Source organism: Trachypithecus francoisi, unplaced genomic scaffold (assembly GCF_009764315.1).
Source record: "Trachypithecus francoisi isolate TF-2019V2 unplaced genomic scaffold, Tfra_2.0 Lachesis_group19, whole genome shotgun sequence".
In the NCBI taxonomy this organism is placed as follows: domain Eukaryota; kingdom Metazoa; phylum Chordata; class Mammalia; order Primates; family Cercopithecidae; genus Trachypithecus; species Trachypithecus francoisi.
The window spans coordinates 31524096-31972823 of NW_022681464.1; the positions used below are offsets into that span (position 1 = coordinate 31524096).

The 448728-nt window shown below is 41.8% G+C and overlaps 3 protein-coding genes and 2 non-coding genes across 18 annotated transcripts; 2 read left to right on the top strand and 3 right to left on the bottom strand.

Annotated features, from left to right (window-relative positions):
* Positions 1–13387: 13387 nt before the first annotated feature.
* On the top strand, positions 13388–245943 carry OSBPL1A (oxysterol binding protein like 1A). 6 transcript variants are annotated; one of them, XM_033178095.1, is made up of 28 exons: positions 13388–13602; positions 34174–34296; positions 42432–42517; positions 43884–43958; positions 68642–68753; positions 76955–77040; positions 78191–78335; positions 90712–90770; positions 90872–90916; positions 92114–92187; positions 92302–92365; positions 95080–95178; positions 98307–98429; positions 106338–106419; positions 125492–125598; positions 167778–167940; positions 181953–182109; positions 211646–211721; positions 226757–226891; positions 227872–227969; positions 229622–229804; positions 235401–235508; positions 236389–236478; positions 237479–237605; positions 240602–240718; positions 241338–241461; positions 242889–242979; positions 244746–245943. In XM_033178095.1, the coding sequence occupies exons 2-28, from the start codon at positions 34176–34178 to the stop codon at positions 244846–244848; spliced, it is 2850 nt and encodes a 949-aa protein (XP_033033986.1). In that variant the 5' UTR covers positions 13388–13602; positions 34174–34175; the 3' UTR covers positions 244849–245943. The 6 variants fall into 6 exon arrangements, with proteins under 6 accessions (XP_033033986.1, XP_033033987.1, XP_033033988.1 ...); XM_033178096.1 differs by having other exon boundaries at positions 13554–13684; XM_033178097.1 differs by having other exon boundaries at positions 13572–13706.
* On the bottom strand, positions 188769–188873 carry LOC117064327. The gene has a single exon (XR_004429388.1). It is a non-coding gene; the product is annotated as a U6 spliceosomal RNA (small nuclear RNA).
* Positions 245944–246402: 459 nt separating the features above from the next.
* CABYR (calcium binding tyrosine phosphorylation regulated) lies at positions 246403–267437 on the bottom strand. 7 transcript variants are annotated; one of them, XR_004429234.1, is made up of 6 exons: positions 266823–267407; positions 262714–262882; positions 262560–262613; positions 250567–251844; positions 247893–248016; positions 246403–246487 (listed from the first exon to the last, which is right to left on the bottom strand). XR_004429234.1 is itself a non-coding variant. In XM_033178106.1 (6 exons), coding segments are annotated over exons 2-6 (663 nt in total). In that variant the 5' UTR covers positions 262859–262882; positions 266823–266977; the 3' UTR covers positions 246403–246486. The 7 variants fall into 7 exon arrangements, 6 of the variants coding, with proteins under 6 accessions (XP_033033997.1, XP_033033995.1, XP_033033996.1 ...); XM_033178106.1 differs by having other exon boundaries at positions 251506–251844; positions 266823–266977; XM_033178104.1 differs by having other exon boundaries at positions 247893–248490; positions 251506–251844; positions 266823–266977.
* A 2879-nt stretch (positions 267438–270316) lies between these two features.
* TTC39C (tetratricopeptide repeat domain 39C) lies at positions 270317–390719 on the bottom strand. Of its 3 annotated transcripts, XM_033178107.1 has the most exons (14): positions 389925–390708; positions 343185–343233; positions 341217–341345; positions 338101–338215; positions 326247–326601; positions 324290–324458; positions 291967–292060; positions 288461–288568; positions 282791–282900; positions 281206–281329; positions 277258–277355; positions 275834–275938; positions 274346–274384; positions 273375–273781 (listed from the first exon to the last, which is right to left on the bottom strand). In XM_033178107.1, exons 1-14 carry the CDS (start codon positions 390089–390091, stop codon positions 273692–273694), a joined length of 1752 nt encoding a protein of 583 aa, XP_033033998.1. In that variant the 5' UTR covers positions 390092–390708; the 3' UTR covers positions 273375–273691. The 3 variants fall into 3 exon arrangements, with proteins under 3 accessions (XP_033034000.1, XP_033033998.1, XP_033033999.1); XM_033178109.1 differs by lacking the exons at positions 324290–324458; positions 326247–326601; positions 338101–338215; ... (1 more) ...; positions 343185–343233; positions 389925–390708 and adding an exon at positions 292850–292926 and having other exon boundaries at positions 270317–273781; positions 291967–292061; XM_033178108.1 differs by lacking the exons at positions 273375–273781; positions 274346–274384; positions 275834–275938; ... (8 more) ...; positions 341217–341345; positions 343185–343233 and adding an exon at positions 384341–384776 and having other exon boundaries at positions 389925–390719.
* Positions 282465–282579, top strand: LOC117064306. Its single transcript, XR_004429369.1, has one exon. It is a non-coding gene; the product is annotated as a U5 spliceosomal RNA (small nuclear RNA).
* Positions 390720–448728: the final 58009 nt, after the last annotated feature.

Sequence of the window (448728 nt, forward strand, 5' to 3'; positions counted from 1 at the left end):
TTTTTTAATTTATTCATATACCTGCTGATTTACAAGTCTTATTTCATCTCATCTGTGTTACTAGATTAAGTCCTTGAAGAGAAGAACTGTTACTGGATTTATCTTTTATCTCTCACCAAGCCTAAAACAGTGTCTGGCATATATATCCACTCACAAAATCATCTCATTTACTAAGTTACTATGTATATATTTACTGACTTATGAATAAATGAACTAATCAATGATGAATAACAAATTATCTGTTCTGGTAAGTCTTTTTTTTTTTTTTTAAGATGAGGGCTCACTCTGCCTCTCAGGCTGGAGTGCAGTGGCGCAATCACAGCTCACTACAACCTTGTTTTCCTCAGGCTCAGGTGATCCTCCCACTTAGATGGGGTTTCTCCATGGTGCCCAGGCTGTCTGTTAAGTCTTTACATGTCATTATCCCAATCTTCTTTCCAATGGTAATGCTATACAACATCATGGATATTTGTGGATGATTCAAAAATCTGTTTCTAAAACAGCCCTGAGCTCTTGCTCAAAGTATATTCTCATATTTTGTTTCTTGCTGCATCTCTCAAATGTACTGTGTTAAGGGTACTCGTTTCCCATTTCCTGGTGTTTCCTATACAAAGCTGAGGCTAAGTGTAAATACCACAACTTCTTTTTTTTTTCTTTTTTTGTACTTTAAGTTCTAGGGTACATGTGCACAACATGCAGGTTTGTTACATATGTATACATGTGACATGTTTGTGTGCTGCACCCATTAACTCGTCATTTACATTAGGTATATCTCCTAATGCTATCCTCCCCCCACCCCCTCCCCACAATAGGACCCAGTGTGTGATGTTCCCCTTCCTGTGTCCAAGTGATCTCATTGTTCAATTCCCACCTATGAGTGAGAACATGTGCTATTTGGTTTTCTGTTCTTGCGATAGTTTGCTGAGAATGATGGTTTCCAGCTGCATCCATGTCCCTACAAAGAACATGAACTCATCCTTTTTTATGGCTGCATAGTATTCCATGGTGTATATGTGCCACATTTTCTTAATCCAGTCTGTCACAGATGGACATTTGGGTTGATTCCAAGTCTTTGCTATTGTGAATAGTGCCACAATAAACATATGTGTGCATGTGTCTTTATAACAGCATGACTTATAATCCTTTGGGTATATCCCCAGTAATGGGATGGCTGGGTCAAATGGTATTTCTAGTTCTAGATCCTTGAGGAATCGCCACACTGTTTTCCACAGTGGTTGAACTAGTTTACAGTCCCACCAACTGTGTAAAAGTGTTCCTATTTCTCCACATCCTCTCCAGCACCTGTTGTTTCCTGATTTTATTTTATTTATTTATTTATTTTTGAGGCGGAGTCTCGCTCTGTCGCCCAGACTGGAGTGCAGTGGCGCAATCTCGGCTCACTGCAAGCTCCACCTCCCGGGTTCACGCCATTCTCCTGCCTCAGCCTCCCGAGTAGCTGGGACTACAGGTGCCCGCCACCTCGCCCGGCTAGTTTTTTGTATTTTTAGTAGAGACGGGGTTTCACCGTGTTAGCCAGGATGGTCTCGATCTCCTGACCTTGTGATCCGCCCGTCTCAGCCTCCCAAAGTGCTGGGATTACAGGCTTGAGCCACCGCGCCCGGCCTGTTTCCTGATTTTTTAATGATTGCCATTCTAACTGGTGTGAGATGGTATCTCCTTGTGATTTTGATTTGCATTTCTCTGATGGCGAGTGATGATGAGCATTTTTTCATGTGTCTGTTGGCTGTATGCATGTCTTCTTTTGAGAAGTGTCTGTTCATATCCTTTGCCCACTTTTTAGTGGGGTTGTTGGTTTTTTTCTTGTAAATTTGATTGAGTTCTTTGTAGGTTCTGGATATTAGCCCTTTGTCAGATGAGTAGATTGCAAAAATTTTCTCCCATTCTATAGGTTGCCTGTTCACTCTGATGGTAGTTTCTTTTGCTGTGCAGAAGCTCTTTAGTTTATTTAGATCCCATTTGTCAATTTTGGCTTTTGTTGCCATTGCTTTTGGTGTTTTAGACGTGAAGTCCTTGCCCATGCCTATGTCCTGAATGGTATTACCTAGGTTTTCTTCTAGGGTTTTTATGGTACTAGGTCTAACATTTAAGTCTCTAATCCATCTTGAATTAATTTTCGTATAAGGAGTAAGGAAAGGATCCAGTTTCAGCTTTCTACTTATGGCTAGCCAATTTTCCCAGCACCGTTTATTAAATAGGTAATCCTTTCCCCATTTCTTGTTTTTGTCCAGTTTGTCAAAGATCAAATGGCTGTAGATGTGTGGTATTATTTCTGAGGGCTCTGTTCTGTTCCATTGATTTATATCTCTGTTTTGGTACCAGTACCGTGCTGTTTTGGTTACTGTAGCCTTGTAGTATAGTTTGAAGTCAGGTAGCGTGATGCCTCCAGCTTTATTCTTTTGACTTAGGATTGTCTTGGCCATGCGGGGTCTTTTTTGGTTCCATATGAACTTTAAAGCAGTTTTTTCCAATTCTGTGAAGAAAGTCATTGGTAGCTTAATGGGGATGGGATTGAATCTATAAATTATCTTGGGCAGTATGGCCATTTTCACAATATTGATTCTTCCTATCCATGAGCATGGTATGTTCTTCCATTTGTTTGTGTCCTGTTTTATTTCACTGAGCAGTGGTTTGTAGTTCTCCTTGAAGAGATCCTTTACATCCCTTGTAAGTTGGATTCCTAGGTATTTTATTCTCTTTGAAGCTATTGTGAATGGGAGTTCATTCATGATTTGGCTCTCTGTTTGTCTGTTACTGGTGTATAAGAATGCTTGTGATTTTTGCACATTGATTTTGTATCCTGAGACTTTGCTGAAATTTCTTATCAGCTTAAGGAGATTTTGGGCTGAAATGATGGGGTTTTCTAAATATACAATCATGTCATCTGCAAATAGGGACAATTTGACTTCTTCTTTTCCTAACTGAATACCCTTTATTTCTTTCTCTAGCCTGATTGCCCTAGCTAGAACTTCCAACACTATGTTGAATAGGAATGGTGAGAGAAGGCATCCTTGTCCTATGCCAGTTTTCAAAGGGAATGCTTCCAGTTTTTGCCCATTCAGTATGATATTGGCTGTGGGTTTGTCATAAATAGCTCTTATTATTTTGAGATACGTTCCATCAATACCGAATTTATTGAGAGTTTTTAGCATGAAGGGCTGTTGAATTTTGTCGAAGGCCTTTTCTGCATCTATTGAGATAATCATGTGGGTTTTGTCTTTGTTTCTGTTTATATGCTGGGTTACGTTTATTGATTTACGTGTGTTGAACCAACCTTGCATCCCAGGCATGAAGCCCACTTGATCATGGTGGAAAAGCTTTTTGATGTGGTGCTGGATTCAGTTTGCTAGTATTTTATTGAGGATTTTTGCATCGATGTTCATCAGGGATATTGGTCTAAAATTCTCTTTTTTTGTTGTATCTCTGTCAGGCTTTGGTATCAGGATGATGTTGGCCTCATAAAAAGAGTTAGGGAGGATTCCCTCTTTTTCTATTGATTGGAATAGTTTCAGAAGGAATGGTACCAGCTCCTCTTTGTACTTCTGGTAGAATTCGGCTGTGAATCTGTCTGGTCCTGGACTTTTTTTGGTTGGTAGGCTATTTATTATAGCCTCAATTTCAGAGCCTGCTATTGGTCTATTCAGGGATTCAACTTCTTCCTGGTTTAGTCTTGGGAGAATGTAAGTGTCCAGGAAATTTTCCATTTCTTCTAGGTTTTCTAGTTTATTTGCGTGGAGGTGTTTATAGTATTCTCTGATGGTAGTTTGTATTTCTGTGGGGTCGGTGGTGACATCCCCTTTATCATTTTTTATTGTGTCTATTTGATTCTTCTCTCTTTTCTTCTTTATTAGTCTTGCTAGTGGTCTATCAATTTTGTTCATCTTTTCAAAAAACCAGCTCCTGGATTCATTGATTTTTTGGAGGGTTTTTTGTGTCTCTGTCTCCTTCAGTGCTTCTCTGATCTTAGTTATTTCTTGCCTTCTGCTAGCTTTTAAATGTGTTTGCTCTTGCTTCTCTAGTTCTTTTAATTGTGATGTTAGAGTGTCAATTTTAGATCTTTCCTGCTTTCTCTTGTGGGCATTTAGTGCTATAAATTTCCCTCTACACACTGCTTTAAATGTGTCCCAGAGATTCTAGTATGTTGTATCTTTGTTCTCATTGGTTTCAAAGAACATCTTTATTTCTGCCTTCATTTCGCTATGTACCCAGTAGTCATTCAGGAGCAGATTGTTCAGTTTCCATGTAGTTGAGCAGTTTTGATTGAGTTTCTTAGTCCTGAGTTCTAGTTTGGTTACACTGTGGTCTGAGAGACAGTTTGTTATAATTTCTGCTCTTTTACATTTGCTGAGGAGTGCTTTACTTCGAACTATGTTGTCAATTTTGGAATAAGTGCAATGTGGTGCTCAGAAGAATGTATATTCTGTTGCTTTGGGGTGGAGAGTTCTGTAGATGTCTATTAGGTCTGCTTGGTGCAGAGTTCAATTCCCGGATATCCTTGTTAACTTTCTGTCTCGTTGATCTGTCTAATGTTGACAGTGGGGTGTTAAAGCCTCCCATTATTATTGTATGGGAGTCTAAGTTTGTAAGTCTCTAAGGACATGCTTTATGAATCTGGGTGCTCCTGTATTGGGTGCATATATATTTAGGATAGTTAGCTCTTCCTGATGAATTGATCCCTTAACTATTATGCAATGGCCTTCTTTGTCTCTTTTGATCTTTGATGGTTTAAAGTTTGTTTTATCAGATACTAGGACTGCAACCCCTGCTTTTTTTTTTTTTTCCATTTGCTTGGTAGATCTTCCTCCATCCCTTTATTTTGAGCCTATGTGTGTGTGTCTCTGCATGTGAGATGGGTCTCCTAAATATAGCAAACTGATGGGTCTTGACTCTTTATTCAATTTGCCAGTCTGCGTCTTAATTGGACCATTTAGTCCATTTACATTTAAGGTTAATATTGTTATGTGTGAATTTGATCCTGTCATTATGATATTAGCTGGTTATTTTGCTCATTAGTTGATACAGTTTCTTCCTAGCATCGATGAACTTTACATTTTGGCATGTTTTTGCAGTGACTGGTACCTGTTGTTCCTTTCCATGTTTAGGGCTTCCTTCAGGATCTCTTGTAGGGCAGGCCTGGTGGTGACAAAATCTCTCAGCATTTGCTTGTCTGTAAAGGATTTTATTTCTCCTTCACTTATGAAACTTAGTTTGGCTGGGTATGAAATTCTGGGTTTAAAATTCTTTTCTTTAAGAATGTTGAATATTGGCCCCCACTCTCTTCTGGCTTGTAGAGTTTCTGCTGAGTGAACTGCTGTTAGTCTGATGGGCTTCCCTTTGTGGGTAACCCAACCTTTCTCTCTGGCTGCCCTTAACATTTTTTCCTTCATTTCAACTTTGGTGAATCTGACAATTATGTGTCTTGGAGTTGCTCTTCTCGAGGAGTATCTTTGTGGTGTTCTCTGTATTTCCTGAATTTGAATGTTGGCCTGCCTTACTAGGTTGCAGAAGTTCTCCTGGATGATATTCTGAAGAGTGTTTTCCAACTTGGTTCCATTCTCCCCGTCACTTTCAGGCACCCCAATCAGACGTAGATTTGGTCTTTTCACATAATCCCATATTTCTTGGAGGCTTTGTTCATTTTTTTTTACTCTTTTTTCTCTACACTTCTCTTCTCGCTTCATTTCATTCATTGATCTTCAGTTGCTGATACTCTTTCTTTCAGTTGATGGAGTCGGTTACTGAAGCTTGTGCATTCGTCACGTAGTTCTCTTGTCATGGTTTTCATCTCTATCAGTTCTTTTAAGGACTTCTCTATATTGGTTATTCTAGTTAGCCATTTGTTAAATCTTTTTTCAAGGTTTTTAGTTTCTTTGCGTAACTTTGGTTACATAGTTCCTCCTTTAGAGCTGAGAAGTTTGATCGACTGAAGCCTTCTTCTCTCAACTCGTCAAAGTCAATCTCCGTCCAGCTTTGTTCCATTACTGACTATGAGCTGCGTTCCTTTGGAGGGGGAGATGCACTCTGATTTTTTGAATTTCCAGCTTTTCTGCACTGCTTTTTCCCCATCTTTGTGGTTTTATCTGCCTTTGGTCTTTGACAATAGTGACGTACTAATGGGGTTTTGGTGTGGGTGCCCTTTGTTAGTTTTCCTTCTAACAGTCAGGACCCTCAGCTGCAGGTCTGTTGGAGTTTGCTTGAGGTCCACTCCAGACCCTGTTTGCCTGGGTATCAGCAGCAGAGGCTGCAGAAGATAGAATATTGCTGAACAGTGATTGTTGCTGTCTGATTCTCACTCTGGAAGCTTCATCTCATGGGTATAACCAACTGTGTGAGGTGTGAGGTGTCGGTCTGCACCTAGTGGAGGATGTCTCCCAGTTAGGCTACTCAGGGGTCAGGGACCCACTTGAGCAGGCAGTCTGTCCGTTCTCAGATCTCAACCTCCTTGCTGGGAGGTCCACTGCTCTCTTCAAAGCTGTCAGACAGGAACATTTACCTCTGCTGAGGTTTCTGCTGCTTTTTGTTTAGCTATGCCCTGTCCCCAGAGGTGGAGTCTACAGAGGCAGACAGGCCTCCTTGAGCTGTGGTGGGCTCCACCCAATTCGAGCTTCCCAGTGGCTTTGTTTACCTACTGAAGCCTCAGCAATAGCGGGCGCCCCTCCCCCAGCCTCGCTGCTGCCTTGCAGTTAGATCACAGACTGCTGTGCTAGCAATGAGGGAGGCTCCATGGGCGTGGGACCCTCCGGGCCAGGTGTGGGATATAATCTCCTGGTGTGCTGTTTGCTAAGACCCTTGGTAAAGCGCAGTATTAGGGTGGGAGTTACCTGATTTTCCAGGTGTTATGTGTCTCAATGTCCTTTGGCTAGGAAAAGGAATTCCCTTCCCCCTTGCGCTTCCCAAGTGAGGCGATGCCTCCCCCTGCTTCACCTCTCACTGGTCAGGCTACACCCACGGACCAGCACCAACTGTCTGACATGCCCCAGTGAGATGAACTCCGGTACCTCAGTTGAAAATGCAGAAATCACCTGTCTTCTATGTCGCTCTTGCTGGGAGCTGGAGGCTGGAGCTGTTCCTGTTCAGCCATCTTGGGTGCGTCCCCCCAATACCACAACTTCTAAGTGTCTTCTGTATTCTAGTCCTCCTAAATCCTTTAGAATTTATTTTATTTACCATTTTTGGCTGTTATGGCTTATTTTTTTTTATGAGTTTTAATTGTATACTTTGTCTGCCAAATTAGATTATAAACTTCATGAGGCCAGGAATTTGTATATAAATGTATAACTTCTTTGCTGCACTCCCTGCTTTCTTTCTCCAATCTAACTCCACCACCTCCTTCCCCCAGGTCTCTGTTAAGTGAGAAAAAGTAGCTACTACCAGAGAGCAGTGGAGAGGTCAGAGACGATATGTATGGGAAAAAGGCCATAGGTTTAGAAAAGTTGATATTATCATAGGACTTACTAAGAGAAAACTTCCCTACCCTCTTGGACTTCATAGAAACAGTTGTGATATGTTTACTTCTATGTTAGTCTAACTGTGTTAGACTACCATGACCAGTTGGAGCATGAAGATGGGTTGAAACATGGGGGAATGTAAGCCTGGAAAAGAAATATTAAGGCAGCTCATGACCATTGTCTTCAAACCTTTTTGTTTTGTTGAGACAGCCTCTAACTCTGTTGCTGGAGTGCAGTGGCACGATCATGGCTCACTGCAGCCTCGACCTTCTGGGCTCCAGCGATCCTCCAGTCTCAGCCTCATGAGTTGTTCAGACTGCATTTGTGTGTCACCACACTCAGATTTTTTTTTAATTTTCCTGGTATTTTTTGTAGAGACAAGGTTTTGTCATGTTGCCCAGGCTTGTCTTGAACTCCTGGGCTCAATCTGCCCGCCTGAACCCCACAAAGTGCTGGAATTATAGGCATGAGCCACCGTGCCTGGCCCCACATTCTTAATGTTGGAAAAAAAGTGGTTGGGCTGCAGTGTGAAGTAGTGACCTGCCAGTCTGGAAAGTTCCCAGCCACAGATGGGTGGGATGGGGGGCGGGCAACCTCTTCCTAATGTGGTTGAGGACAGTCTGGCTTTAGGCTTCAGATTAAACTAGATGATTTCTGACGACTCTAACAAATCTAACACCCAGGAGTCAGTGATTTGGTTCATACTTCCAATTTAGGCCCAGAGACTGCTGGCCTATGAGGTTCCCACCCTTAATCTTTGTAACTTCAGTGAATGAAGTAAAATCACCTTCTACTGTAACTCATTGAGAACGGGGCCTTTGACCTGTAGTAGGTGCTGACAGGTGACTGAGATATAGATAACGGTGGTTAGTAGGGATCTGGAAAAGAGATGCATTTTAGAAGAGTCAGAAGAGCGAAGAACAGCATGAGACCCTGAAGAGATGGCTATTGAAAAGAAAGGAGGTATCCACAAGGTTATTGGTTACAGATTAAAATGGGAGAGATGAGAACAGGAAAGGGGGTTGTAATGGTGTATTAGGCTCTTTCTGGGCTCAAGGAATAGAAAAACACTCAGGTTACATCAGATAAAGAGTAAGAATTTATTGCAACGATACAGAGACATAAAAGCAGAGACCTCACACTGCTGCAGAAGATTATTGAAGATGTAACTGCAGCCAGCCATTCTGGACCTCTCAGCAGGGGGCGCCATCCTTTGCTCCCTACCCTAGTGTTTCCACACTCTGGGGTCTCAATCATTCTCTCTCTGCTGTTGCTTATGCGGCTCCTGGTCATCTTTTCTCTATTCTCCTTCAGGCTGTCCCATGGCTTCTGCTTTCTCTCTGCTGTCACTTCCCTCTGTGAGCCTTTCTGCATCTACCTTGACTAAGGACTGTCCCTTGCATGCGTCACGGTTAAACCCCCCAAAAGAGAAATCTAGATGGTTCACTGCTACTCAGTATAGAGATTTCCTATTGGGCAGAGCACATGTACCAGGCCCTTGGTAAGCCTAATAGAAAGGTGCCATTTAGGAGGCCCTGCTCTTGCTCCCTCAGCTGCGCCAAGAATTGTAGGCTACATAATGAAGTCCTCAAAAAGGGGCAATAGGCAGGGCAGACTTTCCAAGACTTCCTAGAAGGGGTCATATGACTGTCAGGCACACTGCTTGAGCAGCCAATTATGGATAGAAAAGCGGGGTATATTCGGATTTTTTATTTTTTATTTTTATGTTTTGAGGCAGGGTCTCTCTCTGTCTCCCAGGCTGGAGTGCAGTGATGTGATCTCAGTTCACTGCAGCCTCCACCTACCAGGTTCAAGTGATCCTCCCACCTCAGCCTCCTGAGTAGCTGGGACTACAGGCCATGACACCATGCCTGGCTAATTTTTGTTTTATAGAGATGGGGTTTCTCCATGTTGACCAGGCTAAGCAGGGTATATTCATGATGAATAAAGAAAGATAGGCCAGGTGAGGTAGTTCATGCCTGCAATCCCAGCACTTTGGGAGGCCCAGGTGGGCAGATTGCTCAAACCAGAGTTTGAGACCACCCTGGGCCACACAGTGTTACTCTGTCTCTATAAACAATAAACAAAACTTAGCTGGGCATGGTAGCTTGCACCAGTAGTCCCAACTAATCGGGAGGCTGAGGTGGAAGAATAGCTTGAGCCTGGGAGGTTGAGGCTGCAGTGAGCCATGATCATGCCACTGTACTCCAGCCTGGGTGACAGAGCAAGACCCCTGTCTCAAACGAAAAAACAAAGAGAAAACGCAAGCTAAGGGCTAAAGGTTGAGTTGAAAGTGTTGCCCAAGGAGCACATACCTTATGCGAAAAGCTATGAAAGACTATCTCTCAACTTTGCTTCTTCTGAAGAAAGACAAAAGGAGAGGAAAAAGAAAATAATTGGAACATATTCTTTCCCAGTGTTGGCACCGAGGAAAAGCTATAGACTAGTTCCTACTACCCACATCCCCGGGAGCGCCCTAATCCGGCCTTTGCCAAGCCAGATTTCCAGCTGTCTCTTTGATGTCTGTGTGATATATTCTTTATTTGCTTAAGTTAGCCAGCATGAGTGCTCGCTGCTTACAACCAAGAAACTCTACAGAAGACATAAGGGTCTCTTCCAAACTTTTTGTGTGGGGAACCAGCAAAATCAATCACTGTTAGAAGGCAGTTGCTTAGACATCTGTGTGTCATATCTGCAGGAAAAGAGAGATGGGTACAAAATTAAGTCTAAATAAAAAGAATTTAATATCTGAATATATACCAATTCATTTTTGTTATTAAATAAACTGAGTGTAATGGCACGAATGACAAATAACAAATTTAGACCACTTTTAAGAGAGAAAAACTCCCAATGACCTCATAGCTTTGATGGTCTGGAGTTAATAGTAACTACAATGTCTTTCATTTGTAGGTATAAGGGAATGATTCATTTCCCTCAACTCAACAGTTTATCTGCATTTGCCTGATGACATATGACCTACTTTTCAGTATTCCAGGCGGTAATTACCCAAAGTCCTCCCCAAAGTCTCAGTCCATAAAATCCTCCTTTTAATGAGACTTAAGCCTTTAGCGTGTTCCTGCAGCACTTCAAAGTCACATTGGCACCAGGGGAGTGTTTTTAAAACATCCAATGCACTAAGTGCATTCTGGGATGTCTCAGGCTGAAGACAAAACTGCAAGGACACAGACATGAGGTACTACAATCTAAAGAGGATCCCATTCTGAAGGAGGTCATTGAAATGTGGGGAGGGGAATGACGGTAGAAAGATTTGGGCTTCTAAGTTTCCTGAAACGAAAGGGTCCAAGGTGCAGCCAGTCTGAACCAGGCAATGAGCAATTCTGATGAAGCCCGTCCTGGTCTCCAGTTACCCTGTTCACTTTCAGTGTGGGTCAGGCAGGCCCGGGAATGGCAGGGCCAAGGGTTTGCTACTCCCAAATCCATTTCGCAACCAGTCAGAGTTTCCATTGCAATTCCTACTTATATATGTAAGGATCATATTAATAGTAACTTGAATATGCCGCATCTGCAAAGTTAAAATATCTATCCACCTAAAGCTCAGAAAGGAATACGAAGGAAAATATTTATTAACTAGTTCCAGAGGTTCTATTTCTGCCAAATGTTTCTCAAAATAGAGTATGACATGATGGGGACAATCTAGTGATAGTTTTGTTATTCTAGAACTGCACTGCCCAATATGGTAACTGCTATCCACATGTGGCTATTTAAATACAACTTGAAACCTTCAGTCACACTGGCCACATTTCAAGTGCTCAACAGCCACATGTGGCTAGTGGCTACTGTACTGGACAAGGTAGAATTATAGGACATTCCTATCATCGCAGAAAGTTCCATTAGACACAGTGTTCTAGAATAATGAATTCTGTTATGACATCATGGTGATTTTACCTGTACTAGCAGTCAGTAATATAAATGCCAATGAGATATCTTTTCTGCATATTTTATGGAAATACCAAATAAAGTCCTTTAAAAATACAGTACAAATAGTAATGCTATCAAGATTGGAACTTCTCTTATTGATAACTGTAGTGATTAATACTTCATCCTCCTATTGACTGCAATCTGTTTTCCATTTGCAAACTGTAGAAGGAGTTGCAAAGTGCAAGTTGTGAATTTAGGTAATTAAATCATCACAGAGAGAATGAAGATTTTCATGGAATCACTGAAAATTATTTCAGTAGCCAATTATTATTGTCATTATTTTGGTAGCTTTATTTTTGCTATGAAGATGGTTCAAGGTCGGGTGTGGTGGCTCACACCTGTAATCCCAGCACCTTGGGAGGCTGAAGCAGGTGGATCACCTGAGATCAGGAGTTTGAGACCAGACTGACAAACATAGTGAAACCTTATCTCTACTAAAAATACAAAAGTTAGCTGGGCATGGTGGCATGCGCCTGTAGTCCCAGCTACTTAGGAGGCTGAGGCAGGAGAATCCCTTGAACCTGGGAGGCAGAGATTGCAGTGAGCCAAGATTGCACCACTGCACAAAAGCAAAACTCTGTCAAAAAAAAAAAAGATGGCTCAATATCCTTAGATAATAAACCCTGAGGTTTCTTCTTTTCCAGACAAATACGACTGCTTTAGTTACCACACATTTTGCAGTTGAAGTATTGTGCCAGTAAAGTGCCTGCTTTGTTAATAAAAGATGATGCCAGTCTGAGATACACCAGCAGGATTGCTTGTGGTATCCAAAAACATTATTTCAAAAGATCTGCCATATGCTGTTTCACAGGTATCACAATGACCAAGCGGGCCTATGACAGGTTCTCAATACATGATTCTAGACTTGCTGGAAAAACTGCAGTCCTTTAAAAAATGATACCTATTTGTTACTTTTTCATTGCAAAAGAACATGTTCATTTGGAAAATTCAGGAAAGCAGAAATCAGTTTTCGGATGCTCGTAATTTCCTGTCTTTTTATGCAGAAATGTTTTTAAAAGGCAAAGCTGTGGCCTGCAGGGGTGGCTCACGCCTGTAATCCCAACACTTTGTAAGGTCGAGGCAAGGAGGACCGCCTGAGCCCATGAGTTGGAGACCAGCCTGGGCAACACAAGGATAGCCTGTCTCTACTAAAAATACAAAAATTGTCTAGGCGCGACAGGGCGCGCCTGTAGTCCCAGTGCCTGGATTACCAGCCTGTAGTCCAGTTTAGGCCGGAGGATCGCTTGAACCCAGAAGACGATGCTGCAGTGAGCCGAGATCGCGCCACTACACTCCAGCTTGGGAGACAGAGTGAGACCCTGCCTCAAAAAAAGGAAAAACAAAAACGGTGGAATTATGCTAGAGTTTGAACCTTCACGTTATAGACTATTTGCTAACTCCTCTAGCTAGACGCCTTGTGCATGGAATCTGGAGGGGAGCAGGTGAGAAAATTTTGTAAATCCTTGTCTCGTGCATATCTATTCTATAATGGTTACACCTGTATGGCATTTTAAGGGCTTCCTTTCACATGTGAAAGTAAAAGGAGGTGTTTTTTGTAAATTGTCTAATTTACATTGCCAATTAAGTTCCCACGTGTCGAGTTGCAGCCAAAGCAAAAAAGAAAAAAATCTGCGCAGCTGGGTGATGTATTGCTTAATGACAAACTTCCAGAGTATTAACCCAGGACTTATATTTTGCTTGGGGACAGGGGTCTTCCACTGACTCACACGGGCGGTCCCCTGTAGTCTCCGGGTAGGGCCTGCCCCTTCTTCCCTCGGGGTGTGGTGGGAGGAGCGCGAAGGCCGTGCGCCTCGCTAGTAGTTGGCAAAACCTGGAACCAGCGCCGGTGGCCCAGGCCGGACAGGAGCAGGCCGGGGGCGTGGGCAGGCCAGGCAGGGGCGGGGAGTGGGCGGGAAATGGGCGTGTCCCCGCTGCGGTCACAGGTCGGGCGGGATGCCAGCTCGCCAGGAGGGTGCGCGTTCCAGGGGCGGGTTGCAGGGAGGGGCGGTGCCACCTCGCGCTCCGCCCTGGTCCCGGCCCCGGGCTCTGGAGACAGACGTTACGCGGGCTCGAGCGTCCTCGGGGAGTGCCAGCCAGAGTCGGTGACGACCACTTCCTCGACGTGGGGCGGGCAGACGGGAAGCCTGCGGTCGTGGCCCCCGCCTCGGTTGCTCTGGGAGCCCGGGTGACCGCGTAGGTCAGTTTCTCGCGGCTGTCCCCGCCTGGAGTTCGAGGCCGGTTCCCGCGCTGATGGGTTCCCGCCGGGCTGCGCTCGGGAGGTCTGTCCGTGCCTGACTAGGGGTGGGTGCTCCCGTCCCGGGCGTCTCAGAGGATGGTCGGGTCGTGGCGCGGCGACGCAGGGCTGCAGCCGAGCGCGTCTTCCCGGCGGCCGCTGGCTGCTCCAGCGCTGCAGGAAGTTAGGCGTTAAAAGTAACAAGATGTTGGCATTTGTTGCACTTCCACTCGGGTGCCACGACCATGCTGGTGCCGCATGCATCCCCCACCAGATCTGCAGCTGCGTGCCTTCTCGGTACTTTCGTGTGTCCATCGTGACTTTTTAATTTCCTCCTAACAAGAGGAGGATTGATGCACAATGGAAGTCACGCATTGTTCATGTGACTGTTTCCCAATGTACCGCGTGGTCGGTTCTACAAGCATGAACCAATATCCAAGGGAGATTCCGAAACTGAATGAGAGCGCAGCTGCACAATAGACTTGAACAATTCACTTATCCCGCTGCCCTAATGATTAGCAGGAGGCACTGAAAAGGGTTATCCTGATTTAGTATTAGTTTTCAGTTCAAGTTGTCGTTTTTAGGCAGACGGTATTGTGAAATGGAACTGTGGGCAGTGTGATATTGTTAGCTTAAATAAGGTTGCTTGAATGTTGCAAATGTGGCTATTAGGTGTCTGAATAGTTAATAATATAATTAAATCAGCTTTAAAATCGGTGGTGTGTTTTCCCTGAAAACTTCAGTCTTTGCCCTGTAGTAGGTGCATTCTGGATTTGGAGTTTGGAAACTCCTCACCTCTTTACTCAGCATTTGGGAAATAATTTGCAGATTCGTTTTGAGGGTAGCAGTATTTGCAGTCTAACCCTGATACAATGAATTTTTTGCAGCAATGTGATAGGTGTAAATTCTGAACCACCCGCCTACCCCCCTCAAGCTGGAATTGTGAAGATTCTTAATTACAGCATAGTAACAAAATCTACTTTTTAATTCCCTAATTCAAAACCACTAGGTGGGCTTTGTCTACAGTTTATAGGGGGAAAAGAGGAGAAAACTGTCAGTAACAATCCTTTCTTAAAATTTAACTATTGTCTTTTTCATTTCTCCCAGGAAGTGTAACTCTTCTCTAGCGTTGAGCAACAGATAGTCAAAATAGGAGTTAACTGCCAAAGATTGAGTAGATTAATCTGAAACATTTGTTATCTCAGTGTAGTATTTTGTGAAGGTTGTTTATCAAAATGACATTTGCTAAATATCTCATTGTCAATCAGAAATTTATGGTGCGTGGCTAATTCTTCTCTCTGGAGGTTGCTCATTTTTGCATGTATTATTCTAGCCGACTTGTGATTCAGAGCAGTCAGGTATGATTTCTGTTTTTTTTTTTTTTTTTTTTTTATTGTTGTTAAATTGAGACGGAGTCTCGCTCTGTATTGCCCAGGCTGGAGTGCAGTGGCACGATCTCGGCTCACTGCAACCTCTGCCTCCTGGGTTGAAGCGATTCTCCTGCTTTAGCCGCCCAAGTAGCTGGGATTACAGGCACATGCCACCACGCCCTGCTAATTTTTTATATTTTTAGTAGAGATGAGGGTTCACCATGTTGGTCAGGCTGGTCCCGAACTCCTGACCTTATGATCCGCCCGCCTCAGCCTCCCAAAGTGCTGGGATTACAGGTGTGAACCACAGGTATTATTTCTATAAAAGTATTCCTGGCCAGGCGCGGTGGCTCATGCCTGTAATCCCAGCACTTTGGGAGGCCGAGGTGGGCAGATCACCTGAGGTCAGGAGTTCGAGAGCAGCCTAGCCAAAATGGTGTAACCCTGTCTCTACTAAAAATACAAAAATTAGCCGGGCATGGTGGTGGGCGCCTGTAATCCCAGCCACTCGGGAGGCTGAGGCTGGAGAATAGCTTGGACTCAGGAGGCAGAGGTTGCAGTGAGTGGAGATTGCACCGTTGCACTCTAGCCTGGGTAACAAGAGCGAAACTCCTTCTCAAAAAAAAAAAAAAGAAAAAGAAAAATTATCCCCATCATTTCCTCAAAACAAGGGGAAATAATACTGTTTTAGAACCAACAATTAGGTTGAAGAATACAGCCAGTCTTTTTTGAGTAATAACATGGCACAATGCCTGTTAAATATTAATACATTACAAATTTTCTCCTTGTGGCTTTATTTTACTTAGAGATACATCTGTATATCTGATCATAATATTTTTAAGTTGGAACTGTGTCAGTTTCTTACCTCTTGACGTTACTGGAAGCTGAGCTTTTATACATTATATGTATTCATTGAGAAAAGTAGTAGGCACAAAGTAGAAATCAGCCAAACGAATAACTTAGTGGAGAAGAGAGAATATGATATCAAGTGCATGTGAGAAATTTGATATCCTTCAGAAGCTTGTCAGTTCGTCCAAGTTGAGTCTGAACTTTGGCAATCAGAACTTTTTTGAAGACCTAGCAAGTTCTCTGAATTTCATAGAAAGAGGACAGGTGTTAGCACTGCCGTCACCAGCTTATACTAACAATTCATGAAGTTTAAGAAAAGACACTGTTATGTACTCTGTATAGTATATATATATATTTATGATTGTGGTGTCATATAAGTATCTTACGTGATGTTCTTGGTCACTGGAAATGTTTTTCCTCACGTGGCCTCTGCCACTAATGCTGTGTCGGTACTATGAATATTAAGGGGGCTGTTTGAGGTGGGCTAGTATAAGAAATAGTTTTAATGCTATTACTAGGAAGATAAACTAGATCACTCACTTTACTTTTATTTATCAGCCTGCAAGTAGGAAATTACTGTATAGTGAAAGCAGTCGTTAACTGTACATTTTCCTATCATGTGACACTGGAAAGTAACCACATGTTTTTACTTTGTGTTTAAAGTTTTTCTTTAAAGAGGTATTTCTATGAAGCATAGATTGTCAGTATTATCATACATGAGTTTAATTGAGTTTGAAAGTTAATTTTCAAATGTGAAATAATTGAAATGGGAAAATTTTAATGCATTTTTCTAAAATTTAGGGAATTTTATCATTAAAAGGTAACAATCAGTCTCCTTGCTAGGATTTTTATTACTAAACTTGATTTGTCAAATTTGTAGGCTTCTCTGCTCTTCGTACCTGCCCTGTTTTGAAACAGTAGTTAATAGTTTTCAAAATCTGTCAAGTTGAAATTGAAATCAGGGGTGCATCTAGGGGTTCATGCTTAATTGTTAAAGCAGCTAAAATTAGAGCACCTAAAGTTATTTTAAACAACTTCATTAAGCAAAGCTATGAAGCTTATTTCATTTTTACTAATTTTAACTTAAAATTTCCAACCGAATATGGATAAAATACATAGCCAGTGATAGGGTTGGTTTTTTATTATGTCTGTATGGCATCCAAGTCGGTGTGGGTATGGAATGGATATGAATAAGAGAAGGTAATGTAAATTTATCAAATATAAAGTAAATAATAATTTGGTATAAACATTTTATGATTTCAGTGCTTTACAAACCATAAGATGACTCATTACAATTCTGGCCAATTCTCCATCATTTCTTCTCCGGAAGATGAATGCTTTTTATTAGGGCACAAAAACTTATTGAGGAAGTTAGAGAAAAAGTTTCACTGAATTAAAAATTAAGTGATTAAAATTTTGTCTTCTAACCTGAAACAATACAGGTTAGTGCTTCCCAAAATAGGCTTTATAATTTGCTCCTGTTTTCCTTAAATTGCCATGTTTTAGGTATTCTTCTTAGTTAATAACTAAAGCTTTTTAAAATGAGGCACTCAAGCCATAATTCAGATTCACCTTCCACGGTGCTTACACAGGAGCACTAATGAGATCAATTTAAGTTTTGCAGCTGAATTGAATTTTATAAAATACATAGCATTCACCCCTTCTGCATTCTGGCTGTGACTGATTCTACCGTTAACACTTGGCAAGTAACTTCACCTTGGGGCTTTTCAGTTGCTTCAGCTCTAGGATCAGAGTGTTAGATTAAATATGAATTTGTCTACCAATGTTCAGTTTCTTTTTTTTTTTTTTTTTTTTTTTGAGATGGAGTCTCGCTCTGTCGCCCAGGCTGGAGTGCAGTGGCCGGATCTCAGCTCACTGCAAGCCCCGCCTCCTGGGTTTACGCCATTCTCCTGCCTCAGCCTCCCGAGTAGCTGGGACTACAGGCGCCCGCCACGTTGCCCGGCTAGTTTTTTGTATTTTTTAGTAGAGACGGGGTTTCACCGTGTTAGCCAGAATGGTCTCGATCTCCTGACCTTGTGATTCGCCCGTCTCGGCCTCCCAAAGTGCTGGGATTACAGGCTTGAGCCACCGACAATGTTCAGTTTCTAAAACAAGCAAAAAGTACATTTATGTTATCACAAATGTCAGAGTTTTCTGTATGCATAATATGTGTAGCTGCATATGTGTGCATAATGTGTACACATGTACATACATGTAGGCATATGAGTGCATCAGAGAAATTACTGATTACTAGCAACTAATCATAGTTAGAGCAAATACGTATTTTTTTTTTTTTTTTTGCCATTGCTGTGTTTTCATGTATTACTTTCATCTTTAATACCTTGCTGGTATTAAAAGAATATAATGTCAGCAGAAAATATACCATTAAGCAGCTAACTACAGGCTGGGCGAGGTGGCTTATGCCTGTAATTCCAGCACATTGGAAGGCAAGGTAGGATAATTCCTTGAGGCCAGGAGTGCAAGACCAGTCTGGGCAACATTGCCAGACCTCATCTCTATAAAAGATACAAAAATTAGCCGGGTATGGTGACATGCACCTGTGGTCCCAGCTACTCAGGAGGCCAGGGTGGGAGGATTGCTTGAGTCCAGGAGTTTGAGGCTGCAGTGAACCATGATCGTGCCACTGCAGTCCATCCTGGGTAACTGACTGAGACCCTATTTCAAAAAAAGGCAGCTGACTACTTTGGAGTGCAGGGCTAAGCACAGTACTGGTTTTTATGTTTTTAAGATTTAGTTTACAGGATGTTTTTGTTCATAGACATTTAATTTTTCTCATTCAAATTTCTAGCACACAATGTATTTTAAAAATTAATGTAACAGCAATCATAAAATCAGTATCTGAGAATTTAAAAACTAATCACAACATATATTTTTAATAATTTTTGAATAGTCTCCCTTTGTCTTTATTAAGATTATAGGGCTGGGTGCGGTGGTTCATACAGTAATCTCAGCACTGTGGGAGGCCGAGGTGGGCGGATCACCTGAAGTCAGGAGTTTGAGACCAGCCTGACCAACATGGAGAAACTCCATCTCTACTAAAAATATGAAACAGCTAGGCGTGGTGGCACATGTCTGTAATCCCAGCTACTCAGGAGGCTGAGGCAGGAGAAACACTTGAACCCGGGAGGCGGAGGTTGTGGTGAACCGAGATGGTGCCATTGCACTCCAGTCTGGAGAACAAGAGCAAAACTCCATCTCAAAAAATGAAAAGAGTACAAATACTGGCTGGATGCAGTGGCTAACACCTGTAATCCCAGCGCTTTGGGAGGCTGAGGTGGAGAGATCGCTTGAACCCAGAAGTTTGAGACCAGCCTCAGCAACACGACAAAACCCTGACTCTACAAAAAATATGAAAATTAGCTGGGCATGGTGGCGTGTGCCTGTAGTCCCAGTTACTTGGGAGGCTGAGGTGGGAGGATCACTTGAGCCCAGGAGGTTGCAGTGAGCTGAGATTGTGCCACTGTACTACTCCAGCCTTGGTGACAAACACTGTCTCAAAAAAAAAAAGTACAAATGCCATTTGGCAATTGTGCAAGTCATATTTTAGATGCTTCCTGATTTTTTTTGTGTGTGATAAAATGTACGTAACATCAAATTTGCCCTTTTAGGTTTTTTTTTGTTGTTGTTGTTGTTGTTTGTTTTAAAAAGAGTTTCATTCTGCTGCCCAGAGCTGGAGTGCAGTGGCATGGTCATAGCTCACTGCAGCCTTGAACTCCTGGGCTCAAGTAGTCCTCCTGCTTCAGCCTCCCAAGTAGCTGGATCTATAGGTGTGCATCATGACACTTGGTAATTAATTTTTTTTTTTTTTTGTAGAGACTGGGGTCTTGCTGTGTTGCCCAGACTAGTCTTAAACTCCTGGCCTCAGGCTATCCTCCTGCCTCAGCCTCCCAAAGTGGGATTACAGGCATGAGCCATCACAACTGGCCTGTTTTACCCATTGTTAAGTGTATTATTCAGTGGCATTGCGTACATTCACATTGTAGTACAGCTATCCATCTGTCCATCCCCAGAACCTTTTCCTCCATCCCAAACTGAAACTCTGTTCCCGTTAAACAATACCCCTATTTCTTCCTCCCTTCTCCAGCCACTGGCAACCACCATTCTATGTTTTGTCTGTATGACTTTGACTGCAGTCATACATTTTAGTTGTCTCATCTAAGTGGAATCATACAATATTTGTCCTTTTGTGAGGGATTTATTTCACTTAGCATGATGTATTTCAGGTTCGTCCATGTTCTAGCGTGTGTCAGAATTTCCTTCCATTGATTGACTGATTGAAACAGAGTGTTGCTTTGTCTCCCAGGCTGGAGTGCAGTGGCACGTTCTTGGCTCACTGCAACCCCTGCCTCCCGGGCTCAAGCCATTCTTGGTCTTTAGCCTCCCCAGTGGCTGGGACTACAGGCACACACTGCCACACCAGGCTAATTTTTGTGTTTTTAGTAGAGACAGGGTTTCACCATGTTGACCAGGCTGGTCTCAAACTCCTGACCTTAGGTGATCCGCCCGCCTCAACTTCCCAAAGTGCTGGGCTTACAGCGGTGAGCCACTGCACCTGGCCAAAAAGTTACCTGGATCTGCTGAAATTTGGAGAGCAAGAGCATGGGAAATGAGAAACACAATATTGAGGATTTGAATTTTTTTTTTTATTTAATGGCTTTTTTGTTTTGAGACAGAGTTGCACTCTGTTGCCCAGGCTTAAATACAGTAGCGCGATCTTGGCTCACTGCAACCTCTGTCTCCCAGGTTGAAGTGATTGTCCTGCTTCAGCCTCCCCAGTAGCTGGGATTACAGGCGTGTGCCACCGTGCCCAGCTAATTTTTGTATTTTTAGTAGAGATGGGGTTTCCCTGGTCTGTTGGCCAGGCTGGTCTCGAACTCCTGATCTCAAGTGATCACCTGCCTCAGCCTCCCAAAGTCTTAGGATTACAGGCATGAGCCACCACGCCCATCCTTCCTTTTAGAGGCTAAATTATATTACCTTGTATATGTCACATTTTGTTTTTCCATTTATCTGTCAGTGGACATTTAGGTTACTTCTGCTGTGAACATGGGAATACAAATATCTGTTTGATTCCTTGCTTTTAGTTCTTTTGGGTATATACCCAGAAGTAGCATTGCTGGATCGTAGGTAATTCTGTGTTTAATTTTTTGAGGAATCCCCATACTTCTCCGATGTTTTAAGATTTACAATTGCATGTTTTTATATGTATGACTAGGTGAATTGAGCCTGGATGTCTGGGGTTTTAACTTTTCTAATACCTTTAAGAGCTCTATTCCTGAAAAAGGGCACATTATTAAATATTTTCAGTTTCTCGCACCCAGGTGAATTAGCTCTTATTGTTGAATCTTATTCTCTTTGATTTCTCCAGGAATTTTCTATCTTGGTTCTATAGCTGTTGTTGTTGTCTGAGACACAGTCTCACTCTGTCACCCAGGCTGGACTGCAGTAGTGTGACCTTGGGTCACTGCATCCTCTGCCTCCTGGGTTCACGTGATTCTTATACCTCAGCCTCCCCAGTAGCTGGGATTACAGGCGTGCGCCACCACACCCAGCCAAGTTTTGTATTTTTTAGTAAAGATGGGGTTTCACCATGTTGGCCAGGGTGGTCTCGAACTCCTGGCCTCAAGTGATCTGCTCTCCCTGGCCTCCCAGAATGTTGGGACTATAGGTGTGAGCCACTGCATCTGGCTGATTCTGTAGATATTAAGCTGGAATTGTAAAGAAAAGTAGCAAGCTGTTCAAATGATAAAATAATAGACTCCAACCAAATTTAACAAGTCATCGCCCTTTGAGCTGTAAGTTTTAAAATCTTTGTCAATATCTCAGAACTGTTGGGGCCACGGAATTTATCTACTATATTAAGTGGGGATTTAGTGGCATAGACTATCAAGTATGGTCACCAGTTTAAGTAATTTTATGATATTTATAAAGCAAGAAAATATAAATTTACTTTCCTCAAAAGGATTTAAAAATTAGAAGTCTAGCTTTCCCTAGTGGACCTTGGAGGAGAGAAAACGTAAGGCAAAAATGGTCTCTTATCTCTTGGTTTTTGAAGCTCAAAATGTTTTCCATCTAATTATTTCCTGGAAAACATTCTTACGGCCATGAAAATCTCATTAATCTAAAAACAGAGCTGGGAATTGCGTGAATGTGAGAAGAGGAGCTAAAAAGTGGTCTTGAAAAATACCATGTTCACTGATAGAAATGGCTGCAATCCATTGTGACCAGCTGCATTTGGGAATGCTTCTGGTTTAAACATCAGAGGCAAAGTGCTTTTCTGGAATAAGCTGTCATGATTTGGAAGAATGTTTTTAAAAAATCTGTTCAACATATGAATTTGGATTTCTTTAAAAAATCAATTTTGAATTTTCTTTTAAAGGTAACTTTTAGTCAGAAACTAATGGAAATAGTTTACAAATTAAAAATGCATAAAATTAAGAAAGTAGTTATCAACCTAAATACTTGGGTGGGGGGGTGTGTTTTAAACAATTTCTCCCTTTTTTGGTATAATTTTTTTTTTTTGGAAACGGATTCTCACTCTTGTCACCCAGACTGGAATGCAGTGGCGCGATCTTGGCTCACTGCAACCTCCACCTCCTGGGTTCAAGTGATTCTCCTGCCTCAGCCTCCTAAGTAGCTGGGATTACAGGTGCCTGTCACCACGCCTGGCTAATTTTTGTACTTTTAGTAGAGACGGGGTTTCGCCATGTTGTCCAAGCTGGTCTCGAACTCCTGACCTCAGGTGATCTGCCCGCCTCAGCCTCCCAAAGTGCTGGGATTACAGACAGGCGTGAGCCACTGCGCCTGGCAGTGTACATTTTAAAAAAATGTATTTCCCGTGGCTTATTAGAAAAAAAAACTGTTAATTTTATGTCACCAGATATACCTTTTGTAAGGCATTGCCTGTAGACCTTCCTATAGGGAGACCTGATTGCTTTGTTTTCAAAGGACTAAGTCCTCATCCATCCACCCATCCATCCATCTGGTTAATTAATATTTGGTTGCCAGTTGTGTTTTAGGCACCTTGCTAGGGATATAATAGGGGAACAGAATAGACATGAGGCACTTGTTCTAATTGAGTTTTCAGTCTAGGGACAGCCAAAGAAATGACCACACTGATACCCACAGACTCACATATGGTGGCAGGTTGCCATGAGGGCTTATCAAGGGGCTCTAGGTGATATTGGAGATGGAGAGAGCAAGTCAGACCTCTCTCCAGAAATATGGATAGTAATTTATTTGTACACTTCTTTACAACATCTAAAAGTTCCCCTAGTGTAAGGCCTGGTTTTATTCATTAGTGTCATCAGAGTTTAGAACAATGCCTAGAATGTGGTAAGCCTTCAAGTCATTGGGTATTGATTCATTCCCTTGTGTGGTATTAGAATTAGGGAAGGCGGTGCAGGCCTGGTGGCGATAGGGAAACTGCAGCTTCCGGTGGCTGTCACGTTGGACACCTGATGGTGGGATAACTACCTGAATGTTCACCTAAGGGTTAAGGTTTCAGATACTCATGGACATTCTAGATATTCAAGTCTACATAGACAGCAGTGGACTTTCAGTCCACATTGAGTGGATGGTTCTTGGATGAGAAAAGAAATTGTGGGCTGGGTGCAGTGGCGCATGCCTGTAATCCCAGTGCTTTGGGAGGCCAAGATGGAGAATCACTTAAGGCCAGGAGTTTGAGATCAGCCAGGGCAACATAGCAAGTCCCCATCTCTTTAAAAAAAATTGTGATGAATGGCTTTATTCCTTGGTTTGAAACATTTTATTAGTAGTTTCTTTCTTTGTAGTGTAGCTGAAAGGAATATAAAGATCATTTTATTGTAATGATCTAATTAGTATGCTATCATTTTTAGGAGGTTTTCTCAGTTTTTAAATTCAGATATTTTTGGAGTTGTGCGATTTTGCCTCGCTGTTAGAGCCACCAGGAAAGTATTTTGCTGTAAAAAAAAATTTGGGGGCTGGGCATGGTGACTCACGCCTGTAATCCTAGCACTTTGGGAGACTGAGGCAGGCGGATTGCTTGAGCCCAGGATTGAAGACCAGCTTGGGTAACATGGCGAAACCCTGTCTCTAGAAAGGAATACAAAAATTAGCTGGGCATGGTGGTGTGTGCACCTGTAGTCCCAGCTACTTGGGAGACTGAGTTGAGAGGCTCACCTGAGCCTGGGAGGTGTGCCACTGCACTCCAGAAGTGCAGGAAATATCTATATATATTTCAAATATATATGGATATTTCAGAAATAAGTATATATATTTGAAATACATATAAATATATATTTATAAAATATATAATTTTATAGATATATAAATATTTCAAATATATGAATGTGTGTAATTTATTTCAAATATATATTTGAAATAAATATATATTTTAAATGAATATATTTATTTCAAATATACATATTTGAAATATATATAGAAACATATTTCAAAATATTTTGAAATATACGTATATTTCATATATATATATATTTTTGAAATAGGGTCTCACTCTGTCACCTAGGCTGGAGTACAGTGGTGCAATCATGGCTCACTGTAGCTTTGCCCTCCCTGGCTCAAGCAATCCTTCCACCTCAGCTTCCCGAGTAGCTGACTACAGGCAGGTGCCACCGCGCCTGGCTAGTTTTTGTATTTTTTGTGAAGATGGGGTCTTCATAGGTTGCCCAGGCTGGTCTCGGACTCCTGGGCTCATGTGATTCACCTGCCTTGGCCTCCCAAAGTGCTGGCATCATAGACGTGAGCCACTGTGCCCGGCCGATACTTCATTTTTATTAACTCATTTCCAAGAGGTGGTAAGAGAAGGTGCCAGCCTCCTCCCCACCCCTGCCATTCCTTTCTAAAATTATAAAAGATTATAAGGGGAAAGCAGTGAACATGCCTGTTAGCATTTTGGAATTTATCCTCTAAGTATTGCTTATTTGGTTAAGTCTGAAGTTTCATAGTCAGAAAATCTTTAGAGTGTGGTTGGGCTGCACAGCTAGACTAGTTTTGATGCACATAATGTCAATTGCTTTGAACATGTAGTGTCAAATTGCTTTGAATATGTAGTATCAATTGCTTTGGACGTGAGAGAATGTCCAAATTGCTTTAAGAATATGTTTTAGTCAAATGCCTGTCTTAAAACTGATACCTGTGAGCTTTAGGCACAAGGCAACATGAGTTGTTGATTTTTCCTTTTCTTGGTGAAATTTAACTGGCTCTGTTCCTTTCTCTTTCTTAAAAATAATAAAACAATCTGTATGACTGTATTGGCCCCATGACCCATTTTTTTCTCTCCTACCATCCTGTCTTATAGGAAGAGTCCTCTCTTCTCCTCAGGTACCTACAAATCTGTCCCTTTTCTTATTCTGGAAATTGGCAGTCATCAGAGAGAAGCCCTCCTCCCGCTCCCTGCCCCTGAACCATCCTCACCCGATCCTTGCCATGTTTCCTGCCCGCCAGCCCTGATGCAGTGCCTTCCTGGTCTTCAGGGCCATCCTTCCCTTGGGCTTCTCTTCTTCCTACTCAGGCTCCTCTAGGATCTCACTCCATCCCTCATTTCTCCTTTCTCCCGTATGCCAAAGTTTGCCTCTCTCCTGGCTCTTGCCCTACAATCTTTAAACATGCCCAGGTGTCTAATATCCTAAAAGTGAAGCTGTTACCTTCTCTTCAGAAGGAAGTTGCTTTAAAGGAGTCTGGTGCAGTCTCCTTTTTATCCCCCATTCACTCCTCTGTTTAGCAAAGCCTATGTTTTTGCCTGTCTCATTTCCACTGGAGATAACTCTTGGAGCTTGTCAGTGGCCTTCTTCTATTTGCCAAAGCAGTTGGTGTTTTCAGACCTTGTCTTTCTTGCCCTTTCTTTTGTACCCATCCCATTCCCTGAAACACATTCCTCCCTTGGTTTCAGTTGCTGCCACCCTTTTCTGTGCCCCCTCTCCACCCTTGGTCGTTTTTTGCCAGTTCCTCTTCCCTGGCCTCCTTCGCCTTCAATAAATGTTGTTTTTCTCCCAGTGAGGGTTCTCCTTTATTACTTTGATTGTAATGACCACTTATATGATGATAACTCCCACTATTTAAATTATTTTATTTATTTATTTTTAGAGACAGAATCTGCTTCTGTTACCCAGGTCGGAATAGAGTGGTGTAATTATATCTTACAGCAGCCTCCAACTCCTGGGCTCAGGCAGTCTTCCTGCGTCAGCCCCCTGAGTAGCTGGTACTACAGGTGCTATTTAAATTCTAACCTACAGGCCAGGTGCGTTTGGCTCACACCTGTAATCCCAGCACTTTGGGAGGCTGAGGCGGGCGGATCATGAGGTCAGGAGATAGAGACCGTTCTGGCTAACACAGTGAAACCCCATCTTTACTAAAAATACAAAAAAATTAGCGGGGCATGGTGGCGGGTACCTGTAGTCCCAGCTACTCGGGAGGCTGAGGCAGGAGAATGGCATGAACCCGGGAGGAGGAGCTTGCAGTGAGCTGAGATTGCACCACTGCACTCCAGCCTGGGCGACAGAGCGAGACTCCATCTCAAAAAAAAAAAAAAAAAAAATTCTAACCTACAACTGCTTTCTTGTACTTAAACTGTTATTAATTAGCTACCTTCTCTCTCTTTCCTTCTTTCCTTCTTTCTTTCCTTCTTTTCTTTCTCTCTCTCTCTCTCTTTCTTTCTTTCTTTCGACAGTTTCACTCTTGTCGCGTAGGCTGGGGTGCAATGGTGAAATGGCCTGTTCTTGGCTCGCTGCAAGCTCCGCCTCCCGGGTTCTGGCCATTCTCCGGCCTCAGCCTCCGGAGTAGCTGGGACTACAGGCGCCCGCCACCACGCCCAGCTAATTTTTTGTATTTTTAGTGGAGACGGATTTCATCGTGTTGGCCAGGCTGGTCTTGAACAACTGACCTCAGGTGATCCGCCCATCTCGGCCTCCCAAAGTGCTGGGATTACAGGCATGAGCCACCGCGCCCGGCCCTTTTGTTTGTTTGTTTATTGGTTTGTTTTTTTCTGAGACAGGATCTCACTCTGCCACCCAGGCTGGAGTGCAGTGGCACAATCTCAGCTCACTGCAACCTCCACCTCCCGGGTTCAGATGATTCTTGTGCCTCAGCCTCCCAAGTAGCTAGGACTACAGGCATGTGCCACCACCCCTGGCTAATTTTTGTATTTTTAGTAGAGAGGGGGTTTCACCGTGTTGACCAGGTTGGCCTCCAACTCCTGACCTCAACTGCTCTGCCCACCTTGGCCTCCCAAAGTGCTGGGATTACAGACGTGAGATACTGTGCCCAGCCTGCTAGTTTCTTATTGAACATCTTCATCTCTGTTTCCCACAGGAATCTCAAACTCACCACAACCAGATAGAGTCACATCTTCACTCACGTTGTTTATTTTCTATCCCATATCTTAATCTCCCTGTTATGTATCTAGTGTCCAAGGAACTTTGTTCACCCCTGTCATCTTGGTGAACTTATTCAAGTACCAGTTTACATTTTACTTTCTCTGTATCTAATCACTAATGTTGGCAGATAGCTAACCACTCCCCTTCTCCTCTGTGCAGCCACTGTTCCGTGTACATTGCTGTACTTGACACATGTTGTGATTGTTGTTTGCATGTTTGCCCTGTTCTGGAGGGCAGAGACCATATTATCCATCATGGTACCCCAGTGCCTATAACAGCCCCTATCATCAGTAGATACTCAAGAAACATTTGTTGAATCAATTTTAGTTTCAATCCCAGCATTTGTGAGTAACTACAGTGGTTTATATATGATAATGGACTGTTTAAGTAGATAATAGATTTATTTATTTATTCATTTTTTGAGACAGAATCTTGCTCTGTCACCAGGCTGGAGTGCAGAGGTGTGATCTCGGCTCACTGCAACCTCCTCCTCCAGGGTTCAAACAATTCTCTTGCCTCAGCCTCCCGAGTAGCTGGGACTACAGGCGGGGGTCACCATGCCCAGCTAAGTTTTGTATTTTGAGTAGAGACGGAGTTTCACCATGTTGGGCAGGATCGTCTTGATCTCTTGACCTTGTGATCCGCCTGCGTCAGCCTCCCAAAGCGCTGGGATTACAGGCATGAGCCAAGGCACCTGGTCCAATAGATTTATTTTTCTCCTTTTCATTTTTATTGTACAGAACTTTGAGAATTTTTAAATCTTTTTTTTCCTGTAAGCCCACTATAGTAAGAACCCAAGGAAAATGTTACAAAACACTTCTTGTATGTTTGGAAGATACTTCAAACATTTTTTGATTCATACTTTAAAGGCATGAAAAGAATATTAAACCTTTTGGTGTAATATGCCAGCAAGTCTAGACCATCACTCCTTGTTTAATGTACATGATTGAAAATATATTAAAACATCCTCTGTGATAAATGCCTTATTAATTAGACATGAAGCTTTTTTGGTTTTTATCTTTAATAACTTACATTTTCCGGTTATAAAATGGCTTTATATTGTAGGAAATTTGGAAAATACAACTAACCAAAGAAGATATTTAAAACCATTCATAATTTCACCACAAGGAGTAACCACCGTTGACGTCCTGATATCTTTTCCCTCTGTTTCTCTGCCAATATATAGCAAATATATAGAGAGCCTAATCTATATGGGTACCATCTGTCCTAACAATATATTGCAACTTCATGGTTTTATAAATTATTTAAACTTTTTTTCTTTTTCTTTTATTTACTTTTTTTTTTTTTTAAAACAGGGTCTCACTCTCACCCAGGCTAAAGTGCAGTGGCGTGATCTCAGCTCACTGCAGCCTTAACTTCGTGAGCTCAGGTGATCCTCCCACCTCAGCCTCTCAGGTTGTGGAAACTACAGGCGCACACCACCATGCCTGGCTTAATTTTTGTATTTTTGTAGAGATGGGGTTTTACCATGTTGCCCAGGCTGGTCTTGATCTCCTGGACTCCAGATCCGCCCACCATGGCCTCCCAAAGTGCTGAGCCATTGCCCCCAGCTTCTTCTATAATATATTTTTATCAAAAAATTTTTTTTTCTGAGACAGGATCTCTGTTACACAGCCTGGAGTGCAGTGGCACGATCTTGGCTCACTGCAGCCTCGACCTCTTGGGCTTAAGTGATCCTCCTACCTCAGCTTCCCCAGTGGCAGGGACTACAGGCTCACACCACCATGCCCAGCTAATTTTTTTTTTTTTTTTTGAGACGGAGTCTAGCTCTGTTGCCCAGGCTAGAGAGCAGTGGCACGATCTCAGCTCACTGCAAGCTCTGCCTCCTGGGTTCACGCCATTCTCCTGCCTCAGCCTCCTGAGTAGCTGGGACTACAGGCGCCCACCACCACGCCTGGCTAATTTTTTTTTTTTTTTCCAGTGGAGACGGGGTTTCACCATGTTAGCCAAGATGGTCTTGAACTCCTGACCTCATGATCTACCTGCCTGGGCCTCCCAAAGTGCCGGGATTACAGGCATGAGCCACCGCACCCGGTCTCATGCCTAGCTGATTTTTTGTATTTTTATAGACATAGGATCTCACCATGTTGCCAGGCTGGGTCTTCTGTAATATTTTTAATGGTTTCATAGTATTAGGTGAATGAACCTTTATTGATCTTTAATTTTTTGTTCTTTATTTCTTTCTTTTTTTGAGATGGAGTCTCCCTCTGTTGCCTAGTCTGGAGTGCAGTGGTGTGATCTCTGCTCACTGCAACCTCTGCCTCCCGGGTTCAAGCGATTTTCCTGCCTCAGCCTCATGAGTGGATGGTTTTACAGGCGCCCACCACCACGCCTGCCTAAGTTTTGTATTTTTAGTAGAGATGGAGTTTTTTTGCCACATTGGCCAGGCTGGTCTCGAACTTCTGACTTCAAGTGATCTGCCCTCCTCAGCCTCCCAAAGTGCTGGGATTACAAGAGTGAGCAACTGTGCCCGGTCCTGATTTTTTTTCTTTATAAATAATGCTACGGTGAATATAAGTGTTGCTAACATTTTAAAAATATTAGTTATTTTAACAGGTGAATGAATGCAGAGGGGATTAACATAAAAGCTGATTAGCAAACTGAAGAAAGGGCATTACAATCACTGTTAGATGAAGTCCCCCCAGAAATTTACTCTGAAAATAAGATTCTGAGTCATGACAGAGATTCTTTACTTGGCCGAACTTTAATCAGACTTCTGAACCTTCTGCTGGGTCCATCTGTGCACTTCCTTGTAAAATCCGGTTTTAGCAAGAACCCTCCACCCTTGATATCTGATCAGATTCCTCATCCTCCACCATCCCCCAGGCGGTGTCTGACCACCCTGGCTTGTCTTCAGCGACAACCCTGTTAGTTTGGTTTAGCCAGAATCCCCTCTGCCCCTGATGTTTCCTCTGAGTACTTTTCCACCCACTGACCCTGACCCTGCTCCTTGGCTATAATCCCACTTGTCCTTGCTGTATTCAGAGTTGAGCTTCAGCTGTCTTCCCCATGGCAAGACCGTCTTGTGGTGGTCCTTGTACCTACCATGGAGGTGCTGAATAAAGTCTTCCTTGTCATGCTTTAACGAGTAGCACTGAATAATTTTTTCTTTAAACAGCCTGAGCCTGGGTTTGGCTTCCTGCAGAGTTTATAAGAGCTTTTTCTTTTTGTTCTTTTTTCTTTTTCTTTTTTTTTGAGATGGAATTTTGCTCTTTTTGCCCAGGTTGGAATGAAGTGGCACAATCTCAGCTCACTGCAACCTCCGCCTCCTGGGTTCAAGTGATTCTCCTGCCTCAGCCGCCCAAGTAGTTGGGATTACAGGAATGTGCCACCACACCCGGCTAATTTTTTTGCATTTAGTAGAGACGGGGTTTCACCATGTTGGTCAGGCTGGTCTCAAACTCCTGACCTCAGGTGATTGACCCTTCGGCCTCCCAAAGTGTTAGGATTACAGGTGTGAGCCACCGCACCCGGCCTATAAGAACTCTTTCAAAGGGAAGCCACTGAGCGAGGCCTTGTGCGAGCCCTGGAAATAGGCCTTAGCCAGGCTGGTGGCTTAGTAGGGCTATAGTAGGGACCAGATGTGGGCTCCTGGATGGCAGGAATTCGTTGGGGATTAGGCTTTTCACTTTCTGCCTCTGAGCCCACAGGTATTTCTCAGGTGTGGGTGGAAGGAGAACACTCCTGAGGGAGTGGAATTAGGACCCTCAGCTGAACAGGCAGCAGAACATCCTTAGCGTAGGGGCCAGATAAACCAAGTACGGAGAAGAGCTAGGCCAGGCCCACAGCTAGATATCTGGGGTTTCCCCTCACCCTGGGGATTCCTTTGCTAATTTTCTGTTTCTAATGTCTTTGCTAATGTCTTCCTCTTCCTTGGTTTTTTAATTTTGGTGGCTACACCCCTGGTGGCTTCCTGAGTAGTGGTGCGTGGGAAATAAATTTACATACTGGTATATTTAAAAATGTCCTTATTGTACTCCTACTTTTGATTGGCTGGTTATAGAATTGGGGGTTGGAAATAATTTTCCTCCAGAACTTTTGGGCATTGCTCTGTTGTCTTTTGGATGCTTATGTTGTGATAGAGAAGTCAAAATCATTCTGATTCCTGCTCTTTTGTTTATTACCTGATATCTTTTGTTACCAAAGTTCTAAAATTTCATGATGATGTGCTTTCATAGGTTCTCTTTTGTCTGCGGATCAGAAATTTTCCAGAATTGTCGGGCTCTCATTAGGCCTTTCAGTGCTGTAAGACTTCCTTAAATTCTTTTTTTTTTTTTTTTTTTGAGATGGAGTCTTGCTCTGTTGCCCAGGCTGGAGTGCGATGGCATGATCTCAGCTCACTGCAACCTCTGCCTCCTGGGTTGAAGCGATCCTCCTGCCTCAGCCTCCTGATGTAGCTGGGACTACAGGCCTCCCCTACCACACCTGGCTAAATTTTTTTTTCTATTTTTAGTAGAGATGAGGTTTCACCATATTAGGCTGGTCTTAAACTCCTGGCCTCAAGTGATCCTACTGCCTTGGTCTGCCAAAGAAATTCTTTATTTTCTCTCTCTGTTTTCTTTTTTTAGAACTTCTGTTTCAGTGTTTGACCTCCCGGACCAATTCTCTTAACAGTCTTTTTTTTTTTTTTTGAGACCAAGTCTCACTCTGTCACCCAGGCTGGAGTGCAGTGGCATGATCTCAGCTTACTGCAACGTCCACCTCCCAGGTTCAAGTGATTCTCCAGCCTCAGCCTCCCGAGTAGCTGGGGTTACAGATGTGCACCACCAGACTCAGTTAATTTTTGTGTTTTTAGTAGAGTTGGAGTTTCACCATGTTGTCCAGGCTGGTTTTGAACCCCTGGGCTCAAATGGTCTGCCTGCCTCGGCCTCCCAAAGTGCTGGAATTACAGGCATGAGCCACTGTGCCTGGCCAACATTCATCTTTTATCTCCTATTTTCTTAACAGTTTTATTTTCTAGGAGATAGTCTTAACTTATTTTCTAACTCTTTTATTGAAGCTTAAATTTTTGCTGTTTTTATTTCAAAGTTCTTTTTCTCGAGCTTTTTTTTTTTGGATAGCATCTTGTTTTTGTTATAGAAGAGAATATCATTTATTATCTAAGGATATTAGTTATTATTTTTTAACCCTTTCTTTGCTACCTTGTTTTCTCTAGGTTGCTTTTCTTCTCTGTTTGGTTTTGGTCTTTGTCTTTCATGTTTAAGAGTGGGGAGCTAGAAAGTTGATTGAAAACTGAGATAGTGGGTGGGGCCTGTTGACTGCTGACTTCACTGTGAGGTTTTCTTGACTTGGCCACTTCCTGGGAGCTCCTGGTGTCTCTCTTGTACTTTAGGAAATATAACTAGCTAAGTCTCATAGAGGGTAAAGCCTGACTTGCCAGCATAAGAAATGCTGATTAGGGATTGAGGGCTGGGGTCCACCTGTTTACTCTGCTCTGTTTTGAAACCATGCCTTCAAAATCCATCCAGTCACCAGCCTATACAGCCCATCTCTTTTAACCTCACTGGAAGGTGTGTTTAACCAGTCCCCTGTTGATGACAAGGAGTGGTTTCTAACTTTTCCACTATTACAAAAACTATAATCTTTATGAACATGCTTTCAAATAAATCTTGTGTAAAATGACAGCAAACATGAGGGGAAAAATAAACATTTAAATAAAAAAATCTTGTGTAAATGTTTCTGCAGGATAGATTCCTAGAAATAGAGTTGCCCAAAGTAAATGGTATGTATGAATTTTGAAGTTTATTTGATATTGCCAAATTGCTGATCTCCGCCTGTAATGTATGAAAGGTTGTATGCATTTATATTCATTTTAGCACTCTCCAGGAGTGCTATTTCCTGCCCATGCCAGCATTGTTTCTTGTCTTTTTTTATTTTTGCTAATGCGATGGGCAAGAAAACTGTCACTTGTGTTTGAATGATTTCTATTTGCTTGATTATTAGTAAGAATGACATACTTCTGGGAATTGCTGTTTGTAACATTTTCTCATTTTGACATAAATGCTTGAAATTTGCTTGTAATTTTCTGTATTTGGTTTGGGGCTTGATAAGAAAATATGACAGAAAAAATAAATTTATTTTTATTTTTATTGAGATGGAGTCTCGCTCTGTCGCCCAGGCTGGAGTGCAGTGGCCGGATCTCAGCTCACTGCAAGCTCCGCCTCCCGGGTTCACGCCATTGTCCTGCCTCAGCCTCCCGGGTAGCTGGGACTACAGGCACCCGCCAGCTCACCGGCTAGTTTTTTGTATTATTTAGTAGAGACCGGGTTTCACCGTGTTAGCCAGGATGGTCTCAATCTCCTGACCTCGTGATCCGCTTGTCTCAGCCTCCCAAAGTGCTGGGATTACAGACTTGAGCCCCTGCGCCGGCCAATTTATTTGTTTACGTATAGCCACTTCAGGATGTTTATCTGTAAAGAGTTTCTATTCAGAATGATTTTTTGCACAGTTTTGAATGTGTTAGTTTACATGTTAGTCTTACACTATTCCTATATGAATGGTCATATTTTGACTTTATCTCTAATTTTGTTTTTTCCTTTTATGTTTAATTTTTAATGTAATAACCATTTGCATAATACTATGTATTTGACAGAATGCTTTCACATACATAATCTTATAACGAACAGTTTATGAGGCTGGTTGTATTTTGCAGATGAGGAAACTAAGGCCTTAAGAAGTTAAGAGACTTGCCAAAGTTTCTAGTATACTGCTTCAATAATAATAGGAAGGGCAAGGGGTCTCAGGCTCGAGTTCTCACCCTGCAATGGATTTATTCAGTTCTTGTGTCTGTCTTATCAGCTGCAAAATGATGATTATTTCCCCTTTCTATATTAGCAGGTAATATCTAAAAGCTAATTATGTTCTTAGATAATAGCAATGTTATTATTTTCTTAATCTAGAAATGAGCACAGAAGCGGAGCAACAGCTTCTCCATCACGCCAGAAATGGCAATGCTAAAGAAGTACGACAACTATTAGAGACCATGGTGAGGAATGAAGTGATTGCTGACATTAATTGCAAAGGTAAACTTTGAATGGATTTTGTAGCTTTCTCGTATGAGTCTGCACTACTCTTAGCATGTATTTAATGCTAACCTTTCTGATCTATCATGTAATTAATCTCTCTCATGCTAGGAAGAACCCCACAGATTGGAGGAAATGTCTCTCCTAGTCCCTTCTAAGTCAGAGAAAGTGAGGTCCATTCTTAAAATTGTTATGGATCCCAAATATTACAAGCCACAAGGGTGACCCTAGCCCACAGGATATATCCTATGATAATTTTTTTTCTTCTTGAAGACATTGCAGTTGACCCAGCAGGTTTGAGTGTTTACTGTGTGCCCTGGAGATAATGATGAAGAGGCAGACGGGATCCCTGCCCTCGTTGAGCTTAGTCTAGTAGATTAATAGATCAGACTAGTCTGCATTACAAAATATGCACTGGGATGTGGAAGTGCAGGTGTCATGGGAGAGGTGTGGAACTGGAACTGGAAGGATTAGCTTCCTGGAGGAAACCATTCTAAGGTGTAATGTGAAAGAGTAGGAGTTAACCAGGTGACAATAGAGAAGAAAAAATGGTTCAAGGAAGAAGAAACAACAGAGCAGCCAAGTCATAATGTGCCTTGGGTAGCAAAGGGGCCAGTACATCACAATCTTGCATCAAATGTGCAGAGAAATAAAACATGTTCTCTAAAATGGCTCTGGTATTGTAATAAACCCCTTCACGTTTTCGGAGGTGTAGGGAGAGTAAATGCTAGTCTTTGAGTACTTCTGTCTTTTTTGTTTGTCTGTTTGAGACAGGGTTTTGTTCTGTTGCCCAGGCTGGAGTGCAGCGGCTTGCTCACAGCTCATGGCAGCCTCAGACCTCTGGGCTCAAGCTTTTGTCCCACCTCAGCCTCCAGAGTAGTTGGGACTACAAGCACACGCCACCACGCCTGGCTAAGTTTTGTATTTTTTGTAGAGAGGGAATCTTGCTATGTTCTCCAGGCTGGTCTTGAACTCCTGGTCTCAAGCGATCCTCCCATCTCAGCCTCTCAAATTGTTGGGATTACAGGTGTGACCCACTGCATCTAGCCATACTTTTTTTAGTAGTCCTTTTGATAAAGTCTTGATCTCCCTTCCCCTGTATTTCCTCTAGCTTGGTGTTCGAGTGTAGAGGCGAGCCTTGCTGTGTGTTTGTGCGGTAGAGAGGGCGGGGTTTCCTCAAATCTATGACTCGGCTTTGGTGCCTGAGCCACCCTTGTCTTCCTGGTGCTCCTTAAGCATTGGAAGCTGACGTGAAACTCAGGTAAAAAGTCAAAGAATCAGGCCTCTCAGTGTGTCGTGTGGTATGGTAAGACTCCTTGGCTGTATCAGGAGACTCTCATGTGGCTCGTGTTACCCTCTGTCACATCTTCATCTGGCACCTGGCCTAGGCTTGCTGGTTCAATGCAGACACACTCCTGTTCCCCTCTTGGGAGAGTGGCATGTGGGAGCCAAGGCCATGGCAGAAACTAGAATAGCTCTGGTTACCCAAAATGTAGCCTTCCCTCAGGACACCTTACTGAGTCTACTTGGATGCAGCACCTGGCAGGGGAGTGCTAAGGTGGGCAACCTAGAGGGGGTCTCTTCTTGCATCCCGGAAGCAGCTTGCCTGTTCTCCATGTCTCCTCAGTGTATCCCACTTTCTGAGTGTAAGATCCAGAGCCACGTGTCTCAACTTTTGTCTTTTCTCCTTCCACAGTTCCTCAGTCCCAGAAAAGGCTGGCTTCAGATGGATATTTTATTCTTTTTGCTACTTCCTCCTCTTGTACCAGGGCAGCAAACCTCATGACCTCACCCTCAGTGGGGAAGAAATAGCATCTTTGCAATAGGGAAGAAACTGTGATCTGAGAATCTGGGTTGTCTAGAGACTGAGTTGGAAACAGGAATTTTAAAATGTCTTTGTTATGGAGAATGATCTGAGGAAAAAAAAATTAAAAAAATAAAAAATGTATAAAATTTCCCCCTATTCTTCAGCAAAGACTGGCTCTTTATCTTTACCTCAGGATTCTATTTTGAGTGCCAAAACATTTGATCATCCTCAGTGACCCTTTTCTATCTCCCCTTCCCACCTCCACCCGTGGTTGCCTCAGGCCAATTAGGAGAAAGTCGTCTACTTGGAAATGTAAAGCTGAGAAATATGTTAATTTTTTTTTCAATTTTCACCTCATTATACCTGTCAGTCAGACTTTATCTTAAGGGTAGTTTGAAGGGTTGATGCAGAAGGTGACATAGTCAGTTGATGTGCAGTTCTCAAAGGAGTGGGGAGGGGTGGGCAAGACCAGGCATGAATAGTGTTTCCATGTGGGGGGTTCCTTCCTGGCATTTCTTGGTTTTCTTTCCTTTCTTTCTTGTTTTTCCAAATCATGACAAATTGGGAAAATAGTATAAATTACTGTAATTCTCCTGCAAGAATTAAAGGTTAACAGTCAACACTGAGATGTTACTGTTCGGAAGGAATCCACTGATGTCAAGTTGAAAGTGAGGGAAAGAAGGGCTGATGTGAGTGGAAAGTGAAAGTTAGCTTTTTTAGGGTCTGGGAGAGGAGGATAAAATTAGTTTTGTTTGTAGCTGATGTTGTGTTACAAGTATGTGTTCCTGGTCCTGTCTGTGGCTAGTGTGAGTCATTCTTGCAAATAAAATAAATATTAATATGTATATGTGTCCGGGCACGGTGGCTCATGCCTGTAATCCCAGCACTTTGGGAGGCTGAGGTGGGCGGATCATGAGGTTAGGAGATCGAGACCATCCTGGCCAACATGATGAAACCCCGTCTCTAATAAAAATACAAAAATTAGCTGGGCATGGTGGCGGGCGCCTGTAGTCCGAGCTACTCGGGAGGCTGAGACAGGAGAATAGCTTGAACCCGGAAGACGGAGCTTACAGTGGGCCAAGATCGTGCCACTGCACTCTAGCCTGGCAACAGAGCAAGACTCTGTCTCAAAAAATTAAATTAAATTAAATTACTATGTATATACATAATATACTTTTTGTAAATTCTATGAGTGATGTTCCAAGAAATAATAAATTTTGGAAGCAAACTAAGTACTTATATTGGCAGTCTCAACACACAGTTCTGTGTAGTGCTGTCACTTTACTAGCTGGTCCTTTACTAGGTGGTGCAAATGTGAAGTTTTTTGAATATTCCCCAGTAATACCTGCTGGTGTTTTAGTGTTTTAATATTCTATATAGTGTACTGTTCTTTGTAAAATACTCCAAAGCTTAACATTTCTTATTCATTGAACACATCCTTTTAAATATCGATAAGTTGTGAAAGAGTATAAAACCTGTTTGAAGTATTTTAAAAGGAAATGCAGGATCTTGGAAATTTTTTCTTTTTTTGAGACATAGTCTTGCTCTGTTGCCCAGGTTGGAGTACAGTGGTGCAATCTTGGCTCACTACAACCTCCACCTGTTGGGTTCAAGCGATTCTTGTGCCTCAGCCTCTCAAGTAGCTGGGATTACAGGTGCCCACAACCACACCAGGCTAATTTTTGTATTTTTAGTAGAGACGGAGTTTCACCATGTTGGCCAGGCTGGTCTCCAACTCCTGACCTTAAGTGATCTGCCCGCTTTGGCCTCCCAAGGTGCTGGGATTACAGGTGTGAGCTGCTGCGCCTGGCTGGATCTTGGAAATTTTGATTTCTTGATCCACAGTCCTATTTGGAAATACTAGATGTGAAGTCACCAGGTCAGCAGCTGTCATAGGAAGTGAGAGGAGACAGTGTGGTTTGGATGGGGGCAGAAGCAGTGGTAATGGAGAAAACTAGATGTAATGAATATTTAGGAGTTGGAGTCAGTCAAGTTAATTGACTGTGGGGTGAAAAGGAGAAAGCAGGAAGGTGCTGCTGCTGTTGAGTGAGAAGTGAGGGGAATGAGGGGCCATCCATTGTGAACACACATGTTGGAGGGGCCTGGTGATTCCTATGAGTATGTGTATGGAGGACAACAGGTGAGTTCAACTTTGTGCTTTCTGGGCCTGAGGAACCCTTGCCCAGCCCTTGCCAATGGAGATGTCTAGTGGACACTTTGGAGATGGAAATAGGGATTTTGAAGTCAACAGCACAGAAACAATGGAAGCAGTGGGAGAGGGCCATGAAATACCTTTTTTTCTTTTTATCTTTCTTTCTCTCTCTCTTTCTCTCTTTCTTTCTTTCTTTTTTGCGACAGAGTCTTGCTCTGTCTCCCCTGCTGGAACGCAGTGGTGTAATCACGGTTTACTACAGCCTTGAACTCCCAGGCTCAAGTGATCTTCCCACCTCAGCCTCTGGAGTAGCTGGGATTACAGTGTGCACCACCACGCCTGGCTGATTTTTGTATTTTTTGTAGAATAGGGTGTCACTACATTGCCCAGGCTCGTCTTGAACTCCTGACTTCAAGCAATCTATCCGACTTGGCCTCCCAAAATGCTGGGATTCCAGGTGTGAGCCACCATGCCCAGCTGAAGTACCACTTCTGAAGTGACCAGTAATGGACTAGTCGGGGAAAATAAATTGTCCAAAGGATATGGAAAAGTAGTGCCAGAGAAATGAGAGGACCCACAGGGTACAGGGCTGTGGCAGCCAGGGAAGAATGTGGCCGTGCTGTCCAGTGATGCAGTGATGGCGGAAACCTGCCCCCGGGACCCATTTCTTGATAAAAACTGAGGACGGTGTTCATGACCTGGTGGGAGATGAGCTTCATCTGCAGTGGGTGGGGGTTGACAGGAAGGAATGTTGGGTAGAAAGAGCCAGTGAAGAGTAGAATGGGGAGAGTGCGGGACGCAGTCGCTGCCTGGGAGCATGGAGTAGGGAGGGTTTCATTTGTGTTTCCTCGTTAAATGGGAGAAATCAGAGCATTTACTCCTTCCCATGGCACCTAAAGGGGGAGAGGTTGAAGACAGGTGAAAAAGGAGGGCCTGAGAAACAGGAAGGGATGGGCTCCAGGATCCAGGAAGAACGGTTAGTCTTAGACCTCAGGAGGAAAGTTTAGCAGAGTGCCTGTAGATCCAGGGGGGATGGTTGATTTGGTGCTGGAAGCGCAGGGAATTCTATGAAAGCTTCTGTTTTCTCTGTGAAGCTGAAATACGTCATTTTCTAAGGTAGAGTTGTCTGGGTAAAAGGCTTGAGGAGAATAGTGAAGGACTGAATTACTTTTTGTTAGAACATATGAGAGATGCTTGGACAGGGCCTTACAGAAGGGCCTTCAGCTAGTGTGAGGTCCTGAGTTTATGGTGTGTAAATCCACAGGGCTCTGTTGTTTTTCTTCACTGTTGGTTAGCCACCTGGGTGTGATTATGGAGAAACTGGGCTCGTGTACTTAGCAGGCTTTGGAGGTTTTTTAGGCTGCTGTGACAGATATTATAGTGAAGCCAGGATTTTCAGAATATGATAAAGAAATGTTGAAGTGAGGGATTAACAGACACTGAATGTATTGAAGGAAGTGAAGATGGAGGGTATTTACATATACATGAATGTGATTAGGCCTGGCACAGTGGCTCACCCCTGTAATCCCAGCACTGTGGGAGGCTGAGGTTAGAGGATCACTTGAGCTCAGGAGTTTGAGACCAGCCTGGGCAACACAGCAAAACTCCATCCCTACAAAAGAATCCAAATATTAGCCAGGTGTGGTGGTGCATGCCTGTGGTGCCAGCTACTCGGGAGGCTGAGGTGGGAGAGTTGCTCGAGCCCAGGAGGTAAAGGCTTCAGTGAGTTGTGATTGTGCCACTGCACTATAGCCTGGGTGACAGAGGGACACCCTCTTTTGAAAAAAGAAAGTGATTAGAGCTGGGGGCTGGGTAAATTTAAAAGAAAGTGCGGGGGATAGCTGTGTGGACAGGCTGGGAAGTCGGGAGTGCTTGGGAAAGTGGCTTTCTGTGTTCTGAGTCCAGGGGTGTTGGTGGCACCCAGGCTGTGGCTCTGGCAGTGGGTCCCTGACCTTAAGCAGAGGCATGGTTTGTGAGAAATGAGGGAAGCTAAGAAACTGACAGACCAAGGTGCTGAGTAGGCAGTTGGCCCCCTGAGGATGGTGGCAGGATTTGGAGCAGACTGAAAGTCTATATTGCCCGAAGTTACTTGGTGAGGGTAGGGCCACTGGGAGGCTGGCAGATGGCAGCAGAGAAGGCCAAGAGCTTTGGCTTAATGACAGAAGCCTCCAAGGAGGAGCTGTGATGTGAATGGAGAAGTCATCAACCAAAAGCAGTAGTGGGTTTTTTGTTGTTTGAGACAGTGTCTCGCTTTGTTGTCCAGGCTGGAGTGCAGTGGCACAATCATGGATCATTGCAGCCTTGACCTCTCGGGCTCTGGTGATCCTCTACCTTAGCCTCTGGAGTAGCTGAGACTGCAGGTGTGCACCACCATGCCTGGCCAATTTTTTTATTCTCTGTAGAGATGGGGTTTCTCTATGTTACCCAGTCTGGTCTTGAACTCCTGGGTTCAAGCAGTCTGCCTTCCTTGGCCTCCTAAAATGCTGGCATTATAGGCATGAGCCACCATGCTCAGCCAGTAGTGGGAGTTTTGATGTGGAGGTTCACACAACTTCTGTTCAGTGAGGTACAGTGGGGACAGGAGACCCCACCTGAGGAATAAGTGGGGGTTCCTTATCAGGATGAGCTAGGTTTCACTAAACAGAAAGCAAAAGATAGGTTCACTCTTTCAGTGAAAGTGACTGAGGCTCTGGGATTTATTGACTGTATAATTAGGGGTTCCACAGAGCACACACTTGAGAGGAAACAGATGTAGGAGTTTGGGTAAATGGCAAACAATCCCAGGGACACTGTTGACAGCTGCAGTCCCTTGGAGGGTTGTTAGAGGCCTGTTGTGGGTGTGCAGAGGTTGGTGGCTGAGGTTTCTGTGGGTTCAGATCCTGGAATCCAGGAGCTGAGGGTAGTGTGTCATGTAAGTGAGGTACTGCAACCCACAGTAGCTGTGAAACCATCGCTCCTTCCCTGCGGTGGCCCCTGGAATAACATGTTCTTGGGCTGTAACAGCCCCAACACGGCAGGTGATTTTCGGATTTGATAGGGCTGTATTCACTACAGTCTGATTGGGAATTTGGGGAAGCTTTTGGGCTATCTCAGCTCTAAATAGTGCTCTGTATATGTTTTTTTGCTAAATTGAATTAGTTTTAGTTTTTGCAACATTCAGTTGTTTATGCCTTTCCTCAGCTCTACTGCTAGGATCTGACACTTAATTGCCTTTAACTTTGATCCTCTCTTTCACCTTGGCAACCCAATATCCTCAATAACTGAGACTTTATCTGCAGTCAGAGAATCCACTTTCTAGCACTATCTGTAGATTTCATAGCTTTCTGGATTGTATTAGTCCACTTTCACACTATTATAAAGAACTACCTGAGACCAGGTAATTTATGAAGAAGAGAGACTTAATTGACTCATAGTTACTCAGGCTTACCAGGAAGCTTGACTGAGAGGGCTCAGGAAGCTTACAGTCATAGTGGAAAGTGAAGGGGAAGCAGGTACAGCTTACCATGGCACAGCAGGAGAGAGAGAGTGAAGGAGGACGTACCACACACTTTCAAACCCTCAGATCTCATGAGAACTCACTGTCACCAGAATAGCAAGGGGGAGATCTGCCCCCATAATCCAGTCACCTTCCACTAGGCCCCTGCTCCAATTCAACATGAGATTTGGGTGGGGACAAATCGAAACCATATCCCAGGTGCTGCAGGAAATATTCTTTACTGACTCCTGTTGTGGTACAGGTGTACAGAGAGTTGCTGTGCGCTGCCTTCATCTCCTCCATCCACCCTCCTGATACAGGTTTTCAAAGAGAGTTGCTTGTTGTGAACAGTGTCAAGAAAACCCCTCTTGACCTGATGATGGCAAGATGATTAAAGACTCGGAGCCCTAGAGTCAAGAAGCTGCTAGAGATCATCTAGCTCGAATGTAACCCCCGTCCAGTCTCCCTCTACCCCTTTAGAGGTGAGGACATTGAGTCAGAAGGTGGCACCAGATCTGCACCTAGTGAGTTCTTGTCCTTTACACCCATTACACTTCTTACAAGGTCACGTACCTTGCCTCTCACTCATCAGCAGTGCTTTGCAAAGGAAAGTATTGAGGTCATTTGTTATGGAGAAGTTAATTTTGTTGTAAAATTACCTAAATATAATCTAAAAATACCTTATATTTTTCCATTTTTAGGAAGAAGTAAGTCTAACTTGGGCTGGACACCTCTACATCTGGCATGCTATTTTGGACACAGACAAGTGGTCCAGGATCTGTTGAAGGTCTATTTATGACTAATTTTTAATGACTACAATAAATATTATTGTTATGTAAATTTTTAGATGAAAGTCTTAGAAAAGCCACCTGAGCCACAGTGACTTATTTAAAGCAATAGTTTATCATTCAAGACACTTAAGTGTTCTTTATTGAATACATGAATTAGGTTAGCCTGGTTAATTAAAATTGTATGTTTAATCATTAGATTTTTATATTACTAGCCTTTAAAAATTATAAAAGTGAGCATATTAATGAAGATTTTATTTTCAGTTTTATGAGTGTGACAGTTGAAAAAATAACCAAAGCACACCCTAAATAATTAAAAAATAATGTCAATACACAAATAAAAATTAAAAAAAAACAGAAAAAAAAGTCACGATCTCTTAGCACTGCATTTAACGAGAATTGAGAGTTCATATTTCTTAATTCTATGATGAATAACTTCTCACATTCTGATATTTCTGAAATTTGGTTACATCTTACAATTCATCTGCACGTTTAAATAATGGCATCTTTTTTCCTGAAAACTTATTAAATTGATAATGGAGGAAATGTGATATTTCATTCAGAGATCATTCTCCTTTTATCAGTATGACTGCTTCTAAAGTAGAGTGAAGGTGTATGGATTTTTCTTTTTTAACCGAGACAAGGTCTCACTTTTTCACCCAGGCTGGAGTGCAGTGAGCCAAGATTACGCTGAGTGCAGTGGTGTAATCTCGGCTCACTGCAGCCTTGACCACCCGGGTTCAAGTGATCCTCCTGCCTCAGTCCCTCAGGTACTGGAGCTGTAGGCACGTACCTCCATGCCTGGCTAATGTTTTTTTATTTTTTGTAGAGATGGACTTTTACCATGTTGCCCAGGCTGGTCTCAGACTCCTGAGCACAAGCAATCTGCCTGCCTCAGCCTCCAGGTGCTAGGATTACAGGTGTTAGCCACTGCACCTGGCCAAGGTGTATAGATTTTTAATGAAAAGCACCTTTTTATTTTTTATTCCTCTACCTATCAGGTAGATGTTTACCTTTGAGGAAACCTACTACACACACACACACACACACACACACACACATACACACATATATATATACACACACACATACACACACACATGAGATAGAGTCTCGCTATATTGCCAGACTTGCCTTGAACTCCTGGGTTCAGGTGATTCTCCTGCCTCAGCCTCCCAAGTAGCTGGGACTATAGGCTCATACCACCATGTTGGCTTTTTATTTTTACTATAAATTTAATTTATTGTTAGTAGTGACCCCTGAACAGTATTAACAATTTTAATTTTTTAAGGCTTTAATGTATTTTGAAGGAATGATTTTCACCATTGTATATTTCTTGATATTTAAAGTGGTCATGTTTACTAGGCTGGTGCAGAAGTGAATGTGTTGAATGACATGGGAGACACGCCGCTTCATCGAGCTGCCTTTACAGGACGAAAGGTGAAAATCTTTCTATGTTCAATGTTTGTAAGTGAGGTGTTTGGAAGAGTAGTTACCATTGTTTTCTCTATTATAACCATCTGACCAGCAACTGGAGAAAGCCACACAATAAAATGTATACACCAGAACTTTGGGTCAAAAGGCCACAAGATCTTTGAGTCGGACAGTGAGGTCAAGTACTAAGGTCATGGAGACCCCCACTCTGTAGCATCCCTGTGAGGAGACCATTCTGTTTCTGCTTGTGTACTCCAGCCATGGGGAACTCCTGATTATTCTTTTTTTAAAAAACAACTTTATTGAGGTATAACTTACATTGCATAAAGTTCACCTGTGATATTGTGAAATATATATTTGGTCTTTGACCTTGTACACTAAAGATGTACAAAAAGATGACTGGCAACCCCTAGGTGGCTTCAGGATAGTGGCTGGTCACCAGAAAGACCAAGGCAGGACTAGGGGATTGGGACTTTCTACCCAACTTTGCAACCTCCAGGGAGGGTAGAGGGGCTGAAGGGGAAATTGGTCGCTACTGGCCAGTGGTTTAATCAATCATACTTATTTAATGGAGCCTCCATAAAAACCTGAAAGGACAGGGTTCTGGGAGCTCCTGGGTAGCTGAACATGTGGAGGTTCTTGAACGATCGCGCCCCAGCGAGGGCATGGGTGCTCCGTGCCCTTCCCCCACGCCTTGCCCTATGCAAGATGAAGGATCTTCATCTGTATCCTTTGTAATGTACTTTATAATAAACCGGTAAACGTGTTTTCCTGGGTTCTGTGGGCTGCTCTAGCAAATTAATGGAACTCCAACAGGGAGTTGTGGGGACCCTAACTTAAAGCCCATCAGTCAGAAGTTCTGGAGGTCTGGACCTGCAGCTGTGTCTGAGGGGTGGGGAGAAGGAGAAGTCCTGGGACTGAGCCCTCACCTGTGGGCTTGATACTATCTCTGGGTAGATAGTGTTGGAATTGAATTAAAGGACATACAGTTGGTGTTTGCTGCAGAACTGATTGCTTGCTTGGTGGTGGGGAGAACTGCCCCCATCCACATTGGACCACAGGTCTTCAGTGTTGCTTGCTGTGGTAGGAGAGCAGAGGAAAAGCATGATTTGATCACATATTGTAAGTGTGCATTTTAGTGATTTTTATACATTTACACAGTTGTGCGATATCATAAAAATCCAGTTTTAGAACATTTGTTACCCCAGAAGTTTCCTCATGCCTGTTTAGATTCATCCCCTGTCCCTTTCCCATGCTCCAGGGTACCACTGATTTGTTTTCTGTCTCTAGATATTAGATATTTGCCTTTCCTAAACATTCTTTTTTTTTGAGACTGAGTCTCGCTCTGTCACCCAGGTTGGAGTGCAATGGCGCGATCTTGGTTCACCTCCGCCTCCTGGGTTCAAGCGATTCTCCTGCCTCAGCCTCCTAAGTAGCTGGGATTACAGGCATCTGCCGCCATGCCCAGCTAATTTTGCATTTTTAGTAGAGATGGGGTTTCACCATGTTGGCCAGGCTGTTCTCAAGCTCCTGACCTCAGATGATTTCCACCCACCTCAGCCTCCCAAAATGCTAGGATTATAAGTACGAACCACCGCACTCAGCCTAAACATTTCTTGTAAATAGTACCATACAAACTTTTGTGTCTGGCTTCTTTAATTTAGCATAATGTTGTTGCGGTTCATCCATGCTGTAGCATGTATCAGTAGTTTGGTCTTTTTTATGGCTGAATATTCCAGTGTATGGATACGCCACCTTTTACTATCTGTTCAAGTTTTATTGAAACGACTATCTTTTTGCATTGTATTGCCTTGATACCTTTGTTGGAAATCAACTGACCATAATTTAAATGTTTCTGTTTTATTTTTTTCTTTTTTCTTTTTTTTTTTTTTGAGACAGGGTCTCGCTCTGTCACCCAGGCTGCAGGGCAGTGGCACAGTCTCGGCTCACTGCAGCCTCTGCCTCCCAGGCTCAGGTGCTCTTCCCATCTCAGCCTCCTGAGAAGCTGGGACTACAGGTGTGTGCCACCATGCCTGGCTAATTTGTTGTATTTTTAGTAGAGACGGGGTTTCTCCATGTTGCCCAGGCTGGTCTCAAACTCCTGGGCTCAAGTGATCTGCCCACCTCAGCCTCCCAAAGTGCTGAGATTACAGGTGTGAATAACTAAGTTTTGATATTAAACAGTGTAAGTTCTCTAAATATCTTCTTTTAAAAAGTTACTTTGGGTATTCTCAGTCCTTTGCATTTCATATAAGTTTTGGGATCATCTTGTCAGCTTCTATAAAAACATATATTGGAATTTGTATGGAGATTGTATTGTCTTGAATCTATAGGTTAATTGGTAGAGACTTGCCATCTTAATATGGATTCTTCTAATCCATGAGTATGAAACCTCTTCATTTATTTAGATCTTCTTTAATTTATCTCAGCAATGTTTTGAAGCTTTTTTTTCTTTTTTCTTCTTTTTTGAGACAGGATCTCACTCTGTCACCCAGGCTAGAGTGCAGTGATGCAATCGCAGCTCTCTGCAGCCTCGAGGCTCCAGTCGTCCTCCTACATCAGCCTCCTGAGTAGCTGGGACTGCAGGTGCACACCGCAATGCCTGGCTGATTTTTGTATTTTTTGTAGAGATGGAGTTTTGCCATGTTGTCCAGGCTGGTCTCGAACTCCTGGGCCACCCACCTCAGCCTCTGAGTGTTGGGATTACAGGCATGAGCCACCACGCCTGGCCTGAAGTTTTCAACGTAGAGATCTTGCAGTCCTTTTGTTAAATGTATTAACCAGCCTGGCTTTCATCTGTGGAATCTGGAGTGAGTCTGGCCAGCTAATATCTCTGCTGAGTTAAAAAAAAATTTTTTTTCAATTGTTTGTTTTAGAGACAAGTCTCACTATATTGCCTAGGCTGGACTTGAACTCCTGAACTCTAGTGATCTTCCTACCTCAGCCTCTCGAGTAGCTGGGACTGTAGGCATGCACAACTGCGCCTGGCTTTCAGCATAGTATTTTAGGATTCATGCCTGCATCTGTGTAGCCTAGTGGTGAGCCCGTGTTTGGGCAGCAGCAGGCTCCATTACTCAATCCCCTTAGGCTTCTGCGCTCTGCCCTGGATCTGTGTGTAGGCTGGAGAGTGCTTTCAGAGTCCGGGCATTTCTCACTTCTTCCTCTGCTCTGACTTTTGCAAGGCCCCCTCTCCTTTCTCCTGCAGATGTGTGGAGTTTCCCAGCAGCCTGGGGTACCTGGGAAGCTTACCTACTCCTACTCCAGTTCTTTCGTTTTCAGGGTAGTCTTGTTAAGTTTTAGGCTGTTTTGCCATTTGCTTGTGTGGTAGGCAGAATCATGGCCCTCCAAAGACATCCACGTCCTAATCCCCAAAACTTGTAAGTATGTTAGGTTACACAGCAAGGGGAAGTTAAAGTTGCAGATGGAGTTGAGATGGCTGATCAGCTAACCTTAAAATAGGAAAATTATTTTGGATTATCTCGGTGGGCCCAATGTAATCACAGGTGTCCTTGGAAGTGTAAGAGAGGCTGGATATAGTGGCTCAGGCCTGTAACCTCAGCAGTTTGGGAGGCCAAGGTAGAAGGATCACTTGAGCACAGGAGTTTGAGACCAGCCTGGGCAACATAGGGAGAGCCCCATTTCTGAAAAAACGGAAAAAAAAAAAAAAAAAAAAAAAAAAGCCTGGTGTGGTGGTGTGCATCTGTAGTCCCAACTGCTCAGGAGGCTGAGGTTGGAGAATCACTTGAGACTGGAAGGTTGAGGCTGAAGTGAGCCATGATTTCACCACTTCACTCTAGCCTGGGTGACAGAGGGAGACCCTGTAAGAAAGAAAGAAAGAGAGAAAGGAAGGAAGGAAGGAAGGGAAAAGAAAAGAAATAGCTGGGTGTGGTGGCGTACTCCTGTAATCTCAGCTACTTGGGAGGCTGAGGCAGGAGAATCACTTGAACCCAGGAGGCAGAGGTTGCAGTGAGCCAAGATTGTGTCATTGCATTCCAGCCTGGGCAACAGAGCAAGATTCAAAAAAAAAAAAGAAAGAAAGAAAAGAAAAAGAAAAAGAAGTGTAATAAGAGGGAAATGTGCCTATGAGAGAATCATCAGAGAGATACAGTGTTTCTGCCTTAGAAACTGGAGGAAAGGGGGCTGTGAGCCAAGGAATGTGGACAGTCTCTAGCAACTGGAAAAGCAAGGAAATGAATTCTCCCTCAGAGCCCTTGCAACACCTTGATTTTTCCCAACGAGACCCATTCTGGACTTCTCAAATACGGAACTATGAGGTAACACGTTTCTTTCTGTTGTTTTAAGCCACCGAGTTTGTGGTCATTTGTTATAGCAGTGGTGGAAAGCTAATACACTCTAATAGAAACAGCAGCCTCACGCTAGCAAGCATGTAGGTGTTCTCATTTGTTTTCTGCTGTATTTGCTACTTTTACTGGGTTTTTGCCTTTTGTTTTAAATCAAGTCATTTCCCTCTGGCAGCAAAACTGCTGGGTTTCACTGCCAGGCCTGCCCGGGTCAGACTTGTTTGGGGAAGTGGGAAGGAGTAATAGCCTGTGACTAGAAAGCTAAAGACTCCAGTGTTCTTCCTCCAAGTTCCTGCCATTCCTCTGGAGTAACTGCCTCTCAGTTTGTTTGTTTAATGGATATCCAGCACCACGAAATGGTTCGTTTTGACAATTTTGTCCAGCTTTATGCTCATCTTTTCAGCATAACAGTTCTGTTATCCTTTCATAGCTAAAAGTTTCTTTACCCCATATTAATGTTTTTTTGACTATTTAAATGATATGCAAAATTAACCATGACATAGAGTGTATTTCTTGTATATTCTAGTTGTTGACCGTAGTCCAACATGATACCTAAAGGTTGTTTCATAATCACGATTGGAAGCTTTATGTGAATTTATCACGAGTTAAAGAACAAGTTTATTATTATATTGTTTCACACTTCATTATTCTAATGACTAAATTTAACTATGTTTAATACATTACCATGAGTCGATTCTGTATGCTAAGCATGTTTGAATTAGTGCATTTTATACCACTCTAGTCTATTTGTTCATAAATTGATACTTGTGAACCAGATATGGAGTCTTAAGCTGAGAACCTGTTATAATAAACAAAGGTTGTGGTTAATTTCTATGCTTGACTTTGTGGGGTTTCAAATATGAGCTGCAGATGGCTCGATGTGCCTGACTACGTGAACTACTTGTTGTCTCCCTCTGTAGTCTTGTATTGCTCATTCTTTTCTATATACTTAAGAAAATTCTATTGTCATCTATTTCTGCATAGCCCAGATCTACCCATTCAAAGTGCCGCTCAAATGTAATATCCATAAATTCTTTCCTAACATCTTGCAGCTGGAAGGAAACTCTACTCTTCCAGGTTTCCTGGGCACAGTATAGCACTTTTATTCATCTTCTACCTTGTGTTAGTGTTATTTTTGTCTGTGTCTTTTTTTTTTTTTTTTTTTTTTTTGAGATGGAGTCTCCCACTGTCACCCAGGCTGGAGTGCAGTGGCACGATCTCGGTTCACTGCAATCTCCACCTCTCAGATTCAAGTGATTCTCCTGCTTCAGCCTCCTGAGTAGCTGGAATTACAGGCGTATGCCACCATAGTTTGTATTTTTAGTAGAGACAGTGTTTCACCGTGTTGGCCAGGTTGGTCTCGAACTCCTGTCCTCAAGTGCTGTCAATCCCAAAGTGCTGGGATAACAGGAGGGAGCCACTGCACCAGCCTGTTGTCTGTGTCTTAACTCTGCTACTAAGTCGCATTAATCTCGCTAGCAAGGAATTATCATGTTTTGCTTTTTGTGTCCTCCATGAACACAAGATAAGTTTTACCTCTCAGCTCTGTAATTACCTAGATTGAATAAGTTCATTTATCTGTGTTCAGCTCTTTACATATTTGGCCATTTCTGCTATTTTCTTGAACTTTGAACATGAGACCATGTTAAACTGGGCCTTAGTTTGACATGAACATCAGCATATATACAGTAAGTCCTCACTTAATGTCAATGATAGATTTTTGGAAACTAACTCTTGGATAAATGATGTATAAGGAAACCAACTTTACCATAGGCCAATGCATATAAACAAGAGTTAAGTTCCTACAGCATAGTTCTAGTCGCAAAAAAAAAAAAAATCACGGGCCGGCGCGGTGGCTCAAGCCTGTAATCCCAGCACTTGGGAGGCCGAGACGGGCGGATCACGAGGTCAGGAGATCGAGACCATCCTGGCGAACACAGTGAAACCCCGTCTCTACTAAAAATACAAAAAAAACTAGCCGGGCGAGGTGGCGGGCGCCTGTAGTCCCAGCTTCTCGGGAGGCTGAGGCAGGAGAATGGCGTAAACCCTGGAGGCGGAGCTTGCAGTGAGCTGAGATCCGCCACTGCACTCCAGCCTGGGCGACAGAGCGAGACTCCGTCTCAACAAAAAAAAAAAAAAAAAAAAAAAAAAAAAATCACTGCCAGGCATGGTGGCACATGCCCATAATCCCAGCACTTTGGAGTGCCGAGGCAGGTGGACTGCTTGAGCCCAGGAGTTCAAGACCAGCCTGGGCAACATAGGGAGACCTCACTTCTACAAAAACAAAAATTAGCCAGATGTGGTGACATGCACCTATAGTCCCAGCTACTTGGGAGGTTCAGATGGGAGGATCACTTGAGCCCAGGAAGTTGAGGCTGCAGTGAGCCAAGATCATGCCACCACACTCCAGCCTGGGCAGCTAAGTGAGACTCTGCGTCAAAAAAGAAAAGAAAAGAAAATTACCACACTTCTAAATGAAGAGCAAACACTTCTAATATTAAACATTGAAATAAATGTGAGCTATTCATACATTTAGAAAGATTAGTAAAAACAAGCAAGATAATTATTTACCCATTGATCCCAGTTCAGGTACGAGGGTGGCTGGAACCTATCCCGGCAGCTCAGGGAGCACAGGGAGATCCAGGCCTGGACAGGATGCATCTTGTCACAGGGCCACTCACATACGCACCCACATTCACACTGGGACAGTTCAGACACACTCATTCACCTGATATGCACACTTCAGGATGTGGGAGGAAAATAGTACCTGAGATACCTGCACACAGACACGAGGAGAACACGTGAACTCGACACAGACAGTGGCCCTCTCCAAGAATCGATTTTTTTTCTTGTGAACATAGCAATGAAACGATGTTGAATGAAATGGTGTTGTTTGAAGATCTGTTGTATTTTCTTAACTGTTATCTTAGAAAATAACACTTAGCTGAAGTTACATGATTGTGTTACGTAGGAAACATTAAAAAATGTATGTGCTCATTATCTAAGCATGATTGAATTATGCAAAGAGTTTAATTTCTAATCGTTCTCATGATAAGAATCAATTTATCTAATTTCTATGTGATCATTTACCATGAAGATAATTTTAAAATATCTTATGATCCTGTGATTCAGTAAGGAGAATGTTCAGTTGAAAAGGGATTTGGTTTTTTATAAGGCAGTTTAAACTCTTATCCTGTGGAATATTTTAAAAATGCAGCTCCCCAGCCTGGCACGGTGGCTCATGCCTGTAATCCCAGCACTATGGGAGGCCGAGGCGGGTGGATCACCTGAGGTCAGGACTTCAAGACCAGCTTGGCCAACATGGTGAAACCCTGTCTCTACTAAAAATACAAAAAAATTAGCTGAGCCTGGTGGCGGGCACCTGTAATCACAGCTACTTCAGGAGGCTGAATCAAGAGAATCACTTGAACCTGAGAGGCAGAGGTTGAAGTGAGCCGAGATTGCACCATTGCACTCCAGCCTGGGTGACAAGAGCGAAACTCTGTCTCAGAAAACCAGACCAAACCAAAACAAAACAAAATGCAGTTCCCCAAATTTTGAGGGACCTTTGGGCTTTTCTTGGTACATTAGTGCCCCCTAGTGTTCTTTGGTAACAATCAGAATACTATAATTTTAAAATACATTGTTTAGTATTTGTTCCTTAGGTAAAAGTACTTTACCTTTCAGATGCAGTTAGAATTCTAAAGTTTTTATGCCTTTTAGAATCAAATTAAAATAGGAATATGGTATGGATAATGAATATTTGGATTGTTGCACTGACCTTTTAGCAGAATTGAGAGTACTTTTTTTCAAATTTTTGTTTATTTATTTAGATACAGGATCTCACTCTTTCACTCATGCTGGAGTGCAGTGGGGCCCACATAGCTCACTGCAGCCTTAAATACCTGGGTCCAAGAGATCCTTCCACCTGGAACTACAGGCGTGCACCACTGTACCTGGCTAATTTTTACAAATTTTTTGTAGATACAGGGTTTCACTCTGTTGCCCAGGCTGGTCTCGAACCTTAAGCGATCTTCCTACCCCAGCCTCCCAGAGTTCTGGGATCACAGGATCACAGGCATGAGCCATCATGCCCAGCTGAGAATGCTTGTAAAACACATGCATGCTTCCAGAGCCAGGTGTAGTAGCTCACACCTACAATCCCAGCTACTCAGGAGGCAAAGGCAGGAGGATCACTTGCAGTCAGGAATTAGAGGCCAACCTGGGCAACATAACAAGACCCACCCCCCCACACACACCATATCTCTCTCTTTCTCTCTCTGTCTCTGTCTCTTTCTCTGTAGACACGGGCTCGCTCTGTCGCCCAGGCTGGAGTACAGTGGTGCAATCTCAGCTCACCGCAACCTCTACCTCCAGAGCTCAAGCGATCCTCCTGCCTTAGCCTCCCCAGGAATTAGGACTACAGGCGTGTGCCACTGTACCCAGCTAATTTTCTGTATTTTTTATAGGGACAGGGTTTTGCCATGTTGCCCAGGCTGGTCTGAAACTCCTGGGCTCAAGTGATCCACCTGCCTCAGCCTCCCAAAGTGCTGGGGTTATAGGCGTGAGCCACTGTGCCCAGCCAAGACCCATCTCTAAAAAACTCAAAGCTGTTACATGGCATGTGCTTGTAGTCCCAGCTACTCTGGTGGCAGAGGCAAGAGGATTGCTTGAGCCCCAGGAGTTTGAGGTTGCAGTGAGTGAGCTATGATGGCACCACCGCACTCCAGCTTGGATGACAGAGCAAGACCTTGTCTCTAAAATAGTAAATAAACAAATACAATAAATGCTTCCTACGTTCTGTGTCTCAGAAATTCTCTATCTCTCACCTAACATACAGAATATATGTATAATCCTGGGCTTTAGGATTTCCTGGGAGACTATTTCTTATGTTTATGTATTGAAGGCCTACTGTGTGTCAGGCGATGCCCAGACAACTTGACACGTATTGTTTCATTTGATGGAAAATGACTATCTCGAAATATCTATGTCATTTGTTCTAGATTGGTTCTCAGGGAAGCCGAGATGGAGATGAGTGGACAGCAGGTTTATGGAATGCTTGTGGCATCACAGCTGTGGAAGGGGGTGGGGAAGAAGTGGACAGGAGTGGACAAGTAGTGCTGCAGACTCAAGCGATGCCTCAGCCTTCCTGCTGTGTGCGAGGCTTTGTAGAAGAGATGATGCTTCAAAGTTGTCCCTGTTGGGGATGACAGGCCAGGTCTTGATGCCCTAGAACAGTAAGTTGTGGATACAGGCTGCTCTGGAAACCCTTGTCCCTGGAGGTCTGAGCCCCTGGATACCACGCCCTTCTTAGAGTTGCTGCCCTTGTCCATTTACTTTAAAAATTGGACAAGAGAATACCAGGAGACACCTAAGTTTCTCATCTGTATGCTAAACCTGTTCTTCCACGTGCATCTCCATTGCATACAGCCCTACTTTTTTCTGCTGATCAGGTTCAATTACTTCTGCTAAGATGGTGACTATTCTTGCCTGCTGGTCCTTGGACGCAAGGACCCCAATGTTCAGGCAGCCTTTGGTGCCTCTTAGCATATGAATCAGAGCATTATCTTTAGGTATGGAATAAGCTGCCCCAAAACCTGTTGAAGCCAACCAGCACTGTGCTCCCTTCTTTTATGGGAAGTGCAAGATGCAGTAATTTATTCTTTCCTTCTGAGGAAGTGTCTTGTCATTGCCCAGACCAGTGAACTTATAAAAATGTACTGACATGGAAAAGCCCCTGAATTCTTCCTAAGTTTTACCTCCCACCCTCTGGATCAGATATGTCTTACCAAGGCCTTGAACATTCTAGCCTCGCAGAAACCTCTTCTCCGGGTTCTGTTAGCATGATGTTATGAAAGGAAATTAAATTTTGGGACCCCAAACTCATTTAGCCAAAGGGAAAATCAAGCTGGGAACTGGGTCATGCAAACTTGCCTCCCCCTTTTGATTCCTAAATTAGATGGCTACAAGATGAAAAGCTACACACCTCCCCCATATTTTGCTCACAAGGAAATGCCTAGTGAGCAGTGCAAATTGATAGCTTATCTTTACAGGTGCAGTCACCCCGGCCCACCACACACACATGCATATCTGACTATTCCCCACCCCATTTTGTCTGTGTTACGTAGAATGCAGATTCCCTACATTTTTCTTCTGCCCCATTTGTTTATGTCATCTTATGTAAAAAAAAATGCAGATTCACGGAGCCAGACAAAGGCATGAGTATTTTTTCCTACCCACCCCTTACCTGAAAATTGTGTACTTCTCAATATCCTGCCCTTTCCCCTTTACATTTGGAGCCCTCAAAAATCATCTTCAGAGAAAGTTGCCTGTCTCCTGGGCGTGTGTCCTTAACTTTGGCAAATAAATCTAAAATGTTTGAGACTTGTGTCTCATCATTTTTCTTGCTTGACAATGTTATTGGTAAGTGGACCAGTGTGATTTGCTGCCGGATTCCCAGAAGGCATGAGGCAAGCTGTACATGTATACTCTTGTCCATGTGAATCTAAACTGTCTTTGATGTTTTTTCCTAATAGGCATAGAAAAGGTACATTTGCCCTATCAGTTGCTACATACCATGTACCTGAGGTGGCAGAGTGGCTATAATTGGGGCACTATTTGGTTGAGTTTGTGGAAGTTCACTGCCATCCTCCACATTCCATCTGGGTTTTATACTGACAGATGAGTGAATTAAATGGAAGTATGATGGGGCCATGGCCCCTGCATTCTCTTAGGTTTTTAAGGGTGGCACTGATTTCTGCCATCCTTCCCATATGGGCTATTGGTTTTGATATGTCTTGGCCATGGCTGGGGGTGGGTAGCCACTTGCATTTGGCTCCTATACAACAGAGCAAGGAGGCAATGTGAGGGTTGCGCCAACAACTAAGTGTGTCTATTCCAATTTCATATTCAGGGACTGGGAGAATGTCCACTAGGTGTATTTCTGGACCCAACCAGCGCATGCATCGCGAGCCAGAGCTCAGCCAGGGGAAAATCTCACTCCCACGCACGCCCCCTTTCTAACACAGGGGGCTCTGACCCTTTGGATCGCTTGGTGTCAGTGCCAGCTCGGACCTTAGATCTAACAGCTTGTGAAATGTCTTGGTGTGCCCCTTTCCCCATTGCCCAGTTTCTTGAGTAAATGATCATTGGTCTCTTTGGGAATGGTCTGGAGAACTCATGACAGTGCATGTCTGCTTTGGTGTTGCAGTCTTTCCCTGGAGGATCTGGCCTCTCCTTCAGTAAATAGCTCTGTGTCCAAAGTTGACTCAAGTCCAGAAACTGGACAAGGCATCATAACCTTTTTTTTTTTCCTTCATCTTTTGAGAGGGAGTCTTGCCCTGTTGCCCAGGCTGGAGGGCAGTGGTGCTGTCTCACTGCAACCTCTGCCTCCCAGCTTCAAGCAATTCTCCTGGCTCAGCCTCCCAAGTAACTGGGATTACAGGTGTGTGCCACCACGCCTGGCTAATATTTCTTTTTCTTTTCTTTTCTTTTTTTTTTTTTTTTTTTGAGACAGAGTCTAGCTCTGTCGCTCAGGCTGGAATGCAGTGGCGTGATCTCAGCTCACTGCAACCTCTGTGTCCCGGGTTCAAGCAATTCTTCTGCCTCAGTCCCTGAGTAGCTGGGATTATAGGCTCACACCACCACACCTGGCTAATATTTGTATTTGTAGTAGAGACAGGGTTTCACCATGTTGGCCAGGCTGGTCTCAAACTCCTGATCTCAGGTGATCTGCCTGCCTCGGCCTTCCAAAGTGCTGGGATTACAAGCGTGTGCCACCGCGCCCAGCTGGTATGACTTTTAATGGGGAGACTCTCTTCTGCTTCTGACCTTTCACCATTGATATCTTTTGGTGGTACAGATTGAGTTGTACTGGGATGGGTCCTAGCATCAGGGAAAAAGAAATCGTCCCCAGTAAGAGATGTCAAGAGGCCAGAAGTGCCATGGAAGACAGGTTTTTGTTGTTGTTGTTTTTTGTTTGGAGATGGAGTCTCGCCCTGTTGCCCACGCTGGCTGGAGTGCAATGGTGCAATGTCAGCTCACTGCAACCTCTGCCTCCTGGATTCAAATGATCTCCTGCCTCACCCTCCCGAGTAGCTGGGATTACAGGTGGCTGCCACCATGCCCAGCTATTATTTGTATTTTTAGTAGACATGGGGTTTCACCATGTTGGCCAGACTGGTCTCAAATTCCTGACCTTGTGATCCTCCTGCCTCGGCCTCCCGAAGTGCTGGGGTTACAGGCATGAGCCAGTGCACCCAGCCTGGAAGGCAGGTTTTTAATAAGTGGGCATGCTAGATTGGATATAGTATGAAGTCCAGAAAACATTCTGGGTAATTAAATTCCATGGAAGGGCCTAGAGGACACATCATTTACCAAAGCAGAAGAAATTGCTGGTGAGAAAGGCACCAGCCTCACTGAGCAGCTCCCTGGCAATTCCCCTCCATGGTCTAGGGCTGCTGTGAGAATGCCACCGTGAACCTGAGTTCACTGACAGCAAGGGGTGGTGTGGGGAAAGTGATTAGACCCCAAGGCAGTAAAAGCCAGGAGAGGCAGCACTTAACCATCAGGAGCCGGGGGGCACAGTTATGGTAATGAGTGGCAGGTTCCGAGGGGGAACAGCGGGAGGGCTGACCTGTGGATTAAGGAAACAGTTAATAGAGCCCAGCATTCCGAAGGGCGAAGTTAGATGGACAAATGGGAGCAGATACTACTTTCATCATCTTTTTCTTTTTTTTTTTTTTGGTAGATTGAGAAACTGCTGCCTCGTACTACACTGATGTCATTATACAGCTAATGGATGCTCAATTCTGTTTCTTCTTTTTTCTCTCCTTTTTCTCTTAGAGTTTGGCTGATTTCTGCTGACTTGTCTTCAATTTGACTGAACGTTCCTCAGTGGTGCTCTGATGTCTACTGATGAGCCCATTGAAGGCATCCTTTATCTCTGTTGCTATGATTAGTTGTTGCTATGGCTACTTCCAGTGCACCTCAGGCTTCACCTTCCTTCCATTTCCAAATTTGGTATTGCCTCTGCAGAGGGCACAAGCTGATTCGCTGGGAGATGGTTCCCCTGTGTTTCTGCTTCACCCTCAGCCTTAGGCCTGCGTTGTGTGCCTCAGTGGTTCTCTCAACACTTTGGCTTCTGCCCACTATGAGACCGCTGTTGCCTATTCTCAGTACTTGCTAGTCTTGGGGTAGAAGTAGAGGATGTGGGCTGGGGGTTCTCTGTTGTCTGGGTCCAGCCTCCATCCTAGACCTGTGTCCTTGCTTAAGGGGCAGGAGTCCTTGAGATGGTTCTTTACCACTTCCAGAGGCACCTACTTTTAATAGTATTAGCTCTTACTTGAGTTTTTTTTTTTTTTAACCTCCTGTTTATAGGTAACATATTGATGCCACTAATTGTTGTTTTGTTTTTCTGTTGGCTTATCTCTGGAAGATAAGCATTTTGTTCTGCTCTTTGTCTCTCCCATTCTTTTTGTTTGTTTGTTTGTGAGACACGGTCTCACTCTGTCACCCAGGCTGGAGTGCAGTGGCACAATCACGGCTCCCTGCAGCCTCGACCTCCTGGGCTCAAGCAGTCCTCTGACCTTAGCCTCATAGCTAGGACTACAGGCTCATGCCACCATGCCCGCCTAATTTGTATACTTTTTGTAGAGACGAGGTTTCGCCATGTTGCCCAGGCTGGTCTTGAACTGCTGGGCACAAGCGATCCCTGCCTGAGCCTCCCAAAGTGCTGGGATTACAGGCGTGAGCCACCGTGTCCGGCCTGTTTCTCCCATTCTTAATTCTTGCCAAAGCCACTTCACCTTTTTCATTGTCTTAGCCTATTACTAGATTTTGGTTAAATAATTGAGTTTATATTATTCTGACTGTGCTAGCTTGAGCCACTTAGGATCCTATGTTTGTTTGTTTGTTTTGTTATAACTCCTTAATTTTTCTGGAGTTAACAATTGCAGGCTGGGCACGGTGACTCGTCCTATAATCCCAGCACTTTGGGAGGCTGAGATGGGCCGATCACCTGGGGTCAGGAGTTCCAGACTAGCCTGGCCAACATGGTGAAACCCCATCTCTACTAAAAATGCAAAAATTAGCTGGGCGTGGTGGCATGCTCCTGTGATCCCAGCTACTCAGGGGGCTGGGGCAGGAGAATTGCTTGAGTCCAGGCAGCGGAGGTTGCAGTGAGCTGAGATCGCGCCATTGCACTCCAGCCTAGGCGACAAGAGCACAACTCTATCTCAAAAACAAAAACAGAAACAGACAAACAACAACAACAACAAAAAAATTGCATGGGGTTTCTTAGTTTAGTTCTTTTTCTCGTCACATAATTTTGAAGTCTTTGTAAGAGCTCCAAAGATCTTTTTATTGTCTTTTACTATGATCATGTATGTCATGTAATTACCACTTCTGGGAGCAGCTCTCCTGATTTTTTATGTCTTTTTTTTTTTCTTTTTCTTGAGACGGAGTCTTCTCTCTGGCCCAGGCTGGAGTGCGGTGGCGTGATCTTAGCTCACTGCAACCTCCGCCTCCCAGGTTCGAAGGATTCTCCTACTTCAGCCTCCTGAGTAGCTGGGATTATAGGTGTGTGTCACTACACTCAGCTCATTTTTCCATTTTTCAGTAGAGACGGGGTTTCGCCATGTTGGCCAGTCTGGTCTCCACCTCCTGATCTTAAGTGATCTGCCCACCTTGGCCTCCCAAAGTGCTGGGATTATAAGTGTGAGCCACCGTGCCCAGCCTCATTTTTTATGCCTTCTTGCTCTACCTGGACTAGTTGGCCTCCAGAGCTGTACACATGGTGGTCATTCTGGAGCTTATGTCTCAGTCATTGTGGGAATTCTCTTCACCACTTTCTGATGTTGGATTTCCTGTTTTCTGGGTCCCGTGTCTTCCTCCATCTTGATTTGTCTGTCATTTAGTGGAACACAGCCTTCAGGAACTGCTTGAGAAAGGTTGCATGGGAAATAAGTTTTTTGAGAATTCGTATGTCTGGAAATACCTTTGTATTTGAGTGATAGTTTGGCTATGTGTAGATTTCTAGGCTGGAAATCACTTTTCTCTCAGAATTTTGGAGGTATTGTGTCACCATCTTTTAGCTTTTAGTGTTGTTGTTGAGAAATCTAGAGCTATTCTGATTCCTGGTCCTGTGTGTGACCTGATTATTATTTAATCACTGGAAGTATATAAATTAAAATTAGAATGACAGGCTGGGCTCAGTGGCTCATGCCTGTAATAGCAGTGCTTTGGGAGGCTGAGGAGGGAGGATCACTTTAGGCCAGGAGTTTGAGGCCAGCCTGGGCAACATAGTAAGACTCCCTCTCTATCCACCCCCGCCCCCCCAAAAAGAATGACAGATAACCTAATACAACAGTGACTTACAAAAAAGTTCGTTTATTTCTCTGTAACCTAAAAGTCTAGATAAGTGGTCTTACGCAGGTGGCAAATACTCAAATACTCAGATTTCTTCTGTCTTAATGTGCTACGATGTGTGACTTTGACCATATCATCCCAATTGGGAGCATCCCAATCCCAGGAAGCAGGGTAGGGGGAGCAAAAAAGGGATAAAGAATATATACAAACTGCCCCTTCTAGAAGATTCCCAGAGGCTGTTATATGAGACTTCTGCTTAATCCCATTGACTGAAATATTCATGGCCACACTAGCTAAAGGGTAGCAAGGAAATGTAGGCTTTATTCTTGGTGGCTATCTGCCAAGCTAAAAAATGTCATTAGGGGTCAGATGGGATCTTCCCTTTACCCCTGGTGTCCTAGAATTTTACTGTGTTTACCTTTAGACTTTTAAACCTGTGAATTAGGTTTCCATTGCTGCATAACAAATTGCCATAAACTTAGAGGCTTAAATCAACACCCATTTATTATTTCACGATTCTGAAGGTCAGAATTCCAAGCACACAGCCTAACTGGATTCTCTGCTCAGGGACCGAGAAGACTGAAATTAAGGTGTCAGCTAAACTCTGTTCTCATCTGTGGTTGGGGGCTTTTTGCAAATACACGCAGGTTGTTGGCAGAGTTCACTGTTTTTTTTTGTTTTTTTTGTTTTGTTTTTTTTTTTTTTTCAAGGGATCACTCTCAGCTCTTACAGGCCACCCTCAAATCATGGCCACACAGCCGTGTCTGGACTCAGTCATGCTTCTCATCTCTTTGCCGGGAAGAGGCTAGCCCCTTTTGAGGGCTCACTTCAATAGGTCGTGTCTACCTAGGATAATATTTGTTTCTTAAGGTTGACTGTGCTATATAACAAAATCTAACCAGGGAGATGTCTTCAAGTCTATCTTCTAGTCTTTCTATTGCGTATTTTATTTCTGCTGCTATTTTTCCTGGTTAAGAATATTAACTTTTTGACTGGATGTTCTTTTTTTAATAGCATCTAATCTTGGTTAATGAAGAAATACCTCATTTCTCTGAGGATATTATAGTTCTTTTAAAGGTTTTCTTCCAGATTTTCATGTCTTTCAAACTTTTTTTTTCTTGTCTGTCTGGATCTTTCTCCTTTGTGCTGGTCATATGTCAGATCTCAGGTTGTAATTGGCTACTGATTCATATTTAATACTGACACTTTTCAAAGCCTATAGAAGTTATGACAGCATGAGTAAGACTTTTTTTTTCTTTGAGACAGCGTCTTACTCTGTCTCTCAGGCTGGATGGCAGTAGTGTGATTACAGCTAACTGCAGCCTTGACCTCCTGGGCTCAAGTGAACCTCCCACCTCAGCCTCCCAAATAGCCAGGACTGCAAGTGTGCACCACCATACCTGGCTGATTTTTAAATTTGTTGTAGAGAAAGGGTTTTGCCATGTTGCCTAGGTTGGTCTCGAACTCCTTGGCTCACACAATCCCAGACCTCAATCTCCCCAAGTGCTGGGATTATAGGTGTGAGCCACCGCACCTGACGGTGAGTGAAACTTACTGACTGTTGGGCTTCATCGTGTGGTGAACTTTGTGCAATATATATAGTAGACTGTGGTGTTTCTTTTACCTTTCTGAAGGCTTTTTAATTTCTTTCTTTTTTGAGACAGAGTGTCAGTCTGTCACCCAGGCTGGAGTGCTGTGGTGCGATCTTGGCTCACTGCAACCTCCGCCTCCCAGGTTGAAATGATTCTTCTGCCTCAGTCTCCCCAGTAGCTGGGATTACAGGTGCGCGTCACCATGCCCAGCTAACTTTTTATATTTTTAGTAGAGATGGAGTTTCACCGTGTTGGCCAGGCAGATCTCGAACTCCTGACCTCAAGTGATCCACCTACCTCAGCCTCCCAAAGTGCTGGGATTACAGGCGTGAGCCAGCATACCTGGCCTGAAGGTGTTTTTATGTATTGTATAAAGCATATTAACCTCTGTGCCTCAGGTTCCATATCTTTAAAAAGAGGTGTAATAATAATACCTACCTTGTATGATTTTTGTGAAGATTAAAATGAGTTTAATAAAAGTGAAACTTTAGAACAGTGTCTGATACAAGTAAATGTTAATTAAATATTGGGTATTATTATATTTACTTAGAAATAATTATTTAAGTCTTTAATCTGGCCTTAAACTTGATTATATCTTTGATTTTTCTCAGGAAAGAACTAATATATTATCTTTTAAGTGGATATATATTTATTGTCGATGATTTTCAACAGAAATTTGGGTTTTAGGGGATACCTTCTTTATTTGCCAAAGTCTAGGGAGTTGTATTTCCACACATATGGGCACTGGATTAAAACTTACCCTTTCAGGTAACCATCTTTTGGTAGCTGAGTTTTTAAATGTTTTAACACATTATCCTGCCCTCTCTATAACAGTATATCAACATGATGAAACCTCAGAAAGGTGTTCTGATATGTCTTTGGTGTTGTATTAATATGATTTGTATGACTCATTATTTAAATAGTTTTTTTGAACCTCTCTTTATAGCTTTATAGTCTCTAGGAGTTCAGTAAGCATAATTCTTTTTTTTTTTTAGATGGAGTGTCGCTCTGTTGGCTGGGATGGAGTGCAGTGGCATGATCTCAGCTCACTGCAACCTCCACCTCCTGGGTTCAAGTGATTCTCCTGCCTCACCTTCCCGAGTAGCTGGGATTACAGACACGCACTACCATGCCCAGCTAATTTTTGTATTTTTAGTAGAGACGGGGTTTCGCTATATTGGCCAGACTGGTCTTGAACTTCTGACCTCATGATCTGCCTGCCTCAGCCTCCCGAAGTGCTGGGATTACAGGCGAAAGCCACTGCACCTGGCCCAATAAGCATGATTTTTAGAAATTATTTCTCCTTTCTAATCTTGAAACCTGAAGCCTGCATTAAGAAATTGCTTTACGGCCAGGCGCTGTGGCTTATGCCTGTAATTCCAGCACTTTGAGAGGCCAAGACGGGTGGCTCACCTGAGGTCAGGAGTTCAAGACCAGCCTGGCTAACATGGTGAAACCCCATCCCTACTAAAAACACAAAAATTAGCTGGGTGTGGTGGCGGGCGCCTGTAATCCCAGCTACTTGGAAGGTAGAAGGCTGAGGTAGGAGAATTGCTTGAACCTGGGAGGCAGAGGTTGCAGTGAGCCAAGATCTCGCCACAGCACTCCAGCCTGGGTGACAGAGCGAGACTCCGTCTCAAAAAAAAAAAAAAAGAAAAAGAAAAGAAATTGCTTTACAAGAGGTAAAACTTTTCATGTGGTATTTCTGTTGAAGGTAGATAATTTTACAGAGACATTATCTTTCAAAATCAGTACGGGAGTGTTCATAGCAGTATAATTCCTAACAGTTAAAAAGGAGAGGCTGAGTTTGGTGGTTCATGTCTGTAATCTCGACACTTTGGGAGGCCAAGGCGGGAAGATTGCTTGAAGCCAGGAGTCCAAGATCAGCCTGGGAAACAAGCAAGACCCTGTCTCTACAAAACATGAAAAAAAAAAAAAAAATAGCTGGGCACAGTGGCATGGGCCTGTCGTAGTCCCAGCACTTTGGGAGGCTGAGCTTGGAAGATCTGTTGAGCCAGGAGTTTGAGGGTGCAGTGACTATGATTATGCCACTGCACTCCAGCCTGGGCAACAGCGTGAAACCCTGTCTCTACCGAAAATAAATAAAAATAAATAAAAAGTAGAAATTACTCAAATACTCATTAGTTAATTAATAAACATGTGGTATATTCATGCAATGGAGTATTATTCAGAAATCAAGAGAATGAAGTACTGATACACGCCAAAACATAAAAGAACCTTGAGAACTTGCTGACTGAAAGAAGCCAGACACAAAAAGCCACGTATTGTTTGATTTATTTATAGAAATGTCCAGAGTAGGCAAATCCATAGAGACTGAAAGTAGATTAGTGGTTACTAGGGGATTATGAGGAGAGGAAATAGGCAGTGATTATTAACAGATATGGGGTTTCTTTTTGGAGTGATGAAACGTTCTGAAATTAGATAGTGATGATGTACAACTCTATGAATATATTCAAAGCCACAGAATTGTGCACTTTTAGCAGGGTGAAGTTTATGGTATGTGAATTACATCTCATTAAAGCTGTTATTTTTTTAACGAATAATCTGGGCATGAGGATTTTTCTCTAACTATTTCATCTGAGATGACTTGTGTGATGGTGACAGCAATATAATGGCACAATAAGGAAACTACCAACTGCTGAGCGGAAAGTGGAGCTGGGGTGATTTGGGAGCGTGATTCATGGCTGTGTTCACATTGTTCTTTGCTCTCACCCTTGTGGCGCTGCTGGTCCAAACATACTCTGTGCCGCCATTAAAAAATAAAAGTATCATGCTTAAAGTGAATACTTTACTCCTCTGACTTTTTAGTAGTTAGTTGTCAAATTGGTCGAAGTGCTGTCTTAGCCAGGAATATTTTCAGTAAAACATCTTTATTCAGGAAAAAAGTATTGAAAAACAAATAGCATTGCTCTAGGTGTAGGGAGTGTAGCAGTAAACAAGAGACCAAATCCCTTTTTTCATCAAAGAGGAGCAAACAATACAGGCATTTAGAAGTGCTATGAAAATTAGTAAGGTAAGGGGATGAGAGATTGGGAGTGAATAATGCTACTTTAGACAGTGAGTGAGGAAGCCTTCTCTGAGGAGGATGCTTGCATTAAAAAATATATGTATCCATGGTGAAACCCCGTCTCTACTAAAAATACAAAAAAACTAGCCGGGCGAGGTGGCGGGCGCCTGTAGTCCCAGCTACTCGGGAGGCTGAGGCAGGAGAATGGCGTGAACCCGGGAGGCGGAGCTTGCAGTGAGCCGAGATTGCGCCACTGCACTCCAGTCTGGGCGACAGAGCGAGACTCCGCCTCAAAAAAAAAAAAAAAAAAAAATATACATATATATGTATCTACATCTCCTTTATCAATTTCCTTTTTTTTTTTTGAGATGGAGTCTCGCTTTGTTGCCCAGGCTGGAGTGCAATGGGACAATCTCAGCTCATTGCAACCTCCGCCTCCTGGGCTCAAGCAATTCTTCTACCTCAGCATCCCAAATAGTTGGCACTGTAGGTTCATGCCACTACGCCCGGCTGATTTTTGTATTTTTAATAGAGATGGGGTTTCGCCATGTTGGCTAGACTGGTCTTGAACTCCTGATATCAAGTGATTCGCCCACCTTGGCCTCTTAAAGTGCTGGGATTACAGGCGTGAGTCACTGTGCCTGGTCTTTCAAATTCCTTAACACCTGATTAATCTGACCCTTTCTAGTCTGAGTCTTGGCTCTCCCAATTAACTGAATTTTTTCCCAAAGGTCAGCAGTGGTTTACATACTTTAAGAGTTTCTGTTTTCTTACTTTTCCATAGCTACACTTTAACGAGGCTGACTACTTCTCTGGGAGGAGGCATGCTACAGTTTATTTCTCTGGCTGCCTTTATGATTCCTGCCTTTTTTTTTTTTTTGTCCTTTCATTATAGATTTTTTTTGATTTTTTTTTTTTTTTTTTTTTTAAACATTCTTCTCAGCTAGGTGCAGTGGCTCACGCCTGTAGTCCCAGCACTTCGGGAGGCCGAGGTGGGCAGATCACTTGAGCTCAGGGGTTCGAGACCAGCCTGGGCAACATGGCAAAACCCTGTCTCTACAAAAAAAATGCAAAACTTAACCAGGCATGGTGGCACATGCCTGTAGTCCCAGCTACTCGGGAGGCTGAGGTGGGAGGATCACTTGAGCCCAGGAGGTCAAGGCTGCCGTAAGCCGAGGTCGTGCCACTGTATTCTAGCCTGGGTGACAAAGTTAGACCCTGTCTCCCCTCAAGAAAACAAAAACAAAAAGACAAAAAATCCCCCACATTCTCTCTTCTCTTGAAACTTTCCCCCTCAACAAACCAATCTACTCTGTGGCTTTATTTTCTCCTCCTGGGGTTCACTGGACATCGGCACTTTGACCTCATGCTCTGCTCTAGGCATCCAGGTCCTCTGCTCTGCTGCATGCTGGGCGTCCCTCGCTGCCCCTTGGGCATCTGAAACTTCATGCACCTAAAATGGGCCTCATCTTCCTCCAACACCTGCTCCCTACACAATATTTGAGTTGGTCTTTGAACAGTTTTCACTGAAAATCCTCCTTTCTGCTATCTCCACTGGAGAACATACCCATTGTGTTTAACCTAGACTGCTTATTTTATTTTATCTTTTTTTGAGACAGAATCTTGCTCTGTCGCCCAGGCTGGAGTGCAGTGGCACAATCTCCGCTCACTGCATCCTCTGCCTCCCGGGTTCAAGGGATTCTTGTGCCTCAGTCTCCTGAGTAGCTGCTGGGACTACCAGCATATGCCACCATGCCCGGCTAATTTCTGTATTTTTGGTAGAGACCACGTTTCACCATGTTGGCCAGGCTGGTCTCGAACTCCTGGCCTCAAGTGATCCGTCTGCCTTGGCCTCCCAAAGTGCTGGGATTACCTTTGTGGACTTATTGACCATGTGTACATCTTCTTTGGAGAAATGTCTCTTCAAGTCCTTTGCCCATTTTTTAATCTGGTTATTCTGTTTTTGAGTTTTAGACATTCTCTACATATTCTGTATATAAATCCCTTGTCAGATACATGATTTGCAAGTATTTTTTCCTGTTCTCTGGGTTTCCTTTTTCTCTCTTGATACGGCCCTTTGATATACAAAGTTTCAAAGTTTGATGAGGTTTTTCATTTTTCGCCTGTGCTTTTGGTGTCGTATGCAAGAAATCATTGCTAAATCAGGTCTTATGAAGCTTTCTTGGTATTTTTTCTTCTGAAAATTTTAATAGTTTTAGTTTTGACATATTTGACCTATATCGAGTTAGTTTTTGTATATGGTATAAGGTATGTGTTTAACTTCATTCTCCTGCATGTGGATATTCAGTTTTCCCAGTACCATGTTTTGAAAAGACTGTCTTTTCTGCATTGAACTGTCTTGGCACTTAGGTCAAAAATCATTTGACCATATATCTGAGAGTTTATTTCTGGGCTCCCTATTCTGTTCTGTTGGTCTGTGTGTCTGTCTTTATGCCAGTACCACGTTGTTTGGATTATGGTAGCTCTGTAGTTAGTTTTGAAGTCAAGATGTATCTCTAACTTTGTTCTTCTTTTAAATATTATTATGGCTTTTTGGGGTCCTTTGAAATTCCACATGAATTTTAGGATGGGATTTTCTGTCTCTGTAAAAATGTCGTTAGTATTTGATAGGGTTTGCATTGAATCTGTAGACAGCTTTGGGTAGTATTCTCCTCTTAACAATATTAAGTCTTTCCATCCATAATCACAGGATGTTTTCCCATTTATTTATGTCATTTTAAATTTCTTTCAGCAGTGTTTTGTGCTGAGTCTTTTGTGTATAAGCCTTTTGTCTTCATGGTTAAGTTTATTCCTAAGCATTTTATTCTTTTTGATGCTACTATAAATAGAATTGTTTTTCTTAGTTTCCCTTTTTGGATTGTTCATTGTTGTCTTTGCCCATTTGTAATTGGGTTGTCTTTTTATTGTTGAGGTGTAAGTGTTCTTTATATATTCTGGATACAAGTCAAGAGACTTGTATTTATAAATTTTTTTCTCATTCTGTGGGTTGCTCTACTTTCTTTAATTAATATGGACTATTTAGGTAAAGCATGAAAATGTGAATCCCAAAATGTTACCTTTAAGATGATAGAAAATGTTAAGATATTTTATAAGAATTCACTTTATTAAGATATTAGGAGATTTGAAAAAACAATTTTCCTATTTTTAAAATGTGTTAGTACATTTTATAGAATAATACTCAAATATGAAAAATGTGTTTGTAAACACTATGTACTGTACTGGGAAATGTAGGTATAAAACAATTGTGGCATATAAGTAAAATTATGTTACAAAACATCAAATTTTGCACAGGGAAATTAAGAAATACACCAAAATGTTTATAGTGGTCATAAAATGATAAGAATAATAAGTATATGTATTTTTTGCCTGTTTATGTTTTTTAGATTTTATTTAAGCATTTTTTGCTATGAAAACTTTCTAAAAGAATGTAGGAAATGTATGTTATGGCCCAAAGGAAAGATGAAATTCCTAGGACAACATGTAGCGATACGGGATATCACTTCATATTTTACAGGCACTGTCAGTCTAGAAGTTAGAATAGCACTGTTTTTCAGCCTCCCTTGGTGCAAGACTGAAGAGCAAGCATTGCCATCATCCCCTCCCTAGGTGCTGTGTGTCTTAAGATAATCAAACATCAAATCTCTAATACTGTCCACAATATCAGAAATTCTGTTCCTCAATTTCTGCTGTCTTGTTAAGTGGTGTAACTGACCCAGTGATACTGTATGTATGTACATTATTAGTTTGAAATTTCTATAAGACCGGCTATCCACTTAGAGTAAATAAAAATATGTAGTGTATTATCTGTTGTTGAATATTGACTCCAGGAGATCGTCATGCTTATCTATTTTTTTCTTTCTTTTTCTTTTTTGTCATGCTCATCTAATGCTTAATTATAATGCTTCATTGTAAACCATTCCTCCAATAATGGTGTATCCTATCAGTTAATAATGGTGTATCACTTTAGAAAATAATGCTTTATTTTGTTTAAATATCAAGATTAATTTTAAAAAATCTTGGTCTGTTGGGCAGAAATAAATGATGTTCAGTGAATGTACTTCCTTCTCTAATTTAAATAGTGGCTGTGTTTACGAACACATTTAATTTGACCACATGAATCATTTTGTCAGAACAGCCAGATAGTTTACGTAAAAAATCAATTCTAGAAGTTGGCTATGTATCAGTTGTGTATTGGCAACTGTGCAGGCAATTGTCAAGTATTATCACAATTGAATCACTTATTATAGACATAATGTGATGTATTCTCACATGGTACTTTTTTCTATTGTGGAGACTCTGTAGTAGTTAGAAATTTGGAATTGGGTGGTAATGCAATAAAATCTTAGCTTAATAGTTAAAAATCAATTCTCTGATTTTTAGGAGTTGGTAATGCTTCTCTTAGAATATAATGCTGATACTACTGTTGTTAATGGGAGTGGACAGACAGCAAAAGAAGTTACTCATGCTGAAGAGATCAGAAGCATGCTTGAAGGTAAATATCATGGATGTGAACATAAACAGCATTTACTTTCATTATAACCAAGGTTCAGATTATGACTAAAAATGGCTTCTGAGAAAGAGGACAAAACAGGATAACCAGCTGATGGCTCTAATGATAATGTCATCTTGGAGTCATTGATTAAACACACAATTACCTATATGATAGTTTCTTCACTTAAAGCTTTTAAACTCTTAATTTGTACAAAATTATGGCAAGTTTTAAAAATCTGTTTTTCAGGCTGGGTGTGGTGGCTCACGCCTGTAACCCTAGCACTTTAGGAGGCTGAGGCAAGAGGATCACTTGAGGTTAGGAGTTTGAGACTAGTTTGGGCAACATAGTGAAACCCCTGTCTCTACAAAAAATAATAATAAAAAAATTAAAAATTAGGTGGATACGGTGGTGTGCACCTGTAATCTCAGCTACTTGGGAGGCTGAGGCAGGAGGATCATTTGAGCCTAGGACCTTGAGGCTGCAATGAACCCTGATTGTGCTACCGTACTTTGGTCCAGGCAACAGAGTGAGACCCCCCCCAAAAAATTTGTATTTTGGGTCTCAAAAAAAAAATGTTTTTCAAATACTCAAGAAAATTAAAAGTAGAAAATTGAAGACATGAGGGAATGTGCCTAATAGGCTGATGAAGTATGATAATGAAGGGATACAGAAGTGCAGGACAGTAAGAGGTGGCAGTGCAAACTGTAAGAGGTGTTGCTTTTGGGAGTCACTTGATGTTGGGAAGATAGCTCTGGCTGCCTCAGTTTTCTTTTCACCCAGGCTGGAGTGCAGTGGCGTGATCTTGGCTCACTGCAACCTCCACCTCTTGAGTTCAAGCGATTCTCCTGCCTTAGCCTCCCGAGTAACTGGGATTACAGGCACGTACCACCACGCCCGGCTAATTCTTTGTATTTTTAGTAGAGACGAGGTTTCACCGTGTTGGTCAGGCTGGTCTTGAACTCCTGACCTCAGGTGATCCACCCGCCTTGACCTTCCAAAGTGCTGGGATTACAGGCCTGAGTCACCACACCTGGCTCGCTATTAATTTATTTATTGAAATGAAGTCTCACTATGTTGCCCAGGCTGGTCTTGAACTCCTGGTCCCAAGCAATCCTCCCATCTCAGCCTCCCAAAGTACTAGGATTACAGGTGTGAGCCACTGTGCCTGGCCTTCTCAGTTTTCTTGAGGACTTCATTGCAGTATAGCAGGCAGCAGTAATTTCTTGATGGTTGAGCTTTGTTGTTATGAATGTCAAAGACTAATTTGCTTTTAAGAAAACATGAGTCTGCAATAACTCAGGACTTTCTCTAAAGCGGCTTAAAACAAAAACATTTCCATGCTTATATTTGGAAACCCTCATACAATAGAACCCTTCTTTGAATGGCCAGGGCTTTCCTATAATTATTTTTTAGTAGCATTTCTAATATTGAGAAGAGAAGATCTTTAATTTTCTACTTACTAAGTAAAGATACTGAATTAGAGTTGCAATTTCACACATACCCTTTCTTTCTTTTGGAATTCGGAGAAAGGCAATATAATTTTGTGCTTAAAGGATGTTGATTTCTTAATTTAAATTTTCATTATTTTTATTTATGTAAAAACCAAGATGCTGTTGTTTATTACCCCAAAGCTAAAATCTTCTCACTTGTTCTATAGTTTAAAAAACAACACAAAGTCTATTTGTCAGACTTCTTAAGGTCAGTGTCTTGTTTCTGCACTCAAAATGAATCCTCTCCTTATCAATGAACAAGCAAATTAGCACATAACATATTCGATCAGACACTGTGTTATATGAATTTAATAACATGTAGAACATATTAGCTGTGGTTCCTGCCCTTTAATAATTTGTGACCAAATAGGGAGGATGAGGTACTGTCCTTAATTATGTCCTGTTATTTTAATTATAACTAAAAGAGAACCCAGAACTGAGGTTTTCCTGACAGACTGGAATGTTAGGTTAGTCTGACAAGTTGACATTTAGTAAGAGCAATTGTAAAGACATGCTTTAAGACATTTCAAAACCAAACTGCACAAGGAAAAGGGCTTAGCTGACTTTACAGGTAATATGATTTGTCAGCTGATGTGGTCTTAGCCTGGGAAATAGAAGTAGAGACTGAGTTGAGTGATTCTGCTCTAATGAGGGCACCTCACCCACATATAATATCATTTGGGGATAGAGTGTTAAAAGAATCATTGGCAGACTACTGGAAGTACCTTGAGGAGCCCACCATAAGTAGACCATAAGACCATAAATAGATCAGAAGGCATTTCACAGGGGCCGGGCGCCATGGCTCAGGCCTATAATCCCAGCACTTTGGGAGGCCAAGGTTGGCAGATCACTTGAGGTCAGAAGTTCGAGACCAGCCTGCCCAACATGGTGAAGCCCCATCTCTAATAAAAATACAAAAATTAGCTGGGCATGGTGGTGGACACCTGTAATCCCAGCGGCTTGGAAGGCTGAGGCAGAAGAATCACTTGAACCTGGGAGGCAGAAGTTGCAGTGAGCTGATCACACCACTGCACTCCAACCTGGGAAGGCCAGGCGCAGTGGCTCATGCCTGTAATCCCAGCACTTTGGGAGGCTGAGGCGGGTGGATCATGAGGTCACGAGTTCAAGACCACCCTGGCCAAGATGGTGAAACCCTGTCTCTACTAAAAATACAAAAATTAGCTGGGTGCAGTGGCAGGCACCTGTAGTCCCAGCTACTCAGGAGGGTGAGGCAGGAGAATTGCTTGACCCCAGGAGGCGGAGGTTGCGGTGAGCTGAGATTGTGCCATTGTGGTCCAGCCTGGGTGACAGAGTGAGACTCCGTCTCAAAAAAAACAAGCAAAAAAGAAACCATGTCATAGGATAATGCATGGAGAGACAGGAAATGTTTTACCCTAGAAAGAAAGACATAGGCAGGCACAATGAAATTATACTCAAGTACCTGAGAGCTGTTACTTGGGAGAAGGGATTGTCTTATTTGTGGCCAAACCAGGGCTGGTTGATTGCCCAGTTGATAGAGTAGCAGGGAGTTTATGTTTGGGTCCAACATATGGGAATAATGGCTTGGATTGTCTTGAAAGATACATGATTGGAGGTATTCAGCAAAGGAGAGACTTGTTAGGCACTGTTACTAATGCCGCCTTCTTCTCTATCTTGTCTTTTTATTTTGAAAAATTTTGACCAGGCGTGGTGGCTCATGCCTGTAATCCCAGCACTTTGGGAGGCTGAGGCGGGGAGATCACAAGGTCAGGAGATTGAGTCCATCCTGGCTAACATGGTGAAACCCCATCTCTACTAAAAATACATACACACACACACACACACACACACACACACACACACAAAATTAGCCAGGCATGGTGGCACGTGCCTGTAGTCCCAGCTACTCAGGAGGCTGAGGCAGGAGAATCACTCGAACCCGAGAGGCAGAGGTTGCAGTGAGCGAAGATCACACCACTGTGGTCCAGTCTGGCCAACAGTGAGACTGTCTCAAAAAACAAAAAAAAAGAAAAAAGAAAAATGTCTAACCTGTGGGAAAGTTTCAAGAATACTACAGTAAACATTTGTATGTCCTTCACTCAAATTCACCAGTTATTAACATTTTGCCACATCTGGTTTAGACTGTTAAATATTTTGTTATTTATTTACTTTTAATTTTTTTGTTGAACTATTTGAGAGTAATTTGCAAACATAGTGATACTTCACCCCTAAATACTTCAGTATCTCTCTTTTTTTTTTTTTTTGAGACAGCGTCTCACTCTTTTGCCCAGGCTGGAGTGCAATGGTGCAATCTCGGCTTACTGCAAGCTCCGCCTCCTGGGTTCACACAATTGTCCTGCCTCAGTCTCCTAAATAGCTGGGACTACAGGCAACCACCACCAGGCCCAGCTAATTTTTTTTTGTATTTTTTTTTTAGTAGAGATGGGGTTTCACCATGTTAGCCAGGATGGTCTCGATCTCCTGACCTCGTGATCCTCCCACCTCGGCTTCCCAAAGTGCTGGGATTACAGGCATGAGCCACTGCACCCGGCCTTTGGTATCTCTTAAGAACAAGGATTATTTTCTTACATAATCACAATATAGTGCTCAATTTCAGGAAAATTAACATAATATTGTCTAATATATATTTTTATATTCAGATTTAGCCTGTTGTCCAAATAATGTCCTTTGTAGCATTTTCCTCTCCAATCTAGGATCTAATCCAGAACCCCACATTGCATTTAATTGTGACATCATCTCTTTCATCTCCTTTTATCTGAAACAACTCCTCAGCCCTTATCTTGATACTGACTTTTTTTTTTTTTTTTTTTTTTGAGACAGCGTTTCACTCTGTCACCCAGGCTGGAGTGCAGTGGTGTGATCATAGCTCACTGAAGCCGTGAATTCATGGGCTCAAGTGATCCTCCTGCCTCAGCCTCCCAATTAGTTAGGACTATAGGCATGCACCACCATGCCTGGCTTATGTTATTACTTTATTTTATTTTATTTTATTTATTTTTTTTATTTAATTTTAATTTTATTTTGTTTTGTTTTTATAGAAACAAGGCCTCAATATATTGCCCAGGCTGGTCTGGAGCTCCTGACCTCAAGTAATTCTCTTAATTTGGCCTCCTAGAGTATTGGAGTTAACAGGTGTGAGCCTTGCCACCTGGCCGATATTGACCTTTTTGAAGAGGAAAGCGGTTGTGGAATTATTTGTAGAATGGCCCTTGATTTTGTTTTTTCTCTTGTGATTAGATTCAGGATATGTATTTCTGTCAGAAACATTATGTAGGTGAGTTTATGTCCCATGCCAGTGCATCCTGTTAGGAGGCACATAGTGTCACTTTGTTTCATTATCAGTGATGTTAACTCTGATCACTTTGTGGTCCACTGTAAAGGCATCTTTTCCCTTTGTAATTAATAAATGACCTACAGGGAGAAAAATTGAGACAATGGAAATACCCTATTTACCAATAAACTTCTACTCAGTGGTTTTAGCATTCATTGATAATATTTGCCCTAATCATTGATTAGTGGTTGCAAAGTAATGATTTGCTATCATGAATGAAAGATATTTTCCAGGTGCTCTCCTGCATTTCAAGTGTACTACTATTCAGCCTATTCTCTGCATGTATGTAAGCATCAGTCAGGACAGTGATAGACTTTGTGACTTATAAGATCCTTATTTACTTGATTCTGATGGAAAAGAAAGACAGTGATACTAAATTTAAATCTTATAGGACAAATATTTTTTGGATCTGTAGCATTTGCTTTAAGAATATTGAGATATAAAGTATATGCAGAAAAGTTCACATCATGAATGTATAGCTCCTTTAGAACTGTTTCTGTGGAGTACATCTCTGTAAACAGCATCCACATCTACAAGTAAAACATTGTAAGCATTCTAGAAGCCTGACCACTTAGACTAGAATATTTGCTTTTCATTGATGTAATCAGCAGTTTTGTTTCAGTGTCCTGAAAGAATACAGGACAGGAACATAATCTAAGAACATACATAGTATTTTCGACTCCAAATTCCTGCCATTTTCCTTCACTTATGAGCCTAGACAACCTAGAAAGAAACAATAGGGTATCTTTTCTTTTCCTTCCCTAAAACCTGGGACAAATATTAAGCATTATTTGAATATTCAACGCATATTTATTGACCAACTATGCATTGTGCCAGATTCTGTCATAAATGCTTTGGTTACACAGATAAGAACAAGTACCTGGCCGGGCGCGGTGGCTCACGCCTGTAATCCTAGCACTTTGGGAGGCTGAGGTAGGTGGATCACGAGGTCAGGAGATCGAGACCATCCTGGCTAACATGGTGAAAGCCCCTCTCTACTAAAAATACAAAAAAAAAAAAAATTAGCCAGGCGTGGTGGCAGGTGCCTGTAGTCCCAGCTACTCTGGAGGCTGAGGCAGGAGAATGACGTGAACCCGGGAGGCGGAGCTTGCAGTGAACCGAGATCGCACCACTGCACTCCAGCCTGTGCGACAGAGTGAGACTCCGTCTCAAACAAAAACAAAAACAAAACAAAACCATACAAGAAAAGACCAAGTACCTGGCTTCAAGATTACAGAGGGATAAATTACAGGTCAGGTTGATACATGCAGTGGTGGAGGGATGTACGAGAGGTATAAGAGATGTCACTGTTCTCAAAGAGTTCCTAGTTCAGCAGCTGTAGAACCAGTGGGAGGAAAGATCGAAGATAGTGCATCCCAGCCGCGGAAGCCATGCACAGTGTACAGAGAGGCTTGGCTCAGCAATAGCCATGGACAGTCTATGGAGAGTCTTGGCTCAGCAGAAGCCATGGACAGTCTACTGAGAGGCTTGGCTCAGCAGAAGCCATGCACAGCCTACAGAGAGGCTTGGCTCAGCAGAAGCTATGGACAGTCTACAGAGAGGCTTGGCTCAGCAGAAGCTATGGACAGTCTACAGAGAGGCTTGGCTCAGCAGAAGCCATGGACAGTCTACGGAGAGGCTTGGCTCAGCAGAAGCCATGGACAGTCTACGGAGAGGCTTGGCTCAGCAGAAGCCATGGACAGTCTACGGAGAGGCTTGGCTCAGCAGAAGCCATGGACAGTCTACAGAGAGACTTGGCTGTCTTCTGAGGTAGAGTCTGGGTGTGCAAATAAAAATGTGGGAAAAGAAGATGATGGTATATAGCAATGTTAGTCATTTCTTAAGACAAAGGTAAACTAGTTTCAGCAATTCCTGGATTCAATATATGTGTTCCCTGTAGTTTAAATGCAATGGTACGTGTAGACTCTTAAACAGCATTTAGCACATAGTGATTACTGTTAATGAATGTTCATCTATTTCCCCAGTCACCTGGCTCCCCCACCTGCTTCTCTATCCATGACTTGACTTTAGCCAGGATGACCTGAAAAACCTTTTATAGTTCCTCCTTTGCAGCCTCTGCACAGGACATTGTAGACGTATATTTAGTGGGATCACCAAGCCTTTCTCTGAAAGCACTTCCTTTCTATAAACCAAAATAGAATTCAGATCTAGCAGAAATTAGATCTTACTTACATATTCCAGACTCTTACACAAGTCAGATTACCAGTTGCTCTTTTGCTGTAAGTATGACTTCAGAGAAAGCGTAGTGATAAGAGCACGGACTCTGGAACTAGCCTGCTTGAGTTCAAATCCCAGCTCCTCCACTTCTGGTTGTACAACCTTGGTTAAATTCCATAACTTCTTGGTGCCTCAGTTCCTTTGTCTGTAAAAATCAATATAATAATAACACCTACCTGAGAGAGTTAATGAGGATTTTATGAATTAGTGTTTTTAAGGAGCTTTGAATAGCACTTGGCATGTAGTAAGTGCTAAAGTATTTGTTAAAGATATAAAAATAGGCAAGGCAGCTCATGCCTATACTCTCAGTGCTTTGAAAAGTCGATGCAGGAAAATTGCTTGAGGCCAGGAGTTTGAGACCAGTCTGGGCAACAAGTAAGAACCCCGTCTCTACAAAAAATAAAAATATTCACCAGGTGTGGTGGTGCACACCTGTGGTCCCAGCTACTTGGGAGGCTGAGGCAGGAGAATCATGTGAGCCCAGGAGTTTGAAGCTGCAATGAGCTATGATTGTGCCACTGCACTCCAGCCTGGGTGACAGGGTGACAGGCTTGGTGATCCCACTAAATATACATCTACAGTGTCCTGTGCAGAGGCTGCAAAGGAGGAACTATAAAAGGTTTTTCAGGTCATCCTGGCTAAAGTAAGTTATGGACAGATGACTTTCTCAACATACATACATACATACATACATACATAAATTTTATATTTTTATGTGGCAATTTATAAATAAATTGATATGTCTGCATATATTTATATGATGTGTACGTCTATCAGTGCTATTTCTTGTTATTTTTCACATTCTAAGGTTCTGGAAGCTATGAACCCCACTTATCTACCTTTCCAAGGTACATATTTAATAGTATTTCAGTACATAAAAGTAATCCATAATTAGTTTTGATGGTGATTGTTAGTGAGTAAAATACTTAAAGACTTCTGAATTAAAAACCCAAATTCATCCAAACCTGAAATAAATAGAACTCTGTAATCTGACTTGTAAGGTAATAACAATACATTTTAACTGCATTTGAATTACAATCCAAAACATTTTGGTTTTTCTCATCATGATCACTTTATTCTTTATAATGAATTTGTAATTTGATCCTGACTAGCAGTGGATAATAAGTACTTTTCTTTTGCAGCTGTAGAAAGGACTCAACAAAGAAAGCTTGAAGAATTACTTTTAGCAGCAGCAAGAGAAGGCAAAACAACAGAACTCACAGCTCTGGTAAAACAAAAAAACCCCAAAAGACAAAAAGCAGTCTTTCTTTATACTTCAGGAAAATTTTTACTTAATGTTAAGTACATAATTTAGTTGAATTGTAGAACCAAGAACTCCAGAGATCATAAAAATAGAACCAAAGTTCTTAAATATCTAGAAACACTCAGCATGGTGATAGTTGAAGCAGGACACATTTTAAATGGTGATATTTTTCTGGATTTCTGATTTATACCCATCCCAATCCCCCTGAAAACCTGATGGATAAGAATCTGATTTTTCATGGTAAATAGTTAATGTAAGGACAACTTATTATATATATATATTATATACATTTTGTGATTAAGCCAATTGAAACATGATAAATAGGACCCTGTAAAGGAATAAGTCTTTCTAGTTTTGATCAGCAGTAGTTTCTGGGAGGAATGCTATACTTCTGGAAGGTACTATGCAAAGAAGGGACAATATTTTGGAATACTTATACCACATTAGACTGAAACGTTTGCCTGTTCCCCGCCCCCCCTCAGAAGACCTACTTTTGAGTTTCCATTCCTTCACAGTCTCATTAAACATGAAACTCTAAATTTGTTCTGAATTCATGACTGAAGCACTGCCATTTGCTTTAAAGTTATTTCAGCTCATTTGAAAAGGCCTCTTTGGTTTCTAAGTATAGTGCCTAAAGCAGTTTTTAAATTTTGTGAAATGGAAGCTATATAAAGAAGCTTCTAAAGCAATAAGTTGGGAACAACAAATTCAGTAGAACCTTGACATTTACACATTTAACATTTATGGTTTTAACTCTGAAAGACTGGCAGACTGATTCTGCTGTCACAAGTGTGAATTACAAGGCTGGTAGGGGCAAGTAAATCATTGTGAAATCTTAGTGTCCAAGGTGTGCGAGATGGCGCTGGCACAGTGCAGAGTGTCTGTTGTCAGGGGGATGTGAGAGCTGGACACAGACCTGAGAGCTATCTCAGGGCATCTCAGAATAAGCATAGGAGTGGCAGGGTTGGCTGGTTTAGTGAGCAAGAAACCACTAACAGCCTAGATGCCAGGGAGCTTGGCTATTCTTCAGGCTCTGCTGATACACCTTCCTGTGAATTATGAGAGAAAGTCTGTCTTTGATATATAATTCTGCATTGCATTTTTTTATTGTTAGCTCAACAGGCCCAATCCTCCTGATGTTAACTGTTCGGATCAGTTAGGAAATACACCCTTGCATTGTGCAGCTTACCGGGCCCATAAACAATGTGCCTTAAAGCTTCTAAGAAGTGGAGCAGACCCTAATCTGAAGAACAAAAATGGTAAGCATGTTGGTGAAAACCACTGTTGGCCATTTTGAAACTATAAAATGAAGTCAATGCTATATAAAATTGTTTTGTTTCAGTATCCAGCCTTTGTTAAACTGTATGGTTTGTTATTTGCAGTATCAGTATTCTATAGAGTTGCCACCAGCACTGAATTAGGGAACGCTGAACTATTGTTTCTAGAGGAAAATACAGGATCAGGTTCCTGCAAGCCTCAGGTCTCAACATTTTCATGAATTTATCATTATGAAACCTTATGGTTTTTTGTGGATTTTTTGCTGTTTCTATTTAATACATGTTGTTGACTCATTCACATTGAACTCATAGCCAACAGCATCATAGCTCACACTTGAGTAAAGTTTTCTTCATAAGGCACCTCACAGCCTTTTCCACTGAGGTACATTAGATTGCACTTCAGCACAATGCTTGGGACCATTTTGTTGTTGTTGTTGTTGAGACAGAGTCTCTCTCTGTTGCCCAGGCTAGAGTGCAGTGGCACCATCTCAGCTCACTGTAACCTCCTCCTCCTGCGTTCAAGTGATTCTCCTGCCTCAGCCTCCCGAGTAGCTGGGACTGCAGGCATGTACCTGTAGTACACCATGCCCGGCTGATTTTTTTGTATTTTTAGTAGAGATGGGGTTTCACCATGTTGGCCAGGCTGGTCTCCAACTCCTGACCTCAAATGATCTGCCCGCCTCAGCTTCCCAAAGTGCTGGGATTACAGGTGTAAGCTACTGTGCCTGGCCACTTGGCACTGTGCCTGGCCATTTTAAACAGCAAAGTCACCAACAAAAGCACAAAGGGTGGAAAGTGTGACCCTAAATAGACCATGACGAGGACATTTGTTTATAGTAGGAGACCTTCTAGAATGAAACAAGAAGGCCAGGCATCACCTTCTTCTACCTTAGCTGGGAAAAAGAGCGCTGGGCAAGCCACATTTTCACCACTCTGGGCATGTTTGTGAGTGACTGAGAAACTGCAGTGAATATTGACCTTGGGGTTACAAGTGAATTTTAGCAGTAGGCAAATATGCAAACATGGAATACATAAATAATGAGGATTGACCATACGTGTGTGACAATTTGAAAGACAGAATCAGAAGCCAGAAAAGAAGCTGTGAAAGGTGTCTTGGATATTTAAAAGAGGAACATGCCATCAGGGCCTTTTCACATCACTTTTTAGGATGCATCCTGCTGCCTGCTACCAGCCTGGGTTAGGCCTTGTCAGGGGTCCCACAGGACCCTGTGTTCACCTCCATCAGAGCCTAAATCACACTCCATGGTATTTGTTGGCTTATGTTGCTGTCTCCCGTGACACTGAACTCCTAAGGGCAGGCCTCATACTTCATTGTCTGGTTCACCCAGCACCTGGAGTAATGCATAGCACGTAACACCTGGGAAGGGCTGCATGTTTGTTGAAGGTTTGGAGTCATTAGAAATAGTTTAACAGGCCGTATGCGGTGGCTCAAGCCTATAATCCCAGCACTTTGGGAGGCCGAAGCTGGTGGATCTCGAGGTCAAGAGACCAAGACTATCCTGGTCAACATGGTGAAACCCCGTCTCTACTAAAAATACAAAAATTAGCCAGGCGTGGTGGCACGTGCCTGTAGTCCCAGCTACTGGGGAGGCTGAGGCAGGAGAATTGCTTGAACCCAGGAGGCGGAGGTTACAGTGAGGCGAGATCGCACCATTGCACTCCAGCCTGGCAACAGAGCGAGACTCTGTCTCAAAAAAAAAAAAAAAAAAGAAATAGTTTCATAAAGGAATAGGTACTTGATACAGATCCTGAAGTCCTAGTAGGTTTTAAAAAATGTTTTCATTTCTAGGAGCTGGGTGCCGTGGGTCACGCCTGTAATCCCAGCACTTTGGGAGGCCCAGGTGGGTGGATCACCTGAGGTCAGGAGTTCAAGTGGTGACACGTGGTGGCGTGTGCCTGTTGTCCCAGCTACTCAGGAGGCTGAGGCAGGAGAATTGCTTGAACCTGGGAGGCAGATGTTGCAGTGAGCTGAGATCGTGCCATTGCACTCCAGCCTGGGCAACAAGAGCGAAACTCTGTCTCAAAAAAAAAAAAAAAGTGTTTATCTTTAAATACTTTACTTTTTACCTTCATTACCGTTACTGTCTTTTTATCTTGAGCCTTTTTGTCTTGATAATAATGGTAGTTAATAACAATACCATTATAATCTAGTAAGATTTTGATAAGCAGGAGTTTGGGAAAGGGTGTTCTGAGCTGAGGGAAGATTATCAGAAAAGGTTAAGGTGAAAAATGCAAGTCAGGTATAGGCGAAATCCCCAGTTTGCTGCATCCAGGGGAGCAGTCAGAGTTCATCCCAAAATGCAGGTTACACTTGTACAGTAGGACCATTGAAATGGTCTTGGGTGAGAGTTGATTAGGACCTGAACTTTTTTTTTCAAGGAGTAAGACACATTTATTTCTTAATAATAAAACAAAATTCTTGAAGCAGGTGTCATGGTCAGTACCAAAAAGCCTCAGGATAAAAAGGTGTCTTAAACTTGGCATAGCCAGGTTACATTTAAGTATTGTCATAGACCCGCATAACCAATCAGCTTTCAGGAAAATAGTTTTGCCATCACAACAGTTTAAGATAAACACATTCAACTTAAAATTTATAATGTTATTATAGGAGCTGTCAAGTCGAGTGCCTTATGTAGAATAACAGTCTAAAAAATGAGCTTACCACAGTAAGATTTAGAAGATGCTATCCTTGGTGAATTTGAGTTTTGAAGTTTAGAGACTTTTTTTATACAATGATATTTGTGGAAGCAAAGGTGAATATGAACTATATGCTATAGTCATAAATCATTAGCCTTCATCGCAAGGCAGGCCGGTGTACCTATGTTTAATTTTATATATTCAGTTAATATATATTTTATATGTAATTAAAATTATCTGGTATGTTATATCCATGGACAACTCAGTGTCTTGATTTGTATTACATAAGGCTAGCAGGGCATACTGTTCTTTTTTTTTGGACAGAGTTTCACTCTGTCACCCAGGTTGGAGTGCAGTGATGCGATCTCGACTCACTGCAACCTCCGCCTCCTGGGTTCAAGTGATTCTCCTGCCTCAGCCTCCTGAGAATCTGGGATTACAGGCATGCACCACCACACCTGGCTAATTTTTTATTTTTAGTAGAGATGAGGTTTTGCCATGTTGGCCAGGCTCTCGAATTCCTGACCTCAGGTGACCCGCCCGCCTCAGCTTCCCAAAGTGCTAGGATTTTGGGTGGGAGCCACTGCGCCCAATCTCTTTTAAAAATTTTCTCCTTAGAGATGGGATCTCACCCTTTTGCTCAGGCTGGAGTGCAGTGGTGCGATCTTCGCTCACTGCAGCCTCAAACTCTGAGCTCAAGTGACCCTTTTGCCTCAGCCTCCTAAGTAGCTGGGACCACAGATGCATGCCACTGTCTAGCTAGGACCTGAGCTTTACTGACATCAGTAGAAGTGGAAAGGAGAAAGAAAATTGGTTAGAGATCCCCTGCTTGATTGGCTGTTATGCTCGAGACTCTCACTGTCTAATAGAAATATGACAGGAGTCACATGTAATTTTAGGTTTCTAGCAGCCATGTTAAAAGTGAAAAAAGGTGAAATTAATTGTAATTATGTGTTTTATTTAAAGTAACATATCCACAATGCCATTTCAACATATAATCGGTAAACAATAATTATCAGTAAGATCTTACATTCTTTTTTTGATACTAAGTCTTTGAAATCTGGTGTGTATTTCTGCGCTTACAGCACATCTCAGTGTGGACTAGCCACATTTCAGGCACTGCGTAGCCGCGTGTGATTACTGTCCACCATATTGGACAGTGTAGCTCTACACATAGCAAGCTGTCCCAGAGGATCTCTGGTTCTCTGCGTTGTCCTCACCTTGCACATACTATTCTCTGCCAGAAGTGCGCTTGTCTTTCTTGTCCATCTGGTAAACCCTAGTCTTGCTTTAAGAGCTAGCTCAAACCCTGCTTCCCCAGAGAACCTTTGTCTGTATCCCTAAGACCGGTACAGGTTTGTGGAGCTGGAGAGAATTCAGAAATCAACCCATGTAAGTACGGTGATTTAATTTTCGGCAGAGGTGTGAAGGCAGTCAATGGAAAAGGATAAACTAGGAGTTACAAAAGCAAAAATTGACGTCAAAGTGAGATTTTGGCCAGGTGCAGCGGCTCACACCTGTAATCCCAGAACTTTGGGAGACCGAGGTGGGCGGATCATGAGGTCAGGAGATCGAGACCATCCTGGCTAACACGGTGAAACCCTGTTTCTGCTAAAAAAAAAAAATACAAAAGATTAGCTGGGCGTGGTGGCACATGCCTGGTAGTCCCAGCTACTCGGGAGGCTGAGGCAGAAGAATTGCTTAAACCCGGGAGGTGAAGGTCGCAGTGAGGTGTCACTGCACTCCAGCCTGGGCGACAGAGTGAGACTCCATCTCAACAACAACAACGACAAAAAAAAGTGTGATTTCTAGTGTCTTTACCAGTTTGCCAAAGACTTGAGCAGTTTTTCTGTGTGGCATTTTATAATGATTTTTCCTTCAAAAATGTAGATTCAGAAGAGTCCAAATGAAATAAGAATTAATATAGTTCCATACAAATACCAGTCTAAATGGGAAAAAAATTCCCTTGTAAATATTGAAAAGTTACTATTGGTATTCAAAAGTATATTTACTCTATAGTTTATATTAGTAACCAAAGTTGAACATTCCTGTTAAAGCTGTTAAATTTTTTTTGACAGAAGTCAGAATGGCATCTTCTGGAAGAGAATAATTTTAAAAAATCAGGCCAGGCACAGTAGCTGAAGCCTGTAATCCCAGTACTTTGGGAGACTGAGGTGGGCGGATCATTTGAGGTCAGGAGTTCGAGACCAGCCTGACCAATATGATGAAACCCTGTTTCTACTAAAATATAAAAATTAGCCGGGTGTGGTGGCAGGTGCCTTTACTTCCAGCTACTTGGGAGGCTGAGGCAGAAGAATCACTTGAACCCAGGAGACGGAGGTTGCAGTAAGCCGAGATCATGCCACTGCACTCCAGTCTGAGTGACAGAGTGAGACTCCCTCTTAAAAAAAATTTAAAAATCAATCAATCAAAACCTGGGTGCAGTGGTTCACCCCTGTAATCCCAGCATTTTGGCAGGCCATGGTGGTGGGGGGTAGATCACTTGAGATCAGGAGTTCGAGGCCAACATGGTAAAACCTTGTCTTTACTAAAAATACAAAATTAGCCAGGCATGGTGGAGCATGCATGTAATCCCAGTTACTTAGGAGTCTGTGGCAGGAGAATTGCTTGAACCTGGGAGGTGGAGGTTGAAGTGAGCCAAGATTGTGCCACTGCACTCTAGCGTGGGTGACAGAGCAAGACTCTGTTTCCAAAAAAAAAGAAAACACCATAAGAGCAACATTTGCATTATAGAAATCTTCAAAAATAGAAAAAAGAAAAAACCAGAAATTACCAAAGCATAGTCACAGTTACTTTGGCATCCTTCTAATCTGTTTTCAGGTCTATTTTAGAACATTTTTTAAAAATTGTAGAACTAATGCTTGTTATAGTTGCAATGAGGAAAACAAAAACAGTAGAAAAGTATATAATCACTTCTAATCCAAACATCCAAAGATTTAATTTTTAGTTGTTCCTGTTTTAGTTTTAGTTGTTAATGTTCCATAGTAACATATTTCTCTTAAAGTTTTAAATAATAGATACTACCTTAAGAATATAAGCAAAATAAAAGTTATATATTACTCATAGACGAATACACAGGCATTTCATGATATTCCAAAGCGGGAAATGGCATTAGGCATCAGATGGGATGGAACTGGGAACCAGAAAACTGTTAGGAACCAAGATGGCTGCCTTGTGTGTGTCTGTCTCTCACTGCGTGGTCTGACCATGTCTTCTAGCAGACCAGCTGTTTTATTTTCCAGTATACATAATGGAAGATGGCTGCCCTGTGACTCCACTTAGGAGATCACAATCTCTCAACCTCAGTGTTACATTTCAGTGGGAGATAATGTGTTAGTACCTGCTTGTGTCAGACGTCTGTGCCTAGTGTGGCCACTTGGGACTTTAGGGGCAGGACATGTGGTACAGAGATGGCTGCTAGGGCCTCCTCCTGGGAATGTGGATAGGGACAGAGAGGGGTGAATGGATGAGGACTGGTAGACACCTCAGAAAGTGTCTCTTCATTTTAGTTGACAGGTTGTAAATAGAGTTGGCCTATTAAAATTCCGCTTTTATGAAGCATCAGCAGCTTTTCCACATTGTCCCCAGTACTTCATGAGGATATAACATAATTTTTTCACTCAAAAGTCTAGTGATAAGAATAATTCTGTATTTTTTTTTTTTTTTTTACAGTGAAAATGTCCTAGTCTTTTTTTTTCTTTTCTTTTTTAAAAAACAAGGGGCTGGCTATGGTGGCTCATGCCTGTAATCCCAGCACTTTGGGGAGGCCAAGGCAGGAAGATTGCTTGAGCCCAGGAGTTTGTGGGCTGGGCAGCACAGAGAGACCCATCTCTGAAAAAAAAAAATAAAATTAAAAAATAAAAGCAAGAATATTTAAAATTTTTAATCAAATTGGTTAATGCATCTCTTTGATTTCTTCTAAGACTTCTGAGCTTAGGTAGAGATTTGGTAAATGTTTAATTCTTTTTCCTCCCAGTTTAATCACATTCATTCATTCAGCAATGCTGCGCCTCCACTGTGTGCCAAGAACTGTCCTAGGTGCTGGAGGCCCAACAGTGAACAGAGCCCAACAGTCTCCATGCTCTTGAGCTCATATTCTGGTGGGAGGAGATAGACAACAAATAAATGCATATGTGCTGTCAGGCTGTGAGATGCAGGAAAATAAAATAGGTTGAAGGGGCTAGAGAGTGATGGTAGGGTGGGGGGTATCTTAGAAGGGATATAAAGGAAGCGTTCTCTAAGCAACTTTGAGCAAACAGCTGAGTTGAGTGCAGGAGTGAGCCCTGAGGATTTCTGGCAGAAGAGCATTCAAGGAAAACAGAAAGCCAGTGTAAAAGCTCTGGAGTAGAAGAACACGTGGCACACTGAGGAAAAGGAAAGCTGCCAGTGTGCCCAGAGCAGGGTGAGCTGGAGAAGAGTGGATAGCATCAGAGCTGCGAGAGGCCCAGGCCTGCAGGGCCTGGTTGGCTGTGAGAGGAGCTTGGTGGTGTGTGAGTGTGGTTAGAGGGCTTTGAGCAGGAAAGTGAATGTGAGTGTATGTTAGGATGTGGGAGTCTCAACTTGTCAATCCCTTACCTTTATACCCTTTATCAAGTAATCTTTCCTTTTCCATTATTTTGTCATGCCTTTCTCATACATTCTAAGAATTCCTTTTCTTTCTTTTCTTTTTTTTTTTTTTTTTGAGACAGAGTCTTGCTCTGTTGCCCAGGTTGGAGTGCAGTGGTATGATCTTGGCTCACTGCAGCGTCCACCTCCTGGCTTCAAGCAATTCTCCTGCCTCAGCCTCCCGAATGGCTGGGATTACAGGTGTGCACCACCATGCCCAGCTAATTTTCATATTTTTAGTAGAGATGGGGTTTCACCATGTTGGCCAGGATGGTGTCTCGATCTCTTGACCTCATGATCCGCCTGCCTCGGCCTCCCAAAGTGCTAGGATTACAGGCATGAGCTACTGCGCGTGGCCTCTTTTTTTTTTTGAAATAGATAGTCTCGCTCTGTCGCCCAGGATCGAGTGCAGTGGTGTGATCTTGGCTCACTGCAACCTCTGCCTCCAAGGTTCAAGCAATGCTCGCACCTCAGCCTCTTGAGTAGCTGGGACTACAGGCATGCGCCACCGCACCTGGCTAATTTTTGTAATTTTAGTAGAAATGGGGTTTCGTCATGTTTGCTGGGCGGGTCTCGAACTCCTGGTATCAAGCAATCCACCTACCTCAGCCTCCCAAAGTCCTGGGATTACAGGCATGAGCCACGGTGCCTGGCCTCTTTGTGTATTTTTTATTGTTTTTCATTCACTCATCTGTCTCTTCTTTTGACAGTAGTGCATTTAAAAAAAAAAAAAGTTTTTTAGATAGTATTGCACTTTTGATGATTATAATGTTTTAATGTGTGAGATTTCCCCTTACCATTTTTAAGGATTTTCTTTGACATCCTTATCTGTTTATTCTTCCAGATGGCATTTAAAATAATTTTCTTAGGCTCTTCATTGGGATTTAATTGAAATTACATCCTATGTAAATTAATTTAAGGAGAATTGGCATCTTTATTGAGTTTTCTCATTAAGGGACAAATCTTTGTTATGCAAACTTTTAAATATTACATTATTCCTGTTTTTCACTGTATTTTGTTGTGGTTGGTAAGAGAGGTAGTGTATTTTTTAACTGGTAATGGAACCCATCTAGATTCCATCTAGGAGGCTATTTCATTTAGTTCAAAAGCATTTTATTGAATTCTTACTGTGTGCCAGGCATTTTAGGCATCGAATCCAGAAATGAGGTCTCTGGCCTGGAATTTCATCTAGTTGGCAGGAGCTCAGAATTTATTTTTGGTATCAGGGCAGAATTCTATGAAAGAAATCATAGTGTTGTCTATCTCTCTGCCTAAAGAAATAATTTCTCCAAAGTGCCCTGTAGGTATAATGAAAATAACACAGAATTGGCAGTTCTCTGTAAGACATTTTCCTATGTGCTAGGCAGTAAAACTAAACTGAGTATTCATTTTTTGGTTAATGTTTTAAAAAGATTTTTTCCCCACTGAAGAAGTAATGTATCACCAGCCCTGGGTTCCCCATCAGCAGCTCTATAAATCTTCCTCCAAAATAAACCTTAAAGCCACATACAAGGCCGGGCGTGGTGGCTCACGCCTGTAATCCCAGCACTTTGGGAGGCTGAGGCGGGTGAATCACATGGTCAGGAGATGGAGACCATCCTGGCTAACACAGTGAAACCCTGTCTCTACTAAAAAAAAAAAAAAAAAAAAAAGCCGGGTGTAGTGGTGGGCGCCTGTAGTCCCAGCTACTCAGGAGGTTGAGGCAGGAGAATGGCGTGAACCCGGGAGGCGCAGCTTGCAGTGAGCCGAGATGGCGCCACTGCACTCCAGCTTGGGCAATAGAGCAAGACTCCGTCTCAAAAAAAAAAAAAAGGAAAAGCCACATACTTCTCTCTATATTAAAATGATCTCCATTTTACTACTGACCTTCTACTCCAAACCACCAGTATCCTTTACCTGCACTATTGCCATCTCTTTGTAATTAGCCTCTCTACATTTCTTTTGCCCATGTTTATAAGCCATATTGCACACAGCAGCCAGAGTGACCTTTTTTAAAAAAAACATGGAAATTGTCAAAGCTTAAGAAATCAAATAGCGTAATTAATTGATGAACCCATCACCCTCCTCCAGAACTTAGCAATAATGGCCACTCTATATCTCTTCCCACTCCCTGAATTATTGTGAAGCAATTCTAGACATCATGCCATCTCTTTCTTTTTGTTTTTTAAAATTTATTTGTTTTTCTTTTTTATACCCTGTCAACCCAGCTTTTCCCAATTCTGGGAAGAACTGGAAAGAGAAGGCCTGCCATGCCATTTTATTTGTACATACCCAGTGCTCCTCAACTAACTGTGGGGCCACGTCCCCATAGACCCATTGTAAGTTGAAAATACACTTAAGGCCAGGTGCAGTAACTCCCACCTGTAATCCCAGCACTCTGGGAGGCTGAGGCTGGTGGATCGCTTGAGCCTAGGAATTCGAGACCAACCTGGTGAAACCCCATTCCTACAAAAAAAAAAAAAAACCACAAAAATTGGGTGTGATGACACATGCCTGTAGTTCCAGCTACTAGGGAGGCTGAGGTGAGAGGATCACTTGAGCCCAAGAGGTCAAGGCTGTGGTGAGCTGTGATAGTTGAAAAACCATTAAGTCAAACTGTTGTAAGTTGGGGAACATCTGTAGTTCAGTATATTAGTAAAAAATAAGGGCACCCTTTAAGAAAAACCATAAGCATGTGATAGTTGCAAAACTGTACACCTATAAAAACCATTGAATTTGTGCAGTTTAAGGGAATAAATTGTATGGTATGTTAATTTCTATCTCAATAGGGATATTAAACAGCACAATAGCATCATCCTATTAATAATCTAGTAATTTATCAAAATCATGAAACAGCCAAAGTTCATATTTTCCCAGTTATTTTTATTATTATTATTATTTTTGAGACAAAGTCTCACTCTTGTCCCCCAGGCTGGAGTGCAATGGCACGATCTCAGCTCACTGCAACTCCGCCTCTCAGGTTCAAGTGATTCTCCTGCCTCAGTCTCCAGAGTAGCTGGGATTACAGGTGCCTGCCACCACGCCCTGCTAATTTTTGTATTTTTAGTAGAGATGGGGTTTCATCATGTTGGCCAGGCTGGTCTCGAACTCCTGACCTAAGGTGATCCGCCCACCTTGGCCTCCCAAGGTGCTAGGATTATAGGCATAAGCCACTGCACCCAGCCAATATTATAATTTTTTAACACTTTAATAGAGTTTTAAACATGAGTCAGATCATGTTACTCTTACTTAAAACCCTTCAGTGGCTTTTTTTCCTATTTAGAATAAAACTCAAACTCCTTATGCTGGCTTACGAAAGTGTGGCCTACAAACCCCTTGTGTGATGTGGCTTCTGTGTGCCTCTCTGACTTTCTCTCGCCTGCTGAATTGTTCCTACCTCAGAGCCTTTGCATCAGCTGTTCCCTCTGGTAGAATGTCCTTCCCTGTATTTTCACAAGGCTGGATCCTTCTTTTCAACGTAGACATCCCTTCCTCAAAGAGGCCTTCCCTGATCAACCCCTCATTTTCCAATCTAAAGTGGTATCCCAGTCACTCTGTCAAATCATTTATTTAAACAAGTCTGGGCTTACCGTGGTTCATTGTCTGCTATGTCTTTTAAAATTAATTTATCATCTGTCTTTCCCAGCCTTTTATGCTTTCCCATCCCCCCAGTATTTTTTCTGTGATGTTCACTGCTGAATCCTCAGTGCCTAAAATAGTAATCGGTACATAACAGACCCTCATTAGGAGATATTCATATAAAAAAAAAATTGCCAACACATACCAGGTGTTTGGTATTTATAAAAATAGTAGTATTTTAAACCAACCCCACACCCCTTTTTGTTTTTAGAGACAGAGTCTCACTCTGTCACCCAGTCTGGAGTGCAGTGGTAGCTGGGACTGTAGGCACATGCCACCGTGCCTGGCTAATTAAATTTTTTTTTGGTAGAGATAAGGTCTCACTATGTTACCCAGGCTGGTCTTAAGCTTCTGGCCTCAAGCCATACTTCCACCTTAGCCTCTCAGAGTGCTGGGATTACAGGTGTGAGCCACTGCGCCTGGCCTAAAAAGTTACCTGATAGAATATATCACCTTACTGCATAAACAGTTCCAGAGTTCTCACTGATATGTTATTTTGAAAGGACTGTTCTAATTTTCATAGGTAGCTTTCGTTTCTCTAATAATAAGCTATTTGAGGCTAGGAGATGGTTTGATTTATTTGTGGGTTTTTTTCTTTTTTTTCTTTTTTTACCTTTTATCCTACATTTAATGTCCTGCTCACTTCAGTACTCAATGAATAACCTTGATAAGACAAATTCCGTTTTTGTTGTTGTTTGGCAAAACGTGGAATGTGCATGTATAAGGTTGGAAAAATTAATATTGATAGCTTGCTGGCTTTATTCTCCATTGTCACCGTTTTCTTTTGTCCTAAATTGTGGACCATCACACCCTCAGCTTGTGAGCCATCTCTGCTACCTGTGATGCAGCATGGCGGCTGAAGTGTAGCTGGGGTCGGCTAGAGTAGACCCCAAATTTGTGATTAGTTATGTATCTTGAGATGAGGGAAAATCCTGAATTATCCAGGTAGACCTATGTAATTACAAGGCTCCTGATAGGAGGGAGGCCTATAGAGAGAGAGAGAACAGAATGCTGGCAGCAGAGGTTGGAATAATGTGCTTTGGAGATGGAAGAGACCCCATGTAAAGTCATGTCGTTGGCTGATAGAAGTGGAAAAGGCAGGAAAATGTTTCCCTTAGAGCCTCCAGAAGGAATGCAGCTCTGTCCACATGTTGATTTCTGCCCAGTGAAATGGATTTCAGACTTCTGATCTCTGAAACTGTAAGATAATAAATTTGTATTGTTTAAGCCACAAATTTGTGAGTTCATGATAATTTGTTGCGAAGTTAATCTGATTTCCTGGCTTAATAGCGACCAAAAGGGAGGTCAGCAACCTCTGTCTGGTAGGTAATTTTTGGGGAAAAGAAAAAGATATAGGCAATAGAAAAATGAAGGAATACTAGATGCTGCAGTTACAGCATTGATGGTTATAGTACATTTAAGGTGTTGATGGCTTTTTTCTTTGTATTTTACACAGATCAGAAACCTCTTGACCTTGCCCAGGGTGCTGAAATGAAACACATTCTTGTTAATAAGGTGCAGAGTAATGAATTAAATTTATCTAAAAATTTTTAGAAAAAAGTTTTGAATGTGTGAAATATGTAGATGCATTTTTCATGAAGACATGTTTTTGACAGGTCATCTACAAAGCATTGAAACGATATGAAGGTCCTCTCTGGAAGGTAGGTTGGGGTGGTTTTTCAATTATATAACCGTAAAGAATAATTCTCAGGTGCTCTATTTCTGTTTGAAACTTTTAAAAAATCATTTATGAAGTATATGTGATTTAATCGCTCTTGGATCTTATAATGTAAACCACTTATTTTTTTAGTTTTAGTTTTTGAGACAGAGTCTTGCTGTGTCGCCCAGCCTAGAGTGCAGTGGTGTACTCACTGCAACCTCCGCTCCCTGGATTCAAGTGGTTCTCCTGCCTCAGCCTCCCAAGTAGCTGGGATTATAAACGCCCACCACCACGCCCGGCTAATTTTTGTATTTTTAGTTGAGACAAGTGTTCACCATCTTGGCCAGGCTGGTCTTGAACTCCTGACCTCGTGATCCACCCGCCTCGGCCTCCCAAAGTACTGGGATTACAGGTGTGAGCCACCGCACCTGGCAAACCACTTTTATACTATTGGATTTCAAGAGGCTTCCACTGGTTGTAGCAGTTACTTTTCTGTGTGTTGATGGTCACCTTTAGGTGTTTTTTTGGTTTTGATGAGTCACTTTTAGGTGACTAAGTTCTTATGAAAAGGAATGGGGGGAAAATACATTTTTTTTCTTGCTAGATCAAAGAATTACAGTCTTATTTTTGTTATGAACATCAAACCATGGAAGACTTAGAAGAAAATTGATATTTGAATTATCACATGGTACATATATAACATTCTTCTGGTCCTAATACTTGCTACATTTTAGAGAATCCTGTTTTCTAGAATTAACCATGGAAGAGCACATAATTCTTTTGCATTTGCACGCAATCCCTTTATCTATTTATGTATTTGTATGCTTATATTGTATAAGATAAATTTAGGATAATTTTCTGTTTTAGACATTCATTCATGACTTTGAGGAAATTGTCTTTGAAGCCCACAACTGGTATATTTTCTGTACATAATCCCTGAACAGTTTTGTTAGAACCATAAACTGTTATCATCATTGGTCTTATCAGTGTGGCGTTTCTGCTGTTCCTGTCACCCTGTAGTGGTATGTCTTCATTACCGCACTTAGTACCTAAGTTCACGTTTGATCATTTTTTTTTAATGTTCAGTACTACTGTCTAAAGACTCCAATATGACTGTCATCACTTAATTACTTTTTATCAGTCAACTATTGGAATCTAGATGTGTCAGCTTGGGAAATCTTTGTTATTTTTCCCTTAGAGTTCAAGATTTTTTGGCTGGAGATTATTCTGGGTAGTGTTAGAGCATGGAGTCCTTTCGTGGTATAGGAAACAGTAAGTATTATGATCTTTACACTTAACACATGTCACTGTATAAATTTTGAAATATTAATATTTTTCACTTATCTCTTTTCTTTTTGTCTTAATAATTTCATCTTTATTTTGAAGGCCCGATGCCGTTCATAATATTTATCGCCAGGGATGCAAACACCTGACTCAAGCAGTATGCACGGTAGGATGAAACATGGATCATTTGCTCCTCTGTGAAATCAGTTCTTCAAGTGACTGACCCAAATCATTTATACAGCCTTGTAAAATCTTGGGGTTCCGTGGAATGCTGTAGAAAGCACTTGTATATATTTTTATTTGAGAACAAGTAACATCGTGGCATCTCCATTTTGAACAAAATTTTAAAATATAGTCAACTTTTATTTATCTCCATGTATTATGGAATGAGAGATGGATTGTCCAAAAATATTTGTCAGATTTACTCAGGCTTATTTGATTATGAAATATCCTAGGACATGCACTTGAAAAGAATGTGTATTTTTCTATTATTGTTGGTTGTAGGGTCCTATCAATATTCAGTCATGGTGGTTGATAGCGTTCAGATCTTTTGTGTCTTGATTTTGACTAGTGGTTGTATCAATTGCTGAAAGAGGGATGTGAAAGTGTCCAACTATGCTTGTGGAATGTTGCATTTCCTTCTCTCTTATTGATAACATACTTATGATTGTTGTCTTCTCGATTAATTGATCTTTTTATTGTTTTGTGGCCCTCTTTATCTCTTGTAATACATTTTGTTTTAAAATTTATTTTGTCCGATATGAACGTAACTACTTTGGCCTTCTTATGTTTACTGTTCACATGGTGTCTTTTTCCTATCAATTTACTTTCAGCCTATCTGTATCTTTATATTTATTTTCTGTCTCTTGGAGATAGCATATGTTTTAGTTCCTATTACCCATTCTGGCAATTTTTGCCTTTTTTTTTTTTTTTTTTTGAGGCAGAGTCTCACTCTGTAGCCCGGACTGGAGTGCAGTGGCCGGATCTCAGCTCACTGCAAGCTCCGCCTCCCAGGTTTATGCCATTCTCCTGCCTCAGCCTCCCGAGTAGCTGGGACTACAGGCGCCCGCCACCTCGCCCAGCTAGTTTTTTTGTATTTTTAGTAGAGACGGGGTTTCACCGTTTAGCCAGGATGGTCTCGATCTCCTGACCTCGTGATCCGCCCGTCTCAGCCTCCCAAAGTGCTGGGATTACAGGCTTGAGCCACCACGCCCGGCCTAATTTTTGCCTTTTAATTGGATTTTTCTTTTGTGAATGTCTTCTACTTTCATGCTTCTTCACATGTAAGGTAATTCTGGGTTTTGTTTTGTTTTGTTCTTGTTTTTGTTTTTTTGAGATGGAGTCTCAGTCTCTCACCCAGGCTGGAGGGCAGTGGCACAATCTCAGCTCACTGCAACCTCCACCTCCCAGGTTCAAGCGATTCTCTGCCTCAGTCTTCTGAGTAACTGGGATTGCAGGTGAACGCTACTATACCTGGCTAATTTTTGTATTTTTTGGTAGAGATGGGGTTTTGCCATGTTGGCTAGGCTGGTCTCAAACTCCTGACCTCAAGCAATCCTCCTCCGTCGGCCTCCCAAATTGCTGGGATTACAGGCATGAGACACCACACCCAGCCTGAATGTCAGGTAATTTTGGATGGTACTCTTAATATTATGAATGTTGAGTTCTGGAGATTTTGGATCCTGTTGTTTCTCTCTGTTAAGTGTTGTCCGTTGCAGCAAGTCCTTTCCTTGGCTTGGTTTGGATCATGAACTGTGTGTCTTGGGCAGTGGCTCCGGACTCAGTTCAGATAGGTTGTGTTTATATGAGCTGCTTCCATGTGTGTGTGGCTCATGAGTCAGAGATGTGAGTAGTAGACAGAATCTGGGGACCCCCTCTCTGTCTCTTTCCCTTGGGGGATTCCCCTGTTCTCTTTAGTGCTTATGGATTCCTAGGTTTGCTTTACTAATGTCCAAAGACAGGGGTTTCCACTTGTGCCCTTGCCGCTGTCCTGTCACCATGTGGACTGTGCTTAGTCCCAGGTGCAAAACCTGAGGCGTGGGAACTTACTTCCACAGCTCCTTGGCCCCTTTCCTCCAGAGAGCATGACTCCCTGTCGGAGTCTGTCAGCTTTTGTTCAGGTCCAGGTTCCTCCATGTGGTTGCCTTTTCTTCTGTATCTAGGTTTTAGAGTTGTTTTCCGCACTATAAAGGTGTTGTTGCTACACCTTTACACCAACTACAGAGGTGGGGGGGCCTCTGATAGGGTCTTGAAGAAATCTACCTTTTTCCATTCTTAACCCATTTATGCCTGGTGTTCCATTATTGGCTAAGCTTGTGGGAGTTATTTATATCCTACTGCTCAAGGTCATCACCAAGGTCTGATTTTTCACAAAACATTTTGCAACCTCTGGCATAAATGACTTAAAATCCTTTTCATGCCAAATTTTTGTTTTAAAACCCATAATTATTTCTGATTCTTCTTACTCTCTCCCTTTTCTTGTTCTTTATCAACCTTATCTACTGCTGATTATTTTATACTCAGCTCAAACAAAAAGGTAATAAAAAATGGGAACTGTGGTAGCTAAACGATTTTATAACCCAAGTGCATATTAAGTTATACTTAAGAAAGGATAAAAGTAAAACGACATACCTGATGAACCAGAGTATTTATGTTGAGTTACTAAGAAGTTGAAAGCCAGACCCGATATAGGTAAACTACAATGCACTTGATACTCCCACTGTAATCTATTTTTTTTTTTCTGATTTTTATCTATCAATATTTAAGTGTTCAACTGGGTATCCTTAAGTCATGTGAGTACTTTAAATTTTATGTATAGATAATTTTAGGATCCTCTTTTATGTGAATGAATGTTGTCTTACTGACTTTTTTATATCCAAGGTAAAATCCACCGATAGCTGCCTCTTCTTTATTAAATGCTTTGATGACACCATTCATGGCTTCCGGGTTCCTAAGAATAGCCTTCAGCAGTCAAGAGAGGTAATCTTATGGATTCATGTATCTTTCCTAAAACGTACAGAACATTTAAAGACACGGAGAATATAACATAGGTTCAATGGTAACATCCAAAATCTTGTCGATTGTACTTTTTATTTTTTTTTTATTTTTATTTATTTGTTTTTTTTGAGACAGAGTCTCACTCTGTCGCCCAGGCTGGAGTGCAGTGGTGCGATCTCAGCTCACTGCAACCCCTGCCTCCCAGGCTCAAGCGATTCTCATGCCTCAGCCTCCCGAGTAGCTGGGACTACAGGCGCGTGCCAACACGCCTGGCTAATTTTTTTTTGTATTTTAGCAGAGATGGGATTTTACCACATTGCCCAGGGTAGTCTCAAACTCCTGAGCTCAGGCGATCCGCCCACCTTAGCCTCCCAAAGTGCTGGGATTACAGGCGTGAGCCACTGTGCCCGGCCTGATTGTACTTTTTAAATGAAGCTTTTAAAATTTAGTATGTGAATTAGTTATTTATCAAAATGTACCTGCAGGTATTTTCTGTTTGTAATTTGTTTTTCAATTTTAATTCTCTGAATGTAAGGGGCATCCTTTTAATGTAAATGACAGGTCTATACCTTAACTTATAGGTGAGGAAACTAAGGATTGTAAGATTGAGGCGATTTACCAAGGCCAGGCAGCTTGTGAGTGACAGAACCTGGACTGTAAGACACTCGTTACAGTGCAGACTCAGCCTTCCTATGTGATAAATTAAACAATAGCAGCAAGCTAGAAAATTGGGATTTACTTGACCAATACTTATGGTGCAGTCACTTAATGGAGTATCCCTATTCTTTTCTTGTCTTTTTTCTTTCTTTCTTTTTTTTTTTTTTTTGAGACAGAGTTGCTCTGTCGCCCAGGCCGGAGTGCAGTGGTGGGATCTTGGCTCACAGCAACCTCTGCCTCCCCAGTTCAAGTGATTCTCCCACCTCAGCCTCCTGAGTAGCTGGGATTACAGGTGCACGCCACCACACCCTGCTAATTTTTGTGTTTTTAGTAGAGACAGGGATTCACTACATTCGTCAGGCTTGTCTTATCCTCCTCACCTTGTGATCTGCCCACTTCAGCCTCCCAAAGCGTTGGGATTACAGGCATGAGCCATCACACCCGGCCCTTTTCTTTTTCGTTTGTTTATTTATTTATTTTTATTTATTTATTTATTTATTTATTTATTTATTTTGAGATAGAGCCTCCCTTGCTCTGTCACCCAAGCTGGAGTGCACTGGTTTGATCTTGGCTCACTGCAACCCCTGCCTTTCTGGTTCAAGCAATTCTCCTGCCTCAGCCTCCTGAGTAGCTGAGATTACAGGTGTGGACCATCATGCCTGGCTAATTTTTGTATTTTTAGTAGAGATGGGGTTTCACCACGTTGGCCAGGCTGGTCTCAAATGTTATCTGCCCACCTTGCCCTCCCAAAGTGCTGGGATTACAGGTGTGATCCACTGCGGCAGGCCTATTCTTATTCTTTTAAATCAAAGCAGTGTTCTGTAAACTTGTTCAACCATTGTGGAAAACAGTGTGGTGATTCCTCAAGGATATAGAACTAGAAATACCACTTGACCCAGCCATCCCATTACTGGGTATATACCCAAAGGATTATAAATCATGCTGCTATAAAGACACATTCACACATATGTTTATTGCAGCACTATTCACAATAGCAAAGACTTGGAATCAACCCAAATGTCCATTTGTGACAGGCTGGATTAAGAAAACGTGGCACATATACACTATGGAATACTACGCAGCCACAAAAAAGGATGAGTTCGTGTCGTTTGTAGGGACATGGACGCAGCTGGAAACCATCATTCTCAGCAAACTATCACAAGAACAGAAAACCAAACATCGCATGTTCTCACTCATAGGTGGGAATTGAACAATGAGATCACTTGGACACAGGAAGGGGAACATCATACCCCGGGTCCTATTGTGGGGAGGCGGGAGCGGGGAGGGATAGCATTAGGAGATATACCTAATGTAAATGACGAGTTAATGGGTGCAGCACACCAGCATGGCACATGTATACATATGTAACTTAAAGTATAATAATAAAAGTAAATAAATAAATAAATAAATAATAAAAATAAATCAAAGCAGTGTTCATAAACATATCTTGATTTTTTGGTAAACTAAGAGGTTAAATTTATTTTCCAAAGTGGTAAACTTTGGCCCTGCAAAGAACCCTAAACAGTCTAACTCATGACTCTCCCAATATTTCATAAAATGGTAAGATTTGACCCTGAGTATAGTGTAAGAAAACGAGGAAAAAGTAAGATAGGGTACTTTTAGGCCAAACATTCTTTTTTGTGAAATCACTGTTATTTTAAAAATAGAGTAAAAGTTAAAGCATCGGGGCAAGTATTGGCTGTTTTAACATGACCTTAGTTTCTTGTGCTTCTAATTTGATTGTAAGTTAGTAAAACTGTGTATCTGGATCCATTACGATATAGTAACTTATTCTGTTAAGTTATAAAATGACAGGTTCTTAATATTGAAAAAGAGAACCTATAATTTTTTTTTTTTTTTTGAGACAGAGTCTCACTCTGTCGCCCAGGCTGGAGTGCAGTGGCGTGATCTCGGCTCACTGCAAGCTCTGCCTCCCGGGTTCATGCCATTCTCCTGCCTTAGCTTCCCGAGTCGCTGGGACTACTGGCACCCGCCACCACGCCTGGCACATTTTTTGTATTTTTAGTAGAGACGGGATTTCACCATGTTAGCCAGGATAGTCTTGGTCTCCTGACCTCATGATCCGTCCGCCTCGGCCTGCCAAAGTGCTGGGATTACAGGCGTGAGCCACCGCGCCCAGTCACGAGAACCTATAATTTTAAGTGACGAAGTTTTCTCCGTTATTTAATTTCTGTAATGTGTTTGAATATTAACATTCATGAATATGTAAACTTATAGATGATTTTTTTAAAGTACTAGGAAAAGCTTTTATCCAGACATATCACGAACAAGAGACCCACATTACTGTTTCATTATTGGTTACTTTGCTTTCCTTTTTGAGGCCATAATATTTATTTCACTAGGTAAATTTTATGCTTATCATATCATTGTAATATTATCTCTTTGGAATAAAAATGCTTTTCACTCTCGTTTAAATCCTTGCATGATTTCAGGACTGGCTGGAAGCAATAGAAGACCATTCTGCTTACAGCACTCACTACTGTTCCCAGGACCAGCTGACTGATGAGGAGGAGGAAGATACGGTTTCTACCGTAGACTTGAAGAAATCCTTAGAGGTAAATAGGAAAATGTAACCTGACTTTTATAGCTATCTATGTCATACAAGTTTTATTAAGAGCTTTTTTTTTTAAGATGTAAGGTTTTGAAATTGTGATTTCTAACAATAGAAATAGTATTGTTATTTGCCGACTTACTTTGTGTTGGTAGTTTATGTCTGTCATGGTAATACTGTCAAATGCCTTTGTAGATATGCTCTGATGAGATGGACATGTGCCTTAAAGGCACGGTCCTTTTTTAGGTGAAACTTTTTACATTGCTGTTAACAGACTGTCATTCTGTTTGAAAATTGCTGCCAGGACGGGGAGCATGCATAGCTTGACTTGCTGCCCTTTATTACTTCACTGCAGATTTCAGAGTTTAAATAATGCAACCATAGTGATACCTTTCCTGGTCGGTAGGTTTCCTTTAAAACCACTTGTAATCTGTAGCTTGGTTGCTAAGAGATAAGGTTAAGGCATCAATAATGAATGGAGAAGTCATCTGGAGTGACACCAGTGCCTTATCCCTAGAGGATTATCAGCATAGGTAATGGCAATGTTTTTCGCATAGGTGTTTTGAGGGGTCGTCAGTCTTCTGGCTGTACCTTTTATTTACATCTTGTATCTAAAAGAATGGGAATTGAGTTTGGAAGAATTAGAACTATGGAATGATGATGAGTTTCAGTCTGAATAATTATGTCAGGATATATGCATTTGCCTACTACATTTAATTTTTTTGTCTTTATAAATTAAATGAGTTGGTGGCAAGATTTGAATGTTTCTAGTTCAACAATTTTAATGAAGTCAAATTCCCTAATACCTAAGGAGTTTTATCAACTTAGGGACCTATACATTTAAATATAAAAGGTATTTTGACTCTTTCAATCCCTAATCTTAATTTATGATGGAACATTAAAGAATTTGAACCCTCTCATGTTTGTCAAAGACATTCCCCGGAATTGCTGACAACTCCTTTACCATACTACCTCTGGTTTAAAGCCTAGTGTGTATGTGAGAACCAGAAACAAAATTTTCAGATCAGTGGACTTTGCAAAAGTAACATCTACTACAGCATTTAAATAACATTAAAACTGAGAAAATATGGAAGATTTAATATATATGGCCAAAATTTCATTAAAGAAGTAAAAAAAAAAAAGATGCTAAATATTTTAACTTTCAGTTGGTATTCCCTAATTGAAAAGAAATCCTTCCCTATTTACCCATCCTCAATAAGAGGTAAATGATAAAACCTGGAAGGATTTACAAAGCATACTAATAGCTTTCCTAGGATTATGATAATTTTAAAAGTTTTTAAATGGAAGTTACAGGTAAAATAAAGGCATGCTAACTTACATACCATTAAAAAGATTTATTCTTTAGCATAATTTTCAAATTTTCAGGTCATCAACCTCGACTATATCTGTCAGTTTATTCCTTATTTTAATGTTTCGTTCACATGTTAACTTTAAAACCATGAAGGTGTTGCCTTTTAGATTTTTATTGCACCTAAAGCCAATGAGAGTTTGAGCACTATAGTATTAAGCACGTTTAGCTTTTACATGCTCCTCTCCAACAGAGTTTGAATGCTAATTCTGTAAATCTTTTTTTCTTGTCTTTTTTTTTTTTTTTTTTTGAGACAGTCTTGCTCTGTTGCACAGGCTGAAGTGCAGTGGTGTGATCATGGCTCACTGCAACTTCCACCTCGCGGGTTCAAGTGATCCTCTCGCCTCAGCCTCCCAAGTATCTGGGATTACAGGCCCACAACACCACGCCCGGCTAATTTTTGTAATTTTAGTAGAGACGGGGTTTCACCATGTAGGCCAGGCTGGTCTCAAGCTCCTGACCTCAAGTGATCCTCCCACTTCGGCCTCCCAAAGTGCTCGGATTACAGGCATGAGCCACCACGCCTGGCCAATTCTGTGAATCTTGATTCTGTCTTAACATCTGGAGACTGGTTCAAAATAGGTAAAATCTGAAATGAGCTTTGAAGTGTGTTGAATTATAGCTTGTTAGTAGACTGGCTCCAGGATGCCCTTGAGTTCTTAAGTTCTAGTGAAATTCAGGGGCCAATTTATGGAAAGGTCTATTCTTGGTACCTATGGCCATGCTAAGGGGAATTAGGAATTCTAGGACTGATATACTCTAAAATCATCTGAATTAACAACAAAACTGATTTTATTTCCTTAACATGCTTTTGGATTAGTACGCAGACCTGTAAGAAATTAGGGAAAGGCTGAGGTGGGAGGATCACTTGTGCCCAAGGCTTTGAGTTCAGCCTGGGCAATATAGTGAGTCCTTGTCTCTTAGAAAGAAAGAAAAAGAGTGAATCAGTTTTTCAGTACAAACATTTTTCAGTAAACATTGTCTTATACAATATGATTGTATAAGACAAATCCTAGAATTATTGACCTCATGGTTGTTGCTGTAATAGCAACTTGAAAATATTTCAGAAATAAAAATTGGAAATTAGTCAAGCACAGTATTGGTATAGAACTGCACTGTCCAATATGATAGCTATTAACTATCCTGTGGCTATTTACACAGGTGGCTATTTACATTTAAATTAATTAAAATTTAAAAATTCAGTTATTCAGCTGGGCACAGAGGCTCATGCCTGTAAACCCAGCACTTTGGGAGGCTGAGGTGGGTGGATCACTTGAGGTCAGGAGTTTGAGACCAGCCTGGTCAACATGGTGAAACTTCCTCTCTACTAAAAATACACAAATTAGTCAGGCATGGTGGCAGGCACCTGTATTCACAGCTACTCAGGAGGCTGAGGCAACAAAATCGCTTGCACCCGATGGGGCGGGGCGCACAGGTTGCAGTGAGCTTGAGATTGTGCTGCTGCACTCCAGTCTGGGCGAAAGAGGGAGACAACTAAAAAAAAATTCACTTATTCATTTTAACTATATTTAACTACATATCAGCCACATTTCAAGTGCTCAGTAGCCACATGTGGCTACCACAGTGGACAGCTAAGATATAAAATATTTCCAGCATCATAGAAAGTTCTATTGGACAGCGCTGGGATAGGCTCTTAGATGCTCTGGGTGGTACTAGCAAAGTGGGGGTTTTATTTGTTGAAGATGTCTTGATTCTGTAGGATCTGAACTGCTTCTGTGTTACAAGAAGTGATGAGCAGGCCAGGCATGGTGTCTCACGTCTGTAATCCCAGTACTTTGGGAGGCTGAGGTGGGTGGATTGCTTGAGCCCAGGAGTTCGAGACTATCCTGGGCAACATGGTGAATCCTCATCTTAAAAACAAATTTTTTTTTTTTTTAATTTTGAGGCTGAGGCTGCAGCAAATTGTGGTCACATCACTGCACTCCAGTCTGGCAACATGGCAAAACCCTGTCTCTACTAAAAATACAAAAATTAGCTGGACGTGGTGGCCCATGCCTGTAGTCCCAGCTACTTGGGAGGCTGAGGTGGGAGGATCACCTGAGCCCACGAGGTGGAGGTTGCAGTGAGCCAAGATCACACCACTGCACTCCAGCCTGGGTGACAGAGTGAGACCCTGTCTCAAAAAAAAAAAAAAAGCAGATGGTGCTCAAGTTTAATCGCATGAGAAAATAATATAAGGCTTTTCTGATTTAAGAATAAATGATTCCCAAGGCGGGCAGATCACATGAGGCCAGGAGTTCAAGACAAGCCTGGCCAACATGGCGAAACCCTGCATCTAAAAATACAAAAATTAGCCAGGCATGGTGGTGTACGTCTGTAATCCCAACTACTCGGGGCTGAGGCACGAGAATCGCTTGAACCTGCAAGGTGGAGGTTGCGGTGAGCTGAGATCGCACCACTGCACTCCAGCCTGGGCAATAGGACCATAGAGCCAGACACTCTCAAAAACAACAACAAAAAAGAATAACTGATTCCCAACTAAAATAAATGTGCAGAAAGTTGCATGTACATCAATGTGGAGCCAATAAAGATTGGTACATCCATGTAAGAATGAGGCAGATGTATATATACTGATATATTTAAAATATACAGTTAAGTGAAAAGGACAAGGCATAAAATGATGTATCAAATATGATACTACTTGGGAGAAAAAACAGGGATGTACACATATATATTTGTGTAGACTTAGATCATTCAGGAAAGATGAGAAATTAGCACTTGTTGCTCTGCAGCTGAGAAAGGTGCAAAATAAGGTTGTCCGGTGTGTGAAGGGGAATTACTTTTCTCTATATATCCTTTCTTTTTGTGTGTTTTATTTTTACTTTACGTAAATACATATTGCAAAGTGAAACACTAAGAAAGTTAGACAGCAGGGGCATAATAATCACCAGATGTCAGAAAGAATAAATGTGCTTTTGGGTTGACTTAGGAAAGATGGAGTATGGGGTTTTTTTTTTTTTCTTTTTGAGACAGGGTCTCACTTTGTCATCCAGTCTGGAGTGCAGTAGTGTGATCACAGCTCACTGCAGCATTGACCACCTGGGCTCAAGTGATCCTCCTGCCTCAGCGTCTTAAATAGCTGGGACTATAGGCATGTGTCACCAAGTCTGGGTAATTTTTTTCGTTGTTGTTTCTTTGTAGAGATTAGGTCTCGTTATGTTGCAAGGGAGGTCTTGAAATGCTGGGCTCAACTGATTCTTTCGCCTCAGCGTCCCAAAGTGCTGGGATTACATGAGTGAGCCACCACACCTGGCCAGAGTATGGGGCTATCTTTGAAGTGGATTTGGTTGGAGTTAGCAAGACTGAAAGATAAGTGCTAGGACACCACTACTTGTAATAGTGGCCATTTTCTGCAAAGAAGAAAGTGATTAGAGTTCTACAGTCTATTATTTTTAAAGTTTGAATTATTATTGAAATATAATATTTGCAGAAAAAAGGAATTCACTTTATGTCTTCAATTTGATGTATTCTGACAAATGTATGTTGTCTGTGTAATCACCACTCCTATCAAGATAGAGAACATTTTTATTATGTCAAAATGTTGTTCCCTTGCTGCTCTTCCCAGATAATACCCTCCACTTCCATCTCTGGCAACCACTGACCTAATGACACTGATATAGTGGCAATGTCATTATAAGCATAGTCAGTTTTCCTGTTCTAGAATTTCGTGTAAATGGAATCATACAGTATGTGCTCTTAGGTGTCTTTTTGCACCATAATGTTGTGTGTATTAGTAGTTTATTCATTTTTATTGCGGAGTAGGTGGCAATCTGCTTCTGTGCTTAATTAACCAAATGTGGATTTTCTGCAGCAAATAACCTGGAATTAATTACTTCTCTCCTAGCCTATGCATTCCTCTCTAGCTATTCACCCCCTTGATACGCATTTTTCAGCTGCCCTGTAGGTTAGGGATCATAAGGTAATTTAACATCAGCTTAACTCACAAAACCAACAGCTAACATGTTGGTTTCTAAGCAGGAGACCTGGGTTGTAAATGTGGCACAGGTGCTCACCTGGGGTAACTTCTGATCCCCTAGGTCCCTGTACCAATGGGTTTAATCCTTGCTCTTGTGTGCTTTCTCCAGATAACTTGGGCAAAGTTAAAATACTGTTAAACTTTATTATAACATTGCTCATAGTGAGATTCCATTTATGTAGAATAAATAAATAGAAATTAAAACTTAGAAAGAGTCCCTGTATTAGTTCGTTCTCATGCTACTAATAAAGACATACCCGAGACTGGGTAATTTATAAAGGAAAGAGGTTTAATTGATTCACAGTTCCACATGACTGGAGAGACCTCACAATCTTGGTGGAAGGCGAAGGGGGAGCAAAAGGCATGTCTTACATGGCAGCAGGCAAGAGAGCTTTTACAGGGGAACTCCCCTTTATAAAACCATCAGATCCTATGAGACTTGTTCACTATCATGAGAGCAGCACAGGAAAAGCCCACCCCTATGATTCAATTACCTCTCACTGGGTTCCTCCCACAAAACGTGGGGATTTTTGGAGCTACAATTCAAGGTGAGATTTGGGTGCAAACACAGCTAAATCATATCAGTTCCTGACATAATGTCAATGGCATAGAAGTCAAGAATGAGAAACCATGTTGGACTCTGCAAAATATTAATAAAATTAACTTTCATTAATTGATTTTTAGTTTTTCAAAATATAACTAGTAGCAACTAAGCAAATGGGAGACCATATTATGTTTTATTATATTAATAACCTCTATTCTTTTTAGTATCAGTTAAAAAGCACTAAGTTGTTTAGAACAGAAGACATTACTTTGTACCCAACTTAAAACAGTATGTGTAGATTGAATCTTCTCCAGCTGACCTGTTATGTACCCTTTAAAATAAGTAAATCATCGATCAAGGAAACTTTTTAGTAACTGTTAGATGAAAATATGATTCAAGGGAAGATAAATGTGATTCATGTATTTGAAGATGATGCTACAGAAGGTGTTTCCTGCCTTTAATTATAACTTCAGGACAGATTCATAGTCTGCAATTGAAGCCATTGCTTACTTTTATGCCTCTAGCTTACTTTCATCATAGAAAGGGAAAGGATAAAACAGTATCATTGACTTGCACATAAGCATATTATTAAATATGTATAGAGCAAGAATGATGATTTTCTATTAATAAATCATGAGTGATGCATTTGGTTGCAGTGCATGTTTCGGTGCCTCTAGATAAACTTTTTCCCTGCCCCCAACCTATAATCTCAGGCTGTGTCTGGAAAAATTATCAGGCATATATGGTGTTTTAAATTGCATGGTGTAGGTATTCTCCCCGCTCTCCCCACCAAGTGAATTATACATAGGTGTTGTTAGAGCCCTCAGAACAAAGGAGAGTAATACAAATTTTGAAGAGAACATTGCCTGTCACTAATGTGATAACATGAATAATTCTACTGTGGTTGCGTTGAGCTTTGTAAGCACTAAAAAATTTATAAGGTGAAATAGGAGAAAAGAGTATTTACTATTTACCTATGCCACCCTGACATACTGATCTATAGTAAGTTTGATTTTGGGGGTGCAAAATGTTTTCTGATGGGTTAGCTGAGATTAGGAGTGTAAAGTAGGGAAGTTTCGTAAGGCTAAAGATACTACTCTACCTAAAAGAATGTGATTTTACTGTTTATAAGGTCAAGATTCTCAGAATAAATATTTTCTATTTTGATAACCAAGCAAATTTACAATGATAATTTTCTTGCTTATTCTTCCCACCTCTTTAAAGGGAAATGGTATATAAAACTACCTTCAAAATGACATTTTTAATATAATCCATGGATTTGACTCATCTTTCATTTTGGATTTCTAAATCTGCACTAAGATGGGATGCAACTTGCATCATGAAATTCTATATTTATGTTTTTTTGTTTTTTTTTTTTTTGCCTTTAGGGATCTAAAAATGTAGACCTTTCAAATTACAAGGAAGAATGCTTTCTATAACTGAATTTACCTTATTTTCAGAAGCTTTGACACACTAAGAAAATGTCCTTTTTGGTCTGATGATGTGGGGGCTGTATGCACTTACATTGCTGAATGAGAATCAGTTTGTGGTTTCCAAATGTTAGGACCATCTGGAATTTTTTGTTTTTTTTGAACAAAACAGTTTTTAAAATACATTTTTAAGAAATGCATTTTATAATTTCTTGATGAATTTCATCAGGCCTACTAAAAGTGTTAATAAATCAGAGAATTTTAATTCCTCAGATATACATGGCGTAATGAGATAGTAATAGTAACTGATGCAATTGTATGGTATCTGCACAACAGATGTTGAATGTATTTAAAACTTAAAAATATTTATTTTTACTTTATACTTGATTAACTAAATGTTATATTCAGTTTACAAGGAAATTTTCTCTCACCTTTTTTTTCTCTGTAAGACATATGTCTCTATTATGGTGTATCAATCTATGTACTGAAAGTTTTGGTAGAAACATTAAAGCATAAGTAATGTAAAAATCTTTTATTAGTTTGTTTTAATTTTGTCTTTTCTTTTTTTGCAGAAAGCACAGTCATGCCAACAGCGACTAGATAGGGAAATTTCCAACTTTCTCAAAATGATTAAGGAGTATGACATGGCTAAAGGTAAATAGACAAACACTATCTCTAAAATCACTCTTTAACACATAGGTATTGACCCGTTGTAGTTTTGTTTGACTTCATTGTTAAATAGTTTTTGGTTTTGAATTCAGAGTTATATTTGATTAAACTATTTTGAAATTCTAAAAGGGCATTTTAAAGTTGCTACTCACAGAGGATGCTTGCTTTAGAGATTAATGATGTTTTTATTCTTTTTAAAAAAAATAAATTTAAAGTTAATGTTTTTGGCCTGTAAATTAATTTTGGCTACAGAATGAGAATTCAGCTTATGAATCCCAGAAGACTTGGGTTTTGGAGTCAGGATGTCTAAAGCTTGAGGCTGGGCACGGTGGCATGTGGATCACGTGAGGTCAGGAGTTCGAGACCAGCCTGGCCAACATTGTGAAACCCTGTCTCTACTAAAAATATAAAAATTAGCCACATGTGGTGGCATGTGCTTGTAACCCCACCTACTCGGGGGGCTGAGGAGAATCGCTTGAACCCAGGAGACGGAGGTTGCAGTGAGCCGAGATTGTGCCGGCGCACCCTAGCCTGGGTGACAGAGCAAGACTCTGTCTCTCTCTCTCTCTCTCTCTCTCTCTCTCTCTCACACACACACACACACACACACACACACACACACATATACACACACAAAGAATGTCTTAGGCTTGAATCCTTACTCTTCCACTTACTGACTGTTACTTTGAACAATACTTTTAACTCTTGCGAGTTTCACTGCCCTCATCCCTAAAATAAATAAGTTGGTTGTTTTCAGGCCTTGGCCTTTTATGATTCTACAAACATATATATGATCTTGTCTAGCTAATTATTAATCTTCCTTTCAGTAATAACTTCTTATGTCTTCATTCTCTATTATGAGTTATCAGGAGTTGACTATAAATAGCCTACAAGGCCAGGCACAGTGGCTCACACCTGTAATCCTAGCACTTTGGGAGGCCAAGGTGGGTGGATCAACTGAGGTCAGGAGTTCAAGACAAGCATGGCCAACATGGTGAAACTCTGTTTCTACTAAAGATACAAAAATTAGCTGGGTGTGGTGGCACATGCCTATAACCACTACTCGAGAGGCTGAGGCAGGAGAATTGCTTGAACCCGGAAGGCTGATATGGCAGTGACCTGAGATCGTCCCAGTGCACTCCAGCCTGGGTGACAGAGGGAGACTGTGTCTCAAAAAAAAAGAAAAAAAAAAAGTCTACAAATCAAACATAAGCTTTGAGAAAAAGGTACCTATTCCTGTGTAAATTTAAAAATTATGTTTCTTAAACTCTTAACGGATGCTTAGACTTTAGCCACGATGCATATATAAATGACTTCACTAAAGTATAAATGATGTAGTTATTTGTGAGTCTATGAGTAACTTTTTTTTTTTTTTTTTTGAGACGGAGTCTTGCTCTGCCTCCCAGGCTGGAGTACAGTGGCATGATCTTGGCTCACTGCAAGCCCCGCCTCCTGGGTTCACGCCATTCTCATGCCTTGGCCTCCCGAGTAGCTGGGACTACAGGCGCCTGCTGCCACACCCGGCTAATTTTTTTTTTGTATTTTTAGTAGAGACGGGGTTTCACTGTGTTAGCCAGGGTGATCTCGATCTCCTGACCTCGTGATCCGCCCGCCTCGGCCTCCCAAAGAGCTGGGATTACAGGCATGAGCCACCGTACCCGGCCATGATTAACTATTTTAATCACTTGTTAGTTTCCTTTAGTTGATTCCAAGATTCAGTTTCTATATTTCCAGGGAGTGTGAGGAAATGTTAATATTACAGTAAATGGACCATAAGTATTCTGTATCTGTCCAAGTGTACCTATGGCATCTCTTTACTTCAGTTGAACAAACATATATTTTTATCAGCAGTGATAGCTTTGGGAAGGACGGTGGTTAGGTTATTTTGATTATTAGTTGCAGGCTGGAATATTATATTACTTAGCACTGTTCATTTTCAATGGACTTTAAGATAATAACAGCATCATTAGGTATAATTCACATAACAGAATTCACACATGTAAAGTGTACAATTCAGTGGTTTTACTCTATTCATAGAGCTATGCAACTATGACTGTCAGTGAGCTTTTAAAACACATCAAGAACTACCAAAAAGTAGGAAGATTTAAAAGATGTAGAAACATTTTAAAGATGTAGAAAAAGACAACTTTTAAAAGATGTAGAAAAAGTCCAGTGATATGGAATATGAAGATTAATTCATTTAACCTGGACTAAATCAATAAATTATATTAGAATTACAACCAAATTAAGTTTTAAAAAGAATCTTGAGTCAAATATCTTGTTTCAGGTTACTTGTATGACATGTCATTCGTAATGATGGTATGCATATCTGTATTAGCAATGATTGAGCAGATAATTAATCCAACTTGGAGAAACTGAGAAATCAACATTGTTTAGAGATATGCATAATATTGATACCACAAAAGAGATGATTATGAACATTTTCTGAAAAATCGGTACAGATAAACTGCATTTCATATAAATAATAAGTAAATAGGGTTAATACCAAAACCAGAAAAGGACACAACAAACAAGGAAAACTACAGACCAATATCCCTGACGAACATAGGTGTAAAAATCCTCAACAAAATATTAGCTAATTGAATCCAACAGCATATCAGAAAGATAATACACCATTATCAGGTGGGTTTTGTACCAGAGGTGCAGGGATGGTTTAATATGTGCAAGTTAATAAATATGATATATCACAAACAATTAAAAGTAAAAACCATGTGATCACCTCAGTAGATGCAGAAAAAGCATTTGATAAAATCCAGCATCCCTTTATGTTAAAAGCTCTTAATAAACTAGGCATAGAAGGAACTTACCTCAAAATAATAAAAGCCACAAATGACAAACCCATAGCCAACATCATACTGAATAGGGAAAAATTGAAAGCATTCCCTCTAAGAACTGAAATAAGAAAAGGATGCTCGCTTTTACCACTTCCTATTCAATGTAGTACTGGAAGTCCTAGCCAGAGCAGTCAGTTAAAAGAAAGAAATAGGCCAGGCGTGGTGGCTCACGCCTATAATCCCAGCACTTTGGGAGGCCGAGGCGGGCAGATCACGAGGTCAGGAGATCGAGGCCATCCTGGCTAACATGGTGAAACCCCGTCTCTACTAAAAATACAAAAAATTAACCCAGTATGGTGGTGTGCACCTGTAGTCCCAGCTACTCAGAAGGCTAAGGCAGGAGAATGGCGTGAACCCGGGAGGTGGAGCTTGCAGTGAGCCGAGATCGCACCACTGCACTCCAGCCTTGGGGACAGAGAAAGACTCCGTCTCAAAAAAAAAAAAAAAAAGAAAGGCATCTAAGTGGAAAAGAGGAAGTCAAACTAGTGTTGTTTGCTGATGATATGATCACGCACCTAGAAAACCCTAAAGACTCATCCAAAAGACTCCTAGATCTCATAAACAAATTCAGTAAAGTCTCAGGTTACGAAATCAATGTGTACAAATCAGTAGCACAGCTGTACAGCAACAGCGACCAAGCTGAGAATCAAATCAAGAAGTCAATCCCTTTTACAACTGCTGCAAAAAAATAAAATACCTAGGAATGTGCTTAGCCAAGGAGGTGAAAACTCTCTACAAGGAAAACTACAAAACACTGCTGAAAGAAATCATAGATGACACAAACAAATGGAAACATATCTTATGGTCATGGATGGGAAGAATCACTATTGTGAAAATGACCATACTGCCCAAAGCAATTTACAGATGAAATGCAATTCCCATCAAAATACCATCACAACTTTTCACAGAACTAGAAAAAAAAAATCTTAAAATTTGTATGGAACCCCAAAAGAACCTGAAGAGCCAAAGTAATACTAAGAAGAACAAGTCTGGAAGTATCACATTATTGGACTTTAAATTATACTAGAGGGCTCTAGTTACCAAAAACAGCATGGTTATGTTATAAATAAATAAATAAGGCTCTTAGACTAGTGAAACAGCATAAAACCAAATATTATAAATATATATAATAAAACCAAATATTATACAGCCAACTGATCTTTGACAAAGCATACAAAAACATAAATTGGGGAAAGGACAGCCTATTTAATTTATATAGCCTTTCCCCAAAATAGGCTGTCCTTTCACCAGTTTATATGCTGGGATAATTGGCAAGCCACATGTAGAAGAATGAAAGTGGATCCCATCTCTATCTTACATAAAAATCAACTCAAGATGGATCAAAGACTTAATTCTAAGACCTGAAAGCATAACTATTCTAGAAGATAACATTTGGAAACCTCCTTGCTGTCCTCAGATTTCACCCTTCCCCCTACAGCTTCTGCCCCAAATCCTCCCAAAGTGTCAGTGGATTGATGTCCTTTGCTGGAAACATCCAGTGGCTTCCAGATCCTCTCACTTGGATTGAGAGACAGAGTCCTTCTAATGACCTGCAGAGCCTTCCAGCCCCTTCCACCTCTCAGCCCCCCACCTCCCAGTTCCCTTTCTGACTCCTCTCCAGCCTCATTGGCCTTGCTGTGCTTCAGACAGGCCCGGCTTATGCCTGCCTGGGGCTTTTCATGAGCCACTCCCTCTTCTGGAAGGCTTTTCCCCTGAGTGGCGTAGTCACTCTCTTCCTTCCTTCCCTAGGCCTTTCTTCAAAAGCTGCCTGCACACGGAGACTTTTCCTGGCCTCCTGCGCTGGTTTGCTCCTCCTGGTCCGCTCTGTCCTGCTTTGTGTATTGCAGCCTCAGCCCTGGGGCTTCTTGGCCCTTGGACTTGTGATTGGATTGAGCAAATGGGAGGCTTTGTCCGGAGACCCGCGGAGGGACGCGAGGGAAAATCCTTTCAGGGCTTTATCTTCATTCCCTCCAGCCGGACTGTGGTTCCGCAGTGCTGCTGGGTCCCTCTAACCTGGCCACTGTCGTCTTCTAGACTTCAGCTCTTGCTGGGCTTAGCAATACTGTCCTCTTCCCTTTCCCGCTCTGTGCCAGGGTGGTAACTGTGTCCTGCACGCCAGTCTCTGTTACTTCAACCCTCCTCACCTTTGTGAGCAAATTCCTCTTCAAATTCTTCTCAGTTAACGTTTTTCTTTTTCCTTTTATTTTTATTTATTTATTTTTTTTTGAGACGGAGTCTCGCTCTGTCTCCCGGGCTGGAGTGCAGTGGCCAGATCTCAGCTCACTGCAAGCTCCGCCTCCCGGGTTCACGCCATTCTCCTGTCTCAGCCTCCTGAGTAGCTGGGACTACAGGCGCCCGCCACCTCGCCCGGCTAGTTTTTTGTATTTTTTTTAGTAGAGACGGGGTTTTACCGTGTTAGCCAGGATGGTCTCAATCTCCTGACCTCGTGATCCACCCATCTCGGCCTCCCAAAGTGCTGGGATTACAGGCTTGAGCCACCGCGCCCGGCCTCCTTTTGTTTTTTTTGAAATGGGTGTCTGTCTCTGTTGCCCAGGCTGGAGGCAGTGGTGAATCTTGGCCCACCGCAACCTCCGCCCCCCAGGTTCAAGCGATTCTCCTGCCTCAGCTTCCTGAGTAGTTGGGACCACAGGCGTGAGCCACCAGGCCTGGCTAACTTATATATTTTTAGTAGAGAGGGAGTTTCACCATGTTGGGGAGGCTGGCCTCGAACTCCTGAACTCAAGTGATCCACCCTCTTCAGCCTTCCAAAGTACTGGGATTACAAGCGTGAGCCACTGTTCCTGGACCTCAGTTACCTTTGAGCAGGCCAGCTTTTCCCAGCTGAGACTCTTAACTGATACCTCATCCTCTGAAGTTCACTTCCCTTCAGCACTTGTTACCCATCTACCTTGCCATAGTTTCTTTTTGTTACTTCTCAGACTTCCTGTGAGCCTGTGTAGTTGATTGCCTGCCTTTCCCACCAGGGTATAAACTTTAGGGCAGGGATTTTTACCTGTTTGCTGATTATCTGTGGTACCTCAACAAAACTTGGCATGTGATGGGGGTCTCTCTCTCCTCTCTCTCTCTGGCCGTCTCTCTTTCTCTCTCTCTTCTGTGTGATGAATGAGTGAATGAAATGAATGACCTACTTATCTAGCTTAAATTTATACCTTAGATCTCTCAAACTCAGGGAGGAACAAATAATAAATTTCTGTCAAGTTAGTAAATTTAAAGATTGTACAAGTCAAAGAGACCTTTTAGAGACATGAAATAGGGAAGAAACCATCAGAACTGTGGCATATTTTACATTCTTTTGCCAAGAGGGGTTCCACAGTTAATGCCACTGATTTTTATATTTTGCGCCTCTCCCCTGAATTCTGTTTTTTTTTTTTTTTTTCTGAGGCAAATCTTTGAGTAATTCTTTCATTGGGGGTCTGTGAGTAGAAGAATTTCTACCTTATCTGAGTCTTTATTTCACCCTTATTGGGTTGTAGTTATCTTCCACTAGCATTTTGAAGATGTGATTGCAACTTCTTCTGACTTCTGATATTTTCTTTTTTCTTTTCGAGACAGAGTTTCGCTGTTGCCCAGGCTGGAGTGCAGTGGCGCAGTCTTGGCTCACTGCAGCCTCTGTCTCCTGGGTTCAAGCAATTCTCCTGCCTCAGCCTACTGAGTAGCAGGGATTACAGGTGCGCCCACCACCACGCCCGGCTAATTTATTTCATTTTATTTTTTCATAGAGACGGGGTTTCACCATGTTGGCCAGACTGGTCTCGAACTCCTGACCTCAGGTGATCCACCCACCTCAGCCTCCCACAGTGCTGGGATTACAAGCAGTCTCTCTGTTTTGTTTTTTTTTTTTTTTTTTTCTCTCCCCTCTTGTTACTACAAAGATTTTCACTTTGTTTTTGGTATTCTGCAGTTTTATTCTGTCTCTGGGTTTGGATTTTGTTGTTCTGTAGGTTGCTTGAAACTCTGTTGTTAAATTCAAGGACTCATTTATTATCTTTCTTTAAGTTAGAAAAGTTCTTAGCTATTATCTCTTCCAATTTTACTTTATCATTCTTTATATTCTCTCCTGCCAGAACTCTTAATAGACATATGTTGAGCCTTCTCGTTCTGTCCTCCTACCTCATTTCTCATTCCATTTCTTTCTGTTGCATTCTGAGTACTTTTCTCAGATCTATTTTCTAGCTTTAGTGTTTCTCAATTTAGTCCGTTTTTCTGCTTAATCTTTTGACTTTCTACTTTCTAATCTTAGTGACTGTATTTTATAATTCTAGAAATTTTAGGTGGTGGTTTTAAAAATGTGTTATTTTTCCCCATAGTGACATGTTTTTTTATATTACATGCATTCCTAATTTTATCTCTAACAACTTCAGACATATTAATTTAAAGCCTTTTTTCAGAATGTTTTTATACCTCAAGTTGTTGCACAGCTGAGTCTTTCGTTTCTTCTGCTGCATGTCCATCACAATGGGTTGTAACTTTATGGAGAGCTCATCTTCAGTGGAGCTTGTGGTTTTTGTTTGTTTGTTTGTTTGTTTTTGTTTTGTTTTTGTTTTTCCTGCTTCTTTGGTTTGGAGGTCTCCATAGAGTAGTTTTGTGTGTGTTGCTGTTGAGGCTGTAAAGGTTTCTCTGCTTCTGGGCTACTAGTTTTCAATTTGGATTTCATATCTAGGCATGCTACAAGCTAAGGGCTTCAGTTTCTCAGGTTTCCCACCCAGAGCTTAGGCAAGAAAGTGTCCTTCTTCCCTGAATCCCTGAGCACAAGGGCAGTTTTCTACTCCCACTGTCACTAGGGGTCTGCCCCCTTAGCAGGCCTTACCCACTTGATTTGGAAGGCCAAAGCCACATACCTTCCATTCATGTAGCTGTAAAATCTCATCTATTTTTGTTGTTGTTGTTGTGTTTTCTTGTTTGTTTGTTTTTTGGAGACAGAGTCTCGCTGTGTCGCCCAGGCTGGAGCGCAGTGGCATGATCTCGGCTCACTGCAACCTCTGCCTCCCGGGTTCAAGCGATACTAGCACACACCGCCACACCTACTAAAAAAAAAAAACTTTTGTATTTTTAGTAGAGACGGGGTTTTACCATGTCACCCAGGCTGGTTTTGAACTCCTGAGCTCAGGCAATCCACCTGCCTCGGCCTCCCAAAGTGCTGGAATTAACAGGAGTGAGCCACTGTGTCCGGCCGGGCTCATCTGTTAATCTTCTGGGTGTATGTTCTGTCTGACACCCACCTCTATGCTTGGCCTTACTAGCAGGCATCGCTGGTTAGGCCTCTTGCATCAGCCTTGCCTTGTGTTTGTTTCTTTCTTTCTAGCATATCTGGGGATTTTATTCTTTCAAACTCTGCACTATGTTATTTTACTGATTTATTCGGTGTCTTTATGGATTGTGATTGGAGAGATGGTCCCATCAGCCTAGTCTGCCAGGTACCACCAGTGTCCCATGCTCTTTCTAATATAAAACATGTCAGTACTCTACAATTTATATTATCTAGTATAAAGCAAACACATATATCCTTTTTTTGTACATTGTCCTGTGTAGTTGATGTATAGACAGTCCCTAACTTACAATAGTTCAACTTACAATTTTTCAACTTTACAATAGCATGAAAGTGACATTTTCAGTTCATGGTGGGTTTATTGGGATACAACAATATTGTAAGTTGGGGAGCATCTGTATTAACTTATTTGTGCCTAATAACAGCCCTATGCAGTATATACAACTATTCTTTCCATTTAACAGATAAGTTAACTGAGGCACAGGGAGCTTATATAACTTACTTAAGGTCACAGAGCTTATAAAAATCAGAGTTAGCATTTGGCCCTGTGCACCCTGGCTCCAGAGTGTGTTCTTAACCAATAAACAGGTTGGCATGGTGGCTCATGCCTGTAATCCCAGCACTTTGGGAAGCTGAGGTGGCGGATCACCTGCGGTCAGGAGTTTGAGACCAGCCTGCCCAACATGGCGAAACCCCATCTCTACTAAAAAATACAAAACTTGGCCGAATGTTGTGGCGTGTGCCTGTAATTTCAGCCATTTGATCCTGAGGCAGGAGAATCGCTTAAACCCAGGAGGCGGGGGGGTTACAGTGAGCCAAGATCATGCCATTGCATTGCAGCCTGGGTGACAGAGCCAAACTCCATCTCAAAAAAAAAAAAAAAAAAACAGGAAAAAACAAAAACAGTCTGGAATGAATATCAAGAATTCAGTGTTGACCCCTGAACATTTGATCTAGGAACAAGAGAAGATTTGCAGATTTATAACTAGATCTACAATGTAAGGTAGAATTTATTGAGGACAATTACATTAGCTTGGCTGTTGTAGTTCAGGCGGTGTTTAAATCTTCATTGTCTTCTATTCAGAAGTTCAAGGGTAGAGTGGGATTGATGTAGAGCAGGAGTTTCCATTGCACAACAAAAAAATCTCCCTTTTTTGCTGTTCTTTTTTTTTTCTTCTTCTTCTTCTCTTTTCTTTTCTTTTCTTTTTTTTTTTTTTAAGATGGAGTCTCACTCTGTCGCCGGGGCTGGAGTGCAGTGGCCGGATCTCAGCTCACTGCAAGCTCCGCCTCCCGGGTTCACGCCATTCTCCTGCCTCAGCCTCCCGAGTAGCTGGAACTACAGGCGCCCGCCACCTCACCCGGCTAGTTTTTTGTATTTTTTAGTAGAGACGGGGTTTCACCGTGTTAGCCAGGATGGTCTCGATCTCCTGACCTCGTGATCCGCCCGTCTCGGCCTCCCAAAGTGCTGGGATTACAGGCTTGAGCCACCGCGCCCGGCCTCTTCTTCTCTTTTCTTGTCCTCATTCTTTCAGTTCTTCATCACCAAAAATACATCATCAATTCACTCAATTTCCCAAGACCAAACTTTGGAGTCATTGTACTTCTCTTTCTCCAAATATATTTTGTTGATCAGTTCTCCCATTCAAGTACTAACCAGGCTTGACCCTGCTTAGCTTCCAAGATTAGCTGAGATTGGGTGTGTTCAGGCTATAGATAGTCCTGTCTCTTAATATCGCTCTACTTTGTTTCTCTTCCTATGTCCCCCTACCATTATGCTAAAATAGGCCATAGCCATCTTTCCCATTGATTACCACAGCTTCTTGGCTGACCACACTGCCTCCACTCTTTTTTTTTTTTTTTTTTTTTTTTAAGGCAGAGTCTTGCTCCGTCACCCAGGCTAGAGTACAACGGCCAATCTTGGCTCACTGCAACCTCTGCGCCCAGGGTTCAAGTGATTCTCCTGCCCCAACCTCCCAAGAAGCTGGGATTACAGGTGCATGCCACCATGCCCAGCTAATTTTTGTATTTTTAGTAGAGACAGTGTTTCACCATGTTGACCAGGCTGGTCTCGAACTTCTGACCTCAGGTGATCCACCTGCCTTGGCCTCCCAAAGTGCTGGGATTACAGGTATTAGCCACCGCACCCAGTCCTGCCTCCACTCTTATATTCCTTCATTTACCTCCATGGAATATTCCACAGAGTAGTTAGATGCTTCTGAAACACAAATTGGAATTGTCACATCCTTAACAGAAGCATTCAGTGCCTTAGGGTATAATCTAAACTCTAAGTTGACTGACTTTATGACCTGTATGTCTACTCACTTCAGCTGCTTCCTCTGTTAGCTATTCCTTCCTTCCTTCCTTCTACACTCTGTGCAGCAACAGTGACCTTTTCTCATGCTTTTGGGTCTTAGCATATGTTGTTTCCAAGGTAGGAAATCACTTTTTCTAGTCTTTTACATGTAGTTTTCAGAAACTTCTCCTTAACTTCTCTAAGAGTAGGCTAAATGTTCTTACGTGTTTTCGGATCACCCTGCACTTTCTCTACCATAGCACTAGCCACTCTTTAATGTAATGCTTCCTGTTTCCATTTCTCTCTCTGGGCAGGCCCAGCCTCCTCAGGTGTTAGAAGGGACAGGAAGAGCAAGCAAAGGTACAGGCAACAACAGTTGCCCCTATTCAGGTGTGTTTTACGGGGTACTGGAGAGCGAGCTTCTGTCTTTGGTCCAAGCTTTCTTTCAGGCAGCAAGATTGAAGAGTCCAATAGGTGAGGCAGTGTGGCTATGAGACTAAGTGATTTATTGCTCACTTTCACTTCTGCCAAAGTCTATTTTATTTTATTTTAATTTTTGAGACAGAATCTCTCTGCTTTGCCCAGGCTGGAGTGCAGTGGCATGATCTCGGCTCATTGCAACCTCTGCCTCCCAGTTCAAGCAATTCTCCTGCCTCAGCCTCCCGACTAGCTGGGATTACAGGCAAGTACCACCTCACCGAGCTAATTTTTGTGTTTTTAGTAGAGACAGGGTTTCGCCATGTTGGCCAGGTTGGTCTGGAACTCCTGACCTCAGGTGATCTGCCTGCCTTGGCCTCCCAAAGTGCTGGGATGACAGGCATGAGCCACCATGCCCAGCCCACTTCTGCCCAAGTCTAGAAGACAGGCAAGTCATACCCTGAAGCTCTCTCAAGCACTCAGAGTGGATTAACTCTAATGTGTCATCCAGTTCTGCACCTTTTTCTTTGTGGCAGAGACCTTCCCAAGACTCCTGCCTTGACCTTGGCCACAGGTGGCTCTTCCTAGATCATATGTGGCTCAACCCTAGTTACCATTTACTTCATTGACTCTGTTTTTCTCATAAGGCCATTACTGTAAGGTGAGGAACCCATTGGACAATTCAATCAGAAGTGATACAAATCCAATTATATCCTCTGATGAAGATTTTACTCGGTTTGATTAAAATTAATCTTCCTTATTGCCTCACTTCATTCTCATTTGCAAGAGAGTGCAAAACACATTCTGTAGTTCTGCTGGCTTCTTTCCTGTTTTGTTTGACTCCAGGTCTTTGTGACTTGTACTCTTTTCTAAATTTTTAAATGTAATTATTTTTTCCAAATAAATATCCCTCTCCTCTTACTCTTCTAAAGTCTCCCTTTGATCAGTATTATTCTTTCAATAGGAATTGTTTTATTTGCCATTTTCCTTGCTAGACAGCAAGCTCTGTAAAAACAAAGACTGACTGTCCTACTTACCCCTTTTTCTCCAGCACCTAGCTGGTGCCTGCCACACAATTGCCACTCCATAACTGGCAGATGAAAACTTCTCACCTTGCTAGAGTTCTCATTGATCATAATTCTGAAACTATCTTCCCTCAGGACTAGTATTTTTGGCACTCTATTTTAGAAGTGTTTGTTTTATTGGGTTTATATTTAGCAATAAAAAAAAGTTCCTTGTTCTTTAAGATCCAACTTAAGTGCAGCATCTTTTCATCAAACTATAGATTACTCTAGTCCATAATAACAATGCTCTTCTCTGAAATTTTAATATATATATATATATTTTTTGAGACGGAGTCTTGCTCTGTATCCCAGGCCGGAGTGCAGTGGCGTGATCTCTGCTCACTGCAACCTCTGCCTCGCGGGTCCCGGTTCAAGCAATTCTCCTGCCTCAGTCTCCTGAGTAGCTGGGATTACAGGCATGCACCACCATGCCCAGCTATTCTTTTTTTTTTTTTTTTGTATTTTTAGTAGAAACAGGGTTTCACCATGTTGGCCAGGCTGGTCTTGAACTCCTGACCTCGTGATCCTCCCGCCTCGGCCTCCCAAAGTGCTGGGATTACAGACATGAGCCACTGTGCCTGGCCTCTGAAATTTTAATGTTTTTTAGAAGCATGCGCAACTTGCTAGTTATGTCTCACAACATCCCTGATATATCTTTTTATTAGTCATTTAATACATGGCACTTTGAGCTATATATTTTATATCCTCCAGTGTAATGAATGTAAATTATATAGATGTGGATATATAGATAAAATGGTCAGAGGTACTTCTTCAGTGGATGATTGTATTCAAGGTAGTCATTTTAATTTCAACAAAAAATAGATTTATATTTTTATGTCTTTCAGCATGACCTCTTTTGATATTTTTCAAGTTATAGTTTTATGGAGTAGAAGTTTTTAGAAGGTTAGTTGATTTTTATGTGCAAACATTGTTTCCCTGTTTTGAAAAGAGTACTAATTTTCATTGAAGCATTTATATAATTCCAATCTGATATGAAAGTCCCTTTTATTTATTTTTTGAGACGGAGTCTTGCTCTGTCACCCAGGCTGGAGTGCAGTGGCGCGATCTTGGCTCACTGCAGCCTCTGCCTCCTGGGTTCAAGTGATTCTCCTGCCTCAGCCTCCTAGGTAGCTGGGAGTACAGGCGCACACCATGACGCCCGGCTAATTTTTGTTTTTAGTGGACACGAGGTTTCACTATGTTAGCCAGGCTGGTCTCGAATTCCTGACCTCAGGTGATCCGCACACCTCGGCCTCCCAAAGTGCTGGGATTACAAGTGTGAACCACCATGCCCGGCCTTGAAAGTCCATTTTAAAATGGACTTTGCTCATTCAGGTGAGATCAGGTCTTTCATGTATAAAGTCATTATGTATTGCATTTTTTTACACCACAGAAGAGAAATCATCCCATTTTGTCGTTATTTTCTGTATTTTCTCTGATGTTTAGCTTTGTCACTAGATTTTGTAGCTTTTGGACTATTTAGTCTCTCTCCTGTTTGTGTTTAATTATTTTAAAAAGCCACATACATATTCAAGGCAGCACCATTACCAGAAGGGCAAGGATGGGGAAATAAAATGCCTTCATCCAGTTTTTTTCTTGTAAATACTTGTCCGAAATGATGGAAATATTTTAGTTAAATGTTCAAAAACAGGCATATATATATATATATGTTTTTTTTTTTTCTTTTCTTTTTGAGACGGAGTCTCACTCTGTTACCCAGGCTAGAGTGCACTGGCGCGATCTCGGCTCACTGCAAGCTCCGCCTCCTGAGTTCACGCCATTCTCCTGCCTCAGCCTCCCCAGTAGCTGGGACTACAGGCGCCCGCCACCACGACCGGCTAATTTTTTTGTATTTTTAGCAGAGACGGGGTTTCACCGTGTTAGCCAGGATGGTCTCTATCTCCTGACCTGCCTGCCTCGGCCTCCCAAAGTGCTGGGATTACAAGTGTGAACCACCATGCCCGGCCTTGAAAGTCCATTTTAAAATGGACTTTGCTCATTCAGGTGAGATCAGGTCTTTCATGTATAAAGTCATTATGTATTGCATTTTTTTACACCACAGAAGAGAAATCATCCCATTTTGTCGTTATTTTCTGTATTTTCTCTGATGTTTAGCTTTGTCACTAGATTTTGTAGCTTTTGGACTATTTAGTCTCTCTCCTGTTTGTGTTTAATTATTTTAAAAAGCCACATACATATTCAAGGCAGCACCATTACCAGAAGGGCAAGGATGGGGAAATAAAATGCCTTCATCCAGTTTTTTTCTTGTAAATACTTGTCCGAAATGATGGAAATATTTTAGTTAAATGTTCAAAAACAGGCATATATATATATATATGTTTTTTTTTTTTTCTTTTCTTTTTGAGACGGAGTCTCACTCTGTTACCCAGGCTAGAGTGCACTGGCGCGATCTCGGCTCACTGCAAGCTCCGCCTCCTGAGTTCACGCCATTCTCCTGCCTCAGCCTCCCCAGTAGCTGGGACTACAGGCGCCCGCCACCACGACCGGCTAATTTTTTTGTATTTTTAGCAGAGACGGGGTTTCACCGTGTTAGCCAGGATGGTCTCTATCTCCTGACCTGCCTGCCTCGGCCTCCCAAAGTGCTGGGATTACAGGCGTGAGCCACTGCGCCTGGCCGCAAAATATATTTTCTTGTGCCACAAGTAAAAAACAAAATGTAGTTAAAAATTACTTATTTCTCAATCTACCCTAATCAACCAACCCATAGTAATATAAATGAAAAAGTTTTCATTTCACATTTTTAAACTAAAGAACCATAATAATTTTAAGGTAAAATATAATACTTGAAGCTATTTGGATTCAGATTATATTTTACATTAAAAGAATTATGGTAGCAAAGGGTGGAATGAGATATTTTATTAGTTTTCTTATTCATTTAATATATTTGAGAGGTTTTATTTTGGCAAAGCTTGGTGTTTGGATGGAGATAAGGAGGTTGAGAGTTTACAGAGGGTGGCAGAGAGACAACATATGTACAATGCCTCACGCACCTATAACAAGTGGGTGTGGCCACTGTTGGAGTCTAGGAGCAGCTATTGTCATGTCCCATGGTGATATTTTGTTGTTGTATTTAGAGACAGGGTCTTGCTCTTTCGCACAGGCTGAAGTGCAGTGGTGTGGTCATAGCTCATTGCAACCTTGAACTCCTGGGCTCAAGTGATCCTCCTGCCTTGACTTCCCAAAGTATTGACATTACAGGCATGAGCCACGGCACCCAGTCTCTACAGTGATATTTAAGGAAGGCTTCCTGGGGGAGAATGGCATTTGAACTAGGCCTTGAAAGAAAATTTTTTTTTTTTTTTTTGTCAAGTAAGATAATTATTTCCAATGTTCAAGTAAGATTTCAGTATTCAGCATTCAACATCCAGTATTCAACAATATTTTGAAAACTGTTTTTAGGTAAACAAACATTTCCAGGAGAACAATCTGGCTGAAACAAATTTAGTTTATTGAGCATCTTAAATGTTAGGCTAAGGAAATGTGGACTTTTTTTTTACACTAGGATAACAGTGGAGGTTATCTGTACAAGGGGTTAATCTGTTCACATAAAGAAACAAGTGTCTTCCCAGTGTTTTAAAAACGTACCCAATTAAAAATTGTTCAGTGTAATCATGAAAAACGACAGATTGTGAGCTTTTTATGTCTCTAAAGTTAAGCTTTTCCAATACGATCTTCTCACAGTTTTCATGACTTTGAAAACATTTTTAGTACAAAAAATAACGTTTTTCCTGAAAATCAACAGCATCAAATTCTTATAGCAGGCCAAATAAGGCAACATACTGGCTTTTTTGCATTTATTCATGACAGTTTAATCTCTAAATATTAACCAGCTAAAACATATTTGCAGTGATTCCCAGTTGGTCACTTTTCTAGAAGCTTAGCAATTTTAATTTTTTTAAATTAACATTATGTAAACATCATTCTATAAGAAACGTGCCAGTGTGAGTTGAATGGACCCTGATGTGCTACACTGCAGTGTGGCATACGGCAAGGTTCAGCAATTCTTACATTGTTCCACTGTGGAAGTTCACTTCAAAAATCTTGTTTTAACACTAGATTGTCAGAGAAATGAGGTAACATTTAACTCTTTTGGACAAAAGAATTCGACACTCTCTTAATGGATTCTTATGAAAAACTCTTTATATATATATATGTACACATACATATATTTGGAATATTTTTTGAAACCTTGCAGAACCAGTATTTTCAAACATTTGTAAGTATTCCTAAGCATGTATTTGAACAATTAATGTTTCTTCATGTTAACAAGTATCTGAAGTTTATGAACTATCTAAAACAAAAACAGGATGATTAAGCTTATGATGGTGTTTAATAAAAGAACATATGAATGGTTATGCTTCTATCTTCCTGTCATTTATGCCCTGAAAGTGGAAAATTACTAGATTACCCAGAAAATTTACGGAAGGCATAGGCTGTGTCTGTTTCTTCTGGTACATCTCCTCAGTACTTGGTCCACAGTTCATGTTGTGACATCTGTTCAGGCACTATTTAAGTCATATGGCACCTAGCATATGGTACTCTCTTTTGCTATTTAGCAACTAAGTAGAGAATAAATCTTCACAATGTGTATCAGAGGTTCAAAATGGAAAATAAAGTCTGTAAAGTCAAATTTGTTTTAGAATATGGTAGTTTTCAATTAGTTGGACTTTATTAAAGAAGCTAACAAGAGAAAACTATTCTGTAAGATGTATTTTGTATGATGTAAACTGTGGTAAAATATCATTTGGCCTTCATATCCGTGTGTGTGTGTGTGTGTGTGTGTGTGTGTGTATGTGTGTATGTATATTTTTTTTTTTTGAGATGGAGTCTCACTCTGTCTCCCAGGCTGGAGTGCAGTGGCACCATCTCCGCTTACTGCAACCTCCACCTCCCGGGTTGAAGCGATTCTCCTGCCTCAGTCTCCCGAGTGGCTGGGATTACAGGCGCCCACCACCATGCCCAGCTAATTTTTGTATTTTTAGTAGAGATGGGGTTTCACCATGTTGGCCATACTGGTCTTGAACAGTAGTATAGAAAACTTGAACTCCTGGGCTCAAGCGATCCTCCTGCCTCAGCCTCTCAAGTAGCTTAGACTACAGGTGCCATGCCCAGCTAATTTTTAAAATTTTATAGAGATGAAGCCTTACTTTTTTGCTCAGGCTAGTCTTGAAATCCTGGCCTCGAGTGATCCTTTTACCTTGGCCTCTCAAAGTGCTGGAGTTACACACATAAGCCACCCTGCCTCGCCCTAGCTATAATCTTGTGTCTTTTAACAAATGTTGTTCTGTCCCCACCTTTTAGTTATTTTTTGATGAAAAGACTTCTTAAATGTTAAGATTTTTATTTGATGGAAGGGACAGATTTAAAGTGTCTTAATGTATAATTAACAAAATATCAGAAACCGTTTCTACTAAGTACATTTCTTTTGCATTAATCTGGACATAATACTTGTTTTTAAGTGATATATATACACTTTGCACCTTCCTCCTCTCAATATTTTGTTTTTGTTTTTTATTTTTAATGAGCAAATGTGTTAAGGTTTTCTTTAGAGGACCAGGGCATATACTGATACTACCATTTCTTTACTCCCAACTTAAACATATACTCAATGGTACTGGACCTTCATAGGAACATATTTTTGAGAGTGAAAAGAACTACTTATGCCAAACAGTGGTTCAAATAGGAAGTAGAGTTAATGCTGTTTTCAGATATGTTAACCACCATGATAACTACAGAATTATTTTTGTTTCTTTTTAGTAGTTGCTTTTGAAGAAAATTACTTATCTACAAAGGAAATGTTAATGTTTTATAAGAAGTGCTGTCAGTCCTTCTTGTCCGTTGTTTTTCTTAAACATTACATTGTTATTTAATTCCGATAAACTTTTTGTTTTGTCTTGGTGCTTCTTGTAGGGCAGTGCTCCCCAACTTTTTTGGCACCAGGGACTGGTTTTGTGGAATACAGTTTTTCCATGGACTCGGGGGTAAGGGTGGGAGTGGGGCTGGGGAGATGGTTTTGGGCTCAAACTGTTCTACCTCAGATCATCAGGCATTAGATTCTCATAAGGAGCCCACGACCTAAATCCCTCATATACACAGTTCGCAATAGGGTTCATGCTCTCGTGAGAATCTAATGCCGCCACTGATGTGACACGAGGCAGAGCTCAGGTGGTGATGCTCACTCACCCTCCGCTCACCTCTTGCTGTGTGGCCGGGTTCCTAGCAGGACCACAGACCAGTACTGATCTGCAGCCCGGGTTTGGGGACTTCTGTTGTAGGGTATAGACCTTTCTAGGATAAGGCTTCATTCTTTCTTTTTCTGTACCAATTTATGTGCCCTAAATAAAGTGTGTGCTTAATAATGATGCCCAAGAAATATATGAGACCGGGCTCAGTGGCTCATGCCTGTAATCCCAGCACTTTGGGAGGCCGAGGTGGGAGGATCATCTGAGGTCAGGAGTTCGAGACCAGCCTGGCCAACATTGTGAAACCCCGTGTCTACTGAAAATACAAACAAAAATTAACCAGGCATGATAGCGTGCGCCTGTAGTCCCATCTACTCTGAAGGCTGAGGCAAGAAAATCTGTTGAACCCAGGAGGTGGAGTTACAATAAGCCGAGATTACTCCACTGTACTCCAGCCTGGGCCACAGAGTGAGACTCTGTCTCAAAAAAAAAAAAAAAAAAAAAAAGTCGGGCGCAATGGCTCACACTTGTAATCCCAGCACTTTGGGAGACTGAGGTGGGCAGATCATGAGGTTAGGAGTTCGAGGCCAGCCTGGCCAATATGGTGAAACCCTGTCTCTACCAAAAATACAAAAATTAGCTGGGTGTGGTGATACGCGCCTGTAGTCCCAGCTACTTGGGAGGCTGAGGCAGAAGAATTGCTTGAAGGCAGGAGGCAGAGGTTGTAGTGAGCCAAGATTGCACCACTGTACTCCAGCCTGGGCAACACAGCGGACTCTGTCTCAAGGAAAAAAAAAAAAAGAAAGAAAAGAAACATATGTTTTGCTTAAGATGGCTAGATGGAAAGATGAGGTTAAGAGATATAAGAGTATTTTTGTGGTCTTAGTTAACCTCAATCCTTAAAATCCCACTCACTGTATTTATTTTTTTATTTATAGAAATGCTTCCATCATTTCTTCAGAAAGTTGAAGTTGTCTCAGAAGCTTCTAGAGAAACTTGTGTAGCTTTGAGTGATTGCCTTAATCTCTTCACTAAACAAGAAAGGGTAGGTAGTTCAGAATTGAATTTGTAAAATGATTGTTTGGATGTTGCATGCGTGGTTGTCCATGAAGTCATTGCTTTCAAATTGTTCAAAGGTAGGAAAATATTAGTATTGACAAAGAAAAGCTTCATTTGTCACCAAAATTTAGAACTTATTTATTATTGATTAAGCAGGATGATATAACTTGTGTTCATATCTTTTGAATTTGTTGATGTAGCCATATTTAATAAGTATACTTAAAATTGATCAACTCAGGATTGTTGTGACACTTCAATAACAGAGATGTGAAAATATTCTAGAAACGGAAGGTCTTTACATTAAAAAATACTTTTATTTAGGAAATAGAGTACTATCATATTTATCTATGTAAACTAAGCTCAATGGATTAAATATTTTTTGTGTTCTTTCCCCTCATTCTCTTACCCTTCAACAGTTTGCCATTTGCTTTTCTAAATATGAGTAAGGGCTGAGCATGGTGGATCATGCCTGTAATTCCAGCATTTTGGGAGGCTGAGGCGGGCAGATCACCTGAAGTCAGGAGTTCGAGACCAGCCTGTCCAACATGATGAAACCCCATCTCTACCAAAAAATACAAAAATTAGGCCAGGCGCAGTGGCTCACGCCTGTAATCCCAGCACTTTGAAGGCTGAGGCAAGCAATCACTTGAGGTCAGGAGTTCGAGACCAGTCTGGCCAACATGATGAAACCCCATCTCTACTAAAAATATAAAAATTTGCCAGGCGTGGTGGCGCACACCTGTAATCCAGCTACTTGGGAGGCTGAGGCACGAGAATCAGTTGAGCCTGGGAGGTGGAGGTTGCAGTAAGCTGAGATTGCACCACTGCACTCCAGCCTGGGTGATGGAGTAGACTCTGTCTCAAAAAAAAATTAGCCAGAGAATCTTTTGAACCCGGGAGGTGGAGGCTGCAGTGAGCCGAGATCGTGCTACTGTAATCCAGCCTGGGTGACAGAGTGAGACCCTATTTCAAAAAAAAAAGAAAAGAAAACCAAATATGAGTAAGAGTGGTATGTTGGATGCTGAGCTATTAGTGATTCTTTTTCAAAGGATTGAAAAGTTACAAAGATGTGTTTTAGTTGCCAGAATTAGGATTTTTCTTGTTTTGCTGTTTTTCCCCTCACTTTTATGATTTCAATGTAAGTCAAGTGTCAATAGGCTTTCTTTTCCATTTTGTTAATTTTTATATATATGTCTAATCTTCAGTATTTTAGATTACGATACCAAATTTCTTATTGTTTTAGTTTACTTGTACCTTTTGGTTAGAGATTAGGTTTCAGGAAAAAGAGAGATGAAATTGCTTTTATATATTTTCCTCTAATACGTAAAGATCTAAAATTTTATTTCCTCATGATTAGAAAGGGATCCTTATGAATTCATATACAATTTCACAGGATCTCACTGTGTCGCCCAGGCTGGAGTGCAGTGGCACAGTCATGGCTCACTGCAGCCTCTGCCCCCTGAGCTCAAGTGATCCTCCTACCTCAGCCTCACAAGTAGCTGGGACTACTGGCCTGCACCATGACGCCCAGCTAATTTTTGCTTTTTTTTTTTTTTTTTTGACATGGGCCTTTCTATGTTGCCCAGGTTGGTCTTGAACTCCTGGATGCAAGCCATCTGCCCGACTCGGCCTCTCAAAGTGCTAGGATTACAGGCATGAGCCACCATGGCGAGCATATACGAATTTTTAAATGCTGTGTTTGCTATATGTAGTACCAATTCCACATATTAATTTATTTGGAAAATAAGACAAATATGGAAATAATAATCATTTAAAACAAACTTACCAGAAGTCTGTTAATAGAATTATATTAACTATCACAGGAAAACATAATTGTTCATTAAACATTTCAAATTGTTGATTTTTTAATACTGTTTGAAAATATCCCTCCTCAGCACTTCTATTTTTGGTGGTTTGCAAATTTCATGTGCAAGTTTATTTAAATAACACATGATTTAGTGTTCTAAATAAATCTGACCAGGATGGTTGCATTCAGAATATCTTTGAAATTAATAAAATATGATATCATAGGATTCATGACATATTTAGTACATTGTAAAACCACATTTCACTCACGTCTCTTATGTGGTACCTAACGGATGTATCGATAGCTTTTTTGTTCTAGAGATGTATGGTTTTAAGGCTGAACATTAGACTGGAAGTAACATGTTATGTTGGTGCATGTTTAATTTCTGAAGCAATCAACCTATTCTATTTTTTAAACTATCTGCTTAAAAAATAGCCTAATTCTCTTTGTGAAAATCTAGATGTGCAAGAGTGTTAGCCTAAAGTTTAGGCTAATTGACGTCTTTTAGCCTCTTAAATTTATCATGAGGATTAAATAAGATAATGTAAGCAAAATACTTAGCATAGTACCAGACACAAAGTAAGCCCTGAATAAAAGTTAACAGTTATTGCAAGGTCATAATTAATTAACATTTGTAGCCTCTCTTTTTTGATAGTATCTTAGAGCTTTTATGTGTGTAACATTGGATTTACCTTGTTTTGGGAGGAAGTAGCATTGTCTAAAGAACTTTTATTTGACCACTATCATTGGAATGATCATGTTGTGTTTCCATCCTTGTTATTTAAATGACACGGCTACTTCACTTCCCTGAACCTTGTGTTCATCTTTAAAATGAGGGAAACCATGTAGCAAGCTTTTAGAAGCACTGGTCTGAAAGTCTGATGGACCCGTTTTAAATCTCAGTCTTTCTCTAACTTTTCTCCAGCTGTGGGACAAGTTTCTGTAAAATGAAAATAAACACCTCAGAGTTGGGTGTAGGCATGAACTCTATGTAGATGAATGATACATATATAGAGTATGTTAGCATAGTACGTGGAACACAGTATTCTGTTTAGTAACTAGCATTTAATGTTTCAAACTTTTGGAATATATTTAAGATATCTTCTGAGTAATTATATGAAATGTCAACTCCATGAAACACTTAGAATCCGTGGGTTTCCTTCTCAACAATAGGATAAACAGTGAGAAGGCACTGCAAAATATTTGAAAGGTAAGTGGCATTTCTAAAGTTAGTCTTTCAAATGCATAAGGATTACAACATAGGAATTTAACAGCGTAATCGAGGTCAGAGTGGTGTAATTATGTGCTGTAATACCTTATTTATCTGGCATTATAAATGACATTTCTCTTATCTGGAAATTTTATTAAAAGAGCAGACATAAGCTTTGAAGACCTACAGACCTGGCTGTAATTCCTGGCTCTGCTATTTACTCTCTTTGACTCAGTTTTAACATACAATCTCCTATTTAAGATGGTGACCAACCCAAGGGATTGTTTTGAAGAGTAAATGCAATCATATTGGTAAAACACCTCTGTAGGGACTGGCACAAAACAGGGATCCGGTAGGTGTAAGTGACCCCAGCCTCCACAGCAGCAACGCTGTTTTTATTCTAGTCTTTTTTGATGGCTGTTATTCTAAATGTTCCACATTTACTTCTTAATCTAAAATTTTACAACTTAATTTTATGTTTCTTTCATTTTTTTTTTTTTTTTACAAGCCCTTGTCAGGCCATAATTTTACGTTTTCTAGGTGTCTCGAGATTGGCCTTTTGTGTGTCCATAATTACTCTGTGCCTTAATACAGAGATGTCCTCAGGGGATAATGTTTCTACGAGTCTGTGTTTTTCTACTAAATGGCCCGGTCCTGCCAATGCTTTTTGAGCTCTTGTTTGCTCTTTATAGGTTTTTTAAAATTACCTCTCTTGATTTTTCAAATTAACTGTGTACCTGCCTCTAGCAGTGGAATGCTGATGCCTTCTGATGTACTCTTTCTAATCTCCCATTTATTAAAAAGAAAACCAGATAACCAAACTCCATAAAATTATGTCCAGTCAGAGTAAACTGGCTCTCTGTGAGAATCTTGGGGGGTTACAGTGTGTGCAGGCCTTCGTGCCTTCTATTTCTGTGGTACGTGGGGTTTTTTTTTTGCTTATTTGAGGATGTACTGATATGACCTACATAATCGAGGTGTTCATAGGAGCTGTAAATAAATGAGGCATTATTGTAGGAAGATTTTATTTGTAAGTAAAACTGCTATGGCCTAGTGGCTCATGCCTGTAATCCCAGCACTTTGGGAGGCTGAAGGGGGTGGATCACCTGAGGTCAGGAGTTCGAGACCAGCCTGGCTAACATGGTGAAACCCCGTTTCTACTAAAAATACAAAAAATGAGCCGGGTGTGGTGGTATGCACCTGTAATCCCAGCTACTCGGGAGGCTGAGGCAGGATGATCTGTTGAACCCGGGAGGCGGAGGTTGCAGTGAGCCAAGATTGGGCCATTGCACTCCAGCTTGGGCAACAAGAGCGAAACTCTGTCTCAACAAAACAAAAAACAAACAAAAAAACTCCTTATGCTGCTGAGAAAATGGCAGTATATAAAATACTTTGTAAAGTTTGTGGTTGATCTACTGAAGAAAAACCTAGATACTGTTTTTAGGGTGGTTTTCTTGGAAACGGTATAACAGAATGTGAGTGCTGGGTCTTTCTTAGCCTGGTCTGAGAGTTCCATTCAAAATGCCAGAAACTGGTTTCTGAAATTATATTTGTTTCTGTAGTTTTCCTTGCCAGAGGATGCCCTCCTCATTTTGTGTACTATCGAGCTTCCTTGATGTTAGTCATACCAATTTTTCCAAGGTAAGAACTGCCCATTTAAAGTTAGTATAAGCTCACTTATCAAGTGTTTTATACATATTTCATGTTAAATCTCCTGACTGTTGAAGAGCTGTGACCCAACTGTATGCCTGGAATGAGAGTGGTGCCGGCCAGGCACGGTGGCTCATGCCTGCAATCCCAGCACTTTGGGAGGCTGAGGCAGGTGGATCGCCCGAGGTTAGGAGTTCGAGACCAATCTGACCAACATGGTGAAACCTTGTCTCTACTGAAAATGCAAAAAATTAGCCAGGCGTGGTGGCAGGCACCTGTAATCCCAGCTACTTGGGAGGCTGATTGAGGAGAATCACTTGAACCCAGGAGGCAGAGATTGCAGTGAGCCGAGATTGCACCGTTGCCCTCCAGCCTGGGCAACAGAGCGAGACTCCATCTCAAGAGAAAAAAAAAAGAGTGGGATTAATTTTGTGGTATAATGGAAAGATTCAGACCCTACATTGGAACTGTCTGAAGGGTTGGAATTCTGTTCTACTTCTTTGGACCGGACACTGCTATCTTTGAAGAGAAATCATGTGTTCATATGGACTTACAGCTCTACAAAGTCACGATCTCTTCCATTCATTTCATTTCCTGTGCTGTCGGGCAGTCCTGTAGTCATTTTGTGACCCTGATATCTTTTGTTTCCTAATGTTCTTAACAGCTCTTTTGGGCCTGCACCCCTCTCTGGCCCTCTGTCTCTGTAGTCCTCTCAGATCTCTTTCCACTCTGAGCAGAATTCCTTTGTTAAACATGAGGAAGTCACTGTAGATGGCTCCACTCCCTAGCACTCTTCACTCCAGTTTTTATCTGCATCTGCTCTTACCCTTCCTTCTTGCCTTTTGCTGGAGGCATCTGTCTCCTTACATTCTGCTTCTCTGGGGACCTTGCTTCAAAAAATAGCTCCTCTCTTTGGAATTCTCAACCCCCTTATTTATAGCTTTTGTCTATCTCCCTGCATCCTTTTCCAATTCCAATTTTGAAAATGTGATACTTTCTGTTTCTACTTCTTAATTTTCAGCAAGTCCACCGAAACTGTTCTTGCCAGTATTTCCTTACTGTTAAACCAGAGGACATTTAAAAGTTGTCTTGCTTGTCCTCTGAAGGGCCTGGCATGTGACTACCTCCTGTTTTTTGGAATTCCGCTGTGGCTTCCACAGTGCCACCTCTTTTGGCTTCTCCTTCCTCAGTAGCAGCTCCCTCTCAGTCACCTTTTTTTTTTCTTTTGAGATGGAGTCTTACTCTATTGCCCAGGCTGGAGTGCAGTGGCGCCATCTTGGCTCACTACAACTTCAGCCTCCCGGGTTCAAGCGATTCTCCTGCCTCAGCCTCCTGAGTAGCTGGGATTATAGGTGCAGGCCACCACGCCCAGCTAATTTTTTGTATTTTAGTAGAGATGAGGTTTCACCATGTTAACCACGCCGGTCTCAAACTCCTGACCCGAAGTGATACACCCGCCTCGGCCTCCCAAAGTGCTATGATTACGGGCATGAGCCACCACGCCTGGCCTCAGTCACCTTCCAAAGCATTTTTCATCTGCCTGTGTATTAAATGTTAGTTAGGTTTCTGTGAGTGACCTTCTTACTCTTCACATTCTCCCTGGATGATCTCACCTACTCCTTTAACTAGAATTTCCTGAGGACTCAGATGTCTCCACTTCAGACTTCTCCTGAGTTGTGATCTAGTATATCCAGCTGCCTTTTGAACATTTACATATGCTTACATCAGAAGCATTTCAAAACCAATGTGTCTTAAACTGAGTTATGCATTCAACTCATAGACTTGCGCCACCCATTCAGTAATTCAGGCCAGGATCATGGGAACTGGCTTCGGTTCATCCTTCTCCTTCCTCCCTATCTTCATTCAAGTCCTGTCAATTTTTTTTTTTTAAAAAAGGAGTCTTGCTCTATTGCCCAGGCTAGAGTGCAGTGGCACAATCTTGGCTCACTGCAACCCCTGCCTTCTGGGTTTCAGCAATTCTCCTGCCTCAGCCCCTCGAGTAGCTGGGATTACAGGCACACACCACCACACCCAGCTAATTTTTGTATTTTAGTAGAGACAGGGTTTCACCATGTTGGCCAGGCTGGTCTAGAACTCCGGACCTCAAGCGATCTGCCTGTCTCAGCCTCTCAATGTGCTGGGATTATAGGTGTGAGCCACCGCACCCGGCCCAATGTGATCTTTCTGTGTCTTGGTTGCCTATCTCCCTTTGCTCTGTCTTCCCCGACTCCAGCATACTGTTCCCCATTGCTGTTCTGTGAGATAAATTCTCAAGGCTGCTGTGTTGCATGACTGTAACCATTTCCTCATCCAGGCTCCACCCTTCAAAGCTAGGTGAGGTGTCCCTGCTGCTCCATGAGTTTCTGGCTGTCATAGCATTTATCACATTGTATCATTATATATTCACAAACTGGAGCTCCCTAAGGAAGCAACTGTATCTTAGTTATTTTTGTAGCGTGGTACTTGGCATGTGGTAGATGGTGAATAAATATTCGAATGAATGAATAATGAATGTACAAAGGAAAAGATTCAGGCTTTGGGATCGGACCAATCTGGATCTAAACTCTGTTACCTCAACCTTGAACAAATGAATATATGTTTAGGAATTCTGTTTCCACATCTGAAATTGAGCACATATATGTGTTATTTTATGTGAGGTGCTTCAGTACAGCACCCGGCACATTTAGGGCCCATGTAGATTGCCTTTTAAAACAAGAAGGTAATTAGTCGTTCATTGTTTTGGTACCTAGCACTACTTTTATAAACTGAGTTTATTCTCTAATTTTCAGGGCCTAGGGAGAGATTCTGTAGCAGGAACTCCTCTTTCCATATGTGATTTTTCCAAATACAGTAACTTCTTATTTCGAGTGAGAAAAGAAAAAGAAACTGTCTTTTTAAAGATGCCATCAGGCTAGGCGTGGTGGCTCACGCCTGTTATCCCAGCACTTTGGGAGGCCGGGGCAGGTGGATCACTTGATGCCAGGAGTTGGAGACCAGCATGACCAGCATAGCAAACCCCCGTCTCTACTAAAAATACAAAAAAATTAGCTGGGCGTGGTGGCACAGGCCTGTAATCCCAGCTACTCAGGAAGCTGAGGCATGAGAATCACTTGAACCCAGGAGGTGGAGGTTGCAGTGAGCTGAGATTGTGCCACTGCACTCCAGCCTGGGCGACAGAGCAAGACTCTGTCGCCAAAATAAATAAATAAATAACAAATGAAAACACAGATGCCATAAAACCTCACTGACAGCTGACATTCATTCCCAATTTTCCCAGCATGGCCTGGAATGGTCTTTAACACATTCTAGGTCTGTAGTGCAATTACAGCTACCACCGATTACAATGGGACTTAAGGTATCTAGGATCTTGTGCAAGAAATATTTAATTTTGTTCATTTTTACTCTGAACTCACTAAAGTATGAGGACAGATTTATATACTTTAGTAAGGTGAAAGGTTTGAAACATGTTGAAACAAAAAGATTTTTTTTTCCCTCCATCAGAGTGTTACAGTTAACCATAAATTTCATTAACCCGAACATCCCACTTAAGTGTGGTATTTGGGTGGTGGCGTTTCCTGTCCTCTGAACCTTTGCCCTTCAAGCCTGGCTGGAATAATTTTACCTAAGTAGATTTCACGGTAGTAGGATTAATACCGTTGTTTTCCTTGTTGCTCAGTGTCCCAACTAGGGTATAAACAATAAATATGTGAAGACGGCCTTTCAGTCTTGGTTTTGGAACCGTAAACGCGAACGCATCAGCATAAGCCTGAGTAAGTGACAGGCAGGACTGGAGAGAAGATTCCTTTGCTTTCCAGTTTCCCGAGGGGCGGGCTGGCAAAAAAAAAAAAAAAAAAAGAAAAAAAAAAGTTGCCAGGGCCGGTGTCTCCAGGAGAGGGCCGAGCGCACAGCCGCTCTAGGACCTCGCAGGCGCCTCGGCGCGGCGCTCACGCAGAGCCCAAGGAGCAGTCCCCGACCTCTCCTCGGAGGGCCGTGCAGGCTTCCACGGCGGTCCCTACCTGCGCCTCCGCCCGCCAGCGGCACTGGGGAAGGGGAGGAGCGGCCTGGACGCGGCCGCAGCGCGCAAAGAGCCGCCCGCCGCAGGCCTTGCCGCCGCCCGCCCGCGCACTCCCTGCGAGCCCCGGAGGGCGGGTCTGCGGCCGAGCCAGCGGCGGCCGAGGGGTGCCTCGGACCTCCGCAGCCCGGGCGGACGCGGCGCGGGAGTCCTGGGCCGCTGGCGGGCAACGCCTCTGCGCGACTTCGCTGGAGAAGGCGGGCGCTGCTGCCCGGCCGGAGCCAGGGGCGGGCTGCGAGAAGGTGACTTAGGGAGACCTTGCGGGCCGCCCTGGGTCGCGCCTCCCGGATCGGCTCGGCTCGGCTCGACTGGAGGGGAGGAGGAGGAGCAGGTCGGGCGCATTCGTGCTGGAGCTTGCGAGGAGCGCAGGGTGGAGCGCGCCAGCCGGGGTCCTCGGATCTGGCCCAGGTAGGTGGGTGTATTTGCAGCTCGGTGGCTTTGCGGGGCAGCCTGGGGCCACGGAGGACGCCGGGGGAGGGAGCGGGGAGGGCGGCCAGACTTGATCCAGGGATGTGAGTAGATCCAAGAATAGTTGGACGTGTGTGTGCAGAGTGGGGTGCAGCCGCGGGCACGTGGGGAGGGGTGCACCAGCCGGGAGACCCTGTTCTTCCCAGTGCGGGTCTCCCTGCCGTGGGGACCCTGCAGAAAGAGCCCCTGGGGAAAAAGCCCGTGGACTGATGTGTTTTTCAGCTGAATATTGGTATTAGGTCAAGAAGGGCTGGAGTGGGAGGAGTAAGATAGTGAAAGACATTATTGTCCTAAATAACCTTCCAAGTTAGTGATTTTTTGCATGGCTCTGCTCGGGCTGACATTGAGATGAACTTACCATCCGCTGCTCAGAGGCCGCTGAAATTCCAAGAATACGAGAAGTGCATGAGCGGATTAAGGAGAGAAAGGGAAATTCTATTTGTGTTAGGGAATGGGGAGGTGGCTTTTAACTTTAATGTTTTGATTAAGGATTTTTGATTACTCATAGGCTTTCTTTGTAGCCTAAACCAGTGGGGAATCACGTTGCCTAGCGTTCAGAGCATGTGGCTAGTTGTTTTGTGCTTTCTGTTGTGCTGGATTTTTCTGGGTTTGGAGAGAGGGTAAGGAGAGGAAGATGCCAGGGAAGAGCTTAGTACAGCTTTTCTGAGTTATTAAGGCTATTAAAAGTTTCTTAATTTTAATTAGGTTCAAAGACGGAATTAAGGCATTGCTTAGCAGGAATCTTTTTTGAGGGAGAAAAATGCTTGAAATGTGTGTTGGTGGAATAATGTGTAGGCTGGAATACGGGGCGAGGTGGGGGGTGTCTAAATGTAAACTTTCTTTCCATTTTGAGGACACACCGAAGTTAATCTCCCCTCCAAGTCAAATTTGATTTTTAGCCCCTAAGCTGATGTCTTTGGCAAGGTAACTCAATTTCTGTTTAGTGGATATTGAATCTGAGCGTAAGACCAGGGAGCTATTTCAGCCTCTGTCCCAGTGCTACTTTTGCCAGACTGGAGTTTTAAAGGAACTTAGATCAGCCTGAATATAGTTTCTGGACTCTAGTCTCCCCTCTTTAGAAACCCTTTAAAGGTTAAATTTAGGAGATTGTATTGACAGTGAAAGTGACTCATATAATTTCTTTGCCCCCAGTTGTGAGCCCTGCATAATGCGGGGGAAGTAAAAAAGCCTGTTAGATGTTCCATATTAAAGCAAAGGTCTTACTAATATTCAAGGTAGTTTATAAATAGTATGAGCATGTTTAAATATTGTGCATAACTGAGAAAATATTTATGCAACATCATAATCTAAGCTCCATGTACAGTTTTTGACATTTATCATTTACATTCTTTATAAAAAGGTTAGCTAAACTTACTACTTCTGGCACTCAAATATATGACTGTTTATTAGCTTTCTGAGGATTATAATAAATATTTTAATTCCTCTAAAAAATAGAAATTTAGAATTGTTATTCAGTCCACATTATTCAACATATATTCCTAAAATTTTCAGTTTATTTTATATATAGTCCAGAGATAACAGCTGTAAATTAATTTTGGAAGCAGCTAGGACATAAGTTATAAATAAAATGAAGTTTATGTAAACTGAAGCTGGATTTCATTGTGATAACTTTTGGGGAATTTCTGAACAAAATGCATAAGAGTGTGTGTGTGTGTGTGTGTGTGTGTGTGTGTGTGTGTGTTAGGCTTGTTATGCTTGATGTGACTCAGGATCTATCCTGATAAGTTTTTGTATCTCACAATGGTACCAAGACTGTAATCTGCATGTGACTGTATTTGTCTTATTCCGTACCATATTCCTAATATAGAATGCAGTGCCTGGCTTGTATGCTGATGAATTTTGCATAAGTTATATAGGCAGTCATAATTTTCCTTTCATTTTAACTTCAGAGTCTTAAGGGTGTAACCCCTATACGTTTTTATAATGGTCCATTGAAAATTTGATGTCTGTTACTTTCTGTGACATTTTTTTGAGTCATTTGATAAATATTTATAGATTGTTTACCTTATAAGAGACTGCTAGACCAGTCTGTCTTCGAAAAACTAGGTGACTAAAATCTGTTTAGTCACCTGACTTATACGGGCATCAGGTGATGAAATAAATTCTTACAGAAGGTGCAACATACCCAGAAACAATAGAAGAGGGTAAATTTTAGCAAATCATTCATTAAGACTGGAACGAGGGGAAAGAATAAAGTCCAGTCTAAAAGGTAGAAGCAGGGTCCTTTTGAAGGACTTTGTAAGGTGCTTACAGAGTTCGAAACTTACCTTGGGCAGTTAGTCACTGAAAGATTTTAATCAGATTTAATGAGATTTGCTCCTTATGAGAAGGATTAGAGAGGAACACAGGCCTACAAACAGGACCAGGTGTAGGAACTCAGGAGAGATAATCAGGGACTGAACCAAGTTAGTGACTGTGGAGAAGGAAAGGGGGATGCAGAGCAGGAATGCTTCAGAAACAAACAACATGAATAGGAGCTGGTACTGCAGGGAATGTGGGGAATGAAGGTGGAACCGTAGGTGACACCCAGGTTTATGGCACAAGTCACACTGTATAGAAGGTGATTAAGGTAGGGAATTGAGGGAATGTGGAAAGATGAGTTGCCTTTTGGACATGCTAATATTCAAGTAAGGTTGTCCTTAGGTGTCTGATAAAAATTTGGGAATCATTAACATTGAGAGTCACCTAAGTAAACATGGTCATTGAGGTCAAAGGAATGAATAATATCACCTAGGAGAAGGCACTTGAACAAGTTTGAAATCAAAAGATTGCATACTGATACTTAAAACACAAGTAAAAGAAAGAGAGCCAGTGGAGATGACTGAGAAAAGGTGGCCAGAGAGGCAGGAGGAACTCTAGAACAGGGGAGATCAAGGGAGACGAGCCACCCAGAGAACAGGTAAGAGCTGAAGCATGTCCGTTGTATTTGGTAGCCAGGTGGTCGTTGGAATCTTTTTTTTTTTATTATTCTAAAAAAACCAAGACCAAAAAAAAAAAGGAGTACATGTGCAGAACGTGTGGATTTGTTATATAGGTGTATGTGTGACTTGGTGGCTGGTCATTGAAATCTTTGATGACAGAAGTTTTAGAAGCTTCATATAGGGCCAGGTGCGGTGGCTCACACGTGTAATTCCAGCACTTTGGGCGGCTGAAGCAGGTGGATCCCCTGAGCAGAGGAATTTGAGACCAGCCTCGGCAGCATAGCGAAACCCCGTCTCTCCCAAAAAAATATAAAAAATTAGCTGGGTATGGTGGTATGCACCTGTGGTCCCGGCTACTTGGGAGGCTGAGGTAGGAGGATGACTTGGACCTGGGAAGGGGAGGTTGCAGTGAGCTGAGATTGCATCACTGCATTCCAACCTGGGTGACGGAGTGAGACCCTGTCTCAAAAATAAAAAATAAACAAAAAAAACAAAGTAAGCTTGACATAAGGAGCCAGATTGCAGCGTGTAAAGGAGTAAATGTGAGGGCGGCAAGGAAACAAATAATGAAGATAGACTTTGTAGACATTCATAATCTGTGGATGATTGTAATTTTATTCCTTTTTTTCAGTTCTTATACCTTTCTTTTCTTTTTGTAATTCTTAATTTATTGGCTAGGGCCTTTAGGGCAATGTTGCATAGAAGCTGAGATGGTAGGAATTCATATTCATCCTTGATTAAAAAAAAAACCAAAAAGGCATACCTCTAACTTCTAATGATTCACTGTTAAGAATGGTATTTAACAAATACCATTTACCAGATTTAAAGAGTTTCCTTTCATATATTGTTGAAAATTTTTTTTTATCATTAAAGGACGTTGAGTTTTATCAGATGTTCTTTGGTGTCTATTAAAAGGGTGGTATGGTTTTTTAAATTTGCTAAGCTGGTAAATGATATATTTGGACTTTTTCCAGTGCCAAGCCAGCCATCCTTGTATACTTGGAATAAACCTAATTTGGTTATGATGTATTATCTTTAACATTCTTCTCAATTTGGTTTCCTCTGGATTTTAATAGCTATTTTAGTATGTATGTTTATAAGTAAGATTTACCTGTAATTTTCTTTTTTTTCTCTTCTCATCAGGGTTTAATATATACTGACATCATAAAGTGAATTTAGGAGTATTCCCTCTTTTGCTGTTTTGTATAAAATTGAAATGATCTGTTCCTTGAAGATTTAGAAATTTCTTATAAAACCACCTTATCTTTGTAAAGTTTTTTTTTTTAAACTACTAACTACATATATTTAATGTTTCTAGGATTATTTTAGTTTTCGGTTTCTTTTTGGGTCAGTTTTGACAAGCTGTGTATTTTTAGGAATTCTTTACTTTTAAGTTTTGAAATGTATTATAAAGGTATTCATAGTTTTCTTTCTTTTTTTTAACTTAGGTTGGGTCTGTAATATATATCTTTCTTAAACTTTTTCCATTTTCTTTTTTCTAATACTGACTTGGATGTCACCAAAGAAATTTCTTTTCAAATGAATCTCAGCCCCTCCCTATAAGTCTCATTAAAGCTTTTTTTGATTACTTTTCAATGAATGGTCTTCAGTTTCTTATCTATTGCATCTTTTTTGTAATTAAATTTTACAATTATCTATGTCAGTGTAAGTTTTATTTTTTTCTTTAGAACGATTTATTATCCTCTGTCTTTTGAATGTGGATAATTCAAAATTTTTCCTTTCTGGATTTCTAGTTGTATATTTTGTAGTTCTAGTATTTTGTAATTTCGTGAATGTATCACTGTTAGCTTTAGCCATTGGTTTATTTTTTAGACTCTAATAATGCATTTTTGTAGCCTCCATCTTTACCGCCTGAAGAGCGCTTATGAATGGAGTCTAGGTAGTATACCCCTAACATTTAAAACACCTAAAATGTACAGAAGGTTTGGACGGCTTCCAAGTTTTTTCTGTGAACCACCTCGTCCTGTTTCCACTGCTTGGCATTTCTGTTTCTTTTGCTCACCTGCTGCTCACCTTCTTCCTCTTTTTCCCTCATACTTTCTTTTCTATTCTTGAGTGGTAGAAGAATGACCCTCCTTCCTTTGTTTCCTTTTCCACGTTTTTCCTTTCTCCCTTGTTTTCTCTCTCCTACACTTTGAGGATTTTTCCGCCGTCCGCTCAACATATTCATTTCCCCCTTTCCTTCTTCTCAGAACCTTGACCCCAACACCAAAGAGGAATAAGCCAGGATAACCTGTGTCTGGTTTTCTTTAGATGCTCAAAGGTTCACCGTTGTTTACCTCATGATCTATGTTCTTCTTTAGGCAGACCAGCTGAAGACAGAGCCAGGGAGAGTGTGGGGAAAGCCAGGGAAGAAGGCATAAAGGATAGACCTCAAACCTGCTATTATATAGGGTCCCCAGGCTCAGGTTTCACTAACAGGGACCCTTTTCTTGCTCTTTGACTCTGGGCAACTTACTCCAAGGCTCACGTTCTTTTGTGTAACACGGAGTCGTTAACACAGACCCTTTCTTTCTACATCACAGGTTGCTGTGACATTCAGATGCAATAAGGGGAAACCCGTCAGTTTCCATGTTTTATTCTGACGAAAATATCTTAAAAGGAACTTGTGCACAAGTTAGGGAGAGAAAGGGAGCAAAACTGGTTTGTGGTATGGTGTGCCGGATGAGAGAAACCCCGATGGGAAGCAGTCGGTGGTGATGGGAATAACAAGAAGCTCAGTGGTTGCGCTCAGTGGTGGAGAGAGATGCAGGGGAGTGATTGCGCTCAGTGGTGGAGAGAGATGCAGGGGCGTGGTTGCGCTCAGTGGTGGAGAGAGATGCAGGGGAGTGGTTGCGCTCAGTGGTCGAGAGAGATGCAGGGGAGATGTCTTTTCCCTGGGAGAGGGGAGCTCATAACCGTCCAGGCTGCAGACACGGACACACTGTTACACACAGTGGCAGGGGAGATGCTATGCTCCGGTGACAACATGCTACATGCTATGCTGTGGTGACATCGCCTGTTCTTTTGCTTACTTATTTGCTACATTCAGGACACTGGACTTTTTTGAGTTTACTTGAGAAATCAGCCCTCAGTTACAATAATGTTTTCTGTGAGGGATTTTTTGTTGTTGTTGTTTTTCTGGGTTCTGAACAGCTGGATTAGAAATGATTTGTGAGTATAATTGTTAGAAAATTTCTTTTTCGTTTTTTTTTTCTTTCTTTCTTTCTTTCTTTTTTTTTTTTAAGCTGGAGTATCACTCTGTCACCCAGGCTGGAGTGCACTGACATGATCTCGGCTCACATAGACCTCCGCCTCCTGGGTTCAAGCGATTCCCCTGCCTCAGCCTCCCAAGTAGCTGAGACTACTGACATGCACCACCATGTCCAGCTAATTTTTGTATTTTTAGTAGAGATGGGGTTTCGCCATGTTGGCCAGGCTGGTGATGAACTCTGGACCACAGGTGATCCATCCACCTCAGCCTCCCAAAGTGCTGGGATTACAGGTGTGAACCACCGTGCCCAGCCAAAATTTCTTACTTGTGTTAGAAATTATTTAATTTTGAATATTTTATTTATTTTTATTAGTAATGTTAAGGATTAGTTGTTTAAAATCCGAAAGTCACAGAATCAGTCTTGGATTGTAGAACATCTGGTCTGGTGGTCTTCAGTGGTTTTATTGGCACTGGAGGCAGATGTGGGTGCCAGTATAGAAGACCAATGAAAGTAAAAGCACCTGTTCATCCACTGCAGCACCTCCATAGAACAGTTTGAAAGGGATCTGCTCTTTATTTTACAGCAGAGGCTAGGGCCAGGAGGGGAGAGTGTCATTTACTTGCCGAAGCTTATGTAGCTAGGAGCGGACAAGACTTAGAGCTCAATATAGGATTCTGCCTCCAAATTTAATGCCGAAGAACAGCCCAACTCTATCATACACGTCTAGAACTGGGGAAATTCTTCAGACAGCCCAAGCGATGTGGCCGTCTATATAAGCTGCTTTCTCAGTTTGACCAAAGGGTGCACATTTAGAAATAAGATAAGCAGATGGCCAAGAGTATTGAAATGTCTTCCGATTTTGTACAGAATACCTGTGTTCCAGGTTCTCAACAGGAAATTGCTGTCCATCTTTTTGTGAAGATTTTGCTTGGTAGAAGTCGCATTTTGGGAAACTATAGAAGTAGTCTATTTCTTAAGATTCCTTATCTTAATGTTAAACTGGACTGTCAGAATGCTATAGCCTGGACTATGTTTTCTTGATTTTTCAGAAAAATGGCCCTCACTGAATTGTAAATTGGAGTTTCACCCTCAATTTTTGTTGAAGGGCATTTCAAAAAATATTAGCCTTAATGACATGATTATTTTGCCCTCTAATACTCTTATTCCCCTTTATATAATCCTGGATGAGAAATAGAGCTAAGGGCAAAGAGGGAGTTTGTTTTCTCCAAGGAACAGTTGGTGGTTTTCTTTTCCTGGTGGACAATTAAAAGGGCATAATTGATTGTATTTCTCTTTCTGTTTTGGCCTTAAGAGAATTCAAAGCCTGATTTGTGGTTCATCCACAGTTTCTGTGTAGCCTTCATCACTGGTAGGCCCTGCGTCAGTCCCTATTGGGAACTGTATTATATTTTCATAGTCTCACAGTTTGGCAATCACTAGATGACAACATTCTCTTATGAATTAATTGAATATGGTTGTGTCCCAGGGTGCATTCACATATGCTGATTACATTTTGGGATTTTTTTTCTACAAGTAGTATTAAGTAAATAGTTGTTAAAATGTTAGGAATAGGCCGGACGTGGTGGCTCACGCCTGTAATCCCAGCACTTTGGGAGGCAGAGGTGGGTGGATAGCTTGAGGTCAGGAGTTCGAGACCAGCCTGGCCAACATGGTGAAATTTTTTGCTACTAAAAATACAAAAAAATTAGCCGGGTGCAGTGACGTGCGCCTGTAATCTCAGCTATTTGGGAGGCTGAGGCAGGAGAATTGCTTGAACCCGGGAGGTGGAGGTTGCAGTGAGCCGAGGTCGCGCCACTGCACTCCAGCCTCAGCGACAGAATGTGACTCCGTTTCAAAAAAAATGTTGGGAATATATTTTTACCTTATGCTATGGTTTTATTTTATGTCAAGAATATATACATTTTGATAGGGACTTTGTTATAGATAATGTCAAGGACCCAAGTAAAAATACATGGCAAATATTGCAATGGGAGTGTTTTGGGGTTTTCCTGGTGCGTTAATGTGAGTCATCCTAACTATATATTTTAGTCCAATATTTGGAGGAAAAAGTTTTAATTTTTTCTGTTTTTGGTAAAGTATACATATGGTTTACCATCGTAACCGTTTTTAAGTGTGTTGTTCAGTGGCAAACCACACAAGATTGTGGGTGGGGAGGATCATATGAACTAGTACAGCACATAGTTAGCACAGCACCTGGTGTAAAGTAAACATACATACTGACAAACCTTGGGAAGCACTGCTTTCACATATTTGCAGTGTTTTCTTCAGATAGACATATAACCTCCTAAGTTGTGATTCCAGCACATTTAAATTTTTTACCTCAGTTTGAGAGCCGTGAAAACTCTTGTCAAAACAGAATAAAATATCAAAATTCTAAAAAAGCAAAGTGATTGTCTTTCTGGGCTTAACAATGTTTACCATAGACAGGAAGCTATTTTCAGAGACAGAGCTGAAGGCATGTAAAAAGCGGAGCTGGAAATCATGAAATAAATGTGCAGTGGAATAGTCCTTCATAAAAAGGAAAGAACTGCTTATAGTTGCAACAACATGGATGAACCTGAAGAACATTATAGTAGTAAAAAAAAGCCAGATACAAAAGAGTACACATCCTGCATAATTCCATTTATCTGAAGTTCAAAAACAGGCAAACCTAAACCATGGTTATTGAAGTCAGAGCAGTGGTTGCCTGGGCAGGGGGTGGAGAGAAGGGGGAGAGTGACCATGAAAGGGGCACATGAGAACTTGGAGGAGAAAGGTAATGGAAATGTCCTGTATCTTGATGTGGTGCTAGTTACATGGCATATATATTTGTAAAAGCTTACTGAATCATACACTTAAAGGTATTGTATATAATTCAAATAAAGTTTATTTAAACAATTAGTTGCTCTGGTGTTACTTCTGTTACATATAACTGTTTCTGGTTCTTTTCATCAGCAAAACTATCAATTGCAGAGCTCCTGAATAACTTCTGAAAACAAGATTTGTTTAGATTATGATTAAACTTCCCTGCTTTCAAACATGATTATTTACCTCTGGTGGCATATCTTAAAAAACAACAACAACAACAACAACAACAGCTCTTTATTTTGAGGATATGTAAAATATACAAATCTGTGGCGAGTGATTATGTAAGAGTAAGCTATTTTTAGATTGAAGCTTTGCAACCATAATGAGACAGGAGTGTGCTTAAATTCTCAGACTGGGCTCCCATACCAGACGTCTGAGAAAGTCATATGTTCTGCAGTGTTTAAGAGGACCTTGCAAACATCGTTTTACATCTGATGCATTGCCAATCTGATGCAAAATTTGGTGATGCAACTATCAGTTCCTAAGTAGGCATATTTTAAAATATTTTGCTAATTATAGAATTATGAGATATATATGGAAGATATACAGGAGTATACAGAAAGCTATTTTAGAGCTTATTGAGAAGAATATGAAAACCAGGTCCCAGGAACCACCAGCAGGATTTTGGTGTGTCTTAGCTTATTCATATGAGTGTGCAAACACAAATACAATGCACATTGCTGTTTAATATCTTACATCATTTTCAGTAATATCAGAGTGAGTATTTTGTTTTGGAAAACACCTATTCTTTGAATTTTTTTTTTTTTTTTTTTTTTTTTTTTTTTTACATTTTTTGAGACAAGGTCTTGCTCTATCTCTCAGGCTGGAGTGCAGTGGCATGATCTCGGCTCACTGCAGAGATCTCAGCTCACTGCAGCCTCAACTTCCCTGGGTCAAGTGTTTGTCCCAACTCAGCCTTCCTCATAGCTGACCACAGGCATGCGCCACCATACCCAGCTCATTTTTGTATTTTTTGTAGAGACAGGGTTTTGCCCTGTTGCCCAGGCTGGTCTCAAACTCCTGGGCTCCAGTAATCTGCCTGTCCCAGTCTCCCAGAGTGCTGGGATCACAGGTGTGAACCATCGTGTCCAGCCCAAAAATGTTTTTAAGGCTGCATATGAAATGTAGTATTGTTTTAACTTCTATTGTCAATATATGATTGGTCTTTTTACTATGCCCTTCCTATTGCTAAATGCTATCTTTTTTATAGCTTTATTGAGGTATAATTGATGTACAATAAACTGCATGTATTTAAACTGTTACTGAATGAGTTTTGACATGTGCTTGCCCTAAAGAAACTGTCACCACAATCAAGATAAGGAATACTTCTATTCCTTCCAAAAGTTCCTGCTGCCTCTTTGTAATACCCTTTATTCTTTCTTCCACCCCGTCCACAAGCAAGTATTGATCAGCTTTTTATCACTAGACATTGGCAGGAATTTTCTAAAATTTTATAGTAATGGAATCATATTGTATGTAGTTTCGGGGGTGGGCTCTGGCTTAACTCAGCATAGTTATTTTTAGGTTCATCCATGTTGTTGAATATATCAATAGTTAACTCCTTTTTATTGCTAAATAATATTCCATTTTTTGGCTGTACCACGGTTTATCTATTCATGTGTTGATGGATATTTAGGTTGTTTCCAGTTTGGGGGTATTACAAATAAAGCTATGAATATTTGTATATACAAGTATTTGTGTGGACATAAGCTTTTATTTTTCTTATGTAAATACCTAGTAGATTGGCCAGGTCATATAATAAATGCATATTTGTCTTTTTTTTTCTAGTTCTTTTAAACTTTGGGAAAAAATGAGATAGAATTCACATAACATAAAATTTGCTCTTTTGAGCATACAATTCAGTGAATGGCATTAGTACATTCACAGTGCGCATTTGTCACCTCTGTCTCCCTCCAAAACATTTTCATCATTCCAAAAGGAACCCTGTACCCATTAAACACTCCCTGTCCATCTGGTACCCCATCCCCAGTCCCTGAAAACCACGAATCTGCTTCTTCTCTATGGATTTGCCCATTTTGAACTTTTCATGTAAATGGAATTATACAGTACGTGAGCTTCTGTGTCTGGCTTTCTCCCTTAGCCTGATGTTTTCGAGGGTCATGCGCATTGTAGCATGTGTAAGCACTTTACCTTTGATAGCTAAGAAGTATGGTATGTATATATCACGTTGTATCTGTACATCCATTTATGGGCATTTGGGCTGCTTCTACCTTTTGACTGTTGCAAATAGTATTGCTGTGAATGTTTTTGCAAGTATTTGAGCATTTGTATTCAATTCTTTTGGGTATATACCTAAGAGTAGGATTCCTGGGTTATATGGTGGTTCTATGTTTAACATTTTAAAGAGCCACCATACTATTTTCCACAGTGGCTGACATTTTACATTCCATCAGCAATATGCAAAGTCCTACTTTCCCCACATTCTTGTGAACACTTATTTTCTTTTTTAAAAATTGTAGCCATTTTAGTTGATGTGAAGTGGTATCTCATTGTAATTATGATTTGCATTCACCTGTTGAACTCATCTTTTCACGTGCTTACTGGCTGTGTTTTTTGGAGAAATGTCTGAGTCCTTTGCCCATTTTTAATTGGATTGTTTGTCATCTTATCGCCAAGCGTAGAGTTCTTTACGTAATTGTGTATATATTCTAGATACTAGACCCTTGTTAGATATATGATTTGCAAATACTTCCTTCCATTTCTTAGGTTGTCTTTTTACTTTGTTGATAGTGTTCCTTTATGCATCCAAGTTTTAAATTTTGTTGTTTGTGCTTTTGGTGGTTTTTTTTTTTTTTTAAACCTGAAATTTCTCTAAATTACTTTTTATCCAAAAGTCATATCAGAATAGTCTGTGGTGCTTTATAAAAACATTACATGTATCGGTGTATTACCATCTAACAAGCAAAAAACCCCAAACCCCATAACATGATTCTAAATTAGAGATTTATATTTCTTTCACTGTGAAGAAAATGAGAGGCAGGCAGTCTGGGCCTGTATGGCAGTTTCAGGTGTTAGGGGCTGTTCCTACTGTCAAATTTGAGACAGCAGGAAAGAGGAAGGGGCAGAAAAAGGGGTATACTCTTCCCTTTGATTAGATCTACTATCCTGTGCACAATATTTCCATTCTTCTTGGCCAGAAAGTAGTCATATGTCTATAGCTGACAGAGAGATGGAGAAATATGGTCTTTTAGCTGGAGGGCAAAAGGTAAAACTTGGGGCTCTTAACTAACGATGAAGGGGAGAAATAGCTATTGGGAGAAATTAGCAGTCTCTGTCACAAGGCACAGGCCTTGTTCATTCTCGGAAATCCTGATGAAGTAGAGCATGTTCCAGGGACTATTCAGGCACTAGGATGCAGTTGTGCACAAATATTTAATACAGAGTTAAAAAGATGTAATTTTAAAAATAGGCTTTAAAAAATTACAGAATTTTAGCAAGTAGGTGGATTTAGAATTTTACTATTTTTATATAGCTTACACCGATTTATTACATTAAAATATATTGGAAATATATTTAATACCTACCACTATGAGGCAATTTAGCATTCTGTTCTTTTTTAATTTTTAATTTTTGTGAGGACATAGCAGGTGTATACAAGGGATACATGAGGTATTTTGATGTAGGCATACAATGTGTAATAATCACATGGAAAATGGGATAGCCATTCCCTCAAGCTTTTATCCTTTGTGTTACAAACAATCCAATTGTAAAGTGTTCAATTAAATTATTTTGACTATAGTCACCCTGTTGTGCTATCAACTACCAGGTATTATTCATTCTTTCTATTTTTTTTCTTTTGTATCCATTCACCATCTCCACATTCCCCCCACCCTGCCCCACCACCCTTCTCAACCTCTGGTAACCAGCCTTCTCCTCTCTGTCTCCATGTATTCAATTGTTTTGATTTGTAATTCCCACAAATAAGTGAGAACATGCAATGTTTGTCTTTCTGTGCCTGGCGTATTTCACTTAACATAATGACAGCGTCCAGTTCCAGCTATGTTGTTGCAAATGATGGGATCGTGTTCCTTTTTTATGACTGAATAGTCCTCCATTGCGTGTAGGTACCACCTTTTGTTTATCCATCTGTCGATGGGCACATAGGTTGCTTTCAAATCTTGGCTACTGTGAGCAGTGCCACAGCAAACGTGGGAGTGCAGATATCTCTTCTGTATACTGCTTTTCCTTTTTGGGGGAATATATCTAGCAGTGGGACTGCTGGGTCGTATGGGGTAGCTTTATGTTTGGTTTTTTGAGAAACCTCCAAACTGTTCTTCATAGTGGTTGTACTAATTTATATTCTCACCAACAGTGTTCCCCTTTCTCCACGTCCTCGCTAGCATTTGTAATGGCCTGTCTTTTAGAGATAAGCCATTTTAACTGGGATGAGATGATACCTCATCGTAGTTTGATTTGCATTTCTCTAATCGGTGACGTTGAGCGCCTTTTCATATGCCTGTTTTCCATTTGTATGTCTTCTTTTGAGAAATATCTATTCAAATCTTTGGCTCATGTTTTAGTAGCATTATTAGATTTTTTTTCCTGTAGAGTTGTTTGAGCTCCTTACATATTCTGGGTGTTCATCCCTTGTCAGATGGGTAGTTTGCAAAATTTTTTTATAGTTTTGTGGGTTGTCTCTTCACTTTGTGGATTGTATCTTTTGCTGCGCAGAAGCTTTTTAACTTGATGTATTTCCATTTGTCCATTTTTTCTTTGGTTGTCTGTGCTTATGGGGTATTACTAAGAAATCTTTGCCCAGACCAATGTCCTGGAGAGTTTCTCCAGTGTTTCCTTGTAGTAGTTTCATAGTCTGAGGTCTTAGATTTAAGTCCTTAATCCATCTTGATTTGATTTTTGTATATGGGAAGAGATAGGGGTCTATTTTCTTTCTTTTGCAGATGAATATCCAGTTTTTCCAGTACCACTTATTGAAGAGACTGTCTTTTCTCCAATGTATGTTCTTGGTACCTTTGCTGAAAATTAGTTCACTGTGAGTGTGAGAATGTGTTCCTGGGTTCTGTATTCTGTTCCATTTGTCTGTGTGTCTGTTTTTATGCCAGTACCATGCTGTTTTGGTTACTGTAGCTCTGTACTATAATTTGAAGTCAGGTAATATGATTCCTCCAGTTCTTTTTGCTCGGGATACTTTTGGCTGTTTTGGGTCTTTTGTGGTTCCACGTACATTCTAGAATTGTTTTTTTTCTATTTCTGTGAAGAATGTCATTGGCATTTTGGTAGGGATAGCATTGAATCTGTAGATTGCTTTGAATAGTATGGACATTTTAACAGTGTTCATTTTCCCAGTCCATGAACATGGAATATCTTTCTTTTTGTTTTTTTTTTTTGCATCCTCTTCAGTTTCTTTCATCTGCGTTTTATAGTTTTCACCGTAGAGATCCTTCACTTCTTTGGTTAACTTAATTCCTAGGTATTTAATTTTATGTGTGGCTATTATAAATGAGATTGCTTTTTAAGTTTCTTTTTCAGATATTCACTTTTGGCATGTAGAAATGCTACTGATTTTTGTATGTTGATCTTGTATCCTGCAACTTTACTGAATTTATCAGCTGTAATAGTTTTTTAGTGTAGTCTCTAGGTTTTTCTAAATAAAGGCTCATATCATCTGCAAACGAGGATAATTTGACTTCTTCCTTTCCAATTTGGATACGCTTTATTTCTTTCTATTGTCTGTTTGCTGTAACTAGTACTAACAGTACTATGTTGTATAATAGTGGTGAAAGTGAACATTTGTTGTGTTCCATATCTTAAAGGAAAGTCTTTCAGTTTTTCCTCATTTAGTATGATACTAGCTGTGGGTCTGTCATGGCTTTTATTATGTTGAAGTATGTTCCTTCTATACCCAGTTCTTTGAGGGTCTTTGTCATAAACGGATGTTGAATTTTATCAAATACATTTTCAGCATCAGTTAAAATAGTCATTTTTTTCATCAGTTCTGTTGATATGATGTATCACATTGATTGATTTGCATATGTTGCACCATCCTTGCATCCCTGGGATAAATCCCACTTGTTTATGACGAATGATCTTTTTAACATATTGTTGAATTCAATTTGCTAGCATTTTGTCAAGGATTTAGGCATCAACATTCATCAGAGAATGCATATTGGCCTGTAGTTTTCTTCTTGTGATGTGTCTTTGGTTTTGGTATCAACATGTGGATTCAAAAATCTGTGACAGGTCTCAATTAATTTAGAAAGTTTTAGCAGGCATGATAGCTCACGCTTGTAATCTCAGCACTTTGAGAGGCTGAGGCGGATGGATCACTTGAGGCCAGGAGTTCGAGACTATCCTGGTCAACATGGCAAAACCCCGTCTCTACTAAAAGTACAAAAATCAGCCAGTGTGGTGGTTCACGCCTATAATCCTAACTACTTGGGAGGCTGAGGCAGGAGAATCACTTGAACCCAACTGCTTGGGGAGTTGGGGAATCACTCCCAACTACTTGGGAGGCAGAGGTTGCAGTGAGCAGCGAGCGTACCACTGCACTGCAGCCTGGGTGACAGAGTGAGACTCCATCTCCAAAAAAAAAAAAAAAATTTTAGAAAGTTTATTTTGCCAAGGTTGAGGATGCGCACCCATGACACAGCCTTAGGAAGTTCTGACAACATGTCGCTGAAGGTGGTCAGAGCACAGTTTGGTTTTATAGATTTTAGGGAGACGTGAGACATCATATGTAAGATGTAAGATGAACATTGGTTCGGTCTGGAAAGGTGGGAAGACTGGAAGGAGGCAAGAGGCTTCCAGGTCATAAGTAGATAAGAGACAAATGGTTTCATTCTTTTGAGTTTCTGATTAGCCTCTCCAAAGGAGACAATCAATTATGAATTTATCTTAGTGAGGAGAGGGGACACTTTGAATAGAGTGGGAGGCAGGCTGGCCCTAAGCAGTTCCCAGCTTGACTTTTCCCCTTAGCTTAGTAATTTGGGGGCCCCAAGGTTTGTTTTCCTTTCACGGCTGTAATGCAATGAGTTTGGAAGTATTCCCTTCTCTATTTGTGGAATAGTTTCAGTACGATTGATATTAGTTCTCCTTTAAATGTTTGGTAGAATTCAGCAGTGAAGCCTTCAGGTCCCAGGCTTTTTCTTTACTGGGAGACTTTTTGTTATGGCTTCTGTCTCAATACTTGTTATTGATCTATTCAGGTTTTCAATTTCTTCATGGTTCAATCTTGGTATAGGTTGTATGTGTCTAAGAATTTATCTGTTTCCTCTAGATTTTCCAATTTATTGGCCTATGGTTGCTCATAGTAGCCACTAATGATCCTTTGGATTTCTGTGATATCCATTGTAATGTTTCCTTTTTCATCCCTGATTTTATTTATTTAGGTTTTCTCCCTTTTTTTCTTTGTTAGTCTGGCTAAAGGTTTGTCAGTTTTGTTTTATCTTTTCAAAAACCATCTTTTTGTTTCATTGATCTTTTGTATTTTCCTCACTTCAGTTTCATTTATTTCTGCTCTGATCTTTATTATTTCTTCTGTTGATTTATTCTACTGATTTATTATTTCTTCAGCTGATTTGTTTTGCTCTTGCTTTTCTAGTTCTTTAAGATGAATTGTTAGGTTATTTGTTGGAAGTTTTCCTTTTTTTTTTTTTTTTGATGTAGGCATTTAGAGCTGTAAATTTCTCTCTTAGTACTGCTTTTGCGATATCTTACAGGTTTTGGTGTGTTGTGTTTCTCTTATCATTTGTTTCAAGAAATTTTTCAATTTCCTTCTTAATTTCCTCATCGACCCACTGGTCATTCAGGAGCATATTGTTTAATTTCCATTTCTTTGTATAGTTTCCAAAATTCCTTGTGTCATTGATTTCTAGTTTTATTCCGTTGTGAACAGAAGATGCTTGATGTTATTCTCCTTTTTTGAATGCTCTAAGACTTGTTTTGTGGCCTAACATATGGTCTATCTTTGAGAATGATACATGTACTGAGGAAAAGAATGTATATTCTGTAGCCATTGGATGAAATGTTCGGTAAATATTAGGTCTGTTTGTTCTATAGTGCAGATGAAGTCTGATGTTTCTTTGTTGATTTTCTGTCTGGGGGATCTGTCCAATGCTGAAAATGGAGTGTTGAGGCCTCCAGCAATTATTGTATTGAGGTCTATCTCTATCTTTAGTTCTAATAATATTTGCTTTATATATCTGGTGCTCCAGCATTGGGTGCATATATATTTACAATAGAAACTGCCTTTGCAGAATTATAACCGAGGAAATTATGACAGTGAAATCAGACCTAACCAACTCCATCTTGCTTCTAACATTTAAGCTGTGCTTGTTCATTCCTGGGCATAGGTCAGACTTACTTTGGGAAGGAATTCAGCTCATGGCTTGATTCTGAAACAAAATTGATAACAGCCCTTTCCTGAAAAGACCCCCTTCCTGCCTGGGGACCAGTCTGCCCTCGAGAGACTAACAAACTAGCTACAAGATTAGAAATTACAGTTGAGAGGTCATGCAGCCTCTGGCTCCAAGAGTCTGAACCTCCCCAGTTGCTCCTGGGGATAACATCAGCATTGTAAATCCTAAGATCAGTGCTTGAGATATTTTGTAGACCCTACATTGGATGGATCAGTTGACACCAAGGAGACCAGTCTTCTGGCTCAAACAGTTCTGCCATCCCACCCAGGAAAAGACAGCAAGAAAACCTCACTTGGACCCACTATGATTCCATCTTCAACCTGACCAATCAGCACTCCCCACTTCCCAACCCCATACCAGCCAGATTATCCTTAAAATCTCTGATCCCCAAATCCTAGAGAGACTGATTTGAGTAATAATAAAACTCTGGTCTCCCACACAGACACAGCATGAATTACTCTTTCTCCATTGCAGTTCCCCTGTTTTGATCATCGGTTCTGTCTAGGCAGCAGGCAAGGTGAACCCACTGGGCAGTTACATAGTTATTATATCCTGCTGCTGGATTTACCTCTTTATCATTATAAAATGACCTTCTTTGTCTCTTACAGTTTTTGTCTTGAAATCTGTTTTGTCTGATGTAGCTACTTCTGCTCTTTTTTGGTTTTCAGTGACATGGAAATAACTTTTTCTATTCCTTTGTTTTCAGTCTATGTGTATCTTTATAGGTGAAATGCATTTCCTGTAGGCAATAGATTATGGGGTCTTGTTTTTTCATCCATTCAGCCCCTCATGTCTTTTCATTGGAGAGTTTAGTCCATTTACATTCAATGTTATTATTGATAAGCAGGAACTTACCTCGTTTTGTTATTTGTTTTCTAATTGTTTTGCAGCCTTCTCTTCTTTCTTTCCTTCCTGTCTTCCTTTTAGTGAAGGTGCTTTTCTCTGGTGGTATGATTTAATTTCTTGCTTTTTATTTTTTGTGTATTGTATGTTTTTCAATTTGAGGCTACTGTGAGGCTTGCAAATACTGTCTTATAACCCATTGTTTTAAACTGATAACAACTTAACACTAATTGCATAAACACGCAAAAAGAAAGCTAATAAAAACTCTACACTTTAACTTTATTCTCCTGGCTTTTTACCTTTTTTTGTTCCTTTTTATGTCTTATACTGTCTGTCTTGAAAAGTTGTTGTTACTGTGTTTGATTGATTCATCATTTAGCCTTTCTAGCTAGGTGTAGTTTACACACTACAATTATAATGTTATAATGTTCCATGTTTTTCTGTGTGCTTACTGTTACCAGCAAGTTTTATACCTTTAGATGACTTTTTATTGCTTGTTAATGTCCTTTTTCAGATTAAAGACCTCCTCTCAGCATTTCTTGTAGGAAAGTTCTGGTGTTTGATGAAATCCCTCAGTGTTTTTTTTTTTCTGGGAAGGCCTTTATTTCTCCTTCATGTTTGAAGGATATTTTTTGCAAGATAGGGTAGGAGTTTTTTCCTTCAGCACTTTAAATATATCATACCACTCTCTCCTGGCCTGTAAGATTTCCACTGAAAAGCCTGCTGCCAGATGTAGTGGAGCTCCACGGAATGTTTCTTTTCTCTTGCTGCTTTTGGGATTCTTTCTTTATCCTTGACCTTTGGGAGTTTGATTCTTAGATGCCATGAGGTTGTTTCTTTGGGTTAAATCTGCTTGGTGTCCTACAAACTTCTTGTACTTGAATGTTGATCTCTTTCGTAAGGTTTGGGAAGTTCTCTGATGCATTTTTCAGTATGTGAGTTGCATTTTTCAGCTCTAGAATTTCTGCTTGATTCCTTTTAATTATTTCAATCTCTTGGTTAAATTTATCTGATAGACTTCTGAATTCCTTCTCTGTGTTGTTTTGAATTTTTTGAGTGTCCTCAAAACGACAATTTTGAATTCACTCTCTGAAATGTCACATGTCTCTCTTTCTCCAGGGTGGGTCTCTGCTGCCGTATTTAGTTCATTTGGTGAAGTCATGTTTTCCTGGATGACCTTGATGCCTGCTGATGTTCTTTAGTGTCTGGGCATTGAAGAGTTAGGTATTTATTGTAGTTTTCACAGTCTGGGCAGGTTTGTGCCTGTCCTTCTTGAGAAGGCTTTCCAGGTATTCAAAGGGACTTGGGCCGCAAGCCCAGTAATGATGTGGTTTCTCCATACTTGTAGAGGTACTGCCTTGGTGGTCTTGGATAAGATCTGGAAGAATTCTCTGGGTTACCAGGCAGAGACTCTTATTCTTTTTCCTTATTTTCTCCCAAACAGAGTCTTGTAGGGTCCAGCCCTACGTGGCTTAACGGGTGTTCTCCCGCTGTGTGGAGACGAGAGCTTGTAATAAATAAAGACACAAGACAAAGAGATAAAGAGAAAACAGCTGGGCCCGGGGGACCACTACTGTCAAGACAGAGACTGGTAGTGGCCCCGAATGGCTGGGCTCGCTGATATTTATTGCATACAAGACAAAGGGGCAGGGTAAGGAGGGTGAATCTTCTAAGTGATTGACAAGGTGAAGTAAGTCACGTGATTACAGGATAGTGGGCCCTTCCCTTTTAGGTAGCCAAAGCAGAGAGAGAAGGCAGCATACGTCAGCGTTTTCTTCTCTGCACTTATAAGAAAGATCGAAGACTTTAAGACTTTCACTATTTCTTCTACCGCTATCTACTATGAACTTGAAAGAGGAGCCAGGAGTACGGGAGGAGCATCAAAGTGGACAAGGAGCGTGACCACTGAAGCACAGTACCACAGGGAGGGGTTTAGGCCTCCGGATGACTGCGGGCAGGCCTGGATGATATCCAGCCTTCCACAAGAAGCTGGTGGAGCAGACTGTTCCCTGACTCCTCCAAGGAAAGGAGACTCCCTTTTGCGGTCTGCTAAGTAACAGGTGCCTTCCCAGACACTGGTGTTACCACTTGACCAAGGAGCCCTCAAGCGGCCCTTATGTGGGCGTGACAGATGGCTCACCTCTTGCCTTCTAGGTCACTTCTCACAATGTCCCTTCAGCACCTGACCCTATACCCACCGGTTATTCCTAGGTTGTATTAGTATTGCAACAAAGAGTAATATTAAAAGCTAATGATTAATAATGTTTATAATAATGATTGATAATTGTCCATGATCATCTCTGTATCTAATTTGTATTATGACTATTTTTATTTTAACTGTTTTCTTTATTATACTGAAACAGTTTGTTTGTTCGGTCTCTTGCCTCGGCACCTGGGTAATCCTCCACCGGCAGAGTCTCTCTGTCTCTCTTTGCTGAGCCGCCTGGAACTGGGGGTATGGTGATGCGAACACCCCTGTGGCCACCACCACTAGGACTGTGTTAGGTTAGACCTGAAGCCAGCACCACAGTGGGTCTTAAGGCCCACTGTAAACACTACGTGTCTACCACCTATGGTCACTGAAGACCTCAGGGATCTACGTAGTCACCAGGTGGCAAAGGCAGCTTTTTGTTCTTCCTTTCAGGGTGACAAGTTTCCCCAGGCCCCAAGTAGGTCAGAGATGTTTTCTGGGAGCCAGGGATTGGAATCAAAAACCTTAGAAATTTGTCTGATGTCCTATTCTACCGTGGCTAAGCTGACGCTCAAACCCCATTATGAAGTCCTTCCCGCTCTTCCCTCCCCTTTCCACAGGCAGAGGAGCCTCTGCCCGTGAGCACCACTGCCACTGGCCATGGGGGAGTTCTGCCAGGCCACTCGTGGTGTTCATTTAAAGCCCAAGGGCTCTTTCGTCAGCTTGCGGTGAATGCTACTAGGCCTGGGACTCACCCTTCAGGGCATTGGGCTCCTCTCTGGCCCAGGGCAGGTCCAGAAATGTTGTCCATGAACCTAGGCCTGGACTCTGTGACACCAAGAACCTGCTTGTTGCTCTGTCCCACTGTGGCCAAGCTGGTACCTAAGGTGCAAGACAAAGTCCCTTTACTTTTCCCTCTGCTTTTTCCAAAGAGAAGGAGTCTTTGGCCATAGCCACCACAGCTGGTAATGTGTTGGGTATCACCTGAAGCCAGCAAGTCTCCAAGGCTCACCCAAGGCCCTCAGTGTAGTACCTGGTATCACTGCTGGTTATTCAGGGTCCAAAGGCTTTTCATTTAGCAGGTGATGAATGCTGCCAGGACTGGGCCCTTTCCTTCTAGTCAGTGGGTTCCCTTCTGGCCCAGGATGTGTCTAGAAATGTCATCTGGAGGCTGGACGCAGTGGCTCACGCCTGTAATCCCAGGACTTTGGGAGGCTGAGGCGGGTGGATCACCTGAGATCAGGAGTTCAAGACCAGCCTGGCCAACATGGTGAAACCCTGTCTCTACTAAAATTATAAAACTAGCTGGGCATGGTAGCGTGCACCTGTAATTCCAGCTACTTGGGAGGCTAAGGCACGAGAATTGCTTGAACCTGGGAAGCAGAGGTTGCAGCGAGCCGAGATCATACCAGTGCACTCCAGCCTGGGTGACGGAGTGAGACTCCATCTCAAAAAAAAAAAAAGAAAAAAGAGAAACGTCTGGGAGCTAAGGCCTGGAATGGGGGCCGCATGATTCTGCCCAGTGGCATGTCTTGCTATGGCTGGCTGAACTGGCATCCTAGATGCATGACAAAGTCCTCTCTACTCTTCGCCCTCCTCTCCTTAAGCAGAAGCAAAGAGACACTTTCATTGCTGCCTGCTCTGCTGCCTGGGGTTCAGGGAAGGACGGTGCAATCACTCCTTCAGCCACCTCGGCTGGTGACTTCCTAGGTCAGGTGCCACCTAGTCCTCTGGCTGTCAGCCCAGCCCAGCATTAGAAGTTGCCTAGGGATTGCAGTCCACGTGTCCTAGGCCACCTTTCAAGTTTACCTAGGACCCCAGAGCACTTTGGCCGCGGCTGGTGAAGCTTGCCAACAAACTCAAGTTCTGACCACTAAGATGGGTGATTCTCTGGCTGGGGCTGGTCCAAATGCTCCTGTGTGTGTGGGTGCTGGCTGAGCCCAGCCTGGCTTTGCTCTCCACTATGACAGGGGAGCAATGAGTTCAATGTAATGTCCCCCAGTTGGTGTACTCTGCAAGGGCAGAAACTCTCCATGCTGTACAGCTGTTGTCAGGGGATAGGGGAGGGTTGATGTTGGTGATTCAGTACTGTCTGTTGAGCCTTCCTCAATACCTTCTTCAGATATATGAAACCAGGTCCTGTGATTGCTCACCTGATTTTTGGTCATTGTGATGGTGCTTTTCTGTGTGCAGATACTTGTTAAAATTTGGTGTTCCTATGAGGGGTACAAAGGGTGTAATCTTCTGTTCTGCCATCTTGCTCTGCCCACATTGTTCTTTAATTTACATGATGATACATAAAACCTTTTCGAATTTTTAAATACATTATACCATAATCTGAAATAATTTGGAAGTTACACTTATACACTATGGACATGCATAGTACTTTTAGGAGTATAATCCTGTAAGTGCTACTTCTGGATTGTAAACTGTACATGGTAATGGAAGTTCTCAATTTTTGTGGAAGTTCCTTATGTGAGAGTTATAACCAGCATGAAGTGGTTCAGCTTTGCAGTTGAAGAGCAAACTGTTGTGAGACTTGCATCAAATTATTTTAAATGCCAGAGCCATTAACAAAGCATTGGAGTAAATGTGTATTGAATCCACTATTGGTACACACTGTGGGAGTGAACACTATTTTTGTTTCAGAAGATGCGTTCATCTTATCTGCTTTATAAAAGACACGTAAAAACTAAAACTTATTTGTTAAATTGTCATTTGTGTATAGTACTACTCTTCCATTGATTTTATGAGAAGTTATTTTTAAATCATTCTGGAAAAATAAGTGTCAAATATTCTGGGCTTATATTGATTCTTCCAAGTATATTATCACCTTGCTTATAAAATGCCCCATTTATTTACCAAATCTTTCTTCTGTTCCCCCAAGTATTTAGGGGCTCTGTCCTTGATTTGGGGTTATCTCCAAATTCTACCCTGATTTAAATGTCTGAAGATATAGTTTGGAAGTAATTGACCTAACAGATTGTTAGCAGAAGGTGATGCTGAACAAACTTCATTGAGGCCATTTTATTTTTAGCATGGTCAGTACGTCAAAAACCAGGTAAGTTCTTATCTTCTTTCCCATGGAGGAGCTTGAGTGTAGAGATATGCAGAGGTCATTCTGAGTGGGATTTCCTTTTCTTTGCTTGAACCAGATTGAAGAAGATGGCAATGCCTGTAAGAAAGGGGCATTTTTAGTGGTGCCACAGGCCAGTCACAGTCGACTATAACCAATGGGAGAATGGGTTGATCAAGTTAGTATTCATGAGGCTTTGTAGGGCTTTGAGACTCATTTCATTTCTAATCTCAGGATGAACTTTTGTATAAAGTCAAGAGACTAGAGGCTTCTTACTTTATCATCTGTTGGAATCAGTAAGGTTGAAGACATCTTCATCTGTTTCTTATTCTCTGTATTCCTTATATGCTCTGGGATAGCAGAACCAATTAGAAGAAAACTTGGTTACACGTATCCACCTGTCTGAATCTGTGCACATACTCGCTGCATTTTTCCTGCAAAGAGATGGATGGACTGTCTGAGCCTTTAGCAAAGACCAACTGTATACTGGTGGATTAGATCTTCTCCCTTTTTGATAAAGTCAAGAACATTATTCCAGCAATTCTCCCCTCTCACTTCTGCAAGTATAATCCCATTTCAGTTGAACCTTTCCTATCCATGTAAAAGCAATCTGGGTTGTCTTCCATAATGAAAACTTCATTGACCCCACAACCCTTTTCAGCAACTGCTCTACCTTTCTCCTTTTTTGAGCAAAAATTATTTTTGTTAAATAATTTTATTCTTTTTTTAGTTTTTAACCTCTGTAACCAGCATCCTCGTGTAGGCTGGGCGTGGTGTGGCTCATGCCTGTAATCCCAGCACTTTGGGAGGGCAAGGTAGGTGGATTGTTTGAGTCTGGGAGTTCAAGACCAACCTGGGTAACATGACAAAACTGTCTCTATTTAAAAACAAATACAAAAAAAAATTAGCCAGTCATGGTGATGTGCTCCTGTAGTCCCAGCTCCTCAGGAGTCTGAGGTGGGAGGATCACTTGAGACCGGGAGGCAGAGGTTGCAGTGAGCTGAGATCACACTACTGCATTCCAGCCTGGGTGACAGAATAAGATCCTGTCTCAAACAAACAAACAAACAAACACCTCTTGTCTAAGAAAAACCTTCTTAAGAACAGGCTGTACTTTCTCTATCTTGTCTCTCTTGACCCATAGGACATCGCCTCCACCATCCTTGCAACCCTTCACTGAAACTGCCCTTGTCAAGTTCACTGTTGACCTTCTCATCGCCAGTACAGTGGTCTCGTCTTAGTTCTTGAAGCAGTTGATCTCTCATCAGTGTTTGACAGTTAATCACTTTTTCCTCCTTGAAATACCCCTTTGAGGCTTCCAGGACACCACACACAACTGGTATCTCTCTCTCTGTCTTTCTCTCTCTCTCTCTCTCTCTCTTTTGTTTCCTTTGCTGACTCTTTCTCAGCATTTCTACTAGGATTCAGTCCATGGCTTTCTTCACATTTCTGTCTCATTTTCTCCCTTAATGATGCTATCTAGTCTTTTAATTTTATTTATATTTTTAAAATCTAATTTTAAAAACTTTATTTTTTTTTGAGACACAGTCCTTGTAGTTGCCCAAGCCAAAACATGAAGTCATCCTTGGTTTCCCTTTTTTCTTATATCACATAGTCAGTCAGCAAATCATTTGAGCCTTCAAAATATATCCAGAATCTGACCACTTCTCATCACTCCTCTTGCTATCTCTTACCCATCTCTTATTCTAGTTATTGAAGTAACCTCTTAAGGGATCTTCTTTTTCAGAGTCTCACTCTGTTGCCCAGGAGTGTGGTGGTGCGATCTTGGCTCACTGCAACCTCCGCCTCCCGGGTTCAAGTGATTCTCCTGCCTCAGCCTCCCAACTAGCTGGGATTACAGGTATGTACCACCACGCTTGGCTAATTTTTGTATTTTTAGTAGAGATGGGGTTTCACCATGGTGGTCAGGCTGGTCTCGAACTCCTGGCCTCCAGTGATCCACCCACCTCTGCCTCCTACAGTGTTGGGATTACAGGTATGAGGCACTGCGCCCAGCTGGGATCTTCTTTTACTCTACTCTTGTCTCCTCCATCCCCTTTTCAGCATTATAACCACAGGGATCATATTAAAAAGTAAATCAAATAATGTTACTTCTGCCCTTTCTCCACTGGCTTCCCTTTTCACTCAGAGTCAAAGCCAGAGTTTCAGCTGTGGTTTGCAGCCCTGTGCACATCCCTTACTCACCTCAGTTTCCTCCCACCATGTCAAGCTGCCTTGGTCCCTTAGGTGGCTTTATTCTTAGTTCTGAATTTAGTCTTTATTCTTAAATATTTATTCTTTTTTTTTTTTTTTTTTCAAGACAGAGTTTTGCTCTTGTCGCCTGGGCTGGAGTGAAGTGGCATGATCTTGGCTCACCACAACCTCCGCCTCCCAGGTTCAAGCAATTCTCCTGCCCCAGCCTTCCAAGTAGCTGGGGTTACAGGCGCCTGCCACTACGCCTGGATAATTTTTATATATTTTTAGTAGAGACGGGGTTTTGCCATGTTGGTCAGGCTTGAACTCCTGACCTCGGTTGATTCACCTGCCTCAGCCTCCCAAAGTGCTGAGATTACAGGCATGAGCCACTGTGCCCGGACCCTGAATTTTTATTCTTAAGTGAGTGTCATTGTTTAGTGCTAGGAAGGACTGAAAAAGGTTTCAGGAGCATAGGGAAATCAATTGCATTTGAAGAGGCAGTGATGAGATGGGATGGAAGGGGACGTTAGGGAGTCCATGAAAACCCTGAAATTTAATATGAGCAAAGATAGACAGTTTTGTAGATCTGTGAAACAAAGCAAGAGTATACTATAGCATCATGAAGATACATGTGCATGCTTGATCCTGCCTGAGACAGGAGGTCAGAGCTTCACTTCCCTGGATCCTGGAGGTGAGAGTGACTCAGCCTGGCCATGGTTTCAGAAGTAATTATTGACCATTTGCATCCACCTGGGAGCTCCATCCCCCTCCACCTAAACAATGTAATAGTCAGACTTGTGTGCCGAAGAGCTCTTACTAGCTGTGAATCATCAGACCCGTACTTTTTATCAGCTGTGTGTCAATAGCAGGGGGTCACCTAAAAGCACATACCTTGAAAAAAGTTTTGAAGTGAGAACATGGTTGATCCTCTAGCTACAGAAAGAGACATCAGCCAGGTGCAGTGGCCCACACCTATAGTCTCAGCACTTTGGGAGGCAGAGGCAGGAGGATCACTTGAGGCTAGGAGTTTGAGTCTAGCCTGTGCAACACAAGGAGACCCATCTCTACCGAAAAAAAAATTAGCTAGGCATGGTGGTGCATGCCTTTAGTTCTAGCTACTCGGGAGGCCAAGGCAGGGAGGATCACTTGAGCCAAGAGGATTGCTTGAGGCTGCAGTGAGCCATGATGGCATGCCTGCACTCCAGCGTGGTTGACAGAGCAAGACCCTGTCTCAGAAAGAAAAAAAAAAAAAATCTAATATTTCAGTGTCAAACTAACACATTTTGTTAATTGTAGCCATCCATGCAGTAGCAAAGAGGAAAGAGTAAGGCTCATCCTGTTGAACTGACCAGAGTGTGGCCGATTGAAAGACTGGCTGTCAAGGCCATAATTGTACCCATCTTATAACTGGCTGATTACGTGCAGTGTTCTGTGAATACTAATCACGTATTCCCCACTTAGTGCTGCGTCTTTGCCAGATTGAATTACTGTGCCTTAGGTAACTCCTGTGAAACACAGGTGAGTATCGGGGCACTTTCTAGAAGGAGAGTGTAGATGAATGTGTCATAGCTGGCTAGCACAAGACTGTTTTCAAAACTCTGCGTTCTCTTGCTGGCGCCCATTCACTTTGGAAGTAGTCACTATGGATTTTGCCTTCCGGCCTGAAAGGGGGTGAAATGAGAGACTGTCATATTGAAGTGGTTTGAGGAGACAGATTACTGGAAAGGCTTACATTTGTACTTTAAGGGGCTACAGACACAGATCAATGCGTATGTTTACTGTTAAGCATATGGTGGTTCAGTCCTTAGGCTTTCTTAATAAAAAGTGCAACATTTTTGTTCACTTGAATGTATGTTGATTTTTGTCATAGGGAAGTCATTGGACTGAGGGTGTATATGCCATATGCGAATTTGAAAGGTAAAATGTCAGCCTTATTCTAGAAAAGTTCTAATGTATAAACACATATACAATTATAATCTAATAATTATAAACACATCTGTTGGGACCCACTAGTTCTGTGAAGGAAGTTTTTTATTTTAGTAATAACTAGGATGATTATTATAGTTTGAGAATTTTAAAAATCTAGTAATCAATATTCACATATTGATACATAATATAAGTGAAGCATCGTGCCTGGAATTACAAAGACATTAAGAGATTGCGCAAAAGGCACTATTTCTGTTACAACATAAGTTTCTAAGCTTGCAACTAAGAATTTGGAAACAGTTCAAAAGTAAGGTGAATATTTTATGAAGTTGCACTTTGCATATCTTTCTTAGCAGTTCTACACCAATTTTTTTATTGCAGGATTTCCCCTAGGTGTTCTGAAATGTTGAGATTGTAGAGGATCTGGAATTACATTGTTTCAGTGATCCTTCTGACCAAAAAGTACTAATGGCACTTAAGCATGCTTTCAGATGTTTCTCTAAAGTAACAAGAAAGCTCATTACCAGTGCATTTTCTGTGATATTAGTTACTCGCTCATATATATCACTTACGTGATGGGAGAAATTGCCATTTTGTGGCTATTTTATAATAAGGTATCTTCAGTGCAGAAAATCCTGTTAGGCTTGAAACTAATAAAAGTACACTCAGATCAATGAAAGATGAAAACAAAGTAAGAAATAGAATGTGGTTAGAGCCTCAGTCTCTTCCTCTCCTGTTTGCAACCCCTTTTACTGTCTCTTAAGAACAAGTGAGAACAGATGTGAATGTGGCAGCAGCAAAGTGATGATTATTTTAGATGGGTAAAGGATAGATTGTATTTTGAATAAGATTTTTTTGAGGGGACTGGATATATATGGGCCTCTGTCATTTATCTTGCTACCTTTCTGAAATCTGGGTGAATTTAGATATTAAAATGTATGTACTCGTTAAATAGGATACTTTAGTTAATTCTTATATTTAAAGATATGGTGTCAACAACACATTTACATTTTGATATTGGAAAAGCTAAAAAGGTGAAAGATGGGGTAGGCGGGGTGAAGAATTTGGGTTTTCTTGCAGTGTTGATTTTAGAATCTACAAATATAACAGTGATGAGAGATCTTTTCAAAGAAAGGATCATTTTGGACATTGCTCGGTTTTGTAGTCCTTATTTTTTATTTTTTATGTTTTTGAGATGGAATCTTGCTCTGTTGCTCAGGCTGGAGTACAATGGCGTGATCTCAGCTCACTACAACCTCCACCTCCGGGTTCAAGCGATTCTTCTGCCTCAGCCTTCTGTAGTTGAGATTACAGTCTCCTGCCACTGCGCCTGGCTAATTTTGTATTTTCAGTAGAGACAGGGTTTCACTGTGTTGGCCAGACTAGTCTCGAACTCCTGACTTCAAGTGATCTGCCTGCCTCGTGTAGTCCTTGTTTATGGAATAGAGAAATGAGTTGTTTAACCCATCTGATGGAGGTAGAACAGCTTTTTTATTTTTATTTTTATTTTTGAGTTGACTGTAGCCTTAGTATGCTTATTTCCTCTTCTGGAGATACAATTTAGATTATAGGAATATTTGCAAGTATTTTTCAGATTTTCTAAAATTTGTAATTACATAAGTAATTTGTTTTTCAGTTTTTCATGTCTCTTCTGATCTTGATTGCTTACCATTTATTGCGATTTTTATGTCATTATCACAGCTGTAATAATAATACTCTGCCTGCTGTATTGATAAACAGTTAAGTGCCTGAGGTCTGGATCTTCAGTTTAACCCTGTTTCCACCGTGAACTTAACATTTCAGTAAAACTGTATTTTAGGACCTTAGAGTGTTGTACCTGATGTGCAACTGGTGAGAACTCAGGGCCCCAGAACAGAAGAGCCTTCATCCTTGGGAGCCATGGGGAGGAGCATGGGAGAGGGAGTGTCAAGAGGCAAAAGGGTTAGATTTCGCAGTGAGTAATGCAGGATTTGTGAGAGGGGCCACAGTTCCCAAAACCTCGAGATGGAAAGTTTGACCTAGGGGAAGTTTTGGATGTCCCTCCATCCAGTGCTTTTCTTTTCTTTTCTTTTTTTCCTAACTGAATCTTTTTTTTTTTTTTAACTATACTTGAAGTTCTGAGATATATGTGCAGAACATGCAGGTTTGTTACATAGGTATACATGTGCCATGGTGGTTTCCTGCACCTGTCAGCCCGTCATCTGCATTAGGTATTTCTTCTAATGCTCTCCCTCCCCTAGCCCCCCACCCCTCAACAGGCCCCAGTGTGTGATGTTCCCCTCTCTGTGCCCGTATGTTCTCATTGTTCAACTCCCACTTATGAGTGAGAACATGCGGTGTTTGGTTTTCTGTTCCTGTGTTAATTTACTGAGAATGATAATTTCCAGCTTCATCCATGTCCCTGCAAAGGATATGAACTCAATCTTTTTTGTGGCTGCATAGTATTCCATGATGTATATGTGCCACATTTTCTTAATCCAGTCTATCATTGGTGGGCATTTGGGTTGGTTCCAAGTCTTCACAATTGTGAATATTGCTGCAGTAAACATATATGTGCATGTGTCTTTATAGGAGAATGATTTATACTCCTTTGGGTATATAGTCAGTATGAGATTGCTGGGTCAAATGGTATTTCTGGTTCTAGATCTTTGAGGAATCACCACACTGTCTTCCACAATGGTTGAACTAATTTACACTCCCACCAACAGAGAAAAGCATTCTTTTTTTTTTTTTTTTTTTTTTTTTTTGAGACGGAGTCTGGCTCTGTCGCCCAGGCTGGAGTGCGGTGGCCGAATCTCAGCTCACTGCAAGCTCCGCCTCCCAGGTTTACGCCATTCTCCTGCCTCCGCCTCCCAAGTAGCTGGGACTACAGGCGCCCGCCTCGTCGCCCGGCTAGTTTTTTGTATTCTTTAGTAGAGACGGGGTTTCACCGTATTAGCCAGGATGGTCTCGATCTCCTGACCTTGTGATCCGCCCGTCTCGGCCTCCCAAAGTGCTGGGATTACAGGCTTGAGCCACCGCGCCCGGCCGAGAAAAGCATTCTTATTTCTCCACGTCCTCTTCAGCATCTGTTGTTTTCTGACTCTTTAATTATTGCCATTCTAACTGGAGTAAGATGGTAACTCATTGTGGTTTTGATTTGCATTTCTCTAATGACCAGTGATAATGAGCTTTTTTTCATGTTTTTGGCCGCATAGGTGTCTTCTTTTGAGAAGTGTCTCTTCATATCCGTTGCCCACTTTTTGATGGAGTTGTTTTATTCTTGTAAATTTGTTTAAGTTCCTTGTAGATTCTGGATATTAGCCCTTTGTCAGATGGATAGATTGCAAAAATTTTCTCCTGTTCTGTAGGTTGCCTGTTCACTCTGATGATAGTTTCTTCTGCTGTGCCGAAGCTCTTTAGTTTAATTAGATCCCATTTGTCAATTTTGACTTTTGTTGCCATTGCTTTTGGTGTTTTAATCATGAAGTCTTTGCCCATGCCTGTGTCCTGAATGGTATTGCCCAGGTTTTCTTCTAGAGTTTTATGGTTTTAGGTCTTACGTTTAAGTCTTTAATCCATCTTGAGTTAATGTTTGTATAAGATGTAAGGAAGGGGTCCAGTTTCTGTTTTCTGCATATGGCTAACCAGTTGTCCCAACACCATTTATTAAATAGGGAATTCTTTCCCCATTGCTTGTTTTTGTCAGGTTTGTCAAATATCAGACGGTGGTAGATGTGTGGTGTTACTTCTGAGGCCTCTGTTGTGTTCCATTGGTCTGTGTATCTTTTGGTACCAGTACCATGTGTTTTTCAAACTGTTGGGATACCACCTGGGTTTGGGCCCTAGAGAGGACCGCTGGGAGGGGAGGGGAAAGTCAAAGGAGTGGGGCTTCTGCTCCGTTCGATGTCACCCAGTGCACAACTGCTTTCGAAAACATCTATTTTATATGCTGGGATTACAGTTGAGAAATAGGTTCTGCTGTTAAGTAGAAAAACAAGTAGTTTGAAGACCACTGAGTTGAAGACTTCTAATTAGATTAATAGGTGATAGCAGAAACCTCTTATTTTATAGGACAGGAAACTAAGGAACAAAAGACTTCTGAGAAGATGCTGCTGCTACCTGCCAGTGGATCCCTGCTTTTCTGCCTCCTGTTTGTCTGTAGTGCACATTGGCTCTGGAAATCCAGCAAGATTAAGGAATAGTAGTGATTTCCAGACTACTGATAAGAAAATAGGCAAAACTGTCCCTATCAAATCCAGTACATACTATATTTTAAGGATTAGGTGACTTGAATTCTAGAGGGTTTTGGTCAACCACAAAGGTTCAGATGCTCTTGCATTAGATAGGAGGAATAGATTGTAACTTCAAACAGTAAAAAATCAAACCAGGCTTTGCCTTTTTGATCATCTTTTGATTTTTTTAGTATACTAAGTTAAAGGTAAAATGTGGAGTTGAAAACAAAATATAGAATTGGAAAATGAAAAATAGGCCAGCCATGGTGGCTCACGCCTGTAATCCCAGCACTTTGGGAGGCTGAGGCGGGCAGATCACTTGAGGTCATGAGTTCAAGACTGGCCTAGTCAACATGGTGAAACCTTGTCTCTACTAAAAATACAAAAATTAGCCAGGTGTGGTGGTGCACACCTGTAATCACAGCTACTCAGGAGGCAGAGGCAGGAGAATAGCTTGAACCCAAGAGGCAGAGGTTGCAGAGTTGAGATCGTACCACTGCACTCCAGCTTAGGTGACAAAATGTGGCTCCGTCTCAAAAAGAAAAAGAAAAAGAGAAAAATGAAAAATAGAATGTTTATAGTCATTACCACGCAACCTGTTTTCCTTCATTTGATATACCAACTATTACCAACTATTTTGGGAGTAAACTGAGGGATTATATTTTATACTTTGATGTAGTTTGCTTTTTAATATTTAGAATTTTTTTATTTTTGTTCAAAGACTTGCTGAAACTGTTTTTATTAACTGTGTACTTAATGTTGAGAGAAAGATTCTTTATGTTTAAAAAAAATTTATATGATTTCTGAATTGACTGATGGTCTTATACCAGGATCCTGATCATTTGAGCTGAATTTGTTTGCTAGTTCTTAATCTATTTTCATTAGCTAAGCTGTTGTGAGAAAAGGCCCCATGGGAAGAACAAAATTAGTTTAATAATTTTGCTCGTTCATCCATGTGCATGCGACGTGACTGTTTTCGTTTCTGATGTTGCAATTGAACTGGATCAAAAGCAATTAATTTTCACATCCTCTGAGTAAGTCTGTTTCTCCTGTCACTCTGAAGTCTTTTTTATATATCTGTTTTCTCCTAGGTGAAGAATTTTAAATTGGAACAAGAGCAAGAAAAAAACAAAATCTTGTCAGAAGCACTGGAGACGCTGGCCACTGAACATCATGAATTAGAGCAGTCCCTGGTGAAAGGCTCTCCACCTGCCAGCATCCTTAGCGAGGACGAGTTCTATGATGCACTGTCAGGTAACTCTGGGATCCTTCCCTCTTCATTGTTGGTGATTTAAGAGTCCACCACCTAAATGAGCAGTGTCCCCTTGAGTCCACCACCTTAGAGCAGATGTCACCTTGAGTTTCCTGGAGTAAACAGATAGCTATGTATCAGTATAGTTCCCCAGATTTTGTGTGTGTCATGTTATTAAGGCTGGAGTCTGAAAGTTTGGAATGAAATTCATCACAGTCTGCCTATACTGAAGATATATTCTAGGCTAGGGTTAGAATGCTGTTAAAACTCTCCACATTTGATTTGTCGTTTACTGGGTGACCATTTCCTAGTACCAGGCATTAGCACATATTGTAAGGAGAGACAGACAGACAGTTTCTGTCTTCAAAGAGGTCTTTATATAAAGCATACAGGTAACCAAGCACAAGTGCTTGGTGATAGCACAGTATGCTAAGTGCCACAGTAGAGGTGAGACCACCATGTGTCTGGAGCAGAGAAGAGGAGGTGTTTAACTTTGTCCCAGAAACACACGCTAAAGCGCGACATAGCATTTCTGCAAGGAGCATGGACTCCAGAGCTTCTGTCAGTAGCCAGCTGTGTGACCTGGGGTATGTTCCATGACCCCTCTGTTCATAGTTTCCGCATATTTAAAATGGGATAATTATCGTGTCCATTTCAGCAGGTCGTGTGATGACTAAATGAGTTTCTCTGTTTAGATAGTGGTTAGAACAGTGCCTGGTGGTACTCAATGCTAAAAAGTGGGGAATGCACGTGGAGATTTGAGGATGAGAGGAGGTACTGCTAAGTAGTTTTGACCTTTTTGGAATTTACTTTCAAATTTTTTGAGGCAGGTATGGGTGGGAGAAGGGAAAGGAACATGGAAAGGGTGGTTGGAGATCAGTGGGGACTGAGAAAAATTAATTGTTGTATGGGAGAAAATGAAATGCATATATAATAGGTGAGCATTTACGGTTACTGAGTTTCACAACACTTGATCACAGGCACAAGAAATCTTGGTGTATTGGAAGTGAAGGATCAAATTCATAATAGGAAATGAAAGAGAGGAAGCATGGTGAGAGGTAGAGATGAGGACTGAAGATTAGGTTAAGGAAGTTAAAGAAAATGGTATAATACAGGACATGGAAAATGATGTTGGTAGAATGTAGATTGACGGGGAAGTGATTAATTGATTAAGACAAATAGGAACATTAATAGAGGTTTGCTAGAAGTAAAGGGAAGAAGTAATTTTCATAGCTAGATTTAGGAACAATTGGACAAATAAGATTATAATGATGATGGGCTGTCAATTAGATACAATTAAATACGGGATTTGTGAACAGAGTGATTCGTGTTGGGAAGAGAAGGTAGGATGTGAGATCGATGGAATGAGCGACAAGGCAAGGGAGGTATTTTTAGCCTGTCTGAGGGAGGTCGGAGGGAGAATGAGTGATACTTGAGACTGCTGACATTTATTACACGTCTACCCTGAGGCCAGTCCAGCAGTGCTTCCTCTATGGGGAGCATCCAAAAAGGAAAATTGCAAGAGGGATTCTAGGTTTAAATGCATACAGCTTGGAATATAAAAAAGCCCAGATACTTCAGTTGCTCATCTAATATATTCTTTTTTAAAAGTAAAACTTTATGGCCAGGGGTAGTGGCTGAGCACCTGTAATCCTAGCACTTCGGGAGGCCGAGGTGGGAGGATCTCTTGAGCCCAGAAGTTCGAGACCAGCCTGGGCAACATGGTGAAACCCTGTCTCTACTAAAAATACAAAAATTAGCCGTGTGTGGTGGTGCATGTGTGTAATCCCAGCTACTCAGTAGGCTGAGGTGAGAGGATCCCTTAAGCCGAGGAAGTAGAGGTTGCAGCGAGATGTAATCGTGCCGTTGCACTCCAGCCTGGGGGCCACAGAATGAGACCCTGTCTCAAACAAACAAAAAAACCTTAAAAAAATTTTTTTAAGAACCCCATGTTTGTTCTAAATAATTCAATATAGAAGTATGTGAGAACCCAGTGAAATTCTCTTCATCCCTTATCCCAATTAATCATGCACTCCTCTTCCTCAGAGGTTCTGATTAACAGCCGGATATACTCTCCTACAGACCTTTTTTGAGCATCACATATATATGTGTTTGTGTGTATATAGATTTTTTTTTTTTAAGTCATGAATGGAAGGAGCAGTGTCATTGCCCTGGACTTGTTTTTCCCTGACAGCTTGTCTTAGAAATCTTGCCTGTCAGTGTTACAAGCTCTAGCTCATTCTTTTTCAAGGTTGCATAAAAGTCCATGATATAATTATGCCACAGTTTCCTCAATCCTTGTCTTCTTGATAGACGTCTGGCAGCCACTATCTTTCTGTTTCTCAGTAATATTTTAATAGTCATTTCCTCTGGGAGGAAGAGAGAAAAAGAACCATCGTCCCTAGATCAGAATTGGCAAATACATTTCATCTCAAGTGCCAGTTCAGATTGTTTTGCAGTATCTGCTGCTTTGTGGATTGCTGTGTTGAGAAGGATCCTGAGGCTCAGTCCGAATGCCTGGGCCCAGCCGCACATCCTGCCATGGCCATAGGAAATGGAGCGAGGGTCAGGTGCCAAGCATTTTCTCCTCCTTGCCTTCAATAGCACACCTGAGTTTTGTTACATTTGTATGAACATAGTAGCCCTTCTGTGGCTACTCCTACTATTTCCTACTAAAAATCTTGCAATAATTTGGTACAGTGTAGAAACTGCATTAAAATGAACCGAGTCAGATGCCCTGTCAAGTGCTGACCTGCTGCTGACCTAGCCACCCAATTCATTGAAATCATCAAAGCCACCATGTGGGAATGACTTCATCTTCCCGCTCTAGTCTCTACACACCAGCCTCCATCCCCATTTCTTCCTTCACTCTATTACAAGAGAACAAATGGTTTCCTCTTATTAAGGCCATCTGTTCCTCATTTGTTCTCATACCTGTCTCCTTGTGACTTCTCAAGGAGACTTTTGTTTAGTTATTGCTTCCTTCACCTACACTTTCAATATTGTATAACTTTAAATACTAACTTAAAATTCCTGTATTAGTCTGCTATTGCTACTGCAATAGATCACCACAAATGTAGTGGCTTAGTAGATGATGCAAATATATTCTGTTACAGTTTGGAGGTCAGAAGTTCCAACATGAAGGTGTCCGCAGGGCTGTGTTTCTTCTAAAGGCTCTAGGAGAGACTGTTTCCTTGCCTTTTCTGGCTTCTAGGGAGCTGCCTGCATTCCTTGGGTCAAGGCCCCATCCTCCATCTGGAAAGCTGGCAGTGGGATATCTTCCAGTCTCTCTCTGACTGCCTGTGACTCTGGCCCTGCTCCTTCCCTTTTATAAAGACCCGTGGCATTACATTGGACCTACTCAGATGATCCAGTATAATCTCCCCATGTCAATATACATAACTTAATCATATCTGCAGAGTCCCTTTTATTATGAAAGGTAACATAGTCACAGGTTCCAGAGATGAGAACATGGACGTCTTGGGGAAGCCCTTGTCCTGACTGCCACAGTCCCCAAATTTATATCTCCAACCTTGATCTCTTGCTAGAGACGTTTTCAGCTGTCAGCTTTATGTACAAAGAAACAAATGCTTGCTCTTCCTCCCAGATCCTATTTCTCCTTGAGTTGGCCTCATTTTCGTAAGTGGCACTTCTTTCATCTCCTAAAGCCAGAAACTAGGAGTGATTCGTGACATTCCTGTGAGACATAGAATCAAGGCCTGGCCATTCTGCCTTCAGATCATACCTTGAATTCATGTATGTTTCACTAATGGAGGGTAGCGGTTAAAAGTATAGGTACTCAAGCTGAAGGCTCTTGCTAAGTCGAAGCTCTACCAATTCCCCTACCCTTGGGAAAGTTACTTCACTTTCCTATGCCTCATTTCTTCATCTGCAAATGGGTCATAGGATCATTGCAAAGAGTTAACTAATACATATCTGTAGTGTACTTAAAACAGTGCCAGACACCCTAAGGGGCTGGCAGATGTTAGCTCTCGTTATCGTCACCCGCATTGCACCTCCTTTTGTCTAGCCTCTTAACTCATCTTAGTGCTCCCAGCCTTGGCCTGCTGAAGTCCATCCTGTACACACCATCCATAGCGATCCTTTGTTGCCAATCATATCATCACATTCCTTCACCTAGAATTCTTCAGCGGTTTCTCATTGCACTGAAAATGAAACTCAGATGCCTTCACGGACCTCTAAGGCTCTCGACATGGTCCAGACCCTACTGCCTCTTCACGCTCATCTTGTCCCCTTGTTCCCTCCACTTACTGCACCGGTGCCTCCTCCAGGCCTCAGATGCAGTAGTGATGCCAGGCAGTTGAATGCACAGTTAGATAACAGCAAGGAAAAGTATACAAACCTCCACTTCATTTGAAGCTTAATTTTAACCCCTAAATCATGACAATAGATTAAATCAAGCCTATCCTGATATTGAGAAGGTATGAAAAAAAAAAGATTTTTCAAGTTACTTTTCTTAAAAGATTTAAAAAATATTTTCACTAAATGTTTAATCTTTTAAAAAGTTGTTAACTCGTGTTACTTTAAAATAAAGGGATAACTTCATTAGATCGAAAGTCCATGTGGTTTCCTGTTTCCCTTTCTCATATCCCTTTAAGCTTTTTCGGATAAGCAAGATCAATGGAAATCTACTCATACAGTGGGTGAAGCAAGCCTTGATGCAGAGCCAGCAGTGTAGGAGAAGAATTTTTCCAGCCCCCTGGGATCCCCCCTGGGATCGCTTGAGAAAATTATTTTTCCAGTATGCTCAGTGATGAAACATTTCATAAAGCTCCCTAAAGCACACAGATTTTTTTTCCCACAATGTGATTAAATTCTGTTGTGTAAACTTATTTAAAAGGAGATAAATTTGATGAAGCACCACATTTTGTCCTCATTGTGTGTGGGTGTGGGAGTGGGTGTGTTGAAGGAATGAAGTGGTTATGTCAAGAGAAATTTCGGATATAGCTGTAAGGGAGCACTTCCTGGGAAAAGGGCTAGACATTCATGCACATTCAAACAAAAAGATTTCATGAGAAACCACTGTGGATAAACCATTCTGCAAATAAGGTTATAGAAATACTTTATAGAAGAAGAAAGTGGTTCTTATGTATATATTTCTATCTTATCAGTGTTGCTTTTTCTTTATGCTACTTTGTCTACCAAGGCTCTCAAATGTCTCTTCTCCTGGTGGCCTTTCCTGACTCCTCCAGGCAGAATTACTTTCTTCTTTTGTGTTTCCTTCAGTTTATGCGTCTTTTATAGCCTCCTTGTGTTTTGTCTCTAAGATAATAGGACCCCGCAGAGGCTCACACCTGTAATTCCAGCACTTTGGGAGGCCAAGGCGGGTGGATCACTTGAGGTCAGGAGCTCGAGACCAGCCTGGCCAACATTGTGAAACCCTGTTTCTACTAAAAATACAAAAGACTTGATCCAGGCATGGTGGCACATGCCTGTAATCCCAGCTACCTGGGAGGCTGAGGCAGGAGAATAGCTTGAACCTGGGAGGCAGAGGTTGCAGTGAGCCAAGATCATGCCATTGGACTCCATCCTGAGCAACAGAGAGAGACTCTATCTCAGAAAGAGAGAGAGAGAGAGAGATAATAGGGACCATATCTGTTTACATCCCTGAAGTACGTAGCACAGAATCAGTTCTCTGAATGCTTGTGGAATGCAGGTTGTTGAAGAAATGTCATTGATATTTCTGTCCTCCCTAAAAATATATTGGTATTCAATAATGAGCCTAAGATAATCAGGAACGCATAGTCATTTTATGCATCTATATTCACCACTTTGGATTCTGTAGGGGAGAGTAGGGATGGGCAGCAAAGGAGGAAGGAGGGATGAGATAGTATTAATATTAGAAAAGGACGTTTGTTCCCAAGGGGCTTACAGTCAAGTTGGAGATAGGATACTTGCTACCAGTGAGGGGGCAGATGAAAAGTAGTTAAAGGAGAGAAAACTAAAGGTACACGATTTCAGGAATCTCTAATGATCTTCTAAGGAGTTGTTTTTTAAACACTTATTACTGGTTAAATAACTAATTTCATGGTGGTTGTTCTTTAATACTAGTCTGAGAGCAGTTTCACGGAAAATTCTGGCTCTTTGAATACTATAAGTTCAGAACGCATTATTTTTCTTAGTGTGTGTTCATTTTCCTTTTTAGAAACATGTTGAGAGCAGTTGCTCCAGAAAGGCTTTCTTGCTAAGCTTTCCCCTTAATGCTATTTTGGTTGAAATGTGCATGAATAATGCATAAAATCCAATAGTGTAGATGGGCAAAACCAATAGATAGTTATATCATGAAATTGAAACCAGTTTTAGCATTTCTCAGCAGTCGTAAGAGTACATCTTTTAAATCTTGAACACTTGGAGGGCACCAGCCATATCTCATTCGTCTTTCCAAACTGCTTCCGCAACTTGCACTTTACCTGATGTGTGGTAGGTACTTAGTAAATGTTGACTTACTACATCGAAGTCACATGCAAATATTTTGTTTTCTAACTATGGATTGTTCTGCAACTGGCCTTTAGTTCTAGAATTGTTTTCTTTGTAGAGTTCATGCATAATGTGACCTTCCTAAAAATAGTGTTGAGAAACAAGACAAATTGGGAAGCTCTGGATTTGGTAGCCTAAAATAGATCCACGTAAGATTTCCGGTAGCCCACACACTATGGTTTGTGTAACTCCTCATCTTCAAGTACATGTGCAGATTTTGCAAGTTGTAGAAAACAGTAGTAGATTTAGTTGCTTGGGGACAAGCCGGTACTTTTAAGAAGCTCTGTCACGAGCAGTACCCTACCATTTGGCTAATTTTGACCTTGGACATCATTCAGAGAGGATCTGTCTAGAACGTCTCCGACTCTTGTTGCTCACTGCCAAGAATCTGTTTCAAGCTTTTGTCACTTCCTTAGTAAATTATTGTAGCAGTCTCTTGGCAGCCCCCTCTGGACTCATCCTGATTTTCGGTTTATGATTCACCTTAAATGTGTTAGGTTGTGTTTACTTTCTTTCTGTTCTTCATATTTACTGTGCTATTTCTAAGCTTATGCAGTTGTACCTCAAGGCTAAATACAAATTTGGCACTGATATTTTCAGCTGTACCTTGGGTTGCTTTGGCCATTTTCAGAACATGCCTGGTACGTGGGAAACTAAACAATAAAGGTATTAAATTAAGCATGTGTGTGTTTCCTGGCTGTTTTCTGTTACCTTCAGTAACAGGAGGAAGGGTGACTTGGACGTTATCCACCGTTCTTCCCATCTTGCTGCTTTGTGTACTATTTGTTCTCAGGCTGGTTTCCAAAGGTCAGGATAAGAAAGTGCTTATCAGGATAACTTACAAGAATTGTGAACTTTATGGCCTCTTCTTTAAGCCTTTTAATAGTAGGAAAAATTAACAAATCAAGTCTTGGAAAGTTCTCTCACTCACTTAAAAAAAAAGACCATAGCGGTCAGGATCTTCATAATTCTAGAGTAAAGTTGAAGTCACCATAACCCAGTGATAGCCGTTCATTGGCTTCCATTCTATTTTGATGAGAAAGGAGACTGTGTTCATTCTGAATGTGTTTAAAATAATTCTGAGTTCTAACATGGACAGAACTTTAAAGATCTGAGAGCAGGTGCAGTGGCTCACACCTGTAATCCCAGCACTTTTGAGAGGCCAAAGTGGGTAGATCACTTGAGATCCGTAGTTCAAGACCAGCCTGGCCAACGTGGGGAAACCTCGTCTCTACTAAAATACAAAAATGCCGGGCGTGGTGGTGGGCGCCTGTAATCCCAGCTACTAGTGAGGCTGAGGCAGGAGAATTGCTTGAATCCAGGAGGCGGAGGTTGCAGTGAACTGAGATCACGCCACTGCACTCCAGACTGGGCGACAGAGCAAGACTCTGTTTCAAAACAAACGAACAGAAAGAACTTTAAAGATCTGGGCCATTGTAGATCTATCACATTAAAGCAAGCTTTGTGGGATTTTAAATTTTAATTCTATTAATACTGCTGTTTTAATTGAGGAACTAATCAGGTAAATATTCTGTCCACCTTCAATGCTTCTGTAAACTAGAACATTTATCTTATAAAATATATGTTTTTCAAAGTGTTATTCTGACACTTCTTAATGTTTTTAAGAGACAGGGTCTCGCTCTCTTGCCCAGTCTCAAACTTCTGGGCTCAAATGATCCTCCACCTCAGCCTGCTGAACAGCTGTGACTACAGGTGCACACCACTGCACGTGGCTTGATGGCTTCCCTATAAAATATAATCATCAACTGAGTCACCTGAACCCTTTTGAAACTAGATGAGAATAAACACACCCACAAATAAGTGCTTATCAAGTATTCCATTTCCCGTCATTACTCAGGGCTGCACAGATTTCCTAAGTGCTCATCAAAAGTTCAGTAAATAATGTAGGGCTGTTTCATAAATCTTTTATGCTGTTTTTCAGGGGTCAGAAGTATCCTAAAATTTTTGAGTGGCTTTGCCTGTTATAGAAATGTATATGTTTGTTAAGGGGAAAATCAAAAGAATAAGACAGGCTGCCATTGTCTGAAATCTAGCTATGTATATTATAAAAATACCTTCCTTCTGCTACATTAAAAAATACGGCTCTAGAAAAATTGACCAGTTTTCCTGGAAGTGAGGTAAGAGTTAACCAGACCAGAATATAGTTCATGGATCCAACGTGACAGCTAGCTCATTGACTTTTAGTGACAGGTTTTTGTATGTTTGCCTGGTTTTTGTTTGTTTGTTTGTTGTTTTTATTGTGGTAAGATATACATAACATAAACTTCCCAGCGTGACCGTTTTTGAGTGTACAATGCAGTGAGATTAAGTACCTTTACTTTCCTGTGCAACCATCACCACCATCTCTCTCCAGAACTTTTTTGTCATCCCAAACTGAAACTCCATCCCCATTAATTACCAACTCCCTATTCCTCCCTTCTCCCTCCGCTTTTTATCCTAAAAGCCCTAGTGTTGTGGCCTCACCCTCCTGCAAGAAAGCACTGCAACTAGCACATGGAAGGCAGGATGCACCTCTTCCCATTACTTCATGCTTTCTACTAAGGCATTAATATATTGCCCACCAACATTTTGATATTTATATGTGGGGGGAACATTGAAGAACCCAGAATTTTAAGATTGAATTATCGGTGGGGCATGGTGGTCCATGCCTGTAATCCCAGCACTTTGGGAGGCCGAGGTGGGCGGATCACCTGAGGTCAGGAGTTCAAGACCAGCCTGGGCAACATGGTGAAACCAGTCACTACTAAAAGTTCAAAAATTAGCTGGGCATGGTGGTACGTGCTTGTAGTCCTAGGTACGTGGGAGGCTGAGGCATGAGAATCGCTTGTGTGGGGGAGGCAGAGGTTGCAGTGAGCCGAGATTGTGCCACTGCACTCCAGCCTGGGCGACAGAGCGAGGCTTTGTCTCAAAAAAAAAAAAAAGCAAAAAAAAAAAAAAGATTGAATTATCACTTCAGAGATACTGAGATGTAGCGCTGATTTGTTTTATAAGGAGACTTGAAAATAACTTCTGTGGATAGGCTTTGACTTTCATCAGCAACCTCCACAGCGGCTATGCCCTCTTTAGTATTGAACTAAACATGTTTAAACTTCAGTATCTGTAGATCTGCGAGTCTCCACATGAAACGATGCCATACTAGCGATAGATTGGTGTGACCAAGGCTTTAAAGGTATGATCTCTCAAGAATGGTTCTCCGTTACTGACAGAGTAAGCCCAAACTATTTCACACTATTTACATTCCACATTTCTGTATTCATTGCACTAGAAATCACTGAGCTTTGGCTTTTAAGCAACTAGTTAGTTTTTATTTCACAGGCACTGTAAATCATGTAATTGTTGTTTACTTCTTTGCCTTTGAAACAAGAAAGCTCAGAGTTTATGATTTCTCTCTAGTGAGTATACAGAACCTCATGACATGTTTTGGGAGACTACCTCAGCCCTAGCTTCATTTTATATTTCTTCCCACTACTTGCTTTTTTTTTTTTTTTTTTTTTTGGAGACAGATTCTCACTGTCTCACCCAGGTTGGAGTACGGAGGTTCAATCTCAGCTCATTGCAACCTCCACCTCCTGGGTTGAAGCAGTTCTTCCTGCCTCAGCCTCCCAAGTAACTGGGATTGCAGGTGAGTGCCGCCATACCCAGCTAGTTTTTGTATTTTTGGTAGAGATGGGGTTTCATCATGTTGGCCTGTCTGGTCTCGAACTCCTGACCTCAAGTGATCCAACCTCCTCAGCCTCCCCAAGTGCTGGGATTACAGGTGTGAGCTACCACGTCTGGCCTGCGTTGGATTTTTATCCTATATAGTCAGCTTTAAGACGGACTCACAGTCTCATGTCCGCCCATTCTGTGCCTTCCACTGCCATCTCACTGCACACTGCATTCCTCGCTGTGTTGGCCATGGTGTTCTTATTGCTTGGGACGGCTCCTGTATTGTAACTGTGCTCATCCCCACTCTTACTCCTTGTCAGCGAACTCAGCACAATCATCAGCCACAGTTCTTTCCTGATACAACATTCTCCACTCTTTAAGTTGACTGATGCCTCCTTGGTGGCCCACGGCCCCCATTCAGACTCCTAGAGAAATCTACTGAACTCGTTTGTTCACGAAACAGTTCCCCGCTGCTGGGCCATGCACAGGGACCAGATCTTATGCTTCCTTCACTTCACAGGCCTTGCATGATACAAGGAAGGGAGGAATGAGTTCAGCAGCATCAGATGTGGTGGATGAGTCACAATAAGAGTTGAAAAATGACCATTGGACTTTGCAATGTGGAAGTAATGGGTGACCTTTCTCAGAACCCTTCAGGGGAAGGATGGGGATAGCCTGACTATATTATAGCAAGAGGTTTGAGGGCAAGGTATAGAGGAGTAAGGAGGGGGATCGGGGGAGGGGGAAGAAAGAGATGGAGGCACAGGGAGACAGGGAGAAGAGTGAGGACAAAGAGGGGGTGCGGAACGGGTGAGTGAGGGGCTGCTAATCACAGGACAGGGGTCTGCACCGTCATCTGTTGGAGCATCCCTAGGGGTCAGGGCAGTGGTCCCACGCAGAGGTTCTCAGTGTGACTGATGAGTTTGTGGGTCGTAGATTTTAAGCCTGTGTAGTCACTGAGTTGAAATCTTGTTCTGTGAAGTCCGTCTTTGCTTCATAGAAGCTCTTACTGTTTCTTGTGTAATGTTTATGTCTGCTTTTGCTAAAAGAATTATTTTTAGGTGGGCACATCCCTGCCTTATGATTGATGTCTCTTAAATTGCAAACACACTATCCTGTGCATAAATGCTTTTGAGGTATTTTGCTTCGTTGCTTTATGATTGTCATGACTTCTAAATCATAAACTAATAGTGCATCTTAATACCAGTACAGACGAAATTATTTTGACTTTTTACATTTTTTATTTTTCTCAAGCGAAACAAACTTCAAAATGTTGGAGTGGAGCCACACTCACCCCTCACCCCACCACCCCAAGACAGCTGTTACCATCCCTGATGTAGGTCTTGTTCCTGCTGCCTCCTGGAGCTCCTCTCTCACCTCTGCCCGAGCACCAATTCCACTGTTTCAAAATTTGCCGTTGTGCCATCTCTCCTTTGCAGCCTTTCCTGACAGCCCTGTGCCTACTCCAGAAAGCTGACTGATCTCTTTCCACACGTGCCCTCAACAAACTTCTGTCACTGTATTGTTCCCATTTTTTCAGACATCTGCTTACCTGAACCAGACTGGCCTTTCTTCAATGCAGAGAAATTATTTCTTTGCTTGTATTTTAGAGTTGCAAAGCATTATCCTGGGTTTTTTTGTCTTAGCATTATGTATGTTAAAAACAATCTTCTGTTTCATTAAGTTGTTCTTGTAAACATAATGTTAACAACTTATTTCATCTGACAGACACCTGTCCCCCTCTTATCAGCTGCTTAGGTTGTCTTTAAGTTTTTTCCATTGGTAGTTTGTTTCCTTCTGCCAGAATTGACAATGAAAAATAAATGTCTCTTTAAATGTATTATTAAAATATTCCATTTCTGGCCAGGTGCAGTGGCTCATGCCTGTAATCCCAGCATTTTGGGAGGCTGAGGTGGGCAGATCACCTGAGGTTAGGAGTTTGAGACCAGCCTGGCCAACATGGTGAAACCCCGTCTTTCCTAAAAATACAAAAAATTAGCTGAGCATGGTGGCACACGCCTATAGTCCCAAGCTACTCGGGAGGTTGCGGCAGGAGAATTGCTTGAACTTGGGAGGCAGAGGTTGCAGTGAGCCGAGATTGCACCACTGCACTCCAGCGTGGGCGACACAGTGAGACTCCATCTCAAAGAAAAAAATCTGTTTCTTTGTTATGAGGCATAGGACAGAACAAAACTATATTTTCAGAAATTTTACTAAAGTTATATTTATAGAAAACAAAACTTTCCCAACATTAAAAGCCTTTCTGCAGGTAACTTGGATCATTCATAGGGTCCAGCGTTGAGAGCTCAAGGTGCACGATCTAACCTGCACCTGGGCTGGTCCAACTGTCGTTCTCCGGAGTCAGCCTGATGTGGTAACAGTAAGGTTCTGTGATTTTTGCTGAATTATGTCATGCAGTAGTGGGGAAAGAAAGCACTAAACGTTTTTATTTCCTGACCAGTTTAGCTGTAATACAGATTTAGCAGATTGTTGATAAATTTGTTGGAATAGGAAGTTTGCTGGACTGTGTATCAGAGCCTTTCCTAGAACTGAGGATGAGGGAATGGCTTGTCCTCTGCTTAAGATGGGAAGTTGGAGGTCATCGTGAATTTCCATTTTAATAAACAACTCAGGCACCATTTAAAGTTTAACGGAGACAGAGTGACTGCTGTTTTGAGCCAAAATACATAAAACATTAAAGAAGGAGTCAGAAAACCTGGGTTCAAATCCTGCCTTGCCCACTCACAAGCCATGACAGACCGTTAGTACACTTGTTAATAATCCCATTGTCCCACCTCACCTCCACTAAAGCATCCTTGTGATGCTCAAAAGAGATGAAGAATGTGAAGGTGCCTGGAAACTCTACTGTCATGTACAAAAATGCATTGTCTTCTTCCCAAACTGGCAGAAGGCACCACTCTGAATATATAGCCAACTGGAAATGTGACTTTTCCATCCTAAGAATGCCTGCCTGACAATTAATATAGGGATGCTTCAGGCTTTGTCCTTGAGAATTTAAATATTATCATCTGGGAAAAAGTATTTTTAAAAGTATTTTATTTATTTTTGTATAGAGACAGGGTCTCACTCTGCACAGGCTGGAGTGCAGTGGTGGGATCATAGGTTACTGCAGTCTCAACTCCTGTCCTCAAACGATCTTCCTGCCTCAGCCTCCCCAGTAGCTGGGACTACAGGTGCACACCACCATACCTGGCTGTTATTTTTTGTTTGTTTGTTTTTACACTTTTTGTAGAGATGAGGTCTTGCTATCTTGCCCAGGCTGGTCTTGAACTCCTGTCCTCAATCAGTCCTCCCACCCCAGCCTCCCATAGTGCTGGCATTACAGGTGTGAGCCACTGACCCGACCTTTTTAAAGTATTTTAAAATTACTTTGCTTGTATGTCTACAGTATTGGATGTAATTTATACTTCTCATAAGGACACTAGCTACTACAGTTTTTACATTATACATGAGTTTTAAAAATTAAAATTTTTTTGGAAGTTATACTTAAGATGCTTTGTGAGGGAAGAAAGAGGTGGAAATTTTGGGGGCAACCACTGAATATGTTTTCATAAAGAACTGGATAATCTTTGGAGATGTTTTTACTATGTAAGGTGTGTTTACTTGTAAGCTTATGTAAGTGTGCATCTGTTTGATAAATCCACTTCAGCCTTATATTGGGTGGAGGTTCTGTGAAATCCCTGAGGAGGCAGTTAACGGCTGGATTGTTGAGGGACAAAGTAGGCTGCTTAGGTTTCAAAGCCTGAGGCATGAAGGGAGGGATCCATTGTTACCGAAGCCTCACACCCAAGTTCAATTCATTAACTATGAACCTGCTCTGCCACAGATTCCGAGTCCGAACGGTCCCTGAGTAGACTGGAAGCGGTGACAGCACACTCCTTTGAAGAGGAAGGAGAGCATTTGGGCAGCAGAAGACACAGAATGTCCGAAGAAAAAGACTGTGGTGGCGGAGATGCTCTCTCCAATGGCATCAAGAAACATAGGTAGGATTGCCTCTGACAGTTGTCACTGCCGCCTTTTTACGATAAAGTACATTTGGATTCATAAAGAAATGTATGCCCTGTCTTCATTTATCCCCATGTAGGGGATTTGTATTGCTAGATCACCTCAAAGAAAGCATTTAACTTGCATACTTTTTCCTCTGTCCATTTAAGAGAATCATCTATTATGGTAGGAACAGAGCACAAAACTTGGGTTTAGCGACCATGTTCTTAGAGGGGCATACAAATCCTTTAGTTGGTGATTTAGAAAGGTTATTCAGAACTACCTGTTGAAACTGATCCTATGCGCCCTTTCTCATCATACATCTTTTATGACTCTGCCTTCCATTGCTATTTTAGTTTCTGGTCATTTGATCTTCTAGTTGGTTTTATTAAGAATGAGTGGCGATGTTGCCAGCCTATTGATGCAGTTTAGTTAAATTTAAACAAAGACATTTATTAAGACCCAGGACTTGCTGAACATACCTGTTTTATACTGTCTAACAACATTAGTATGTTTTTATCCCCTTGATAGCTTAGTCCTAGAGATTGTCCCAAATTAATGAGACGTAATAGATACCCACAGTTCTCTGATTTCAGTCGAAGTTTACAGAGACAGTGGTGTATATGTGTGCTAGTGTTCATATAGTAAAATATTTTATAAAATGATCAGTGAAGGGTATAGCCTATTGTCATTGTAAAAATTATTTTTTGGGTAAAGAGTTATTAATGGTAATTTCTGGAAAATCGTTTTTTGCTTAATATTTGTAGGTTGTGTAACTCTGATTCCAATTCTATACCATGATTCTGGCCACAACTGATTTTGACTATTGTTCTAAGAGAAAAACTCATGCGTCACTTCACTGGCCTGTGTATGTGTTCGCTTTGTTAACCGAATGTCTCAGTTTGTATTCATTTTTAAAAGATCAGTGAGTTTTAGGTAACCAACTAGATCAAAACACAGTTTTCTTTCGTTGGGTTAGAGGTTGTCCTCTAAACATGCTTATCATCGCAAATTCTGTGTCCAGCAATGAGTGTCTTTCTTGATTCCCTCTATAGTTACTATCAGTTTCTTTGGAGTTCACAATTCTATTTAAGACATGAGATACTTACCAGTAAACGTGGCAGACCTACCAATCTCTAAAGAGAAGACAGTCTTTAACTATTTAACACATACACCATGCCAGTCTGGTGAGAACACAGGTGAAATCTTTGGAAAGTTCAAAGAAGCATGCAGATAGTCAGTATTATTAATATCAGAAAAAGCATTGTGCTTAGATGCTGTCCTCTGCTGTAGCTACAGGGAGTTTCTTTATTGCTTGTCAGGGCCCAGTAGGTCTTTTGTATGTGTGCTATAATCATGACAGTAGTTATTTTGCATTTGACAGAATTATATTATACCATATTCATATATTCCGTGTTCTAAAGTCAAACTCAGAATGGTGCAAATGTGAAAGTTAAGATGAGATTAAACTTTCAAAAACAAATGCAATCAGGACAGGTCACTAAGGAAGAAGACAAAGAAATGCAAGTAGGTGACCTAACCAGAAAAGTGTAACTGATAACTGAGATGCAACTTATTAAACCTATAAACGTAATATGACGTTCTTCAGTTATTCAAAGTGAAAGAGGAAAACTTAGGAAATTGTCAGCAGTGTAATATGTGGGAAAACATAATTTCCTGTTTTTAAAAAGTAGCTTCCATAGGAGATTTTTAAAACCTTTTTTCTTAAAGTTCTTCCCTAATCAAATAAATAGAGCCTATGCTACAGATAATTTAAAAGTTTAATTTTAGAATAGGAAGCAAGAATAGTCAGTGCTATCAAATCCCTCTTGCCTGCACCCTACATTGCATAATAAATAATCTGTGATTATAATAGACAGTTTTTATATTGATAGCAAGAATAATTTGTATTCATAGTAGTTTGGGTTATGTTTTAGACAAACAGGCATATGTTGCTACATGACCTGGGGGATCAGCCCAAAGTGACCAAAAAATGTATTTGAAGTCTTGTGTTTTATCTTTAAAATTCGTATGAAAATTGTATTTGACCTTGTCTTAGATTTCTATTTTCCTTACTGTTAAAAAAAAATTTTCTTACTATTTATGTAACTTTTCTATAGAAACGTTGCATCTCTCCCTCACCCCGTACCACCAGCAGTACCCTCTGGGAGATACATACATTTAGGGAGACATGGGATACATACGGATTGTAAACTATTTTTTAAAGAGAGACAATGTGTGTTTTTTTAAATGAGAAAAGAGAATATTATAAATTGTAGTTCACATAGAAAGTATTAAATCCCAGCTTGACTTTTGCTTATAAAATAGAACAAGCATTTTCAACCATTATTTTCTTTTTTAGCCGTAGAACCATTTGTGCAACAGAAGTTTAATGTGGAAGCTGTTAAAATCTCACCACCTTCATTTCTGTGGTACTTTTTTCCAGAAAATATCTAGTTGCTTTGTGGAAAATTAGCTGACACCGTACTGAAGTCAGATTTATATTTACAGAGTTCGTTGCCATCTTGGCCACATTCCATGGAGCAATTCTCAGTGATTGGGCCTAATTTATTATGTTTATTTTGAACTCTAAGCTTCTCACTTGTTAGCAGTAATACCCAACTTATTATATTTGGTAAAGATACTGATATTTACTTCAACCTTGCTGCCAGATACAGTGTAAATGATAATAACAAAAAGCAAATTCGTCAGAATCTGAAAATGTTGGATCCATGTTGTGATTCTGTAAACGTTATTCATTATATTAACATGAATAGATTAAAGGAGTAAACCATATGGTCAACCTAATAGATTTTAAACATTTCAACAAAATTAAACAGTTATTCAAAATGATCAATACATACATTAGCAAATGACAAATACAAGAAAACTTAATCTGGTTAAAACTTAAACTACTTGATAATAGCATATTAAAACAGTTCTTATCAGGAATAAGATGCCTGCTCTCATCTTTTTTATTCAGTATTATTTGGAGACCACACCCAGACACATACACATAAAACTTAGAAATAAAAAATAGGATGACATCGTCTCCATAGAAAACTTGTAGAAGTTATTAGAGTAAGAAAGTTTGGCTAGGCTGCTGTATATAAATCAGCCAATTACATTTCCATGGACCATCAACAGACAGAAACTACACTTAAAAGAGGGAGAATATATTTACAGTAGCTTTAAAAAAGTCACATACCTAGGAATAAGTCTTGGGAAAAAAAAGAATGTAATAATAAAACTTTCTGAAAGAGATAAAACTTATTGAAAAGGAAAATTCATTGTCCTGGTATATGTAATACAGCTACAGCATAGCAGATCAGCGATGGAAAGAATAGATGGTTAGGTAAATTGTGCTTGGATAATCATTTAATATGGAAGAAAAAAATGGACCTCTATTTCATAAACGTAAATACAGATTCTAGATGAATCAAATACTTAAATGTGGAAGTCCAAAACTTAAATATTTTAGAAGAAAATGTAAAATACCTTTACAAGTTTGAGATGGGGAAGGATTTTTTATAACAGAAATATGATAGGGACTTTTTTTCATCTGATTCTAATTACTTGCACTTGATTAGCTTGAAGAAAGCCTTCTGTGGTAAATGTGGCTAAGAACCTGAGAGGTTTATTTTGTAGAGATGGTAGATTAGGACCTTAGGTGATTGCTTAGTTGATTCACCCTTCTGATTGCTTTAGATTCTAGTTCCTAGCCACAGGGAAGGGAAGTGTAATAGAACAGTTGTCACTGCACACAAATCATTTACACAAGGAATTCAAAGATGAATTGAAGGTAAACAAAGAGGCTGAAAAACGTAAGCTAAGAAAATACCTTCCAGGAAGTAAGATTATGTTGAGAAAATATTGTTAGTGGTAAATAAAAATTATTTAACATGAAAACATTTAATCACTAGAATAAAACCACCTTGGTTTTAAAAAACTCATTCCCTAGGACAGACACGGTGGCTCATGCCTGTAATCCCAGTACTTTGAGAGGCTGAGGCAGGTGGATCACTTGAGGCCAAGAGTTTGAGACCAGCCTGGCCAATGTGGTGAAACCCCATTTCTACTACAAATACAAAAATTAGCTGAGTGTGGTGGCACACGCCTGTAGTCCCAGCTTCTCAGGAGGCTGAGGTTGCAGTGAGCCAAGATCATGCCATTGTACACCAGCCTGGGTGACAAAGCGAGACTCTGTCTGAAAAAAAACCAAACCCAAACAAAGTCTCACTTCTTAAAGATATGGGATAGATGATCTGGGCTCAGACTTCATTAGATCAGAGAATAGAATTAGTAGCAAGTCACCCCACCCAGAGATCCTCTGGTGCCCTGGGTAGAAAAACATCCTTGTCTATCAGGAAATATTTGGGGTAATTCCTCATCATGTAGTGACCAGGAGCACTTAAGCTACACTTTTGATTTTCAGAGAACCCAGGAACAGTAAGAGAAAGAGCAAGAGCCCTGCTCAGAATGAGCCAGATTTGTGGTGAGGGCTGGGGACTGGAGGGAACAGTAGTTCTCAGAACAATGGGAGCCTGTGCTTTCCTTTTATCTCCCGACTCCCTGCCTAGAGTACTTGTCCTGGAAAGTAGAGGGGTTGCAAGAAAAAGAATGAGTAGCATCACTAGAAGCACAAGCAGCTCTGCTATGGGGCCCACCTCTTTCACAAGCTGGACACAAGCCTATCTCAGCTCTCCCAAGAGAGAAAAGAGAACTAGGGACCAAGGAGCAGGCAATGAGAAGCTTGCAGAGGAATAGTAAAGGAAGAGGATGCTTGGTACTCTAAAAGGCATGGAGGTCAGACGAGGGCACCACTGTGCCGTGGTGTAGGCGGACTGTTGGCAGTCCTGCCTTGGCAGGTGTCTGTCATCAGAGGCTAGTGGAGATTGGACAGCTGGAACAGATTGGCAAGTTGAATGGCAGCAGCTGAAGCAGAGGACTAAAAACCAGCAGACCACTCTCATTACATGTGACATCCATCTCTCCCACAAAAGTGCTTTTGGAGACGTAACAAATGAGAGGGAGTGCCAGCCTGGCAGGAGGAGACTAGAGTGGTTATCCAGCAAACAGGGCTCCAATTTGAAAACCTCATCCAGGACTAACAAGCTGCTAGGCCATGGGGTCACTTCAAGTATGTTAGGAAGAAGAAACAAGGCAGCGTGAGTCTAGATTCATGAGAATTACCTTCACAAACCCAGCTTGAGTTGCCCAGCTTATTGCCAGGAATTACTCTGGGAAAACTGTGAGGCATCTTTCCTCAGAACGTTCACCTCATCCTGCCCTAGTGTAAAGAGCAGATACGAGTTGCTCTTTCGGAGACGGGCTGAGACTCTTTAAAACACAGTTGGAAAACCCCAAAGTTGCTTCCACTTCTAGCATTTTCTAAGCAAATGGTGGTGAGACATATTTTCAGCAGACTCCAAGCGCTTGTTCTCATCTACTCTTGATGAGTGACTATTGTGGGTGAATGAGAGCAGTTCTCTAGGGCAGCCATAATCTGTAAGGCTATGCTTAAATCAACCAACGAGCAAAGAGCTAAGAAACTTATGTATGAAGATAAATAAAAAATATTTTCAGGTGAAAAATCCCATTTCTAAAACTTTTTATTATGGAAATTTTCAAACATGCCTACAAGTAGAATAATATAATGAACCCTTGATTCCCATCATTCAGCCTCAACATTTACCATCTGCCCAACTTGGTTTCATCTATAAACCACCACATCAATGTTTCGGTTTATTTTTGCTTGTTGTGAGACAGGGTCTCACCCCATTGCCCAGGCTGGAGTGCAATGGTGTGATTATAGCTTACTGCAGCCTCAGCCTCCTTGGGTCTCAGGTGATCCTCCCACCTCAGCCTCTTGAGTAGCTGTGACTTCAGGCATCACTAGCATGCCTGGCTAATTAAATTTTTTTTTTCAGAGATGGGGTCTTGCTATGTTACCCAGGCTGGTCTTGAACCCCCAGCTTCAAGAGATTCTCCCACCTTGACTTCCCAAAGTGCTGGGATTACAGGCATGAGCCACTGTTCTCAGCCTCCTGTAATTTTAAAGCAAATCCAAGCTATACCATTTTATCTTTTTTTTTTAAGAACATAGCTTTTTAACTAACAAAAATTGCGCATTTGTAGTGTACGACATGGTGTTTTGAAATATGTATACTGCACATTTTGTAATGGATGAATTGAGCTAATATATGCATACCTCACATGCTTATTTTTTGTGGTGAGAACACTTTAATCTCTACTCCCTTTAGTGATTTTCAAGTATATAATACATTGTTAGTAACTATAGTCACCATGTTGGGCCAGACACGGTGGTGTGGCTCACGCCTGTAATCCCAGCACTTTGGGAGACCAAGGTGGGTGGATCACCTGAGGTCAGGAGTTCGATACCAGCCTGGCCAACATAGTGAAACCCCCATCTCTACCAAAAAATACAAAAATTAGCCAGGCGTGGTAGCGCATGCCTGTAATCCCAGCTACTTAGGAGGCTGAGGCAAGAGAATCTCTTGAACCCGGGAGGCAGAGGTTGCAGTGAGCCAAAAGCACCCCACTGCACTCTAGCCTGGGTGACAGAGCAAGACTCCGTCTCAAAAAAAACAAAACAAAAACCATGTTGTACAGTAGATTACTTGAACTGATTTCTACAAAAAATATGGAGCACTTCATGAATTTGCATGTCGTCCTTGTTCAGGGGCCATGCTAATCTTCGTATCATTCCAGTGTTTAGTATATGTGTTGCCAAAGCAAGCACTCATTTCATCTTTTAAATAACGCAGTATGTGTCTCTAAAACAGTGGGAGTCTTTTTTGCCTCTAAACCACAGTACTGTTATGCATAAATAATAATTTTTTAATTATCAAGTGTTTAGTTCGTATTCACATTTTCTCAATTGTCTTGTAAATGTCATTTAGTAATTGGATCCAGAACGGTATTTAGTAATTGGATCCCACAGTTCTACATACTGCCTTTGTTTTATATGTCTCTTAAGTCATTTTACTCTGGGTTTCCTCTTCCCTCCCTCATTTTTTCTTGCCATTTATTTTTCAAGAAACCTGGTCATTTGTTCTGTAGAGTATTCTACCATCTGGATATTTCCGGTTGTATTCCTGGCGTATCATTCCACATGTTCTTTTACTCCTGAATTTCCTGTGGACTGATGGTTATTTACAGAAGTGTGGCCAGATTTATGTTTCAGGTTTTTAGCACAAAATTCATAGGCACACAAACCACAGGTACTTCCTATGACATCAGTCAGAGAGCATCTGCTCTCTGATTCTCTTCTTTCTGTGATGTTGAGGTTGATTCTTGGGTTTTGTCGTTGACAATCTAACACATCCATGATAAAGTTGCCTGACCATCTTTCACCTAATGATTTAGTTGTTGATCATTGTCTTCATCCTTATTTCTTTAGGTGCTACAAAACAGTAGTCTTTCAATTCTGTCATTCCTTCTACATTTATTAGCTGAAAATCTATAAAGAAGAGCTTCCGACCGGGTACAGTGGCTCACACCTGTAATCCCAGCACTTTGGGAGGCAGAGGCAAGTCTATCACTTGAGGCCAGGAGTTTGAGACCAGTTGGCCAACATGGTGAAACTCCGTCTCTACTACAAATGCAAAAATTAGCTGGGCGTGGTGGTGGGTGCCTGTAATCTCAACTATGCTCAACGAGGCTGAGGCAGGAGAATTGCTTGAACTCAGGAAGTGGAGGTTGCTGTGAGCTGAGATCACACCACTGCACTCCAGCCTGAGTGACAGAGCAAGACTCTGTCTCAAAAAAAAAAAAAAAAAAAGAGCAAAACTCGTCTCAAGAAATGAAGAAGAACTTCCTAGTACCTCCTTACAAAATGATCTGTATGTTGGTTCCCTAGCATCCTACAAAGGTGATATATGAGCCCATGGATTGGATTCGTTTAAATCGATTACAGAATCTTTCCCCCTCTTTGGTCAGAGTAAGCCCCTCTGGGTTGGCTTCTGTGTCCATCTGACAGGACCTTTGTTGGTTTCTTTGGTAATTTTTTTTTTTTTTTTTTAGTTGTAATTTTTGTAGGCAGTAACTTCACTGTCTTTGATAGCTGCCTTGCTTTCTGTTAAGAAAAAAATGTTTCAGGCTTACATCGTTTGTTTCCTGCCCCAGACATAGAGTCAGCTGTTTCTCTAAGGAGCCATATTTCATTTTAGTGGGAAGTAATATTTAGAAATAACAATCTGAGTGGTAAGGATGTTCATTGCTACTGTACTGACCGTTGTTTGTAGTCTTATTCCTCGAAGAGAGCTGAAACCTTTCCTCCCCTTTTTAAAAAACAAAATAGCCGATGAACCCTAAGCAAAAATGGGTAAATAAAATGGTTTTTGTCCTTCTTTTAAATTTATATGAAAAGACCTTTGAGTTTTGGAAGTTTATATTGTCCCTTGAAACTGGAATTTAAGAAAGAGGTAGCTGAAATGAAAGTACTGATCTTAGAATAACATTGTTTTCTATTGGTAAAGGTGAAATAAGAAAAATTGCCCATATATTTAAAATCCACGAACATGGTTTTTCTTTCTTTTTTTTTTTTGGAGACACAGTCTAGCTCTGTCGCCAGGGCTGGAGTGCAGTGGTGCAATCTCAGCTCTGCCTCCTGGGTTCAAGCAATTCTCCTGCCTCAGCCTCCCAAGTAGCTGGGACTACAGGCACACACCACCACGCCCGGCTAATTTTTTTGTATTTTAGTAGAGACGGGGTTTCACTGTGTTGCTCAGGCTGGTCTTGAACTCCTGAGCTCAGGCAATCCGCTCGCCTTGGCCTCCCAAAGTGCTGGGATTACAGGTGTGAGCCACCTCGCTCGGCAGGTTTTTCATTTTATTGAGAATACACAGGTGTGTCTGTTCTCCACAAAGCTGATTGTAAAGTTACATTGTCAAATGTAAACAAGAGGTGAAGAGAGGCTGTAAGCTCTGTTATTTATTCCCGGGCCCCTTGATACTGCTTTCCCCATTCAGAAGTCTCATTATTTTCTCCTTTTGATCCCTAGACTTTTTCAATATCTTAGGTAAATATCCAATTTCTATTTCAAGTTTACTTTATAAACACAATCCTCAGAATGTCAACAGAAAGAGGCAGTTAAATATTTATTAACATGTATATTCTTGCTTGACATCTCGATCTATTTATCCCAAGATGTACCCTCTTCCTCCAACCCTGCCACTCCCAACACACATGAACACAAGATTTTGAGTGCCTAGGAAATACCTTTCACAGTAACATAGCCTTTTAATGGTCTGCCCTACCCTGTTTATTCTGCCCACATCTTCTAATAAATCATAGATTGGGTGTCTTGACTTCTGGTGACTTAAGGGATTTGGTCTCTGCAAGTACACTGAAGTATCTGTTTTCCTTTGGAGCTGTGCCAATCTAAATTTTGCCTAAAGGAGAAAATCGCCTCAGGGGACGCAGAGTTCTTTGGTATTATTTGCTTTGCTTGGTAGCTTAGGAGGAATTTTCCTCTTTCAGAAAACACCATATATAATAATAAAAAAATTGCAAGGTAAATAAATTAAGGAAGTGATTGTTTTAAAAACCACATAGATCCTTTAAAGGTTGGTTGGTTTGCTTTGTGCTTTAGAATCTTCAGAAAAATTTAGTTTATACACAACTCTTCAAAACACATTGATTGCATAAAATGTGGTATGTTCTCATTGTCTGGGCTATAATCTGCTGTTGTATCATGTTGATACCGCACAGTGTTCAGCCAGAATTTGAAATTTAGCATAAATTGTCCATTTTACCATAGTAAATTTCAGATCTGATTGTATGTTTTAGTACAAAGTGTAATCTTTCTCAGCAGAAAAAAAAACCTGCTTTAGGAAAGGGGAAGAATGCAATCCTATGCAGTACAGGTAGTTTACTATGCTTAGAGCAATCCAAAAGGAAACAGATGGGAAAATAACACACATGTCAGAGAACCCTGGAGATATTATGTGTTATTATCACAGAGCAGGAAGGAACCAGAAACTCAACTCCCTTCCTAGAAATGCTATCCCTCTGATGGTAAGCAATCAAAAGCATCTCAGATCATTTACAAACGAAGTTAAATCAGGCTGTGGAAATGGCTAAAGCAAAGCACAAACAAATTGTTATATTTATTCTGAAAAAGTAGGTGTGGTCTGAAAGGAAGTTAGTCTGGAAAGTTCAGAGCCATGAAAAGCAACGCAGTCGTATTTGCAGAAGGACACTTCTGTTATTCAGTCCACCTCTGCTTCCTTTTTTGTCTTCTCTTGTTGTGAAGTATTTTTTGCACAGTTTTCCCGAAACCCTTGTTTTGGTGATCAGAAATCCTTGTCTGCAGTGTTCCAGATAACACACAGCCCATTAAAAACAGCCTTGCTCCAGACTTAACATTCAAAGATCAACAATTTTTATCAAAAGTTCAAACCTACATTCTAGTGGAGAACTCTAGGTCTCACCAAACCGCCTACTGCTACCACCAGCCGCCTAATCCAGACAGAACCTTTCTCAATAGAGAGCCCAAGAGGTTTCTATTACAGTCAGGATGGGCTTCTTTCCCCTCCCCAAACAACAAAATTACCAGTAATGAGACAGCTTTGGATCCTTTTTGGAATGTGGAGAGATGTTAGTAGAAGATGTGTGCTCACCACCTTGAAGCCTCTCTGCTCCTTAGACAGCTCCACACTGCAGGAGACCTAGTTAATCCTTCAGGAATGACAGTAGTTAGCTCTGATCTGTGCAGTAGCCACCATGTATTGCATTAATCTCTCTGTTGTTCAGACCATTTCCTTTAGGTCCTAATGACCATGACCTACTCTCACTTTTCACTTAGTTTCAATGACTTCGCATCCATCTGTTCCAGCACCCGTTGCATGAAATCTAAATTGTTCTTAGAGACAAAGGTGAGCGAAGAATAGTGACTTTGTCCCTAGGTTAAGGTCTGCCTTTCTGTTTCATCTTTCCTTCCTCAGGGCTGTGCTGAACACTGTGAAGCAGGCCTATAGTAAGGCAATCCAGCTGCCTAAAATGACATCATCTTAGTAAACTAAAAGCCTAGTTCAGAGATAATTTTTCGTTAGTTCCTTTTTGCTTTCAAATGTGAAGATTCGCTAAGCATTCCTGTTAATCCAGTTATGGTAATAAACTGAGAAACAGAAAATGTACTGCATTCTTGAAGCTTGACAACGAATTCTAAATTTTAGAAATCCATTGCGAAAATCACTTTAAAATTGTGTACATACGATTTTAACTTATTAAAGTCAAAACAAGTAAAACCTCTTGTAAAATAAGGCCACCCTAACCTTTTTATTGTGTAGAGCCAGATTTGTTAAGTGATAATCATAGACTATAGATAAGTAATTTAAAAGATCAACAATGAAAAATAATCTTAAGTTATGGAAATATTAACAAAATTAAATAATATCAGATAATTACATCAGATTTTATTATTATTATCATTTTGAGACAGTCCCACTCTGTCATCCAGCCTGGAGTGCAGTGGTGTAATCTTGGCTCACTGCAACCTCTGCCTCCTGAGTTCAAGCCATTGAACTTCTGAGTAGCTGGAATTTCTGGGATTACAGGCGCCTGCTACCACGCCCGGCTAATTTTTTTGTATTTTTAGTAGAGACAGGATTTCACTATGTTGCCCAGGCTGGTCTCGAACTCCTGAGCTCAGGTGATCCGTCTGCCTCAGCCTCCCAAAGTGCTCGGATTACAGGCGTGAGCCACTGTGCCCAGCCACATCAAATTATTAAACTTAAAATAGGAAACCAAGTCATTGGATTTTTTTAAAGATTTGTAACTAAAAATGGTGTATGACTAGTCTTAGAGCTCTTGTCTTAGACTTGTACTGACCTGCTTCTAAGACGCTAGGCTAATTTTAGTTGGAGAGGTTTAACAGCAGGTTAAATACCCAGCTGTTGAGTTACCCTCATCTCTGACTAAGCTGTAAGATATGGTGCTCCTTTATACTAGGCTTCAGAATGGCATTCTAGAAACGCAGAGAGAACTTTGTGATGACTGTATTTGTCTGAATTCAAACGTGAAACTAGGTACGGGGTGCATTATAATAACAGTCGTGCAGGAAGAGTTTTAAGTGATTGGCCTCTTTAAGACCAGCCTCAATTCTGCTTCTGTTGAAATGGGGATAGGCAAATTTCAGGAATTTAATTGTATAGGTATATTTTAGACACTTTCTGTTGATTTATGTATATTAAACATATCAAGTATTTCATATATAACTTTGAAGATCTTGAATCTTCACATACAATACAACTAAAGTTTTTTTTTTTTTTTTTTTTTTGAGACAGAGTCTCGCTCTGTCGCCCAGGCTGGAGTGCAGTGGCGCCATCTCGGCTCACTGCAAGCTCCGCCTCCCGGGTTCACGCCATTCTCCTGCCTCAGCCTCTCGAGTAGCTGGGACTGCAGGCGCCCTCTACCACGCCCGGCTAATTTTTTGTGTTTTTAGTAGAGACGAGGTTTCACCGTGTTAGGCAGGATGGTCTCAATCTCCTGACCTCGTGATCCGCCCGCCTTGGCCTCCCAAAGTGCTAGGATTACAGGCATGAGCCACCGTGCCCGGCCTACAACTAAAGTTTTAATTAATAGTACACAACTGAGAAATAGTAGTATTTTTAAGACTGTGGAATAAGTCTTATCACCTCTGGAGGGCAAACATTTTCTCCCTTGTTTGCGGGCATCATTTCATTGTGATAAAATGCTCGCAGATTTAAATGTTAAGAGAATATGAAAAATCATATCGAACTTTTAGGCAGTCAAGTGAACTACTAAAGATGAATGTGTTGGTTGAAATTTTTGAATTCTATCTTATTAAAATAAGGTCATATTTGTTTCAAACTATCTTATTTATTTCAAATATTTTTAAGCCCACTTAGCAGAAGTGCCAGAGTTTTAAAGTTTTTGAATGCCGGTCACGGTGGCTCACGCCTGTAATCCCAGCTCCTTGGGAGGCTGAGGTGGGTGGATCACGAGGTCAGGAGATCGAGACCATCCTGGCCAACATGGTGAAACCCCATCTCTGCTATAAAAAAAAAAAAAAAAAAAAAAGCCAGGTGTGGTGGTGCGTGCCTTTAGTCCCAGCTACTCAGGAGGCTGAGGCAGGAGAATCACTTGAACCCAGGAGGTGGAGGTTGCAGTGAGCCGAGATCACGACACTACACTCCAGCCTGGTGACAGAGCGAGACTCCGTCTAAAAAAAAAAAAAAAGTTTCTGAGGCAGATTCCAGAAATGAAATAACATTGTGAAACAGAAGTATCTCAACTGTAAACGTTCCTTGATATTTTATTTATCCAGCTTCCTAATATCCTTAAAACCTTATAGTAGTTGAAATGTAGTCAATATTTGTTGAATGAATTGGTTTTTTTTCTTTTTTCTGAGATGGAGTTTCGCTCTGTTGCCCAGGCTAAAGTGCAGTGGTGCGATCTCCCGAGTAGCTGGGATTATAAGCATACGCCACCACACCCAGCCAATTTTTGTATTTTAGTAGAGACAAGGTTTCACCATGTTGGCCAGGCTGGTATCGAACTCCTAACCTCAAGTGATCTACCTACCTCAACCTCTCGAAGTGCTAGGATTACAGGCATGAGACACTGCACCCGGCCGGAATTTTTTTTTTTTAAATTGCCTTGTTCCAAAGTTTCTTCAATCTATACTGGGAAAAGGGAAAGCTCTTTTGCTGACTGTCTTTGCCAGTGGTTCTAGAAAGTGAAGATTTTGGACCCTTGTGGTGGGGAAGGGGGGTCCCCAAGGCTCTTTCAGGAGACAACAAAGTTACAGCAGTTTTCATTATATTAATAAAAATGTGCCTTTTTCCTATCATTCACTTAAATGTTTATAATGAAGTTTCTAGACTACTTGATACAAGAAATCGCAGACTGAATGCAGAAACAGTTATGAGAATCCAGTTATCCTTTCTTAATCCAGACATTTAAAAGATTGCAATAATGTAAAACAGTGCTACTCTTCTAAGTTATTTTTATTTTGGAAAATACAGTCTTTTTCTATAAAAATGTTATTTAGGGCTGAGTGCGGTGGCTCACGCCTGTAATCCCAGCACTTTGGGAGGCCGAGGCAGACGGATTGTCTGAAGTCAGGAGTTTGAGACCAGCATGGCCAACCTGGTGAAACCCTGTCCCTACTAAAAATACAAAAAATTAGCTGGATATGGTGGCGAGTGCCTGTAATCCCAACTATTTAGGAGGCTGAGGCAGGAGAATCACTTGAACCTGGGAGACGGAGGTTGCAGGGAGCCAAGATCACGCCATTGCACTCCAGCCTGGGAGACAGAGCAAGACTCCATCTCAGAAAAAAAAAAAACAGTTATTTAGGTTAACATAACACTTTTACTTTTATTAAATAAATTAATAAGAGATTATTTTCAGCTTTTAAAAAATTTGGTAAATAGCAATACATAAAATCCACATTAAAAGAAAACTATACCAGATACGGTGGCTCATGCCTGTAATCCCAGCACTTTGAAAGGGCAAGGTGGGAGGATCACTTGAGTCCAGGAGTTTGAGACCCTCCAGGGTAACATAAGGAGACCCCATTGCTACCAAAAAAGAAAGAAAACATAGCTGAGTATGGTAGCACTTGCCCATGGTCCCAGCTACTCGGGAGGCTGAAGCAGGAGGATTGCTTGAGCCTGGGAGGCTAAGGCTGCAAGTGAGTCGTGATCATACCACTGTATTCCAGCCTGGGTGACAAAGTAAGACGCTGTCTCAAGAAAAAAAAAAGAAAAAAGAAAAAGAAAAGGAGAGAGAAATGAAAGTGAAAGAAAAACTAACTCTTTTGGGGTCTTCAATAAGGGTTTTTTTGTTTTTTGTTTTGTTTTGTTTTTGAGATGGAGTCTCACTCCATCACCCAGGCTGGAGTGCAGTGGCACGATTTTGGCTCACTGCTCACGATTTTGGCAACCTCCGCCTCCCAGATTCAAGTGATTCTCCTGCCTCAACCTCCCAAGTAGTTGGGATTGCAGGCGCACACCACCACACCCGACTGATTTTTGTATTTTTAGTAGAGATGGGGTTTCACCATCTCCAGTTGTTGGCCAGGCTGGTCTCGAACTCCTGACCTCATGATCCACCCACCTCAGCCTCCCAAAGTGCTGGCATTACAGGCGTGAGCCACCGCACCTGGCCCCAGGGTCTTCAATAATTTTTAAGAGTTTGATTGATCTTAAGACCAAAAGTTTGAGAAATGCTAATCTAAACCAACAGGTTATATTACATTATAGTTTCTTTTTGTTTTTGGTGAGTTTTGTCAGGTGCACAGACCCATGTAACTAACATCCCAGTCAAGATGGAACATTTCCATCACTCCAGGAAGTTCCCTCTGCCTCCCTTTCAGTTGATCCCCCACTCTCCATAGACAGCCACTGCTCTGATTTCTGCCACTATGGATTAGTCTTATCTTGAACTGCATTATAAAGGAATCACAGAGCGCATACTCCTTGAGTGTGTCTTTAGTCACTCAACACCGTGTCTTGACTTTCATTCCTATTGTATATATCATTGCCTGTTTCTTTTTATTGGTGAATGCTATGTTAGTTTGAATGTCCCACAATTCGGCTTATCTGTACTCCTGTTGATGGAATTTGGGTTTTTTGCAGTTTGGAGTTATGAACAAAAAAGCTTTTATAAATGTTCTTCTAGATACCTTTCTGCGGACATGTTTTCATTCTCTTCACTATGTAGGAGTAGAATTTTTGGATCATAGGGGAGATGTGTGTTTAGCTTTGTAACTGTACTGTTTCCTAAATGTGTACCAGTTTGCACTGCAGTCAGAAATACGTGAGAATTTTAGTCGCTCCACATCCTCAGCAACATTTGGTGTTTTGTAGGTATGACGTGATGTCTCATTGTGTGGTTTTAATTTATATTTTCTTACTGATTTTGAGTGCTTGTCCATGTTTTTCTTAGCCATTGTTTTTGTGATGTGTCTGGGAGTTTTGTCCATTTTAAATTTGTTTGTATGTCTTTGTATTATTGATTTGTAGTAATTCTTTATATATTCTGGATACTAATCCTATATCAAATACACATATTATGAGTATTTTCTCTTAGTTGGTTGCTTGCCCTTTCATTTCTTTAATCATAAACAGAAGTCTTTAATTTCTTCTTTGTTTGAACAGTCTTTAATTTTAATGAAGTCCGCTTTGTAATTTTTCTATTATGTTAGTGCTGTCTTGGGGGTTCTCTCTCAGTAATCGTTGCCTACCCCAAACTTTTAGCCACTGCCCTGGTGCTCTTTGGTATCACCAATGGTGTGTTCTTGAAGTCAACTTTGTCAGTGTCTTTCGAAGAGAATGACAGAAGAATGAAAGGTATTTAGAGCACATCAGAAATTTTGTGATGCAACATTTTAATTCCTCAGAGTAAACAATAGCCTTTTTTGTTGTTGATACTATGGGATCATTGTTTCTCTTTTAAATGTGCATGGGACAGTTTACTTATTCTAGATCCCTAATTAAAGAAAATCATCTGGCATAAAGTTGATCTCAGCAGTGTGTTCTAAGTACCTATATTACAGGTTCTATACCATTCACTGCAGGTTCAACAGGGCTTGGAATCTAATGGTAGTAAGAGTTTAAGTAAGTACATTTGCTGCAGCGACTATACATGTTCTCAAGAAATTGGTGTAGGTGAATAACAGTGTGTGTGGAAACTCTTAGCCTTTCAAATGAAGAGAATGTGTTGCATTCTGTATGGTTCCTTATGTCCCAACCAGGACAAAGAAGGGGTGGAGAGATGAGTGTTACATTTCTAACAATGGAATTTAGTACTTTTCAAATGACTTGTAAGTCAGAATATATTTATCCAGTGGTAAGATTGGTAGGCTTGGCCGGGCGCGGTGGCTCAAGCCTGTAATCCCAGCACTTTGGGAGGCCGAGACGGGTGGATCACGAGGTCAGGAGATCGAGACCATCCTGGTCTACACGGTGAAACCCCGTCTCTACTAAAAAATACAAAAAACTAGCCGGGCGAGGTGGCTGGTGCCTGTAGTCCCAGCTACTCGGGAGGCTGAGGCAGGAGAATGGCGTAAACCCGGGAGGCGGAGCTTGCAGTGAGCGGAGATCGCGCCACTGCACTCCAGCCTGGGCGACAGAGCTAGACTCCGTCTCAAAAAAAAAAAAAAAAAAGATTGGTAGGCTTTTCTGCTCATCATTTGTTTTTCAACCATTGTTTAAAGAATAGACTTGTGAGTTCTATCCCAGATGAACTATATGAAGATTTTTTTCAAGTAAGCTTGTGCATCATTTGTGAAAATGAAGTAAGGCTTTTTATTACTACAGTAATTTACTCTCGAACATAATTTTAAAATCTAATTACTTTTGTGAATTCACATTGATTTTATAGTTTAGCTCTAGTGACTTCCTAGTTTGGAAGACTATTTTGCGTTGAGTGTTCAGTAAACTTCAGCAGGGCAATAGAAATTAAAGATACAAGCCGTGTCATTAAATTATATTTAAATTGGAACTTGTAGGCAGGGCGCAGTGGTTCATGCCTGTAATCTCAGCACTTTGGGAGGCTGAGGCGAGTGGATTTCTTGAGGCCAGGAGTTTGAGACCAGCCTGGGTAACATGGCAAAACCTTGTCTCTACTAAAAATACAAAATGTAGCCAGTGTTGTGACACACGGTTGTAGTGCCAGCTACTCCGGAGGCTGAGGCACGAGAATCGCTTGAACCCAGGAGGCAGAGGTTACAGTGAGCCAAAGTCGTGCCACTGCATTCCAGCCTGGGTGACAGAAGGAAGGATTTGGAGGAAAGGATAAGAAGTCTGGTAGTTGAGAAGAGAGGTGATAAGTATCTAATAACTGCAAATAGTTATACACACACAAGTGCACAACACACATACAACAATATACATGTATACATACAGACTGTCAATGTTGTAGTTACAGATGTGTTGAAATCTGTTTCTCTGTGGAGTAGTTTTCTTTGATTTCTAGCTCATTCTTTAACTTTGAATCAGAGGTAAGAATTAAGTTGTTTTTCACTTTTCTAAATACCCAGATCAATATTCTGCTACCTAAAATTGTGATTCCTACGTAATAGTTAATAACAAATACTTATTTGTTAAGCACAAGTGAAAATGTTTGTTAAAGAAGTTGGTTTTGAAAATAGTCTCTTAAGTGACATAAGAGGCTGGGCACAGTGGCTCACGCCTGTAATCCCAGCACTTTGGGAGGCCAAGGCGGGCGGATCACCTGAGGTCAGGAGTTCGAGACCAGCCTGGCCAACATGACGAAACCTCATCTCTACTAAAAATACAAAAATTAGCCAGGCATGATAGTGGGCACCTGTAATCCCAGCTACTCAGGAGGCTGAGGCAGGAGAATCGCTTGAACCTGAAGAGTGGAGGTTGCAGTGAGCCGAGATTGCACCGCTACCTCCAGCCTGGGCAACAGAGCAAGACAGAAAATGATTGTTATGTTCTTCATACCTCATTGCTTGCTTATCCGTATCGTTTTTTCACTGTTTTTCTTTCTTCAGCTCCATCGTAACTTGAGACATTAGGTAAAATCATTTATTTTGAAACTTTGAGCACCTGTCATATGCAAAATATTATGTTCCCTGAAGGACACAGAGGAGAATAAGACATAGTCTCTAATCTCAGAGTCTTGGAGGGGAGGAGGATTACACTCTGAGTGGCAGATATGTAAAAAACAGCAGAGGGAATGAATGAAGGTAGGGAAAATAAAGAATTGTGAAATTTAAGCTGAGCATGGAACTAGCCAATTTCATTGTTCTAAATTAGAACCTTGGAGTTGCTTTTAAAATCCCATTGCTGACATCATGGGTAAGTTTGAGATCATTCTCCAAGGCTGGGTGCGGAAGAGAAGCGTGAATGGAGGAGCATGCTTGAAGTCTTCTCCCAAAGATGGTTTGGGAGAGGACGTACCCTCGGATCTGGATGGGAATGAGTTTTAATACCATCTAATCATGTCAATGGAATGTTTAAGGTGCAGTAAAATTAAGTTTGGGATTTATTAGTATGTTCTTTCATCATTTCAATTAAATGAAAAATGTGAATTGGACAGAGTTGTCCCAGCACTTTCACTCTGGTCATATGACATTAAAACAAAGAATATCAATGAATTATTAAATGGCAGAAAAGAAAGGGACATTTCCAAGTCAGAGTCCCTCCTGAGTTGCTTCATTATGTCTTAACCACATAACCGCTTAAAGATTCTTTGTTTAGTATTCTGCAGCCTCCTAACCAGAAGCTCTTGGAAGGGATAGTTCATTAATTTGAAAAATCTCTTTCATTTATACCTGTATCTGGTCCCAGCTGAGAGCCACTGGCTGGCATTCACCATCCAGGTATAAAGCCTTCCATCCGAGTGCGGTGGCTCACACCTGTAATCCCAGCACTTTGGGAGGCCGAGGCACGAGTACCATCTGAGGTCAGGAGTTCAAGACCAACCTGGCCAACATGGTAAAACCCCATTTCTACTAAAAGTACAAAAATTAGCCGGGTGCAGTGGCGCATGCCTGTAGTCCCAGCTACGTGGGAGGCTGAGGCTGGAGAATCACTTGAACCCTGGAGATGGAGGTTGCAGTGAGCCGAGATCACGCCACTACACTCCAGCCTGGGTGACAGATCGAGACTCTGTCTCAAAACAACAACAACAAAAAAGGCTTCCTAGGGGAAGGAAGCACAAGTGGTGAAAACCATTTCATTTTCTGCTTTTCTCCAGGGCAATAGAAACAATGGACCTGTTTCTCTGTGAAAACCTTAATATAGTTATGAAAATTGTTTAATAACCATTTTTAGATCATCTTTTGAAACTGTAATTAGTAAATTTTTCATCCAAAAAGTCATAGTGGTTTTAAATCTTTAACAGCTCAGACAGGAAGATGAAACAGTTTTCCCTGAAATTAATAATAATAATAATAATAATATCAATCTCTACTTCATGTTGAAAGTTTTCTACCTACCAGGCACTGGGCTGAATGTTTTCTATCACTGACCAGTTTCCATATTTAAAATAAAATTATATTTGACCACATAATGCACACTGGGGTGTATGTGTATTGCTGGGACAGAATTTTCCTTAACAATACCTACCCTTGCCAGATGTATTTGATTTCATTTTTTGAAATGCTGGTTATATTACCGTTAAATTGAGTCTATAGACCAGAATGAATGGGACCTAAAGTTTTAAAAACACTCTCTGTATGCATCGTTTCATGGGAACTCCACCATGGCCATATGAAACACTAGTATTGTCATTTTCTAAGAAAAACCAAGGTTTGGAATAGGTTAGTTACATGTTCAAGTTCACGCAGTCAGAGTTCTGAAAGCCAGGAGCGACGGCTGTGGAGTTAAAGAATCCAGTTCTACTAATTCAATGTATGACCATGGACAGGTTATTTAATAAGAGTGCTTAATAAGATTACTTTGAGGATTAAATGGGGTGATGCACATTAAGTGATTAACACAGTCTAAACTGGAGCAAACTCTCACTAAATGCTAGCCATTAGTATTCATCCACTTCATCTTAGTAGAACTCTTTAAAGCTAGCCTGGGGATATTTTGATGTCACAGCATTTGTGAAAGTGTTGCTTTTAAAAAAACGCCTGAACTTTTTCTCTCTTCCCTGAAACATACAAATCAATGATCAAGGGTCTTTTGAACGGAGATAGAAGCTGGAATGAAGCTAAATAAAAATATAAACTATTAAGATTCCTGGAATTGCGAGTAAGCGAAGTGTTGGAGAGAGAGCTCCTCTGTCTTCGGAGAAAGGGAGTAGGGCCACTTCACAGGCCCTGTTTGTGAAAGGCGTAGAGGGCATGAGAATCTTAGTCACAAATGGCCCAAAGTGAGCAAACAAGGACCCACCCCTTAAAGAGACCTAACTATCTTTATGTAGAGATATGGACTTGAGAGAGAGAAATATATATCATTTAGAGAATGGGAACATCATGTTTAAAAAAAAAAAAAGAAACAGCTTTAGGGTGGGAGAAGCCTTCACCAAGATAGAAAACACAGAATCTATGTTTTAAAAAAGAGACATACTTGTTTGTAAAAGTTTTTTGTTAACCTGCAGATGGTACTGTGTGCAATCTAGGTGACAAAAGATTAATAGCTATCACATACAAAAAAAAAAATTCTTACTAAATAACAACAACAAAAAAATCCAGCAGTATAGATGATATAAATAGGCAGTTGACCATCTTTTAATTCAGATGGTCATTAAGCATATGAGAAATGTTCTAACCCACCAATAGTCGAGAAAAAGCAAAGTAAAATAACAAGGTAGCATCACTACTGCAGTCAGACCCAACACCTAAAAGGACAAGAACACCTAACACCAAATCTTGCTGGTGGGAAGAAGAGAGTGCTCATAGACTGCTGGTGAGATACGAAATTGTTAAAAGCTTCTCCGAAAGCAGTCTGGCCGCATCTATGGATGTGTGAAATAGAGAGACTCCTTGGCCCAGCAATTTTAACCCCAGTGCTCTGCCCCATTAAAATGAAGGCATCAGATTTAAATAAGAATACATCATATATTGAAATATTTTTGTTGCATTATTGTAGCAAAAGAATGAAATGGTAAATGCCTTTCATGGAGAATGACAAAATGTATTTTGAGATATAGTATTCTTATGCCATATTATACATTCCTTAAAATAACTAGTATACCATTTGACATCAACAAATTTGCACATAGTATTGGAAAGCAGACCATAGAGAAGTGTGTACAATTAGTACCCTAATTTGGAATATTAAGGGCAGCACACCCCTTTGTGTGTGCACACATGCATGCTCTACATGTGGCCCTTTGGGAACTTGTGGAAAAGCACAGAAAAAGATATGCCAGCTTCTTTTTTTTTTTTTTTTTTTTTTTTGAGACAGAGTCTTGCTCTTTCACCCAGGCTGGAGTGCAGTGGCCGGATCTCAGCTCACTGCAAGCTCCGCCTCCCGGGTTCACGCCATTCTCCTGCCTCAGCCTCCTGAGTAGCTGGGACTACAGGCGCCCGCCACCTCACCTGGCTAGTTTTTTTGTATTTTTTAGTAGAGACGGAGTTTCACCGTGTTAGCCAGGATGGTCTCGATCTCCTGATCTCGTGATCTGCCCGTCTCGGCCTCCCAAAGTGCTGGGATTACAGGCCTGAACCACCGCGCCCGGCCGAGATGCCAGCTTCTTAACGTGGATTATAGGGTGGTAGAGTGGTGGTGGAGATGGAGGAGTTGGGGGGCAAGCAAAAAGAACAAACGGGGAAAGACGACGTTAAAAATCCGCATGTGTGATATGCTACCACGTACGTGTACATGTGCCTGACGATATTAGAAAGATATACCTGTGTCGATTTGAAGGGGAGTGTCCCTGATATTTCATGAAAAAGCAATGTGACCTATGGGGTAATATTTCAATTAAAAAAATGCACATACCTGTATACCCTTGTTTGTATGAAGAGAGGGTGTGGAAAGGAGCACTCGTGCTGTTACTGTTGGTGTTGGAGGGTGCAGGAGAAGAGGTCTAGCTTGTCCTTTGTCTGTAGATCATTTTCTTTGTTATATAATAATATATTTTGGCCAAGCACGGTGGCTCACGCCTGTAATCCCAGCACTTTAGGAGGCCATGGAGGGTAGATCACCTGCGGTCAGGAATTCAAGACCAGCCTGGCTAACATGGGGAAACCCCATCTCTACTAAAAATACAAAATTAGCCAGACATGGTGGTGCGTGCCTGTAATTCCAGTTACTCGGATGACTGAAGCAGGAGAATCCCTTGAACCTGGGAAGTGGAGGTTGCAGTGAGCCGAGGTCGCACCATTACACACCAGCCTGGGCAAAAAGAGCGAAACTCTGTCTCCAAAAAAAGTACTTATTTTTCAATTTGAAAAATAACCATATACTGCATCCCTCTCTAATTTACTTGTATTTACTACCATTTGGGATATGCCTGAGAAGATTGTTTTAATTGTATGTGTTGTTTTGGTTTTGACATAGAACTTGAATTCCTAAAAATTTAAGGTCAAGATTACCAAATGTTGTGAATTAAGAAATTTACCTTTTTTTCTGGAATACTTGTTAATAATGAATTTTTATTTTGTTCTTTGGGAAAATACTGAATGATAGCTGTTCGTTTATGTTTCACATGTAGATTATGATAATAACATATATAGCCTTCCCTAGTAGGTGGATTTGGTTTAGCAAATCATACTGTAAACAGAATCACACGGCCAATGTTAGACTTGGGATAAGTTATCTGTAATGCAGGTGCTGAATGAAATATCTATAATATACAAAGAGCGCCTACGTGTGAGAAGATAATTTAGTGGACAGATGATGTCACCAATGACAATAAGTGTTTTTATCTTAGTATGTTTGTGCTTTATAAAAATAATAAATAATTTTAAAAATTATTTAAAACTGGTGTGTAGGTAAGAAGTTGAACCTTCATTTCCAAGAAGCTTTAATTGTCCTAGGCATTTTTCTTAGTGCAGATCTAGCTGCCAGAAGAAGGCGAATTGTACAGCTGTGTAGCTTCAACTTGCAAGATTTGCCCCAGGTTACACAGCTGGGTGGTAGCAAGAGTGTGTGCTGTAACTCTGGTTTCCATTCCATGGTTCTTTTATATCCTCCATGAAAGGGATGACATCTCCCCCACCTCCTGCCAAGTATAAGGATATCTCAGTAAAAATATACATGCACATACCCAAGACCCAGAAGAGCTCATGTGTGTCTCATGAAATAACAGGAGGCAAACCTGGAGAGCATGAAACACCTGGCAGCCAATTCCAGGTGAAGCTTAATTTTGCCTACCTTTGTGTTGTCATCTTTTTCTTCTTTTCAGAGGGCCTCTGTGAGCAAACAGTGTTGAGTGTTTAACCTAGCAATCCACAGAGCAGATGCAGGAGGTGGGCGCGGTGTCCAGTGGGTAGATAAGGGAGATCTGTGCAGTTAGGTAAATTTGCGAGGCTCAGCTTCCAAATAACATATAATTTCTTTTTTCTTCTTCTTTTTTTTTTAAATGGAGTCTTGCTCTGTTGCCCAGGTTGGAGTGCCATAGCATAGCCTCAGCTCACTGCAACCTCTGCCTCCTGGGTTCAAGTGATTCTCCTGCCTCAGCGTCCCAAGTAGCTGGGATTACAGGCATGTGCCACCATGCCTGGCTAATTTTTGTATTTTTAGTAGAGACGGGGTTTCACCATGTTGGCCAGGATGGTCTCGAACTCCTGACCTCAAGTGATCCATCTACCTCAGCCTCCCAAAGTGCTGGGATGACAGGCATGAGCGACCATACCTGGCCCAAATAACATGTCATTTCTGCCATCCAAATAACGTTTAAAGATTTTGGAGATTGTTATCTCCTGACCTTGCACAACTTTCCAGGACAAGGGGATTCAAGCATAGCATTTTTCAGTGAACACTTCTTAAATGAATTTGGTTCTTTGGGGTCTGTCTACAATGCTGTGTGGCAGGGAAATAATGATGTGCTAGCAAGCGGAGCTGCTTGCATCACATAGATGAAACCACTGTGAGACTCTTCCTTGAAAAACCAGTTATTGTGCTGTTGTCTAGATAGTCGTAATGTCATCTGTATGGTTGAAGATAGAACCAGGACATATCAGTGCCAGTCCCTGGTACAGGGTGTGTTTTCTCTGTGTGAAGAGAAAAAGGAAGCATAGAATGCTGGATAATGACCCTCAGATAAACTCCACGGAGAGAGAATCACTGAACTGTGCTTTCAGCCTGAAAATTCTGATCGCTGCTCGCATCTGTTCTTATTTCTGCCTGGAGTAACACTGCCATCCAACATCATTTGGGAATTCTCTCTTCTTTTTTTCCTGGCAGAGGGAGTGAAATTTTTAAATATGGAAACATATCCTTTTCAACACAATTTTTTTTTTTTAACTGAAGCTCCTACCTCATTTTTTTTTTTTAACTTCTCTACTCCCTCTGCTTCTTCAAATAACACTGCAGAAGATTTAGCATTTTCTTGTTGATTAGACTGTGGACTGTTTTTTGTCTGTTCTTGACTTTAGACTTGTAAAATTGGGCAGATTTTTGTTCCCCACCCTATTCTTGAAACAATACAACCATTTTGTTTTCAGAAGTAATCACAGAGATCCATTCTGTTCAGTACAGTTGCCACTAGCCACATGTGGCTTTTGGGCCCTTGAAATCTAGTTATGACTGAGAAACTGATTTTTTTACTTTTTTTTTTGAGACAGAGTCTTGCCCTGTTGCCCAGGCTGGAGTGTAGTGGGGTAATCTCAGCTCACTGCAACCTCCGCTTCCCAGGTTCAAGTGATTCTCCTGCCTCAGCCTCCCGAGTAGCTGGGATTACAGGCACCTGCCACTGCACCTGGCTAATTTTTGTATTTTTTAGTAGAGACAGGGTTTCCCCATCTTGGCCAGGCTGGTCTCAAACTCCAGACCTTGTGATCCACCTGCCTCAACTTCCCAAAGTGCTGGGATTACAGGCATGAGCCATGGCACCCTACCTGATTTTTTACTTAATTTTAATTAACATAAGTTAAATTGTAAAATGAAGCAGAAACTGTTCTTCCATTAAAAACAACTTTGTTAAGACGAGATTTCATGTTAACTGTTTGGTGGCTTAATTGAGATATGCTCTAGAAGTGTAGAATACACACTGGATTTCAAAGACAGTATGGAAAAAAGTATAAAATACCATTTTTGGTATGTATTATATGTTGAAATGCTAGTATTTTGGGTATACTGGGTTAAATAAAATAAATTACTAAAATTAGCTTTGACTTTTTAAAATATAGCTACTACAGAATTTGAGATTATACGTGAAGCTCTCATTGCATTTCTCTGGCTGGATATCTTGGCCCTGGCACTGCTGACATTGTGGGTGGGTCATTCTTTGTTGTGGAGCCTGTCTTGTTCCCGGCATGATGTTTAGCAGCACCCTTGGTCGAGCTGGGGTGCCTTTCTGTGCCCTGACTGGTGGAATCCTCCAGCCTCTGTCTGAAACCCTTCCTTAAGAGGCCTCTCTCATCTCCTATTTTTAGAGTTAATTGTGAGACAGGTCTTTATATTAGCCACCCTAATATAAGCATTCACCTGCAGTGGTTAATAGTCCTTCTCTCTTAAGTGGCACAGAATAAACCAAATTCTTTACAAAAGAGATAATGTCTAATAGGTCGTATACATTCCAAAGCTTCTTCCACAAATACTTAAACTCCCGCTTAGTGCTAGCCATTGTCCTAGGCAGCAGGGCTACAGCAGTAGACAGAACATGAGTTCTCATGGAGTTTACATACTCTCTGGGGGTAGGAGGTCATCAACAGATCAGCAAGAGAGTGCACCTTATGTCACGTCAATCAGTGCTGTGGAGGAGGAAGATGAAGCAGGCTAAAGTACATAGCAGCTGGGGGAGCTGCTGGCATGGATGTCGTTACTCCTGCCATCCCAGGCCCTCTCTCCGGTACTCCAAGACCCGCCTCGTGCCCACTGTTCACCACACCCCCAGCTTTTGTTTCTCTAGCTTCGCACGTCCCTCAGCACTGCTTATAAGAGATGTTTTCCAGACACCTTTGCCTCGCCTCAGATCAGTCCTCCCACGTGAAAGTGTTCCAGTTTCTTTTAAAAGTGGCACCTGGGCTGGGTGCGGTGGCTCACACCTGTAATACCAGCACTGTGGGAGGCTGAGGTGGGTGGATCACCAGATGTAAGGAGTTCAAGACCAGCCTGGCCAACGTGTTGAAACCCCATCTCTACTAAAGATACAAAAATTAGCCAGGCGTGGTGGCGGGTACCTGTAGTCCCAGCTACTTGGGAGGCTGAGGCAGAAGAATTGCTTGAACCCAGGAGGTGGAGGTTGCAGTGAGCCAAAATCACACCACTGCACTCCAGCCTGGGCAACAGAGCATGACTCTATCTCAAAACAAAAACAAAAACAAAACAGAAACAACAGTGACACCTGAGCCTGAATCCCAGCTCAAATTGCCTTCGGGGATGCTCTGGCTGCGGCCCCATTGTGGCAGTCTGAGATTGCACCTGTCTTCCTGGCAGCCCAGTCATGCTGTGGACTTAGCCTGTGGTCAACAACTGAGAGGTCATTTACTAAGCCATGGCTTGTGTGCTGCGTAGGTGTCTCGTGGGCGGGTGTTTCTCTTGCTGCTTCCTATCAGTTTATTGCAAAAGTGTGGTCTCAGTGAGGCAAGGCGCTTGGCTCTGCGTGTCCTACAGAAGAAAATAACATGGGCTGTGACGGCTGTTTACTTTTCAAAACCCCTTCCCCTCTGCTTTCTGGTTATGTTCAGAATAGGTAATGAATGTTGCACATAATCTGACCTCCTTATAAATGAGTAAGGATTACATTCTCATAAAATCACAAAGTTTTGTGCATAAAAATGAGTATAGGATATTCCCAGGTGGAACTCTTGGCTGGCAGTCCTCTGACAATTTCTAAACCAAGAATAATTACAAAGCTTGACTGTCTCTCATCTTCTGCCTCCAAGATATTTGTTGTTCTTGCCTTTCTGCTCTTCTTGCCTTTAGTTAGAATGGTAGCACACATCTGTACATTTAATGTCAGCGTTTGTCGGGGGTGAATAACAGCCCTCATTCCCTCTTCACAAGCTGCTTTCAAGCTTATCACTCTCTAGGTGTGCTACACTTTGGGTTGATTTTTCCAAGACACTAGAAGGAAAATGTGGCTGGGCGCGGTAGCTCGTGCCTATAATCCCAGCACTTTGGATGGCCGAAGCGGGTGGATCACCTGAGGTCAGGAGTTCAAGACCAACCTGGCCAACATGGTTGGGGTGTTGGTGAAACCCCATCTCTACTAAAAATACAAAAAAATAGCCGGGTGTGGTGGCACACGCCTGCAGTCCCAGCTACTCAGGAGGCTGAGGCAGGAGAATCATTTGAACCTGGGAGGCAGAGGTTGCAGTGAGCTGAGATCACATCACTGCACTTCAGCCTGAGCAACAAGAGAGAAACTCCATCTCAAAAAAAAGAAAAAGAGAAAACTAGATGGAAAATATAGTTTATATACATCTCTAAAACTATATTATACATGCAAAGGATAGATAATGGCAGGGATTCTTCTTCCTGGTATCCATTGTTCATGTCACAGAGATTAATGGTCTTGGATAGTGGGGAGTGTGATTTCAATACCATCTGTGGCCACTTATCCAGCAGATTGGATAGATGGCAGATCTGCCAAATGAGCAGTGCGTGTTCCTAAAAAAGAGAAAGAAACTAGAAGAATTCCACCATGGATTATTGACTTAAAAATGTAAATTGTATTAACTTCTATAATCTGAAATAGTTTAATTTAGAGGTTCTTTAGAAGATAATTTTTTAAATATTTAATATTTTAGCTATATGGATGTATTTCAGAAGGCAACTGGAAAACTTTTTATTATTTTATTATTTTTTATTTTTTGAGGCAGAATCTCGCTCTGTCGCCCAGGTTGGAATGCAGTGGCGCGATCTCACCGCAACCTCCGCCTCCCAGGTTCAAGCGATTCTCCTGCCTCGGCCTCCCGAGTAGCTGGGATTACAGGCGCCACCACCATGCGTGGCTGATTTTTGTATTTTTGGTGGAGATGGGTTTCACCATGTTGCCCAGACTGGTCTTAGCTCCTGAACTCAAGTGATCTGCCCACCTTGGCCTCCCAAAGTGCTAGGATTACAGGTGTGAACCACCATGCCTGGCCGGCAACTGGAAAACTTTCGTAACAGTGTTATGGAAAGTTGGCCTGGGCACCTCTTGCACACCCCTCATTCCTGATGGTGCTGCCATTCTGATCTGTGGAAATGGAGAGACTCCCTGCCCACCAGGCGTGGCTCTGATGTGCTGCTTATCCAAGCTACAGACCTTCAGCCCCAGGCAGCCGTCATCCCTTGGCTACTTTCAAACACCTACAGAGGCTTTGAAGATGCTCTTTCCGTAGAGGTTGTTTTCCAGTATACCCAGAATTGCTGCATTTTGTTCAGTGTTAGTTCTCCTTGGGGAAATACCGATGTATGTTACAGGGCCTAAATACTTTGTACTTTTTAAAAAATACTTTGGCTTTTACTTTTAAAAATATTTGGCTTTTATAAAAGTTTTCTATTTTCCATTTCATTTCTTAAAACCCTGTGTCTCAGCTTTGTGATAGCATTTTGTTTACATCATTTAGCAGCTAGAGAATGGTGATGTAGTAAGTATCAGAACATGGTAGGTGCGCCATGAATCCAGCAACAGGGCCAGATGTGCCATAGCGTGAAAGGAGAGTGGATCTGAGATGGTCCAAACAGCTGGGCCCCAAGGACTGGGAGGACTGAGTTCAGATCAGAGCAATGCTGAAGACAGGGGCCAGTTGATTTGCTACAGAATCTTTCAGAGGCCAAAGTAGGTAGCGGTGAACAGGTGCAACCCTAGGTGAGCCCTGCTTAGCCCTGTCTGTGATGACACACATTTTTAAAGTGTCTCTCTGTGTCTGCAGCTCTCATGTGAATGACAGTAGTTTTTCCCTCCTAAGGACAATGGCATTAGAATGAACTTGATGTTTTTCTTTTCTTTTTTCAGAACAAGTTTGCCTTCTCCTATGTTTTCCAGAAATGACTTCAGTATCTGGAGCATCCTCAGAAAATGTATTGGAATGGTAAATTAACGGTTTTGTCATATGATATTAAGCAGATGTGTTTAATTGTATATTCTTTAGAAAGGAATCTAAAAGTTTGCATTAAAGTGGTGCATGACAATGTTTATGGAAACATACGAGAATCATAAATTGTGAAAAGTCATAGGTGAATTTTTTCTGACAAGAATTTGAGCTGCTCTAATGGCTTTAATGTGCGTTTTTGATGTAAAAAAAAAAAATGCCATGTTTCTGTCGTCACAGCACATTTATATTGCCCCATAGACTTACCTAGAAACTCTCAGAAAGAACAGACAACTCCGCAGTGGAGAACAGAATTTCTCTTACACTTCTGTGCACACAGCAAGTTTTCGTATTTGGAATTCGTGAGTGTTGTATATTAAGTATTTGGAATACGTCTCTGCTTAGTTATCTGCGCAGGTGGATGTGACCTGGGGGGAGATAGGGAGATGGCAGCGTTTCCTTTTATAGAAATCCTTGGATTCCCTGGAAGTTAGTAGTCAACACGCCGCCCTGATGTCAGCCAGCCTAGGATTCTGGGTAAAGTTCTCTTAACTCTTCCTAGTGTGATGTTGGACCTCCGAACATGTAAGTCGTGTGGCACAAAAGAATCTGCCTGGACATGACCTTTTAACATTTTGCAATTGAATGTGTATCCTGGGAGCGCTCCAGAACTTTCCCTGTGCCGGGAAGTACAGTCACCTCGTGCACACTTCATTCTGCGGCTTGAAATCTTGTCCACTGCAGAGGTGCTCACTTTGGCATTTTTCTTTTCGTTTTCTTTCTTTTCTCTTTTCATTTCATTTCCTTTTTTTTTTTTTTCTTTTTTTGAGACAGGGACTTCTTATATTATCCAGACTGGAGTGAAGTAACGCCGTCATGGCTCACAGCAGCCTCAACCTCCCCAGCTCAACTGATCCTCCCACCTCAGCCTCCTGAGTAGCTGGGACCGCAGGTGTATACTGCCACATCCAGCTAATTTTTTGTATTTTTAGTACAGAAGGAGTTTTGCTATGTTTCCCAGGGTGGTCTGGAACTCCTGGGCTCAGGCAGTCCTCCCACCTCAGCCTCCCAAAGTGTTGGTATTACAGGCCTGAACCACCATGCCTGGTCTCTGGCATTTTTCCAGTGTCTCTCTTCTCTAAGTGGATAATGAAATCTGAAACTTCCTAAATGTAATTTCCAAGGGACAAATTTCATAAACATTAATTTTAAACAAATATTTTTTGACTCCTGCATGGAGAGTAATTCATCTAAATTTCGGAGCTTGATAATGTAGGATCTAATCCCCGCTCTGTCATGTTGGATTGCACCTGTCATGTTGGATTGCACCTGCTATGCTCTGACAGATACTCTGCTGTTTCTCTAGAATGTGGTTTTACTTTTTTTTTTTTTTTTTTTGAGACGGAGTCTCGCTCTGTCGCCCAGCCTGGAGTGCAGTGGCCAGATCTCAGCTCACTGCAAGCTCCACCTCCCGGGTTTACACCATTCTCCTGCCTCAGCCTCCAGAGTAGCTGGGACTACAGGCGCCCACCAACTCGCCTGGCTAGTTTTTTGTATTTTTTAGTAGAGACGGGGTTTCGCCGTGTTAGCCAGGGTGGTCTCGATCTCCTGACCTCGTGATCCACCTGTCTCGGCCTCCCAAAGTGCTGGGATTACAGGCTTGAGCCACCGCGCCCGGCCGGTTTTACTTTTATGTTTAGGCACAGAACTTCTTGTACAAGTAAATGCTTATGCTGAATCATAAATAAAATACAACAAATAAACATAGAGCTGTTTGGGTTGAAAGGTTCCATCAAATGTTCTGAATCATATCTCTAGAATTTATTGATTCGAGGCATAGAGAGAGAGCTTCAGGGGAAGTCGTGTTTTTGGAAACTTCTTTCTGCTGAGGTTCATAGGAGACGAATGTTCTGGAAGAACATTTTTATTAATGTGGATGGAAAGGAAATCACCCAGCTTTTGGAAATACTGTTTTTTGAGCACTGTCTGCTATAGGACCTTCTCTCTCAGGCAGCAGACACAATCAAGGTATAAGCGCTAAGCGACAGTAAAGATGAAAAATGAAGAGTCTTGAGAGAGAAATACAAATATTACAACCATTTTTTTTTTTGAGTCGGAGTCTCACTTTATCACGCAGGCTGGAGTGCAGTGGTGCAATCTCGGCTCACTGCAGCCTCCACCTCCCAAGTTCAAGTGATTCTCCTGCCTCAGCCTCCCAAGCAGCTGGAATTATAGGTATCCACCACCACAAGCAGCTACTTTTTGTAATTTTAATAGAGACAGGACGGGGTTTTACCATGTTGGCCAGGCTGGTCTTGAACTCCTGACGTCAGGTGATCCACCCACCTCAGCCTCCCAAAGTGCTGGGATTATGGGCGTGAGCTACCGCGCCTGGCCTGGAATATATTTTTAAAGTAAATTTTGGTATCAACAGTCTCCAATATCTGCCTGTTTCCATCTCCCAAAAGAAAAATAGGTCCAAACTTAGAGAATAGTAGTATCCGTAGGTCTTAATACACTTAACTTAAAGTGAAGACATTTTAAAAAATCCCCTATTGTATATTTCTGATTCTTTTTATTTTTGGAGACAGAGTCTCGCTCTCTGGTGCAGGGTAGGGTGCAGTGGTGTGATCTCAGCTTACTGCAACCTCTGCCTCCTGGGTTCAAGTGATTCTCCTGCCTCAGCCTCCCGAGTAGCTGGGACTACAGGTACGCGCCACCATGCCCGGCTAATGTTTTGTACTTTTAGTAGAGACGGGGTTTCACCACGTTGGCCAGACTGGTCTTGAACTCATGACCTCAGTTGATGCACCCACCCTGGCTTCCAAAAGTGCTGGGATTACAGGTGTGAGCCACCGTGCCCGGCCTGCATGTTTCTGATTCTGTCACATTAATTCAAATACTTCACTTCGTGTTCTTTTTGTGAGGGTGAAACTGAGTTCTAGAAGCCATGTGCATACCTTCAGCTATCATCTCTCTTCCCTTACCTCCATTTAGCCAGCTTCTTAATTTGTTAATAAGTCTTAAGAGTGGAAGAGGAAATTTGATACTGAGCCGTAGCTCTTCCTGCTGTCTGTTGTCGTGAGGAGCGTGCCAGGACAGAGTGCAGGGTGTGAGCATCCTGCGGGTGAAAGTCCCACAGTTCCACACTCAACTAGGGTCCCCATCTCATCTTTTTCCACAACAATTAATGCCCCGGATCTGTATGCTGTGATGATATCATTTTATGATGTAATGCTATTATTCAAAATATGTGGCTTTTCTAAATTCACAGTACATATGCTTATCTGCCAGATGTGGTCTAAGTCTCACTTTGTCTTAGGAAGGAAAGGAAGAGTTTCTTCTCCAGGCATTTGTCATCTTGGCCCCCAGTGTCTGCAGCCCCATCCCCAGCCAGGCTCACTCTGCCCCATCTCCTCCACTCCCACACACCTGCATGTTGTACTTTACCTTTTTCCAAATAGCATGTAGCCACTTTGATTTCCAGTACTGATGACATCCTTCTTTTCTTCTCCTACTCTGTTTTGGGCAGGATTATGTTATCAAAATGTTGGATTATACAATGTGAAATGAATACTTTACATAACTGGAATTCAACCCTAAATCTCTTTGTGGTTGAAGCTTTTACTAAACAAACAAATCTCTGGCTCCTGAGAACTAATCCTGACACTGCTTAGTCATTTGAAGCCTTTGCTTATTTCTTTCTGCTTGTGGCCTCTTTGTCACAGGACTCTTTAATCCCAAAGCCTCGTGTCCTGTGTGTACCCTGCTTCCGTCCTCCTCTTCCCCTTCACGCCTTTGCTCCAGCGGCTTTCTCAGCAGGGCTCAGCCAGAGATTGGGTCGTGGTGTTCATGCTTAGTGACTTAGGCAGCCAGCCCCAGGACCTCAGCACAAAATTTGAGGAGGTACTCGAGCTCAAGGCCGTGCACGCGCTGACCTTGTGTGTGTTCAAATGTCTTGGAGTAATAGAATAGTCCTGGATTATTGCAAAAGGTGACAAAGGTCTGGTATATCATGAATACCGACTATTGAAAGTGAAAGTAAAGTGTTGTATCATTATTTTAAAGGTAGCTAGTGGAATCCACATACCATCAAGTTTTGATTGCCACTGTCATTCTGTTAAATAAATACATGAGCAAGCTGTTCTTTAGTCATTGAAAAGTTTATACTTCCATGTCTCCTTGAACTTGTATTTCCATTTTATCCTTCCTATAGGATAACTCAATTAATTTCGTGTCCTTTTTGTGAGGGTGAAACTGAGTTCCAGAAGCCATGTGCATACCTTCAGCTGTCATCTCTCTTCCAGTACCTCCATTTACCCAGTTGACTCAATATTTTTTAATCTGTGAGGGTCTTTTATCGATTACTTTATCATACTTCATTATTACAGAAATATGTGTAAAAATTAAAATTTAAAAAGCTGTGTATTCTATAAGGCTTTAGTACTAAAGGTTTCTTTGCATTGTTATTATAAATGTTAGTATTTGAATGATTACAATTGTAAACATTATAAAATATATGAAAATATTAGCAAAAGGTAAAATGTTATGAGTGAAAAGAATTTTTTTCAATTGGGTTTAGATATCTGAGATGAATATCACTTGCTGCTAGAATGAGACAAGATTTTCAGTAACAATTATGTCCTTGTTTTTGAATACATGCAAGGACTGAGTGAGAGCTTTGCTCATATTAACAGACAGATGGGAGCAGGAGTTTTTTTGGGTTTTTAAAAAAATATCCAGTAATGTCATTCAGTTCTTTGACCCCCTTTTCAACTATATGCCAAAAGTCAGATTATATTACAAAATTTTTTGTGTGTGATTTATAAGCTAACAACTCAATTAGGACTCCCTTCAGTGTTACTAAAAACACAACTTTGAAAAACTCTAACTTGCACAAGGTTTTGTTACCTTTCATTAGTCATTGGCTTCTTGGCCTCTGGAAAATACACCAGAGAAGCTTTTCCCAAGCTCTCCGATCTCAATTCATTGAACTGTTTTTATCAGTCAGTTATGCCTTGCAATACTGAGAAAGGGTTGAGAAAATTGGAATATTTTTCACTGAAGTAAACCTTTGCCAATATGTTTTTGATAAAATGCTTTTATCTCACCATGAATCTTAAGATGTTTCCCACAGACTGAAGATTTCGCTCATTCATTCCGGTACAGAATGTCTACCACATAGCCATGGGGCCAGACCTCATGCCCAGACATATCACCAGGTCAGAGTAACTGTCAGAAGGGATGTGATGTCATTTCTGGATTCAGATAAACATGTGATACCATATATGCCACCATGACAACAGTGTTATTCTTGCGTTCCAACTCTCAGATAGATGCAGAGCTAGATAAGATTTGGAGCTTTGCCAAATCTGGCGTGTTATAAATACCAGCTAGAGAGATGGGAGATAGAAGCAGCAAGATAGTTAAACAAAATTTGGTATCTCTACCCCCACACTCTACAGTGGTCTAAAATCAGAATGTTTCAACCTGGGGAGAAGTGGCTTGAAGACCCTATTTCTAGTGTCATGTCTTTCCCTTAACTGAAACAGGCAGTTAAGGAGCCCTAATGTAAGTTAATGGTTCTTGAGTAAAAGAGGCTTTGCTGATAACAGTACTGTTTCTAACCTTCTCTGTCTGGTGCCCTGGAGCCTTTCTCATTTCCAGGTATAAATACTATGCTGTGATTCAGATTAAGTAGGAGATTAAGTCCTTTTTTTTTTTTTAAAGTAGCAGAGGGCGACTGTGAATGGGGAGATGAGCAAAGAGGAGCAGCACAATCCCTCCAGTGCAGGTGCCCTCTGAGACTTGCCAGTTTCTAGGAGAAAATGCATGTGGAAGTAGATTCCCTTAAAGCCACGAATGCCGAGTGATCCGGTGCAAGCTTGCGGCCCGTGCTTCCATTGTCTCTCCACACGCCTGTCTAGGTGTTGTCCAGCCTTTAGTGAAGTCGCCTAGCAGGAGGGCTCATGCCACCTCCCAACTCTGAAGCTGTTCAGCTGCTAAGCAGGAAGAATAGGAAAGGAATATCATTATGCTCATTAGTATTTTCCTTAGAGCTTTTCTTATCTTCTCCTCCCTGTTTTCCCGCTGGTTGCACCGAGGTGCCCACACTGTGGTTCAGTTCACCCATGATGAGCACACCCCTTTTCCCGCTCCGTGGCGCCTTCCTTTCTGCCTGTGTGTCTTTCACTCTGGCCCCTGTTGTACCCTCCGACTGGCCTGTGAGGACTGAGGACAGAAGGCCTGAGGGCGGCAGGCTTTTTTTCAAACTGCGCATTCAGAGTGGCCATAGGCAGCTATCCCGGGACGCCTTAGAGTAACTCCTCTGCGTGTCATCAGTGGTATTCAGATGGCAAGAACGTCATGCAGTGAGAAACTGATAGATGAGATGTTAGGCATCGTGTGGAGGGGAGGGAACTGGGCAGCATGAGATGGGGAAAGAAAGACATTTGGCCCTCCAAGGCTCTCCACTGTAAGCACGATGAATTTTTTCGTCCTCAGTAGCTGTGGGAGGTAGGGGTGTCATAGAGGAAACATCCAGTGCCATCTCCATCTTGCAGGAGGCACGGCTTTATCCAGGGGACAGCCGACTGCCGCCAGCCCCCGGCTGTCAGTGGAGAGAGCTCTGGGGACCCACCAGGGTTTGGGTCACACATGCAGGGGAGCACCCTGCCCAGAAGCTGCTGTCTGGGCAACAGAGCAGACACACCTAGCCTAGTACCTGAGGGGAATTTTCTCTCTATAACCCAGGTCTTAAGTAGTTACACTTCTGTCCTGTGACAGTGGTAGACTTTACATTTATATAGTATTTTCAGTTTCAGTTGATCTCAAACTTGGCCTTGCTCTCAAGTTTCTCTAGTGCTCAAGTGAAAACGCAACCTTCTCTCCTTCTTCTCAGTTTGTCAGCCAGTGAGCAATTGCAATTAGGAGTTTCTGCAGTTTCATCATTGGTTGTTCTTAATTTGCATGGTGATATTTAAACTTTGCTTTTAGCTGGAATTGCTTGGCATAAATGTTTAACTTTTCCAGCTGCCTGAAGCTCTCAATGATAGAAGTTTCTAGGCAGTGTTTCTTCCTGAAGCTTGATCTTCATAATGTGAATTGTTGCTTTTCTTATTATTGGAATATATAGACATATTAGTTGTATACAGTATCTAGAGAATGCAACACCACACTTCATTGGATTGGAAGTGAAAATGATGTATCAGTGAATTTTCAAGAGGTCTAAGAGGGAAGGAAATAAAATATACTTGGTGTCAGTGAGCTTTTCACTACCTCTCTAGGGAACTGTAGGTTTTAGCAATTGAAATAATTGTAAGATTATTTAAAAATAATTACAGATGATGGAGGCAATACAATTGCAAGTAAGTTGCTATATTTTAAAATAGCATGTTACACTCTTTCAAGGTCCAGATTGTTTTTATGGCAGTCCAGGTTCTGCCTCTTATTCTGTCTCTGTTATTTGACCCAGCCATGTGCCTTTCCATTTTTTTGAATGCATTCATTCTGAGTTACTAAAAGAAATGGAAACCTGTTTAAATTATTATAGATTACAACATTTTATTAAAAGAGACTTTTAGAATTTTAGCAGCTTTTCAAATGATTAAAAAATGAATCTACTTATTGAATTGATGATAAACCCACATCCTTTGTGCCTTGGTCTCCAGAGTTCACGCCACCCCCTTTGTCATTGGCTTCCAACCCCTGGAAAGCCCGGGTGACTGGTGTTGAACAGCCAGCGGCTGTGGACACCTGCCTGCCCCATCCTGCTGTGCTGTGTTTTCCCATGGAGCTGGATGTGGAGAAATGGCAGTGCACACAGCATTGCTTTAGAGTTGAAAGATTACATCCCTAGGCCAGTATTCCTGAGAAAACAAAGCAAAATCCCTTTGAGGGAAGCACTCCTGTCTTATAAATACTAAAATGTCATCCGCAGTCCATCTGTTCCTTCCTCAGTGAGTATATGATAGTCCTTAGAGTGTTTTTCAGGAAAAACAAATTCAAAATCAGACTTACAGGTAAAGCTCTTCCTTTCTTTTAATGAATAAACTTTTAAAATTTCTTTATGATCAATCCCACCCTGCTGTTGTGTACAATAAAGGGAAATGGAGAAAACAGGAAGAGAGCTGAGCCAGAAATGGCATAGTCTGTGTCACCTACTGGCTGTCACCGGTTGCCACTGCAGTGAACCCCTGCCATCCTGGTGTTTGGATCCCTCCTGGCCCAGGCTTCAGAAAGGGCAGCACCCTGTCCCTCACTCCCTCACCTTTTAAGCTCAGGTCCCTATGCCGTGCTGCTGTCTGTGCAGCTTCTCTGCAGCTCAGCTGCCCCTGGGTTAGGGCAGAGTATCCCAGCCATTGAGGCATACTTGCTTTCCTGCAACCTTGGAGGTTGGAGATCTTGTCTGCATTATTAATAACAGTGATAATAGCTAGCATTTATTGCTCACTTAACAGATGCCTGGCACTATTCTAAGTGCTTTATATTAATGAATACATCTCATCTTTACAAGCCTGGTGAGGTATGTAATGAAATTGTCCCCACTATAGGGAGATTAGGGACTTGCAGGCTGCCAGGCAAGCAGTAGGTAGTACAACTAGGATTTGAATGTAGAAGTTTGATCTCAGAGCTCATTTGTTTCCCCTTGGTTTTACAATTATGGCAAAACATACATAACATAAAAGGCACCACCTTCACCATTTTTAAGTATAGTTCAGTGGCATCAGTACACTCGCATTGCTGTGCTACCATCGCCACCGTCCATCCACAGAACTCTCTTCAGCTTGCAAAACTGAAACTGTCCCCCGAAACACCAACTTCCCCACTCCGCCTCCCCCGCCCAGTAGCCACCATTCCACTGTCTGTTCAGAGCCCTTTCTTATTTATTTATCTTTAGCAGCAGCCTTACCCAAGAAGTAGGAACCTGTTCTTTCAGTTTCCTGTCTCTGGAACTTAGGAGTGGACTAATCTGAAGTTTCCATTGTATGACTTCTACACCAGTTTTTCCTTGTCCATTTCATGACTAGCATCAATGCAAGTGTGTGTATTATAAGATGGACCAGCTGCTGCGGTGTGAGGCTGTTAGCTTCCCTGGCTTTTCCTTTTGCCTGTCTGAAATTGGTTTTTGTGGGTTTTGTTTGTTTGTTTGTTTGTTTGTTTTTTGAGTTGGAGTCTTGTTCTGTTGCCCAGGCTGGAATACAGTGGCATCATTTTGGCTCATTGCGACCTCTGCCTCCTGGGTTCAAGCAATCCTCCTGCCTCAGCCTCCCTCATAGCTGGGATTACAGGCACACACCACCATGCCCAGTTAAATTTTGTATTTTTGGTAGAGATGGGGTTTCACCATGTTGGCCAGGCTGCCTCGAACTCCTGACCTCATGATCCACCCACCTCGTCTTCCCAAAGTGCTGGGATTACAGGCCTGAGCCACCGCGCCTGGCCTATTGTTAGGTTTTTTTTTTTTTTTTTTTTTGAGGCGGAGTCTCGCTCTGTCGCCCAGACTGGAGTGCAGTGGCCAGATCTCAGCTCACTGCAAGCTCCGCCTCCCGGGTTTCCGCCATTCTCCTGCCTCAGCCTCCCGAGTAGCTGGGACTACAGGCGCCCGCCACCTCGCCCGGCTAGTTTTTGTATTTTTAGTAGAGACGGGGTTTCACCGTATTAGCCAGGATGGTCTCGATCTCCTGACCTCGTGATCCGCCCGTCTCGGCCTCCCAAAGTGCTGGGATTACAGGCTTGAGCCACCGCGCCCGGCCTATTGTTAGGTTTTAAAGTAACACCTCGTTTTACCCTTGATTAGAAGAGCAATGCATGTTCCTTTTAGGAAACCTGGAAACTACAGAAAAGCATAAGGAGGTTTATGAGGATTCCCTATGCCGCCAACCCCTAGCGAGACCCACTGCTAACTTGTTGATGTTACTATCTTCCAGCATTTGTTTCTATGTCTATAAAAACATATTTAACAAGATTAGAATATTTTTGAACATGTTGCTTTATAACCTGTTTTTTTCTCTCAGATTTTAATGTGAATATTTATTTAGAATGAGGAAAAATCATCACAAGTTTTGAAGTGTAAATATCACTATTACCACAGTAACGTTGTTTGTGTCTAGTACCACAAACAATATAAATCCAAAATCATTATAGACTTCTTTAATTGCCTTAACCTTCTTCTGTACTTTTTTTGTTGCTCTTTTTTGGCTTTACATTCTCTTTTATCACATGCGACTGCAACTATGATATTTTCTGTAGCAGGACTAGAAAGATAATTTGATCTTTCCTAAAGTATGATTCATCAAAATTCGTTTTCTTAACATTTCATTTTATTTTTTAAGACAGGGTCTTGCTCCGTCACCCAGCTTGGAATGCAGCGGCATGAACATGATTCACTGTAGCCTTGATTTCCTGAGCTCAGGCAAGCCTTCTGCCTCGGCCTCCTGAGTAGCTGGGACTACAGATGCACACCCCCATGCTTGGCTAGTTTTCTGATTTTTTTGTAGGGATGGGATCTCACTTTGCTGCCCAGGCTGGTCTTGAATTCCTGGGCTCGTGATCCCTGTGCCTTGGTCCCCAAACTGGTGAGACTGCATGTGTGAGCCACCATGCTTGGCCTCATTTTATTTTTTAAAATACTTTTATTTTATAAAGTAGTTTTCAGTTTACAGCAAAATTGAGAGGAAGATGCGGAGAGTTCCCACACACTCCCTGGCCCCACACGTGCATAGCCTTCCCGTAGTCAGCATCCCTCACCAGGGTGGCCCATTTGTTAGAACTGGTGAACCTGGCCAGGCGCGGTGGCTCATGCCTGTAATCCCAGCACTTTGGGAGGCTGAGGTGGGCGGATCACAAGGTCAGGAGTTCGAGACCAGCCTGGCCAACATGGTGAAACCCCGTCTCTACTAAAGATACAAAAAATTAGCTGGGCGTGGTGGTGCGTGCCTGTAGTCCCAGCTCTTTGGGAGGCTGAGGCAGGAGAATTGCTTGAACCCAGGAGGTGGAGGTTGCAGTGAGCCGACAATGCACCATTACACTCCAGCCTGGGCGACAGGGCGAGACTCCATCTCAACAACAACAACAAAAAGAATCAGTGAACCTGCGATACTTCATCACCCCAGGTTCATAGTTTATACTGGGGCTCACTCTTGGTGTTCTGTGCTCGTGTAATGACGTGTATCCAGCATTGTAGTACCATACAGAATGTTTTCACTGCCTTCAAAATCCCCTTTGCTCTGCCTGTTCATCCCTCCCCCTTACTCTGGGCAACCACTGACCCTTTTACTGTCTCTATCGTTTTGTCTTAACCAGAATGTCATACAATTGGAATCATACTGGCTTTTTTTCCCTTAGTAATAGGCATCTATGTTTGCTCCATGTCTTTCCATGACTTGATAGCTCATTTCTTTTAAGCGCTGAATAATATTTCAAACGTTACCAATTTTTTACTCAGCATTTAGCTGTGTTAACCACATGCATTATTAAGCAAGACCTTTGTCTTCAAAGAGCTCTCCTTTGAAGGAGGCGGGAAGTTGTGTGTGTGACAAATGCCTGAAAAGGGAAAGCTCACGGGGCAGTGAGAATGCAGGGTGCATCTGGGGCAGGGCATACCTGCAGTGTTCCCCTCTCTCTGTGAGGTGATGGGGGCGCATAGATGGGGTATAAGATAGTGTCCCTTTCCCAAGGAATTGTATTACTATACACGTAGCAAGATAAGCTGGTTACCACCCATACCATAACAGTAGGTAATAGAATCTAATCTCTGATCAAATGCTCAGTTGTGAGCAATACATTTTGGTCCTCTAGCAATTGGAAGGAGGAGGAAATCAGTGAGTGCTACAGTACTTGAGGAGGAAAGACTTGAACTGGGCCTTGAAATCTGGGTAGGACACAGAGGAATAAAGGGAAGAGAGAGCAGGGCATTCCAGGTTAAGTGGTGGTTGTAATGAGGCTTTTGCTGCAGTACCTGGCACATAGTAGGTGCTCACTTAAATATGTGTTTAATGAAAGCATAAACATGCCAGAAGGAACAAAGTGGGAGTAATACACCTCTTTTAGCATCAGAGATGTTGACTGTCATGCACCATTGGTGGGAGTATAAATTGGTTCAGCTATTTTGGAAAGCATTCAGCATTCAGTGTCTGTAAATAAATAAATAAATACAATAAATTAAAATGAGCATACTTTTGACCCAGAAAATCCACTTTAGAGAAATCTACTTAAAATCCCTATTTGCCTATATTCTTAAAGATATATGATTAAATAGTTCACAGTGCGTCCATATATGGGCGTTGTTTTAAATTTAACAAACACATCTAGCATTATTAATGTGCCCAGAACTATGCTTTATGATAGATACTATTATATTAGCGCTTAGTACTTATTGATGAGGAAACTGGCACAGGGTTTAACTTGGTCAAAGCTACATAGCTAGTAAATGGTGAACCCAGCAGTGGAACTCAATCTGGTTCAGTGGTCTTAGCATTACACTATCCTGTGATTAGAAAGAACTTAAAAGACTCGATGTATGTACCTTACATGTGTATCACACCCCGCTAAAAGATGCGCAAAACACAGTGAAAGTGTAATGAGTCAATACATAGAGCTGACATCAAGCATTAAAACAAACAAATTTTGGCTGGGCACAGTGGCTCACGCCTGTAATCCCAGCACTTTGGGAGGCTGAGGTGGGTGATCACCTGAAGTCAGGAGTTCGAGACCAGCCTGGCCAACATGGTGAAACCCCGTCTTTACTAAAAATACAAAAAAATTAGCCAGGCATGGTGCTGCACGCCTGTAGTTCCAGCTGCTCGGGAGGCTGAGGCATGACAGTCGTTTGAACCTGGGAAGTGGAGGTTGCAGTGAGCCGAGATCGCGCCTTTGCACTCCAGCCTGGGCGACAAGAGCAAAACTCTGCCTCAAAAAAAAAAAAAAAAAAAAACTCTGTGTGTGAATGTAAATCAGGAGTATGTATGCTTATGTGTGTGAATACATAGGTCTGTATCCCAAAGTGTTGCTGCTGTTTTGTGTCTGGGGAGAGGAGTGAGAAAGGGAAGTAAAGAGACATTTTCATGTTTTTATTTCAATATTATATTTTATACTAAGATAGATATGTATTTCCCAATTAGTTTTTTTAATAGAAAAAAAAATAACGATAGTTTTTATTGAAAAATAGAAGGCCAGATGCTATGGCTCACACCTGTAACTGCAGCCGTTTGGGAGGCTGTAGTGGGAGGATTGGATCCCTTGAGGTCAGGAGTTCGAGACCAGCCTGACCAACATGGTGAAACCCTGTCTCTACTAAAAAAATACAAAAATTATCTGCATCTGGTGGTGCACATCTGTAATCCCAGCTACTCCAGAGGCTGAGGCAGGAGAATTGTGTGAACCTGGGAGGCAGAGGTTACGGTGAGCCAAGATTGTGCCACTGCACTCCAGCCTGGGTGACGGAGTAAGACTCCATCTCAAAAAAAAAAAAAAAAGAAAAAGAAAAGTAGAAAAAAGAGAGCCTGGGGCATTTCAATTAAGACAAGCCTTGGCAGTCCCAGTTTTTTTTTGACTTGTTCCCAGTAGTGAATCTCTGGGTTTAGTGAGCTCTTAGAGTGTATGTAGTTGAGCCTTCCTTTATTTCTCTATACACATTCCTGTTTTCACTCATCTCCCCAATGATGCAGCAATAAATTTACCATTTCTTTTAATTAGGCTGAGCTGTTGCATGTCTGTGTGTTTTCTGCAGTATTTTATGGTAATGAATGAGCTTATTTTCTTTGAATGCGCTCCAGTTTCAGTTCTGTGAAGGTTGCATTTTTAATTGAAAATCTCAGTGGGAACATGGATATTTAGGGGGAAAAGTCAGAGGTAAATCAGGTGGCATTCAGCCTGATTGCACCTCAGCACTGTTCACCCGCCCACACGACCAGCCAGCAGCCCTCATGAAAGACCTGATTACCAAGGGAATGGTTGATAGCAGTTTGGGAAGATCGTCAGAATATTCCAGTAAATACCAAGATAGGTGTGTTACTTAATGAATTTTGTAAAGGCCTCACCAGAATATTGCTTGCTGGTGGCACATGGTAAACAGAATTGAACAGTTGCAGTTGAGGTCGGAAACTTCCTAATTGTTAAATGATTTTTGAGAGTTGGTTGTGATGGCAGCATTCTGGCAGACAGAATTTAAAATCTATTCTGTAAAATATGCCGTAGCCTGCTAGTACCCTAGACCATAATTTATACTAGATTGGTGTGCTCAGATAAGCTCGGTGTTGTCACATCATTTCATTTCATTGTCATTTCAAAAGCTGTGAAATTTGTTCTGGAAAATTACTCACAAAAATGGTATGAGTGGTTAATCCTTAGCCCATTGTTACAACATAAATGTAGACATACTGAAATTGAACACATATATTTGAACAGTGATTCATGACTTGAACAGCCCCAGACCTGAAGCTGTTCCACTGGACTCCACTGAGAAGGCAGGAAGGGGAGCTTTTAGAAGGTGTTCTTTGAAGGAGCCAGAAAGTATATTCATATTGGTGAAAGTGTAACGTCCCTAGATAGAGGTTAGTTTGGCGGTTCTGATTGATGAGGCTTAAGTCGACAGGGGAAGGGGTTTCAACAGTTTGCTTATGAAGGAACTCAAGGCATTGGAGCCATCTCCAGGAATTAGTGGCCCTGCAGTTAATTATTTTACCACCACTATGAAGAGTTTTGTTTGTCTCCATTGCCTTTGTCTCCCAGTTCCTAATTCTGATGCAAGGCAGACTAAGAGTCATTGCTCATGCTCACCAGCAGAGAGTGAGCTCCCTGGAGCCACGGAGAATGTTTGGGCAGTCTTTGTATTTCCTCCTTCAAGACCTAGAAGGATATACTCCACGGTATTAGGTGCTCTGGGAAGATTTTGTGAAATTGAACCAATATTGAAGAAATTTCATGGGTCACTAGTTTCTGTTCTGTCCTTTCCAGGAGGATGTTATGTAAAGATAACAGTAGTTTTGTTTGTTATGTATATGGGACGTAACACTTTCCATTTTCTGGTTCAATAGGAACTATCCAAGATCACGATGCCAGTTATATTTAATGAGCCTCTGAGCTTCCTACAGCGCCTAACTGAATACATGGAGCATACTTACCTCATCCATAAGGCCAGTTCACTCTCTGATCCTGTGGAAAGGATGCAGGTAGGAGCCAAGGGAGGAAAAGGTCTAACTCTGAGAGACCTCGTTACCAACCCAGCCCCGAACACACACACACATTCACACAATTAGTGTTAAATTCCATGTGAGCAATTTTATCAAAGCTCAGTCCGCACGTCTGGAGTGTCCTCTGGTCAGGGCGACACCATCGTGCAAAGACCGATGAGTATTGCAGGAGAAGTGGGAGGTGGCCCGTAAGCAAACCTGGATATTAGGGGGCTTTTGCTAAATATTTAGTTGAGAAAGTAGCATTGTGTTAGGGGAAGAATTCAACCTTTCTTCTTTCAGACTTTCTCAGGGTATTTCCAAGAAGAAGTTAACACACACACATATAAAGTAGAAAAATATGTTTGTGCTTACTTGGGTATATAAATATATATACATTGCTATATGTTAAAAGACAGCAAGGAATTGCACTGTTTAATTTTTTAGATGGAAGATTTTAGATGTCGTACATGGATGGACTAGTTAGAGGCAGAGTATAGTGGACACATTGTTCTCCTTCAGCAAAACAATAGCATTCTAAACTGAGTCTTTCTGTCCTTGCGTTTATATAAATCAGCATTTTCCAACCTCAGTGGACTTAACACCAATTAAGTTGTGGAGTTTTATATCTCTATCCCCAATCCTGGAGTGTGATACTTTTAAAAAATTTTAAATGAATTAAAAGTAACTTTGGACTTGAGGGTTTTTTGAAAGTCCTTAAGAGAATCTGTAGCACTGTTAGAGTGTGATGAAAACCATGGTTGGGAATAACCAGTCACTATAGGAAGTGACTGAAAGTAATTTTCATTCTGAATATCCAGGTTTCCATGTCCCACTGCTAGAGCCATATTAAAACTCCAAAGTAATTAAACTCCTCAAAATAATTCTGTAAATTACTGTCTTCAGCAAAATTTCAGTTCCTAAAAGAATGCGGTGCGAGCTCGACTGTTTCTGACTTGTCCTCATGCTCTGTCCCACAGTGTGTAGCTGCGTTTGCTGTATCTGCCGTTGCTTCTCAGTGGGAGCGGACTGGAAAGCCTTTCAACCCACTGTTGGGAGAGACTTACGAATTAGTGCGGTGAGGCTTTCCACTTGCATGCTTTATATAGCCTTGCAGATGAAGAGGAGAAATACATACGTATTGGTCATCACCAATAACAATTACATAGGACTAGAGCAAGTTAACAATGTTGATGTTTGTTTCTAGGATAGCTATTATTTTAGAGACTGTCAAAAATATTGAAACATACGTAAAAGCTACCATTAAAAAAATAACTGCAAGGATTTTTGTATTCCTGATCACATGGGATTAATCACCCGCCTTTTCTCCTTATGTAGATCATAAGACATGATCGAGTTTTTAAAAATAATCATTTAAAATATATTAGCTGGGTATGGTGGCGCAGGCCTATAGTCCCAGCTACTTGAGAGGCTGAGGCAGCAGGATCTCTTGAGCCCAGGATCTCTGGGCTGTAGTGCTCTATGCTGGTCAGGTGTCCGCACTAAGTTTGGCATGAATATGGTGACCTCCCAGGAGAGGGAGGTCAGAAATGGAGCAGGTCAAAACCCCCGTGCTGGTCAGTGGTGGGGCTGCACCTGTTATTAGCCACCGCACTCCAGCCTGGGCAACAGTGAGGCCCTCTTTTTTTTTTTTTTTTTTTTTTTTTGAGATGGAGTCTCGCTCTGTCGCCCAGGCTGGAGTGCAGTGGCCGGATCTCAGCTCACTGCAAGCTCCGCCTCCCGGGTTTACTCCATTCTCCTGCCTCAGCCTCCCAAGTAACTGGGACTACAGGCGCCCGCCACCTTGCCCGGCTAGTTTTTTGTATTTTTTTAGTAGAGACGGGGTTTCACCGTGTTAGCCAGGATGGTCTCGATCTCCTGACATCGCGATCCACCTGTCTCGGCCTCCCAAAGTGCTGGGATTACAGGCTTGAGCCACCGTGCCCGGCCGAGGCCCTCTTATAAAAATATCTCTTTATTAAAAAATATAAATAAAAGATATTAGCATAAGTATATATTGTTTGCATAAAGCCAATGACTACATCTGTAAGTGCAGTTCTGTTTGCTTGAGCCAGCCTGTGTCTTGTTTATACATGATTAAGGGACTTTATTTGGCTTTAGTTTTTCTATGTGTTCCTCTTCTTCTCTGCACAAGTTTTGATCTCATTTATTCCCTAGATGTTTGAAAGTGGACACAGAGTCATTCAAATTCATCTGGGTGTTCTTTATTTTAATTTGTTCAAGTAGCTAGCATTACAACATTGGATTTGGTGGTTTGGGTTGTATTTGTATAATTTCTCATAGATTAAGTTGTTTCATTGCAAGGAGAATAAAGAATTGTTGGTTGGGCATGGTGGCTCATGCCTGTAATCCCAGCACTTTGGGAGGCCGAGGCGGGCGGATCACGAGGTTAGGAGTTCGAGACCAGCCTGACCAACATGGTGAAACCCCATCTCTACTAAAAATACAAAAATTAGCCAGGTGTGGTGGTGCCTGTATTCCCAGTTACTCAGGAGGCTGAGGCAGGAGAATTGCTTGAACCTGGAAGGCAGGGGTTGTAGTGAGCTGAGATCATGCCACTGCACTCCAGCCTGAGCGACAGAGCGAGATTCTGTCTCAACAGCAACAAAAAAAGAATTGTTTACTTTGAAAGGGCAATTATGTACATGTTTAATGATAGAGTTAATTATAATGTTGCTTTTTTTTTTTTTTTTTTTTTTAAATCTTAAGAGATGACCTTGGATTTAGACTCATCTCCGAACAGGTCAGCCATCACCCACCAATCAGTGCATTTCATGCTGAAGGATTAAACAATGACTTCATCTTTCATGGCTCAATCTATCCCAAACTGAAATTCTGGGGGAAGAGTGTAGAAGCAGAACCCAAAGGAACCATCACCTTGGAGCTCCTTGAGTGAGTTCTAATCAAGCCATTAAACTGTTTTCATGTATATCTACCTGTAAGTGTAGACATGCACACTCAGCTGACCTTATTGTTCAAAAACTGGAGAAAAAGAAACAGGTTTCATATAATGCAAACTGTCTACCTCTGTGTAAACGAATTTGAGAAACATGGCAGTAGCCATTGCTAATTAATCTGGGTATGTGTAAATAGTTTAACTTGATGTTTGACTCTGGTGTTTGGATCTATTTTAAGATCGATGGAGTTAATTGCTTCATGACATTTCTTATGAAACATGCTTTTTTATATCCTTGTGCCAATGTTTTGTTTACAGATCTTTCAAAATGAATTCACTTTGAGAAATAATGAAATGACAGTTGTGTGGCACATGTTAGGCGTTAGATGAATTGGGAGTTCTTTTGCAAGATTAGCTTTAAATCCACAATTAATTCCAGTTAGGATAGAATAAGCATACGATCCCCTGTCTCTTTAACACTGATTACAACTAGAAACCCCAGACAGAAGACAAAGCAACAACCTGAGGACTCTGAAAAGTAGATAGTAGCAGGCAGACCGGGGAGAGAAATCAAAACCTGAAGACCAGTATGGCAGTGAGTTTACTGGTTTTATATATTTCTCCCAAATCTGGCTTAGAATCAGGGCAGCAAATTGCAGAACTGGGCATTGGAGGCAGACCAAAAAAGGTCTAAGAGTAACTCTCTCTTTCTAATTAAAGGACATAGAAAGATACCCTTGCAGGAAGTAGAGAATAGGGGAAATCCTGTTTCAATTTTGTCTCACAGCCTTGCCCCAAAGCAAGCCTTAGGGTCTGTAGCTACACTCCTGCTGCGGTGGTGGCTGTGGCAATCACACACGTACCTCAAACTCAGAGTCCTTCTCTTTGGCCAGAGGAACTGAGTAAAGGAACCCCTGGGGTCCAAAGAGCGTGAGAGAATCCCTGTTGCTTGTTTTTCTTTCTTTTCTTTTACTCCTCTACCCCAGAGGAAGACCTAGTTGTGGGAGATACAAGACAGAGCAGAGAGGCTCAAACCCCAGCTTGCCAGCCGGAGGGGAGAGAAAGCGCCCCCTGGTGTCTAAGAGTGTTAGGGAAACCACAAAGAGGAGGGAGCTTAAGAAAGGGGTCCCCTAAAGCTGTGTTATGAGTTCCTCACCTCATCCATACACGCATGCACTGAAATGACCCAGAAGGGTCCACAAGGGCCTCAGGATCTGAAATACTGTGTGGCCTGAGATTCAGGTCCCTGGATGGCTATTGAGGGGTAGATCTGAGCAGCACTACAGAGGCTTTGAAAATTAAACTGACACTGGAATCAAAGCCCACAGGAGGAGAGTCAGGACTTCTGGCCTGAAACACTGTTAATTGCCTACTAAAACAAAATTTTTATCAGTATTCTCCAGAAGAGGTTAAGAGGACAGAGTCTTATAATATTTAGGTGTCCAGAATACAATCCAGAATCATTCAGCATAGCAAGAAACAGGAAAATCTCAACAAACTAAAATAGAAAAGGCAGTCAACAGACTCCAGTCCACAGCTGACCCAGATACTGTCACTTGTATCCGAGATGTAAAGTAGCTCCACCAGAGAAAGGTGGACGCTCTCAAATGAGTAGAAAGACATTTTAGCAAAAAAAAAAAAAAGCCAGAAATATTTTTGGAAATTTTAGTACTAAAACTATAGTGATAGAATAGTAATAATAACTGGGATAGGCTCAATGGCAGAATGCAAATGTCAAAATATGTACAGGATGTGTATGTTGAAAACTACAAGATGCTGTTGAAAGTGATCAAGGATTATCTGAGTAGTGCAGAGACACACTGTCTGGATATGTTTGGAAGCCTCAATTATAGTTAAGATGTCAGGTCACCCCTCACTGAACACAGTCCGAATCAAAATCCCAAGATGATTTTTAACAGATACAGAGAAGTTGATTCTAACTTTGTATGGAAAGGCAAATGACAGAGAACAGCCAAAATAATTTTGAAAAGGAAGAGCAGAATTGATGGACTCCCACTACCCAATTTTAAGACTTAACTCTAAAGCTGTTGTAATCAAGACAGTGTGGTGGTGGCCAAAGTAGAGACTGCATAGATGAATGCGACAGGGAAGAGAATCCAGAAATTGACCCGCAGAAATGTGGTCAATTGATTTTTGACAAAGGCGCAAAGGCAGTACAGCTAAGAAGAATAGTCCTTTCCACAGACAACCGTCTGTGCTATGGAGGCAGTTGGACATCTATATGTTGAAAAATGAACCTCAAACTAGACCTCACACCTTTTACAAAAATCAGCTCAAAATAGATCATAGGCTAAAATAAAATGCAAAACTAAGGGTTTTGGAAGAAAACATAGGAGAAAATCTTACAACTTTGGATTATGCAAAGAACTCTTACGGATATGATACCAAAATTGCAACCCATAAAAGATAAAAAAGTGATAAATTAGATTTTATTAAATTAAAAACCTTATATTGAAAGATACTGTTCAGAGAATGAAAAGATAAGCTATAGAATAGTAAAAATTATTTGCAAATCATATAGCCAACAAAGGACTTGTAGCCGCAATATATAAAGAATTCTTAAAACTCAACAATAAGAAATGATAAGGTCAGGCGCTGTGACTCATGCCTGTAATCCCAGCACTTTGGGAGGCTGAAGTGGGAGGATCACTTGAGCCCAGGAGTTTGAGACCAACCTGGGCAACATAGCGAGTCCTTGTCTTTACTAAAACATTTTAAAAATAGCCAGGTTTGGTGACATGAGCCTATTGTCCCAGTTACTTGAGAGGCTCAGGTGGGAGGATCTTTCAAGCCCAGGAGTTCGAGGCTGCAGTGAGCCATGATTGCGCCACTGTACTCCAGCCTGGGCAACAGAGTGAGACCCTGTCTCTGGAACAATAACAAAAAAAAGAACAATAAAAAATTATTTTGCCCAATGGGGCGAAAAATGTGAATAGATACTTCACCAATATTTATATGTATCAAATAAGTGCATGAAAAGATGCTGTCAGCTGATTGCAGTGGCTCATACCTATAATTCCAGTTACTTAGGAGGCTGAGGCAGGAGGATTGCTTGAGGCCAGGAGTTCAAGACCAGCCTAGGCAACATAGTGAAACTCTATCTCTAAAAAAATAAAATAAAATAAATTTAGCCAGGCATGGGGACACAGGCCTGTAGTCATAGCTAAGCTAAGGCAGGAGGGTCGCTTGAGCCAAGGAGTTTGAGGCTGCAGTGAGCTATGATCCACTACTGCACTCCACCCTAGATGGTAGAATAAGACCTCATCTCTAAAAAATAAATAAATATAAATGTAAAAACATGTTCAACAGCATCAGTTATTAGAGAATTACAAAGTTGAAACCACAGTGAGATAGGCGTAACCTATTACAGTGTCTAAAATCAAAATAATTGTAAACATTGACAATCCCAAGTGCTGACAAGGATGTGGAAGAGCTAGAAATCTCATACAGGTTGAGTATCCCTTTATAAAAATATACTGGAAGTGTTTTGGATTTTGAATATTTTCAGATTTTGGAATATTTGCAGTATACCTACCAGTTTAGCATCTCAAATCCAAAATTCCAAAATCTGAAATGCTCCAGTGAGCATTTCCTTTGAGTGTCATGTCAATGCTCAAAACGTTTCCGATTTTGGAGCGTTTCAGATTTCCAAGTTTCAAATTTGGAATGTTCATCCTGTGTATTGTTGGTGTTGGAATGTAAAATGGTAGAGCCACTCTGGAGAACGGTTTGGCAGTTTCTTATATAGTTAACCTTATGTTTATCACATGACTCAGCAATACTACTCCTAGGTATTTACCTTAGAGAAATGGAAACTCACTTTCATCCCAAACGCTGTATACAAATATTCATAGTAGCATTATTCATCACCACCAAAAACTGGAAACAGCCCACCTGCCCTCCAGTGGGTGAATGGTCACAGAAACGGTGGCACATCCATACAGCGGAATCCTACTCAGCACAAAGACTGATACGTAGAACAACACAGATGAATTTCAGGTGCATTATACAAATTGAAGATGCTAATCTCAAAAGGTAATCGACATTTATATGATGTCTGGAAAGGGAAAAACTATTGCAATGGAGAACAGATCAGTTGTTGGGGATAAGGAATGAGTTGGAGATCCAGGGATTGGGAGTGGAGAAAGGTTTGACTACCAGGAGAAGCATGAGCGAAGTGTTTGTGGGTGGAGGAGTTGTTTACGATTCTGATTGTGTTGGTGGTGGTTACACAGATCTGTACAAGCATCGACCTGAGTACCAACAAAAATGAGCTTTACCTTATGTAAATTAAAAAAACACATATCTAAGGACGAATATATGAAGGTGCAGCGGTGGCTCATGCCTGTAATCCCAGCACTTTGGGAGGCCGAGGCAGGTGGATCACCTGAGGTCAGGAGTTCAAGACCAGCCTGGCCAACATGGCGAAACCCCGTCTCTACTAAAAATACAAAAATTAGCCAGCCATGGTGGCAGGCGCCTGTAGTCCCAGCTGCTTAGGAGGCTGAGGCAGGAGAATCACTTGAACCCAGGAGGTGAAGGTTGCAATGAGCCGAGATTACACCACTGCACTCCCGTCTGGGTGACAGAGCGATACTCTGTCTCAAAAAATACAAAAAATAATAATAATAAAACTTTTTTTTTTTTAACTTTTATCTTAGGTTTAGGGATACATGTGTGGGTTTGTTCTGTTGGTAAACTATTGTCACGGGAGTTTGTTGTACAGATTATTTCGTCACCCAGGTACTAAGCCTAGTACCCAATAGTTATTTTTTCTAATCCTCTCCCTCCTCCCAACCTCCACCCTGAGGTAGGCTCCTGTGTCTGCTCATCCCTTCCTTGTGTCCTTGAGTTTGCATCATTTAACTCCCACTTATAAATGAGAACATGTGGTATTTGGTTTTCTGTTCCTGTGTTAGTTTGCTAAGGATAATGGCCTCCAGCTCCTCCATATTCCCGGAAAAGACATGAACCTGTTATTTTTTATGGCTGCATAGTATTCCATGGTGTATGCGTGCCACATTTTCTTTATCCAGTCTATCACTGGTTGGCATTTAGGTTGATTCCATGTCTGTGCTATTGTGAACAGTGCTGCAGTGAACGTTCACGTGCGTGTATCTTTATAGTAGAATGATTTCTATTCCTCGGGGTATATAGGATTATAAAATATCGGGAGTGTATTCACATAGATGAGTTTTTTCCTTTGGTGAGCTGGAGGGTACTTTCTCTAGAAAGCACTAAATAGACTTTTTATATTCTGTTTCTACTCCAGCTTTTTTTAATGTTTCATGACACTTGAATGCTTGAAATGATTATGTATATAGTTTATTTGGAGTTTGGTGGAAGTATAGAATTTTTTCTTAAGTTGTTACTTCCTTTCAAGAAACAAGAATGGGCAAATGATCCCAATTTTATGGTGAGTTAACATCAATAGAATTTTTAAAGTCTTAGAACTTAGTTACCTCAAGCAGCCTGGTTTGTTATTCTGAGTAACGGCATTTGGAGCAAGTGCACTTTTTAAACAAAGTGATACCTCTCACTTATTTTTCTGGGTTTGGTTTTGCTTTTCAGACACAATGAGGCATATACCTGGACAAATCCCACCTGCTGTGTGCATAATATCATTGTGGGTAAACTGTGGATCGAACAGTACGGCAATGTGGAAATCATAAACCATAAGTAAGGCACCTTGGGGTACTTCATCCATTCCTTCAGTTTTCATCAAGCAGTTTTAGTGCACTTCAGTTTTGTTTGTCTTTAAAGAAAAGCTCTAGAACAGGCTGATGAAAATTTAAGAATCAGGCAACATAGGTTGGGCGTGGTGGCTCACGCCTGTAATCCTAGCACTTTGGGAGACTGAGGCAGGTGGATCATGAGGTCAGGAGTTCGAGACCAGCCTGGCCAAGATGGCGAAACCCTGTCTCTACTAAAAATATAAAAATTAGCTGGCTGTAGTCGCGGGCACCTGTAATCCCAGCTACTTGGGAGGCTGAGGGAGGAGAATTGCTTGAACCCAGGAGGTGGAGGTTGCAGTGAGACAAGATCATGCCACTGCATTCTAGCCTGGGCGGCAGAGCAAGACTCCATCTCAAAAAAGAAAAAAAGAAAAAGAAAAGAAATCAGGCAATATAACTCTTGAATGACTGGAAGCCCATTTATTTAATAAAGAGGGTTCATTAAAGTCTCTGATGAAGGAAGACTGGGTGAACTCAGCCTCCCCAGCTTCTGTGAACCTTAATTCCAATCTCAGCTCATTTTGCTTCCTTTGTCTAGTCGGGGCCAGAGAGACGGGGGGCTTAGGAGTTACTAGAAAGAGCTGGGCTCCCATTCTACTTTGTGACCTTAGGCAAGTCACGTATTCTTTCTGCACCTCACATACCTTTTCTTTACGGTGGGAAGATTACCAATGGAGGATTAATCATTATCACTTTAGTGTGGAGCCTGGCACACAGAGAAAATCCGTAAACAGTAGCTGCTGCTAGAAAAGTTATCACAGTTATTTTTCTCTACTGCTGCTTTGGTAATAAATGATAATCTGAACTTAATATTTTCTTTATAGGACTGGGGACAAATGTGTGTTGAATTTTAAGCCATGTGGCCTTTTTGGTAAGGAATTACACAAAGTTGAAGGCTACATTCAAGATAAAAGGTAAAATTTCCATTTTAAATGTTGAATAGTATAGATTTTGTTCACTAGATAAAATGTTGGTATTAAAATATTGTTGGCTGGGCGTGGTGGCTCACGCCTGTAATCCCAGCACTTTGGGAGGCTGAGGTGGGCAGATCACGAGGTTAGGTTCAAGACCAGCCTGGCCAACATAGTGAAACCCCATCTCTACTAAAAATACAAAAAAATTAGCCGAGCGTGGTGGTGGGCACCTGTAATCCCAGCTACTTGGGAGGCTGAGGCAGGAGAATTGCTTGAACCTGGGAGGTGGAGGTTGCAGTGAGCTGAGATCGTGCCACCACACTCCAGCCCAGGTGACAGCGAGACTCCATCTAAAAAACAAAAACAAAAAACATTGCCATAACCTAGGAAACAAGCATTCTAATAAGTTGAAAAATCTTTCTTCTACAAGGAAGTTTGTTTCATTAAAGAACCTGATTTGGCTGCTCACAGTGGCTCATGCCTGTATTCCCAGCACTTTGGGAGGCTGAGTGGGGAGGACTGCTTCAGCCAGTTCGAGACCAGCCTGGATAACACAGTGAGACCCTGTCTCTACAAAAAACATTTTTTTAATTAGGCAGGTGTGGTGGCGCATGCCTGTGGACCCAGTTACTCTGGAGGCTGAGGTGGGAGGAACCCTTGAGCCCAGGAGGTTGAGGCTACAGTGAGCCATGATTATACCACTGTACTCCAGCCTGAGTGACAGAGTGAGACCCTGTCTCTGTCTCTCTCTCACACACACATGCACACACAAAATAGAAAATCTGATTCGTACACACCTTTATAGTAATATTCAATTGCAGCAAAACAGTCTATGGCCATGCCACCCTGAACACGCCTGGTCTCATCTGCTCTTGGAAGCTAAGCAGGGTCAGGCTGGTTTAGGACTTGGATGGGAGACCATCTGGAAATACCAGGTGCTGTCAGCTTTAAAAAAAAACAAACACTGGTTTGTTAACTAAACATCAGTTTTTCTTGCCAGCAAAAAGAAGCTCTGTGCCCTCTATGGGAAGTGGACGGAATGTTTATACAGTGTTGACCCTGCCACGTTTGATGCTTACAAAAAAAATGATAAGAAAAATACAGAAGAGAAGAAGAACAGCAAACAGGTGAACATCCTGTCAGGTGGTATCAAAGGAATCACTGGATTCTTCAATGTGTACTAATCCTTTTGGAGTTGGCCTGCTCTAGGGTCACAATTTGACTTTCTTCTTCCTTGTTGCTCATGCATGTCACTTTCCTCTTTTTAATGATCAGACATTTGCTTTAACAAGTACTTGGCATAGGCTTGTATAGGATATGGACACGTATCAGTTTTTTAACTGTGGAGCAGTTATATGTGGAACTTTGCTTTAATTCACATAGCTTTGGAATGTTGGAGTTCATCTTAATGAAAGAAATTTTCTTTTCCTCCTGTTTATGTGCATAGAAAGTTGAAATTGTTGAAGATTTAAAATTTCCTCCAAAATTCTCTCTGACATTTTCATGCTTATCAGTTTTGTTGCCTTGTTCCTTATCGTGAAATTACTGAAGTTAGGACTGTCGTAGTGAAAGGAGTTATCCCTGGGCTGTTGTCCTCTTCTTACTAAACTTTCTTTGTGGGACAGTAAAATCCCAGTAGGGGAGGCACATGGCTTCTTGTCGCGTGGTCCCAAGCAGGCTCCAGTGGTTGGCAAACTCCTGCCCCTTCCCTCCAGGCATAACTGCTCTAGGACTGTACCTCTTTGGACAGGAAATATTTGTTTGAGGATGGATTCCTTTCCAGTAACCAAGATAATGGTTCCAAGCGCAAACTCTGGGTTAGAATCTTAGCCCCACCGCTGATGAGCAGTACAAGCCCAGATTTCTCATCTCTCTGCCTCAGTGCCTTCATTTGTAACACAGGCACCATAATAGCACCTACCTGTTAAATGAGTTAACAAACATAATGGGCTCAGAATAGTATCTGCTCATAGTAAAGACTGATAAAGTCATTTCTGCCAGAAGTACTTCTTCAGACTGGCATCTTGAGTGTCATCTGTGAGCTCATTAGAAATGCAGGCGGCCCAGCTGCACCTCAGGCCTACTGAAGACCAGTCTCTGGGGCTGTTTAACGTTTCTTATGCATGTGAAAGTTCAGGAAACCCTAAGATTCCTCAAAAGCAGAAGGTGTATTTATGAGTGACTTTCTTTTGAGACAGAGTTAGCTTTGCTCCCAAAATGAAAAGAGATTTATTAAATGGCGGGAGCATTCAGCTTTCCTGTGTCTGGGGCTGTTTCTTTCTTTCTTTGTTTCCCATCAGCTGTGTGTGCACAGTTCTGCTTCCCTCTTTGCATCCCGTGTTCCTGCCCACGGGAACTGTGCGCCGACTGTGCTCCACAGCCAGCAGGAAACTGACAGGGCTGAGAAGGGCATGTCTGGGGTTCTGGGACCCCTGACACAAACTCCTCAGCTGCAGCTCCTTGACAAAGACGATTTCCACAACACGCTTGCCTTCCGACTCTCTTCACAGAGTGGGGATGGCCAAGAATGTCGGTGAAATTCCAGAGAACATTCCTGATACTCCCTAAATTCCCGGTCAGTCTGGGAGAAAGTGGTTTTTTTTTCCTCTTGGAGAGAGCAGGTATTCTCACATATCCACTGCTTTTCTGGTCTCTCTCGTTCCTGTGTTCCTGTCATCTGCCTACCACGGATTTCGGACGTTCCTGAACACAGACACTGCGGGAAGTTTGTGTCATTAGCGTTGTCACCTCTGTGCTGTTTTGTAAACTGTATATTCACTGAATGTGTCTCTAGCCAGTAGTTCTAGATTTGTTCACTGTGTGATGCTGGGACTATGACTTACCCTTCCAAAGCCTTCATTCCATGTCTAAAAAGCGGTCGTGACCTCTCCTCGAGGCGTTGTTGCATAAAGACCACATACATAGAACAGTAGCATAGCTGGGGCCGCGGGGAGGGGAGCCCGAGGAAACGCTGGCTCCCTGTGTTTCATCTAATGAAAAATTCTTTCATCAGATGCATTCGGGATCCCTCCTGGTTTGGTGCCATTGATAAATTTAGTTGACTTCCCCAAGGGTGTAACCTTTTGTTGTTCTCAGATTGTTCCTCTCTAGTGTGTGGGCTCCACAAAAGTCAGGTAGTGACGGTGCTTCTCTAACACCCCAGTGGCTGGGCCTCCAGAAGTTCCTTAGTAGATACTCAAATGATGCTTTGGGAGGCTGAGGCAGGAGGATTGCTTGAAGGCAGGAGTTCAAGACCAGCCTGGGCAGCACGATGAGACCTCCTCATCTCTAGAAAAACATTTTTAAAAAATTTGCTGGGTGTGGTGGCACATACCTGTAGTCCCAGCTACTTGGGAGACTGAGGCAGGAAACTCACTTGAACCCAGGAGTTTTAGGTTACAGTGAGCTGTGATTGCACCACTGTACTTCAGCCTGGGCAACACAGCAAGACCCTATCTCCAAAATATTAAAAATAAATACTCAAATGAATTATTTTGTCTTTAAAAAGGAAACAGCCTTAAAAACATAAAACCCTATAGGAAAGAGTGATGATGATAATGACTTAAATGCGGGTAACACTAAGTGGCACAACACACAAAGCTTGTGAGACTCTCAGCACCCACTCGGGCATTCAGCAGGTATCCATTGACTTCCCACACTGTTCAAAGTAAGGATATAAGAATTAGAAAGTCACAGTGTCCCTGCCCTCATGTAGTTTACATTCTAGTGGTGTGCAATACATGATGGTTTACAATTTGCAAGTGTGTATATATTTTCCTAAGGACAGGGATATGTTCTAAGAAATCATTAGGTGATTTCATCATTGTGCGAACCTCACACAGTGTACTTACACAAACTTAGATCGTGTATGTATTTTTATCTCTTTTTTCATGTGGAAAGCCAAAAGTCCCAACACTGTTACTGAGTATCAGTCATTTCCCTTACTTGATCTGCAATGCCAAAATCAAATGCCATATAGCAGATTTCTGTACATGCTCCACTATAACCTCAGGGGACTGCCATCATATTTACAGTCCGTTGTTGACTGAAATATCATTATGTGGTGCTTGACTATATCTTAAAACTTTTTACTGAAATTTTGTTCATTGGTTGGTTTTTCTAGATGAGCACCTCTGAGGAGTCGGATGAAATGCCAATGCCGGATTCTGAAAGTGTATTCATTATCCCTGGGAGCGTTCTTCTATGGCGAATAGCCCCACGGCCTCCAAATTCTGCCCAGGTGAGACTGGGCTTGCTGGCTGTGGCCTCACTGTGTTCAGCATCGTGGCGCTCTGTCCTGGCACGTGCAGGCTCAGCCCAGGCAGCATGGAGACAGGCAGGTTGGCATCCTGAGCCCCCACTGACTCCCGGGTGCTCCCTTCTTGCCTGAGCTCCGTGCATCGTAAGTGCATCATGCTGTCCATCCCTCTGGCATCCGGCTGGGAAGATGTGTTGGGTTAGGGCTTCACTGGGGCTTAATAGCTACTTAGCGGTAAAACTTGTCCTGATTAAATATAAGCTGGTGCAGCCTAGTCAGTACCAGCCCTCCAGACCCAGCAAGGAATGATTTTAATGAAGATAAAAGAATGTTGGCGTTTGCTTAGAGTTCTATTTAAAGTTGATCATGATAGAGGATATTTATTCTGCAAAGCCTGCTTTGAGATTTTTTTGAGACAGATACCCACAGATGGTGCAGATTTGGGTGAAAACATTTAGATACGTGTGATCTGAGAAAGACTGACCATTGTTACCACGAAAGGGAAGGGGTCATTGTCAAGTCAACCCTCTTCTACTTTCAGGACGTTTCATTTTGCGTTACGCCTTGGCGATGTTAATTTCACCCTTTTGCTTCTTTTCAGATGTATAATTTTACTAGTTTTGCAATGGTTCTGAATGAAGTAGACAAAGACATGGGGAGTGTGATTCCCAAGACGGACTGCAGGTTACGGCCTGACATTAGAGCCATGGAAAATGGAGAGATAGGTAACTAGCCAGTGAAGACTCGTTTCTCGGGGGATGCTGCTTTGTTTTATTCCTGGTGATTGTTAGCATCATTGGGGTACGAGCACTTTTAGTCTCTCTTAGAGATCAAGTTTGAGTTAACATTCAGTTTAAATTCAGTAACTTTTATTTTACATTTGGAAATCTGGGCAGACCTTATTAGCTCATATTATTGTGGTAATACTCCCCTGAGAATTTAATATACTGGAGTTGGCCAGAGGCATTTTCTGACTAATTAAGTCACTGTCTGCTTCAGAATTTACATAGCACCTTGTCAGCCTCAGAGGAGAGTGCGGCCTCCCCTTGGTTAATTATAACTTAAATGTTTTTGTGTGTTGGTATAAGTAGGTGTATATACTTACGTAGTATGTGGGATATTTTGATAGAGGCATACAATATGTAATAATCACATCAGGGTAAATGGGGTATCAATTACAACATTTTTTTTTTCTTTTTTTATACAGAGTCTCGCTCTGTCTCCCAGGCTGGAGTGCAGTGGCACAATCTCAGCTCACTGCAGCCTCCACCTCCTGGGTTCAATCCATTCTTGTGCCTCAGCCTCCTGAGTAACTGGGATTACAGGCACGCGCCACCACACATGGCTGATTTTTGTATTTTTAGTAGATATGGGGTTTCACCATGTTAGCCACGCTGGTCTCCTGACCTCAGGTGATCCACCCGCCTCAGACTCCCAAAGTGCTGGGATTACCGGTGTGAGCCACTGCATCCAGCCCATTTTTATCTTATAAATTTCTTCCAATCCAGTGATTCTCAAAAGGGGGGCATTTTCTCCCCCAAGAAGACATGTAGCAAAGTCTGAAGACTTTGGTTGTTACTTCTTAGGAGGTACTACTGGCATCTGCAGGCCAGGGATGCTGCTAAACATCCTCTCCCACACCAGGTAGCCTCTTATGATAGAATCACCACATGGCCTTTTATGATGCAGCCATCACATCGAACATGTCATAGTGCCACAGTGGAGAAAAAGTGAGACACTGCAACAGTATTTTGGAAGACTGTTTAAATTTCTTAAGAATGGCATCTGAAGGAGCTCTGTGAGGTCTCACTAAGAATTTAGAATAATTTCACGTTTATTTAGTTTTTACACCCAAATTTTCATTGAAGAATTTAACACAGTTGTTTTGGCCTTAAGAATAAGCAGGTTGTTCTTGGCAAGGTTGTTAAGAGCATAGGCTGTCAAAGAGATGCTGCGTCTGTGATACCAGCTCTGCCTCTTACTAGTCCAGGTATCTGTTACAATTTTTGCTTGATATTTGACTCTGGTATTTGTGTTCTAATAAAAGGGGAGAACGTGTAGATGGTTCTTTTGTGAAGTTCTTGTGCTTAATACTGTGCCTGGCATCCTCTATGTAGAGTGTTAATGGTTTGTATTGATGTTCTTATTTTAGATCAAGCTAGTGAAGAAAAAAAACGACTTGAGGAAAAACAAAGAGCAGCCCGCAAAAACAGGTCCAAGTCAGAAGAGGACTGGAAGACGAGGTGCGTGCCTGAGTCAGGGGATGTGGCTGAGCCCTCAGGCAGGCTGCTGTGTGGGATGAGGCAGGGATGCCAGACACTGACCCCAGAGCAAGGGCCTATCTAACACAAACCCTGCCGAGTTGTCCCAGGCCTGAAAAAAAGTTATTTCCACTGACTTTTATCCATTCATCCATTAATGGACACAGGTTAATTCCATATCTTTGTTATTGTGAATCGTGCTGTCATAAACATAGGGATGCAGGTATCCCTTCGATACATTGACTTCCTTTCCTTTGGATACCCAGTAGTGGGAGTGCCGGATCCTATGGTAGTTAAGTTTTTTTAAGAAATCTCTGACCGGGCACAGTGGCCCACGCCTGTAATCCCAGCACTTTGGGAGGCCGAGGCGGGCAGATCACAAGGTCAGGAGATCGAGACCATCCTGGCTAACATGGTGAAACCCCGTCTCTATTAAAAAAATACAAAAAGTAGCTGGGCGTGTGGCGGGTGTCTGTAGTCCCAGCTACTCAGGAGGCTGAGGCAGGAGAATGGCGTGAACCCGGGAGGTGGAGTTTGCAGTGAGCCGAGAACGTGCCACTGTATTCCAGCCTGGGCAACAGAGCAAGACTCTGTCTCAAAAAAACAACAAAAAAACCACAAAAATCTCCATACTGTTTTCCATAGTGGTTCTACCAATTTATATTCTCACTACCAGTGTATGAGCTCGCTTTTTTTTGCATCCTTGCCAGCATGTTTTTTCTTTTTAATAATTGCCATCCTAACTGGTGTAAGATAATAATCTTGTGGGTCTTATTCACGTTTCCCTCCTAATTAGTGATGTGGAACATTTTCTCATATCCTGTTGGCTATTTGTATGTCTTCAGAAATGTCTCTTCATGTCTTTTGGGTTATGTGTAGCATGGTATATTAGAAAAATCATGGTCTTTAACATTAAACCTAAATTTGCCATCAGTTACGAGGTTGGGCAAGTTATTTAACTGCTTAGACATTCAGCTTCTCATCTGTAAAACGGAGCTTTAAGAGTTTGAGGCCAGGCGCAGTGGCTCACACCTGTAATCCTAGCACTTCGGGAGGCCAAGGTGGGCGGATCTCAAGGTCAGGAGTTTGAGACCAGTCTGACCAACGTGGAGAAACCCTGTCTCTACTAAAAATACAAAATTAGCTGGGTGTGGTGGTGCATGCCTGTAATCCCAGCTACTTGGGAGGCTGAGGCAGGAGAATCGCTTTCACCTGGGAGGCAGAGGTTGTGGTGAGCTGAGATCGCACCATTGCACTCCAGCCTGGGTAACGAGCAAAACTCCGTCTCAAAAAAAAAAAAAAAAAAGTGTGAAGGGCATTTACACTGACCCAGGTGCCTTACATACTGCTGTGTGTGTGCTGTCAATGTTAATGTCCTTATTCTAATTTGTTCCCAACTGCTTAAAAGAATGCCTTGCTGTGGAAAATAAGCCCCGGGCTAGAGGGTGAACCTGTTAGACAAATACATTGTTTCGAACCAACCTATTAGAAGACCCTGCTTGGGTCAAGTAGCTTGCTAGATCCTGGTGGGAAATCCATATTCCTTTTGCATGGCATCATTACCCCTTTTGGAGTATTATTCCACAGACCTGTTCCCTACCTAAGCAGAAAAACAGCATCACTTCGGCATCTCTTTAGAAATCCCTCCCAGAATGAGTTGCTGCAATAGAAAAATACCGCAAGCTAGTGAAGCAACAGCCTGTGACTTTCCAGTTTCCCTGTAAATCTTGTCCTTTTTCTTTTAACAGGTGGTTCCATCAAGGTCCTAATCCCTACAATGGAGCACAGGACTGGATTTACTCTGGCAGCTACTGGGACAGAAATTACTTCAATTTGCCTGACATTTATTAAAATGCACACAAGTCAGGGTGTTTGGCTAATCTACAAATAAGTCTTAAACCTATGTTTTTAAATTTTTTTCCCTTGGTTTCTACTTATCTTTAAAAAACAAAAGAAAAAACATTCATAATTGCATTTCACCCCCAACAAAAGCAGGGTATAAGGTGATACTGGTGATGAAAGTCTTAGGCATAATTTTACTATAAAACGTACTTATTTGGAATACTATTTTATATAGAGGTATGTTGGGGAATATGCTTTTTATGGTTGCTGTTGCCATATTTACTGAAGGTTTATACCTAAATGTAACTTTAGCTTTATGGAACTATATAGTAATCCCAAATCAAGTTATTTTGAATATTTTTATGCTGTCATGCTTGAATGTTTTAGATGTAACCTTTGACATATTTAGAACTCTCGTCCTATACAATGTTTATTGCTCAAATGTAGAGGTTATGTCATTTTATAAAGACTCCATTGATAAGATGGCTTTTATTCATACTAATCCTCCCAATTTTACCCCTTCCATCTTCCAAGAAGAAAAAAATGCCTGAATATTCAGAATAGATATTTCTGATTTGAAAATTCTAAAGAATTAAACTGGAAAAGTATTTAATTTACTTAGTGCTCTGAATTTACTTTTACAGTTTTCTGCAGTATCATTAAAATGTTTAAGTTTACATTTGAATTGAAAATATGTATAAAATCAGCAATTCACAAAAATGCCCTAGAAATACAGATTTTAATCACCATTACATAATGACAAACCTTGTTAAATGCTTCCACTTCCAGTGGCAAATGCCGCTAGAGAAATTAAGTTGCACTCATGTAATTATCAAACTATATAAAAGGAGGTCTTGTGCATTTCAAGTTTGCAAGGTACTTGTGTACTTAAAATATGTGTGGAGACCTACTGTACAGTAGTTTTGCCCCTTTAATTGGGGCACATTAATCTTTTAGTATTTATCCACCCAAACCCCAGACTGAGATATTGCTCCCAGGGGCCTTAGGTAGCTGCCAGTACATGATTTTAATTGCTGTCTTGAAGTTAACAAGTGTTATAATGAATTAATCTACCTGATGCTAAATAAAGGCTTTAGAATGTTCCCCAAAAGTGTGGTTTCTTTTAAAATTTCAAGTATACTAATGTTGTCACTTAATATATATACTAATGTTGTCACTTAATACTATCCTAAATTATTAGAAGTGTCCTATCAAAGAAGTCCTTGTGGTACCATGGCTCCCAGGGCGAAGGAGATGATAACCAGTTACCTGGCATGCATAGTGGTAAGTAGGCATTTAGCATTCAGTTAATCTCTGGATACAGTATAGAGAGGTGCTACCGTATTCATTTGGTGTGAATCTCAAATGCACAATCAAGTGGAACTACCTGGTTAGAAAATTCGTTACTAGATCTGTTTGTTTGTTAGAGTGGGAATGGTTTAAAAGCATATACATAGGAGTTGGAAAATGCTATTGCTTTATAAGTCTGAAAAGATAGGCCTTTTGTGTTTGGTTGGTTGGTTGTAGTCCTCCTAAATTACAAAAATAAGCAATACAAAATTGTATGCTTGCATGAAGTTTATTGATACATTACACTGGTGGCAGACTCCTCCCTGAAATGTTGACCCAAACAGCGTCATTTCTGGATCTGTTAGGAATAAGGCAAACATTGAATTGTTTAAAGTTACACATGAAACTGAACATGTGAAATTGCAAGGTCTACCCTCCTGCTCTGTTACTAAGCTTAACTAGTTACCTATGGGCTTTTGCACTGAAATAGCCCAGCAATTTCATGCTGTAAACAGCCATTTTGGCAGTTCCACTAGACGTCCATGAAGAGTTTGAAGAAGTGCACCTAGCCCTAAGATAATTTTGTCTTTCCTTATAGTAACTGGTCCTTGAGCCTGCTTATGAATGAAATCTAGCTTTTGTCCATCTCTCAGATGTTCAACTTAAAATTCCTACTAATTATTTTAAGTAACTAATTGGTGCATAACGCTTCTGTGCTTTCAACTCATCTCCCCACTTCCTCTGTTGACCTCCCCCTTGCTAATCTGTTTTCCACATAGCAGCCCGAAGGATCTAATAAAAACAGGAATCTGATTCTATCATTCTTCTGTTTAACACACTTGTGCTGGCTTCCCATTGAACTTTCAATCAAAATCTTTCATTTTATACAATCTCCCCATTGCGTCCCAGCCAGTTTCACAGTGGCCTACTTTGCTGTCTCTGGAACCCCCGTGTTCTTTTCTGCCCTAGGACACAGCCTGGGCGCACCCTGCAAAGCTGGCTCCTTCTCATGCTCGGGTGTCAGTTTACATCTGAGCCTGAACACCCTATCTATCTAATAGTGAAAATTAAAGGCAGGCCTGTGTCAGTACCTTTTCTCCATAATACTTCACATGTTGTAATACACTTTTTTGTCTGTCTCCTCCTATAAGATGTCCCATGTTTTGCTCACTCCACTGTCCACACATAGGGGAGAAGGGCTAGCATAAGGCTTGGCATTAAATGAAAAATTTAAAATGATTTGTGAGTGATCAAACCATCTCATCCACAGTTAATCTCAGCTGTTGTTTGTTTAGCTCTTTACGCTGCCTCTCTCCTGTCCGTCTACTGCCTCTTACCACATGGATTAAGTGCTCCATTACATAATCAAGACTTTTCTCTCTTACCTTGCTCTTCAGTTGTTCCCAGCTCCTCCCTACTCCCTGAACATGCCAACTAAACTGTCCTGTTTTAAAAATCCATCCCCTTTTCGCAGCTACCACTGTGTTAGACAACGGACTAGGTATTTCAAAGACGACTGAGTTCATTAGTTTCATGTATCGGGCATCAAATCCTTGGCATGAGTCATTGTGGTACAGTGTACCTGCTGTGCATTTATTAGTAACTGGTGGTTAGGAAGTTGGAGACAATAACCCAAGGAAATTAGAGTATACCCCAACTTATTATCTTATTTTTAAATATCTAAATCTCCAGCTCAGCAAATCAAAATGCTTAAAACGCACATGTGTTAAGGTCTAAATATGATGGTAGGAAAGTATACCTACCAGTTTTCAGTTTCTGCTTTGCGAACTTTGTGAGCAGTAGTCACGGTTACCTCCCCAGCAATACCGTAACTTCCAAAGGGAGCACATTTGTCACCAGATCCTGAACTTTTTTTAGCTACATCTTCTACTGGGAAAGCAACAGAAAGGAAAACAGGGCTTTTTGGCCTGGGGACATCTTGTCCACTTGGAGGATTAGCATTCTGGGGATTTAGGGTCTGTTTCTGGAATTTCTCATCTGCAGGAACAGCAATGGGCACTTGCATTGCAACATATCTCAAGACATCTGACTGTGAAACAACAGCATGTCCAGGAAGAGGTTTCCATCCCTGTGCTTCCTGAACATTTGAGCCTACTAAGATAAAAGGTGGGGCACTGGTCTTCATGGTGTCACCCATCACATAAGTTGGAAAAGTGACTTTTGGTGGATGCTGCAGAAACTGTGGATCCTGAGGATTAGATAAATAGAGGGTTGCTTGGGGGAAAGGCCCAGGTGCAGGTGGCGGTGATGGGTGACCTTGTTGATTCTTATCGGTTAGACAATAAAGGGTCCACATGTTAGAATATGGTGGTGGCTGTCCTCGTTCACTTGCTGCCATTGCTATAAAAAAAAATTTTGCAGGAATTAAAGTTTTGGTCTCTGTATCAGGCATTATGCATAGTAATGTCTTTGTAAGTCTCTTTTACATATAACACAGCTGTAGTGATATGTACCATATGTACCATTGTGTTGGACAGTGTGAAAGAGATTCTCTACAGTTGAAAAACGAGAACAGTGTTGTGATGGCAAGTGGCAGGGACACTACAGTTGTGGCTGAAGAAGAATCTTACTCTAAGTTGCTATTTCCAGCTACTTCAACTTGAGATGTGGCTTCTGTAGGATCCTTGCAGAGGAAACTGGACAGTCAGCGCAACCTTTTGCTTTACCCAAAAGTCAACTGAAGAGTGTGTTAAGCCATTAAAGGAAGCGTTAATGCATCTGCATAGTGTTTTATTTCCTAAAGAAGTTAGCACTAGGTGTCATCTTCACCACATAATCAAATCTCTCTGGCCCTTCACAGGCACCATTATCTCCCATTCATTTGTTACCACACATAAAACGTCACATAATCTAGGATTCAGAACCTCAGAGAGCACCCCTTTTAGGCAAGACTTGAAATCATGGGTCCTAGGTGGCAGTAAAAGGCTGGTTGGTCCCACAGGGATTCTTTGGGTTGAGAAAAAGAGGTTTAGGAATGCCACCTATAATGCAAGTGTGACCTGCCTCTTGAAGACAGTACTGTAGACGAGTTTCACTTGGCCCAAATGTGCCACGAGTTCACCTTTTGAACACTGGGCCATCTATCCCCAGTGAAGCCCTTTTCCTTCCCCTGAAAAGAACACTACGCACATGATTAAGTGGCCATTTTTCCAACAGCTTCAGATACTTTCAAGTGATCTTTTTTTTTAAGCTTGTTGAAAAATATGTCCAAGCCAGGTCTTCACTGTCTCACAGGAAGAGAGGGTTTGATAGTCTGCATTTTTTTGTTAATATCCTCTTAGTGTTGTGGACAACTACGTTTTCCTTTAGAAATAGTTAAGCATTTGAAAACAGTGACTTGGTCTGGACATGCTGCTTAAGCCACAAATATAGCGCCAGTCCCATACGCTGCATTCCCAGCGCTGCCCTCTGCCTTTGCAGCTGTGCAGAATCCCTGTCACGCTGCCAGACAAAATGTGATCTCTTCTAAACACCTGCTTTGCTAACACTTTTTGAATCACTCTGGCTCGGTTAAGAGTCAGGGTTGAGAGATTTTGCAAAAGGAATGGGGGGTTGGCTCATACATGTCCCTTCTGTCCCTAAAAAGGGCCCCTGCAATTATCCACGAGGCAGGAGGGTGAGCAGACCAAATGCCATAATTAGATGGAGATGAAGGCCACATCTTGGCTGTTGAACTATCACCATGTTTTCTTGTGACACAGACATGAAAGCAGCTTGATTTTGGCACTTGCCAGGGAGAGGGAACTGATCAAAGGAAGCCAATTACGTGAACTGCATCTATTGCTGTTCAAGTGCCGGGCTGTCCTTTCCGCCGCTGATACCTCCCGGCTCCCCTGACCTCTCCCCTCTCCATCTAGCTATGAAGCTGCTCTTCAGCTGCAGGAAGCTCCCAGGCAGAAAACAAAACGCATGGCACGGCACCCCAAACCTGGTTACAGAGCTCTCCTGACTCAGTGTGAAAGCAGTCAAACACGCCACCATTTTTTCACTTTTTAAAATGCCATAGCCTATGTAAATGCATTGCTGTAGTTTAATTTTAGATTCACAAGAGGAAAATTTCAAACCAACACCCTCTAATTACAGTTTTGCAATCAACCTATTCAGATCACATGAATATATTTTGTACCTGACAACAGGCTATATTGTTGTTGACTACATAATATGTCCGAACGAATAACACAAAAGTGCTGGATGACCAAACTTTGAGGCCAGGCTCTGGGGACGTCACTTTAAAATCACTCCTGTCATAGTAGTAGAATCTCAAATACAACAAAGCCTTTAAATACCTTTGGCATTTTAAAACAATCTATTGAAAATAAAGACTGACCAATCTGCAGGGAGCCTACGTAGATGGCAACCTGAAATACAGATGTCGCCTGAAATGCAATTTGTAATGGAAATACCTGATTTTCTTACCTGGCTTCATCAAACCTTATTCAGCTGCTGCTTCCCCTTCTGGTTCAATTTCTGGTGCAGTAAGGCCTTCTGGAGCAGGAGGGAAGGGGCCACTAGATGACTTTACAGATGTACCTGAGTGCACTGCTTCTGCAGCTTCCCCAGAGAGCACAGGTTTGCCTTCCATCTCCTGGGGTACAGAGTTTTCCCCAGACTCCTCCTGCCCAGTATTGTCAGAGACTATTGAAGTGATCCCCACTTCAAGATGCAGAGATTTTTCAGAGCCTATTTTGATAGCGCCCTCTGCATCCAGGAGTTGTGCAGATACCTCAGGCTGACCTTTCAAAGATGTGTCAGAGAGCAGAGCTGCTGCTTCTGCCTCCATATATACTGAGGAATATTTTGCATTCTCCTCCAACTGTGCAAGTTCTACAGACTCTACAGATTTTTTAGATATGCCAGAGGTGGTCTTTTCTACTACAGATTTAGGACTAACTGGTGGTGACTGCTCATTTTCTTTAAGACAAGCAACTTGATCAGTAAAAGGGGTAACTATTTGTTCTGGCAGTTGCTCGATACAAACAACTCCTTCAATCACAGGCACATCGTTATAGACAGATGATATATGAACAGTTGACATAACCTCAATATCAGCCTGCAAAGTGACCTCAGGAGCTTGATCATAAGCAGGAGGTTCTTGTTCATCCTGCAAGGGGACTGAGGAAGCCGTTGATTGTTCAGCCTCATTTTCTTTAGGTTGAGAACCCAAATCTACATGGACAGATGTTTGGCTCACAACCTGCACTTCTAGCACCTTTCCAGAACACACAAGAGGAGCAGCCACCATGACATCTTCAGCAACCTCTGAGCTTGGCACCTCCTTGATAACAACAGGCATACTGGTTGCCACATCCACCATTAAAACATCAGATTGATCAGAATGAATAGATGAAACTTTACCTAACATCTGAGCAGCAAGCTGAGCTGGGTCAGCTGGGACGTAGGCAAACTCTGGTGAGACAGCTGTTGGAGGTGGTGATGAGGGTGGGGTAGTAGCCTTAGGGGTGGCTGGTTTGCAAGAAGAATCAACTGCTTCAGTTTGCTCAGCACCTGGCTCAGCATAAACTGATGGAAACTGGGTGGTTTTGTCACTGTATTCTGTTCTGGTTACATTGTCCTCGTCTGTGTCTGTGGATTTTTCCATCTGAGTAGGTACTTTAGATTCTACAGATGTTTTTTCTGGTTCTTTTACACATTCTAATTTCTTCTGTGGTGTCGTTCCTTCTGACCATTTCTCTACTAAAACACAACAACCAGATGGGTTAATTAGCATCTATGCCCCAAAAAAATATTTTTAAAGAAGGCAATAATAGGGATGTGGTGGCTCATGCCTGTTATCCCAGCACTTTGGAAGGCTGAGGCGGGAGGATCGCTTGAGCCCAGGAGTTCAAGATCAGCCTGGACAACAGTGAGACCCCATCTTTACCTCTCCCCCCGACCAAAAAAAAGCAATAATGGGTTGAGCATTCAGACGTCAGTAGAGACACAAATATAAAAGAGTTTTCAGCTTTGTTTTCCTACATCTGTAGTGCAGGTAATAAAACATTCCTGTCCTTGTCTACTCCAAGACCCTCAATTCATTTCCTTAGAAATAAGTGACTCTCAATAGCGCAGTGGCAAGACTAATAATCAGATATCATCCTAAGGTGGTCAGCATCAAGGGAAAGATGCTAAGATCATAACTTTGTGCCTAGAAATAAGGAAGCTGAAAACCTCCATGGAAAAAGCTCCTGATCAAACTTCCACACAAAACTGGGGGAAAAGGTTGGGTCGAAGGGAGACCAACTTGGGCAATAAATTATTTCATCTTTGTTGGTGTAGTAACTTAGTAATGACATAGATGCTGCATATTAATAAAGGCATTCCTCCATTTAAGAAAGTTGGTATATAATGAACTGATAAGCTAGAGGACTATAGGATTTTTTTTTTTTTACATTAGGAAAGTCACATATTCTAACCTAAAAATGCTAGCAGCTGCTAGTGATGTGTGATCGTGCAGCCAAAGTCAGACTGACCCAGCCAAGAGGAAAAGAAAGATATCTCTGGATTTCAAAGTGTAGACTTAAGTGAATCCTCAGGCATGAGGAAAATTCTCATGGGTTGGAAGGTCACAGCAGCTGATGACATATACAAAATCCTACAGCTGGAAAACTGCTGTAATATTTTATGTGCATCACCCACACACCTAACTACCTTAGTCGTTAACTCATCAAAAGTTTTCACATCTGTTTGCTGAGAATTTTCCTTTGGGAAGCATTTCTCTAATGAAATTTACAAGAAAAGCAGAATTTGCTTCATAAGAATATATTTGGCTCAAGTCAGAACTTTGGAGACATGTTTTCAATAGGTTCAGCTGCATTCTGAAAAGCAGTGTCCTGCAGTGAATCCTTTGACACTGGCTGCTGCTGTTTTATAAATTAAGATTTCTAATACTGGACATGGACATTATACCAAATGCTCACATGCAGAGAAAGATTCAAAAAGAGAGAAAGCCACATCTATCGTTACCTCCCTCTGCTTAGAACAATAACCTCATTTTCCTAACCATTCACCTCCTTCAGGACTTTCCCATCCACTTTTTAGGAAAGCCCTTTTACCCACCAACACATTTGATTGAGTGATTGTGCTACATGCTACATGTACGAGTGGTCTAGGCACTACTGAAGAAAGATAGACTGTTAAGACGAGACCTCATATAGCTTACATTTAATAGGGGAAATAAGATAGACAAATACAGGTTAAAAAGTTCAAGTACCTAACTGGTACTAATAAAGATCTTGGAGTTCAGAGGAGGGGGAAAATCGTTTTGTTTTGTTTTTTTTTAAATGGAGTCTTGCTCTGTTGCCCAGGCTAGCATGATGTGGCGCCATCTCGGCTCACTGCAACCTCTGCCTCCCAGGTTCAAACGATCCTCCTGCCTCAGCCTCCTGACTAGCTGGGACTACAGGCGCCTGCCACCATGCCCAGCTAATTTTTGTATCTTTAGTAGAGGCAGGGTTTCACCATGTTGGCCAAGCTAGTCTCGAACTCCTGACCTTGTGATCCACCTACCTCGGCCTCCCAAAGTGCTGGGATTAAAGGCGTGAGCCACCACGCCCAGCCGAAAAATCTTATTTAAGGCTGACCTTGGGAGAATTACTCTTATGTTTGGGATATAGAAAGCTACAAAATACATTGTTTCCATCCATAACAACAAGAAAAAGCCAGAGAGATAAGCCACAAAATCATAACTTTTCTTGAGACCAGCAGAGCTGAAGTCAAAAGGTAATCAAGTAATCTGATTTCAAAAGATGAACCAGCCCCTCCAAGGAGAAAAGGGACACAAGAAACAGTCTCAGCTATAGCAGGATCCAGAAAGAACAGGCTGCCATCACACCAGCTGGTAAGAATGTACCAGCTATAATCTGAATGTACTGGTAAAGGCCAAAGGTGCACTACATATCAGTCTGGAATCACCTGGGACCCCAGACCCAAGGAGAATTCACACTCATTAGCAAACACTTTTCCACGGGCCTCACATGAAAGATGGAGGCATGGTTGAAGGCCAGACAGAGCTCTCCTATTATCAGAGCAGAGACAGGAGACACTGGCCCAAGACTGACCACAGATGGAAGGCAGAGTTTGGCTACCATGTGACAGAGGGCGGAACACTGAGAAAGCCCAGGTGCACAGGTCCAGCCTAGGTCTAAGGCAGGCCCAGAACAACAGGGAACCTTCTGCACTGCTAACCAGCCCAAGGCTGAGCAACAAGAGACAGCAGGGGCCGGGCGCGGTGGCTCAAGCCTGTAATCCCAGCACTTTGGGAGGCCGAGACGGGCGGATCACGAGGTCAGGAGATCGAGACCATCCTGGCTAACATGGTGAAACCCCGTCTCTACTAAAAAATACAAAAAAAACTAGCCGGGCGACGTGGCGGGCGCTGTAGTCCCAGCTGCTTGGGAGGCTGAGGCAGGGAATGGCGTAAACCCAGGAGGCGGAGCTTGCAGTGAGCTGAGACCCGGCCACTGCACTCAGCCTGGCGGCAGAGCAAGACTCCGTCTCAAAAAAAAAAAAAAAAAAAAAAAAAAAAAAAAAAAAAAAGAGACAGCAGGCTGCCACCAGGAGAGGGAGCAAGAGTTTGGAGAGAGATGCCCTTTGTGGGGCATGCTGGCAGAGAAGGCTGAAAGCTGAGGGGGAAGCACAGATGCTGAGAAATACCCTCTGGCACCCCAGCCCCACCCTCAGCAAAAGGTCTTGGTAGCCCTCTCCTAGAAGGATTTGAGGTCTGTAGTACAGCGAAGGTAATGAAAGCAACAACAAAACCCAAGTCCAACTCCTAACCAGATTGACCTCCCCAGACCCACACCAATTCAAGGCCTCCCTAACTATTTTCCCCCATAAGGTCTTAAATTCTCCAACCACCGATTTACTTACCATGAGCGTTTTCAAGAACGCAGCCAATCTAGGGACTGGATTACTACAATCCCTAGACTGCCTGCACGGGACCTGACAGGTTGCTTGTGGTATAATTTAGGCAACTGACCATTTGCTCTTTTAATTAAAAGTGTCTCCCTCACAGGTTCATGGTACCTGAAATTATGTCTAAGAGATTAAAATTATGTAATGTTTTAAATGTTAAGAAAGTTCAATATTTTTGTCTCTAGAAGTCCCCTGTTAAACACAAACATCCCTTATAACCACCATTCTGGAAAGGTGAAGCATTATATAATTATGAATCCTTAACAATTTACCAGGGAATGTAGGATATTGTTTTCTTCCCTGCAACTTTCTCATAGTAAAAAAGTTAATGAGAAAACCTAGGTTCCAGTCCTGGCTCTAAGATTTAATAGCTGCATGACCAAGTCAACTGTTGCGAGCTTCAGGCCTCCTCACTTGCAAAATGGGGATTATAACTGACTTCATGGAGTTTCGGTGGACATTAAGTGAAATAATGCATCTGAAAGCACCGAATAAACTCTAAATCACATATAAATGGGGAAGGAATGAATCAATACCCATTTAAAAAGAGATACAGAAAAGTTTTGAATATGTGATACCAAATTAAACATTATATAAATCTCCAATATCTAATTCGAGATTTGATTCAGCTTTGATTAAAATTAAATTGGCTATTTCCTAAACTGGGTGGTAAAATGCAGGATGTGTTTTCTTTATATGTGTGTGTTATATACTTACGGATTTTTTCATAATTAAAAAAATTGAGACCAGATGCCTTAAACTTTTATAGTGTTTTTGAAAATGCAAACACTAGGTTAGGCGCAGTGGCTCACGCCTGTAATTCCAGCACTTTGGGAGGCTGAGGCAGGTAGATCACTTGAGGCCAGGAGTTCAAGACCAGCCCAGTCAACATAATGAAACTCTGTCTCTACTAAAAATACAAAACTGAACCAGACACAGTGGCACGTGCCTGTAATCCCAGGTACTCAGGAAGCTGAGGCAGGAGAATAGCTTGAGCCCGGGAGGCAGAGGTTGCAGTGAGCTGAGATTATGCCACCGTACTCCAGCTTGGGCAACAAAGCTAGACTCTGTCTAAAAAAAAAAAAAAAATTTGGCTTTGTCTGGAATAGATGAAAGAATGTTGGCAAATATATACATACTAGTTACTATACACATATAATATAAATCTATATTGAGTTCATGTCATTATCTGCTTATTAAGAAGGGTAAAGAGCTTTTCTCTAATGTGTTAAGGTCAGCTTTAAATACATACAACAATTGCTGACTTGTAACCTTGAGATTATGTTGGTTGTAGAAGACAGAATTTCTTCAAGTTGTAAACTAGGTTTGCTAAAGGTTGATCTTACCAACCTTATGAAGATTAACCCACTATGACTTCGGTGATCTGGTTCTACTTAAGCTGACAAAACTATACATACACACTAAGAATTAGGAACTAAGAAGAATTAGGAACAAAAAGACATTCCTTCTTGTAAAAAAGTTCCTTTTTAAGTATAATAAAATGACTCAAATTGGCTAACTTTTAAAATTCATTGCAGAATCCTGATTTTCCATGAAACCAGTAAGATAAAGAGATAAATTCCAAGCATATGGTATTTTTTTAAATAGGCACAACTCATATGGAGATTCAGGGTACTGGGGTACAGAACTGCCCAAGAAGCATAAGGAAAAGGCCATATTCTGGCATGGAATGGGAAATCTGAAAGGCATCGAAGACCAGAAGTGTATAAGCAGCAGGGCCTAACAAGAGATATGACAGGATGTATAAGAATTGGAGGTGGGACGCTCAAAGAGAGTGCTTCAAGTCAGGAATATGTATGGTACATAGTCTTTTAAGAATTTAAAACAGAAGATTCCAACTAGTTTGTATTGAACTGATTGGAATGAGAATACCAGAGACTATAACGTAGGTGGTTTGTTTCTTTTCTCCCCTCTTCCTCCTTGCCCTTCCTTCCATTCTTTCTTCATTCAACAATCATTAGTTGCACCAGTATGTGTTAGACACTGAGGAATCAAAGAGGAATAAGACTTCCTAAAGATCTCACTCTGATTAAGGATATAGGCAGATGATTGATTATATGACAATGTGGTCAGTACAGTGACTGAAATATGTATGGGGTCCAGTGGCTTTTAGGTAATTTGGGTTAACCTTTAGAAATAAGGAACAGGTGTGAAAGTGGCTAGTAATTTGGACTGTAGGAGGTGGAAAGCAAAAGATGGCATGGCCAGTTTGAGGGAGAAGAGCCTATCCTAGGTAATCTCTCCCATGCCATGCCCCTTTGCCTTCACTTTCCTCTTGGTTCACTTTTCCTCTTGGTTGCTCACAGGGAGCAACACCAAATGCAGTTTGGCATCTCTTTGGCTTCATCCTTCCCTCTTCTCCTCTGGGTCTATTTCTGTATCCCTCACCCCATCACTCCCAACACATCCCCCCTCCCCATATTTTTACCAAACCTCATCTCTCCCAACTTCACTTAAGGGCAAAGAATTAAAGCAGGGTGGGTGGAATAGCAGACATTCCCTCCCTTATTCTTTGCTAAGGAATCTTAGCTAGATTAGTGGCAGCAAGGTACCCAGCCCCAGGTGATAAGCCACTAACGGCACACTGGTTCTCAAGGGGTAGTAGTATCCCCCTTCCACGGAGAGTATTTATAGATGTAGAGGGGACGTGTATTTATTTCAATGTCTGGGAGGCATTCGTATTTTAGGAGTCAAGATCAGGGATGCTAGATGTCCTGCAATGCATGGGACAATTCTGATCTCTCTTACCATAAATTTTATCAGCCTCCTTTGGCCTGTGGGACAGAAGTAGAAATCTGCTGTAAAACTTGCGAAAATGTTCCTTTGATTAAGAAAAAATATCACTAGTGCCACCATTTTCTCCTCCTTCCTGATGTAAACACAGGCATAACACCTGGAGCAGTAGCATGCGGGGACATGTAAAACATTCTAAGAATGACACAGCAGAGTGCCTAGATATGTGATGCTTATTATTAAATTATATTAGGAGCAGAATGAACACCTTTTCAGATCTGTTGTTTTCTTAAAGTCACTCTTAATTGGTTTGCTGTTACTTGCAACCGAAAGCTTTCCTAACTGATATGAGGCATAAATTAGAAGTCGTAAAGAAACATGACAGAGAGGGATTGTATTAAATGCTGCTCTTTAGATACCCTGTCTGTTTTTTATTCTATGACTTCCATAATACCCATTTTCTCTCTGGGTACTTGTTGAATTCATTATCTTAAGATTTACACTACTAGATAATGTATCTGTGCTTTTTTAAACCTTCTGCCCATAAACATCTGGGCTGTGTCCCATATACCCTCTCCTCTGTAGAATACAGCTGATTAAAAAGAAGAGTATTATTTTTGGTTTCCTACATCATAGTCATGTCACATGTTTTATTGAATAGTTTTATTTCTTCATATGCCTTTCCTTTTTTTAAAAAATGTGTTTGCCTTATGGCACTGATTAGAACCTGCAGTACAAAGCTAAATAGAAATGGTAATATTGGAGAGCTTTGTCCTGGTCCCAATCTTGAGGGGAAGACATTCAATATTCCCCATTGGGTATAATGGGTCAACTGGGTTATCTGTAAGTTTTTGTGTGTGTACTCATTCCTAGATTTTTTTTTTTTTTGAGACCTAGTTTTGCACTGCCACCTAGGCTGAAGTACAATGGTGTGATCACAGCTTCAGCCTCCTGAATATCCAGGACTACAGGTGTGTGCCACCATGCCCAGCTAATTTTTAAAAAATTTTCTGCAGAGACAAGGCCTCACTATGTAGCTGAGGCTGGTCCCAAACTCCTGGCCTCAAGTGATCCTCCTACCTCAGCCTCCCAAAGTGCTTGGATTGCAGGCATGAACCACCAAGCCCTGCTTATAAACTTCTTTAAAAGCATTTCTTGTAGAGCAGGCAATGCATTCTTCTCAGTCTTTGCTGCCTGAAAATGTCTTTATTTTGCATTCATTTTTTAAAGGATATATTCACTGGGTATATATCAATTCTAGGCTGGCATTCTAGGTCACTTTATGTCATTCCATTGTCTTTTGGCTTCTATGGTTTCTATTAAGAAATCACCTATTTGTCTTATTATTGTTCCCCTGAAAAGTAATATACCCTTTTACCCCTCCGGCTGCTCTTCAGATTTTGTCTTTTTCAGCAGTTTAGCTGTAATATACCTGTGTGTCATTTTCTTTGTATTTATCCTGCCGTGGGTTCATTAGACTTCTTGAATCTGTGAAGTATTGTCTTTCAGAGTGGGAAAATTCTCAGCCATTACGCTTTCAAATACTACTACTTTTCCATTTACTGCAATGACATAGACTTTTTTTTTTTTTTTTTTTTTTAAGACAGAGTCTTGCTCTGTCGCCTAGGCTTTAGTGCAGTGGTGCAATCTTGGGTCACTGGGTCACTGAAACCTCTGCCTCCCAGGTTCAAGCGATTCTCGTGCCTCAGCCTCCTGAGTAGCTGAGACTATAGGTGGACACAGACCTTTTGACAATGTTCCATATACATTTCTTACATTCTTTTCTATTTTTCTCTTTGTCATAATTTGGTTGTTATCTGCCTTGATTTGGTTGTTGTCTGTTGGCTCATTTTTTAGTTTCCTAATTCTGTCTTCTAATAAAGCTATATAATTTTATAGTTTGCAGTTATGGAATAAATGTTTCTTATTTTGTAGTTTCTAACTCTGTTGAAGTTCTGCATCTTTTCATCTATTTTCCATCTTTTCAAAATATCAATCATGGTTATTTTCTATCCACCTCATGTAGTAATTCCAGTATCTGGATATTCTTTGGGTCTGCTTCTAGTGAGTGTGTTATGTTTTAGCCCTTATCAGTCACTTCTTCCTGCTGCTTTGAATGTCTAGTGGTTTTTAACTGTATGCTGGAAACTATAAATGACACATTGTAGAGGCTCTGATTGTTATTTTCTTCTAAATGCTACTGATTCTGTTCTAATGGCAGATCAATCTGATCCTCTTGAGATTTGATTATAAATTCTGTTAAAGTGGGCATACTTCAGCTTTGCTATTACTCCTAGCGCATTCATAATGTATGACCTTTATTCCTAGTGTATGATAGTGCACTACGTATACTTTAAAGTACGCTTTATTCATAGAGTATGACCTTTCTGAGGTCTCAACTAAATTGCCAGGGTTTCGCAAAAATCTCTTATTTTTGGCTGGGCCCAACCTGCAAAGCCTCTCGCAACACTAAACGGTTCTGATCTCTCGACTTAGCTTTCAGTCTCCCAATAGCTCTTTTCTGCTAAACCTCCTCAAACCTTACTCCACACATGAGGAGCTTAGGAGCTGGACAAAAGCCCAAGGGAAATTTTTTTTGCAAACTTGTGGAGGTCCTTCTCTGAAAATGCCTCCTTTCTGGTACTGTCACTCACAGCCCAGCCACACTGAAAGACTGAAATTCTCTGTCACCCCCCCTAGATTTCACTCACTGCTTGGGCTGTATTTCCCTGCACAAGACTTTGAAAGTGTCCTCAGGAAGAAAGCCTCTGTGAATATGGGCTGAATTTCTAGGAATCCCTTCTCCCAAGAATCTAGGTACTGGACTTCATTTTATATAATTTATACAGCTTTTATGTCTGTTTATGATAGGAGGACAAGTCCAATACTGGCTTCTCCATCATAGCTGAAATGAAAATCTCTCCCTCTTTGCTGAATTTCACCTAGCACAGCATCTGGAAATTGTCAGGAAATTAAATATTTGTTAAATGAAATTACGGATTGAACTTCAAGGATATGTAGGATTTGAAAGGTAGAAAAAGGAGTGAAAGGAACTCCTGGAGGGAGAAGGAACATAAGCCCAAATCAAGTGATTTGAAATTTCACATTTCAGGACATGACAGATTGTCTTAAATATACGGCACATGAGGTCTATGAAATGAGATGATTGCAAAGGTAGGACAGACTGAAATAATAGAGAGCTTTGGATGTCATGCTGTTGTAAAGGGCTCAAACTTTACACACTGTGACTTAGATATGCCAGAACAGTATTACTTTCTCTAACTGATCTCATCTTGCATTAAAATGCTCATTTCCCAATAGCAGAATTTCATCTTAATTTTAAAATCTGTCCCTTCAAAAAGTCTTTTGGTTAATTAGTGAGCCTTTTGGGCTACTGCTCCTTTATTAAAGGTTCTCCCCTTCTAAAAAGGGGTAAGCTGAGTCTGGGGTAAGCCCTGTCTCTGATCCACATGTCCTTTTATGCTGGCTCTCCATTACCCCAGTAGAGGCAAAACTGGTCTCTGGGTGTTTTTGTTTTCTTTTGTTTGTTTGCTTAGAGATGGGGGTCTCACTATTTTGCCTAGGCTGGTCTTGGACTCCTGGGCTCAAGTGATCCCCCTCCCGCCTCGGCCTCCAAAAGGCTGGAATTACAGGCATGAGCCATCACGCCCTGCCCTCTGGGTGCTGGTCTCTGACATCACTGCATTCATTGCTTAAAATGTTTCCATTTTGTGGAAAGTGTAACCTGTTTATCTCACTCAAGGACTGGCAGATCTCCTTCCTTTTAATCCTGTGTAGCATCCAAGGCTTAGCTGCCAATTTTTATTTTATTCTGTTTGGATGTTATATGCTATAGCTCTCTGCTCATGTCACCTTTTCCCATCCTGATTCCTTGCTCATCATCACTTTCACTGGAATAATCCAAAAATACCAAGACTCACTAAAAACCATACACAGCAGCTAAGCACGGTGGCTCATACCTATAATCCCAGCACTTTGGGAGGCCGAGGCAGGCAGATCACCTGAGGTCAGGAGTTCGAGACCAGCCTGGCCAAGATGGCGAAACCCCATCTCTACTAAACATACAAAAATTAGCCGGGCATGGTGGTGGGTGCCTGGAGTCCCAACTACTTGGGAGGCTGAGGCAGGAGAATCACTTGAACCTGGAAGGCAGAGGTTGCAGTGAGCCAAGATCACGCCACTGCACTCCAGCCTGGGCAACAGAGTGAGACTCCATTGCAAAGGGGAAAAAAAAAAAACCCTTCCAACAAAGTATTTAATCTCATAATTTGAGTCTTTATTACTATGAAATCCGATTCTCCTCATGCCTGTAATCCCAGAACTTTGGAAGGTTGTAGCAGGAGGATCACTTGCATCCAGGAGTTCAAGTCCAGCCTGGGCAACACGGCAAGACCCCATCACTATCAAAAATTTATAAAAAATTAGTTGGACATGGTGACTCACAACTGCAGCCCAAGCTACTTGGGAGGCTAAGACAGGAGGATCCCTTGAGCCCAGGCTGCAGTGAGCTATGATGGCGCCACTGCACTCCAGCCTGGGTGACAGAGCATGTCTCTGAAAAAAAAAAAATATATATATATATATATATATTTTAAAAAGGACCAATGTGATTAAACATCAAATGATTTGTGGACACCATTCTTAAGTTTGAATATATGCTAGTAATGATGCAATAATTAATAAACATCATTATTAAAACTATTACTACTTGTGGTACTTACCTTTAATCTGATGAAATTGTTTAACCAGATCTTTTATATCCACAGTAGTATTCCCTGAAGGAATCAATAAAAGAAATCAAATACAGATACATAAAATTCCCAACTTAAAATGTTTTCTTTTTCAAAGCAGCAAATATATAAAGGAACAACAAACCTCTGTACATAGTAAGTTCTTGAAAATAAGCTGCTGCAAACTGCTTGATGTCTGATGGGTTGGTTTTGAGAACAGCTCTACTAATTCCCTCGAGCAGAGTCTTGAGGCCATAGGGTACGACAAGTCTGGGCTTTGAAGAAATCATTTTGGCAGGATGTCTGTAACTCAACTAGAATGAAGAAAAACAAAGTCTTATAAATAATGTTTTACTAACTTTTTTTTTTTTTTTTTTTTTGGAGACTCTGTCACCCAGGCTGGGGTGCAGTGGCATGATCACAGCTCACTGCAACCTCCGCCTCCCGGGTTCAAGTGATTCTCCAGCCTCACCCTCTTGAGTAGCTGGGACTACAGGAGCATGCCACCACACCCGGCTAATTTTTTGTATTTTTTAGTAGAGACGGGGTTTCACCGTGTTAGCCAGGATGGTCTCCATCTCCTGACCTCATGATCCGCCCGCCTCGGCCTCCCAAAGTGACTAAAATAGTCCTTATGAGTTAACTAGTTTCCAATAATAAACTATCTCCTATTAAAATTATCAGCTTTAGTTCTAATATGTAGGTATTCATTTTAGTAAAATGGGCTAATTCTTGACGGTAGTTTAAAAAATAACACAACCCTACTAACAATAGCCTACTATGTGTAGATGAGCAATCTAGTACCATTATAGAAATCCATAGGAAAAGCCCTGCCAAGACCCTGAGGATATTAAAAACAAAAAACAAAACCGGCCTCTGTAAAATTCAGTGAGTATTTTGTGCAGTTAACATTTCATGTATCCGTTTCTAAACAAGTCCTTCCAAACCACACAGGCACTGGCCTTTCTGTACACATATGCATCAAACAGTTACAAGATAGTTTTTTTTCTGTAAGAATATGTTTTTCCTTATTTTTCTAAATATATTCTCACATGTTGCTTTTTTGAGACGGAGTCTCACTGTCACCCAGGCTGGAGTGCAGTGGTGTGATCTCAGCTCACTGCAACCTCCGTCTCTTGGGTTCAAGCAATTCTCTGCCTCAGCCTCCGGAGTAGCTGGGATTACAGGTACCTGCCACCACACCCGGCTAATTTTTGTCTTTTTAGTAGAGACGGGGTTTCACCATCTTGGCCAGGCTGGTCTTGAACTCCTGACCTTGTGATCTACCCGCAGCCTCCCAAAGTGTTGGGATTACAGGCATGAGCCACCACGCCCGACCACTGCTCATGTTTAAGTGTGCATTTTTTAGCTTTAAATTTTTGGGTTTTTTTCAGCCTGCTTCATACCTGTAGAAATAACTTTGTTTTTAACATTAATCAGAGTGGGTATAATTTGTGCTATTGTTATACCACCGTCATTTGTACCTGTCTTTTCTCATATCTCCTTTACCCTCTTCCCAAATTTTCCCTTATGTTTCCCCTTCTGCCTTTCTGGCTTTTAAGTGGTATCAGAGATATTGCACAGACCAACCTGTAATTCTCAGAGTTGCAGAGGCTGCCACCTAAAACTATGTCAGGGTGTACGTGTTCTGACTCCTCCTAAAAAATTATCTAAGGCTTCTAAAGAACAAAATTAAATATTTAAGAAAATCCCTAAAGTGGTGAGGGGAAAACTAAGATAGGAAAAACAGGGTGAAGCTACAGGTAAAGTTAGCACTCCAATGCATGCCATAGCTCCTTCACTTTGATAAAGATGGGCATCAAATCGATCCCTGAGCTACCAAGCAGCCATCACAAAATAGGAAATAGGTGGTTAAATGATTCAGGTTTCCTGAGGTGAAAAAGAAATCAGTTGTTTGGGGGAACCACAGCTATTCCGGATACTGAAACCCAGGAGAAATTTCTCCCCCTTGCTTTATAAGGATAAAGCAAATAGTGTGATATAATGAGCCATGTCCTCAACAACATCCCTACAGTAAATAATGAGTTTCATGGGGTTAGGTGGCATAGTTTAATTATAGAAGGGCACAGCTTCTATTATAAAGTAACTAATATCTCATAGCAAAATGTTCAATACTTAAAAGCACATCTCATCTTCCCAAAGGTCAGGACAAAATGAATCTGTACTGGCCAAAGCAAATCCTTTCAGAATATAATGAAGTATAATTGAATCCCTTAATGAAAACTTCCTTTTACAGTATCATTCAACAGATTTACTGAATTAAACAAACCATCTTTAAAAAACCAGAAGTGATCCAGTAATCCCACTGCTAGGTGTATACCCAAATGGAAATCAGTATACAGAAGAGATATCTGCACTCCCATGTTTGTTGCAGCACTGTTGACAATAGGTAAGATTTGGAAGCAACCTAAGTGTCTATCAACAGATGAATAAAGACAATGCGGTACACAGATACAATGGAGTACTATTCAGCCATTAAAAAAGAATGAGATCCTGTCATTTGCAACAAAGTGGATGGAACTGGAGATTATTATGTTAAATGAAATAAGTGAGGCACAGAAAGGAAAACATTGCATGGCCTCTCATTTGTGGGAGCTAAAAATTGAAACAATTGAATCCATGGACATAAAGAAGGATGGTTACCAGAAGCTGGGAAGGGTAATGGGGGCCTGGGTGGAAAATGGGGGGGAAGTGGGGCTGGTTAATGGGTATAAAAAATGAATAAAACCTACTACTTGAAAGTACAACAGGGTGACTATAGTCAATAAGTTAATTGTACATTTTAAAATAACAAAAAGAGTGTAACTGGATTGCAACACAAAGGATAAATGTTTGAGGGGATAGATGCCCCATTCCCCGTAATGTGATTAACATTGTATGAATCAAAACATCTCATGTACCCCATAAATATATACACCTACTATGTACTCACAGAAAAAGAATTTTTTTAAAAAAATAAAAAGTGGGGATTCGGCAGTCTCATATGCTAAATGCTAAGGAGCACAGGCAGCAATGACATGTTTGATACATATATATATATATTTGATACATACTCATATATATCGTATGTCTAATTTTCTTTAAGTACCCAAGGTGAGTAGATAGACCGTTTTGAAAGTGGCTCCCAGAGGCTGGGCGCGGTGGCTCACGCCTGTAATGCCAGCACTTTGGGAGGCCGAGGCGGGCGGATCACGAGGTCAGGAGATCAGACCATCCTGGCTAACATGGTGAAACCCCGTCTCTACTAAAAATACAAAAACTAGCCGGGCGAGGTGGCGGGCGCCTGTAGTCCCAGCTACTCGGGAAGCTGAGGCAGGAGAATGGCGTGAACCCGGAAGGCGGAGCTGACAGTGAGCTGAGATGGCGCCACTGCACTCCAGCCTGGGTGACAGAGCGAGACTCCGTCTCAAAAAAAAAAAAAAGGGGGGGGGCTCCCAGAAACCATGATGGCGCCAACAACCTTTCAAGAGGCAGTTAGCAGTTGCTGCTACCAAAGGTGGGGACAGTGGCCATGCACTCCATGATCCCCCGTCCCACTAGTTCTCACCCCGACTTTGGGAACGTATGCGGCCAGGGACGCTAAACGTCCTACAGTTCAGTTCCCCACAAAGAACTGTCCTGAGCAAGCTGATGAAAGTCAACGGGTAAAATAGTCACAAACATTAGGGTTATTTAAAAGCGACAGCTTAATAATTCTCCCCAGATCTCTCCTATCACCAATACTGGTCCAACACTGGCAGAATTTAAACCCTGCCCCGCCCAACTGTAAACGTCCATGCTCCCACTACCACAAGGGTAACGCTTTAATCAAGAAACACGACGCCTTTCAGGCTGCCAGCAGGGACTTGGGAGCCATAGGTAACCGCACTCCCCCCTCTCTCCCTGAAGAACCTCCGGTGTGTGGGCTCCCGCTGTGTCAGTGCTCGTTTTGCGCTAGGTCTGTTTGGGAGAGGAGAGTGAAATGTAGGAGGCTGGGCGTGCTCACTTCGCCTGGACTTGTTCAGGAGAGGCGGGCGACGGACCCACCGAGGCCCCAGATTCGGCAGCTGGCCGTTTAGTCGCCGCACTCCCCGGTGTGGGCCGGGGCCGCCCCACAGGTCCCCCCCAACTCTGAGGACCCTCCGCCTTCCCCGACACCTGAGGCTCCGACGACCTCTCCCATTTCGAGAGACTCCCTTAGGCATAACCGTCTCCGAGGCCGCAGGGTGCGCCTTTTCTCCAGACTCTCCCCACCTGCTTTCCGGCTGCGCTCTTAAGAGCTTCCTCGTTGCCCCCTTGCCGGCGGCTCCTGAGGGTTGACGCTTGCGAGCGTTTTTATAGCCCCGGAGGCATCAGGGCGTGCGTCACGAAGTCCCGCATCACAAAGCTCCGCACGCACGCAAGGAGGCGGGGTCACAGCGACTGCAGCCAATGGGGAGCCGAAAGCGACAAAGGCCGTAATTTGGCCGGCGAGAGAGGCTTATTTCCCCTCTTCTGGCTAAACCTGAACGGATTTAGGTGATTTCCCAACAAATGGCCAGGAGTAGCTCAAAGCGACTGCCTCTCCGTCTTTGGTCGTTGGGCCTAAAATTAGAGCTCATTTGGAAAGAAAGAAAGAGATTTATGGCAGTGCTGTTATGTCTCTACCTTGCGATTCCACACACTGCTCCTGGCCCCATAAACTACAGCTCTCTTCGGTCACCTTTAGGAATAATTTCTGCCACGTTGTAGACTCAAGAGTGAATAATTGTATGCAACAGAGCACTTTTGCTTTTGTGAAACTCGCCTGTGGAATGGGAGTTTAGCATGAATCCCGAAACTTCCTGTTTCTCCAGTTAAGATCAGACACCAACTATCCCTACAAAGCCCACCGTCAAAAACAAGTCAAGGAGTTACTGTGTAACTTCAGCTCAATTTTACCAAACTAAAGGAATACTGCTTCATTTAAAAACGCCCACTCTGCCAGGTGCGGTGGCTCACACCTGTAATCCCAGCACTTTGGGAGGCCGAGGCGGGTGGATCACGAGGTTAGGAGTTCAAGACCAGCCTGGCCAAGATGGTGAAACGCTGTCTCTACTAAAAATACAAAAAATTAGCCGGGCGTGGTGGCGGGCGCCTGTAATCCCAGCTACTCTGGAGGCTGAGACAGGGAATTGCTTGAACCTGGGAGGCGCAGGTTGCAGTGAGCCCAGATTGCGCCACTGCACTCCAGCCTGGGCTACCGAGCGAGACTCCGTCTCAAAAAAACAAACAAACAAAACAAAAAAACGCCCACTGTCTGCTCTTTCACTCATTTAGGCTCAGGTATTTGGGCTGGGCTCCAAATAACACCATAATCATGATTATCAGAGTACAAGCAGCCTTAATTTTGATCCGTCTTCAAAAGTTTAAAAAGCAACTACTTTAAACCAAAGAGCATCGCCAGGATAGATATCTGACCAAAAGCAAAACAAACAAAACAAAAAACAACCAACCCCCTTCCCCAACCCTGCCACAAAAAAAAAAAAAAAAAAAAAAAACACACACACACCAAAAACAAAAAACCTATTTTTTAATTCAGAAAAAAATAGTGCTTCCAGAGCACTTTGCAATAAAATGCAGTGTTAAGGCCTCAGTCAGCATTATCTGGTGCCATTCATTAATCCACTTAATAATTATTACTGAGTGCTAGGCAAGCTCCCTCTTCTCGGGAAGATTACATACTTTAAAAGGGAGAAATAGCAAGACTCCGTCTCACAAAAAAAAAGAAAAAAAAAAGGGGAGAAATGCTTTTAGACTGAGTGTGTTGGTGGCTCTGCAGATATTTTTCATCCTTCGTCACTGGCCTCCAGCACCACTTTGGTAATGTAAATAAAAGTAAGATGAGGCTGTCATGATTTCTGATAGCTCGGTTTATAACACATGTAGCTGTCAGAGACAATGAACTGAGCTACTGAAAATCCTAAGTACAAACACTGAGACCTCATCTGTGGTGTCTTTTGGAATTGCAGACATTTATGGTTTTTAAACCTAACCTCGGTGGGTCATCTCAAACATCTATTAGGTGTAAGGTATTATGTGGAAATATCTGTAACTCAAAAAACAAGATTTTACTCTCTTCATTTCTTCAACGACTGTTTGGCGGAGTCATTCTAAAATGCAAATTGTTACAATGAAAACATCTAACCAAGAATTTTCAAACCACTGCCCATCGGCTCCTTTGATTTCTTAACTCTTAATGATTTCATGTGGTTTCACAGTCTTGGCCTTCTGTTCATCTCCCTTTCAGTCACCAGTATGTTATTTTTTGGTCAACAGTGATTGAAAACGCAAATCTACCTTCTTTTCTACTGCCCCTCTCCCGCACCCGAAATCCTTCCATGGTTGTGGGTGTGGTCTCTACATACCTCTCGTATTTCATAGCTCACCATGTGATTCCCACTTGACCCTCCAGAGTCTTGAACACATATGAGGTTTGTCACCTCTGTGCTTTTGCTCATTAGGTCCAAGGCCTTGGATGCTGCTCCAGCAAGTGTTTTCACCTGACTGCATCCTGCTTGTCCTTTATAACCCATCTCAGAAATCTACTTTAGGAAGCCAGTGAGTTAGAAGCATTTTCTCAGTGGTCCCATGATGTATGCTTTATGACTTATCCTTGCTATATAATTCTGCTTGTGTTTAACTCTTCTCCCAGATTTACTAAATCCTTAACAAAAGCTGAATAGGGCAATGTTTCTCTAATCCACATCACCTGCGTAAGAAATCGTCCCAGGAGCTTGTTAAAAATGCCTTCCCAAGCCCTACCTAGAACCTATCAAATCAGAATCTCTTCGTAAAACACAAAATTGAAATTGACAACCACTGGCCTCTAGGAGGAGGAATTAAGCATTACATAGAGGTCACCTGGGTTTCTTTTTTTTTTTTTTTTGAGATGGAGTCTCGGTCTGTCCCCCAGGTTGGAGTGCAGTGGCGCAATCTAGGCTCACTGCAAGCTCCGCCTCCCAGATTCACGCCATTCTCCTGCCTCAGCCTCCCAAGTAGCTGGGACTACAGGCGGCCGCCACCATGCCCAGCTAATTTTTTTGTATTTTTAATAGAGACGGGGTTTCACTGTGTTAGCCAGGACGGTCTTGATCTCCTGACCTCGTGATCTGCCTGCCTCAGCCTCCCAAAGTGTTGGGATGACAGGCGTGAGCCACCGCACCCAGCTGAGGTCACCTGAGTTTCAAGTGTGTTGCTTCTATTTCATACCCAAGTCAACTAGGTGACAGAGCTCAGCCCCCTTGCTAGCTTTCACAAGAAAGCCAGTTAAATTGTGCTCTTGGTGATCTCTGCATACTTTACTGAAAAAGGAGCTTCTCTGTTATGGACCAACTTTCTCTTGCTCCCCTTATCCTTTTCTTTCTGCATTTCCTCTTCTAGCTTCTAAAGTATCTGCCTCAACTATATATCTTCTTGGATGATCTTGATTTAACAATTTTCTTTCTACAAAATATACCATCCACAGAAACTAAAACAGTACATGATGATTTTGTGAATGTGTATCTTCATAGTGTAAAACCGTATTTGAATACTTGCCAGCATGATTTGCTTAAGGAAGAAATCCACTGGAAAAGTTTATACAGCAAAAGTGTGTGTGTGTGTGTGTGCGCGCATGTTTGCGTGCATGCATATGTGCTCATTTTAAAAATCAGACATGACTTGTCCTTTAACTTTAGTTGGCAGAGACAGAAAAGTGCGAATTCGGTAAATAACTGACTTACACAATATGTGACAATAAATACTCTAATTTTCTGTGACATCTAAAAGTTATAATTCTTTACTCAGTAGAAGACAGTTGTCAGGTGCTAAAATAAAAAAAGATACCTAACCCAGTAAAGGTAAAATCTTAGTTATATTAACCAGCAAGGTACATATTACATTATTATTACTAGACCATGCCTCCAAGTGTGTCAAATTATAAAAATGTGTTCAGCATACATAAAATATACATTAGAGATTTCTCTCATCATAGGCACAATCTAATACAAAAATATATTTGACATTTATAAGTTAGAAGATCCATTGAGAGCCTCCAAAATAGGACAGGGGAAGGAGTGACTGATGACAACATAAAAAAAGAAGCACACATAGATGCAAATAGTTCCACTTATGTGATTATTTTCTTCATCAGCAAAGGGTTAAGAGCAGGTTACACCAAACCAAGTTACCAAGCAGATCACAATCAGTTCACAGGTTGGATGAGTCATAGCACACAGGCCAGAAAATGTACTCAGACTTCAGTCAACCTAATGGGACAGTGTACTCACACTGTGGTTTTGTTGTTTTGGAGTCTAGAAGCTTCATCTACCCACTCTCCATGGTCTACCACCATGTTAACACAGATTTACCACAGGGGCCATCTGTACCAAGCCTAGGATGGATAGACTCTTAAAAAAAAAAAAAAAAGACCTGGCCAGTCACAGTGGTTCATGCCTGTAAGTAATCCCAGCACTTTGAGAGGCCAAGGTGGGTGGATCATGAGGTCAGGAGTTCAAGACCAGCTTGGCCAAGGTGGTGAAACCCTGTTTCTACTAAAACTACAAAAATCAGCCAGGCACGGTGGCAGGCACCTGTAATCCCAGCTACTTGGGAGGCTCAGGCAGGAGAATCACTTGAACCCGGGCAACAGAGGTTGCAGTGAGTAGAGATCGCACCACTGCACTCCAGTCTGGACAACAGAGTAAGACTCCATTTCAAAAAAATAATCATAATAAAAACAAAGATAAAAAATTTTAAAAAGACCTATACTTTTGAGTAGTAAAGAAAACCTACAGGATGGTGTTGCAAAACGCAAAATTGTCTGTCCAGTTAAGTGAGCTGAACACAAACTAATCTGAAGTCCTGAACTCTCTATGGGAAAATAAAAGTAGTTTTTTAAGCAGGCAGAAATTTTTTGAAAAAGATTCAAAAGCACAGGACCTTATATAATCTTTGAATGTGGAATAGCTCAAACAACATTTTGAACTGAAAATTCAAGAATGAACTCTCAAAAACGTCACGATTCAGAATGCTCCACGATCATGACAGAAAAGCTTGTCACCTATGCTGCATGTTAAGAAGAGAGCAAAATGGCAATAGCTGTATTTTAAAGATTCATAATGTTCTTCCCTTCAGTCTAGTTAAAACCAGATGTCCAGGCCAGGCACGGTGGCTCACGCCTGTAATCCCAGCACTTTGGGAGGCTGAGGTGGGTGGATCACGAGGTCAGGAGATTGAGACCATCCTGGCTAACATGGTGAAACCCCGTCTCTACCAAAAATACAAAAAAATTAGCTGGGTGTGGTGGCGGGCGCCTATAGTCCCAGCTACTTGGGAGGCTGAGGCAGGAGAATGGTGTGAACCCAGGAGGCAGAGGTTGCAGTGAGCCAAGATTGCACCACTGCACTCCAGCCTGGGTGACAGAGCGAGACTCCGTCTCAAGAAAAACAAACAAACAAACAAAAACCCAGATAGCCAATATTTTGGGACACCAATTTTGTTCTTCAGAAAAAAGTTCCCTTCTTATTCAATGAATATAGGAGAGCAATCTCTTCTCTCTTACTATTATCTAAAACCCACACCGAATTCACATCAGGAAGAAAGTCAATGTGAATAAACATTTTGGAAACAGTCTACTGAAAAGTGGTCAGTAACAGAGATGAAGAAACATGAATATAGTTTAGCCAAAATCAGTGAGAAATAACTTCTTTCAAATAAATTATGATTATTCCCTCAAAACAAGGTCAAATCAGATTAAATTTGCCAACATTTTACTTGCTTTTCTCATGTTTTATTTCAAAAATATTAAAATACTAACATGAGATCATGCTTCAGCCAAAAGAATTTGTAAATAAATGATACTCTAAAATGATATTCTTCAGCTCAATAAAAATTTCTTTAAAAATCTAACCTTAAACATTGAGCCAAATTATGGCAGAGATTCTTAAAAGTGACTGAGGTATTTAGATTCTTCAAAACCACAGGTTTGCAGTAGCGGGCATGGAGGTAAATTAAATGACAATAAAAATTAACAATGAAGAATAAAAAAATAACTTTGAATTCCTTTTATAATATCTAAATAACCTGAGCTAGGGGGAAAATGTTCCACCAGCAAATATTTTGAGGCCAAAATCTATGTTCATTCATGAATAACTTTTTCAAGTAATGTCTCCAAAGAGTTCCAAAAGTTGGTAATTCGACAATTTTCACAAAGAAAGGTAAACTCCCAAAATGTAGATACTGTTTGTCTACTCTATAGACTAGGCTAATAGATTAGCAAAAGAGTTACACTTTTAGTTGTAAAATTATCTTCTATTAATATTTGCTCTTACTTGGTTGGCTTTCAAAGGAAAAAGAGCGTCCATCGCTTTGAAACATTCTGTAGACAATCTGGAGATGAGTATTTCTGGTAACATAACTTCAGCTGAAGATTTTGTTCTTTTAATAAACAAAACACGGCATTCTGGTCTATTAACATTAATTATTTTTACAATAAAAGATCAGTCCGTTGGTGGTTAGATCTGCTTTCTATTCATTGCTCTGCTGATAACAGGAATAATTAATTGGGATAAGTCAATTCACCTTTTTGTGCCTGAGTTTCACTGTCTGCAAAGTGGGGTTAAGAATATCTGTGCTATGTTATTCACTGGAGTATTCTGAGGATAAAGTAAAACACTAGAAAGCATTTTTATTTTTTCAAAACAGAAATATAAATGCTATGTAATAATATTGTTAATAATTTTACAGGTACCTCGTAATGTTACCCATTCAGATATGTGCTTAAGGTAGGTGTTCCGACAGGATCTGGGGTTGGATGTTTTGTTTGATTTTATTTTAAAAATAATAAATCACAAAACTAAAACGTTTGATTGAGCAAGGTCACTTAACCCTCTCCCCATGTGGTTAGTTGTTATTACCATCATCATCCTCCTCATCATTATTACTTTTTAGCTACATGTTTAAAAGAGGAGATCTTTAATATGTCAAGCTTAACTGGGAAAATGTGTCCCTGGCACAGGTGGTTTTCAGAAGAAAAGCCGATCTTCACAAGAGCTTTGTCCTCTGCTTTTATTTTAAAGTGCGGACCCTGGGTGGGGAGGGACAGAACGGGTGTTCCGGGTCTGTCACTGAGGAACCAATTCCCTCAGAGAGGCCAGAGCAGCATGGATGCGGACATGCAATCTGTTTTCAAAGTCGTAGCCAGAAAAATCCTCCTGTAAGATCAAAGAAAGATATGTATGCACTCTGTTAGCTAAGCTTGCACAGGGTACTGTGGTATAAAGCACACTCAATTTTGTACTTCCCAAAGTAAAATCTCTACACTCCCAGTAAAGGCTTCCCATGCACTTGATTTTCATATTACTCAAACCTCAAACTTCGTATTCATTTTTAAAAACATCAATTGAATGTCAATAATGTTCTCTTTGGACAATTTTCCTCGTGTTATTCTTGAAAAGGTAGTCTCACGTTGTGCTCAATATAAGTTACTATTAGAAATTCTTAATTCAGGGACATAGTTATAAAATCAAAAGTTATCTTCCCACCCAAAGACTAAGAGTGTTTCTAAAGCAGGATGAACTATTTCATCTGAGTTCCTTATGATCTTGTAATGTCCCTTAAAACTCAAGAGCTCACTGATTCAATTGGTTATCATTTTTCCTTTCCAGAAATATTACCAACCAGAACATCACTGCACAAACTTTCTTGAATTCAGACTCAGGTATACACTGTATGGGATAAGAAGGGCCACTGGAGAAAGGTAGATTCAGGATATTTACCTTTGCTTGAAGAAGTAGAGTTCTGCCTCTTCCTACAGTCTATAAGAAAAACACATTATCCCTTAAAATCTGTGTTTATATATACGCAGGCAGAAAATGGTATAATAGGAGGCTATGTTAATTAAAACAATTCACCACAGACACAGCAATGAGTCAACTGTTCATTCAAGTATAATGACTCCAATATTTTTTTTTTTTTTTTTTTTTTGAGATGGAGTTTCATTCTGTCATCCAGGCTGGAGGGCAGTGGCATGATCTCGGCTCACTGCAACCTCTACCTCCCATGTTCAAGCAATTCTCCTGCCTCAGCCTCCTGAGTAGCTGGGATTACAGGCACCTGCCACTATGCCCAGATAATTTTTGTATTTTTAGTAGAGACAGGGTTTAGCTCTGTTGGCCAGTTGGTCTCAAACCTCAAGCGATCCACCCACCTTGGCCTCCCCAAGTGCTGGGATTACAGGTGTGAGCCATTGTGCCCAACCCCAATATTTTTAAATATAAAATTGTTTATTTGTTTACATGGGGACATTCCTTGATATATAATTACTTAATTTTTCATAGTCTATAAAAGGCAACCTCTAAGATATAATATCTTAGGTTAAAATCTTACTAAACAACCTTAAAATTAATGATTATCAAAAGGTTTTATCTGAATCAGTAAGTTATATAGCTATAAACTTTATTTATTTATTTATTTATTTTTTGAGACAGGGTCTTGCTCTTTTGCTCAGGCTAGAGTGCAGTGGCACAATCATGGCTTACTGCAACCTCAAACTTCAGAGATCCTCTCACCTCAGCCCCCAGGTTAACTGGGACTAAAGGCACATGTTACCACGCCTATGTTTTTGCTTTTTTTTGCAGACACGAGATTTCACTTTGTTGCCCAGGTGGGTTTTGAACTTCTGGGCTCAAGTGATACTCCCGCCTCAGCCTCCCAAACTGCTGGGATTACAGGCATGAGCCACTGAGCCTGGCTATATTTTATCTTTTAAAAACTGTATTTTTACTGTACCTTTTCTATATGTAGATACACAAATACTTACCATTGTGTTACGGTTGCCTACAGTATTCAATACAGTAACATGCTATATACGAGTATAGTCCAGAAGCAACAGGCTACAGACACAGCCTGGCTGTGTAGGTGATACCACCTAGGTTTGTGTATGTAATCTGAAGGAATTGCCTAACAACACATTTCTCAGAATGTCATTAAGAGATGTATGACTGTCATTTGAATTCTAGGCAAGAAATTACCTTATTAAAGATAGTAAGGTAGCATTACTAACTTCTGGGACTCATTCTAAGCAAAATCTAGGAAAACAAAATGAAGAACATGTGTTCAATCAGTTTGTTTTAAATGAAGGGTGCATTGTGCTTGCTCATTTCTACATTTTTGTTGATGAACATTTTATATATATATGTGTGTGTGTATATATATGTGTGTGTATGTGTGTGTGTGTGTATATATACACACACACAAGACCTTACCTCTGGTTTGTCTAATAGAAGACAGCCAAGTTCATAACAGGCATACGGCTGAACATATAAGTTATTCTGACGACACAATTCATCTTTAACAGCTCGCTGGAAGTACTGAAAGGAATGCAAATGTTATTGGATGAATTCATTTTCCTACTTAGCATAGGGCTTATTACAATCTTCAAGAGGGGGCGGGAAGGGGGACTCATACTCTGTTTTCTAGATCAGATTTTCTCTTCTTTCCTCATCTTCATTCTTTCCTATCTACATCTTAGAAGTCTTTTACATGCTGCCTGATGTGCATTCCTCAGAATATATTGGACTGTCTCATTTGTGCTACTATTTTTCCAGGGGACATATTAGCCTCTATTGATTTTATCACTGAGAATACCTTTATCTGCATCTAAGAGTCTAAACATCCCATTTTAAATGTTGAAAACAGAAAACACACAAGGCAACTATGATCTCTTGACATGTGTCTTGACCGTATCTTACTAGCACATAAGGATTTGATCTAAAATAAGCTATTTCGGACTGTAATAACTATCATAAGCCCATACTGAAAGATTAAACTTACAAGGGCATGATCTTCTAGGATTTAAAAGCCAAAAGTCTCCTATTACTGTGCATTAATTCTTTTTTTAAATCTTTTTCACTCTGTCGCCCAGGCTGGAGTGCAGTGGTGCAATCTTGGCTCACTGCAACCTCCGCCTCCTGGGTTCAAGCAATTCTCGTGCTTCAGCCTCCCAAGGAGCTGGGATTACAGGTGCACGCCACCACACCTGGCTAATTTTTGTATTTTTAGTAGAGACGGGGTTTCACCATGTTGGCCAGGCTGGTCTCAAACTCCTGACCTCAAGTGATCCGCCCACCTTGGCCTCCCAAAGTGCTGGGATTACAGGTGTGAGCCACTGTGCCCAGCCACTGTACATTGATTCTTTCAAAGAGTAGTCAAACTAACACTGATATATACCTCTTCAAAACAACCAATCAAACAAAAAAACAACTCTCTCGCCCCCCAGGGCTGCATCAATAATCTGCAGTTATAAAGAGAGAAAACTGAACGCACACTGACATGTCTGATCATTTTCATTCTTGTCTAACTATGAGGCTTCACTCCACTCCTTCAAAACTGTCTGCCTCCTCATGTCCTCCTCTCTCCAGTGGAGACTGTCATCTTTGATAAATACTAGTGCCAGAAAAGGAGGCCATATATAAAGAAGCATTCTAAGAATCTGAAGTTAATTAAAAACTAGTATTAACCATCATCAACTTCTAGCATCTGAGGAGATGGCATTAATCACATCAATTGGAAAAAGTTTATAGTGGGATGTTCGGTTTTGTTTAGTGCTTTTTCATTTTTCTTATTCACAAGCACATACGTAGGTGTTCGTGACTTATTTTCTTTAGCCCTGACAACATTAACAGTTTACCTGAACAGCATCTTCTGGGTTTCCTAGACATTTGTGTATGGCACCAAGAAGCAAATACTTCAATCCAACAACAGATGAATCATCCACTTCATGGCAAGCTTTAAAAGAAGGGGAGTGAACAGAGCAGTAAGGAAATGCATTCACTTAACTCCTTCAGTATCGTGAAGAGTGAGGTGAATGTTTCAGTTCACATTTCTGCCTCCTGAAACTCAGAAGGTGCCCATTCTTCATCCATTAGTGAGCAGCCTTTGTCAAAGAAAGGCAAAAATACCAAACTTCACAGAACCAAGAATACTCAAAGTGCAACACATTATTACCTCGTGAAAAACGCCAATCTGAAAAGGCAACATCCTGTATGATTCTATCAACTATGAACTATATGACATTCTGGAAAAGCTAAAACTATGGAGACAGTAAAAATATCAGTGGTTGCCGGGGGTGAGGGGAGATGGAGGGGTGAGTAGGTAGAGCAGAAAGAATTTTTAGGGCAATGAAAGGACTGTGTGATATCATCACAGTAGACACATTATTATACAATGGTCCAAACCCTACTGTTTGTTCACTGAGTGAACCCTACTGTGAACTATGGGCTTTGGGTGATTATGATGTGTCAGTGCTGGTTCACAGACTGTAACAAATGTACCACACTGATGTTGGTAGTTGGGAAGGACAGGGGCAGGGAGGAGCTTGTGGGAACTCTGGACTTTCTGCTCAATTTTGCTGTGAACCTAAAACTGCTCTTAAAAAAAAGAAGTTCTGTTAATTTCTTAAAAATAACTTCACATTAAATTGCCATGCCATAGGCACCTTTCCATGTTTGTACGAGTTACTGTACTAGTCAGTGGGAGAGGAGCAGCACTGATCCCTTCACTTCAACAGCAAGCTGTGGAGGATTGACACGTAGGTTAGAGAATGCTATGGGAGCTTTCCAAGAAAAAGAGAAAGATGCAGAACGGAAACATGATGGAGCTGATGAGGAAGAAAGGAAGTAATACCATTATTTCCAAAGACTAATAAAGATACTGAGATTCAATAATATATATGTTACTATTTTATATATAAACATATATTTATATTTTCTATTATATATATGTATACAGAGAGAGAGAGAGAACTGAAGTTACAGAACAAGTAACTCAAAGGCGAGAGGAGGAGGTAAATGTGAGAATAGAAGATGATCTTGTAGAAGCAGGAGTTGCCCCAGAAAGCCAGGCTAGGAATACGCTCATACGAAAAAGAACTCAGGGACTCTTAAGGCAGCAACATTAAGGAAACCTTAATTCAGTTCATTCACTTGTTCATTCATTCATTCATTACACTAATTCATTCATTCAATATTTATTGAGCACCTACTATTTGCCAGGCAATTCTAGGTGCTTAGAATACAATGACAAAACAAACAAAAAATTCCTTCTCAGAGAGAAGAGCAAGTGCAAAGGCACAGGAGCCAGGTGTGCCTGAGAGCAGGGAGGAGGACCGTGCTGAGCAAGGGGGAAGAGCAGGGAGGGACAATGGCCTCTGGAGTTTCAGACTGGGAGCACTGCCTGCCACTGCATAGACTTGGGTTTTTGTTCTGAATGAGAGGAGAGACCATAGAGGATTCTGGGAAGCAGAGTGACACAACATGATTAAGTTTTAATAGGATCACTCTGCCTCCTACGCCTAGAATACAAACATGTTTACAATGTAGCTGGGCATGGTGGCTGCGCATAATCCCCATACTTTGGAAGACCAAAGTGGGAGGATCACTTGAGCCCAGGAGTTGAAGACCAACCTGGGCAACATGGCAAGACCCCATCTCTACAATTTTTTTTTTTTTTAATAGCTGGGTGTGGTGGCATGCCCCTGTAGTCCCAGCTACTCAGGAGGCTGAGGTTGGAGGATCGCTTGAGCCAGGGAGGCAGAGGTTGCAGTGAGCCATGATCACACTACTACACTCCAGCCTGGGCAACAGAGCATAACCCTGTCTCAAAAACACAAAACACAAACACCAACAAAAGACAATGCAGAGAAAGAACGCAGTGGAGAAGGGCAGGTGGGTGGGGAAAGGTTATGGATGAAACAACAAGACAAGGGTATAGGATTCTCACTAGTTCTGCTGGTACACTTAGCTATGGATGGGGACTCTGACAAGCTAATGCACAAAACTGGGAGGGCATGATGCAGAGTTTAATAAATGCTTATGATCCACATTGCCACTACTTTTTTTTTCTGGAACATAACTTTCTCTACAAAGATCTTCATTGTACTGTATGTGGTTGATCAGTCTGTACCATTACCGCTTACCATTGAGGAATGATATAATCTAATTAATAGACCTCAGAACTGGGTTAAATTTAGCAAAGATACTAGAGAATTGTCTCATGCTCACTTCAGATACGGTCTGTCTTCCCTTCCAGGCACACATCTTTGTTGTTAGTGTTTTTCATTTTGATACCTGGAAAGGGGTTCAGAGAATATTTTGTCAAATCTCACTTCACTGGTAATTGTTCTTGTGAATGTTAATTACTGCCTACCTTATATTTGTATTTTATCTCTAAATATGTGATTCGGTACTTGCGTATTAAAAATTACTTAATATTCTTCATTGTTCCTTTGAGTGAGGTATTTAAAGATGTTCTATACTTGCTTCAATAGGAAGGGAGGGGTTTTGAATTATGCAACTCCTTTAAAAATAAATACAGTAGCCAGGTGCAGCATCACACGCCTGTAATCTCAGCTACTCAGGAGACTGAGGTGGAAGGACCACTTGAGCCCAGGAGTTTGAGGCTGCAGTGAGTTATGAACACACCACTGCACCCAACCTGGGTGACAGTATGAGACCTGTCTCTAAAAATTAAAAAAAAAAAAATTAAAAAGAACGTAGGAGAATCTGACACATCCAAGAAAAATGTTTCCTTGCTAGTTCCTCCCTGGGAGGGTTACACATCTACTCGAATTACAGGGCCACTGTACAAGACTTCTTGAGTTTTGTTCCTTTGATCTCCAGAATAGCAACATTGGCAATTGGCAACGTTTGTTTTCACACTGGAGGAAGGACTTTTTTTTTTCTTTTCTTTTTTTTTTTTAAAGAAATAGGCAAAAGGGATTTGCAGGAAGTCTGATGATAAAAATATATGGCTTGATGGATCATGCTCTATTTGGTCTAAAACAAGAATAACTGGAGAAAAATCTGAAACATTTTCTACAGTGGCTTACAAACTATTTCTGGAATATTATGTCTAAACGGTCAATACTAAGTTTCTTGGGAAAACGCACCACATATATGAATAAGAATATATTTCTTTTTTTTTTCCTTTTTTCTTTTGCAGGCAAGATCTCACTCTTGTCATTCAGGCTGGAGTGGTGGAGCATGATCAAAGCTCACCGCAGCCTCGATATCCTGGGCTCAAGTGATCTTCCCACCTCAGTCTCCCAAGTAGCTGGCACTACAGATGCACACCACCACACCCAGATAATTTTTGGTATTTTCAGTAGAGACAGGGTTTCACCAAGTTGCCCAGGCTGGTCTCAAACTCTTGGCTCAAGCCATCTGCCTGCCTTGGCCTTCCAAAGTGCTGGGATAACAAGTGTGAGCCACCCCACCAGGCCACACTTTAGTATATTTTGATGTATGTGAATCACACCTAAAGGCAACAAGTACTTTCATGGGGGAAAATAAAATGTATGCTCCCAGCAACTCCCACAGCCACAGAATCAATAACATTTATCACAAAAGCATCACATGTTTAAGGCAAGCATATCTGTCCACAGCAAGGCCGCCTCCTCCTCCCATCACCTAAGTGACAGGATTTTCTTCATCACGACACCCTCTAAGAAGGAGAGATATGTCCTCTCCCTGAATCTGATGAGATCAACGCGAGGTAACTGGGAAACTGAAGAATGCAGCACTGGCAGAAGAAGCCAATGTGTCCAGTAGACAGTTTTGGGTTTTTAAACATTCTTTACCTTGACTCATCCTCTGCAGGTTGGGGAAGGAACAGTTTGGAAGAGCTTTCCACAAGTACAACACTTCAATGGACGCCAACACACAGAGTGCTTTGGTTGGGGTTTGCTTCCGAAATCGCTCTGCCTATAAGGAGTTAGAATAAACAGGCTACATTTTTCAAAAACAAATTCAAATAAAAAATATACCTCGGACACTTTAAAAGCACACAGTTCATCATCAGTGTGAATGACCCTCTCCTTCAAAGCTAAGACTAACAATTCGTCTCTCTATAAAAAATGTTGCTTTCAATTTTTGACATACAGGAAATGATGCCTTTCATGCATTAGTCAACTGCAGTGACTCTCAAGATGCAGGGTAGGCTGGGCGTGGTGGCTCACGCCTGTAACCCCAGCACTTTGGGAGGTCAAGGCAGGCAGATCACCTGAGGTCAGGAGTTTCAGATCAGCCTGACCAACACAGAGAAACTCCGTCTCTACCGAAAATACAAAATTAGCTGGGTGTAGTGGTGTGCACCTGTAATCCCAGCTACTCAGGAGGCTGAGGCAGGAGAAGTGCTTGAACCCGGGAGGCGGAGGTTGCGGTGAGCCGAGATGGCGCCATTGCACTCCAGCCTGGGCAACAGAGCAAAACTCCGTCTCAAAAAAACAGATGCAGGGTATTTCTGAAAACTTGGGGATGAAGCTAGATTTACGTGCATTTAGATCGATGGAATTTATAAAGCTTGGTGACACCTAATAATTCAATGGGCTTACACACACCTAAGGAACTAAGACTAGATAGATGCCTTTTAGTCACAGTTCTCTTGTTTTTAAAATGTTCTACTGAGTGCCAGTGCCCTCAGCTATACATTATAATCTAATTTATACTCAAAAGCTTCATTAAATGTTCATTCAATAAAAACATATACAACTAAAATAACTGATAATTCAGGATATAAGACACTATGTAACTCAAGGTAATACAGCAAAATTGTATTCACAAAAGTACAGAATACATTAGGAACGCTGTCTCTACAGTCTTGGGCCTTTCTGCTGGCAACTGTGACACTGTGACACACACCTTTGCTTTTTATTACATCAAAATGTGATGTGTTCTCTATTCTCAACCCCAGACAGCCTGCATTTCTTACTAGGCCCTGCCAATTTGTATTCTTCCAAAACCAACTAATTCTTTAGACAGATCCTTTCTCTTAGTGCGTTCATTAGCTCTGCAGAATGTATAATGTCTCCATTCATTAAAATAAAATAAAAAAAAAACTAGACTCCAGTTACTCTTCAGATCATATATATCTTTCACCTTTGCTAAAAATTTCCATGAAGGGGAACCATTCTGAGTCTTAACCCAATTTTTTGAGGCCCTGTATCTGCAGGGCTAATCGATTTTTTGAAAATCTGCTTTCATTATTTGCAGCAAGGCAAGAATCTTCATAGAGAAGATGTACAATCATGGAGAGAATCCTCTCCATGGCGGTGAACTGCACTTGACATGATAAGTAAATAGGCAGCCTTGAATATAATTTCCCAAAGCTTGCCAAGGCAGTGTTGGTTACAAATGCCCATCATAATACACCAGGCTCCAACATACCTTTTTTACCGAGAACTGTTCAATCTGATTGTTTTTCCTTTTGAAGAGTTTCTGAACTTCTTTAAAGACAATCTGTGCCCCATCCACATCACCAGTGGCTCCCTGACAAACTGTAAGAGACCATAATGATATTTCTTAAATATAAGTCAGGGAAAATGCCGTAAGGGATATCTAAAGTGATGATACTTGAAAAAAAAAAAAAAAAAAAGGAAAGAAACCGGAGCAAATACGTTTAAAGACTATTCCACAACGGGCTGGACGTGGTGGCTCACGCCAGTAATCCCATCACTTTGGGAGGCCAAGGTGGGTGGATCACCTGAGGTCAGGAATTCAAGACCAGCCTGGCCAACATGGCGAAACCCCATCTCTGCTAAAAACACAAAAATTAGCCAGGCATGGTGGCACATGCCTGTAATCCCAGCTACTTGGGAGTCTAAGGCAGGAGAATTGCTTGAACGTAAGAGGCGGGAGGTTGCAATGAGCCAAGATGGCACCACTGCACTGCAGCCTGGGCAACAGAATGAGACTCTGTCTCAGAAAAACAAACAAAAAGACTATTCCACAAAGGACTGCACCATCCTGTTGATCACTTCAACTATTTTCTAGGTGCCTGTGTTCCCAGAGCTTTTGGGGGCCTTGGGGAAAGCCATGGTCCTTGTCCTTTTGTTGGGGAGACAGTCTTCCACATAACAAAATCCTTAGCTACTGTCACAGTGTGCAGCCTAGTTAGGGCTCACAAACTCAGACAGTGGAATAAATAGGAACCCAGGAAAGAACAATGAAGAGCCCAGAGGATCATGAAAGCTTCGTGGTGGAAGGAGGATTTCTCTGTCCTAGGAAGTCATCTATCTGCCCTGTCCATGTTCCTTGGCTGCCTACCACCTACAAGCCACCAGCAAGAATGTGAAGAAGAAACACGTGTGCCTGAACCCTAAGGAAACTGACATTTCGATTGAAGAGATCACACACGCACATAGGGTCCCACAGGCTGCAATGCATGTAGTGATAGCGGTAGTCAGGGTAGGAGAACCAAAGTGGTTTCTAGAAGGCTCAGAAAGAGAAGGGATCATTTCTCTCTGGAGTGACCAGATGCTGTAAGGAGCTAGGAGAAGTCAAGCGGAGTCTTGAGGAATGAGTGAGATTTTGATCATGTGCACACCTTCTTCTCACCTCAGGCCCCAAAGATGTAATGATCTTCCCTTTGCTGTGTCTTCTTGGTCCCTGATGCAAACTTTGCACTGGCTGCAGCCCCACGACCTGATTGAAACTCTACCACAACTCTGTCCTTTCCTCTCAACTCTGATGGTGCGGAATCCATCTCTATTCATTTTTGTTAGATCACATGTGGTTTTTCACTCCCCAGTTGGAATGTACTAAAGTTGATTTGCTAGTTGCCCCTTCCTCTTTTTTTTTTTTTTGTGGAGACGGAGTCTCACTCTGTTGCCCAGGCTGGAGTGCAGTGGTGTGATCTCTACTCACTGCAAGCTCCGCCTCCCAGGTTCACGCCATTCTCCTGCCTCAGCCTCCCAAATAGCTGGGACTACAGGCACTGCCACCAGGCCCAGCTAATTTTTGTATTTTTAGTAGAGATGGGGTTTCACCATATTGGCCTCTTAACCTCGTGATACGCCTGCCTTGGTCTCTCAAAGTGCTGGGATTACAGGCGCGAGCCACTGTGCCTGGCCAGATACCCCTTCTTTACTTGAGCACCCCTAAAAGTAGGTTGGTCCCGTACTCGCATTTGGGCATGGTCAAGCAGTCACTTATCCCAGGCATGCACGTACCAGGATAGGTTACCATCGGCAGAGCCCAAGGGTTCAAGAACTGAGGCTCGGAGAGAACTGAGGACACGAAGACAATGGGAAAGACAGCAGGTTCCTACTGGGATTAAAAGTGATGAGGCTGAATATTCAAAGGAAGGGACAACTCCTTTCCCAGTCACTGGGGCATCCCTGATCCAGATGGAGGAGTGTGCACCAATCCAAAATGACCTTACCAATTGCAGCTGTAACATTTCCAAACCAGAATGAAGCTCAGTGGCTGTATTGTGCAACCAACCCCATTATTTTTAGATCAGAGGATGCAAAGGTCTGGAAAAGCTGAGCAATGCTACGGTCACACAGTAAATCAATGAAAAATTATATATTTCTGCTGTCCCTAGCTTGAGGTCTTCCTCAGATCATTGAGAACATTCTTATAGAGTCACATAATTAACGCCAGTCATAAACAGCAACAGTATCTGAACCTCCCCAAAGGTCTATAACATCCATACCTCAGACCCTGAAGAACAAACACCACCTATTTCTCTTGCAGTAAAATTATAGATAGTTGTTTTTTTTTTAGACGGAGTTTTGCTCTTGTTGCCCAGGCCGGAGTGCAATGCCACGATCTTGGCTCACTGCAACTTCTGCCTCCTGGGTTCAGGCAATTCTTCGGCCTCAGCCTTCCGAGTAGCTAGGATCACAGGCGTGCACCACCACACCTGGCTAATTTTTTATTTTTAGTAGCGACAGACTTTCTCCATGTTGGTTGTTGGCCGGGCTGGTCTCAAACTCCCGACCTCAGGTGATCCACCCGCCTCGGTCTCCCAAAGTGCTGGGATTACAGGGGTGAGCCACCACCCCCAGCCAGATAGTTGCTTTAAAGGATGCAGACGTTTAAAAGCATGGGAGTCTCTGGTTTATCCTAAAATATGAGGCCTAAACAGAGCTTAGGATGACTCACTCTTCCAATAAGACTAAGTGTACACAATCCTATATGTGATATTCTAATATTTATTAGTAACTTATCATTTTAATATAATGTCAAACTTACAGAAAAGTTGCAGGAATAGTAGAGGTATATGATCACGCAAATCTACTTCTAGGTATCTACCCAAAGGTACTGAAAGTAAGCACTGGAACAGATACCTGTATACCAATGTTCCAGGTAAGCACTCCACACAATAGCTAAACGATGGAAACAACCCAAATGTCCGTCCATGAATGAATGGATGAACAACGTGTCATATACATACAATGGAATATTATTCAGCCTGAAAAAAGGAAGGAGATCCTGACACATGTTATAACATGGATGAACCCTGAGGACATTATGCTAAATGAAATAAGCCAGACACAAAAGAACAAATATATTTCACTTATGCATGAGGTAGGTAGAATACTTAAGTTCATAGAGACGGGAAGCAGAAGCATGGTAACCAGGGTCTTGGGGGAAAAGTGAATGGGGAGCTCCTGTTTAATCGGTAGAGCTTGGGATGAAGAAGTTCCGGAGATGGATGTTGGTGATGTTTGCAAAACAATCTGAGCGTTACCTGGAGTTACTGACACATACACCTAAAAAAGTTCAAATGGTAAATGATGCTACATATTTTATCACAATTTTTAAAAGTACAAAACTATTGACACAGTCGCACAAAACATTAACATGCTGGAGAGCTAAGCCCTGGTGGCAGTGTTTGGAGCCCGAGTGCCCATCCCCTCTAGCTCACCACCAGCCCAAATGGCAGCTCCTGCATGACGGTGTAACGCTGCTCCTTCCCTGCCTCACGTACTCTTTTTTTTTTTTTTTTTTTTTTGGAGACAGAGTCTCACTCTTTTGCCAGGCTGGAGTGCAGGGGAGTGATCGCAGCTCACGGCAACCTCTGCCTCCCAGGTTCAAGCGATTTGCCTGCCTCAGCCTCCCAAGCAGCTGGGACTACAGGTGCGTGCCACCACGCCTGGCTTATTTTTGTATCTTTAGTAAGGACAGGGTTTCACCGTGTTGGCCAGGATGGTCTTGATCTCTTGACCTCATGATCTGCCCACCTTGGCCTTGACTCATGTACTCTTTCTAGTGGAGCGATTCACCCACATCTTATCCTCTCTACAAAATCCCAGTGCAGAAACAGAGATCAGAATCCTTCATGCTTATCCTCTCCTATGACTGGTATGGTTCTGGGATTTCCAAATATTGGGGGGGAATGAATGTTCCTCTATACAGCCACACTGTACATTTATGTATCTGAAACTCAACAGAGATGGAAACAATGAATAGCTGTCCACCATCGACTGTGCAGCCTAATTACACCTAACGGCCGCTGAGTGGTGTGCAGGCCTCTGTTTTCTGGGCTATTCAATCTAGGTTCATCAACTCTTCAACATATTAAACACAGTCACTCAACAAATAGCTCCTACTTTCATCGGAGATGTCTTCAAATCCTATACAACAACCCTTTAAGTGTGAGGCACAGCATATTATCCAGGATATGAAAAATAAGCTTATTTAAACATCAGGGACAGAGCCATGAGATCACACCTGTCAACAGGGACTGCAATGCGGAATATGGACACAAGCGGGCTTTGCACTGATGCTAATGGACCGATGCAATTTTATAGGGAATTTAAGATATCCAGAATATATTTATTGGTCAACGTTAATCAATTCTATCTTATTTTAAATATATTAGTTAAGAGGGCAGAATGGAAGTGGAAGATGGTTCATTAAATCTGAACATTAAGAATAAGAAGGTATTGAAAATAATGATTGGATTAATCTTGAATTTTAAGTAAAAGAACCACTGATGTGGCTGCATGAGGAGAGTTCATTACATAAACCAGAAATGGCTTACATGAAGTTGCTTAAAGGCAGAAAATATACAACCTCTCAACTTTCTCCAGTTCCACACCTCTACAATTCTTAATCACACGGCCCTTTAGGTATTGAAGGATGCAGACAACTACTTTGGCCACCAGGTGGCAGCACATCTCTATCTCCTCATACAAGGGCAAAAAAACCCTTATTCAAAACAGAATACAGGTGGTAATAACGATATGCAATGTAAATACTTTGCATCTGAAATATCACACTGTAAATACAATAGGGTTAGGAGGCAAAACAAGGTTGGAGCAGATGACTCAGACCTATGCAACTTTGTAACCAGGGCACTAACCAAATAAAAATATTAACACAGGTCAGGCTCTGTGGCTCATGCCTGTAATCCCGGTGCTTTGGGAGGTCGAGGCAGGAGGATTGCTTCAGGCCAGGAGTTAGAGATTGGCCTGGGCAACATAGCAAGACCTTGTTGCTACAAATTTTTTTTTAATTGGCCGGGCACGGTGAGGCATGCCTGTAGTCCCAGCTACTCTGGAGGCTGAGGCAGGAGGATCACTTGAGTCCGGGAGGTTGAGGCTACAGCGAGCTATGATCAGACCACTGCACTTCATTCAATCTGGGAAGAAGAGCAAGACCCAGAATAATAATTTGAAAATTCACACAACGAAAAAAAGCCTGTTGAATTCTTAAAAATTCTTCAGAATCCCAGTAAAAAACATAGCATATTAAGTAAAGGGATAGAGACAGGTTGAGGCAATTTAGGGCAAAATGTACAATAACCGGGAAGACCTCACCCTATGCATTTCAAAGACAGAAAACAGAACCAAACCAGGCCCAGAGGGGAAGTGTGTGGTGAAGGGACACCCTGGGCGCTACTGAGTTTCTGGGTGTTCACCTGGGTCAGTGAACACAGTATTCCAGCACTATTTACTTGGTTGCACAAAACATTAACACGCTGGGGAAAGCTGTGGAAGGGCATAACTTTTGCTTCCTCCTGCCATCATTCCCCCATCTGCCCACGTGAGGCGAGCAAATTCACGACAGAGACAGCACACTGAGGGACCATGGGCGACTCACCTGCAGTCAAGTAGGCGTAATAGCACTGGGACCACCTGGACTCGTTTTTTAGCCTCTCAAAGGAATCAAATGCATCCTTGAAATTGAGCTCTATCATGCTGCACCAACCTATGAAAGAAATATTTTTAGCACATGACCCTAAAGTACTGAGCTTTATGACCCATATTTAAGCCACGAGTCTCTGATACTGTGATCGTTCTCTGCGCATGTTCTATGAAATGTGTAAAAAACCTTAACCTGAAAACCTAAGACATTATTTTTCCCCTTAAATATTTTCAGTGTAAAGTTTGAATTAGACAAGGCACTTAGGTTTGAGTCAGACAAGCAATAAAACAGCACAGAAGAGAATGGCATAAAGATTTCTAGAAAGACACTCCAATTTATGTCCTAACAGTTGTGAGGTTAACCCAAGCACAGCAGTACTGCTCCAAGAGTACACACAGGTGCAGTAAGAAACAGGGGAAGCAACACCATTCAATTATGTACTTAATGACTACTACTCATTCTTTTTTTTTTTTTTTTGAGATGGAGTCTTGCCCTGTCGCTCAGGTTGAAGTGCAATGGCGTGATCTCGGCTCACTGCTCCCTGGGTTCAAGCAATTCTCCTGCCTCAGCCTCCCAAGTAGCTGGGATTACAAGCACCTATCACCATGCCCAGCTAATTTTTATATTTTTAGTAGAGGTGAGGTTTCGCCATGTTGGCCAGGCTGGTCTTGAACTCCCGACCTCAAGTATCTGCCCGCCTCAGCCTCCCAAAGTGCTGGGATTACAGGTGTGAGCCACCGTGCTCAGCCTACTCATTCTCAAAACTTTGTAAGATCTAGAGAGCAAGCCAATGAGAAATGAGGCATTTCCCTACCTTCCCTCAGCACATTGGGAGTGAAAGGACCCCACCTTCCTGGATCAAAACAGTTAGGCAGGCTTTCTAGTAAGGAACTGCAGCAACTAAAATGTAGAGGATTCTATTCCCACTTTTCATCACAGTATCCCCCATCTCCTGAGCCCGTAATGTGTGCCAATGCTGTGGAAGGCACTTCACGTAATGCTCTCTAATCCTTATGACAACCTTGCAAAGGTAGCTAATAGTGTCCTTGTATTAGCAAGGACTAATCCTACGCCTGTAATCCCAGCACTTTGGGAGGCTGAGGTGGGAGGATCACTTGAGCCCAAGAGATCTAGACCAGCCTGGGCAACATGGTGAAATCCCATCTCTATAAAAAATTAGCCAGGCGTGGTGGTGCACGCCTGTAATTCCAGCTACTTGGGAGACTGGGATGGGAGAATCACCTGAGCCAGGGAGGTCTGGGCTGCAGTGAGCTGAGACTGTGCCATTGCACTCCAGCCTGGATGACAGAGTGAGACCCTGTCTTTAAAAAAAAAAAAAAAAAACTAAGGTATCAAGAGGTATGTTACCTGCTGAAGCCATACAGCTAAGAAGGAAGAACTGTGGATCAAAATCCAACACACTTTCCTTTACATGATACTGCCTCCATAAAAAAAATTCTGTTATCAGGTGCATCACTAATTGTATAAACTGAGACTTGCCATTTAAACTGTGGGAGGAAGAGTGGGTGAGATATACACTTCAGAAAATTCACTGTCAAATTCTATGGGATGTGATGTTGACATTGAGTAAAAATTCGGGCTTTTTTTTGAAACGGAGTCTCGCTCTGTCACCCAGGCTGGAGTGCAGTGGTGTGATCTCAGGTCACTGCAACCTCTGCCTCCTGGGTTCAAGCAATTCTCCTGCCTCAGCCTCCTGAGTAGCTGAGATGACAGGTACCCACCACCACACCTGGCTAATTTTTATACTTTTGGTAAAGATGGGGTTTTACCATGCTGACCTGGCTGGTCTCAAATTCCTGGCTTTAATCGATCTGCCCCCCTCAGCCTCCCAAATAGCTGGGATGACAGGCGTGAGCTACCATGCCCGGTCTGGGCTGATTATTTTTATCCTAGCATAGATAGCGGGGAAGATTTGAATTAAATACAAAATAGAGAGGGAAGGAAGCACTGACTCAGGAATAAGTCAGGAATAATTCAGGAGTAAGTCAGAAATAACTCAGGAAAAAGTACTAACTCAAGCTTCTGAGCCTGCATCGGAAGCCCAAGTTCCTACCACCTCCCGAGTTAACCTTCCTAAGGCCTGAGTGGGATGATTTCTAAGCTTCCTTCTGCTCTAACATCCTATCCTGTCGTAGGCCTTGAAATGATGCACCAACAAAAGGCCGTCAGAGCCAGAGTTTTTCATTCAAGTTCTTTGAAACACATTTCATTCTATAGTATGGCTACTAAGCAAAGCTCCAGCAGAGCGTAGATGACACAAAAACACATTTTCCACTGGATTATACTTCATTTCCTCTTTTTAAGCCACAACAGGCATTTAAAACGTAATATTGTTTATTGGGCAGTTCACAATCTTTTGGTTTTCAGTTTTCCTTAAAAGGATTCAGGAAGACAACTGTGTCCACAGCAGGCAAAGCAAGTGGCAGGCAGCACAGGGCCTGACCCCCCAAACTGACAGGTGTCAACTGCTTCCCCGAGCATTCTGTCTCCACTTCCCTGTCCCTCTGCAGAAAGCTTTTTAAGTCTCAATTTCCCTTTGGAGTCTCGTCACTATCTCATCATCTCTCCTTTCTTTTTGTCTCTGTCATTCCTTTCTTATGTGCTACATTATGTGACCTTGTTGTATTAGCTAAGTGAAACTCTGAAAAGTCTGAGTCCCTTATTTAAAATTTTTTTTTGTTTCAATTTCGAAGTTGTGTTTACTCTTCCCAGCACAATGGAGAAACTGTCACATGGAAAGATTTTGCAATTACTAATGTAATAGGATCAGAGTTTCAGTGCGGTCAGCAAAGACCCATAGCAACAATTTTGGAGGAGAAGGGGGGAAATCTTAGGCAGATAAAGCCTTCCAGATTTGTTTGTGACTGTCTCTCCAGTAAGGGAGAAGCAGAAGGTGGCAGCTAACATGTATGGAGGGCCTTCCGTGCCAGGTCCCCTACATGAGGCTTCACGCATCATGTCATCTAAACCTGACAGATGCTACAAGGGGAGGCACCTTAACTCCAATGGCAACTATGTGTCTAGGAAGGTTTGGGCAACTTGTCCAAGGTCTCAGAGCTAGTTGGTGAAAAATACTGGGGCTTGAGTCCAACTATCTCCTGTCTCCTATTTTTCTTCTCAAGTGAACATTGGTTGGAAGGAGTAACAAAGAGATTTGAATTCTAATGCACAGACCAATAAGGTATTTCTGGTCATTTTATCAATTCATTTAACATCACCTATTATCCTAAAATCAAAATGCTGTAAAGAAAAAGTGTTATAAAGAAGTAATAAGAATCAGAGAGAGAAGTATCATTGCATGTGCTATGGGAATAATTGAAGTCCTTCTTACTACAGAAGGCATCAAGCATTTTGCAGACACACACCAAATGGCATGAAAGCTAAAACACTGCATTAATACTACTTCCTAACAAGAGGCTGGACAGACATTTCATATTTACCAATTTCATACAGACAGACATGCTGAATTTCTCTCTGATCTACTGCAAGTTCCAAAGCAGTGTGGAAAGACGTCAAGGCACTGTTGATTTGACACTAAGGAGGAAAGGAAAACAGAATTATCAGCTAAGACCTGTCGATAACATTACAATCATAATTCAAAAGCATCTTTTTGCTTCATAGTTATTTTAAACAGGTTAAGCAGTATAGAAGACAGTGGTTTAAAGATTGCTAGGAAAATACTCCGATTTGCCCCCACACAGCTGTGAAATTAACCTAAGCAGAGAGAACCTCTCCTTTCTGAGGTGGTAAGGGCTCAGCTTGCACCGCCTTTTCCTTCTGCATTCTCTCATACTTGTAGGATGTATTGGATTTTAATTGTTTGCTAATCCAGCTCCTTGTTACCACATAGTTGTGGAAAGGGAAGGGATTCTATTTCATCCCCGTGTGCACCCAGACCTGGCCCAGAAGTCTCTCAATCACTACTGAGTGAATGCACGATGCCACTCTCACTAGCCTGGTCCTCAGTGAGCCCTTCACCACACAGTTGACAGTTTGCTTCTTTACCCTAGAATGCTATTCTCCAACTGCTTCTGCTCATCACATCTCCTCTCCCAACACTTCAGAAATTATCTGAGGATCCAGATTACATTTCCAACATCTGCATTCACATAACACTGCCTGGGACCCAGTAAACTCTCAAATGTTGGCTCTACTTACTCCCAGTTAAATACATTTCGTTTTTTACTCCACTAAAGATCTCATTCAGGGTCTGCCAACACGATGCCACAAGTACCCGAGAGGAGCAGCTCAAAAGCATCACCAGGATTCAAAGGGTTAGTTTCATCTCAGATAGGCATTGAGAAATGCTAAATGTCATGTATCATTAATAAATGAATCTTAAACACCCAGACGACCCGACAGCTTATTCTGAATGGTGCGTGCATTTTTTTCTTGCTCTGCTGGTGCCAGGGCTCCTCTCATCATTGCCCTACACTTGCAGGGAGGTGGACTTCCCTCCCCTTGGCTTCCAGGTGTGCCTCCTGCTGCTTCTCTATGCTTCCTCCCTCTCCAACACTCCCAACTGCCCCTTCTGTCCACAGCCAGCCAGGTGGGGCGGAAGGGTCCTGGAGGAGAAGCTGCAGGCTTCTCAGAGGACGGGGCCCCCACCCGCAGACCTGGGCTCCTTTCCTCGGCACGTCACTGCAGGAGGCCTCGGGAAACAAGGGCACGGATGAGTCAGCAGGTGATCCTCAGGACAGCCTGTGACTCAGGAACACTGTAAGCCACATGACTCATTAACCAAGGCCCAGCTGGATCAATAACTGCTCATGCCCCAAAGCAACACTCTCCTCTGTTGTCAGGAAGGTTGAAACAGCAGCATTCAATCCATTATCACCGTTGATGAATGCTGACCAGGTAGCCACAGAAGACACTACCACCGCATCCCTGACTCGTGTTCTCAGTAACTTAACGTCCACTTGGAGGAAACCTCACAGCAATGGGAATCGCTTGGAAGGCAGGCATTGACACTGTTAGTTAGCACACAGCCCAAATACAAAACATCAAGGTTGAAAACAAGAAAAAGCAATCCTTTAGGACGCAGGAATGTGTGCATGAGTGCGTGTGGAGGTATCTCGACGCTCATGTCACACCCCACGCTTACTTTTTCCCTTTTGGGATCAACAGTTCTTTTCCTGAATCAGATATGCACTCCATTTAGCATATTTATACAGAAACCACAGCATTAGGTGTTCGGCTTTGCACACCTCTCTCACTTTGCTAAATTAATGACATAGTTCTCACATACAGAATGTTTCTGGATGGGGCATCACCACGGAGCCGTCCCCTGCTGTCCCCCACAGTACATGACAAAGCAATAGCACGCCGTCCTTCAGGGAACAGAAAATTAACCACGAAACATTTACTGGGCAACCGCTATGTGCCAGGGACAGGCTCTGGAGATTAAAACGTGAGTCCAAACAAAGCTTTGAATCCTAGTAAAGGAAAAAGAAATCCAGGTAGTATTTCAATCAAATTATTTATCTTAACCCTTTCAAACTCTCTGAGGTAGGCATGTATTAATTCCATTTGCGGATGAAGAAAGTAAAGTTCAAAGAAGTTAAGGAGCTTGGTCAAGGTCAACAAGGTAACAACTGACTAGTAATCAAAATTCTGCCTCAGCCGCCTCTAAAGTGTGCTTTCTTCGGGGAGCGTGTACGCAGACGTGGTTGGGGAGCGTGTACGCAGACGTGGTTGGGGAGCGTGTACGCAGACATGGTTGGGGAGCACAGTACGCAGACATGGTTGGGGAGCGTGTACGCAGACATGGTTGGGGAGCGTGTACGCAGACATGGTTGGGGAGCATATACACAGATGTGGTTGGGGAGCGTGTACACAGACGTGGTTAACTCAAGGATCCTGATATGTGATAGACTATCCTGGATTAGCCAGGTTGGCCCTAAATACAATCACATGTATCCTTCAAAGTGACACACATAGGAGAGAAGGGGACACTGTCAACTGTGCAGGCAGAGCCTGGAGTGATGTTGCCACAAGTCAATGAAGGTCAGCAGCCACCAGAGGCTGGAAGAGGCAAGGAAGGGTTCTCCCTGCAGCCTCCAGAAGGCATGAAAGCACTGAGGCCAGGTTGGGGAACTCAATGGCACTATGCCGAGAGCAAGCAGAACTACAGAATTCATTCTAGTTCTATCCTGATCACTGAGTGAGGAATTATGACGAACAGCCATTAGCACAGTTGAAATAGATTTTCCCTTATTTCTCATATATATATATACACATATATATATATATAATTTAAAGACAGGGTCTAGCTCTGCCTCCCAGGCTGGAGTGCAGTGGTGCATTCAGGGCTCACTGCTGCCTCAATCTCCCAGGCTCAAGCAATACTCCCATCTCAACCTCCTAAGTAGCTGGGACTAGGGGCATGCGCAGCTGTGTCTGGCTAAATTTTTTTTAAAATTTATATTTTGTAGACCCGGGTCTTACTACATTGCCCAGGCTGGTCCCAAACTTCTGGGCTCAGGTGATCCTCCCAACTCAGATTCCCAAAGTCCTGGGATTACAAGCATAAGCCACCATGCCCATTCTCACCAAAAAAATTTAAAAGAAAAAAATGATCTGTGAGGTTTTTTTTTTTTTTTTTAGACAGAGTCTCGCTCTGTCGCCCAGGCTGCAGTCACTGGCGTGATCTCGGCTCACTGCAACCTCTGCCTCCTAGGTTCAAGCGATTCTCCTGCCTCAGCCTCCTGAGTAGCTGGGACTACAGGCATGCGCCACTACGCCCGGCTAATTTTTATATTTTTAGTAGAGATGGGGTTTCACCACATTGGCCAGGTTGGTCTCGAACACCTGACCTTGTGACCCGCCCACCTCGGCCTCACAAAGTGCTGGGATTACAGATGTGAGCCCCCATGCCCAGCCCATGATGGATATCTTAATTTGTCATCTTAAAAACTCTCACAGAGGCTGGGCGTGGTAGCTCACGAGGTCAGGAGATCGACACCAGCCTGGCTAACATGGTGAAACCCCATCTCTAATAAAAATACAAAAAATTAGCCGGGCGTGGTGGCACGTGTCTGTAGTCCCAGCTACTCAGGAGGCTGAGGCAGGAGAATCACTTGAACCTGAGAGGTGGAGCTTGCACTGAGCCGAGATCGCGCCACTGCACTTCAGCCTGGGTGACAGAGCGAGACTTCGTCTCAAAAAAAATAAAAGTCTTTCTCTGGTCCACCATGGACCAGAGAAAGAATTATCTTCAACTGGATACCTGATTCACAGTTCAATTTTAAAGAAATACAGATACTCTGACCTCAAAAGCATTTGCTTTAAAATGGGCTGGTATAAAAAAGTCACTAGGCCAGGACTGACTTAGTGCCATCTAGGCTTTTGTCTCATTAATTATGCCTGGACACACTGTGTCACAAAAACCACTCCAAGCCTCAGTTTCCTCACTAGTAAAATGAGAAACAATATTGGCTAGCTGTATCTGCTTCCAGCAAAAGCCATGAAGAACACAAAGCACAAACCTTTGCCAAATTAAGTAGGGCATATTTATTGACAAATTCACATCAGCATAATCTGCAGCCATGGCACCGTTACTAAAGATGGAGCATATTTTTCCAGTTATTCGAGCCTGTCCTCTTACCAGTATATTCCTAGATATTTTCTAGTTCTTCTAGCAACTCTAAAAGGTATTCATTGCTCCATTGTATTCTCTAAGTGAGTGTTGCTGGTATGTGGGAAAACTCTGGATTTTGGCAAGTTGATTTTGTGTATGACACAATATCATCCTCTTAGGAGTTCTCTCTCATATATATATATATAATTTCCTTGAATTTTCCATGGAGGCATTAAAATAATTTGCAAGTGACAGTACTGTCTCTTCTTCCAGAACAAATTTGTTTGTTAATTGGCTAGAAGGACCAGTTAAAATATTGAATTATAATAGCACACTGCATTGCTGTCTTTAATGAGGCCACCATTAAATATGGTTTCACCATTAAATAGAGCTTGCTGCAAGTAGATGCCATTTTTTACTATTTAAGAAATTTCCTTCCCATTTATACCTTACTAACAGTTTTTTTTTTTAATTTGGATCGAGTAGTACATTTTATTAAATACCATTGATAGGACTGTATGGTTTTATCAATTATATTTCCTTTATGCAGGGAATAATAGGAACACATTACCTGAGGCTGAACCAAGCTTGCCTTTTTGGAATAAGTCCTACCAAGTCATAGTATAGCATTTTAAAATTACAATGTTGGATTTAATTTGCTATTATTTAAATTTTTTTTTTTTTTTTTTTTTTTTTTAGAGTCTTACTCTGTTGTGCAGGCTTGAGTGCAGAGGCGTGATCTTGGCTCGGCTCACTGCAATCTCTGCCTCCTGGGTTCGAGTGATTCCCGTGCCTTAGCCTCCCGATTAGCTGGGATTACAGGTGTGCACCACCAGACTCTGCTAATTTTTTGGATTTTTACTAGAGACAGGGTTTCACCATGTTGGCCAGGCTGGTCTTGAACTCCCGACCTCAGGTGATCCACCTGCTTCAGCCTCCCAAAGTGCTGGGATTACGGGCATGAGCCACTGCATCTGGCTTATTTAGAATTTCGATATTGGGAATGCACGACCAAACATTTTTCATTTAGTGCTTTACTCTTTGGTTATCAGGATAATGTTAGACTTGCAGAACCAGCTGCAAATATTTTCATATTTCCTGTGCTCTGAACTATATAAATAACTAGTTCACTTTTTAAAGCCATGCGTTTCAACTGAATAATTAAATGTTTAAATCGCCATAATTTAAATGTTTTTCTTAATGGCCACACAGTGTAACAAAGAATATTAGACTTCAGACAATACTACCCAATTCTAGCACCAACTTTATAATCAACCCAAGTTTGAACCTTAGGAAATAATTTGCTTTGTTTATATTCTCAGGGGGTGTTGAAATTTTGTTTAATTTTTAAGTTTCTTTAATTATTATTATTACTATTAGAAACAGGGTCTTGCTCTGTCACCCAGGCTGGAGTGCCTTGAACTTTTGGGCTCAAGCAATCCTCCCACCTCAGCCTCCTAAGTAGCTGGGACTATGTGTGCACGCCACGAATCCGGCTAATTTTTAACTTTTTGTGGTTTTTTTTTTTTTTTTTTGTAGAGACGGGGGTCTTGCTATGTTCTCAGGCTGTTCTCAAACTCCTGGCCTCAGGCAGTCCTCCTGTGTTGGCCTCTCAAAGCACTAGGATTACAGGCATGAGCCACAGCACCCAGCTGGGATGTTGAAATAAATTTCATTTAAGTATAATACTCTTAGGAAAGGTACCGTGTCTTTAAAAATAAGTGTCACCTGTTAATAGTGGTGGGAAATAATCCACAATATTGTTTTCCAACATTCTGAACACACACAGTAAATGGCAATTAAGTTTTCTACCAATTGTTTCAGACTCACTAGGAGAAATTCCAGATTTTATCTAACAGGCATAATTAACATCTGTTTAAGATTCTATCATAAATACACAAGAATGTACTCTTGCCTAATATCCAAACAAACACATGCATGTTCTGTGGCAAGAGAAGGGACAAAGAGAAATAAACCATGTACTATAAAGGGATGGAGCAACTACAGGTGACATTTTCCACACAATTAAAAAATTCAAGCGATTATTGATATTTCCATACTAATGGACTTTTAAAGCCCTATATAAAGATTTCAACATATAAACATGAAGATATAAAAAAGTCTGAATGATTCGCAGAGTCAACACATGAAGCCTGGGGTCTACTAATGTTCCCTATTGTTCTACTGAAAAATGCTCACCAGTAATACCTAACTGAGAGGACTTGCTGAACTCAGCTACCCAGCAAAACATTCCATGTCTAGAGTTGCGAAAAGAGTAGAAATGGAAACAAGGCCTAGTTCTTTTGGGGATTTGGCCCAGACTATATTGCCAAAGGGATGTCAAGTTCCAGCCCTCCCCGAATTTGTAACACAAGATTCTGCTTCCCAAGCGAGCAGTTTCCTTTTGTGCCATCTCCAAATCATATTTAATGTTAAATGATAAAAAGCTCACATGCGCAAAGGTTTCAGTTCAGAGCCCTGTCTGCTGGCGTTAACATAATGTTGGTGTCACGTCAATCTGTTGGGTTAAACGTCAGACAAGAGGTGACTGTTGCAGGGACAAATCACAGAACACAATAGGTTCCTTCTTCCCTAATTCTACAGCTTTGATGTGCACTTGCCTTTGAGAATGTTCAAATCTGTTAGATAAATAAGTTTGCAGTTTGTAAAACATAAGCACATTCTATTTTAAGACGTTTTAAACAACCAGTAAGTAAAAAGCCTGTTAGAACCTAAGCAACATGGTGAAACCCCATCTCTACAAAAACACAAAAAATTAGGTGGGTTTGGTGGCATATGCCTGTAGCCCCACCTTCTTGGGAGGCTGTGGTGGAAGGATCGCTTGAGCCCAGGAGGTCGAATCTGCAATGAGCCGTGACTGCACCACTGCACTCCCGCCTGGGTGGCAGAGGGAGACCCTGTCTCAAAAACAAAAGTTTGTTAGTGTATTAGTCTATTTAGAAATACCTGAGACTGGATAATTTATCAAAAAAGAGAAGTTTAATGGACTCACAGGTCCACATGGCTGGGGAGGCCTTGCATCATGGCAGAAGGTGAAGGAGGAGCAAAGGCACGTCTTACATGGTCATGGTGGCAGGCAAGAGAAGTGCAGAGCAAAGGAGGGGAAAAGCTCCTTATAAAACCATCAGCTCTCATGAGAACTCACTATCATGAGAATAGGATGGGGGAAACTGCTCCCCTGATTCAATGATCTCCACCTGGCCCCTCCCATGACACATGGGGACTATGGGAACTACAATTCAAGATGAAATTTGGGTGTGGACACAGCCAAAACATATCAGGTAGAATAGCAAAATTCATGAGATATATTTAGAATAAAAGAAGCACTCAGCAAGTAGAGTATGCATGTGGATGTGTGTGTGTGTACATGTGTGTGTGTTGGTGAAAGAAGGATGAAAGGCTTAAGAGATATTTAATATTCATGAGGCATTTGGGAACTAACTATACATGAGATTAAATATACAAACAAGACTAAATATTTAGCATACTAAATATACATGAGAACTTAATATTCATGAGGTCTTAATTTGACCATCCACTGGTGACACCCATTCAGGCACCAGGTATCCTCTGCCCAGTAAAACACCAATAAAACTCATGCGGTGGCCTGTAATCCCAGCACTTTGGGACACTGAGGCAGGCGGATCACTTGAGGTCAGGAGTTCCGAGACCAGCCTGGCCAACATGGTGAAACCCCGTCTCTACTAAAAACACAAAAATTAGCCAGGCGTGGTAGCATGCACCTGTAATCACAGCTCCTTAGGAGGCTGAAGCAGGAGAATTGCTTGAACCCAGGAGGTGGAGGTTGCAATGAGCCGAGATAGTGCCACTGCACTGGGCCACAGAACCAGACTCCATCTCAAAACAAAACAAAACAACCTATGGATGTCCATCAGTCTGCTGCACTATGGCCAGGTGTACTCAGCCCCATGGGTCTCTGATCAATTGTGTGCCACAGCCCAGGATGCCCTCCACCTGCAGGCCCCCTCTCTCAAACACAACGCTGGTCCTTCTAACCACATGTCAGTAAGGAAGAGGGATGTGCAGAGAAAGGGAGGGGAGGACACTGCATGTTGCACACCCCAGCACTCAGGTTGCACGGTCCTCCCACCCACCCCACCTGCAGCCTCTCCTGAGGGCGTTAACTGATGCTTTCTCTTTCCCCGGCTATTCACTGAGCGATTTACATCAATTCAGTAAACAGCATGATTCCAGCCCATTTTAATATGGTGTGAGAGTCTTTCTGTTCTGAGACCTCTGGAAGAATATGTAGGTGGTGTGCTTGGAGGTGACCAGGGCACCGATGGCATCTGCATAAAAAGGGAGAGAAACGTCCAGTTGCCTGTGGCGAGACACTAATTGGCACTGGTTGTCAACCATTAGGGACTGAATTGTATCCCTCCAAATTCATGTTAAAGTCCTAAGTCCTACATCAGAATGTGACCTTATTTGGAAATAGGGTTGTTGAAGATGTGATGAGTTAGGTTTAGATGAGGTCCCACTGGAGTAGGGTGGGTCCTCACTCCCTCATAAAGGGGGAAAATGCAGACGCGAGGCCAGCGCAGAGAGAACACCATGCAGAGGTGGAGGCAGAGACGGGGCAACACTTCTACAGGCCAGGACATGGCAAAGCTTGCCAGTAAGCCCCAGAAGCCAGGAGAGAGGAATGGAACAGGTTCTCCCTCAGAGCCCTCAGAGGAGCTAATTCTGCTGACTCTAATTTTGGACGTCTAGCCCAGAGCTGCGGGACAATACACTTTTGTTGTTTAAGTCCCCAGTCTGTGATACTTTGTTACAGCAGCCATAGGAAACCAAGACACCAGCTGTCAGGGGTGTCCCTTCTTTGGGGATCCATTCACCTCCGTCCACCATCACCTATGTGGTGGCACGGAAGTGTCTTTCTCTGGTGTAAGGGCAAGGGTGAGCACCTGATTCCAGTGAGGCAAGTCACAGTGCTCCCCACATCCCACCCAGAAGCCACCCCAGGAGCTCTCCCAGGTGACGAAGGTGGGCCAGTGCAGTGCCTGCCTCCAAGTGTGTGTGTGCATGTATGTGTACGTGCAGGGGTGTGTGTGTGTACGCATATGTATTTCATATATGCATGCCTATATAGTACATTTATTTCCCTCTTAGGTTGGCAAATCATAACAGAAATTTGTATAAATACCCGATTACCAGCCATAAATGTTTTAGTAATTTTCCATATGTACCAACAGTTTGTAAAGGGTCAATTTCCCTATATCTTTTATTCACACTGAATGTTTTCAGTATTAGCCAACCATTTTTCCATGTTGTTTTAATTTGCATTTCCTGGATTTTTGCGAGGTTCACATGTTATTGGCCGTGTGTATATCTTATTTCCTGACTACCCAGCTTAGGTGTTTTGGCATTTTTCTTTTTCTGCGCTTTTACTTATTTATCCTTCCATTATGTCCTAATTTTGAAAGAACTCTTTCTACATTAAAGATGCTAACCTTTAGTAGGTTAGCATCCAGGGTTTTTTTTTTTTTTTTTTTTTTGAACTTTATAATATTTTTACAATACAGAAGTTTTTTTTATGTCAATTCTATCAATATTTTGATCAATTTAATCAATCTTTTTCTTAATATGTTTTGATATTAGGGTTATGTTTAGAAAGTCCATGATGAGGGAGATGGAGCTTTTAATACTACTGGGGATGTGGAATTCACGAAATTTGCACAATTAGGGAGCTGTTTCCACATGCCATAAATATGGCTGCTCCCATTCTGACAAGAGTCCAGGAGCCACAGAAACATAACCATCATCACAGCACAACTGAGAGGAAAAGAACAAGAGACTGTACTTTGTATTCATTCATCACACACACATGCACAGTTACACACATCACACACACACACACACCCTGCTCTAAGCGCTGGGCACTGGTCTAGGCATTTGAGATACAGCAGTGGCCCAAACCAAGTCTCTATCCTCATGGATCTTATGTTCTCATTCTAATGGGGAGAGGCAGACAATAAACGAACAAGGAAACCCCTTTAGGCAGTGTCCCGAGAGAAGTCTCTGGGAAGGGATGAGGTGGGCGGTCTCCCTGAGAGGTGACTCTGAACAAACTCAAGGAAGTGAGGAACTGGTGAAAGCAGGCATCAGAGGTAAAAATGTCCTAGGCAGGGCCCAGAAAGCACAAAGGCCCTGAGGCAGCCCTGTGCCCTGTGCGTTTAAGGAAGGAAGGAAGGAAGCCAGTGGTGCAGGGGTGGAGTGAGGATGGCCACAGTGGGTGGGCGACGAGGCTGCAGAGGCAACAGACAGTCAGTTCATGCAGGCCCTGATGACCATTACAAGAATTTGGGATTTGGAGCTGGGTGCAGTGGCCCATACCTATAATCCCAGCACTTTGGGAGGCCAAGGTGGGTGGCTCATTTGAGGTCAGGAGTTCAAGACCAGCCTGGCCAGCATGGTGAAACCCAGTATCTACTAAAAATACAAAAATTAGCCAGGCGTGGTGGCAAGTGCCTGTAATCCCAGCTACTCGAGAGGCTGAGGCAGGAGAATCGCCTGAACCCAGAAAGTGGAGGTTGCAATGAGCCAAGATGGCACCACTGCACTCCAGTCTAGGTGACAGAATGAGACTCCATCTCAAAAAAAAAAAAAAAAAAAAGAAAGGGAATTTGGGATTTCGCACTGACGCACTGAATGGGAAGGGAAGTTATTTAAGGTTTTGTACAGAGACATGACATAATGTAACCTAAATTTTACTAATGAAGTTACTTTGACAGATATGTTAGAACAGACTGCAGGGCAAGAAGAGTAAAAGCAGGGAGTCGGGATGATGTGACCATCCAGGAGAAAAACAGTGTTGGCTGAGACTGGGGCAGGAGGAGGGGCAGGTGGGAAGGGCAGAAAGAATTAGCCTCTGAAATTCCTAATTCATTCATAAAACTCCATATAGTATAAGAAAGTGACTCTGAATGTGAACATCACATGTGAAAGAGGTACATACAGCAGACAAAAGCTGATGCTGACCTTGAAATATACGCCGTATAAGAGACAAGGCAGGGGAGTTCAGTGAGTTTCCAAGAACCAGACCACCTGCATGCTGTTTGTTACTGCTGGCTATGCAGGCCAATTGCAGATAAGTAAATTACACACAGATTTTCGTACCACAAGGATGTTCTGCACATTTCCATTTGTCCTTTCATGGTTTGTATAAATAATTTCTGACAAGAACACTTCCAGTGCCTACTGTGAATGACTATTTAGAAGATACAGATCTCCACCTGATAATTATAGTCAATAGTCAGGTATTGAGCAAATGTAAATAGTATATATTTCTGGAATGCAAGATGCCTATCTGTACCTTGACGTACTTTTGAACTTCACCACATTCTCAAATGAATATGACTTATTTAGACAGAATGAGGCAGTTGGAAATTAACATTCTGATGTGGAGCAAGGAGAGGCTAAGTAAAGAGCCTTTTTTTCTTTTTCTTTTTTTTCCCAGACAGGGTCTCACTCTGTTGCCCAGGTTGGAGTGCAGTGGCGCGATCACGGCTCACTGCAACCTCTGCCTCCTAGACTCCAGGGATCCTCCCACCTCAGCCCCCCGAGTAGGTGGCACTATGTGCACACACACCACCTGGTTAAGTTTTGTATTTTTTGTAGAGACAGGGTTTTGCCATGTTGCCCAGGCTGGTCTCGAACTCCTGGATTCAAGCAATCCTCCCACCTGGCCCTCCCAAAGTGGTGGGATTACAGGCATGAGCCACCCCACTGGCCTAGGTAAAGAGCCTTTAAGCAAAGCTGCTTTAATAAGCTTATCCTGGTCTCATCACCCTAATCAGAGGGGCCAACATGTGGGATGCTCTTAACCCTGTGCCTGGTAAGAGGGCAAACCTTCCTCATTGGCCAGGTATACAATCTCCAGGCCTCACTGAAGGCCACCTAGCCTTTGAGGTGGAGCCCAAACGGGAACCTGCTCAGTCTGACTCCAGAGCCAGCACTGTGGACCTCCCTGCTCCACGGCCTCCTCAACCTAAAGACGGCGCCACCTCTCCAGTCGTCTCCACCCACAGCAACCACCCATTCACTTGGCGCTTTCTTTTTCTTGCTTTTTAGTGTATGCACAACGCTTTCTTCATAATTGAATTGCATGTTTCTTGTGGGCAGGGAATTTTCATCCCCAGAAGGCCTTTCACATCATAGCCAATAAACACTTGATTATGTACAAATAATGGATAGAGTAGTTATGTTTTCAGCATCTCCACATGAATGAATAGCAATCCCCTTGAAAAATGAGTTATGCAACTGAATCCACTACTAATGGTAGAGGAAATGAATAATGCACCAGTTACAAAATTTCCTTGGTCTCTCAACAGTTATGACAGGATTTTGACATTTGTGATGGAAAGGACTTCATAGTGGGATTTACAATTCAGACACGATTCTGTCCAGATAGGAAAGGAGCACTTGATAAACGAACCCTGTGCTTAGTGCTTTACCCTTCCCAGGCTGCATTATCGAAGGCTGACACCTTCTCCTAACGGGAAGTACTGCCTTCATTTTTACAGATGAGGATACAGGCTCAGAAAGCTGTGCTGGGCCGGTAAGTTGAAGACCCCATTTTGAGATGAGCCTGGTGCTCTCTCCACTATACCAAAATGCCTTTTAAAATGATGGGGAAAATGTATGTGAAACATAGCAGTAAGTTTAAAAGAAATGTGCTTATGTTAAAGATGTTATCAAAGAATTAAAAATAATAGCGAAGAAGATAACGCAAAGAATTAACTCAGAAAAACAAATAATAGAAATACAGAATACACTAGTCTACAAACACAGTCACACAACTCCAATGGAGACAGCATTTCAAGACAGATAAACCTAGAAAGCCGAGAAGATCTAATATGCATCAAGACTGGTATAAGAAACAAACCAAATTTATAATCAGCAAAGTGACACTGAATGTTTCCTAGACCTGAATGACACTCTCTGTAAAGGGTGTTCAATGGGCAAGCGGCTATGTGGATTTTTTTTTTTTTTTTTAAGAGTCTGTCTCTGTCGCCAGGCTGGAGTGCAGTGGCACCATCTCAACTCACTGCAACCTCCGCTTACTGGGTTCAAGGGATTCTCCTGCCTCAGCTTCCTGAGTTTTAGTAGAGACGGAGTTTCACCATATTGGCCAGGATAGTCTCGATCTCTTGACCTGGTGATATGCCTGCGTTGGCCTCCTAAAGTGCTGGGATTACAGGCATGAGCCACAGTGCTCAGCCAATTTTTTAAAAAGAAGAATTAAAGCCAAGTTGTAAAAAGCAGAAATAATCCCAGGGAGTTAGTTTTGAAGATTTTATTGAGATATATAGTGAGTTTTGAAGCTTTATTGAGATATAATTCACAAACCAGAAAATGCATCCTTTTCAAGTATAAAATTAAGTGGCTTTTAATATATTCACAGAACCATAACATTTGAAAGCTGGAAGAGATCTCACAAATTATCTAGCCTACTGCTTTCCAAAGTACGTTCTACTGAACGCTGTTAGTCTCACAGGCTACAGTATAAACAGGAATTTTCCTGGTCAAAAAAACTGGTTCAACATGGCATAACTGCATACTCTCATCTTCCCCTTGGAGAATCACAGTGCAAAACTAAAGCCTGGGAGAAGTCCCAGGATATTCCAATTAACCCGACACAGAACCTCTTTTCATGGGACATGTACTAACAGGCCATCAATCAGTGAGCCAGGGCCAGTGCTTCAGAAAACCCTGACTTATTCCAACCACCTAACATTCCAGGTGAATAAAAAGAACACCAGAGAAGGCCCACTGGCTTGAGGTCTCTGAGCTCTTTCAGACTGCCTGACGTGAAAGCAACATTGGGAAATAATTTTTGCCGTTTATGGCAGAGCCAAAACTAGAAACCAGATTCACAGACTTCTAGTCCAATGTTCTCTCTACAATGCCACACACTAAAAACTGAAGCTGGGAAGCCCTATGTCAAGAAATCCCCTCCACTCTGGCTGCAGCCCTAAGAACAGTCACACTGCAGTGCTACTGTCCTTCCAGCCAACGACTCGGCACTCACTCCAAGCCTTGTGCTGCACAGCCTCCGGGGTTGCCTCACTGAATCCTAACAGCTAAACTGCGCCAAGGTACTACTGGGGTCCCCATCTCACTGAGGAGGGAAGCAAGGCTTAAAGAGGTGAAGGATCTTGTCCAAGGTCACTCAGCAAGAGTGGAGGGGCCAGGATTCATCCCAGCAGTGGCCTCCAGGGGTAAGCTCTAAACCCCGGGTTTCTGCCAGGCAGAGGACAAAGGCCACAGATTCAGAGTAGGCCTCCTGTGCAGTTTATTAAAGGACATAAGATGAATTATAATCATAATCAGATAATTAAGATACATCACAATGAACATTTAATAAAACCTTCAGGCTCCCTAAACACTCTCAAGTAAAACAGATAAAGAAATTTAGGCCAAATTTCCATTTAGGGAATATGATCAAATCCCTAATCCCACAACACCAATACCAAACTATTCTAATACAACAAATTTGTTATGATAAACTATTAAGAAAAACGATAAAACAAGCTAAGTTAAGGCAAACTAGAAACAATGGAAATTTTAAAATGGGTTGATAAAAAAATCAAACTCTCTCTCTCAAAACCAATATGATAATCCAAAAGCTTAATCATAAAATTAAGAAAACACAAATTAGTCTAATAGAATAATATCACCTTTTACAGATCTGAAACTAGTATTCAGTTATATGTTTGGAAAGTAATAAGTAGAAATAGAAAACTATAACATAAAACTAAAATGGATATAAGTAAATATATATTAACATTATAGAAAGAAGTAAGGGAAGTTATTTAAAAACTGATTTCAAAAGGGAATTTCACAACAGTAAGTTACATGAGAATTCCTTCCAACGTTTAATGGCAGTTTAATTAAAGTGATTTGTTTCTCCAAAATGTAAGAAAGAGATGGTTTTAGTCAAATCATTAAAAACAAATCAGGTTTATTCCTAAAGCCTAGTAAAAACAAGTCCCAGAAGTATTTATATTCACATTTAAATATGTATATATATTAATTGCTAAGTTACATATATAAGTTATATATTTTATATAACATTGTTATGGATTGAATGCTTCTGCCTCACAAAATTGACACATGAAATCCTAACCCTCACTGGAACTGTATTAGGAGGTGGGAGTTTTGTGAGGTAATCAGGTCATGAGGGTGAAGCCCTCATGAATGCAATTTGTGACCTCATAAAAGAGACCCCTGAGAGCTCTCTAGCCCCCTTTCCACTATCTGAGGACACAGTAAGAAGCCATCACCTATGAACCAGGACATGGTCCTCACTAGACACCCAATCTTCTGGCACCATGATCTCATACCTGCCAGCCTCCAGAACTGTGAGAAATAAGTGTTCCTTTAGTCACCCAATCTATGGTATTCTTTTATAGTAGCCCAAACTAAGACATATACACACACACACACACATATACACACGTTATATATATACACACACACACACACACCCATTTCTGTAACTTAGCAAATAAAAGCAATGGGATATACTAGAAAAAACACTGGATTAAAAAAAGAAAGCAGCACTTTGGGAGGTTGAGATGGGCAGATCATGAGGTCAGGAGATCGAGACCATCCTGGCTAACATGGTGAAATCCCATCTCTACTAAAAATACAAAAATTAGCCAGGTGCGGTGGCAGGTGCCTGTAGTCCCAGCCACATGGGAGGCTGAGGTAGGAGATGGTGTGAACCCAGGAGGCAGAGCTTGCAGTGAGTGGCGATCGCGCCACTGCACTCCAGCCTGGGTGACAGAGCGAGACTCCGTCTCAAACAAAAAAGCGTAGGCTGGGCACAGTAAACTCATGTCTGTAATCCCAGCACTTTGGGAGGCCGAGACAGGAGGATCACTTGAGGTCAGGAGTTGAAGATCAGCCTGGCCAACATGGCGAAACCCCATCTCTACTAAAAATACAAAAATTAGCCAGGTGTGGTGTTGGGCTACTCAGCTGTAATCCCAGCTACACAGGAGGCTGAGGCAGGAGAATTGCTTGAACCAGGAGGCAGAGGTTGCAATGAGCCAAGATTGCACCACTGCACTCCAGCCTGGGTGACAAAGCAAAACTCCATCTAAAAAGAGAAGAAAAAGAGATGAAGAGAAGAGAAAAGAAAAAAGAAAGGGAGAGAGGGAGGAAAAGAAAGCAAGAAAGCAAGAGACAGACAGATGGAAAGGGGAGGGGAGGGGGGAGGGGAGGGGAGGAGAGGGGAGAAAAGGAAAGGAAAGGGGAGAAAAGGAAAGGAAAGGGGAGAAAAGAAAGGAAGGAAGGAGGGAAGGAAGGAAGAGAGAGAGAGAGAGACAGAAAGAAGGGAGGGAGGGAGAGAAAGGAAAGGAAAGAAAGCAAGCCTGAATTCTAGGTCTTCCTTAATCCTAAAATAACCATGCACACTTTCACAAAGTACTTATCTCATCTGGACCCCTGCTTGCTATATATAAGACAGGACAGACATATGTAAAAATTTTACAGTCAAAATGGAAGAAATAAAAGGTGACATGACTAAATGAAGATATAGCCTCAGTGACTGATAAGAAATATTATAAACATAGTAAAATTTAAATTTCCCCATAATACAGAGAACCTGAGAAACTGAGAGTTATGTATGTATGTAAGAGAACAAGTGGATAAAAAATAATATAATATATATTTTAAAGGCAATAATGATGTTGTTTTATTTAAGACATATGCAGGGTCTTCAAAATGGTCATATATCATATATTATATTACAATGTGCATCATAATAAAACTATGCATGAATTTCAAATTTTTTTACCCCAAAATACGCCCATACTAACTTGCTATAACATGTCTAGGCCGGGCGCGGTGGCTCAAGCCTGTAATCCCAGCACTTTGGGAGGCCGAGACGGGCGGATCACGAGGTCAGGAGATCAAGACCATCCCGTCTAACACGGTGAAACACCGTCTCTACTAAAAAATACAAAAAAAAAAAACTATCCGGGCGAGGTAGCGGGCACCTGTAGTCCCAGCTACTCGGGAGGCTGAGGCAGGAGAATGGCGGGAACCCGGGAGGCGGAGCTTGCAGTGAGCCGAGATAGCGCCACTGCACTCCAGCCTGGGCAACAGAGCCAGACTCCGTCTCAAAAAAAAAAAAAAAAAACATGTCTGAGCAGGATGTAGTCTGAGGCACTAAGAAGTATAAGACATCAATTTGAAAAGAACCCCTGTCAGAGCAACATAAACTCTGTGTTTAAATGGAAGCAAGAACAAACATAAAACTCACAGTGAGGCTTGGGTGAAAGAATGGCGAAATCATTGACACTTTACAAAAAGTTTATGGGAATAATTCCCCAAACTTTTTGAAGCCCCCTTATCACAATTATCAAAGCTATATAATATTCATTTAAAAAGTATAAAGATAAAATATAAAAAGTAAAAAAAAAAAAAAAGATTTTATCTATTTTAAGAATTTGATTCAGTGACAGGAACAGAAAATACCCTCAAATCAAAAGCACATCCCTGATTTACAGAAGGGACCGGAATAAAACCGTATGTATATCTCATACATGCAAAGGGGCATGAAAATACAGTAAGATAGTTTTTAAATATCGATTTACAATTTAAAAACAGAATAGTCTATAAATCTTAGTTTGGGACGGAAGATAAATTTCATTTCTGGAGAAGTGAGTCTATCATTATAACAACAATGTGTACATGTCTGCATGTTTGAAGTTCCCACGATTAAAGGCAACATTAATTATCACAATGAAAGTAATGTAATAGATGGAAAATATAATTAACTTCACTAATATTTATATTAAACATTTAGAATTTGGACAAATATATAAGAAATACAGGCATACCTCATTTTATTGCACTTCACAGATACTGCTTTTTTTCTTCAACAAATAGAAGGTGTGTGGCAACCCTGCATCGAGTAAGTGCATTGGCATCATTTTTCCAACAGTATGAGCTCCCTTTGTGTCTCTGTGTCACGTTTCGGTAATTCTCCCAATACTTCAAATTTTTCGTGACTGCTATATTTGTTATGGTGATCTATGATCAGTGACCTTTGATGTCACTATTTGAATTGTTTTGGAGCACCACAAACCGTGCTCACGTAAGACAACAAACTTAACTGATAAATGTTGTGTGTGATCTGGCTGCTCCACTAACCAGCCATTCCCCCTTCTCTCTCCCTCTCCTTGGGCCCCCCATTCCATGAGACACATTAATTGAGGTTGATTAATAACCCTACAATGGCCTCTAAGTGTTCAAGTGAAAGAAAGAATTGCAAGTCTCTCACTTTAAATCAAAAGCTAGAAATGATTAAGCTTAATGAGGAAGCCATGTTGAAAGCTGAGAAAGGCTAGAAGTTAGGTACCTTATGCCAGTTAGCCAAGTTGTGAATGCAAAGGAAAAGTTTTTTGTTTCTTTTTGAGGCAGAGTTTCACTCTTGTCACCCAGGCTGGAGTGCAATGGTGCGATCTCGGCTCACTGCAACCTCTGCCTCCCAGGTTCAATCAATTCTCCTGCCTCAGCCTCCCAAGTAGCTGGGGTTACAGGTATGTGCTACCATGCCCAGCTAATATTTGTATTTTTAGTTGAGATGGGGTTTCACCATGTTAGCCAGGCTGGTGTCAAACTCCTAATCTCAGATGATCTGCTGGCCTCAGCCTCCCAAAGAGCTGGGATTACAAACGTGAGCCACTGCACCCAGCCGAAAACTTCCTGAAAGAAATTAAAAGTGCTATTCCAGGGAACACACGAATGATAAGAAAGCAAACCAGCCTTATTGCTGATACGAATAAAGTTTTAGTGGTCTGGATAGAAGATCAAACCAGCCACAACATTTCCTTTAAACCAAAGCCTCATCCAGAGCAAGATCCCAGCTCTCTTCAATTCTTTGAAGGCTGCAGAAGAAAAGCCCAAGATTAGCAGAGGTTGGTTCATGAGGTTCAAGGAAAGAAGCCATCTCCATAACGTAAAAACGCAAGGTGAAGCAGCAAGTGCTGATGGAGAAGCCATAGCAAGAAAACCAGAAGATCTAGCTAAGATCATTGATGAACGCGGCTATACTAAACAACAGATTTTCAGTGGAGACAAAACAGCCTTCTATTGGAAGAAGATGCCATCTGGAATTTTCATAGCTTAAGAAGTCAATGCTTGGCTTCAAAGCCTCAAAGGACAGGGCAGCTCTCTTCCGAGGGGCGAATTCAGCTGGCGACATTAAGTTGAAGAAAATGCTCTCTTCACATTTTGAAAATCATAGGGCTCTTCACAATTAGGCTAAATCTACTCTTCCTCTTCCTGTGCTCTATAAATGGAAAAAGAAAGCCTGAACGACAGCACATGTTTACAACATGGTTTACTGAGTATTTTAAGCACACTGTCGGGACATACTTCCCAGAAGAAAAAAAAGATTCCTTTCAAAGCGTTGCTGCTTATTGACAATGTACCTGGTCACCCAAGAGCTCTAATGGAAATGTACAATGAGATTTACTGTTGTTTTCATGTCTGTTAACACAACATCCATCCTGCAGCTCATGGAACAAGGAGTAATTTTGACTTTCAAGTCTTATTATTTAAGAAATACATTTGATAAGGCTATAGCTGCCATAGACATGGCTTCCTCTGATGGATCTGAGCAAAGTAAATTGAAAACCCTCAGGAAAGGATTTACCACTGCAAATGCCATTAAGAACATGGATTCATAGAAGGAGGTCAAAATAACATTAATGGGAGTTTGGAAAAACTTAATTCCAACCCTCCTAGATGTCTTTGAGAGGGTCACGACTTCAGTGGAGGAAGGAACAGCCAATGTGGTAGAAATAGCAAGAAAACTAGAATCAGAAGTGGAGCCTGAAGATGGGACTGACTTGCAATCCCAGGACAAAACATGAAGAGATGGGAGGGGCTTATGAGAAGTGAGCACAGAAAATGGTTTCTTGCGATGGAATCTCCTCCTGGTGAAGATGCTGTGAACCCTGCTGAAATGACAACAAAAGACTTAAAATATCACATAGGCTTAGTTGATAAGGCAGATGTAAGGTTTGAAAGGATTGATTTAATTCTGAAAGAAGTCCTACTGTGGGTAAAATACTATCAAACAGTATCACATTCTACAGAGAAATCATTTGTGAAAGGAAGACAATCGGCGGGTAAACTTCGCTGTTGCCTTACGTCAAGAAATTGCCACAGCCACCTCCACCTTCAGCAACCACCACCCTGATCAGCCAGTAGCCATTAACATCTAGGCAACACCTTCCACCAGCCAAAAGATTACGACTTGCTGAAGGCTCAGATGATTGATAGCATTTTTTAGCAATAAAATTTTTTTAATTTTTTTTATTAAGGTATACACATTGTATTTTTAGACATAATGCTATTGCACACTTAAGAGACTACAGTACAATGTAAACTTAACTTTTATATGCACTGGGAAATCCAAAAATTTATGGGACTCACTTTATTGTGATATTTGCTTTAGTGCAGTGGTCTAGAACCAAACCCGCAATGTCTCTGATGTATGCCTGTATATCTTAGTTGAAGGTCATCAAACTTGGTTTAATCAACAACTTATATCCGAAGAAAAAGAGATTGTATAAAATCATACAGAAAATGCACACTCTCGATACTTTTTTTTTCTGAGACGGAGTCTCGCTCTGTCGCCCAGGCTGGAGTGCAGTGGCGTGATCTGGCTCACTGCAAGCTCCACCTCCTGGGTTCACGCCATTCTCCTGCCTCAGCCTGTCCAGTAGCTGGGACTACAGGCGCCTGCCACCACGCCCGGCTAATTTTTTGTATTTTTAGTAGAGACAGGGTTTCACCGTGTTAGCCAGGATGGTCTTGATCTCCTGACCTCGTGATCTGCCCGCCTAGGCCTCCCAAAGTGCTGGGATTACAAGCGTGAGTCACCGCACCTGGCCAATACTTTTATAAAACATCTTTATTGAGATAAAATTCAAATACCATAAAATTCACCCACTTAAAGTGTACAATTTAATAAGCCTTTAGACTATTCATAGAGTAATATTATAGTTATGCAACTACTACTTCAATCTAAGTTTTAAAAATATATATTTTTGAAACAGGGTCTCGGGTCTTCACGGTTTGCTACAGGCTCAACATCCTGGGCTCAGATGATCCTCCCACCTCAGCCTTCCAAATAGCTGGGACTACAGGTGTGCGTCCAGCTAATTTTTTGTAGAAATGGGGTTCTGCCACATTGCCAGGCTTGTCTCAAATTTCTGGGCTCAACTGGTCCACCCACCTCAGCTTCCCAAAGTGCTGCCATTACAGGTGTGAGCCACTGTGCTCGGCCTAAAATATTTCATCCCCCCAAAAGAAACTATGTACCATGTAGCCATCAGCAGTCACTCCCTACCATTCCTTCAGCTACCTCCACACTGAAGCAAGCAATAATCTATTTTCTGCACCTGTCCTAAGGATATCATATAAATGGAATCATACAGTGTAAGGTCTTTGTTACTGGCTTTTTTCACATAACACGTTTTCAAGGTTCATCCATGCTGTGGTACATATCTGTACTTAATTTCTTCCTATTGCTGAATAATATTCCATTGTATGAATATATCATATATTGTTTATCCATTCATCAGTTGATAGACATCTGAGCTGTTGCCACTTTTTGGCTATTATGGATAATAATATGGAGTGGGGTTTTTATTTCTCTTGTGTATATTCCTAGGAGTGAAATTGCTGTTTCATATAGTTTGACATTTTGAGGAACTGTTGAACTGGGTCCAGAGCAGCCGCACCATTTCACGTTCCCACTGGCAATTATTGAGGGTTTCAATCACTCTGCACCCTGCCCACACTTGTTATTGGCTGTCTCATCTACTGTAGTTAGCTTGGTGGGTGTGAAACAGTATCTTACTTGGTTTTGATTTGTTTCCTTAGTGATTTATGATACTGCCTATCTTCCTTGGAGAAATGTTTCTTCAGATCCACTGTCCATTTTTAAATTGGCTTGTCTTTTTATTATTGAGTTGTAATAGTTCTTTACATATTCAGAATACAAGTCCCTTAACAAATATATAACTTGCAAATATTTTCTCCCATTCTGTGGGTTGTCTTTTCACTTTCTTGATTGTATTTTTATAGCACAAGTATTTCATTTTGATGTAGTTCAATTTACTTATTTTTTTGTTGCTGTGCTTTTCGTGTCATGTCTTGGAAACCAAGGCCTAACCCAAGGGTTCTATAGTTTTAGATCTTGCATTTAGGTCTATGATCCACTTTGAGTTAATTTTCGTGTATAGTATAAGGGTCCAACTTCATTCTTTTGCATTTGTGAACCCTCAGTTGTCCCAGCACATAGTCTGGCTTTGTCACCCAGGCTGGAGTGCAGTGGCATGATCTCGGATTACTGCAAACTCCACCTCCCGGGCTCAAGCCATCCTACCACCTCAGCCTCCCGAGTAGCTGGAACTACAGATGTGCACTACCACGCCTGGCTAATTTTTGTTTTGTTTTGTTTTGTTTTTGTTTTGTTTTGTTTTTGAGGCGGAGTCTCGCTCTGTCGCCCAGGCTGGAGTGCTGTGACGCAATCTCGGCTCACTGCAAGCTCCGCCTCCTGGGTTCACGCCATTCTCCTGCCTCAGCCTCCTGAGTAGCTGGGACGACTACAGGCGCCCGCCACCACGCCCGGCTAATTTTTTGTATTTTTAATAGAGACGGGGTTTCACCGTGGTCTCGATTTCCTGACCTTGTGATTCGCCCGCCTCGGCCTCCCAAAGTGCTGGGATTACAGGCGTGAGCCACCGCGCCCGGCCAGCCTGGCTAATTTTTATATTTTTTGTAGAGACGGGGTTTCACTACGTTGCCCAGGATGGTCTCAAACTCATGAGCTCAAGCAATCTGCCTGCCCTGGCCTCCCAGAGTGCTGGGATTATAGGCACTGAGCTGCGTGCCTGGCTGAAAAGACTATTCTTTGCCCCACTGATGTGTCTTGATGTCCTTGTCAAAAGTAAATTGATCATAAGGTGGGCATGGAGGCTTATGCCTGTAATCCTAGCACTTTGGGAGGCCAAGGCGGACGGAGCACCTGAGGTCAGGAGTTTGAAAACAGCCTGGCCAACGTGGTGAAACCCCACCTCTGCTAAAAATACAAAACTTAGCAAGGTATGGTGGCGCACACCTGTAGTCTCAGCTACTTGGGAGGCTGAGGCACGAGAATCACTTGAACCTGCGAGGCGGAGGTTGCAGTGAGCTGAGATCACGCCACTGCACTCCAGCCTGGGTGACAGAGCAAGACTCTGTCTCAAAAAAAAAAAAAAAGTAAATTAATCATAAATGTAATTCTCCCTGATCCATATGTCTATTTTTATGCTCGTACCACGCTGTCTTGATTACTTTGTAGCAAGTTTTGGGAGTAGGAAGTGGAGTTTTCTTTTTCCACTTTCCATTTTTTCCTTCTTTTTCAATATTATTTTAGCTACTTTGGGTCCCTTGAGTTTAGGATCAGTTTGTTAATTTCTGCAACAACAACAACAACAAAAAAACGCTGTGATTGTGACAGACCCTGCGTTCAATCTGTAGCTCAATTAGGAAAGTACTGCCATCTTAACGATACTGAGACTTCTGATACAAAACATGGGATATCTTTTCAGTAGGATTTTTTAAAATGTTAAACTGCTTTAATTTGTATCATTACGGAAATAAAAATAAGCAAACGAAACTACGGGGTAGAGTACTGATTGCTGATACCATGCACAAAATAATGAATGATTATATTCTGGCCCCCTATCTCTTGAGAAGTTCTCATCATGTAAGAGCTACACAGAGCTGTTCATAGTCCTTGCCTTTAACAATGCTACCACTGGAGCTATAATCTAATAAGGAACTAAAAACATATATACTGAATATTTATTGCAGTACTTGCTATCACACTGAAATACTGGGAAACAACAGTCAAATATCCCAGCCACAATTTCCCAACGACAGGAAAACAGCAGATTATTAACACAAGGGAAATCTAAGTAGCCTGCCTGCCTATCAATTATTTATTTTAAAAACTATGTTAATATTTGTAAACATCAGATTTGTAAACAAAACGCAGAAAGTCTCATATGTATAAAGATTATGAAATAATTTTAAGTAAAACAGCTTAGAATGTAATTCTCACTAGGTAACTTTTATGACATTGCTTAACATCTTAAAATAATTACATATGTGTTTTGAAATGAGAGGATCTCCTTGTTACCTGTAGCAAGCAGAAGGACACCCTGCAGCTACCCACTTACTGACACGGAATTCAGCACCAATGCTGCCGAGTGGCAGAATCGGTTTAGCAATATTGCTATAAAGGTCACCTAGCAATAGATTATGCTTTTGCCTCCTACCCTTAGGACTAGGTAGGCAAGGGAAAGCTCATCCTCTTAGGCACACATAATAAGCTTAGGGATATAAATCAATATTAACCTTCCAGTTGCTTTTCAACCCAACAGATAGGTAGGGTTAAAAGGACAGCAAGTGTATTGGGGTCACTAACATCTTCTCATTTCGGTAAACAGTCATTAAGCCACACAATATGGATTTATCTCACTGGAAAGTGAGATACAAATACATCCTCCATCTCCTCTACACCAAATTAAATCAATCTCTCATTTTGTATACTTCTAAGAATAAACAGAAACCTTCTTTTTTGGTGCCTGAGCATTAACAGAGTCACGTAGGATGGAGGAAGAGAAGACTACAATTAACAGAACTTCAGGGAATTATTTCTCTTCCTGCATTGCCTTTTTCCTGATCCTATAAATAAAAACATTACATCATGCTGACAAGGCATGCTGTTCCAAATACAAGAGGCAGGCTTGCCCTTCAACAGACGCAAAGAAACACAGCCACCAAACAGCTCTGATAATGTCAACATAGCCCAGAGACGGGGGCGAGCACAGGTCCTTCTGCACTGGCCCTATTCTCTAGGATCCCCCTGGGTCTCCCTGTTCTTTCCTCTATCTGATAAAGAAATCACCAAAGGGGTCAACGTCTACTCTCCTGTCCCTGTCACAATGATGAATTGACGGGCTAAAGAATCACAGAGACCTCCCACTTATTCTGGGGGTCACTGATGGAAAATGGAACTTTATCTTAATAAACATACAGGAAAAAAAGCACTAAAGCCCACTTTAAAAAGGCACCTCTCACAGTCGATGGCACCCAAAGTTACGGATGGAGGTAAGGTCCAGAGACAGAACACAGGCACGCCGGGGATCCAAGTGTAAAGAAAGTCTTTCACACAGAGCTTCATAGGGAATTGAAAATGAGGGGGAAGAACCTCCACCCTCTTAAAAGGAACTGGCAAACCAGGGTGACATGAATATGGCGACGTAAAGGTCAAGCATCAAAGCCGTCTCCACAGACACCGAGAGGGTTTGCAAAGCGCATCCTATCATTGTCCCTTTTGCAGCAGGAAGGGAGCGAGGGAAGGGGAGGACACAACAGAGTGGTGGACGGGCAGAGAGGGCTGTGTCTCTTCAGAAAAAACAAACAAGGCAGCTTCAAATAGGAGAAAGATTATATAATGAGGCTCCCAGAGCAGGACCATAGCTACCTGATGACTTCAACGTGGCAGGATACCCTAGTCTTTACTGAAATCCGAACTGTTCCATTCTTGACTCGCTACAGACGATGTTGCCAACATCTGGAGCTCACTCGGAGCTGAGAGCTGCACATGAGGTGAAGACACCAATGTGATTTTTACCTATGTCTGTGTGTATGTTAACATCTACTTGCATGTATATGTATGTGACAAATATACACCAATACAAATATAAAAGACAAAGTTCATTTAATGTATTTACTTCTTTACTTCAATTAAATTTAATTCAGTTCTTTAAAATCCCATCGTTGAAATAAAAATGTGACTCTTAAGAAATGAAACTGATTGTTTAGCCAGCACACTGGAATTTAAATAGGTGATGCGGACCCCTCCTTAGGAGATCATCTTCTTATTTCAATTATCAAGACATTTTTGCAACTTCTTCTTTGGAACTGACTTCAGGAACACATTTAGGTGCCACAAGAAAACTAAATAGTCCTTGATAACCAGTGTCATTTCTTAAAAAACAAATGACATAGAGCAATAGATTTTTCCACAAGTAGCCTCATCTATTCATTCAGCAAACATACACTGAGGGCCAGACCTGTGCTAGGCTCAGATTTCGATTTCCAAAAACCAAACCTAAGGTTTTAAAATGTCAGCATGCCAGATACTCACAATGTATGGCCTCAAGCTCAGGAGACAGTTTCAAAATAAAGGTCAGGAGTTCGAGACCAGCCTAACCAACATGGTGAAACCCCGTCTCTACTAATAATACAAAAATTAGCCAGGCATGGTGGTGCACACACCTGTAATCCCAGCTACTCGGGAGGCTGAAGCAGGAGAATCACTTGAACCTGGGAGGCGGAGGTTGCAGTGAGCCAAGATTGCGCCACTGTACTCCAGCCTGGGTGACAGAGCAAGACTCCATCTCAAAAAAAAAAAAAAAAAAGTTCTCAAAATATTTGCATAGGAACTTTGTTAAAATATGTTCATTAACTTTATAGAAAACTACTTTTATTTATTTGAATATCTGAACATTTATTTAGAGGTAAATAATATTAAAAATTAGTTACATTACTAGTCACACCACGTAAGGTATGTGTGTGAAAGTATGTATTTACAGAAAACCAAATCCTTACACGCCACATACAAAGTAGATTGTTAAAGCTGAAAGAGAAAAAAGTTGTGTAAATCTGTATTGCTTAAAGAAGAAAGAACAGAGAGAACTGAAAACAGTTTATGAAAACATAGACTTGTCCCTAATATTATAAAAATAATCAAGAAAAATACTCATTAATTGCTTGTATCTTCATGGATTTAACACTACCATAGGTTTAACTGAATGAAAATTAAGTGAATATTAATGGAAAATACAGAAAATCAAAATTATAACTACCAATTCACATTTGAAAATTGAGATTCCTAAATAACCCATTGGTCAGCCTCCTAAACATCGTTTGCATTGTGGAAATTCAGGGATAAGTAAACAGCTGTATAGTATCTACATCTCCTATAGCTACACCCATACCCACGTTTGCCAATCACAGGCCTTGCTTTATTGACAGCTCTCAACACCAAACAAGTTCTTTTTCCCCAAAAGAAAAAAAAAAACGGAAATGTCATCCCTGACTTCCCAGGCTTAAGCACTCAGTAGGAATAATAACCACCGTCACACCATTATTGAGACAGCGCTTGCCACATGCTGGTACTGTATTCACACATTCATTCCCCCCAGCAATGTAGTAAGTCACATGGGAGGAGTCAAGGAAGACAGGATCAGTTGTAAGGACAACATGAGTGGGCAGAGAAGGTTCGAGGCGCGGTACTATAGACACGCAGTGGGGAGAAGCGGAGGCAATGAAACAAGGGAATTCTTTCTGCAGTTTGGCAAAGAGGATCCTGTGCTCACCAGCTGGGGTGTAAACGGACCTCACGACCACGGTGTAGCACTTCACTGTAACATCAACCGAGGCCATAACAGAAAACAGCGAAGTCACCACAACAAGGTTTAGGCAAGTGGCATGACAGAAGCAGATCTGTGGAAGAAATCCTCCCATATTCACTCTACGGAGTCCCAAACAGTGAAGGGCAAAGTACGTAAAAAGCAAACAAAACTAAAAAAAAGTGGGCACTGAAACAGGATTGGAAAATAATGAGTACAGAAGAATGAACACTGACGGGCTCAGATTGAACTAGTCACCCTGCATGTTAGCAAGCTTACGCAAAAGCAGCTGTTCAAATAATTTCACAGATTCTGAGTCACTGAAGAAACAAAGATGGTGTTATATGATGCGCCTGCCCTAAATTAGAGCCCCTAGACCATGTTCTGTGAGTACGTGTTGATAAAAAGAGCTCAGGGGGCCCTATTTTTAACCTAAATGCTCGCTGCAAAGAAAAAAAATTCTTTGTAAGCAAATTCATTGGAAGGAGTCATGTATGTTTCATAAACTGAGTCAGGGCCTTCGAAGACCTTACAAAAAGCCTTTTGCAAGAGCTATGTCACAGCCTCCCTGGGCAGAGTTCCTCATCTGCAAATGAAGGACGACACTGTCATTTCTGACACCTTCCTACACATACCTGGGAAGATCAATGAAACACTGCTGTCTGGGCACCTTGAGGTTAATAACAACCATATTTCAAGTTAGCCTTAAAATCTTTTCATCCTCTGGGCCTTTGGGAAGAGCCAAAGAGAAACACTCATCATATTTTGTCTGGCCCTAAAGCTACAGCTCACTAAGTAACAGTAGTCACAGATCTTGTGTTTTTTTTTCTTTTTCTTTTTCTTTTTTTTTTTTTTTACTGTTTATGATTTGATTTATATAAATTATCCAGAATAGGTAAAACCATAACAGAAGGCAGATTGATAGTTGGTGTTTTTTCTTAAAACTAAATACCAGTGAAGTAAGCAAGTCGCATAACTGTGAAGGAGTTCTAGCATCTACCCTCTGCACTCTGATCACAATTATCTACCCCCAAAAGACTACATATCTACTAAGAGCTATAATGTGGACTATGTACCGCCAAAAACCACATTTACAGGAATCCTCTGATGAAGCTGTGGCTTCCTTATTTCTAGAACCATCTTGACAACAAGGAATGACTGCTTATTTTTAGTTCACTCAATCCTTTATAGGAATTAGTCGTGGCACAAACTAAAACCATGTCAAAGTAAGATTTTTGGAAAAAAAAGTTATTGGCTTAACCAAAATGTAAGCAATTTTGTTTTAAAATGAAAAATTAACTCAAATGGCAAGCATAACAAAATATAAATTCTGGTTTTCACATTTCTGTTTAACAACTTCAAAACCCAATTTAGAACATTCATTCATCAGCAGAATAAAGGGACAGAATTCTAACAAATGCCCAAAGCTAAGGTGCCTCACTGCCCTGCTGCACACAATTTTAAACTTTAGGCTTCTAGATGGATCACTGAAGAGACGACTGATGTAAATCTCTGAATTCTACACTTTACTCATCAATGCACCAATTAGAAACAGTAGCCGGTCACCATGAATTTACTGTCCCCTTGTAATAAACATCTGTTAAACACTAAACCCAGCAAATCCCTGTTAAACACTAAACCCTGTATCATTGTGTTCAGAACTTATGTCTGCCCTTTAAGAAATCTAAATCTAAGAAAGCACTCATCCTGAGGCCAGACACAGTGGCTCTCACCTATAATTTCAGCACTTTGGGAGGCCAAGGATGGAGGATCTCTTGAGCCCAGGAGTTTGAGACCAGACTGCCCAACATCGGGAGACTCCATCTCTAAAAATAAAAATTCAAAAATTAGCCAGGCATGGTGTCGCACACCAGTACTCCCAGCTACTTTGAAGGCTGAGGTCGGAGGATCGCTTGAGCCTGGAAGGTTGAGGCTGAGGCTGCAGTGAGCTATGACTGTGCCACTGCACTCCAGTCTGGGCAACAGAGTGAGACCCCATTTCTTTTTTTTTTTTTTTTTTTTTTTGAGACGGAGTCTCGCTCTGCCGCCCAGGCTGGAGTGCAGTGGCCGGGTTTCAGCTCACTGCAAGCTCCGCCTCCTGGGTTTACGCCATTCTCCTGCCTCAGCCTCCCAAGCAGCTGGGACTACAGGCGCCCGCCACATCGCCCGGCTAGTTTTTTGTATTTTTTTTTAGTAGAGACGGGGTTTCACCATGTTAGCCAGGATGGTCTCGATCTCCTGACCTCGTGATCCGCCCGTCTCGGCCTCCCAAAGTGCTGGGATTACAGGCTTGAGTCACCGCGCCCGGCCGAGACCCCATTTCAAAAAGGAAAAGGAAAACAAAGAGTGAGAGAAAAAAGGGAGAAACACCACCCAAGGCTCACAAGCCTTAATGCAAAGAAAAACAATTTTAAGATAATGAGAAGAAAAACCATTTGGAGACAAGTTTAAATAATTCAGATGTTGGTGGGATTTCTGTACTATATCTCAATTTTATTTTACTTTATATATTTATTTTTGAGACGGAGTCTTGCTCTGTCACCCAGGCTGGAGTGCAGTGGCGCAATATTAGCTCACTACAACTTCTGCCTCCCAGGTTCAAGTGATTCTTGTGTTTCAGCCTCCCAAGTAGCTGGGATTACAGGCATGTACCACCATGTCCAGCTAGTTTATTGTAATTTTAGTGGAGACAGGGTTTCACCATGTTGGCCAGGCTGGTCTCGAACTCCTGACCTCAGGTGATACACCTGCCTCAGCCTCCCAAAGTGCCGGGATTACAGGCATAAGCCACCGTGCCCAGCTTGTACCTCAATTTCCAACTGCTAGTATACTCTCTAAAATACATCTTCCATATATAAAGTGCTTAGAAAATGTGGCACATATACACCATGGAATATTATGCAGCCATAAAAAAGGATGAGTTTGCGTCCTTTGTAGGGACATGGATGCAGCTGGAAACCATCATTCTTAGTAAACTATCACAAGAACAGAAAACCAAACACCGCATGTTCTCACTCATAGGTGGGAACTGAACAATGAGATCACTTGGACTCGGGAAGGGGAACATCACACACCGGGGCCTATCATGGGAAGGGGGGAGGGGGGAGGGATTGCATTGGGAGTTATACCTGATATAAATGATGAATTGATGGGTGCTGATGAGTTGATGGGTGCAGCACACCAACATGGCACAAGTATACATATGTAACAAACCTGCACGTTATGCACATGTACCCTAGAACTTACAGTATAATAAAAATAAAAAATTAAAATTAAAATAAAAAAAAAAAGAAAATTGCTCTGCAAGGTCTTCAGATTTAAGGAGTCACTTTAGGAGAAAATGACTGGGAAAGCAATATACACTCCATTGCCTGCATCCCCACCCCAAAAATAACAAATCATTCCTGTGCCTATGAAAGCATTTCTAGGCAAAAATCTTCAAAAGGACTCATGGGGCTGATTTCTCAGAGTGCCTGGTTAACCTCAAACTGATTCACTTATCAGTTAAAATCTCAAACTGATTCACTGATAACTATTGGTAAGAATGTAGACGGAGCAGCTACTCTAACAGCTATCTTATTTCATAGGTATGATAAATTTCTTATATTTTCATTTTTCCACAAATCCTCATAATCTCAAACAAGCAGATAAAAAGACATGCAGTGGCTCACGCCTGTAATCTCAGCACTTTGGGAGGCCAAGGCAGGCGGAGCACAAGGTCAGGAGATCGAGACCATCCTGGCTAACTCGGTGAAACCCTGTCTCTACTAAAAATACAAAAAAAAATTAGCCGGGCTTGGTGGCAGGCGCCTGTACTCCCAGCTACTCGGGAGGCTGAGGCAGGAGAATGGTGGGAACCCGGGAGAAGGAGCTTGCCATGAGCCGAGATCACGCCACTGCACTCCAGCCTGGGTGACAGAGCGAGACTTCAGCTCAAAAATAAAGACATGCAAAGGAGAAGCAGACTCCTCCAAAGGTCAGGGCATTTCTGCTTCTGGAGTGAGACAAGCCGGGCCCACTCACTGGGTAAGCACAGGAAGGTACTTGAAGCCCTCTCCGATCCTTGTTTATTTCTTCTATAACATGCAGATGACAATTTTATACCTCTGTCACAGGGTTGTTCTGAGGATGAAATGGAAGAGCACGTGTAAAGCTCTTGACACAGTACTGAGCCAAATTAAGCACATGAAAATGTGATAAAAGCTCCTAATATTTCAAAGCCCATGTTGCCCTGATATTTAAGGCAGTAACTTTTGTATAAGTCAATTGTTAGCCAAGATCAAAGTTTAGAAAGAGATTACTAGTAACTCAGAGAGGGAAAAAAACTGTATTTTGTGGTTTTCAACTAGCGACTAAATAATGCTCACATGCCTTAAGCTGGAAGTGCACCAATCTTGTGTCATTAGCAATGAGGAATCTTACCCCTACCTCGCCCACATCTTCCGAACAGAAGGTAACTGACTAACATCCTGGGTTCCTGGAAGAGTCTTCCCTAGCAATGATGCAAGGAAAGAAAAAAGAACAAAATGCTCCCGGGCCCTGTGACATTCTGGCTCGTTTTGATACCAGTCCTCAAGTGAGAATCAGAGATTTGATCATCGGAGGCTTTATTTTAAAAAGATGAGGAAGGTACAGTACCTCTAGTCGTTGTATCCGTCCCTTGAAAAACATAAAGAGGGAAGAATTTGGATAAGCAGCTTCTTTTTTAAGGAGAATTTCCTTGGCTTCATCCAGGCCTGCCTTGTTATCACTGCCATCCAAGGCAAAAAACGGGCGGACTACAGTATGATACCAGAGCAGAGCTAATCTAGAGCAAGAGGGAGAAAAACATTGAGCACATAACTTTTCTTATACCGTTTCCATTTTTCAAAAAACCAGTATGTGTTCTTCCAATACTACTCTTTCCAAAAAGCTTACTATGCAGTCTCTGAAGAAGTAAAATCAGAGACTTTCCCCATTTTAATGTTAATATTTGGAAAACTGCAACTTTAGCACAATATATAAATCACAAGACACTCCCTCAGGGAGAATAAAGTAACAGGAGCATTCAGTGTTTTTGAGCCTTCTAGATGGATCGCTGAAGAGATGGCTGACATAAATCTCTGAATTCTACACTATACTCATCAATGTACCAATTAGAAAAGGTAACTGGTCACCATGAATTTACTGTTCCCTTGTAATAAAGGCTTTATTTATTTATTTATTTTGGCAAAAGGAAAATGTTTTCTCTCGTGTTCACAAAACTTAGGGTATAAACCTAGAATCTAACTTTAAATATCATGTACAAATAAACAGATCAAAAGGAAAAAAAAATTTTTATAAAGAATAAATTTAAATACAGAAACCACAGACACAAATTATGCTCAATTGGGTTAAAATAAGCGAGAGGGTAAGACAAAGGGCTCTTTCTCTGGCCTCTGAAGATGCTCAATTTAAAAACCAAGCAATTAATAAACTACTTCAGATCCCTTGCCCCAAACTCATTACTTAAAACAAAAATGGCCATGTTAAACTAGGTAAACAAAACAGAGTCATTGGGATTTGATTTAATAAACAGACAAAAATGTTTAACTAACATGTCAAATATTTTTATGTAAATCCATACTTATGGTGTGCTTATAAAATTCGGTTCTCTAATGGATCTCATACTAATTACATTATTAATTCTATTCATTTCTTTATCAGAGATAAGCATATAAACAGACAAATGATCACAAGTTAACAAACCTGTTAATTCACATTAACAAAGGACAACTGTGTAGTTTAATGAGTTTAGGGAGGCATAATTTTTTTAATGAAAAATTAAAGATTTTAAGTAGCTATCAGTTGATTAAAAGTTAACATCCAAATTTCTCAATACTGATACAAGTAAGGTCCTCTGGGATATCAACATTTTTGGGGAAAATTTTGACAAGTGCTGTAATGTTAGACAAAGAATATCTGGAATCTTGTTAAAATATTCAAGTTACAAATGGTAGATATTTGCAGACTAAAATAAACAAACAAACAAAAATCACATCCCTTTTAACTGATGTAGAAATTCGTGAATTCTTGTTCTAGATAGTTATATCAGCTTCCTCATGCTCTCCTGCTTAAATAATTATTTAAGTTTAAACCAAGAAACATTACATGCCTCAGTTTAGTGCAAGAGCACAAAATATCCATGTCACGTATAACAAACCACCTTGAATCATCAAGGAAAATATCCCAATGTGAGGATTCTTTATAAGAATAAAAATTTCAGAACCACAGAAAGAGCTTATCAAATTTGTACCTCCTAAGTCCAAAAACCAGAATCATGAATCTCACAGACTGTGGTCAAAGTCACAAAAATGGCTTATAAAATCATCTGAGGTTTTAAAATACATGACTTGTGAGACTCATGAATAACGCTTGTTCTCTAACTAAAGTCAGCTTAGAACCACCACCACGACCACAGAACACAGTCCTTGGTGTTGCATTGAAAGACATAAGACACAGCATCCTGTCAACCAACCAAACATTTTACCTGAAGTTTCCTTTAAAGTCTTTGATTGTCGTTTACTTACTTTCAAGACTATATTATCTACCAAAGCATTGCAATACAGCTACTCACGTAGCTAAAGGGGCCTTCATGTCCTTACTTTCGCTTGCATACATCAGTGAAGAAAGCCCCTGTAGGCGGTCTCCAGGAAAACCCAGCAGGTTGATGATTTTGAGCAGGTTTGGGGGCACCATGGATATGCAAAGGTGAAAAAGGCCATATCCAAAGCTAACAGCACCTTTCAGTCTGTTTAGAGACTCCTCAGACACCCCTTCAGCCACAATGTGATTATCATTTGCAGCATCAGAAGTCAAGGACTCTTCAGTTAGCTTCTTCTGATACAGCTCCTGAAGGGCATTGATGTCCAGATAGCATTTATTGTAAATCTTCCAGGCTTTCCTAAGGATCCACCCACCTTTGATATAAGCTAAAAAGAGAAAGGGAGAAAACATTAAAAAACATTCAAAATAATGTTTCTATTTCTAGAGTAAAGGATACTGAACAGTAACCTGAAAATCAAGCTAAAAATTTAAAAAGCATAAAAATTATTATCGACTGCACCCAGTTTTCTTACAGTGCTTACTTAAACGTCTTATTTCCCATGACTCTCCCTTCACTACACTGGATGATGATTGGTAAGCATGTGTTTTTCTGCTCATTGTTCTATGAAGCCCCCTTCATGCAGTACCTAGAGCATGGTATGTAATATACATTGAGTGAATGAATGCATCACCTGAATCCAACATCTTTTCGTGCGTTCTGTGACACCCTCCATTGTGTTTCGGAATTACTGTACTGTTTTCCTGATAAGCTTTTTTATAATCTTTGCATTTGTATACCCTGTGTTACAGTCCTCCTTAAAAGCAAATTCTTGGTCTTGGTCAGGTGACAATTAAATTTCTAGCCAAGCTTGGGCGCGGTGGCTCATGCCTGTAATCTCAGCCCTTTGGAAGGCCGAGGTGGGCAGATTACTGAAGTCGAGGAGTTTGAGACCAGGCTGAGCAACATGGAGAAAACTCATCTCTATAAAAAATACAAAATTTAGCCAGGCGTGGTAGTGCACACCTGTATTCCCAGCTACCTGGGAGGCTGAGGTGGGAGGATTCCCTGAGCCCTAGAAGTCAAGGCTGCAGTGAGCCACAATTGTGCCACACCACACCAGCCTGGGCAACAGAGTGAGATCCTGTCTCAAAAAAAAAAAAGAAAGAAAAAAATGTATACCCAAGCACCAAGCATTGCGTCTTGCCAAAAATAGAATAAATTAAAACAAAATAAAATAAAATAAAACAAGCAGACACAAAAGATTAATATTTACTGGGTAAACAAATAGTTCCAGTTTATTATCAAAAAAGTCATTCATGTTAAGTGCAAAATGTAAAGACCTCCAAATTCACGTATATCTGAGGCCTACTGTGTGGCTTAACCACACCTTATCAGAATGGCTTTATTTGGTTTATGAAATTGGGGTTTATCCACTGCCCCAACCACAGTGAAGCAGCAATAAAAAAGTTACTGCACAGCAGAAGGTACAAATCTCTTATCTTTAAACCTCCCTCCCCCACTGGCCCCTGTCAGGACCCTGCTCCTAGGAATATTTTTACCTTCAGATGAGTAGGAAGGGTTGCGGGAGGTCAACTTACATGGGACTATCTGAGTGTATCATCATCGCATTTTTGAGGAAAGGATTTTTCTGTAGGGAATTTTCTGTAAAACATAGTTCTCTCATAACGATGAGAGAGCTTATCCACTTGGCAATGTTACTAATATGATACCAACTCTGACCCTGATGTACAAATGGACAACATGAACTGTCAGACTTTCAGGCCCTTCAAAACAGTAGGAAAAGAGGTTTTCAGAAAGGCATTTCTAAATTTCAGAAAATATATGCAATAAAATAAAATCTGATTTACAAACACCCAATCCCAGAATTGAGAGTGATCTAAGAATAGATGTGTGGAAAAGAGCTGATGCAGCCGGCCTGACTGCTATCCTTCAACAGAACTACTAACAAGGTTGGCCCTTGGATGGAACAGGAGCTTGGATTCTGGGAAAGTTCTTACCATTTCCAAGACTGATAAGAGTGGCTCACTGTGTGCACCTAAACTGTCTGCACAAATAATATGATATACATTGAACACTGATTTTTCTTCTGGGAGTCTGGAATTTGTGTGCAAGGTAGGGGTGCCTACATGATCAACCCCAATAAAAACTCTGGCACTAAGTCTAATGAGATTCCCTGGTTGGTGACATTTCATTTGTGTTGTCATAACTCGTTGCTGGGGCAAATTAGCACACCCTGTTGTGCCTCCCCAGAGAGCAAAGCCTTGGAAGCTTGTGCCTGGTCTCCCCTGGACTCCGCTGCCCCATGTGCTTTTTCCCTTTGCTGATTTTCCTTTGTATCTAAGGAACACAGACAGACTATGAAACATAATCTAAGTCCTCCAAATATCTACAATAAAATTAGGAAAGAAAACCAATACAAATGACAAAATGAGCATGCAACATAATTTTGCTGTAAGCAGTCACAGCTGAGAATATGACTGTAAGATGAGTCTTGCATGGAAGTCATCAAACCTGGGGGTGGTCTGGGGGACTCCCAATCCATGGTATTAAGCTATTATTTTACTTAAATGCATCAACTTTCTGACAAATGGTGAACGTATCACCCATGGGATCACATTAAAAAACAACTATCCTACAACTTCTGGGTGATTAATGTCCTGTAGTCTACCTCCACTAAAAAGAATGCTATAGGATAGAATGAACAAGTAAAACAAATTAATCTACAAAGTATTTTTAGTAACTTTAAAATAATAAAAGTAATACATTTGAAATAATTTCTCTTCATTCGTTCTACTTAAGAATATTTACTGTACAAACACATTTCAAGCACTGTTCTGGGTGAATCGAAGTGAAATAAGATAGAGATCCTTCCTTTAAGAGGCTCAATGACGTTTTCCCCTCCTAAATGGAAGCACTGTGGGAAAAGAAAGCCTGGAGAAAACACTGAAGCTTCTTTTACACTGACAAAGTGGATTTTTAAGTGTCTGGATTGATCCAGCACGCCCAGAAAGAAGAAAGATCATGCTCAGTTACAATCCAAAAAGCCAAAGATTTAACAGAAAAGCAGAAAAAAAAAAAAGGAAACTAGAATGTATATTATTGAGAACACAGAGGCAACTGGAATCTAATTCAAAACAAATAATCACGGGCTGCATATTTTAAACAAATCTGTAAAACCCGAAAAATATCGACCGGCTACTGTTTATATTATGTGCCTGGCACCGTGCTTGCCATCTGAAGAACAGCAAAGAACTATAAAACAATGTCCAATCCTGCCTAATGCCCACAATAAAATTAGAAAAGAAAATAAACACAAAGCAAAAAATAAGCATGCAACTTAACATATATATTTAAATGCTCTACTGGGTCATACATAGAAAGAATGAAAACACATAATGCTGAGATGATGAGTGAATTGTTCTTTTTTATCTCCTTTTTTTGTCATTAGTTTTCCATGTAGTAAACACATAAATAAATTAGAGAGTACAAAAGAGTTACTGCAGGATTTTGGAAGAACACTTTAGTCCTACCCATTCTTCACCGGAAATTTGGAGGGGTAAAATTAACTCCATTTTATCCTGTATTTTCCAGGCTTCCTCAGCTTTATTAAAGGAAGTGAAGCTTGCACTAAGGGAAAGGGAATGCCCCAAGAGAAAGCGGTAGGAATGCCAGTAGGAAGCAGCAGATGGGCGAGCGGCTTGGAGGCAGAGTGAAGCAGGGGACACACCAGGACAAAAGGGTACAAGCCCAACAGAAGAGTGAACACCTGCTCCCAGACAAACGGCATCTCTCAATGTGACGCCGAAGGGACCAGGATTACAGACATGAATGCTAACAATTCTGACCTCAGGTGAGGAACTATAGAAATGGATGGTAGAATGGAAACAAATGTTAAGAATCCATCCACCCCTGAGTGCGTGGAACTAAATCAATCAAACGTTCACAGAAACCTCCACGGTGAAAACCCCACTCTTCTAGAATAAGAATATAATGAGTTCAATCTGTCTTTAATTTTGTGCCTAAGATAGGTGCCAATGTCTGAAAGCATATGTTAAAGTCTATGGTAACAAGCTGTAAGGTCCTTAATTTGAGCCAAGGAAACGGAACCCAACGTTTTCAGCTGAGTCAAAGATGATAAACTGAAGTATGTCAAAACAAACTTAATGCCCATGTTGAGAGAGGCTTTGCTTTTACTACATTCTACATCCAACTTGGCATTGAAACAGGTTCTCGGGACTTGCCCTACTCTCCATCCCACACTCTGTAAAGCAAAAATTCTAGCCACAGCCAGGCCAAGCAGGAGGAGGCAGAGGCTGGGGGAGGATGCGGCAGAGAGAACAGCACACTCTGCACTGTGGTTCCTACAGGAGCCGCTCCAGCAGATCCACACAAGGACACAGCTGCTGAGTGCATGTCTTCCCAACAAGCAGAGAACACGCTATTTAAGAGCCGTACACCCTGCACAGCCTTTCATCTGGCTGCTCTGAAAGGTCAAGTATAAATCATTCAGCTGTCGTTATCTCTGTGCCTGTGGAAGGAGGTGGAGACAGCAGAAAACCACAGACCCGGCCAGGCACAGTGGCTCATGCCTGTAATGCCAGCACTTTGGGAGGATGAAGCGGGTGGACCACTTGAGGTCAGGAGTTCAAAACCAGTCTGGCCAACATGGTGAAACTCTGTCTCTACTAAAAAACACAAAAAAATTAGCCAGGCATGGTGGCAGGTGCCTGTAGTTCCAGCTACTTGGGAGGCTGAGGCAGGAGAATAGCATGAACCCAGGAGGTGGAGGTTGTAGTGACCCAAGATTGTGCCACTGCACTCTAGCCTGGGCAACAGACAATTTGTCCCACCTTATGAGGACCAGGCAACAACTAGCTGAGAGACAGAGGAGGCAAGAGGAAACCCTGCCCCATACGGGGGTAGAAGCCTTCCCTGGCAAAGGGCAAGAGCTGCTTGCAAAATGGGAGTATCAAGTTACACTAAATTGATCTTGGATACATTTTGTAATTTTTCATGGGGATTGTATCTGGCGCCGGCATCTACTAAAGCCTGTCTGTTCAACTGTCCTGGAACGAGGCTGGTTAACCCATGATGGCAGGTAATTCAGGCTTGCCTCTCTTGTGACCCAAATAATAGACCTTTTTTTTTTTTTTTTGAGACAAGGTGTCAGTTGGATTTCCCAGGCTACAGTGCAGTGGCACTATCTCATCTTACTGCAGCCCTGACCTCCCACGTTCAGGTGATTCTTCCACCTCAGCCTCCCGAGTAGCTGGGACTACAGGCACACGCCACCAAGCCTGGCTGATTTTTTGTTTTTTCAGTAGAGATGGGGTTTTGCCATTGTTGCCCAGGCTGGTCTCAAACTCCTAGACTCAAACAATCCACCCACTTCGGCCTTCCAAAGTGCTGGAAGCCACCGTGCACAGGTGTGAGCCACTGTGCCTGGCCCAAGACTTTGAAGGAAAAGACGATTTAGTTTTCACCAGTCCACTGCCTTGGTATCTTTAACCTTCACCAACAGACCTTTTTTTAATAAAAAAATTATACTTTAAGTTCTAGGGTACATGTGCACAACGTGCAGGTTTGTTACATATGTATACATGTGCCACGTTGGTGTGCTGCATCCATTAACTCATCATTTACATCAGGTATTTCTCCTAATGCTATCCCTCCCCCTCCCCCCATTCCACAACAGGACCCAGTGTGTGATGTTCCCCTTCCTGTGTCCAAGGGTTCTCATTGTTCAGTTCTCACCTGTGAGAACATCGGTGTTTAGTTTTCTGTCCTTGCAACAGTTTGCTTAGAATGATGGTTTCCAGCTTCATCCATGTCCCTACAAAGGACATGAACTCATCCCTTTTTATGGCTGCATAGTATTCCATGGTATAAATGTGCCACATATTCTTAATCCAGTCTATCACTGATGGCCATTTGGGTTGGTTCCAAGTCTTTGCTATTGTGAATAGTGCTGCAATAAACATATGTGTGCATGTGTCTTTATAGCAGCATGATTTATAATCCTTTGGGTTTATAATCCCATACTCAGTAATGGGATCACTGGGTCAAATGGTATTTGTAGTTCTAGATCCTTGAGGAATCGCCACACTGTCTTCCACAATGGTTGAACTAGTTTACACTCCTACTAATAGTGTAAAAGTGTTCCTATTTCTCCACATCCTCTCCAGTACCTGTTGTTTCCTGACTTTTTAATGATCGCCATTCTAACTGGTGTGAGATGATATCTCACTGTGGTTTTGATCTGCATTTCTCTGATGGCCTGTGATGATGAGCATTTTTTCATATGTCACCAACAGACTTCCAACAGGCTCACTTCTCCAATCCCAATATCTTCCTGAATGGCATTACCTTTCCTCCATTTCCTCCCTTTAATTTTGCCTGAGGTTGCAAATTTTTGAATTTTTGCAATCAGATCTTGGCAATGGCCTTGAACAGTAGGATATAAATAACTCCCACATGCTTAGCATTCCAATAACGGAACACTAGGCATAAATGGATTTTAATATCTACCCACCATGTTCTAGGCAAAAACATCTTACCAGGTTCTAAGGACACAGAGAAGGAAACGGACCTTCATTCTTTATAACCCTCCTCAGGGATAAGGGATCCTTGATCTTCCCAAAGATTCAGAATCACTTGTTCCCTATTCAACCTCTATAACTAACTTATGTACCTATGACTGAAGTATCCTCCTGAATTAGAATTTATTTACTTATTTTTTCCTACTGCCAAACCATGAGTTCCCCCAGGGCATGAGGTGCATCTCATCCATCTCTAGACTACTAGCACCTATCATCTCACAGCATATGGGCACATAGGAAATGCTCAACATATGTGGAGAAGAGGTAAAACAGCAGGTAGATTGCACAGTCCCTGCCCTCAAGGAGCATGTAGCCTAATGCTTTAGGCAGACATGTAAATATATATGAGTATTGCTATGCGATACATGCGGTAAATGGTGATGTACAGGATATAAGTAATAGCACAACAAAGGCCAGATTGGCTGGGCATGGTGGCTCACACCTGTAATCCCCACACTTTGGGAGGGCAGGATGGAAGGATCGCTTGAGCCCAGGAATTCAAGACCTACCTGGGCAGCATAGTGAGACCCCTATTTCTACAAAAACAAAAACATTTTTAAAAATTAGCCAGGTGTGGTGGTACGTGCCTGTAGTCCCAGCTACTCAAGAGGCTGAGGCAAGAGGATAATTGAACCTAGGAGCTCAAGGCTGCAGTGAGCTATGATCTCCAGCCTAGGTGACAGAGCGAGACCTTGCCTCTTAAAAAAAGAACCAGGATTGACATGAGGAGGGAATGCTGTACAAAGGAGGAAGGCCTGGGCTGTACTTGATTAAGCATAAGAGAAAGATAAAGGGGGTAGGGGTGTTCCACACTGACAGGGTAAGGTGAATAAAAGCTCAAGGCAGCAGGGGATATTCAGGGAAGTGTGAGAACCTCGGCTCAGCTAGATGAGGTAGTGGAAGGGCATGGGGCTGGGAAAGAGTCTTATATGCTCTGCACAAAAGGAATTCAGACCTTGCCTTGCAGGTGAGGCAGGCCAGCTAAATGTTTAAAGCATGGGTTTACGTGGTTCTGGAAAGATGCTCTGGCAGCAACAGAGAGTGTGGCCCAGAGGGGAGCAAGAGGCAGTGTGGCTACTATTCTAGCCCAGGGCACAGGGAGCACCTGAGGTTCGAGAAGGCCCCAAGAAACCGAGGTTTCTGAGTCACTTGGAAGGTGGTAGCACAAGCAGCCAAACTAAGATGGGAGCACATGGACAGCACCAGGATTTCAGTTAGGAAATGAGAAAACCACGGTTCAGGCCCTGGTTCTGTTATCACCAACAAGCTGCATAAATCATTCAACCATATCTGTCTCACCTGTCAAAGAAGGAAAACAATCTCATCTAAGGATAACTGGAGTATATATGTTGCCAAGAATACAAAGGTGAGAAAGACATGGGCCCTCTCTTCAAATCCAAAAGGAAATAAAGGAAACTTACAATAAAACAAGGTGGCAAGTGCCATAAAATATGTTTTAAAAATAATTTCTTTTTATCACAAAAGTAATATATTCTTGCTGCAATAAAAGACCCTTGGATAATAGAGTGAATTTAAAAGATATAAAATAGTATGGGAAATTAAAGAGATGATGGAGTAATTCATTATAAGGAAGTTTAAATGAGATAAACACAAGCTCTTTTTTTTTTTTTTTTTTTTGAGACGGAGTCTCGCTCTGTCACCCAGGCTGGAGTGCAGTGGCCAGATCTCAGCTGACTGCAAGCTCCGCCTCCCGGGTTTACGCCATTCTCCTGCTTCAGCCTCCCGAGTAGCTGGGACTACAGGCGCCGCCACCTCGCCCGGCTAGTTTTTTGTATTTTTAGTAGAGACGAGGTTTCACCGTGTTAGCCAGGATGGTCTCGATCTCCTGACCTCGTGATCCGCCCATCTCGGCCTCCCAAAGTGCTGGGATTACAGGCTTGAGCCACTGCGCCTGGCCAAACACAAGCTCTTTTAAACGTAAGAAGCATTGACTGAGCATGGTGGCTCACGCCTGCAATCCCAGCACTTTGGGAGGCCAAGGTGGGTGGATCACTTAAGAGCAGGAGTTCGAGACCAGCCTAGCAATATGGTGAAACCCCGTCTCTACTAAAAATACAAAAAATTAGCCAGGAGTGGTGGCATGCACCTGTAATCCTAGCTACTTGGGAGGCTGAGGTACAAGAATTGCTTGAACCTGGGAGGCAGAGGTTGTGCAGTGAGCCGAGATTGTGCCACTGCACTCCAGCCTGCATGACAGAGCGAGAAACTGTCTTTTTTTTTAAAAAAAAAAGCATGAACCATTAAAAAGTTCACATTGGCTCATCTCTACCAGAGCTCTGGCCTGTGTGTGTGCCCCTGGCCCCTCAGTGCTGCCCTGCTCCAGGGGTGGGGAGGGCCACCCATAACAAACATCTCCAGCAAGGAGCTTTGTTGAGTTCTTTTTTTTCCCCCAAGAAAATTATCCATGCAAAATGTTTTCTAAGAAATGTGGATCCCAACAATGAAGTAAACAAATTATTTGTAGCTTAATAACCCACTGGGTGTCTGAAAGGCAAACAGAGCACACTGTTGGTTGTCTTTGTTTGAAACAAATACTGAGCTATTCACAAAGCAATAACCACTACCTAAGTTTATGACAACCCGAGGCTTTCATGCCTATGAGAATTTCACTTCAACGTCAATATCATATTCAATAAATCATAGGACTTCAGGAAGACCCAAGAATGCTGTCAAATACTATGATAAATAGGATTAAGTAACAATAATATCAAACTATTAGAACAGGCAAAGGCTGTGAAGATAATTTGTGAAAGAAATACAGTTTATGGATAAAATACAAAAGCACGTTCAACCTCACTAATACCCCCCAAAAATGCACACCAATCTAAATGTCCATGAGGAACTGATTAAATGCATTAGGGCATATTCATATGACAAACTAACTCACTATTATTTAAAATTATGTTCTGAAACTGAGTCATAGGGAAAATACCCAAAGTATAATTGAAAAAGAGAAAATAAGATATAAAATACTATAGATTCAATTTTGTAAAAAAGATAAAGAAATATAAAGCAGATTATTATTCATAAAAAGAGATTTTCTCTAAGTGTTGAAATTGGAGATGATGACTTGCTTTCTATCTTTCCAAAATTTTCCATACTAATATTTAGTAATTTTACAATCAGAATAATCTTAAATATAAATACTATTATCTGATAATTCTCAGCTTTATGAGGGCAGGGACTAGGTCTGTGTTTGCTTATCTAAGTGCTTAGCACACAGCACGCGCTCTATAATTATTTGTTGAATGGATCAATGATTGAACAAATGAAAGACAGATATACTCATTTAAAAAGCTCTGGCTGGACGCGGCAGCTCATTCCTGTAATCCCAGCACTTTGGGAGGCCGAGGCGGGCAGATCACGAGGTCAGAGTTCAAGACCAGGCTGACCAACATAGTGAAACCCCATCTCTACTGAAAATACAAAAAATTAGCCGGGCGTGGTGGCAGGCACCTGTAATCCCAGCTACTCCAGAGGCTGAGGCAGGAGAATTGCTTGAACCTGGGAGGCAGAGGTTGCAGTGAACCGAGATCGTGCCACTGCACTCCAGCCCAGGCAACAGTGCCAGGCTCCATTTCAAAAAAAAAAAAGTTCTGATACACTCTCACACTTTTATTACATTTGCTTTATCCTCCTCTCTCAACAGGTATTTTCTTTTCTTTCCTTTTCTTTTTTTTTTAAGTCTTGCTCTGTCACCCAGGCTGGAGTGCAGTGGAGTAATCTCAAGTCACTGCAACCCCCACCATGTTCAAGTGATTCTCCTGCCTCAGCCTCCCAAGTAGCTGGGATTACAGGTGCCTGCCACCACACCCAGCCAATTTTTGTATTTTATTGGAGATGGGGTTTCACCATGTTGGCCAGGCTGGTCTCGAACTCCTGATTTGAGTGATCTGCCTGCCTCAGCCTCCTAATGTACTGGGATTACAGGTGTGAGCCAAGGCACCTGGCCAGATATTTTCTTAATGGTTAAAATTAGCTCCTTATGAGAGTCTTTGAGTGTCAGGAAAAGGGAGTACAAAATCACAGAGCTCTTGTCTTGACCAATGAGGTCCAGATAAGCTCCGGTACTCTTTTGTATCTGAGTCAGCAGTGCACTCCAAATGGGGGATTTGACATTACTGCATTATAGAAAATTCACATGAGCTATGAGTTCTTGACCATATAAGTAAGGTACTATTAGAAGAGTCCTGAGAAGATGGTTAAGGAGAAAAAGAATTATTTAACCAAAGCAAACAGTGAATGTACGTCATAGAACATATTTTAAAAGAAAGATCAATATTTAGAAGTCCAAATTTCAGAGGTCAAAATAAAAGTTAAATTCCACTTTTGACTTCAGCCAAACAGAAGCAAAGCATCCCTGGTACGAGACAGAGACAAAGATGGAAACAGCAAGAGAAATAAGAAAAAGGGGGGAAAACTGGCTTCTGATAGGCTAGAAAGAAAAGAGTATGTTATAATTTAAAAGAAATAGATCCTTCATTTAAGGTTTAGGAGAAAATATCTTTCTGACAGTAAATTTGAATTGATTTCCTTTTAGAAGTTTCCGTTTTTTCAAGTAAATTCTATCTACCAAAATGGCAAGTTTCTGCTGTCAATATCAGAGACCACCATAACCACAAAATTAAAATAATCAGGTCCATTTTAGACTCAGTCATAGGACAAGCTTTAGGGGCTCACTTGAATCTATTTCACTCAAGAAATTAAAGCTAACCCTAGAAAACGTTTGTCTTGGACAGACTAATTAAGAAATTAGTTTATATCCCTCACTAAAGTTTGTTAAAATGCAGGTAATTCCACTATATTAGCAAATCTTTAACGATCTTTAATGATCTCCTAATATACGTGAAACCATTGAAGGCACTCAGGCCTTACTAACAACTTCCTGAAAATGGTAAATTTAAGCCAGTTACATTTCACTTTAAAGGTTATGATCACAACCTGATTCCCACAAAGAAAAAGTATTATACATCTACATACATATAAAAGGCACTAGCAACTGCTGTAAGTATGACAGAATTCCCTTGAGACAAGAGGATGAGACAGACTCTGGCACAAAAACTGCTCCACTAAACACACATTGAACACTTGTGGTTTCAATTTCCCCAGTAATAAATCAGTATCATGCTCCAAAGAGGCACCACGTTTTCAAAGACTGAAGCACAAGGCATTCTTTAAAAAGCGTATTACTAATTGTGTGCACTGAATAGTGAAAATCATTAAAAAAAAACGCTTCAGCATACCTGACAATTCTTGTTTTACAAATGAAAGCACAGCCAGGTAAACCTGACAGTCAGCTATGATTATCTGCCTCTGAAGCCGATCAACCATAGAGGGGGCGGATTTTCGGACATCAACCTGTTTGGCAGAAAGAAAGTCCACACTGATAAATCACACACAACAACGTTAGTCCCCCCAAACAGTATTAGGTTATTGTACAAAATAATTTTACATAGGAATTGTGAAACCTGGCACTCAAAGCCAAGAACAAATTTATCCTATGAGCCTGGACGCTCCAAATTCCCATTAGTCTAACTTTGTTTTGTTTGCTTGAGCCCTGTAACTCAAAGACAAAAATATTCTAAGTGATACAAACTGAGTTCATGGGGAATATGAAAAGCAACAAAAATCTTCGGGGTTTCACCTTTTAAAAAAAAAAAAAAAAAAGTAAAGTCTTTCTTATTCAAAATAAAAATCATTAAAAGTACAATATATTCCTTAAGTAGATAACCTGAAAAGTCAACTTTGCAGCCACCTGTCTTCAGGTAGGATAACATTAGGGGCATTCTTTTCGTGCACGCAACTGAGATGTAAAGATCGGAAACTGACTACATTTCCATTAAGGAGAAAGTATTCCGGAATTAAAAATTAGCTTTGAATAAATCACAAACAGTACTTGAAATATGTCATATAAATACAAATATGCAAAAAGTCAAGTCACTTTTTATAAAATATTGGTCTTTATCATAATGTTTCTAAAATGAAGAACAGAACACTCCAGAATAGAACACTCTGCATTCTTAGTACAAAGTAAACTTGAATAAGTTAAATAGCTTTCATATGCTATCACAATGACAGAAGAAATAATAGGATTTTTGCAAATATGTCAACAGTATACACAGCAGACACACCAGAATGATCTGTTTCCCTTTTTTTCTAGATTTTAGCATAATCCATCGTGGTCACTGTTGTTCCAAATCTAGCCCCAGCACTCACTATTCTATTCACTTGGGAAAATGTCAAGATGCTTCTGTTTCCTCGTTTGTAATAGCATCTATTGTGCAGGATTGTTGGGAGGGCTAATGAGATACTGAATGTGAAAATGCTTTTTAAATTGCAAGGACTCATTACAAATGTTAATTATTAACACAGGTGCCAGACATGGTACTGGATACTGATGGCAGACATGTAAGCTTTCATTCTACTGAGGAAAACAGACCACATTACTGTGTACTGTGGAAAGCTCTCTGAAGGGTCAAGACAGGGAACTACGGGAACCTGTAGGAGACACACTTAAGAGGGCAGGGGGCCTCAAGCAAGAGTCCTTGGGGAAAAGGACACCTAGAAAGAGCTAAAGAGGAGTAGAAACCAGGAAACGAGGGAGGGGAATGTTCCAGGCAGAGGAAACGTAAATGCCAAGTCAGCCACATTAAGGAGTCTGTACTTTATTATAATGGCAATGGCTGGTGAGGGGGACCACTGAAAACCAAGCAAGCAAGAAATTTGCATTTTAGTGACTATATTATGGACAATGAATTAGAGCAGCAGTCCCCAACCTTTTTGGCAGCAGGGACCAGCTGCATGGAAGACAATTTTTCCATGGACTGGGTTAGGGGGTTGGGAGGAGATAAGTTAATGGTTTCAGGATGAAACTGTTCCACCCCAGATCATCAGGCATTAGTTAGATTCTCATAAACAGTGTGCACCCTAGATCCCTTGCATAGACAGTTCACGCTCCTAATGATGCTGTTGATCTGACAGCAGGCAAAGTTCAGGTGGCAACGCTCACTCGCCCTTCAGCTCACCTCCTGCCCTGTGGTCTGGTTCCTAACAGGCCACAGACCAGTACAGGTCCATGGCCCAGAGGTTGGGGACCCCTACATTAAAGAACCGTGAGACTGGAGACAGAAATACCCATGTGTCTTAGACAGGTGGGATAGTGTCTAACCTACAGAGATGGCAGTGAGGATGGAGAGCAGTCAATGAATTCAAGAGGTATTTAAGAAAAACAGTCAACAGCACTTGGTCATTGATTAGACATTATAAAACATTGGTCTTTATCATAATGTTTCTAAAATGAAGAACAGAACACTCCAGCATAGAACATGCTGCATTCTTAGTACAAAATAAACTTGAATCAAATAAGTTAAATACCTTTATATGCTATCACAATGACAGAAGAAATAATAGGATTTTTGCAAATATGTCAACAGTATACACAGCAGACACACCAGAATGATCTATTTCCCTTTTTCTAGATTTTAGCATAATACATCGTGGTCATTGTTGTTCCAAATCTAGCCCCAGCACTCACTATTCTATTCACTTGGGAAAATGTCAAGATGCTTCTGTTTCCTCGTTTGTAACAACACCTGCTGTGCAGGATGTGTCAGGCTGGAGAGAGAGAAAGCTAGGAACACTCTGGCCCTCTGGAGCATCAGGAGGTGGGACCCTTGGCCCATCAGTGGCTTTCTCATGGTGGACACCATAAACAAGAGCAAGGTGAAGCAGTCTCCTATGATGCTTCACAGGCAGGGCACGGGCATGCAGGAGCAGAAGACAGGTGGCTTCTGATGACTATATCCAACAGACTGATCTGTCAGTGATGTATGCAAGACCCTTGGGCACTCCAAGTAACATCAGGGTTAGGAGGATGCCTCTCCATAGCCTAGCACTTTTGTACTGGAATGGTGAGGGGAAAATCAGGAAAACTGGATTCTGATGGTATTCTGACTATTTGTAACCAAAGGCTGGTGAGGCCTGGGGAAAATTAGGTAATCAGCTGAATTCCAGAATTATACCAAAATGCAATTCTATTATTCATCAACTGTCATCGTATCCTACTTGAATTACATATAGGAAAACCTCATTAAAACAGCCCTTGCCACACAGCTCATTATGGAAGAAGATGATTCTAAGATATCAAAAGAACATACACTGAATGGCTCTGGAGGACTGAAAACAGCTTCTGTTTTTGTAAGAGATACATTTTATATGACCAAAAACTGTAAGAAACATTGTGGTTTTTCAGTCATATTCTAAATACTAAAACCAAGCAAACGGCTTTTGTTCTAAATGAACAAAAGTGATATTCTAAATAAGGAGCACACAGTCCACAACCTAAAGCCGCAGTACTTACATTCTTCTTAATTTTATTCTTGATTGTTTCAATTACTCCAGCCTCTTCACTTTCACACAGTTTTTCTGTGGTTTTTAAGTCATCACATGCCAACTGCATTTTTTCTTCCTCAAATGTCATCATGGCATTCTTCCAAGAATGAATGAATGAATGAATGAATGAATGAATGAATGAATTAGTATCGGAAAATTTAAGCCAATTTATTATAAGAAAACTCCAAATAAAAAAACACTTAAGGTATTTATTGCAAGCAAAAGAATCACAAGGTTATGGCATAATCTATTCATTTGAAGAAACTATAATCTCAACATGAAATAAGATTATACCTCTATCACGTCATCACGAAAAAATATGGTAATAAATGTCCTTGCCATTACTGTTCTACAATTTTTGTTGTTGCGGTTATTAAACATGGTAACAAAAGTTCTCTATAATTTCTGATTGGTCTGCTCAATTCAGTTTTTACAATGGTGTCTAATTCAAAAGTTCATTCTACCCACATATGGATCCCTGGCTCCGCCAAGAATTGCACAGAAATGCTAATGAAACAACAGCTTGTAGGTACTCTTAGAAAATCTTCAGTCTTTCCAGGGACTGCAATTCCAGTAGGTTCACTTACAAGGAATTCATTTTATATTGTCTATGTTTAAAAATTCCATGACAGCTTGTTTCCAGGCACCTGATCCTAGTGGACTTTTTCAGGCCACATTTAACGAGGTAGGGGAAATCTACTGAATCTCTGCTGAACACCTGTGACTTTTACACAGTAGAACCGAGGTTTCTGAGATGAATGGGCTTACAGGGGCAGAGACAGACTTGCTGCGGGATACCTGGTTCTTTGAAGGACCTGATGAACCTACTGTCTCCAGCTCCTCATTTCCTATTAAATTCTACCAGCTCCATCTTGGCCTTTCAGGCTTCCTCAGTATGGCTCTAACTTACTTTTCCATTCTAGCCAAACCTCGGTCCAGGCCTCCCTGCCACACTCTTCTTCCCAACCCTCCTCTCAAGCTGCTGAAATCTCAGCCCTGCTGTGGCCTTGCTTCTCCTCCTCCTCCTCCACCACCAGACTCAGCCAAGACCCTTTGGTTATATCTCATTTGCAGCCCTTATAATCACTTGGGTTCTAATGTTACAACCGCCACCCAGTACCATGTTCCCTAGGGTTGGGAATAATGTATTCTTTCAAACAATAGCCCTTAACATTTTTGTTGCATTAACTGGCAATAAGAGGAAATAAATACCTTGAATAAAAACTTCTCACTGGAAGCTGGCGTGGTACCTGTGGTAGAGCACTGCCAGGCTGTGACACGCCCATTTGCTGACATCTTTCTAAATCTTGGATCTAAATGGTTTCTCTTTTTCAGTCTCTATCATGACTTTTTTCTTCTTGCTGTTACGCAATTCTTTAATAGTCTTTTTTAAAAATTACGTGTTTGAAAATAATTTGTGTGATGCTATTACTGTTTCTGGAAAATGGAAGTATCCCATTTTCCACATTGCCCAATGTACTTTAAAACCTAACTGCAACCTAATTCCTCAATTCCCAAATACTCATATTTGGAAATGTAATACTAACTGACAAATTTTAGCTCTGCTCATTTAACTTGTCCTCTAGTCCACATTTACTCAATAATTTTAGAGCAAACCTTTATTACCCAAACCCAGACCATTTTTCTACCTCGAATGCAATTTTAATTATTGAAGATCTTTCCATTACATTTTTATTCTAAAAAGGCCTTTGGTTAAAATATAATACCCTATAAATAAGACGTAAGCATTTTATTTTTAAAATGAGGGAAGACAGATTATTTCATAGGCATTGGGTAATAGGCAAAAACTCTACTTCAGTTTTAGACTCTAAAAGACTTTCTACAATAGTATATCTATATAACTGGTAGCCACTAACAGACATTACTTTATATAATTGTTTCTTTCATGCCAATAGGTCTTAAGATATCAACTTACCAAAAAACTGACAAAGCTGGCTCCAAAACTCATTAGTGGGCTATGATTTCTGTTAAAAAAACACACACACACACACAATAAAATTATTTTCATTGTAAAATTTTATTTTAAAAGCATTTGACATATCATGATTACCATATAATCCTCCTAATTGGATAAAAGAAGTTAAGGTCATCAAGCAGATTAAATTACCCTAATAAAGAAGGTAAACAGGCAAGGTGGTTTACAGCTCTATCTGCCAGGATAGAATTTGCCTCTGATTCTTCAAATTAAGGCAAACAAAAAGTCAAATTAGAATAGACACTGCCTTAGTACACTTTTTAACTGTGGTTGTTAAAGAGTTGACACAATAAATATAAAGATGGTAGAAACAGGCCAGGCGCAGTGGCTCACGCCTGTAATCCCAGCACTTTGGGAGGCTGAGGCAGGCAGATTACCCGAGGTCAGGAGTTGGAGACCGGCCTAGCCAACATGGCAAAACCCCATCTCTACTAAAAATACAAAAGTTAGCAGCAAGTGGTGGCGGGTGTCTATAATCCCAGCTACTCGGGAGCCCGAGGCAGGGAGGATTGTGTGAACCCGGGAGGTGGAGGTTGCACTGAGCCAAGATCGCGCCATTGCACTCCAGGCTGGGCGAGAGTGAGACTCTGTCTCAAAAAAAAAAGATAGAAACAATCTGACAACTACAAAAACATGGCCAAAGAAAGACAGTTATTATTCATTTTTAAAATAATCTTCTACCGTTACCAGTTAGATCATTTTTAAAATGCAAAACTTGTTACAAATGTTCAACACAGAAAATCAATATAGTTTCTAGAGTAGATCAAAGGGTCTCTTCACTGAGTCAGACTTCACAAACTCACTCATTAATCCGAGAACCTTAGGAATGCCTCCCTAAGAGTCAGCCATTCCCTCCTTGTAATCATCTGATTTTGTTGTAAGCCAAAAATGAAAGCAAATCAATACCAATTTAAAGAATAAGAGAATATAAATTTTCTGTTTCAAAATCCAAAATAGTACAAAATCCAGATCTCTATAAATTGCACTAAAAGGAAAAGCTAGTTGTAATTACCTTCTTAAATAAAAATCATTTTATTGATTTTGTATTATGCAAATACTATATGGTCACTACAAAAAGGCATGAAACAACGTATTCAGTATCTGACTATAAATACAGAATATATGCAAAGTGAGAGTATGTGTGTGTCCACGGGAAAGAGAAGGTGCACACTTACATGTGTCTGAATGTGTGTGTATACACACACATATGCCTAATGGACACCTTGTACATACATTTTTGCAGGCAAGGCCAGATATATTCTTGGGATAAAATGCTAAAGGTAGCATTACTGAGTTAAAGGGTACACACGTTCATTTTTCTCCTGGTGCACTGTGTGTGTGTTAGAGAAAGACAGTGTATGTGACATCCTGGACTCTATTTAACATTAACCTTCTGCTACCATTTTCTTTTTCATCTACTCAGTACCTACCTAAATTCTATAGTTAACAAGAGTCTGTTTATCCCATTTAATAGGTTACTTAAACCAACATGAAAAAAGAAATGGGAAGGTCAATTCCCTTGTGAGGAATCCCTAACCAGCGCTCATACCCATGAACCTAGATCAAACAGCACACTTTTGTAGTATCTGTCATCCCCACAATCTGCCTCAAAATACATGTTAGTTTTTCTCATCCCATAGCACTATTTGGGCATAACAGTACGGGCTGCTACCCTACCCTACTATACATATCATATCCACCTTACACACATAGCAGGTGTTCCGCAAATCCGAGTCAGTGAAGGAAGGGATGACACAGAATTCTGTCTTTCAGGAACAGACACGTCTCAATCAAGTGCTGCGTACTGCGACTTTTCCCTCCTTTTCCCTTTCCCTGCTTACATAGTAGCCACTTTGCCACTTGAAAAATGAAGGAAGCTGAAACTAGGGCCTACTGTTGCCACATCTGCTTCTTATTCTTGGCTAAAATTAGGTTTCTGAGAGCTGTGGCAATTAATTATTCATGGTACCTAACCCGCCCTTTTGACTTCACATACCATCTTATCATTTAAGTGGGGGAAAAAAAAACATAGCAACAGCCCAAGGAAACCATTTTCCCTCCTTGAAGAACCATCTGCCTCCCCCACAGCACTGGGTGCATCGGGCACGTGACAACGCACTCCGGGCGGGCGGTTGTCCTCTCAGGCTGCACATCACTCGCTGTTAGAAGAGCTCGATCTAACGTGGTTCACCTGGTCCTTGGTTTTTTTGTTGTTTCTTTTTAAGACCGAGTCTTGTTCTGTTGCCCAGACTGGAGTGCAATGGCGCAACCTTGGCTCACTGCAACCTCCGCCTCCTAGGTTCCAGTCATTCTCCTGCCTCAGCCTCCCAAGCAGCTGGGATTACAGGCAGGTGCCACCACGCCTGGCTAATTAATTGTATTTTTAATAGAGATGGAGTCTCACTACACTGACCAGGCTGGTCTCGAACTCCTGACCTCAAGTGATCCGCCCTCCTCGGCCTCCCAAAGTGCTGGGATTACAGGCATGAGCCACCACACCCAGCCCACTTTTTTTTCCTTAAACTTATTTCAAGTGATCCTAAGTTAACTTACCGCATCCTAATCAATTGTGGACCATGCATGTGTCTCTACACAAAATGCATTCATTTTGGAGATACAGAAATGTTCCCAAAGAGTACGAAGGTCATTAGTTCGAAACTGGTGCTGTGGAGCGGGAGGAAGAGGCTCCCAGCTCATTTCAATACTGCTCATATTTGGAACCAACAGACAAAGACCAAACAAGAGGGGAGTGGGAGTGCTATATGAAGGCTGCACACAAAGGTAAGCATTAGAACCCAAAGACAAACCTTTCTAAATACCAGAAGATATACAAAAAATGGGGCAAGTGAAATAAATCATAGTGAAAAACCTATTTTTTTTTTGTTTTAAAAAAGAAGACTAAGTATTTGCTGATATTGAAAAAACAATGGTAGGATAATCTATAACATTTTTTTTCAAAATTGATACCTATAAGGTGAGGGAGGGGAACAGGGAAGAGGAAACAAGGATGCAAATGAAGTTCCCTTTTATACATCTTGTTTTGTAGACTTCATTTTGGAACCATGTAAAAGTTACTCACAATAATATTGGATGTTAATAATGCAACCCTTAAAGTCAAAAGAAAGTGACTTAAAAGTCCCTAAAGCAAATCCAGTTGGTAACATAAAACCAGAGCAGAACTAGTCCAAGAGACTTTACAACATAGTAATCTGACAGTATATCCCTATTGTGAAATAGCCTTAAAAACTGATCCCAAAAGGTGGCCAAAAGAAAAATCTTAATCTGCTTTCAGTAATCATATTCTTATATACCCAGCAAGGCTGCTGGGTCGTAGTATGTGAGAAAGCAATCAGTCAACTATATCAGTGTTTGCTGGGACCCAGGACTCTGTGCATAGGAAAAAGGATGAAATAAACTTTTAAATCCTATAGTCCAGAATACAAACTGGAAGAATAAAAGCAAACTCACTGAGTTTTTTATCTTTAAAAGAATATGGCTGGGTGCAGTGGCTCACGCCTGTAATCCTAGCACTTTGGGAGTCTGCGGCACGTGGATCACCTGAGGTCAGGAGTTCGAGACCAGCCTGGCTAACGTGGTGAAACTCTGTCTCTACTAAAAATACAAAAAGTAGCCAGGCGTGCCTGTAATCCCAGCTACGTGGGAGGCCAAGGCAGGAGAATCACTGGAACCTGAGAGGCAGAGGCTGCAGTGAGCCGAGATGGCGCCACTGCACTTCAGCCTAGGTGACAGAGCGAAACTCCCTCCGACTCAAAAAAAAAAAAAGGCAAATCAAAACCACCATAAGATACCATCTCACAACAGTCAGAATGTTTATTATTAAAAAGTCAAAAATCAACAGATGCTGGCAAGGTTGTGGAGAAAAAGGAACACTCTTACACTGTTGGTGGGAGTGTAAATTAGCTCAACCATTGTGGAAGACACTGCGGCGATTCCTGAAAGACCTAGAGGCAGAAATACTACTTGGTATGGTCTGGCTGTGTCCCCATCCAAATCTCACCATTATTGTAGCTCCCATAATTCCCAAGTGTTGTGGGAGGGACCCAGCGGGAGATAACTGAATCATGGCGGGGATGGTAGTGAATAAGCCTCATGAGATCTGATCGTTTTATAAGGCATTTCCCCTTTCACCTGGCTCTCATTCTCTCTTTGCTTGCTGCCACGCAAGACATGACTTTGCTCCTCCCTTGCCTTCTGCCACGATTGTGAGGCCTCCCCAGCCATGTGAAACTGTGAGTTAATTAAACCTCTTTCCTTTATAAATTACCCAGTCTCAGTCTCGGGTATATCTTTATCAGCAGCATGAAAACAAACTAATATACCATTCAACCCAAGAATCCCACTACTGGGTATATACCCAAAGAACTATAAATCGTTCTATTTTAAAGATACATGCACACGTATAGTCATTGCAGCACTATTCACAATAGCAAAGACAAAGACATGGAATCAACTGAAATGCCCATCAATGATAGACTGAATAAAGAAAATGTGGTACATGTACACCATTGAATACTATGCAACCATAAAAAGGAACGAGATCATGTCCTTTGCAGGGACACAGATAGAGCTGGAGGCCATTATCCTTAGCAAACTAAAGCAGAAACAGAAAACCAAACACCGAATGTTCTGATCTGTAAGTGGGAGCTAAGTGATGAGAATATATGAACACATAGAGGGGAACAACAGACACTGAGGCCTACTTGAGGCTGTATAGTATTCCACAGTATATGTACCACATTTTCTTTTTTTTTTTTTTTGAGACGGAGTCTCGCTCTGTCCCCCAGGCTGGAGTGCAGTGGCCCGATGGAGGGTGGGAGGAGGGAGGGGATTGGAAAAAATGAAAAATTAGTACTAGGTTTAACACCTGGGTGATGAAATAATCTGTACAGCAAATCCCCATGGCATAAGTTTACCTATGTAACAAACCTGCACATGCACCTCTGAACATAAAACGTTTTTTTAAAAAATTAAATGTATATGGAAAAGTAAATGATTTAGAATCACCAAATCAAAGCTGAAGAACAGCAACAAAGTCAGATGCTTACTTTACCAGACATGAAGACAATTAAAATTAAGAATTTCTGTTCGGTCATAAGCGATTGGAAAAAGCAAACCACAGATGGGGAGAAGATATCTGCAATACACATATCCAACTAAGAGCTCATCTTCAGGATACATTAAAAACTTCCATGAATCAGTAAAAAAAAAAAAAAAAAAAGACTGAAAGCTTACTAAAAAGACTGCCAAAATCTTACAATAGACGCTTCACAAATGAGGGTATCCAAAGTCAATAAACATATTTAAAATGCTGAAAATCATTAGTTATCAGGGAAATACAAATTAAAAACAAAATAAGATACCACTATACTCATCAGGTTGTCAGGAAGGACTGACAATGTCAAGTGTTAGTGAGATGTGGAGCAACTAGTATTCTCCTACGTCGCTTATTGGTGTCTACTAAATCTAAACATATGCCTACCCTAGTAACTTTTTTATTAATTATGAACTTGATAATTTTATTATTTGTTCTAATAATTTTTTTTTTTTTTTGAGACAGAGTCTCACTCTGACACCCAGGCTGCAGGGCAGTGGTCGGCTTACTGCAGCCTCCGCCTCCCGGGTTCAAGTGATTCTTGTGTCTCAGCCTCCTGAGTAGCTGGCACCTCAGGTTTATGCCACCACACCTGGCTAATTCTTGTATTTTTAGTAGAGATGGAGTTTCACCATGTCGACCATGCTGGTCTCGAACTCCAGACTTCAAGTGATCCACCTGCCTCTGCCTCCCAAAGTGCTGGGATTACAGGTGTGAGCTATCACATCTAGCCTCTAATGGATTTAACAGTGGTTTAATTTTATGCACATATAGTTGTCATTAATTTTTTTAATTTTAGGTTGTGGTACATGTAAAGGTTTGCTATACAGGTAAATTGTGTCACAGGTGTTTGGTGTACAAATGATTTCATCACCCAGGTAATAAGCACAGTACACAATAGGTAGTTTTTCCATCCTCACCCTCTTCCTACCCTCCACCCTCAAGCAGGCCCCGCTGTCTGTTGGTCACTTCTTTGTGTTCAGATGTACTCAGTGTTTAGCTCCCACTTACACGTGAGGACATGGAGTATTTGATTTTCTGTTCCTGCATTGGTTTGCTTATGCTAATGGCCTCCAGTTTCATCCATGTTCCTGCAAAGGACATGATCTCATACTTTTTTATGGCTGCATAGTATTCCACAGTATATGTACCACTTTTTTTTTTTTTTTTTTGAGATGGAGTCTCGCTCTGTCCCCCAGGCTGGAGTGCAGTGGCCCAATCTCAGCTCACTGCAAGCTTTGCCTCCCGGGTTCATGCCATTCTCCTTCCTCAGCCTCCCAAGTAACTGGGACTACAGATGCCCGCCACCACGCCCGGTTAATTTTTTGTATTTTTAGTAGAGACAGGGTTTCACCGTGTTAGCCAGGATGGTCTCCATCTCCTGACCTCATGATCCACCCACCTTAGCCTCCCAAACTGCTGGGATTACAGGCGTGAGCCATGGCGCCCAGCTATATGTACCACATTTTCTTTATCCAGTCTCCAACTGATGGATATTTAGGTTGATTCTATGTCTTTGCTATTGTGAATAGCGCTGCAATGAACACACGCATGCATGTACCTTTATGGCAGAACAATTTATATTCATATACCCAATCATGGGATTACTGGGTAAACCAGTAATTTTCACAACAGAAATGAATGATTATGCTCCCCGAAAAGACACATACACCATGTTAATAGCAGTGTTATTCATACTAGCCTCAAAATGAAAATAATTCAAGCGTCCATCATGGTAGAACAGATGTAGTACTGCAGCATATTCACTCAATGCAATAACACGAATTAATCTCATAAGCAATAACGTTGAGTGAAAGAAGCTAGACACAAAAGAGTATATCCTAGATGAGTCTATGTATATGAAATCCAAAACCACTACTCTGACTTCTGATGATGACAGACGTCTGGACAGTGGCTACCTCTGAGGAAATATCAATTTGAGAAGGAGCCCAAAGGAGGGCACTGGAGTGTTGGAAATGTCTGGAACTTTACCTGGATAGTAGTTACACTGGTGTTTACATTGTAAAAGTTCTTTACTGTACTAAGTTTTTCCTTATGACAAAGAGAAAAATATTAAAAAGAAAAACAATCAGATAAATGATCATTGATGACTACTGGACTATATTAATAAATTAGTATTCATTTTTTGGTGTGCAATGGTACTGTGGCTATATTTTAAAGGAGTTTCTACTCTTTAGAGGGATATATCAAAGTAATTACAGATAAAATAAGTTGACTGGGATTTGTTTCTAAATAATTTGGGGCAAAGAGATTAAAAGGGAACAGAAGATAAACAAAGCAAGACTGTTCCTGACTTGATAATTATTGAAGCTGAGTGACAAGAACATCAGAATTCATTAAATTATTCCACGTACTTTTGAAGATGTATAAAATTTTCCAAAATAAAAAGTTAAAAAACAAGGCCAGGCATGATGGCTCACACCTACACTCCCAGCACTTTGGGAGGCTGAGACAGGAGGATTGCTTGAGACTAGGAGTTCCAAATCAGCCTGGGCAACATTGTGAGACTCTGTCTCTAAAAAACAATTTAAAAAACAGACAGACATACGTTTTACAAAAGATAAGGTGTCTTTTGGAATCCTTTCATGAGAGGGCCTCTTAGGTTCACTGCATTTGCTTTTTAAAAATGAACCATCAGTAATAAAACGACTCTAAAATTTTCTCTCTGTATGAGTCACCCAAAGGTAGAAAACCTGTCGTGAATGAAAGGAAGTAATTGATCCTCATTCTGATATTCGCCAACATTGCCTTGGACTTTTTTTTAAGGTTTCTCGAAGATATTAAAAAGTGGACAGATGAAGATTTCCTGAAACACAGTGGAAGAGAATGTATATATCTGATTCGCACAGGAACATTTCTCGCTTAGATAAGTGGGCATCATTACTGTAAAATAGTCCCTAACTGAATGTGTTTCTTTAAATGCAATTTTACTGCCCAAAGTAGCGAATAGCTGGAATTTTTTGTCTTTCATTTTTCTGAAAATGTTCTAAACTTACTTAATGTTTAGTTCTTAGAATTTTCCAAAATGACTTTTCTCCCCTTCACATGTGTGGCGGGTTTGGACTCTTGGGGATTAGAAATGAAGCACGGGGCCACCTGAATCTAATCAGCCTGCAGCTGTCATCCACATCTTTCACTGCAGCCCTGAGACCTGAGATCTGAGGGCTGAAGAAAAAATTGCATGTACTCACCCCTGCTGCTCTTAATGGAAGCTCTGCTTTCTGGGACCCTGCTGTTTAAAAATCACAGTCCCAGGGGGAGCACTGGAGTTAACTTTGTACAATTAGCAAAAAGGGCAACACTGAATGCTTCTCTAAGGCCTTAGACCTTGCCTTCAGAAACACAATTTTTGCCAAAAGGACAAGTGATATCCTCTGCTCTGCTTGTTATCATCAAAAATGGGCTTTAAGAAGACAAAACTGGTTTGGTATATCATCTTTCCTTCTGAAAGAAGAGTAAAACAATGCCAAGAAAAGAAAACTACATGCATGAAGCCATTTGTTGCAACATTATCCAGAATAGAGAAAAACTGGGTTTTAATAGACCATTGGAAAAAAGCTTTATGACACTGCATTTGGCAACAATTTCTTGGAATATGACACCAAAAGCACAGGTAATAAAAGTATATAAATTGAACTACATCAAAATTTAAAACTTCTGTGCCTCACAGAACATAATGGCAGAGTGAAAAGGCAACCAACCTATGGAACTGGAGAAAATATTTGCAAATCATATATATGATAAGGGGTTAATATCCAGAATATATAAAGAGCTCCTACAACTCAGCAACAACAAAAAACAAACAACCTAATTAAAAACTGGGTGAAGAACTTGAATAGACATTTCTCCTTCAAAGAAGATAGACAAATGGCTACATAAGTCCATAAACAGAAGCTCAACATCACTAATCACTAGGGAAATGCAAATCAAAGCCACAGTGAGACACCCCCTCACACCACTAGGATAGCTACTATCACAAATGAAACAAAGTAAGCGTTAGAAAGGATGTGGAGAAACTGGAACCTTTGCATACGGTTGGTGGGAGTGTAAGGTGGTGTAGCCACTATGGAAAACTATAGGCAGTTTCTCAAAAATTAGAAATACCATACGATCGAGCAATTCCACTTCTAGGCATATACACAAAAGAATTGAAAGCAGGGACTCAGATACTTGTACACCCACGTTCATACCAGCATTATTCGCAACAGCCAAAAGGCGGAAGCAACTCCAGTGATGAATGGATAAACAAAATGTGATATACAAACAATGGAATATTATTCAGCCTTAAAAAAAAGAAAATTCTGATACATGTGACGAAATGGATGAACTTTGTGGATATAATTCTAAGTGAAATAAGCCAGTCACAAAAAGATTAATACTGTATGATTCTACCTCTATGAAGTACCTGTCACAGTCAAATTCATAGAGACAGAAAGCACAATAGCGGTTGTCAGAGGCTGGAGGTGGGGAAAGGAAAGGGGAGCTGTTGTTTAATGGGTACAGAGTTGGAGTTTTGCAAGATGAGAAAGAGTTCTGCAGATTGGTTGCAAAACAATGTATATGTACTTAACATGACTGAACTGTAAACTTGAAAAATGGGTAAGATGACATATTCTGTTACGTATATTTTACAATTTAAAAAATTAATTGAAAAAACTTTCTACAATAGAATGACTCATAAATAACCAGATGGAATATCATCAAGACCTAAAAATGTTTTTTGATAGAATTTAATGTGAAAACAAAAGTTCTGCGTACATTTTTCAACACACACAGACAAAAAATGAAAAAAGTGTTGTGAGGGGCAAGAAGATCGAGGTGGTCTTCAGTGCAAAGCGTGTGTACAGCGGGGAGGTTTAACAGTCACGACTGAAACTGCTCTAATCATCATCTCTGTTTTCAGGTTGTCACCACAGACACTTTCTACATTTACACTCCTTTTAGAGAGAAAAATGCATCATTTAAGTCGATTTACTTGTTCTACATCCCTGTGGTTTGGTTGTGGCTTTGATACAATTTTCTCATTAGAATACATCATCCAGTCAACCAAACAGAATAACGGGGCGATTCAATACAAGACAGCCAGATCCCGCTTATGTGGGAATGAGTGATCCACTGAGTGGCAAGCTGAGGCCTTGCAGGGCCCAGCTGTGGCCCAGAGCACCCTGAGCACAAGGCTGACAGTGAACTGAACCCATAAGAAGTAGAGAACAGTCCTCAGTTAGATGAGGTCACTCCCCAAGACAGTCTTTTGCATTTTTTTCCAAAAACAAATGCAAGTGATTTGAGGATCACTTTTTATATTATCCACGTAAGTAGTATAAATAAGATTTTTAATGCATCCCTTTCAAATTTTAAAAAAAAGGGGGAAAGGCCACTTTTGCTCATTCTCTTATTTAAAAAATTGTTTTTTCCTTTTTAATTGTGAAATCTCTCTACTTAGCTAACTCCTCCTCCCCGTGCCAAGAAAAATAAAAAAGGGTTTTATAATAAGGAATCTGATAATCTGATGAGGGCTGAGTTAAAAACTAAAAATATGTGCTTTGAACACGTAAAAGTCAGCACTAAATAAAGCCTTGAAATGTCCCAATTTCACAGGAGACTGATGGCCTGAACGTAGCCCCCACATAGTCTGTACTGTTCTTGTGGTTCCTGGGCTATCGGCTCATCTTTACTGTTCTATATCTCAAGTTCTCTAACTTGAACACACTGTGGCAACAATCAATGGATAAGATTAATTTAGTACTTCTGCAATGAGCTATGTTTGCCAAATTCGTTGGACTTACTTTGTAACACCATTCAGACGTGAGAAACTATTATAGGAGCAATTTGGAGGCCTCAACCTTAATTGAAAGATGCTGCAGCAATCACAGAGAAAGGAGCATCTGTCCAGCCAGCGCCACAGAACATAGAAGCTTTTATATCACTCACCACCTCAAGAGAAAGACTTGTCTCTACTTATATTATGACAGGAAGAAAGAACAGTGACGTCTTCAGCACCTTGTTCGCGTGGCATTCATTCAACGGTTTATTAAACAGAGCATCTTCCACATGCAGAAAAGGGAAAGGTGCCTTGGAAGTGATAAGTGGAACACTCTACATCAAAGGTCCAAGAAGAAAAGCAACCTATTCCCTCAGACGGTGGCCAAGGAAAATAAAAGGGGAAATGGTTTATTTGAAGGGTTTTTCTTGACACTATTCATATTGTTACTAAGAATATTTTTCAAAAGGAAAACATCTGATTTATTCTGAAAGCATCTAACTTTAAAAGTCCTCTCAATGCTTCCTTTATGTATTACAGATAGCATCCTTAGAAGTCTCATATATGATTACAGTATCCGTGGAATGTCTTTTTGAATCCTGCTACAAATCAGATTATAAAACAAAATTCATTACTGTGGTATTCCTAAAAAGTTAAATCACTTCCACAGTAATACCATTGGCTCTATCTCATTCATGAGGTCTCCTCCTCCCAACAGGCCTGAGAGACAGGGACAGTCACCCAGGTCTAACTCCATGCCCTGCGCACTCCACTGTTCCACATCTTCTAAGGATCCATGATAAATTTCCAATTCTCAGTGGTTTCCATAGTACACAGCTGACACTGAGCCTGCTCCTGGAAGGATTAAAACGTCACCTCCATCCAAGCCAAGGAGGCTGATTAAGAAATCAGGCCAAACAAAAACAATAAAATTCAGGATCATAGTCTAATAAATGATTTATAGTTTTCCAGTTTGTTCCTTGGCTCCACCAAAGTTATCTAAGAGAAAACTGTAAATTTTCTTTAAAAAAAAGCAATAAATTTTTTCTTAAAGCAAGACATTTAATTTTAAAATCACCCATCTAAGTCATGACTAGATAATGTTCTTCAGTTTAAAATAAATAAAAAGTGACCTTTTCTATACTTAGGGCTTTAGGAAAAATTCTAATGAATTTAGTTTTGTTCCACTCACTCATTCAAAACATGTCTGCTGAACACCAAGTACACAGCCGGCCCAGCGCTATGTGCTGGGGACGCAAAGATGACCAAGAATACGCCTACTCTTCAGAGAGCACACACCGTCCAGTTTGGCAACTAGAAAGTCCAAATGGCCCTTCTAATAAACAGCGATGCAAAGTGAGTAAATGGTATTTACTCTGACTCACATCAACATCCCTTGTCACCATATTTTTTGTGGACAAATGAGGGCTCTCTAACACCGTATTTGATGACATCTGAAAAAGGCTACTTGCCATCTTTGATCTTCCCTTCTCTAGTATTCTTTCTAAAGATATATGAATATGTCTCCAATCACTCTCTATATTTTAATTCTCTGCAGAGCACTTATTACTATTTGATACTTGTGTCATTATTTGTTTGTTTGAATAAATGGAAGTCCCCAAGAGTGGGGACCCCATCTCTGTTACATGCTGCTGTCCTGACCACCTACAACGAATCTGGAGTTTAACAGGTCCCCAATACACACTTGTTTAGCGAACCAACCATGTCCTACAAAATTCATACTTCCCGTTTCATCTGACGCTGTCCTCCACAGCGTCAAAAAATGACTAGATATAAGACCTTCATCACCTGAACCTGTAAAACTGCTTTTACCAACAAAAGTACATGTGCTTATTTCCTTTACCAGAAGACAGCTGTGGGGAAATTCATGGAAAGACTTTATTTGCTTTTCAGACATGACTCAAACCATGACCTTTGGGGACCTTTTAATCTGAAGGATGGCATGCCTCTAAAACACTGATCACCCCTTCCATTTAGTTTATGAGTGTTTGATTTACAAATGTTTGGAATAGGTCCAGTCTTCTGTTCAGACTTGTTTTGAGCATGTGCCCACCCTTTTGGGGAATATGGGAGTCTGTAGCCACCACCAGCTCACCCCAGACATCCTTGCAGGTCAGGGGCACCTCAGGCCTGGAGGGGTACCAGTCCCCAGAGAGCATGGCCCCTGTGTGTACAGCGATGTTTGCACTTACAGCCACTGCGGTTTCTGTTTATTTTTGTTAACTGCTTGTGATATGGCCTTGCATCTTATCAGCAAAAGGCTTTGTAATTCACTGGCTGCTGCTGAGAAGCCATGAAATTCACCAAGATCAGAGAAGCTGTAAGCCTGTAGCAGGCAGGGGATGGGAAGACTTTTGGGGTCAGTCAACTCTGGGTTTCCTCCCCACTGAAGGGAAGAATAACCAGGAGGCTGGACAGTGCATTCCCACAGCCTGAGGTAGTAATTACCTACAGGTAGATCATTATTGAGCCGCTCTCTAAGAGGTACCATAAAAACAATAACAACCAGGCCCTTGACCCTTACTTCCTATGGACTATTGCTCTGACTGATGCGTTTCTAGCACACACGTACATGAAGAATGCATCCTGAGTGTGGCAAAATATACTCAGCCACGGAAGTAATTTAAAATACAGACAAGTTCAACAAGATGACAAAAACAGAATTTCACTTTTTCTCTTTTTTTTTTGAGATGGAGTTTTGCTCTTGTTGCCCAGGCTAGAGTGCGCTGGCACGATCTGAGCTCACTGCAACTTTTGTGTCCCAGGTTCAACCAATTCTCCTGCCTCAACCTCCTAAGTAGCTGGGATTACAGGCACCTGCCACCACACCCAGCTAATTGTGTATTTTTAGTAGAGACAGGGTTTCACCATGTTGGTCACGCTGGTCTTGAACTCCTGACCTCAGGTGATCCACCCTCCTCAGCCTCCCAAAGGGCTGGGATTACAGGCATGAGCCACTGTGCCTGGCCCACGTTTTTTTTTTTTTTTTTTTTTTTTTTTTTTTGAGACAGGGTCTTGCTCTGTCACCCAGACTGGAGTGCAGCTCGCTACAGCCTTGATCTCCCAGGCTCAAGCTGTCCTCCTACCTCCCAAGTAGTTGGGACTATAGGCATGGGCCACCATGCCTGGCTGATTTTTGTATTTTTAGTAGAGACAGGATTCCGCCATGTTGTCCAAGCTGGCCTTGAACTCCTGACCTCAAGTGATCCAGCTGCCTTGGCCTCCCAAAGTGTTGGAATTACAGGCATGAGCCACTGCACCAGGCCACATTTCACTTTTTAGCCTCTCTCAAGTGTCTAGCAAAGGAAAAGCAAGCAATGTAGGGGTGTCCCTTAGAATGTAGGAGTTTTAAGCAGGACAAATTATGGGAACAATAAGAAAGGAGAAATGGTGAACAGGACAGGGGATACGCGTGCCTGACCAGGCATCGGCAACTGGGGGCTGGCAGCCACAACCCTCTCAGAGCCCCAAATGGTGTCCAGGAACCCAGCCAGCCAGGCCTGGGAAGAAGGAGAGGAGAAAAGAGAGAGAAAGCAAAATGAAGGCCAAGGAAAATGGTCGGACCCTGAGGCCCCCATCTTTTAATTGCCAAATGCTTTCTTGAGTTAGGAATAACCCAGTCTAATTAATATGACAGATTATTGAGAAAGGGGATATGTAAGAGAGAAAGTAGCAACATAAAAATTAAGTTTGTCTCCAGATAAGAATAGGGAAAACAGGGCCGGGCGCAGTGGCTCAAGCCTGTAATCCCAGCACTTTGGGAGGCCGAGACGGGCGGATCACGAGGTCAGGATATCGAGACCATCCTGGCTAACACGGTGAAACCCCGTCTCTACTAAAAAAAATACAAAAAATTAGCCGGGCGAGGTGGCAGGCGCCTGTAGTCCCAGCTACTCGGGAGGCTGAGGCGAGAGAATGGCGTAAACCCGGGAGGCGGAGCGTGCAGTGAGCTGAGATCCGGCCACTGCACTCCAGCCTGGGTGACAGAGCGAGACTCCATCTCAAAAAAAAAAAAAGAATAGGGAAAACAGGAAATGTTTCCATTTTTATTTCCTTTCCCGTTATTACTTTAATACTATAAGTTTCCAAAACAAAATAAAACTTTTGGGGCTTGAATGTGAGGGTTCCCGCCTGGGCCACTGACCTCCTGCCTCTCTCCTCAATGGTTCCTGCTCAGCCTCTAGCCTAGGTCCAAAGGGTGCTGGTTCCAGACCACCCTTCCTGGTCCCTCGGGTCGGGCTGGATCCCTCCTCTGGGCTCTCAAGATCCTCAACCTTCACTCTTCAGAACACGACTCACACCCACACAGTGCCCACCTGGCACAGCATTCAGCGCCCAGAATGCCCTCAATGGGTACATGATGAATGAGAGAGTGAGTGAGTGAGTGAACAGCCTGAGAAGCAAATGAACAGAAGACTGACTATGCTGAGCTATTTAAGGTGGCTATGAGATAGGTGAAACTGTTTCCATTCTTTCCATGTTAGAGAGCTCATTTACTCAGTGAACAAACTCACTAAAATAGTGCCTGGCATATAGTAGGTACAATGTAACTATTTATTGAATGAAGTTAATAAATAATGAATTGGTCTAAATAAACAAAAATCTTGTCCTTGCCTACGAAGTTACTCCTGAAAACAGGATTAATATTTGAGTAGTCTCTGGAACATATGAAATGTTTTAAACGATTTCCTGCCTTTACCATTAGCTCTCTTTAAAACATCATTTTACAAATATAGTTCTTGAATCGTTTACCTGCAGAATGCTGAAAAATACTAAAGGTGACATTATAAAGGCCACTTCTTGAGCTAGGAGTACTATCATAATTATAAAATTTTCTCTTGAGTTGGCCAACACGTCTTAAGAACTACATAATCATGTATTGACATATTCATTCTATAACTGTATTGTTAAATTTTACCAATTTAAAATGTAAATACAGTGTTTCAAAGAATGTATTTCTACAATAGAAAACAACAAATCTATTTTTCCACCTACACACTGATTGCCAACCTCAGCCTAAAAATAACTTCCAGTCTTTGAAAAGCCCACTTAAGAAAAACAACCTCGGCCGGGCGCGGTGGCTCAAGCCTGTAATCCCAGCACTTTGGGAGGCCGAGATGGGCGAATCACGAGGTCAGGAGATCGAGACCATCCTGGCTAACACGGTGAAACCCCGTCTCTACTACAAAATACAAAAAACTAGCCGGGCGACGAGGCGGGCGCCTGTAGTCCCAGCTACTCGGGAGGCTGAGACAGGAGAATGGCGTGATGAACCCGGGAGGCGGAGCTTGCAGTGAGCTGAGATCCGGCCACTGCACTCCAGCCCGGGTGGCAGAGCGAGACTCCGTCTCAAAAAAAAAAAAGAAAAACAACCTCAAAACAGTAATCAGTGCTACTTCCTATGAAAATGTTACCTTAAAAGGTAAATATAGCACTTATAATTTTTTAATGAACAGAAGCAGAGTGCACAAAAAGCAAGCAGTATTTTCTCAAAGCTATATAAAACTAATTCTATTTCAGAAGAATAGAGATAGGAGAAAAATGTTACATGTTTTAAGGAGAAAAATGTTACATGTTTTAACCAAAAATACACATTTATCTCAAATATTTATCATGTCCTTCTTTCAAAATTTCAAATCAGAATAGTAAAGGCCTTTAATTTCCTACTCATACAGGCATAACTGGCCCCTGCCTTCAGGCTATGGGCAGCCTTGCATATATGCAAAAAAAGGCAGGGCATAAAAACACCTCATTTATTTAAAGAAGTCAGAAATAGGGTATTCAAAATTTAAATTTTAACTAAATCAATGCATTCTCACAAGTCCTTAACTGCTTATGCAATTATATAATAGTGTCCTATAGTTTATCAAGTATTTCAAAATTGCAAAACTTCATAACACATTGTGGAAGGCACACACATATATTTGCTTTCCAAAATCGCTGGTTTATTAGTCTCACATAAATTATTAAACTAAATGCTATTTTTAAATTTCTATTCTAGTAGAGGCACTATCAGACCACAAAAATCATACATATAATAGATAAAACCTACCTATAGGAGGTTCTGTTTTAATAACAGAATGAATTTTTGCCGTATTAAAGCAATTGTGATATTTGAGAAAACTATACTACAAATAAACATGCAATGTATAAAATAAACATGGCTAAATAAGATGGTGTTCCTTCATATACATTTTAATGTTTAATTTTTTATTTTTATGAGTACATAGATGTATATATTTATGAGGCACACAAAATATTTCGATACAGGCATACAATGTGTAATACTCGTATCAGGTTCCTATACTTTTGTTACCTCGTTTGTGAAACTGTCTTCAATACAGAGCTGTTATATTTTATAATGATCTGTTATGACTTCAAATATTAGCAGTAGGAGATACTTCCTTCTTCAATCGTTTTATTAAAGTATCAAAGTAAGCTATATGTAAGTAAAGGTCAGTTTGGTTGGTTTTGCTGTTGTTACAAGCAGAGGTTTTCCTCTCTGTATATCATCTGCTTTCCTGCTACCAAAAAGAAATAAAGGCAGGGAGGAAGGCAGACAGAAAGGGAAGGAAGGAGGACAAAAGAAAGGGAGGGAGAAAAGGAAAGAAAGAAACACTATACAATAGTCTAAGAATGACATCTTACGATTTTTGAGAAGTGGTATTAAATACATATGAAAGTTGAATAACTGGGTTGTATAACCATAAAACTCCCACAATTTATAAAGAATTCTGATATTAAGAAATATATATCAATGTTGGTCAGGCACGGTGGCTCATGTCTCTAATCCTAGCACTTTGGGAGGCTCAGGCGGGTGGATCACTTGAGGTCAGGAGTTCGAGACCAGCCTGGCCAACACGGTGAAACCCCCATCTCTACTAAAAATACAAAAATTAGCCAGGTGTCGTGCGGGGCACCTATAATCCCAGCTACTTGGGCGGCTGAGGCAGGAGAATATCTTGACCCCATGAGGTGGAGGTTGCAGTAAACCGAGATTGCGCCACTGCACTCCAGCCTCTGTGACACAGAGAGACTCCATCTCAAAAAAAGAAAGAAAAGAAATATATACCAATGTAAATGTATACCTTCTTAAGAAACTGCAAACTTTATTAAAGTTTTGAGCAGGGCAGAATATGAATGTCATGCTAACATTCTATGTACTACAGAAGCTGATATTTAGGGAAAGCTAAGTATTTCAGTAACAAAAGTCAATTAAATTAAGTGAAGCAGTAATATTATTTGAAGCAAAAATACGTGTAAATGTATTTTTTCTGTGGAAGCATGAAAGAAGCATATTGCTTTGTCTATATGCATTCAAATACACAATATAATGTTTACAGTGAGTGGTGGGAATGAAAATTGGTGCAAATCTTTTGGAAAGTTCTCTATATTTCAAAAGACTTAAAAATGTTTCTAAGAATCTATCCTAAGAAAAATAAAATATAGAAAAAATGTCTATGCAAAAACATTCATAGTAGTATTATAGGCAGTATTGAGAAACAAGAATAACTAGAATATTGAAGGATAGAGACTGTTAGCCAAATTAAATATATTCACCTAGCAAAATATTATTTTACAACAAAAAGTCGTAACTAAGGAAATGCTTACTCTAGTGAGGTGGGAAAAGTACAGGCTCTAGAAAACTGTACCGAGTTAAAATCTCAAGTTGATGGACTAAATCTATGACTACTAGCAAGATAGACAAACTCTTAACTTGCATTTCCTCACGTGAAAATGTGATGTAACTATACTGCCTTCTGTGGATATAATCAGTAAACAAGAAAAGTATCTCAAATGTCTAGTCTGAAGCTTGGCACATACAATAAACTAGTTACTGTATCATGATGATAAATGGAAAAGGCAGGATACAAATAAGATGTTTAGTAGGACAAACTATGTAAAAATATTCACAGGCCGGGAGCAGTGGCTCACGCCTGTAATCCCAGCACTTTGGGAGGCTGAGGCGGGCAGATCACAAGGTCAGGAGATGAGACCATCCTGGCTAACACAGTGAAACCCCGTCTCTACTAAAAGTACAAAAAATTAGCCACACGTGGTGGTGGGTGCATGCAGTCCCAGCTACTTAGGAGGCTGAGGCATGAGAATGGCATGAACCCCGGGAGGTGGAGCTTGCAGTGAGCAGAGGTGAATATGTGTATATATGTATATATACATATTCACAGAAGGAAATACCCTAAAAAGTTATCTATAAGTAGTGGGAGTAAAGGGTGATTTTTCTATATATGGACTTTTCTTTCCTTCTACTTTATCAATGAATAAGCATTTATCTTTATAAAGTTTTTAATTTGATCAACATAAGGCATAGTTTTAAAATGTGCACACAGAAGGAGTAATTTCAAACAGTAATATATAATTAAATTTCATCTATTTACTCATACAAAATTTCACAAATATTTTTTGAGCACCTGTGCCTGCCAGCTCCGTTGCAGGTAGTGGAATGAGGCCGTTCCCACGGAGTTTACGTTCCAGAGTAGAAATACAGACAGTGAAAACTGTGTATTTATTGCTAAATCATCAATTCTATAACTGATCGTATAAGTACTTTTAAAATGGTAGTTTGGGTATTTATTACAGCCTTTCAGAAAACAAAACTGAATATGCCATAATATTTTAAGTTATAATTTTATTTTTAAGCCATAGGAAGGCAGTGTGTCAGAGCAGAGCATCTTATACTTTGCTGTGCACACAAATCCCCAAGTCCCCCCTGGCCCCCTTATTAAAATAATGCAGACTCTCACTCAGATGGCTGGGAAACTCTACCTTCTTTTTTTTTTTTTTTTTTGGAACAGAGTCTCACTCCATCACCCAGGCTGGAGTGTAGTGGCATGATCTTGACTCACTGCTACCTCCACCTCCCGGGTTCAGGTAATTCTCCTGCCTCAGCCTCCCAAATAGCTGGGATTACAGGCATGCACCACCACGCCTGGCTAATGTTTGTATTTTTAGTAGAGACAGGGTTTCGCCATGTTGGCCAGGCTGGTCTCAAACTTCTGATCTCAGGTGATCCGCCCGCATTGGCCTACCAAAGTGCTGGGATTACAGGTGTGAGCCATCGCACCTGGACCGTAGACTCTATATTCTAACAAGTGCCTAAATGGTGCTGATGTCATTGGTCCCCAAACCACACTTAGACTAGCAGAGTCTCAGAGGTGTCGTTAGGACCTCTAAACAAGTTAGGTAAGTTAAAGACGCTGGCCGACAGAGTGGTGTGAACTAAAACGACATAAATCTTTCCGAAAACAAATATTAGAAAACATTGCTAATATCTTCCTACTTGAAATTAAGAATTCTTGTATTTGCTGAAGGCCTGCTCTGTTAAACCAAATTTAAGATCCTTTCCCCAAAAGTACATCTCCGTTTTCCATTCTAGTAGATGGCCCCTCATCCTCAGTGGCCTTTGGAGGCTGACGGTCCTAACCTTTCTTTGTTCTCCTGTGTTCTTGCTCTATATGTTCTTCTCTTTCCTTGTTTCTGTCACACCAACCTCCATCTCGGTCCTAGCCTCTCATGACAGGCTTGCTACACAGAGCCTGCCCGGACTCTGTCCACACCAAACGGCCACAGAAGCGGTGCACCCTGGAGACACTTCACCATGCCACTGATCCTTGACCAGCCGCCTCTTTGCACTGTGCATCACAGCAAACTAATGTAACTGGCAGGCTCTGAGCCCCTGCAAGCAGCTGGCCTTCGCTAGCATAGCTTGTCTCACTTCTTCCAAGCAGGTTCTCTGGTCCAGCTCAGCAAATGTGCAAGCCCTTAACCACCCCACATCACTGATCTTTGCCTCGCGGCCTCTGCACATCCATCCCTCTCCTCTTCAGACTCCTGATTCAAATCCCGGAAAAAATCTGACTTTTTCCATGATGCTCTCTCTGTAACCTGCCCCCATGCTGTGTACGGAGAAAGAAAACAGTGTCCCTGGGTTTGCACTATGGCTCTGGCAAAACTGGTTATTAAACACACACACACACACACACACACGCACACACAAGCTCTTTCAGTCACCTGCCATTATAGAAGAGAAGTTTAATTCCCGTAGGTGAAAAATCCAATCCATGGTGGTAAAGAGACTTTTTGCAAGAAGTTAAAATGCTGTCCTGCCTGTACAATGCTAAATGAGCTGGTAGGAATCAGAGAAACCCTTTGCAGATGCAAAACCACTTCTTCACTCCTGAGCCTGCTGTGATGGAGCTTAATACCATACCCCTGAGATTTTCTCCATCCCAAGAACTGCCCTGGTGGCAAACCTGCATCTTCCCATGTGCCTTTGCTCAGGGACTTTATGTATTTAAGAGTTAATGGTGCAGTAACAGACGTCGGTGAGCTCTGAATATGACACGCTATGAAATGTGTGAAAGCTCTGAATATGGGATAGCAGGAAACACATACTTGCAGCCTTGTGTTGAGCAGCTCCAGCCCAGGTGGCAAATGGGAAGGGCTTCAAGACACATCTAGAGTGCCCTGACTCCCAAGGGGCATCTGGCCTCAGTGTCTCCAACCTGGTCCATGATCAGAAGACCCTGAGTTGTTCCCATCCCTTTAACTGTATTTTTCTGTTGCTGAATGAATGCTCTAATAACTTGATTCTCTCAATGTTTAATTCTAAGATGGGGAAAGGAGGGGTACGGGAAAAAAGAATGGTGTCCCTGAGTAGTTTTTTTGTTTTTAGAGATGGGGTCTTGCTCTGTCACCCAAGCTGGAGTGCAGTGGCACGATCATGGCTCACTGCAGCCTCAAAGTCTCCAGCTTAAGCAGTCCTCCCACCTCAGCCTCCCAAATAGCTGGGACTACAGACACATACCCACCACACCCAGCTCACTGGGTAGTTTTTTATTTCATTCTTTTTTCAACATACACTGCTTCAACTTAATTTTCAAGCTACTTCTATGACTTACATTATTTTCAACGACTTAGTCTGATCCATTAATGTATATCTTTCATATATGTATATTATATACTCCCAGCTAGACTCTAAATTTCTTGTGAATAGAGACCAGACCTTATTTCTTCCACATAGTTTCATTGATTTTATCCCCAAAATACACTGCTCTGCAGGCACTGAACAGACATTTTTATGAGAGTCATGGTATCTGCACTCAGATTACTCCAGAAATTTCCACAGTGCTTCAGTACACAGGAAATGTTCAATAAAGGACTAGCTAATTGAAAAACTGCTGAGACCCTAAACGTCATCAGGCGCACCCCTTATTTACACTGTGTAAATATACAGGGAATATTCATTTCTTCTTTTGTAGTCTTTTTACATCTTAAATTATATATCATATCATATACAGGGCAGAAAACTATAAGACCCTGTAAAAACTCTTGGAGAGAGATTTGCCAACGTATAGTATCATTGATCCTTAGACCAAATAATTCCGCATCTAGACATATACCCCAGCAATGTTTTGCACATGTGCGTAAAAACGTGTATAAAGATGTTCACTAAAGCAGGGGTTCCCAACCCCTGGGTTGCAGGGTCCATGGCCTGTTGGGAACTGGGCCACACAGCAGGAGGTGAGCAGCAGGCCAGCGAGCATTACCACCTGAGCTCCACCTCCTGTCAGATCAGCAGCAGTATTAGATTCTCCTAAGAACGCGAACCCCACTGTGAACTGTGCACGCGGTGGGTCTAGGTTGTGTGCACTTCTTATGAGAATCTAATGCCTGATGATCAGAGGTGGAACAGTTTCATCCCCAAACCATCCCCCGCAATCCCCCGCACCCTTAGAAAAATTGTCGCCCATGAAACCAGTCCCTGGTGCCAAAAAGGTTGAGGATTGCTGCACTATAGCACTGTTAAGGCCCTAAGAAAATAGAACCCACCTAACTGGTTACCCATAATGACTAAGTATATCATATATTTATATAACGAAACACTTGATTTAGACGTTTAAAAGATTATACTTGTTTTATAACATATATCAACATGGGTCGACTTCAAAACTTAAAAATCAGGTGAAAAATACAAACTGCAGAGGATACTTATGCTAATTTGAAAACAGAAACCTGCATGTTGTTAATGGTTAAAAACATGCATTTAAAGTATAACATATGGATGGAAAAGACATACACCAGCTTGATGACACTGGTGACCTATAGAGAGGGAAAGAGGAAAAATGTAACCATGCCGGGCTGAAAGGGAAGTATCTGTAATGTCTTACTCCTCTGAAGATATCAGAAGAGATTATGGCAAATGTTTACAAATGTTAACATTTTTCAAAACATAATTCTGAGTATACCGGACATCTATATTTGTTTATAATATGCTGCACTTTTGTATATTTAAACTATTTTAAATTGTTAAATGAAAAAGTAACATAATACATCCATTAAAAGTATTAAGAGGCTCAATTTCTCTCCATTATTAAAATAATTAAAGCAAATCAGGGCAACAGATAAGAGGAAAGAGGTCCCTAAAATATTTCATGATTACTAGCTATTCCTAACCTAATGACAGAGGCCAATATTCCTGAAGGACCATGAACCAGGGAACTTGTTGCATCCTATAATAATTTGCTTGGTCTCTTAAGGTGGCAAATGACACTCTTGGCCCTTCTCTTACATGGTTAATACGCCACTGGACTATTGGCTAGTGCTTTCTCCACTACCCACCCATCTACCAGAGCTCCATCAGACACAGGCTTGCTGCAAGGTGGACCCTCCAGCTTTATCTTCCTGTGCTAGCAAATCAATGCTAATCATCACGGGAAAATAACTGAGTTCCTACTATAATGGACTGTATGTGAAAGCTGTTTTAGATGCTATAATTAGCTGTGCTTTTAGCATGGCCAGAAAGTAGGTGGGCTCACTTTGAAGCAATGATAATTTTAACTGATGGCATTAGGGGTCTATGCAGGCATGAATTATGAAATGACATGTAAATCTGATTTTCAGAAGGAAATACTTCCATTCATCTCTCTCTAGTAATCCAACAGACCCTCAGATCCCCTACTTTTTTCCCTGAACTCAATCCACTTTGTTTTCCTACTGTAGCTAATGCAAAATTCCACTAACACCACTTTCATTTTAAACTATCATCGCATAATCCCATAATCCCTCCTACAATCTATATTTCCTGTTTGTAACTGTTCTAGAAGTAATCAGTAATTTATAATGTAGCCCTCCAAAAATACAGTACCACCATTTCACACTGATGTCTACACTGGCCCTTGTGTTATATACACACATGCACACAAAGAGTAACACACAGTGGAAACTCACTTAACCGATCTCCACTCACCTAAATATCTGGATTAACTAATGTCAGAGAGAGAGAGAGAGAGACAGAGAGAGAGCTAGATGCCCTTCACCTATTGAATACTCGAGCTAGTGGGTTATTTTGTTTACTAGTTAAGCTATATGCTTACTGAGAGTCTCTATTGATTATTTCCAAATGTGATTATTCCTATTGACCAGCTGTTATATATAAATATACGCAGCCTTGTTAAATGACAACTACATAATTCATTGTTTATTATGTAACTACATGAAATAAGGGTGTGAAAAAACATGACATTTATGAAAAATAAATGCTTTGAAAAGATTTGAAAGTGGCAGATGACTTTAAAAGTTACATTAGGATTAGGTGGAAGCAAGATAAGCGGAAAAGGCTTGTAAAACTAAGGGGCATTTACCCAATATTGCTTCACAAATTATTTTTACCTCTTATTCCCCTTTAGTGACCCCAGTACTGAAAGACACAGGAATGTATTATAGATGTGGCTTATGCAAGAAAGTCAAATTAAAAATCCATCACCAAACTCACAAAGTAAAAGCCTCTGCCCCACATCAAAAGTAATACAATGTTTATTTGATATTAATTCATTTTAGAATCCTCTGCTTTAACTGACTTCTTAAATTATAATAAATCATCACTAGTGGTCCCAATCATGGTCCCAATCAAGAGGCCTCCAATTACTCCTCCAGTTACTTCAAGTCCTTTTTCAATAGTCAGTACTACATACATTTCTTTCCCAAGAGGGTTAAAATAATTGGTGTAACATTTCCCAATTGGTGACAAATTGGTAAAGAAATTATAACATTGCTTAATCCTTCAGATTTGCTCCTCCTCCTGTATTCCCTCTCTTGCTCTGAATGGCCACACCATCCAACGAGTGACCCTGAACATCCTCAATTCCTCCTTCTTCCTTCCAATCACAACCAAAAATCAAATTGAAACCAAACCGGAGTCCTGCTGAATCTACCTCCTGTAACATTTCACATGTATTTCCCCTGCTCTCCCCAGCCCCTCTGTGGGCTATGACAATCGCTCCCTAACTTGGTTTCTTTCTTCCAGGCTTACTGTGTACAGTGTTTCCAGAATTCATTTTCTAAAACACAAATCCATGTCACTCCTCTGCTTAAAAACCACCAATGGTGCCAGGCATAGCAGCTTACACCTATAATCCTAGCACTTTGGGAGGCCAAGGCAAGAGGATCGCTTGAGGCCAGGAGTTTGAGACCAACCTGGGCAACACAGCGAGACCCCATCCCTACAAACAAAACAAAACAAAACCCTACCAATGGCTCCTTACCACCCAAGTGGAAAGGGGTAAAATCCATGGTTCTACATAGAACACAGACCCGCCTATCATGTGTGTCCCCCTCCATCATTCCTCTGAATACACATCTCTTTGTGTGGCCACAGAACAGCTTGACCCTGAATATAACACATGCCTAGTCTGAGGATGCTAGCTCCACCCCAGTACCCTGGGAGACTTCCCTGCTCATCCTCAGGGAACCTCCTCTGACACTCCCTCAATTCCCAAAGCCCTGGTTTCAAGTCCTGGCTCTGCTAAGCGAAGTATCCTTGAAAAGTGATTTTTTTGAGTTGCAGTTTCATCATCTGTAAAGTAGGGGGAAACGATAGTACCTTTCTTACAGGTGCACAGGGGGGACTGAATGAGGATGCCAGCACAGCACCTGGCACACTGGGGGTCCTAAGTAAGTGCCATGTATCTCTGTTGCTATGGTCCGAACTGTGTCCCCCAAAAAGTCCTATGTTGAAACCTTAACAATTTGACTATATCTGGACACAGGGCTTTTAGGAGGTAACTGAGTTTAAATGAGGTCATAAGGATGGGGTCCTAATCCAAGAGGGTTGGTGGCTTTATAAGAAGGGGAAGAAAGAGATCTCACTCTCCCACATGTGCCCCTCACACTCAAGAGAAAAGACCGTGTGAGAACATGGCCAGAAAGCAGCTATCCACAAGCCAGGAAGAGAGCCAGCCCTCACCAGATCTCAACCATGCTGGCTCCCTGGTCTCAAACTCCCAGACTCTAGAACTGTGAGAAAATGCATTTCTGTTGCTTAAGCCACCCAGTCTTTGGTGTCTTGTTATGGCAGCCCAAGTGGACCAATAAGCCCAAGTGGACCAATCCCAGGTAGAACCACTTGGGATTACAGGTGGTTCATGCCTGTAATCCCAGCACTTTGGGAGGCCAAGGCAGGCAGATTGCTTGAGCCCAGGAGTTCAAGACCAGCCAGGACAACGTGATGAGTCCCCGTCTCTACAAAAACTACAAAAATTAGCCGGGCATGGTGGCGTATGCCTGTGGTCCCACCTACTCGGGAGGCTGAGGTAGGAGGATCGCCTGAGCCTGGGAGTTCGAGGCTGCAGTGAGCCGTGATTGTACCACTGCACTCCAGCCTGGGTGACTGAGTGAGATTCTGTCTCAAGACAAATAAAAATAAAAATAAATTACATGCTGTGTAGATTGTCCTCATCAGACAGGCACTTCTTTGAGGGCAGGGAGTGGATCTTACTCATCTTTGTCTCCTCTCAGGACCTACCATGATAATTTAAACACAGTCGGCACTTAATTAATGTTTAGCTTATATATGAAAATAAAGAGGCCTCAACTTTAAACAAACATTACCCTCTGCAGATTTTGGTTCTGAATTACAAGAGAAAAACGGTGCCACCAGACACGCATCTGACAACTCAGGGCATACGGACGTGCAGCATAGCAAGTGCTGATTTGGGGGTTGGATTTTCACTGACCCCAGGCTGAGGCCTCACCTGTAGGGAAGTCTCTGAAGAAACATGTCACCTGAAGAATGAAAAGAGCTAAAAGGTCTTTTCTCCTGACCTGATCCGTGGTACCTGCCTTTCACAGCCATACATCAGTGTAAAATGCCACAGTCTCCTTGTGATCTCCTTGAAGAACCCGAGTTCACAACAGCAACCCTGCCACTAACTACACTTTACTACCACCTTCCATGTGTACTGAATTTTGCATTTCCAAAGGAACCATATTCCATGTCTAAATGCTAAACTGATAATACCAAAGTGTTGTAGTAACCAGTTAATACAACACGGAATGTCTAATATATGCAAGCCTTAAAATAAGTGCGAAATATCAATTTGGAGTCTTACCCAATCCTCCTGGTGAGACGATCTACCTGAGACTCTGCAACACTATCTAATACGCCAGACAAATGTCCTATCACAAGGAATCCACACATTTGGAGAATGGGGGATAAATGGCACAAATGGTGAGAAACCAGAAAAACTCATGTTTAAAGTAAGAATCATTCATACATCATTGACTAAGTACCAACTACATGCCAGACATTAGGAATATAGCAGTGAGCAAAACAGACAAAATTCTTAATCTCAAGGAACACAGTCCAGATGAGGGAAGTATTATCTTAGGGAATATAGGCAGTACTCACTTTATACAGTAGAGTAAGATCCTAAAAAGGACCATACAAGCTGAAATCATACAAACTGATCTCAACAATAAATGGGAAAAACCACAAGTGCCCTATGATCTTTTTAAAAATTTCGTCAAAACTTTAAACCCACAGCTAACGTCATATTCAACAGTAAAAGACTAAAAGTTTTCCTCTAAGATCAGGAACAAGACAAAAACGCCCACTTTTGCCATTGCTATTCACCATAGTACTAGAAGTCCTAGCTAGAGCTATTAGTAAAGGAAAAGAAACAAAAAGCATCCAAATTGGAAAGAAAAACAGTAAAATTCTCTCTGTTTACAGATGACGTGAACTTAGATGTAAGAAATCCTAAAAATGGCCAGGCATGGTGGCTCACGTCTGTAAACCCAGCACTTTGGGAGGCTAAGGCAGACAGATTGCAGACAGGAGTAACTGAAAATTGAACTGTGTTATTGGGGAACTGGTGTTACTTAACTCTGGAAACTGGAATCTGTGCATATGACAACCAAGTAAGGCCAGGGCTGTCTGCATGATTACAAACTAAGGTAAGAACCCAGAGGAAAGGAACCTGATCCTTATAGAATGCATAGCAAACAAATGAGGCTGGAAGACCAGGGAAAGCCTCTCCAGGAAGGGAAGGTGGACTTGAGGTTGAAGGATAAGTAGAAACTGAGTCAGCTTGGAGGAGAGATTCCACGTGCAATGAAAACCCTGTGTCAGGAGGAAGCAAAGCAAAGTCAAGAATCTGAAAGATCATGGTAACTACAGGTCAGAGAGCAAGGAAAGAACACAGCAATGGAAGGCAAGGCTACCAAATGGCGTAATTGGAGAAAGCACTGGTTATTGATTGATTGATTGACTAAGACAGAGTCTCACACTGCTGCCCAGGCTACAGTACCTAGGTGTGATCTTGGCTCACTGCAACCTCCACCTCCCAGGTTCAAGCGATTCCCATGCCTCAGCCTCCCAAGTAGCTGGGATTACAGGCATATGCCACCACGCCCAGCTAATTTTTGTATTTTCAGCAGAGACAGGCTCTCGCCATGTTGGCCAGGCTGGTCTCAAACTCCTGGTCTCAAGTGATCCACTCATCTTTGCCTTCCAAAGTGCTGGGACTACAAGTGTGAGCCACTGCACCCAGGCAACATTGATCTTTTCAATGAAGGTTAATATGGATTCTAAAGCTGGTTAAAACTAAACTCATTGCCAATTTAAAGCTATTTTACTTTTCTGTTTTTCTACAAACCACTGTACAAAAGGAGGAAATATGAGTCTATTTTATAGCATGAGCTAACTGGGATTTGTACAGTCACGGGCTTGGAAATAATACAACAAAAATCATTTTAAAATACAGGTTGGGCATCCTAATCCACAAATCTGAAACCCAAAATGCTCCAAAATCTGAAACTTTTTGAGGGCTGGCATGCTGCCCCAAGTGAAAAATTCTACACCTGATCTCACGTGATGTTCACAGTCAAAATGCAGTCAAAACTTTGTTTCAGGTAGAAAATTATTTAAAACATTGTACAAAATTACCTTCCAGTTATATGCATAAAATGTATATGAAACATAAATGAATTGTTTAGACTTGGGTCCCATTCCTAAAATATCTCATTATGTATAAGCAAATATTCCAAAATCTGAAAAAAATCTGAAATCCAACACACTTCCGGTCCCAAGCATTTAGGATAAGGGATACTCAGTCTTTATAGGAAAAAAATGAGATAAGGCAGTGATGGTCAAGGGGCAAACCAAGCAGGCCCAAGCTATGCCAGATAAATCCTGCCACAGATTTTGGTCCTAATCCTAAAAGCAATGGGAGGCTGAATTAGTTTTCTGTGGCTGTTGAAATAAATTACCATCATCCTGGGGTAAGCAAGAGAAATGTATTCTCTTATAGTTCTGGAGACCAGAAGTGTGACATCAGTGTCGCCGGGCTGAAATGGAGGTATTGGCAGGGCCGTACTTCCTGGGGAGGCTCTAGGGGTGAGTTCATTCCACGCCTCTTCCATCCTCTGGTGGCTGGCTGCATTCGGGCTTAGGGCAGTTGTGGCTCTAACCTTCAAGGTCAATGTCTTCAAATCTGTCTCTTGATGTTTCCATTTTGCCTTCTCCTGCGTGTGTATAAAATCTCTTTCCGCCTCCCTCTTACACCGATATATGTGATTGCATTTAGGGCCCATTGAGATAATCCAGGATAATCCCCCATCTCAAGATCCTTAACTTAACCACATCTGCAAGGCACCTTTTATTCTTTTCCTTATAAGGTGACACTGAGAAGTTCTAGGGATTAAGACATAGATACCTTTTGGAGGACCATTTTTCAGCCTACTAGAGAGGCTGCAAAAGAGATTTTAGTGGCGAGTCATGCAATTAAGACTCGAATGTTGGACAGATCACTCTGGTGGAAGTAAAGGAAGGGCAGGGAGGATATAAGGAAGCCAGCCGAGCCAGTGCAAGTGTCCAAGTGAGAGATGACGGTGGTCTGGACTAAGCGGTAGTAGTAAAGATGAAGAGAAGTGGATGGATTCAACAGACACTTGGTAGGCAAAAGTGGAAGACAATAAAGGTAAGACAGAGGTGCCAAGAGCCTTCCAGTGTGTACAACCAGGTTTCAAGTGGTACAATCCATTGAGCCTGAGAGCCCCGCAAGAAGACCAGGGCTAGAAAACTGACCTGCAATCTTGCTAGGTCCACATAATACGATTCAGCATAAAAACAGGGTCTTTTAAAGGAACCAGCACACACTCTAGGGCTGGGAGCAGATCTTCCACTTTTCACTTGGGTTTGGTAAACCTTCATTTTCTATGTGCAAGGTGATGGTAAAAGACTTATCCTTGGAGGACGGGTGCAGTGGCTCACGCCTGTAATCCCAGCACTTTGGGAGGCCAAGGCAGCCAGATCACTTGCAGTCAAGAGTTTGAGACCAGCCTGGAAATCATGACAAAATTCCGACTCTACTTAAAAAAAAAAAAAAAGTAGCCAGGTGTGGTGGCACATGCCTGTAGTCCCAGCTACTCAAGAGGCTGAGGCATGAGAATTGCTTAAATCCGGGAATCGGAGGCTGCAATGGGCTGAGATCGAGCCACCACTGCACTCCAGCCTGGACAAGAGTAAGGCTCTGTCTCAAAAAAAAAAAAAAAAAAAGTCGGGTGTGGTGGCTCATGCCTATAATCCCAGCACTGTGGGAGGTCGAGGCAGGCAGATCGCCTGAGGTCAGGAGTTCAAGACCAGGCTGGCCAACATGCTGAACCCCTGTCTCTACTAAAAATACAAAAAAAAAAAAAAAAATTAGCCAGGCATGGTGGTAGGTGCCTATCATCCCAGCTACTCAGGAGGCTGAGGCTGGAGAATCACTTGAACCTGAGAGGTGGAGGTTGCAGTATGTCGAGATCACGCCACTGCACTCTAGCCTGGTGACAGAGCAAGACTCTGTCTCCCAAAAAAAAAAAAAGAAAAAGAAAAAAAGAAAAAGCCTATCCTTGGAGCTGTTGAGAGAATTAGGATTAAGGATAAAATGCATACGACACAATGACGCATGAACAGTGTGCAGCTATGACCCACCCACTCGACCCCCAACCACTGTCACTGTTTGCCTGTGCAGGCATTTAAGCAAAGATTAACAGAATTCTATGATTACAAGAATGTACTACTTCTAATTTTATTCAGATTCCTCTCTAGTTTTGCTTAATTCATATTCATTTATTGCTAAGTCTCAGTAGTCATTAAGAGTTACTGATATGTTCTGAAAACACTTCTTCAGATTAGTCCATTTTTAAATAGTTTTTCTCAATGTATCATTAATGTGTATTAAATATCTTCAGCAATAGTTCCTTCTCTACCTTACATCATACAAATAAATAGGCAATTCATCTCTATTCTATGCTAATGGCACGTGGAGACAGCATTGATAAGCAATTTACAAAGAGGACATCCAAACCACATTTCTCAACTAAAAAGACTTTCTAACCTTCAACAAGGATTATTTTAAAAGTAACAAAATTAATCAAGATATTTTCATTATAAACAGTGTGGAGATTCCTTAAAGAACTAAAAGTAGATCTACCATTTGATGCAGCAATCCCACTCTTGTGTATTTACTCAGAGGAAAAGAAGTCATTATATGAAAAAGACACATGTACATGCATGTTGACAGCACAATACACAACTGCAAAAATAGGAAACCAGTCCAAATTTCCATCAATCAATGAACGGATAAAGAAAATGTGGTATAAATATACCATGAACTACTACTCAGCCATGAAAAGAAATGAAATAATCACATTCCCAGCAACCTGGATGCAGCTGGAGACCATTATTCTAAGTGAAGTAACTCAGGAATGGAAAACCAAACATCGTATGTTCTCACTTATATGGGGAGCTAAGCTACGAGGACACAAAGGCATAAGAATGACTTTGGGGACTCAGTGGGGGAAGGGTGGGAGGGGGGTGAAGGATAAAAGACTACACACTGGGTACAGTGTACGCTGCTTGGGTGACAGGCACACCAAAATCTCCGAAATCACCACTAAATAACTTATCCATGTAACCAAACACTACCTGTTCCCCCCAAACTATTGAAATTTAAAAGATATTTTCATGATTTTCTCAAAGAGCTTTAAGCTATAATATGATTCCTCTATTATATGTGGCATAATCTACAAACTGCAAGAATGCTTTGAGGATTAAACACACACATCTGGCCAGGTGTGGTGGCTCACGCCTGTAATCCCAGCACTTTAGGAAGCCAAGGTGGGTGGATTACCTAGGTCAGGAGTTCAAGACCAACCTGTCCAACACAGAAAAACCCCGTCTCTACTAAAAATACAAAACTTAGCCAGGTGTGGTGGTGCACGCCTGAAATCGCAGCTACTCAGAAGGCTGAGACAAGAGAATTACTTGAACCCAGGAGGCGGAGGTTGCACTGAGCTGAGATCGCACCACTGCACTCCAGCCTGGGTGACACAGCAAGACTGTCTCACAAAAACAACAACAAAACCACACACATCTATTTATACAAGCAACCCAAACACTAATTAATTTTAGGAAATCATTTAAAAATATTACACACGGGTGCAGTGGCCCATGCCTGTAATTGCAGCACTTTGGGAGGCTGAGATGGGTGGATCACCTGAGGTCAGGAGTTCGAGACCAGCCTGATCAATATGGTGAAACCCCATCTCTACTAAAAATACAAAAATTAGCCAAGTGTGGTGGCATGTGCCTGTAGTCCCAGATACTCAGGAGGCTGAAACAGGATAATTGCTTGAACCTGGGAAGCAGAGGTTGCAGTGAGCCGAGATCACACCACTGCACTCCAGCCTGGGCGACAGAGCAAGACTCCATTTCAAAAAATAATAATAAATAAATAAAAATAAAAATCTTACAGACTTCTCTATTTTTCAGTTAAAAGTCATTTCAAAGGGTAGCTAGACACATTCTTCATAATAACATTTTGTGTGAACTAGTTCTCAGCAAACAACTCGGAATGTGTCCATCTTTCACCAAGGCATCTTCCATTTTTCTTCAGTTTTTAGTAGAGCATAGGTCGAGAAAATTTCATTTGGGTTTACATTACTATTCACAGGCTTCCTTAAGTATACATTTCTAGACTTTAGTAGAATAGCTCTTTGATGAATGTTTTACAACTCAACATTCTTCCATTAGGAGAAAAGATCCCAATTTCAAGTTAGCTTCAACTACTCTCTCTCACAAGCCCGGCCCAGATCCAAAATGTCACACAAGGGCTACAGAAAATCACTGAAGCGTTCTCTCCTTGTCATTTTTACATTGGTAATTTCTCCAGACAAGAATCCCTGAGAATTCCACCACAGCAGGTCCTGCCACTTTGGCTAAACTTCTAAGTAGTTTATAAGTAGTTTAGGCTTTTCCCCCACACCATGGCCCTTTCCCACCTCCCCTTTTTTTCCCCATGTTATTTCAAGAGAAGTAATTTCTAGCTCAATTTGCAATTTTGAGAACTCAAAGTAATGAGTGTCTCACCAATCATCAATACAGAAATAACCAAAAATAGATTTGGAGCCACACGGTTGACAGCTGAGGCAAAGGACATTCCACATGTAAACAAAACTCTTTGCAACTAAATCGATGCAAACCTGGCTATAGTGTGGAGAAAAGTCAGTAGCCCAATTCCTTCAACAACTGTAGGCCTGGAAAAGCAGCCCCCATATAGCCTTGGATAGGCCAAGAGTCACATCAGGCCAGGTGCAGTGGCTCACCCTGTAATCCCAGCACTTTGGGAGGCTGAGGTAGGAAACTGCTTGAGCTCAGGAGTGCCTGGCCAACACAGCAAGACTTCATGTCTACTAAAAAATAAAAAATTAGCCGGTGTGGTAGCACAGGCCTGTAGTCCCAGCTACTCAGGAGGCTAAGGCAGGAGGATGGTTTGAGCCCAAGAGATCAAGGCTACAGTGAGCTATGATCATGCCACTGCACTGCAGCCTGGGTGACAGAGCCAGGCCCTATCTCAAAAAAAAAAAAAAAAAAAATCACAAGAGACATGTGTGCAGCTGACCAATTCCAACATGCTACTTTATTTTAGGCCTAAATAAAGATGCAGGTGTGCATAATTTGCAAGACAGAAAGATACCAAGTTCTTTCTTGTTCCAGGTATCAGTTGACAACACGTAACTTGAGATTTTGCAATTTACCATTCAAAATTGGGGAAGAGGGGAGGCACTCAAAGCCTTGCCAGTGACTCATTCTATTGGAAGCGATCCTAGAGGCCGTGCAGCACGAATTTCAGTTTAATACGATTGCTTTTTTTCTTTCGAGACAGAGTCTCGCATAGTGACGTGATCTCAGCTCACTGCAAGCTCTGCCTCCTGGGTTCACGTGATTCTTCTGCCTCAGCCTCCTGAGTAGCTGGAATTACAGGCACCCACCACCACACCTGGCTAATTTTGTATTTTTAGTAGAGACGGGGTTTCACCATGTTGGCCAGGCTGGTCTCGAATTCCTGACCTCAAGTGACCCGCCTGCCTCGGCCTCCCAAAGTGCTAGGATCACAGGTGTGAGCCACTGTGCCCAGCTGATTGCTTCTTGTTTCTGTGTCATTTAGCAAATTCAACTTGAATTTGGATTCAAAATGTCATTTCCCTCTTTTTGTCCTGTTCTGTTAGAATAGTACCAATAGTACCAGTTCCATTTGCAAGAGAGAGAATGATACAAATATCTGCAAATCTGTTTATCTTTGGTGCTTATTTTACGGAGTGATAATTTAATGAAGTACAACCCAAAGGATGGCTGCTGCAGACAGAAGGAAGCAGCAAAAAACAATCATCTGTGTGCTAAGAAGGCCAAAGTGGAAAGAGCAGCAAGTAACACTCAGCTGCAGGCCCTGGAAGTGAGGCGCACGACGCTCAGATGCGTATCTTCCTGGAACAGCCCCACCCAAAAGCAGCATTATGGTGCACCTGAGCCTGTAAAACAGGCTGCGCTAACATGTATTATGGGATGCAACTGATGTCATGGTGGAGGGTAGGACCAGGGAAAGCTCTGCCTATCTGTGTATCAAGGTGCCCTATAACATACTACATTATGTGGCTTTCCTTTCCTAATTACTTCTAAGCACAAGCTCAACAGAAAATCATGAAGCATCTGATCCGATTTCCTCACATTTTAGAAGCATCCCATATGCTTCTAAAGACCATGGAACTTTGAGACAACTGTGCCCTGATTCACAGGGATTTAGCCTTTGATTTTTAACTAAATTTTTGTTTGTTTAACTTGCATAACCTACTTAGCAAAAAAAAAAAAAACTTGCTCACTTCCTGGGAAGCATACAGGCCAGTTTATACTTTGAGATTCAAAGTTAGGAAGAGTTGGGTGGGAACAGGGCAGGAAAATAAACTCACCTAGAGGCCGGCGAGACACAGGTCCTGTAAGCTAGATCCATGTGGAGTATGAAGAAGGGAAGAACCTTCCTCCATCCACATGGCAAAGGACAGAGAAACCTGAGCTGACATACTTTTCTGGAGCTGTTTGGGCCCTAGAAGCAGTCGGTGTGTGACTGGTGTTTAGGGGCAGTGTGACCCAGGGGACCCAACACTAGGGGCTCTTCACCTCTCAAGGAACCCTACACCTAGCCTCTGTCCTGGTGCCTGCCATCACCAACGCAACAGAGACATTCCCTTCTCCACCTCTCTCCTTCAGCCACAGCTGTGCCAGCCTGGGCAGCCTCTTCCCTTCCTACAGTCCCACTCTGTCTGCAGAAAGACCCCACTACGGTGCTGTTCTAAGCAGGCTGGGGGATTCAGCCACAGAGACCAAACGTGGTCCTAAACTTTCCCGTCCCAAGCTCAGTGCCTCTCAATGCAGACATTCTGGAAACCCGTGGGGCCGTTTTGGGGTGACATGATGATTGTAGTGGAATGGGATCAACGACCCAAGGCTTCCTGCAATGTATGAGATCATCCAGCACACTGTCGCCTGTCCCACAAAACTTTTGAACATTTCCTGGAAGTTCACACGGAGGAAAACTGTTTATTTAGTTCTAGAATCTACCTCCATTTATGTAGAAACACAAAATATTCCTTATACTGCTTGAATACACAGTTTATCAAGATTTGTTTATAATTATGGAAAACCATGTCACCAACAGCAACACTGCTTGTGGCATCTGAGTTGTCAACAAACTGCAGCTAAACCAGGTTGCATTGTATATCACCTGCCAATATTTAACAGTGATACTGAAAGCTCCTTTTAATATATTTAAAGCCAAATAAATTATTGAAGATACATGAAATCCTGGATACAAATACATTTCATTAATACATTTATTTCATCTCTGCCACCCAATATTCTTGAGGATACGTAGCATACTGAAACTTTTGTCATGAAAATGTCATGTCGAAATTGTTTTATTTTGGAGGCCAGGCACAGCGGCTCACGAGTGTAATCCCAGCACTTTCGGAGGCCGAGACGGGCAAATCAGTTGAGGCCAGGAGTTCAAGACCAGCCTAGCCAACATGGCAGAACCCCATCTCTACCAAAAATACAAAAATTAGCTGGGTGTGGTGGCACGCACCTGTAGACCCAGTTAATTAGGAGGCTGAGGCACGAGAATCTCTTGAACCCAGGAGGTGGAGGTTGCAGTGAGCTGAGATCATGCCACTGCACTCCAGCCTGGGAGATAGAGCAAGACTGTCAAAACAAACAAACAAAATGTAACTATTTATTTTGGGTTTGAATCTTGTTTTTCAACCTTACTCTGAAACTCCTCAGGAGTCGGCTGCCACTCAACTATCCTATAAACATTTTTTCAATGAATCGTCTAATCCTGGACACCTATTAAAGGCAACAGTCTCTAACGGTCTTGGTGTGCAGAGGGATTTAACGATGGGAGATACGTCTTCTGAGACACTCTGTCAGCACACATCCTATGTCTTAACACAAGAAATTAATACCATCCTGACAAAGAAGGCCTGGTTCACTGCAAAAAATGTCACACTTCTTATTAAAACCACTGCAACAGCCAGTATTTTGCATTGGCAGGTTAGGGTTATTTCCCTCCTTCCCTTAACATTTATGGGTAAGTTTGGTCTGTCACTTTCTTTACTTTAAAGCATACCTGCTCTTTTATCTCCTTCTCTGCAGCACCTTCTCACCTTCTCCTAAATCCAAATTTCTTCTTCATACAAGGGTGCAGTCATCTAACTACCTCATTTTATCATCGGATAAAGGTATGCTGAGCATTTACACTTTAAAAATACATGTAGGCCGGGTGCAGTGGCTCACGCCTGTAATCCCAGAACTTTGGGAGGCTGAGGCGGGCAGATCACAAGGTCAGAAGTTCAAGACCAGCCTGACCAATATAGTGAAACCCCATCTCTACTAAAAATACAAAAATTAGCCAGGCGTGGTGGTACATGCCTGTAGTCCCAGCTACTCAGGAGGCTGAGTCAGGAGAATTACCTGAACCTGGGAGGTGGAGGTTGCAGTGAGCCAAGATCAGCCACTACACTCCATCCTGGGAGGCAGAGTGAGACTCCGTCTCAAAAAACAAAAAAAAAAAGAAAAAAACCGATATATATACACAGACAGACACACACACACACACACACACACACAATTTTATTTGGGCATTCTATTGATTTTTAGACATTGTATGTGTGAGTAGGTTACTTCATCTATCAATTTCATTTCAGGATCATAAAAGGGGAATTACAAAATATTTGTTAGCAAAAGGGGGCATTCGGTGTGACAGAGTCGAGAGTCACTGCTCTAGCAAGCTTCCCCTTCTGGCCACCAGGTTCTCCAAGAGATCAGTTCTTCCTGAAACGCAGGATCTGGCTTTTGGAGTCTGGCAGTTACATTTCTACTTTCTCATGCCAGGCAGGCAAATCATATCAGAGCATTATCATAGCACCACCTCTTAGGGGTACCCCAGAGCCCTGCAAGGGATCAGATGGGGGAAGCAAAAGTCACAGCAGTTGGGCTGGCCTCCTTGTCACTGCACACAACACTGAGTAGAGAACAGCTCAGAGAGCAGCCATCCTGAGTTACAATGCCCAGGTCAGGGGCAGCTGACACCTGTGACCTCTTTGGAAGCAGGAGACTGAGTGTCATTAGGGCCCAGCTCTCCTTGTGATGGCACTGTTGAGACCCGCACGTGGCTCAGCAGCGGCTCTGCTTCCCATTGCTCCCACTCAGCACAGCGCAGCCTGGACGTTCCAAGGCAAAGGCAGTCACAGGGCCAGGCAGGAGCTCTGGCAACTGCTTATGAGAAGAAGAACATCAATATTAGGGCCTGTTTGGAGCACCTTAAATTGGGTCAAGAGACACACCCATGCCATCAGAATAGGAGGGAGTGATGAGGAACAAGGCTTTCAGAGCTCCTACAGGGCAGCTGCCTCTTGGGCGGCACTTCCTGACTGCAAATAAAGGGGAGCTACTATGCCTTTAAGAACTTGGACCCCACATAACTCCAGCAACCTCAGGAAGGCCAGGAACACCTGGAGAGGAAGTCCAGGTATTACCCATCTCTACAATCTCAGCCCTCTCATGCAGACAGGCAGACGTGTAAACAATTTTGATGCAATACAAGTGCCGGATAAAGGTAAGGACGGGATGCCGCAGGAGTGCAGAGGAGTCACACAACCTTTTTCCAGGAATCTGAGCTGTGTCTGGAAGAGCAAGATATACCTGGCTGGATGATGCAAAATATTCCAGCACAACTAGCATGGAAGGGACAAGGAAAGCAGACAGGGCCAGATCACAGGACATCGGAGGCCAGGCCAGGATGCTGGACTTGATCCTACACAAGACTGGGAGCCACGAAGGGTCTAAAGCTTGGAGTGACAGCTCCCCTGAAGACAGATCTCTCTGGGGGTTTGATGGATAGCTTCTGGGTGTCAGAGCGCAATCTGCATACTGCTGAAGGGACTTGCCCCAAAATGGCTTTGACAGGACACATGTGAATACTTTCACTGTAGAAGTTCTGTCAGAGAGGTAGATAGCACATGGTCATACCCAGACTCTGGAGCCAGGCAGCCCAGTTTCAACCCCAGCGCTCCCCACTACTGCTGCAAGACCCGAGTTGGGCCACTTCATGCCCCTGGGCTCTTCCTCCTCCCTCTGTCTAAGGGAGATAATAAAGGCTTCCCTCACAGAGCTGGCAGGGGGATTAAATGAGAAAAGCTCAGGCAAGGCTGGGGCTGTGGGCTGGCTCACAGTAAATGCCATCTAGTATTTATCATTATGTGTTTACACTGATGTACACAAGAAAAATACAGTCACCTAAAGTCAGTGAGTTCACAGATATTACAGCTTTGAACAAGACTAAGTGTTAAAGTGACCGTTTGAGGTAGATTTGAATAAAGGTATGAAGTAATGCCTCCTTGAAGAAACGACCTGCCTCTCACCTTTCTCCTGTTCATGGCAGACACTCTGTGAACACAGACTTTTTAAAGAGATGGACTTCCCGACTCTCTAGGGGCTTTCTCTGTAATAACTTGAGTTTCCCTGTAAGACAGGAGTAACTACCTTACATATATGTAGGTATATTTCGTGCGTTCTGAAATTCTTGAGCAAGAAGGAAGAGATGGAGAAAGCAACCTCAGCTAGGGAAAAGGGTGGTGCAAACCACCAACCATCTTTACATAAGAAAAGCCCCAGCTTGGCAGGAGAATCCCTTGAACCCAGGAGGTGGAGGCTGCAGTTAGCCAAGATCATACCATTGCACTCTAGCCTGGGCAACGGAGCAAGACTCCGTCTCAAAAAAATAAAAGAAAAGAAAAGCCCCAGCTCAATCATCAAATCCACTTCAAGGAGGCATGATTTTCTCTTCCTACACAGCACACGCATGAATACTTTTACATAAAAACATGTATTCGCAGTCTCTTGTTCAGAAACTGGAATGCATTCTCCCCATGTTAGCCCACAAAGGCTATTCAACCGTCAAATGGACCCACGTTACAGAATGAGCAGCAGACTCGTGACTTTAGGGTGTTGGGAGGAGAGTAAGTGCTGAAAGAGGTGCTGTGTAAGACATGGACCAGTTCTTCCCCACCCAACCCGACCTTTCCACAGGGTAGACCAAGCACTAGGCAGTTTCGAAATCAATTCATCTTTGCCACACAGCCATCTACTTTTCTGTACTTTTTGATACTCTCTCTTCTCCCTGAGTCCTCTGTAGCCTCTTCCAGTCCCACTGCTGCTGCTCGGTAAATAGGAGGATTACCCTGGCAAAGGAGACCAGGTGCGAAAGTGGCATTTCAGGAACTAAAACAGGCTGTGTAAAAGGTCTAGACTCCTGAAATACCACATTTGGGGATCTACAAGTGGTTTCCTGTAACTAGGATAGAAAGTGCTTCCATGTTTCAATATTACTTCTTTCTCCCTTTTTAAAAAAATCCTCATCAAAACTTTATTTCACTCAATACAGCTTCTTTCAACTAAATTAGGGAAAAAAGGTAATCTCACTCAACCTGTTAATACAATACAGTCAGCCCTCATTATCCACGAGTTCCACAACCAGCCGCAGATCAAACATACTTGGGAAAAAAACATTGCATTAGTACTAAATATGCAGACTTTTTCCCTTGTCACTATTCCCTAATCAATGCGGTATAACAACTATCTACATAGCATTTACATGATATCAGGTATTAAAAGTTACTAGGTGATTTCAGGTATATGGGAGGATGTGTGTAGGTGATAAACAAATACTGTGCCAATTTCTATCAGGGATTTGAGCATCCACAGATTTTGGTATCCACCGGGGGTCCTGGAATCAATCCCCCATGGATACTGACGGATAACTACATATATGACTTAAGAGAACACATTCTTTTAAAGGCTCGCATCTTTTGCTTTGTGTATTTGTACAAGTGTACACTTGTACACACAGAGACTTACATACACTACAGCACAGGTATTTTTTCCTGATAATTTCCTCCAAACTATTCTATTATTCTACAGGCAGTTGCATTTTAAAAGGAATCTCAATTAAGCCAAATGAATCTTTAATGAATATTTAATTAGGACCTTTTCAGACAGTGTAACAGTTGGGGGGAAAAGATGCCTTTTTCCAACACACCACTGAGTTGAAGAGGATGGAAAAAGTCAACAGATGAGTTTCCTGTCTTTCCCGCCAGTTCCCTTAAACCATTTCTGCTTTTCATTGCTTCTCCTTTTCTTACGTGTCTGCATCTGTGGACTCTCCTCTTGTCTCCAGGAGCAAGGCAGAGACACATTCTTGTCTGTGAGCCGCCGGATTGTCTAGAAAACATGGGCAGCCTGCAAGTCCTTCCTGTCCTCCCAAGAATCTGACATGGTTTTAGGCAGATAAGAGGCTCAGAGGCCTACTGACTCAACATCTCTTACAAGTGCCTTTGAGTTTATCCAGGAAGCACCGAGGTTTTCTCAGAAGTCAAAAAACTCTTTCTGTAAAAGGCCAGAGAGTAGATATTTTAGGCTTTGCATGCCATATGGCCTGTGATGCTACTGTTTTCTGCAGGTGTAGTGCACAAGCCACCACAGACCACACATAACCAAATGAGCATGGCTGTGTCTCAACACTTATTTACAAAAACCGGTGTCAGGCTAGAATTGGCCCACAGGCCACAGTTTACCAACTCCTGGATTATATGGAACCATCTGTATAACACTGGCTCTGCAATCAACATGCTCACAAAAGGAGTCCCACAGATCCTACGGCTTTCTCATATGGCTTTGTCGTATGTGCCAAAAACTGTGTTAAATAATTTAGGGTCCACACATTCATTTTACGCACACTCACGTTACTTACCATAAATTTTTCTTGCTTCGTATTTTAATACATTTTTGCCATTTTATAGTTTAAAACGGAAAAGAAAGTGTCACAATTCATAGCAACTAGGTACCAATAAACACTCATAATAACGATATATGTTTCCTATTTTAGTTGACAGTGACTAAGTTGACAATGACTCTTTAATAATATCTACAGCCAGAAACTGGTAGTAGCCCTGGCAGAGGTAAAAACTGCAGAAGTCTTAGGATCAAAAAGAATGCCAAGAGTTAAAGCAGGAGATGGGCTGGTAACCTCAACGGGGGAGGAGGGAGGTTCAGCACCAGGGCAGGAGAAATAAGAACTGCGAAGCTCGGCCGGGCGCGGTGGCTCAAGCCTGTAATCCCAGCACTTTGGGAGGCCGAGACGGGCGGATCACGAGGTCAGGAGATCGAGACCATCCTGGCTAACACAGTGAAACCCCGTCTCTACTAAAAAATACAAAAAACTAGCCGGGCGAGGTGGCGGGCGCCTGTAGTCCCAGCTACTCGGGAGGCTGAGGCAGGAGAATGGCGTAAAACCCGGGAGGCGGAGCTTGCAGTGAGCTGAGATCCGGCCACTGCACTCCAGCCTGGGCAACAGAGCAAGACTCCGCCTCAAAAAAAAAAAAAAAAAAAAAAAAAAGAACTGCGAAGCTCATCTGGATCAGAAGCCCCAAACGTCTCACGCTCCTCAGGCCTCCATGTGGTTCACTTCTGCCAGTCCTGTTAAAAAGTAATATTTCAAGCCATAGAGAAAAAAAGGTGGTGACATTAGGATCCTGAAGTCCCAAGGAGCCAAGAGTGAATTATGGCTGTGACAGCCACGCTGTGGACAATGGTCACGGTGAAAAGTGAGTTGATGAGACACCCAGTAGCAATATACCCCTGAGAAAAGCACCGACCATGGGAAACACGGACTGACCAGTGGTAGGAAGAAAAGTGTAGAACAAGCCATCCTATGTGACGGCCTAGTAATACTGGTGAGTGTGCAGTTCTGACCCTCTTTTCCCAATGTCATTTCATGTCTCCACGTGGGTTTTTCTGTTGTTTCCTCTCCTAGGTTTCCGTTTAAACCTCACCACCTCTCACATTCTCCTTTTCCCCTTGCCCTGCCCCTCCCAACTCCTCATTCAACTGATTCACTTCTACCCCATCACAAAGCTCAGGCATCACTTCCTCCACAAAACTGTCCTTCAGGCAGGGTTAGACACTGCTTCTCTTTTCTTCTACAGGCTCCAGGTGACCATGGTTATGTCTCCCAGCCTCCCTATCACCATCAGCTTTACCTACACCTACATTGCAGCATCGAAATATCTAGCACGTGTCTTTGGCACCTAACCCACAGCCTATCTTATGTGTCTGAGCAACTAAAGGTCTGAGTGCATGTCACATATGCAAACAGCGAGGGAGGAAGGGAATGAGTGTGTGTGTGTGAAGGGGCAGTGACTGCTGCTAGACTAGAGCACTGGGCACTAAGGCCAAGATCAGGAACTTGACTTCAGGTGGTCAAGATCACGAACTTAAAAACATATGGACTTGGGTTCAAAGCAGGAGTGCCCTCCAGCAGCACAAATCTATCCTGACCTCTGGGAAAACACCTCAAAGTGCATAATGGTGGCTCAGCACCACCAAAGAGCAGTTTGTTGCTACATTATTACTATAGTTTCAACAAAAAGGCAGCTACAGTTTCAAATCCCAACCAGGGAGCTGTTCTATATTCCAAAAGAAGGCTTCTACTGTGCATATATTTCTAATTCCTATATGCCTAATATCTGAATTATACAATCCAGGCTTGCCACGAATTCAGACTGGCCTTCACGATAATCTGTTTCTACAAAGTAACCATTTCTCATTAGGCAGCTGTTGATAAACTTTCACCATTCTAGTAAGGTGGCATGAGAAAATGACCTTCTTGCTTTAATAAAAAATATTGTTACACTAGATATAAAATATGTTTTCACTGTTAAAGTGTAAAAGTAAGACTCTGGAAGGTTTACTAGTAGAGGAAGGGTGTCTCCCTGTGATAAACAATCATTAAAAAAGGAGACAGGGAGGGTAATTTGCCCATCCCTCTTATGTAGATAAAATGAGCCAGCAGTGTGCTCCTCAAACACTTATCTAGTCACTGCTGAGCCTTCAGCAGGCCATTTAACTTCAGAACAGAAAGGGAAGTTTCCCAATGCATAACAGAATCTTAAATCCTTCATACGTAATACATAAGATGAACTTTAAATAGAAAAGCCACCTGCACACAGGACACTGTGTCTTGTACTCCAACTACACTGTGAAGAAGCAAGCACAATACTAGCAGGGAAGGCACCACTTACAGAAGCTAGCTAGAGTTTATTGAGTGCTTACACTTAGCCAGGGGCCACGGATTATTTCTTTTAATTCTAACCATCACACAATAATGTGGGTACTCTTATTGTTACTCCTATTTTATAGGTAAGGAAGCACATTTTGAGAAACCAAAGTCAGCAGCCACAAAAGTGGCAAAAGTAAGACTGGAACCCAGGTTGCAGGACTCTTGTCCATGATCACACCTGTACGCAACTGTGCTTTCCAAAACATACATCAGAAGCACCTTTTGGGAGGTGGGAAGAACGCAATGATTGTCCACACCACAAACAAATCAGATGGAGCCAAGGAAAACTGATAGGATGATACCATCTCTGTCTACCTCTGTCTTTTTCCCTCCCACCATCTCTGAAAAAGGCTTTTTAACACTGCTGGAAAACAAGGTCGCAGAGCAGATGACAAATTACTATAAATTTAGTGAGGGAGGCAGAATGGTAAAATGAAAAGAGTCCTTGATATAGAACTATAGTGTTTGTGTCCTGGTCCATAGTAAAAGCTAAGTCTCATGAGCCTTGTTATAAAACTGTCACGATAAGATACACCTCACTCTTTTGTTGTCATGAGAATAGTGAGGATATATAAGGGAATGTGTCTAGCACTGTGCTTGGCAGAAAAGAGGTACTACAGTTTTTTTCCCTTCTTTATCTTCAGTTCCCATTTCAAAATACAAGCAGACAGCACCTAGCTATACAATGTAAATATTCCCTGGACACCTCCAACGCACTCACCTACAGAGAAATATCTCTGAAGGGGCATCTCTCTGCTGTTGCTGTGAGAGTTTTCCAACCACTCATATATTGCTTCAACTAACAGTGCATAAAGTTTTCTAGATAAAGCAAAAACTCCATGCTTTCAATGTAAAGGTAGTATTTTAGCCTACTAATGCAGAAAAGGAAGGGGAAAAAAAAGACCATTAAAATAAATATCACAGGAGACTTCAAAGCAGTAAGTACTGAAATATGCAAGTACCTAAATCATCAGCTAAAAAGAGTAAATTTGATTCTACAACTCTCTCCATTCTCTCATACAACACAAACTGGTAGTCTAAAAACGGAATCATAGCACAGTATAGGAAATATTCATATCTTTTGTCCTGAGGGCTTCTTAAAAACTACCAAAGAGAAATTGTGTGACAAGTAAACCCTTTAAATCCCCCATCAACAGCCTTTGATGAAACTTCATCTTGAACCCAGACTTGTATGCTTTAAAAATGAAATGTTCTAAGTAAAGCGAAGTTGTTTTTACTTTCAGACCAAAGGGGGGAAAATCACCGATTTAAAAGTAAAAGGTACTTTAGTGAAAAGTTCACAGTTGTGAGATATTTGCTTTGCCATTAAGAAGGTGGAAGCTCTGCTGGGTAGAAACCACCATTCTTTGAGGTCTGAGACTTCAGGCACTCTCATTCTTACAGACGCTGCCTCTCGGTCACAGGTGTACATTGGTCCTCTCATTCCAACCAAACTACACTTTGGGTCTCCAGCGGGTGAAGCATGTGGCCTTTAAACGTGTTCGGGAAAGCTGCTAAGCAACATCCTTAAGGCTCGTCAACAATCCAGACAGCAAATCACAAACTTGCTTCCTCAACCCGAGAACACACACTCCAGGTCCCCAACGAAATGAAGGTTCCTTCCACCCCCACAGGAAAACTACCAGGTTTCAGTTCTTTCGCTTTGTTTTTTAAAAGACAAATAAAAAATTAACTGAACACACGTGTTTTCCTACCATTCTCATATACTTTTCAAAAATCCCTCCATTTTCTTCCTTCCTTTACTTTGGAAAAATTCTTAATAAATAATGCCTGCTTGAAAGATATCAGGAACTCATTTTGAGGACTGAGTTTGTAGAAGACAAGGCAGAGAGATGAGTGGGCAGAGTTGGGCTGAAATTTTTAAATTCCTGCACCGCAAAGCAACTGTGCGTGTCTGTTTTCAAACAATAAAAGCGTCTGGAACTGCACAATGATGCAGAGCCATGCGAGGCGCGAGGAGCAGGCAGCTGGTGGGCTCCGTGTCACAAAGGCTGCCGGGGCAGCACGCGAGCCAGAGTCACGACAAGCCTGGGTCCGAGGCTCGCTGCTGCCTCAAATCTCATCCGGTCCCAAAGCCAGCTGCCCTGCGGAGAGAAGCCGACCGGCACCGGGCACATCTCTGGGAGGGCGAGGCTGGGAGAAAGTGAGAGGGGAGACTGCGGGCGCGCTGGGGGTCCCGGGAGGGAAAGGGCTACGGAGCCCGGGGTAGGGGGTGGACGAGGAGATGTGGCAGAGGCGCATTCCCTCCGGCTGATCTTGCCCGGGAGGCGACCTGGGGATCGGAATCGGGGACTGACAGGAGGGGGAGGGGGCTCCCGGGGGCCGCAGATCGAGGCGCGTGAGCCGGACACGAGGTGCGCGCGGCCGGGTTGGGGGAGCGGGGACGCGTGGGTCACCTGTATTGTTTGAAAAGCTGGTCCGACTCCCTGAAGCCGTTGTTGAGCAGCATGTTGATGCCGGCCAGGGCCAGCTCCGCGTCCTGCAGGGGCGCCGCCGCCGCCGCTGCCGCGTCCGAGTCTCTGTCGTCCCGCCGCCGCGGCCGCTGCTGCTCCGAGCCGGCCATGGGCGCGCGAGGCCCTGCGCTGGGCCGAGGCGAGGTCGGGAGCAGCTGCTGCGGCCCCGCGCGCGCCCGGAGCCCGGCTCTACCTGCCGGGAGCCAAGCGGAGCCGGGAGGGAGGGGAGAAGAGGGGAGGGAAGGGGAGGGAAGGACCGCGGAGGGAGGAGCCGCGGCCCGGCTGCGGCGCGGCGTGGGAGGTGGGCGTCCGGCCGCCGCCGCGGGGATTACTCAGCAGCACCCGCCCGCTCCTCTCGCGCCCTCGGAGGCACCCGACTCGCTCGGGCCCCGAAGCGGAATCCGTTTCCGGGTGTCTCTCACCCAGCCAAGCCGGTCCCCGAGCGGCGGCCGCCTCCACTTCCTGCAGCCCCCGCGCCCCGGCCCCTCCCGGGTCCCCAGGCCGCGCCCTCGCCCACCGCCCAGGACTGCTCGGACACACGCACGCGGGGCCCGGAGACCCGAGCGCCCCACCCTCTCCCGAAGGGGCCGGACCCGGGAGTCGAGGGGAGGGCAAGGCGCGGAGGAAGAGCGAGCGTGCGGGTGTGGAAGGAAAGGGAAGGGGACGGGGAACTCCGCCCGGGCCGCAATGCAAGCGCGCGGCGCTTTGTCCACGAGTAACTGAAAACCCACGTAGCCCGCGCCCGCGACCCCAGACTCCATCCTGACCCTGGGGCCGCCCCCTAGGACCAGCGCAGCCAATTTCCGAGGAGGTGGGCGGCGGGGACGGGGTCTCTGGCACCTGCCGGGCAGCTCCCCTGAGCCCCGCGCTGCGGGACTGCGAGGTAGAGCCCCTCGGTGCCGGGTACCACCCACTCCAGCCCGCCACCACATTTGCGCAATGGGGCAGGAGGAGAAATGGAGGCCTCTATGCCATATGCCCAAATATTTAAAAGTTATAAATTCAGCTGCTAAAGTGTGCTCTGTTCTCACACTACCAATTATTCTTACAAAGCTTTGGTTTTCATATGACCAGATGTCAGCAAAACATCAAAAGTGACTGATTTTAACCATTATCACAGAAGTCTCACTGTTCTGATGATGGGCTGGTGATACCTGGATGCCTAATATTCTAGAGACAAGCATAAGTCATCTTCATTTTTTTTCATAAATTTATTTTTCTCTAATTTAGCAAAATCTCTTAATGTAATGTTACAATCAAGATCATGTTCTAATGACAAATTAAACAACCTTCCTTGAGTCGCTGTCATTTTTAGAGTGTAGTTTATTAATTTCAACTTGGAGAAACTTTGCTGAAGCATTTATAACAGAATTGTTTTTTAAAATGAAAGCAATCCTCAGGTTTAGAAATAACTCGTGAATTTTAAACATGTCATCCATTATCATGGGACCAATATAAGTTATTACAGAAAAATGCGAAATAATTTTGTCATATAAGTTGCTTTTACTTATTTTGTAAATTGTACCATCCCTTGTAAGAATATCTAAATCCATACAGGATTTTCAACTTTTATAAATAGAAATTTTAGAGTAATAAGAAGTACTGCCACTCCTTAAGTGTCATCTGTAACTGTTGCAAAACCTTGCTAATTCTTGAGTACATCTGGAACCACAAACTGGAACACTGAGGGAAGCAAGAAAATGGATGATTCTCATCCTTGGGAAACAGTACATTGTAATGCAGGAGTCACTGCATTCACGCTGTCTGAGAAGGATTTGACAAGCTGACCTTTAAAAAAAATCTAGGTTTTCTTGGAGTTAACATAAACATAGTTATTAACATAACATAGTCTCAAACATCAGCAGTGTCACTATCCTTCATGGCATTGAGAGGCTGTAACCTTTTGTTTTTAGGGCGTTGAGCTAAAAATGAGAAGCAGCATTCCCTGCAGCCTCCATGGCATCAATCATGATAATGGATGTTGAGGGTTATGCACCCCACTGAGGCAGCACTGAATGCCAGATCCTAAGTTACAGAGGTGCTCGTATGTTTTTAATAAATGTATGTGTGTATGCGTGTGTGTTGATGGGCAAGGCCCTCAAACGCAGGTCTTAGGGACTGCACTGCTCATTGAGGCCCACATGAGGTCACTGGCATGGAGGGGTCCCCTGGCCACACACTGTCCGAGGTCACTCTGACAACGTGCACTTACAGACTGCTGGAACTTTGGATCTGTGGAACCATTTGCCAGATCCCTGAAGCAGTCTAGTCAACAAGGGAGAGAAGCCAAGAGAAAAATATCAGACATAGGAGATAGCCTGCACTCCCCCAACTGGGAAAGACAGCCAAGCACAGTCCTGTATGTCCCTATTACTGGGAAGGAAAAATAATAATAATAATAATTTCAAGAAATTGATGACACTATGTTTATGAGTTGTACTTGAGGCCCTGCAGCTGAGGATGTGGGGAGGGGTGAGCAAAGTCAGAGCACTCTTTGTGGGGCTAGTTCTGTCTCAAGAACCTCACACAGTCCGTTGTGCAGACAAGGAAATTTAATTGTTGAACAATTAAGGCAAGGTCCAATGCAACTGCCCAGCACCCCACAACAGGCAGGGGAGGGGTGGCGTAGATAGAGGGATAACTCTACTACCATGTAATACACACCAGATATGTGCGAAATTGGATTTAATCAGGTACCAAAACAGTTACATTAGCATCATCATCATGAAGGGACATTTTAAAATATTTGCCCGTGATGAGAGATACAAAAAGGTTCAAGATGGGCTCCCAAATCCTGAAGGAAGAGAATACATGGACTGGTAATACTTGTGGCAGCTGTAGTTGGCATTGACACCTGCCCCGGGTTCACATTGCAACGGAGAATTAAGGCTGTGTTTTCTCCACTCGATAAAAATGACAGGTTATAACGGCAGATAGTGGTATCTAAGAAATCATGGTGCAAATTACCTACAAAAGGAAGGAAAATCTAGATTCCTAACACTCCAGGGCACCATACACTTGACACTGTGAGACTGTCAGCACCTTCCTGCAAAACTAATGCAGTCTGCAGTGCACTTGACTTCAGCCAAATAGGATTTATGTAGGTGTTTCCTTTGGAAGTTGAGAGAGAGTGGAAAAAAGGGAGAAAAAAAAGAGAAAAGAAAAGCCAGTGAGTGGTGGAAATAACCCACTTCCTTTCTGCAGTGGGTGTTGCCAGTATTTTGTGGTTCTTCATTTGATTTCATTGTGAAAATGAAACTTTAATTTCAAATGATCAGTAAAAGAAGTTTTAGACATGTGTATTTTTTATAAGGTAGATTTTTAGAAATAAGGTGTTGTGGTTGCAAATGACAGAGAAACCTGACCCAAACTGGCTCAGAAAGGCAATGTATTGATTGGTGTAGAGAAGTTTTACAAAATGAGGCTATATCCGTGGCTTCAACACTAACCAGGACCCAGTTTCTCCCCTTTACCTCTTAGCTTTGCTACTTTGGTGTTTAATGGCTCTATTCTCAGACAGGGCTGCCTCTCCTGGTCCCAAAAGGTTTTTGGAAGCTACCAGAGCTACAAGCTTGTTGACTACATCCAGCAGGAAGGCATTGCTTCTCTAACAGCTTAACTGAAATCCCCTAATTAAATCTCACTGGCTTTAATTGGCAAGATTCTAGTCAGGTGCCCATCCTTGCACCAATTAATGTGACTAGGAGGGGCAGATCACTCTAATTGGATTAAGCCAGTCAAGGTCTGCTCCAGGACCTGGATGGGTAGAACCTATTTCACCCAAACTACCTGGCTGGGAAATCCCAGATCTATTAGGAAAAGAGAGGTAGGGAATGGATGTGAGAGTGACAATCAACAAACATACCCTACCCTTGTCTTCCTGAACATGTTTTGAATTTTTGGAATTACATTTTTTTTTTCTTGAGACAGGGTCTCGTTCTTTACCCAGGCTGGAATGCAGGGGCGACATCATGGCTCAATGCAGCCTTGACCTCCCAGGCTCAAGTGATCCCCACACCTCAGCCTCCCAAGTAGCTGGAACTACAGGCATGTGTCATCACACCCAGATAATTTTCATATGTTTTGTAGAGATAGGGTTTCACATATGTTGACCAGGCTGATCTCAAACTCCTGAGCTCAGGTGATCCGCCCACCTCGGCCTCTTAGAGTGCTGGGATTACAGGCATGAGCCACCCATGCCTGGACTGGAATTATATTTTAAATGCATTTGAAGAATAAAGTACCACAAGAAAACCTTACTGTGTGTACTTTGGTTGTATTACTTTTTTGGTGATGCTAACAGTCATGCCTTCGTGCATCTTTTTGTAAATCCATAGTATACGTTGAAATAAATACAGGTTCCCAAAATGTCTGAAATTCTAAGAAGGAGGAGAGTAGGGAAATTAATATCACTATTTTTATGTGGTGCTAGCTTTACCCATTCAGCTCTTCTACTGAAGGTGAAGTAAGATTTAATTAACTACCTTTAACTAGAAGGCAAATCAGGTCAAGGGTTGCTACGTAAAACCTATTAAATTGTTTAGCCTAAAGCTGCCTCCTTACATATTTTAGAAGATTTCTCCATACATAGTGAACTGTAGCCTAACTGGATGGGTAAACAGACTGTAACGAACTCTTGTAACAAGTAGCCGAATTTCAGCCAATCACAGCAGGCAACTGTTCAAACCATAGCCAAATAAGGCAGACCCCGAGCTGTAACCAATCCGTTTCTGTATCTCACTTCTGTTTTCTTTATGTCACTTACTTTCTTCTGTCCACAAATCCTCTCTGATGCATGACAGCGCCAGTTGCTCTGAACCTATTCTGATGGTGGCATTGCCCGATTCTCCAATTGTTCTTTGTCCAATTAAACTCTGTTAATTTATCTAAAGTCTTTCTTCTAATAAACCATACAGCAGATTCCTTCCTTTTCTGCTCATAGGTGGATCACTAGTTTGCCTCTAAGGAGGGGAACATAGTTGTGGACCAGGGAGGTTCACCTGGCTGTTTTTGCAGTTGGATGTGTGCAGAGGACACTCACGGCTGCCCTGGGAAACCACAGCAGTTACCATGGGCGAGGAAACCATCCCCCTTTGGGCTGGACGCCTCCTCACCTGCCCTTTCGTAAACCAGATAACCCCCGGAGTGCAGTAACGGTTTAGCCAGGTGTTTACTAGAGATCATTGTTCTGCTGCTGTGAAGGTTCAGGGACAAACTAGGGAAGAAGGCATTGTCTCTCCTCCATGGGTTTCCTCCCCGGGGAAGCTTAAGCAGTGATTTCTCCCGCACTAGCCCTTGACTGGGGTGTGTTTTTGAGAGGTCCTCTGTTGGTCTTCAGGTAGTTTCATTCTCTCTCCCCATTATGCCTCCCTTCCCTTAACCCATCTCCTTCATTTTCACTGATAGTCCCTGTTCCCTGGATCTACCATCCCTCCCTCTTCCTTCCAGAGATAATCAAGTTTTCCTCTCCCTTGGTCCCTTCTCATGACTTGCACAGTTTGCAGCCTCAGATGAATGTCCATTACTTCTCTTCTCTGTCTACTTACTTGTTCTGTAGAGGGAAAGGCTGTCTCTGGTTTCAAGACATGCATCTACTGAGTCCCTGGAGAGGAAAGTGGATGAGCTCCAGTCTCATGGATAAAGGAAGTGTCAAATAGTAGCAGGTTCTATTCAGTGCCCTGGTGGGTTTCCTCTGGATTGTTTAAAACCAAAAAATCTTTCCACTAGAATTTTTTAAACTTTTCTTTTAGATTTGGAGGTACATGTGCAGGTTTGTTATATAGCTAAACTCATGTCACAGGGGTTTGTTGTACAGATTATTTTATCACCCAGGTTCTAAACCCACTTATTTTTTCTGATCCTCTCCCTTCTCCCAGCCTCTACCCTCAAGTAGACCCCGGTGTCTGTGGTTCCCCTTTTTGTGTTCATATGTTCTCATCATGTAGCTCCCACTTATAAGTGAGAACATGCAGTGTTTGGTTTTCTGCTCCTGTGTGAGTTTGCTAAGGATGACGGCCCCCACCTCCATCCATGTCCCTGCAAAGGACATGATCTTATTCTTTTTTATGGCTGTGTGGTATTCCATGGTGTATATGTGCCACATTTTCTTTATGCCATCTACAGTTGATGGGCATTTAGTTTGATTCCATGTCTTTGTTACTGTGAAGAGTGCTGCAGTTGAACTATCATGTACATGTGTCTTTATGAAGAAATGTGTACATGTGTCTTTATGACAGAACGATTTATATTTCCCTCATTATATACCCAATAATGGGGTTGCTGGGTCAAATAGGAATTCTGTTTTTAGCTCTTTGAGGAATGGCCACACTGCATTCCACAATGGTTGGACTAATTTACACTCCCACCAACAGTGGCACTATTATTAATTTCTATCTGGATTCCCCATTTTTATCTAAACAAGAAAGGTACTTTCCTTCTATTCATGTGACTTTACCTTGTTTCCTACTAAAAATCCTGGCCTTATGCTAAGGTATTATTAATCCTTTCCTGCACAAACAGAGGGCAAATGGCACACCCGAGCTCTTCTCTCCAATCAGTAGGCTTCTCCCCTGACTGCAGGAGGAAGGAGGAGATATCTTTTGGTTCATCTAACAAAGTGTAGGAGTCTATTTGGGGTGGAAGTGGCAGCAGTATTGGCATTTGCTTCTCTTAGTGGATTTGTTTCCAAATCTTAAAATGTAGTCAGATTCCCTCGGACATACGAGAGCATGCAGTAGGTGTTCACGACCTGTAAGTGGAATGGTGAGGGTAAGCTACAGAGGGGATGAATTGGACTCAGAAGAGAAAGGAGATTAGGCCAGGAGTCTAAATCGTGGGTTATGACTCTGGTCCTGCAATGCACTGACTTTGTGATTTGGAGCAATTTGACTTCATCTCCTTCAGCCTCCATTTCCCCATTTATAATATAAAGATAATCAGTACCTTCAAGGCAAGTAAATGAGATAGTGGGCATATGAACATGCTTTGTTAATCTGTAATACCAAGATGTTATTTGAACCTATACAATTTATTTTCAGATATTAATTAAAGTCAGCGGGTCCTTCTGTTCACATATTTACTTGTCAACAGTATCTTGAAATTTCCAGCTAAAAGAAAGTCTGTGCAATTAAATAAATAGTTGCATCATATAGAGATGATTAATTTAAACTGTTTCTAATATAAACAATACATGTTCACTATTGTTAATGCAGCACGAGGAAGAAGTACAGATTTTCTTCAGAATATATAAAGATACAAAATTGTCTGGGTGAGGTGGCTCATGCCTGTAATACCAGCACTTTGGGAGGCCGAGGCGGGTGGATCACCTGAGGTCAGAAGTTCAAGACCAGCCTGGCAAACATGGTGAAACCCTGTCTCTACTAAAAATACAAAAACTAGCCAAGCCTGGTGGTACATGTCTGTAATCCCAGCTTATCAGGAGGCTGAGCCAGGAGAATCGCTTGAACCCTGGAGGCAGAAGTTACAGTGAGCCGAGATCATGCCACTGCACTCCAGCCTGGGTAACAGAGTGAGATTCCATCTCCAAAAATAAATAAATAAATATAGTAAAAATATCTACACTTTAGAGTTCATTTGGACCTGAATTATTTCTGCTTTTATAATCCCTCAGTATTATTTTGGACAAGGAAATAGATAATATTTGGTATGAAGAGTTTTAAAATGCATCTCTATGTTCTGTGTGTCCAACATGTTTTGCAGTCAGCTCTTGTTTACATATGCATTGTTAATATAAAATAATTCTTTATTGGTAAATCATTTGTGTTTTGCTCTGGGGTTACTTAGCAATCCATGTGTCCCAATCCAGAACTCTGTGCCACAGAATTCCCCTAAAGTAACTTAAGGAACCAGTTGAAGAAAAAGTTTTCTGTCTGCAAGTAATTCATACAGGTATCATCTTTATGCACAGCCTATAGCTCATGAGCCTGATACTCTGGTTTTTCATAGGATACTCACTGGGTGCTCCAACTGTGTCAGGAATGGGGTAAGTGCGGCAATATTTAGACAAATATGACAAGGCCCCTGCCCTAGCGAAGCTCATCCTGATGAGACATGTAGCCAAATACGCATTCATAGCACAATATGGTAAATGTCATAGTAGACTGTGGTGCCAAGTTTGTCAGAATCCATTTATTCCTGGACTGATTTAACACTATCTCCCTACATGATTATAACAAACTTACATCTTATGTATTGATATTTACTGATGTTTTTATTAATTTGTTCATTCTTTACACCTTTAGAGTTCAGATATGGACCACAGTAGATCACTTGTCTCACTGATTTGTAGTCAATCCTTGATTTTTTGCCCCCACCCCCACCCCCCACCCGACAGCATTAACCAGTTTGTATTCCTCTGCTGGTCATTGAAGATAGATAATCACTGTTTTTGATCACTTTCATTCACATCCATCTTCAAAAGATGATCTACCACAACTGAAGATACTTAAAACGATATGAACAAAATTTTGAAGACAATTCCAGGAGGTAAATTAGAAAGACGAAAATAATACCTTAAAGAAAGCATCTGTAGTCTCCCAAGGTGTATAAAGGAGAAAATAACTGCTACCGTGTATAATATTGTTTATTTGTTTTTAAAAATTTGGGCTGAGCATGGTGGCTAATGCCTACACTTTGGGAGGCCAAGGTGGGTGGATCACTTGAGCTCAGGAGTTTGAGACCAGCCTGAGCAACATAGCAAAACCCCATCTCTATAAAAATACAAAAAGTAGCTGGACGTGATGGCATGCACCTGCAGTCCCAGCTCCTTGGGAGACTGAAGTGGGAGAATGGCTTAAGCCTAGGAGGTTGAGGCTGCAGTGAGCCATGATTGTGCCACTGCACTCCAACCTGGGTGACCTATCTAAAAAAAAAAAAAATTTCCATAGGATAAGCTCGCTTACTCTAAGGAAGGCACACACACACATTCTAAAAACTAATCTTGAAAATGTTCTAAATTAGATAGTGGTGGTTGGTTGCACAACTCTGTAAATATACTGAAAACCATTGACTTGTATTTAGTTATTATTATTTTTTTAGAGACAGGGTCTCACTCAGTTGGCCATGCTGGAGTACAGTGGTGCAATCATAGCTTATTGAAGCTTCAAACTCTTAGATTCAAGCCATCCTCCAACCTTAGCCTCCTGACTGCAGGCACACATCACTGCAGCTAAGTTTTACTTTTAATTTTTTTTTTTTTTTTTTTTTTTTTTTGAGAGACAGGCTCTCACTTTGTTGCCCAGGCTGGTCTTAAACTCCTGTCCTCAAGAGATGCTCCCACTTCAGCCTCCCAAAGTCTTAGGATTACAGTCATGAGCCACCTTGCCTGGCCAGATTGTATACTACACATGGTGACTTTTGCTGTATATAAATTATATCTCAATAAAGCCGTTAATTGAAAAATAATTTTAACCATTTTAAACCACAGGGTGCAGAGCAGTGGAATAAGGGAGCTAATGGCTTGAGTCCTGTGCTTTCATATACCTGGGACAGAAAAAAATATTTTATTATAAAAAAAATGTTGTCTTTGAAGAGTGTCCATCAATCTAGAATGACTGCTGGCTAGCATCACTACATGCTGGGTGCTAGGTTAAGACTTTACAAATGTTGTTCCATTTAATTCTCAAAGTAACTCTGTAAGGTGGGCTTTATCCCAAGTTTAAACACGTGAGAAGAAAGACAAGTGTAATAACCTTCCCAAGGCCGTGACGCAGGTAATGGTTAGAGTGAGGTTTAAGTGTAGGCCTCATTGTCCACAGTGGTTCAGTCTTAGTTGTTAACTTCAAACTTAGTACCTTCTGGAAACCTGACTGAGGGCATTCACACACATGCTTATGAATTTCATGGCGTTAGTTCTTCCCGAAAGTCGTACTATTCCTTAGTTAGAAGGCATTTTGAAGACATGAAAATACATTATCTCATATATGATCTAATTCAGCAAAATTAGGGTGCAGCCCAGGCATCTGTATTTTAGCAATAACCTCAGGTGAGTCTAATGTCAGCACATTTCAGAGCCCTTACGAGAAAGAGTTGTCCAGATGGTAACTCCCAGAAAGAAGGGTGGCCATTCATCTTTGTGTACATTGCCTGATTTTTTACCCTTATTGTATGTTTGAGAAATATGGCATGAAAAAATGAATGAAAGCACAGCGGAATGCATGATTTTCATGGAAAATCATGCTCACATCCTTGCACAGGAACAGTTGTATTGTTATATTAAACTCAGAATAAAGGTACATATTTTAACCTTCAAGAGCATTTCATGTGACGTCTTTAAAAATTCCATGCGGCTAGTGAGGTATACATCTGGAGTTGAAGGAAGCACCACACAAGGGTAACCAGGTCAGAAGGAGACATGCCAACACTAAGGAGCGAAGAAGGATGTGGACACTAAGAAATCACTTAATTCCTAACTCTTGCCATTGATTTTTAAATGCGGGTATAAAAGAAGACTGAGAACATTTGGCTGTGTCATTGGCTAAAAATACACACTTCTCACTTCTCCTCACTCCCTTCACCCTACCACCTCCTCGGAGACAAAAACAGTAAAAACAAGGATATACTGTGAGATGATCAAGATAAAATGAGAATGCTGTCTATACCCACAGACAGGGAACTGGATGCTCAGATGCCACAGGAACTCGTTTCTTCCTTCCCAAACCCAGGCCAAAGGACAACAGCTGGCTGGACTCAGGAGCAATCTTACTTCCCTTCCTGCTTCAGAAAGGTAACCACCTCTAGTAGCCTTGCTCCTCACCTCTGCCTCTGGAGTGGTATTTGCCTCTGCACTGTGCTTTTTTGGGAAACTAAAATGGCCTCGTGTAAATAAAAAATGCTGGGTCGGCCGTGGTGGCTCACCCCTGTAATCCCAGTGCTCCGAGAGGCCAAAGCAGGGAGGATTGCTTCAGGCCAGGAGTTGGAAACTAGCCTGGGCAACATAGTGAGATCCTCATCTTTACAAAATTTTTTAAAACCTAGCCAGGTGTGGTGGTAGGCCCCTGTTGTCCTAGCTACTTGGGAAGCTGAGGCAGGAGGATCACTCAAGCCCAAAAGTCTGAGGCTGCAGTCAGGTGTGATTGCATCACTGTACTCCAATTTGGGTGACGGAGTGAGACCTTGTCTCTTAAAAAAAGAAAAGCATTCATTTTTCATTTTGTTTTTCTCTGTTCAACTAAGTAACTCAAGCCATTTAAAAAAGTATTTGTCTTTAGAGAGTTTTTTTTTCATACAAGAGTCATACAAATAGTCATAGGTACACCAGTGGTTCACTCAAAGAATGATAGATTCTATAAACTGCAGGTCATCCCAGATGTCATCCAATATGACTTATGATTCATCAGAAACACTATTATATTTGACCTATGACAAGGATCAGTTCAGTTCAACAGGATCTTTTTTGAGGACCTACTATGTGCCAGTCACTGTATGCTAGCTGCTGTGGAAAACATAATTGACTAAAATACAACCCCTGAACCTGGGAATCTTCTAGTGTAGTGAGTGAGACAGACACACTGACAGATGGTCATAAGATAGAGGTATACACACTGTGCTTTGGGAGCACAGAATAGGGACATTAGTCCAGCGGGGAGTTCATGGAAGGCTTCCTGTGAGGGATTTGATGACTGAGCTGACTGTGGACAAAAGAGGTAGGAAGTGGATTCCAGGCAGAGGAGCAACGGCATGGACAGGTGAGACTGCAGAAATCCTCAAACAGTGCAGTTGTTCTAGAGTATAGAGAGTGAGGCAGGAAGCGGCCAGAGACGAGGCAGGAGAGATGGTCAGCCCTCAGGCACGAGGGCTTTCTGTGCCTTGCCCTGGAGCCTCTAGGCAAAGAGGAGTCAATAAGAACTTAGGACGGAGGAATGACATGGTCAGATTTGTGGGCAGATGGAAGATTTAATATGGATTTGATTTAGTATGAAGTTTAAGTTAGTATATAGACTAGAGACTTACGGAAGGCAATTGCAGAAGAGCAGAGCGCTTGTAACTCCCACTGTGTGTGAAATTGTTAGTTCTCTTTCTGTTGCAAGTGACCAAACCCAGTGCAAACAGGCTTAAGTGGAAAAGGTACAGCCCGAGGGTGGATCTCAGGCATCTGCAGGGCTGGATACCTATATTCACTCAATGACACCACAATTCTGTTTCTTTCTACAGTTTGGTTTTTTTCTTCCTGCAGAGAGAGAGCAAGTCATTTTGTAGAACTGTCCTGCACATTGCAAGAGTCTAGCATTCCTGTCTCACAATGCCAAAAGCAACCCCCAAGCATTAGAACAACCCAGAAATCCCCATACATTAAAAAAGGAAAAGGTCTTGAGCGCAGTACTAGCTCCCATCTTGCACCATCACTCTGGGCATTCAAGACCCCTCTTTGCCAAACTTCAGTTTTCTCTAACACCACCTGCCTTTAAAACTCTAAATGGCTGCTGGTCAATTCGGTCTCCACTGACTCTGTGAGCAAGTAACCATCACTAGAGATCTCATCAAGTTGGAGTCTTTAAATCTGGACCCCACCCCACTTCTTTTAGTTTTTCTTTCCTGTTAGCATTGGTCTCCATGCTTGCCCATTCATAGAGGAAAAGAGACCATCTCCCTCCAGTTTTCTAGATCCCCATTGGCAAGGATGGTTCTGATGGGTGCTGCTTGTGTCACCTGGGAATCCTAGAGCCAATTGCTGGAGGATAGGATACTCTGATTGGCCACCCTGGGTCCTATGGAAAGGCACTAAAGAGGCTGACAGCCCCGCAAGACCACACACAATGGGGGAGAAGTTGTCCAAAGAAAGACATGTGTGTAAACAACTTATGTCTGCCTCAGGGGATAAATAAGCAACAACAAAATAGAATTACTGTACACCTCACCCTCCAATGTTGCATTCTGTGGTAAATAAATTTTAAACCCTCAAACTTCCTCCTACCTATTCCAATTTTCGTGAACTTGGAAAATGACCTAATTGAGTAGAACCCAAGAGTAATGAAGCACCACTTTGTGAAATGTTTATTTAGGACACCGATGGGAGGATGTGGTGTAGAGGCAGAGCTGTAAAGAACTGAGAGGCTGTTAGAAAACTGTGGTGGAACGGTGGCTGGGGAAAAGGTAAGAAAGTCAAGGGAAAGGGACAGTTGGCCTAATGGAAGAACATCAGTAAAGCAAGGACTCAAGGGGGAAGAGAAAGGAGAGAAAGGAGATGGGAGAGACAGTGAAACTTTATACCAGACCAACTAGAAGGGTTGGTTTATCCCAGGAAAAATAAGACAGAGAATATCTAGAATCAAGGAAGAGGTTAACTGATGAATTCCTAATATTTTTCAAGGACCTTGGCTTAGGACATGAATCCAGTGACCTGAGGTCAGCAGTTTCTATCTGAACCCAAGCGAGGTTGACCTGGGGCCTGGGCAGGTAAGAACCCTGCTTTTCCAGACATGAAGTCTAATAGGAACACAGATAAATGTAGACTAGAGCAGACCAGTGACAGAGATGAGGCTGGTAGAGGAACCTCTTGACTATCCAGGAGACCCCAAGCTTGCTTTCAAGCATTAAACTTCTGCCAGGATAATTGAGTGAAGGCAAGGCAGCTGTGTAAAGGTTTACCTCCAAATTTTCTTACCTTTTACATAGGTTCTAGAATGACAGAATCTCAAAATTGGGTGGATACAGAAGCCATTGCATCAGAGATCTCAGATCTTGATCCAACTCTGGGGAGGTCTGTTGACCTTGATCAAGTTGCTTAACATCTCTCAGCTTTGGTTTCATTATTAACAAACACACGTAACAACAGTCTCTGTTTACTTCACGAGATTACTGCAATAACCAGGTGACAGGACCTACATAATTTGGGGGGCCCAGTGCAAAATGAAAATGTGGGGTCCCTGGCTTAAAAAATCATGAAGAATTTTAAGATGGCAACAGCAGGGCATTGAACCAAGTGCTTCTGAGATCAGAGCCCTGTGTGACCACACAGGTCTCATGGCCGTGAAGACAGCCCTGCCAGGCAAGGTAATGTGCATCAAAGTACTTTAGCAATCTGCAAAAGTTCAACAAATTGGTAAGGATTCTCTTTCTTTTTTCCCCCTTGGCTCTCCAGGATTGTATTTGCTGGGGCTGCTATCAAAAATACTGTGAACTGGATGGCTTAAACACCAGAAATTATTCTTACAGTTCTGGAGGACTAAAGTCCAAACTCAAGGTGTCGGCAGGGTTGGTTTCCCTGAGAGCCACAAGTGAAGGATCTGTCCCGGGCATCTCTCCTTGGCTGGTAGGTAGCCATCTTCTCTTTATGTCTCTTTACCTTGCCTTCCCTCTATGCATGTCTCTATGTCCAATTTTTCCTTCTTACAAGGACTGCAGTTATATTGGATTAGGGCCCGTGCTAATGACCTTGTTTTAATTTGATTACCTCTGTAAGACCCTGTCTCCCTATAAGGGCACCCTCTGAAGTGCTAGGGGTAAGGATTTCAACATAAGAATTTAGGGGTGGGGGGGACAGTTAAATCCATAACAAACATCAGAGCCCCTGCACTCTTTGGAGGCATGCTGATGGTGTGAGGTCTCAGGAGGAGGTGGTGATGTTAGGGTCTAGTAGAGAAAGGCTCCTGCCCCCATGGTAGTGGGGTTTGGGCCGCGGTTTCTGCTGCCTAGTTGGCAGCTCTCATGGCTTGCATTATAAGCCCACTCTTCAGTTTCTGAAAGCTCTTCCATGTACACCCAATACATTCATTTTTGGTTTAAGGAAGCTAAAGTATGTTCTTGTGGCTTGCAAGTAAGAACCGTGACTGAGACTCAGATACAACATTAGAATCAGGAAGGGAACTACTTGGACTTAAGTTTTGGGCCTCCCCACATTTGCTCAGCCCCATCTGCCTGCTGGGCCCCGGCTGTTTGCTCAGTGGGGAGCCCCAGCTTCCCAGTCTCACCTGCTCTCTGCCACTGTCTGCAGGTGCTGCTTCCCCACAGGGTGAGGGCTGACAGCTGGGCTTAGGCATGGCTGCTACAATGCCCACCTTATGGGAGCCGAGGCGTTTGCAGCCCAGGCCCTAGCACAGGGCACCAGATCTTCCCAGCAGTTGCAGACTCAGATGAAGCTTCTTGCCCCCTGGCTGGGAGCCTGGAAGATGGCTGCCTTGTCACTGCCTAAAAGGTAAATAGCCCAAATTGAGGGAGAGTTGAATCCACAGAGGACCCACTTTGACCAGAGAGTCAGGAGATAAGCTCCTCTCTCTTCCTCCCCTGTGACAATTTCGAAATGTGGTGGCTCCACATGGCCCGTCCAGAGAGTCCTGTGTGGCTGAGACTGGTGTGGTTTCTGCAGCACCCTGGCCAGTTTGGTTCATATCACCCCACATTGACTCCCTTACCCTCACCCTTCCGGCTCTGGGACACAGCCTTACACCTTAAACTTGGCCTCAGGCTCTGATTTCTATGGAAATCCTGAAGGCTGGGAACCTTGCACGAAGACTTAGGTTTTGAATGTGGAAAGGGAAGAGAGGAAACCATTTCATTACACCCATATGTCCACAGCACTCAACTTACCTGAGGTTCAAACACATAAACTGGCACAGACCAGGAACTGTGAACAATGAAGCTGGGTATGTTATGAAAATATCAATTATGTCAGAGCCACACAGGGACCTGAGGCAGTCATCCAAGATGATTCAGGACAGAAGCTGGAAAACAAAAGGGCTTTCACCTGGATGAGCCATTGAATGGCAGCTGTGTAAATGGACACCAGGCCCACATGTGTCTATTTAAAGGGTGTGACTTACTCTCCCCATAATGACAGGTTCCTGAGCAGCAGGATAAAAGGAATTTTTACCACTGTATAGTAGTTTACCACTTGAGTGCTCCAGAGAGCTCCACTGTCTCTATTTAGAACCAGCTTGATGCTTACAGTTTAGACTGCAGTACTACACCAGAGAAATAATTAGATATACCACTTCCATGTAGCCTTTATTTCAGCCCACAAATGACGATCAGTTAGGCTATTCAGGGATGTGTAAATACATTTATAAATTCTTATAGTTTCTTTTCAAAATAATTTTTCTAATTTGTATTATTATTATTACATATTTTGGAAACAAGAGTCTTACTCTGTCACCCAGGCTGGAGTACAGTGGTGTGATCTCGGCTCACTGCAACTTCCATCTCCTGGGTTCAAGCAATTCTCCTCTCTCAACCTCCAAGTAGCTGGGATTACACGCATGTGCCATCACACCTGGCTAATTTTTATATTTTTAGAGAGATGTGAGTCTCACTATGTTGGCCAGGCTGGCCTCAAGTGATCCAAATGCCTCGGCCTCCCAAAGTGCTGGGATTACAGGCGTGAGCCACTGCACCTGGCCTAGTTTCTTCTTAAAATGAGGTTTGAGTAGGTCTTCTAAAAATATTTAATAATAAAAACTGGAGTTTGGGACAACTAAAGACAACAATAAGGGAGATTCCAGAAGGAAAAACAGCCTGACATCTGCTAGTCCTATGATACTGGCAAATGACCAGGCCTCTCTAAACCTCAGCCTCCTCATCTACAAAGTAGAGAATATAATAACCTCTAACTTGTTATAAGAATTAGGGGAACTAGTGTGTGGGGAAAGCCTAGTGCTCATACATGTTAGTTATATTATCTTTATTGATCACTACAAATTACTGCTTCTCAAGAACACTTTGGCAGTATACAAAAACACACTATCCTGCCCCTCTCTGTTCCTCACATTTCAGAAGTAGAACACATGTTTCTATGCTCCAAATTGGCTCAAGGCAACTCTTCTCTAAATCAATTTTTTTTCTTTTTTTTTTTTTGAGACAGGGTCTCACTCTGTCACCAAGGCTAGAACGCAGTGGCATGATCACAGCTCATACAGCCTTAAACTGCTAGGCTCAAGCAATCTTCCTACCTCAGCCTCCGGAGTAGCTGAAACTACAGGCACATGCCACTATGCCTGTTTTGGTTTCTTTTTTAAATTTTTTTATTATTATTTATCTCTATTTTTTGAGACGGAGTCTTGCTCTGTTGCCCAGGCTGGAGTGCAGTGGGGCAATCTCAGCTCACTGCAAGCTCTGCCTCTTGGGTCCAAGCAATTCTCCCTGTCTCAGCCTCCTGAGTAGCTGTGATTACAGGCACCCACCACCATGCCTGGCAAATTTTCATATTTTTAGTAGGGACAGGATTTTGCCATGTTGGCCAGGCTGGTTTCGAATTCTTGTCCTCAGGTGATCCACCTGTCTTGGCCTCCCAAAGCGCTGGGATTACAGGCGTGAGTCACTGCGCCTGGCCTCTTTATTTTTCTTTTTAGAGACAGGGTCTTGCTGTGTTGCCTGGGCTGGTCTCACACTCCTGGCCTCAGGCAGTCTTCCCGCCTTGACCTCCCAAAGCACTGAGATTACAGAAAGGAGCCACTGTGCCCTGCCTAAATGAATTTATTTTTCTTCTTTTTGAGACAGAGTCTTGCTCTGTCATCCCGGCTGGAGTGCAGTGGCGTGATCTCGGCTCACTGCAACCTGTGCCTCCCAGATTCAAGTGATTCTCCTGCCTCAGCCTCCCGAGTAGCTGGGACTACAAGCGTGTGCCACTACGTCCAGCTAATTTTTTGTATTTTCAGTAGAGACGGGGTTTCACTATGTTAGCCAGGATAGTTTCAATCTCCTGACCTTGAGATCTACCCATGTCTGCCTCCCAAAGTGCTGGGATTACAGGCATGAGCCTCCAAGCCTGGCCAACCAATTTCTTAATAGGAAGGCATCCACCTATGCCCTGAAGTGAAGATTGGGTCCCCAGTCTTCCTTGAGCAAGGTAGGTCTCAAATATTTGAGCGCATGGAAATCTCCTGGTCTATGTATAGATTTCTAGGCCTCATCCTCAAAAGTCCTGATTTAGTAGGTCTGGGGCTTGGGACTGGGGAATCACCGTTTTTCACACATGTACACTGGTGCACACATTCACATACACATGCCATGATTCTGAAGCAGAAGATATTTAGGCCATATTTCCAGAAATATTCCCTGCAGGGCTCACTCCTCCAGCCTTAGGATGAGTATATGCAAACAATCTGAGGTCATGGAAAGCATCTCCAGTGTTTTTCCCTTGGACTGCAGGCATATTTAATTAGCCAGTGCCCATACTGACCTTATTTTAATATTAGCACAGGTGCAATGGCTTACATTTAGAGTGTACCAATATAAAGAAGTTATAATGACACAGTGCTTCCCAAACTTGGCTGCATGGTAGATACACTTAGGGAAATTTTTGATGCACTGCCCCTCCATCTCTCTGGCCCATGCCCAAATCCAATTAGAAAATCGGCAAAAGATATAAAGAGACATTGTACTGAGGAGGATATACAGATGGCAAATAAACACATGAAAAGATGTTCAACATCACTCATTTTGATGGAAATGTAAACTAAACCACAATGAAGTTTCACTACACACCTACAGAATGGCTAAAATAAAACATAGTGACAATATCAAATGTTGGCAGGAATGTGGAGAAATTGGATCTCTCCTTGCTGGTGGAGATGTAAAATGGTACAGCCACTCTGGAAAAAAGTTTGACGGTTTCTTTAAAAACTAAACATATACTTAACATACGATCCAACAACAGCACTTCTGGCATTCATGCCAGAGAAATAAAAACTTATGTTCCTACACAAAAACTTTTTATAAATTTTTGAGACAGAGTCTTGCTCTATCACCCAGACTGGAGTGCAGTGGTGTGATTGTGGCTTACTGCAGCCTTGATCTCCTGGGCTCAAGCGATCCTCCTACCTCAGCCTCCTGAGTACCTGGAACCACAGGTTTATGCCACCATGCCCGGCTAATTTTTTTTTTCTTTGGTAGAGATGGGGTCTTGCTATGTTGCCCAGGCTGATCACACAAAAACTTCTATACACATGTTCATGGCAGCTTTATCTATAATAGCCCCAAGGTGTAGTACATCTATACCAGCAATAAAAAGGAATGAACTATTGATTCACACAACCTAGATGGATCTCAGGTGCATTATGGTAAGTGAAAAAGGCAATCTCAAAAGGGTACACACTGTTTGATTCCATTTATTTATTTATTTAGAGACAGAGTCTCACTCTGTCGCCCAAGCTGAAGTGCAGTGGTGCAGTCTTGGCTCACTGCAATCTCCACCTCCTGGATTTGAGTGATTTTTGTGCCTCAGCCCCCTGAGTAGCTGGGACTACAGGCGCGCACCACCACACCAGGCTAATTTTGGGGTATTTTTAGTAGAGATGGGGTTTTGACATGTTAGCCAAGCGGGTCTCAAACTCCTGACCTCAAGTGATCCACCTGTCTCGGCCTCCCAAAGTGCTAGGATGACGACATCTGTGAGCTACCATGCCTGGCCGATTCCATTTATTTAACAGTCTTGAAATGACAAAGTTATTGAGATTAGTGTTCGTCAGGAGTTAGGGACAGTAGAGAGAAGGCAGGTAGGTGATACCATAAAGGCATATATTTATGATGATGGAATAGTTCTGCATCATAATTGCAATGCTGGTTATACGAATCTAGATATGTGATAAAGTGACAGAAAACTGTACACACACATTTTACCAAGGTCAATTTCCTCACATCTGGTGTGAGATGTAACCATGAGGAAAAACTTGTGGATTATAATATTTTTTTTACAAAAGGAAAAGATCCTGATGTCCAGGCCACTCCCAGACCAATGAAATCAGAGTCTCCCGAGGGTGCAGTCCATGCATCAGCGCGTGGCCCTGGTGATGACTAAGTGCAGCCAAGTCGCGGTTTCTTATAAGGCAGTTCATAGATGCTGCTGCTGCTGCTAGCATTTCATCTGCTGAGTATCATGCTCAGTAGAAATAGCCGTCCAAGGTACAGCCCTGCGGGACTTTGAGTGTTAATGTTGGATGCATAGTGATGAGGCTTTTTTAAAGCCTTGAAATGGGGCCAACTGGTATTACCTAAGGAACGTAAGCAAGATTCAGTGTGTGAGCCTAAGCCCTGGCTATGGGAGGAGGGGCGAGTGAGGGAAGCACATGATGTTAAATTAGGCTAATGGGTTTAATTTCCCTTTGTTTTCCTAGATTTCTTGGCAAATAGAAAAAGCTCTCTTGGTTTTCCGTTTAAAGTTCATGACAGATTCCCTAAGTGTTTGTAAAACATCTGCCAACCACACTGATGAGCTCTCACACAAAGATTTTGGAGATACAGACTGATTTCCTTTGGTGACTACAACTGATTTTTTTTTTTTTTTTTTTAGTTACTACAATTGATTTTATCTCTATAATTTTCTTCTCTGTCATCTTATTTTAAGCAAACAAAAACTGTGGCACAAAAATAAAGTGATGGTTTTTGAGGAAAATGTATCTATTTGTTTTTCTTTTTGTATCTTCAGTCAAAACATCTAAGGAATGATAATGAAAATAATAGAAAACCTTTTGCACTGGGAAACTATTTCTCTCTGTTTTTAGCCTTCATTTTTTTGTTGTTGTTGTTGCTGTTTTATTGCCAGAGCTTCATATCTTTTCAGAGATTCATGTGCATAACAGTTTTAAATGTTTTTCCAAAATGAACTCCAGCTGAATCTCAGAGAAGAAAGCTTTGTTAATGGCAACAATTCATTTAAGATTAATATGAAGCTTTCTGGCTGATTGTTGGTGATGTCATATGAACCATTAGGTTGGTGCAAAAGTAACTGCAGTTTTACCATTAAAAGCAATTATTTTTGCACAAACCTAATACCAAAACATATAATGTCAAACTGTGGTCCATTTCTATTATATTTCCCAAGACAATTAAATTGGTATATAATTTTTTTCATAGATTTTCAGTTTATAATATGTAGTGAAATTAAATAATTATCTAGAAGAGCATTGCTAATTGTGACATTACTTAAATATTTATGAAAAATAAACTTTGATCTGCCATTTCACTCACAGCTGCTCAAGGATAGTAAAAGATGAGATTCTAAATTTCACAGCTAGAGGCCTACATTTTGATCTTTATATAAGATTTAATGAAATTCACCTTGACATTTTTGGTCATTTTTATACATTCTCAACCAACTAGGAGTACAAGATCTATAAGTGAGGGTCTACTAAATTATTTGGTATAAAAAGGGGTCAATGTACTTCATGATAATTAGTCATAACAAATGCTATGGGCATTTATTGAGCATTTGTGTGTAGACGTTATGCTATTATAGATATTTTCTGTTAACCTGATATTAATGCATGTCTTTACACCCAGCCCTCCAAGACATACTATGCAAATGCTTTAACATCTGGCATTTGATGGAAAATAGCAGAGATTTTAAAGAATGGCACTGAGAAAGTCTTGTCACGTTTTTATGGACATCCATTCTGGAAGCATTTCTTTCCATTATATGTCTTGTCTATTTCATATTGAAAGCCCTTTTATCACAGCCTCAATTTGCATTAGTATTTTAACATCAAAGATGAACTTAGCCAGCGCAATGACAACATGATAAAAACATAAAATGATATAACAATAATCTTGCTTATTACTCATCCTGTCTCATTAAGCCACTTACCACAAAAGAAGCTTGAGATTTCTTAGGAGCAAGATAGAATTCGTAGGAGTCAGCCTTTCTGAGCCAGTGGCAGGATAGTTGCTTCTAAAGGGGCTGTGTGTGTAGGTGCTGGAGGGGTTAGGTCTCCAGGAGGGACAAGACGGGCAGTTGGAAATAAATTCAGAATCCTGCCTCTGTTGTAGCAAAACTCTCCATTCTCTTTCTCACCTTTTCTCAGAACCTGCTTACATAACCGTGGTTAACCTATATGCGTAAGCATGATTAAAAAGATTGACACAGTCTGGCAGTCTTTTCTGTGCTATGCACCCAAGAGCACAACCCTTGGGCCTGAAGCGTTGGCGGCAGGCTCTGGCTCTGTGCGTGGTGCAGGTCAGTCCGGCCTGCTTGCCAGTTACTCAGTAGTTATGTTCAGGGAGAAGCAAGCCATGCTTGTTAGGCAGATTGCTGCACTCTGAGCACAAAAATGTCAAGGGCACATAATTACTACTAATGCAAAAACAGAAAAGCTGCTGCAATTAAGAGGCAGTGGAGCGGTGCCTTTCTTATTCCTGGAGAGACTGGAATTACAGTGAGACAGCACATTGGGCTTTCTCTGCCACCTAGTATACACACAAATATTGTCAATTAATTATAATGTGTAATGGTTTATTTATTTTTGGATCTCCTGTCTCCCCGTAGGCTTCATGTGGGCAAAGACCACATGTCTGGCTTGTTCACCACTGCACACTCCCAGGACATGGTAGGAATTTAGTGGCTATCTAATGAATGACCATAGTATTTCAGTTTTAGGAAAGAATTTCCAAATACATTTTTCCCCATTCATTGAGTCCTTATTCAACCAAGTTAACTAGACAGTATGACCTCTACATTGTTCATGGGGAATTACTGAGCCAGACCTGGGGGAAATGACACAATATCCCATTAATTTTTTTAAAAAAATTATTTTTAATGTTTGTGGGTATATAATAGGTATACATATTTATGGGTTACATGACATATTTTGATATAGGCATGCAATGCATAATAATCACATCAGGGTAAATGGTGTATCCATCCCCCAAGCATTTATCCTTTGTGTTACAATCCATTTATATTATTTTAGTTACTTTAAAATGTACAATTACGTTATTTTTTGCTATAGTCACCTTGTTGTGCTAACCAATACTATGTCATATTCATCCTTTTTTTTTGAACCTATTAACCATCCCCATTTCCACCTACTCCACCACTACCCTTTCCAGCCTCTGATAACCATCCCTCTACTATCTCAATGAGTTCAATTTTTAAAATTTTTAGCTCCCACAAATAAGTGAGAACATATGAAGTTTCTGTTTCTGTGCCTGGCTTATTTCACTTAACACAATGACCTCCAGTTCCATCCATGTTGTTGCAAATGACAGGATCTTATTCTTTCTTATGATTGAATAGCACTCCATTGTATATATGTACCACATTTTCTTTGTCCAGTCATCTATTGATGGACACTTAGGTTGCTTCCAAATCTTAGCTATTGTGAACCATGCTGCAATTAATTAATGTTTTATGTTAGGCATCATGGCCATGAAAACTTGAATATATACAAAAATGTCATAGACAAAGAAGATCTTGTCTTGGAAGATCTACACAAAGAAGCTCTTGTCTTGGAAGATCTACACATATTTCATTTTGTATAGTCACATTCTGTATCCAAATGAGAAGGATTTCTTAGAAGGGAGATTTCATTGCCTCCTATAATTTATTCAAATGCTTAACAGCCTTAAAGATAACTACCACACTGTTGACACATAACAGATGTTAAATATTATTGTTGTTTTTGTGAATTGAACTCAGCAGTAAAAAATGAAAATTGCAGCTGCTAAATATTTGGTGTGAGTTATAGCAGTTCTCTTTAATCTGTTTTTAGTTGAGTTGTGTTTGCATGAGTTAAATTGTTTTCCTTCTGGTGTCCAATTTACATGCAGCTCTTCTACCAGAGGCGAGCATTTCCGCCAGCCATTTTTAATTTGATGTGCTCAGCACTTTGAGGTAGCTGGCTCCTGGGCATAAGTTAGATTCTGACTCACTGGCTGGATCACCATCCTCAGGACCCCTTGCAGGGTAGACCTTGCTCAGTTGTTCCTTGATTTTCTTCTGTATATTTGAAAGAAATACATGCTCTTGTGATGTGCAATGCTTCCTAGATGTCACCTTTTAAGTTTATTGCAAATCACATTTTTATAGTTCTTTAGTTATTGAATTTTAGACCCATATAACTTCTAAGCATGAAGTATTATTGTTACACACACATTAAGTACTTCTTATGAGTCAAGTTCTAGAACTACAGCTATCAGGATGATTAAAGCATTTGTTTACCCCTTGGCTTACCACCATAAGTGAAGGAGATGTAGCTTTCTCTGCAAAGAATTATGCATGAGAAGGCATCTTGGCCAAGGCCAAGGGCTAAAGATTAAGAGTATTATTCACAGATTATTTTAAACTTAAAATTGTAAAGGAACCCAACTCAACTGAGGTGTAATTGACATGCAACATGTTGTACATACTAAAACTGTTCTATTTGATAAGTTTTGACATGTGTGTAAACCAGTGAAACTATAATCAAGATAGTGAACATATTCATCATCCCCAAAGGGTCCTTGTGCTCCTTTGTCATCTCTCCTTCCCACCCCAATCTGCTGTCATTATAAATTAGTTTGCCTTCTCTAGAATTTCATGTAAATGAAAATTTATAGTATGTACTCTCTGAGTCCTTTATCTTGCTTCTATTACTCGGCATAATCATGTTGAGATTCATCCAAGTTGAAGTGTATGTGTATTAATAGTTCATTCCTTTGCATTGCTGAGTAGTCACTCTCCATTACATGGATAGCCTATACAGTATATCTACTTATCTGTGGATGGAAATTTGGGCTCTTTCCAGTTTTCCTTTTACAAATAAAGCTGCTACGAGCATTCAATCCACATGTGTTTGAATGAATATATATTTCCTTTCCTTTTGGCTAAACACCTAGAAGCAGAATGGCTGGATCATATGGTAGGTGTATGTTTAACTTTCAAAGACTGTCAATTGACTTCCAAAGTGTCTGTATCATTTTCCATTCCCAGCAGCAGTATATGAGAGTTCCAGTTCTTCCACATCCTCACCTACGTTGACATGGTCAATCTTTCTCTTTTTGGTCATTCTAATAGGTACACAGTGGTAACTCATTGTGGACTTAATTTGCATTTCCCTCATAGATAATGATGTCAAGCATATTTTCATGCACTTAATTTACTATTAGTCTGTCTTCATGGATGATGTTTCTGTTCAAATCTTTTGCCCAGGTTTTTACTGAGTTGTTTTCTTATAATATAGTTTTGGAAGTTCTTTATATATTCTGAATGAATTCCATCATTGGATATATGATTTAAAAATATTTTCTCCCAGCCTGTGCCTGCCTTTTCATTCTTTGAAAGAGCAGAAGTTTTAAATTTTGATGAAGTTTAACTCACCAATTTGTTCTTTTTTGGCTTATACTTTTGAGGTTGGGTCTACAAGATCTTTGTTTAACCCAAGGTTAAAGATTTTTTCCTTATGTTTTCTCATAGAAGTTGTATAATATTTAGCTTTACATTTAGGCCTATGGCCCATTTTGAGTTAACTTTTAAACATGGTGCAAGATATGAAGTCCATTTTTTTTGGCATATGAATATCCCATTGTTCCAGTACCATTTGTTGAAGGGACTATCCTTTCTCCACTGCTTTGCCTTTGTGACTTTGTAAAAAATCATTTTCCATCTATAGGTGGGTCTATTTCTGGATGTTTTGTTCCATGGCTCTATGTCTATCTTTATGACAATAACACCTCTCTTGATTAGTTTGGCTTTATAGAAAGTCTTGAAATCAGGTAGTAGTAGTCCTCCAACTTTATTCTTCTTTTCTTTTATTATTATTTTTTTAGAGACATGGTCTTGCTCTTTTGCCCAGGCTAGAGTGTGGTGGCATAATCATAGCTCACTGCACTCTCCAGCTCCTGGGCTCCAGCAGTCCTCCCACTTCAGCCTCTTGAGTAGCTAGGGCTACAGGTGCACACCATCATGCCTGGCCAAATGTTTTATTTTTGTAGAGATGGGGTCTTGCTATGTTGCCTAGGCTAGTCATTGTTTTTGTTTTCAAAGTTGCTTTCACTATTCTAAGTCCCTTGGATTTTAGAATTAGGTTGTTAATTTCTACAAAAACAAAGCCTTCTGCTATATTGATTGGCAGTGAGTTGACTCTATAGGTCAATTTGGGAAGAATGAACATCTTAATAATATCAATTCTTCTAAATCATGAACATGCTATATCTGTTTGTTTAGTTAGGTCTAATTTAATTCCTGTTGCCAGTGTTTTATAGTTTTAGTGTAGAAGACTTTCGCATCTTTTGTCAGATTTATCCCTATTTCATATATTTGATACTATTGTAAATAGCATTTTAAAAACTTTATTTTCCAGTTCATTGCTAGTATATACAAATACAATTGATTTTTGCATATTAATCTTGTATCCTATGATCTTGCTAAAATAATTTGTTCTAGTATTTTTAAAACATAGATTCCATCACATTTTCTACATACATGACCATGTTGTCTGCAAATGGAGAGGCTGACTATGACCAATATTGGTTTGTAGTTTTCTTGTAGTTTCTTTGTTAGGTTTTAGTATCATTTGGTAAGGATCTTTTAGTACTGTTAGAGATATGGGTACATTGTCTCCTTACTTGTATTGTTTCCCCCCCTCCCCAAAGAAGTCTGCTCTCAACCTTATCTTTGTTCCTCTGTATATAATGTGTGGGTTTTTTTCATGTGGTTGCTTTTAAGATTTTTCTCTTTATCCCTGTTTCTGAGCAATTCAGTCATGATGTGTCTTGATGTTGCTTTATTTATATTTTTTGTATTTGGAATTCACAATTGGAGTTGTGGGTTAGTAATTTTCATAAAATTTGGAAATTTTCCAGCCATTTCTTCAAATATACATAGTTATACATATTTTGTTTGTTGGTTTTTGGGACAGAGTCTCGCACTGTTGCCCAGGCTGGAGTGAAATGGTGCAATCTCGGCTCACTGCAACCTCTGCTTCCCAGATTCAAGCAATTCTCCTGCCCTCAGCCTCCCATCTTCAAATATTTTTGTACCCTTATCTTTGTCCTATTTTTCAGGAACTCCAGTTTCACAAATATTAGCCCAAGTGAAACTGGCCCACAGCTCACTGATCCTCTGCTCATTTAAAAAAAAAAAAAAGTCTCTGTGATGCTATGATGGTTGATTTTGGGTATCAACTTGCCTGGATTAAGGGACACTTAGGTACCTGAGAAAGCATTGTTGATTATCAGTGCTTCAGTGCGCACTGAGCACATCCCTTTTCTGCTGAAAGGGAAACATAGATGGCTTGCCATTTGATTGGAATGATTGGGCTGCCCCAGGAATGGTTGAGAGGGTGTTTCCAGATGAGATGAGACTGGCATGTGAGTTGGTGGACTGAGTGGGGAAGATCTAGCTTCAATGTGGATGGACATCATCCAATCAGCTGGGGGCCTGAATTGAACAAAAAGATGGAGTAAGAGTGAATTTTTGCTCTCTCTTCCAGAGTGGGGATGTGCCTTTGGACATCATAACTCTAGATTCTCTGGCTATTGGACAATAGGACTTGTATGGCAGCCCCCTGGGTTCTCAGGCCTTCAGCCTCAGTTTCAGAATTCTCACCATCAGCCTTCTTGGTTCTGAGGCCTTTGGACTTGGACTGAGTCATACTACTGGTTGCCTGCTTCTCCAGCTTGCAGACAGGATGTTGTGGGACTTCTCAACCTCAATCAAGTGAGCCAATTCTCATCGTCAGTCCTTTCTCATGTATCTACATATATGTATTCTATCAGTTCTGTCTGGGTAACCATGACTAAATCAGTTTCCTTTCTCTCTTTGCTTCATTTTGGACAGCTTCTATGTCTATGTCTCCAAGGTCACCAATCTCTTCTACAATGTCTAATCTGTCAATAATACCATTAAGAGTACTTTACAGCTCACACATTGTAGTCTTCATCTCTAGAAGTTTGATTTGAATCTTTTTTATATCTCTCATGCATCTATTAGTTATAATTCTTTTACTGTCCTTGTTTGCCAATTCTAACCTTAGTGTCAGTTGTGAGTCAGTTTCAATTGATTGATTTTTATTCTTACTATGAGTCACATTTTTCTGCTTCTTTGCATGCCTAGTAATGTTTTTATTAGATTTCAGACTGTCTTAGTCAATTTGTGCTGCTGTAACAAATTACCATAAACTAGGTGGTTTGTAAACAACAAACATGTATTTCTCATAGTTCTGGAAACTGAAATTCTGAAATCAGGATGTCTGCACAGTTGGTTCTGGTGAGGGTCCTCTTCTGGGTTGCATATTGTCAACTTTACATGGCAAAGATAGAAAAAGCCAGCTCTTGCGTGTTTCTTTAATAAGAGCACTAATTCCATCCATGAGGGGTCCACTTTTAGGACCTAATTTTCTCCTAAAGGCCCACCTCCAAATATCATCATAATGGGAGTTAGGATTTCAACATATAAATTTAGAGGGGGACACAAACATTCAGTTCATAACACAAACATTGTGCATTTTATCTTGTTGAGCACTGGATATTTTGGAATTCCTATAAATATTATCGAGCTTTGTTCTGGGATACAAAGAAGTTACTTGAAACCATTGTGGAAGACAGTGTGGCGATTCCTCAGGGATCTAGAACTAGAAATACCATTTGACCCAGCCATCCCATTACTGGGTATATACCCAAAGGATTATAAATCATGCTGCTCTACAGACACATGCACATGTAAGTTTACTGTGGCACTGTTCACAATGGCAAAGACTTGGAACCAACCCAAATGTCCAACAATGATAGACTGGATGAAGAAAATGTGGCACATATACACCATGGAATACTATGCAGTCATAAAAAAGGATGAGTTCATGTCCTTTGTCGGGACATGGATGCATCTGGAAACCATCATTCTCAGCAAACTATCACAAGGACAAAAAACCAAACACCACATGTTCTCACTCATAGGTGAGAACTGAACAATGAGAACACTTGGACACAGGAAGGGGAACATCACACACTGGGGCCTGTTGTGGGGTGGGGGGAGGGGGAAGGGATAGCATTAGGAGATATACCTAATGTAAATGACGAGTTAATGGGTGCAGCACACCAACATGGCACATGTATACATATGTAACAAACCTGCACATTGTGCACATGTACCCTAGAACTTAAAGTATAATTTAAAAAAAAAAAAAAGAAGTTACTTGAAAACAAATTGATTCTTTCAGATCTTACTTTTTCCAATGTGTTAGGCGGGTCTGGAGCAGGGGTCCGGGTCTGCTCAGTCCAGGACTAATTCTTCCCTATTCCTTAGCCAAAGTCTTTTATACTCTACCAATGGCCTGTGAATCATGGGGCTTGCTTTCTGGCTGGTGGAAACCAACATTGTTATTGGATCTGTTTGAACACTGGACACTGTTACCTCTCATTATGAGTAGTTTTTTCCCCAGCCTCGGGTAGTTGCTTCACATACATACATTGATGAGTACTCAGCTGAATGTTGTGGTGGGGGGATCTGTATTAGTCCATTTTCACACTGCTATAAAGAACTACTTGAGACTGGGTAATTTATTAAAGGAAAGAGGCTTAATTGACTCACAGTTCCTCGTGGCTGAGGAGGCCTCAGGAAACTTACAATCATGGTGGAAAAGGAAGGATAAGCAAGTACTTTCTTCACATGGTGGCAGGAGAGAAAGACTGAAGGGGGAAGTGCCACTTTTAAACCATTGGATCTCATGAGAACTCACTATCATGAGAACAGCATGGGGGAAACTGCCCCTGTGATCCAATCACCTCCCACCAGGTCCCCCCCTCTACACAAGGAGGGATCCCTCCCTCTACATATATACAGAGAGAGTAAGCTAAATAAAAGCATGAAAAACAAAGAACAAAGCAGAATTCAGCATGTGTTTGTGTGTATAGAACCTTCATATGTACCTATAATTACTCCATTACAACAGACAGGAATCAATTTAAATTAATTGAGGCATCTCCCGATCCCACATCTAGTCTGAGTCATCCAAACAACAAGAGGAAAATTTGTTTTGGGTAAGGTTTTATATTTTCTTTGCCTTGATATTCTTATCTACTTTGAAATGTTTTGTTGTAAACATTTTAGTCTCTTTTTAATATGTTTTAACAATCAATCTAAAACTCATTATTTGCTTTAAAAATACATAACTGAAGACAAATCACCTGCATATCACTCTGTCTCCGGGATACTTTTGCATATGTTTGGTGAGTTACTTAACTAGTATTAATTTTCAAGTAGTAATTCAGTTGTGGGAAGGCAAATGTTTACTTTAAGTGTGTTTTCTTACGAAAAATTAAGATCTACACTAGACAAATGTTATGTCTGAATGTTTGTATGTCCCCAAAATTGCTATGTTGAAATCTTCACTCCTAAGGTAATGATATGAGGAGGTGAGGCCTGTGGGAGGTGATTAATTCTGGAGAGTGAAGCTCTCATGAATGGGATTCATGCCCTGTCAAAGAGGCCCCTGAGCGATGTGTAACCCCTTCTACCACGTGAGGACGCAGCTAACCAAAAAGCGGGCCCTCACCACACACTGAATGTGCCTGGACGTTGGCTTTTCACCTCCAGAACTGTGAGAAATAAATTTCTGTTGTTTACAAGCCACGCAATTTATGGCATTTCATGATAGCCACCCAAATGGACTGAGACAACAAGTAAAAGAGTTGTAAACAGAAATGCACTCAACTGTCTACTTTGTCTACTCAAGAACTAAGCCTTCTTGGTTCAAGGGAATCAGAAACTTGAGGTAGTCATCTAAAGAAATGTGGTCAAAATTCCACCGAAATGAGAACTGCTTCAGAACATGATATAATAAAGTATTATTCTGTACTGGACAGCGAAGTTAGTGGTTGGTGGAGTTTGTCTTTAGTAGACAGATCTCCTCCTCATCTTTCTCATCCTCTGTGCCCAGGGCCAGCAGTGTCCATGAAATAGGCAGAATTTCAGGGAAGGGAGGATTTGTACCTTTATACTTTGCCCATCTGTGACTGATAAACAATGTGTCCATTTACTGAATCTCTGCTAGGTAGGTACTGATAATTCAACTAATAACAACAATAATAGCTAACACTTGATACTATGTGGTAGGTACCAGTCTAAGTACTTTCAATATATTAATACTTTTAATAATCATTACATCCTATGAGGTAGGTACTATTAATTATTTCCTGTTTACAGGAGGAAACAGGGGCACAGTTAGCACTACTAAGTGACAAAATCTGGATTTTTACCCAGGCATCTTGGCTGCAGAGTCCTACCTTGACTATAGTATACTGCCTTTCAGATGGAAAGGTAAATGAGGTACCATTTCTGTCCTGGAAGTGCCCTGGTGCAGTAGGGGAAACAAATGCAGTTATTCATTAATTTATTCCTTCCTTTCTTCCTTCAATGTTCATCAAGCACCTGCTCTATGTCAAGAGCTTGGTATATCCCTTGCCACCATGGAACTTACAGACATACAAGCAGTCATAAAATGTGGCAAATGCAAAATGGAGACATGTACAGAGTATTTATTACGGGACCCCCAACTAGTAGCAGTTACTGTAGTCTTGGGGGTTAGGGGGAGGTTCCTAAATAAAGTGATATTCTTGTTTATTTATGTATTTATTTATTTATTGAGACAGAGTCTTGCTCTGTTTTCTAGGCTGGAGTGCAGTGGTATGATCTCAGCTCACTGCAACCTCTGCCTCCCAGGTTCAAGTGATTCTCCTGCCTCAGCCTCCTGAGTAGCTGGGATTACAGGCGTGGGCCACCATGCCCAGCTAAGTTTTGTATTTTTAGTAGCGATGGGGTTTCACCACGTTGGCCAGATTGGCCTGGAACTCCTGGCCTCAGGTGATTCACCCACCGTGGCATCCCAAAGTGCTGGGATTACAGGCGTGAGCCACTGCACTGGGCCTTGAGGTTCTTTTCTAAGGATGAATTGCACATCTCCTGTTTAAAACAACACAACTCCTGGGAGACTGACTGATGAGTTGGATTCATTATTTTCTAACATTTTGAATTTTTGAATGAATTTTTCTTTTCTGAGGAGCAGGTTCTGATGAATACTGGTGAGAAAAGGACATTGTTGGTGTTGGGCAGCTGGGGTCAATGAGAGGGGTCCCCTAGATGCGGGAGGGGGGGTGGAAGCTTCTGAAGGGCACACCTGCTTTGCTTCTCAGTTTCCCTTCTTTCTGCTCCCAGGCCCAGTGCTGGACAGATCCACCCAGGCTCAACTGCCCTGAGAATGGCTCAAGCTCCAGAATGACTATGTTCTGTGCTCTTATATCTTGGTCAGTGTCTTAGTTCCCCGTGGAGAAAACCTGCTATTTTAAATCTACATGTGTTCATTTTAAAAGTAATTTTTAATACTGTGTTCTGGGTCTATGATTATCCCTTTGAAATCAGAGATTTGGGTTTCTTAGAGTTCTGTGTTACGGTAAAAGTTGCTTAAGAAATCATTTGTATGTAATTTCAAGCTGTCCGTGGGTTGGGGATTTAGGCTGCCAGGAGGATTTCTACTTTATGAAGAGAGGGACACCACCGCGGAGAATCACCCTGGCTGCATAATCTGTGTGTGATCCTTCTTCCGAGAGAGGATGGAAAAGGCATTTGCTCCCTTGCACAAAGAAAGCATGTGGGCTGTCATGTGGGATTTACGTTCTTTGTATGCTTAGAGGAGATCCAAACAGACCTTTATAGCGCGGGAGGATTTGACAGAAAATCAGGTAGTGTGTCAGTGTAAGAAAGGGAAAGAAAGCAAGGTAAAGGGATACAGACGAATTGGGTGTGGTTTTAGGTGGTGTAGTCAAGGAGGCGGTTTCTAAGGAGGTGACCTTTAAGCAGAGCCTGTGTGAAATGAGAGAGCAAGTCACTGCCGAGAGTAGCGGGAGAGGGGAGAGCCAGACAGACGCCGGACGTCGGGTGGTGCTGACGCAGGCCCTTGGCTGTGCCGTCCAGGGGGCGTGATTATTACAGGAAGGCACATTTTGTGTAGCTTTGCCCGAAGAGAGAAGCTGTTTTCTCTCAGCGATGGAACACGCTAGCTGGCTGCCATGACGTCTTCACTTGTCCGTCACTGCCGCTCTGTGAGCAGGCAGCCATCAGGACGCAGAGAGTGGCATGCTGGACGGACCGACTCTGACAAGGAGCAAGGTTAGAAGTGGGACCCATCCCACTCCAATGAGGTTGCCATGGTTATCACCCTGGGAGGGTCTGTGCCCCTGGGGGAGAAAGGTTTCCTAACACAATACAGAGAGATGGAGAGGCCTCAGAGTCTAACTTCACACATTTCAACATTTTGTTCATAACCAATTCCAGATTCTGGAACAAAGCCTTCCTCCCTTTCTTTTCCCCACCCTCTATGCACTTCCGCCTCCTCCCTTTCATTCCTCCTCCCTCCTTCCTTCTCTTCTCTTCCTCTGTCCTTCCCTTAGAGACACAGAATTACATAAACCCCAACCCTTAGTTCACAGCCCTCTCTCCTGGCTGGCCTACGCAGCATCTTGGAGCAGCACATTTTAAGTGCTTGGTGTTTCCCTGCTTCTCTCCTTCTCTTGAATGGGTGGCTAGCTTTAATCCTTCAGTTCCCGAATGCTGACACCCTGACACTGGGAGGCATGGGGGCCAGTAGCCCATAACCTGCTGTGACTGTGGAGGAGGTGCAGGGATGGCGATATTCATGTTTACTGACTTGCCATCTAACGTGATGCAGACTTTAAATCTCCTTTGAACAACCTTTTGTTTTTAGAGGAAAAAAAGCTTTCCAAAGATGTGCTGCATTGAGTCCTGAGTGGAAGTACAGCGGAGCTGCAGGGAGTGCAGCCCTGGCAGTGTCAGGGTTCCCTGCAGCACCTTCTGTCCCTACTGTTGAGCAGCTGTCAGAGGGAGTGCTGCAGAGAGCTGCCTGCTGCCTGCTCAGGGAATCCTTTGCAGACTTCCCCAGTCACAGGGCATTAGAGCGGAGCCCAGTGAGTTACTGCCGGGCCTGCTATTTCTAGCCACCCCTCTCTTAAGCAGACATATGTACCCAAGAGCATTTCTAGACAGAACTAGGTTTCCTGTCGCCTGTGGCTTCAAACAGCCTTTCATTATTAATCCTTTTAAAGAACATGACCTGCACCTGTTCAGACTTTAGCAGGATTACAAGTAGTTACTGGAAAAGAAGCGTGAAAAAGGTAGGGGCTCAGTTCTGCAGTGCAAAGGTTTTGCATGGTGTCCGCCACTACCGTATCTGCCAGTCTCTCAGGATTCATGCTGCCTTGTGGATTACTACACAGCTGCCCGAATCTGGATTAGGATACTTTTAAGGACACAGTAAAGTACTCTCGAAGAGTTGAAAATAGGAAGAAGAGGAATAATTGAACAATTGTATATTGCATAGACATATACTTTGTGAAATCCTCAAAGCTTCCTGTGCCGAACAGTTTTTTGAGATGGAGTCTTGCTCTGTTGCCCAGGCTGGAGTGCAGTGGCATGATCTTGGCTCACTGCAGACTCCGCCTCCTGTGTTCAAGCGATTCTCCTGCTTCAGCCTCCTCAATAGCTGGGATTACAGGTGCCCGCCACCATGCCTGGCTAATTTTTGTATTTTTAGTAGAGACGGGTTTCACCATGTTGGCTAGGCTGGTCTCAAACTCCTGGCCTCAAATGATCCACCCGCCTCAGCCTCCCAAAGTGTTGGGATTACAGGCATGAGCCACCTGCACCTGGCTTGCTGAACACTTTTGATGATAACAATCACTATTATTTCCTTAGCAGTATCAATTTCATCATCAGGCAGTATAGACTAGTACGTTTTCAAAAGGTCTTAGCTCAATTAAAATAGTTGGGCTCCATTCCATTTTAATAATGTCTCTTTAAGACACTGAGTTTCTTCCAAATAGCATAAATCAAGGTGACAAGATTTAGAAATAATAATTAATCAATAAAATATGTCATTTAAAATGCTCACATAGTTTTTAAATTAGAAGCCAAGAGCATGCTAATTATTCATTTGAGAATGGTATAGGCTTGTTGCAACTTGTAAATTAGTTTAGAAGCTAAGAATCTTAACTGCTCCTTGAATTGATCCCAGAATTACTGCAAACTGGGTGTGGGGATGGGGCATATGAGAACTACTAAGGCTGTTACAAAATCTATCCATGATCTTAGCATATGTGCCCTATGAAACAGCACCTGAGACAACGACTTGGGTACAGGTAATTATAATCCTGGGAAGAAGGAGTTAGGAAGTAGGGAGAGACAGGGAAGGAGGAAAAACCAATGTAAGTGCATATTATTAAGGCACTTCATAATATGGGGTGTATTAGTTATCAATTGCTGCTGTAACAAATGATCACAAATGTAGTGGCTTAACACAACAAAAAAATTAGTAGCTTACAGTTCTGTAGGTCAGAAGTCCAACGTGGTTCTCACTGAGCTAAACATTTCAGCAAGGCTGTGTTCCATTTGGAGTCTCTAGGAGAGAATCCTTTCTCTTTTCCAGTTTCTAGAGGTTACCTGCATTCCTTAGCTTGAAGCCCATTCCTCCATCTTCAAAGCCAACAGCATCCCATCTCTCTGAGCCTTTTTCTGTCATCAGTCTTTCTGACCACAGCTGGGAAAAATTCTCTGCTTTGAAGAACCTATGTAATTAGATTGGGCCCACCTGGATAATCCAGGCTCCTCTCCCCAACTCAAGGTTTATAATCTAATCATATCTGCAAAGCCCCTTCACCATAAAAGGTAACATAGTCACAGGTTCTGGGGTTAGGATGTGGACTCCTACAGCTGGACTGAGGACAGAGATGGGCCAAGAGGATGTGGAACAGGCAGGCTACAGGTACCTGCTACTTCTATGACATGGCATCACTTAGGCATGGAGCTTGGATCCTGGAGCTCAAACCCAAGGCCTGCCACTCACTGGGAAGCCTTCACAGGTGTTAGATCTTCCTGAAGCCTTGCTTTTTCCCATTTGTTAGGTGGGGAGACTTATATGGACTGCATGGAAAGTCGGGAGTATTAAATGCACTAACATATGCAAAGCAGCTAAATGTATAAGGAGTGGTCAAAAAATAACAGTAGGAATTTTTATCTATAGATCCAAAGAAACATGTATTGGTTGCCAGGCAGTGGGGCTACATCTGTGAACAAGACCAGTAAGGTCCCTGCCTTCACTGAGGGGTTTACTTTTCCAGTGCTGGAAATCAGCAATTGACAAGTAAACAAAGAAATATACAAGGCCTTACAGATTATGGCTGCTGCAATATAGGACATGAATAGAGTAAGGTGATATGAGACAAGGTAAAGAGACAAGGGTATGGCATACATGGTCCAGTGACCTCCACTCCTGTCCCCTTCCTTTTTGTTTTGTTTTTTTTTTTTTTTGAGACAGAGTCTCACTCTGTCACCCAGACTGGAGTGCAGTGGTGCGATTTCGGCTCACTGCAACCTCTGCCTCCCAGGCTCAAGGAGTCCTCCTACCTCAGCCTCCCAAGTAGCTGGGACCACAGACTCATACCACCACACCCAGGTTTTTTTTTGCTTTTTTTTTTTGTATTTTTAGCAGAGACATGTTTTTGCCATGTTTCCTAGGCTGTTCTCGAACTCCTTAGCTCAAGTGATTCACCTGCCTCAGTCTCCCAAAGTGCTGGGATTACAGGCGTGAGCCACTGGACCCAGCTCCCTTTCCATTCTAGGAGGACCTAGTGTGTTCAGGTGGCATCTGGGGATTCCTGGATCATGAGAAGGTGGCTTCTACCCCAATTCTAGGGGTAAATCACAATTGGTCTAAATCAGTGCGATAATCCTATTCCCTTTGGTGAGTGAGTGGCTTGAAAGGAGACAGGAAACCCAGTGAGATTCAAGGGGTCACCTCTGGGTGGGGGTAAGTGAGACTTCTGTTCTTGCTTGGTGAGGAGAAAGCCTCTTACCTTTTCCTCCATTCTCTCTGTCTCGAACAAAACGAATGAGCCATCTGGCCTGGCAACAGCCTTTTTGAGATCATGAAAGAGCAAGCATGAAGATAAAAGTGGAACAGCGGAAAGCTCTGAAGGGCTGAGCCCCTGATGTCATTAACCAGCTGAACCAGAGCCAGTAACTACCTCTCACAATAGCTCAGTAAGAAAAAGAAAGCTCTATATTTTAAATGCTATGGCTAGACTGGCTTTCTGTCACTTGCAGCTGAACACATTCTTAGCTCATATGGATTGTCCAAAGCCAACATTTAATTTGAGACCTGAAGTCAGCCATGAAAAGAGCCAAGGAAGAGTATTCAGGCAGAGGGAAGAAGAAGTGACATGATCTTACAAAAGCATTTAGAGTGGGTAAGAAGGAGGAAGGAGCTCAGGAGGCTGGGGGTGGGGTGGGGTGTGGGAGAGAAGTCTATCGAGGTGGTGAAGGTCACCCCGTGCAGGGCCTTGACTTCAGGCCTTGACTTCCTGTTGCCCAGGATGGAGTGCAGTAATGTGATCATGGCTCACTGCAGCCTCGGTCATCCTAGCTCAAGCAATCCTCCTGCCTCAGCCTTCCGAGTAGCTGGGACCACAGGTGCATGCCACAACACCTGGCTATACACAGTAGTTTTTAAGTAGGAGAGAAACATATTGAAATAGGAAATGCAATGCCCACATTCTTTAATGTAGAATTGGAAACCTACAAGGCCTATAATTTTGAGAGGGCTAATAAAATTGAGTTGTTAAAAATTATGCTGAAAATGCTGAGGTAATTCATCACCAGCAGGCCTGCCTTGCAAGAGCACTTGAAGGAAGCACTAAATATGGAAAGGAAACTCTGTTACCAGCCACTGCAAAAACACGTTGAAGTACAAAGACCAATGACACTATGAAGCAACTACCTCAACAAGTCTGCAAAATAACCAGCTATCATGATGATGACAGAATCAAATTCACACATAACAATATTAGCCTTAAATGTAAACAGGCTAAATGCCTCAACTAAAGGACAGAATGGCAAGCTAGATAAAGAGTCAAGATCCATTGGTGTGCTGTATTCAAGAGACCTGTGTCACATGCAAAGATACATAGGCTCAAAATAAAAGGATGGAGGAAAATTTACCAAGCAAATGGAAAGCAGAAAAAAGCAGGGGTTGCAATACTAGTTTCCGAAAAAAAAAAAAACAAACTTTAAACCAACAAAGATTTAAAAAGACAAAGAAGGGCATTATGTAATGGTAAAGGGTTCAATTCAACAAGAAGAGCTAACTATCCTAAATATATATGTAGCCAATACAGGAGCACTCAGATTCATAAAACAAGTTCTTGGAGACCTACAAAGAGACTTAGACGCCCACACAATAATAGTGGGAGACTTTAACACCCCACTGTCAATATTAGACAGATCAAGACAGAAAATTAACAAAGATATTCAGGATTTGAAGTCAGCTCTGGATCAAGTGGAACTGATAGATATATACAGAACTCTCCACCCCCAAACAACAGAATATATATTCTTCTTGGTGCCCCATGGCACTTACTTTAAAATCGATCAATAATTGGAAATAAAATATTCCTCAGCAAATGCAAAAGAAGTGAAATCATAGCGAACAGTCTCTTAGGCTACAGCACAATCAAATTAGAACTCAAGATTAAGAAACTCACTCAAAACCAGACAACTACATAGAAGTTGAACAACCTGGTCCTGAATGCCTTGTGGGTAAATAATGAAATTAAGGCAGAAATCAAGAAGTTATTTGAAACCAATGAGAACAAAGTGACAATGTATCAGAATCTCTGGGATGCAGCTAAAGCTGTTAAGAGAGAAATTAAATGCCCACATCAGAAAGCTAGAAAGATCTCAAATCGACATTCTAACATCACCACTAAAAGAACTAGAGTGCCAAGAGCAAACAAACCCCAAAGCTAGAAGAAGACAAGAAGTAACCACAATCAGAGTGGAAATGAAGGAGACAGAGGCATGAAAACCCTTAAAAAATCAACAAATCAAGGAGCTAGTTTTTTGAAAAAAATAAAATAGAGCACTAGGTAGACTAATAAAGAAGAAAAGAGAGAAAACTCAAATAGACACAATAAAAAATGATAAAGGGGATATCACCACTGACCCCACAGAAATACAAACCATCAGAAAATACTATAAATAGCTCTATGCAAATAAACTAGAAAATCTAGAAGAAATGGATAAATTCCTGGACACATACATCTTCCCAAGACTGAACTGGGAAGAAGTTGAATCCTTGAATAGACCAATAACAATTTTTGAAATTGAGGCAGTGATAAATAGCCTACCAACCAAAAAAAGCTCAGGACCAGATGGATTCACAGCTAAATTCTACCAGAGATGCAAAGAGGAGCTGGTAGCATTTCTTCTGAAACTATCCCAAACAATTGAAAGGGAGGGATTCCTCCCTAATTCATTTTATGAGGCCAACATTATCCTGATACCAAAACCTGGAAGAGATACAACAACAAAAAAAGAAAACTTCAGGCCAATATCCCTGATGAACATCAAAGCAAAAATCCTCAATAAAATACTGCCAAACCAAATTCAGCAGTGCATCAAAAAGCTTATCCACCATGAGCAAGTCAGCTTCAACCCCAGGATGCAAGGCTGGTTCAACATATGCAAATCAATAAGTGTAATTCATCACATAAACAGAACTAAAGACAAAAACCATATGATTATCTCAATAGATGCAGAAAAGGCCTTGAATAAAATTCAACATCCCTTCATGTTAAAAACTCTCAATAAACTACATATTGATGAAACATACCTCAAAATAATAAGCCATTTATGATAAGCCCACAGTCAATATCATACTGAATAGGCAAAAGCTGGAGACATTCCCCTTCAAAACTGCTACAAGACAAGGATGCCCTCTCTCATGACTCCTATTCAACCTAGTATTTGAAGTTCTGGCCAGGGCAATCAGGCAAGATAAAGAAATAAAGCTTACTCAAATAGGAAGAGAGAAAGTTAAACTGTCTCTGTTTGCAGATAACAAGATCCTATATCTCAAAAACCCCATTGTCTCAGCCCAAAAACATCTTAAGCTCATAAGCAACTTCAGCAAATTCTCAGGATGCAAAATCAATGTGCAAAAATCACAAGCATTCCTATACACCAACAACAGACGAGCAGAGAGCCAAATCATGAATGAACTCTTATTCGCAATTGCTACAAAGAGAATAAAATACTTAGGAATACAGCTAACAAGGGAAGTGAAGGACCTCTTCAAGAACTACAAACCACTGCTCAAGGAAATCAAAGGGGACACAAACAAATGGAAAAACATTCCATGCTCGTTGATAGGAAGAATCAATATCATGAAAATGGCCATACTGCCCAAAGTAACTTATAGATGCAATGCTATTCCCATTAAATTACCATTGACATTCTTCACAGAATTAGAAAAAACAACTTTAAAATTCACATGGAACCAAAAAAAGAGCCCGTATAGCCAAGACAATCCTAAGCAAAAAGAACAAAGCTGGAGACATGACACGGCCTGACTCCAAACTATACAAGGCTCCAGTAACCAAAACAGCATGGTACCAGTACAAAAACAGACACATAGACCAATGGAACAGAATAGAGAACCCAGAAATAGGACTGCACATCTACAACCATCTGTTCTTTGACAAATATGACAAAAACAAGCAATGCGGAAAGGATCCCCTATTTAATAAATGATGCTGGGAGAACTGGCTAGCCATGTGCAGAAAATTTAAACTGGACCCCTTCCTTACATTTTCTACAAAAATTAACTCAAGATGGATTAAAGACTTAAATGCAAAACCCAAAATTATAAAAATCCTAGAAAAAATCTAGGCAATACCATTCAGGACATAGGCACAGGCAAAGATTTCATGATGAAGACATCAAAAAAATTGCAACAAAAACAAAAATTGACAAATGGGAGCTAAACTAAAGAGCTTCAGCACAGCAAAAGAAACTATCATCAGAGTGAACAGACAACCTACAGAATGGGAGAAAAATTTTGTAATCTATCCATCTGACAAAGTCTAATATCCAGAGTCTATAAGGAACTTAAACAAATATGCAAGAAAAAAAACTAACAACCCCATTAAAAAGTGGGAAAAATTATGAACAGACTGTTCTCAAAAGAGGACATTTATGCAGCCAACAAACGTGGAATAAAAGCTCATCATCACTGATCATTAGAGAAATGCAAATCAAAACCACAGTGAGATGCCATCTCACACCAGTCTGAATGGTGATTACTAAAAAGTCAAGAAACCACAGATGCTGGCAAGACTGCCGAGAAATAGGAACACTTTTACACTGTTGGTGGGAATGTAAATTAGTTCAACCATTGTGGAAAACAGTGTGGCGATTCCTTAAAAACCTAACCAGAAATACTATTTGACCCAGCAATCCCATTACTGGATATATACCCAAAGGAATATAAATCCTTCTATTATAAGGATACATGCATGCATATGTTCACTGCAGCACTATTCACAATAGCAAAGACCTGGAATCAACCCAAATGCACATCAATGATAGACTGGATACAGAAAATGTGATACATATACACCAAGGACTACTATGCAGCCATAAAAAGGAATGAGATAATGTCCTTTACAAGGACATGGATGGAGTTGGAAGCCATTATTCTCAGTAAACTAACACAGGAACAAAAAAACCAAACACCAAATGTTCTCACTTATAAGTGGGAGCTGAATAACGAGAACACATGGACACAGGGAGGGGAATAACGAACACGGGGGCCTGTTGCAGGTGGGGGGTCAAGGAAAGGGAGAGCATCAGGATAAATAGCTAATGCATGCTGGGCTTAATAACTAGATGATGGGTTGATAGCTTCAGCAAACCACCATGGCACACGTTTACCTATGTAACAAACCTGCACATCTTGCACATGTATCCTGGAACTTAAAATAATAAAATAAAATGAATGATGCTGAAGTCAGAGACTGCAGACCTCTAATAAGCACTTGTTAGCAAAGAACCTTGGGCATATGAGAGACTGTTGACTTCATTGTCATTGGGAGACAGGCTCTGAGCTATATAGCCTTTTACAGCTAATTGCTAAGGAGAAAGGCTGGGAATATTTATAGGACATTTGACTTGGAGATTCTTAGAATATAAATCCTACTCTTGTTGGGGTGAAGGCCTGTTGTGTCAGATTGAGAGTTCTTCTGTACTTGTGCATTATAAAAATGTCTTGGCTGATTTATAAGAACTTAAAAAAAAAAACTGCCCAGACTTTAAAAGTGTCATATTATCTCCTGCAGAATAAAAACCATCAATCCAAAGGCAACATACGAATTGATTGGCATACAAAAAATTGTACTCAGCCCACTCTCTGTACCTCCTACGGGATTTGAATTCTTCTTTTTATTTTTTTCCCAAGAAAGTATCAAGTCCTTGGTTTTTTCCCTTCAGACCTGATTGAAATAGATGACTAACACATTCATTGTAAGAAGATTCTCAAACATTTATTTCTCAATAAAGAATTTTCTTGAGACGTGATCTGTCTGATGTGTTAAAAAAAAAAAAAACCCTTTTGGCTGCAATGGGAAGAATGATTTATAGGAGAGCTAGAGTTGGTGTAGGGAGCCCAGTGAGGCGGCTATCACAGTGGCCCAGGAGAAAAACTGATGACCTGATTTGGGGAGTGATAGTGAAGACACAAACACGGGTACAGATTTGAGATGTACGTAGGAGGCAGAGCTGAAAGGACTGCCTGGAGGAATCAAAGATGACTCAGAGGGTTCTGTCTTGAGCAACGAGGTAGACAGTGAGACTGTTTAGTGAAACTGGGGCATTCTGGAGATGAACAACTTTAGGTGAATTAACAGTTTGGATTTGGGCATACTCTGCTCCAGGTACCTAGTTGGCATCCAAGTGGAGATACAAAGTAGGCACTTCGGTGTGCGTGAGTCTGGGGTTCACACAGAACAAAGCCTGTGTCTATAGAAGGGAGCTCAGGTGATCCCCAAGATACTCCAATATTGACAGAATTACCACCACCCTCATTTACAGGTAAGGAGTAGTTTGATGTTAAAAAGAATAACGCTAACCTATTTTTTGGACTTGCTATACTCTATCCTTTTTGGGAAGCCCTACATCGCAAAATTTGGGTTAGGTGTTCCTATTGTAGAACCCGCCATGCTGCAGTCCCTAAGAGATCCTCCATCAATTACTTAGGTACAAATAATGGAAGCTAGTGCTGACAGTGGCTACCTGGGGTCAACGTGGACAGCTAAGTCCTATTAACTGTGTGATTCAGGTCATTGGAAGCTAGCTATATCTTGGGTGACTAAAACTCCTTTGAAAAGCGTGCCTTTGAAAGAAGATGTAGGCTCTGGGTGTTATTTTAGTGCTTGGATTTTAAAGAGTTACGTTGTTTTTGTGTCTGAGTACAGAAGTCTTGAAAAGCAAGAGGATTAGTAGGATCACAGCTGAAGCCCTTAAGCTCACTCATGTGTTAGCTGCTTTTCATAAATGTGGTGTTGTAGGAAGAATGGCTCCAGGAAATGCACAATCCTGTGCGTGTCAGGCTAGAACAGTGTGGGGGGAAATAGGCTGAATAAAGTTATTTTGATGATGACTGTTTTCAACCAAAGTCTTTGGCTTAATTATCTGCCATAAGTATGCTAATGTGGCCAGCTGTCTCTAGGTAGCTAACTTTACCCCTAATTTAAAAGCTTTTGGCCAGGCGCAGTGGCTCACGCCTGTAATCCCAGCACTTCAGGAGGCCGAGGTGGGTGGATCACTTGAGGCCAAGAGTTCAAGACCAGCCTGGCCAACATGGTAAAACCCTGTCTTTACTAAAAATACAAAAACTAGCCAGGTGTGGTAGTATGTGCCTGTAATCTCAGCTACTTTGGAGGCTGAGGTCAGAGAATCACTTGAACCTGGGAGGCGGACGTTGCAGTGAGCCAAGATCGTGCCACTGCACTCTAGCCTGGGAAACAGAGTGAGACCCCATTAAAAAAAAAAAAAAAAAACTTTCATCTATGGTGGACAAATGCTTTCTGGAGGAAGTAAGAATGCTAGCCTACCAGAGGGGAAGGATGACCATTTTCGTCTGGTGTTCCCAACTTTTTCTAAACCCCTTTTGACGAATGTGCACATCACCATCCCCCAGATAGACTGACTTCTCCTTCTTCATCATCATCATGTTATCAAAACTAAGCGGCCAAGAGTGGTGGCTCATGCCTGTAATCTCAGCACTTTGGGAGGCTGAGGTAGGAGGATGGCTTGAATCCATAAATTTGAGACTAGCCTGGACAACATAGCAAGACCCTATCGCTACAATGAAAAAAAAATTAGCTGGGGATGGTGACATACACCAGTAGCTCCAGCTACTCAGGAGGCTGAGGTGGGAGGATCGTGTCAGCCATGATAGTGCCACTGCACTCCAGCCTGGGTGAGAGCCAGACTCTGTCTCAAAAACAAACAAAAAACCAAGCAGGAAATGAATGGCTGCTATCTGCATCTTGGATAAAATTAGTGGGTAAGACTAGCAGTCCCTCTTCTTCCTCATGCTCTTGGAATATACCCCTAAAGGCCTTAATTTGTCTTTGAGAACACCAATACTAGTGATAAACAGGATGCGATGTTTCCACTTGCGGTTCTGCTTTTTTGGCTCAGATTAGTGCAGGGGCGACACTGGGCATGTGTATTAAAATGTGGATCTTGTTTTTTCTGGTTTGGCGAGGCCAACAGATCAGAAGACAATTGCCACTGAAAAGATACTCTGTGATACTCACATATTCCAAGAGAGGGGCCCACATCATGCCACAGGTGCCAAGTGGGGAAGTACCAGGGCCAGTCAGGCAGCAGAGGGAGTGAAGAGGAAACGTGGGCAAGAGCTTTTACCATGGTTTCTGCAGGAAGGAATGGCATGAGGAGGGTAAGCAGGTTTATGATTTGCTAGTTTGAATAATTTCACGGGAGTCTGGGACATAGGGGCTGCCTCTTGCTATCTGCTATCTGTCCCTAGGGTGATTAGAGTAGGAGCACATGGTCCTGAGTGTGAGAGCTAATAGAGGAGGTGGCGGGGTATGGGCTCTGGATTGGGTGGCTTGCATTTGAAAGGCGCTCCCAAGCAAGTCATTTACTCTCTCCAGAAATTAGCTGACCCTGAGAAAGGCAGTTCCTCCAGGGTCAGCAAAGCTCCAGCTATCTAGGCACCAGAAACACATTATTGTTTTTTTTTTTTTTTTTTTGAGATGGAGTCTCGCTCTGTCGCCCGGGCTGGAGTGCAGTGGCCGGATCTCAGCTCACTGCAAGCTCCGCCTCCCGGGTTTATGCCATTCTCCTGCCTCAGCCTCCCGAGTAGCTGGGACTACAGGCACCCGCCACCTTGCCCGGCTAGTTTTTTGTATTTTTTAGTAGAGACGGGGTTTCACCGTGTTAGCCAGGATGGTCTCGATCTCCTGACCTCGTGATCCGCCCGTCTCGGCCTCCCAAAGTGCTGGGATTACAGGCTTGAGCCACCGTGCCCGGCCCAGAAACACATTATTAATACAGTGTGAGTAATAGCTCCAAAAGGACGGGCCAGGTAACCTGGGGCTTCCTCTCTGTTTTCTCCCCTGCTAAATGCAGTAACAATACCCGTTTCTCAAAGTAATTGTTGGGATTGAATAAGATGCGTAGGTAAGGGGTTGGCACAGTGCCTCGGGCCTACCAGGTGCTGAATGACACAAACGTCTATTTGTGAGTGGCTAGAGCATGAGCGCCACCCATGGAAGTTCCAAGAGTTGTTTCATGGCATAGCGTGGAGAAGGGTAGGCATGCTCCTTCAATACCTGATTCTCCTAGATGGCAAGCAGTTCTCATCTGGAGCCAGAGATTTCTTTTTTCTTTTTAATTAAACACCCTCAGGGGCACTTTGCACATAGGTGACCACGTCATTCTTAGGGATCCATTGGTTGAACTGACTCGATTTTATCATGGGAAAACTTTGGACCCAGGAGAATAAATGGTTTTTGTAGTTTTCACCAAATAAATGAGGAGTTGCGCTTTTTCTGAAAATCTTTCATGGATTAATTAGTGGATCAATTTCTCATTAAGCTTTAGTAGTAAAATACATGATGCTAATGAGGGCAAGGCTTGGAAATCTTTACATTTTAGTTCATCTCCCACTTGTGCAATTCCTTTCTTTCCTTCCTTCTGTGAATATTTATTATGCCCGAGGCACATGGAGGAAGCAATTTGCATAAAAGAAATTAATGGAAGGAAAGAGGACAAAGCTCAGGGTGCCTCACGTTCTCTTGCCACATCACCAGTATTTGCTTTTATTTTGGGTTTCTGTCCATTTTTATGAGTGTGTAACTAAAAATACCAAGAGAAAGAAATGTACAGAGGGCATCCCGCTGAAGTCTGAGGCCAGAGAATCGCTGTCTTGAAAAGTAATTAGTTTCCTTCGTTTTAAATTTCCCTTCCTCTGACCTGAGGGCTTTATCCAACTTGTAATTATTCTGCAATTATTCTGCAGTGTCTTCAGACCAAAGGGGTGTTAGCTCTTAGATTTGTGTGATAATTGACAGCACAACAGTATCATTAGGACTTGAAATATCCACCCATTTGCTAACCCAGCTTCTTGGTCCGAGGTGACAAACAGGTCAGGTTCAGATGCAGAGAGATGTTCTGTAAAAGAGGACATGATCTTTCCCAACCTGGTCCCCAGTACTTCCCTTTCATGCACCCTCCACCCAACTGAACCACTTGGTGTTTTCAGCTTTCTCCCACCTCCACCACACAATTCCAGCACATGTGGGTAACGTGTGCTACGAAGTCAGAGGACCTGCATCGGAACTGTGGCAAATTGCTTAAGCTTTTGGAGCCTGAGCTTCTTGGGCTAGAAGATGGGTGAATGGTACCCACAGTCAGATGTGTTTCTGAAAGAAATGACGTCAGCATGCCTATCCCTGTCTCTGGCCAAGCCTCCTACTGGCCTATGGAGGCTGCCCTCGGTGAGCACAAAAAACGCTGGAGGCAGATGCACCCTCTTGTGTACCAGGCAGAGCTTTGACTCAAATCCCTGGAAGACTTCTACCATGGAAGTGGGGGCTGGGTCCTATGTGAGTGTCAAGGAGTCTTTTGCTTTTTTTATCTTAGGGTTAGAGTTGGGCCAGGCAGTCTGGTTTTTTGTCAGGTTAGAAAACCTGCCCAAGAGGATAGCATCCATGTGTAACAGGGCCCAGGCCCTAAGCCCTCGTCTGCTCATCCCAAAGCCTAGCTCCTTCCTCTCCCTCTCCATTTTATACTGATGGGTGTGGACTCCAAAGGGACCACTTTGGTGTCTGTCAGATTACTAAGAACTCAAAAACAAAACAAAACAAAGACAAACGGCAACAAGGAAACCCCAAACAACAGCAAACCAGAACAGCTGCAGCAGACCGGGGAGAAGATGCCCTGGGGGCTTCCTGGCTTTCCCGCCCTTTGGGGTAGATCATCATGGCAGATGGGCCACCCTGACTTGGTGTGATCCTCAGTTATTGCAGCACCCATGCAACTCTGCTCCTCAGTCCCTCACCAAAGACTCACCTCCTGTGGCAGAAACCAGCCACAGTGGGATGAGACAGGGTGGGGTCCAGCGTGCACCATTCCTTGCTGCAGGACTGCCTGGTGAAACGAGGAGGGAGCCAGTGGGGTATGGCTTAATGGTGCTGAGCCAGTAGACGTGTCTTAGTGGTGCTGCACCAGTAGGATGTGGCTTAATGACACTAGCAGGAGCCTCACGATTACTGCGTGTGGAGTGGCAGGGTCAGTGATGAGAAATCCAGCAAGCTGGCTAGCCCAGCCTCCTCCCCAACAGTCTCTGCCCACACCCAACATTGATAGCACCAGCTCTCAGGAGAATGCCCTGGTGGCAGCACCCACAAGCTCTGTGGTCAGAGGCTTTCCCTGCCCCTTAGGTGAAAACAGAGGCTTTTAATGTGCGACAGTTTCTAGCAACTGGGCAAGTACTTGTGAATAACGCCTGCAGCAGGGAGTAAGTCACGGTAGGATTAGAGGAGGGCTTGGGCCCAGCTTCCCCTTCCCTGAACCATGGTAAGGGTTAGCCTTGGTGAGGGTCAAAGGCGAGAAGAGCCACGACAGGGTGGTGTAAATGGCGATGCATTAGACAGGCTCTGGGAGGTGTTATTATCCCAGTGTAATATAATAATAATGGCTTCAACCACATCCTGTAGTAGACAACCAGCCGCGAAGATGACTGGCAAGGTCAAAAGCAGCTGATTTATTCGGAGACCCTAGATGGCATCCCCCTCTGAGGCAAGGAGATAATTTAGTGCTCCTCTGCCTTCCATGGTTTAAATGTAACTGTGAAGGACACATGTGGGACACAAGAGTATTTGAGAATACTCTTTCTCCCTGGTCACACGCCTCATTTGCTTTTCTACCCGGCAACTCCTTCCATTCTCCCACTACTCTTATCTGGAACACCCAGTCTTTGTTGCCAGTTGGGAATGCTGTGTGTGTGTCTGTGTGTGTGTGTGTGTACACAATCTGCTTAATTCTGATACTGTTTCCTTCCCTCCTTCCTGGAGGGGTTCTGCTAGTGTAATGAGCGGCACACACAGCAGTCAGGCTGAGGCACCGACCACGCACAAGAGCACGCTGCTTAGCTTAGCAAGGCTCTTCCCTGTCATGCTCCGTGTGGTCCTCTGAGTCCAGGGGATCTGTGTGTCCAGAGAGCCCTCCGCATCTACCTAAAATAATAACTAACAGTCCTTTAATTGAGAACGTTGTAGAAATTCAAAAGATTTTGTTGAAAAGGACACTTAAAAATGAAAGCTATATACATTTACCATAAAGATACGTGTATAAAACAAAATACAGAAGTTTCATTGGTTTTTTTTTTTTTTTTTTGAGATGGAATCTCACTTCTGTCGTGCAGGCTGGAGTGCAGTGGCGTGATCTCGGCTCACTGCAACCTCCACCTCCTGGATTCAAGCAATTCTCCTTCCTCAGCCTCCTGAGTAGCTGGGATGACAGGCATGCACCACCATACCCTGCTAATTTTTGTATTTTTAGTAGAGATGGGGTTTCACCATGTTGGCCAGATTCGTCTCAAACTCCTGACCTCAGGTGATCCACCCACCTTGGCCTCCCAAAGTGCTAGGATTACAGGCATGAGCCACCATGTTCAGCCTTTTTTGAGACGGAGTTTCATTCTTGTTGCCCAGGCTGGAGTGCAATGGTGCAATCTCGGCTCACCATAACCTCCGCCTCCCGGGTTCAAGCAATATCTCCTGCCTCAGCCTCCTGGGTAGCTGGGATTACAGGCATGTGCCACCACGCCCAGCTAATTTTGTATTTTTAGTAGAGATGGGATTTCCCCACGTTGGTCAGGCTGGTCTCAAACTCCCAACCTCAAGCGATACCCCCCCCCACCCCGCCTCAGCCTCCCAAAGTGCTGGGATTACAGGCGTGAGCCACCGCACCCGGCCTGTTCATCTCTGATACATTTCCAGGTGTTTCTTACCAGGGAACTGGAAAGGACTCTCCCCTGGACACAGCTAAGCTGAGGGCTTCTCAATCCTGACTCTTCATTAGAATCACCTGGGCTGCTTTAACAATCATGAATACCCAATCCCACCTGAGATCAACTCTGTGGGGTAGGGGTAGACACACCTGTATTGAAATGATTCTCAGATGCTTCTGCTGCAAGGGCAGGTGAGAGCCCCTGGACGAGATAAGCCAACCAGGCTGTGAAATGAAGAGAGTGAGTAACTCAGCTTTCGGCACCTGGAAAATGGAAATAGAAGAAAAAAAAAAGAAATAGAATCCATAAGCTTTATTTTCTATCCCTCAGGCCACCTAACTGTTAATTATGTGAATCAGTGCCACTCAAAACCTATCTAAAACTATAACCCATGATAAGCCCTCAGTTTCCTTCAGTAGCCACTGTCTGTGTACCTGGCCACTGGCCCTCACATTGCCCATTGACATTGTGCCCACTCTTCTCAAGCCTTCTCCCCCAGACAACCTTATCTCTTAATTCACTAGGAAAATACAGGCCCCCAAATTCCCCACCTGCATACAATGCCATCTCTCTCCACCTACAGTCACCTCCTCTCCTCTAGGCTCAGGGGAAGAGAGGCTCCCTCACCTTTCTTCAAGGTCACTCCCTCCAAGAGTCCTCCAAGTCCATTTCCTGTCCCCTCACCTCTTCAGTAACTAGGCTACCTTCCCTCTGCTCTTCCTTTTTAGCCTCTCCCTATAAACTATGTCTTTCCTAGCATACAAAACATTCTATTCTGCTTTCTTAAATCAAAACAAAACAAAGCAATCCATCACAATCACAGTCCTCCAAGTTCTCCTTTTCATTACAACTAAGCTTCTTGGAAGAGTAATTGACAGGATTTGCTAACACCTTCTTACTTCCCATTCACTGTCTTCAGTCTATTGTAGTCTGACTTCTGGCGCCATCACTCCACTGAAATTGCTGTTATCAAAGATACCAACCGGTCTTTCTTGCTAAGTCCAGTGCTTCACAGTAGATAGCAGGCATCAGCACGTTCCCCCAAGGACCTGGCTCCTGCCGGACTCTGCCCCGCAGCATCATCTCCTTACAAGCACTTGCTCTCTTGCGGTTGTGTTTTCTGCTCACATTACCCAAGGTTCTCTCCAGTTCCCCTAAGCCACGCCCTCTTTCCTCTCTGTGCCTTTGCTTGTGCTCTTCCCTCTGCCTGTAATGCTCCTTTCCACATTCTTCATTCCTGAATTACACACGTCTTGGCTCAGGTACCTCCCTATTCTCTTTGGAGGTAAAGAGTTATTTCTAACTGAGATGGGAGAGGAAAAAAATGGCTTCCACCACTGGGCAGCACCATGGCCTCCCTGACGCTAGCACCAATAGATGTCCCCCGACTGTAGCCCCTCAGGAGGTTCGTGCTGCTTGGCATTCTACTAGAAAGGCTACGTTGGCTCCTCACTTAAGTGCGGATTCTCTATTAGATCTGGATGCTAGTAAAAGGATCATTTTCTAGGGACTCCTACCTGAAATGGAGTGAAATGTGAAAGTTCTATTTAATGCAAGTCCTTGTTTCCTATACTACCATATTTCTCGCATTTGCCTGATTGTGAAAATCACCTGGTGTTTTTATTGAAAATGCAGATCTCCACTCCACTGCACTCCAGCCTGAGAGACAGAGTGCGACTCCATCTCAAAGAAGAAAAAAAAAAAAAATGCAGATCTCTGGGCCCCACCCCTACCTGGGGAATCAGAATCACCACGGCAAGGTCTCATCCTTATGCATCACATGTATTTTGAGATCTCATTATCTCCTGGGAGGAAGGTCTGTGAGTTATGGCTGGCAAAGCCAATTACCTGCCAATTACCTCTTGAAAGAGCAACACTGTGCTTGCTGAACTGGAGAAACTGGGGCAGTTGAGCAACATTTGAGATCAAGGCAAAACAAAATGCTTGGTAAACTTTCCCTCATGAATGAGTTCTTGGCTGGCACTCCTTATTTTTTCCAGGGTGGGATTTCTTCAAATGAAATATGAGCATTTTGCCCAAGGTACGTAGGGGAAGGGAGAGGAGAGTTTTGTGGGTCCTGGTAGCACTCTTCTATCTCACAGTGCTCCCGACACTGTGGTTCAAGTTTCAGGGCATCTGGTTGAGTGGGGTCATTAGCCCTCACAGAAAGGTTGAGCACAGGGCTCCATCTCCAAGTCACCGAAAGTTTATGATGTGGACTTGGATATTCCCCTCATTGCTTCATTATTGCTCAGGGACCCTAGTGACATCTTGATGAAAAGGCAGGATTTTAAGTATGTAGTTTCTCTTGCCCCTACCAAGTGAAACCATATGGTCCTCAGCCACCAGAGATAGACTATGTGTTGGAGGATAAAGCAGGATTCATTTATCCAAGTTGGGGTCAAGAAATGGAAGCTGAGATAAAGAAGGGCGATGGTAGCCTCTGTTTTTAGGGACATCGGCACACAATGAACCATCATTAAAGCACCAGACTCATCCGGATCAGGGCTTCTCCCAGAGGGACCCAGGCCACCAGGCTTCCTATTTCTTACACCTAACCCGACCTGAGGGAACCCGCTTTTTTTAAAAAAAAAAACAAAAAAACAAAGTTTTGCCCCGTTGCTTAGGCTGGAGTATAAGTGACGTGGCACAACCATGGCTCACTACAGCCTTGAGCTCCTGGGCTCGAGTGATCCCCCTGCCTCAGCCTACCAAGTAGCTGAGATTACAGGTGGGAGCCACTGCACCTGGGCTTGGGGCACATTTTATTTCCAACTTAAAACAACATTATATATATATGTTACATATTAATAATACATAATACATACAGCAAACAATGCTATATGAACACCTTTATGGTTGCATTTTTACTCGTATCTTTTTTTTTTTTGAGACAGAATCTCGCTCTGTCACACAGGCTAGAGTGCACTGGCATGATCTTGGCTGACTGCAACCTCCGCCTCCAGGGTTCAAGCAATTCTCCCTACTTCAGTCTCCAAAGTAACTAGGATTACAGGCATGTGCCCCCATGCTCAGCTATTTTTTGCATTTTTAGTAGAGACGGGGGTTAGCCATGTTGGCCAGGTTGGTCTTGAACTCCTGACCTCAGGTGATCCTTCCGCCTCAGCCTCCCAAAGTGCTGAGACTACAGGTGTGAGCCACCACGCCTGCCCCATATCTTTCTTAATTAACTAGGACAAATTCCTAGAAGTAGAATGCACATTTTATCTTTTCCCTTTGACTTTTTCCTTCAACATTTAAATTCCAGGGTACATGTGCAGGATAAAATGCACATTTTAAAATTTTGATATCTATTCCCACATTGCCACTTTCCTCCCCCAAAGGGATACCAATATACAATCCTGTTGCTTACCTGTATATTAAACAACCTTTGTCAATTTTATAGATAAAACAATGTATTTCATATTTTACATTTATTTGATTTCTAATTAGATTGAAGATAGTATCATACACTTAGGCGAAATTTGTATTTCTTCTTTTCTAAATTATCCTGTCCTTTGCCATCTTATTATTAGGGTGTTTATATTTTTTTTAGAATTAATCTGCAAGAGCTCTTAATCTGTAAGATTATGCTTTCTTTCTCTATGTTGAAATATTTTTCCAGTGCTCTATTTTAATTAATTTCATTGAATTTCTTGCCATCTAGAAATTTAATATTCTTATGTGATCATATTTACTAATTTTTTCCTTATAATTTCCTTATTTGGTGCCATGTTTAGAAAATCACTCCTCAACCTAAAGTATATAAATAATTTTCCAAATGTTTTCTTCCAGCACTTGATGGTTTATTTCACTTGCATCTTCAATTCATCTGGAATTAATTTGGGTAGAAGATGCAGGGTAAGGAGCCATCTTTAATTTTTTAAATGGTTAGCCGGTTACCTAGCTTCAAGGGGACATATTATTACCTTGGATCAAAAAAGATAAAATGAGATAATTTTAGTCTGCCTCCTCCAAGATAAAAAAGCCAAAGAGGAGTATGGGCTGGAAAATCAAGAAAAGGAGGAGGCTCATTCCAAAAACTGGAAGCTGAAGTTGCCAGAAGTGAATGGTTGCACATTAGGCCTCCCACTCCTCTTTCTCCTTCAAGGTTAGAAAGGGGTATGGCAGCCTTCACTTGGCCATGAAGCTTTGCCAGGCAGTGAAGATACAGGCATTAGGAGACTTGATTCCTTTACTTACTTTGACACAAAGGTAGCATGATACTACCTTAGAATTTGGACGATAATTCCTCTTCCCCTTTCTTCTCATGCATTGATTGAAAATATATGTTAAATTTACTTACAAACTGTAAAGTGCTATTCAGAGATAAAATACCATTAGTACCAATGAACATGTTTAATCAGAAGATATTCCCCATTGGTAATCCAGTCAAAATTCACATCACAACATGATTATTAATTAATCAGTCAAAACACATCCTCGTGGAGCAAAGGATATCTTTATATGGGTTGACACAATGGGCATAGTAGACAATATTCCTTGTTTTTGTGAAAAGCAAGAACTAGCCAGATTACAAATATAATATTGTCAAAATCTAGGACAAGATTTCCTTCTACTCTTTGGAGGGGTCTAAGCTTGGGTTCCCTTGGAGCAGACTCTGAGCAGGGATTTGAGTGCAGGGAATTTATGGGGGAGGGGAAGGAAAGACCAGTAATAGGAGGAGGGGATGAGGGAGGGAGACAGGGAAGGTAAGGCAGCGGAGGAAGAAATGTTCCCAAGCCACATCCTGCTGTGGGTGACTGGCGTGTAATCCTGCTGGAGGCACTTCAGGATATGGGGGAAAATGCAGGTTCCAAGGGGTGTGGGAGCTAGCCCCAGACTCCTGTGAGCCATTGCTGGTGAACTGCACTTATGACATTAATCCTCTGCACAGCTGATCTGCTTCACAGGTAAACAACGCTGGCTTCAGCAGCCAAATAAATGCTGGGGCTGGCACTTGGAAGGCAGGGTGGCAGGCCCTCAAGTGGTCAGGGTGAAGTGGGTGCTAGCAGAATCTTCCACAGAGATTTCTCCTTTTTATTTCCCCCCTCTTAGAGCCAAGGTCTTGCTCTGTCCCCCAGGCTGGAGTACAGTGGTACAAATACAGCTACCTGTAGCCTCAAACTCCTGGGTTCAAGCAGTCCTCCCACCTCAGCCTCCTGAGAAGCTAGGACTACAGGCATGCACCACCACACCTGGCTAATTTATTTTCTCTTATAGAGACAGGGTCTTGCTATGTTGCCCAGGCTGGTCTGAAACTCCTAACCTCAGGAGATCCTCCTACCTTGGCTTTCCAGAGTGCTGGGATTACAGGCATGAGCCACCACACCCAGTCCCAGAGGTTTCTCCTTAATTTGAAATACATCTTACTTATGTACACAGCAATGCTATAAAACAGGAACATTTACTTTCTCCATTGTTTCCTCAGAATGGCAAATCAGGAAAAGTGATAAACATACATCACATGAAGAATAGGAAACTTCTTTATTAGGTCTTTGGCCTTTTGATATTTGAATATCCAAATATTTAAATCTCCAAACATGCCTAGGAATAACTAAAGCCACAAGGAAATATTCAACTTTTGATACTTCCACTCCATGTTTTTATGGTGTTGTTTATAGTAGTTATATATGTATATATATATTATATCAAATATATAGTAGTACTTATAGTAGTAACATTACTACTATAAACACTGTAAAAACAGTGAAAAAATCAAAAGTTGAATGTAGTTTATAGCAATATATATTACTATATATATTCACATTTATAGTAATATATCATATATATATTTGATAGAGGGTTTTGCACTGTTGCCCAGGCTGGAGTGCAGTGGTGTGATCAGAGCTCATTGCAGTCTTGAACTCATGGACTCAAGAGATCCTTCCACCTCAGCTTCCTGAGCAGCTGGGACTACAAGTGGGTGTCACCATTTCCAGCTAATTATTTTATTTTGGTAGAGATGGAGTCTTGCTATGTGGCCCAGGCTGGTCTTGAACTCCTGGCCTCAAGGAATCCTCTCACCTCAGCCTTCCAGAGTACTGGGATTACAGGGATGAGCCAGCATGCCCGGCCAACAGTAATAATATTCACAACGATATTCTCGTAACATTTTCACATCTGCCATTTCATTTAACTCAGAGAAGCCTTATGAAGTAAGGGAGGTCCGACTTCTAGGATAGTTTAAACGCCCTGACAGAAAGCTTGCATGCTTAAACTGCTGCTGACATTACAGGCCCAAGGGAATAAGGGGTGGCTCAGATTCAAGAGACTTCCAAGAGCAATAGCTCTTCTCTAAAGTGGGGCATGGGGCTGGCACTTTCCTCTCATTGTGGGAAAGTGGGAAGAGAGAGTTTATAGGGAACTAAAGAACGGGAGAAAAGCCCCCCTGGGAGCTGGGCTAGGCAGAAGCTGTCACAGTAGCAGCTGGTTTTGGCCCAGGAAGTGCCCCTGATGTCCCAGGATGCATTTCATCCTCTAGCAGAACCCCTCGTCCCCCACTAAGGACACTGTGCTTCTGGGGAAAACATGGGTGTTTGGGATTTTATTCTCCCTTGACAGCACTGCAGTTGAATACTAGCCATGCTCAATCACCTGTTTTCCAGAATATAACCTTTATGTCTAAGGAAGCATACTTCCTGCAGGAAGAGTAAATACCTTCCGAGATTTGCCTTTTGAATGGATGCCATGCCAGGCTGCAGCTCCGCTACACAGATCCATGCTAACTGGTTAGAAATGCATGCTCCCTGAGTGTGAAACGATTAAAGTTAGTGGTTAATAGGCAAAAGCCTTTTGAGCAAGTGATGATTTAATCAGTAAGTGTGTGCCGCTGTGTGACTTGTGTGCATTCGCAAGATTCAAGTGCTGCAGAAAGTTCCAGTCCTCTAACCTCTGAAACTCCCAATTCTCATTTTATCAAGGGCTCAATGTAGAGTAAAATAAACCACACATTCAAAATGTATGGAGAAAGAAACCTTCTGGAAATGGAAAGATACATTTTATATTCTGGGGTCATACAAGTCTTTATGAGCAAGGCAGAAAAGACATTTCCAGTCAATAGCATTCACCATCTCAGGCCCCTGTCCCTCTACTTTGGGAGAATTAGGTTCCTTGCCCTGAGGATGATTAACAAGATGAATATCCCGATTTCATCTCTGCTTTCTACTCCCAGCCACGCAGACATTGTGCTGGAATTTCTGCGCTGAAGAATTAAGCTCTGTTGTTTGGCAAAAGGGGAAACTGAAAACAATAAATCCATCCCTTTCAACTACTGCTATTATATCACCCACTTTTTTTTTTTTTAAAGTTTCTGCTTTGGATTTCTCTGTTGAGTAGGTTGGTGGGAGGGATGGGGTCTCAAGTTTTTCCCAAGTGAAATCCTGGAAATCCTGCCTGAGAGAATCCTTGTGAAAGTTTCATTCACAATGAAAGCAAACTTCCAAGGTGGAGGAGGGTGAAGCCAGCTGGCTGGGCCGATCACTGAGGCCCAGCGCTGGGAAGAGAGCTCAGCGCATTATTCCAACCCCTTCTGGGAGCATGGCCCGGCTTGGCTCTGGTTTGGTGTTCTCAAGTGTGACGCATTCTGCAAACCTGGCTGTGTCTGTGGCCGGGCTCCAGTTCTGCAGGGCTCATCAGCAGGCTGCGCCCTCTCCTAAGGTGTTTTGCAGGATCGCCCTTCAGAGCTAAACACCCACCAGCTGACCACCATTTCAGGTGATGGGATTTTGGCTCAGATCAGTCTGGATCAGAGTGGACCTCTACAAGCTGGCTTGCATAAACCTAAGCGTCTGCTGCCCATCTTGAAGACCATCAGCAGGCTTTGGTGGGTTCATATTCAGTGGCATTAGGGATTAAGGCCAGCTTAAAATGACTCTGAGTGTAAACAGATACAGATATAAACTTCTGGGGGAACAATTTCATAATAGCTAATAACAATCATTAAAATGTTTATATCCTTTGACCTGATAGTGTTCTAAGAATTTACCTTAAGAAAATAAATTTATATCCCATGATATCTTCATTTTAGTGTTGCTTGTAATTGCAAAAAAAGAAAAGAAAACAAAACAAAAACCCACTTACTGACTAATTGGAGGGTGGTTAAATATATTACGGTAAATTCATCTGATGGAATAAAATGCTCTACAGTTAAAGACCTGGGAAACACAATAGACTTTTTAAAACCATATAAAAACAATATATGTGGTATCATCATGATTTTGTAAGAAGAAAACACATGTGAAAAACGACTAATGAACATATAACTACATACAAACAGATTTCGAAGTGGTGAGATTCTAAGTAACTTTTGTGTCTCTCTGCATATTCCAGTTTTTCCATAACGAACACATATACCACTTATATTCAATAAAAAAAGGTTATTTAAAAATTTTTTCTACCCACATGCTGACTTTAAGTCCTCATTCCAAAGGAAGAATGAGGCCTTTTGGGGGCTACCACTGACCTGCCCAAGTTCGAATTAGTAGAAAGAGAACCGGGGAACCGGAAGAGAGGAGTTAGAGTGACTGACAGAGGCTGAGGTGTGAGGTGTTTTCAGTGCAGCAGTTTTGGCGGTCCGGGAGAGTAGAGAAAGGAGCTGAGTTCAAGTTCTCTGGGGAAGTGGGACCACATCCCACCTTGGAGAAGGGAAGGTCAGTGAGTTCTGTCCAGGGCAGCTGTCCTCTGGCACAGGGATATTATGAGCATGGCAAAAACTCAATAACCGTATGTGCTGAGGAGTGAGGGCAGCCAGCACCTGCAGGGATGCTGAAGAAGGCAGGCCCATACACACCCATGACTGCTTTACAGTTACTTGGTGTCCCTGACGTGCCTGCTGCCCAGGGAGACGCACTGTTTCCAGTCCCCAGTCCACTGAACGAAGATGGAACGATGGTGGACCTGTCGTGGACTGGTCAGCGTCGTCTACCAGTGATCCTGCTGTCCCTACCGAGCCTCTTCTCACAAGGTCAGCCCAATCTGTGTGTGCCTATGAGCCAGGAAGAGGATACCAGTGACAATATTTATATGGCATTTGATAGTTTACAAATAATTCCCATGAAAATACAGTTGAGGAGCTCTAGACATTCTTTTCAGGAAACACATGTTTACAATCTGAGCATAGCCACACTGAGGGGTTCTTTTTCCTCAGCTGTAATTTCACCTGTGACTCTCTGTGCTGCTTTCTGGTGGCTGGAACTGTATTCAGCAAGGACAGATAGGTGGCTGTTCTTCAAGCTTTTACAAAATGGGGGGAAAATCATTGGTATTAGTCAGTGAGGAATAAACTAGCTCTTTCTGTTTTTCTTTTTCTTTTTTAGAGACAGGCTGGAGTACAGTGGTGTGATCCTAGTTCACTGCAGCCTCAACCTCCTGGGCTCAAGTGATCCTCCCACCTCGACCCCCAGAGTATCTGGGACTACAGGCACATGGCACCATGCCCAGCTAATTTTTTTTATTGTTTTGTAGAGACAGGGTCATGCTATGTTGCCCAGGCTAGTCTCGAACTCCTGGTCTCAAGCAATCCTCCTGCCCTGGCCTCCTAAAGTGCTAGGATTATAGGTATGAGCCATCACACCCAATCATTACCCCTTTCTAATGAATCTAGGAAGTGCTAACAAATAATCAGCACCAGTGAATAGCTCCTTAGATTCAGTCAG

Excerpts from the sequence above, each read along its gene's own strand:
- TTC39C (XM_033178107.1), bottom strand. The coding sequence starts at position 390,091 with ATGGCCGGCTCGGAGCAGCAGCGGCCGCGGCGGCGGGACGACAGAGAC. Across the intron at positions 281,330-282,790 it reads AACAGTTCTCGGTAAAAAAG|GCAGAGCGATTTCGGAAGCA; the intron begins GTATGTTGGAGC and ends AACTCCTTATAG. Across the intron at positions 273,782-274,345 it reads CTCTACTTCTTCAAGCAAAG|GAGGATTTTTCTGGCTACGA; the intron begins GTAAATATCCTG and ends TTGATCTTACAG.
- OSBPL1A (XM_033178095.1), top strand. The coding sequence starts at position 34,176 with ATGAGCACAGAAGCGGAGCAACAGCTTCTCCATCACGCCAGAAATGGC. Across the intron at positions 92,366-95,079 it reads TGACTCAAGCAGTATGCACG|GTAAAATCCACCGATAGCTG; the intron begins GTAGGATGAAAC and ends TTTATATCCAAG. Across the intron at positions 236,479-237,478 it reads GGCTACATTCAAGATAAAAG|CAAAAAGAAGCTCTGTGCCC; the intron begins GTAAAATTTCCA and ends TTTTCTTGCCAG.
- CABYR (XM_033178101.1), bottom strand. The coding sequence starts at position 262,858 with ATGATTTCTTCAAAGCCCAGACTTGTCGTACCCTATGGCCTCAAGACT. Across the intron at positions 262,614-262,713 it reads AGAACTTACTATGTACAGAG|GGAATACTACTGTGGATATA; the intron begins GTTTGTTGTTCC and ends TGATTCCTTCAG. Across the intron at positions 251,845-262,559 it reads ACAATTTCATCAGATTAAAG|TAGAGAAATGGTCAGAAGGA; the intron begins GTAAGTACCACA and ends GTTGTGTTTTAG.